Consider the following 487,587-nt stretch of genomic DNA (forward strand, 5'->3'; position numbering starts at 1 on the left):
AACCACCTTTGTTCTCATTGTCCACACACTTAGTTTGGTTGCAGTGGGATTTTCCCCCCCGCGTTAAGACTTGAAGGAATGCCCCTCCACTCTTCAACCTGATCCACCCCGTTGCATTGCGTGCATGATCTAGGGCCTTTCTTATAACTTCCTCTGGATCTAGCCTTACGGTCTTGAGGGGAAATACAATCTTATGGTTGGCTCCTCACACTCCTGTGAGGAATTCTCTTCCAGTTGTCACACTCCCTTCCATTCTCCTGTTCACTCCCACAAATGCCCATCCCCACAAAACGATCATGTGCGGCTTCAGAAAAATCATGAAACTTGGGGAAAATGAAGGATTCTCATAAACCTGTGACAAAAGTGTTTCCACTTTGCTGAGAACCACAAAAATCACAACTCTCTTGCTTCCTCAGAAGTAGATCCTGCTGGCAGCTGGCAAGTCAGCCATCCCCACTGGCTTTAAACATCGTCCATATAATTTTGTATTGATACATGTAACCTCTTTGCTTCCCATCCTTATGCCCGTATGTTTAGATGCTAAGGTTTCCTTCAGACTCATTATACAGGCGAACCGTGCATGAGATGAGAGTAACATCTTAATTAGCGGTGTCACTGACACATTTTCTGCAAGAAAACCTTCCACTGAACCATAAATTTCCCATATGCTTCTTTATATTGATTTGCACCTGTTGTCACTTCTGTGCCAACAAAAATACCTGAATGGAGTATGAAGGAAAAATGTCAGGTTTGTGGTGCTACTAGAGCCTTCGGCTGCAGGTCAGAGCGAGTCCCTGCTGCCAACCACCAAGGGACAGGTTTCAACAGCCTCTTGCAAACCCAAGGCAACTTCTTGCAGGATGAAAAGGTGAAGCCTGACCAACACTGTTTCCGCACCAGCGAGCACCCCAAGCGGGAAAACATTAGGCCGCTCAGACAAGCGTCTCCAAAGAGAGCAAGACTATCCGGGCACTGCCATTAACCACAGGATCCTCTAGTCAAATAATGAATTTACCCAAAACCAAAACACCAAAAGCAATGGCCTGAGGGTCAGCAGAATAGCAATTGCTAATGGTGTACCCTCTGTGGAAAGAGCTGTTGGAGAAGGAGACATCAGAACAAGTGGCTGAAAGCCACAAGCTGCAAGAAGGAGCAGCAGGCTGTGCTAGGTTACATGCTAGCTTTCTGTTTTAGCTGCTTTCCCAAAGACATAAACATTGAGCTGTTCAGAAACCGGTGGGAGCCCAGGAGTCAGAGACGTCTTTCCTATCCCATGTCCGAATTCCTGCTATTGAGCACGGGGCAGACACACAGCACACCCAACAAACATATCATACCCCATCTTCCTTGTAAAATGAGCATGCGTTAGCTTGGTCTGGGTCAGGCAGCTTGCCTGCTCAGCTGCCTGATCCTGCTACGCTCAGCCTTGCTTCCCTCCCTCTGGGTGCTGGGAGCAGTGTTTGCCTATTCCCTGCTTCTGGATACACCGACCTAAATCGACACCACTGCTTACTGTCATCATGGAGAATATGAAATATTAGACACAGTGGGTGTTTCTTTTCAACAAAAAGGTGTCGATTCAGGGGTCTCAAATCACAGGTCTTTGTTTCGTCACATTGACTCCCTATATACACTCTGCAAACCTCTGGTGATGCTAGCATTTGCTTCTGATGCTTCATGCAGTCTTATTTTATTTCAGTGGAGACAACCCCAGTGGAGACAACTGGCTCCACTCTGCCCTTCTGCCATGCTAAATATCTACCAGAATCTGACCCTCCAATCCATTTCAGTAGGTGCTTTATTGTTTTGGTACCTACTTGTACCTGCCTGGAGACTGGGTATAATGTGGCGTTGTGGCTGCACATCTCTCTCTACACACACTTAAGTGATGACCAACCCAGGGCTCGGTGTGCAGTCTTCTGCCCAGATGCATCTTCTAGTATGGCCGTCACGCAAAAAGCAGAATTATATTCTAGAATACCTATCTGGCTTCTCTTCGCCAAGGCAAACAAACCCACCTACTGTGCTTCAGGAGCCAGTTTTTCCTATGCCATCAACAGAGGCCACTTCACTTGGTTTATATTTCTGGCACAAGAGACAGGCCTGAACAACTTGCTCAATGTGACTGTTATTTGAGGCCAGTAAAAAGCATTTCTGGCCTTTCTCTGAGGTTTTCCAATCCCTAAATGACCTTCACGTGTTGTTTCCTATACATTTTCCTGTAACGTCTTAGGAATTACAGTCCTCCTGCCTTTAAGCAAAATTCCATCAACAACTAAGATTTTTCCCTTCGGTCCCTAACAGGGTCCAGTATCATGCCATCTGGCCCACAGCCTGCTGAAAAGTTTGATTGCACTGAAAATTTGAAAGTCCCATCTTCTGCGGGTGGAATATCAGTCCTTATTTAATCTGAAGTTGAACAAGAAGTGGCAGATATTTACTTGTATATGTGGGGTGTTTATCTCGCATAAATCTTCCGTAACACCAAAACCCCACGGGTGTGCAAATTATATCCGTGTAGCTGAAAAAAACAACTCCATGAAGGAAAGAGGTGAGAGAAAGTTGCATGAGTAAACATCACCATCTACATGAGCACTCGGATCATAACTTTTTCTAGTGATTCATAAACACCTACACTCCAATTTTAACCCCAATATTTAAAAGGTGCAACCCCCCTGGAGGCATTCACAGCTAATTTAGGTATATGTTTAATACAGATATTTCCCTTCTCTTAAATAAGGTCATAGTATCAGCAGGTAGACCTCAGCGTTCTCTCTTTTATAAAGAAAAGGAAAACTTCATATATCTCAGGTATCTCAGTGCCCAGCACAAGCCAGAGGGTGGGTGAGAAAATCATATTCCCCACCACTGCAGTGACAGCACCTTCTCCATGATAAAAAAAAAGCCTGAACACCGTTACAACAACCAAAATGTTCCCCTGCCTCTCTTTTAATAGATTACAATTTTCCAAGTTGTTATTTACCCCAAGATTTCATTTCCTGAACGAGACTGCCATGCAAAACTAGCTTTCCTCTTAACCAAAAGAACTGGTATTACACAAGTGCGATCTTGACTGATGTACTTTTCTGTATCCAGCAGAAAGTTTAAAATGTTTACTTGCTCTCAGACGAAAGTCCTTTATTGCTGCAATACCCCAGTGAAGAGCTGCTTTTGCATTATAAGCATTTCATCATCAACTACTTGCTGTGCTACACTTATTCTGATATCCATTGGTTTCTGCTGCCTTTGAAACCCATGGGTCTTCATCTCAGGTATCCCTTTATGACCCTCAGATTTTCCATTACTCACGCAGTTATCTTGTGTTTTACCAAGGATACACACTACATCTATGGGAAGAAAATCAGGCATTATGGCTGGATGGACCCCTCATGTGAGAGCATCCATCACTCAGTTTAAATGTAGCCTTAGCTTCCCAAACGTAGCTCTTAACCTTAGATCAGTTACACTGATTTTTCATAATCTCCATTTAAAATACATCATTCACATACTAGGAGGAGGGCTACTGTGGAACACAGTGCTTCCCAAATGTATGTTACACAGAGTAATAGTACACCTTCGCTGCCCAAGTTTAGTTAAACTTATGAAAAAGATGAGAAGGGACATCAGCAATAAGACCATCTTCTAATTGTTTTCCCTTACCAGGGCACCTGCTCCTTAAACTCCAGCAAAGTGCTGTTTAAGCTGCCTTCAGCTATCCTCCACATTTCTGGAGAGTTTCAACTTCTAATGGGTTTTAAAAGCCCCGTGCTTTCACTCAGGTATTTTGTTAGTTTGTTTTACATCTGGAGTGAGCGCGGGCAACCGCACGGCGCCCTGCAGTGCGACGGAACCCTTTGGCCTCCACCTGAGGTCTGACAAATCACCCGTCTGCAGCTTCAGTTCCTGCACAGCATCTTACTGAGCACCTGAAATGGCAGAGCGCATCTTCTTCACCAAATGGGCTTCGGTCTGGCTTCCCCCATCGTCTTCCATGCAAATCAGATGGGGCTAAAAGCGCGGAGCATATCTTTGGTTCCATGGTAACTGGAAGTTGAACTATATAAAGCCTCAGAACTCGGTCAACAAAAAAGAAAACTAGGCCAGAACATTGTAGTTTTAAAAATCCCACCTGAGAAGGTTAACAGTGTGACCTCCCCACCCTGGCCTTGCCATACTGCCTTGCTGACTCTACCCATTCTTAGGGTTAATTTTGTGATCTGGGAGGCCAATGAGATAGCCTTTTCCTTAAAACTTGATTTTATTTTTAAAGGCTTATTTTAAATGCACCTTGTAAATGAATTTTAATTTGACCTCTAATTTGAACTAATGATCAGTACTCGTATTTACTAGTACTATGAACCAGACCCGGGACAGTTCATAAATCTGGGGTCGATTTTTTTTTTTTAATTATTTGCTCACTGGGACATATACATAAACTACAAAACACCATAGACTATTAACTCACATCTTTTTCCCTTATGGCTCCAAAGCCAAAGCGTTCCTCCCTCTCCGATTCGTTTTTTTAATCTTCTCTGAATCCATTCAAACTTTATCCAATAAGTGTCAGTAAGTGATAGTCATATTGAATAAATGCAGAATTAGTAAACCCTCTAATTCCAAAGTGTTTAGCTTTGGAGCGCAAGAAGTTAAACACTTTCTTGCAACACGTTGTAAACATGTCAATGTGTTTAACATTTTAAATGTGTTCTGTTCCCTTGCGCATGTGTTTAGAAAAGAAACAGGTTATGATATTTAACTAGTGAATGGATATATGTGCTCATTCCTACCAACACTTTTTAAACACTTGTGGACGCTTAAAATTATGATGTGTTTAAGATTTGAACACGTTTGCTTTTCTACACTTCTAATCCAATGAATGTTTGATGCATTTATTTAGAACAGCAACTTTTGATCAGGCTAGCAAAGCACACAATTTGTAAATAGCAACGCTTGATCTTTTTCTGACCATTTCTTCATTCTACTCAAAACTAGCATCTAATCAGGTGAGATTTTAACACAGGGTAAAGAAACTTCTCCCAACAGAATGCAACGATTGTGCTAAGCTGAAGCTGATCTCATTTGTGAGGCGCAAAAGTAGCTAGAACGCCTAAAATGCGCTTTCTTTCTCAAAGACAAGACTTTGCACTACATGGGAAACACAGGAAGTTTGCAACTGGAACGAAAAAAAGCCCAAGGAGAACATCTGCAAACATTTTTAAGGAGGGCTTTTTATTACGTGCTCTATAGTTGGATAAAAGCATAAATTATCTGGAAATAAACTGGCTATACTACTCACCTACACGCGTATGGGGTTACTCAGTGAGGAACTGGCAAAGCCCCAAGCATCTTCGACTCCTGCTTTACCTGAGCTCTGCTCACTGGTCTAAGCTGTGCTTGGGCTATTTCTGAACCTCCAAACCACCAAGCAGCTGCTAACAGCTGTCATTTAAAAAAAAACAAATGCCAGCAATAAAATTTTATCTATCATTCCTCCAAATTAGCTTAACCTGAGGCCAAGCACAGGCAATGCTCAGTGCTTACACCCATGACACGCTATTTCAGGACTTGTGAATGATAAAAATGGGTTCTTTTTTAGTGTGATAATTTGAATTTCCCTGTAAAATCCAATTGCAGTGGTTGTCAACCATTTTCATACCGTGATCCTGTTACAACAAAAGAACAGCTTTATGTCCCCACTCTTGCCTGCTCCCCCCATCTTCCACCCTTGAACCTGTCCACAGGAAGAAGGAGGCTACTCGAGATTCCCTGGGATATCTTTACGAGCCAGAAAAACAGCACTTAAAGTCCATCCAGGACAGGGAATAGACACATCCCATTCTATTAAGTGGAAAGAAAAAATTAACTAAGTTCTTAAGGGTATCTAATGTGTCTGCCTTAAATCTTGTTCAAGCACCAATAAAAATGGATAATTCAGAAAGCCGGGGGGTATTTTTAATTTTATTTGAGAGTCAGCCACCCCCAACTTCATTCATAAGTCTTTGTATTCCGGCTGTGCCAGTAAGCTCAGAGACCTCTGTATCTGTGCTGTGTACCGTTGTGCTGGGGGCTGGACTGTTGTGCTGGAAAGAGCTTGCGTCCACCAAGGGGTCAAAGCAGAGACAGAGCACACCAACTCTTCCGGTCCCCACCACAGGCCAGGGGAAGTAGAACTCACCTCCCTCATGACTTTTCCTGGCACGTCACCTCCAGGCTGCAGAAAGGGGACGGTCAGACGACTTACAAATGCAAAAGAAAACAAAGTACTCACTTAGCCCTTGTATCAGCCTGTGAGATGCACGTCCCCACTTCCGAGACATCAGCAGGAGTCTCCCCTGGCCCTTCCCGAGTGACTGCCCAGCCTTGGCAGGGACAGACCTTCTGGAGCTCTTCGGTCCTGGCCTGCAGAGGGGGAAGCATGAACTGCTGCAGGATCTTGCCATTCTCACCCCAGGGCATGACAGCAGCCCAGAGCGTTCGTATTTCTCAGCATCATGAGTTATCTGGAGTGCTTCTCACAATTTGTTTTTAATGACAAGGAAACGAGGGTGATGGGGCTCAGTCACACAGTAGGCACACAAGCTTACTGTGGACCAGTATTCAAAGGTACTTTCTGAAAATTTTCAGCCTTTGCTTGAGTAAGAGCAATGTAAAAGCTCAATGCTGGAGCCATTTAAAGTTTGAATGCCAGCTGCATTTTTATTGGCCGTCTGTGACTTCAAAGGGCTTTTCCTCCGCTAATGCCCAGACAGGTAGGCTGCCCTGAAATCTCTCTGCCATGCTGACTTACGGATTTTGAACTGATTTTATCTGCAGGCTTATGCCTGAAAAATGAACATTAAACATATTGGGGCTGAAATGAATTTCAGCATCTTGCATTCCAGCTACAGTGCTGACACTTAATCAGGCAGGGGACGGTTCATCTGAAAACATATAGTAAAGATGTTCTTTGTAGTCATGTAAACCTTCATCGCTTATACTTTAATCCCAAGACTTTAAGACAAAAACTTCAGAAAAGCAGATACACTGCTGCTGTGCCAAGTTTTTATTTGTAAGAATAGGGAACAATGAGGAAATTCAGTTGGATGCTTAATGTATTTTTCAGTTTCAACAACCTGGTCTTTACTACACCATTTTATAAGAGTATCTAAAGCCCTCATCCCCGATCAGGACCCCATTTGACTAGCTGCTGCTTTCACGTAATAAGGGACAGGCCTTACTACAGAGTGTTTGCAGTCTGAGGGGCAGAATTACACGTCAGTGTAATGTTTCAGGTACCATCTGCCCATATGGGTACATCCACAGTACTCTAAAAAAAAGTTTTGGTGCTAACACCATATAACATCAGTTGCCTGACTGTATGAAAATGGAGGGGTTATTTAATTGAGACACATGGGGCAATTTTCCATCTGGTTCCTGAATGCTGCTGCTTGGGGCATCTCTAAACCCTATTCCACTGCATGGTATGAACAAGATCGAAGGCTCCAAAATGCTGCAGACGCTTAGACATGACTGAATTGACAAAGTCTGATCTTGAGGTACTATTGACCACAAGGAGCTTCACTGAAATTAGTTTTATAATAAAATGTTGGTAGTGCAGGCAAAGACACTCTAAAGACAAAAGTGTCGTGTATTTCTAAACGACAACTTAAAAATGCAGTGAGTTCATCTCATATGGTAATCAACACAGGTTTATTTCACAACTAATACCAGCAGAATATTAGATTTTGATCTTAACTAAAACACTGGAATTCAGCGGAGTTGCTTGAAATAACTGAGTCATTCTACGGAATATCGGGCACCAGCACCACAACAGGGCAAATATAAACATCGTTATGCTTCAGTATCTTTGCTTTTGATATACACAGACAACCCTGAAAATGAATTCTTCAAATGAATTTCAAGACATACCTGCTGTGCTTGACCTTCAGGAGTATAGCAGGTATCTCAGGGATTCCTTCCTCAAATGTTCAAGATGTCAAAGAGTTATACATTCTAGATGACAGCCCAATCTCCTGTCTTCAACAAGACTCTTAAGACCCTAATATTTCTTCCTGACCACACGGAAGCATCTTGCCATGGAACGTCTGTTTAAAAAGAGGGAAGATCAGGATTCCCTGGTCCTGGGCAGGGAGGGATTTTTTTTCAGCAAGGCACGTGCCGAAGTAATAACACTAAAGCTAATTTTCAAGTGGGAGAGGGAAGAGGAAAAGTGGGGCTCTAGCACATTTGGGGCAAATCTCTTTTTACTGTCTGCTTGTCATCACATGAGTTTTATGCTGGAAACAGAAACAAACACCCTGTCAAAATACTTCAGGCATCTGTTACTTAAACAGATCTCCCTGACACGTGAAATAACAGACAGAATCAAAGAAGGGGGAAAACAGCGATGCATATTTATTAACGACATAAAAATTTTAAAAATCTTAAGCAGGCCAATAAGAACCTACTTCCAAGGTAATTTCACGTTGAAAACAAATCCAGCGACTTGTGGGTAAAGCCACGTTGAGAATCAATAAGGCAGCAAAGGCCGGTTTGAGGGCAGCCTACAGTACCTGCCGGGGCTTTAGAGCAGGAAAGGCTTTGAAGTTGCAGACGGCCAATAAAAATGCAGCTGGCATGCAAGGCTTATCCATCTCCACCATAGTTTTTATATTAGTAATGTTTAAGCCAAAGCTGACCAACCTGAGAATATTCAGTTAGCTTTAACACCTATACAATTAGCAATCTGGCTGGAAGCCCCTTCTATACCTACAACCCAGGCAGAATGTTTATCGTGCAACTGATGCTTTCACGGGAAGTGCAACTGGCCATTCCTGCCACCTCCCTGCTTACCAGTGTGTTTCAAACTGTCCATTTTTTTTGTTTTGCGGTGTATACATTTATGAGTCCACTATGATTTGTGTTAAAGTCGCAAAATATACTTTACAGCTCTCCGATTAAAATAACACGGGAAATTTTCTCACTTTTTTATCCTGCTAAAACCACTTTTATATATTTGAAGCATATTTCTATTTTGGATCAGATTTTACCATATAATTTAGCAGGTATACAGTCCTCTAAAAGTGACTAACTACAATCCCTATTTTAATAGATTTCTTCAGACATTTACACTTTGAAAGAAAAGAAAGAGATACTTCTTCAGCATCCCATTGGTAGAGCGGCCTCCCTGTGAAAACGGAACTGGCCCAGTAAAATAACAGCGTCTGCTATTTCGACTTTCATCTTAACATGTACAGATTTCAGGGTTTCCAACTGATCTGACAGAACACTTCCTGTTCAGGAAATAAACGTGTCAAATGATTTCTTGATTTAAAGTGATGGATCACAGTAGCTCTCTGTACTGCAGGGGTGCTATTCTCATAAAACATATGCAACCTTTATTGCTAAAATGAAGGGGAATTACTCCAATATCACTTAGGGCAATTTCCTCAGCAGTCACCACATATCTCCAATGTTACAAATCCCCAAAAGAATAGGAGGAGGGGTGGGAGCTGTAGGTAGCTTGAATCCTCTGCTTATTCTGGTGAAAGGGGGGAAACTATGTCATGTTTGGGGTTTGTGTAGTTTAACGTAAAAGAATTTAGACCCTTTTTGAAAATAAAAGGAGCACACACAAATAGTTAAAGTTCAAGTTCTTTATGAGCCGTGTGACATTTATTTTTAGAATCACTGTGATGCTTAAAAAGTTCAACGCAAAGTTGATGCAGTGCTAAATCAGAGTAGTGATAGAGCAAAATCACATGATTTTTAGTAATATTCATCACAACTATATAACTCGGGATAAAGAACCGGATGTTTTACATATGACCGAGAAAAGGAGGATGGTGAGTTGGAAAAGGTCTAAAAGGTGAACAAAGAGCACTGAGTAACAACGTATGTAACAAAGCAAGGTAATAAGTCTTGGTCTATAGGCAGAAGGACATTCAGTAGCAACAGAGAGGGCTACCTTCCTGTTGTTTATAGCAAAAGCTGTACTGGGATATGCTTACCATTATGATGTTCTCATGACTTAAAAAGATGGCAAAGAATAGGAAATGGCTATGAAAAAAAACCACATTCCAAGAATGTCTTAATAAAAAAAATTTGAAAAGAAGATGAAGATGAGAAATTGCTCAGGAGAGAAGTACTGAGAATGCCACGTGCACCCCAGAATCAAGGCCTGATGGAGCTCTATTGAGCTACCCTCCATGCAGAGGTGAAGAGAAGTCAGTCACAGTCTATAAGTAATTGTAGAGGAGGTAGATCCATCAAAGTAGAGGGCTCTTTAATCCACCAGGCATAGGCATAATAAGATTTCAGGCTTGATATGGGAGTTTAAGTGAAGTTGTATGAAGACCTGTCATACACATTTCTGCAGATCAGGTGGATCACAGTGACTATCTCTTCTCCTATTGCCAGAAAACAGCCTTTTGCAACCTCTCCACAAAAAGAAGGAGCAGCGCTTCTATCAGGAAGAAAATATGACTTAAGGATCATTTCTAAAGTCCTCACAGCAAAACGGCAGAGATGTTCAGGGAAGAGTTACCCCAGGGGTAAAACCGAGTCCAGGCCTCAGGAAGATAAGGTTGTTCTCTTGCAAAAACCTCCGTTTCCCTAAGTAACCAGCTAATTTACAGGTTGAGCTGAAGAGGTCAAAGTATCTCCAACATATATGCTCATCTGCAGTTTACAATTCCTTTCACGTACCCACAAGACACGTAGCAACGAAAAGGGTCTCATTTTATTCTATATCCTTGCAACACCAATACTGAATGGAACCGTTAAAGTCATTTCCCTCCAGGTTCTCCTATAGTCCAGAAGAACTGGGCTGTTCTGTTTGCTCCATGAGAGCTGAAGCCACCCTCTGAGAGCTTGATGGCTACAGCTCACCCACAGCTCTGAAATAAGCCAGAATGTAATTGGTGAATCCTCCTGTCATATGCCTGACGTGAGCATGCACAGACTTACGTGAAGACAACCCAGGCCTCGGTTCATCTTTTTTTCCCAGTATTTACCCAGATATATCATCACAAAACCACAAGTGGAAGTCATGTCTCTTCTAGTTTCTTGTGCAGTGAGCAAAGCCTGCAGCCTACCTGACTGTAACAGAAATGATAAAATGACAGAGTCGCTCCGTACCAGCTATATGGAAAGAGGGAGGTATTTCATTTAGAGGGAAGTTCATTCTTACTGAAGTAAAAACTAGTAACCCCAATGGGAATTTGGTTTGGGACTCCTCCTCCTGTAATTGCATCTTACATTTGCTAAATAGGTCTTTGTTGAAAAGCTGAGCGATCTACCAAAAGAAAAGAAGCAGAGGCAACCCTTGCATCTCCCTTTCTCTTGAACGAGAATGTACAAAATAACCCCCAACAAACTTATAGAAAGCAAGCATGAATTTATTGTAAAATGTCTCTAGTAGACCAGCTTTGAAAGGTATCAATTACATCTGAAAAGGGGAGGGACTTTTTTTATTGATATTTTGCAAGAATATAAATTCTGAAGAAATGGATGGGCATGAGGATATTGCCTTAACACACAGGGCAAGTATAAATGACTGTTCCAAAAATTATTGCTTGGAATTCTACCAGGCTATTAAGTCATCCAGCATTTTATACCATCTAGAAATGTGTTTAGCGAAAGGCAAGATTAGACAAAGGAGACATCAAGTTAATTTTAAAAGAGGAAACATCAAGGAAAATATCGTGTTCTAGAAGCTGGAGCGGGAATGAATTGCATTTTAATTTCCTACTCGTATTACTTCAGCCCTTCAGCCCACTGAAATCAGAGGCCTATGGGACTACACACTGAAAAACACTTCTCCTTCCTGAGGAGCTTCTAATTAAATGCAGGAGGTGGCAGGACACCCAAAGTGATTTGCCCACAGGCCAGTGGCAAAACCAGGTTTAGAAGCCAGTCCATGCCCTGCTTCCAGTTCTCTCTGCTCTGCACCCAGCCACGCTGTCCATGCCAGAAGTAGCTGGCTTTTTAAAAACAGAGTTCATACCAGGGAGAAAGCCGTGAGCAATGCTTTTTTGAGGAAGGCAGGGAAAAAGGGCGCAGTCTGCCAGCAAGTCTGTCTATTTTAGCAAGCAGACACATTACCCTGCTGTGAATAGGAGGCTAATGTACAAATGACAGGACACCTACCAACTGCAGCTCCTCTTTCTATGAAACATGAGACTTCGTTTAATTTCCGCTCTCATAATGAGCATTAAAAGCCTTAAACTTGCATTTGTACCTTGAGCGGAGTTGCACTTTTAATTTTAGCGAATCCAAATGATCCTCTCGTTGATATCCCCAATACCATAAGAGTATGAATTATTGATATTGCTTGACTTTAATATTTTATGCTGCTGTGAAAATGGATAGCAGAGCCAAATCACAGCCCGCAACTAAATTATGAAGGTCATCTAAAAGAACGCCAAGCAACCAAAGTCTGCTTCCCCAGATCAAAAGACGGTCTGCAAATTTTCTGTTGAGTTATACTTTCCTCTATTATTTATTAGTCATACACAGCTGAGCAAGGTTTGAAATAAAATACCGGAATCTGAAATGCATTCCAGGAAAAAGGCTTGCTGTCATCAGCACATGCTATTGGCTACAGCATTTTGTAATGAACTGTAATTTTCTGTGACAAGCATTTACTTATGTCACAGATTTCAAACCAGCTTCTGGCAAAATACACCAAAGTAACCTCCAAGTGGCACTGTTAATTGCAAGCTTACCAGGTAAAAACACAATGCGTAGCTGAAGATGGTGACCAAATGGTCATTAACTGCTGAAATGACTGATTTCTCAGAGATCTTTACAATTAAGGATCATATTCAATAGCTTACAACACCATCTATGATATCCGAGAAAAAATAGCATCTGTAGCACAGCTGGAGCAGCTGTGTTGGAAAATCAATCATTGCCTGGCAACTGAACAACTGATTTTCCATCAATCAGTACACAAGGCATTCTGTTAGGTTTATAAAACACATACATTTGTTGCAGTATCTGCAAATGCAATAAGTGGGTTAGAAATGTAAGAGCAATAGATAAAACACAGGTTTAAAGCAGCTATCAGGCTTAGTATGAAAAGCCTAGTATTTATGCATCTTGTAAATACAATATTATGGTAACGAACAGATGAACTGCTCGGCGTGATTAGCTCTGACAACAGATAGAGCCAAGAGTAATCCAGAAACAAGGACTTTTTCCAGCGTAGCAAACATCTTGTGCTGCACAACTCTCTAATTTTTCTTTTTGATAAAATGGCGATTCATGGAAGCAGTTACTCCCGGTTGTGCCAAGAACTCATAAATCCCTGTAAATTCCTGCAGCTTAGGCTTTTTTTCTAGAATTTTATTGGCCTAACTGAGCCCGTCAGCAATACTGCAAATCTTATCATTCTGTTGAGATTACACCACTCCTATAATAATTTCTCCAAGCTCGTTTTTAAAGGACAATAAAGATTGTAACTGTTCTTCTAACTCCAACATAAAAGAAGCAGCGAGTGTGGGGGAGTTACACTAGAAATTGTACAAGTTAGTACTACAGCTATGATATTTTAATACTCATAAAACATAAGCCTATTGCCTAACATCAAGGCCCAGCAAGGGGCAGAGACGCATTTGCGCGTAAAGTAATAGCCATAACTAGTCACGTAACCCAACAGACCTGTGATAGTCAACAGCCCAAGCTGGCAATCCTTGAGAAGCTGATCTCCTTCCCTTTGGACACTGCTGCCTCTGTTTAGACATGGCCATCTGGACGGCAATAATCTTTCCATACAGCCTTCCCGTATCGGGTCGGGAAGCCCCATCACTCCTGATTCTGTTTTACCCAGGAGCACCTCTTATCACCCCCGGTACCCCCAGCCTTTCCTCTCTGTGCCCTTCAACCATGCCCCGATAGTACAGTGCTGTTCCAGAACCAGGGAATATGGCATGGTCTTATACAAATGCTGCTAACAGGAAGATCCACCCAACACACCTGAAAAATTATATATTGCCTTAAGCATGCCCAATCAAAGAAAAATTACATTGGTTTTAGATAACCATAGGGAGAACAACCAACGCCTAGCATTGCACAAAGAACAAGGCAGTTGGTTACGGATGCAGTCAGGCAATTGCAGCCAAAATGACACGGCAGGTGTCGGAAATTCATTGCAGAGGAAAGTTACCGAATGTAAAACCGTGGCCAATCTTAACTATCATAAATCTGCTCTTACTCAGTTTAATTGATAAAGCCCTTCCCAAAGCGATCTTCCTCCATGTATCTGGGAGATACCCAAGGAATTGCAGAGAGGCGGCGTCCTGTAAAAGTGAGCCATTTTCTAATTTAGGCATTTTAATTTTGATACAGTTATTTCCAATCCTGGTAGGTCTACCGGTCATCATACCCTATAGTGGGTACTAAAACATTTTAAATGCCAGAAACTACAATGATATACCAGAAAAAAAGAAAAAAAAGTAAGGCTGGTAAAAGGCAGCTTAATCTTTATATGATCCCCAGCTGTGAAATCCTACCTCATGGTGCCATCACATACAATCCTATAAAAACACAAAGCCTGAAAGTTTCTGATTTAGCCAGACTGATCCAGGTAGCATGTCAGCAATAAAGAGAAATATTTCTCTAGCTTTTCTTTGACATTCACAGGTGCTGTCTTCTCTAGCTGCGAAAAATATATATAGCACTGAAACCACAGCACTGAATGGCCCTTTGTGGGAATGGTACTTAGAAAAGTATCAGATGCTTGAAACAAAAACAATTCCATTGACTACTAAGAAGTTCAAATAACTTCACATTTCTTTAAGCCTCAATAATATTCTCCCCCCCCCCCCCCCAATATTTTCTACATATTTGGCTTTCCCAAAAGTTTATTACCTTGAAAAATGTGTAAATAGGACTTGGGATCTTTGAAGCTGAGAGCAAATCTTTGTAGGAAAAAAGAAATATTAGGCTTAGAATGCCAAACAGGATTCAAACTTTCCAGTAACTTCCAGTTAGCAGCAGGTTTGCAGCCCAAAAGATAAAATTAAGTTGCAATATATTTGTGAATACTTGTAAACTCTAGAAATCTTTGATATTAGTTCCTACTGTAACAGACAAGAAAATGCAGAGGCACATTTTAATTACCTGTCAGGAACTAAATAAAAGATTTGTTTTATTGAATACTCCCTGTGTGTAATATAACTATGGAAACAAGTCTGAAATCCAATTGACTTTCTATTTACAGGCTCCTAAAGAGCTATTAAAACATAAAAGTGAACTACTTAAAACCTGTTTGAAGTTTTATTCTTCTTTAATGTATTTTTCACCTGTTTGATGATTGTTTATACTTTGTAGCATGATGAACTGTGACATTTTTTGCCATTTCATCATGTTGAAGATTTTGCTATATTTAAGTCAAAACATAACAGTGTTTGCCACAAAAAAAAGCTGTTGTAAGAAACCCGACCATGGCAAAAACACATTTTAAGCCAACAGTGACAAAGCTCTTCACATTCATTTTCAAGCTCTTATTTCAGACGCAGAGAACAGGGCACTTGCTGCACTGAAGAGGTTATCATCTAAACAAAGTAGACTAGAAAAGCAGTAAGAAAGGAACTGCTCTTACTACTGCTGTAGTTAGGGCAAATGGAAGCCCAGGAAGACAAGCGACTTGCATGCTAGTTCTTCAGAAAGCACAGGGCAAAGGTGGGAATGGAAGTGCCTACTGACACCCTACTCAGCAAATAATCAACCATTATTGATCTCCCTATTAGTGAAGTGACATGTACCACGTGATCATCTAAACCGGCGCATTATTCTCCCTGAATAAACATTGTGAAATGCCATGTTGTGATATCTAAGAATTTGGATTGTATCCTTACAGGAGATCAAATGTAAAACATTGGTCTTCATAGAGTAGGTATCTTTGGTCTCACCTTGCGCACACTTCCACATCTATCCACAGCACAGTACTGGTCTACTGAAATAGATGGATGTCTTTGCTCTCTAGAGGATCAGAACATAATTTTTCAATTGTAAAATGCTTCACTAATTCATTTTGACCAATTCTTCCAGTTCCTAAACAGCTGAACTGATAACACAAACTCACATGCCTGTGAGATCAAGATTATCTACAGTGTGGTAGTTATTATTCAACAGTATTACCATTGACAAGTCACAATACCTAGGATAAGCTCATGGGTGAATACCTGGTGGCAGAAGTACAGCTTGGGGGCAGAGGAAATTATTTTTAAGTATTTTATTTTGGTTAGCTCCATGTCTTAGAAATGCTCTGGTGTTTCACATGGATATGAAGCTGAATGTAATAACAAACAAGTAATGCTTCTATCATTACCCTGTTACTCTGTCCTGGCAGATGATAACTCTTACTTACTTACACCATCCTTTCCTTAAGTATGGACTAGAGTCATGAGACATACCTACACAGGAAGTACTCAGACCTTTGGAAACTCCAGCTGATGCCAAGTACTAAAATACATGGCCCTGAACACGTCACTTCTCTGAGCAGGGAGATTGGACTCTGCAATCTCCAGTGGTGCCTTCCGACATCAATGACGCTGTGATAACACCTCCTCATGAACACGAGTTGCCATAAGCATGTCAACCCTGCCCTGTTTCCCTACCCTGGCTTTCCGCAGAACTTCAACTATGTTCAGAATTCCCAGTTCATCTCCTCATACAACAGAGTGAACATTTCCAGTTCACCTCTCATTCAACAGAGCTCTCCATAACACAGGGTTTCCCTCTTCAGGAGATAGAAATCTTCTTACAGATGGGTTAAGCCCATGGAATGAATTCCCATGGGAAGGATAAACCTATTTTCTGAGACTTAGGTCTACCGTCTTCTGGCTTCAAGTGCAAGACATTTCTTTTGCCTAGTTTACTCCAGTAGAAATTAAAAGCAAGATGAACACATGCAAAACCAAATTCAAGCTGACAAATGAATGTACCAAAACATAATATCCTATACACTTTTTATTCCTTCTGACAGAAGATGAATGCAGACACATGATGGGTTTCAGTCATCAGACTGAACAGCTGGAGAACACCCAAACAGCTGAAGTACACCTTTCAGTGCATCAAGGGGTGCACTCTAAGAAACTATGTAGACTAGAACTTGCAACCTGCCTAGCACTTGTGGAAAACCATCAGTAAATAATAACAATGAATGTTTGATCATTGTACAATGTCTTCTCTCTGCTAGCCTAGAGGAGTAGGGAACAATAAAGTTGATTGTACACTGGGTGGTCCTGAGGTTTTCCTTTAGTTACAGTAAATGTATCCAAAATAGAACAACATAAAACACTTTGGTTGGAAAAATCAAACCAGCAAATAATTTTATACGCATTTATCTGCTTGCATGGCTTCACTTCCATTTTTCATTTTTTTCCATGGAGAAGAACAGGCGGGTCAATGACATCTTTCTGACTGTGTAACCATAGCTTTAACACTACTAGCCCCAGGTCTTACAGCCCGGGCTAAGACATGCAGGGACATTACTGTTAATTGTTCCTGTTTCAGTGGACCTCACTCTTTAAGTCCCAAAGCTCTCAATAGCCACATGTTGTTGGAATATCCTTTTCTCTTACTGGTGGAAACTACAGATATCATAACACTGAAGATGTAGAAGACTTTTGCCATTCATGCTCTGCATTCAATTTGTCTTCTGAGCTTTGCCTTGGGTGCTGAGAAAAATGGAGATCTTGGCAGCGGGAGTCACAAGACCTCGTTGGACAGTAGGTGTGGGTTCCCAGCAGCTTTTGATATTTCAACTCATTCCTCCTTTGATGTGCTTTAGCCCAAATAATACAACATTATTCTGAACAAACAACGTGTACCCTGCCCATTTGTGTCCACACCCGAAGGCAGAGGTTGCATTTTCCAGTAAGTAGAGGGAATTTCAATGTTTTCTTGGATGTTCACTCCCTTTAATTGTCTTTCTAAACCGTGTTACGTGCATACAGACCGAGAGGGGTGGTTAGCTGGAAACCATCCACCACAATTTTGGACGCTCTGCATCGGTAGTCTAGAACTATTCAGGATTGTGTATCACATTAACCCCAAGGAAATTACCTTCAGCAATTATCTAATTAGGCAGAGCTTTCTCTCTCTCTTTTTCCACTTATATCCCATCTCTACCACCATCCTAGCTGTCATCTCATTTGTAACAATCACCCAAGAGGCATATACGATGAGAAGTTCTCTGGCCAAGTCTCCCACTGCTTACACACAAATGACAGATTTGAAACACATTACAAAATTCCTTCATTCCTGCATTCCTGAGACAGCCCAAAATACTCAGCCCTATTATGTGAAATCTGCCTTCTGCTCCGAAGATGGGAAAGCCATTCAGCTCACAAAAACTGCTAAACAGATTGTTTGGAAATCTTACATGCATATGCTAATACACTCGCTCTGCTTAGGTGGAGGTGTTCCCTGTAGCATCCCTGATTATCGGATTATCTAGAAGACACCACATTTTTAATTTAGCTCCGTTTTTTATAAGCTGTACTAATAAAATCTGCACCCCACAGAAACCTCCTGCTCATTAGCTATTACCAAGCCTCAGGCAGCACAAGTCTGTTTACATTACAAATAAAAGATAAAATATGCTCATTGCCAGCTTCCCCCTTCCCGAGGGACACTTGTCATGAATCTATCCTGCAGAACTATCTCTTCACTACTCTCCCCTGACTTCCCCTTGCCCCAGGACACTTTGCCTTCATTTATCTCTTTCGGACTTAACAAACCACTACAACTACCTTAGATCAATTTCTCAAATCACAGTTTAATTATTTAGAAGGAAGTGAGCTTTTGCTCTCCATTAAAACAACAATCCCTACCCCCAAGGAACAACATTAAATCATTGTTTAATCCTTATTACTGCCTTAGGCCTCCCTTGGTACTGCAGTGTTGTTGAAACTTCATTTCAATATTTACCACTTAGATCACTTAAGGGCTGTCAGCTTTAATAAAATTTTATCAATTGGATACTTATATTATTCACAGTTTCATAAAAGTAACAGGACCTGCCTTGGTATTTCACTCATATATGGGCTAATTCCTTTGACTGCTAAGGGATTTCATTTTATTAGCATTTATGTATAATGTGAGTGATTTTTTTAAACTGATATATATTGCATGAAGTTAGTAAACAGTATCATACTAAGTTACATGAATTTTAATATATGCATCACTAAGTTTACAACTACAATATGCACAAATAAACCAACAAGGCGGATTTCACTGTGCAGCCTCCTAAAAAGCCTGATCTTTGAAGAGATTTTTCTGTCTCAAACACCCTCCGCAGAGTATAGACTAACGACAGCTCTCTGTGGTAGGTACGCAATAAAGATATCCCAGATTCTTGGTTTGCAGAGGGTTTTGCTGTCAAAGAACACGTTAAGACTTCCCACATTCAATAAAATGGAGCACAATTTGACAGGGAACGTACCAGCTCAATCAATAGGCCATCAGTAACACAGTATTACTTCATGTTGACTCTGAAGATCAGAGGAGTGAACTATCCCAAGCCTGAAAAAAGGAATTTCCAGAGAGTTTCAATATTTAGCTATACTCATTTAAGTAGGAATGGGCAATTCCTACGTACTCCTCCAAGTCCCTCTTGGACAAGAGAGATTCCCGGAATCATCCAGCTACAACTACAGCCCAATCACTTCCTACATTTCTCTGGCAAGTGTGTAGTTTGTGGCTGCATCACTAATGATACCACAACATGTTTAAAGCTAGAAGCTACAGTTAGTGTGGTCCCACCTCTGAAATATGTTCCTCTGAACATGCACAGTGCCGTTAAGACACGACCTCTTTGGACTGGAACTATTGGCAGATTCAGCGCTACACTTTTGAGATGATCAACTTTGCACAGGCTTCTCAGACAACTTCTTTGCCATACGGTAGAACTGTATGCTTTCTGTTAGAAGAACGGACAAGGTTTTCCCAAAGTGAATGTGAATTTACACTTTAGAGGCATGGATGATACTGCACTTTACATTAAGAATAATTTATGCATTGCAAGTCTGAGAAATTCGCACAAAAGGGATAACAAATACATCAACCAGTTCAGTGGAAGAGGAGAAAAATCTATGTACTTCTAAAAAAAGATGAATTTTTTCAAAATAAGGTATTACAGAGCAACTAACATTCCTGAGAGTATTCATGTCTATCCATTCTGCCTTTGCCTGAAAACATCTCCCATTCCACCCCCACGCTTCCTTTTAGACTTGCCACCTCTTATCATCCTTTCCATCATCTTTTTAGCCCTATTTTAAATAGGTTCTATCTCTTCTAGCAGCAGACTTTCTTGTATTTTCCTCTGCTTTTCAATTTTTGACCTTCATCAAATCTCTTCTGAAAATATCAAAGGACTTGCTGTTTCTTGCAGATAATTTTGGCTCTTTCACCAATTTTAAACCTCTCTGACTGCAGAGCCTATGTATTTAAAGAACCTAAGTAAAACTTAGGAAAAAAAAAAAAAGTAGAGGACTTAGAAGATCCTGGTTCATTTTAAATAAGGAATCGTACACTGGGGATGCTGAGTGGGAAAACGTCAATTATTTAGAGGTCTGGATGCTGTTAAGTGACTTTTGGTTGTAGGATTCATGAAAACTTTCCTATACATAGCCAGGAATAACTATGCAGAAATTGCATGAAACCGGACCAGATTGAATAGGAAAAATGTCCTCTTCCTGTAGAATAACAACAGCTACTGCCTTTTAAATTGAGACTTTTCTGCCTTGCTTTAATCCGAATTCACTTTGGAACACAGACTAAGATGCCAAATTCAACTGGCTGCTTGCAAATCCTCTGCTGCTACTTAGCAGCAAGGCTGGATTTTGCATTTAAAAAGCGACGAGAAAAGTCAATCAAAAAAGAAAACACGGAACTACTTGCATTACACTTCTTCAAATTCAGCATCGTTTTCAAAACAAACTTTGCCAATTATAAGCGATCAACTCTTCTACACACATACTCACTACACTCAAGCGTGCAGACTTTCAGCATCTTTCCGAAAACAGTGATTTTGATTTTTACAATGGTAAGGAAACAATGCTTGGAAAACATCACTGGTGTAGCTTTAGACAGTAGTATGAGTTAGCACCCACAGTTATCTACAAAATGAGAGCCACAGCTGCACCCCATCCCTGTTGATGTTGATGGAAATCCTGCCATCAGCTTCAACTGCCCAGGTTGTGTATATGAATTGTTTGAATGTTTACTACCACTTATTTCTACCGCAGCATTAGGAAGAGGTTTGAGTTGCAGACTGGAACCCTCAACACGCTCAAACGGATTCAACAAAAAGTCAAAGAGCTTCCAGTCTACGAATAAGCCATACCAAGGCAACTGAGGGACACCACCAAGAACGGTGTAATATGCAGTGGTCATAGTAACCCAACTGCCTAGGGCTTTATTATAATTAAAAGACACCAAGAAAGGCTTAACTTTAAGTGGAGCCCAATAACTAACATTAAAGTTGAAAGAGTAGTAAAGCAGGGAGCACGACAATTAAACATGCCTGAGAATGTAAATGTATGGATATGAAGTGCAGAGTGAATGTTGCCAATTTTCAAGTCAATTTTCCTAGTGAAAGCGCTAGTGGGGCAGACAAAAAGCAGAGCTTATAAAAGAACCTGGTTGCAACCTTAGCCACAGAGTCTTGACCACAGCTCCATAATAAAATTACTAGTATATTAAGCATGTGAATGTGGGGTGATACAGAAAAGAAGATGGGGGCCCCATGGCTGGCTGGCCAAGCCAACTGTGATTTTAACTAAAAGCAGATGCTTTCCAAGAGAGAATAGGTGCAACTTGCTCTTTTATGCAAGTCACGCTCAATTCACAACCATTTTCTTAGATGTGCACCTTCAGCACAGGAGTTCATGTGGCCTAAATTGAATGTAATAATCCAGATGGGAGTATAGCGATTCTGCATCCTTTCAACTAGAGGGTCATATTACGCAGCTCTCCTATTTAAAAGCATATAAAAACGCGAGCCATTCAGCGTGCAGCTGAGAGTGCAAGAGCTTTAATCTTTACATTATCCATATGAATGCACTTTCTATTTTTGTTTATTGTGCCACACAAACCTAATTGCTGTTGCTTTAGAACCAGCGGCCACTACTAAAGGGCAACAAATAACTTCAGGCTTCGGTAACACCAACTTTTACTTTTTGGTCACCAGCTCTAACTTAACCCAGGTCAACCATAGCCAAAAGCTGTCGCCAGCTGGTGGCATATGTAAAGCCAGTGGTCTGAATCCACCTGCACATATAAAACGAAGACAAAAGAATGCCCAGGAATAGCAGCATGATCAGTTGGCTGAACTGAAGAGTGTGAGCAGGGAAACTGAACTGTAGCCTTGTCTAAGGAGGATTGCTCTAGGCAGATGTGGACTGAAGAGCTGCCCTCATTTACTAAAATATTATTTAGTTATAGGAAAGGAAACCTCGAAGCTCAGTCCTTTGCTAAAGGGCAAAGCTCCACCAACATCACCGAGCTGTGACTTTAATTCATCAAGTACTACTTTCTTAACATGCACTATGATTTTTAAAGCACTTTTAAGTCATTTCATGTGAAAACTGTTTGATGAGTTGATAGATTTTTAGAAGATGTCTTCAGGAGGATGGGCGGAAATCTGGATCACCTTTTTTGTTTGCTAGCCTCCCACTTACCATGCTCTCTCCTCCTGAGCTAGACTGAAATATGCCAAATTGCACGAGCTGTTGCCTTACAGAGCTTCCTACTCATAGAATGCACCTTTTGTTACATAGGTAGGTGTTAATCCCTAGGTAATCAACAGCTTAATTAGTTCATTACAAAGATGAAAGGCTCCCTGGCTTATGCAGTTGCTGATTCTTATAGCTTTTCTTGTTTAATTTTATTCAAAGAACTATGGGCTGTTAACAACTTCTGCAATAAATCAAATAAAAGTAATATAAAACAAGGCCTACCAGTAGCTCCATCCTGGGTTTTGCTTGCACTAGCTTGGCATCGTTGCAGGCACGTTGTTAGACATTGGAGTATAAAGGAAGCAGAGGAACTTTTACCTTTTTGTTCCCTGAGCCTTGTCGTCTTGTGTAAATGTACAAGCGTGCTACCTCGTCTCTTTTCCATGACAAGCGACTGGATAGCTTTTGAAAAAGAGTTAGAGAAATCATTCAAGTAATCAGAAAATAGTTTACTTAGGGCATAACTCTTGCCTCATTCGTCCTCCATGCCTGTGAAGCAATCCCAATTTGTGACTGATTACAAAAGCCCAAAATAGAGACTGTTCATTCAATCTTTTTGTTCAAAGCAGAAGACAAGGTTGTGTGTTTGTAACTACAATTTCATCAGCTCATTTACTAAATATTTGGTAAATGTTACTACGTACATTTACTAAAAAGATCAGAGTTAACCAGCTCTGCTGTCACTTACAGAAATATTTCTCCTTTTTACCAGAAAATTATGACAACTCTATACTTTTAATGAAGACCAATAAAACTTTTGCATCACTTTTTTTTTTTTTCCCCTTATAGCATCCCTTTAAGGTGGTGTACAGATGTAAATCTGAGATACAGAGAAATTGGCTGAACCCACCACAGTTACCTAGGAAGGGTTTGAGCCTAAGCCTCTCCAGTCAAATCTCTGCCCCACACCTGGAAATTTTTCTCAATTTCTCAAAAAAAAAATTTCTCAAAAAAAAATATTTCTCAACTTGGAAATACTTTCTCCACTTTTTACGGATAGCATTGCACCATCTACTCTCCAACCCATGTGCACATTAAGTTTACCCACTGACTTCCAAGTGGATTGGCTCATTACTTTCTCATTCCTCTGTACTTGAAAGCTAACTGACCAGTCGTAAACAAAAAATAATATAGTATGCTTCCTACTGCATGTGGGAAACAGTACAAGCGCACAGTGCTCTTACTATCAAAGCCAATAGCCATCTACAGTGCAAAGATGCATAACAACACCTTTAAAGGGATGTGTCTCTCTTGTTGCCCATTTTTGACAATAAAAAAGGAAAATCTACATTCAGGTTCAGATCTGCAGAACCAACTCTTCAGCCACTGCAGGAACTCAATCCAGAATTCCAAATTTTGCAAGAATGAAACACACTGTACACAACCAAGGACTCTAGGCAGTGACTCATGTTTAAACAGTTACCCCATGAAGTTGGTTCTATATTTCATTTCCATGTGAAAGAAATGTTCTATTTGGATCAGTCTTCATTTACAAGGCAGGGTACAATCAGACGCAATGCAATTTTGTTTTATAAAGTGATCAAAATAAAACAAGGGAAAGATAAATCAAAATGCACAAACCAAAATCTATTTATGTTATTTGGAGACACTGTGGACTTGTCAGTTACTCTAGAAGAATTTTATGAAAATATAATTAAACTCCAAAATCAAATCACTTTTTTCTCTCATTATATATAGGCCTCTCTATAACAAGGCATATTAGGAATACTTGCCTTGCTTGCGTGATGAAAAAAATCCTGTTTACTTTTATTATCAAGCATCATATTAAGAACCCCAGCCTGTAAGTGCCATACCACCTTTTAAAGAAACTAATTGCAAGCCACTTTCAATATTTCTTCTGTTTTTAATTTAATACCCTCAGAGAGACATAATTGGGCTGGAAGGGAGAGTATTCACTGAAGTCATGAATTTGCTGTATAAATACAAACAAGGAGGAAAGCTAATACAGTAAGGGACTGTGGGATTAATTTTGAAATTGTCTGATTAGTGGATTGCTGCCCGTCAATAATTGCCTTAGATTTTCCCAAGGCCCCGTCTTTATTGGAGTCTGGCAAGTGCATCTGCCCACAGATTCCGTCAATCAGGTCTTGCAGCTGGGAGGGTCTTCAGAGGGAGCACAATTGTAAGCCTGCTGGGGCAAGTTGTTAGACAAAGCAATATATACCAGGCATGATGAGCAGTCAATCTCTGTTCCATTGATAACATTTTACTTAGGAAAATTTTCCTATTCCGCTTGGTATTAGTGCCTTCAAGAATTATTTTAGTGAAGTAATGTTTAGCTGAGTTTGAATGCAAAAATAAAAAAGGTGTTTCTGCAGGATACAGTAGGAACGCTGCACGCACCTAAATAATACAGTACGCGTGTGCCTCTTGCCTTCCTGCCCCGTTTTGTATTTTTGCTGGTGAGATGAGCTTTGCACCCTTAGGATGCTATTAGGAGCAGTATGCAACGTCAGAATTTCACAAGTGCTAAAGCCACTGGGAGGATAAAAGAAAAATTTAGAAAAGTCACCCAGAGAGTCTGGACTAGATGTTGCTAAGGTGCATCTTCATTTAATTAACTCTTTAAATAAGTAATTCCTGTAAATAGTTCTAGGAAAATAAAACCCAAAAACTTGTCTCTGTTTTCTGCACCAGCAGAAAACGATGAACCTGCACCCTTGACCAAATGAAATGTGAACAAGCATTACTCGGCATGTTGATCTGCTGATCTGCAGAGTGAAGCTCTGCTGAACAAAACCATCCTATTTTTAAACCCATCAAAATACACTTTTTAAAAACTCTGGATAGTGTGCTTATTGCATGTCCATTCCTAGACATATTTATGTCTATCTTGCCAGCAATTAGCCAGAAATAAACAAAACAGATTTGTCTATGAACACAGTTTACAAACAGAAATGAAGTAAAAGGACAAAGACCTCATACCTATTTATATTTTTGTTCTGCCATAGCTATATTGGATGTTCATTTTTCAGCCACAATTGTACTTTTTTTGATAGTCTTCAAGACACAGAAGAGCTCCTGGAATGCTGTAATTGCTTGCACGCAATGCAAAGTTACACAGTCTGCCTCCAAGGCCAGGGTCCCTCGTTTTATTATGACCAGCAAAACTTCAGTTTGAAATGCTAACAACATTAATGTTGTAATTAACACTACTTTTACAGCCCACATCGTTAGCTTCTGTGGATTTGACAAGGAAGCTGATACTACTGAAACCCAGCTTTGCCTCTACTGAAACACACCACTTTCGTGTATGTCTCACTCGAACAGTCACGCTCTTGTTCGGATACAATTGAAATCCCAGTTCACTGACAGTGGGTCTAAGTTTGGTTGGGATCTCTCCCATTTATTTCTTTTTTATACACAGAATACAATCATTAGCTTCTGTTGGGTAACACTGCCAAACAGGTTTTTAAAAGGGACTAGAGGAGCTTATGAAAGGCATCCTGTGGTGGAACACGACTGAACCCAGTGCAAACCGGACTCAGGACTGATGTCAGTCCTACCTTCTGCTCCTAAGCAGTTTTCAGTCTCTTGTTTAAAGAACAAGCCAGGAAAGGACATTATAACTTCTCCGGAAAAAGACCTTCCTTTAGGCTGCAAAGTCAAGCACTCAGAGGCTAGAAAATACCATTTATAATTATCCTTGGCCTCTCGTAGTTACGCTGTGGACATGCACTACACCATAGCCTTGCCTCAGACCAGGCAATCACCTAACACTTCCCCTGTGGAACCCGTGCTTTGCTTAGTGCAGAGGACTAAGGCACTCCAAAGGACAGCCTTAAACACTTCCCAACTTTCAGGTGCCTGATTTATGAATTTAAGCATCGATCCTTTATTACCTTTTCCCACATTTAAAGATCATACAATATCAAGAAGTTCTCCTTGAATAGAGACAGTCTGTGGAGAGTTACGCCTTCCCCACATGGTTGCGATCTGATAACCACCAAATCAGTTAATACCGTAACTGTCACCCTGATTATAAGGAAAGGGTTCCAGTATTTCTCACAACTCACCCAGATACAAGTTACATTTAAAGGACATACAACACATGCTGAAATAATGAAATTGTAAATTGTATTTACATTTGAAAATAAAGCTCTGCAGTGCTCTGGTTTACTTAGGAGTAAATAACTCCCTGCAGAGCATTAGGGGGAAAAAGAAAAGAACAGAACATTGGTCCCCCAAGAAACACACTGCTGCAACTTGATCCAAGTGAGAAGCTTAATACTCTGAAATGTGGGAAACAGCCTGTGACAGAGACTGTCAAGGATTTCCTACTGCCAGGCAGACTTTTTCCTTTTATGTCATTTTGAATGTTTTTATTCATTTTATAAGTTTTACCATCTGCCCTTTCCTTCCATGAATAGTGCCCATATACTATCACATGCAATAAACTAATAGTCCATAAACTGCAAACATCGGAAGATGTTTATTTCAGCTCTTAGATTATCACGCATTGTGTGTCCCAGAAAACACAAGGCCTCATAAAACACACTGAAGATTAACATACCTGGGTTACTTTGGACCGATTCTAAACTGGACAGTCCGTAAGAGACAACACCCTGAGAACACGCTCAAATTTAAAACTGAATAACTATCTCAGCCATGGAGGACACCAGGAGATGGTCCTTCAGGTAAGCAAAGATTTAATTTCTTTAGAGGCTAGCAAACATGGGCTTACCTAAAAAAGTTAATCACCAGTACAGATCTTGAATCACTGATGCTGTATGCTCATTACAACCAGTATAAAAATAGCTGGATTTTCTGTGATTTTCGGCTTCTGATTGGCTCTGCATCTACCCTGTACACTAAAGACAGCATCTGATGAATTTCAAGGGATCAAAGAAAGCTATGACAAACTCCAGTCTTTCAAGGACTCTTCCCACTAGGTATAAATGAGTAAAAATTCTGGTGGCTGCAACCTCCTGTGGCACTGGAGCTCTCCCACCGCCCGTGTCAATGGACGACACATATGCTACGCAGGACAGCTGCACTCTCAGCCAGAAACGCTGATGAGCAAAGATTGATCCGCTCGTGATAAACTAGTTAGAAACAGCAACACTGGGCAATGAGAAGCAAATCAATTAACAGCACACACCTTATGTTTCTCCCAGTTGAAGCCAAACGGTTCCATGCTACTCTTTAGTAGCAATACACACTGATATGTGATACGCAATTTCCTTTAGCTATGATAAATACCTATATGTACTCTTTTTACCTTCACGTGAGGTACAGGGAGATAACTGGGCTCAGATTCTATTACCGCTACATTACCATTACATTACTACCATTTGCATTTCATCATCTTAACTTCATTCCCATAAGACCATTTACATCTCCAGGATGTTCTTCCCCAAATCCCTCTGTTTCCTTCCATTTCGCCTTTCCTGCCCCTCCCTCCCTCCCTTCATCACACAAAAAAGCAGTCATGGTGCCAATATACATCCTCTGGTATGCAGCAGTTTCTGCTCTCTGCCAAGCTATTCCACACATTAAATTCTGAGGTGAAAATACTTTCCTAAGATTTCACTTCTATTCAGCCTTTGTAAATGACCCTCAAGCATAATAGTTCTTCTCATGACATTATTTCCACATACCTCATCATGAGTCACATGCAAAAAAATTCACTACTTGACCACCAATAAAGGCACAGTCTCTACTAGAAAGATGACAGAGGATGAGATATGAGAGAACACAAAACTCCAGCTTAGCCGATTGCATACTGAAAACATTTTTCACTTAGTAACATACAAGTGTAGTAGGACAAATGGATCTGTAAGATAAGGAGAAAATAACACTTTGATTAACTTTTCTGAGGTGGTGGTCTCTTGATTACTTGAAGACAAAAGTAAAAGCCTGAGCTCAACCAGATTCAATAAAGCTAAAGAAACCAATGTGGCTCCTCAGCTTATTACATGTTCCCTTTGTTGCTCCTTGTGGAGGAGAACAAGAAGGAGAGAAAACAAATAAAAGTTTCTAATAACATTAATTGGACTGCTGTGTTGAACATGCCTTATTCTTCTTCAATTTTAGAAGAAGCTGAATAAGGTAAAATCTCTAACCAGTGAAACAAGGAGTAAGCAGGCCAGTTCAAAGGCTTCTTAGCTCCTAGTCAGGGACAGAGATCAGATGAGATGAGATTTCAGTGTTCTACCCAGAACTTTTGTTTAGATTTAAAATTCTCAATGGGATGAGAGCCATCCCACTCTGTCACGGACACAAGTCCTCTCACACTTCCAAAGAGTGGAGAATCTCTTAAGATTCTTGATGCTGCTAGAACGTGACCAGGGGAGACCCAACAGCTATAGGAACAACATGAAAACCAACAGATTGATTAACAGCAGCAAGTCCCATTGTACAAGCTCACACAAGCAATATTTGAGCACTGGTCCATCCCAGACTGAAGAATTTTGACTGTTGATCTCCAAGTTGCAGAAGATGTAGTAAAGTCTGTGGTGCAATACACAGACTTCTTTCGATTTGCTATTCAACTCTAGCTCTCTAGAAATTGCCATCAGTTGCAGAAAAGCTTTGTGAGAACAGGTTGACCTGTCATGAGTGACTCATTTATGTCCCTCTGGAAAAATACCCAACGAGTCAAAGTGCCAATATAGATTAGATGGAAGCGACTGGTCAGCTCCTAGAGACACCTCTGAATCAGCCGCACTCTTCAACAGCCTCCTGGCAGGAGGTATCTGTAGCCAGCACACAGTTGCAACATCCACTGAAGGGGTTGTTTGGACGCTCAACTGGAAACAGGCAACCAAAGTTCTCTAAAAACTAGTCACTGAGCTTTGCTGTAAGAAACACAGACATATTAGTTACTTCTGAATCTTTATTAAGTCTGAATTCACAAGAATTTCTCAAGACTAAACACTTCTAAACACTTAAAGCTTCTACACGGCTGTGAGGAGGGTGAAGAACAGCTGGGATCAGTAAACCGAGGTGCTCTCAAACCTCTAGAAGGTCCCTAATGGGGAGGAGTGGAATTACTGACTTGCCTAGATTTCACATACACCCAGAGACACCCCAACTCCCTCACAGCTCTTTAGGAAACCTTGAGCAAAAGGGAGTGACAGGGACTGGCATTACCAACGGGTTCCCTCCACTTTCCTACGGGACTAACAATCTTAAAGTTGTATGTCCTTAAGCAAAGCCAAGTAGCTACATAAATTATCCTCAGCAAGCCTAGAAAAGCAAAGGTGCTATTCAGGCTGAACCAAGAACTCAGCACTCACTTCAGAGAGGGTGAGGCTCCTTATAAAAAAAGCTCTGAAATTAGGCAAATATGATTCATGTTTGGCTTGTAGCTTCCAGGCATAGAGTTTCTAAGTGTATTTGTTGTTAAATAAATACAGACACCAAGTTCAAGACGCACTACCACAGAGCTGTTAGATTATTTGTTCTCTTGAATTATGCATTACCTTCGCTCGGTATGCAATTTTTCTAACGCAAGTACCCCACAAAGCCCCAAATTCCAGCATGTCAATATGCCATATGGACAAGCTTCTCCAACTGTCTGCTCCTCATGGAAATTCTATTTGTTTTCCTATTGATTTTATTATGTTTAACAGCGTACTAAATCATTCCTGAGGTTGACAAGTTTCTGGAAAATTGATATATGCTGTCTAAAACTGCCTGAGGCAGGAATAAAACCAAAACAAATGGCTTCTTTTAAACTCTTGATTTGCATTACTACAGCCAGGCATACAAGTGCCATCTTGTTTGGTAGAATTCTTCTCCTTTGTGTAACATCTAAAGCACAGGAAATCTTTAGAAGCTCTTCTTATGGGTCTGCATATTGGGGGAAGGCGATTGCAAAATACCAGACTATTTGAGAGAGCGTGGGACTATAAAAGCAGATTGTCAGCTAAAATCAGTGGGCTGGATTCTCTTGTGGAGGGGTGGAACGTTGAGTAGATGCCTTGGAATCTACAGCTTAAGGCAAAAGTAAAATTTTTAGTGAGACTTTAAGACTCTTATTTAATTCTTCCCCTGAGAAACTGTACTTTGAAGCATTTTAGTAAGATCAGGATGAAGCAGGGTTAGTGGTTTTTTGTTTTGGGTTTGTTTTTCTTTTAAATTTTGGAGGCATCACCATTAAGCACTACAGAATTTGTTCCAAAGATTGGACAGCATCGTGAAGAGCATGTCAAATGGGAAAAAGCACCCAGCCAGTAATTTTTTCTTGTTTCAGAAACTAAAAGGGGAGGTGAATTAGAGAAAATGGTCTTGATGCTTTGATGTCAAAGATCTAAAATTTCAAGAGGAAATCTGATTAAGACGAATGAAGTTTAAAATGTCCAGACAAGGATGTGCAAAAACTCACATGAGCCATACGAACACCTATTCATCCTTGTTAGACTCTCATTAGGCTGTTACAAGATAAAAAAGAACTTGCAAGGAAAAAATATTTTTGTGGGAAGTAGTTAAAACACTGAATTAGCTGACAAATAATGGGATTATGTTTGCAGAGCTGCAGACACTTAAGACATTAGAAGTCGTAAACTTCCCATTTTGGTGTGAGTAAAAAAATCCAGAGATAGAGATGACATTTTCCAGTAGTCCCTGTGATACCATAGAATAAGCTTCTGAGTTCTGCTAAAAGGAGAAACCAAACTAGCTCATGAGTACATCAGCTGATTTGTAGGTCACTCCTCTTGAGTAAGCAAGAAGGCTCCTGTGAATTAACAGTGAGAAAATAAGTCTCAAGGAGATGTCTTTCATTTAGAGAATTCTACGATCATCCAAGAGATACACACAAAAATGCTGAAGATGCTACAGTCCTCATGATATTAAAGATTAAAAAATGAATTTCAGTAACAAATTAAATAGTATAAGAAGAGAAAATACTCAGCCACTGAAATGAGCTTTAGGAGATCAAGTTTATCTCCTCCTTAGAGAAGGCCAAACAAACTCAGTTAATTTGCTAAGTGCGTAGATACTGTAGGTAGCATATATAAAGCTCAGCAGAACTTAGATAATTCTACTGATGGAGATAGCAGAAAATACTGCAGCATTATCAGTGAACGCATCGCTTTCAGAATAAAAAAAAATAATCTCAGCCTGTTTGCTTTGCATCTGTGTTTTCAAAGACATTAACATGGTATCACAGTTTCTAATTTCATACCAACAAAATCTACTTTGCAGAAGTATTACATGAAAATTTCAAAAGGCCCAAGAAACATGATTCTAAGCTGTGCTGACCATCACGTCATAGCGAATGCTATGTTTTTCTTTGGTAGATAAATGCAGTGAAACTATTAAGATCTGTCTCCCTTTTTCCATCTGCTAAATGAATCCATAATCTCCAAAATACACTGTCTACAGCTGGCTGTTAATTTTGAAAATTACAGCACAGAGTTGGGAGATAAAATGATACCAACCTTTTCCTAATTATAGTCTCTGTGCCAAGAGCTATTTGGACATTTGTAGTTACAAATCTTGTCATCAAAGATGTTTGACACTCACTACAGGTGTTGTCTGTGCTCATTGGTTAAAGACAGGAGTTTCTGCTGGTTAAAGACAGGAGGTTCTGCCAATTTACAGTCGAGTTTGATGACTTCAAAGGAATAAAATTCCAACACACCAGAAATTCCCTGGAAAGGCCACATACATCTGCTATTGCTGGAGGCTCTTCTGCCACTATACCATTACCTGCCCTTTGCAAACTTGGCCGAAATGGTAACCCCTTTGAAGCACCACTAAAATAAAAAGTCTCTAGGTGGAAGAAACAAATATCATGTGCTAGGCACTCCTAGGCAGGACACAATGAGCACTCTCATTAAAACAGAAGTCTATCAAAGCTTTGCAAGCATCCAAAACAGCAAAAAGGTTGTTTTTTTTTTTAATGGAGAATCATGCCTTCACGAGAATAGTGTGTGAAGACAAGTGTTGAAAAATTGTTTTCCACTCAAAACAGGCATAAAAAATACATTATATCAAAGATGGAAAAATATTAATGTCAAATTAAAGGAGTCCAAGACAGACTACAACTATTTTATTAAATCAGGAACATCAGGTCATGGGCTGTAGTCCGGTATTAAATAGCTGAGGAAAGTGCATACCGTTCAGAAGGTCAGACAAGTGCATCCTCACAAGCTGTATCCTTAAGTTGATGTGTTACTGATAGAGCACACGTTGGAAAGAAAGAGAACTAGGACTGTTAGATCACTTGTAGAAGCAGTACACTGAGAAAAGATGGCCAGAAATGTTTTTATTTTGCACAAGTATAGAACAACATAAATGTCTTTTGATACCTTTGAGCAAAGTTCCTTAAACCTCAAGGTACATCCTAGCGTGTTAATCAATGATAACTGAACAAGCAATAAGACAGGTAAACAGACCTAATAATGTTGCTCAAATAAATTAAAGCCGAATATTTCTGAACCGTCAATATTATTAGCAGATGCTCTTTTTTCAGTCTACTTTTGAAGCAATGTCATCACCAACTAACTTAAAAAGATCACACTTTTCTACAACTAGGTACCCTCTTTCAGGCTCTCAACTGGAAATCAGGCAAACTTAATGGCTGTTTTTTGAAGGGGAGCAGATGATGTGTCTGCTCGTGCAGTACTGACTAAAGATTGAGACAGCAAATCTTGCACAGACAGAACAGATAAGAGATCTGTCTGACAGTTCACTGGAATTTCATTTGCTCTGCAGACAAAATAACAAGGTTGCTTGGAGGTAATCCAATAAACTGTTCCAACAATTATTAACAGAAAGGATTCAAGAAATGTGGAAAAATTGTTAGATTTAAAAAAAAAAAAAAAAAAAAAAGAAAAAGAAGCAAGGTTGAAGGTTTCAAAATTCGTTCAACACTCTCATTAAATGCCTGAATCTCCAGAACTTTGTTGACATTACTTAACCTTTAAAATGAAGGGTCAATCATAAAAAAACCCCACTCTCATAAAACACGAATAAGGTCCAACGTTATCCTCAATCGAGGAACGTCAACATTCAGCACTTTAACTTCCACTCTTTCTCCAGGACCTAACCCCAGGCTTCTTCTCTTCTTCACTTTAGAAAGTTTTGCTTCTGTTATGTTTCGCACTGGAATCAAACCTGCTTTTCCCACACCAATATCAACAAAAACTCCAAATGGCGTTGCATTTTCAACTTTTCCAGTCAGAACAGCACCAACACTTAAGTCTTCAAAGCAGACGATGCTTCTCTTGAAGTCAGGTTTATCAAAATCTATTATAAGAAACATGAAACAAAAATAAGACACTGGAGAAAATGCTTGCATTATTTTCTAAGGTGTTTTTCCAGATGATTGTTTCTAATTAAGAATTCATCCCAAGGTAGCTCTAAGGTCCCAAAACCGGCTTCATTACATTTTTTAGATAAAGACCTATCTATGATAAACAACTGATTTCTTGTATTTTATGAATCACTTTAAAAGACTGTGATTAATGGAGTAACAAGCGTAGTGAAGTCTCTAGTATGAAACTCTCACAAGGGGATCAGAAGTGTGCAGTATATTAGCCAGCAACTGAAAGACTCTAAATTCTCTTGGAGCTAGGGACAAAAGACTTGAGGTGACTCTTACTTGAGCTACAGAAATTATACATGGAATTCTATTCCTATACAAATTTGTATACAGGAAAGTGAATACTCAGTCTCACCACATACTAAAGAGGAAAGTCAACAATGCACTGTTCTTACGATTGCAGGTCAGCTGCACCATGACATCACACGACCAACTGTTTCCCATGACATCACATGATTATATATAAAGTTCGCATGCTGGACTTAAGGGCACAGACAGATCTTTTAAACTCTCTTGTTACTCGCTTACCACTTCCTGCTCCTGCAGTTGTCATCTCAACAACTTCCCTTTCAAGCTTTTCCTACTGCTGTTTTACCTTTCCCAAGATATAACAGAACTGAGATTTTCCACAGAAACCATCACCAAAACAGGATTGCAACCAGTTTCCTATACTTGCCTTTGAGAAATAAAATACAGCCTGAACAAGTTTATAGCTCAAATGCACTGGAAATCAATCACACTAACTTCACCAGGCTCTGGATCAAACCCAAATCGAGTACACAAGCTGGCAAATGCAGCAATAGGCTTTGAATGACATCAAATTTTCTACTGAAGGAATGTACCTAATTGCTCAAGTCCAAAATGGTTAATCTTTTTGTAATATTATACTATGCAGTATAATGAAAAAAGCAACTAAACAGCCATTCAGGGCAATGAGCATAAGAAAATTCAGAGGAATGATGGTAATCTTTTAACATGTCTGCAAACCTGTTTTTTTTTCTCCCCATCCTGGCAGATTCATTACAGTTACCTGATTACTTGTTCAACTTTAATGTTAAAAAGACCATTTCTTGCCTTGCAAGACCTTGGCTAGAAAAAGATCTTTAAAATCATACGGTTAAAATATTCTATTCTTTCCCTTTCCCCATATAATTCTTTCCATTTTCCTTTGTACTAAAATCATTCAGGAAAAATAAACACCGCAGAATTCCAATACAATTTTAGAGGATACATAGAAAAGCGACTCTTTGTCTGTAATTCCCTAATGCCACATCTCTACTGTTGGGAACAACGGAATTTAATCTTTTGGAATCAAGCTTGAGTAAAAGCCATTCAATCGTCCTGAGCTCTGTTAGATGTGGTACATTTCCTAGTGACTGAGAGTCACTAGCAGGGTTACAAACACAATGAATTACAGATATACAAGGCTACTAGACTGCCTACTCTGGTCACAGTCTGTGTACAGTAATACTGAATGTACTGGATCAGCAGAATATGAGTATTTCCACTGAAGATTCTCTTTTGCTTTTATGTCTTCATATGTTAATAGTCTATCCTACTGTAATTTAGATGCAAGACCACCAGAACAAACGGAGACACAGAAAATACACATTTTCAAGATCACCAGTGGGAAATATTTATAAATCTGCAAGGAAACTACTAATGAACACAAAAAATGGGAACAGAAATGTTTGGGGTTTTTTTTTTAAGTGTAAATTTATTATTTGTTATTACAAGCCTGCATCTTTGCTGCCTACCTTTATCTCTTGCTGTCATAAGAGAATCCAGCTGTAAGTTTCATTAAACAACAGCATCTCCAGATGTTTTACTTCATTGCTTACCACATCTTTCTTCCCCTCCACCTCAAACTCTTCAGCACTACTGCAAAGTTTTAGCCAAGGTAGGTCATGAGCCATGTGCTCCAATTACACTTGTCTCCAGGAACTAGTGCATTAAAGAGCAGAACTACACACTACTACGCTACTGCTCCACAGACCTTTATTACTACTCTTTCAGCTTGGTCTCAGCATTCCCCTCCGCGATGGAGAGCCAACACAGATTTAATCAGTATAGAGTCAACATATTGAAACTATTTCATTTGTTAACAGCCATACAACTCCCCTTCCTACGGCTGAAAATGCCATGATTTAAGACAGGATTCACACTCCTTACCTACTGAGCTGGAAAGAAACATCTGACTATGATATAGCCTTTACCTTGCTTGAGAAAAGAAATAGAGTTACACGTCTATGAAAATCTACTACTGAGTTCAGAAGAAGAAAACATGCCGTTTTAAAACTGGTATGTACAACAATCAAACTGAGATTACAACCTTCAAACAAAGGTTTACCTGTTCGGATGTCAAAGCCTTCAGGCTGAGTCAGACCATCAATGATCAGCTGCAGCGTGTGCACCGTTGTATTTAGCCTCTTGGCTGTGCCTTCCAGTCCTTCCTTTTGAATTACGGCATTTACTTTTTGCTGCATATCTGATTTTCCTATGTCATTTGCGTTTCCTCCAATGAAAGATAAAAACCTGTGAAGTTCAAACAAAGATACAGAGAGAGATTTGTAACATCCTTTAGTGGGAGCTGGACCTTTGCTATATTTACGGGGTTAATTACTTTTGGATTGATGCGTGAACCAAATTTCTGATAAAAAATACGAACAGTAAACAGTTTCGCAAGTGCATAGCCTCTCAACTCATCACTGATCAGACACATATGTGGAAACTTAGAATCTATCTGCATACACGTATCTCCTGAAATGGACTACAAAACTAGAAGGAAAATTTCAAAGTGTAAATCATTTCTCAGACTGATGATTTCACCTCATGCTAAAACGGAATCTGAACTGAAAGATGACTTTTAGCAGGAAACTTCCCTAGAAATAAGTGAGAGTTCTATAATACTGTCATTTTTATTGTCACTCTCATTCAAATTAAAAGGAATGGCAATTTAGTAAAACAACAATGAACATTTACAATATTAAATTAATATGAAGAATCTTTAGCCAAATTTAAGAAAAACTTTACATAAAATACTTCTTAATTACAAAGTTCATGGACAAGAGAACAATTAGTTTTTCAGAAATTAAGAAATTATCAAGTCAAAGTAGTTACACAACACAAACACCCTTTTGCAACACCAATTGCAGATTGAGGCAAATTTGGACTGGCATCTAAAAACGCTGAAAAGAAATACTTTAAAATAAATGTGTCTTGATTTGTGATCTCTTTTTTTTTAAATTAAAAAAAAACCCACAAATCACACTTACTGAGGTTTTTAGTTCAGCAATGTCGGCACATATGCTGAGAATAGATAAGAAAAATTCACAGGCAAACCCTACTCCTTACTATCAGTAGTGATGCCTTAGACAATGTTTATTTATCACTGAATAAATGTCCTTATTTTACTGAAGGACTTAAAAATGCAAAACAAGTCTTTAATGGATATAAACCAATGAAAATGAAGATGCAGCTCATAAAAGCTGAGCCACATTGTACTAAAAGCAATTTGTCCTTTCCTCAGTAGACACTTCAGTTATCTGTGTTGCTGCTGCGCTCTGCATCTCACTGTGAGCAAGCCTCTTCTACCCTGCTTTATCATGTTCCTTATTGCTGGAGTGAGGCACGTGGGGTTTTGCGCCTTCTCTACCGCAGCAGACAGGCCCGTGTCCCCCAGAGTCCGACTGAACTTTCCTTCCAAATTCCTAAGAGAGATCCCTCCTTCCTCTCCTTATCCTACTTCACAACAGCTGTAAAGTACACGCCACAAAAGAAGTGCTGACCAGCAGGTTCATGCCCTGTGCCACCGAGTGGTGGGAGACATTCCAGCTCCGTAAGAGAGCAAAAGCCCCCGCTACTCAACCTTGCTTCTCCCCTCAAAAATACATGCTGTGCTTTTATCAAAAACTGGGGCTAGTATGTCTTTTGGCAGGAGACACAGTGTTTTGTTTGGTTTGGGTTTTTTGTTGGGTTTTTTTGGGGTTTTTGGGGGGTTTTTTTTGGTTTTTTTTTTTTGTTTGTTTGTTTTTTGTTATTTTCCTTTTTGTTTTTTAACCTGAGGAACCCAACTGACATTATTTCAGGTGGTGAGTGATAAAAAGTTATACACGCTGAAATACAAAATTGAATTTCTTTTTGAAAAAATATAAATTGAAGGAACATAATTAAAGTAATACCTAACTTTCAGTAAAGCACAAAATTAATCCTTGAGCACAAAGGCAAATCTTCACTCTAAAATTTCCATGGATTTCACCAAAAGAGGGCATCCATTAAAACTGGCTGTCAAGACTTCTACTTTTTTACTGAATTCAAATGCAAGCATGACAATTTAAGAGTACTGTTAGCTCAAGCACATATATTTGCACTTAATAGTGACAGATATAATTTTCACGTTAATTTTCTTAACGCATACAGATCTTTCATGTGGTAATGTATGAAAAAATTAATAAAGATTCAGCGGATGATACTGTTCTCGGGATTTACTGAATTCTGTTTTGATTGACTGCATTTCAATTTTGACATTACTTTTTAAAGTAGTTTCAGGTGGTTTGGAAACAAAATAAATATCAAAACAGATGTAAATTTTTTTATATTGAATACAAAGTTGTTTTTTTTCCATAAACTAACAACGAAACACTACTACAAGTATTTTGTCTAATAAGAACCTATATACGGAAAATATAAAACCTTCTATGAAACCATCTTCTGTTGGTCTCAAAAGAGCGCTAAAAGTGGTTGCAATGATAATACGGAAAATGCGCGTGGGTCCAGGCGAAGTGTTCTTCACAAAACTCCTGGGGGCTGCTGGCTGCTAGCGCTGATGGATGGACAATGCCCCACCACAGCACTAGTGACAGGCGGCAGCTGCCCTGGCTTTGACTGACGTGCCAGATGTAACACGACAAACCCGACCAGCCTCATGACTCAACCTTCTAAATAATGTATGCTTTACCGCCCGCCCCTATAAACAAGTTTGCTGACATTAATGTGCTTGGCTTTATTTCACTCCAAATGGAAATTCAGCTCGAGCACCTCTCCAAGTAACATTTTTTCTCCATTAGGATTTCGCAGAAGCCTATTCACTTTGTAAATATATAACGGGGCAGGTTTCGCTGCTAATAAGTGCAACCACATGGAACAGCCACCCATGTATTAAAAAAAAAAAAAAAGCCCGTTACACACAAAACTGCCGACCGTGTGGATAATGCAATCAGAATGCCCGGTGCTACGTGCAGGCTGCTGGAAAGAAAACCAGCCCGAAACAGGACACAACCCAGGTGCCTGAGCCCTCACTTACTACTTATGAAAGTTATTTCGCCCCCTTTCCTCTGCCTCCCCCACCCTCCGGAAATACCAGCGAAAGTATTTATCTGATATTAAAAAGGATTCCTCATCTAGACAAGGGTGGTAGGCTTGGGCCCTACCTTATCAATTACAGTAATTTAAATAACTTATTAACATGGTTATTGCTTAGAATAAAATTTTGGCTCCACCTGAAGATGATGCTTAAACACGTGCCCAAGTCTAAGTACATGAGAAGTCCCACCAACCTCAGCAGAATTACTGATGTTCCAAAAATCAGGCATTTGGCTAAGAATATTTCAGAATTACAACATATATTAGAGGCAGAAGAGAGCGCTGTAACAAGGCCCAGCATGCACATACACACAAAAAGTAATCTTGAACAGAAACAATGTGTTTCTATTTTGGAAATTCTCACCTTTTAAGTTAGATTTTGGTAAAAACTTAGCATTAACATATTTCCAAATAAAAGCAATTTCTTAGTGGTTACAGATGTAGTTATAGTCTAGTTACAGATCTAGTTATATATTTAATGTATCTTTTTCACTCAAATGAACACAGCCTGAGGGCACTGAGAATAAAAAAAAAAAATAATCAATATAAAGCACAAATCTCTGACTGAACAGTGGCACATTTTATTGATCATTTCTATTTTTAAATGTCATTGCTAAGAACAAAGATGCATGTTTCCTTATTAAAAAAGCAACCCAACAACTTCCTTCAAGAGTTATTTCAAGGTCAGAAAAAAGGGATATAGTCGGTAAGAAGACTGGGATATGGCTACGGGGGGAGGGGGGGAAGGTTTCCATTAATTTACATATTTTGATCTTCGTAATGGTAAACTACCTCACTACATCTCTAAAATACATCACCCAATTTGTAAATGACAGTTCCAGCTGCACAACGCAGGAACATGAATGATCCGTGCAAAAATGAAAGCCCTTCAAGTATTTTCCTGGCTACATAAGTGAACTAAATAACACGTCACAGTAGTTCAAGTGCTATGTTTATCTATTAGAAAGATAAAACCTAAAAGAAAAGTTAACAGAAATGGAAATGGGAAAGGCGAGATGTTTTTTTGTGAAGTGAGGTCATTCTTCTAAGATACACTATCCTTATTTCCTCAAATGTCGAGTGCCTGAGTGAATGGCGAACTTTCTGTTCAAGGCACATCAACTGAGATAAAAGCTGCCAGAGTCTTAGGAGAGTCTTTCAGCCCGGAGTGAGATTTAGCTGGTTTAGAGACTTTGAATTTTATGATTTTCAGGTTTAGGGGATACTCAGAAACCTCTGCGACCACCTTAGTTTTAAAAGCAATCTTTACAGTCTTACAGGACCTGTAGAGAATGGTCATGGCTAAATCACTGATGTTTTTATTTAATACATAATTTCATCCATCTTACCCAGATAAAGAAAGAAAAGTAGCATAAATGTAACAAATAAGCACATCATGTTCACTTAACATACACATCTGCACAAAATTATAGCACAGCCCTTGCAATGCTTAAAAGATAATGCAAATTTCAGTGGAATGCAAAAAACAGTCAGAGAAGAATAAAAATATTACCAAGGGAAGCCTTCCGTAAATTTTACGAAGTTACTTTAAACCCCCCAAAATGCTTCTTATAACGTGCAGGAGTTCTAAAGCTTTGCAAGGGTTTTAGTCACAGTCATTTCTGTTTTATGTAATCACTTCCAGCAACACGACTTAAGAGCTGGGAGTACTGGATTCATTACATTAAAGCAACATGATACGCCATTACATCTTGTCACAGTGCACACATGAATTAATGGTAATGCAACATAATCACTCTGAAAACAAAACAACTTCGCATTAGCATGTGCTTTGTTAGGTAAAATGTACATTCATGACAGTAGCAAACTTCAATTATGCAGACATTTATTTATGTTTTAGTAACGTATTTGAAATGCAAAAGCATTATTTGTATGCGTATGTATAATGCAGATGTTGACTGTTCCTGTTCTCACTAGTGATACGGATCCTCAATTTTCAACTACTGATGCAGATTACATATCAAACAATATTTGTACATCACTCTCTGTAATTAGTTGCTGGACACAGAAAGTTAACGTTTCAAATATATTTCAAGCTACTTAAGTGGTTTAGCCAGATAAGGATATTTAACCAATAAGTTTTTCCTCAAATGCATAAATTATTAACATCATAGATTATCTGACTGCATGCAGAAGGCCAGAAAGCACTCAGATAGTTTATGACATTTTGAACGCATACATCTAAGAAACAATGAGGTTTTTTTCTAAGAGAGACAAGCAATTCAGATACGGTTACGCTGCAGCACAGCCCCTTCGCTACCATACCGCTAGGCACGCTGTTGTTAGCTGTTTTCATGACTACCGATATATCACACAGCTGAAGCGTAACCTGAGATACAAAATAGTGAAACATGATTAGTTATCCACAAAGAATTAGTACTACGGTTAAAGGAGATCATCACATCAAAAAGTTCATATTTTTTTCCTTCAGATTTTTTTTTTTAAATGCAACCAGTAGGAAGTTATTTAAGTTTCAAAATTTTCAACAAATGAAAAGAAATACTACTTGATTTATGGGTCTAGTATTTATAACTTAACTAGAGGATAATTCTTTGCTATTTCCAAGTTCTTCTAATCATTGTTGCTAACTGCATATTTTACATCACATAAAAGTTTTTAAATGTCTTTACTGGATGGCAATTAGCAGTGAAAGCCTTTTCTGCTCTTCTATTTATTGCCAAGATAACTTTCAAAAATATGTCCTTTAAAAATCCAGCTAATAGTCAGACCTGTGAATGAACTGGCCTTCTAAAGTGATGAATATGAACTATTATTTACTTGGCTTAATGGTGCTAATTCTGCAAGTGTTCTCCGTAATTAGGGTTAGACATTTCCTATTAGAAATAGTCATAAGGATTCATTAATTTACCAAGCTTAACTTTTTTTTTTTAGGCTTTTAAAAAAAGAAACTAAAGACTTTACTAAAAAGCATTATTTTGCACGTTAAACAGCTTGAACATACACACACACACATATGCATGTACACACAAGTACAATCTCACTGAAGTGGACAAAAGACGTTTCTGATCGACTTTGTAGTGAATTTAAGGAAAGGCATCCTACCACAGTAAAAACCCTAATCCTCTGTAAAATATTCTCATGTAAAGTGCATTATTAAATAGAATACACCCTTTTGTTTTCATTGCTCAAACACCATACCAAGTAACTGGTCTATTCTATCTAACTCCCTGATTTCTATTCCCCTTAAGCATTGCCTCAGTTGCTCAGTGACGAGGGGACCAGGACAGATCTAAGCCGGCCCCGCAGAGAACTGGAAATGCGGTCAAAGGACAAGTGGGCAGTTGCATAAAGGGCAGGAGAGGAAGAACCTCTTGCTTTTGGTGGTGTCTCCCTAACCAAGAGTTTTCCTTCTCCATTTTCTTACGTGTCAGTACTTGCCTTTAAAGCTGGCAAGCGCAGCTACTTGTTGCAGCTTTTCGGCAAAGCAACTGAGATACTACTGGTCAGCGGCTACCTCCATCCACCCGTGTAAGAGAGTGGCAGAAACACCAGAAATATTTGAGTGATCAATCCATCCACAATGAAATATAAAGTGTTATCAACATGAAGCTCATTACAGGTAAAGATTTAACTCCAAATGTTTTACTTTGGTGAAGAATAGGCCCATGAACGAGTGCTTTGCTGAATCTTCTGGGGATATCAAGCAGCAGCATCAATACACAGTGAAGAGCAAGACATGAATCTTCACTGCAAGTCACTGCTCACTAGGTCAAAAACTTCTCTTATGGCATCACCAGCCACAATGAGCAGTCCTGTCCTCTACCAGGCAGGTCCCAAACCCAGGGAACATCCCCACCTGCGTTACGCTAAATCATGACTTTATGTCTTTTATAAATATTGGTAAAATATTCCTAAGTCAGACTGAAATACAGCCTGTCTGCCAGATGCTGCAATTTGTGAGAAGCAAATACACATTCTGAGTGCCGACCTTTAGCAAAGAGCATTTTTATGATATTTAAATAAAAATCACTAAATGTTAAGATTCAGTCATACGAAACCAACTGCACCCAACAGACTGATACAACAAAGAAAAAACATTGCGTTTTCTTTCCAGCATTTTGGTTTATAAGCATAACCTGGTTGTAACTTCTTGGGACTTCCTAAACGTTTCCTCGGTTTTCCTAGCAGTTCTTTTACAATATGTACCAAGAAATTGGATATGCTCTACATGTTGTATTAATTGTATGTAGAAGATTCTGCCACTATAAACTGGTTTTCACATATAGGCTCTTTAGAAACTTAAAACATAGCTCTGCTTTGCAGGAAAATACGCTGCCTACAAAGGTTTTTGGGGTTTTTTAACTTTTAGGAAATTTTGATTCATGATACTTAGAGGTGTTCATAAGCTCGATGGCTGCACGTGACAAAGCTAAGCTTTGACAGTGTGGAAACCATGAACAGAAATGTTTTGGTTATCTGCAGAGCGTGTTAAATCACCAGTAGGATGTTTTCCAATTATTTTACAGAAATTGTACAGATTTTCAGTTAAGATGTTTAAATGCCATAAATCAATCATACCAGCACCATTTGTGCCACTGTAGTAAAGATTACATCAGTGTTTCCATTATAAAAAACGCTGTTTTTCAGGGGTTTCTAATTCAGCCATAAAAAATGGCTCCAGCCTAAAGCTTGGCAACCAAAGTTACCACTTGGGAGCAATTCTTTTAACCATTTTTTTTTTTTTTTTAAATGGATTGGCCTTTCAAGCTACAAAATAGTTCAGAAAAAGAAAATTAGTGGTTTCAAATTTTGGTGAACTTCTATCCCTCAAAAACATTGTTTTAAAAACTGATAATTTTGTATGTCATAAATCTATAATGTGGACTGCTGCTTTGGGGTAATTTGGATGGAAGCAGTGGATAAAAATCACCGGCTTATTTTGTTTAAAAATAAATGTAACTTCCCATGAAAACTTTTAATCTAATGAAATTTTCACAAACTATTTTCTCATGGCAATATGTGGTAGACATTGCATGAGGAAGCTTTACGACTCATTTATGCAGCATCTATTCCATTCATTTTAATTTCTGTGGTAAGAGGTATGTAATACTGTATTTTATAATGTATTTTATGATTATGTATTTTATGCCTTGAATCAAATCTGCCCATCTTCAAGACAACAACTCCTCTTTGTTAGCACAGATCCACCTGTGAGCTTGACACGGTCCCTGACAAAGTTCTGTGCCAGCACAGAAAAAGAAGAAAGAAATCCCTTGAAAGCAGCAAAGAAAGAGGACTCCTTTAAAATGTAAATTGTTTAAAAATATATATGTATTAAATAATGATTCTAATCCACTTCTAACAGTCTCACTTTTTCTTATGCGCATTAACTTAAATTATAAGAATTACCAATTAGGCTTGAAAACTTGTTTAGTTCTAACATATTAAAGAGTCCTTAGGATGTTGGTTGGTTTCAGTAGACACCTCAAATCCACAACATGAACGTGACTTGATCTTCAGGCTCTCAGAAGCTTTCTCATGAACATAGGCTCAGCAAAAAGGAATTAGAAGCCTAGTCCCATCCACTACCTATCAAAGTTAGCAAAACTCATCAAGAGCCCCGATAAGCTTTGGACTGAATCCCCCATGCAGTATGAATTCCTAGCTGGATTTTTTCTTAATTCACATTTAGGCAGCAAATTGGTTTGGAAAGCCATTTCCATAAGTTCTGAGAAGCTTAACAGCTCATACGCTTTTTTTGAAAAGTCATTTTAAGTATATAATCATTGCTAAATTATAGCATTAGTTCCCTGAGGGGAGGACGTCTGGTCTATATTTAGCCCTTATGTCATCTGTGTCAATTTTTAATACTACACTTCTTGGCTTTTGTCAATTTGCTGCAAAGCTGTATTTTTTTTTTTTTTTCAAACAGCTATTTGCAATGAAAAAGCATTAGAGATATTTGCCTCCTTCCCCATCCCATTATGTGATATCAAGTGACTATGTCTTAATACAATATATACCATAAAAGTTCCCACCTTCATATTTAACAAGCTTTCAAAGAAACTATCTTCTGATTGCAAGAAAAATACTGTCGAACAAAGTAGATTCATAGAAAGCACTTTGAGACTTCTTTTTCGCCCCATATCAAACTATGTGTACAGATACTCATAAATGTCAGAAGTAAGGCAATCAAGAAAACGCCCAAAGAAAATAGAAAAGACAGATTTGGTTAGTTACAGAGACAGGTGTTATGCTTAGTAGTTTTGCTGTTCCATTAGCAAATATTGTGATTATGTTTTTATATTTGTTTTGATATAAACTGATATTCTTTTGCATAAAAAACCTGTATGGTACAATACCTCGGATCTAGGTACTTCACATGAAAATTCAATCTGAGAAGGCACAGTGCTTGGCGAGAAACAAAGAACAGACAATAGCACAGCTGGAAACTTACTTTGAAGTAATTACATCAGCCAAAGAGAAATGACATGACAGGTAGCACTGGTCTGTAGCCACATCATACTTCTGCTATGACTTTGCAGCTTTCGGAGACCAATGAGTTTGACCCAAAGCACATTTTAAGAATCTCCAAGGTATATTCTAAACGGTGTTGGCTATGCAATAGGTGGTAGCCTACTCTAGGAATCATGCATAAGCCTGTGACCCAAACTACTATCTTTTGGTTGAGATGTAAAACTTGTGCTCATTAATTTTTTTTTTTATTATTTTTTAAATAGCAATAATCCTGGGTTCCCAGCCAAACTGCAGATCACAATTATACAATTTGTGATACCTGGTAAAATTGTCTCCAAAATTTCAACTGTATGTGAATATCTGAGCTATTATATCTGAGTAATATTATATCTGAGTAATAATCACACTCACCACTTCAGATATAGAAGTAGCCTCTGCTGCTCTGGAAACAAAGTCACAATTCTTTATTTTCTGACCAACCTTTGTAATAGTATTGTATGTAGATAAGTTCCTGGTTCCTGTAGTATTCCATCATTAATCGGCCATATTTCTTTGCTCCCTGAAGCTATCTTTCTACATTAGTCTTTAAGTCAAGCTGGTAACACTGTGAACACTTTTACTGCTTATTTTATTAGTGTACTAGGGCTGGAAAGCTAAACAGACTATTAACCGAATCCTGACTATTTGATATTTAAATGGAATGAAATAATTTATTGAAAGCCAACATTAATTTTGAATAACCAATTTATTTTATTTTTTTTATATATTAACTCATCCTGAACAATGTCCAGTAGAGGTGACCAACCTTCATCCCCCTATCCACCACCTACCAAATGTCAAAAACCAGTAAAATCAGGGCCTTGCCTAATTTTTTTCTACAGCTACACACAGGGCAGAGAACTAGTAACAAATGCTGATGCATAAGAAAAAAGGGAAATGGTTGTGGAAAAGGAGAAACCAAGGTTACCTACACACTGCACAAAGAGCATGGACTCTAGGAGGCAATTGCATGGTGGTCCTAGAATCAGGCACAAAGAAGAACGAACTGTGGCAGGGAGAGGATGGGAACACGGAGCACACTGCATGCCTCGCAGAAGGAAAGCATGCAGACCTATGCATAGGAATTTGTATATGCAATTATCTCCACCGCAGAGAAAACAGAGCACGCACTGTAAGGAAGGTGTCCTAAAAATGCAAGGTCCTGTAAGACTTTTTTTTAGATAAGAAACACAAGCTTCATAAATTCAGAAATTCAGCATACCTCTCTGAAGCTTAAAGAGGGTTTTGTTTATAAAACAGGAAGCACAACTGTTTCTCCAGGAGTAATATTCTCAATAGAGATGACAAGAATCCTAACGCGTGTAGCTACTGCTGAAATTAGCTCCAGCACATTTTAAGAAAAGAACCTGTTCACCACAAAGCACTTAAAAAATAAATACATGCTGGCTTCTCAAGAGGACAAGCAGAGTCCAGTTTCAACCAGGGCTGATGATAGAAAAGATCACATCTTATACCTACCATTTACCAGCGGCAGTATCCCCTAACCAGAAGCACACATGGATTCCTAATTACTTTTTTCTGACCTACACAAAAAACCATTATCTTCTTTTAGCCAAAGGTCACTTAGTACAACCACCATGTGTTTGGGAACTTTATATATACACATCTTCATTAGAACTCGTAGTGTCAGAATTTAATTTTAAAGGCTCATAATAATGACACATACTCATATAAGTGTGTGTACACTCAAACACACAAATAAACAAATTCTGGTGGTCAAAATTCACTAAGCAGAAAGCTTTTTTGGAACACACTGAACATAAGCAACAAGCAACAACGTAAAAGCAGTTCTTAATGATGCAGAGGTATTAAACTACCACTGACTGAAAATTTGCATGCTATTTCGACTAGATTATTTTTAAGACAAATAAAATTATGTTTTAGTTATAGCCTTTTACATGATACATGGAGTCAAGGTAGAAGGAAAAAAAATAATCGGCTTTCAGACATGTCTAGAACAAAGGATTTGTCTTCACACTTTGTGAACTGAAAGTCCAAACTGAAAGTGATGTGCGGCATAAAGAGTTAGCAAAGAGACGGAAATTGAGAAAAGTGGCCTCGATGAGGGGCAAAGTGATGAGATGAAGAAGACAGGGTCATGGGAGGAAAGTCTGGCAAATTTTTGAAAATTCACCGATTTCCTCACTGAAAAACAATGTGAAAACTATAAAAACCAAAGAATTAAACTGAAAACTTGCATGCATATAAGAGGCAAACCACACCAATCGAAACCCTTCCCTTGTAAAGAACTTCAGAAGCACACCTTTTTCTTGAAGAAACAGGAGAAAGCATCAAATTAATATAAGTATTCCTGTCTCAAAAGGCTGATGAGGCTGTCGTCAGAAAAAACAGTACTTTCATTTTAAAAGTTGGTAACATCAGTGGTTCAAAAAGCTTTCCCCCTGCTTACCTCATTGCAATGTTGTAAGACTCTGGATGAATACAGGTTTGGTCCAAAGGATTGGGCTGTTGCAAGGCACATGGTGTTGGTTTGCTCTTCTTTTTACCCTGCGCACCTGCTTTAGTCAAAAGCGCATGACTTCCAAGTTCAGTTTTCTTACTACTGTCAGAAATCAAAAATGGACATGTCATTCTTAATGAACGAGATCTTAGCCCAGTGCCCACACATAAAAAATGCAATCAGACATACATCCTCCAAAAGGTCATTTTGGATGAATCTTAACAATACAATTATAGCAGAAAAATATAACATATCAATGTAGGCATAAATTATTTTAAAATAGAAACAAACATTGAGAAGGGATTCTCTGCTTCATCAAAATTTCTTCATGATGACAAGACTACAAAGAAAACACTACACAATCCATTGTATCATTTGCAATCTGGATAGCATCTTCTGTCTGTAAAATGGGGACAACTGCATTTACCTACTTGATAACAATCTTGTGAAGATACTCTCATACTTAACTATTGGTTAATAGTCTGCTTAATTTTAAATTTGAAAAATTTATAAACAAAATTTCCTATTGATACTATCTTTAAGTAAGCAAATTGCATCTCAAGCATATTACAGAACAAGGAAAGTATGTGAATACTTAAATATCAGAACTCCTTAAACCACATTCATTGACTTCCTATACTTAAATTTCTGAAGAATTCCACTCAACAGTGGGCCAGGTCAAAATATGAAAAATTTCAAATCTAAAGAACTCAGAACAAGATTTGCTTAGAACAGAAAAAAGCTAACGGTCAACCTACCACTATTTCAGAATTTATAAACCATTTTTTCAAAAATATCTTTATACAGCTTTCTTTAAAACTTAGTGAATACATTATTGACTCCTAGTCAGTTAGCGTCAGTTAGCATTTGGATCGAGGTTTTTTTTTTTTTATTTTTAATTGGCTGGACAATGAAAAGACTCCAAAGTCTCAGAGAGATCAGATCCATGGACAGATTTCTACATTGGTAGGAGGCCTTCACAGAAGAGAGGAAAGAAAGAGATCATCTTCTTGTGTGTAGCATATTTACAGCTGGCACACTTCTTCCTTTAAAGTTTCCCTTAAGTAAAATGTTCAGGATTCGGTAAAGGCATTAAATGACTCCTACTTACAAAGGCTCCTTTCTTGCCTCTTTTGTTTCTTTGTTTTTGTTTCCTAAATCACAAGTTGTTCATGCTTCTGAGGACAAAAGAGAACGCACTGAAAGGACCCTGAACTAGCACTCGGACTTTGGTCTCTACCTATGCATGGACTGTTGACAGAAATGCAGACATAACTTTCTGTTTCCATATCGATTTTTTTAAAATAATCAATATTTGTTAACTTCCAAGTACAAAACCTAATTTGCAGAGCACATTATAAGCCATCAACATGATCAGAGAGAACAAAACTGAAACCTTCTCAAAGTCCATTTCAAAAAGGTTTGGTCTTGCCACCTGGGCCCACAAGAAATATTGCGGAGGCAACAGCGTTAGAGCTTTATTTTGGCCTCAAACTCCAAAGTTATAGCAGATTTCTCAGGTTATACAGTGTTCTCAAGTTTTATGGAATCTGACTAACATCAGAAGCATGCTCCAGCAAGGAAAAAAATGAATACAATGTTCTTAAACATTTCACCAGTGAACATTTGTACAAAGACAAAATGGTGTCAGCCTTTTCTTCCTCTGTTGTATTGCAGCTTTCACTAGAACAGATCTGTACAACGTAAGACCTATCAATCATCCACAGCCTTGAAAACAATTTCTTTGGTCTTCTGGTGCTTACAGTGTGCACCATTTGGCCTGCAGCATGTACCTCCCTGCCAGATGGGCAACCAATCTGTATACCTTCCACCCGGGCAGTAAGCCAGTCCTAATGTGCCTACCTCCTGCCTGGAAGTTACGCGTGTGCTGTTTGGCCAGCAGCAACTGGGAATACAGTATTGCTTCTGAGCACTGGGTTGGCTAAAAAATAGCATGCGCTTCCCAGGAAAATATTTTTTGAGAAAGAGTCAGCGGCAAAATGGGGATGGTGCTACCACTGTGCCCTTTCTTAGTTCTTTATGTTGGAAAGAGAAATGGGAAAGACAGGAGAAGAGACTTTGCCCTAGAAAGGGCACTTTCAGTTGTGGAGAGGAAAGATTTCAGGTGAAGAGGAGAAGCAAAATGAATGGCTGCAAGAGGGAAAGGCTGGGTACAGATACAGGGAATGAAATGGCAGGGAAAAGGATGACCTGGTGTTGACAAACTGGAGTTGGAAAAGGGCCTCTTACACATTTGAGATACAAGTCACATCATGCTTGCTAGGCACAGGAGTGTAACACAGACAGAGCTTGGTCCAGGCAGCTTATTCAACTTTCTCTCTCCAGGTATTGGAATTGAAACTCTCCAAAAAAACACTCTAGTTTACTACCATTATGTTCTGCACAATAATCTTTACCATTTTAAAATGAATTTACAAATCTCTAAAGTATGCCTGAAACACAAGACTGTAAGGTTTTAATATCTCAGATCACAATACTGAGGCATGCCAAATTCCTTCTACAGATTCAGTGGCAGAATTTGTAATTAAACTTACATACTTACAGAAATCCTGACTTAGAGTACTAGGCTAATAAACCATGACTATTCAGCAGAAGACCTATGTTCAACTACGGACTTAAAGAAGTTTATTTGTTAAGATAGTGTCTTTCAGAGGGAAAAGGCCTAGGATTCCTCAAATCTCAAGCCTGAATACAAAACAGAAAGGGAAGAAGTCCTCTCGTAATATTTTGGATAACCTAGTCAAGACAGCCAACATCTCTATTACCTGCAGAAGGTCTTTATATATTCTTGATTGAATCTGATGAAGCCAGCACACTGTTGGAAGGATTTGGGACCCAGACCTTTAACTTCCTTGAGCTGTTCTCGGTTTATAAATGGTCCGTTCTTCTCTCGCCATTCAATTATATTTTTAGCCCTGTTAGCATTCAGTCCTGCAATGTGTCTAAGGGAAAAGTTTACAGAATACATTTATTACCATTGAACAGTCATTACAATAAGTCCTATCCATTACCAGGATACACATTACTGTAGAAAAGCTGGTTTACAAAACTCAAAAACGGCTAAGAAATTTGCAAATAGACTCCCAGACCAAAGGCAACTGAAAAAGGATCCCTTCTCTTACTTCTGTGGAAGGAATCCACTCAAGTCAACAAAACTTGGTACAGCAATATGGTTCTGCGCATACCTAACTAGTAAGCCAGGGACGTGTAATTTATGATCTGTTGGCTATTTCTGTAATGCCAACTCAATTTGTCATGTCTTATGGCCTGCCCCCAGCTGCCCTCTTCAGGAAACAACGTGGGAGGAGGGTTCAGGACAGATAAATTGTTCCTGTGAGAACAGCCCCCTCTCAGCTATACTCTTCCAATGGCACCACAACACCTTGCCCCAACATGAAGGGCTGATGTCTGCTGTCCAGAAGGAGAGTGGCTGGGAGCAGCTTGCCTTTCTCACACAGTTTAACAGATCCACACGGCTTGTTCCTTTTCTCTCAGCTGCACTTGAGATAAGAGAGCAGCTGGGAACAGGCTGCACGAGTTGTTCTGAGGGCAGCTCGGCTCTGGCAAAGAACTCACCTGTGAAGCGCAACTGCAGTTAGCCAAGTTCCTTCAGGAAGCAGTGGGTTTGCCGCACATTTTCTGTACGAACATGTGAGTACAACTTTCTGTGTATGGAGTATGTTAATCATAGAAAGAGGGAAAAGAGCTGCAGTGGGCAGTTACTCCTGGCACTGCAGAAGGAAATGTCACCCATCTGGCTCCATATATCAGATGCCATTGCTTTAAGTCAATGGCAGCAGAGACCTGTTTGTGGAATGGCACGGGCTGACTCTAGAAAAACACCACCAGCAAATCTGGCAAGAATAGTAAAAAATCAGGGAAAAAAAAATAATAATAAAAAAAAAATCTTTCCTTTATTCTCATCCTCAAGCAAAAGTTAAAAAAATAATCCAAAGTTGGTGAAACCTCAGAATTAAATTGGAGAGACACACCTTTAACCATAGACAAAATATTAATCATCAGGAATGGAATTTTCTCAAAAAAGTTCTTAGAAACATTATGAAATCCAGCTTATTTACACTGAATACGACACTGAGTTCACAGAATTTTCCACTGATGATCTCAATTCTTTCAAGTGTGATACTCAGCAGTAACGCAAGCAGTACTGTCACCCCTTCCACGCGTAGTGTGCACCAACAAGTGTATTTGATTCATCATTGGGCAGGAACAGAAAGCCCTGCTCACGGTATATTCTAGCTACAGTGAAAATTTCATTTAGACCGCATCTACGCAGAACAGCAGAATTGAACTGCTGAAGTTCTGACAGTGAAAGCTGACAGTGTTCACCCACTGCACTTGCTCGGGTAGGGTTTTATTCATGAATGAAAGCTGGTCAGCCCCATTTACCCATAGGTACTGCTTTCTTTCTTACTAATAGCTGATCTAAGTCTGAAAGAAGGTAAGACAGAAGGTAAATCATGAGTCAGGCTAAGAATTAGATACACACACAGAAAAAGAATATGGAAGACAAAATGGAAAAACAATAAGAATAGAGAGAGAGCCTCTTCAAAGTATCGAAAGACGTTTTCAGGAATGCAAGTAAGGGGTTAAAAAAATTAAGAAGAGCTAGCAAGAATACATTTTTCCTAACTTTGATACCTAATATAATTCTTACTAGCTAGATTACAGGCATTCTTTTTCTTCCCCTCCTACTACAGAGGATGACAGCAACACTTTGCTCTTCTGAGAGGCTGCTCAGCTAAACGATTCTCAATTCTACACACTCAAAAGACAGAATGAGCTTTTAATTTCTAACCAAGAGAAATAAAATCCAGAACATTTTCCAAGTAAATATAGCATAATTACTTTAAAAAAAAAATCAGTAAGAAGGGATAAATTTTTCAGCAGTTTCCCCTTAAATCTTTCCTTTTCTCCTTTCCTCACCCAATTTTACAACCTGTTCCGCTTAGCCGTACCTATAAAAATACTTTCTAAGAGACAGAAAGTACATTTGAAAATCCCTTTCTCCGTGTAAAAACATGAATTAATTATATCACGTTTTTCTAAAATTGCAGTGTTGGTTCAAAATTTTTTAAATATCTGTTTTTCTCCGAAGAATAGTTTTACCCCAGAGAATCACACATACCCTTCAAAACTGACTCTTAATGATCCAGAGAAATACTGTCTTAATGTGTCATTCTCATGTAATTGGAAGTTTAACACAAGAGCCATTTGCTCCAGCTGAGCTTGAGTCAGATGGCAGACTAAACAGAGGCCTCTGTGATCCAGAGCCATGCAATTACTGGAATAGGAAAACGTTTGACTCACCTTAATAGTATTTCTGAGCAGATGTTAATATCAACTCCTACAAAGCTGACACACTCTTCAACCACACTGTCCAGAGTCGCTTTGAGCAAAGTCTGTGATACATCATGCTGAGAAACAAAAATGGAGATATCGGGTTACTGAAATATCGAAGAGTACATAAATAAGAACTGCAAACAATACTAACATTAATGAAATAGTTGCTAGAACTTATCAATATCTCATGTGATGGTACAGGTTAACAACATAAATTATAGAACATATTTTTAAAAGGTCTCCAGTATCTCTTTGCAACATCTTTGTCATGATACAAATCCCTAGAATAAGGCAATCTTCACATTACTGTATTTTTTTTGTTTAATAACTATTTCCCTGCATCATGTAAACCTAAAAATATATTAAACACGTAATGATTACTCAAAAGGAGTAATGCTTCTGTTTATCCAGTGTCTTGTCTTTAATCTGACATTTATTCACATATAATATCAGTTTATTAAAAATAAGACAGTAGTTTAAAAATATGGTATTTAGAGAAAACATTAAAAATTCTGTACTTTTGCACCTGCACACATAAATATTTGCAAAATTGTCCTATTTATGAGCATCACATTACAGTACAGTTATTATTTATTAAAAGAACAAGCCAGGTATTGTGTGAGGATGGGCAATACATAAGGTACATATCAGCCCCGCAGCAACAAAATGTTTCAGATTTTGAACAGATATTTCTGTGAAGATTGGCAGGTCCTTGACCAAAGCACCACTAATGGAAATTCTTCCAGTTTTTCCATTATTGTTCATAGTGTTTCCCCCCTTCCCCCCCCCCAAAAGAAAATCAGTCACACTTGTCAAAGATAAAAGTTCTGAAGCTCTAAGATTTCTTTTCCTCCACAACATAGGCATACTTCAATCTGTAACTGCTGGTTCCCCACACAAGCCCATCAGTGCTTAGAAGTCTGACCTGGAGGGAGAAGCCTCTCTAAATGCAGGAGCTAATTTGATCACTATGTTGGCTTAGCTTCGGGGCTCTCATACGTCACTCATGTAAATCTGGGTTGATCTGTTGTGGTTTCGTGATGCATTCATTTAGGACATCAAGCTGGATCCAAGCCACGGCACCAAACACTTCATCCACTACTTTGTTTTACCTTCTAAGCCATATAGATCTTTTAAAGATTTCACAGTTAAATTTAGCATGCCAACAGCATCAATCCCAATTTACTAATACTGGCAGTTGATCAAGTAGTGGTTAATAACTGAAACAATCGTAAAACTTAAGGCAACGTATTGCATAGCCACCTCATTTCAGGTAATGGTAACGTGATGTATTTTCATGATGCAATACATAATAAAGTTACTTATAAACAGGAAACGTAAATTTTGCCAATACTACTCCTATATAAAATTTGCATGCAAAAAGCCATGTACATGCAGAAGTACTGGCATTTGCACAGTTGTGGCCTCACAACCACAAAGTTTACTTGTACACTTTGGAGATCAAACGTGAGTTTCTACTTACTAATGTGTTGCTACTACAACACAATGGCTTCTTTTCTGAATAAAGAGAGATCTACAAAAACCCACACCCTAAAAAGAAGATTTATGTTTCTATTCTTCTGACTTACTGAAGATGCAGCTTCTCTTTGTGAGGTTATTCTAGATATTCCCTCCTCCTCCTGCCATCAGCTGGGTAACATACTAGAGCTAGACGCTTCAGGCTCACACGCGCGTTCATGCAAGGATGCATTTAGAAAATACAGTACAAGAACCAGAATAAAATTGTTCAGAAACACCACTCACATTTTTCCCTTAATTGCCAAGTACAGCTGCCAAATACTGGGCTAGTTTTTCCATCATGAACCACAAATTAAAAATTTAATAGGATAAAGATACTATTTTAACACTTTTTTCATTATGGTGGAAGAAGACAAAAGGAGAAAAAAACCACACATAATACTCAAAATTTCCTTCTGCTTTTAGGAAAGGCTCCAAGGTACATGGAAGGTGATTATCACATAGTTTCACAAGTTACATTAACAAGTTCCAATAATTGTAGCAGTTCTTGGCCACCTCTAAAAAAGTCTTGATCTAAACAACTACTTGGAATATAAAGTAGACTCTGTGTCAGAGAGTAAGGTAGACTGCTGCTTCCCTAGGTTTCAGTCTCATTCCTTAAGACGATCATCCTTCAGAAGGAATAACATGCAGTTACGTCATTCAAAACTGAGACATTCGTCATTGTCTCCACAATGCCTTATTGCACAGGGTGTAGCAAAGAAGGTAATCCGTGGATCTGGCCTAATCTTTCTAAGCAGTTCATCAGAAAAGACTTGATTCAGCCGAAGCTTTATTTCCACTCTGCTGAAAGTGAACCTAGACAGCAATTCAGCCAACTACACTCCCCGTAAAACAAGGAAAGGATGTATCACAATCAAAAGATTTGGCATCTTTTAGCTTTATTGCTGCTTGACAGTCACCGTTAAAAAAAAAAAAAAAGAAAAAGACATGCACAAGTTGTTCTTCATTACTCCAACACATAACAGGTGTACCACTTGGAACAGACATCACAGCACATATATGAAGGTATGCGTAAAGAAAAAGTGAATAGGTAGATCTGACAGAACAGAATAAGCATAAGACAGCACAGCTAAAATAATCCCTAAGCTACCCATACCTCACAGAAGTAAGATACATTCAAGCTAGTGAATGATGTTAAGTTACAAACATGAGGAAAACTTTCCAGACAAATCTGCCTCCAAGATGTAGCTACTGACCATCACAGTTTCCTTTTGCTATGATGAAGAAATTTCTGCATCCTTCTTGAAATTGATACAAAGCACAGAAGTGTTATGAATTTAGTTTCTAAAAGTAGTAAATTAAAAACATTATTATCCCAATATCATTGTCAAGACTTCGTACTGCCAACAGGTCACACTTCAGAAAGGTTTAAAGTGCAGTGCATTTTCCAGTCTTCCAAAAAATTTCACTCATCTTCTCAAGTATCAGAGGTTAGATGATATTATATCCTTCCATGTACTATTTATATGCACTGGGGTGATATCAGATTATTCAGACACTACTAGAAGCGCACGTATTCCATGCTACTCATTCACTACAACAGATCTGTAAAGACAGGAATCCCTCTCAACTCTCGCAATTAAGCACATCAGAATAAAACCTGCACAAACAAAAGCCCAAGTCCAATATACACGGCTACTTTCAAGATGTGCTTATGCAGTATTTTATGCTGCACGGGCTCCAACAACCCCTCCACCCGCAAATCCTTCTAAATAAAACATTTTCATATTAACACTAACTCTGAATGCACCTCCTATGCATGAGGGTGTCCCTGCTAAAACTGTGAAGTATTGTCTTTTCTTTTAAGCACAATACTCTTATTTATTAACTGTCTTTATCTGTAGAACAAATACCACAACTGCCCCCACAACTCCCCTTACAAAAGAAACCAGCTCCCTCAGCCAGCTGCGCCATTTGTACCAGGAGCTTCCTCAGAGCCGAGCACACAAGATGCCCCAACAGCTACACCTAACAGGTAAGGAACTTGTCCCTTGGAGTGATTTTCAAACATCATTTTGAATTTACCACCCAAATAAATCACTAAGGTTTCATTAAAAGGATACTCAGAAATGATTACCATTAAAATATCCACCGCGGGAACGGTAGATCTGGAGCAGAAGACTTCATTTTGTATGATGATCTCCAAGAAATAAGAAGGATTGATACCCCGAATTTATGGAAACTAAGGCCAGAAGAAATAAGGAACTTACCACAGACTGCAGGATGTCCAGTGCAAATCTGCGAATTTTCATTTATCGTCACTCTCCAGAAAACAAAGCCACCTTGCTTCACAGATAGCACTAAGAAGTACACAGTCTTGTGGGGAAGACTATGGAAATTAATCTGCCCTTAGAAATATCAGGCACTGTAACTGTATTTTACTGTTTGTTTTCTAACGAATTATCAAGTGAGCCAGGGAACAAGACATATAAAATTAAAAGTCCTCGATTAATTGAAACTGCTACAGTAAATAATTGTAGTTGACCAATAAATGAAACTAAAACATTATGTTTTCCTGATATTTTTATAAAGAGTATCCCAAATATCCCAAGTGTAACTTACATTCATGGACCTGGAAGAAAATCAAGGGTTGCTATTTTGATTTCTGGTCATGATTACTGCTCAAATTAGTCTGTGGTAAATTTGTTAAAGTTACCAGAAAATGAATATTATATTGCATATTTTAAAACCACCATTCTGCAAACCCGTGCTAAAAAAAGCAATGTAACTTCATTTCATCCACTTCCTTAAACATAGCACAGAATGTTTAACACTAAAGAATAGCGTTCAAGAACACCTGTCTATTATGCACATAAATTTTGTCCTTTTATTATATCCCCCAATATTTCAGATGTCTTTTCTTTTTGTATGGTATGAAACAGAGAACAAGGATTGTTTTGCTTGGTTTCCAGAGCTACAAACACTCACTCAAAATATTTAACATTAATAAAATCTATCTGTTCCTTGAGAGGGCACTACTAAAACTGCAATTGAAAGTCATTTCCCAGTTTCAAAAACCTGTTGATGTACACAAATGGAAGGCAGTATTTTAAATAGCCTGTCAGCTTAGTTATTTTCTGCAGTACACCCATACAGACACTGTAAAAATACATTTGTCATTAGGATGACAAATATATCAAGTCACGGAACCGCTGTTCACATGAAGCCTGGAGACTGCACTTAGCCTGCATGAGCACAGATGGTGGACAAGCGCACTGACTGACTTTGCCTGACCAAACACACTAAACACTAAATTACTGGTACTAGACTAGAACAAACCCTAACCGGCAGCTTTTACATAGAAGTAAATTACAGCTGTAAGCTCTTTACCTTTGGCAACCTAAAAACCCCCCAGAAATACTAAAACAATATGCATAACTATAATGCATTTGGTAACCTTTTCCTGGTCCCCAATTAAAATTGTAATTTTAGACAACATGGTATGATTGTATGTGTCTCAAAGACAAATTCAAACAGCTTAAATTTCTACACCAACACACAGCAATTATTAAATACTTATTATTTTACAAACATTAGTAGACATCGACAGGACCAGCCCGTGCCGTCGTTATTACTTTACAATGCCCAAGAGCCAAGCAAGGCACCTTAGAACGCAGCAGAACAAGAATTATTCGTACCCTGCAGAGCCTACAAATGTAGTGCAGACATGACCTAATGATGCTGGTCACAAAGCAGTGGGGAGGGGAAGAGTTCTTAAGTCTGGGCAGCAACCTGCAGTTCTTGACCCAGGCTTGGCATTACAGTATATAACAAGATCAACATTCATCCTAAATAAGACCGAGCCGCACGTCAGACAATCTATTTTGGTTTTTGATCAAGTTATACCTCACTCGTCCTTTGAAACCAAAAGTCAACCTTCAATGAAGTAAATGCAATTTAATTTTTTCTTTTTTTAAGTCAGTCCTGAAACACTTCTAACACCTCATAAAACACTATTTTGTTGGTACCTACCATTAACTTCTATATCCATGAATTTTAACATTGGCATGTGAGACTAGCCAATACGCCTCTTGAAAAAATACTTTTTCTTTAAGAAGTGGTATAACTGTGCAGCCCGAATGACATTTAGGAAATGAGGAATTAGGTGGAACAACACATCCTAAGCAAAGTTCAAAACTATATTATTTTGTAGAGATTCAATCCATGAAAACGTGTTTTAAAATTTAAAAAAGGGAAAAACATTCTCTACTAGAGCTGTGGCCTACAAACAACCATTTGCCTGTGAAACCACAAAAGCAAAATGCATTCAGGACAAGCCCTTAAGTACAACAGGACTAATGTAACACAAATAGTCTAACAATAAGTACTTTTTCATGTGCAGAACTAGAAAAAGAAAATTAAAATGCACCTTACATGTCAGGTGGAAACATTGGAAAGTTCAGGCAGGGCCTTTTAATCTCTAGCACCCTCTGGAAAATCCCTTTCAGTTAAATTCTAAGAAAACAAGCTTATCCCTCTGATATTTGATAAAAGGACCTAACTTCAAGAATTTCTTTTGAAGATTGTTTGTGCTTTCTCCAAATGTTATATTGTTATAGGATATATTGTTATCCTATGTTCTTAACTCCGACTCATTTCTTGTTTTCAAAAATCCAAATTCTGTTTATTTTAACAGCATATTACTATTACTGAAATATCCCCAGAGAGAGAAATGGATTTATATTTTCAAAGAAAATGATAAAACAAAAACAAAGTGTGTCAGTTCTGACATTAAAAAAAGAAAACAAAAATGCACACTTGATCATGTAAATGCTTCAAGTTATCTGCAAGTTGCTGGAATTTATCTTATATTTACTTGTGCTTATATCCTAACCAGAAGCAGTGATACTGCTAAGCTTGTTACACAAATTCAGACCCATTGCTAATATGTCCGATTTCTAAAGCTAACTTCTTTGACATGAGCAACAAATCAGCTCATTTGGATACCTATATCCAAAACCCATCTTCCTCTTTCCAGAGCCAGTACACCAGTTTTCTCCAACGCATATTGTTATGTGACTAAGCGGCAGCAATCTGAATTGCAATTATAACCAACCACATAACTCCTGGCGATGTCAGTGGGACATTGTCTCTTTCCAAAAAGTAACAAAGATGATCACCCAAACTGCTAGGTGGGAAGCCTGCATTTCAATTTCAGTCCAAAACCGTATTTTGCAGCCGTTAAAGCTCTACAAATATAGCAGATACCTTGCAATACTACAGAAAGACAAAGCAAGGACCATCAGAAGTGGAGTTTCATATATCTGAAAGGCAACAAATTCAGTTTGGGACTTTCCTGAAAAGTGACAAAGGGTAAGAGGGGGGGGGAAAAAAAAATATTACACTGATAGAGGGAGAAGGAATAGTACATTTCTAGAGGGACAAGACAGAAGTCATAAAGCCCAGGTGAGTCTGGTCATATGTGGGAATTCTGTTTAGTCTGGAGTCAGTGACCATCCATCCTTCTGCAGCAAACAGGTGAGGAACAGCAGATCCTCAGTATAAAGTTCCCACCGGCCTCACTCAGAGCAAAGGGAGCCCCCAGCAGATGCGAGGAGCTTGGTAAAAGCCTGTGAAAATACACACACTTCTTCCAACTCCACTGACGACATGCTGGGTTCCTCTCACTCCTCCCTCATGAGGAATGCGCTACCTGGAATATTTTTTAAAAGCTACCCAAAAAAGTGCAAAATCATTTAAGGGTATTTTCTAGAAAGGAAAGATTTGTACAGTTCATACATATTCTATCATATCCTAGATTTTTAATGTAAATTGTCATGATCACTGGCTTTCTCAAAGTTAGTATACAAACACATTTATAGCAACTGCTACACCAGGTGACTCATATCAGCAATGCAATGAGAATATATTTAATACAATGACATATCCATTCCCTCATTAGAAAAGAATGTATATGCCAAACAGTGACATTCAGCAGTTTTTTAATCCCACACTGACACAATTAGTCATGATACAATTAAGAAAAAAAAAAAATATCATTTAATACAACAACACCTCTTGAAACACTTGCTGGGAAAAGCTTTTAGGTAATTTGACTTTCCTCAAACCCTCTGCTCCCCCTCACTTTTTTTTTTTTTTTTTTTAAAGCAGATCAGTTCAAATTGAATATGCTTAAATAACATTTTCAAATCTTGCTGTTCAGTTCTGTCCCTCTCTTCTATTTGGCTTCTTTGCCTTCATCAGGCACTTCCCTCCTCTGCATGCCCAACCACTTCCACTGCATAGCTAAAGGCAAAAATAAACTCAGAATGAAACAAAATGCAAGAAACTGTCCTGCAGAAAACACAGCCAAACTCAAATAAATCAAGCTTGCTTTCTCTGCTTACTAAAAAGCATGCACTTCATTTTGATTGACACATGGCAGCTCAAAAAAGTCACCCAGGGTAGTGTTTATTGAATGACCCATGGAAGACTGAAAGCTGACAGAAAACCAGGAAACATGTGGGAAAACAGAAGTTTGTTCAGTACCAGCCTTTATGGATTTGACAGGCAGAGTACATAAGCATCTATTGTGTCATTCACATCTCCGATAACTGAAACCAATTTCAGCACTACTCATTACATACAACAGCAAGTTAAATCTAAAGCAAAACCATAAATAATTAATTCATAAAAAGAAAACCTCTGAGGTAGTAAGTTTGTGCCTTTTTAAAAATCTGCTCTACACTAAGCTTAAATAATTTGCATTTAAACATGTACTTCATACTTTTCCTATTTTTTATATATATATATATATATAGCACAAGCAAAATGTTTGCACATTGGAGGTTGAAAAGCTGACAGGGCTGAATAATAAGTTAGCTGCACTAGCTTGTCAGCACTAAAAAATTAAGTTCTCAATGTCAATTCTTACAAGCAAATGAGAACACCAAAATTTCTCTCATTCTCAAAACAAAGCGACATTTCAGAACCACCATCACTATTGACAGTATATGATCATTACTACTAAAGTGATTAGCATTAAAAAGTGAGAAATCAAAATGAACTAGTAGAATGGCATAAACAAGAATAACGCATGTACTACCCTGTACGTGGAAATAGCAATTGAATACTCTTGCAATATACATATTTTTTAAAATAAATATGATCTCAGCAGGTAGGAGGGAAAAGCACAAAATCAAAGAGCACTTATTTTCCCAGTATCCCTGACAGACGCTGTGATTTGTGGCCTCATAACATGACCCTTACTTTTATTCAAGGTCTGGAAATTCCTTCAAAAGGCTTCATTAAAACATTACATAAATATAGTCTTTAAGTTATTTGTAAACATATAAAATAATATAAAATTTTGTAGTGCAACAAATTAATAAAACTTGCTTGGAACAAAGTTTTCTTAGGTATTCTCCAGTGGAAGATTTGTAAATAATCATTGCTTTACTATTACTGACTTACAAAGTTTACAAGTTACTTACAAAGTTAGAGCTTTTAACTGTTGCATATATGAATATATTCATTGCAAATGTGTAATCTGATCACAGATTACAGCATCATTCATTTTATAGACTGACCTCTATTTCCCTTGCAAACTTTTTTTTTTTTTATTTTATAAAGGATCTAAAGCCTAATAAAAACAAGTTTTTGGCAAGCTTAGGAAATCATAAAGAAATAAGAAATAAAGTATTGGAGAATTTAAGATTTAAGTGTTTAGAAACTCCTAAAAACTACCATTTAAAAACCAAATATCTTTATGGATTCTAATTAGAAAAGCATTTAGTCCAAAAAGCAACTGGACCGCTTCAGTTTGGTTTTGCTAAAGTTTGTAAGGTAGAGCGAATAGAATTCTCTATTTGTACGTACATTGACAACTGCAAACTGGTATATCGTCGAGCAAAAAGGGAATTAAGACCACCTCTGATTTTGCAGCACTTACATCTGCCTCCCGCCATTTGCAGGAGTCTACCCTCACTTTACAATGTGAAGAGCAATACAGAATCAAGGCCTGCTCCATTGAAATCACTGGCTGATGTCCCACGCTGTTAATTAAGGATAGAAGTCCAACAGAAGTTTTATCTGTGCTTTGCAGGACTGGAAGTTAAGAGATAAGGTACCAGATGGATCAATCAAATGATTAGCTAGGCTTATTCAATGTGTGTCTGCTTTGGCAAATTATTACTTATACTACCAGAATCCAGAATTTTTAAATATTAAAAAAAAAATCTTTATTATTGGATGTTCCTTTCTGTACGGAATTTGTATTTTAAGAACACCAAAAGACAGCTGTTGTTCTACATAACCTAGATTAAGGCATCGAGCTTTGGACTTTTCCTCACACAAGACAGAAGTTGCTCTGATCAGAAATCAGACAACTGAGACACCTTAGATCAGCCACGGCCAAGCTTCACCTTCTGGAACACAGAAAGCTTGGCAAGAAAGCTCAAGCGCGAGTCTTGTAGTGAGGTCTACAGCACATGGCTGGCTAGCTTGATACAAGGAGCAGAATTAATCCAAATCATGGCAAGATGAGGAAGACAGTTATGCCTGGCAAGTCATCATCACTAACTCTGGCCCAAGCAACTTCTACCCTGTGATGTGAAAGAAGGATACACGGACAGCTAGAGCCACTCCCAAACTGCAAATTCATCTCAGAGTGAGATATAACTGAGGATGCAGGTCTCAGCCACACAAAGATTTGGTGTGTACCAGCTGAGGTTCGAAAGTAATTCTTGCATCCAAAGGCAATCCTGCAAATGCACGCTTCTAAGTTTACTCAATTGGCACAAAGACTTACCAAAGTTTACTGATAAACCACTTCAATATGGCGCATATGCTTAAGTGTTTGCAGGATTCAGTCATCTTAATTAAAAAGAGAATCTGGTAGGAGACTGGAGCGTTTCAGTAACTATGGTAGATAGTTCAGTAGACGTAGAACAATCAAAATAATTAGCTTTTCATGTGATTGTAAAGACTAAGAAAAGTTTGAGGAACTTTTACAAAATATGAAGCTCCATTAGAACATACAAAATATGAAGCTCCATTAGAGGAAAACTTTCAGAAAACCACTCTATTTTTTACCCTTTATAAACACAGACAGTCAAGAATGTGAAGAGGAAAACGCAGCCTAAAAAGTAATAGCATTGGTGATTCTGTGCTGCCTGGAATGCTCTTCTATCACAAAGCCAGAACAATTCCCTCTTAAAATTGTTAACTTAGCTTATTTAAAACAAAAAAGAGAAAACCCTAGTCAGCCCACACCCTAAGAATTCAATTTTATTATTTTTTAAACGTTTGATGTGCAGGTTAAAAAAAAAGTTATACAAGGGTGTTTTACTTGCAATATTCAGACTGCTCTGTCTTCAGGTACATTTCAGTGCCAGGCAGAAGACTCTTGCTTTCTGACTCACACAGCCAAGGATATAATGCTTTCAGCAGATGAGGGCTAGGTGCTGAAAAGGGGTTAGCATCATGTCACAACAGAAAGAGATCAGAGTTCAGAGACGACGTGGAAGCTCATCAAACCTCAGCATGCTAGTTTTCTACCATAGCAAAGCTCCCAAGTTCACATGTCACAGTTGGAACACACACAGTTCTGATACGGGTTTAAAATCTACATTCAACAATATCATGTTCTGTTTTAAAATAGAGGCAAATATTGAGAGGTTTTAGCTGAATCTGGAAATGTAGTGTTTCTATATTCCTTTCTAAACATTTACACCTATGAATAATTCTACAAGTACATAAGGAATTCATCTGAGGTGAGGTGCTCAACAGGCTTCTGTCTTCATTTGAGTTCTATTTTAATTTCTGTTAGCCTTTTGAATACAGAAAGGAGAAATTTCTGAGTGTTTTATAGTATAAATATAATTAGGACTAGACATCATTAGAATATGCTACTAGTCTAAAATAACATGCATATGACTTTGTCCATCATAAAATACACAAGATCCAGTTATACGAAGTGATTTGTGCCTCACTGTCATTAGCAATGAAAAATGCTGAATTGACTATAGTTTCGTCTTCTTTATTAGGACCTGAGATTATTTCAGTCAGGGACTTAGAAACAGGTTTTGAGAATGGAATGTAAAATCCAAAGTCATTCAACTAGTTTGTTTGTTTTTTTTTTTAAAGTTACCCATAATTGAACACAACTTTTTAAACTGGTTTAGATTTGGGTTTTGGGATATTAGGCAACCTGAAAAGACATACCAAATAGCTGTCATATACAAGAATACACATGGTATTTTTCCAGTTACTCATACTGCAGCTAAGAGCAAACCAGTCACTGACCCTCAGTCTCTACCTACTGCTTTTCGATTCCCTAGATCCCGCTCCTAAGAGTCTAGGAAATCCATGTTAGAGTAGTGCATTGTCAAAAACTCTGAAGTCCATTCATAAAACATTAAAAGTACTCTTAACTTCTCCCAAAATTTCAGTGGAAGAAAATACATAGCTGGTTGTACAGAGATATAAAGTGGTGACTTTTGGTTTTGGTGTACTTATTCAGACTACTTTGACCTGTAGGTGACAGAACTTCTGGGAGATATTTTCTTACAGTAACCGTTCTGGTTTTGCTAGGATATTGTGAAATTAGAACAGCAATAACCTCCCCCACCACAGCCACACATGCACAGACATTGCAGAACCTTTAAACTTCACACTACTGAGATATAGGTACCTGAAAACAGTCCCAGTTTTACAGATGACAAATCAAAACCACAAGAATTTCTCTTCACCAAAGTAGTAGCGAAGGGAAAAAGAACGGACTACAATTCTTCATTTCCTGTCTGCAACCCGAGCATCGTTACCCAGAAGCAAACAGCACACATTTTAACTTTCCAATATTTTATTACGTTCATTCACCGATCTCTGTTTGCACAGTCCAGGGTCAGCTTACAAATGTTTTCATATCTTTGTTTTGAGTTTTCCCATGCATCAATGGGAAACAATTAAAACATAGCTTTAAATACCCTTCACTTTAGAAGCTAATAATCACTTCTCATCAAGCAATTGTCTTAGTTATCACAGCTGGATTAAAAAAAAAAAAGCGTTGTAACTGAATCCATTATATCCTGTTCCAAAGGAAGTGCTCATAGGCCCAGTTCAGTGATAAAAATTTAGCTGCCCTCTTTCGTAAGTTATTTTCAGGTAGGAAGCAAGATTTAGATGCAACTAGGCTATCCCCTCAGACTAAGAGATTTAAGGTCTGGATGAGATGTTGGAAAACACCACTATTTAATACCACAGATGTAGGCAAATCCTAGCAGCGGGAAAAAATGTCTCCAAAAGCTGACCCCAAGTTCTGGTGCTGCTACTTAACCGCTAGCAACATCAACTAGACCACCTTACGTGTACAACCAAATAGGATGAACAGGTCGGTCCAAAATTGTTTCAGTTAAGTATATTCCTAAGATACTAACTTTGTAAAACAGCTATGTGGAAAAATTAAAGATGGCCTGTACTTCAGTTTGGTTTTGCTTTGGTTTTGGTTTTTTTTTTTTTTTTTTTTCTTTCAAGCTAGATGGGATTTCTGAGGAGCAAATTTTTATTATTGCATGTATCTTCTAAAAGTGAACTCGAAACCAACATCCAAACGGTTCAAGTTACAAGCATACTCATGACCTCTAGGTATGAGGTATGGATACCTGGTCCAAAGTATACTGAAATACAGATAGTTAAAAAAATGAGAAGAGAGCATTGCACGTAGACTCTACATTATGTCACATCACAAGAAGGAAATAATTAGTTCCTCTTGAAAATGTTCCTCAAAGGAAGACAAAAGGCTACTAGCCACGTCAGCCATTTCGAAATTTATACTTGGAACAACCAAGGAGCTACAACTGATAACGTTCTTCATGATGGCTTATGCTCAGACATCTTCTTCAAGTACTTCCAGTCTACTCCATCATTCAATTCTAATGCCTCAGAAAAGAAATGGATACCTCATGATTCAGATTCTTCAGGAGAGTTTAGTTTCTTCCTGTTTCTCCTCCCATCTGCACACACTGCCCCTCATTGCACTAAAATACGCATTGTCTCAATCTGAAATTTTGTCTGCATGTCTTAGCCACTGAAAGAGTTCTCCTGGAGAGCTGCAGCACTAGAACATTCCCAATAGCTACTAACCCAGAAGAAGCACAAATTCTACAAACAGATTGTTATGCAAAAATTACATTGTTACAAAACAACCTGAAATTTTAGCAACAAAATTCCTTTGTCACATACAAAAGTGTTTTAATAGAGTCCAGTTCCAGCTTGCTGTCTCTTCGGATATGGGGAATGTAAATCCTCACTGGCATTTTCAGAAGACTGTCACACTTGCCCAGAATTCACTCTCATTTCCAACTGATTCAAAGGTTTCATAAAGCATTCATATCTTTAAATCATTTATACATTAATCTATTTTCTATTTTTCTTAATCTATGTACCTCGTGTTTTATAACTGTAAGAAAAAAAGGCAAAAAACCCACCCACAGAAAAAAAAGTCATTCTGAAAGGTATCTCTAAAATTCAGGATGCAGACACTCAAAGGAACAGAAGCCTTAGCACACTTCTTCCCAAAGCCCTGAAAAACTAAACCCCAACCCCACAACACATTAGGATATGCCGTTTACTTGGGAAACTGGCTTTTCAGAAAAGATTATGGCAGGAGCATAGTGGCTTACTAAATAGAGCTGGGAAATTATATGGTACCTACTAATAGCAACGTAGGATCAGATCTCAGGATGTGATAAAACAGAAAGACAGTCTAATGATGTGTACACAGAGGGAAGGAATGCTACAATAATAAAGAGCATGGACATACTATTTTTCACACACTTGAGGCCCAGACCCTTCTTACCCACACTTACAGGCGTTTTCAGCAAAATTCCTGGGTTCTTTAACAGTGCTACTTAAGGTACTTCTAACAATGGCCCTCGGGTAAGTAAGGAAAAGTTATGGCAAAATCAGATTTACCTGAGATATCCCAAACATACTCATTCATCACAAGATACATAACATTCATCAACACGGCTTTAGTACACCACCATAGAGAGAAGCAGTTGCAGAGACAGAAGAGAGCAGGCAACCCTGTCAACTTACGCTTTCTGAGAAGACTGAGAGCACGTTCAGGAATGCTGTTTTAGAACAGCCTTAAGTAAGATTAAAAGTAGTGTTTCACTATAATTTAGGTATAAATGGGACCTGTCACTGATACAAACATCTTCCACTGAAGAGAGAAATTTAGGAGGACATAATGGAAACATTTCCTTAACTCCCCCCTCCAGTTCATTAACATATAGTTACATCCATCGGACAAATTACAATGAAATGAAAGATGACTACAAGGCAGAAATAAAAGGTGGGGGTAAAAAAATACCCAAACAGATGGGAAGGGTTTTAATACTTACAAAGAATGTTCAGATTATCAACCTACCTACTTTGAAGTTTTGTGACGTGCAAATTTATGATAATCTTATGGTAGCAAACAGGCACAAGAATCTTGATTCACAGCACCATTTCTATACAAGTTGAGGAAGCTAAACTGAAATAAAGCATGATAACTGAAAACAGTGAATTAGAGAGATAAAGATGTTATAAGGATGCTTAATTCTTCAGCCCAGATAACTGTGGCAGAAGTCCAAGATCACCAAAGACTTTTCATTCTGCTTTGTAATAATAATGTACAGTACTTACACCATTGCAAATAAGTATTACACTTGAGTTTGCAGACCCCAAATGTATGCTTACCTGGTTGAAATGAATATTTTTCTTTAAAGGTTTATCTTGCAATCCAAGATTTCTGTGACAGCAAGTTATTCTAATGTTTTAGTCCTTAATTTATTGATAAACATTCTGACTTAACAGATCCTTCTTTTAAAAAAAAAAAAAAAAAAAAGGACACCATAGGAAATGACCATACACATTATTGGAAGTTTACCACAGAATGCTAAAGAAGGAATACCAGAAAAAGTTATGATTAAATATGTAATAAAACCTGTTTTACTCTGCATGGGAACAGTGTGAAGCAGCAACACATTGATTAGTCTCTCCTGCTCTCTGTATTTTCCTACCCATGTTTAAACGAAGAATGTTCATTTGCAATCAATAACACACGAAAAGATTGTTTTCCTATGGAAAATGACATGGAAGATGGCATTTCAAAATGGTAACCACCTTCCACTGCATCCAACAGGACAGTAGCCATCTACCTGTACCCCTGGTACTTCCAAGTACAGTTCAAGGTCCCCGTGCTGCCCTCTGCATTTTGCACAGTTTGAGTCAAACTTCACAACAGCTCAACTTTCCTTTGAAACACTGCCATGTTTGGTCTGTTTAAGAATGAAATCTGCTTGCCCTTAGGGCTTGATAGAGTTAAAGGGCAAAATTGTGGCTCCATTTAAAGTCAGTGGGCAGTTTGCCATTTAATTCAATTGGTCTAGTATTTCACAGTGACCTTAAGGGTATACCAAAAAGCTTGTACCCACGTATCCTGTCTTTGCTTGGAGGAATAGCGGTGGCATGTTTCGGTTTGTAGCAGTAACGTCTGGGTGGCAACTAGGACGCTTTCGCTTTTACTTTGAAAGCTCACATGAAGCTCACAAACGTTCATTCAAAATTACAGGACAAAACTGTAAACATCAGTTCATCAACATAAAATTTATCTTCTGGTTTGTACTCAAAAATTTATTTTAAAATTTAGGAAGTTCAGAACAGACATCTGAGAAAACATTCGCTTTCGCCTAGTCCAGATCATTTTAAAGAAAAGGATCAAGCAAATAATATTTTATTTCCCAGCAAAAACACACATGGTTTTTAATATTAACCAAAATGTGACTGTACCAGTGCCGTATCGCAAATGACTTGGGAAACATTTGCAGAGAGAGCAAAAGCAGGACATATTTTATGCTACCATCTCAGCATCCTAAACAAACTGCAGTGGCACAAGGTTGGATATCAATTTGTCTATCACCATGGGTAGATGCGCATCTATAGAGAAGGTTTTGTAACAGTAATTAGCCAGCTAAGATAATAGTTGTTTAGAAAGTCTAAGTACAGAATGCAGAAAATAAGGGTTTTTTTAATCAATCAGCAGCTCAACAATGTACAATCACTTGTAATCAAATGCCACTATTACTTACCTCCTTATAAAACAAGATTCAAATGGTCTCTCACACAAACCATACAAATTTACTCTTACAGGACTGTAGAGTTAACCTGTGCAAAACCCAAAATACTTCCCTTGTTTTACTTCTCACACTTGAGTAAACCAACAGTAAACATCAGCGATGAATACCGGGGTGCTTGGATCTCTACTTTTTTTCCCCGTTCCCTTACGTAAACAGTAATCTGTAGTTAAAAATACTCCTCTTCCTCTCAGCTAATGTATATGGGTACTTTTATATCCTTATTTAGAAGGTTGGCAAGAAAAGCAGAGGGTAACTGATTTTGCATAATGTCTCTCCCACTTTCAACATCCTGGCATGATATTAAAGACCAACTCAGTAAAGATGAGGGCAGAATAATTATGTTATACACTGCTTACTTGTTTTTGACTAGAAATTGAATCAGTAGTCATTGCTCAGATTTTTTAATAACATAAGCTTGTCCTCACACCCAAAACTTCAAAAATAAGCAGTAATAAAGGCTGCAGATAGTAACTGTTATCTTAAGACAGACGCTGTAGTACTTGTACGGTCGTTAAAAAACATTTTCCACTTATTTTCCTCATGTAAAATGAAAATATATTCCATCACTCAAATTACAGAACTGCAACCTAGCAAAACCTGCCAGCCTAGGAGAAGGAGAAAGAAGGAGAATGCCAATTAACCCAATTACAGACAGAAAAGATAGCAGGATGAGTACCTATCAGGTCAGGTTCAAAACCACATCAGAAGCACCAGTGTTAAAAAAAAAAAAAAATGAGAAAAGAAAAAAGAAAAAAGCTTGCGCTCCCTGTGCTGAGTAGCACTATTAAATTCAGATGCAGGGTTGTGTTTAGGTTGGACAGGCCCCAACAGTAGAACAAAGTCAGTCTGTCTTAGTACCATAACCAAATTCTACAAGTTAACAGCTTTTCATGAAAAGCTGCCATTTCAAAATGTCAATCAAACCTGAATATAAGTGGGAACTCCTGCAGAAATAACCAGCTGCAGGTTTGAAAAACATTTTTCACTGAAAGTGGAAACACAAAAGATGTTTGAATGAGATCTCTTTTCATTCCTGTAACAGTAGACGGTCATTTTCACAACATCAAGGACAAAAACACAAGACAAAATTGCAAATAACATCTTGAAAGAACCATTTGCAGGGGTGATGAATGATTCAAGTTACAAATGACAGAATTATTGGCAAATGGAAACTCATTAATATGAAAAAGCTTCTCTTATAAGATTGCAGTTTGTCTCCACTTTTCCTTATTGCATCTGAATGATGAGGTTGTACGTATTAATTTCAACCCATGTTTAATATTCGCTTTCTCACCTTGAGGCAGCAGCTTGCACAAAGATCATCCAACGTACAATAAAAGTAGCGTATCTTTATGGGGGTTTAGGTGTTTATTAAACAAAAGAAACAGTCTCAGTTAATCAAAATGCAGATTCTAACAGAACAAAGTTAAAATTTATAATCTATCCACTGAAAGAACTCAAGTTTTCTAATTCAGTTCTCTACATCCAAATGTAAATCACATTTACTCAATAAACCCAGAGGAAAATATTATTTATACACGTGTACACTATAATGGAAAAGAAGCTTACCAATATCGCTTTGGCCACATTCTCCTTTCTAAAGAATATAGCAGGAACAAAGCTATTTTTTCTGTTCTCTGAAAATGAATTTGCCGTCTGAATACCAGCTTCATCAATTTCTTATTCAACAACCGGACTGATGCAGCAGCGATTTATTTCGTAAATCTCTACATTCAATGCCGTGAGGGAGGCTTACTGAAGAGTTATACCACTTTTTAAAAGATTCATCCCTCCCACCCCCCAAAAGGTAACACCTTGATACTTGAGCATCAACATTCATTAGGCAGTTTTCTTATTATAAACAAGTAATAAGAATATAAAAAGAAAGAATAAACTGCGCAGTAGGCAAACAACCCAGCATGTGTCAAAGTTTAAGAGTATTAACGCAGACGTGCTGCCTTATACGTATTTACCTCCTTCCCAGCGTGACTATCACTGACTACGATCATCACGCGAACAGGATAACATTAACTCTTTTGAGTGACACCACTTTCATAAGTTACACTTTTCAAAGTGAAAACACATTTATGAATTACATAAAATTCAGAAATTAGAATGAGATGAAGCAGCACAGTTATATTGAACATATTTAAGAGTTACAAGTTTGAAGAGTTATCGAAGTTGGAAAATAACAGATATGATTCTTCAGCAGCGTTTGCTGAAAACTAAGATGCTACACCACATAAAACAACTCACTCTTTAGCCTCCCTGTACTGAGATATCAGTTACATCATCGTTTCACACTGTTGCACTGTTTTCTATAGCATACATTAATTTCTGATATCCACAATCTCAGTCTTCATACTATATCAAGCTGCATTTCTCCAGTTACAGGCTGCAGCACTCTAGCAAAGTTACCTGAGATTTTTTTTCCTTACACTCAAGCTTCACTTCAGCAGAATCACAGCAGAAGTTTATCAATAATGTTCCCAATAAGAATACAAAAATATAGTGAGATTTTTCATCACTAGTTCTGGTTCTTATCACTTTGTATCACTGGCATTTGTTTTTAAGTAAACTGGAGTATATACAGTCTACTCTGAGATTTTGGGGATGAATAATAAGCTGTGTGAAGAAATACTTGAAGTAAGATTAAGTTGACCATAAAAATGTTGCTACCAAGCTATTTAAAAACCGAGACAGAAAAAGAAAGTAAAGAAGGAAAGAAACAAACTGTGCCAAACCTAGTGCCTTAGCAAGCAGAGTGTTTTTTTGAACATTCTCAAAAGCATAAGGTTTCCTATTTACTTCAGGAAACAGCTTACAAGTCAAACGTGCTGGAGGTTTTTTCGTTTTGTTTTGTTTCGAGCTGCCAATTGTTAGTCAAGATTACTATTCATTTTACAGGAGTGTTAAGAATGCAAATGGTTAACAGTAGTATAAACTATATACTTGGTTTAAGTTTGAATGTCTAAAACTATTACACACTGCATTCATCTGCATTCCCTGTTTATGGGAATGAAATATGTAGTCATTTGAAGTCCACAATATGTATACTGTGTTTGTAATAACTGCAGATTTTACAAGCACATTATTCTTTCCATTAGGATTAAAACCTCACCGAATAGCAATTTGTGAAAGAATTCTAGCAGGGCCCTGAGCCCAGAACTCTGACCTCTGATGAGATGCTTGGCAGCAACAAACTCTAGGTCTAAGCAAAACATCTGGTTTGAGTTAGACTTCCTGAAAAAATAGCCCCTGTACTGGGGAAACTGGTATTCACTCAGCTTTGTCTATACACTTTGACTGACTTCAACACTGTTGCGGGGGGGGGTCAGGGGGGAGAGGAAAAAAAAAAAAAAAGCTCCTCCAGAATGCACGTCAATCACTGCAGACTTCTTGGTGGCCTCCAAAGAGCCAGGCACTTACATTAGGAGACACTGTACACATTTGTTCATGCTTCTCGGGCTTTTTGCTATTGTACTTCATAGCTCAATGGTTTTTTCAGAATTAGTGCCAACTCTGAATTATCTAATCCAAAACTACAGTCGAGCTCAAAATATAAATTTTGCCCGAAGAAATAGTTTCTGCGGGTTTTTTTTAAACAATAATTATTTTAACTTCATTTTTCTTGCAAATTTAGACAATCACTGTCATCATAAAATGAATGGGAATATTCCCAAAAGAAACACAAACTCCTACTGCCAAGAAATTTGTAAGAACGGCAACAGCTTTTGGTTGGCTCCCAAAATATTTTATACACAATACCATTTTTACATACGTTACATAGACAACAGTACCACAGAAGGGTAACTAACAAGGACGCTGATACACTGGGGCAGAGTATCCCCAGCCTGCTGCTTGTATGCCCAATCAGCACAAGCTCCCACAAAAAAGGATAAGAAAAGGATAGACCCGTTGGCTTCCTTCTCATTTTCCTGAGACAGAAGGTACATCGTATCACAGAGTAGGTGAAAATTAAGAAACGAACAACTTTTGAAAGCTGATAGCCCAGGTAAGAAAGACATGAACAGGCTGGTGCAGTAGGTAGGATGCAGCTTCAGCAACATACGTGACTGTCAATGAGAAGTACGTGGCCCAACTCAGTTCACCAGACTGACATCATCTTTGCAGGAGATTTTGTTTTCTTAAATATCATAGCAAAGCCTTTTGAAAGTAATTAAAGCATAATCATGGAACAACTAGTAATACCAACTGAGACCTGTTACGTTAACAGATACGCACAGTAGCATTAAGTGTCTTACATAGAACCACAAAACTCAAAATAATAGATTTTGAAAGTAACAGATATAGAATTTAATGGAGATCTCTGTCAACACATTCATCGATGTTGCATATACATGAATGTATGTGTAAGAGATGTATGATAATATTTATCTATATGCAATTTTACTATGTACAGATGAATTTACCTTTGCTGGTGCTATTAATAGGACATAATGCTATTAGTAGAATACTTTTATATGCACTCTCTACTTGATAAAATGTGTTGTGGTGAAAAAAGCATCTGAAAATGTATTTTCTTCCATCTACTGTTCTATTTTACCCAAGTCTGCCATACCACTGTATATTGTGAATGTGCTCTTCGTTTATTTTATTCCTGTTATTGCTAATGCAATAATATTTTTATGCCTGATCTAGCAGTAACTTTACACTGGAATTAAATGTCAATTTCTGCTTTCCACCCCCAAAATTCTAAATTAAACGCCACTGATACCGACCCCCTGCATTCAGGCAAAATGCAGCCACCAACCCACAAAGGGACATTTATAAAATAAGCCTCGCCTGTTTGAACTGCAACACTGCCGTCACTGGAGTTTCACCCGGGAGACTTAAATAAATAAAAATAAACCAAAGTAATAAACACCATGTTTTATGGAGCTGCACAGAAAAAAAAAAAAAGAAAAAAAAAGGTCCTCCTGGCAAACTTGAAAGATTAGACTTAAAAGCTGCCTCTCTCATTCCGGAAGCCTTCTGGCCCACACTACTCAATGTCATTTCTGAAGGACTGTCTGCTGTGGGCAGCGGGGTCACCCACATAAGAGTCCGCACTGCCCTTCGGTGCTGCAATGAGCTGCCCTTCTATACACAACAATATAGGAAACAAAACAACCTTCCAAATTAAGTCAACTTAGAAATTTCTGAGCATGTAATGAATCACCTGTTGGGTGTCTCAAGAAACATGAAGCATGTTGAAAAAAATTGCTTCTAGCCCAAGGCTTTGTAATATATAGTTATGTTCTCCGAGGAGCTAAATTTTTCTACTACTGATGGCATTCCAGTGGCCATATTATCCAAATGTCTGATGTGAAACAATTTTTTTTTTTTTTTTTTTTGAAAGAAATAACTCACATCTGTCCATCGACTTTAGGTTTTTGGAAGACTGAATATAATTTTAGAATCATCATCGTCAGCTGGTTGACAGCAATAAAGACAACATTCACTTTAAATAACCCTGAATTATATACAGTTGAGTAAATTTGAATTTGTTTTGCTTTAAGGTCTTCCAAAGTTGAGGCCAACATGCTGAACAAAAATATTAAACTATCTATAACCCTGTGTCAACATATGATGCTACTGGGAATGGTAAGTGAATTAATTTTCCAAGGAAAATTAATTACTTATGACTTACAGTTGTAAAAGCAAACAACGTAACTCTGGATTAGGGCACATTTAATTTCTGTTTGGAGTAGCGATTAAATTAATTTCATATAATTCATGGTATGTAATGGAAAGCAGAACAAAGATGAAATCTTAGACAATGACTGACACAGAAAAAAGTGTATATTTATGTTCCTGATCCAAAAATAAAGGTCACAGATATTAATCACTGTCTAGTGACACATGATTTTAGTTTCTAAAATGATTTTTTCAAAACTGTTTGTTAGAAAAAGTGTTATTAGCAAGATAAAAATCTAAAAAGCAACAAATTACAAAACATCAGAGAAGTCTTACATGTTTTATTGTCTCTTAGTGAAAAGGGACTACAATTTTCAGTGATACCTATTGAATGACATAACTGTCACGGGATTATTATGAGGAACAGCAACACTAATCTAAATTTATCCTACATTAATTTAAGTTCATCTTACTTTAAGGAAGAGAGGAAAAATTTGATCATGGATCCAATATTTAAACAAATATGTACACTAACACCACACTACAACTTAAACGTAAAATGTAGGATTTTTATCAGTTACTTACATTTTATAGTAAACAGCTACTGAGAAAAAGAAATCCATAGCTCAAGTGAACCTATGAAAGAGATCTTGCAGCTTTCCATAATTTTTTATGTGTTCAAACTAAGTAAGAATGATTATTTTTTGTATTTCATAGCAAAAAATATATCATGTTCTTATTTTACATAATATCTACATAACCATACATATTAACAAACCATTTATGGGTTTAAAATATCACCAGAATTTTAATTGCCACTTATGGTCTCCTACTGAAGGTGAATACAAAGTTATTGCTGATTCCAGATTTTTGGATATCAAGTCAACAGCTGCTGTGCTGTGAAGTCACATGGAATCACTCAAAAGTACGATAATATTAGTATTTTTCCTTATGAGTCAAATGAGTATACTGTTAATTCATGAAACCAAAACAACAGATGCAACAGATGACCGCTGCACAGCAAGCAGTGACTATGGAATTCCACTAACAAATAATATTTACATTCATGATGTTTAAATTGACCCCCCACACACATTCAAAGCAAGTGATTCACATCCCCACTGCCGCTTTTACCTGACTTTGGACACTAAAGAGATGCTTTCACTATGGTCATAGTTTAATCAATTTTATCATTATAATATTTACATTAAAATCTGACTAGAATTCATAACATAGTGTCTTAAAGATTAACTTACTTCACATAAAAGATGAATGTTTGAGCCTGAAATGCAAGTTCTATGAACACATATATCACACCATGGATGCAGGTAATGCCAAGAATAATCTGCAGCTCTCCGGCTGGTTTGTTACTGTAGTATTTTTAAGAATGTTTCAAAAATGTAAAGAACTTAGTTATGAAAATTTAAATGAAACCTAGATGAAAGGAGCTCAACAATTTTTCATTGCTAAAATTGTGTATTTTCACTTAACATTACCAAACACTTGAAATGTAAACAGGAAACCCAACAGCATCTCATATGTTTCGGAAGCTGTTCAATCAAAATACTTTTGGAAAGATAGACTTTATCATCCTCTTTTCCGTTTCACCTTTTAGTTAACTGAGTGTCTCCAAGCCGGTGCACAGAGAAGCCCTATCAAGCTGATTTGCGGGATCCCAGCCTCGCAACTCTCATTTTGCTCCTCTTGCCACTTGGCTCCCACATCAGAGCAGTCTCTCAAAAGAGTTTAAATCTGCCTGGCTGGACTGTAACTCAGCTCGCCTGTGTTTGAACTAGCTCTGCCCAAGTACATTTACGGAAAGGCAAAAAAAAAAAAAATCAAATGGATTTATTAAACAGGTTTGCACAGAGGGTACCCTATACCTGGGCAATTCTGCTCAGGAGTTCCTATCTGCCACTTTTGTTGTCTGGAAGTAAACAACCCTTACACCTATTTTAAGTGAACAGTAACATGTAAAATTTTAATCCAATTAGAGCACAAATAATACAAGAGAGTTTGCACCAAGTCTGTTGTCATACGGGAACAAAAAACTTCCTAACAAACTTTCTGCCAAGAGAGCTGGTAATTAAGCAATCAAAAACATACTGACAAGAGAGGGCAAATCTGTCCAGCAGCTGGTTCCTATCGACACCCTTAGAGCATCCCACCTCAACATACCAACATTTCTCATGAAACTTCCCTACTCTTGCTAAAACCTCAGCAGCTCTATAAAACCCCACATATGCAGATACAAACTCCATAATAATCAATAGCAGTGACGCAAGGGTTGGGGGGGGAGATTATTAGCAGTAACATCTAAAATTTACCTGCAGTTCAGGTTGCTTACAAAGGCACTTCTCTGACAAGTGTTCAAATGCTGCCTAGAGTGCATTTTTGGTGACAGCAGCGGAAAGAGGTGCAGTCCATGGGCAGCCTGGTGAGTGACATGTGCAGATGCGGGGATACCCGCTGGGATCTTTGCAAATACACATGCACACATTTTCCCTTCATTTCCTTAAAGGGGCAGCATCACACCTCAGTGAGCTGGCACGTTTTCTTGGAGATGCCAGTAAACACAGGCAGTGTACTAGCTAATATCTATCAAAAATCATTAACAACACAACTGTTATCTCCTTTGTTTCATTATAACCGGCCATAATAGACCACCAAAAGTGTATTTCTCTTTGCTGATGGACAGTTGATTTCTCTTTGCCAGCCAGCGAATAGGTAGACACAACCAGAGAGACGCTGCCAAGTTACAGGATATATAAACCATCCCTCGCAGCCAGCAAAACTGCTGCTGAAGAGTCGATTACACAGACTTGCCAGAGGTGTAACTTATTGGGAAAGGAATCTTTAGTTTTGCACACTTACTTCCCTGGGGTGGGGAAGCACCCAGAAAACATTACGGGGCGATCAGCCCTTCCTGACAAAGCTGGATGTCAGACAGCTTGGTTCACAGAGCTTTACTTTTGAACATGAAAAAGCACATCATTTACCCTAAAAATGGTGTTGGGTAAAAACACATATGATTTTTGCTTGGTTTCCTCACAGAGCTAACGCTTTACCACTACTACATGGTAGTCATGTCATCCTTACATGACAAATAAGGATTCCGTAAATTGCTAGGTGATAGAAATCCTGCAGTAAGCATAAATGTATTCACCAGCCTACCTATCCACTTTCTTTTTTTCAAATACACCTTTCCCCTACTGACAAGACCCTTTTTTTTTTTTTTTGCCTGCCTTTAAAAGTATTTTATAGGTAAAGCCATCACACCCCATCCCTCAAAGTTTTTGTACACCTTAAAACTTTGAGGACTCCTCTTCCTTTTCCACACATTTCAAAGCAAGCAATTCCTTACAATATGCTGCAAAAAAAAAATAATTATGCAACAATAGTCTCTTTGCAGGATCCTATACACTCACAGGAGAGGTTTAAGTTTCCTTTATTGAGGTGCAGAGCTAAGAGCTCTGTAAAATACTATCCCACATGTCCCTGTCTTTCAAGTCCTGGTGAGTTCATTCAGAGACAAATACAAATACAGCCCAGAATTGGTCCTATTACTATCATAATTTTTTTATTATTATTGTTTACAACAGTGGCAGCATATCCTTTAGTCTATGTTGTTTAGGAATTCCTTTAATATCAGAATAGCCAGGTTTCTCTCATGATACCCCACAATTTCAGCCAGACTCCAGTCCACCAGCACATTTCATGTTATATTTTTTTCAACTTAAGTTACACGTGTAATTAAACCACTCTCATATACTGCCAAAAAGGAATGATATACCTTAATTAATAAGTGGTCAGATTACTGTGAGATACACCAACGTGAGCACTGGTATCCTTTGACAGTGTTTAAGCAGAGGTGTTTAACGTAGTGTTTACACAACCATTTCAACTAAAGTACAGAAAACCATAAGCAAGCTCACAAAACTGCAATTATATCATAGGAGATTCATTCTATGCCTGATTGTATGTGTAAATTCAGTGTAGTAATCCAGAAGGAATGCTGCAGCACTTTGTAGATAGGCTGTTCAACTGGGTGTTGAAACCTGCAACCTACAGTTCTGACCAGCAAACAACATTCCTGCTGAACCGAGTTTCCACAGGAGCTACAGGAATCACGCAATATAAAGCACTGCGCACCTAATAAGACATCCCATTTTCTTAATCAGAACAACGTAAGTTGCAAACCCACAGAAGTTTGTTTTAATAAGCTTAATAAAGCAAGCTCAAGTTTGAAGTTGTTCTGACAATTACACCTCAGAGATTTAAATGAGACACTCTTGCACACTGTATGTCATCATATTCTCACATCATACATGAGTGATTCTCCTATGCTATCCAACTAACACACCTAACTACTCATATACCCTATGGGCCAATTAACCAAAAAATAAATCAAGAAGTGAAATACAGTTCTTAAGTACTCGGTGAAAAAAATATAAGTTTCTGACTGAAAAAAATCAGCCAGCTCCAGTACTTTGCTCCATGTTATTAAATAAAAGCATACTACGTGAAGAATATATAACCAAAATCAGATACCACTAAAAACAAAGACAAAGATTTTCCCAAACCACACACTGATTCTTTCCCACGGCCAATGTTCAGGTTATGACAACTCTTCTTTGCAATCACAGCTTTCTTGTTGTCAGCAGCTTCCTATCTAAACACTAATTTTCAAGTTTCCAATGCAACATTTAGTTCACCCAAAATATTGGTTTAGATAGTAAGGAAATACACCTGAAGTTTGCTAAGTCTCAGAATGGCTTACCAAATAAAGCTACCAAGTTATCTTTGCTATGGTTTTGTAAGAACAGACTGACAAACACCTGCAGTGCAAGGGACAAGCCACCCTTCTTGGGGGAAAGACAATAAGCGGAAATAACGCACAGGCTTGTTCAGCCCACAGTTGTACTGGGCTGAGCCAACTGTATCTGATCTTATTCTTGCACTTAGAGATATCCTTGAGGTCCTTTTAATCCCCATTTTTCTAAAATTTTACAATAGTTCACCTCCAAAACATCTCCACAATTAGTAGCTGTTAAGCATTAATACACAGTCGGTTTGCCTCAGGCAAGTAATTTTCATGATGGGGGTGCAGAAAAGTACCAAGATTTGAAATTACACTACTGTCAAAAATTAGGTTAACATCACACTTTCCCACTACCCATCCTGTCACTACAGGCACCTACTGGAGGTCTAGAAAGACATGACAGCGGTGATGCCACGCACATCTTTTGAGGGAGGAAGATTAAAGAATTCAACAAACTAAAAGGGCTACATGCAGTTTCAGCAACGTGCAGGAGAGACCTGTAGCATCCTTCCACCACTGACAAGAGAGAAAAAAAGCCTCCCTCCTTTCCAACAGGAACTGGGATACAACTTCAGTGAGATGTCTTGCTGTTAACTAGCTGGCTGTAGACTGGTTTGTATCCACAATAGCATAATTATGACAGAACCACTCCTATTAAAGAGGAAGCGTATCTGATTAAAAGCGTTCTCTAAAGTTGCATCGTCATTTAATAAAATATACCCATCTTTTGGGGGGAAAAACCCAAGCCCAAAAGGCCTATCAAACTGCAACTGAAATAATAAGATGTCCTACAGGTAATAATCAAATGCAAAAGTGAAAGCACTTCAATAATGAGAGGAGCACAGGGAGGAAAAAGGACAAGAGGGACAGAAAAGGCATTTCCAATTTTAATTATTATTAGGCATTCTGATTAGGCTTTAAGAAACTCTCCTTTGATCAGGACTTTCCAGCATTAAATAGAATATAAACCAATAATTAATCATTTTTCTTCCCTGAAAGAATTGCTACTTACAAGTACTGTTAACTAATTTTATTTATATGACACAAAATGTTCCAGCTACATCTGGAATCAAGTATCCTCCCACTTCAGAGGTTACAGAACTACATATATTACCTCTTACATACTTTTGGGATGTTAATTTTCCAAGTGTGTTAAACAGTGAAGATGTTACCACATACAAAAACGTATCATAAAGATTTTTGCGTTACAAAAATCATAAAGACCAAATAGGATGTTGTTTTTTCAAGATCAGACACGGTGCGCATTTTTTAATATTATACATGACTCGTCAAAAATTCTCATCCTTCAACACACACCACATATTTTGTTCTTAAGCTACAGGTGAGTTTGAGCTCCACCTAGCTCTTTCCCTAGAGGTTAGTATTTTGTTAGCATCCAGGAATTTTGCACATTAAACGAACAGGAAAAGACCAACCAAACTTAACATAGTCCATTCACATTACTTCTCCTTTCTCTGCCTTGTAATAGTGATTCAGGTTTTGACTTTTTAAAAGTCTATTATTAATCTAATTCCCCCTTTACTTGAGGCTATTTGTCTTTGATGGGGACTGGTGGGCAGAAAATTTATGGTAGTGCTGTTTTATTCCCTTATGAAAAGTTTGGTTTCTATTTGAGAGGAAGGAATTTTTTTCTCTTCCTTAGGCATCTCTCTTACTTTTTATTCAGTTTCTTTGTTCTGGAATTCAATTCCCTAACCACAGTCTTTGTGAAGCAACTTTGTTCTCAGCTCTTATCTACATCTTCCAAGATCATTACAACTGTAGTGGTAATTCATCAGCCAGAATTCAGTTTGCAACATAATAAAGTCTTGAGTCGCTAACTGCTTCTTCCCCGATAGGAATTTAGCTTTGAACTGGCATGGGGAGGTGGCAAGGGCAAACATATTCTGTATCAGGCAGAGTCTGGGCATCATCTTCATGTTCAACTACAGAAGAAATCATAGTAATATGGCCTGAAGGTGATAAATTAATTTTGGCTATGTTCCTGTCTGGAAGGAAAGAACAATTTTCCTAATGAGATAAAGATGAAAGACGACAAGGACCTTTAGGCAACTGGAATTTTGGTCTGAGAGAGGCCCTAATAAATCAGGTTGTGCTTCTCTTTGTTTAAGGAAATATCTGTTAGATTTGGGGCCTGATTATTTTTCTCTGACAAACTTGATTTTCTTTGTAGCCCATAAACTCAGAATCATAACTTGAAATGAGAATAAAAACAGGTAGTCAAGTACAAGTTCCAAATTTTTTTGTCATCTAAAATAAGTAAACACACAATCCCAACTGATGGGACTCAACCTCCAGAGATCTGCTACCTGAAAACTTTTAGTTCCATATCCAAAGTATCCATACCCAAATGAGTAGATTTGCGTGGAAAACTTGCACTAGAAAAAAAACAGAAAGCCCCAGTATTCTCATAAACATGCACATGAAGTACCAAACGACCAGGTGGGAGGGATCCAAAATCCCATGGGAGCAGTGACTACAGCAGACCCAGCCCCTTCGCACAATGCTCTTGGAAGGGGGACACACACTCCACTGTCTTTGAGAAAGCTCATATGGCGAGCAGCGGACTTAACAGGCGACCGCCTCACTTTCCTAAAGCAATATTGTCACTGCTGATAGCAACAGCAGCTTCTGCCCAAGGCAGGGGTCACTCAGCTGAACATACAGTGTTCCTGTGCCACAGGACCATTACAAAACCTACAGCCTGCGTCAGGCAGGTTCTGCTTCACCAGTCTCTCACTTCAAACTCTGAGAAAAAACACCCAGAAACGACAGAGAAATTAACGTCTCTGCCATTGCCTTTCAAGTAGAGTAGCTTGGGACCTCTGGCTGTCTTAAACTGATGGAGAGGCCATGTCCCAAGTCGATCAAAATTCAGGTTGCTGTGAAAGCAGTAGCCCCAGCTGGACTCCTTCTCCAAACTATATGCATTGCTGCCCCTCTCTTATGCCAACCCAGGACACCACGCAGCCATTACTAGCACTGAAAAAGGATCGGGGCACTTGGGCAGGAGGAACAGAAGAGGCAGAACCACTCCTTCAGGTACCTTTGATCACTAATACACAGTGAGCGCACAACCATCCCTCAAGAAACCACCACATACCTTGTGCTATACGGCTTCCACAGCCATGGGCAGCAGCACACAGCCTCAGCATGCCTCTGCCTAAGGAGACAGAAGCCAAGCACAGGACTAATCGCTGTCTGTCCTTCAGGATAAGAATGCCATAACCTGGATTTTTCAGATTCCTAAATATCAATTTCAAGGTGTTTAAGAAAGGAGAGGTCATACCTAAATGCTAGGTTTACTGTTACAGTGGGCTAAGAAAGTAGCTTCCTCTGCGAAAAACTTGTTACGTTTTTGATCTCGACTGCATGTTGCATATTTCATCCCAGAAATTAATAAAAAGCTACAGCTAGCAATTAGGTTATAAATTAAAGTATAGCAAAACTTTTCAAATTGACTTGGATAATATAAAATTCTGTACCAGATACATGCTTTTTCTGAGGTATTATATCAGCTATTACTCTGGGATTCCTTGTATGACACACCAGCTTTTCCCGTGCCTGCCCTCTGAGATGCCAGCAAGTGACACCTCTCTCTGAAGGACAAGCACTCATTAGAGCTTAGTTCCTCTCCTCCCTTCCCCTCCCCTGCCACGAGAGAGCTCTCATGCCCAAAGCGTGGCAAAGCTTCTGACTTTGCTTTCAAGAGTGCAAATTTGCTTTCTATACTGTCACGTAAAGCTCTAGTACCTCAGAAATTTCTATATCTTTGAATGCGCACCTTATAGCTTCTGTGGTGATCATTAAGAATTCCGACAGGAGGCCTATCTATCCCAGAGGACTTATCTAAATGATGATGAGACTTAAAAGTGCAGATAGCTGGTAAAGAACAATTTGTGAGGTCTACCTTTACCAGGCTTTTAGGAATTATTTCTCTGAAACTTTTAATCTAACCAGTTTGGACGGGAATAAATAATGCAGTTGGGTGTTTACTTGTAAAAGTGGGTCTAGTGGATCAAGAAGCTTCCCTGAAAGTGCCAAGAACGTGGTACTTGCCCTGCTCTGCTTCAGTGCAAAGTAACTGACACCAGCTTCAGGCACTGAGGCAGTAGTGAACTGCTGCAATATGGTCATTGCAACATTCATTTGATAATATCATGCTCCAGAAACCATACAACCACCACCAACTCCATGCCTTTTTGCTTTAGATGGGTGCTTGTACAATGTGCACATGGGCCACAGCAGATAGTGTGCTTCTAAATGAAAACCTTCTGGCCACCAGCGATGCAAGTTCCAAATGCTTACAGATTCGCAGTATACTTCAAATAGTAAAATATTCCATTTTGGAATTAATTTTTTTAAATTTTGTTTTAAAAAAGCAACCAACTTTTCTTTAAGTGCTGACATAGATTATTTTTTTTTGTTAAATACTTCTTTCCATTATACCAAGGACCAACAAAAATCTGTACCACTTTTCATTATTCTTTTTATTGCTGCTAGTGTTATAAATACAAGCAGTGGGTCTCCATAAGTAAGGAAGCCAAATATGCTTCAGATCGAAGATCCTCTTTTTGTCAGATGACCACCCCCTGATTTATAGCTGTCATCATTAAAGCACATTTTTACTGATATCTGGATATATACATTAAAGAAATGGACAGTATTTCAGCCCTTCAATCTAATTTTCCTCAAAAACTATGATATAGTTCATACTGAAAGATTAATTATAAAAGTTAGTTTTACTGATAAGTTTTGCAGTTAGCAAGCAACACAAGTACATTTTACAGTCTGTGGCAATACAAGTAGGGCTTGCAAAAGCCGTACTGAGACCTTAACCAACCAAAGTGTTGACCCCAGTTCTCTAAAGCAAAACAGGATACACTTCGAAATTTTTCATAGCCTTGTTCTTTGTCACACCACCTTCAGCGGTGGCAGTAAAGGATCATAGACTGCTAATTGCATTCTATCTGTTTAACTCTCATGTGCTAACCTGAAAGCACAGATCCAGACAGTTTTGTGCTTTCTGTTCTGACTTCTGTTCCAGCCTTTCAAAATCGTCTCACATTCTATAGTTTCAAAAAATATAAAGAAAAGCACATGCTGAATTTTCTATTTTTTTATTTTATTTTTTTTTTTTACTTCTCTATTTGGTGGGACTTAAGCACATGCATAAATGCTTTCCTGAATGGATGCCAATATGCTATAAAATGACAATAACTTATGTACCACTTCTCACTACCATTCACTTTGTAAAGACACTTAGAAGGTAAAAGTTACTTCTCAGAAATAACCTACAAAAATGTATAAAAATAAGAATTGTCAAACATTTTCCAATTCAGCTTTAGTAAATGAGAAAACTTTAAAACAAATGCTTTTATTACAAACTTCTAAGAAGGAATGCATGTAATAGTACAAATTAATGGCTTCTAAATGGAGGATCAATATCTCATTGTATTTTACACAAAGAGCTAAAATCCTATTGCTGTAACAATACAAAAGAAGAGAAAGCTTTACAGATCACGTTACCTGATTTTATGTTTTTAATAGACTATAAATGTAGCTACAGCCATTTCAGAGTCTCAATCACAATCGTTAAAAGTAGAGATTAAAAAAAAAAAAAGAGGCAGTCTATGACTTCTAAGTATTTACTACCATTCTATCAACTCGACAAATGTCTTTTAAAGGAGACATAACTAGTTGACAATTATAAAGCAGCATTTTGGTGTTGCTCTATATCATGATAGATTACTTAGATTAAATGATACGTATTATCTTACCTGATACATTCCAACTCCTATGTGTTTGGGCTCTATTTTCACTAGCTCAGCTAATGGGTCTTGGACGCGTCTAGCTATGGAAACTGAAAAATAGAATTAGAGAACAACTGTGGATTTTATCTCAAAATCAGAATCGTGTAATTGTTTTTGCTATTATTTTTTTTAAAATCTTTTACATATTTAATCTCTTTTTTTAAACCTGAAAATAATCAATAATATAGCAGAATCCTTTTTCACTGTTAGACACAGGACACGAAATGTACATTAATCAAACTTTTTAATTGAGTAATTCAAGTAAAGACCTAAGGAGATTTCAAATCATGACATTAAAAAAGCATTTTCAGGCCACAGAGTTAACAAATAGAACTGTGTACACTAGATTTTTCCCCTGTATTCATACTAAAATGCACATGTAACATTTAAAATTGAACTCTGAAATATCCTTTAAGCTTAAATCACAAATATGAAGAAACATATTAACATTTAAAAAAGAATGGTGTAAACTGTTCACAGGCCTATTTATCTAATATAGAGTGTCCTAAGGTATATCTTATATACTTATGTATTATATATTTATATAATTAAACCATAAAATTCAATGTTCACTTTGAAAATGGTTCTTTGACTTTACTAGTCTAAACTGCATACCAAAACACATCCATTTGTGATCTGTCATCGTTATAACCACATTTCAAAAAAAACAAAGCAATTTCCAACATTACTGGTGCTATTAAGAGTACGATGGAAGAACCTTTGATCTTCTAAATCCAGATGTTGAACCAAGATTGCATTTTTGAAGCCTATATTTATTAATAAATCCTTTACTTACTCAAATCTCAGAATGAATACTTATTTGAAAAATGTCGAATTTGTAAATTCTCAAACTTGGTCTAATTGTGCAGACAGTGAGTTTCATTCAGTATTTGCAACTGTGCTCCCTCCCATATACACTGAACTAGAAGAGTTCCACTCTACCAGTATTACATTTATAAACTTTTTTTCTCCTGAGTAAAGGAAGGACAGGCTGGCTAGTTTAGCAGCTCTTAGAACATGCATTCTACGTAGTGAATTAAACACTGCTGAAGAACAGGAGTATTTGGGAAGTACTGCAAAGGTCTTTCTAGAAAAGCATCAAAGGTCTTTCCAAAAAAAAAAACAAAACCCAAAACAACAAAAAAACCCCAAAGCAACCAAAAAAACCCCCAAAATCACCAAAACAAACGTCAAAGCAACAAAAACCCAAGGTCAAACCTTGTTGCTAAGGCTGCTTTTCCTACCACGTGCATTTGTGCAAGAATGAGAGAAATGGGGTGGGACAAGAAAGAAGTGATCTTTTATAACCTATCTCTAGAAGCACCCCCACAGCCAGCATTAGTCATTCCAAGATACACTTCCTAAAATTTAATTTAAATTTAAATTAATTTTTAAGAAAAACAAGAGAGGGTCAGAGGAGGAATAGACAAGAGTCAGGAGTAAACGTGTATATGCATGGTGGTTTGCTCAACAATACATACGTACATGATGTTTAAATAGGAAAACTGGAACTATCTACAATGGGCAACAGCTGATTTTATACACACACCCATGAATAAAATCAAGAGCATTATTATTATCATCATATACATATGATACATATATATATAAAAATATATATATATATAAAAATAAAATATAAACACCTTTACAGAATCACAGAATTGTTTAGGCTGGACAGACCATTTGAGGACAGACATCATCTTGTCCAACTCTCCTGCTGAAGCTGGGTGAGCTACAGCAGGTTGCCCAGGATCACATCCGGTTGGGTTTTGAATATGCCCATGGATGGAGACTCCACAACCTGTCTGGGCAATCCACTCCAGAGTTTGACCACCCTGACTGTAATTAAGTGTTTTCCTGTGTTCAGATGGAGCTTCTGGGGTTTCAATATGTGCCTATTTCCTCTTATCCTGATAGTAGGCACTATTGAGAAGAGTCTGGTGCTCTCTTCTTCATTCCCTCTCATCAGGCATTTATACACATCCATAAGACCCCTCCCAAGCCTCCTCTTCTCCGCACTGAACAGTCCCAGTTCTCTTGGTTTCTCCATGTATGAAAGGTGCTCCAGTCCATTAATCATCTTTGCAGCCCCAATTTAAACAACAACCACTACTGCAGGGCATTAAAGACTTCATACCATTACAGAAAAGGACTTGACTGAACATTGATACTTGAAGCCAAACCAATACATAGAGATAACATTTATTAACAACGCAGGCTTCTCAAACCACACATGCGAAGTTTATCGATTAAATACAGCATTAGAGATTTCACTTTTGAAGTTCTGCACTGCTAAATGCACAGTTAACGTGAAGTTCACTGCTCGGTCATGCAAGACTTTTCATATCCTTTATTACCCATTTTAACACACGCTGACAATGGCAGTTTGCTAGCTAGACTCAGACAGCACTGTGCTGCTGACACCTGATATGCCTGCCTCTCTGATTGAGAAATTCTGAATTCAAAGGCCATCACATACACCTCCTTATCAAAACAAAAAAAAAAAAAAAGAAAAAAGAAAAAAAAAGAAGGTTAAGCAGTGTAAGTACACCGGTTATTGCTTACACAATATACACAAGTATAGCTTACTACAGAAATGCTTGCGTATAACAATCATTCATATTAATTACTTTGAAGCACTCGTGGTATGTATCACCAGTCACCTAACAAAAGTGGAAGAAAACACCAATGAAAGTATTGATCCAAACAAGGAAACATTTCAAACTATATGCATTCTTCTGAATGCGTTTATGTCTTTTATGTCTATGTATAGGTATTATACTTGTCTTTCAGCAAGCTTTCTTAAACTCAATTTGTTTAATAGCTGTACAATGTTTTAGAGAATTTTCTTTTAGTTCCACCTAATTGCAAAACACATGTTTTGTCAAATGTTTCAAGTTACATTTTAGATAAGCTGAGAGCAAATATCTCTCACTGTCCACATCTCCTTTCATTACATCTTTTAAAAATAGACAACTACATGGATAGGTTGATGCAGGAATTTTCCAAGCATAACCTTCTCACGGGATCCTCCAATTAAGTAAAATTTAGACTCTTCTGGTCATAATAGGTAGGTTGACAATGCTGTCATATCCCCAGGAGGCTTCCAGCAGAGGCGCAGGACCTGATCCAGCAAAGCACTTCAGCACAGATGCATGTCAGTATTCCCACCAGAACCAGCAAAATTATTCACGTGCATAAAGTTACATAGACATTTAAGTGCTTTCCTGGATCAGGCCTAATAGTTACAATATTGAAGTGCAAAGATGAAATAACAGTTATACGACTTAAGGGATGCAGCTCCTATGGCCAATACCAGCAGGACAGCTGACCTGCAGAATTCCACTAAAGCCACAGTTTTACTCCAGAACTTTTCAAATTCAAAATAAAAGAGAACACAATAGGGAAAAGGTAAGAGTTGCCCACATTCTCTCTAGGCACAAATTCAGTCAAGATGAGCACCTACTGTCTCTTGTACAGGCAAAACCACTTTTTCTTTGTTACAGTACTAGCATGCTGCAATAGATAGACCTTTTCAGGGGGCAATGAGGCTTCGCTCTGGTGATTTGATCCATGTGGCTGGACTCCTACGATAAAGCAGAATCTTACTGAAATCACGAGGGCTCTGCAGAAGTGTAAGGTCTGCTATCATGGACCAGACAGAAACAGTAAAACCCGATGGTCTTACATTTGCCCCTTAAAAATTAGATCAATACATTTCAAAAGTTGCTTTTTTATATTAAACTATTTTACACTAGTACAGGTATTGCCTAAAACTATTCATTTATATGCTTGAAGTACATTTCAGGAATGGCTAAGAAACCATGCCTTTTTAGAAGGCTGACAATGAAACGGATACTGCAGTCTCACTTCTACAGTTATTAAGGTATGCTTCACTTCTACTTAAGCAAATACAAAAGAAATTATATGATGGCATGCAGGGCAAAAACAGAAAATCAGATTTCGCAAAAGTAATCAGCAGGGCCAAACATGAAATGTTTGAGGTGTAATTCTTAAAATATGCTAGTCTAAGTAAAATGTGAAAACCAACCTATTTAATATTAATCAGAGTATTAAGATCAGGATGGCATGGCCCTCTATTAGAAAAATCACCACAAGAATTGCACACCCAATAGATGCAAAACTTCAAGATGTCAATTAAGAAGAAAACATTAATGCAATACTTGGAATGACAGTAACATATTGTGCTGCCATGCAGTAAATCCACGTAAAATTTTAAAGCCTGGGGGGAGAGGATGGCCTAGGTGGTCCTCTGACTTTAGTGTAGACGAACTTCACCTCCAAATGCAATGAGAAATAAACATGGTTACAGAAAGCGTATTTACTGAAACCCTGTCTTGTCATTAGGACGTGCTCTGCCATGTTGTAAGAAAGGTAATTTAACTGTTTGGTGGTTTCGATTCACTCCATACTTTGGTTGTTTGACATGACAAAGCCACCAGATAGTTAAGTATTTTTGCCTGTCAGCAATGAAGTGCAATGACAGAGCGGTGAGCGAAAAGCCTCCGCAAGAGCTGCTCGCACGACTCCTGTCGGCCTCAGTCTCTGATCGTCACAGAAAATAAGGAATGATATTAAAATGTTTTGTTTCCTAATGGCTAATGAGGAGATGTGCCCTCATGAACTGTCAAACATAATCATCTGGCTACTCCTGTCTTAAAAAGATCAAATCTCTCTTAATTCCAAACTGACAAAATTAAGACTATTTTCCTCACACATACACGTCATGTAACTTTGTTTTTACTAGTACTGACTACAGCAAGTGATATAATTTTTCACTGGAATTAAAAAGAAGAGAGTTTCCACTCTGGAATTCTGATAATAATTTTCAGGCTAAATCTTTTAAGACTAAAGATGGAAAAAAGTACCCACTCTCAACAATGAGGGGCAAAAACAATATAGCAAGCTTCCAACTATTTATCTAGATGGTATCTATACAGGGACTATGTCAACCGCCAGCCCGAAAAAACCCCAGAATTAGTGCAAACTTCTTAATTGGGCTACCTGCCTCCCTTCAGTAATGGAATAGATCTAAAGCAGTCATTATGGCCCAAATCAGATGTGCACAGTATTTAGGGTGTAAAAGCAGCTAGAAATCTTGTCAACTACATAACAGAATTTATTATAAATAGTTTCAAGTATTGTGTCTGCTTTGAGGCCAGCTTACATGTTCAGACAACTGAATATTAAAATGCTCTCTTTTTGCATTGCTCTACATAAGAGCCACACCAGAAAGCAAAAGCGTAATGGCTGTAGGTAGGGGAAGAGTGAAAATGCACACACAAAGTTCTGCTAAATGCAGTGAGAGTGCCAGGCATGATTATGGGTGGAAGAAGAAAATAAATAAAAACAAAAATCAGTTTCTTTCGGTTACAGTGGCATTCAAACATTGCTTGCCACTCCAAGTAGAAAAACATTTTTGGCCCAGAGTCCAAGATTCCCAATTCCTTCCTTTAAACACATGGGTCTTTATATAAAGTTAGAAACACATCCCAGTCAATAACTGTGACAGTTTAGCTACCTCATATGAGTGGGAGCATTTGTTTTTGTTTTGAAACAATGTGAAGCTTCCAGATGTGAAGGCAGTGGGTAGTTTTACAAGTGTTTTGCAAATAAATATATGGCAACCACAAGCCATTAGGCTATGACTAGTTCAACCTCAATTTTGTCATAAATGAGAACATTCTGTATTTTTATTACAAAACCTCAGTGTTTTGTTCTTGCTGAGACATGCTACTATAACATCCAAGTAAGTCATCCCCCCTCCCATTTTAAACTAACCTTTACACCTTAAAAGTCCGGGTTGAAACTTCAATGTCGATGAAATAAAAAAATAATATATTAAGGTAATCAGAGACAAATTCAAAAATGCATATGTAATTGCTGTCAATATATCATACCAGGATAGATATGGAAACATTACGACTTATTTAAATCCTTTTATAAAGCCTATTATTGTGTTCAAGACCAATTACTCTCCATAAGTACCTGCAATAATGTTTACTCAGTGATCGATTGTTCAGGTTTCCTGAGTCCTGGAAGCTTTCTATCCTGTTGACCTGAATTTCACCCTCCTTGCAAAGGATACAGTGAAACGTACAGTAGTCTTTTCATTAAGCATTCTTTCTCAGTAGGTCAGGATTTGTGACACAGTTTTGAATCCTCATATATCTTCTTGGTGGGTTTAAAGTATGCAATTTATTTTAAGCAACTGCTCAACAGCTGCATTTCATCCAAAATTCTTCTGTGGCAAGTGAGCAGGTTTTTGTTTTAAAAAGGTTACATTTTAGTTTACTTTTAACTCCATAAAACTGATAATCTGTTATTTGCCTAAGATTAATGAAATAATGAATGACAATGTTCTATTTACTTACTACAAAAATCTTTAAAAGAGATGGCTTGAATACAAAAGGGAATTAGGAAATACATATAAAGAGAAAACCTCAACAAGTGAATATTACGATGTCGCTTTTAAAGTCAATAGTTCTTCTTAGAAACACACTCTCAAAAACACTTTTCTCGGGTATTAGTTATTTCTGTATCACAGATAATAGCCCTTTTTTATTCAAGGTGAGATGGGACGCATATAATCATTTAATTGAAGCCCCATGTGACTTTTCTGCCACAGAAATGAGTCCTACAGGATGTCACAAATTCAGAGAAATCTCACCCCATCTGCTCAGTACACTTTTCAAATTCAGACCACTGATACTAATTTGAACAGCATCACCCTGGCATTGATTACTGTTACTAGTAAAAGTAAAAAAAAAGTTACTTGAAGTGCTGTACTTAAAAGAGTTACTCATTTATATCAACAACAAAAATTAACCTTTCGTAAGTGACCAGAATGTCCCTTCCTACGCCTACAATAAGAAAAGCAGCTTTGGTGAGTATACTGCTATGTTAAAAGCAACCCAAAACTCCTCAGACTGAAGAGCATCCCTGTGCTCGTTGTTGCTGTCTCCACATTTCAAAGCAGTAACAAAGCCTTCTAAGGAAAACACACAGGCGCACGCATGCACGGAGTTGCATCCAGAGGGAGGGAAATAATTTTTCTAACTCTTTTATGCTAAGGGAAATGGGCTTATTTTAGTCCAAATTTAGTCCAAAGCCTGGACTAATATTTTGCTTCTGGCGATTGCTTTTAGACAGAACTGGTGGGGTGTTTTCAGTTTGTTCAGAAGGCAGCAAGTGACGCTCTGTACATAAAAGGCCAAGTCCACCTGCTGTACTCACACCTGTCTGGGACATGCAAATAGGTAAATGAGAGGAAGGCAAGGCGAACACCACATCTTTCCACAAAGTACGCAAAGATGACACATCAGTTGCAAGCATTCAACACGTGCACAGAGAATGATGCTGAGTTAAAAGCTACAGACATATACAAATCTCTTAAAGTGGAAACACTGATGCAAAAACATACAGAAAAGTTTTCACCTAGCTCAAAAGAATCTGTTTTAATTTTGTAACAAGGCAGAAGCCCAGGGCAATCTAAGTGGGTCCTGATCTTGCAGATTATAGGTCAAACTCCTCTACTCTAGCCTACTGATAGGCTCTACAGCTGCATAGGAAATACAGTCCTGATGAGCAAGATGTTTATGATTATATACCATCTCCCACACATGCCATGAAGCTTGCACAGATTGGAAATCATCAGATTCTTGTCTAGAACAATAAGTAAAGAAAAGACTACAAGCACCTCCAACACCTGTGTAACAACCCTTTCAGCATTATGCCACTAGTTTTGGGCAATTCAAGCCCATTTTTCTCTCTCTCAATCCTATGCATGCACATATGGTTACGCACAACTGTAGGAGGCCAAATCATTTCCACACTACCTGCAATTATAGACTCTTTTTTAAGATTTTCCGCAGATTTGCTACAACTTCCATTCAAGCTGTAAACCTCGGTCTACACCTTCAGATGAGCTTCTGCTCATTGGTGAGAACCGAGTCCTATGGGGAAAGAAGGAACAAGTCATCTTTACCTCTTACTGCTGGTCACCACCCATTTTGTTTCTAACCACCTCATCTTTTCCCTTCCAACAACATAATTAAACTCATTCTTAAATCCTATAGAATACATCAGCTGAAGGACAGAATGCCATTTCATTTTGTATTGCTGTAATTGCACACAATCCAACTAAATGGGTAAGATTTTGTAGCCAAGGGAAAACATTTTACTGTATAAGAATTCGGTGCTTACTTTCCTTTCTTCTAACTCCTTCTGAAAACTTGTGGAACTTGCACCAATCCTTTACGATTAGCCGTAGAACGAAGCTTCCACTTAGAAAGCAGTGCGAACGGTTTAACCGCAAGACTTCTGTCCAATAAAGTTCTTGAAAAATGACCTTCTCTCCTGAGTAGCCAAGGGGGAGTAGTGCTCTTTTAAGAAGATAAAGAAATTAGCTCAAGTAGACATCAAGGCACTATGTCCCACACATCTAATCATCAAATTGTTTTACTTTCCTTAAGATAAAGTCAAAAGAAATTACGTTTTTTCCAATCTCTACCATCTACTGGCTGGCCAGTATGACAGCTCTGAACTGTATGTCTCTATCTTTAACAGCACCCCAGGGAATAAAACCCTGCAGAATGACAGTCTCAAAGTCCTAACAAGCCCCCAAAGCCTATAAGCCTTTCTTTTGCAAGGAAAAGTGCAAGTGGTGTGCTGAACTTTGAGTGTACAATAATCCAATGTATTCTGCCCTGTGGAGAGGAGACAAGCAGATGGGATTTGACAATGCTAAGGCAAGCTGTGCTGGGTGACCTTTTGCTCTCTCAGATTCTTCTTTATCCTCAGAAATCATCCTTTAAAAGCAGCAGTTTCTATACTGGATCTTACCTGTGCATGCAGCGTGCCACACATGCTGGCCCTGTTAGTATTCCAAATCTTTGCAAAAAAAGTAACTTTAGGGAATATTTTATCTACTTTTATTACTTTCCTAATTTGGTGACACAACTATGTGGTCTTGACAGAGGACCCCAGGCCCTTCATGTCTGAGAGAAAAATGAGTATTTCTTGGATTTACCGCATTAGACAAGCCCAAGTATGTTGTCCTTGTTTCGGCATCTGATCACAGAATAGCAAATTAAAAACCAAATGCATATGATTGCATTAAGGTATGGAAATAAATCAGAGAGGCTTAGTGTGAGATCTCCTCTAACAAGTGTTTACACAAACGTCATGTCTGAAAAGACGTAACCCCCTTTCCCACCTCACCCTGTCTTTAGAGAATTCTACGTATTCAGGTTTGTCTGCATTTTTATAATTCAATGCAATGAAGTACATTAGGTTTTTATTTGCTTTTTAAATAGTGAAATAAAGAAGAGATTGCTTATTTTTTAGAGCAGTCATCTCAAAATGAAAGGTAATTTCTCAATTTAATGAAACGAAGGCATTTCTTACTTAATATAACTGAGCGTATATTGAAACCAGGGTAAAATCCCAGCATGATTACTGCCTCACAACGATTCTCTGCTATCGGGACACCATTTCACCAGAATTCAGCAGTTTCCTCTGGTTCTTAGAGTTATGAAGCAGCATTCATTTCATCACGGCATCCACTTCAAGAAGGGGAGAGGCAGCAGAAGAAAAAAAATTCTGATGTGAGCACATGCAAAATGATTGGTGCATCCTTTATCCTCCTTGTATTAAGGACAACAACAAAATCACCACTAGCTGACCACACCCTAAAAAGTTTCCAGGTATCCAGGAAGTACACAAATTCCATATTTCTATGTGTCACTCCTTCAACACGAGTCATACATGCTTACACTTTCTACATACTTCACACGTCGCTCCACAGTCTTCCCCTTTTGAACAGCCAAGCTTGTTCAAGCCAACAAGCATTTGCAACAACAGGGAACTGTAGAAGTGGAGAAGCGCTAGCTGAGAGAAAAAACAGAAAGCGTGGCAGTGTCTACGCACTGACACCTACACAGACTCATTTTATATCTCATCCCAGAAACCTCATTTTCATTAGGAATACAGATTCTGCACAACAAAATAAAACCATCCTATATAGGACAGGATGGAGGTAAAACAAAGAAGATACCAGCTTTTGGAAAACCATTTAAATCCAGAGTTCACAGGCCCAGTGACAGCAACCAAAAGCAGGTGGACATTGATTGTCACAGAGTCCATCCTTTTGAGGGAGGAACGCTTGTCACCACTGAGTTTAGCTTTTTTTTTTTTTTAACTTATGCAAATAATACCACATCAAGACAGTCTTCTCAACTGCTCTGATAATGAAAGACAACTAATGGCAAGGAGAATTACTGGTAAACTTGCAAGGCAAAATAACTGTTCACTGAGCACAGTACTTACAACTGCTTCAAAGGGAAACTTGCAATCAGGCCTTCCATTTAAAAAAGGCACAAGCAAATCTCAGCCAGAGAGACCTAGAGCAATCCAGAAGGTCTTACGGACAAGTTACAGTGAAAAAAATCCTACTTGCACTTGCCATGAATAAAAGCTAACCAAAGGTTAAATATGAAGTTTTACACTGATGGTATCTCAGGAAAAAAAAAAAAAATACCAAAAAAATACAAAAGGACAGTCAAGTAAATGTGAATTTGACAGCTTTATGAAACCTCTACCAAATTAAACATTTGATTCCTCTAACAGGGTGGCCAGGTGGCGCATGCTGGGGCAGAAACAGAATTACAGTCACTCACCCAGCCTCGCAGATCCCTCATTGCCATTCCACTAACCCTAGAGCAGGCAGTCACAACGCCTCGAGAGGGCACGTATTAATAAACTTCACAAAGATGATCAACATTGACAGCTTGCTAAGCACCCTTTTTACAGTGCCCATTCTCCCCTACAACAATTCCCACCATGAATCTTCAGCCTGTTCTTAGGCACAGCTTTTGGGAAGGAGAATTCAAGGAAGCCTTGCGTTCCCTTCTCTGTCGGGCTACAACCCTACTGCAAGTTCATCCAAACACCCCTGTTACTGAACTCCAGTGGCTTGTTCTCTAGGCAGAACCATCCTTATCTGCTGCAGCTGAACTTCCTCAGCCTATCAAGTAGGAAATCCTTTTATTGCTCTGGCCTATAAGCCTCTTATCTCCTAATTCTGTGAGGCTGAGAAATAGCTGTTCTGCTCATTAATCCTACAATGACTGTCAGCAGGGGATGTATACCTTCTCACTCCACTCAAACACAAGTAACTAGGTTTCATCAAGTTCTTTACTATCTACTTAGTTGAGTCCCACTCCACAAGATTTTATAGGAATAGGAGTAGCAGTAAAGAAGCTTCTGTACTTCTGTGAAATATTCATATTTGGTGCTATAAAAGGTTTCGATAACCTAGTTCAATGTAAAAAAATTGATATTAGGAGCTGATATTGCCTAAGGCCAGAAGAGAAGGCACCCAGCTCTGGAGGACAATTCTAAAATTAGACAAACCCTATTCCATTCTCTGCACTGTAGATACCAGCAAATTGTTTAAAAAACTATCATTTATTGTTCAAGCAAGTGCAATATTGGGTAAAGTGCTGTACGGATGACTATGAAGACTTTCCGCTATAATTTACGCATACACAATTAGTTTATAATGAGACTTTTCTCAATTATTTATTACAAATCCATGTCATCCATGACCTTCTAAGATAGCTCAAAGGCTAAAAAAAAAAAAAAAAATAACCATTTGAGTTCTTGGCTTAACTAATATATTTAATCAGCACCCCCAAGAAATGCTAAAGGTTGCCATTTTTCTACCTATATACAACACTTAGCCCAGGGGAAATTAATAAGTTAACATTTTTATCAGGATTGATGTCTTCTGTTTATTTATATGAAGTGAAAACTTATTATAAACAATTGCCAAACAGCACTGCAAATATGAAAGAGATATCACAAGCTCTCATATAAAATGCATTATTTAATATTTTACATTTAGGTACCTGATGGACAGAGGCCTACCTGTGTAACTCAAAAAAACCCGCAAACCCCTCTATAAAGTTTGTGTTGAGAAAAATGTTAAAGTGGCAAACTGCGTTAAGATCACAGATATCTCATGTCAGTTGTACCTTTTATTTTAACTATAAATGTCACACTTCATCATGCATCTGTCAGGTTCTTTTAATGTACTAAATGCTATCATGTAAGCACAGAACCTGACAAGATGTAACACAACAATTAAAATAAAAAGCAAGTCAGCTTTGACACCATGTCACTTCTCTGTTTGCTGCAAATTAAAGGAAAATCAAAAGCACAAAAGCAAAAGCTAGTCAAGAAAAAAGTTTGCAAAAAATCCCAAACATCGGTTAATATTTCCCTCTAATGTTATGTCAGATTTTTATGTTCAGCATTAAAAAAAATGTCCACAGCTTTGGCGCAGCTAATTACAAATTGACACCGAGAGACATCAAGAAGAAAGTCTAAAAACTTTTAGAAAAATTTTGTTGTAATAAGTATACTTCTAGTTGTCAGTTCCATAACAGCTGACATCCATGGAACTAAGCAATTATTTTTTCACTTTCTAGCCTACCCCTTTTTCGGTTTCTATCCACTCTGCGGTGCTGCTGCGGCACGTTAAAATTGCCGATGCTTTTCAAACCAAATGCAGCAACGCTTAAGTTATGCCTGAAGCCACTCCTAGTAATAATGGAGAAATAGGAACTCTAGATAATTAATACTGATATTGGTCATATATCACAAGTTTGATTTTCATTTACTGTATTTGATGCACAACATTAAATAGAAGTGTCCGAAATTTTCAAAAATTAACTTCTGAAAAAAGGAAAGTCATGTACATCTGGAAAAGCATATTGTTAATAATTAGATTTCCTCCTCTTCAGTGTTTTTCTGTTCATTTACATCAACTCTAACTCTAAACCCACATTTAATATATCAGCAACATAAGAAAAAAAAAAAAACTTTGTCCCAAGGGAAAGTTAGTGGCATCTGTCACAAATACAGAAAGGTCACAAGCCTAATATTTGCTCTGGCCATACCGTGACACGTTCAAAACCCGTGGCCCAGGGAAGAAATAATCACAATGGAGTCCGTTTGCAGGCAGAGAGAAAAAGAGTAAAACAAAAAGAAGCTAGTGGTCTGTCCTGCGAAGGGAAGGGCCGATACAGACATTTAAGGAATATTCCTGTAAAATGATTCACTTGGAACATCGAGTTAACACAAATCCTTTTTTCCCTTTGTGGAAATCAGAGGAAAGGGGAACGTGGGGAATCCTAGAAAGTTTTACCCCCCCAAATACCCTGTAGCTTCAGAACTGTTTTCTGCTGACCTACTTCTACACCTTCCTCAGGATTTCCAAGCCAGTAACCTGCTAAACTAACAATCAAATTAAGAATAGTATCATTTTGACTGGAAAAGATTTCTATATGAGAATGTTACTGCATTTTCAAATGTGTTTTATTTGATTGACTACGACAGTAAATTACAGGTAAACCAAGAAAATAAAAACCAGGTTAATTAAAACAAACACAAAAAGACACCCAATTAAATAAACACTAATGAAGTAATCCAAAATAACCCCAGGCCCGCCCTTACAGCTGTCTTCCAATAAACCAAATCCATGAATAGAATTTGGACACCAACGAAGCTGCTAGGAATTTGATCTTTAAAGACTACTCTTTAACCAAACACTGAAATTATAACAGTGGCAACCCTTGCACATTTCTAAGAACTTAGGCTGTATTATACCTCAGTGACGTTTATGCTGAAGTAGGTAGGTTTTAAAAAACTAAAACTAAATAGTATTTCTTGAGGACTGTATTCAGCTACATGAAGACTTCAAACTGATCTCAATGAATGCATACCTTTAAACTGCCTGTTCTATTCTTACATTTTTTTCTACCACTTGAAACGTTTAATTATTGTTAGAGACATTTGTGTACATACAAAGAACAAGAGAAGAGAGGGAAGGTCTGGCTCTTGTGGGCATGGACACATTCAAACGTGAAAGTTTATGCAATTCATTGGTTATATTAATGTCCATAAGTTCTCCTGTACCATCCTATTGAAGGAATATATCCACAAGGACCTTTACATTACAGGCCTTAGTAAAAGATGATGTCATTGATTTGCATACCTAGCATTTCAAATGTGAAATGATAGAAGAATTAAAGTTTAGAAACAAAACATCCAAAAACCTTCACTTTTTATACTTTTAACTATTATTATACTGAATATTATAAACAGTACAGTCTGAGAACTGACACTTAAGCTCCATGTTGAAATGGTGACAAAACGGAATACTTTTCATACCTGCGCTTCTCAGGTTAGGGTCCAAGTCTGGCATTTCCTTGGATGCTTCTGGACTGACGCTGTAGATAGATGCTCCTGCTTCACTGACAATGCTGAAAAATAAAATGGCAAGCAATCAAAAGACCACACAACTGAAAAACTCAGCAAGTGACTTAATTGAATATTTGGATTTTTTTTTAAAGCCTCATGTTTTAAAGATGTTTTGAGTCAACTGAATACTTACAAAAGTAAGACAGTACAGACAAAGCAAAAGATCTCCATGTAAGCCAAAACAGCCCTCCCTGACCTGCAACATCCATTCTTTTTCAGTTCTGGCCCTATTATAAATATGCACTGTATATCAGCCCTTGCAGTAATCTTACAACACAGAAAATGAACACGAGAAATAAGTGTTACCAGAAGTAACACTTTGTTTCCATAAACAAAACAAAAACCTACCAGACAGTTTCATTAAAAACACCTAGATTCTGAAGTTTAGCATCAACTAAACTATTACATGAACCCAAGTCATGACTGTGCACGCACGTTGTCTAAAGCTAGCTGCCTAAAAGACTCAGAAAAAACCCAACTTGACACAGACTGAGCCACAGAGCAGCAGCTCGCTTCTCAGCGGCATTTAATACCGTCTTCTCCCCGCTCTCACTGCCATCCCCAAAGAATAACACAGACTGCATGTCTTCAGTAACTTAAACTACAGTTCATGTATCTACCACACACCTCAAACTCATTCAGTAATGATGATAAACTCACCAATTCAAATCACAACACGTAATTGAAAAACCCTCGAGTGCTCTAGTTCTACTCAAGAGAAAACAGCAATCAACTATTCACAGTGTAAGTTTATTTTCAGCTGTGAAATTTTGACACCACTGAATCAACAAACAGTATATTTCTTCAAATAACTTCAACAGAACTTGAATTTCAGACTGATAATTAAGGCACCATACAGCTACTGCACTGGAGAGGAATACTATCCGTTTCAGAACTATTTTTACTTTTACTATTCTGCTCTTAGAATAACCTTATCTTCACCGTAAGGACAGAAACCACAGTCCAGACCTTTCAATAAAAATCATAACTTTGCTTTCTACTGTTTTAAAATTAGACTATAAATTTTCCTCTTAAGACTATTTAGTAGGTCACACTTTTAAATAAAGAAACTGATAACTAGAAGCCCCTCCCTTCAGAAAAAGCTGGAGAATAGCTCAGTGATAAAACACATTCCCGTTCGGTGTTCCAAGCATGTTAACAGTAAATAGAGTAAAATGCAGATATAAAAGATATGTTTTTCTTACTGTTGTTTTTACACGTTTGTTTTTTTTTTAATATATAAATTACCATAATCTATTCAATCAAAATGGAATTTGGTGAGCGCTGTACATACAAATCAGATGTTATAGTTACTAGAAACTCAAAAGAACATTTCAATATTACAGACAAATTGGATCTTTTAATAAATACAGAGGATAAAATCCAGTCCTCTTCTGTATAGCATAACTCCAGCCCTATTCAAACAATCAGTTTACACAAGAGAAAAATTGCTCAGACCAGTTGGTCAACAGCCTGAACAAGGCAAATGAAAATGAAACTATTTACATGATCTTTTTATAAAAAAAAAAAAAAGTCATTATTATGGGCATTCCTTCACTCTAAATGGCATTCAGAAAACAGTCCCATGACAGTTAATAACTGAGGGTCACCAGCAAAACAAGTTTGGAAATATGACCATATCACAAAAACCTAACTGCTGAAAAATACAGATGTTGACAGAAGCCTCCTCAAACTGATTTTTCTGACAAAAGGGTAGTTTAAAGAACAATGCAGCAGAATGTATTTCTTAACCTGTTCACACCCTATAAAGGCAGAATCTGGCAAGCGCACCCTTTTTGGAAATTGCTTCCAAAAAACCACACACGTTAGCACATACTTCTAACAGCTTTTAACTAATTGCTCTTCAATCGTTTTGTATTCAAATGGATCCAAAAGTTAACCTCTCATGCAATTTCTAAATTCAATACATTGATGTTACAGCGTGATAAAAAAATGTTTTGTGTGCATTTTTACAGTGCTGAACTATATAAACTGTGTTACTGGACGCAGCTTATTGCTCGATCCCTCCCAGTATTTTGTGCAGTGAAAAAATAAAGTGGCACGGATGGGAATTTTAACATTTAACACTTAACCTAATGATTCTCATTAATGCTACCCTGACAGTTTTGAGATGCGAGAAGAATGCAGTAATACTATCATTCTATGGTAGTGACTTGTGCCAAATTTTAAGGTAGGTAGCACAAAAACTCCTTGCTAAAATGAGTAAATAAAATTAAACTCAGGATGGAAGGAAGAAACATTTGAAAAGAGCACATTTCCTTTCCTCAAGTACACGAACATTTATACACCGGGTGGAGAAAGAGGGGGAGAGAAGTCAAGTAAAAAATTTTTTCAAGCAGGAAAACAAGATATAAAAAGCACTTTCAGAAGCAGCATACACTGGATATTTGACATCCATTCTAAGATGGTTTTGTATACACATGCAGTTATTCTGTGAAGTATTTAGTGTAGCAGACTTGGAAAAGGAGGGGAAGAATTTCCGCTCACGCAGAACCCCATACCATTGCACCTAAAACAGTAAAACCCAGACGGTAAATAAATTTGTTACCCAGAGTAAATGCACAGGGCCACAAACTCCAAAGGAAACCATCCTCTGGTTCGTTCAACCATAGTCAACCCAACTTTTACAGACCTATTAGTGGCTGTCATGTGGTTTTATTTAGTTTGTTTTTAGCTACAGTGAGGTGGTTACTAATGTGACACTGGCACATATGATATAAAACACTTAGCTTGGTCACAACAAGATTACAAGCAGAATAGGTTTGGAGATTTTTGTTTGCAGTTGTTCTGGATTTTGCTTTTTGACTAGATAGGAGATAGTCACTTTGGTTTAGAGACACTAGAAGTTTTTCTGGCATGTTTTTTTTTTTTTCTTCATTCTAATACTCCTCTTTAAAAAGGACTTATCCTATATAGGATAATTTATGCTAATTTAATACTGTAAAATGCTCTGCATCATGCTTTCAAAGAGTGTACGTATTTTATGTCAGGGCACATGAAGACAAAACCAAATCTGCTCAAATCAGCAGGCGATAGAAATTTACTCCAAACTACTGCAGTCCAACCTCCTCCCTCCCCCTTTTTTTAAAGGATACAAATTTCAAGAGTCAAAAGAAAGCCCTCATAAGTGTTGGTAAAACCTGTATCTAAAAATCTGTATACATTCAGAACTAGAATTTGTTTCTACTTTGACTTAAGCCACGTAATGCATTAAAACAGGAAACTAGACTCCCCTAACCCTCATAAAATGAGATCCTTATTTCTGTGCATTTCTTAAGAGGAAAGATTCTTGCACTGACCACAATCTTACCAGTTAAAACAACATTATTAAAAATTTACTTTGCCATTTAAAATCATATGTACTAGGTAAATAAGCAAGTGGTCATGATATGATATGCTTATCATACACGAATGGACAAGTTTCATAAACTGCCCTCTGAATTAACAAAAAAGCAGGTAAAGAATCTGGGAACATGCCCCCATATTTCCTGCTTGCCACATCAACCATCTTACAGATAAGTATTTTTCCTCAGCGTCTATATTCAACTTTTTAAAATTAAAAGCGCCCAAACCACAAAGCCTCTACATAATATTTCAATTTACTCTTTTTAATTGTACAAACAGGGTTGTTGCATAGAAAGTAAGTTTTCGTATAGTGCACCGGCCTCAACCACATTTGTCAAGACACATTTTAAGTACTCTTAAACCAACATTAAATATATTCCACTAGCACCACCTGGTGGGCCCTTAGCTTTATGCTAGAGACCACATCGGCTGTATTCTAAATGCTTTAAGGAGCCTTTCAACATTTACTAGAACAAGTTATTTTCTTATTCAACTTAGATAACCATCATATATTCAGTATGAAAAGGTAAGTTGAAGACCTGTTCAAAACATTCAGATTTTCAGTCTCTTAATTTTTACACAAAAAAAGCCTTAAGCCTTTCTTGTAAGAGGTTAAAAAATAATCTCAGAATACTTTTTTTTTTTAATTTAAAGCTATTGCATACCTACAAAAATGCATAATACTTAAGATTATATTTAACAAGCTAGAGTTATCAACAGTTGTTTGAATATGTTACTACTTCATGTACGTGCATATAATGGCACATTTTTTAAAACTTACAAGGTTCTTCCATATTAAGTTTTCACTGAAAACCTTTTCAAAACTATTTGTAAAAGCCTAATGTACGTATAATGAAAAAGATATATCAGGCTGGAGGCTTCTAGGGTTAAAGATAGATGCAGCTTCCTGACATTTTCACGAACCTTACCAACATTTCAGACTATTTTATTACATTTAAGTCATTTCCCCACAATCAAATGCAACACTGGATTAATAACCTACAGAGAGAGAAAAAGTAACTTTATCCAACTTTACATAACTCACTGTTCCTACAATCTCCAAACCCCTGATTTATAACTTGAAGCCTTTAAAATAACATTTTAAGAAACAATACAAGCACAAAGAAGAGAACAGTGTTAATACTTGGATGAAAATTGCGGTCATTCTAAAAGCAAAGGGTATGTCAACCTCAAAGTGGGCCCAGATTTTCGTATTTGTTCATAAAATTATGATCTGCCAAAGTATAACTCCCTTCCCAATCAAAATTTAGTAATTGTGGTGAACTCCTCTAACCCAACTTTTTACATATTAACTGATAAATATATTCTTCATAAGCTTGTGGAAAAAAAAGCTAGAGACACCCACAAAGGGTAGAAGTACAGAAGGGTCAGAGGATTATTCAGTGTTACTTAATAAAATAAGTGGCTTAAGAATTACCCAGGACAGAAAAATAAAATGAAATTAAATGACAAAAATATTTGCTAGAAAAGAATGTTACATTTAGAAGCTCTATTGGAATGCTATAAGCTTTAATTATGTTGATAGATTTAGTGATTAAAAACAAATTGAGGAGGGACCAGGGAGACTTAATTAAGTACAGGCTCAAAAGAAGACTGGGCTATTCCACGAAAGAGAAATCCATACTGAAAACACAGGAGTCCCAACTAGCTCCAGAAGAGCCTAAAACCAAAAGTGGTTGAGAGCTATGCAAGTACTAGAGAAATAGTATGTCTGCATCTGGTCTTATACATCTCCCTACATACCCATTTTTGGTGACTAATGTAAACTACCTAAGGGAGGTTGAAAGCTGTTTCATATGAAACAGCAATAATCCCTTTATTGCATTTTGACTTGTGTCTCATTCTTTCCTTTCCTGTCAAGCAGGACACCGCCCATGGCAGAAGCAACTTTGACGGCCACTCCAACTCCCCATCATTACCAACAGCAAGCTGCAGGTTTCTTGCTGTCACGGGCAAGTTACCTGCCATTCCCAGGGTCTCACATTCGTCTATGTGAGCGCTCCAGTCCTTATACACAGCACAGCTCCTTCTGCTGGGGAGGAGACCGCAGGCCAGCGCAGGCTGAGCGAGACGCTGTGATTTATTCAGCCACACGCGCTTCGCCACAGGAACAATAGGATACCAGCCTTGACAGACCCTGGCTCTGACACAGCTAAGCCATTACTTTTTTTTTTTTTCCTCCTCCTTATGGGGAACATATGTCATGGAAGTGCAAGATAAAAAGGTTCTGGTATATACTCAATAATGTATTCAAAGAATAAAAAGCTTGAGAAGATTTTTAAGAGCCTGTTCATTCTGACAGATGAGCTCAAATTCAAAATCTGCTCTTTCCCCCAGCTCCCGTGAGCTAGTAGTACGGCAAACGAAGATGTTAGGATCACGAAAAATATAATACTAGAAAGCAATCATAATTCAACAGAATCAAGCCAAAAACCATACAACTCATCTGTGCTTTTAAATAATCTAAGGATTTAGCTTTAAATTTTAACAACATATAGAACTCGGGAGATATATTTTACAATGACAAAATACACTGTTAGATAGGAATGGAATTTTCATCGAATTTCCATTTCTTCATTCAAAACTTTTAGTCGCTACATACCACACAAGTTTTGCTTATATGGAAATCCACCTTTCAAAACCAGTCACATTAGACAAGAGGTATTACAGTCGCCTTTTGCAAAAATACTACAGAAAAGCTCACAGAGATGTCATTCAATTAGATGGGGGGGAGAGAACAAGTTTAAAGAACAGTTCCTCCTGCTCAGAAGGTCCCAAGCATGCGAGAAGTTAAGACCACAAAGTGTCTTCAGACACCCACATCAAGCGATAAGCACCAATATAGACCCTATATTGTTGCTCAGCCACACTCTGTAAGTTTCCATAGAAAATGTTAAGTGAAATTCTGCTTACAATATGCAAAAGAAAAATGTAATGGTTTGAAATACCAAATAATAGCCTTTTAACATCCAACAAAATACAAGAACTCTCCAATGTCTGTTTTATAAGAAATTAAAAGGAATACAAGAAATCAAAGGCAGTTTAACTAAAAAGACCTGCATCCAAATCTCAGAAGAAATGTATGACAAAGACCAAAAAATTAGTAAGTATATTAAAAAATGCAATTATTGAAATAGTTACCTTCAAGTATTACCCACTTCCCTGCAAGCTGGGAAATATTAGGGCTAACAAAGCACAACATTTTTGACTTTCACTGCTTTGGATTATAAAAGAGGGCTGCATATTCATTTTACATTCTAAGAGTATTTTGCCTGTAATCTAACATATTAAGAAGATATTTCAAACATAAGGACAATTATGTTCTGAGCCACGAAACCTGATTGCCTATTTGTTAGCACAAAATGGGTTTCAAGTATACAGGGGAAGCAATTGTGGCATAGGATTTAAAAGCTTATCATTTAAAAAAAAAGTTACTACTTTGGAAAATGCAGCTCACTTCTACTAACTTCCAGATTTGGATGAATGCAGAAAACATATCCCACATAAAACATTTCACTGATTACAGAATCAGAAGAGTTCAAAATTTTCTGGTTTCAATTCCTCAACTACCATCATTCCCCTCACCAAGGAAAAGTGGTGTGAAATTTTCTGCCATTAAAACAGTAAGAGAATTGCTACTTGCAGCAGAATGAAATAGGTTTGTGAGTTATTGCAAGATATAACGATGAGTTACCATGCTTTAATTTCTTCTGCCTTAGATATAACTCTATGAATCCCTAAATCCAAAACTACTTACTATACTAAACTAATAAAACTAACTGTATAGCTACAGCCCGGAATCCTTTATTCATCTGCGTATGAACCATGCCCTCAGCACATCCCTGCAAAGGGAAGAATGATCAGATATCTGTCTTCATCTTGTCTGAAAACGATGACATTTTTCAGTAAGAAAAGGGTCCAAATGGCAGGTGTCAAAGAGCCTTAGCTTCACACGTGGTGCTAGGAGGCAGAAAAAACAACAGTAGCGTGTGGCCATGTCAGAGCTGCACAGAAGCTGCCGTACAAGTGCATATGTGAAAAGAGCAAACCTCATAGCCTGTTAAATCAATCTAGTGCCAGATGCTGTTATCAGAACAAAACTGGTGCCGCAGATTCATCCCCAGAAGAAATACATGTCCCCATTCAGTGAAAAGTGAAAGACCTAGGGTGGCATGTCTCAAGACTGAAGGTGACAGTCACCTGTGATTGCCCCCACCGCTTTCATTGACAGTTTTGGAAAACAGGTCCTGTCATTGCTCATAAAGCAGCTAGAGCTGAAGCTCCTTTCTGCTCATGCAGAGAGCTTTAAAATATGAACTCCGGGTCCAAAATCTACTTGCAAGTTAACCATCCAACTAAAAAGCAGTTAAGTCGTTTATTTTTACTTTAAACACTGTAGTACAGTAGGAACCTAAGAGAGAGAATCCAGCTACCGCTCTTCTCCCTGTTGCAGCACTGCCATGAAGAGAAATCGCAGCAATATGGATAGCGTTATAGAATACAATATTACCTTAATGTAAGAGGACAAGTTTAAAAAGAAAAAATCCTACATTTTATGTGATTACAGTAAAGCATGAAATAGCATTAAAGTAATTCTAAGCAGAATTAGTGATAATTAAATATATTCAAATACATTTAAAAGTTACTTATGTGTAGCCAATTCACATTAGAAGAAAGGAAAGACAGTAAAGAAGGCTTCAGGATTAACATAGGAAATGAAAACCATGGAGTCCACTTCTAAAAATATAATAGGCAAGAAAACAGGTATGCGCCTTAGGAATACACTCTATAATTTCAAGACCAATCCTGCCAGTACTCGCTCAGTTTTATACAACTAAATTATCCCAGTGATCTCAGAGGAACAAACTGTATATACAACACTAAAAAAAATATAGCCAAACACTGACAAGATTTTACCTAACCTCCATTCACCCACAGGGAGGGGGGCACAGGGAGACAAACACAACCAACGTTGACAGTCATGCTTCAAAAAGGAGAGAAACAATAGGTGATGTTAAACACTCACTTTCATATATTTATAGAGACTCTTGAAATGAAATTGCCTAGATGCATACATTAAAAACATGACACAGTCCAAAAAGATGCTACTGCTCCCCCAAAAGCCTAGCAAAACCATTCCACACCACAGAGCTCAATGCGCAGCCTTATTTAGCCCCTACCCCTCCCAGTTCTCCAGAGCTTGCTGAAGCCAACAAGCCCGACCCAACACCATGAAACACAGCTGACCAAAGGAAGCTGTAAGTTCCAGAGCAGGAGGCTGTCACCAACCCTGTCCTGCCGCAGCTCCTTCTCAGCTCAGCCAAGCGGAAACCCCTGCAGCGGTAGCACATGGGGAAAGCTGGTGTTTCAACCAGCCCATCTCCAGCCACTCAGGATCTTGCAAGAGGTAAGACCCATCCCAGCTGCTTTTAGAAACAGCAGAGGCAAAGGGTAAAAGCCTGGAACTCAGCAGTTCATGTTCGTGCATAGTTATTCAAGTTGCAGCATTATAAAGTACCAAGAACTAAGGGAACCAATAAAGACTTTTTTAAAAAAAGATTCCTGCCTATAAAGCAATACCTAGACCTTGCTAATACCATCTATATTTGGTGTTATCACCAACAGTTTATAACTAGGGAAACTGATGTCTGCCTAAAGTCTGTCTAATTTTCAAGCTAAAACATTTCGCTGTTGCACGCACTGTCCTACCCACACCACCCTTCTCCTGTAGGACGCAGGACATTTAAGACACAGATGATCCATTAAGGAGAGACCATCAGGTTCTCCAGTGAATACAGACCCCTCAACCAGTTTACTTGTCAGTGAACTTCATAGAGCATGCAGATTTAGTAAAATAAAAATTGTATCAAGAAGTCTCACATGCAAACCGTCAGTTTGAAATTATCTAGAAAGGCAACAAGAACATGCTATTCCGTTGCTGTAATTGCTCTCAGGAATCATTCTTATCTGGTAGAATAGGCAACACAGATGCAGCAACTGCTGTGGCTAAAACACTGTTAATTAAGCCATACCAATGGCTGGAGCTTTGAGTCATGTTAACTCTCATGGAGACTTTGTCCCCAGAGTGGAGCATAACCGGACAAGACCACAACATATGGAGCAAAATGCCTCTTGGAGAATGGCACCTCCAGCAACTGTCATTTTCTTTAATGCTCACTCTGGGCAGTTGGGAGGCAGCCCGGCCAGGGCTGCCATGCAGCCTCCACAGCCCTGATCCATGCGAAATTCTGACCTGTAGCTTTGGCTTGACTCAGGCTTTATTCTGTTTCTCCCCCGTCCTGCAATATCACTGATCTTAGTAGTCAGTCTCCTTCGCAAGCTACCCTCTCCTCAGCACAGATCCATAAGCAAAGGCTTCTCTTAGGGCTGAGCAAGGCGATAGAGACAGACTCACTATGTGCTGTGAAGGAATCCCAGATCCCCCGCTGCTGCACCTCTCTGTTCGTTCCCTCCCCATCCCTCTTCACATCTAGGCTGTATCTGAAGACATCATATTTAATATTTTTAACCTACAGACACTTCTTGGCACAGCTTACTGAACTCTGAAGTACCCAGGTTTTCCACATAGAGAAACTCAAAATAAATTAAGAATTCTGGAATCAGAATGAATGCTGGCAGGAAAACTTCTTTAAAGGTACTAAATAGTAAGGAAAAGTGTGACCGCATCTTGCTATCCGTGTTGTTTCTTCTTACTTTACTTTGATTTGAAATTCACCTAAAAAAAAAAAAAGCTGTCTGCTTCAGTTCACAGAAGATACATTCGCCTCCTGTGTTTATTCTCCAGTTTAACAGAGATTTGAGATGCAGTTTACTCGCGACAGATGTTACATTAAGTAAACGGTGCTTCATGCAGACCTGATCAAAATTATATGCTGCTGTCACTCAAAAATAATTTCTGCAAACTTAATCATGACAGTGCTCTTAAAATTTCTAAAGTCCTCATTTGTTTTGTTTTTTTTTCTTTCATTTTATTAACACAGGGAAAAAAACAGTTTGCTTTGACATTTTCCTATACTCTAGTTTATGACTATTCAAAGCTGACGCTGATCAAGAAGTGTTCCATTCCGTCCATCAAGGAAAGTTTTTCTTCACTGGAAAAAAGGCTGTAAAACTGAGGTACTAGTTTAGTGCTTCCAGAAAATTCTATTAATCCCTTGTGAAGGAACTGTAACGTTACAATATAAAAAGGATTATAGAGACAGACCAGAAAAAAAACCCAAGGAAGTTAAGAAAAAGAGTAGGTTACTCATTCTTCAGAAAAAGGTAACGTTTTTCATGCAAAACTAAAAAATAAATAAATAACTAAAATACAATCAAGTGAAGCTTGCTTTACCTTAACAAGCAGTTACCTTTACATCTGCGTCTAACAAAAGTAAGAAGATGTACTCAAGTGTCTGTAGAGAAACATAAGTAGATTGAGTGCTTTGTTATTAAATTATTCACTGTTCTCTTCTTAGGCCTCTGGGGTTCTTTCATGTCTTCTCTGGTGCTCCTCATTGTCATAGTTTTAAATATTATTATTTTACTGATATGATAGGCAACCGTTGGGCATCTACAGTAAGAAATGCTAATCTGCATCAAATACGTCTCCAAATGAAAGTGAGCTAATCATTCTTGTTTATCCTTTAACCATTTAAAATAGTGGATACCATCTTATTTTATATTACAAAGAGAAGCATGTATCAACCTCATGTAAAAACAAAAAACACCACCAAATCCTCACAATTAATGTGGCGATTAATGAATTGCACGTTTTTGCAGAAAACAAATTCCTTTAGTAAGACTGTAACCAAAAGGGGGATAAAACTGACAAAAATAATTATCTAGAATTAGTGAAATAAAAGTTGGGTTAGGTAGTGCTATATTTGTTTTCCCTCTTCTCTTAAAAGGGAATAATTTGTTCCCTCAGGTTGTGACAGATCCACACTGGAGACTTTCCATGAGTAACATCACTAGAACTGGCATAAACATATGCTGAAAGACCACTTCATTTAAAACATGTTTTTCATCCAGTTACAAACACTTTAAAGAAAAAATTTCTTCTGGACTGAAACTTCTTATGCTTCATTTCTAACCAACCACTTTTATACTCAAAAAACCTGTCAACTAAAAAAATAAGTTTTGTTTTTTTTAAGTTATCCAAATACTAAAGCCTAGGATAAGACGTCCTTCTAGTTTTTGAAGAGTTATCCTTCCATCTAAGTCATCAAAATGCAGCTACATTTTTTTATGTCCTACTTTTTACACCACAATTTTCAAAGTGATTCTCCAGTTATAGGTATGTTACACAGTACTTAGATACTTAATCACCTGCAATTCTAGCAATAAAATATCTTAAAACAGTGTAAAGGTTCATTAACACATTTATACATGTAATTACTCATGAGTCCAATGACAAATATTTTGCAGGAAAAAAAATCTTGGAACATGCATCTTTTTAACCACATTAACCCTCTTTTTGACACCACATTTTATAATGGAAAAGTCTCTTAAAAACATTTGAGGAGTTGTGGGTCACAGTTACACGATTTTAAACAAAGCCACTAACGAAAGTAAAATGGTTGACTCGCCCTTTTCAAATACAACTACGTTGTTTTCTCTAATAGGTGATAAAGTTTGCACCAGGAAGTTCATATGCATTTTTTCTTGGAAGGCAAAAAAAAAAAAAATAAAAAAAAATCCATCAACAGTCCAACTTCCACCCAAACCCAAAGTTTCTAGAATAAACTACTGTACTGATATCCTCCTTCCTCCATTCAAAACTCTGTTTTCTCTCCTCATCACACGTTACTTCAAAATGAGAGCAAGTTATTCAAAGCTTTCCTGCCAATTCATATCTGGGCAGCAAGAAAGAAACATATGCTGGAACTCAATTGAAGAATCTTCTGGGGAGCATTACAGAGAAAGCACAGATGATTAGAACCTACACCTGCGAACGCCGGCAGAGTCTACAGTTACCCTATCATGTGGGCAATGGGCATCTACTCCACACCTACTTTTCTGGATCAGTCATTAGATTCTTATGTCTGGATCTCGCAAGACAAGCCAGCAATGAAGAACGCGGGTCTTGGAATGATTTTTTCAGCTTTTGGAAACTGCTGAATGCTGCCAGGGAATCACGATGGTTAAAAGGCATCTGTGGAGATCGGCTGGTCTAACACCCTCGCTTAAAACAGGGTCAACCAAAGCAGGTTGCTCAGGGCTATGTCCAGTCAGGTTTCAAATATTTCCATGAATGGAGACTCCAAAACCTAATATATATTAACAGGAACACTTGGATCCTCTGTGGCTGAGAACAGAGGTTTTGATAAAATTAAACTGAGGTTCAGAATTTTTTAATAGCAGTTTAAAAATTTAGCACCACGTATACATTTCAGAAAAGCATCTATCTACCCCGGAACAGCGAGAAACAAACGGAGATTTAAGAAGTCAACACTGTTTTCAAACAGTGCAGCACTGAAAACTCACTCAACAATCCTAGCTTCCTCAAATGCTATATACGAAAAGAAAACTGAAGTCGTTCAGGAATGAAATGAATGGAAATGTGTGCCCTGCTGATTCCTCAGTAACAGAGTAGGCCCACTTAATTTCAAGTGTCTGATGTTAAACTGTTAAGACTATTCTTGTAGTTGACAACTAACAGCTGTTACTTAGAAAAAATCCCCAAAACCCAACAATTTGGAGATCAGGGCTATAGAAGAGGAGGCAACACACAATATTAAAACAATAATTGTCCAGATGAGAACAAGAGTTTATCTGACTCCACGGCAGCGCAGCAGCTAAGAGCCCGGGGGCACTCTGGCTGATGCAGACGACTCCTACAGGGTGTTATGGAGAACATATGCCAGGGTGGGATATGCAGCACCCTTTAATACGGCAGAGCATTTCCTGCCCTCGGGCGCCTGCTCAGCTCTGCTGGCTAGTGCAGAAGGTGGCAGAGCCAAGCCTTGTCCCCAGCCTGCCCCTGGTAGACAGGCCAGTACTATCACTGCCCTCAGCCGTGGCCCCGAGCCAGCACGAAGCTCACATTCACACACTCACATCGTCACCGTCACAGGCAACAACATGACCGAGATCTGCAGTGGACCATTCTAGGGCTTTTACTGGTCAGGCTGTTACGAGGCTGAGAGTATCTCTTACATGCACTGCAGAGATGGGGTTACAAGCTCCTCTTCCACCAAAAGAAGGCAGGACAAACATTAAATATTTCCCGCCAAAGAAAGGATAGCCTTCCAAGTCTAAGCATTAATAAAAGTTCAGCTAATTCAGACTCAAATTATGTTAGGAAGTATGAATGTAGAGTTTAATATTAAGGGTCTAATTGCCACTTAGCCCCCTCCCCCCCCGGCACCTTTTCTAAAATTGCATGAAGGAGAATCTAATCCTAAAAAGCCATGTAAATACTTCTAAACTACATATATGAAAACTGTTTTCTAAAGTTAAGACAGGTATGTCCAGAATTCAATTCAAGAAGTTGAAACATTTTCTTCAAAATATAAGTTTAAAATTACTAATACCAAACTGGCACGTCCAGGATTTGGTTTAATCAAATCCCGAGAACCAGAACAAACACATCTCACAAGCTCTAAATCTGAACTTCCTCTGAAATTCATAAAGGCTCACATCACCACTATCATCACAAGCACCATGTGATTTATGCAATTTAATTATATCAACTGTGGCACAATAAAGAAGAAATCCCAAACTTATATGTTGTCATTAAATCCAATGGAAACTAATGTACAAATGCTTTATAAATAAGGAGTAGACATGAACTTAAACCATACCTACATATTACATTAAAATTTTACATGAGACCTGTTTTAATCATTAAAAGCTTCAGCTTGTATTGAGTGCGAAAACTGGTATTTCAGATGACCAAAAGACAGCATCTCCCCCAAAGTTCAGTGGACTAATTACAAATTTTAGTTTATCACAACCTAACATTAAACACAAATTAGCTTGGCTTCATAATGCTAGTATTTATGGTTGACCAAAAAATAATCAACTCTGCACTTTCTGCATTGCATATTAATTAAAATATATATACAAAACCCATTATAATCAACATTTAATCTGTATCTTCACTTTATAAAAAGCTGGAAGAAATTCCCGACAGACCATAAAACAGAAGAGAATCTGCTCTGAATTAGATGCCACCCAGTTTTTTTTTCTCACTTAGCACCAGAACAACCCCTTTATTCAAAATCCCGTCTCAACAAGAAAACATTACTCCAGCTCATGTCAGAAGTCCAGTAACCTGCAACCTACTCTAACCACTTTATCAAAAACGAGCCAGTGAAAACTTGATCCACTAACAACGATCAGCAGCATGGCCTTTCCAGTGAGTGGTCTTCTCCAGAAATGCCAAGAGGTCATTAGGCAGTTTCCCTAAGGAGAAAGCTATGACCAAGGAGGCACCAAGCGGCTGTGGACCTGCAGGTAAGAGACAGCAGGGTGCCAGCAGAGCCAGCCAGGACCGACAGGAGCATGGGGAAAACAAGAAGAACAGAGAAGAGGACAGCCTTAAGCATCTCTTTAAAAGGAATTAAGCATCCCTTTAAAAGTCTTTTTGTTGTTAGCTAAAGAAATGGGATATATTAAAAGGATACTATATCATGATTTCAAAATTATTTCCTTCTAAAACATTCAAATTGACAATGTCTCTTCCTATTTACTCTTATAGCAGAAGATTAGATTTAACGTTTCCTTCAGCAGAGAGATAATCACTGAGAAGTAATACAGGAAAATCCAGTTTGATTTACTTAAAAATGACAAACTAACTTCTAGAAAATAACTTTAACCAAAAAAAAAAAAAGACAAAGTAACTTTGAGCGGTGATTTTACAGTAGGAGGGAAAAATAGACCAGGAACAAGTAATAAATGCATCACTGATTTTACTGAAAGCCCACTTCCAAAGTATATTTACAGTACAACGTCATAAGGCTGACAAGAGAATCACCCATGGAAGATGCATGTCTAAACTGTTTCCCTGAAACATTTAAGCCAAATTCAAATGTCAAAATATATTTTATCCAAATGTTAGGTCTAGTTCAACCCAATAAAAGAACTGAACAGGCAGTAGGCATGTTGCCTTGGCTGCCAAAGATGTTTAACAAAATATAAAAATTAATTAGGTTTGAGAGAAGAGTTTTATGTGAAAAGCGAATTTAATATTAGCAATAGCTCTAACTGCATATAGATGGACATCTTCCCCCCACCTCCAGGTTTTTTATTTAGAAAGCTCCACAGACAACCGAGATGTTTGAATAGTACTTGCTGTTACATAAAATAATCTGATACAATTAGAAACTGTGATATTGCTTGCAGTTGCAAACAGGATTAAAGTGAAAATGTTATTTCTATGTCAGCAACAAATTTGCTTGCAGGAGCACTGGGTGTTTAAAGGAAAGGAAAATAACTAACATGCAGAACTGCTAGATGGACGTCATTCCATTTACAACCGTACGTAAAGCCACCAAAGCAACACAAGTCTCCCAAAATTGAAAAGGAACAGGAAAACCAGCACCAATCTCTCCTCTCTGTCCTCTCCCCCTCTGCTTGCCCGTTGTTCCCAGCTGTTGCTGCTAGAAGAGCCTGAAGAAGGTGCTTCATGTAGCTTGTGCTTTTTTTAATGTCTCCTTTCATACATATTCTTTCTCGCCTCTGTATCACCTACCACAACAAATGGATCATTTCTCCTTCCTTCCACTTACTCATCATTGACAAAACTGCTGGGATCCAGCTATAGAAAGGAATTACCCTCAATAGGCACCTTCAGTCACAACCGTTTGACACTGCAGCCATCTAAATCTAATCCCTTTTCAAGCTGAAATAACCTACTCAAAGGCCCTTTGAGACACACAGCACGTCTATATTCTCTGCCTCTCATGCCCTGAAAACATCAGAAGTATGCTGAAGCATCTCCTGTTGCTGTGGCTTCTTTCAATGGCATTCACGAAGGTTTTAAGACTGCCATACACTTTTGTGATAAGAAAAATTAAATGAGTCGAGGCAAGCATAGCCCCTAGTTTCAAAATCACACAAAATAACTCCAGTGGAAGGTGGAACATGGGTAGCACTCACTCCTACACTGCCAACAGCCTCTCAGAGCCGATAGCCTGAGAATCCTCTAGGACTGAAAAGCAAATACATCGTATCTGTCAGTAAAGCAAGGGCTCTTTCCCTCTGCGCTTACACAATATTGTCATTTCTATTCCTCACTTCAGGCTATCAGACACCTAGAAGTCATTAACATTTAATTTTCAAATCTCCCTAAAATCCAAGCCAATTTGTCTTTTAAAAAAAAAAAAAAAAAATCAAGGTTCATAATAGTTGCTGTCCTGGTACCGGGGGAATTTGTTAGCAGCTGTACAAGAGGCAATTTCCTGAGGCTTACTACTCAAAACAAACCTGAACGTATTTTCAGAGGGAGACTTCTATCCAAACTTTTGTATCTGCCCACAAACTTGCCTTTTCACCAGATCTCAACAGTATTGATACTTCAAAGAATAAAGAAACTTTTCGCCCACTAATGACAGCATTTGTGCATATGCTCAGTCCTTTATTTTCTTAAACATTTCTAATTATCATTTAGAAATACATGCAAGCCACACATGTATACTCTCTAATAGAGATCGATCTAGGATGAAGAATCTCATCTCAAAGGTAACTCCCTGACAGTTAAAAGCCAGTGAAATTAAGGTATCTAGTGTAGAGTGTTAGACAGTCTAATGTAATCTAACCACTATTGATGCTATCGGCATCAATGATAATCATAGAATCTTCATGGTTGGAAAGGACCTTTGAGGTCGAGTCCAACCAAACAACCTACAATCTCTGCCACTAGAGCATGCCCTGAAGTGCCACATCTAGACGTTTCTTAAACACCTCTAGGGATGGTGACTCAACCACCTCCCTGGGCAGGCTATTCCAGTGCCTGACCACACTTTCAGTAAAGTAATTCTTCCTAATATCTAACCTAAACCTCCCCTGCTGCAACTTCAGACCATTTCCTCTGGTCCTGTCATTATTCACTTGGGAGAAGAGGCCAACACCCACCTCTCTCCAACCTCCTTTCAGGTAGTTGTAGAGGGCAATGAGGTCCCCCCTCAGCCTCCTCTTCTCCAAACTAAACATGTCCAGTTCCCTCAGCCTCTCCTCATATGACCTGGTCTCCAGACCCCTCACCAGCCTGGTAGCTCTCCTCTGGACACACTCCAGCACTTCAATGTGCCTCTTGTACAGAGGGGCCCAGAACTGAACACAGCACTCGAGGTGAGGCCTCACCAGTGCCGAGTACAGAGGCACGATCACTTCCCTACTCCTGCTGGCCACACTATTCCTGATACAAGCCACAATGCACAGTCAAGTTCAAATAAATAAATAAATAAATCTGTATATTACATCTCACAACAATAAAGGAAGCCTAGTAAGAGCTGAAATGCAGAACACCAAATGTGGTTTCACAAATGAATAGGTATGAAGTTTGGCAGAATCTCAACGTAAGTAAAAACATATTACTGGCAATCTCATACAAATGGAAAAATGCTTACTACTCCATTAGGTTCCTAGAGAATGCCTACTTGAAGACAAAACACTATTCAAATACACAACCAGGTCAGACTGTGCAATAACACTCAGTACCTCACAAATCAGAGGATACATCTTGTATTTATATAATTTCAATCTGGATGCTCTCAGTATTAATCACACTCTATATTTGGATGCTTCCACTTAAATTAACTCCTGACAGGATTCCACAAGTAATTCCTTTTTTACGTAGTGAGGAACCTAAACGAATTTTCCCAATCTTTACTAGTGAAAATGTACCCATTGCCACAGCTATTCCATGACAAAGTCACTTAAAAGACACAAACATATGTTTCTGGTATCTCTTACGTATTAAGAGAATAATACAGTAATATCCCAAATACCACAAGCATCACTTACTTTAGAAAGGCATTAATGACACAAATCAGAAATTAATGTTTTAATGGTTTAAGTTTACATTCACTTCACAGGATCAAAGATTTTGTTAGTGTGGCGATACCATACTAGCGTGGAGCCATGCTATTTTATCTCAAGCAATGGATAAAGGCTACCAGTGTAAAATGCACAGACATGGGTAACAAAAAGCTCACTGCCAGTTTCCTTAATCAACGTTCTGCAAATACAAATGAGAGGGAGGATTTCCTATGTGCAATTTCACCCTTTTTAAAAACGAAATTTCTGTGTCTTTCTAGTGTTTATTATTTTCAGGTCCAAACCCAGTGGTCTTCAACCTGTGGTTCACAAGCTTCTTCCAAGGGGTTCACAGAGGACACCGAAGAAACCATCCCACTGTCAGTAGGGATTATGGTCTCTGGAGTGAGTTCTACACTGCCACCAGTGAATTTTCAGTGGTCCGCAGATAAAAAAATACTTTCAAAATCCACCATCATTCAGTTTAGTCATTATCTAACCTCTCTCAGGTTCTGTTTGAACAGGTTACATCCAAATCTGATTATGTTCCGTTTCCAATACAAGAGAAATGGAGGTGATTGCACATGTCATTGATTTAAAGAAAAAAAAAAGCCAACTGAAACTACAGAGACACTGAGCCATACATTTTAATTTTGAAAGCTCTTAAAACAGTGCTACAGCAGCTTACGTAAAAGCCTAAGCTTTCCTGGTTTGTTTGAGAGCACTATCAATATCAAATTTGGAACATTTAAGGCTCACATCATTAAATCTTCACAATCCTAGCTGTATAAGGAGCATGACTCCTTTTCCTCATGTGGTGTCTCATAGTAACTGACCAAAACCTAACCTTCTAAGCCTTACGTTGAATAGACAGCACTTTAAAACATACTCTGGAGTTACATGGAACAAGTGTACTTCAGCTCACTTCATCTAAAAAAAAATAAAAAAAAATAAATGTAGTATTGGGAAAAGACTCATAGATGCAGTTGTTGAGAGTCTGTCTCCAATGCTCGCTGTGAGAAGCAATAATATGTCATTAGGTCACATTTTTTAGCTGAAGTCCAAACCTCAGTTTTAAGCTTGGACTGCACACCAACCATGCACACTCACAGACGACTAGGGGAGGGAACAGAAGAGGAAAGGGAACTGTTCTCTTGACATAACTTGCTGCATTGAAAAGGCAAGGAACACACAGCTCAAATGAGCTTAAAGCTGTACAAAATTCCTGTAGACTTTATGTACCTCAGTGCCTCTGTCTAGAGGAAAGTACCTTCAAAGTGCCCTGCCCCTTATTTCCAGGCTATATACCCTTGTTCTTTATGCACCACTTCGTCAACCAGCTACCCAGCTCCTCATGCTTCTGCCATTCCTTGAGCCATCCCTAGACCTTGGCCACCACTCAGACACCTCCTCCCTTTCTCCTGCCAAGAAGTACAAGATGGCACAAACAGCACAGAGACCTGCACGCAACCTCTTAGACATAGACAACGACTTGAAAATTTCATCCTTCAATATCTCTACTGATACTCCAAACATCACGCAAGTAACCCAACAGCCATCACAAGGAAGGATGCTTTGGTGATCCTTCAGAGAAAGGAGGATGTCAGACCAAATAAGAATGCTCATTCTGGGAGAAGTGGGCATGTTATAATATTGCCTTATGTTATGTTCATTCTGATAAATAAGATCTTCCTGGAAATCTTTCTTTGAAATTAATCTTTCTTTGAAATTAAACCAATAAGAACCGTATAGTGTTGATGAAATGGCACAGAAAAACTTCAAAAGTTGTAACTACATTAAACAATAACCTCAATAATTTCAGTCTGAAATAAAAAGCTTATTTCTAGCCTGTTAGGTACCCCACTCCCTCACAAATATCAGACACTCAAATGAACTAGTTTTGTTTCATTGTAGCAATGTAGTAAATTGAAGACCTAGTCATCCATTTTTCTTTAAATCTATTAAACCCTTCTTCGTATCTGAGCTCAAGAAGTAGCCTTGAACAAGAGACTTTAGGCCAGAGTGATTTTCACTGCCATCATAGAAAGTCTTAAGGAAGGAGACTGTATCGGAAACACTGACCAGCACACAATGTTAAATGATGAAAATAGTGTTTTAGAGACTTCTACTACTGAGTCAAACACACCCCAAAAATAAAATCCTCTGCTCACAGGCTAGTTTTAGTAGCTCTATGCTGAACATTAAAATCATTGCTACACGTATTTGGTAAAAATGGGATTTTGTTTTAAGTGACCTTTAGGAATGGAACACCCAGTCTTGGTCTATGAATGTACCTCATGCAATATATACATTCCAAAACTGCTCCCAGGGGACCTGATGGGCACACTCTGTGCAGAAACGGTAGCACTTGTTCATTGCATATCCTGCGTCTGGCATCTCTCAATAACCTTTTACCTTTCCAACTTGTTCGTTTTGTGTTCGTAAATGTTTTTGGATGCTTCTCCCTCTTCACCTGACTTCTGTTGTACAACACCAGATGTCTTCTAGCTGATTATCTTAAAAAGATGTGTTTTATTTACCTGAAAATAACAAATATCTACAAGGAAACAGTCTGTGTACAAATTACTGCTCACTGGGGAACAAAATAAAATTGAAAATAGAGAAGTCATTTTGCAATCCTAAATATAACAAATTACTTCTCTGTTAAAAAACTAAGGGGGCGGAATTATTGTGATAAATGTCTCATATTTATTATCTGATTTGCAAGAGTGTATCTGAGATCAGTACATTTCTAGTTGAAGAGTATGCAAAGGTGCCCTTAAACACATTGTCATGTGCTTAATAGCTTTTCATCCTAAAATCTTGCCTAATATTACAGAAGTTGTTTTGTTTGTTTGTTTAGTATCCTTTAAAGGTCTAAAGAGATTTACACATTGAGAATACATAACTTCTAAAATCACTACTCCATATTACTGTTATTATGATTTTCTCTTTGAAAGAAAAGATGTGAATAACCTTCCTCTCTCCCACAAGACTGTTTTCCCATAGATTGCCCTGGAACCAAGTCAAATGACATGTCCTAGTGTTCTGGAAAAATGGAGTTTTTCCTCAAGTTTTAGATTTCTTTCACTAGTTACATTTACTTCCTGACTCCCTTCCTTCACGTTGCTAAAGTCTAGACTCCACATATATCTTACTCTTTTTTTTTTTTTTTTTTTTAATTTAAAGGAATTCATAGTCTCTTTAACTACATTGACATACTCCAATTAGTCCTTGTTCTTGTCTTAAGAACTGTGAATTTATTTCTCTGAAACAGAATTCAAAGACGGTATTCCATAATTATATGAAGTGTATCGCTTATAAAGTTTGTTTTAAAAACTTTCAAATTCATGCTACACAAGCCAGAAATTATCATCTCCTATTTCACCTGTCCCACTGCATCTTCACTGCTTACCCATTCCTTTTTCTCCCCTCAGAAAAACATGGCTAGAGATGGTACTGCTGTCTACAGTAAACTTTAAAAATAAACAACAGAGCTGAGGCAGAGGGGAATCTTCTGGAACTGCTTCAAAATCTAAGATGACATCTGAATTTCCCTTTTGAATACAGTATGGGTTCAGCTCAACATAGATACCAGTCTGTGGATGCACCAGGAACAAACATCAAATGCTATTTTAAACATGGACACTTACTACAGTCCATGTTGTGCCGAACAACGGACTAATTGTTATGTAAAGTTACGAATAGTCAAGACTAGCAGTAGGAAGAAGCCTCTATGCAGAGTGAGGTTCCAATTTACAGAACTGTCTCCTGTAAATATAAATATACACAAAATTATTTTTCATATGAAGTACTCATGATCGTGATGAGTTCTTACTCAGGTGTAATAAATAATCACAACAGAAGGTGACTTTTAAGTAAGGGACAGAAGACAGTTTAGCTGGAAATTACTACATAATGTAAAATGTTTTCATTGACTGTGTCCTCTTCAGACACATTTTAAACCTGTTTGTTCCTCAAATTTTATCTTCATTGTTTAGGACTTCTCATGACTCCACTAGAGCTTGAAAAAGATGAAAGCAGAACAAAGGTTCTTCAGTGCATATTTCAGATGCGTGCATTGTTTCCGCTGAATATGTATTCCTTTTGCCAAAACTTTCCAAATTACTTTCTACCTTCTGTATCAGACATCTAATTACCTAAGGTGTGTAGGTGCGCGTACATAAATGTGTCATCAATAGAGTTATATAGCTTAACAGACAAAAATAACAGCTTAAAGAAAATATAATCAAAAAGAAATAGGAATAAAGTTTCCCATATCCCTACCTCCCTTTGTACTCTCAACAGACTTGAAACAACTGCATTAATGCAGCAAGCAATAGCTTGTAAAAGGATGCAAACCAGCTGAAACATTTGACAGACAGTGTTAAATACCAGAGGATTCATATCAACCACTTTATTTGAAAAGGTGCTTTGATGTTGGCTATCTTTCATGTACCTCTTTCATGGCACATTAATAAGGAAAACTGAGATGGGGTAAATTAAGTCCCAAGGTCATATCTAGAGTTACAGCACTGTGGGTACCTGATGAAATACGGATTAATGCTGCATGAGCACTGAATAAATAAAACCACTTCTGTTAACCACTCAAACAAGTTTTACAAGTAGTTCTGAACTTTATTCGGCAACTAGACTTCAGACATCTTAATCCCCCCACACTGCTTTGAAACCTAATTATCATAATGTGAACCCGAATGTTAGGTCCCTTTCAAACTGCGAGTGCTATGAAGCAGAAAAGTAATGGGAATTAAGCTAGTGTAACATTAGAAATGTAGAGGCATGGAACTTGAAAGTGGCATTTGTTAAAGCTGAGAGAGTATAATGTAGATATTCAACAACATGAAACACACATTTAAATTGAAAAGGATATTTAAAGCATGTGCAGACACCTATAAAATACAAGCGGACCTAAAATCCTGTAGAACAAACATTTCCAAATCAGTTTCTTGCCACCAAGGTCCAACTTCAAAAGGTATTAAACAGTCCTATTCTACCTTAGCAGAACATTTCTGAGTATTCTAAAGCAGACAATTTAAACATTAAAGAAAACCCAATGAGAACTTTACAAGACATTACAGACTTTCCCCTATTTGTTGCAGTACCGAAGTGTTTGAACTTAAACAGCAGTAAATTATTAATTACATTGCTTATAAAGCCTCAAGAGCAAGAAAAGATTTTGCTGAAAGCGGCAGAAAAGGATTTTGTATCAAGTTTAAAACCAAGTATAACATAAATTAAACACCAAGCCACCTAAAAAACAATAACAACAAAAAAATACACTTGACTGGCTGCATTCTTTACTGCTTAATGAAAACAAGTAACAGTTCATGACACCTATCAAACTTTCCTTTAAATATGAGCTGAAATACTTTATTCTGAGCACGCATTAATGTAAGAAGCACATAAGAGAAGTCAGACTGGTACGAATGTTTGTATTGTGACAATGAAACTACTGAGGCTGAAAGAAAAAATGTGATTTTATTTCTCCAGATATGATAATGGAGCTGTTTCTGTTGTCCTGCTCTAGCAGAGCTCACCTGCTATTCAGATAGCTTTCATTTCCAAGATGCCTACAACCGACAGCAATCAAAGAAAAACAGTTGCAGTGATTGATATATGGAATGAGATTCCTGAAATATTTTTTCAAGATTTTCATTTAATCCAAAAAGGCCAATGAAATCCTAAAAGTTCATCATCTGCCATGTTAATGCTGAACACACTGTTGTTTAATTTACATTTCTGGTCCTGTTAAAACAAATACACTTGTCTAAAACAGAACATCTGTTTTGGTTATAATACAATGTATCTTTGGCAAGAACTCACAATAGAACTAACATAAATAATCAAGAATATTTATTGAACCTTGTAACAAAAACTGATTTGTAACAAAAAACCTGAAGACTAGATATGACTGTCTCTGGGCTCTAGTCCAGTCCTAATCTAAGTCAATAAACATAGCTCTAAAAGGGAAACTACAGTAAAAAAAAAAAAAAGTCAGTCAGTCCTGCAGTTATTTAGGTTGGATGTAGGTATCTGAAAGCATGTTGGATACAAAAATAGTGAAAAATATTTGCTTTAAATCAAAAACTGACAAACTGAGTCCAGACAGGTTTTAAAGCCACACAAAAAAAATCATGCCATATGCCTCATTTCCTACTACTGTGTTCGCTGATTTCTCTTCTCTTTGGAAATCTTCAGTAAAACTATACAAAGTTTGTACTTGCCATTGCTGAGGATTTTTTATTTTAATTGCTTCTTTTTCATGTATTCATTAGCACTAAGAAAAACAAAAGAGTCATCAAAAAAATATTGTAATGTTTTTGAGAGAAACTGAAATAAAGAAACTGAAACGAAGAAAGTTATTTTGGAATACTCTGATCTGATACCAGTACAGCTTAAATACTTTAAAGTGAGATTCAGTTAATTTGATTCTTGCTACACAACTTTAAAAAAAAGTGAAACAGCATTCTCATTTAAGTCTATAGTTAAGTGCTCGCTAGAGGCAGATCATGAAGCCAAAAAATAACTTCATGCACCATTCTGAAATTATCGTACAGGACTTTAGTCATAGAGAGACTATTTCAGCATGTACTGCACATACGTGCAATCAATTAAGGGTTCAGCTGGTTATTACCTTAAACCCTCATTAGAGTGCATACCTGTCCAGATTATTTGTGCATGCATCAACTGCACACACCTTTCTTTCTAAAATTACAGACTCTATTATTATCTCATTTCCCTGGAAATGCATGATCCAAGTTCCATATGATGAGCTGGACATAAAAGTATGAACAGGTTTGGGTTTTTTTTTTTAATAATCATTTCTGACCCTATTCTCCACTTCTAAAAAAAAAAAAAAAACTTAAATAGTATCACATTACAAGTTTTATTTGCCAAGGAAGATGAAGTCTGTAGTTCCTCTCTATCAGCCACCTTTCTGAATGACAGCTTTAGAAGTTGATTGGGATTTTGGTTTTAAAGCACTATAAAACAATCCAGCCTCATCTGCCAAGCCACTTTACATTTGGACTCCTTTAAGGAAAAAGACTGTAAACGCAAATACAATTGGCAATTCTCTGAAACTTGCACACAGCAATGAACTGAGTTTTGTTTTGCTGGGCAAGGATTTCCACCGCCGTGCAGCTCAGCGTACCATTGCGAGAAGCTGAATGCTTGGGAAATGGTATCGTGTTAGATGCAACTGCCTCATTCTGTTACAGTTTAGCTACTGGAGGGGTGTTGTTTTGTTCTGGTTTTTTTTGTTTGTTTTGTTTTTTACAGTTCAAACAAATTTATTTGTAAAGCCATTTTTTGGGTACAACTGCAACCTGCTGAAGCAGATCCTTAAAAATTAATTGTTCCAAAATTACTTAAATCGTTTCTTATGAGATTTTAATTGAAAAACAATTTATAAAGATCACTCAATCCAAAAGCATACCATGGATTTCCACAGAACTGCTTAGAGATCTGTATTCAGCCTACGTATAAACAAAGCCCTCATTTTCCCCTATCATGAGAAAACAACATAATCAAGGGAAGACTTTGTACATGGAAACAGAAAAGGTTTTTTGTGATTTGAGAGCGCCTGTTCTGCAGGACTTTTTCTATTTAAAAAAAAAAGAAAAAAAAAAAGAGAATAAGCAGAGTGCATTCTTCCAAGTCATCTTCCATAGTTCCCCTCAAGAGATGCTGCAGTTCTCACAATGTATGTCTACTGTCCCCTATTGCTCAAATGATAATTCTGTACTAATTGCTCCTCATTTAGCAAGTACCACATATGTACCTCAGACTGATATAAATTCCAGGCATTTCACATTATCAGAAGCGGGGGAGTGGACGTCTGGACTCATCATTCCCTTCTGTTACTAAGAAGTACCAAGGAGATTAAGGAAAAGGTTTTCTGGAGCTCGAAAGCAAAGACAGTAGCTATCTTGCAGGATTCAGTGGCATGGCTGGGAAACCCCAGCACTGGATAATGCAATGAGAAGCACATAAAACTAGTTTGGTTCAGCAGAACAGGCAACACGGGAACCCTGATCTTCAACAAAGAAACTCAGCCAAGGCTGTCAAAATGTGAAGAGAGACACAAGGACTGCAAGTCCAGCTTATTTGTAAACCCATGTATACAAATGCATGCACAAACAGCAGTCTACAAATGTCGACAGCATCAAATATGTCACCTATAGCATGCAGGACAAAAAAATTTACACTCTTCCGATTTTTATTTTAATATGCAGCAACTCGGTGTTCTGCATACGAATTCTGAAGTAGGGACTAGCTCTTCACCATGCGTGAACACAGCACAAAAATCCATTAACAATATAAATATACACTGAAAGCAAAAATGGTTTTGATTATGCTAATTTTCACTTACAGGAAATAATCCTGCGTGTTAAAAAACTGCATTTATATATTTTTCCTATAAATATCACAAGTTTCAGAAAAAGTGAAAGGTTATAAGATTATCTGTCACTAGAAAAAGCAACCAACTTGATAACCTTACTTCTGCCTTAGAGCATTTATACTAATTCATACTTCACAAGACCTTCATCAGTTCCAAGAAAAAAAAAATATAAAATCAATACTCATAATTATTTTGCAAATTCTGTAATCTTCAACTATAAACAGGGAAAAAATATTAAAGCAAAAGAGGAAAACACAGTGAGAAAATCATCTGCCACAGTATTATATAAATACATTTTTCTGCGTAAACTAAATAGTTATTTATATTTTGTAGCATATGATTAATCAATAAATAAATCATTATTACCCTTTCAGAAAAAGTGCTTATGTAATGGATTTTTAAACTATACGAAGTGAACAACAGTGAAATTAAACATTTGCCAAAAAACACACAGTATGAAGTGTTTTCCACTCTTTACAGTTATTAAAAATCCACTGTTTTCGAGGTGGATCAGGAAAGGGGATGTCTAATTTTCCAGAAGCTTCAACAGCCTCCTTCCTTTGAAACAATTATTAAAAAAATAAATAAAATAAAATCAGAAAAGCCCGACTATGCCTCCTGAAATAAAAACGAGATTTAAGTATCAGATCTTGCTGCAAATTTACTTTGGAATCTTAGGAACAGAGAACAAGTACAATTAAATGACAGCATAAATTAGTAGGAATAACACATTTGTTGAACATTTCTGTAGGATGACTTCCTAATTTATGGAGAAAAGGCTCCACTAAAAGCGTACAGTAGTTTGAATAGAGAAAGGTCATAGCTCTTCCAAAAATGTAGGTAACTTAGTTCAATATGTTAAGACAGTGAAAAGTAAATATTGCTGTTAAACTTCAGCACAAAAGATAATCCAAGGTAAATCACCAAAAATGTTTTAAAAAATAATGGTGTGAATTAAAAAAAACCAGAACAGCTCTACAGGGGAGAAAAGAAAGCAATATAGTATGATTTCCATCCAAATCGACAGCAGAATACTTTAGTTTGAATTCAACACACTAATGGATAAAATTTGAAGTTTAAAGAGGATAAATACCTTCACTACTTTCTGCTAGGTATTAACGAAGTATTTATTTCCAGATCATTTAATACTCATAGGATTAGCAAGCATTCCACGACGTAGTCCAAAAACACAAGCTTTACCATTTGCATTTAAACCTCATTTATCAAGAAATAGACACACAATGCCAAACACGGGTCCTCGGCTGCTTGAGCTGCTATTCTCGCATACTTTGTTACAATGATAATAGCAACAGAGTGAGCCTCAGGAAGAGAAAATAAAATGCTTCAGTTGAGTCTGTCTTACTGACTCGGGAAAACTACTTTCATGCTCCGAAGAGCTACAGCTAAATGGATGGGTCAAGCTTGACTCAAAAGAAGACAGACAAGACAATAAAAAGAAACACTTCAAAAAAATTATATTTAAAACTACCTGGTAAGTTAAAATGCGCTGAACAGATAAGCACCACAGCAAGCAAAGCAATCTTACCAATAAACAACATCCAGTGGTGCAAAATATTTCTTCATAATTAAGTCAGCAAAGTAAGCTTCTGTTTCTCTGCAGGCCGTGCCATTGCCAATCACGACAGTGCTACAGCTTTGCAAGGGGTAAAAAGATGAACAATTACTCTTAATTATTCTTTTAGACTTTTTCATACATAGCATTCAATACACGACAATGACCAATACATCTTATTTTATATAACACAAGGCCCAGATTTAATGAGAACTTATTCCTAGTGATATCCCGTAGTGTTTAATAGATTTTCCATGTGACAGTTCAAGAGAGGAGGCAAAATTTTCACTCATTTGTAATGGAATTGAACAGTAGTAATATCTGCAGAAAAACCAAAAAATGATGCTTCATATTCATAAGAAAAATGTAATGTTACTTACAGTCCTCAAACGCTTTCATCTCATACTTCCCTCATCTGTTATATGTCATTAAAAAGGACAGAAGCCCAAGCAATCAGAACCTTAATTCCTTAATGGGAACATCATCGTCTGCGACAGCTTGGAAGGTCGTTGCCTCTGACTGCCCCAACCATAGCCATCAAATCACCTTGTTTAAAGCCAATCGAACACTTAAAGAAAAACTGGACTGTACGCTGTGGCAGTTCAGCAGCTGACTCAGTGGACCAGATGCCTGCCCACGGGGCATCCCAAAACAGTTGGGTACATGAACCTTTCAGTCATTCTGCCCCTATTTGCAAGTCCAGCTGTATATCTGAGCAGGATTTCCTTTACTTAATAAAACTCTTCCAAAATCTAAATGTGTCTTTTGCAACAGCGAAAGATCGATGACTGATATGGGGGCGGGGGGGGGGGGGGGGGGGTGGGAGGGGCAGGAAGAGTGAGGCTAAACTTATTCCTTAGCTGAATGTTAATTTCTATTCCTAAAAATAAATGGATTGACAGAGCTTTATGGAGATACATTCGTAACATGCAGCCTTAGTCACAGCCACGGCTTGATTTCACATGCTTCTAACATATACACAGTGTAAAAGCATGAACATAGACCAAAAGAAAAATAAGCTCTGAACTACATAAAAAAGAATAATTTCAAGTTAAATTACTAGAGTTATTATTCCACCCAAAAGCAAGTATTTATATAGTGAAGATTTTCATTATGTTAGGTAAGAAAGAATAATAATGGAAGTTTCTTTATCATACTTGTACTGTAGCAGAAGCCTCTTTATCTTCTCAGCTTCACGAAATCCTTGACCAGAATGCAAGTAAACAACATCAGTATGCAGTATCTGACCTAGAATTATGAAAAGCAAAGCCATTTGATAAAAAACACAAAGATCCAAAAGCTATATCCTGCAGAACTACTGAAGTTAATTTGATGATTCACCAGGAAAGCTTCTTAATAAGCCATCTTTCCCTTTTATTTTTGTATCCAATTAGAAGAAATGTATGGTGGGCAGAAGACAAAAATGCTTTGGCTGCCAAAGCAAAACGAGTTGATACATTTTCTAGTTCCCTGGGGACATATACATGTAACAAATAATAAACATCTAGTCATATTAGGCAAATAAAGTGTATTATATTATCAAAGAGAAAAACAGCAATTCACTGCAAAAAATTTATTGCTCTAGTCTAGTAGATTTTACAGATCCAGTAGATGCAAGAGAATTAGGAATGCAGTCTCAGGACTTACAGTCCAGGAGCTCTAGAACTCCAACGCCAGCTCTTGCCATCATCCTATCTATCACATTTGGAAATAATTGTATTAACTGGCAGTAATAGCTTATGATGCAGTGCACGCTAACAACTTTTATTGCCATTTTAACACGTGTCAATAACACGTCTTTCCTTATACCCACCCTGGGTAGATGTATTCTCAGGCAAAAAGTAGCAATGAAATAAAAGGAAAACAAGCCATTTTCACATGGGCCTAAGGAGGTACATACCCCCAGATCATAGTAGGATGAAATGAAATGGAAAGGCTCTGTTCTATATCTGTCTAAAAACTGACCTAAGAAGTTCTGCAAAAACAACGTTTCTGACTTCTCACATTAACACACATACTACTAAACAAAAAGGCTGATAAAGTGTCCAGATGTCCAAGATATTACCCATGAAAGAAGCAAAGTTATAGAAAGTATTTAAATTCAAATTCTTTGTTAAACAATAAAAATGCCAGGTGTTCTCTCCTTGCTGACTACTGAGAGGCACAATTATTTGAACCTGTATTCAAGAAGGCAGAGGGGATTTTAAATTCTATTTTAGAGAGGAGTAATAACACCAAAGGAGACACTGGAATCCAGATGCCAGAAAATTAACCTTAAGCCTGAACAAAGGAATTCGCATGACAGGGTGCAGGGAAAACACTAAAAGCTTTAAAAAAAAAAAATAAATCAATTTGATAAAAAAGTAGGATTTGAACCTATCCTTTCCTCTAAATGAATATATTTTTTATCAGTCCTTTCAAAAATATTTGGAATTGAAACTTACTGGTTGGTGAAATAATTGCCAACTTGCAGCCATGTTTGTAGCCAGGATCTACTCCCATCAATGTACGGCCCCTCACGGGGCTGGTCAGAAGCAACTGCCGGAGGTTTCTCCCAAACATCATGACAGATTCTTTCTCTGCATCAGATGTCAACTTTGATCTTAGAAGGATGAAAGCAAAAAATATTCTCCCCTCAATTAGCTTTCAAGTGCACGTTTCAATTGTTCCAAAGTTGTAAGGCTTTTTCCAATCATGTTTTCATTATCTTTAACTAAATATTACACTTACAATCAAGTTTTTGACACTTTTAAAAAAAATTAACAGCTATATGTTCATCTCATTATGGTTCTAAGAAGGTAAATCAACATGAGAGTATAACAGAAACACCTATAGTACTGTACGCACACTAACTAACATTCAAAGATCAACTTATAATTTTGAGCAAAGAACAGCTTCCCATCAAAGCTGATACCTAATTGCAAAGAAAAGTGGATTTGAAGAAGGCACAGATTGAATTCATCATAACTTCCCAGTTCTGGAGAAAAATCACTACCCAGCAAAAAAAGGATGACCATTCAAGCTGAGAGGTACTGGAGAGAAACTGGAAGAGCCTATCCAATTAATTGCCAACACACCGTGACTCATGAGGCATTTAATTTCATCTTCTAATTACGCTATTTAAGAGTCATCACAGAAGTGTGTAGACTTGAGGTCTTTCTAGGAGGGTATTCTGCTTCCTCAGAATGAAACTAGAAAGCTGATGGGGTCATGATGTTCCCTACCTTTCTTTTCCATATTCTCCAACAGAAAGAAGTGAGTTAGTACAGCAAGGATTGACTCTGATGACTTTAAGGAAGAACACTTACTGCAGAGTGTTATGAGAAATATATCAGTCTTGTTGAGTGAAAGTGTACAAGATGCATGATGTCTCATTTGTCAGATGTGGCCAGTAACACAATGACTGATAAGGACAAGTACTTTTGTCATCGTATGGCATCTTATATAAAAAAAAGCAAAAAGGAAAAAGTAATGGGGACACAAATATTCATCACCTAGCTGATTTTTTCTTTTTTTCTTTTGCAAGTATTCATTGCCATTTTCAGCTGCATTACATTGTCAATAACTATAACAATTACGCAAGCAAAAGCAATGCAGTAACGCCTTCATATAACTTAAAGGGTAACTAGTGCCCTAATTCTCCTTTTCCTTTTACCCATCACTGAAAAAAGTTGTATCTGGGTTTATTTTTTACGGAAGAAAAAAACCTGCATTCCATTTAACCAACCCTGTAAGAATAGGGCAGGGGAAATTACTCAAGTTGTTTAGGTCAATCAATGCATGACAAGCAGGCTATAAACAGTTCAAAGACAACCCTCAGAAGGGCTATTTGACATGATGGGATATGAAGCTGTTCTGAGTCATTTTCAGATGTGGAAGAACTTAGGAGTCTGACTTGAATTTGGAAGGATCCAACCAAACAACCAGCTCAGCCCTGTCTCATCCCACAGTGGTACAGAAAGAGCTGGTAAGTCCTTACCATCTCTCATTTTTAAAATGGACTAGAGTTAGGTCTAGATTCTCTTTCACACATTATTGATTGAACATTTTCTAAGGAAGCGTGCAACAGCAAAAGTCTCCCTTATATCCCCGTGGTTTTTGGTTCTGTATCAAGTATACCAAATTAACACAGGCATGATTTAAAGCGAGATGGCGGAGGGTATATATGCATTCCAAGACTCCTTAGCAATTCAAACATGCCCTCAGCACCAAAGAGCAGACACTCTGTATATTGCCACCACTGAACACAAGAATATGGGAATAGCTGCAGTATTTCAGGTTAGTGGTCCCCCCTATCTCCAAACGTGGCTATAAGCAGCTGCCTAGGGAGCTGATACAGCACCACTAGTATACCTGACCTGTCCCATGATTTTATCCTAGCCTCCAACTATTTCCAGCTCATAGTATTCCTGAACTTGACATGATTTGTCTCTTTAGTAGCCCATAACAGATCTCTTGTCCAACTATCCAGTTTCCTACTGAACCCATGCACATTTCTTGCATCTACATAGTCCGTTGGCAGCGAGTTCTGCACATCCATCACAAACTCTGCAAATAGCTGCAACCTTTTCATTGGAAGTCGATTCTTTTTAATTTTTATGGCTGCCTAGGTCTTATACTGGAAGAGAGTAAAAATTTATCCCTAGAAACCCTGTGCCACTCTTTACATGCGATTTGTCTTTAAGTCCTCTCTTTTCCAAGCTGAGGAGTCTTAGCCTAGTCAATCCTCCTTCACATAGAAATTATTTTATACCACATTCCCCTTCACTGGGCCTTTTCCAGTTCTAATGAATCTTCCAATTACTACTTTTTCCCCAAGGTGAAGAGATCAAAATGGCCAATAACCATCTAAATATGGGCCAGCTATACCAATAGTTCTCTGTTTTGGCTTTATTCCTTAACTAAATAATCTTACCTTCTGAGCACTTAACATTTATGTGGAACTACCTTCCACTGTGCCAAAGTATCTTTCCTGAGTATCAGGGTAGCTCAGAGTTTATAATTTCCTTACAAAGAAAGAATTACTTCCCCTTGCAAGCATCATTTTACTCTCATCTCCATTGAATTTCAGTTGCCATTTCACTGGTCATTTAGTCTTGCAATACTTTCTCCCATTCTTAAAAAATTCAACAAAAATAACCCAAACCACAGAACAAGCTTCTTCCAGGGAGAGTCCAGGGGCATGGGCTGGAGGTGTTGGTTAAATTCTAGCCATTGCAATCACCAGAACAATTTGATGCCACTTGTGAGAGACCAGAGACAACAAAGCAAGTAGCTATGCCTCACAACCACATGGATCTTCTACATACACGCACAACAGAGATTCAACCAGCCACGCGTGCATAGAAATGAAGTTTAAAAGTGGTTTGTAAACAAGGAAAGGTTGAATGCTCTTGGACTGAAGGCTTTGTACAGAGACAAGTCAAGTTCCAGCTTTCCATCTATCCCAGAGATACAGGGTTCCTATTGCCCACAAGGCCAAATCCTCCCACACTGCAAATTCACATCAGTCCACCTGTGAGGGGAGACTTGCGCAGGAATTAAAATTGTGCCTAAACACATGCTATTAGTTATGTGCACCTTATGGAAATCATGCTTAAAATTGGCATGGATATGCAGAAACTTTTATAGTAACAGGAAATGTTACTGAAAGTGCCAGGTGCGTAGGGGGAGCATAACGTATGTCCTTTCTATTACATAATATCCTGTATTTTTTAATTTCAAATATAGACCTCTCTTTTCTCTCTAACCGTCTCTCACTCAACACTTGTATCAATGGCATGATCTACTGTCCCAAGTACCGGCCCTTAATTTCAAGTTTGGGGTAGTCATTTGATCCTTTAACAAATATCAGGCTACCTCAAACAATCTAATATTTTTCTCTTTTTCAGTGCACTACTGCCTCCATCCAAATGGCAAGATGCCCAGCTCCATGTTTTTCCAATTTGTGACAATTCTCATTAATATGGCAGAGATATAAGGCAGAGGCGGATAGCAGTCCTCCTCTCTAAATACAGGACGAATGGTTATTTTGTAAAAAACAAAACAAAACCCTTCTGTTGCTACTTTATGAAAAAGTATCGACCAAGTCAGAATTTCAAGCCCCTCCCTTGAACACTACGAAGCACTCAGACTGTATATCACCAACAGGTACATTGTAATAAAAGCAAATAACCTAATCATGACCTACTAGGCTTCTACATTCAATGTTATAAGAGTCAGTTTTTAAATTGAGATTTAAAACTCCCCACTTCCATATACAGTCTGAGAGGCAATCCTTTCCCTGGAAAAATATCTGCAAACTAGCTTCAGGTGCGAAACAAGATATACAGAGAAATGTTTGCGTCCCTAAAGACACAGGAGAGAAAGCACTCACTTCGAGAAAGTATGGAAAATTAGGAAAGGATTATCCATTAAAAAAAAAATATGTCTGTGCCACATCACTTGCATCAAATCCTGATGGAGTCATTCCATGCAGTACTGCAACAAAATAAAGTGTATTTCAAAGAGCCAAAAGCAACACTGGACATTATTATACCAGATACAAGAAATGATGGTATCTGACAGAGTGGAAGAAAGGAAATTAAACAATAAATAAGGTAACTGTCTTGCTGGCAAGTTTCTTTCTTCTGATCACTAGAAGCACCAGAAATTTCAATACATTCTTGGAAACTTTCTGTTCCAACATTTAATGATAATAAAAAGGAAAGAAAAAAAGAACAGTGGGGGGTGAGTTGGAAATATTAAGGCTAAAAGGAGGTATTGAATACTTTAGCAGCCCTTTGCAACAATCCTAAAAATCAGCTTCTGGTGTGGGCGGAAAGAGAAAAAAAGAAGGATAAGGGTTAAGTGGTTATGGACCAGGAGTACTACTGGCAGGTGCTTTGCATTCCTCTCTACAGGAGATGTTTCACCTTTTCCTAACCAGACACCACCAATCATGCAAAATTATCACAAAGAATAAAACAAAAGCAGACATCCACTCAGGAACAGGCAGCAAGCTTTGTACTCTTTGCATTTATGACTTGTGGGCTACATCTAGGAAGTAGTAGGGAAGGAAGCTTTTTTTGTTTGTTTGTTTTTGGGGTTGTTTGGGGTTTTTTTTGTGGGTTGTTGTTTTTTTTTTTTTTTTTTTTTTTCAATTAAGAGAACAGAAAACCTCCAGCAACCTACTGCTGCAGCAGCTCTTATAGTGTTATACACAACACACAGGGCACAACAGTCCTGTTGTAAGAAACACAATGCAAAAATGTAATAAAAGGACCTTAAATAAACAAACTGACAGAAGGGTTCTTAATGATAGAACCAAGCCCCACTAAGAAATAAGTCTTTTTTCTTTATTTTGAAATAGTTTGATTGTAGAGAAGGCTAGGAATGACAACTGCTTTCACACTCATGTGACAGAAGCCAAGAGTTGGACTCAGCATCATGAGGTGTTCATCATTTTGGCCAAACAGACACAGTGCCTCCCCTAAAGTAGCTACATGTACTGTGGTCACAATAAAAGAAAAGTGAACTCAGCACTTTCAAAAAAAAAAAAAAAAAAAATCTGTGAAATTCACAGTAGCAAAAAAAAAAAAAAAATCCAAACAAAACCAAACAGGCTCACTCATCAGAAGAGGTGAAACAATCTTGCTTGCAAACTAACGAGCAAACACAACACACTGTAGTGAAGAAACCCAAAAGCCATTAGAAACATCTGCTGCTCAAAACTTGAGCTTACAGTTCTTTTCAGGGGCGAAGAACATAGAACATCCAGCCAATAATGCTCATGAAAAGAAGCGTCAGGAAAACAAGTCCAGTTTGCACAGAAACATAACAGCACATCCTGGCAGGTACAGAAGAACTACATTTCAGAATGTAATTGCTGATTTTAGGTACTGAATAACCAACACGTGTCATTTTGATACAAGCTATTTCAACATTTCTAGTCCAAGAAACAGGGTCTCTTTGATAAGCTCTATTTGAACTACTCTGAAACAGCTATTAAAATTTAGGTCACATATCAGAAAGCCTTTCCAGAATCAAATATGTTATGCTTTGGGGAGCTTCTCTTGTATTCAAAAGAAAAATCACACCATCAGTACTGTTAGCCATTAGAAGATAATGCTTTTAGAATGTAGAATTTTTGACATATTAAATAATTTCAATTATGTGGTAAACTCCTATACTGCATCATGAAAATACCCTAATTAATGTTACTTTGATACTAAGTTTTAAATTTAGAACAATACTACAGATCTTACAAGTGACACTTTATCTGATGACATCATTACTACAGTATCACCAGAAATAAGTTTACTGACTTCTCTAGAGCCGTCACAATACCCATAAAATGGTATCAAGACTAACACCACGACTAATTCATTCGTCACAAAGCGCAGATGACAAACATGAGGGACACTTCCAACCACAACAATTAACTTTGATGGTTTCTTTCAGACAGGTAAAAGAGAAGGAGGAAGAACAATGTCACTGACAGTACTATTGCTGTGACATGAAGAGATGCTGGGAAAATTCAGTGACATAATGGTTTATGCTAATACAAGGATAAAGATTCAACTATTATGGTAATGTAGATCTAAACTGTACTTTATTAGATAAACGTACAGGCAACCAATACGTAAACATGTAAAATGTCTTCACAGAAAGATCATTTCTCTACTGTAGCCTAAGCTGGACAGGGTCACAAATTAAACCTACAGAACCAAGACTACATAGTTCATTTCTTTGGTAAGCACAGAGGATTGAAAACATACCGATATTTTCAAATGGATAAAATATATTCTAGTAAAAAGTTGGGGAGGGAATTTTTAAGAAATTGGTAGTATGAAAATACACATTCATTCCGGGCTTACCTGAATTCTCTACAGAGGAGAGGATATATGAGGCGTTTATATGCATCCTCTACTGAATTCCGCAGTATCCTCATTAATTCTGGTTTTAAGAATTGTTTTGGTCTCCATCTGCAAAAGAACAGAAAAAGAAAAATCAAAAAATATTTTAAGAACATATGCAAATACTCAGATAAAAAGGGAATTTTCAAAAAAAGACTTATACATTGAGTGTAATGTCCTATAAAATGCATAATTACTACAATAATTAGGCAATGAAATTATAGCTTCAGATGTAAATGGAATGAAAAATGTGCTCATGGTTCTGCTATCAAACATGGGACAAGGTTTATCTTTTTTTTTGTTAGGTATTAGAATGCAGTCATATTTTATCTTTTAAATAAAATATTTTAAAAATGTTACTCTTCACTTTCAGAAGTCAAAGCTACCACATCTGAATGAAGAAATTGGTTCCATATTACCATTAATGTTGCATTATTTGCTATTCCTTTATACATAAAAAAGTGACTAAATATCCTCTGTGTCACTGCAGAGCTATTGATGTAAGGAAACAGCTTCCAGACAAAAATTCAAGAGCTAAACTGATGCCAACTAATGAAACCCAATTCAAATGTCATTTGGAATGGTTTGAGTATCTCTATTAAAACTCAAAATGAAATCTATCAATTTCGCAGTAGTCCTTAAGCTACAAATAACAATCAATTTGGAAAAGATTTTTTTCTCTTTTACTTGTTGCTGATATATTTAAAGTGTAAATGATATTTTAGAAAAAGGGAAAAAAAAACAACCAACAATACCAAACAAAGACAAGACTATTTACCAACTTTTTCTAAGCCAAAATCTTTGGAGCATTCCCTTTCCTAAGGAGACTATGCACAGTGGTCACAGCTGTAATGACGATTACTTCAAATTTTGTCTTAAAATACATCTCAGTTTCCGAGATGTATTTTAGAGAATCCCCCCAGAACAGAGATCCCAGACACTTATTCCATTGATTTTTTCGGGGAGGGGGCAATGTTACTGGTAGGGAAGGGAGGGAAGTCCTTGAACAAGAAGAACTGACTCACTGAGATTGTCCACCCAGTGAGAAGGGAGAAAGATTGAGGAGATGCAGCCAGATGTTATACTCAAACAGAAGTAAAGACTATGAACATTTTCTATTACAGTCCACCTGTTTTATATTTCTTTTTAAAATACTGGTAGCATTCAGAGTTTTCTTCATTTTGTGTATCTTTTTTTACATGCTTGGGTCCCTAACTGCAAAGTGAGATACGTATATGTCTGGGTAAGTTTTGTAAGTTTTTTTTACTTGTTTGGTTGGGTTTTTTAAAATGCAACATCATAGAAGTATGGCCATTTGATCATGTGTCCAGGTGCAGGCCAAGGCAAATACAGGACTGAATTTTACTTTTGACTTCATTTACTTGCACTCACTCAGAAAATACTGAGAATCTTAAATTGCTCCTACCCAGACAGCTTTTCAGTTGTTTAATGGGATCTACAATTTCCTGAAACAGCTTTTCCAAGTGTCTGTGCATATAAGAGTTGAAAAATGTGTGATCGAGTCAACACTGCATTAACACAGACAGACACGGGAGCGGAATTGAGCTTACCATTTAGTTTTACAACATCCAGAGTTGTGAGTGCTTAGCCACATGACCTCATCACTTTGCTAACAGTTTTTGCAAATAGTTCTATTATACTTATTTGTAACTAGAGACTCTTTTCCATACCTATATAAAACTAGCAAAAGCTTTAAACCCTCTTATTGCCATCCAATTCTATAAACATGAAGTTTTTACAGGTGGCAAGTATGATTGCACTCCCCCAGAAAGTATCCTCAGCACAAATAAGAATGAATTTGGAAACCTGGCAGCCGTTTCCCCCTCTCCTCCATCCATTAAAACTAGTTAGTAAACCTTTCCTCTGTAAATACGTTATCACAGCAGATATTTTTATTACCTGCCTATATAAATAAACATTATTTAGGCAGCATTCTATTAGAAATTGCTACAAATGCAAAAATGTCTAAACAGTAAGTTCAATCAAATACAACTACTGCATTTTAATCATTCCAATACTTCATGAGAAAAGTGAAAAATCCACTTTGCTGCAAAAACCAAAGCAAAAGCATGTGTGTATATTTTTAAAGATCATCGCAGCCTAGTTAAGCTTCCCTCCAAGAACAGATTTTTCTTGATTATTTAATCAAGAGCTGACTTTCGAAGCCCTTTAAATGAAGCCGTATTTAGAAAAAACTCCATATAAATAATATCATCTTACTCTGCTCATCAGCTCTCCACGTGCATGTGCTCACAACAGGGACCACCATAAGCATGGCTTAGACTACTGATACACGTCAGATGGTGAAACCATACATCAACAGAGTTAACATAGAACCACTAGTATTAATTTACAACTGTTCCAGGAAGAGCACAGCTAGGCTTTTAGACCTGACGCACAAAAAACAGAGCTTTGTTTTCCTCCAAGACGTTATATGAAACTTCTACCAAGCTGGTAACCACAGACAGAGCATACCTTTAAGGCCTGTACTATGGACTTTACATAGGATTTGAGAATTTTGTCTGGAAACTGAAAAAAGATTATCATACATGGAACTTCATTTTCAAGGCTGCAATCCCACTTCAGAACAACAGCTCGCCCTCTCCCCAAGAACAACTCCTGCTGTCTTTACACTCAAAGCCAGCTAAGCAGCTCCTCGCTGCTGTTTTGCATTGATCCTTTTTCTGTCTCCCACTTCCCAACTAAGTCTCTGGGACCACTTCAGTTCTAGCGTTAATGGATCCAGGTTCACTGTCAAACCAGAGATGCCATCTTCTAGGGAAAAGTACAGTCCATAGGGCCAGGCATAAGGATATTCCTGAGTTTTCAGCACAAAACTGAATTTCAAGGAAATGTGGATGCTTCTACAGGCTAATAAGTATTCTTGCCTTGCAAAGAAAATACAGTCATCTTAGAGAGCATCTACATAGAGCTCAATGCAATAATGAAGAACTCTAGTCTCCCAAACCCCCCTTCTATTGCAGGGGCCTTTAATGATAAAAAATTTGCCTCAGAAGAACAGATAAAGGTCAGCATATTTGTTGCTAATTCGATAGGCAGCAGGTGATACTATTTTGTGGCTAGAATACTGGCCAAACTGTGTAACAACATGTCATTTCTAGTTCTGCAACTGATTTTGTGTGTGACCTTCAGTAAATTAGTTAATACCTTTGCAAAGTTGTGAATCCTTGCCTCAAACAAAAGTTCTTAACCTTCTGCTCTCCCCTGTAAATCGATGCAATGAAAATACTGCAACGCCCACCCTTGGACAATCATTTCCAAGCTTGCAGGGCGGAATACACATTTACTATTTGTCAATTCGATAATACAGTTGTCAGTCTAATGAGGAAGATCAGAATCTGTCCTAGATGTTAATGCACCAAGATCTACTAAAATCATTCCTTCTGAAGTTTTCTGATGGTGGAGGAGTTGTCCTTAAATAGTAAAGAGCCATAAGCATATACAGCCTCATGAATGCTAAGTATTAATAAGTAGTTCCGTTTCCAAGGTCAATATTCTTTTTATCTCAGGATGATTCACAAAAGTGTAATCAACCAAAAATATCTCCATTTACATCCCACTTTTATTTGTGTAGCAGTGACAAGCTGTTCCATTATCCGTGGCTAACAGTGCTTCCAAATTCTGTCATAGACGCAGTAAAAGCAAGACTGACAGATCAGTTCTGCCTACAGAATATACATCTTGGGGGGAGGACAGAAATTCCATTACAGGTATTAAAACTAGAATGAAACTTAGGAGCGTTTATTAGTCCTGATACTTTCCTGAAAAAAAAAAAGTTTCTTACTATTAGTGCTAGATCATATTATGTTATCTGGCCAAACAATGTTTTGACTCTTTCAGAGGCTTCAGTGTTGGAAGCGGAACTATTAAATTTCTACAGTGAAAAGGAACATTTTTACCGCATCCATTTCTTAGACTTGGTGTGGAAGAAAAATACATACTAAAGCAGTATCACAGTATAAAATTTTTTTGGTTAATCAAGTTTAGGATGCAAAGGTAGGAGCTTCTAAGACATCCACAGAACAATGACAAATACCTCAAATGATCGAGAAAGAGAAATTTGTCTTTCATACATGCAAGGAAGATGCACAGTTTGAATCACAACATTCTTCAACAGAGGACATCAAAGTGCAGTTTCCAAGAAAAAGACTGACAGAGATATTGCACAAAGTGACATATATTTAACATAAACTTTTGCAAAAACCCCTCAAAATTATGCAACACTAAACATCTCACTACACGCTTAAAAGAAGCTACTTGTAAGAGCAAATCAGTAAGAAATAAAAGAACCACTCAAAATTTTCAAAAATTCAATTGCTTAAAGAATGGTGCTACAACTCCCTGAATACAGCCAAAGGCACGATCTTTTCAGCATAATGCTACAGTAGTTGGAAATACAGAATAAGAATTCCACTTGCTAATTTCATCTAATCTAATAATTATTCGTTTAAATTGTTCTCTTAATGTAACGAGACACATGAGGTACTTTCCAGTATGCAGCTGTCTATAGAAAAAAAAAAAAAAAGATTTCTGTAAGAATATGTATCCATGCAGACCTTTCATTGACACACCACCAACAGAATTCATTCTTCACCCCGTCAGGAATGTTGACCTTCACTGTCAGGATCTTCAGATTTTCCCCTCGGTTAATGGCCAGAATCTGAGTGCAAACATAAATGGCAGAGACAGATGACACACAAAATATCCAAAAGATAAACTTATCAACATTTGTGTACGCGCTTGCTTGACATTCTGTAGCAAATCATGACGGTGGTATAGTAAATCAGTTCACAAAGTACTAGCATGTACAGATAATACCCACAATTTAAACACAGATTAAATCGTGCCATGGCATAACAAATCATACATTTTCCCTGTAGTCTGCAATCTCAAGATCCAGTTTATCTTAAACACACTTATAATACAAGTCAGCATGAATTTAGTTGGTGGAACAATCTTGTTTAATAACCCAAATTAAAACTCAAGAAATGAACTGAAAAGCAACTGTAATCAGAAATACAGATCAAAAAAGGAAAAAAGTTACTCCTAAGCTTCAGGCTTTATTCTGCTTCCCAAGATCAATCCAAATTTAAAATTAATTGTAAATCAGCATGTGTGACACAAAGGAAATCAGCCTAATTTAAAAGAGGATTGATTTTTAAGTTATTCACACCTAGTTCATAAATAGCTGAAAATATTGTAGATACACTCTTTACATTAATACTCATGCTCCAGCCTTAAAACGTATGCGCATTTTTCTGGCGGGGTCTGGCGTACACAACTGCATATTCATGATCTAAAGCTAAAACTGTTTGCACATGTGCTAACTGCACACAGAGTTCTATTTTAAATGGAAGTTTGTGGCTCTGCATTTAAATCCAGGATCAGAATACGAGTGCTGGATCCTGGAGGATGCTGGTGGGTATCTACTAGCCTAACCTCTCTATGAAGATGATGAGTGTTCACCTGAAGTAATCCTTAAAGCATTTATTAAGAAAACTCACTGGTCAAGGGATTTTAGAAACAGCTAGAAGCAGCTACAAATAAAAACCACATGTTTTTAGATTTCATTTTCCCTTCCAAAATACTTTAAAGTGCAAAAATAAAAAAACCTGCTAGAAGTTGACATTCCTGTATGACTACACATGTTGCTGTATGTAGCAGGCCCTGAGCACTGTCACAACAGAGCATTCTGTGTCAATCATGAACTTTAATTCAATCACTAGTTAACTCAGACATGTCACATATGTTAAATACAATGGTTTAAAATGACTCCAGGACATAGTACCAATTTATATTCCTCAGCCTTACTGCTCCTGTGACATACCAGGCCTGACATATCATTGAACAACAAAGCTAATAATAAAGATTGCATGTGAAATATTATAGCATCTGGTACCTTGACTGCCAAAGCAAATGTTTTCATGTAGAGATTAGAAAGACACATTTTAACAAATTGAATGCTTTCATGTTTATTCTGATTTTATTTTTTTAAAAAAAGAGAGAAAGTTAAATGTCAAGCTAAAATGAAATCAAAATGATGCTCACGACAGAGAATGTACCTGATAGAATTATAACGTCATCATTCAGCACGCTGTTAGAGGGGTCAATATTTGCATCACATTTTGTTTCCTGGCACTCCGTCTGCAGAATGTGTCAGTCACCTGAATTTTGCAGTCACTAATATTTTTTTTACATTTTTGTTCTTAAACAATCTGCCTATTCTGTTCTGTGACATGCGTTCAGAGAAGAACCATCATACAAGAAATGTTCAATTAAGAAAGTAATTACTGAATTTCTCCCCCTAAGCTAATAAATGTGGGGAGTTTGGGGGCTTTTTTGGGTTTGTTTATTGTTTGGGGGGCTTTTTTGGTTGTTTTTTTAAGTAACAGGTTCAAATACAGCTATTCTAGAAACAAAGTAAGCTTTTAGTTCTGGAGAAAGATTGTTTTCATGCAAGGCTGGAACAGATCCAGGGGAAGGGTTAATAAAAACAACATACATTCTTAAGAGAAAGCAGGAACCATAATTGGATCGAGACACAAGACCTATCAAACCTTATTCTGTTTATCAGAGAAATACAACATCGTTCATTTTGCACAGCTCTCCTCCATTTTCCAGATTTACTTAAACTCACTGAATAAGTTTTGTATATTTTGCCAAGGACTTTAATTTCCAATTCCTTTTTAAGTATGAGATTGAAAATAGAGCACTTGCCTCAAACATTACACTTTATTCATGAATTCTTTTCCTCCCACCAATTCAGTCATCTCCAAATACAGAAAAGCAACCCCTAGGCATACACAAGCACTGAACTGTTTACAATTGGTCAAAAAAAAAAAAAATTCTTGAAAGACTTCTTTTCCTTAGTTATTACAGTGTTGGTATAGCTACCCAACTACATCCTAAGAGTCCAGTCAGGTTCTCCTTGCTGCCAAAGGAAAGAACTGTGGCTGAACCTCCCAACAGCAAAATGCTCCAGCTGTAAACACACACAGGTATCCCACCATGTCAAAATCTGGAGTCAGGCTTTTTAAACAAGTGGGTTTTTTTCCTCATTTCAGGTTCAGTATTTTAACTTTTACAGTCAAACAACCCGACTCCATGCCAGTCCTGATTATTTCATGGCACGTCTCAACACACAAAATGACAATGGCACAGAAAGGAACCCAGAACTACAGCGTGTGCAATGGCAGCTGCAGAACCACACTGCAGCTTTCTGCGCACCGGTTTACCTTGCAGCAATACATGCTGCAAGGCACGCTCATGGCTACAAATGCTTTGGTCATAAAGGCACAGCTTATTCTCTTATAGATAACATGCTAGTTTACTGCCCATCGCCTTTACTTACATGTAAGCTGGAGCAGAGTTGGGTTAGAGCAGCTACACAGACCTTTAAGATTACTAACACTTCCATACTCTAGCGATGACCAGTTTCAGTGTAGTATTTTATGGAATCCTTTATTTGCAACTCTGCAAAGAGGTGATTTAAAGCTGACTTCTACTTTTGCCTCCAGGTAAATGCATTGAGAACACTTGCCTGTGCATGGTCACCAAAGCAGTAACTTCAAAAAAGTGAATTTTGCAAATGTTCTTCAAACTCAGCAATTTAACCTGCAGTCCTGGGGGATCAGTAAATTTTATAAATCCCTCTGAGTTTCAGGCTTCCCTATATCTTTTTTAGGTATAAGTTTCTTTTAAAAATGCTGAACCAAACCAGAGAATTTCTTCACTTTAAGAATCTACACCTCTCCCAAAGCACATTCAAGAACACCTTTTTAACCAGCTTTTTGAATACATAACAGTAGTATTTCTTCAAGCCTTAAATGAAGGAGAAACTAAGGACTTTTAGGTATTAAAAGGGATGGTTATAACCCAAGAAAATAAAAGAGGAAAAAAAATGGTCATTTGCATCAGCAGGGCAGTTAGGTCAAGTAATAAAGAAATTGAAAGTTATAAGAATACTTTTGAAAGTCCAATACCAGAGTTTACCTTAAGGAAGCACTGGCAGATAGAAGCAATGGCAGATAAAGAAAACACCTTTTCTTTCCTTATTTCATCACCAAAACACAAAAGGGAGACAAAGAAAGGAACTGGAAAATTAACAAAGAACCCAAAATCAACAGAAATGAGAAGTTACAGTATTTTTACAAAGCAGGGAATTCTGCAATCCGCACATGTCAGACGTGATCATAAAATACATTTTTTTCCTTGACTAGTACAAAAGAGCCCGACATATCTTGGGCCCTGAAATCTCAGTTGAAGCACAAACAACTCCGATTTTTTTAGATTCGTAATAGAGAAATATTCAATGTGTTAGAATAGGGAATAGCAGTAACATACAGACGCAAGACAACACATAAGAGTGCAAAAACATCCCCTAATTACAGGACTACCAGCTGCAAGAACAGTGGTTTTTACTTCACTGCAGAGCCAGAATGCAAAAAGAAAGAGGCATTAAGGTTAGCAACAGACACAAGGAGCAATAAACCAAACCAGATCGAGTTAATCTTAATGTCAAATGGACAAACTAAGGACACATCCTAGATCAGAAACAGTTCAGCCACATGGTCAGAGTGCTGACCAGGTTTGAGAAGTCTGTTTTCTTGCCCTGGCTCTATCTGAGTAACAGTTTTCCTCATGTAAAACAGAAAAGAAAAGAAAAGGATGCCTTGAACAAGTAGTAAATCATAGCATCATCCCAGAAAACACCTGTACACCCAATACTCAGTATATCTCAGTATTCACCAACCTCAGTGCAGGAAAAACTATACAGTGTTTGACAGCCAAAGTATTCATTCAACAGTAAAGCACACAAACAAAAAATCCATACAGCAAAACAATCTTCAGATGAATCTACAAATCTTTGTGATATGTCACCACAGTAGTCTCAGATTGCTCTATTGACTTTTCCAGACTCTCTAGAAGCAAGATTTCACCAAATAATTGCTGATAAAAATACAGTAAATGTTCGTATCAAGTACAAAGAGAACAATTACAGGTACCTTTTCAAACACCTACAGAAGGCCTGTCTATTAAAATCATCTGTAGTAATTTAGTCTTTCACCTAACACCATCCATATAGGGAGTTGGAGGCGAGAGTTTAAAATTAGCCCATAGATGTTGTGAAATATTTTTTGTAATAAATTCATTTCAACACATGCAACAAAAACCTTTATTAATTCAAAACATCACGACATCACGTTGTTTTAAAATAGGGAGCAGAGAGAAAATGAGAGCATATCACAGATATAAAAGGAAAAGCATTCTGCTGTAAAATAAGGCAGCTTTCTAAAAGAAAAGGACATTTCTGGTTTGAGGTAGCAAGGAGGGTCTTTTTTGTGTGTTATTTTGTTCTGGTTTGGGGGGTTTTTTGGTTTTTTTTTTTTGTTTTTTTTTTTTTTAAAGGTAGGTAATTGTGATCAAAATAAGAGACAATTCACTTGGTGATTAATAATGAAACAGGACAAAGGTCTTGACAGTTGCATTGAGTGCATCATATTTCAACCTTTGAAATTCAATAACAGGGCAGCCTAGCTATCAAGTCATCAGCTAGTAAGTTTGCTTTGGCCCTCATTTCTTTTTCTAGTCATATAGGTCTAAGCCTGGGGCTTTGGGAAACCAAAGATGCTTCACAGAAGGGAATACTGAGGACTTGCAAAACAAACCCATTTTTGGGGTAATGCGTGGGATGTTCTCCTGAGCCTTTCTATTTTGATTGTTCATCTTTTACATGAAGTTGCTGCTGACAAGAGCTGCTCTTGTAGGACACCTTTGATTTCAATTTTCTGAATCCTTCCTTGATACTTCTCACCAGTTTCACCTCACAGATTTAGTGTCAAATGGCTCAGAGCACTGACTCAGGTCTGCAGCAAACATACAAAGGAAACAAAGTTTATCCAAGTTTGTTTCAAATACTTACATTCCAACCAAGCAGCTGCCATTACTACACCACCACTACCCCAGTCTCACCCCTGCAGACAATAAATTATCGTTTAGCCTTAATCTCACTCCTGATAACACTTGCAATGCACTTGTCACTGGGGGAAGGGAGGGAGGGTGTGACATATACTGAAAATAAATCACACCAGTATTGAAATCTCCAATACATAAATCATTATAAATATCTGTTTAGTAAGAATTGATTAGACAGACACACTTAATAAGCAGTCCTCTGCTCAATTCCTTAAAACAGAGATTAACAGCTTAGTCCTGCATTTCAAGAAGTTGAAAGTCTCTTTTCCCTTTGATAACTGAAAAGCAAAGTCAAGTATCTTTAGAAACAGTTTTAAGCAACAAAATCAAAAGCAAACCATCTTTGCTGTAGTTAAAATTCTAAGAAAAAAATACAAATTTGTAGGTATACCTGATGATGTTGAATGTTCTTTATATTACAAGAAAACTCATGGTACAGTTGGAATTTATCAATATCTTTTTCATTTCCACTTTTGGACGACACTTTTGCCAAGGTTGACTGGATACAAACGTACCTTTGCTGACATCTGAATAAAATAAACAAATCAATAAGGTATTTTAGCATGAAACTTGTAACAAGTCGTTAGTGTCTGTATTAAATAAAAATGAAATTTGCAGTCTGCCCACTTACAAGTTATGTTAACTCTAGTTACCTGCAAAACTGTATTACACATCTCAATGCTGAGACTGACATAATATATACTGACTGGAACATACCAAGAGAAGACATTCAAGCAGACCTCAGGAAAAGCTGAACACAGTCCTTCTCCCGAAGGGAATGGATATTCAAAAGGCACCATCTGCACTTCAGTTTGGTCAGTTATTGGTTCAACATCACACAACAGATTTTGGGAAGTTGCAAAAAAATTATAGTAGTTATCTATTTTATACAAATGCAACATCTCTTTTGAATCTAGCCAGCCTCAGAACTGATTTCTTGCTTTGAGTACTTAACACCCATAAAAGTTTTCATTAGTTTTAGGAGTAACAGGGATCCCAAGTAGACAGCTTCCTGAATGCTCCTCATGATTATTATACATACTACACAGCTGAGGATAAACAGGATACATCTGTAGAGCACTACACATCCAATTAAGGAGCTTCTAGTGGTCAAAAGAATTAAAGTGATAGTCTGGTAGTAACAGCACATCCTTTACAAAACAACCCTTTCATCGAAATGATCACATTGCTGTGCTCTTGATGAAATTGGCCGTTACAATAAATGGCAAACAGGGGTCAACTAAAGAGAACTGAGCCAATTCAAACCAACACTACATGCTCCTAGGCAGCTCCTGTTCTTTGCTAACCCTGTTCTCTGTCCCAGATGGTACACATGGTGGCGGGGGGGGGACCAACAACAAACAAGCAACTATTACTCTGCCACACCGACCACCCAGACATGACAACCTTGAAGTCATCATGTAATGTAAGAAAACTTAGATTCAGCTAACACAATCAAAGGATCAATAGCTCCTCCTTTACGAACAGTCATATTAGTTTGCCTTATTCACTACCAATGCCAAAATCAACCATCACTGCACACTAATTACACTGACTGGTGTCAAGCAGTAAATATTGGAGCAATAGCTTAAGCAGATGAACCTCTGAAAAGTTTTAGCTGGAAGGAAGTGCAAGGAGAGAAAGCTTTCCCTTATAGACCACTTACTGCAAGGGAGGTCGGCTCTATATGGAACAGAGCCACAGAGAATTTTTCTGTCTTTGGGAGTCACAGTATCCTGCCATGCTCACAGCAGATCTCTCTTCCACTGATAGCCAGACAGGCAGAAAGGCTAAATAATGTACCTCCAGCACAATTGAAAGAATGAACCTAAGTCAATCTCACAGTAACACTGTTTTCACATCGTTAAAAAAAAGTTAGTTATCTATCTGCACACTAGGAGACTGAATCTTACTGTGTAATCAGGAAAGTTTAGAAAGTAAAAGTCAAACTTACAATTTCCTGATAAAATCCAGTGTATCTTTATCTTTAGCAAAGATGTCAGCTAAAATATGCTGTACTCCAGCCTCTACTTCCTGGATAGTTGAAAGTCCTTAGAAGAAAAAACAACAATTATAGAAAAAACTAATATGAAAAATTACTTTACACAATTGCACAAGCACTAAGAAAAGATATACAAGCTGAAAGAAAATTGATGCCAGATATAAGACCAATTTGCAGAGGTTTCAATGAAGAATCCTAATTCATTAGATTATTTTTTTATTAACTAAGCCTCCTTTCCAAAATATTTGAAACCATGGTATTTTTTCTGAGCCTGAAGTGACCAATACAGTATCATAAATCAAAATGTCATTAAAATGAGAGAAAAATAATTTTTTTTTTTTACTTTGGTGCTAACTGATCTTGACATTTATGATGCAAATTAATTATTTACAATAGTAAAATTGGATATTTAACTATAATTTTTGGGACTATAATAAAATAAGCAATTGCAGCAAAAGTCTACACATTTTGCTACTGATGTGGAAACTGCCTAAAATCTCTGCAGGCAACCCTGTCTTTTCTCTGTGTAATAGTTTTATATTTCCACTGGTTTGTAGCAGGAGTTTGCACAGTGACACTTCTGAGGTCAAGGTACCCTCATCCTCTCCCATGAAACACTGTTCGAACAGTTAAGTTATAAAATGTCTCCATATGCAAAGTATTCTAGAGAGCTGATAACAGGATCATTCAGGTTTCCAGCGTGCAGAACCATCCCTCACTTCAAAAGACCAGAAGAGGTGGCACAGTATTCTCCTTAGCACAGCAGTTGAATTGGACCAGAACCAGAAGGTAATGAAATGAAACTGACATCTTGTATTTTAAATCAAAATATCTAACCCTGTTTCTAGCAACAGTCAGTAACAAATGCTTCAGAGCAAAAAGCAAGAATTCCAGAGTTGGCAGATGCAGCATTAACTGTCTCCTTTAATACACATTATTTATCACTCTTCTGTCTGATGGGCTAGCAATATCTTGAAAGAGCTTTAACAACACCATTTTTTTAAAACTGCATAGCCGTAATAACTAATATTTGTATTGAATCCAGAATCCTGCTTCTGATTGGGCTATAGAGTTACACACTATGAAAAATTAATCTTGCTGCTTTTTTTAAGAAGGAGAAGCTAAACTTACCTGCAAGACAGAAAAATTAAAAAAACTAAGAATAAGGATCTGTTATTAAATGCCTGAACTGATCAGAAGTTGTGGAATTTGGATCCTTACATCTATGAGTTGTGTTTCTTATGGCAATAGTAAATGCCATGTCAGAATACAAAGCTAAAAGAATTAAGACATGCATTACATTGAAGTGACACTCAAGTCCCAGAAGTGTACGTGGCAACATTATTTTAATTCTAGCAGAGAATTTGAATGAGATAAAATATGAAAAAACTGTTGAGGATTAAAGAAATAATCAAAACATTCCCATTAAACAAGCACTGCTCACATGGGTATTTTACTCTGTCAATTGCAAAAAGAGCACATATTTGTGTAATTAGAGAAATATTTGACCATGCATACAACTAAAAGGAAGAGCAAAGTTTTCTGGTGAGCCTGCTTCCTTAACTTTCCAATATCTGGCTTTGAAACACGAACTGCTGTTTGTATTTCAGTTTATTTTTAGTGCAGGTTTAAAAACACCAAGAATTTAAAAGAACTGAATATTAAGATTTGCTGAAAAACTTCTCTGTATGGCAAATGGCTCACCCCTTTAAAAAAATTTACTCTGATCTCAAGCTGTATATAGGTTGTCAAACTGGCTCCCAAGTTAATAGAAGTAACCCAGTTCATAGATTTATGTAATTTCTGATGTGCCTTTCAAATGAAAACCGTTATATAAACATAAGCAACATTATTTTTAGCACAAAATTGAAAATAGGTGTACTGATTTTCAAAAACTGAAGTGTTTACGCTGCAACAAACAGCGCTTCCTTCTGAATGCACCCTAAATAATTTATTTGAACTTTCACCATGAAGATTTTCTTTTGGCTCTTTAGACTCTGCCAGAATAGTCAGATATGTGGTTGCAATATACTGCTGTATGAAGTATGCTAAAATGCAGTAATTAAACAATCAGAATATTTGGTAACTGATTTTCAGTGCAAAGTTAAGATCATTTTATGAACACTATTTAAATAAAGTAAAAGAACAACTGAAGTGGGAAGAGTAAGGGTCAGCCTCACTAAGGAGGTTCAGTACCTTTATGTTAAAATTCAAAATGTAAGTGTTGGGGCAGGGAAGAATAAAAGCATGTCTCTATTTTAACACCATAGAGCAGGTTGCAGCAATCTTTGTATTTTATTGTCAGAGATTGCCCCCTACAGATTCAGCCATAACTGCATTCACAAACACACAGAATTTTGCAGTCTATATGTGACAATCATATCATCAAAGATCGTGCTCAAATTTCAGAAATTACATCTTCTCCAACCCCTGCTGTCATTCAATAACAAAAATTCTCCCTCTCACTCCCAATCACCAAGGCCAGTTTATATTAAGCTATGCTTTGATGGGTGACAATAAAGAATATAAGCATAAGCCCCCTTGTACAATCAGCGTTGAATCTTCAGTAAATAATTTGAATAGAACCATGGCAAGGTCTCAGGCGTGCAGCACAGTTCCCTCTCTCTTACCAGTAAATCAGACGTCAACTATAATGTCTCCAGACTTCTCTCTCCTATACCAGAATTATTACTATTTACAATACAAAAAGACAAGAAAGTTTGGAAAGCCACTGCATTAAATGTAAACTCTTACCACACTTTGCTAAAAGAACTGTTCAATTCACAATAATTGTGTAACTTCCAGCAACGTCAGAACAACTAAAGTGATTACCCTTTTAAAACATTTTCAGACATTTAAGGCATTACTGCTCATAGAAGCAGAGCACTTACCTTTGGTATTGGGTCTAATGTAAGAAAAGAGATTGAGTTCCATAGGACTCTGCAGGAGGGAGAGAGCAGCAGATTCTAATCCCAGCTGCTTCGCCCTCTGGGCTTTGGTGCCTTTACTCCCAGTTTTATAAGGTGCAGACTTAAAACAAACAAACAAAACCCACAGTTATTAAAAGGCAAGGAAATACTTCTGTCATGCTATGAACTTTGCATTATGCACTATTTAGTTACAACAAGACAACATTTAAACTAAAGATGATCTGAAAGACAAGTGTACTGACCACATGGTCTAATTCTTCCAAAGTTCTGCAATTTAATAATGCTGTTAAAAGACATCCAGATAATTTCCCTTCTTTCTTCAACTTCTGTATCATTGTATGAGTCTTCTTTGCAACAGTACTAAAAAGCAAGAGATTGATATTAACAGTCACATTTCACAGTGGATTAAAAAGGCTATCGATTGTGACCTTGTTTATTACAATACTGAAGCTCTTTGAAACCCCTGAAGACTATATCTCATGCTAATCCAGAAACAAAGTCTGATAATCCAAAAGAGTTTCTATTACTCTCTTTCTCCAATTAGTTCAAAACTGTACCAAAATATCTTGTGGTAGCTTTAAGAAATAACAATACTGATACTAATTACCGCTATATACATTTTTACAAGATTACTGGCCTGGAAGCCAAATAAAAAGGCTTTAAATTAAATCCATGTTGATAAGCACTTACAGCTGTAATTTGTATCAAGATAGGTCTGCAGCATCAAGTACAGGGTACCAGATTTTAAACTCTTAGATCTTCAATAAGATACCAGTGAGCAACTGCAAGCAGCAAGGGTACTTTGTTATGATTTAAATTATTTGTTCAGACAAGAAGTCTCCCAGACCACCTTCCCTCTTTGGAAAGAATCTCTTGCTAGGGGATAGCGGGGAGTACAAGGAGGAAGACACCATGTTGACTCAACAGCTGTCAAGTCTCCTCCCTTGCCATCTCAAGAACACATAGCCACCCAAAAGCAAGAAGGAATGAGAACAGGCTTATCCACTGCTGCAGCAGACTTTGCTGATCATGTATTTGTTGCAATGGTCTGGGATAGTATAGCCTGCCCTCCTGGTACACTACAACCTCAAGCACTGCTCTTCACTAGAAGCTTTTCTGCTCCAAGCAGGAAGCCAAGGGATTCTTAGTGATTCTTTTTCTAAGGGTGCAGCTTACACCTAACAGGCTACGTATCTCCAGAACCTCTAAACTACTCTTTTAGTAAGAGTTTTTTTTCTCTGCAGTTTTAAAAATTAAGATCCTAATTTTTCTTTGGCAATTAAGAATGCTAGATTTCTTGTTACTTACAGTAAAAAAAAAAAAAAAAAAAAAAAGAGAGAAAGACAGGTATCAAGCATAATGACCTCAGTTTTAAACTTTCTTCTTTCCTTTATAATTGTAGCTTGTACAAAGTACCAAAGCAAGGGAGACAGAAGCAGCAGCCGGCTGTTACTTACCTCCCTCCCAGATACCTCCCCTGCATTAATTTACTTACCGTAGCTCTTCCAATGTTTGCTGTACTTCTCGCAAGGCATCCGCCTCCAGATTATTGATGAGCTCTTTTCGATACCGAGCAATAAAAGGAATTGTATTTTCTTCTTGAAAGAGGCGAATTAAGTTTGCACATACCCATGGTTCAACATTTGTTATTTCTGATAATGCCTGTCATAAGAAAAAAAAAAAAAACCACAACCACAAAAAAAAAAAACAAAAAACAGTTTTAAGGTGATAGATTGCTTTAAACAGCCTCTCGCTCAAAGTTCAAAACCATCCGCAGAATATTATGCCGGCCAGCAGGGACTACCATCTTCCCTAAGACAGGATGCCAGCCTTCCCATGCATCCAGCCACCACTCTCACTACTTCAGAAAGACAGGCAGCAACCCACGTTTCCAGAAACTTGTAACTACAGAAAAAAAATGCAGGAGGAGTGTCTCTTGAGAAGAGTTAAAAAAACCAATCATCTAAAAAAGTAAAATCAGAAAGACAACAAAATGCAGATGGCAACTCAGAACTTTTTTTTTTTTTTTTTTTTTTTAAAAACCAACACTGACATACCTCATGGTTAAACAAAACAAACCCAGACCTGATCCAAATCCCACTCCACAATAATTGGAAACTATCATCATACTACAAAAGGTTTCAAGATGAGCCAAGCCTCACAAAGTTAAAACATGATTTTGTACAAATTGGGCTTTCTAAAGATATAGCGTATCCATATGGAATGGAGGACAAACTGTAAGTACCTTAGCTTAGTAACATTTTAACTAATGCAATTTGTTTGTACTTTGATACAGTTATTCCCACAGAGAGGATGTAAAAGCCTTTCAAATGTTTTATTCTGAAGCCTAAAAACACAACTCCTGCACAATCATATTCACTGCTTTTAGAGCAATACTTAAAGATCAAGTTCTCCACCTGCATTTCCAGGAATATTTTGGAAGACTCAAGAACAAAATTTTACACTTTTCTTAAGAAGGCAGTACTAAGGATGATGAAAAGGATGTATGCAATCTATTCCCATTCTGTTCGTATTAAAATTTTCCATAACCATCACAGCCTCCCCAAACAGGAACTATCCTAAAACTCTCTTGATCTAAACAGCTTCAAAGTTAACATCCTACAAAAACAAAAATGATATCTCCCTTGATGTCACTGTTGTTCCAAGAATGCAATCTTCTACTTGATGGTGCTGTAAATTGGTGTCAAATGAGTCTCTACAACAAAACAATCCACACTAACTATAATCTTAAATTCCAAAACTGTGCACACAGATATCTCAAATCTTTCAGTACCCCTTCCTGCAAGAGTTTCAGCTGCCTATATGCACAAAAAAAAGCCCACGTGCCGATAGAGAGGAAATGTGCAAACTGCTCCAGGCAAGATTTGTACTAAGGGCTGCCTAAGTCACAGATATCAGAGTAATGTTAAAGTTTTAAGTTTTAACAGTTACCAAAGAACATTTACTTTTATACATGTCTTATGACAATTTAACCTGAGTTTAAATGACTACTTAACAGCACAATGACTCTCTGACACTCCAATTGATGCCAAGAGGACTGAAATTGTATGGTAAAGTGCTAAGTGCTAATAATTAGCTAATTATGTAGGAAATGGTTTCATTGATATCTCAGAAAAGGAGATCTCATACCTGTACAATATCCCAGTTCATTTCAAATTCTTCTTTTACTTTGTTGCCTCCTAGGTTTTTAACTGGCTTTCCTTCAGGACATGTAGTCGACTTAATCTTTTTGAAAGGTGGTTCATCAGATGCAAAATCCTCCTCAGATTTCTCATGTTTCACTTGATTTCCTACTACAGGAATGCTTGTTGAGGGTTCTTCATCGCTCTCTAAACTCTTTGCATTCTTCCCGTGGAATGAATTTATTTCCATTTTTTTAGGCACTTCTAGCTTCTGATTTAAAGTTTTTGGTTTAGTGCCCACATCATCTTCCTTAGGTTTTAGAAGTTGCATTCTATTATCTTCAATAGGCAAGGATACATCCTGACAAAAAGGCATTGAAACCATATTAAGCATTGACTGTTACAAACTGATTCAACATTTCAATTAAAACCTAGGAAGACCTGATACCAGACATCATTTTCCCCAAGCGGCGTGTCTGCAAGGGAAATCCCAACCCAGAAATCAAATAACCTGAAATATATCTTGCATGGAGGAAAAGATACAAACAAACCCCAGCGGATATGTGATTTAAAAGATCAAATAAAATCATCCTGGAAAGATTTTAATTGGGCTCTTCTTCAGAAGACACCGACCTACAGCCCTTGCCTCCACTCATCTCAACAAAACAGGGAACTGTCAGGCAGGTAAGCGCTCTTCTATTGAGGTGTTAGGTGCAGCACGGGAACTGGAACTGAGATTTGATATTGTTTAACCTTGGACAAGCAACACCTTTCCTGAATTTCCCCAGAGATATTCTTCAGAGTCCAAGAATGTATTTCTCAATATGCCACGTATGTCAAAACATTCAGAAACATTAGTGTAAACCACAAGGACCGGCTTCTGTCATGACCTCACCTCTGATGTTAATCTTTGACAGAAGTAAGTAACTTCTCATAGAAATGCATCTTATATCCATCATAATAAAAGTGCAATCCTTACTGGGTTGAACAGCCGTGCAAGCAAACATAAGTACAGGCCTTCTTTTTGTTGTTGTACCCAGCTGGTGAAAAGGTGGAAGACACCAAAGGTGCAACACAGAAACCAGAGACAGTAGCGTTTAGTTTTCATTACAGAAAGAACCGAGGTATTTATTTGTTTTTGTTGTTGGAATAGATCTCCAGGAATGTTCCATTATCATTGGACAAAATTTTAAAGGAGGGCCCTTAGATCTGGGGCACTTATATACATAAGACACATTTATCAAACATACCGAATATTCACAGTAACAGTGGCATCAGATGAGCTGATCAAACTCAGGCAACAAAGCAAACTATAACTGGAAAAATTCTGCCCATGTTACTTGCCAACCACAGTAACTAAACGCCTCTTGCTTACAGATACTCACCATTTCCTCTTTTATTGCCACCTTCTTGACCTTTTTCCTGGCCACAGCTGACCGTGCAGCAGTAACCTTTTTAGTTTTTGCCTCATTTTTCTTTGGCAACTGACGTCTCTTGGCGATTTTGCCTTTTGGCTCCCACTCCTCCTCTTCCTCCTCTGATTCAGAGCTCCTGAAAAACAAGTGAATGAACAGTATTGCTTGTGAGAAGAATAAAAAAAAAATAAATACACAAGCAAGCCAGTCTGAGCGTTTTCTGACATGAAGCGACAGGAAAAATGAACAGAAAGATAGGCAAGCTCAACAAATACAGGCCTTTCATGCAGTTGCACAGCTAATGGCTGTAATAATTTACCAAGCTTTCATAAAGCTGGTCACTGGGATGTGTACACATCTGATTCTGTGTGGACAACTGGCAATTCAGTTTCACGCTATCTTCGCTGTGAGCATGAAACAGCATAGGTAATTTGTGTTTTATAATTCAAGCTTTGTGCATTAAAACTTTTTAATCAGCCTCTCAGAAACTGAGTGTTGCTCTTACGCAATTGCTCGTGCTTAGCATAAACCTTTAAAAAAAAAAATCTTGAGGAAAAAAGTAATCTTACGAATTTAGAAATGAAGGTAGTTCATCATCTTCTGATGTATGGGCTTTGGCTTCAGATTTCACCCTCCTTGGTAGAGATGACATCTGAAACAGGCGAGAAGAGAGAAACAGAACATTTAGTTGAAGTTATATTCTGTTATTAATCCACTTAACTCACTGCCAAGTGTGCCCTCATAATGTCTTCAACAATCACAAAAGCTTCCTCTAGAGCGAGTTTGGATTTCTTAGTATCCAAGAATTTAGGCCACAGCAGTACACATTCAACAGTCTTTTCAACTGAGCAAACAGAAAAACCAGCACTATAGCCTCTCAAGTTATTTTTCTCTCCAAATGGAGGTAACTGTTTGGCTTGCATATAATGCTATCCTAGCAAAAAGCATCCCGGTTCTCAGACATATTATTGGGTGTCACTTATATAGTGTCTAAGAAGCACAGAAAATAAAATTAAGATCTAGTAAAGTGAGCATGTGGTTTTGATGTGAACAGGACTAGAAGAAGATCGTCCATTTTGATCTAGAATTTCACCTTCAAAAACTGTTGCTTGCACGCATACTATAAACAATGATTTTGAAAGAGCTATTCCTTAGTATATAGAAAGTGCATAAAACAATTACCAAAGGTAAAAAGGAAAGGCACACTTTCTCCTGAGCCTGGTACAATTTCATCGTTCTTCACGTTCTGTTCTCCAATGTTTTGCACCTTGACCTCTCATCCAGCCTTACCACTGTGATGCGAGCCTTAAGGTCCCACGTTTGCACAGACACATAAGTATTTCGCAAAGTGCCATTTAACTCAAGGGCAAAACACCCTTTAATCCCACTTCATTCTGGCCTCTGTTCAAGCACTGGAAGCATAACTATTGTTATAAATAGCTTCCAGCAAGTTTTCCTTGTAAAGCAGTACCAGAATTTAAGTGACAATCTTCAGCACTGCAGCAGAAGGAGGACAATCGAGGCCTACATCAAACAGCACTAGCTATTAGCTTGCTTGCAAAACACCTTCTTGTAGCAATCATCATGGTCAGTAACAGTTCAGCATTTTTGTGCTGTTCCACTGACTGAAATCCCGTTATGGTTAGAATATGTCTGCCACAGGAAAACAGAAATCAACACAGAATGTGAAAAGTATTACTCACCTTAGTAGCTTCCCAGGTGACTTTCCACTGTCAGTTCTGAGACACCTGCAACTTCACCCAGCCACTCTGCTTCTCTGTTTTCCTTTGCTCTTTATAGCTGAACAGTCAATATCATAATCCTGAATTAATTGTATATTTATTCGCATTACCTCAGATGCATCAAAATATTTCCATTTTATATTGTACTTTAATCTGTGAATGGGAAAAACAAAAAACATTATTGATGTTTGCAACACCAGGATTTACAGAATTAGGTATCTCTGATCGATTTTTTTTGCAGGCACTGGGATACTTTTCACATGTTTCAGTCTCACTGCTCTCTCTGTTCTCAAACTAGGTATTTAGCTTACAATATCATTATCAGCCATCCTTCTTCAGCTAATCCAACTAGGTGGGGTCTTTTTAGTATTCCAGTCAATCTCAGAAGCGAGTGATCAGGTTTTAAACACTCCAACCATTCTTCTTCATACTTACCCACTGAACCATACATAGCAAGGAAGAAGGAAAAAGCCAACAGGCACGTTCTCTCACTTGAGGTCAGCCTTCCCCCTATGTAACACCACTCTCTAAACTTCCGTGCCAGTTTTGGACACCCAGCACATCACCATGATAGTTTTCAGGCTTACCCAAAAGACCAAGGAAAGCTTCATCTGGAAGGTCTTTTTTCTGCTAATATTTCACCTCAAGTGGCCAAGAGCAGGGTCTCAAAAGATCCCAACATTTGTATTAAGTAAGATTACAGCAGAAATTAAGCTTAATCTATAAAGTTAATTGTACTTCCTGACATGCAACACTGGTGACTGATTTAACTCTTCGTATCAGCATAAGAATAGGAGACAAGCTTCTTGGTTTGTGGAACCAGGCATTTTCCACATTCTTCATGAACAGATTCATATTTGCTCCTACATCCTTCACTCTGATTCTACTTGTCTTCATACAATGCACTGAATGAAGTAGAATTACCATACAGCAAATATAAAAATGGCATAGGAAAGCATGAAACAGAACAGAAAGTGATATGTAAGAAGGCTAAGTCTTTACGGGACACTTCAATGTTTGGGTTTTTTTTTTTTCTTTTGATTTCTTGGATTTTCACTTTAAAAAATAATTAGATCATCTTTTAAGTGTTTGTTGCATTTCTTCAGAAAGCGTGAGAAGTATCAAAAATGTTTGATCCAGAAGATCAAAGAAGATAAGACCAGCACAGACTCTGTCCTCTGTCCCACTCATCAATACTGTGTCAGTTCTTACAAGCACGTAATGAGTTGGGACTGGCCTCAGACACATAAACTCCAACTTTAATTACATTATTAATCTACTAAATATTCTTGGGAAGAGTGGCAACTTTGTTCCTAAAGGCTTTTGTACCTGCACTTAAATTTGAACTAAGGTAAGCTGTGAATTTAAAGCACAAAACTTATTTCAGAGTAACTCTCCATGAACAGACAAGCCATGGTCAGAAGCCAAAATGGAGTTCTACAGCTCAAAATAAAAGCCCAATACCAAAAGAGCATCTGTGAGATGAATATCAAACACGAGATATCACAAACGAAAAAAGTGTCCCAGTATTTCACTGTGAGGTGGGGCCAAGTCATAACCACCTCCCCTTCTAATAATGTACACACCAAGCTATCTATACTTCATAGTTGTAGAAAAAGAATTTTGCAGTTGCTACATATATTCTTTTTGTTTACAAAGAATCATGTTTTTGTTCGAATCCACAAAAGTACTTCTGATTTGATTCCAAATTGCCAGACAGCTGTCTGCTAAATTTTCCTCCTGAGCTGCCTGCGCTAGGGTGTGCTAACACCTACAGTTAATGACTAAGAAAACCAGTCCTTCTGTGATTCACTGCGGAGGGGGAGGCAGGGAAGAGGACGAAAAAGCAACAAGTCTAAATGCCACTGATGATGTTGAATAACTATTACAGATTTTTTTTTTTTTTAAAAAAAGGCTTAGAGACAGTCCCTGAAGTGAAGCTGGAAGACTCAGTAAACAGGCAAACACAGTTACACTCCACATGAGGCACCTACGATGCTGACTGCACTTGTCTACATGACAAGACAAACCAACACACTATCACCTGCTCCATGCTCTGCTTCTACAAGGATATAGTCCCCCCTGTCTCCTGCCTCAAGTGTTGAGGGAGCTTGGAAGAACTTTATTTACACACATCCACAGCATGCTGGTGTCAAGGCAGTCTGAAGCTGGCCACTTAACTCCTATTATATTTCCCAGATAGATTGGCATCGGTGGGAAAAATGCATTTATCTCTTCCTTCTCTGTCACCTCCAGGTAACCATACTCAAAGTAGAGGGTTGGTTTCTGTCCTGAGGAAAGCAACTGTAGCTTGCATAGACCTGTGTCCCCTTCCCAAATCCAGAAAAGCCCCATAGCTGTAGAAGAGCCAGCTACAAAGCTGATAATTTAACCAATTTATACCAGAGTCAGGTCAGAGCAAACTCTTTTCCCTTCCTGTGTCTGCATTCAGTATTGCTGTACCTTATCACAGGTGTTCACAGTGCTTGGCATCTGCTGTACTTATCACATGAAGGAAGTAAACACGCAGTATCCAGTGACACGCACAGCCACCCTGTGCAGGATTTCACTGGCTTGCCAATTGGCATATTGAACTCCTATAAACTCTGTTCTAACAGCCCTCCTCACATCTGAGGCCAACAAACTTTTTCCAAGTAACATTTGCTAACTCATTTTTTATTATTTTATGTACATTGTCAGAAACTTTGCCATAATTAAAAAAACAAAAAAGGTATCTTTTTCTTTGAGAAAAAGAGTTCTTAACGACCATCTCACCAACAGTATCTTACTTCCATGTCAGGCAACACAAGCTAGGCCCCAGAAGCTTTGGCCTTGCCCGCATACTTAAGGTCCCAACTCCTGTTTCATTTCAGATCCGTCTGCGTATGATCTTCCGTTTCTGTGCGATAGGCTGAAACCTTCACACTAGACCCTAGATCCCCTATTCAAGGGAATTAAAACTCTTCTGCTTGTCCATCTCCCAAATGACAGCATGCAGCATGAAACATCGTTGCTTGAAATACCTGAATCCTCTTGACTTCACATTCTCAGTAATCACTAAAGCCTTGCTTTACCACAAACCCCAAACCAGTTACAGCACGTTCTTCAAAAGTACTTCCGCTTAAAAAAGAAAGAGGACTTTGTAAAGCCAGCTCTACACGCTGGCCAGTGTAGAACAGTTGAAGCTATTTAACTCATTGGTATTGTAGATAAATATGTCTCCCGGGTCTACTCTTCAAATAGTCTGGCATCAGTTTTGTTGCCAGTTCTTTTGCTCTCACCATTTCTATTCTCTGCATCCAATGCAGAGCTCCACAATGCACTCAAGCTATCCTGATGGGTGTGAATAGCACACCTCTCCTTCCCTGTCAGCTACTCATTAAAATAAGGCTAGTGTAGCTCAGTGTTGGGCCGCACCAGGAATAAAGAAGAGTGGTAGGGTAGCTCTTAGCATATACTTCACAGAAGTATATGCTTCACAGAATCTTAATATGGGTACACACAAAACATACAGCAAGGAGGTAATCATTCCTCTGGTCTCTCTCTCAAAATAAGAGTTCTAGGTGGCATGTAGAATATAAGTAGACAGAGGCTTTAAAGGCCTTATGTTAATAAAGCAATCCAAATCTCATTTACAGACTGATACTCTCTTCAACCTCTGTATTCATGCAAAGATACAACCCATTAAATGTAAATTTCATCATGTGTGAATCCAGGCAGCATAAGTAAATACTTACAGGAAGAAAAGTTTCATAATAGTTTTAAAGTAATGAGACCGAAAAACCCTCCCTGCTCCCCACCATACCCCCCAAACCCTCAAAAAATCCCACTAGCACAAGGCTATGTTTTGTAGCTCCACCAGTAGAGTGACAAATTTCAGGGTCAGAAATTGCTCCAGTAATCCTAATAGACTATCACATGTTCTACAGGGCGCTTTAGGAAAAAAAAAATTGTATTTAACAGTTGAAACTTATAGAAAAGGTTATACTTCCACAGTATGTTCAAATTAATGCCCTTATGGCAAATTTAAATTTTACCTTACTACATAAAGTCACATAAATCCCTCATAACTAGAGAAATACACATCTGAATATCAACAAAGTCTACTGCACCTTACAACTCAATCGAATAAATTCTTCTACCTGAAAGTGCAGGATTTAAAAAAAAAAAAACAAACAACACAGAACCAAACAACCACACTACCACACATTTACTTGGAAATTAACTTAATTTCAGTAACTGCAAAACCAACCCTGTCCAGCAGGAAACAACACAGAAACTTCTAAAGCCCTTTTCCAGTTAATCTAAAGCACGGTGTTCCTTCCAGAAGGAACTCTGTCCATGCAGGAAACTCCTCAAACTTTGCTTTTCAGCTTCTGCTTCTCTAGCATGAAAAAAAACAGCAAGTACAATAGAATTTTGCATTTTAGCACACAGTACTAGCCAAATGACAGTTTATTATAACACCAAGCATGTGGGGCAGGACACAAAAAGCACTACAAATCCCACAAGTGAATTTCAGACCATTATTAGTAGCAGCAGAACGGCCCACTTCAATAATTATATGATTTTGCTTGTCATTTTAAGACACCTCCATTGCATACTACAATAACGTCCTAAAAAGAAATCAAAGTGTGAGCATACTGTCAGCAGCAAAGAGGAAAAAAATGCTACACGGACTGATGGTAGGGACTTGCATGGAAATTGTTCTATCACTCCAGAAGGTTTTTATCACCTGTAACAACTAAGTTTTACTTCAAAATATAAATCCAACTTACTCTAATCCTCTTGAGGTTAAAACCTTGAAGAACTCCCAGACACTTTTGCTCAGAGAAGCTGGTGCAGTAGATTTCCAAGGACTTTTCCTGCACAAAGGCCGTCAGGACTGCCTGAGAAAGGAGTCAGACACAGATCAGGAGACTCCAGTACCAACTGGAAAATTACAGACAGAAAGAAGAGGGAGAGACGTATTGGGTATGCACACATAGCAAAACAGTTCCCAGTACTAATCAGAAAGGAAAAGGTATCAGACTAGTAGGAGTACCAGCAAAAAGGCAAACCACCCTTAGAAAGCACGCTCTCCTCCAAGCCTCTTCCTCTAACTAGTGGTCCCACTGAGGAAAAGGAACAACCCGCGATATGCAGCAGCTTCCCAATGAATCAGAAGAGGGGTGCACAAGAAGGCAGGGGAACAAACACTTTCCATGCGATTTTTTTAAACCACTCAAACCACCTATGAAAACAGACATTATTATCCGAAACCAGGAGGCTACAGCTTCTGATTCAGTAACAGACTACTACATCATGTGCAGTGATGCTTTTCCTCCAACCCAGAAAACTAGCTATAAGGTAACTCTCCCATCCAGCTTAATTTAGTGGGATGCTTTCGCTCCTGAAGGATACAGAAGATGTGCATGTTCTGCATGGCGACAGCCACAGCAGAGTTTATCACACCAAAAACAGTCATTTCAGAGTCTTGCAGGCACAAGGGGAGTTGACAGCAAAGCACTGTTTATTGCTTGGTGACTCGCTACCATCCAAATCACTGCTTTTCAGCCCGGAAATGCAACTGACCTTAGAATATACTTCAAAGCCCTATCCTTCCCCAGACAACACCCCGCTATCCTCAGGTGTGTTGACAGCATTCGAGAGGAAGGGCTAATTGAGCTAAATTGAGCTAAATTTCACCCCCCTCTCCTGGGAAAGGCATCAATTCCCATGGGAACAAGTCCCCCCACAAGCCCCTTCCTGCCCTCTAGGGAAGCAGGGACACGGGACACGTCCCAGTGGAGCCCGGGCGCCCCACACGCGCCCCCCCAGGGCGCTGCCGCCCGCACCACCGGTCCCGCTCGCCCGCCCCCACCCCCCCTGCGGCTCCCGCACAGCGGGACCCGGGCACCGCTTCAGGGCGAGGGGAGCCTTGAGCAGCCCTTTTTCCCCCGCGCCGGGGGAGAGGCAGGGAGCAGTAACGGAGGCCCAGGAAGAAAACGGCTCGCTTCCACCTCAACAACCGAGACAACAGGAAACTCCCCGCTCGCCGGCGCGGAGGCCGCCGGGGCCAGCGCGGCCCCGCAGGCCGCTGCCCGCCGCGCCTCACCCGCGCCCTCGGCCCGGGCCCGGCGAGGGGCGGGAGGCTTCCCCCGATGTTACCCTCTGCCGCCGGCTGCCGCGTTTGAAAGGGCCGCCAGGGCGGCCATGGCGGAGCCGCCCGCCCGACACGCCGCGGGGAGGAGCAGGAAGCGGCCGCCGCGCCGCGCCGCAGGAAGCGGGCACCGGAGGGGAGGGAGGGAGGGGGCGGCGGGATCCGTGGTGGCACCGCCCACTCCCCCGCCGGACCGCGGCGATGGGGCTCCCGGGAGGGGCCGGGCAGCCCCCGGGGCGGCGGGGCCGACGCTGCCTCCGCCAGGTGGCGCTGGGCGCCGGGGAGGCCGTGGCGCGGGCCCGGGCCCGGGCCCGGGCCCGGGCCTGGGCCCTGAGGGGAAGGGAGCGGCCCGGCCCGGCCCGGCGGCGGGAAGCCGGTGGTTGTGCGCGCGGGGCCGGGGCTTGTGCTGCTGTAGAAACCTGTGCGGGTGTCTCTCCCCGCGCCTCGGCGGACCTGGGCAAGGGGTCTGGTCGAGCCAGTTCTCCCCGTTGTCCCGCCTCTTCGAGCGGGGGTCGGGTGCCGGCTGCCCCGGGGAGGGCCGTAGGCCGCGGCACCGCACGCCAGCGCCCAGCGTGGCCTGGAGGTGCCTCAGGTGCAACACAATGGCGGTGTTTGGTGGTGGTGATCAGCTGTCCCTTTCCCCCTGAGTCGGTGGTTCTTGGATGTCCCACTCGTACTAGTGGTTTTCAAGGCTGTCCCCTTCCCCTCGTGTTGGAGGATCTTGGCTTTCCTCTTCCCCTTGTGTTAGCGGTTCTCAAGGTTGTCCCCTTCTCCTCATGTTGGAGGTTCTCAAGGTTGTCCCCTTCCCCTTCCGTCAGTGGTTCTCGGATGTTCTGCTCATGTTTGTGGTTCTCAAGGCTCTCCCTTTCCCCTCGCGTTAGTGGTTCTCAAGGCTCCCCCCTTCCCCTTGTGTTGGTGGTTCTCAAGGCTGTCCTTCCCCTTGTGTTGGTGGTTCTCAAGGCTGTCCTCTTCCTCTCATGTTGGTGGTTCCCATCTGTCCCCCTTGTATTGGAGGTTCTTGGCTCCCCCCTTCCTCTCGTGTTGGTGGTTCTCAGCTGTCCTACTCATGTTGCATGGGGTGAGAGCTTTGGGCCAGTGTCCCTGCATCTGCTGCAGTGCAGAAGGATCAGCCGCCTTTTGCTGAAGCTAAGGACCAAGAGCAGAGATGCAAAATGTCTAGGTTCAGTTCTTGTCTGACAGAGGTTTGAAAGGTGTTTCTGCTAGCCAAAAAAAAAATCCACTGTAAATTGGGGTTAGTTATTTTTCACAGGGGTGCTGGGAAGCAGCAGTCACCATTGTGTGAAGCTGAGGTACTGTATCAAAGGCAGAAGACACAAATAAATACATGCCTTTTCTCTCAGCCCACTGAGTAGATAAGAGCATATAGATCCAAATAGACATAGGGTGTTTGTGTTCCTTTACTTACCTTTACTTGCATTATTTTTCCTTACAACTATAAACATTTGCACTCTAGTGCTGGAAAAAAGTGTCCAAGTGTCAGTTGCCAAGTTTCATATAAAGTTATGCTTTGCTGCAATCTTTGCAACTATTCCTTTTTCATCTACATCTCCTAAAGTAACTTTCAGCAAGGATCCTGTGAAGTCCATCTCATATGTAAAGTTTAATGGGTGCTGGTTTCTGGAGCTGTCACTAGAAGAGTGGAGCAAGTAGGCTCTTACATTAAAGCCGCCTTTCGAGCTTCCATTACCCTAAAAGGTCTTCTGCTTTGTATCATAAATATTTGTAACTTGTGGTCATAACTACCAGCCAGCTGTCCTCCAGCCTTGGAACGGCAACATCTTAAATGTAACTAAGGTGTAATAAACTTAAATAATTCATAATTTTTCATCTTGACTTTATAATAAATGTGTGTTTAACGGTCTGGAATGACTTTAAACACAATAATGTTCAATGCAGTCTCCCTTTCTGTGAAGTTTACCTGACCTCTATAGCTTTCAGGGGCCCAGAGAGAGACTTATGGACATACTTGTCTTTATGCATGGGGTTGTATCTCTGGTGCCAGATCTTCAGCTGATATAAACTGTCACAGCTCTGTTGATTTAAGTAGGGCCAGCGATTTACACAAGTTGAGGATCTGACTCACAGACCTCAATAGGACTGTTCACATATTTAAAGGTAATCAAGTGTGTAAGTGTTTGCAGGCTTGGAGATGATTCACTTGGAATTTTGTCCTAGTAAGAGCTGAGCAAAGGGTAGTTTAGTTTAATACTGGGGAAATATCCATTGCGAAGATGGAGCTGTTGTAATTTAACCAGCTAATGTAATACATATGAAATCATGTTAGAACCTCAGACAGTTTTTCAACTGAAACATCATCATTTGTAATAGGTAAGGTTCTGATTTTTTATGTTTGAGATTAGATGCTGCTCTTATGCCAATGTGAAAACAACCTTTAAATATAGGACCTCGGTGCACTGTATAACTAAGGACAAAAGATTGTGACTATAAATAGCTTTAAAATAAAAATTTAAATACTTGGTCTGATTATATTTTGTAATACTTCCAGTGAAACTTTGTGCAGAATATAAAAATACTGCCTGTGTCATCTGACTCCTTTGATGCACTGCATTATAATTCCTATGTCTAAGTACATATCATGGAGTCAACTTTATTTCTCTTCTATTAATAGTTTGAAATTAGGTCAGTGTTCTTGTAAGGATGGGCTAAGCCTGTACAACTGATTTTAAAGAAATTACCTATATACAAATTTTTGGATTTTTTTTCTCATGCTTACCTGCAGTGACACCGTTTCTTATCTGTAATCAGTAATTTTACTGTCCTAGCATATGTATTCTATGCTGGCAGACTTTTTTAGATTTGTTTATAGTGACCCCTGCTGCAAAAGATTAAGACTGACGTTTCTCTAAACCTTTAAAAAGGCATTTACGCAATTATTCGGAGTTCAGTTCAAAAGAACCAACCAATTGTAAATTCAAGTTAAATATGTAAAATTTGAAACTCCCTAATTTATATAAATTTCAATAAAATTAGTCTAATCATATGAGGCTTTTTTTCCTCTCTTACATATGTAGGATTTACTTTCTAATGTAGTTACAAAATGAAATAGCTTTTCATGCCCCACATGGAATGCTTGTTCTTTGTGTTACTGTTCTTTGATAAGGGCTAGACTTGACAGTGATAAATCATTGTCTGAACTGCTGCATGTTAATGTTTTCCAAGCTCTACTCAGGAAAGCACATGCTTACGTTTATCTCTATTCAGCACAGCAAAATAGTAAAAAAGCAGATTAAAGCATAGGACTAAGTTTAAATACAGATTACCACCCTGGTTTCAGAAGGACTTAAGTGTCAGTCTATTCCAGTATTGCGCTGAATAGAATGCTTTCTCAAGCTCGGGCTTAAAAATTCTGCAGCGCAAGGTATGGGTATGTGCTATTTTGCAAGCAAAAGATCCACCTATGCTCTGTGCTGGCCCAAGGCTGCATAGCCACAGCTAGTGCAGCACTTAGCCTGAACTAAAGGGCCCGGCTAATGGAGGGTGCTTTCTGCTCTTACAGCTTCCTAGCAGTCTCCAGGCTGGACAAAACAGGCGTATACTTACTTGCAAAAGACACTCCAGGTATACCTACAGTAAAATCTCTCATCTATGTATTAGTATAAAGGTTGTCATATAAATATGTATGCCTGATATGTTTTTTTAAAAGCTGTTCTTAAAGAGGCTGCAAAGCCAAGCGAAAAGCCATGCTTTTTTTCTGTAATCTTTATACTGCCCTTTGTGTAAATACTTACTGATGAAAGGAGGCATCCCACAGAAAATTGTGGGATGATCATAGTGAAATAACCACAAGGAGGCAGAATTAAAATCCGAATCGTCCCTTTCCCCCCCCAGAGTCCTTCATGTTGCATTCTCGGTAGCATTCTCATATGGCTGAGTGCAATTTCCTAAATCTGATAGAAAGGTAAAAGCTAAATTGAGTGCACTTGTCCAATATCCTATATTACCAGTGGAGATTGAATCCTGTATCTTTTCCACAGTAGCCATAGTTTGATATAAAACCAGTGAATTTGGTTGTTTTAGTGTAGGGTGATGGATTATGGGACATAACAGTGGTCAGTGGGAAGAAAGTCAGCATAACTGCATTTCTTGCTGTTTTTCTGGGAGCTGGAAAATTGATGTGACCTGAAGGGTCAGCGGGGCAATATGCTGGGTCTTCCTCTGTCCTCCTTGAGAACTGGAGGAAATCCAGTCCTTTGCAGTGTTCCCGAAAATTTGCCGTTGGGGGTGGATGCTGGATTATTTATGGTATGAGAGTGCAACCTGGTTCTTGGCCACGTTGCAGGGACATGCTGAAGGTCATATTGGTCTGTACTCAGGCATCATAACTCCTGTTTCCTACTTCAGCGCTTTGGCAGCTCATGAGTTAGCTTCTTCTGCAGCCATTACTGCTGCTTTGGTGATGGTGTGAGCTGAACCATGAGATGTTCATGTGTTTTCTTATCATCTTGGCAGACTGACTAAAATTTCCTTAGGAGTGCAACAGGGAGAAGAGAATTGGTGATTTTTAACAGTCCGTTTCTCAACAAAAGGTGATAACATGTAATGACATAAAGGTATGTGTACGTAGAGGAGGCCAGAAAGACAGGAGAACTCTGCCAGTGCCCTTAGCTTGTCAGACACCAGAAGTAAGATAACTGCATGAACCTCAGCTAATGAGCACTGCTGAGAGGCAGGGTATGTTAGTTTGGGCATGGTGCCACATTAACATGACTCTACATCTTCCAGACGGAAGCTAGCTTATGTCTGGGCAGCTCAGAGCATGAGCAGAGCTTGCTTGTATCTGTCTGCACCTGTCTGCATGGCCTTGCAGATGAAAAAAAGCAGTAATTTCCCAATTAATTAGCAAAGGCCTTTTGCAAAGAATGCAGGCATAAGAGCATCTGCCAAAAAAAAAAAAAAGGCATTGCTTCAAAACCTCCTAAATTTCTCTTTGTCTACAAGGCCTAGAAGAACATGGCCACTGTTGAGTCTACTCCCCATCTTACCAATATACTCTCAAAGAGCTTTTCTGATCCCCCTCTGTTTTCCTTTTCTTCTGTTTCTTCCTGCCTTATGTTTATATTGAAAGGTCTCTGAGAGAGAGACTGACCATCTCACCGCCTGCGTTTGTACAAAAATACAGTGTGATGGCATCCTCATCTGTCCCTCTGACTCCTAAACACTGTTGTGTGCCCAGCAGTGATATGGCTGATCTGTATTAAGTAACCATTTGATTTGGGACTGATAGAAATGTCAATCACAAAAAGCAGAGATCTGTCAGGAAATAGTTTGCACTGCATTCAGGTATTCTACTTGCAAACTGGACAAAGCACCGATATTTTTATTTTGTGTGGTAGTGAGCACTTATAAATGGAAGCTCCATGTCACAGTTACTTTCACCACTACTGCAAGCTTGTTGCTTTGGTCAGAAAGTTAGACCCTACCTTTAGCCTATGCCCTGCCTAGCCAGAATGCTAATGTGTCCTGCACCGTTGCAGGCTTTGACTGCCCCACAGTCTTTAAAGTATTTATCATGATGTCTTCTCAAATGGGGGTCCTCTACGCTCAGATCCTAAGTTCCACTTTGAAGAAGACACTGCAACCAACTTTCTTAGTCCAACACCTACTGAATCTATGGGCCATTGCTGTGTAACTTCTCTGTACATGTTTACAGCAGCTCTTCATTGTGTGTGGATGATGCAGGTTGCATGGTCCATGTGATGTAGAATCCCTATGCACTTAATAGGCAGAAAGGCCTATTGCCAGCGTGTGTTTGAAGAGCTTCTGAATTGCTCCAGACAGCACTGGTATTTATCCTCACAGCCTTGTTGTTTTCCTGTTGTGAGGGACGAAAGCACAGACAAATTATGTGCCTTGTGCAAAGGTAGAGAACCGTGTCCTGCACCTTCAAAATGCATTGGTATTCCATACATGACCTGTCAACTCTACAGCTGCAGAGGGGATGATAGTGTGGCTCTTCTCCCCATTGATCCAGCAACTATTTTGCAGAATTACTCCTGAAGCTCCGTTATGTGCTAATATGTCCAGGCTACATACATAATGGAATGGGAAAAGGGCTAAGTCTTGGAAAGAAGGTAATGGATAACGAAAGATGTTTAGACTGAAGTGTAGACTGTTGCTCCTGGGTTACTGCGTGCATCTCTTTCAAAAGAGAAGTTCTCTTCAGAATCAGAATCAAACAGTGGCTTAGGGATTGCTAGAGGGCAATTCTACTTCTGTAGAGGTCAGTTATGATTTCTATAAATAAGCATGCTCAAGATTATAATAAACTTTTTTCTAGGCTGCAACAGTTTTTTAGGAAAAGGCATGTTTGGATGAATCAGAACTAAAGTACTTCACTGAAAATTTGTCCATTGAACTAGCAAAACCCATTATTCCTGTACTGTTATCCATATATAAGTGTTTATCCTCTTTATTTTACCCCATATATATATGTGTGTGTGTGTATATATATTTGCTTATCTGTTCTCTGCATGTGCCACTAGGACGCTTCAGAGGCAAATCAGAGTCTCCAGTTTTCTCTGCTGACTTTGCAGAAGCACGCAGGTCAGGACCTTCAACAGCCACAGGGCCGCGTGTCTTGTTACAGAGGCTCCAAATCCATCACTTCTGAAAACAGGAGACGATGTTGCCAAGTGGTGGGGGGACTAAAGATGTGTCCATTATTCCCATCTGTTCGAATAGCAGCTTAAGTGCTTACAAATTGATCAGATGCTTTCAGCAAGCTATGAAAAGGGCTTCAGTCTAGGGAGCATTAATCTGAATCTCAATTTCCTCCTCAGCTACAGATGTCCTGTGTCACCTTCGATGAGTGACTCTTTCAGTGCCTCAGTTCCTCATTGGTAAAATGGGCTACTAATAACATTTCCTAAAACGGTGTGTGAGGATAAATAATGACTATGATACACTTGGGTATTAGCACATAAAGGGGCTGCATAAGAATCTTAGGTTTTAGTAACTGGAGATTTTACAGGAAAATTCCTGCCAGAAAAATTTTGCCCAGTCCCAGTCAGTGCACGGACAGTAGCAGTACCTGATGTTTGCGATGTTCCCTACTTGTCTGTTACTTACTGACACAACAGTTTATGCAAGCATAGTTAAACAGTTCTAACCAAGCAATCTGTGGATAATTTTAAGAAAAGAAAGTTTGCGTGTAGTCAAAATGTAGTCATAGTACTAGATTTCATGATACAAATCATGATTTAGAGAACTTCTTTATTTCTTGGTCATCGCTTCCTCTCTTTTCCCATCTTCGAAAGCAAGCTGGTGCTTTAAAATTCACAAGACTTTAAGTGGGTTTCTAAGCACGTGGCAAGTCCACACAACTGCAGCGATGAAAATAAGAGTCACGTAAGGCCTTTATCACCTGCCTGAAATTCCACTGTCTTCAGCAGAGCTGCGGCTGGAGGTGGATTAGCCTGATCCCAGGTGAGGGCTGAGAAAGATGCAGCTCTTGGCTGCAGGCAGAGGTGTGTCTTCCCTTGAGATCCAGCCCTTCTGGAACTGATGGCTGCCGTCAACAGGTAGACCATGGTGTGGTTTTCCCTGAGTGAAGTTGGAGCTTGCTTTCTGGTTGTGGTTGTAAACTGTGACAGCATTTTTACTAGCATGGCAGCCTGCAGTTTTGTTAAAAATACTTTGACAATGGCTCTTTTAGTAGTCCTAGTGACCGTTCTTTTAAATAATTACAGTCAGTCTTGCGGACTTGGTCGCAATGTCTGTTCAGTTGGAAGCGTGCACAGTATTTTGTAACCAGGCCAACACTTTGGAAGGAACATAAATATACGTAATGCTTCATCTTTCCTAGATTTAAAGCAATGCCATTAGGTCCAAGAAACGGTGATCCAGCAGCCTCGGCTTTAATAGTACTAGCAGGCCTAGAAAATGGCCAGTTCGGTTGCTTGTATCTGTCCCTCCTGTCCTGCAGCATCGCAGGTCATTCATTCTCTGACAAGAAGTTCCAAAAATTCCAGTGAATGGAGAATGTCGACACATAAATCTTGGTTGCTATTTCTGTAAAATAACTATTACAGTAACTAACTATATATAGCCAGAAGTAATTGCTTCTGTAAATAAAATACCAGTGAACACATTACAAGATTAAAGAGAAACTTTGAGCTTCCATCACAGCTATTTGCCGACTCCCACCCATATACACATGATGACTTTACAGTCATAGCTCTGCAATGCCACGAGATTTAATTTAGGATATGCGTGGCGTATTACACTTCCTCACATTCCTAAATGAAGTGTTCTTCCATTAGCTGCTTAGTTCTCATTTTAGCTGGCCACTTCACCTTTTCACTGGTGAAGAAAAGTACAGTCGTTTAACCTAAATATAGGTTAACCTAAATATACTGCAATGCAATTATTTGTTATTCTTACTTTATAGTTAGGATTTAAAATGCATAATAAAAGGTTTAGGTGACCATAGGGCTTTGGATGTATTATTTAGAAATATTATTTTGAAACTCCCGCTCTTTAAAAAAAGTCCCTTTAAGATGGCAGTTGTTATAGGTAGTAAAAGTGAGATAAATTGCTAGAAGATCAGAAGTGGTGCATCTTAATAAATGTGTGATCAATCTTTGAGAGGGAAGGTGATATTAAATAGTTTGAATACCATGCTGCTATAGGAAGAGACACCGGTTAAATAGCTTTGAAGGTAAATTTATAGTGCTCTCTACCATTCAGTGAAGGAGAAGAGTTATTGCCCGTAAACTGTGGGGTTTTTGCTTACTACTGAAGGTAAAACTGGAAAGCCTGCTCATCCTTTATACCTTTTATTGGTAGGGGTTTTAACAAGTTCACATGTGAGAAGTATAGAGGGCACCTACATAAGGGTTTGAAAGTATCTGATTTTTCCTTCTCTATTTTGTCATCGTTTAGATAAAGCTGGTTTTGCATGTAGACCTTTTGGAAAGAATACAAGTCTATTCCTATGAAATACCTTTTGCTGATTTGGTCTTTATTGTTGTTTCCGTTAATATTATCATGAGATCTGGGAGCTGCAGTGATTGAGCAGGATGCTACCAAGCTGTAGGTAGAAGAAAAGCAAGCCGGTGTTATGCGCATTTGTAGGTGTCACAGTGAAGGAGAGTTTTGGGTCTGAAGCCCAATGGGCAGATGGGCACAGGTCTCCAGGGAACTCCTAGGCATCAGGGCAGCATAGAAGAAAAAAAAAAAACCTCTGTGCTTGAATTAAAATGTAAGAAATGAGTCTGGCCTGCTTCTAAGAGTCAGTGATCAGAGATGGGTGTTGACATCTTGTTAGAAAGGAGCTATTGTAGGCAGGGTGGGGATGGGCTGCATAGGAACCTGAAAGTGAAAATCAACAGAATGAGTTCACGCGAACAGAAGTAAATGCGAGCAACCAGTATGTTGTTTTAGGCAAAAACCTACACAAATCCTTACAACATTCTGAATGAACAGGAGTGGTGCAGGAATACAGCTGTCATAACCAGAAAAGCAGGCTGATGCTTCATTGTGTCTTGGACAGGCTGTGATTGAAGATTTCATTGCTGAAAAAATCAGCAAGACAAACTCTGAAGATAGCTCAGAGTAGAAGATGACGCCTATGTTATTAGACCTGACAGTACTGTGACAAGAAAGCAGATAACAAGAAAGATTCACTATGGGAAACAATATCATATAAATTTGTTTGTTTTGTCTCTTTGTATTTGAATACGTTTGCAGCAATTCAACATCTGCTCCCCAAAATCGCAGGCATTTGTGTTCTCAACTTGTTGTCAAACAAAATGACATCAGGTAACAACCTGTACTTCGGCAGTGCTGCTTCAGTAACAACAGTAATAAATGCTGTTGATGGTCAATAACTCAGTGTCACAACTGTATCCCAGCCGCAAATACACACGATACCAAAGAGTACCCCCTTTACTCCCCTTTGCCTCTTCCCTGTGTCCCAGCTCCACTGCTCTATAGCTTTCCTTTCTTCCACTCTTTCCTTTCTTCCCATCTCCCAGAGGCACAGTGAGATAACACACGTCGTCTCCAGTGGAGAACAGAGAAAAATTGGTATATGAGGTGCCCAAGTTTCCTGCCCCTATAGCTCTGGAGATCTGGAAGACAAGCTGTTATAGTTTGAGAAATCTGCAACAATTTAATGTTGTTTAGACAATTCTCACACCTGATGACCCCTCCCCACCTGGGAAGGGGAATCAGGGAAAAACAAGGAAACACGAGGGTTGAAATGTAAATCGTTTTAATAGGATAAGACTAAATAATTAACATTGATAATGCTAAAGAACCAGTATTGATCCTGATACCAATATAAAATATACAAGGATTATGGTCAGCCAATTCTATCAGTGGGAAGCTGTGCGCTCCCAGCAGTGGACAGCAAGTGTGGGACACTGCAAGTGCTATGGCTTCAGGAGGAAGGGAAGGGCTCAGGGGTCCAGCACCGGGGCAAGAAGTTCTCTGGACCACTGTTGTCAAGGGACAGAGAGAGCGAGCACTACACAGCAAACTGTCTAATTTGTATTGAATGTGACGTTCATGGTATGAAATAATCCTGTTGGCCAGCTTGGGTCAAGTGCCCAGGTCTTGCTCTTCCTCGTCCCTGCCCCTGGCTAGCTTGGAAACACCGAGACCTTGAATCCCACATACCCTAGCTGGCTACAAAGTAAATATTTTCATGAACTCAGACACTAGAGTCTTCTAAAAGCGCAGTGTTCCCAAGCACTACGAGAGAAATTAGTCCCGCGTCGCTCAAACCAGGGCACAAGCGTGTCCCTGTATCGGGCTGGGCTGCAGGCCCATGCCCCAGCCTGGACTGCAGGCAGGCTTTGTCTAACAAGCCCATCAGATGGGCTCGGGTTAATAGTCGGAGAGAAAGAGCCCGAGGGCCCTAAAACTTCATAGCCTGTGTCCTGGAGATTTTGTAGCGTCCAGATATTTGGTAGCTTCGTGATATATTTTTGCATTAGTACAATAAATATCCAAATGTTCTCATCCACTGTGAGTAACGGTAGTAAATATAGACTGGGCTCTGCCTCTCATCCTTTCTATGCAGAACCATTATTTTAGCACCACTTTTCACCCGTCCAAGGAAAGTTGTAGGGTCAAGCTACTAGTTTACTACAAACTGCTTAAATTGATGCTTACTAGAGGGTAGGCTATTATCAGAAAGAGCTGTGTCAGGGAAATTGTATCTCGCAAAAATTGGTTTCATATGTATGATCACCAGGTTCACATAGAAAGGCTAGCACAGGGATGTGAGGTACTAATCTAAGTATATGTAATCTTTCACTTTTTGATCAGCCACAAACTCTTCTGAGCTTGTTGTATTCCCTGTTTGTGTGATGGGAGTGCTGTGTGCAGATTTTGTCATTTGTGGTGAAGATTTGCCATAAATGACCAGTATGATCAATCTCCTGTGTGTACCAGACAGCTCTCTTCTGCCCAGATCGAGAAACGCTTCTCTAGAAAGTGCCTCTGTGAAAAAAGTTGACTGGAAGATCTCAACCTTCTCTCAAGAGAAACACAGAGATTGAAGTCCCAGTGCTTGGCCCATTAAAGAAGGTACTGAGAGAGTTTCCTGTAGAGTTTGGAAAGGCCCTCCATAGAATTAAATCAATTTTAAGTTGCCTTCCTAAGAGAGCTTTTGGAAGCTGTATTATAAAGCAGAAGGATATAGGCAGGTATGTTGACCAGGTTGTTTGAAGGACAAATCTAGAAAACATTCCTATCCAGGACAGTTCCTAGGAACATGTTTAACTTTAACCATGCAGTGTACATCGATCCTGCATTTCCCATCTGGTGAGGATGGAGCATTTGTGCCTTTCCATTGCAGTAACTGCACCCTTCCAGTGCAGTAACTTGCTGCTGCTTCGTCTCCCCTAACTTCAGCTGAAGCTCCCTGAACTCACTTGTGTCAAATGGAGAACCAGTTCAGAAAACTGTCTTTTTTCATTCCGAAGCACTTTGCTGAAGTTACAGAGGTCTTTTTAACCTGAACATATGCTTCAGTACATAGCTCCATGGCTTCAGAACAGCTGTGGTACGACTACAGGTTGTCTCCTGAGGTAAATAAGCACTCACCTGCTAAACTAGAAAAAAAAAATCCCTATTAAGTGTTTTTCAGACAGCTTACAATAAATAGATTATCCTCCACTTCATGCAATCCACTAATAGTCAAGAAAGAGAAGGAAAGTGTCCACATTTTCTATTCCACATGGTGATGCACTGTCCTTATGGAAAAAGGTGAGTAGCAACATGTTACAGCTTGTCATCATCAAATACCTTTCTGAACCTGTCTCTCATCAGTAGACTTGTATTCCCCAAGTAAGGAGTATTAAGTTTCAGTGAAAGACTTGAATTGTTCCATTAATGACCTACTGGATGAAGTAGGATTCAGTGTTTTTTACTTCAACAATCCCAGACTTGAAATATTTGAACTCCCTGTCACTTCAGCTTGTCTGTTTTCCTGATCAATATTCCCAGAGATCCAATCGTTGGATAAATTTCTGAATCAGCAGGAGACATCTGAATTTTTTCCGAAATTACAAAATAGAGGTTGTTAAAATTAGGTATTCGCAGCCATTATATCTCAGTACAGCGCCATAACTTTAAAAGGTGCTAAGTACAATGGGAGCTTTGCCTCATGGTCTTGTCAATGGCCCTGGAGACCAGAACTTCAAAATGTAAATATCCCAGGGCATTTGAAATTGTTGGTTTCTGTCCTTTCAGAGTGAGAAGAAAAAGAAACTTAGACAAAGTCTTCTTAAGGAAAATGTCTCATTTAAGACTCATAACTTTGAAACAATTATACTCATTTTTCCAGGCTTGGCATTTCTTAGGTCACAACAAAATTAAAAAAAAACACCCCAAAACAAACTAGGTGTGATGTTACTGTCTTCTGCCATTATTGAAATATTCAGGCATAAAATATGCTACTGAAACATCTGAAAAAGGTTATGTTATTAATCCACACATAACTTAGAAATGTTTGGAATGATATTACTCAAACTTTTATACAAAAAAAAGATCAAGCAAAACCAGAACAGTTTCAGTCCAAAAGAAGTATTTGGTAAAGTTACGAATACATCAGCACCGACTTGGAAAAATGTGTTAGAATTATAGATTAAATTCGACTTTGATTATACCGGATAATAGCTGTTTCTCTGAAACTAAATAGTTACTAATTATAAAACCATATTACAGTTTTTAACCTGATTGCTATCCCCCCTTTCCTTCCTCTCTCCCTTATGACTCCTTCGTGCAGATCACAGCTTTCTGCATTTTGGAGCAAGTGTCAGCTCCCTTCACATGTTGGAGGAAGAGGTACATAAAGGAGCAGTGCTCCTATAATTTATAAATATGCGTTTATCCCAATAAATAAAGTGCCAACATTTCTCCCCGGGCTAAATGCAGTGTAAAAAAATCAATTACAAACTGGAGCAGAAGAGCACAGAACAGAAATCTCATTACTTTGAAAGGGATACAAAGATATGTTAATGTCAGTATAAACAAATAGATTAAAACAAACAAATGGGGGAAAACAAAAGCGAGGCAAAGATGTACTACATGATCTAAATGAATATATACATTTAATTATTATTTTATTAAGAATGATGTTGTGTAGGGACTGTGGTACCTACAAGAATAGTAGAGTAACTCAAAAGCAGAAACGTTAGCGTTTTCTCTAGGCTACTTTTTAAAGCGTCACATCTAGACCTCTAGATGAAGTGAATTTCTTCCGCTTCCAGTAAGGATGGGTGAAGGACACTAGATTCCACAGACTCGGACAGAATGTTGAAACCTTGGATATTGAGGATCTTCCAAGGGACTCCTTTAGTTATATTAATATTAGAGATGGGAAATATTTTTCATGAATAGCACGTCAGAAAAATGCCATGCCCTTATGATTATGCCATACATTTTCATCAAATTATTTTGACAGTTAAGGACAGAGCAAAAAATAAATGCACAATGGTTTTATTAATATTTAATATTTTTTTTCAAAGAAACACTGTAACTAATCTAATTTAAACATTTTAATTAACATTCAGGCCACCTGGAAAAAACCACTCATTTAACTTGTCCTATTTTGGATTTGCTAGGAGTTGGCAGCCCTACATTTGATTCCTTTGGATCAGTTACGTATTTGACTTTCGAAGAGCAGCATTAGGGCAAGTATCCCCCTATTAGTTTGTTTAAATTCAGATAACAAGTGACATAATTGTATGAGATTTGGATGAAGGCACTCAGCTCTCTCACATATATTTTGGAGTGTCTGATTTCCCTAAAAAAAAACCAAACCAAACCCCCATTTTCATAGGAAGACTTTAAATTCCATGATGGATTATTTTCATTCGAGAGCTAGATTGGTTTCAGATACTGAACATTTGTAGTCTATGGTATTGCTTTTTTCTTTTTGCCCCCAAATGTTTGATAAGTCCAAAAGCAGAAATATTTACGGTAGAGAGAGAGCAAAAAGATGTCTCTTAGAAGTTATCTGGTAAACATAAATGAATTTAGACTTATTTTTGAATGTATTTAGACAAAATAAAAACCAAAACTGTTGTTTTCTTTGATTCTCATAAGGAAGAAAACATGTTTTTATAATTAGATCAAATACAAATTTTCTTTGCCTTTATAGAATAGCTACCAAATCCTAAAATGAAAGTATGAAAGTCAAGAGGGTGCTTTGAGGATAGACGTGTGAAAGTTTTGTAGAAGGGTATGAGGTTACAGAGGTATAATTACTAATTCATTAGTACTAACTCAGACCTGTAGCGCTCAGCTCAGGCTCAGAAGTTGCCTATACCTGTATGTAATGGGAGCAGACCATGCCCTGTCTTGCCGCAAGTGTTCTGCTTTGCAGAATTACATCCTTTGCTTTCTGCCCCTCTCGTGCTGTGTTAGAAGAAACTGGGATTGCAATGAAGGAAGAAATTCTTTGCATTATTGAGTTACTGCTTCTACAATCCAGTATAGAAAAGACTAAGAAAAAGAGATTAAGCTTTTGGCTGGACAGATAGTGAGGTGGGTATGTTTCAGGCATGAAATGCAGAAGAAAAATGGAGTATTACAAACTTACAACCACATCCACAAACATAAAAAGGAGAAAGAAAAGTAAAATAAAACGTGGAGGAGTAATTGCGACCTGCTAATCCTTTCTGTCTTTATTCCATTTGTGAATTCTGAAGTCATGAGTCATGTTAGTCTGGTGGTCAACTGTTTTCTACTCTGTGTTTGCCAGTCAAGGCCCGTTAGGCATCACCACGTGGGAAAAGATGTGTCTGTCAGTCCACACCTCAAAGTTTTCTCCCAGCATTGACTCCCTTCCTTCCCTTATGAGAAGTATGTTAGAGCAAAAACCGTTGCTGGTCTGCTCACATCTTACAAGAGTTGAAACTGCCAACTATACTAGGAAATGAAGCTTGGCTTTAGCTACTTAAAAGACATAAATATTATGTACTTGTGTAGCTAGGTGCTACGTTCCAGTTCTCCAAAGACATGTGCAGGAATAAGTCTACTGAAGAGCCATGAATCCTGACGTTTCAGATTGTATGGTGTTATGCACATACCTCAAGGCCTTTTTAGGCTTTGGCCATCATTGTAACTGGTTAATGAAGCCAGGTAGAAAACATAACTCAGCATGCCCTACATGTCTTGAGTGGCAATACTGCAAATACTGTAAATCATTACATCACTTCTTTATTCTGCCTTAGTTTCTCTATTTTAGAAAGATCTTGACTACAACAGTGGCAAAAGGCTGGAGGAGGGCTGTGGAAATAATGAGATACAAGTTTTATTAATGACTGTTAATGACTTTATCTGTGATTTTAAGCAGGTGATTAGGACTAAATTCTCAAAACTGCCCACTTAACTTGAGATACCTAAAATCTCTCCAGTCAGATAATTTACAATTAAAGCACTCAAAATTCAGAGACACTTCTGAAATGTAGCCCTTTAATCATTCTCTTTCTCAGCCCCCCTCTCTGTAAAGTGGAGATAATACCTACTTTGGAAAAGCATGTTCTGTTTATATTTAATTGATACCACTGAACTGATGCATAATTTAAAATCATGACAAAAATTAGCAGAAGCTGGTAATGATAGTTACACCTTGGGTACACTTATTACTCCACTGCAGCTTGTCGGCTGTGAAATGAGTTTACCTTCGCGTGTCCCATGTAACAGTGACAGATGCTTCAAACACTCTACAGGGTTCTGGGTAAGGCAGTAAGATGAATCTTCAGCTAAGTGCATACACCCTGCCACTACTCTCAGGAGCCTTTCTACATACAGTGATAACTAGGCACACAAATATCAAGTTGCCCTGACTCAGAGCTTCCCTTATTTTTTAAATTTCTTCAGGTTTAACCACACTAAATAGTTCAGCAGAACGGTAGGCCTTTCTAGCCTGTTCTTGTGGTTTGCTGTATCCTGCCATACAGCGTATGGCTTGCACTCCTGTAGGGCGCTTCTGGTACTTCTGTAGGATACTGTGGGGTACACTTCTTCCAAGAGTCATTCCATGCACGTGAAGAGGCTGATCTAAGCCAGGGGGCTCTTTCTTGCATCCTGATCCATTCCAGAATTCTCTCCTTGTCACTCTGTCCCAAAATTACTCCCAGCAAGGGCAATCTGATCATTGAGTCTGAATTATCAACAGAGTCCTATTATAGTCCTGAGCAACACCAGTAAACTGGAAGTTTCCCTGCCCAAGAAACCTGTTATAAATTCTCTAGATGAGGGCTGATAAACCAAGAATGGATCGGATCTGTCTTTTACCCTCCACGAGTTTCTTCAGCAACTCCATGTCTAGAATAGCAACAATCCTGCAAATGGCAAACCCACAATGAATGCTGCCAGCAAAGAAAGCTACATATGTGAAGGCTGAGAAGATACATGTATTAGACCAAGGGGATACCTATTTATATATTTGGAATACATTTCCAGTATAGAAATACCACTGCATTTTTCCAGAGAGATGTACAGTGCTAAAGCTTTTTATATCAGTATAATAAAATCACCATCCACAAGCAAGGAAATAATAATAAAAAAACCCTACAATGATGAGACTCCCTGGCACAGCCGTGTTTGTCTGGGATCATTCTGCTCTACGGCCCTGTCCAACTGAGCCAGAAGGCTCTAGCCTAGATGTGACCTAAGCGTATGTCCTGCAACTGGTGGTATGTTTTTGTAGCACATGCAGATATGCTTGAACTGGCTCTAATCTATCTAGCTCAGATAAGAATTGCTAGGAAGGTATGATATCATGGGTTTCGGTCTTGGCTAGCAAACCAGGTGCATACCTGAAACCAGGCTGGCTGGTAGACGGGGCACTGAAGTCACCATGTCACTCTCTCTGCCAGAACCACGTACCATAGAGCTGCAAATCCCATAGTCCCACATCAATTGCAATGCAGATGTATTCTGAGAGATTTATTCCCAATGAAAGCTAAGAAATTGAGGTAGAGTTTAGTATATTCTTTTAAAAGAGGCTGGAAAGAGTACCGAAAGTGTAATTAAACTAGAGAGAGTTGGAGAGCTAATTAATCACACATTGACAAGATCTCTTTTGCTGAAACATTTCACAGAAAACATTAGGAGTGCCTTAAGTAACTTCCTCAGGTACATGCTTTGCGAGTGAAGAATAAATTAGTAGAAAATTGGCTGGACACAAGGGAAACCTTGGAATGGAGTTGGAGGTTGGATCAAGCTCAGCAAGCTGGCCTTTTTCTTTAGAAAAGATGAATTAGCTATCGGTATACCCTAAAGATCATCTGCAGCATGACAGGAGTGAAAATGCTCTCGATGATGCTTTTTTCATAACCATGTGTCCAAAATTAGATATCTAAATAATAATTTGACTTTCAAAGATAGTCAGCATTCACCAGAAATCTTTGATTTCTTGCCAGGGGACTGATCTCACTAACACTCGACTATTGCACTTGTATAAGCATATTCATTAAGTTCAAAGGAACTCAGTGGATGTACTCATGCTAGTGAACATCTTCACATACACGATGCTTGGAATATGTTCATGTCCAGTGTGGATTCAGAGCCAAAGTTCCTCAAATTTCACAAGGTTTATAACTTGGGTTCTGGCTTTTATTTCATTTTTGACGTAAAGACATTTCTGAAAATCTCTCCTTGCATGCAAGCCTGATTTTATTCCTTGGGCATCTGTTTAGTATAACTTCAAGAAATGACACTCCTTTTAAAAATAAAAAAAAAAACCCACAAAATCTCCTCTCGTTCTTTCATGTTGCTGTACTTGGAAAAGCCTGAAAATATGCTGACAGTTCTGAAAGCAATTCTTCAGGAAAGCGCTAGAAACTGATATAAGCGTTCGTTTTGTAAAGACTGAGCCAGATAGATTCCCCTGCCAGTTGGACTGTAAAAAAAAAAAAAAAAATCTTCTCGAAAATCCAGTCAAACTATCTATCATCCTTGGGCAAGCACACCTCTGAAGCAGTTGCAGTTGTGTCTCTGATAATGGCATAAAGCCCGTTGCGAGCCCTGGAAAGACTTTACACGCTCCCTCCACCAGATAGTGCTGTTTCTCCACAGAGCTATTGAGGACTCACAGGCCAGGGAAAGGTCAGGGGCTGACTCAAGGTAACAGACCGCCTGCAGCTTGCTCGTCCCTCCCTGCCACTGCCACTGCCACTGCCACTGCCACTCTGCGTGGAACAGGGGAGGCGCGGCCTGAGAGGGGTTTGCGGGAGTAAAACCGCGTGGTGGAAGGCTGCTGTCTGCAGACGGCTGCGTGCGGATGTTGCCGTCACTGCTACCCACGACCAGTTTGATGTGGTCCCTTTCCTAAAGTAAGAATGCAAATAGATGCTGATGGAAATAGGCCACGCTTTTATGGTCTCGCGGGGGTCTTTTTGTTACAGCTTTACAGGACACCCTAACCATGCAGTGGTCTGTCAAGTAATCAATCAGTCGGACAACACCGATTGCAATTGTTGAGAGGCAACACTGGTGAAAAATCAAAACACCAACGTGCAGACGCTCCCGCAGGTGAGCAGCGTACACCGGGAGCAACCCTGACACAAGCTACCTGCAGTTTGGTCTCAGAGGGCTGAGCAGAGGGACTTCTCCCAGAAAAAGTTACTTCTGCGGAGTAGATGGGTCTCCTTAACCAGTCCTGAGTCTGCCTGCCCTGTAGACCTTCAGTATCCTCCTAAAAAAAATAATACCTAAAGCATAATAGCTACAGGGCATGGTTTAGTTTACTACTCTGATGTAGCCTTTGTAACAGAGTACAGAAATGCACCCAGAGTGCTTCTCACTGCCTTGCGGCAGGAGAAATATTGCATGTGCAGTACCTTCCTCTCCTAACCCTCCCCTGAGAAATAGAAGGAATAGCATTTGCTCTTCAACGCTTACAGAACCAAATCCTTCCCAACCCACAGCAAGAGAACAGAAAAAAAAATAAATCAAGCAAACAAATATTTTAAAACCTTTCAGGTGGAAAATGGTACTTAAAGTTGGAATGTTCCTTGCTGTCCGTTACTTAGAATTTTTGAGACCACTGAGCCATTTCTCGGATGAATTTTGCAGGAAGCATTGTAATGTCGCTCAATGTACCTGAGTTACTGGATTTTAAGAATATTGTTCTGGGGTCTTTTGGTAAGTTAATAACTGCTTAGTGTTAGAAGTTCAGTCTTGACATAAACATGCTTTCCCAAAGTATAAGAAAAAAAAATAAAAATGAAAACAGTGCAAGCTATGGGTGTTTTCCTAAGCCGTGTAAGGCCTGAGCTGTCTGATCCTAAGTGAGCTTGTAAATGCAGGCAGTCTCCTTAGGAAAAATTATTTGTGAGACCCAACCTCAGCTTGTTTCAGCGCATGGAAAAGTGCAGATGGCTCAAATTAGATATCAGAGCCTAGCTATGCAGGCAGTAGATTGTATATGTGATTAGCCAAATATAAGGTTTATTTATATTATATTGTATGCTGCATTAATACTGTCTGTATTTATTCAGACTTTTGTAATACGCGTGTGTGATCTCACAGAGATGCTAGGTCATTAAACTCCCCATGGAGACTGTGTTTACTTAAATCTTACCTTGGGCATTTGGAATACATGCAGTTGCAGGCCTCTTAAAAATAAACAGAAAAAATTAAACAATGTATCAGTTTGGCTTGTATGTTTTCCAATATCTAAGAAAATTGCGCATATTGTTTACATTACTGTTATCCAGAAACAGCACAAACACATCCAGAAGAAAGGTTTGATTATTGAGTTCCTTCTGACACACCAATGTAAGACCATATAGCTTAATATATAGTACTGTAAGTGCTAGGCTGTGAATGGGGGTGGGAGGAAAAGAGTAGGTGATTCTCGTATTTCTAGCGGGGCCTGCAAGTACAGTCCTTTACAGAAATAACGCGATAGATGTATCACGGCTGCCGTGAGCCCAGAAAAGGCTGAATTGCAAAGGAAGACATTTCCTGTAATTGGCTCCATATCACAGCTTTGTATCAAAGGATTCTGCTTGGGGACTATCAAGATGATAATGAACATGGAGATTTTACTATACTTCTACTTTGACTAGTAGATTGAGTGGCAAGAGGCAGCAAAAAGTCTTTCTTCCATTGACGCGAATGCTCTCTTGACCCTTAGGCTTCATTAGCTTCAGTATCTTCTATCTGGAAACTACTCTGGAAGCACAGACTGGAGCTATTTCATCAGCTCCAAATATAACACCTGCCTCCTGCGCCATTACCCGTAGAAATCCATAATCACCTGTTCTTTGCTCTCCAGTCAGGAAAATCAGGTCCAGATCAAGGACTGGGTGCTCATCTTTTATATCCTTACTCAACTGGATCCATGCAATTGAGTTTCTCTTTTTTTTACATGGCCTGAGCCTTCGAAGAACCGCGGCCGCCCTCCTGGGTGCCACAGCTGGCCCTCCGTTCCTCCTGTGGAGTTACAGTGAATTCAAATCCCATCGAAGGGCAAAGTCCAGCCCTTTTCCAGTGACTTTCTCACAAAAGACTGGCAAAATCAGTAACTAAAAATAAATAAGGCAGTAGTGGTTTTCACCAAAGGAAACCATCTAGATCCTGAGTATGTTTGCTCCGAGGAGGAGGAAAGCCAGGCTACGCAGTTTCCCAGTTATTTAATACAGTATTGTGGTACCACGGTCATGAAAATGACTGAAATCTGACATGACATGTAGATAACGTTCAGTCACATAGTGAGAACACCCTTTTGCCCTTTCGGAAGAAGTTTTTTTCCCCCATTTCAGTACCTTTGTCGGGCAGTGGCGGCCGGCGCCCCGCGGTGCCCTCCCTCAGCCGGGGCCAGCGGGGAGGCGCTGGGCAACGAGGGGCTGAGGTGGGGCGAGCTCTGACCGGCTCCTCCGGGCCAGGTGACCCGCAACAGACAAAGGGGCTGGCGGCCACCCACCGCCACGGGGTGACAGCCGTTCCAGAGGCGCTTTCTGCCACCCCCCTTCCCCGGGCCGGGCCAAGCCAGGCCGCCTCTCCCGGCCGGGGGAAGGGCGGCCGCGGGCCGGTCGGGGCGGGCCCGGCGAGGCCGCTTCCCCTGGCGGCGGACGGCACTTCCCGGCGCTCGCACACCGCGGGGAAACTCTTCCTCCGGTCCGGCCCGGCCCGGCCCCCGCTGACGTAGCGGTGTCTCTGCCGCCGCGGCGGCGGGCGGGCAGGCGGGGGCCGCGGGGCCGGGGGGGGTGGCGGTTGGCGGCGCGGGCCGGGGCTCGGCTCTGTCAGGCGGCGGGGCCGGCGCTCGGCGGGCTGGTTCCCCGTCGGGCTCAGCGGAGGGGTCCCGGGGGCGGCGCTGTCAGGCAGAGGAGAGCGGGAAGGGCCCTGTGGGAAGGGGCCTTCCCACCCCCCACCTTCTGTCGCCGCCGCCGCCGCCAGGCGCGCTGGAAGCGGCCGTGGCGGTTAACGGCAGCGCCGCGCGGCGGCCGGGGGCAGGACCTCGGTGATCGCGCACGTTAACACGGGGCGGGAGGGGGGGGGTTTCCACGCTCGGTTCAACACTTTATCCTGCGAAGAAGAGGAGGAGGAGGAAGGGGAGGGAGGAGGAAGGCAGGCAGGCAGGCAGAGGCCCCCCGCGGAGGAGCGGCGGCCCGCGGGAGCAGCGGCCCCGGCGGTTTCCCAGCCGGTGGCGGCGGCCGCGTTGCTCCCCCGAGAGGCAAAACTTTCTACACGCACTCTCACACACACACACTCACACCCCCGCAGGGCCGGGGCTGCCTCCGCACACTCGCACCACACACACACACTGACGTCTTTTGCGCATTTCCTGCGCTGGAGCGAGCGGCGGAGCGGCACCGGCAGGCGGGCTGGGGCTGCGGGGCGCGGCGGCGGCGCGGAGAGGAGAGGAGCGGAGGGAGGGAGGGAGGCGGCCGGCGAGCGGGAGGGAGGGAGGGAGGCGGGCGGGGGGCGGCCGGCGGGAGGAGGAGGAGGCGGCGGCGGCGGCGGCTCTGCCCATCGCCAGGGCGGCGGCCGCCCAAGCCGGAGCCCGCCGAGACCCGCGGGGCCCTGCTCCGCTGCCGTCGCTCCCCCTCCCAGTCCCCCCTCCGACACCCCATGCGCGGGGGTCGCTCCGCTGGGTCTTCGGCCTTGGCGGCGGTGGAGGGGGAGGAGGAGGCGGCGCAGGACGGGCGGCTTCGGGCTCCGTCGCGGATGGAAGGTCCCCGGGTGGATGTTTGCTGAGCGGAGGCTGTGCAGTAGGCAGGGCTGGTGGGTCGGCCGGTGTTTCTGATTTGCGTGTGTGTGTGTGTGTGTGTGAGTGAGTGAGTGTGCGTGTGTGTGTATTGTTGTGCGGCGGCACGGGCAGGACTGGCGTGTGCGGGAGCCTGGGATCGCGGCTCTGCCTCCTCTTGCAAAGCCTGATCCAGGATTATGGTCTAGGTGAAGGGAGAAGGCTCTTGCTCGCCCCAGGGGTTGATTATGCTCGGGTTTTGATTGCATTCGGGGGTTTCTGCAGCCGCGGACGCCTCCCCTTCCCCGGCGGCCCCCCTCCCTTGTTTTCCGTTAGAAACACGGGCAAGAAAATAAATGTATTCACTGGGTGTCGCAAGAGCAAAGGCTAAATAATCAAAGGTAACAGCGGCAGCAGCAGCAAGGCGAAGAGACCCGCACTGTATCCTGCTCCCCCGCTCCCAGACCTGCCCTCCTATTTATTGGCGAGACCTTCCTCCCTCCCTCCCGGTGCGAGTGCGTTGTGCGAGTGTTTAATCCCGGGAAAAGTGCAGCCATCCAGCCATGGTGGTTTTTAATGGCTTGCTGAAAATCAAGATCTGCGAGGCGGTGAATCTGAAACCTACGGCGTGGTCTCTGAGGCATGCGGTGGGTCCCAGGCCACAGACCTTTTTGCTGGACCCGTACATAGCCCTCAATGTGGACGACTCCAGGATCGGGCAGACCTCAACCAAGCAAAAGACCAACAGTCCTGCTTGGAACGATGAATTTGTCACCGACGTTTGTAATGGCAGGAAGATAGAGATGGCTGTTTTCCATGATGCCCCCATCGGGTATGACGATTTTGTAGCTAACTGCACTATACAGTTTGAGGACTTGCTGCAGAACGGGAGCCGCCACTTCGAGGACTGGGTAAGTGTTCGCGCTGTAGATACATACATGTACATATGATTTTCAGTGGCATGGCTCTGGATGCAACATCTGTCTTGCAGAGCTAGGTTGCCAAGGGCATGTAATGGCTCTGGAGGCTTTTCATTATTTCCACGCTTTGTTATACTGAGATAGTCATGGTTACTGTATATCTAATGCATGTGGTCTACAGGCACGGGAGGAAAGAAAAATATGCTGAATCTAAGTAAGAGATGCATAATTACCATGTCAGTTTCTGAAATTACGTTACATAAATACAAGTCTGCTTATCTTATTGTGTTTGAAAAACCCTAACCAAATGCATCCAAACAGAACAGTACCGCAAAACCCAGATCCAGCATTTAGACCGAGTTCATAATTTCAGTGTGAACGCTGTTGGTCAGCCTGGCAATGACAAGCCTTAAAAATGCAGACCTGACCTCTGATACGAGCCACTTCAGGGTCTTCGTATCACTTGAAAGCTCACTGCATCAACACTGATGCTCCTCCTTCCTTCCCCCAGATGATCTACACCTTTATGCATAGAGCTAATACAATTCTTCTTGAATACCTGAAACTGATAAAAGGGTCCTGGGATTTTGGCCCCAACTCTACAAATTCTATTGCCTATATGAACAATGTATCTAACAGCTACAACATCTTAAAAGACCCAGAGGCTAACATGCCTCAGTGGGAGTACAAAAAAAGCTGGAAAATCCTTGATCTGACATCCTCAGGTACTGTGATTTAACACGGAAATATCAAACAAACAAACAAGAAAAAAAACCCCACAGGAAACATGAATGTGCACATTTCACATTTCTGCAGGTAAACAGTTAAAAGTTATATATTTTAAATACGATATATAATAAAACAAAAGTAGCTGTCTTCTCATTTTAAATGTGCCCTGCTTGACCAGCCATCTGAAATGTGTATGCTCATATTTTTATGTATTTATTTGTTATGGTCAAGGATAGTAGTCAGGGCAGTATTTCTTTGGCAAAGAGACAAAGAACCCAGGACCAAAGTAAAAATAGCGAGAGTTAATAGCTCTGAGTTTCATGTATTCTTTGGGTCTTCTTTACTTAATGCAGTGGTATAAAGAGATGTCAGAATGATGGAAAGGCGTGAAAGAATTAGGCTGTATTTATGCTGAATAACTTTACTGTTAAACTTTTATGTTTACAACTTTAAAATATTTTTTACCTCTGATACATATGTTACATTGTGATAATTAGGATCTAGATTATTCTGATGCTCTAAAAAGCTACACATTAGTAAGCTCAGATGGTAAAACTGGGTGATAGGGAGAGGAAAAATAGCCAACTCATGAAAAGACAAATGCAGCACTATTGCAGATGTCTTTTACCTGGATTGAATGATAATCCAGTTGTGGTTCTCCTGAAATCAAGGGGGGTTTCATTTTTGAGACCAGTGGGATGAGAACGTCATCACAGGTTTTTAGTGAGAGAATAATAATTTCATATGTTCTTTTTGTGTATGGTACACGTTGTGAGTTTGTCGCCAAATCTGGAAGGACCTTGCAAGTTGCAGATGCCAAGTTTGAATTTTGGTGGGGCTGGTGTGCTGGGGTATGTCCTGGCTCTGATTTTTTAAGGTGAAGTCCAACATGCAAACACGTTCCCTAGATAAATAGTGGAATTTAACAGATTGAGGCCCATTGTAAGCACGATCTGGGAGGAACTACATAGCTGAATCAGATAAATGCTGTGTTTTATTGCACCAGGATTCATTGCTGTCCAGCGTTCACTGGGTGGGAGGAGACGGGGGAGTGACTATGCTTGTTGTCTGTTGATGTGACAGGATTGAGGACATGGCAGTGGATCATAACTGGTCAGCTCAATATAATGCAGCTTCTGAAGCATCACTTACCTCGGTTTTGTGCAGTAAATCCTCACAGTGTGGATTGTGTTTGTGTGGTACATATAATACACAGCGTACACCACCCTCCCTGTATCAGAGTTAGAATTGGTGAGGAGGCAAGTGTTTACAGGATTGTGCTTTACCCTTTCCAAAATTTTCCCATTTACTGAATGTGTCACTATAATTGTGATGTGTTTATTGGATTGTTAATAGATAGGGACCTTCAGAGAACAAGCTCTTACAAAGTCACGCTGGTTTTTTGTCTGATTTCACTGAGTTAAAATAAGGCCTGTGGCCATGACATCTCTATAGAGTCCATAGTGAAGTAAATAGATTTATTGGTATCTTAATCAGTGTCTGGAGTCTATATTAAAATCTGAAAAAGAGAAGTTGCCTATGAAATGAATGGGTTTCACAGTACACAGAAGGTGCACGTGGCCTAAACCAACATTAGGCTAAGATCTGCTGGTATGATACAGTCAATTTCTTCTGTTTAATGAGAGGACTAATTCCTTCAATTCACTCTTGGCATTAAAGACAGATACTTTTGTAGCGCTCTTTCCCAACTTAAAATAAGCAAATGAAAAGCAGCAGTCACAGGAACCCATTCCTCCTTACTGCCTGCAATATCAAATAAATGCAACCTAAGAAACACTCTTGGAGACCATAAATCTTCTTATGCCATTCTGAGGGTTTCCCTTTAAGCAATCCTGAAAGTGTGAACTGGGTACCACACAGTTGTTCAGTGTGTTTGGTGTAATTGCACTGCTGCCCCTCTCTACCTTCAGAATGATGCAACAGTTCTTGCAGGACTGGACTGTCACTATTTAAATAGGTTTGAGAAAATGCTCGTGTGCTGAGAACAGCTCTTGTCAATATATTAATAGCTTTAATGCTTTCCATCTCATATAATACAGTATGTATTTTTGTAAGGAAATTTCAATATTTGTTTTATAATATCTGCACTAGGGTCAAGGTTATGTTACTTATCCTGTAATATATTTCTAGGTTCTTGTCAGAAGTCCAAAATGCAAAAAAGACTTGCAAAGAAATAATGGTTTGTTTCTTTTCCCCAAAAAAGAAACTGTTTCTCTTTTTAGCCAGCTCACCTACTTTGATTGGGTTTTGCCATTGTGCAAATCCTTGTATTTTTTCTAAGAGATGAGTTTTTTAGGAAAATACTGGGTATTTTTCTCACTGTTAAGCCTGTGCTATATACTGATGCCATGGTTACAGTGGAAACACTAATGATAAACAAGTACAAAGCTCGAAATCATGATAGCGTCTATTGTATTAGGACAAGTCAGATAAATATGCAAAATCCTGGTTCCTTTTATCTACAGAGTATCCAGCAGTTGCAAAAATTATTTTTAAGCTTATTATATGGATTGTCCCTGAATATATATATTTAAAAAAAAAAAAATCAAAGTTGTGGCCTAAAATAGTGGTTCAGATTTTATTGTATGGAAGCCGTTAACAAAATAGATACTTTTTTTTTTTTGTTTTAAAGATCAACATTAAAGTATTTGTTTGGGTTTCTAAAAAAGGTATAGTGACAATTTAAAAGATGGCTGCTTTTCCAGTGGTGCATCAATACTGACGTAGCACTGTAAAAGTGTCAGTTTTGCAGATTCTTTTAGTCGTGGCTACACTGCAGTTTTAAAGAGAGCTTTGGATTTATGACATTACAGGCTTTTCTCTAAGCACATAAAATGTTATACAGAATGGCACGGAGTATTCAAGAGGATGTTGGTGAACTTACACTTTGAAAAATACGAAATACAGAACAATAAACAACCTGCAAGTTCTGACTGAAAAACAAACTATTAACATGAAAGCCGTGGTTATATTTTTTTGAGTTAGATAATTCAGGTAATAATGAAGTATGTTGTTAGCTTTCTTACATGTGGCACATGTAAACGTTGCGCTTCAGTTGGTAATGGGGCTACGTTTTAATCAGTAGAATTGAGATTGGGAAGGAAAATTCTGTTGATATTTAGCCTTGTGGTAACACTCCTGTGAATTAGCAGGATCAATGTTTGTGTGTTTGGATGATTGGTAGTATGGGTTCTGAGTTCAAGTCCACTTTCCAGAGTTGATGATAGATGAAATCAGTGTGATTGGACCTGTGCCAAAGACTCCATCTGAGGGTCTTAGTCATTAGCCCGGCTCTACATGAGAAAACTTACTGAGTCGTCCTAAGAAATCCTTTTGTGGGCTAAGTAGCAGAACTCACTAAATCAGTCAGGACATCACAACGTTTAGCAAGAAAAGCCTGTACTTCCACTGAAAATATTTTACAGCTATATTTAGGTTAATGAAACAAGTTTAATATTCTGCTGTCTTAAAAAAATCCCTGACACTGTCAGGAAAAAAACCTCATGGATTTAAGTGAGCTTTTCTTTGCTAGTCCTAAATATCTTTCATATCTATTTTTTTTTCTCTTCAGTGTTGCTTCTTAAGATCTAAATTTAAAACATCATACTTTTTTTAAAAGCATCCTTTCATATTTCTATTTTATCTATGTGAAGTTAGTCATGCAACTGGGCCACCATTGCATAAAGCAAGTTTGTTATGGATGAGTATAATATCTCAATAACAAGTTGATGATGAGTTACGGGAAATGGCGTGGAGAAGAGGTACACTGTTTTACATATTTGTTGAACTGTTGGTTTATGTATTTTTACATCATGCTTACAGTGTACTATTGAAGATGTTTTCCTATTGGAAAGGCTAGGTCTTTTAAGTTGCAGCTCATAAAGTTAGACACCTAGGTTAATGGCACTGTGAAAGTCATGATGCCCACCTCTCATAAGAGAAATAACAGTAACAAGTATGTCATATGTTAGAAAATCAGAAAGCACTTTAGAGAAAGGTCGATATTCCTTCTTCTCTTTGAGGAATTGAGAAGTAGGTGCCTACGTTCACCCAGGAAGGCAATAGCAGGGGAGGGATTAAAAGTCTTCCGAGTCCTTGGACCAGTGAACTGTCCATGGATGTGAGAAGTAGAACTGTCTCCTTCCCATGCCTGTGATCGGAATTAACTGGAAAGACTGCATAGGAGCTTGTCAGAGTTTTTCTGTTTGTTTGGGTTTTGTTTTTTTTTTTTTTTTTTAAATGCCATTTCTGTTGCTGAAGTGGGAACTCCTTTCAGTCAGCAGGTGAACTGTTGTAGCTGGCAGTCAGAGTGGAACTGTGGTCATTTTAGTGCAGGTCACCCTGCAGGTTAACCTCTGCTTGTGCCATATGCTGCTGAAGAGTGGCATTGGGCTAGCAGAGTGTGGTTGTAGCATGTTTTCATTTTTATTTTCATCTACTGGCTAAACTTAGATATCTGTGCTGATGGTGTTGAAAGGCCTAGGATTTTGCTTGTAAAAGCTTTACATCTCATCTAAACTGTGGTTCATGGGCTGCTGAAAACCATTGTTGTCAGAAGAGTATTTGTTGAAATAAAAGGGAAATTGCTGTCCTGTTTGATAGGCTTTTGCACGACAAGGCTGTCATTGAGCAAGGTCTGTCAGATTTGGGGGGCGAAGGTGAGTGAGCTGCAGGGGATCAGCAGAGTTTCACAGGGACTGGGCGTAATCGTGAGGGTAGGTACTTGTCAGGAGGAGATGGAAGATTTTGGAGAGCACTTTGTACAGGTAGGGGTCTTCCTTGCCTTCTCCCCCAGCCTGTCTCCATCCTGTGCCTCCTCTTTTCCCTCTCTGCTGGGGATGTGGTACAGTCACCACGCAGCTCACCCACTATCTCAGTATCAATCCCTTTCTACAGCTGCATAAATCTACTCCTACTCCCTGCTAGAAATGTTCTCTCCTAACAGCTCCTGCTTACCTGAAGTGCTTCCCAGCCTGCTGAGAAGCCACAGAGGGGGAAAAAGCTGCCTCTGCGGTTGCTACTGCAGGGAGAGGGAAAGGGCAAAGTGGGGAAAGAAGAGATGAGGCATGGAGAGAAACCTGGAGGAGGGTAATGAATAGTTGCTGCTGCCCCACATACTCCAGCTGCCTTTTTGGCAACAGCAGAAAGCTGCCCATGTAGGAGACAGGGATGATCTGGCATAGGCAAATTGACTAGCTGAAGGCCGTATGTTGCTCACTGACCTGATTTTTTGAGGGTTTTTTGGCCTGCTTTGCTCATTGTATAGCTTTTGAAGTCTCACTTCAGATGTGAAAAAATTGCTCAGGGCATGAAAAGTGTGTAGTAAAGCATGCATTTCACTTAGCACTGAATTATGATACATGTAGGTCAGGAGTTGATCCCACGACTGATCAGAATCTCATCCTACTGTTGCTAATACCAATACCTATACTGCTATGAAGTTCCAAGTAGTGAAATCAATTCTACTGAACTCTGCAGAAAGGATTTTTTATAACAAAGTTACCGGTAACAGAGTCCAGTTCATAGTTACTAGTTCAAACCTGGAGTTAAGAAACATCCAAGTGGGGTGAAAAGGATTCCTACATGTCCTTCTTGCGTCAGTTTTTAGGCAGTGAGTATCATTATTCCAGCTCAGGCAGTTCCATAGACACTGTGCAGAACTTCATGGTTGTGAGTAAACCACTGATCTCACTGGGTTCGCTGGGTTCACTGCATTTCATGCAGGCATGTGTTTAAATTCTTTCCTCAACTGGGGCCTGTGTTCCAAATGAAAACTGAGAATAAATAACATTTAACAACATCCTTTACTTTCATTTTATTCTTACTGATTTATTATTCTTCTCCAAATCTTGCACATGGAAGCCTGGTTTCTGCTTTCCTCGGACATCAAAACTAAATCTCTGCCCTCCCTATCCAGAATTCTTTAAATACTGCCGAAATGAGGATTTGATTTAAGTTGTAATTGTAGGACTTGGCATCTAAGTGCGATTAGTTTCCACTCCCTAACTAAACTTCCCTTAAAATGAACTTTTGAGGCATTTTCAGATTTTGAAGGGAGGCTGTGAATACAATTTATAAAAAAAAAAATTAGAGGTGAGAGTCTTTCTGCCTGTAATTGGCTGGTTGGATTCAGTTTTGCTTTACCCAGTACGGGCTTAAGCCCCTTTCCCTCACCACAGTTATTAGACTATAAGAGGAAGACATCTACAGTTCATGGTAAGAGAGATTTTGGAAACGATGGGTTATGCAAGTAATGGGAAATCTGTGGTCAGAGAGGACTGAGAAGAGACTTTCCCTCCATCCATGTGGAAAGGTAGGGCTGGGACTATCTGGATGTGGAATAAAATCAGAAGTCCAAAGACAGCTTGGAAAGCTGCCAGTTGGGGGGGGACACACACTAAACAAACCCTTTTGTCTCTCGCAGAAGCTAGACAGAGCAAGATGTGAAGAATGGGGATATTTTGCATGCCCTTGTGAGTCATGCAAATTGTGGCAGTTACAGGAGTTTCTACCATTTGTGAGTAAAGCGGTCATTGCTGAAGGCTGACAAGAAGTTTTAACCTTGCATCTGTAAGCGACTGCTTTCCTATTTGGCAGGCAGTCACTAGAAGATTTGAAACATATATTCGGCAATATTAATATGAAACTTCAACTGTAAAGCTAATAAATAATTCTGGAGATTGGGTAACTTTAAGGGCAGTTATGTACTTTGCACTATATTTTAGTAAAGCAAAATGCAAATTAATATGATGTAAGAACATCTGCAGAATTATTATCTACTCTGATCATTATTCATAGTCAGTAGCTTGAATTGCTAGTAAAGTTGATTTCTGAGTGTCCTCTAACTTACATTGCTCTAAGAGTGAAAAAATCTTAAATTATCATTTCTGTGATTTAACAGAAGTTACAGAAGCCAAGATTTCTCATATTTCTGAATATCACAGCTAAAAAACCTAGTGATATTGGCACATTCCCATTAAATCTAATAGTAATTTTAACGTTTATTTTATTGGAAGCAGTGTTAGAGAAATGCTACACAGTTCTAAGAGTTTTTCCACTACTGAACTCTGTAGCGCTTGAATTGTTGAAGAACAGAAGTGAAGAAAGACCATTGCTTTTAGAATTAAAAAAGGCAAAGCTTGATTCCATCGGAGGCTTGCAGGCAGCCATTTCTGCCTTATATTGGCTAACTTGAGCTGATTTAATTGTTCTAGACAATAGAATCATTTTGGTTGTTTCTGGTGTCCTGCTGGGCAATTTCATCACAGGCCGGAACAAAAAAGTGTGAATAATGGCTAGATGTTACCAAATAAATTTCACGTCTGCATTGTTTGAACAGTTAGCCCCCATTTTATATCTGTATCTAAAATGAAGAGTAGGCAAACTCAGTGTTTCCAACTTACTATCTTTCAGTACTTTACCATATAAATACATATCAAGCCTCTTAGCATGGGGGACCAGGGTTTCTTAGGCATTTTAGAGCTCTTAATTCTTTGGTACCTTGGCCTTTTTTAATGTCATTAAAAAATATGTGGCTTTGTCAATGTTAATATTTGTAAGTATCTTTAGATAGTGACATGGTAGCCATGAAGCAGATGTAATGGTGATGAACACATGAAGGGAAGAGTGATACATAGTCTGCATAGGTGTTGAGGAAATGGTTGCAATTTGCTTTGTTTAACAGATTAGAAGTCAGCAAAATGGTAGTGTTTTCTCCTTCTTTGTTTTCTTTCAGTTTCCTCTTCATCATCTGTTCTGTCTTCATGCTGCCAATTCTCCATCTTTCTTTATCTGTTCTGGCTTCGAGATGGTCAAGGAATGATAGGGTGACCTTTACAGGATTACATAAGATTTCGATGTTGGCAATGCTGTCAGGCTACATGAATGAAATGTCCTGCTATAGATCTCTACAGAGGCCTATTGCAAGTACAGTTTTCTTGCTGGGACCATATCTACTCATTGCGTAAGTCTTTGCAGCATCTGTCAACTTCCCTTTATTTCAAGGTGAGATTGATCCACGGTCTTTGAAAACAAAGTCTAAGAATGTGTTGGAAAAGGAAAGGCTAAAGGTCACTCATGCTATGTCCACTTTGTTCTTATTCTTACATGGCTCTAGTTGGATTTGTTGAGGAATATTTTTTTTTTTCTTTCCCTCTGAGTTTCCTTGCCTTTTCCTTCCTTATAACCGGATAGTGCCTTGACACCTCTTGAACATTTGACCTCGTGGCCCACTTCTTTTCTTCTTAATCCACTACTGTCACCTTGTCCTCAAGTCCTGGCTGTCTGTTTTAAGTTTTTGTTCATTTTTCTTGTTATTACTTCCCACGTATCCATATTGCTGTTATTCCCACCACTCCATCTCCTTCCCTCTTTTTGTTACTATTACTCTGGTGGACCAGTGAGCTGCTCATGTCAATAGGACTCAGAAGCATCTTCAGTACATGATGCTCTATGGGGTTTGCCCAGCTGCTCTCATCCAGAGCATGTCACTACTGTGCTTCTCAGCAAGCAGCAGGGAACTAAGTGATCAGACTAGTGGCCATCGGAGCAGTTATCGTTGATCAGAAGTGAAGCACTGAGTTTCCAGTTAGGTATACTACAGAAGGGTTGACGGAGGAAGCGTAATATGGTAGCTTTGAACTTCAAGCAAAATTGTCTGATTTTAACAGAGTCAGTGGGGTGTTGAAGGAACATGATCTGTCCCTGAAAACTAGATTCTTCCAAGCAATGGAAACACTGTTGTAAAATTTTACGTGGTGCTGACTGTTGGGATTTTCAGGGACTCCTAATCACAGAAAATACCTAGTATTGTTTGGGGAGGGGTGTGTGTGTCTGTGGTTTGTTTGGTTGGTTTTTTTTAATATAAAGCAAAATTATGGTTTCTGTCTTCAAAAAATTACAGTTCAAGCACAAGTCAAAACAGGCAGATTGGGGAAGCCAAAAGAAATAATAGGAAAATGCTCACCAGTGTGAAAGGCTCTAGCAGTGGCTTAGTAGCTGCCTATCAGTTCAGCTTTGCTTGGTGTCTCTGACTCAAATCTCAAGGGGAGAGGCAACAGTGCAAATTTTGCTGGAGATATTTGGTGATCCTGATACTTTGCATGATGTGGTGTTTCTCCTCAAGGAGTTGACAGGTTTAGAGGTACAGCCCTTATCTAGTCCATGGTTATTTCTAAGTATCCCATATAGCTTTAAGAATATCTGAGATCCCCCAGTTTTAGGGAACTATAGGATTTTTCTGTGTAATTCCATGAAAGCTGGTATTAACTATATTATTACATTTGAGCTTTTTTCTTTATCAATAGCTGTGTTAGAGCACTACCAGTGCAATAATCAAATACAGACATGATATATAGGGTTAATCTTATCTACTAATGTCACTGTGCTGAGATAAGCTTTGTTAAGTTTTATTCCACACCTTTACTCTTTGTGCCAGCAAGTTCTCAGATCAGTGTCAAGGTTCTGAGAGGGGGAAAGAGGAAAGAAGAGTTTTATTAACCTCTCGCAATGATTTTGCAGAAACGTAAGCCATTGATTGCATCAGAAGCAAGTGACAGTACTTTTCACCTAAAGAGCAAAACCTTGTAGCTCTTTCTGGTGACCTTTGTGCAACACTTTATTTATTTATATATATACACACATATAGTAAAGCCCATTACTTGAAAAAGAATATTGGTTTAGTGGTCATATTTAGCAGGTAGATTTGCATGTGCATTTTTTATAAGGCCATGTAAAAGGTTTTAAAATACAAATTCAGCTAAACTGATTTCTAACAATTCCATGGTGCATTAGCAGCCCAGACACCATGACGTTAGACAAGTTCCTATGATCTCTTTAGGTGCTCCATTCTTGCCAGTTCATGCTCATTTTTGGTGTTTGCTTTGCTGTTTGTTGCAGGATGCCTTGGGCAGGGGATATCATATTACCTTCTTGTATATATCATCTAGTATGGCTGTGGGGTCCTGTCCTGGTTTCAGCTGGGGTAGTTCACTTTCTTCCTATTAGCTGCTGTGTTTTGGATTTAGTGTGAGAATAACGTTGATAATACATACTGTTTTAGTTGTCGCTAGGTAATGCTTATATTAGGTCAAGGACTTCTTCAGCTTCCCATAGAAGCTGGGAGGGAGCATAGACAGGACAAGATGGCCAAAGGAATATTCCATACCATGGACGTCATGCTCAGTATATAAAGGGGGGTTGGTCGGGGGGCAGGAATCCACGATCGCTGCTCAGGATGGGCTGGGCAGTCCATCATTGTGTGGTGAGAGCAATTGTATTGCATCACTCATTTTGTGTATTCTTTTACCATTTTTCCCCTTCTGTTACAGTTCTATTAAACTGTCTTTATCTCAACACACAAGGCTTTTTTTTCCTCCTTTTTCTCCCTCTTCTCCCTACCGTACTCGGGGGGAGAGTGAGTGAACGGCTGTGTGGTCCTAGTTACTGTCCGGGGTTAAACCACAACAGGTCCTGATCCCTTTTTGAAAGGTGTTCACTGTACAGCAGTAGTATGATATAGAAAAATAGATCGGGTATGGTTGACCTCCATATGTCATAGCCCAGTGCAGTGCAAAAAGCAAAAAATTTTCTGTGTTGGTTTTGTTGATAAGTAAGTGTGTGAGTAAGCAAAACCCAATATTCCTTAAAGAAACACAAAAGAAGTTTAAGCCTGTAGCATTTGCCATACACTAATGACGGAGGGCATAAGTTGTCTTGCACACCTACTCAAAGCTGATGTTCCTATATTGATTTTAATGGGAATTTCTTTGAGGGGTTGAAACTGTTGCTGAAACTGTTGATAGTACATGTATCAGTTAGTTGCATACATAGTGATTCCTCTGTGCTACTGGCTGAGTTAGGGAGGCAGGTAGTTACATACCATCAATTGAATTCCTTCTGTGTTTAATATTGCGCTTCATGTATTTTTCAGAATATGTGGAAGTCACATGAAAAATTTAGGCTCCTGATTCAGCAGTCTTTTGAAAGTGTTACCCAGCTGCCTTTTCATCAGTGGTTATTTCAGTGTCTTATCTGTTTCTGAATGAGTTTGTGAATGCATTGTGAACTGCTTGTAAATGCGTTGGTCAGAACGGTTAGTTCTGACTACTGAGCCTTCTTTTTGGTTTGTTACATACGTGCTTTCTTACAAGTGGAATTGTTCAGAGCATTTTTAAAGTAAAAAAAAAAAAAAACCACAAACCCAAAACCTTAACTTTTTTTTTTTTCTGACTGATACTTCATTAATAAACCAACAGTAAATCATTGGATATTTGAACAAATAAAATGCAACTGATCTTTAGCCTTGTTTGAATGTACTCTGGACATCAAACTGACAGCCTCTAACATGTTCCAACTGTTCTATTTTGTTTAAAATGTGTGTTCTCTCCAGCCAAGCGCTGTTTTGCTATATCAGTGTTATTAATACCATACAGCTTTCAAAATCCTTAGCGTAATCCAAAGTTTACAGTTTTTTTTAAATCAGATTTAAAATCAGATGTGAAGTGTGAGAATGTCATTTTGTCTTTTTTGCTGTTTCTGGAAGATCGAGGTCAAAATAACATCCGACTGAAATGCAAGGAAGGCAGAGTGAGAAATGGGGGCAGGTCTGGTGAAGCGTCTTCTCCTAAAGCAGTCTCCCACTGGACTGTGTGGGCTTCTTCAGTTTGGGACCTGGGCGTAATTGTGGCAGTGATCAGTAAGACAAATTACAGGCTGAATGTTTTGCAGAGCAGCCAAAAAGTTTGCAGCTCCTCCAGCAGCTGTGAATCAGCCCTGCACCCTGTTTGCAGGCTAGCAAGTGAAAGCTGCTTCCCAGCAGCCATGTGCCGGTCTACAGAACCCCTGTATATAAGCTTTATGCACCGTTAATCAACTTTACAATGCAAATAATGTGAAGTCTTGGAGACGTTTTATGCACCTATGAAAATGTACTTGATGCTAGTGATATCCTCAGTAAGACAGGAGTGAAGTGCTGAAACCTTCTCAGAACGTGGATGCATACATTCTGGCAGGGTGACAGTTTTGACTGTAGGAATTATTACTTTCTCTTTGACAATGCTCACTATGTGTTAGGTAGTGCAGAAAAAAAAATTCATAGTTTCTTCCTGGAGGAGCTTGTGCTGTAAAATTGTAAAACTTATTGCCTCAGTTTTGGATAATAAGGTCATAAACTGCACCATAAGATCTATGAATGTTTTGTACCTGTGTATCAAGATAGAATTGATATGCAAAAGCCATAGAACATGCATAACAGTATACAAATCTATACTTTTCAGAACAGAATTATGCAAAAGCAATAAATGTTGTGTTACTGCAAATTTAAAAAATGTAGTTAGTGGCCCTTGGGGAAGCAGTGGTTGTCTAACTGAGTAGTTAAGGGAGAGTGTTTTTATTCACATGAGTAAGCAGAGACAGAGGCTGAAGCTTAGGTTGTGTGCCAAACCAAGAAACATGTAATAAGATGAATGGTCAACAAAGTGAAGCCACTTTGTCATAGACCAGATTATACAAATAAGGAAGATCATATTTGCAGCAGGCTTTATTTAAATAAAAGTTTCAAAATGTCATAACAGGTCACAACATAAAAATGGCTGTCATCAGTATTGCTTGGTTTTCCTTAGTGTTTGTGGTAACAGGTGAAGTTGGTGAATTAATTTTCACAGTGCACAAAGTGTTCCTGATTCTGATTGCTTTATGGTCTGAAGTTTTCATGAGCCATGAGATAATGTGTAATAACTTCATCATAATCTTGCATGCTGTGAACTGGTCAGACAAGTTTTTACATACTTAGTTGTCCTGCATCTACTTGTGATATAACACGTTATCTCCTCTTTCCTCTGTAATTTTTGCCTTTATTTCCATTCACATAATTCCCTCAAACAAATGAGGATGGCAGTAATGGGAAATGAGGGGGTTGGCATTCACTCATAATTCAGGTGTAAAGTCTTCTCATAAATGAATAACCCAGCTTTTTATATCAGTGGTTCCAGAAGAGGCCTTTGTCTGCTTTAGACTTACATGTAGTGATACATAGATCTTATCTGTCTCGGGTAGTAATGAAATTCATTAGCAAAATATCTGAGTCTGGAGAATCTTGAGCATAGTCATGGTCGCAACATTCCTAAAAGGAAGTGTCATGGATGGAGAAACTGTATCCCTCCATGTCACCCAGAAGTATGTCAGAAACATTACGGTTTTAATCTCAAAATTTTGCAACGGGGGTATCGGTATCCTCATATTTATAGAGGGGAGACTGGGGCTGAGACCTAGGCTTTGTTTCTGTCTTGCGGCTTCTTCCTCATCTGTCAATCACTCTTTTTACTCTCCTTTTCTAAAATAAGGATTCTGACGATAACCATTTCTATTTCCTTCTTGTAGCATAGCTTTTGCAGGCTATTGGATTTATGTTTGGGTTTTTTTTTAATTTATTTATTTATGCTGTTTTAATTCTGCAACATCTTTATTGTGGGGATGCAGCAAACAAACAGAAGTGCAGGGCCTCTGTCTTGCTGTGCTCTTGACATCGGAGCTTTCTCTGTAGAGCTATGGATCTATAAAACCAGGCTTCCAAACTGTCAAAGCAGAGTCAGGAGCGTGAAGGTGGGCTGCCTCTGTGGATGAGTAGTTGGGGGCAGCACTAGCTTTACTGTTACAGTGAAAAAGGTACCATCTAGAGGCATGTTGCATGCATGTACTTGGAGCGCCTCTGGTATTTAGCCTACCTGTATATGGATATACATAGGCTGTCAAAGGAGCCGAAGAGTTGGATGTGCAGATCCCTTTGAAATGTAGAACGATTAGTTTTGAGCACTTTTGAAAGCTGTCATCCTAACTCATAATTCTGTATATCATTTATAATCCCATACCTGTAGTTAATATGGTAGCAGGCGAGAGCAGGCAAAGTGTAAAAGTTGAAGTATTTGTTGTTAGATTGTTTATGCACTAAATTGAGAGGAAAGGGAACTTGTGTGATCATGTGGTGATGATTTGGATCACTCATTTGAAGAAACAGAATGTTTGATTTTCCATTTTTAGGGCCCTGTCTTTATTACCAGCAGTAGATGGGATAGTTTTTTATAGAAAGGCTTAAGATCCTACAGCTGGAGTTGTGTGAAGAGGGAGTAGTGCAGCTGGTGTGTGCTGTGGAACAGCTGTGCAGTGCAGCAGAGCCTGATAGTCCAACACCTGAGCATGTTTATAAAACAGATACAGTGAGATTATATTGGTGTTGGCTGCTTGGCAAACTACTAGCCTGTGTTTTACACAAGGCTGTCCCTGGTTTTGCAAAAGCCACAGAATCACTATACCGGATACGCTAACATGGCTTGGGGTTAACATGTTATGCTTCAGGATTGATCCTGGGTGGGATAAATTTGGTGCAGGCAAACAGCAGCAACTGAGGCTTTATGAATTTGGGGAAGAGAGGTTCTGGAGAAACTAAAAGGAGGTGTCAGTTTAGCTACTCAGAGTTGCTTTGCCGAAATTATTCATTATTTATTGTATTTGGAGCTCAAATGAAGTGGAGGAAGGACACAACGTACCCGCTGCCGTCCGTTCACAGTGAAGAAGCTGCGTTCTGTTGGGTCTTTTGATATTATTTACATTTTTGAGCTTCCTGATGAGTGTAAATTTAACAGCTGGACTTGTAAGTGTAGTAAAGCTGTTCACTTACAGTTCTTTCATCCAAAAGGTATTGTGCAGACATGACAGGAAAAATGTCAAAATGTGGATTGTTAAGGTCCGTCATACTAAAAGTAGTCAGTGACGGGAATATCAGTTTCATGATATTATGCCAAGCTGAAGGCATTGGAGTGGAAAAGTGATGAACTTACGGCTTCAGTTACTTCGAGTTTTCATCTGTTCATGAGAATTGACTTTAAACTCACAACTTACATATTTCTGTATGGCCATCCAAAATTTGATACTGACTTCGCAATACACTGATCAGTGATCTACAGCAAGTAACCAGCACCCTTAGAATATGGTCTTACGAATTTGCTTGATTTCAAATGCATGTGGCTCGTGAAATTCAATTAGAATAGCAGCTTAAGGGAGTATGTTAACAGCTTGATTTCTTACTGTAGGCTTATAATAGTGTGACAGTGACACCTTTGACTGCAGAGAAGCTAAAATTTTTTTTGCATTAGGCAAGTATCAGAAGACATGGTGCCCAGATGTCACCAATTCTCCTCTAATTCTCCTGGTGTCACAGGTTTACTTTCCTGGAAGAGTAACACTGAGTAAGGATGAGCTTTGTTAAGACAGAATGCTTTGAATGTATACTAGAATTGAATGAATACTAGATGAATACAGATTTGCTTATTAATATTGTTGGCAGGTCCACTGTACTGTACAATGTGAGACCATATCAGTCATCATCACTTCAGCGTGAAGTTAACATTTATGTCCTCACTTCTTAAAATATGAATGTAGTATGTTAGATGTTCATCTCAAGGCTGACATATTTCAACAGCAAAAAAGAGAGTGTTTGGGAGGGGTACCCAGCAGTCCTGAAAGTATGTCTGCTCACAAACCAGGTTCCTGGTAAAGAGCCATAACCAAAGATGTTGGGTAGGTAACTCCGTTGTGCCTCAAAATGCCATCTGCCTCGAAGCTCAGATCCCACTTTCCAGGACTTAACGTCTTCAAACCCATGGGCTCAATGCTACTTTCCTTCAACCCTGCTATCCTAAGGGATACAGCTTTTCCAGTACGATTTCCCTCTTGTACTTCACTCTCCCAGTGATACTTGTAATCAGTGTTTTATTGGTTGCTGTTTGCATATGAGGATTTGAGAAGTACCTTTCTTCTGCTCATGGCAGAATTTAAAAATCGTGGTGACAGGCTTTATTTATCAAAACTCTTGTGAGGGATCCGGGTTCAGAAACAGAGTATATAGCCACAGAAGACCCATGCATGTGCTAGCCTGCTTTTAAAAAACAAAAAATTGGTTTTGGCTCAGAATAACTGGCATATTTGAGGGTGAGAAGGGTTGAAATAATTTATCTTTATTTATTTGAGTATGTATGTCCAACTCAGTCCCTATTTTCTTTCCTGTTAGGAATCTAGGAAAGGAGATGCCATTCTCCACCACCTCCGTGTTCTTTTCTTCCCTGGAGAAAGAGAGACTGGTAGCAGCTTTAGTTACAGTTAACATATTTAATCACTAGAAAGCTTAATTTGAAGACCTACTTTGTTATGTTTCCCAGTGTCTCCATCCAAATGTGAGATAGGTAGAATGGATAAAACACATTAAGGTTGTGAATATGTATCAAAGGAAGAAGTTATGTTGACTGGAAGGGGCGATGTAGGGCAGCCTCCCTTTTAGGGCTGTCTGAATGATAACTGCGTGAAAGCAGATACAGAAGGAAAATGTGTTACTGAGAGAGAACAAAAGCAAGTTCAGTCAGGTATTTCAAGGCCAAGGCGACTCAGTTGAGTTATTACTGGCTCTTATTAGCATGCCTGAAAAACGTAATGTTCTTTGCTTCAGCTGGGTGGCCCTCAGAAAGGGGAGAGATTCTTTCCTGCCTTTTGACATCATCAAAGAATATGAGAGTAATCATTTCCAAAGTTATCTCTATGTCGGAAAGCCTTGCTGTTCAGGATAAGCCAGGGTAAACAAAGGACAAATAGGAAGTGACTTTTAAAAAGTATGGATTTGAACCTGCGAGGTGCTGAGTGTCTCCAGTGAAATGCTGAGCTTACTTGATTTCCAGTAAGTTTATGGCTCTTGGTTCCTGACAGGACCAGGTCCTAATATCAGACCTGCTCTCTGAAGTAAAATCAGGTTACAGCTGTCAGCTTTTTTAACTGCCAGTATTACTTGCAGTGCACATCGTCAGTGCTCTGTATGTACGCAGACATGTACAGCACTTGAGTAAAGATAGAAGCTGATCTACAGGGACTGTATGACTTTCACATTTTCATTGTTTGTCTGTTGTACTGTTAAGAACTCTGATATGAAAATGAGACATCAAGCAAAAGGACTAGCTAAAGGAAAAATCCTTCTTTAGTTTTGCTCTCATGTTTAGGAGCATTTGTACGTGGTTTTCGCTTATCTAGAGTAAAATAATGCCAAATTTGTGTAGTACTTTTCATCATTAGATTGCTAAGCGGCTATCACTGTGATGAACGTACTGAATATGCAATCAAGGCCTTTGGGTAGAGGAGCATGTAGTGGTGGTGTGTTTCACTTTCAGATGAATTGCAAAGCGCTTCACACTTAGCTTTGTTGACTTCAGTGGAGCCATTCATGGTATATGGGTATCTCAACTGGCCCGTACTGAGATTCAGAGCTTGCAAAGGATGTTTGAATTAGATTCCTCCTCTTCCACTAATATATACTTTACTGTTCTTGTGAGGTTAATTTGATTAATCTGAATGCAGTCATTATTGGTGTTATTGGAACTAAGGGTGGGTATAATGAGAGTTCACTGTTATGCTGAAGGGGAAAACTACCTGTTTCTTCACAGTAGTTTTTAGAAGTTACACAAGGAAATCTAGCGGCTCTAGGCGTGAACTGAAAAATGTACATACAATAGTCCGGCTGATTCAGTTCTCATAATTTATTGCTGTTATGATGAGCAAGTGGTTAAACTTTTTGTACCTGGTTATTGCAGCATGTTGAAATAAAAGTATCTGAAACGGTACTGAAGTTCTTAGTGACATGACAGAAATGAAGCATGGTTCCTTTTTTTTTTTTTGGCTGAAATATTATATCTATGCTAATGTTATATAGAAGGCTTAGACTATCTTGAGTCAAAGGGATTTTGATTATATTATACCTTTCCCAGGGTTTGTGTGTTGCTCTGTTCTCCGTGGCTTGTGCATTCATTGACCCTTCTAATATATGGATTGTAAACAAATTGGAGGCAAAGGGGAGGAAGAATTAGACAGACCTTGAAAAGAAACAGTGCTTAATTCTACCAAAGCTGCTGCCTCGGGCTTCAGTGCTCAGCATTTCATCAAACAGGTTCTTCTACCTCTGTTTCCTCATTCCTCCTGAGGAGAGTCAAGCTGACCATGCTCAATTAATTATGAGGCTTCAGAGCCTTCCTTGTGCTCCAGAGAAGGAGACGTGTGCCTCCATGCCCATGGACCAGCAGCACCCAGGAAATATCTAAAGTACAGATCCTGAGCTATAATAATTTGGAGCGAACGATTGCTTTCAAGGGCAGCTTTTTTTCCACTAGGTGCATGGTGGCACCTTCTGGGAGGCCACAGGGAGACTAAACCAAATTTAGCAAGGAAGAGAGGAAGTTGCTCCTTTGGGGGTGGGGGGGAGGCAGTCTCCTGTCAAACCTGAGGAACCTTGTTTCCCATCACACAATGATGCAAATCACTGAGAAAATAATGCAAAAGACAAGCCTGGGAAATATGGCATATTCCTTATTATACAGGAATCTTGAGCAGACAATATTGCATAATCATATGACATCATTGTGTGGGAGAAGTCAGTATTTCAAAGTCAATGTTTCTCACCTTACCTAAAGGATGATCTTAATAGTGAAAAGCATGATAGTAGAAAGGGAAGCTGTTCTGGTAGTTGCATTTCTAACCTCCTTTAGGGTACAGACTTCCCATTACACCTTCTTGATACAAGTGTTTGGTACAGGACTTCCCTGAAAAATACAGGTAAGGATAACTTCCTCAGAAGCTTTTGCAGACCATTCTTTGAATCTCTGTGTTCTCAGTGTGACAATGTATGGGCTTCAGACACTGCCTACTCTGAGAAAGGAACGAGGCAAAACCCTACTTTTCACTGTACCAACAGGGTCAAAATTAGTTGAATATTAGTGATTAGTTTTGAAATGGAAGGTATGACTACCTCTCGTTGCAGCCAAGCCTGCAGTGATCAAGAGTTGGGAAAGAACTGTTCCCCGTTTGTTTACCAATACAACGAATAAGTAACTGTGTGATATTTTTGGCTTGCAGACTGTTGGCTTCAAAAAGGGGGTCCAGAAAGCTACAGAGCTTTATAAATACCTTGTGCTGGTTTTGAACGTTAGGGCTAAACATTCCTGTTGTTTCCCTGAGTGTCAGGGAACTAAAAGAGCCACATTTGTACACTCCTTTTCCATAATATCTTGGGAATAAAGGATGGATGAAGAGGTACGCTCCCTGCAACTCTTACTTCTCTTTTGTGCCCATGAAGATGATCAGTAAATAGTGACACCTCAGTTTGGATTGGGTCACTCTATGGGCTATGGAGCCCCTCTCTTTGAGACAGGGCGGTTGGGAGCCTTGAGGAAGTTCTCACATGGAACGGAATCTCCTACAAGGTAACATGGAGCACAGGGCTTAGCATGAATGAACTGTTGTTTAGAGAGTTTTTGAAATCGATGTGCTCATCCAGAGATCTGACTGGGAACTGAGTGCTTGCCCTTTTAAATGAAAAGGGTAAAGCTTGGTCCTCCCTCTTCCCTTATGCACTTGTTTTCTACTGGAGAGCATGAATCAAAGCTGGCAGGGTTGTCAGTCCCGCTAGGTAGCATTGCCTGAGTGGGGAGAAGAGGGAAGAAGAAAACTGGGATCGTAATCACAACTTTAAAAAAAAAAAATAACGCCTCAAGTACTTTAGCTTTATCCCAGAGAAATGCATGTCCCTGGTAAGTGAGCCTTGATATTGTTTTTAAAGTGCTTATGAGAAGCTTAGCATCACAGGCCATATACAGCCCTCTGTTGTCGTAAGACATCCATCTGTACAGAGTGTGATCCTGTAACGTGGCTAAAACAATAGCCAAATGGTTATTGGATTGTACCTGAATTATTCCATACTGGATGATTTATACAACTTGTTTATATATGCGGAACTCTTTGCTCCTGTATATCTTTAACACCAATGCCTTAGTACGTTAACTACAAAATTGTGTGCGCTCTTCTGATAGCTACAGTCCCAATCAGTACCTCGTCCTCAGGTGATCATGTGTCCGAATATGGGCCGAACAGAGACTGAGGGGGATTAGGCCACTGTCCTTGCTGATCTGGTTATTCAGTAATCGCCCACTAGGAGGTTTCTTGCACCTTTGCTAAGTGTGTTTTGTGGGGGTTACTGAAAGATTTCTTCATTCTGCAGACCTCTGACAAAAGCCTAGTGGTTCCTGTTTTCCATCTGAGGCTGCCAGAGATAGCAGTTATAAGTACAGTATCAATAGAAGACTATTTTTTTCGTAGCTGGTGTGTTTGATCTTCGACTGCTTTGATTAACCAGTTCTGGAGCTTAAAGCGAGAGATTGTTTTTTCCATTCTTTGTCGTGTTTTTGGCAAGGGGTGGAGAAAATATAGTCATTGCTCCCTTTTCTCTCTGAGTTCATTTTGTTTTCTGCTCTTTGTGCTCAAGCACAAAATGAAATGGTTTGCAAATAAACTAAATATTAAAACTAAAAAGTACTTTATATTCCCTTCTCACAGAGCTTGCGTGAAGATAAATAGGAACAGATCACGTTGGGCAAGTATTTCTTTCCCCCCACTCCTGAAAATAAAGCAATCCCTCAGTTATTGAAATTTTCTGCAAGTAAACCACAAGCAGGCAGGCTGAGTGCAGCCAGCTACAGGATGATAGCCTTGTTTTTGTTGATGTTGGGCTTTGGGGGTTTTTAACTGCAGATTTAGCCATTACAAATGGAACCGCTAAAAACACATCAGTGTTATTTTGAAAATTCAGAGCAGATTCAGCTCAGACCAGGAAGTGAGGTGTTGTCCTTTTAAAGCCTGATATACAGAAAAGGGTATTTCTGACGCATGACCTTCAGTGAACAGGAATTCCTCTACTCAAAATCTCATCCTTACCGTGAACTTCACTGCCGCAATTCATCCTCTCACAGCTGTGTGAAAAGTGACATGTTGTGGAAGGAAAAAAAACAAATCACCAACTCTGAGAGATTTTGATTATATTTTCTTAAATAACAAGGGCTCACAAACTATAGCGCGTGAGTTTTTGCTGAAATATTTTGTGTGTAAATAAATGCAATTTTAAGTTACAAGAGAGGTTTTTTTTTAGTGGAGTTCATTAGCTGTTAAGTAAATAATTTATCAGATTGTTAAAATCTGTTTGACTATCTAATTGTAAGTATCACAATAGAAACTGCTGGGGCTTAGGGTTTTTGAAAATCTGGTTTGAATTTTGAGTGGCGAGTATTTGAAACTCCACGCTGAAAAAATCTGGCTCTGCATGCGATTTTTCTGTATATGTTTGCTTTAACTTTTTTTTTTTATTTCTTTTGCTCTGTTTCTCTCTCTCTGCCTTCGGTTTGAAGGCAGTGAAAGAACACCTAATAACTGGCAGGTTTGAGAACTACGCAAAAACGTTTTTGTGACCATAGCAGGTAACATGCCGTGCTTAGTCTGTGGTGGAGTGAATTAGCAGTAATAATTTTGTGCAGATACTGAGTATGACTGCTGTTAAATGCATGCAAAAATACAGCCTTTTTGCCAGAGATAGAGACTCTGGAAGGCATTGAATTGAAGCCTCTTTGGAGTGGGAGAGGGAAATATCTGGCAGGCGTCTTTTTTAGGACTCTGCACTTCTAGAATGTGCCAGTTCCTGCTGTTTAACAGCCCAGATTTGCTAACCTCCGGGACTTACGGCAAGGCCTACTTTTTTTCTTCTGGTTCTGTGTGGAAATGGGTGTTGGCTAGAGCTAGATAACGATGAAGAGGGGATATGTTGCTGAGATTGCTCCGGTTTTGCTTTTGCTTTTGTTTTGTTTGCGGCATTATTTTATTTAACCTGGGGCAATTTATTGCTAGTGTTTAATTTTAAAAGCTTGCCAGTGACAGAGAGATCACTGAGCGGCATTCCATTGTTTGAGGAAGAAAATGAATAAATAATAGTTTTGTAATTCAAATTCCCATAAAAGTAGTGCAGCTGCTAATTATGTAGAGCCCGTATTGTTTTTATCTATGGGATGTGGTAAACATATAAGAATTTTTTCCTGGAATTCTCAAAACACAAGTGAATGCAGTGGATCCAAATAAATGTAAGAGAGAAGCCCTAATGAAGTGAAACTAAAGCTCCTGTAGGACTTCCAGGTGCATTAGGAGAAAGCAGTATGGCATATGCCCCATAGTAGATGCTGACACTTCCACGCAGTAGCAGTGCAGAGTGCAGATCAATCAATAGAAATCTTTGATCATAGGCCAGTTTTTACATGAATTCATAGACTGGGGATGAAGGAGAAATCAAAGGGCTTGTACGATCATATGCCTGGAGAGACAGTACTATGCCCTGTGTGAAAGAGATGTAAGCATAGTGTCAGATAGTACTCACTTTTAGATGCTCAAAGAAGTTGCTCATATTTAAGTTCAATGTTATGTCATTGTATTTAATGAACTTCTGACAGCTAGTTTTGTCAAAACTGTTTTTAAAAGGAATTAAAAATTAATTAGTCTTGTTAAGGAACAGGGCTGAATCATATTTTAAAATGTTGGAAAATAAAGTTTATGATGTCTCAAGACCAAAATTTATGAACAGATATAAGCCCCACTTTAAAAAGTCTACATAATATGACTTTGCAGAAAATGTTCTAGCTTAATTATAGTAATGTGCCTCGAATTTTCCAGTGGGGTCATTTATTTTGAGTATATGTCTCGTCTCTTATTACTGTAACTACGAATAAGCCTGTTGTTGGGTATGTGTTGTCTAAACGTTGCGCGTAACTTTCCTGGAATTTGTAAAGCTATTCTGTTTGACATTAGTTGGCATACCTTGTTTGCAACCCTTGTAATCCAAAAATAAAATATTTATGTGTCTCTAGTAGCAAAGTACAAAGTACCATATTAAGAACAACCATATACGGGCCTAGCTCTGCAAGATGCTGACTGTTGTCGATTCCCCCTAGCTCAGCAATTGGTTTCACATCGCTCTCTTAAAACCTGCTGGAACTACTTGGAAGTTACAACTTTGAAACCAGAATCATCATCTGGTTTAGCTGTATGAGGCAGACTAAACTCTCTCAGTTTAGGGTGCCATCCCAGTTGAGGCGCTGCTGTGGGAAGCGGACGTGGACAGGGATGTTGGCTGGTGTGGTTTGGCTACTGGGAAGGGTAGCTGTCCTTTATCTCCACTCCGCACACCACAAAGTAGCTCGCTTTATCACCAAAATAAGTGAAGCTATTGGAAGGAAGCAGAAGCTTTTAGAGAAATGTACACAAGGGAAAAGTGTTCCTTTTCTCAGAAGGGGGACTGCCTCCTGGCCATCCGCCGGGGCTCGGAGGAATTGCCTGGCAGGCTGGAGGAGGAGGCACTCACTGGTCTGGCACCCAGAGATTTACTCACAGCAGGAACTGTGTGATCCTCCAGGTTTTTGCCAGTGGGAGAGCTGTGTTGATTGATAGGCACCGATCTACAAATAGTGCACTTTTTCTGTGTTTTATTTGCTTTATTTGGATGTCCAATTAAATATTTGTTTTGTTTTTATCCCTGGCTGAGGATATTTTTCCTATGTGCTTTTTTTGTGTGAGAAGGAAGGGAAGGAGGCATAAGGAAGGCTGGGTTGGCTTTCAGCCTATCTAAGGCTTTAGAGGTATGCTGAGGATTTTCTTCAAGAATAATACTGTGCCAGTCATATGGCCTGCTAAATAGTATTTTACTCTTTACTGCAGTGAGATGTGTTTACATGTATCTTTCCCCATCCTGTCTCCTTCCTCTAAATAATTTCATTGTGGGGTAACAGTAATAACAAATTCTCTAAAAATTATGCCAATTTCATGCCTCAGGGTTAGAAAATCAGGTGTACAGAGGTAGCAGGGGAATCTAAAACACCTCTCAGTGTTGCTTATCCATAGCCAGAGGTTTAGGAAGAATAAAGCATAGCTGGATTTGAGTTACAAGTTACGCCCTTTGACTTTCATCTTGCATTATAATTTTAGCATGGAAAGGCTGAATGTAGATGCAAAAGGACTAAAATGCACGCTGCTTGTATTGTTTATGTGTCATGTTGAATTCACCACCTGATATTCTATCACAGCATAAAATATGTAAATTTCTTACTGAACATCGAGCTATACTGTGACGTGCTACTTTGCTTACAGACAGGGAACCATTTATCTTATGGGTTGTTTTTAGTATCTTTACATGGGAGTTAGTTGCCGGTTGGTGGAAAATAAGGAATCATATTAACCCTATATGAAAATGGGGTTAATAGTTACAGTAACTGAAAACAAAGTTTGTTTAGGCTGGGAAGGTGCAACCACAATGCTGCCAAACAGACTCTTCCTCTGACTGGACCAGGATTTCTGCCTTTATAAGGGTTTGCAGGAACTCCAAGTGGAAGTCTTGCTGTGGTAGGGGCTGCTGAGTCCGTCCCATAGGAAACCAGTGAGAGGAAGCACAGGGGTGGCTGCAGTCAGGAGTACGCTTGCTGCAAATCATAAGTGGGAACAAATGCAGTAGGGAAGCGGCCGGCATCTTTCATGGTCACTGGGAAGACATAATGAAATTTTCCGACACTGGGGCATGATAGTGAACCTGAATCATGAAAAGCCTTGATTCCTTTGTGATTGTGGGGAACAAAGCAGTGAGGGGCGATAGGAAAGGGGAGAGGCCATTTCAGAACATACAGCCTGCAGAATTGCCTGAACTTTTTATGGTAACGAACATTCTAGTATTACACTCCAACTCATTGCTAGTTGTTGAATAAGGCCTATACAGCCTCCCCTCCCTCCTTCTTGAATGATTGTCCCTATGAGAGCATCTATTTGTGGGGTTGTGTGATTTTTTTAAAGATTAACCTTTTCCCATTTAGCTTTCTGAATTTGCTTTTGGTGAAGACGTATGAGTTTTAAATATCATTTGCACTTTTGTTCAAAGCACTCCTGGAACAACTCTTTGCAGTGGCCACTTGGATTATTTTATACCTTGTGAAGACATTTGAAAACTAAGCATTATAAAATTGTATCCATTGGTTCTTTGGCAAATAAGAGCATGTTTTTCATGTAAAACTACAGATAGAATTTGAGCAGCATATTAGCAAATATGCTTATTTATATTTTTCATTATAAAAATTACTTCGTCAGTGTTAACCAGACTTTCAAAAAGTCTTAGGCACCTAGGAGAAGAGTACTGAACAGTATACTGACTTTCTAAAAATTAAATGTTTAATCTGTAAATGAGCAAAAATATGTATCTTCTGTATAGCAAATTTCAAAGCCAAATAGCACACTGTATAGAATTTTATGTATTTGGTGGCTTTGACTGATTCATATGAATACTGATGCTCTGCTTCTTTCCACTGTTTCATTTCTGCCAAGAACTGTTTTAGCATTTCAAACCTTCCAGCAGTATAAAACTGGAAGGAGATTCTTTGTTTTGCAAGGCCGAAATAGCAGAGTACTGATGTATTTTATGCTTTTCTTAAAACATGTATGCATATATTATTAATACAGGTTTGTTTGTGCTGAGAAATATTAGTAGTGTAGCATTAATACTGTCTGGAAGGGTAACAATTTTAGTTCATTCCTGTCTTTCTTCCTTTTAATGCAGCCATTCTGAAATTGTGCCTAGAAAACCTTATGCCACATTGCAGCATAGTATTATCAATGTAGCCACTGTCTGGTGAACCTGACCAATGTGATGTAGGGGTGTTTCAAGCTACATGATGAAACTATATGGGTCCAGTTGTCTCGAAAATATGAAATTATGTAGAGTGTTTGTTATTTTAATTAAAATATATAGGTGGTATCTAACCAAATTGAGTATTTCTTTGTGCGATTCTATACTTCTCTTACACTTTTTCTTTAGCTTAGAGAGTAGGTAGACACAAAGCTTTTCCGGGTTAGGTGCTTCAGCGGCTGTGGTTAGACACTAGTGTGTAGAAGACCTCTGTTGTCAGTAGCCTAGAGAGACACAGGAATCCTTGTCAGTTGTTACTGACACACTTTGAGTCACGTATAAAATGCCATACACGTCTCATCGTGTATAGCTGGTCAAACACTTGTGGGTGTTGGTGCGCGTGCCAAAGATGAATTTTGCCTGGATGATAGCTTGATAAATCATTAGTGTAGTTTCCATTGTCCATGGAACGAAGCTATAAATTCCTTGGCAGTCAGGGTTACCTGGAGACTAATATAAAGGTTGCTAGTATAAAGGTAGCTTGCTTTGTTATTTCAGATGCACGAGCGTGCCAAAAAGCAAGGCTAATGGTCTGCATTCCCAAGTTCAGGAGAAAGCCAGATCAGCAAACTGGAGACCTCTAGCCTATCCTATTTGTTCCAGCTGGTCAGGGCTCTCTTGTTAATCCAATCCTTATTTTGGAAATACTGATCTGTTGCAGTTTTTTCAGTAGAGCATAGCTGTTTTCACATTAATTTACACAGGAGAAATATTTATGAGGTCCTGGGTGGATTTACCACTCCCAGCCAGCAGCTCGTGATGGGAGCGGTTTGATGGCATGCAGGAGAGCGCTTTCAAGGCCATGCTGCTTTGTCGACCATGGGTTTCTGTGTCACGTCTGAGCAGCCTAACCATGTTACTGTTCGGGAGTAAATCTCTCTTCCTCTCCCCTCATTTCACATCAGGGCCTCCAAAGATAATTGGCTTCATTTTAATACACTGTAGAATAAGTTTGAAATTTTAATGGGATGGGGGAGGGAAGCCATTTTCTGACCAGCTCTGTGCAGTAGTTAGTACCCTGCGTATGCCCTAATGCTGCGTGCAAATACTTTGCCTGTCTTTAAATCTCACCAATAGTGATCTTTACACTAGGTAGGTGTGAGAATTAGAAATTCCCTGATGTGGGTTGTCCTTGACAACTTTTTCTTTATCTAAGCAGAAAAGAAATCCTGTGCTGCAGCATATCGTCAGCCAGCGTTCGTTCACTGCTGGCTTTCTTTACATTGTGAATCTTGTTGTTAGCTAATTTAAACCTCTCCGAAACTGAGGGTGCAACCAGTCCCTTTATTTGTGATGGTAGTAAGGATTATGCTTCTTTATTCAACCAGGAAGCTAAAACAATAGCAGCCTCCACCCTGCTATGGATTCTGGGGATTGCCGAGTAGCTGGTTGAAAAGGTAATCTAAACTGGTAGGAAGCAGCCAGGTTGATTTCCAGCAGTAATGGGATTCATCAGGGCTAGTTCTCAGATGCTTGGGAAAATCTGTGTTAGCTCAATAACTGCTTAGTTTATAACACAAAGTTTGGTGGCAAATTCAAAAAAAATGCAAGACCAGTTGGCTATGTAAATTTCTAAAGGGAGGCTGGATTACTTTCATTTATTTATGGGTAACAATAAGATGTTTTCTGAATAAAAATAAGCAAACAAATGACAGTACAACCTTCAGTGTGACAGAAGCTGAGTCTCCCTTCGCCTTTGCAGCCTGCTGCCTAATATATTTTTTTTTGTTAAATTTTATTGGTAATACTAGCATTCTTAATAAATAAGAAATTATATACCTGATTTGATACACTTTTTCCCAGCAGCCTTTGGTTCACAAATCACATTTCAGCATACTAATTAAATGGGGAAGTTAGGAAGTTGTTGCTAGTTAGTATAGTTAGCATTAGTCACACAGCTCCACAAGAGCTTTTTGAGAGGGTATTGTTCTAAATAGAGATGTGAATCGCATATTATTTTTATTTTTAATTGTAGTTCCTGAGGCTCTAATTTTGGTTAGGCTGTAAGCAAAAACATAACTCTTGTTTTAATAGGCATTTCACAAAAAGAAAGTTGTTGCCTCAGAGTGAATGACGTGTTGCCTGTTTTTTTCTGGTAGGTGATTTAACTTGAAAGGGAGTAGAGAGAGGGATTAATTTATAATACTTGAGTAGTACCCAGATCTTGCATGTGCTTGATCACTCTTATCTGTTCCAAGCATATATTAGCAAAGAAAAAGATCTATTGCATCACATCAGATGATGTTCGTGCATTCTTGGTTTTCTCTATGATATAAGTTCAGCTTCTCTGGGGTATGCAGAAGACAAGAGGTGGAGAATGAAACCATGGAGGGAGATGGAGTGACTATAAAGAAGAGGGAAGATGGGTTGTTTCCCTTCAGAACAAAGTCTCATCAAAGTATCAAAAATTCTCTTCAGGTTGTGGAAATCATTGATGTGGTGCTTTTGGCCATATGAACTGGAACGTCTAGTTGGCTCCTATCTGCAGTTTACTTATCCCTAGAGATTTAAGGAAGGGAGACACTACTTGCATTTCAAGATGTCTAGTATTGCAATTTTTACTGTTATTTGTATGTGTTATGTTACTATCTGGGGGCCAAAGATCTATTATCTTAGTGTTATACAAACTAACAAATTATGATTCTTGTCTAAATGATTCCGCTGTCTGTCATAGACACAGCAGATGTCTAGGACAGCAGGTTCAGTTGAGTTTTGAGATGGTTTTAGGTTTTTGCACAGAAGTCAGATGTCTACATAACCTCCTTTCCCAGCCAGAGGTTAGCCATACAGCAGACATCCAAATATTACTGTCATTGGCAAGTTTCTCACCGGATGCTGGAGGCAAACCTGTGTTCTCCTGGAGTTTGTATTGATACAGGCATTTGTACTATTTGGTACTGCCTGTTCTTTACGGTAGCCAATAAGATGATAGAAAGAACACTGATAATGTTCTGTGGCTGGTGAGTCTTCAGGCCCTACGTACACCCATACAATGCAAGTTTCGATTAATGTTTACACAGTTCCTTTAATTTGGTGTATTTAAATTTAACCATTGCAAGTGTGTGGCCATGATGACTGAGCATAATCTTACACAGTATAACATATGTAGTCTTTGATTTTAAGCACTTGAGACTCTGGGTGTGCTCTTGGAAGGACTCATTTCCAAGTCCTGCACAGCTTTTACGGATTGATTGTAAAATATGCATGGGAGAGGGAAGAGGATTCACTTCTTGGATGCATATAGCTGGAGCTGGGTTTCTTGTGCAGCAGTTCAGTGCTTCCTTGGGTAGATAGACTAAAACCAAACTGGGGAGACTCTTAAGAAATTTCCAAGAGCACAGTCAGATACTAAGAGAACCTTTCTTTTTCTTATGAATATCATAACATTACATTTGTAACCTAATAAGGGCAGTTTCTTAGAGGTTCTAGTTGAGGCTTTGGCTTTTGGATATTCTTAAAATAAAAGAAGTTTCTATAGAAAAATAACAGTGGTCGTAGGCGTAATGCCTGCAGAAAAGGGATGCCTTATAAATAATCCTTTGTGTTTATGTTCCAGTAATCTAATCAAATCTTCCTTTAAAATAGTACAGACAGCAGAGATGAGTCCCTATAAAGAAATGCAGGAAAAAGCTATTTGTTCTCTGATTTAATCTTCTATATGTAACTCTTTACCTAATCTTGAATTTAACCTAAAAGTAATTATTTTTACATTACAGGGTCTTTTAATTTTGATGGAGTCCTCTACTTGTATGTTAAAAGTAGATACTTTTAAAAAATAGTGACCTCTTTAGTAGTTCATTGAATGCTTAAATTATTTTAAGTTCTGGATAATTTTGAGGCTGCCAGTGTAGTACCCTTTATAATACTGACTCAACTTTTTGTTTCTCTTTTGGAAGTCAATTAGCGTCTTCTAAGATAGTGATGCTCATACTAGACCTTGGGTTAATTTCTTCTTCAATTTGCATCTTTTCGCAATTAAGGGAATCTCCTACACTGTCTCTGACACGTGAAAGGATAACACCATCTCTTGACCTTGAGAACCTGAATTGTATTTCCTGATGTCCAGCCTGTGATTGTGACTTTTTTCCTAGTTTCTTGTAAAATCCTAGGTGATGACTCTGATGTCCATGTGTAGTATGGATTTTGTTATTGAGCAGCAGTGCGTAATGATAATAACAAGCATAAATGCAGGATAATAACTTTCAGAAGGTATACTGATTCAATAAATTTTATTGATATTAATGAGTAATATGCCTAAGCTTCCTTGCGGTACGTGTATAGGAGATTATGAGCTCAATTGAATCTCATAATCTTGTCCATGGAAGTCAGCTGCTAAGAACACAGCAACCAGATACCATAGTATTCCTTTAAAGGGTATTTATTTATTTGTTAGGAACACTGCGTAAATCATGTGTTATTTCATGTGCTTCTTGTCCAGTGTTCATGTTTGTCTCCTGTCTTGCTCCCTTCTATGCTCAGGTCAAGAGTGCTGCTTGTAAGCTGTTTCTGTTTCCTTTGGTTTCTATTCACCTCTTCATCCCTGTTTCACCATGTTCCAGCAAAACCTCTATCACTGTGTTCACAAACCATCCCAAAATATTTTTTCTCTCTTCAAGGTCTTTTGTGAAGTTAGCCTGTGAGAAACAGAGCTTATGAAAATGTGTATGCTGCAAGAGATAGTCCATGGAACATGTGATATGGGATGCATGCCTACAGAATTACGTTAAATCTTTAGGATGATAAAACCGTAACTGCAAGTCCTAAATTCCTGGTGAGGTAGGAATTGAAAAATGCTATTGTCATGTCCTAAACTATTTTGCTAGAAGCTTCCTATAAAAACACAGCTTCACAGACACCCCATTAATTTGAATTTTACTTTTCAAAAAGAACATTATTGAGTGAAATTCTCTTTTCAATGAAGTGAGTGACAAAGTTTCAAGAGGTTCTTTTGATTAGTGGGAGCTTTGCCTGAACTCCAGTGGAACAAGAATTTCACTCTTGATTTTTACCACTTTTCATATTGAAGGATTCCACAATGATTTGTTGTTACTAGGTATGCTGAGATATTGGTGAGATACATTTTTATTTTTTGTGCTAGAAGGTAAAAGCTAGTAGCTTGTATAAATATATGGAATAATTTTTAAAATACTCTTCATTTCCTGTCTTGAAACTTATGTGAGATTCTTTAAGCGGAGTTCTTCAGCTGTTTGCCCTTTATATCAAAGAACAGCATCCAAGTCCTGCCAACACAAACAAATGAGAACTTTAATTATGGTGAATATCAGACTTTTTATTCTTCTGAAGAGTAACATCTGCAGTAGCAGAGTACTCAATGCATTTGGTGTGTAATTTCCAAGGACTTGTTAGGAATTGCAGGTTTTCATAGAAGAAGGTACAAGAGGTATAAACATGAAATAATGGATCCTGAAGCTGGAAACAAAAATGCTCTTACTCTTGTTACAAGTTGCTTCAGCTGTCTGCATGCTTTTACTGTGCAGAACAGAAACAAAAAGATTTTGGGGGTTGTGCTTCTGTTGAGGTGTTCCCTGAGTTCCTATTACCAGTCTGAACTAGTGGTTCTTTGGGAAGCGAACACAGCAGCCGAAAGCTGCTATTACAGCAGTCCTTTGGGTTGCTCCTTCAGGGATGGTTCTGTTGACTTTTTCTACTCTATGCCCAAGTTCAGGTTTGGCTGGGGTGGCTTAGCACTCTCACTGTCATTTCACATACCAGTTTTTCTTATTAAAAATGTAGCCGTGTCTAGATGCTCTTGATTTAGTGTTAGGAAAGCTTCACAGCTGCGGTGTTGGTGTGCACATCTATGGCTGAAAATGGTCTAATTTGCAGAAATTGGTGGTGGTGGGAACTGCGCACTCAGCATCACTGAGCTAATAAATCAGATTCATAGGTTCTTTCTTTTGAGCAGATAGCTTGTTGTTTCCATCCCAGATCTCCTTCTCAAAGCAGAAGGGCCATGTCAATAACTCATTAAATAAATCCTTGTGAATAAGTTCAATTGATGTAATATTTTCCATGGTGAATTACATTGAGTGGCAATATTCCTACTGGCTTCAGTGGAGATACAGGACACACACTTCAAGAAAGTAAGCATGACAGTTAAAATTAATAATGAGGTTTGCTTAATTTCACTTATATGAAAAAAAAAAAACCAAAGCTGTACTGCATGTCTTAAGAGAAGGGTGTCAACTGTAGCGAGGAGGAATCAGAGTAGGAGTGCACAGCTCACTGCCAAAGCATAGCAGAGTGTTTACACTGACTTGCTTGCAGTGGAGACCTTGGGTTTGTACCAACACAGCAGATTACAATCAGTTCCAGTTGTAACCTCACTAAAATAGTCCTCTAAATTGAAAGTTTTAATGAATTTGTTTCCCTGACATATTTTCTGCACGTACAGCCTTGCCTTTACTAACTGTGGGAGGTTAAAACCGCCAACTGTCTCATGGCGTGGTAAGAACAACGTGAGACCGAAGGTGTTCGGTTTTCTGCTGACAGTGAAAAGAGAGCAAGGCAACTACAGTTTGTTCACTTGTAATCCTGTAGCAACTGCAGAGTCGTTTCAGAAGGTACGCAATTTGCACCTCCTTTACTATTACAAGTTTGAGTATTGCAGCTCCCTTGTCTAAAATTATGCTTACCCCAATAGCAACTGCACGTTTTTTGAACTGTTTTAAACAAGTATATCAAGCAAGGTAACGTGTATGAATTCCTTTTTGAATCTGCGAGATAGGTAGGTAGCAAATGAAGTATCTCAGTGTAATAATTTTTACATCTGTTTTCTGGCACTTTGGGGCACTTTTGGTGTTCTGTGGGAAACTTTAAGTAGATAAGAAAATAGATTCATAGAATGAAAAGTGTTAACATTTCTTTTGTTTCTTCTTTTTAATGCCTTTTTAGAATAAAATGATGCAAAACCCAGGGATTTGCATAAACAAAAATGTTAATAAATATTGGTTAGCTGTATAGAATTGCTGGATTCTTTTGGAGTCCAGATATGTAGTTCATGTAATTTGGCTTAATAAATTCTAACAGTTACGTAACAGTCACTCTCCAAAAAGAAACTCTAGTGTGGAATTTACAATACGGTTCCTGGAAACAGGAAACTCTTTTCTGGGTTAATCTCAGTGTAATAGATACAGTCTTTAACTTGATTAAATTATTCATAATCTTTGAAAATTTTCAAGCCCTTCTATCCAAAGTATATACATGCAGCATGGTATGTCAAACACGCATTTGTTACCACTGGCTTGTAGTTTAAGAGAAAATATTGGTTGATATCTTTATTTTCTGAGGAATGCTTATATATAGCTTATAATACCGGTTCATTTGGAGCCTGTCTGTTTTTGCGTTGCTTGCTGACTTACGATGACTTGTTGAATTAAGGTATGAGAATAATATATGTAATACAGTGCAAATGTGTGGGATTCAATTGCTGTCCTATTGCAATAGCATCTAACTGTAATAGTACATTAACACAATGGGGGAGACGTACTTAGAGTAGAAATTACATGTTTGTTGGTGTGTTATATTGTCACATTTGTACCTTATTATGCAATTATTATATTGTACATGTTTGTGTGCAAAATCAAATGTTACTAAATCCAGTAACAAAATTCTCTTTGGCTTCGGTGGTACAGGTTCAGTGCAGTGGTGCAGAATTCAAAAGCTAATATGGACTAGAATGAAAGAAGAGGTAATATTATGCGAGTAGTGGTAATACAGTAACTCTCTCATGGCAAATTTTGCTAATGTGAAATTATTTCACTAGAAGGTTAGGTTTTAATAGAAGACTCATAAAAATAAGTGGGTTTGGAAGGTTTTACAACAATATGTAGGATGCTTTGCCATATAAAAGTAGTTAGTTGCAGCTTATGACATTCTCAATAACAGCTCAATGAATACTGTACATGCCATCTTTTAAAGAGTTTTTCATAATGACAGTGTCTCTCATAATGACAATTACGAGACAACTGTACTACTCAAAAAGAATGTTTCTGAGAGATCTTCAGTATGGGAAGCCAAGCTGAATATTATATTTTAAACAAATTGATGATGCCCACCTCCTTCTAGGAGGGCGACTCTGCACGCTTTAAAGAATTTGAGGTGGGCACAACATATCTTAACACATTAAAGAAAGGGCTTTCAACCTCTTGTCACATTTGGTACCAATTAGCTAGACAATGAGCTGTTTTTTGGATATTTTCCATCTCACACACATCTGTGTGCATGAAACTCCAAACCGTGTCTTCTAGCTGGAAGGAAAATATTCAAGCCTCTTGGTCTGAGCAGCAGAAGTGATTTATTGATTAAAGAGAGCATGGAGTAAAGACAATTTGAAGCTAGAATAATTATTATTCTGTCTTGATCAGAACATAAGACCCAAACCTTTTTGTATATTTATGTATTTTAATATACATAACCTTGAAAATTAAAAAAAAGTATTTTTTTCTTGAAATAAAAATTCAGCTTTTAATTTTAGATCAGAGCATTATTTTAACACAAGCTATTTAAATTCTTAATGGAGAAAACTTTCATAAATGATTTTACACTTTGGAAAATAAAGCTTCAACCAAAACAATATGAATATGATCCATGTTCATAAATAGAGTCTGATACTATGAGTCTGTACGTTTGATGATTAAACTGCCTGTTTGAAACTTTTTATAGGATTCTTCTATTGAAAAACTTAACAGTCCTGAAGGAGTTGCCTTTGGCTTCCACTTCGTAAGACATTTGCTAATCAAGTTTCTTCAAATGAAGAAAACTAAATGACTCTCTTGAACTGTAGTTTTTGAATGTCAGGCATCTGTCAAATGAAATTCTTCCTCAAGTCTTGATGAATAGAGTACTTAACTAGCTGAAATTACTGTAAGCATTAAAATAGAAGTTCTTTATCTATAACTAATCATATAAGATGGTATTAAACTTCATTGGAAGAAATTCAAGGCCTTGAATAGAACTTCATCTCAAGTTATGCTGGAACAAACATAGAAATGTTTGCAAATTTTAGATCCTCGTCATTGTCATCTGAAGGGTTTCAGGGGAGAGGCAAAATTATATCACTTGAATAAATATGGGATTTTGAATACACAAGAAGTAGTTAAGTGGCAAATTCACAAGTAAAACCCTGGCCGAAGTTGGAAGTTTTCTGCAGTAAAAAGAGCAGAACTTCAGCCTTATCTGTCTTTATGGTTCCAAAAAGTATATTCTTGCAAATTCAGAGTAATGATTTCAAGCTCTTCATGAATCTGCACCAAAGCCCACTGCCAGTCAAACCAGTTCTGTACTGGCTGCTGGAAACTAAAAGTGGTGCTGACATGGGGTTAATACAACACTGTCTTGGATTACTGTGTTCACAATGTATTAAATAATGCTAGTCCTTAAGCCACCTTGCTTATCAAGGAAAAAGTATAATGTTAGCACATGCAAGTTTTATAGTAGTTTTATAGTAGTCATGTGTAAAATTAATACTGGAAGTTAAAAGCTTCCAGCCACTTAAGAAGTTCAAGACATGATAGTGGTGGTAGGATAGAAAGGTTGTTTTGGGGATGGAGCATGACAATTTTGTCCATTATTATAAGATAGGAACATTCCTGGCGATTGAAAAGTGAATTTATGATAGAAATTCATATTAGAATTAATATGAATAGAATATAGAAAGAAAATATGGTAGAAATATAGGATGTGTTGGTATCTATCAGTGGAATCAAAAGAGTGTATGCTGCTGTTTGCTTCTGCCTTGCCTAATTACGTGAATCTCAAATTATCGGGCTTCTGGTGGTCACCTCTGAAAGCTGGAAAAAAATCTTTTATCTTTGAAACGTATTTTTGCTTCTGATTTCTTTTTTCTTTTTCTCCTAAGATTTGACAAATGCCACAGTTGGAAACACAGTGTACCCAGACTGTGGTCGCACTGTTTAAGTCATTCATACCATTTAGGTGTACCATATGTGTATGCTAGCTGTTAAACTGATTGATGTTTCTGGGCTTGGGGAGTGGTTTTAGCCCTGATTGTACTGGCACGAATATGATCTGGGACAGGACCATCCAGGATGGAAGAGGTTGGGTTTTTTTAAAGCTGTCTAGCCTGTCACAGATGCTTAGGCCCCTCCATCTCTCTGATATCTGTCTTTGGTACTTTAGAGGTGTTGGTTTTACAAAATTTCAGTCTCTCTTTTTCTTTTTTTATCACCTTTCTGAAAATACTTCATCCTAGAAATTTCTAATAAATGAAAGAGTGGTTGTTCAAACACGTAGGCAAAGGAGTACCATGTGTTTTATCTGAAGAAGATCAGAGTGATCCCAATTTGAGGTGTACTGTCTCATCTCTGCTGTTACCCAGGTGTCAGTACGTCTCTGCTTAGTTCTTGAATTCAGCTGGACTAGACTGGAGAGGGAACTGTGGCGATCATGCCCTTCACTGGAAGGCACTCCAAAGTCCTTTCTTTTGCATTTTCATCTAATTTTGGGAGAATTGTGACATGGTTTTCAAATTTGCTCCACGTGTGCAACTCTCATGGATGGGCATTAGTTTAAGTTATGCATATTGTGGTGTAGCCTGTTAGCAGAAGGACCCACTCCTTCTCCCAGACATGATTAACCAGCCAGCCAGCAACCCGTGCTGTGAGATGATGGTCCCAGAGGTGGTGGGTATGGAAGGGCTCCTCTTGAGAGGAGGCTTCAGTAGGCGGTGCTGAAGTGAGGGATGCAGCTGTAAGATATGGTAGTGGGGAGATAATGGTGAGGTACAGCCTGGTCTAGTAGGAAGGTGGTATGCAGTAGGAAAAAAATTGTTGTCTGCTTACCAGGATGTCTCTAGACCAAGACCCCGGAGGGCACGGACTGTGGAGAGGGAGAACCAGACGTGCACTGGTGGGCAGAATGGCTTTTCTGCCAGACTTGGCTGTGGTGGGTGACGAAGTATTTCCCTTTGACACATGAAAATGTATGATTATACAAACCTGATGGAAATAGAGTATATAATTTGTGTTAACGGTAACTTAAATGTTAAGTGCTCAAAGCATTAGTTGATGGAATAGCTGTTGATAAGTGGATTTTGAATTATGGATGCATAGATACAAAACAGAAGTTCTGTTGTAAAAGTAAGTAAAAAAATGAAAAATGTCTTTATATTGTTATGAACATTTAGTTACAGGTGGATTTTTCTGGTTTTTGTTTTTAATCTGAGGCACATATTGCATGAAATTCAGTTGGTGCTTTAGTCAGTCTTTTGTGTGTGTGGAGATATGAGTGGGTATGAAGTTTGGTTCAAAACTGCCTGAGACTGTAGCCAAAAAATTGTGTTTCATCCGCAGAATGCCATTTAAAAGGAGTGATTTCAGAGGATGCCACACAGATGCTGTTGTTGCGTGTATCTGACAAGACCTATGAATTTCATGCAAGAGACATGTTTTTCTTCTGTTCACTGTTAAAGTTCCTACATGAAGCAAGTCCTTAATATTTAACAGATTTTACTACTTTTTTTTTTTTTTCAGTGTGCTACAGAATTCAGACATTGCTGTGCCATGATCCTTGTTTCCGATCAGAACTTCCCTTAGCTTCCTCAGCCAGGCTGTACTGTGAACCACCATGTGCATTTGCATTTAGTATGCCTCACCTCTGGAATTTCAGATTGCTGCTGCCTCTAGCTTGGATTGGTTAACATAATGCAGAGGCCATGGTCGTCTTTGCATTTTACTTTGCTAAGAATTTCCCATATTCCTAAGTTGAAAATTTGTCTTGAAAAGCAGTCCCTCGTAAGTGTGTGTGCTTTTTCCACGTACCGTGTTTGTTAACAGATTACAAGAAGCAACGCCAGATGTCAAAGGTCTTATAAAATGCACTTTTGAATTTCTTGGAGCTAGGCTTTGGTGTACATTCAGAGCTCTGTCAGCTATCTTTTCCTGTAATAGCTAGTGAGCTCTTTATCTCTGTCTTTACATCTTGTCTCTCCTTTATGCCCGCTTGCAGACCGAAAGGGACAGAGACTGGTCTTTTGTATTTTATAATCTTTTCATTATAGCTGCAGCAACACAGTCTAATTGGCAGCCAGGGACCCCACAAAGTTAGTCTGTTTGGCACCTTTCACTCATTTTTGAAAATTTTTCTCTCTTTTTAAAGAAGTGCAGTTGAGCTTCTCTAACAACAGTGCTTCCACGTAAATGAGAAGGAGAGAGGGCCTTTGTGCAATATGTATGGTCTCCACAGCGTTGTCATGTATAACTTCTTGGCATCAGTGTCCTGGAGACCAGATTCAGCTGACTTCAAAGTAGGCACCACGCCATCTGAACATGCCAGATGGGCGTTAATGTAAGCATTGGATATAGATGTTACAGACATGATTCCCAGACCCAAACGTTACAAAATGTTGTCTGTCCTGAACTTCTACCTCTGGGTGTAAAGGATTTGTTGTAAATCCAACTCAGTGAAGAGTTGCTTTACAATATTAGAAATTTAAATCTTGGATCAACTGTGTCATTTGCAATAAGGGTGCATTGGGTAAGGGTGTGAAGTTGCTCAGAGGAACTTGCTTGTATTTTTGGAGGAGTTCCCATGAGCAACAGATGAAAAAAGCATCTGTGGTGTTTACCATTTTCATATGAATAAGTTATATTGTGAAGCCACTGTGAAGCCAATGTGGAAGAAAAGAATGAGTTTATTTTTTTCTGCACCCGCAAGTAGGGATGGCAATTCATTGTGAATCTGATGAACTTCGTTCAGCTCGCCAGACTTGTCTGTTCCCTTGTGTAAAGTGATGGTTATTTAGGGTGAAAGGTTCTTTTCTCTGCTTGCCCTTTTTGTCCTGTATTTTTCTTGTATGCCTGTATGGTAGAGATGATAGATGCTTTCCTAGTCCTTGCTGACAACAAGGTGGGTTTTCCTTTTCGTGGTCTAAGCAGTTTCTTGATTCCTCCAAGGCTGCTTCTATGTCCCACCAAACTGAATTTCATCTCTCCTGCCAGAGTTTTTATAAGCCCTACTGTGTTCTGAAAGGTTTTTCAGGAGCTACCTGCTTCTTCCACTCTGCATCCTAACTTGGGGTGTAACAAGATGTATCACTGAACGATTAGTTGCCCAGTGGTTAGCGTTGATCTGAATTCTGAAATGAAAAAGCATCTGTGGGAGAACAAATGTTGGCATCACCAGTCTTACACTGACTCAGGGAAAAGTGTGGAGGGGTGAGGTTTCTGTGGACCCATTTACAGTCGTGGGGAGAGAGGCCGTGTTGGAAGTCAGGTGCGGGGCCTATCTCTCGGTGTTCTCTGCAGTGTGGAGGAAATGACCTAAATCCTCTTCGTTTTCTCTTTTTATAACACAAAGAGATTAGAATATGTATTTATACTGGAAGTCAGCTCCTTTTCCACATGATCAGATTATTTATCTTTTACATCCTGCCAAAAGTGAACAGAATGCCATTTGTTTGTTTATTTGGCATTTCTAAACTATCTTTTAAAATAATTTCTTTGGGGAAGAAACATCCCCCAAATTGTTAGTTTTCTTACAGCATGTCTAGTCCAGATAATTTCAACAAAAAGTTGATGTTAGCGGGATCATCCACTGAGGTCTTGGCTCTCATTCAGTCTGTACAGATGTTCTTTTAGACTCTTATCCTGTCTAGATATAATAGGAAGCATGCCTAGTAAGCAACTGTGGAGCATGTTAGCATAATTCACGTAATTCACAGTGCCTCAGCATTCAGCCTGGGGCTGTGGACTCTAAAAATAGAACAACAGATTCTGCACAGCTTAATCCTACCTGCTTGTTAGTCATTATCTTCTTAATAAGCAACTAGCAGCTACCTTTTGTTTGTAGAGAATCTTTCATTCAAATGGTTTTACTTTTCATTTGGGAGCGAGACTGGGGCTTTGTCCATCTTCTTTAGTAAAGTGTTGTCGATGTGTTAGCTGATACTAAAAAAACATAGTTAGATGCAGTTTTTAGTATTTCTTTTTTAGTTTATGTAAACTCAGAACAAAGAGGAACAGATGTTGCTTAGTAAGAGAGGAATAAATTAAGTAGGTGTGATGCTGTGATTTATTTTTTTTTTTTTTAATTTTCAATTCAGTTTTTCCTTGGGCAAGTATATTCAATAAGTGTGGGATTATCTTCTCTCTTTAAGGATATGTGGGTTGTAGGGGAAGATGCTGAGTTTGCCCTCCTGGCAGACATCCTTTCACCCATACTGTGGCTCTTTGGAGGCAGTATACCATGTCATTATTATGCTGCAGGCTTTTGCCAAGACAAAAGAGATTTACGCCTGTTAAAGTGAAAATAGTACATGAGAAAGGCAATCAAAAATATTTATGGTGATAGGCTGGGAAACCAGCAACTCGAGTTTAATTTCTGAGACTTCCAGAGATAACGTTTATAATTCTGGCGAGTAGCTTAAGCCCATATTCTCAAATGCACCTTGCCTGTTTAATTTTATAATTTTTTGGTCCTAGTTTCTTTGTGTCTCAGTGTTTAACACAGAGAGGATATGGCTTCCTTTGTCTCTAAGCTCTGTACAAACATATAAATGGCCTAATAAAGCTGTCAAGCTTGGTTTGAGCCTCTAGGTTAAGCAGTAATACAAATAGCCCACTAATGAAAAAATAAGAAATGGGGGGGCGGTGGAATTACTTAGCGTTTATGGAAACAGCAACAAGGCTGAGAGGACAACAAAAACTTTTTGGAATAATTGTGGGTAAGATCTGCAAGAGCAGCTGATCATCTAGGGATGCATATGTCCTGTTCGCTCCAGTTGTTTCTTTTTGAAAATAGGATTTAGACATCTAAATCACTTAAACATTAAGTTTAGGGGGTTTCTGAAGTTTATGTGACTTAAATTCTAGATTTGGGAAATTTTGTGGCTCAATCTGAGAGATAAACAAAAACTGCACTGAAAAGTATCAGTTGTTGGTGTTGTTTCCAGACTGTGATTCCCAGTGTGGCTGTCGTTAGTTCATTTGCTTTTAAAAATTCACACAGAAATCTTGCTAGGGACTTTTGAGCCCTCTGAAACCACCGAGGGGGTAAAAAAAGGAAAATATGTTGTCTCAAGTTGAACACTCTTCTGGATATGCATATGTAAAACACGTGATTTAAAAGGCTGAGATTACCTAACCACTCTGTTGCTGAGCTGCAGCAGTTTGTGACTGGAAGACCGAATTTTGACTGGAAAATTGGGACATCTTTCAGCACATCGTAAGTATTCGTATTCTGAAAATCAAGCCCATTCCAGTTCTTCCTGTAGGCTCCCAATATATGAGCCATCCAAAACCATTAGTTGCTTTCGAAAAGCCTTCCCTACTTGCCGGAGGATAATTTGGTTTTAAATGGCACATAAAGCTCCGGACTTGCTGTTACTTGCTTCTAATACACTGAGTTACAAGTTAGAATTTGACCATTAGGTCCTTGTTCTGTTTTTCTCAGTTGGTACATACTGCTCTCCGTGCCAGAGCAGCATAGCTTTGACCTACCTCCAGTTGAAGGTTAGGAAATATCTGGTTATTTATAACCAGCAAGCACAAATCTTGTCTTTTCATGTAGCAGTAGCTACACGCAAACATACTTTGATGTAATTTTGTTGGTTTTGAATGTAGCTATCTGGTCGTCGCATCAGTCAGCAAAATTGGAGATGACACGTCTAGTCTTAAGCAGTTCATCATCAAAGACTTGATATTTTAAGGCAAAACTTCTGTGAGATTGATGGATTGCGTTTACTTTCATAGAACTATTACATATAAGTGAAGTTGGGTTAAAATTTGTACAAGGACGTATGGTTCAATGATAACCACTCAAATGTCAAAAGGATTTAATGCACAGACAAGTTATATTTAATACATATTTTATGATGCATTTAGTTCCTAAATATGTGAAAATGATCACCTGATAAACTTTATACACTGGCGTCTTCTTGTACTTGGCACATTTTTGTCTTGAAGCCTGGCTCACGTTCCCATGAAAATTGGAGTTTCTTTTATTCCACTGTTTTGCTTCATGGGAGGTCACCAGCTCCTGGAATCCTTTATTCCTTAAAGTTCTTACTCAAATTATGTTCTAAAGCTTCTAAATCTTGAGCATACCCAAAGTTCCTAATGAGATATCCTGATGAGATTTCCTAATGAGAAAGTATTGCTGCCGCTATTCAAAGTTGGGAAAAGAATAACACCCTTGGAAGGTTGGTTTTTAGTATTGCACTGTTTTTTGTTGTCTGGATGCATGTGGTTCAAACTGTTTATAAATGAGAAGTTGTCACCGAGCAGCACAAGTCAAGAGAACTGCATTCTCCTACGTATTTGTTGAGTCCCCAGGTGAAAAAACCAAATAATTAAGTATCCAAATTGTACAGTATCAATGGCGCACAGACCAGCGTGGAAAAGCAGCCTCTGGAGCTGAGGCTGCCTCCGCTGCAGGTACTCACCAGGCACAGTGGAGCTTCTTGGCTGCCCTGAAGAACGCGAGCCTGATGACAGGCAGCAGGATGTTTCTGTCAGAAACAGCAGAGCATGTGGGAAAAGAGCTGTGAGAGTTCTGGATTCTGGGACATTTAAGGCTTATCTTCTTGTGGATTTGTCTCAAGGGGTGTCTGCCCTGCGCTAGCGAGCAGCGTGGCGAAACTGCATCTGAACGAGGTCCACTGCCGTCTCTGCACTGCTCCTCAGTGGCTTTAATGCCATGGGTGAAGTTACTGAAAAGGTAGTAGGCTATTTTAGTTTGACGGTCATTTTGCTCCCTTCTTGGCTGTGATGGGGTTGTTGGCTGGTCCGTGGGACTGTGCCTTGGAGCAGCCAGTTTCTGTGCTTCATTGAGGGAACTCGGGACTTGGCAGGCATGGACATGCTGTGCTATGCAAAATACAGCATTTGTGTTTTCTGGATGCTCTGAATGGTTTGAATACCTGAAGCTATAGCATTAATAACAATTACGAAGTAACCTGAAGGGTAAATTTTTTTTCTTTGGAAAGCTTATCATAGCACAGTTGTCTTGTAAATGCATTAACTTGGGCTCTGTGAAAATGTGGCAGGATCAGTTTTGCTATGCTCTGCTGGAAGGCAAGGGTTACAGCAGAGCAGGTAGAGGATAAGGCAGGCGGTCGCCTTGTTCAAGGGCTGCAGAAGGCCTATTTCTGTATTGGTAGAAGGGGACATCTTGGAAGTGCTCTGACCTTTGAGAACCTTCAAAAATCAGGTTGTGAATACCAGTTAGCAGTGTGCTCCAGGAAATGAAAACTATTTAAGGAATTCCGTTGTCTTCACTCAACCTGCATTCCCAGTAGAGTCATTAGTGAGTCTGAGCTGAAGAAAATCCTCTGGGATTTGATCCATCAAATACTTAGTCATTGTAGTGTTTTTAAAGTATTTATCATGCCACATACTAATTTGAAAGAATCCAAAAAGTTAAGTGATCCTGGAACAAAAACTTCTTTGTCCGCCTTTCTGGAATAATCTACTCCTTCATAAAAGTAGTGGTATTGTTATTACAGGGGACTGTGCTTTTTGGTTCTGTTGTCCAACACTGGAGCCTGGAACAGTCACCTCCACTCAATAACAGATTTCCCAAGAGATGGTGGGCAGCCGGGGCCAATCGGTAGTAACAGGACTCCAGTGACATGATAGTTCTCAAATCCTGATCTAGACTGTAGTGAGTGGTTCTGCCTGATGGCTGTCTCGTCTTAGGCATGAATTGAGCAAGTGGTCTGGTGTCAAAAAGAGAAAATTTCTTGCAATGGGTTATAACTGGTAATCTTTTAATTTTCTTGACAGCAAGCGGTTGAATTGTGCTGAGAGCGACAGCACGCTGTGACTGTATAAACTACAGGTTCTGTAGAAGTAGTGAAACTGGAGTTTTGAACTACTTTTCTTTGCCTGTAAGGGAACCTGGTTGGCCAGAGCGGAGGCGTATTGGTGAAGGAACACACACATCTCAGCTGTCCTTTGTGCGAGTTGAAAACATGAGCCTACTTTGCACGAGCACAAAACTCACATCGGTAGCGTTTTAAAGCAGCAACTGCAGTGGAGCTGCCGTGTCTGACTGGCAGCCCAGCCCTGCGCCCTGTTCTAACTGGATGCACAAATTCTAGTACTCGGCTCCTCTTTTATCCGCTTGCAACAAAATCTTTGTTGCTACTTGAGCTTTTCTCTCTGTGCTAATATTTTTGGTGCGTCTTCAGTCCTATAATTGTTCCGCTAAGAAAGTTGACATATAGGTCATTAAGTGAATTTATTTAGTTTTTTTACATATCTGTAAGTTCTGCTGCCAAAAGCCAGCGAATCCCTTTTTTTATCTTAGTACGCAAATTGTTTCTAATATGCAACACATTTTAATTTAGCCCTCGCATCCGCATTATTACTATTTAAATGCCATAGCATATCTGTGGCACCATTTGATGTATCCTGGATAGGGAGGGAGTTCTGCTCGAGCAGTATCAGATGTAACTCCATATGGCATTGTTGTGTGAGGCTAAGATGCTTGCCAGTTCCAATTTGGAACATGACATTCAATGCAAATATATCATGATACAACTGCAATGCAAGGATTTGAGCTGATTGCTGTGCTCTGCTGGTTATACGCATCTATGGTTACAGTGTTGTGGTTATGGAGTATTCAATGCTTAATGAGATAAAGGTGTTCTATATACTCAACTGTAACTTTTTTATTTCTCTGTTTCATGAGTGTGCAATGCACCAACCGTTGTATGAGTAGGCGAAGGGGGGTTTTGTTTGCAGGGTACAATCAAAAGAGAACATTTTGGTATGTGCTCTAATGACATGATGTTGTACATACCTCCTCTGGGGCAAAGAAAAAGAAAAAATATGTATTGTTTCTGACTTACCTGAGTCCCCGCTACCAGAGTTAGGTCCTAAAGATCCAAACAAAGACAGAGGTAGTTCTGAAAGGGTGGGTGAGAGTAAGGGGACAATCTGTCTGTATGTTTAAGGGTTTGAAATTAAGGCTCTCTTACAAATATTGGCACCAGATGCTTCAGAGGGGACAGGTGGTTGGTGGGTTGTTGTCTTCCTCTTCCTCCCCTTCGATACTAGCTAGTGGGCCACAGTGACGCAGGGGAGATCATGCTGTACTTTTAAAAGGCTAGCCATGCCTATGGTGATGTGCAGTGCAGTACCTTTTCCTGCCCCTTCCATGATGCAGGCTCCGGTCTGCTGTCGTCTTCTGTACATTTGCAGTGATAGTTGCTTCCAGCGGACCCTTGTAAATACTGTGTAAGATTTGCCTTTTGTGCATCTGTTGGCATACCATCATCTATGTTCTCTCATAGTGTTTTTCTGAGTTTGTTCCTCCTACATCTCGCATGTCGGCAACTTCATGGCTTCTTGGAAACATTGTCTGTCTTTTGCTTTCTAGCTTCAGCTTGTGCAGTTCATCCCGGAAATAAAATCCATATCAAAGATTATCTTAAGCTTTATGGAAAGAAAAATAAATCCCACAAATTTCAAGTAATGTGCCGTTAATTTTGACCCAGTATACAGCTGAGATAGAGATGTGAATATGTCCATAATTGCTTGTAACAGGATGGGAAAACCACATTTAGTGGTATACAGCAGCACCTCTCCTAAAACTGAATGGGTGAAAATAAAGTCTCGGAAGTAAAACAAGCGCGTTGTTGTTTGTAGTGGTAAGTGAAGTGTATCACTAATTTAGAAGTCACTGAAGCAATTTTAGAATATCGTTTCTGAAAAAATGTTATATTTTTGCCTGTTACATTATAACTTCTTAACATTATTTTACATGTGAAAAAAAAATCACGGTAAAAAGAAATAAATGTCATGGCAGCACATGGGCATAGCAAGAACAGATGCTGATTAGGTCATCTTGTTAGTGACTTAAAAACGTCACTGCAGATGGGTACAGAACTGACAGCCTATGCTGCGGAATGTATCACTGGTAAGTTACGCAAGCTGCTAGGGAACAAGAAGTGTGGAGATTGAGAGATAAATCTGGGATCCTGGAAACCCTTATAGCAGGCTGAAAACCTGTTCTGTTGTCAATAACAGTCCAGAATGCCTGAAATAAAATCCATTTTTCATAGCTTGTTGGCAAGAGATTTTGAAAGAAATGTCTGACGTGTTTTCAAGCTGCGTGCAAATCAAAAGGACTATTACTCTGAAATCCACATGATAAAATGTTCAATTTATGTGATAGAATATTTTAAATCCTTCTTAAGGGGACTAAACTTGTTAGCAGATGCTGCCTGACACAGTTACGATTGCAGAAACAGAGGTACAAACTTAGTGGTTTGTGTGCTGACAGCTGCATAGCTAAGTTGGGAGTAAACCAATATTGGACATGGCTTGCAATATATTTAAGTTCCTAATCATTTGCCACCTACAGGCTATGAGATGGCTCGGTTCTTTTGTGTGTGGTGCTATTTACAGAGATCCTGAGCTGGTATGCAAAACATCGTGTGAGAGACGTTTTGTTAGAGGGTAGCAATGACGCTGGATCTGAATGATTCAAAAAAGTTTTCCATACAAAGGAGGGTAGAGGTACCAGAGGTTCATGCAGCTCGGAGCTTTCAGTAATTTGCAGTGACTATTCTTTTCCCTCATGGCTTCTTTGGCTAATTTTATTTACTCCAGCCGCCCATTTGCTCAGGTGATATGTAAAGAATGAGGTTTGGGTTTGTATCTGTTGAAGGCCGTGTGTATGCTTGCTGGTTGAATGACACTCAATTTTGCTTGCGCTGTTTTGCATTGTGCTAATTACTGCTAATATTACTACTAGCGTTAATGTTATTTCTAGTCCCTGCTCTCAAATTTTAAGTCAAGACCTCAAAGAACATGCGATGAGCCTTGAAGGTTGTGTTTTAAATAATTGTGAGGGTTTTTATCTGTCTTCTAGTTTTTAAGACTTCTGGTTTTTGTATTTTCAAGCTTTGGTCTTCCTGGCAGGGGCTTGAAGGGTAGAAACTTAAAAAAAGAATATACAAGCTGAAATTTCCATGTAACTGTCTAGAGCCCAAGCATTTTAAAAATCCCACAAATGATGCAATGCTGAATTGATCTTCAAACTTTCTCCTGAGTAACTACGTTTGATTTGTCTGTATGGTGCTTTTTGTGCTTGCGTTATAGCTGTGTCACTTAAAAGGCAGCTGTTTGAGGAACTGCGTGGTGCTTGCTTTGTGAGTCCTATAACATGCGCGTGAAAGTTACCAGTAGGACTGACCTCCAACAGTTCTGGAGAAAGAAATGATTCATTGAATACAATCCATGATGGTTCTGCAACCATAATTTTCTGAACACTTTGTATTCGTTTGTGTAGATGAATACGACTTGATCCCAGTTTATTTTATTTACATAGAGTTCCCTTTTTTTCTACTGCCTCTTTCTTTCTTTGTTTCAACTTCACGTGTGTGTGGACAAAGCTCTGCTTCACATTCCATTAACTGCTCATTCACAAAACTCACCTTTGGGAAGATTTGCGTCTAGCAGTCATTCTGACTAAAATTTCCTGTGCGAAACAAGGAATTTGCATTTCAGTTAAAGAGAACAGAATCTGTCTGTTTCGGTGTTTTCTGTTTTTCCCATCACCATGGTATCTTAGCACTTGGTAATTTTGCAGGCTGAAAAACAGCAAGCCGGGTTTATTAAAGAAATAGAGACAGATCAAGCATTTATTTGATGATACAGTACAGTTTAAGAATCCCCACATGGTAGACCTCTTGGTAAAATGTGTGTAAATGGATTAACTCTGAGCATGGAGCTAATGTAGGTGTAAGAGAGACTCACCTACAACATTCTTCTCCGAATGATGTTTTCCTGGCAGAGGTGGTGTATGGCATCCTGAACACCCAGTGAGCAGTGGGAAATCAGTGTCGCTTGGAGTTGTGCTGTTACACGATATCATCTTGAAAATAACTACATGTATAAGCCACGTGCAGGTATTCCCTTTTGAAACTCTCCTACGTTTTCATCAAAGAGCAGCCCTGGGTTTGGCAAGAAGTAGGTATGCCATTGAAGTTGCCGTTGTATGAGCTGAACCACTTGCATCAGGGTATCCTGACACCGGTACCCATCTCTCCCATCCCCATCTTTCCAGAAAGAGACAGTGGCTATGAAGAGCGGGTATTACCAAAAGATGACAAATGCTTTCTGATCTGTCAAGAGTATTTTGAGAATTATGCATGCTGAATGCAAGGGACAAGGAGTTGAGTTTCTTGGTTAAAAAGAAAATTGGCAGGTTGGAAAGGACATCCCTTAAACCCAAACCTCTGCATGACTGTTGGTCCACTCTTTTGCTCTTTTCTAAATAGGTGCAATTAGTCCTCTTATTGCACTGCCTCCATGGGTCATTCATAGAGACTTTTAGTATTTTTAAGTGTTACTTAGAAATAAAATCATGTAAGCAGCAAAATGCACAAAACTTAACAAAAATTTTCTGCTCTCAATTTGTCTGTGACTAATTTTCTTCTTCCATTGCTTCCATTTCTTTTTTCCATCTTGCTTTGAATTGGGAAAGTCGTAGCATTGTGACAAGCAGATTAGCCAGTTGTATAACTTTACTGTAATGGTTTATGAAAAAGTGAGACAGGGTAGGAATGATAGAAAAGAAAAAAAAGAGATTGAAGAAGATGGATTGAAAAAGATGCATTTCTAGCAGTTAGTCTGATTTTTAAAGAATCAGGGAGGGGGAACAGGAATGAGTGATCATAAAATGAGGAAAAGTATCAGCTAACTTAAAGAGTTAAAGTTACATTAAACTTTTAGCATCTAGATAAATTATTTGATGCAATGCTTGGAAACATACAGAAGTACAGATACATTGAATGGAAAAACCAAATCCTCATTGCTGCATTCACTAGCGGATCAATTTTGGGGCTTGTTGGCAGACTGCTTTCGTTAATTTATGCCTTTGTATTTCGGACTGATGAAAATCCTTGCTTCAGGACTTTCTGCAGTATTTGTAACCATCATCCTTCCACAGATTCCCAAATCTTTTAAGTAATGCAGATTGTTATGTAAACAGGGACTGTCTTTGGAGGTGACTGTTTGATCTATTTTAGTGCTGATATGCTAGGACTATAGAAAATGTGTAGTTTTGACTGCCTTCATTATGGTAGGTAAATTTAGATGACACTCTGAAGAGTTCAGATGGAAAAAAAATCTTTAAAACAAATTCTGGAAAGTGGGTCTTAGTTTCGTCTGGGGACATTTGCAAATTTGTGTGACATCTGTAATACTGTTTATGCAAGTTTCATCCCTAGAGCAAAGAGGATTTGTGTTGTAGTTATGACTTGTTACAAGATTTGTAATATCAACAGTCTCAGTGAAACTGGATCAGATTGGATGGCTTACAGAGGACGCTCACTTTCTGCATGATGATTTCCTTCTGTGGTGAGTCTTTGACTGTTCTGAGAAAAACTGGCGTTGGCAAGTGGAAAAATGGTGACTTTTCCTTCGGTATTATGTAGGCTTTGGCACTGCACTAGAAGGCAGAAGGGAAGGGAAGTTGGGACGCTGACGCTCTGTAGAGGGTGAAAGTAGAGAGGTAGGTGTGATCGCCCATCTAGCATGTACAGTGCTCCTAATGCCGGTCTTGTGCAGGAGTCCCACTTGATGAGAGATACCCAGACTGGCATGTGGGATGTCTGTAGCATCCTGCTACAAACTTCAGCATGAAAATGAGAACTTCATGAAGTGAGGTGAAACCTAAAAGTTGAGATGCAATGTGAGGTTGTATGACACTAAGCAAGTCTGCTTAGGGATTGCCGTAATACAGGTAGTAAAATAATTAACGTAGCTGAGCAAAATAGCTCATAGAAATAATCAGAATATGGCTTTAATTCAATGGCTTTCCTCGCTAACTCAAGCACGGGTTAGCTACGCCACAGGAAGCTGCACTATTTATATCTCTGATTTAATACAATGTTCAGGTACCATGATGGTGAACACACATAAAATCATACGTAGATTAACAAGGGACATTAAACTTCGTGAGAGGGAAACAGAAGAGGATTGTCTAAGCATTGAGCATTCTTTTAAAAATGTACAAGTTTTGTTCTGCATGACCTTTTTTTATTGCTAGCCTCAAATAAAAGAATGGAGCTTATACTTTATGCTTTGGGCTGATGGAGCTGAAGTGCAGATAACCAGAAAATATTCTATTATCCTATCAAAGGAACTTGGGCCTTGACTAAATGAAAAGATAAGGCCTCTCATGTGAGCCTTATCTGTAGATTCCTGTATCTTCTTCATCAGTTGCAATAGCTTTTGAATAAGATGAATGGAAAACATCTTTACTGACACTAGGCAAGTAATGCATCTCTTGGGTCTTACAGAAGTGGCAATATACTAGTTAAATGTGAATGACGAAAGGGGTTTTGTCAAGGGTGTTCACCATCTTCAGCCCAAGTCTCTCTTTGCTGCCAAGGAGAAAGATTTAAACTAAAATTTTAGGACTGCAGGAGGAGTTCTGTTCAGCAAGGTACTGTAATTCTAAGTATTATTTTCTTCCAGTTTCAGTTGTTAAAAAAAGGTTCAGTCCCTTATAAACTGCTCTGACTTCAAGAGGACCAGCTTCAGCATAAGAGGTGGGAATGCAGGTATTCCCTGGCCTTGTTAAGCTGCTGACTGAAGGGGATGGCAGCGGTAATTGGGATGAAGAAGCTTCTTTCTTGGTAACGGCTGCTCTCTGCTTCTCTTTGTCTTCATGGTGGCTGAAGGCAAGCTGGGGAAAGGTGTGAGAAGGGGCATCACCTGCACGCCAGGGGCACTTCTGTAATGCTAGACGTCAGAGCGTGCTGGGGATTGGTGATGGATGGAGGTGTTCCAAATCTCAGAAAAATTACTATAGTGACCCTATTCCTTCTTAAAAGTCAGCTCGTAGTTATGCATTTGAGGCTTTTTGCACTAGGCTTCTGACAAAGAAGTTAGTCAAATAAAACAGAGTTACTAGCAAAGAGAAAAGGGGTAACCACAATTAGCAGTCTCTGCAGCAGCGGCGTGTCTACAGCACTTCTGCTTGCCACAGAACTGATTTCAGTGGGTGATTGGGGCACTCAACATGTTGGCTGGGCTGTTAAAGTGAGGAGAAATGAACTGATGTGCACAGTATCGTTAATTTAGATAAAAATGTTGAAATTACCAGAGTGGATCTTCCTAAAACTTGAAAGGCTTGTGTTTCTGCTATGTATGTCTCGATAGTCAATTACTGGCTGTAAAGTAAATACAGCAGTTCTTTTAAACTGGAATGCCAGGCAAAAATCAATGCAAGGCAAAAATCAGCCAGGAAGGAGTGTTCAGACTTTCTTCATTATGGAGCTGAATTTAGGAGCTAAACTGGGAGAATAAGTTCCTGTGGAGCCAGTAAGTTAAAGGGTGCTTTTGCAGAACTCAGAACAGAGGTCTGTTATCTCTAAATTAGTTTCATAGAGAAAGTATGTGCAGAACATAGGCACCCAAATTTAGATGCTTAAAGACTGTGTGAATACTATCCTAGAGCGTATGTTGCCATAGTCACAAGAAAGACAGTCTACATACCGTGAAGTATTTCTGCCTCATAATGATTTCAATGAATAACTCTCGTGGTGTTTGGTGGTCTGTAAAAGCCAGATTATCAGTCCAGTCGGGGCATTATTTTTATACTTAAGAATATGGTTGGATTTTTCTGTAACAGAGCCAATGAGCCAATATACGTACTAAAACCTCTCTGTGCTTCCAGTGAACTGCTGTCTAATTTTATCCACCTTGATACTCAAAACTGGGATTCAAAGAGTACCAAAAAGAACACGTGCGCTTCTACTGTGCCTTTCTCATGAAATGTCTTTTACCCTGCCTTTGTTTTTACTGCAGTCAGGTTGCATTTCTTTTCCTGCACTGTGCCAGATGTTTGATGTTCGGCCTCTCTCTGCATATTTTTTCTTTAATGGGAAAGGGAAAACTTCCCTCTACGCCATTCCTCTGTACAGAACAAATGTGAAATAGGAATGCTAATTGATATAAATTCATTGCAAAGAGCCTAGCGTTAAGAGAAAATTAGCTCTCTTCCAGTAAGGTTATATTGTGGTTGCTCCTTACAAAGATGTCTTCTTTAGAAAAGCAGTTGTTACTAGCAACAGCTTGGGTACATTACGAAATAGACCACCGGTCTGCTTAATGTACGATGGTAAGTAACCGCTATGTGAATTTTACAGCCACATCTCTTGTATTACACTGAAGCAGTTTTTTATTGGAAATTTTGGGGCCGGTTCTTTATCAATACCTCTGTGTTGACTTCAATAGAATTAACTTTGGCACCTGGTTCACCCAGGGAGAGGCCAGTGTATCTTTGAACCTGCTGTCTGGTCAGGTGGGGGTCACACCCCTTCTTTCAGAGCTCAGCATCGCTGCAGCCCTCGGCGTTTCCTGAACGCAGAGCACCCTTCCTAACGACTTCTTCAAGGCTGTAAATCTTTCTGTGTAAAACTATTGCAAGTGGTGTTTGGAGAATTAAATCAATGTAAAGTTCAGCTGGTGCTTAGCGAGGTCACTGACCAACCAGCTTGCAGTCTGTGATTACGTGGTACTTTCTAAAGGCTCATTAAAAGATGCGGTTTGTATTTCGTCTTCATTAAATGATTTTGAAACTCAGAATTAAAGCCAAGCTGGGAGGTCTCATCACAGCTCTATATATTGCATAACTCTCTAGAGTACAGGCTCCAGAGTTTATGCAGAAATCCTTGGGAAATAGGACGTAAACGTCACTGACTGACAGTTGTGTTACAGTAACAATGCAACATAGCAGATCTGGCTAAATTCCTTGTCAGCAGGTTTTTTAGTTTCCAGTTAAGTCAATTACCAGTAAGATGGTTTAGACAGAGATGATACTAAAGTTTTTTTATAATGTACTGAGTGGTCCCTTGTGGCCCTGTTCAAATATGCATTGTGCTTGCTTGTGGCTAGATAACAGCTTTCACTCTCCAGAAAGGCTGCATACTTTGGTTTTCACAGTGTACAAATAGTGAGCAGGTGTGGGAGAAGAGGTGGCAGAGAAGCAGGTAACTGAGGATGCAGGTACAATTTATCTGTCCGACTTTTCTGAATTAGGGATTAGAAGAAGACTTATTAAATTCTTTCTCTGGTCCTGCTCCGTACTGCCGAGTATGGGAAGAAAACTTGGTATGAGCCTTTTTCCTCATACCTCAGGCCAAGGGTACATTACAGCTGGGCTTGCTGGAGGCAGAATGCACAACACTCTGCTTTTGTAATTTAATTTTGTACGAACCTCACAGTATCAGCATTGTGTATAGAGCAGCCAGTTGCACAAGATAAATAAAGAAATGTTGCATTTTTGAAGTTTCACAAGCTTTAGAAGAAGATAATTTTAAAAATACAAGTAAGATGCAAGTCTTATAGCTTGACTGTTATTTCAGTTTAATGGCAGATTTTTTTAAAGAACCTAAACTGTCATGTGGCTGCTACCAAGCATCCATAATTTCATGCACAGCCCCCATGTGAAAACTCTTGTCGTTGGTTGTATTTTGCTTTTGACCACTAGAAACCTCAGCCACTGTTGTGTTTGCTGTGGCTACACGTGCAGTAACCACAGAAAGTTGTTTCAAACCACTGATCAAAGTTCTGTCTCTGCTGGTCATAGCTTTAACGTTATTTTTGTTTGTTCTCTCATGTTCGCTTTGGCTTTCAGAATACAACAGGATAAAAGTTAAGTTATATTTTTAAGGAAAGATTTTTTTTTCATTTTCAAACATTAATAAGAATGGCTTAGTGACTGTCTCCTTAGCTCTGAGTTTGGACATTGGGGCTAGAGCAACAGGTATTGTTAATAATTGTAGTGTTTGATATTCTGTACGACTCCAGTTACTGCAGTAGCCTGAAAATGTGAATAATTTGGCTCGTAGTTCATAGTGAAAACTGGGAAAGCCTCCAAACTGAAATTTGCAATGGAAGATATTAACACAATAAAAGTGACTAAAGAAAATTTCATTTGAAGGCCAAGGATTACCCTCTGTTAAGCCAGATACGTCTCAGCCTGTCTGTATGTACCTGGAAATCTTGCTTTGCTTTAACAGTAGGACTTTCTGTTGTACTAATGTTGGGAAGCGGCAGGGGTTTACCTAACGTGTGTCTTCTCTGCTACCATCTTGAGTCTTTCTCCTTTTCCCCTATCAAATTTTTAAAGAACCTGTCAGATAATGAATTCTCTTGAAAACCAACTATTACCAAATAAAAGATTATACTGCAAGGTGGAGCAGACCAATAAACATGAAGGCGCTTCATAATGATCTCTCTCGTTATGTTACGAGGCTGAGACTTGTGTCTCGCTCAGCATAATGAACAAACACCCTTGCAGCCTGAGTCATGACTACGGTAGTCTCTGCCTGTTTTTGCCTGAACCATGACTACCCTGAGAGGCTGGACTCGTAAATCTGCCCTCTCTCAAAAACGCTTCCTTGTGTACGGGTCTTCTTCATGGGGGATGTGAATCAGCACTGGAAAAGGTGGCATCCACTGCTGAGAGATAATGCAGAATTGGACTTCAGCAATTTTGGGGGCATTTTCCTAACCTTTTGGGGTCCAGAGGAAATATCTCTTAAATTACTGTGGTCTTCTCTTCACTGTATTTTTGCTTTCTTAACCTTGAACTGTTTTATAGTCTCTCTGATGGGAAACATGCAGGGTTTATGCCATAGCAGGAATCCCAGGCCAGAAACTTCAAGTATAATCTCCCTAGGTTTAAAAAGAGGTTTTTTGTTCACTGTTAGAAGATGATAACGGTAAAAAAATCACCGCTGTTTTTTAATACCCGTGAGCTCTGGTTGTCTGAATCCTGAATATAAAGTTACCTGTCTTCAGTGACTAAATATTTGGTAGCTGTTAACACCTGCCAGCTAACGAGGTGGTTAATACTGTATTGTGTCAGACTGGCATTATACCCTGACTCCATACAATGGGAAGCTTGCTCCTCATCCACTCCAGGGACAGCCCTGCCAGGCCACTGACAGCTTCTTCTGGGATCTCTCAACCATGCTCGCTGTGCCTCACCCATGGAGCAGGTGCAAAGCAGTCACCTGTGGGTGTGGGATATTCCTGAAGCAAATCCTTGATTCGCCTTGGTCCCAGAGCATGGGCACAGTCCATCCCGGCTCTGGGACCAAGTTGAATCAAGCAACAAGCTTGGCCAAAAAGTCTGAGCAACATAGGTGCAATTTGACCACTGGATGGCAAGTTTAGGACATATCCTCATAAAGTTCTTAGGATTTTGAGAATATGGTGGGCCTCCAAGTCGGAAGAGGGCTGGGGAATTCGCAGGGAGGTTTTTTTTTTTCTTACGAGTGGGCACTTGGTTTGGAAACGAAAATGCTTGACTGTGGAGTTGTTTGGCAGGGGGAGCGGCAGAAACAAGGGCTCCTTTTTGCTTTAAGAGGAGGCGTGCAAGATGGAGGTGTTGACAGAGACATGCACTCTTAGTTTATTTATTATTAAATGGACACAATCCTTCTCCTTTCCTTCTTTGTTTGTAGTAGAGAAGCAGTGAGCCAATGGGGACTGTTTCACATAGACCCAAAATGAGGCAAACTAGGCCCAAATGCTGGGCCAGCAAGCGAGGACAGCTGATAGCCACAATCCCATTTTCCTCCACAACTGAACGGCAGATGCCTTGGCCCCTTCTCTCCTAAAGGTGCTTTCTGATTTTTTTTCCTGTTTCTCACTTCTGTGTACTTTCCTTTCCTTCCTAACTCCTTCTCCAGAGTAAAGAAAAATAGCCTCCATTTATTTTAATGGTCCATATTTCTGTCTGTGAACGTTACATCTGTTTTTGTACAAACTGTTCCAGTTCAAAGGGGAACAGTTCTGAAAGTGGTTGGTCTCCCCTTCTGGATGCTCGTGTTTTGTCTGCTGAAAAATTGACTTTTCTGGTCACTGGTAAAATGCATTTGGAAAGATACGGAGCATCTGTTCATAACTTGTCAAACAGATGGAGCCAACTAAGTGAAAAAGCGTTTTTGTGCCTGTAGCCCCTTTAAAGCATTGCCTTCCAGCTGCTCCTTTCTTTAAGAAGGGTATCTTGCAGAAGACATACTGTGTATCCGGAGTTTTTAACGGTAAGTCCAAATGCCTGCACTCAGATGCTGAATTAATTACAATACTAAGTCAGTCTTGATGGAGTCATCTGAATAATTTTCTATAATGCCTAAGCAGACATAACTATAAGCCAAATCACAGTGTTTCATGCAGAGGAAAACTGAACTCTCCAGTTTAATGAAATTCTTTGGATATGCCCCTAAAATAGTGAGTGAATAGGATGATACAGTTTAGACATTTAGAAAATTTTTGTCAGTTCCTCACAAAAAGCTTTCAAGTTGTAGCATGAGTACTTACAGGGCAAAAGGCAGTGTTGCATCATTATTCGGAAATTGGCCGAAAGATGCAAGTAGGAATTTCTGTAGTAAATTTTCATAATAGTTCAAGTGTTGCAGCATATCTGTCCCTGAAGATTTGTTTGAACTCTTTGCCTGTGTTGCTGAAATGAAGGTTAACTCTAACCATAAAGGTAAAAGCCATGGATGTTATTGTCAGTGAATATGATTGTTTATGTAGAGGAGTGCTAAATTAGTTACTTAGAATATAGAAATATTTCTTCTGCTGAAGTCGGAGATAGCCAGCTAGACTGAACGGCAATACATTTTGAACAATAAATAACAAATAGCCCTCTACGTAAAATTTAACTACCTGCAATTAGCAGAGCCCATAAAAGAAGACGAAGTTTCAGTATAAAGGCACACTCGCCTTTACTTACTTTGGTAAAGGGGCTCCTTTAAGTCTGTTAAGCTGTTGCCAGTGGTGATGCTGCAGCCTTCAGAGCAGACCTGCCAGCTGGCTCTGTGAGTGCCCTGCAAGGGATGGAGTGGAAGCTGATGTGGTCTGACAGCTACTCTACCTTCAGTGACAGGTTCTCCTCTCTGCAGATATCTTCCCCGGTGTTCCTCTTCTGCAGCTGGGCAGCGTATCTTACAGCACTGCTAGCCTGGAGGAGGATCAAAGATAAAGAGTTTTAAATGGAAGATTTGATAAAGATTTTTGTGGCTGGATCAATTCTATGTTAATACTCACTTGCCTGGTTTGGGGAGAGAATACACCCAAGTGCAGTCTGTTTAAAAGCAGAGGTGCTGCCCAAACGAAGCTGGGAGAAACATTTTTGTCATTTCATATTCTTGTAATAAACTGAACTTGTGTACTCTCCTTTTCTTTCTTATTTTTTCTACTACTGCTGCATACAGCAAACACTCTTTCAGCCTTGCTAAATTTGTGGTTGCACACTTCCTCCCTCTGCCCCCCCACCCCCCACCAGCAACCTCAGCCTTACACCCAGTCTCCAGAGTCTGCATGTATGAAGGAGAATTTTGGTTTTCATCCTGTAAAGACCTAACTCTCTTCTCTATTTACCTACCTTTGAAAATAAAAGTAATGTATATAAAATGATTGTGGATGGGCAGCCAGCTAGTCTTCTGAACCAGGAAAACAAGGGAATTGAAAGCCTCTTATGTACGATTTGGGCTATGTCTCAAAAATTTCTTCCTCTACTGTTCTTCTTTTTCTTCCGAAGTTCTCAGCTTTGCCATCTGTACTCTCACTAGGGGCTGGGATTTGGCTATGTGTGAAGTAGGGTAAGACGGATGAAAAATTATTCGAGGAAAAATTGCGGCTAAAGGTGTTCTGCATTCGATTGGTAAATGCTGAAAAGGAAGCACTTCCCTGCTTCCATTAGTGACTTTATCATGGTTGCTGCTGCTATTTCCCTGTGCTTTAAGTTTACTTTCACATAGATTCTGTTAGTATTAGAGAAATATTTCCACTTCTGAGATTTACATTTATAAATCAAACATCTTTCCTTTTCACAAGTTCAGAAACTCCTTAATAAACACTGCTGAGTAAACTGGTTTCGTTTTAAACATTCTCTGTCCTGCCTTTTTAGCCTGGGTTTGAAGAACTTTTTCTTCCCCATGAGGACCGTGTGAGCCAAACCATTCTATAGCCCAATTCCTCTCTCTCTCCCTTTTGGCAACTGCACAGAATGGCTTACGGTATGTGGAGTTTGGTGCGATTCCATTGGAGTTCGCTGGAGTTGCACTGATTTATACCTGGTGTGAATCTCTTCTTTCCAAACTGTTATTTATGCAACAGAAATGTGGAGCTGAAAAGTCTTATCTAAGAAGCAATAGTGGTCTTTCTTTTGTTTTGCAGTAAGTTAATGGCTCATTGTTATCACTGAATCATTGTTATCACTAACTTCAGTATTGTTTATCAGCTGGAAAAAACTGAATGCTTTCAAGAGTATCAAAATAAAAACACCAATTAAAAAATGCCTTATTCGGTAGTTTCTGGTAGAGTGGTATCCCTGAAACCTTGCTATGACTACTTCAGAAGCCGCCAGAGCAGCTATCTCAAATTGATAGGCTGCAAACGTAAACTTTCCTGTTGTTGAAACAGATGTTAGTGTTCCTGGGGGCAGCACTTCCCTGTGTCACTTTTAAGTGGCAGTTTCTCAGCAGTGGCTTAGGAGGGATAGTAGCTGCAAAAACTCTCTTGTGATTGGAACATAAATGGGAAGGGCTTCAGTTATAATAGTGACACCTGTGTCTTTTTTGTAGGCATGGCATCCAGGCCTTGTTTTATGTGAGAGAAACATAAATTTTATGTTGTTTTTAGAGTATGAATCTCCCCATTTTGAGATGGTGCATCTCTTTTTTCGTGCAAACATCTAGGCAGTCCATAACGTTGAACTCGAAGGACGGTCGTGCCGAAGAAGGAAGTTGGTCACCGAGTAACAAACTTTTCATTTCAGTTGTATGTGATGTGATTCACTTCCTGCTTCAAACCTTAGTTCTGTGTTCTTAGGCAGCTGAAGTTTCACGCCCAAAGTCTGTTTTTCTACAGCAGTTGAACTGGTTCCTCTACGTGTAAAGCCCTGCAGTCAAAGGACTGCAACAGAGAATGCACCGTGTGTGGGTAGGTAACGTTTGCAATTGCCTACAGAGTGAACGTCACGACATCATTATAAGGGTGCTGTTTGCCTTTACGAGTCCCCCTGCCTCATAAGCAGCCTGTATTTTTTCCCATGTGATGGGGAGAGGAAGCAAAGTGAGGGACTCTGAAGGTAGTGGGGGAATCTGTTAGAGAGAGACATCTGTAAAAGAGCAAATACCCTCTGTGGTTACATCTTCAGGTCCTGAAGGCTAATGGAATACCTTCCTTGGAGTTTTACAACTAGTCTATGTGCTAGGTAGTTTGCAAAGCAAGGATCTGCTTTAATACCATACGACTCTTTTATTATCAGCAGCTAAATAAATTAGATCTAACTGTGTGGCTTCTAGGATTCTGTGTGTTGTGAGTTAAATTTGTTGCTCCAGCCAGTGTAGTTCATTGTAAGTTCAATATGTTACTGAATATTTATGAATGAATATTTTTTGCGTTTTACAATGACATTTAGCAATACTTTACAACTAGAGCCAAATAAAATAAAACCTTCTTACAGAAAGAGCAGACTTGGGGGAAAATATCTCATCAGATTCTTGCTTTTCCTTGACAGATAGTTTGGGGACCTGTTCTGGAATTTTATAAATGACTTGTTTGTGAATCTGGCAGAAAACCCTGGCCTTGCTGAAGTTAATGAGCGTTTCACCGCTGAGTCCTGCAGCGGTAACACCGGAGTTCTTACTTCTAACCTTCTGTCCACTTCTCCATTCCTGAAGTGTGGTGAGGTGCATGGATGCAGACAGGTCTTCTCCTTTGAGCTCAAGAAGTGACTGCATGGAAGGATCTTTGGAGCTGGGCTGTCTGTAGAGAATAAACGTACTTCCCTACCCTCTGCTCTCCCCCCTGCTTCCCTAACTCTTCCTCCCACACACTCTGTCTCTCTGTCTCTGGGATTTTCTGTAGAGAGCAAGGAAGGAAAAACTTGGAGGAAAGATTGCTGGCTATTAGCTGAAGCAAGTTCTGCCTTAAATGTTTACTTTTGCTGAAGGAAGGAAGGAAGACTGTTTGGATTTGCCTGATCTTTTAAGGGTCTGGACAATATTTGCATTTACTTTTCTGTATCAATACAATAAAGCCCAGCACAGAGGTGTTTTAAACCTGACCCTCATGTGCAGCGTTCCATCCCAGCGCTGGCCGATCTGTCTTAGCTCTGTATGATAAGATTGTTTTCTTTTCAACCAAGTTGATCCAAGTGACTTACTCACCTACATTCCTTCTGATGTGCTTGGAAGCTCTTTTCTTGTTTTGGGCCTGAAATACTTTTGATAATTTTTTTTCTGATGAATTCTCTGAAGTGAAGCTTACTGACTATCTTTGACCTCACAGGTTCTGTTCTGCCCCTCTCTGTTGGTGCAATAAATTGTTTTAATTTGCTGCAAAATGTTTTTACTGAGATTTTGATATTTATAATGGCTGTTTCCAGGCTAAGGTACAAATGAATAGCATATGGCTATTGTGAGAATAAAATATTAATTTTGGCAAATTCAGTCAATTCACAGTGGGTGTTCTTAGCCTTTAAAACAAAATTATCACATATTTGGCACAACTGTCAAGTGCCTGGGTTTTGACTCCAAGCCTTAATCACCAAACGAAGAGAGCAATGTATTATTAACATATTACGAAGACACAGTAGCTATGACTGTGTGAGCTGAGGGTGGGTGTTCTACATGGCTGCCACACGGTAGGAAAGAGGACAGGTTGCAAAGCTAGGCCAGTATGCAATAATTAATATACTCGAACTGGAGTGGTCTGAGTGATGTGTTTGGATCAGGCATGTCAGAACAATGAGTTTGGATTCAAAACCTAAAAATTCTGCAAGCGTCTGGCTGTGTCTGGTGTTCGATATCATCTAGAATATTCAAGCATGTCTTGCTTTGTTGTTACCATCAAGTCTCAAGGAAGAAGAGAATAGATTTATGTATTTAAAAGCAGCAGAAGAGTATCGATTGGTTAATTGGAGATCCCCTGTTTATAACTACCTGCATAGCGCAGCATCTGATGGGCAATGCTGTGTGACAGCAGCATAAGCAGTATCACTTACGACTTCATTATACAGTGCTGACAGCTCCTGCAGAATCCTCTCCTTGGGAAATGAGGGAAGTCAGTATTACATGGGAGGGTATTAGAGCTTTTTTTATCCGCGTGGATACATTTAAGTCACCTTCATTCATTTCTGAATACCTCACCCCTTGTCCGACTGCAGCCCAGAATGACATTCACATTTCAGATTACATATTGTGGCCCAGTGGTGTTATTGATGATGATTCTCATTTTCACGAGCATTAAAAAAGCATGGTTTCATAAAGTATGTCATTGCTTTTGTGCTTCACTGGAGCATGCTCTTGTGTACCACCACCAGCTGATGGAAAATACAGGGCTGGGCACAAGGCCATTTTCCTATTGTTGTTGCCTATAATATAGTCTTTAAGTGATGTCTGTTGCAGGATACTACACGTCCTTATAAAAGGACTGATGTTTCTATTGCAGGAGATCCCAAAACTGGGACAGATCTGTATGACTCTGGCACTGTTAGGGAGCTGGCTGGTGCTGTCAGTTATGGATTCATGAACTGTCTTTGGCATTAGTATTTAAAAAACTGTGGAGCCAACCTTGTAGGATTTGGGGATCTTTTGAGGACAAGAGGGAATTTGGGAGGGAGCAGTAAATGAAGGCTTCCGAAGATACGAACATCTTTCATTCACGTAAAACCTAGTTTCAAGGAAAATTTTAATACTTTCTAAGAATACTTGGGAATATGCTGACAGACGGATAATATTCTTAAATTTTATTTTAAACGCAGTAAAATACAGGTGTGTCTGTGCATCTAAGTTTGTGTGGACAGACATAGGATCGGAGGCAGATTGCCCAAAGGGAGAGTAAGTTTCAGTTACCCTTCATGTAATTTCTGCTCCCTGTCTGGATCGCTGCTTGGAAGTAATGTGACAGTATTACTGGCTCCTAGAGGAGAACATTTTTTCTGTGTATCTCATATGCCACGCAAATATAAACCAGAGGAGAGAAGAGGAGAGGAAAAAGGATAGGAAGGCAAGGGGAGAAGTCAACTTATTAAACAAGATTTTGATGATAGATTGCTTTTTCTGGAAGCCAGCTTACCACCACCACAACATATGTTAAGCTGTAACTCGAAGATATTTTGACAATATGCAAAATGCCTTCCAAAACCTTTAAGGAAGCAGTTATGAGATCGAACCAGTTAACCGCTACTAAACATCTCACATTGTTTTCCAGCATTGTTTAAAGGATCCATGAGGTTTTCACTTTTTTCAAGGCCTTGTTCAAGACTGGAAATACCGGGAAGTAGCTGGGAAGCACATGTATAATATTTGATATTGGAGGAATGGTTTTGTATTGTGCTTCATTCAATTGTGTCAGAGTTGTTTAATGAGATTACTAGCAAAGCAGAATAATAAATTGTAAACACAATTTAAAAGACTGTCTGTCTCGTGTTCTAAAATAGCTTGAGTTCAGGAGTCAGGACTGATCTGAGATTGCAAGCTGGTGTTTTTATTTGTAACAAGAGTGTAAGCTTTCTGCAAGTGATTAAACTGTATAGTGTGCCAGCATCAGAGCATACCAGAAATGAGTCTCTTGACCAAAATGCTGTATAACTGGGATTTCGGTATGTCCCCTGTTGTAGTGTCTGATCACCTTGCAGTGCATTTATCTTCCAAACTTAGTCCCCATTCTTCCTTGGCTTCCAGTTTTTAAGTAAGGGCCATTGATCAGTGCAGGAATTCACGTCAATGTAACCTTGAACTTGATTCTTCCAAGTCCTGAGTTCGTAATCCCTGGACGTCATCCTTCATCCGGTGGGCTGTGTGTGTCTGGATCACTGGGCCTGTCTGTCATCCTTTGCACACTTCTGTCTTGCTCTGGACGTGTCTATACCCTGATCCTTCAGTGAATTTTAGAGGACAAAGTTAAACATAGGAATCAATACAATGACTGGCATCTGGCTATTTCTTTTTAACTATTCACGGGGGAAAATTAATTTTCTTTTTTAAGCTGTAAGATTTTTTGAATGAACTTGGGTGGTTTTTTTTGTTTGAGTGATGATTTCAATGGGTTTCTATGTTAACTCTATTCTTACTTGAATATTTTTAAGGCTACCATAAAAACTTGCTAAAATGTTGTTTGTAGAATGACGTGAAGAATTTAGAAACGTGTGTTAATGCATTTTGTTTCATATGTATGCATACAGATGTTTGGTTTCTGAAAAAATGGAAGGATTTACTTTTTTCTTTTTTTTTCTTTTTTTTTTTTTTTTTTTAAGTAATCAGGATACTCTTTCTAGGCCTACTGTCATAGTGACCCTTCCTCTGGCCATGAGAGGTAGAATTGGAGCCCTCTTTAATTTGGAGCTTCTTTAATACTGCTCTAAGCTCCTGCTTAATGTCACAGGAGGTTGGTTGAGAGTAAATTGAGATGTTCTCTCCCACAGGATTTAAATGTGCCATTTCCATTGCCACATCCTGCTGATACAGTGGTAAAGGATTAAGTTGAAGATCTAATTTGATGTCAGCCTAATTATAAGCCTAGCAGCCTTAGAAGCGTATGTTGCATTTATTATTCATTTAGTGTATTTTTGAAGTACTCTAGTCTCTATTTATGGTTTAATGCCTGTGTTGGCTAACTTATATGTATTATACGCTCTTTTTTCCCCCGCTCCCGTGATCAGTAAAGCCTGGCTTGGATTTATATTTTTTTTAAACACAAAATGCAACTTTTGGAAAACATGAAAAATACTGCAGTTTCCATTCGATGACAGCATATTCTGCACTTGCAAAAAAACCAATATTGCCATCTAGTGGGAGTGAAGATTTTGACCTGTCATGCTCCTCCCTCTAGATTATTGTTATCTAGCTGTTCTCTTGGAGTCTAACATATGTTTCTGTTGAATGTACAGTTCTTCACTTTCCCAAACTATGGGGAAAATCTCACCATTTCAATGCTTAAGTTATTCATGCATGCATTGCTGGATAATCAGAAATATTTTGCAGGTGTAGAGAGCTCAGTGTGGCTCTTTACAAGCCGCTTTCTGAAGTACACTGTCAAAGGACAGGGTAATGTTTCTGTGCTACAGTCTGTTTGGGTAATGTTAACTGTGTCGGTGCTTCTGCAATGTGCGGCCAAATTGAAAAAGCTTTTGAACATGCTGATTTCCGGATGCCTGCAAAGAATATTAGAAAAATAAATCTTCTTCAAGCCTTTGTGCAAAAATATATTGAAAGTGTTCTAGGATATATGTGCAAAAATATATTGAACATGTTTAATGAAACAGAGCAGGAGGTAGGATTTGGCTGAAGCTTTGGATTAAAGTGATTTCCAGAACATTTTCCCTGACATTTTTTCCCCTCTTTGTTTCAGATCAGGGTCCACTTGGGGGTTCATAGAAATGGAGACAGGATGACAACTGATTAAATGAAATTTTTTGTGGCCGCGTAACACTTTATTCAACTTTTGTTGCCTTGTTACACTTTTTACTTCTGAAAATGCAGCTGGCTAGAATCAGCTCAGTAGCAATTTTTTTCTTGGATTTAATCATAGCATTTAATTAATCTCCCCGCTTTAGTCATCAGTCTGCAGATTAGCAATGCAAGGTCCTAAGAACCTAAGCATTACTTCTAAATACATTAGTAATGGTTCTAGTTAATTCTCATGCCCAGTCATTGCGGTTTTGAATCAAAGTGCTAAAAGAGACATCGCTAACGCACGGTCTACCTCACTCTGCTTTTAAAGCACAGAAGAACAGCAGAGTGATATTTATGACAGTGTTGCTATTATCGCTCTTCCTTCTCTTTCCTTTTTTACCCAATCCTCCAGCAAGGAACTGAATTCGGTCTAGAGTGCTTTACATATCTCTTGGCGAACAAATTGCTACCTGTCTTTCTGAAAACCTAGATGATCCATAAAAGAGACAAATCTATGTGTTTTCATCATATTCAATACTCCGTTGACCCTTAATCATCTCTCTTTGCTTAAGGTTGTTTATCTGTTTTTCCTCAATTGCAATTGGTACTGCTAAGCTTTTTTTTTTTGCACTCATTGCTGCATCTCTGCTGATGTCTTGTCTTACTGTTCGTATTCGGGTGAGGTACGTACGGCGTATTTTGGGAGGGTCAGGGTTGTGGCTGGAGAAAGTTTTTAAGTTCAAAATAATGAGTTGGCTTGGGATGAATATTTGGGATCTGACGTCCTCATGAGAAGCACTGCGTGATGTTTGCTTCCTTTATTTGGAACATGACTTCAAAGCAATCAGAAGATATTTATTATAGGTCTATATTTGTTGTGGTGGTACTGCTCCCATTTAAGTTGTAGCAAGCAAAAGATAAAGGTAAGAGAAAAATTTGGACTAGGACCTGGTACCCATAATAGCTGCAAGAGAGGCAGAATAAGGGGAAGGCTGGCATACAAGTGCTGAAGCTGAAGCATACAGAGGATGTAAATGACTGTGTCAGTATTGGATACTGGTGGAGACTAACTGTGTACTTACCACCTTCAGCCTAATCTGTTTAGGTGGCATTCAGGGTTCAGGTGTCTGCCATTTTCCGTTTGTTTTCCTAGCCCCGCAGAATCAAAATTTAAATTTGCTGTCCTCTAGTTGGGAATGAAACTCCTGGTTCATCCAGACTCTCCCATACTCCACATAAAATCACTCTTGCACCTTCAAAATCTCTGGTGAAACTCTAACCTCAAGCCTTCTCATAGGCTGTGTGTCCCTTTTCATAATAAGCCTAGAACCTTCACATTATTTCTTTAGGGAACTTTCCCAGTGTTTCCTGTCATTTTATTTATTGCAGACAGTAACTTCTGCTGGACAAAAAGTGCTGTATCTTGTTTACAAGATTAGCAATCAGTTGTCGTCCCGGCTTGATTGATGAGGAAGTGCTCTAGTTTGGGTGCTCACAGCAGTTTATATTTCAGAAGTAATACCACTGCTCCTGTTTTAACTAATCAGGACTTTTGAAGGCGGTTATACAGCATGTTCAGTACTTCTCGATGGTATTTATCATTACCTTCTTGAGTTTCAGTTGCCAGGGGGTATTTTAGTTTTTTGAGAGACAAGTATATCCCCTCTGTGGCCAAGCAGCGTTTGAAAAAAGATAACAATACACCTGTAAATGTGATGGATCAAAACTGCACTGAAGCACTAGAGCTTGTGTTGTTTGTCAAGTTAGAAAATATGTTTATGCATCTGGTCCATATTTGATCTGGTTTTTGTGGGTCTTCAGGTATTAGTCATTCAGATGTGACAAGGAGTTTTCTAAGCAAAAATTGACATTAAAATTCCTACTCTAGAAAGATTTGTCAAAATGGATTTTTCTTCTCAGAACAATATTTCGGAAATACCATCATGGATTATAACCCATCTTCACTTCATCTTTCTGTGTCTCTCCTTGTACATATTTTTTGCATGCTAAAATAGTGTATTTAATAGTAATTTGCTGCCAGTATATGCAACCAAGACAAAAAGGACAAAGCTGATAAGGAGTGTGAAAATAAATTCGCCAGCAGCTGATGTTCTTTGTTAAAATAAATAATTTTTTTAAGGAGATAAAAGGTAATTAGAATTAATCAGCAAGTGCTGTTACATTATTATGATGGAGAACTGACAGAAATACTTGCAGTTTTCAAATTTTACATAATTTGGAAAAAAAGAAAGTGTTTTGAATTTTTCAAAGTTTCTTTTATTAATATTATCTGATTTGTCTCTGCTATTATATGTGAAAAATATTTTGTGTGAAGAATAATATATGATTGCATTTCCCTAAGTGTTTTTATTTGCTTTGCCATATTTTTCTTTGTTAGCATCTTTTTAAAATTAAAATCTTCTTTAATATTAGAACCGTATGAAAGAGAAGAACTGGCTTGATAAAAAGAGGAGTGGTTCTTCAGTACCTATTTCAAATCCCTCCGGATTTCTAAGGAGTAATTCCCCAAAAACGTGGCAAACATTTATATATATGTTGCAGCAAGAACAATTTCTATCTGCTTTCTTTGCTCTTCTTTCTCAAAGAGGACATGAGTATCCTGAAGTTACTGCCTTGCTTATTCTGTAGCCTGGAAAAAGCATTATTTAGAGAGAACAATGTTTAGCTGAGGCCAGCTGCCCAACTTTTCCTTCTAATTTTCCTGCAGGTTTTCCAGTCCATCCTACACCCTGTGCTTTTGGAGCGACATTGCCAACCTTACTTGAGCTTTATTTTTTTAGAGAGAGTTTGCGTATGCAAAGAAATATGGTTGAAGTTATTCTGAGGGATATATAATATCTCTTATTATTACTATTCTTAATAAGCCTGAGAATAGCAGGTAGCAGTGTAGCAGGGTACTTTTCCTATTCATATGAGATGCCTGTTGTGTCATCAAGAATGTGCTAACATCTACAACTCAAAGAGCTCTTTTCCTCTTATCTGCTACTAAAGGAGGGACGTTTTTTTCTGTTTGTTAAGTTGTACCCCAAAGTACCGTTTTTTGATTCTGGGGGGAAATATGATTGTGTATGTAATCTTAATTACCTTATCTTATGGCCTGAGAAAACAAGACCTTGATTTCTTGAGCATGTATGTTCCAGGTGTACTAGCTATTCAAAGACTTTCCCTTTGTCCTTCTTTCTTTTTGAAATTTGCCTTCCCTATTCATTGCTCCATAGCTCATTACTATTCATACAGAGTTATTCTCTTGCTGCTTGTTGTATGTCTGCAAGGACACACATTAGGTAGTTAAGACAGCAACTGAATGATCTGAATAATAATGTGTAATACAAGATCTAGAAATAAACCATATAAACAGGAAAAACTACCGCAGCTTTGGAATGGCTAATTATGTTGTACTTCATGTATTTTATCATACATCCTATTTGATATCTAATTATCAGTACATTTCCTATGCAATCTTTTTAATTTCTCAAGACCTTATTCTGTCACCCGTACTCTCACTCAGCAGTTCCTTTAAATTTCACCTATACACCATTGTCTGGTGCAGAAGACAGCACTAATCAATTGTGCTGGAGATTATCAACTATCTTAGATAATTTGGCCTTGATGATATGCACAGCCTTTAAAAAAATCTATGACCTTTCTTGATTTTGTGTACTAATGCTGGTACGTTCAATTTCAGAAGGAAATACAGAAAGCCCTGAATTAATTTTCACTGAACTCCTCTGGCTTTCACTGTAGCATCTATACAAGTTCAGTAAGACATTGGTACTCCTATTTCTGCATGTGTTACATTGACCATGTATTTTCTTTTTACAAGGTCCATCTTCAATGGTTAAAGCTATCACTGGGGCAGCCTTCCACTTGTCATGTAAGTGGATTTTCACTGATAGACCTGAAAATGAGAGATAAAAATCTAAATTAAAACATGTCCTGGTCTGTTGTGATCACCTCTGTAATGGAGCTAGCGAGAGCTACAACAGAGAACGTTTCTCTTTGACTCCAGAAGAGGAACTTTTCAGCAGGGCTGAATTTTATGCCTTGGAGATAATTAGACAACCACAGAGGAGGCTGTTCTTAGATTCCTGCCTGGAGATGCAGTTGCAATATGGCTACGAAGAAAATCTGCAATATTGGATTTTGATCCAGCCAGTTTTGTAGGCTGGAGGTTTGGTGTTGATACGGGGAGGCCAGAATGAAAAATTATCTCAGGTCAATGCTGAGTTGATTTGAAAAAACCAGGAAGCGCATTACTTGTTTTTATATCTGTTACCTTATTTACTGTGCATTTGTGGATTTCCATTTTTGTGCTGTTTAGTAGAATATGATGTATTTGAAGCTTTATCCATATTTCTTCAAATGTATATTGCCAAGTTAGCCCACTGTCTACAAAATTTTTGTTCCACTGAAATACAGTGAACAGAAATTGGCTAACCAGAAACATTCGGTATATTAAGGGTTTTGCTGTGAGCAGATTCCACTATGACATTAAATTCTGCAAATACACAGATCTGTATGCTATAGCTAAGCATACTATATATAAATACACTACTAAGAATTATTTTCAGACCGGATATATTTTATGTATCTTTTGTACATCATTGTCCTATGAAATAATAGTGGTAATCCCTTTCCTCTTCCATTTCCTTTTCGTGAAAATTCACAAGCTCCCACTCCTCTTTCATTTGCGAGCTGTACCAAGAGGCAAAAGGGCCTCTTTGCTCCCCCCCCGCCCCCCCAGTTTTCTCTGTTAAGCACGGTTCACTTTTACTTTGTAATTTCCAGAAACTTTCAGTCTTTGTCTTGTTGCTTAAATTTAATTCACTCCGAGCAAAAAACTGTCTCCCTCACTTCATATGTGTTCCGTAATCAGTTAAAATTTCTACTCCAGTCGCAGCAGGTTCCCTCTGTGGGAAGTCAGGGAATGTATTTTCTAAGATATGAGAATAACAATTACCGAGATACGCTAATTGAAGAAAGGGTGCGTGTCCATCAGAGGAGAGAACTTCCAAAAGCCAGAGCTAACAGGAACCTCAAGACCGAAGTGCTGGGATCAGGGGAGTTTGGGGAGAGTTGGCCTGAAGCTTTTCTCACTTCTGTTAAGTCTGAAGTCTCTGCCGATCCCAGGGTCTTAAGGAGTACGTGTCGTTCACGATATGTGGTATTGTGAATGGCATTCATTTTCATAGGTGCTTTGAAGTGTTGTTTGCGAGCCAGGACTATCTTTCTTAATATTGTTTGTGTGTGTGTGTTTATTGGCTTCCTTGTTATTTTGGACCAGGCTGCAGAAGTTTGTTGTATCGCCACATCTGTCAGTAAGTATTCTGAAACAATCTGCCTTTAGGTAGTTAAATTGAATTAATTTTAATTCAGCTGCAAAAAAAGGAGAGCGGTGGTCTTTTTCCCCCTTGTTCTGGGTTTTATGTTGTGTTTTGAAAGTTACAAAGTTTTTCTAGAGCTTCAGAGGTGGTCCTGAAGTATAACAGCATCATCAAAGCCAACTTAAGTTTATCCATTTTCAAGGTTTCATGCTAGGTGAGTTAACAGGCTGTCCTTTTCATCTTGATCTCTTCTGTTATTTGCAGTTGAATTAAGACACTTGAACTACAATACTAGTGGTAAACAACATTTTCTAAAATTTGCTGATTTTGTATTTTGGAGGTGGAATTTAAGTCTTGCTTATGAATGTTTGATAAAAAGGACCAAAACTCCTGAAATGTGTTTGGTTGCTATTTCTCACCGTGTGGAATTGCTGTCAATATAAAGCTAAAAAATGAAAATTAGTAAAACTTTATTTTTAAAAAAATTATTTTCCAAGTACTTTCAAGATTACTTTCAAGTTCACACAATAATTCTGCATCGATAATTACGTGCAGGTTTTAATGAAGCTTGTTCTTATTCTTGTGCTGAAAGTGCCGGTTGATAGAATGCTGCGTACTGGGGCATTTCGTCTCAGATGGGATGCGGTTCAGGATCAGACCCACAGAATCCCCACATATCCCCACCAGGCTTTATATAGCGCTGCCTATGGTTGTTTTGGATAAAATCCTCCAAATGCTCCCTATCTGAGTTGGTTCTTCTCTTCCTCATTGAAAAAGCTGAAAATGCCTGCCAGCTGTTTTCCACCCACTCTGACACATTGTGAAGGTTGTTTTTGCAACTATTTCAGGGATTTTGTACACATGACTTTCTATTAGATGGGATCAATAATTCCTACAGCAATAGCTGAATCCTTTTACCATCTCAGATGATTCTGGGAAATAGTTACATTATCAAAAAGTCTGATACTGCAGAATTTGCAAATGTAATTTTCCTTGGGATTATTGGTATGTTTATCATGGTGTCATGTATATAGCACATCCACAGAGTCTTACTGACAGAAAACATTTATAATGTTTTTGGTTGCAGGGAGCATAATATAGTTTGTAAATGTATCTAGATAAAATGAAAAATAGGTAGAAACTCAGGGAAGTCTCAACCCCGGTGAATTACTCATTTCGGTGATGTTTTCAAATATTCCAAATTTAGAGCGAGACCTGAATTTAACAAAAAGAAAGTGTTAGGATCCCATAGGTTATAAGCTTGCAAACTGCCTTTTCAAGAGTTTTTGCCGGGAAACTTCAGATGCGCGGTACAGGTAGACTGTGGCCACTGAGTGGACAAAATTGAGCCATCAGCTGTGTATTGTCTTCTCTGCTGCTGCCCCCCCCCACTCACCGCCCCCCACGTCCCACCGCTGCCTTCTCTGCGTGTGGTGCCAACCTGCTCTAGCACCCGTCTGCAAACCCACCCGGACGGTGCAGCTCCTGCGGCTCCGCTGCGGCAAATGTGATTATCTTGGTGTAGAACGCCTTTCAGGGAGCGGTGTTATTGATTTCGGAATAATGGCCCTTTTATCTTTCACTTATTTTTTCAGCTTTCAGCGATTGGCTTTTTCTTATTATGGCTCCCATGGACCTATTTCAAAACCAGCACAATATTTGTAGTTCAGCAGAAATAAATGGCAAGCAGCGTCCTCTGTCTCTTCTATGAATAATGAAGCAGCAAGGGAAGGATTTGGTCTTTAAAATCAGTAAATGTATTGATGGGAGAGACAGGAAGGCATTAAACACTTGTAACTCTATGTAAGCCATCTTAATTCTAGCAAAGAAACAGTTAGATTTTTAAAAATATTTGAAGGCAGATTTTTGAGTACCCATTGGAAAAAAAGTGTTGAGATTGTAAATTAAGCATTGCTTCACTTTTCGGGAATTAACTTAAAGAAAACTTACATACATCTACTTGTCTTTTCATGGCTTTCCTACACCTCCCAGAACTACTTTGGTAGAGCTGTCCCTGCTACTGGCCCCAGGAGTTCTTGTGGCCAGAAGCTCTGAGCACAACCCCAGAAGCTCTGTACTTTCGGGTGTATGGTCCCCTCCCACTGTGGACTAACTTAGGTACTTTGCCCTAACTAGATCACAGAATCACAGAATGGTTCAGGTTGGAAGGGACCTTAAAGATGACCTAGTTCCAACCCCCCTGCCCTGGGCAGGGACACCTCCCACTAGATGAACTTGCTCCCTTCCCACAAGGAAGCAGCTTTATTCCTCATCTCACCAGCCCTAATTTGTATCCTTCCTCAACTGGTTGTAGACTGAATGTCCTTGAACTTTTCTATCACAAAACAACCTTCTGACCTGAAGACCTTCTACTCTCTTCTTATTCTCGGTAGTCTGCCTTTCACTGGTATTGTTTAGAATAGTGCTGTTAGGTTTAGTGAAGCTACGCTGTACGGACCCAAATAACCTTAAAGCTTATCTTCACAATCCGTATTACCTTATCCTTTCTGTGAGATTTCCAGTAGGAGTGACAGGTAGTCTGTTGTAAGGATGACTTATGTGATACGGGCTTTTTCTGAGTAGGATCTGAACTAGGACTGCCAGTATTCCCCATGGGTACTCACCACCAGGGTAGTGAGAACCATGTTTTCTTAACAGTGGATATGTTTGATGGTTTTGAGTGGAATTCTGTCCCCCCTGCCAAACATCTGTCAGCTGTAAACTTGAGTTGGGCATACTGTGAAAGAAACCTAGCAGAGTAAGGAACATAATGTAAGGTGCCACTCTTCTCTATAAAAGTACTAGTCTGAATAGTTTTTCCCTTCCAGCGACAGAAGAGCACAGCACTGGCAATTAGAGGGACAGTGCTGGGGGTGGCGGATGGAAGAGGAATATCTGTTCTATGCTAGTGCTAAAAGTAGAGATAAGAACCTCGTGAAAGCTGGTTATTAAGGTGGAGTTAACCCTGCCTGATAGCCCGCCTGGTGGTTTGCGAAATTCACATTCTGTTTCTGATAGACCTGGAGAACAGTCTGTGAACCACATTGGGGTAGGTGCTGCTGCAAAACTTCTCGTGAGCTTTTGTTTATATTCAACAGCAGCTGAAATCACATGGATATCACTGACATTTTGTGGGGTTAAAGTTAGGTCAGAATTTAACCTCATAAACTAAATACTATTAGTGCTTTCTCCACATTAGATCATTAATACATATGTATTTAATGGAGATACGAGATGGACTTGAACGGGGTGGATGGGATTAGGAATGATTTCTCTTCTGATCCCATTAAGCAGTCCTGTCACCCTGGGGCTGCCCAACCGGGACATATTTTCCTTTTGGTGAACTGCAAGAAATGGTGTCTCATCGTGTGATTTCTAGGAATGGCAATTATTGCTTGGGAAAGGTAATACGTTGGATTTGTTTTAATTTGGCCTTCCTGTGCTGTGTGGCTGGATCACGGTGGAGTGCTGCAGCTCTGGAGATGGTAAGGACGTGTGGCAAGAATCTTCTGTTAAAGACTTAGGGGTGCTTACAGCACAAAAGTAGGAAGTATTCAGGGGTTTTATTATCACAGGATACTTCGATCATTTTTATAACAATTGTCCAAAGAATAACATACTTCTATGGAATTCTGTGTGTCATAGCAATCCATCCTGGTTTTAAATAATGTAAATTTCATTAAATAATGTAATTTTCATGTCCTCGAAGAAGTATTTATTGACATGAACTAGAAAAGCTTTCTAAACTTGGAGGTTTAAAGTTCTTCTGCAGAGTCAAAATTCTTAAGAAACTTCTATCTGATTCTTATATAATGGGAGCAGCAGTTTAAAAACGGCAGTAAAGATTTTTTTTTTTATCAAAAATGAAATGACTGCAATTTCAAGTCCTGAACAAAATGCAAAGCAGTTGAAAAGCGCGTGATAATTCTGAGGCGGCTACTTCCCACTGCAGCAGGTTTTATTTATATTTTCGTATTGGTATTTCTGTGTTTTTTATTAAATTTAATTCAGCTAATCTGAGAGTTTTGCATTTAGTCTTAGTCCAATACTGAAAATTCAGTTTGGTATCACAAGCACAAAAGCATCCTGTCTTCTTTCCTGTCCTTTGGGAAGTTCCCTGAGCGAGTCAGTTATTCATATAAAAATAAAAGTGCATAGTAAAGAAGGGACTGAAGAATAACTTGGTTCCATGGGTAAAAAAACCCCAGGGTATCTTCATTCCTGAGCTGAATTAGCACTACAGTAAATAAAGGTGAGATAACTCACTGATGCACACGCTGCTGTTAACAGACACATGGGTATGATGTCCGCATCTTCTGTACTTTGGATTGGGTTCAGTGATACATTTTGAGGGGTTTAGGTGAACTCAGACGAGTTTTAGCGGAGTAGGAATCAGTGGGCATTGTTGAAATAGCCAGGCTTGTAGGAGTTAAGATGCAGTTTTAAGAGCTGTTTGTCCTTCTCGAGGCAGATCTTCAGTGAAATGAAAATCGGCTTGAAAAATGTTACTGCTACATAATAAGCCAGAGAATGTTTTATTGGAACAGCAAAACTTAGAAATATTGCAGTGGCTGTAAAGCATCAAATATATAGAAATACGTCAGTCGCTGCGGATAAAAGAAAGTACAGATATTTGTGTTTCTCATGATTGATTTACCTCATGAAATTTTGAGATAATGCAGAAAAGAGTACAGAGCATCAGATAATATTATACAAGTGTTAGCCAGTTTTAATTAGGAAGCATTCTTTATCTGTTCCAGCCCTGCTTGTGTGGCTGCTCAGGCTTTCAAGAACATTTTCCAGGCTTTTTTATGGGGATTCTAATTTTGGGAGTTTTGTTCAAGTTTCCTGCGTTACCATTTGTTACTGGTGGTAGAGTGGGCTGGCCCCATAGAGTGCCTAGGAGGCGAGGAGTTAAGTCCCATCCCCAACTGCCAGACACCCCACAGCTGCTGCCAGCCATCCAACAATAGGCCTTAATAGAGCAGCGGGAGCTTCTTGGAGGGGTGGGGGGGTGTTAACAAGGCTAATTGGCAACATGCACTTCATTCCCCGTGGCTGGAGGTCGTAAACCGTGAGCAGGCAGAGGCTTGGTGTGGAGCATAGGCAGAGAGGGTTACACAAACTACGTTGAAGTAGAGTCCAGTTTGCGGCGCTATCTCTATGCAGTGCGGCAATGATTTTTGTCGGCCAAAGAAAAATTTTTGAAGGAAGAAGCATTAACTGTGCAGTGCAGGTCCCTGCCTGCCAGCTGCCTCACCTGCCTGAAGGGTAGGCTGTCCCAAAATGAATGCTTGTGGGAGCTGACATGGGCTCCTGGGCACTTGATGGGATCCATCAGTGAAATACCGTGCTTTGGTCCTTCATGGTGTAAGAGCAGCTCCTTGGTTTCCCATGTAGCCATTGACCTAGCTCCTTGTAGCAGTCTTAGTTAGGACATGCAATGCTGCATTTGCCCCATGTAGCCACAGTTCCCTGGACAGCAGTGGGCTTCCAGCCTCACACGAAGCACCAGCCGTGGTTGCACTGAGTTGCTGCCGGGACTACTGCTTGGTAGGTGAATGGATGGGATGATGGTTTTGGTGGTGGGGAAGGAGATGTGCCTGTGTTTCCCACTACCACATGGGGCTCACACCTCAATGGCAAGTGCTGAATGTCACAGCGCTCCCACGCCTTGGCTGGGTTTCTGTGGTAAGGCAGTGCAGCTACCCAAAGCCACCCACTGCCGCTGCTGCAAAAGCTGGAGGCCGTTACCATCAGCGCTTGCCTTGCAAAACTGCAAAGTAGCCCCCGCAGATGCTGTGGGAAGTCAAAGCCTCAAGACCCGGGGCACAACATGAGTCCCAAAGAGCTTCCTCTCCTGAGGCAGAAGGTGAGAAAGCAAAGCTGTTGGGCAACATAATGCAGAGGAAAAGTGTTCACAGATGACTTCAACAACTTCTCCTGTGCCTTCTGTGTCTGAAGTTTTCTGTCCTTCATCAGCCTACTAAAACCCACAGCACTGTGCATCATTTAGGTATGCTGGGCATTTCAAGGTCTAATTCGCTAGGATAAGAATAAATTGTTTGTTGTTTTTCCAGTGGCATGTGAAAGTAGTTGTGTGTTCAGACCAGTAGTTTTATAGCTTTCTATTCTGTGCATTTTGTTCTTAAATCTGATTTCTGCTGTACATGTTCGTAATGGGAAGAATTAAACAAAATAATGGAAGAAAATTAAGGATTTTAAGATAAAACTCACTTTATTAAAGAATTTAAGCAGTCAGTAATCCATTTATAAATTGTATACTATTTTCTGCATGTAGAGTTGTTCATATAAGCCTGTAATTTTTGTTGTCATTTTTCTATTTGCTTTGTGCGGGACAAAGTGCATGACACTAAAACTAAGGCTCCTTTCAGTGGGTATTTTGTTTCTGAGAAGGGTAGGTCGTCTTGGACCTGTTAGTCTCATGTTCACCTTTGACAGGGCCAACGGATTTTTGGATGGGAGATGTAGCTGAAAGTTGTTCTGTTTAGGCTAATAGCACGAACGTTTAATGAATTGTTTCCAAGCTGCTGTGGTAGCATACTTGAATTTCTTTTCAAACATACATCTACTGTAAATTCCGACTTTTAAATCAGATATTGAGTCATGTTGAGTTATTGAAAAGTTATCACTTTATAAGCTTTTAGAAAACAACAGGCATGCAACTATAAACTTGACCAGAAGTGTAGTAAATAATTAATTTTCATAGCGAGTGTCAGTAGATAGAAATTTGAACTCTCATACTTACCAAGGTGATTTAGGAGAACAAGTTACTGGTGTTCAGGTCCCAATGAGCTGCTTACATTTTTTAGAACTATCTGCTGATTTGTGTTCCATTTTGTCTTTCTGTAACTTTGCTTGTTTGTCAGGGAAGAAAGGAAATTAAATTGTAACTCTTTTACGTTGAAAACAAACAGCTGCAAAAAAATATGACTTCTGCTTGGAGAAAACAACCCTGTGTGTATAGAGGGACTATTCATTACAAATGAGATAATTTTTGACAACAAAATTACAAATATTCTTTAAAGTGGCTAAACTGCCTTCTTTTCCCTTAGCGTCGTTTGTATTTATTTATTGAAAATTTGGGGAGAGAATTTTCTTCTTAATCCTTAGAACTGGTTTGTTAAGGATATTTAAGGAAACAAGATACATACAGACATGTAAATCATAAAGAGTTTTCCTTCTCTTTCAAGAGTACTGGTGTTAATGGAATAGCAAGTGCTTGCATGAAAGGCAAGATAATTATCAGTGGCCATCAATAACCCTCCCAGAAAATGCACTACCCTAGAAAGAGGGCAGTTAGACTAGAGGTAACGCTCATGGCACCCGTCCAAAGAGCTATGGTTTTTGTTTCATGCTTGTACTCCTTTATCCAAAGAAATCATATTGTATTAATGACTGCTTTTTTACTGCCAGGGTGTTTTGGTAGGTTTTTGGTGGTTATTTTCTTTGGTTTTAGATCTTGTGTGATTTTGAAAACTAACTAAGTGATTGCAAGTCTGTCTGTATTCCTGACGTTAACAATGCAGAAAGCCTTCCCACTAAGTTTAACGGCAGGGAAGGTCCACGCCTTTCCACCTTGGACCTGAAAATCCTTTCCTTCTCTCTTAATTGCCTTACAAAATGGCCTACTCCTGCTAAACCGCTTGCTCGCTGCGTAGGATGAATGGCCATACAAATTCTGCCCAGAAGAGAAGTACAGACAGTCGTGTTTGGAAAAAACTTTGGATGGAAGCTTCAGAAACACCAAGTTGACTTAAAAACGTATGTTTCTCTGAGTAGCGCGAGGATGTGAGTGCCCATGCGGCTTTGGGAGGGTGTTGGAGAGCACCAGCCTTCCAGATTGTGCTTGCTTTTGGAGGGGGTCGCGCTTCCAGATCCACTGGGTGTTTCTGAATGTCTCATTGTATAAATTAAGAAAATAGATGGGGAAAGCAGGTGGAAATCTCTCTGGGGGATTTTGTTTTTAACTTGCTATAATGGTTTAATAGTTAGCAGTTAGAGCTAAGCAGGTGTTTTAAGAGCTCTTATTTAACAATTATCACTCATTTCCGGGCTTCCTGTTTGTTCAGACTGCTGGAGAACATCATGAAATCAGCCAACTGCTCTCAAAACCTCTTTTAACCCTTTTCATCCAGAGAAGCAGGGAAAACCCTCCATCAGAGATCCATGTGTCTGAAAGGATGAAGGACACAGTGCAAAGACGTTGTGCTGCGAAGATTGGCAAATGAAAACAAGGCTCTTGAAAATCACATTGGGCATAGGAGCATCGCATCATTGGGAAAAGATTGTATCATCGTTTCATCTCTTTGATTAGTATTTTGGATCAACTATAGGGAGGGAACTTAGGGCAGCTTATGGGGCTCGTACAAGTTGGAGGTGTTTTGTTTTGTTTTTCTCCTCCCTTAGTACTTTCTATTAATTATTGGCCTGGGATGTGACAGACACATGAGAATATATAATCATGATGAAGTTCTAATTCAATGTAATTTAACCATCCTTCAAAAGCTAATATATGCTCCAAATATTCTTTGTCTTAAATCATCATGATAGATGAGGATTTATATATTAGAGAACCGGGAAAGATTTCCTTTTGTCTTTAGAAATGACTGTCCTGTTGATAATATGCAAATGAGGTTTTGATCTACTCATAACTGTTGTTCCATAGATTAGTACTAAACTATAGTGAGAGTGTAATTTTAATCAAGTATTTAAAATTAAACAGGCGACAGTGCTCTGGAGTTTGATATTTGGACAGAGCAGACTGCAAGACCGTGAGGCTTTTTTTGATTAGTAGGCTTATTGTCAAGTGGCTCACGTTAATGTTTAATCATAAAATTAAATAAATGTAGTCAGTTATTTTGTGGGGCGCATGTATAGAGTGTGTGTGTGTCTGTTTTTTCAAGCAGGGAGTCTTTAAGAAGCTGTCTTGGTAGGTTCAGAAATACTCCTGTACTTACTTGAGAGATAAAAATGGAAAAAAATGCATTCTATTTCTGCTACAAGTTGGAGTGTCTCTGGAGGTTGTAGAGATGGATAAGAAAGGACAGCCTGCTTACTAGTAATGGGCCTTGAGCGATGGTCCTGGTGAGAGTAAGAGACCTGGGATATATGGTTGTTCCTACATTCGCGTGCTGTTAAGTGTATTCATGCCAACTTCAGCTCCGTTCATACTGGTTTAAATGCGTACTTTTTCTAGTTTGCCTGAAATTGCAGCTCTGTCTTCCCAGTGTAACAGAGAGGCCAGATGTAGCTCTGCTCTTGGTGAAGAAACTGTTCCTGCCATCAGAAAAGCAATTGTTCTGAATGGGAGAGCGGTGGGGAGAGACCCTCGGCGTGCTGTGTGTGTGTGCACATGTGTGTACGTGCGTGCACACGCGCAGCACAGATGGTATGCAGGGCCTGTGAAGTTACAGGGAAATGCTTTCTGTACGTACTCTCTCATGCGCGTATGTCTATTCGCAGTGTTTCTGCTGTCGTCTGCAGGTATTGGGTATCATTCCGTTCAGGAACTTCTGATAGCGAGTTTAAAAGTGTTACTGAATATATAACACTATGAGCTTTCTTCAACTGAAATGACAGAGCATTTTAGTTTTACAGTTTTAACAGGCTTGGGCTAGTCTGCATGATGATGAAGCAGTACCAATGGATAAAACCAATTTACATTGAGCATGTAAGTAGTAAAATCGATTTGCAGTTTAATATGCTACAAATTTGGTTTTCAAAAGAGAACAGGGGAAAAAAACCCTGTATTTTGTACGCTGGTTCAGGTACCTTTCAGTTTCCTGGTTAACAGTGTATCATAATTTCTCCTGTTTCCTTTTAAGATAAAGTACATATTCTACAGATTTTTTTCTCCCTCACAGATTTCCTGTTTGTTTTCTCATACTGTGTCTAAAATCAAATTCCACTAATCCATTAGTGAGAATTAATAAATCCTTATGCTGAAAACCTAAGGAGACAAAGAAACAGAAACCTGTGAATGGTGTCCAAGGAAAGGAACAAAAGTGTTTACTTGAAATGCCAAACTGGATTGTTATTCCTTGAAGTTCCCCAGAATAGGAGGTGGGTGTTTTATCCTGGAGCTGCTACACGAGCTAAAAGTTCTCACAGGCACCCTTCAACATTACCGCTGCAGAAATAATAATTCATTAGTCTTGTTGGGAGCCTACATTGTCTTGTAATGTTTTGCCAAAGCCATTCTGCTGAGCTGCAGTTACTGTTGGCAGAAGAGTTGGACTTGATACCGCAAGAATCTGATTCAGTTTAGGACGAGGTCAATATTCCTGGCCTCAGTGCTATTTTGGGTTGACTTTTTTTTTTTTAAGGTGTGTTGAGGATTTGGAGGCACAATGCAGGAGATTTTGAGCACCTGAATCCTCAAGGTACGTTTTGAAAACCTAGCCTCAGTTAATTTCAAGTGGAAGTTGTTCAAATGTAGATAAATCAGCTGGCAGGTAGATGCTTATGAACGACAACATTTTTATTTTTCTTTGTCCAAGCATGCTAGTAGTTGAAGGGTTGCATGAGTAGCGTGTAAGATGTCTTCTGGTATTGTGGTCTTAGGTGAATTTTGGGTCTTTTCTGGTGGGTGACAGATCATGTGTGTCTTGCAGCTTTTGGCACTTGGAACAATCTTCCTCAAATTTTCTACCTCACTGACTCTTTGGCTAGTGTCAAATCTCACATGAGGATCTGTGTTTTAGGGGGAGAGGTGGTAGGAGGAGAGAGGTTTTTGTTCCTTACTTGAATTGTGTAACGTATGGGGTTTTTTTGTCCTACTTTGCTTTTGTTTTTACTGTAAACAACATAAATTTCTTTGAAGAATTTGAGATTTTTTAGGATGACTATATTGTATAGGTAGTAAAGACACATAATTTACTATTGAGTACTCTGGGCAAAAAATCACGCTTCACTCGCATGTTTACTTTTTCAATAACATTGAGAGGGGTTAGTGAGTGAGTCTGTGATAAAGGAGCATGTCAAATGTTTAATTGCCTAGATAACTCAAGTTGATTTCTTTATAAAGAAATATTTTCTTTATAAAGTCTACCTCTTGTGCGTTCTGTTTTTTTCCTTTTTTAAATTATTGCTCAACCTCGGACCGTAACGCTGAAACACGGAATTAGTCTGTTGGTGTGGAAACAGCAGGAACTACATCAGCAATTGAATTTGCACTCAAGTTCAGATTAATTAATATGTGATGTAAGACCATATGAGATCACTGTATTCCCAAATTAGCGTTTTTTCTTTCGTATGTATCACTTTCCGATTATTTTTATTCCCCATGATAGTTTCAGAAGTAATTTTGTTCTTTCTTTCTGTAGACAGCTTATAACAATATCAAAGACAAAGCATGATTATAAAATTTGGGAGATTTCCTTTTCTTTTTTCTTCTGAACACATGCTCTGAGCAGAGAAGAAGTTTCAAAACTTTTCATGTACATGGCAACTAGAAATAGATATGTGTGTGATTCTGAGAGATGGAACAATAACAGATGTTCTCCAAAGCAACAGGTAATTCCTTCGCAATTCATCAAGAAAGAACATGCAACCTAGGGGAAACCAGGCTTCTTGTAAAGGGAGCATTCTCAACTCCAGGTGTGTAAATCAAAGACTTCGTGTATACCAGGCTCTATTTTGGTGGGCCAGGAAATGTAACCGGTTTTGTCTAGAAAGGATCAAATCATGTAATTCCTATAAAAGTCTGCAGAGTGTTCTTTTCATGTAATAGGAGACTCCTCGACAGCCTTCTCCTGAGGGAAGGCAGGCGTTTCTTCCTATTATTTATTTCAGTTCTTTTTCAGGTTCCTTATTCTTATGTCTCTTCAATAATAATGTCAAAAAAAATCTTGAAATCTTCCTTGTATCTTCTGGCTTGTAAAGGAGCACTGCAAAATTCTTCACCTATCTGAACCTCGAGAAACAAAGGAATGCAGTAGGCACAAAGGCTGCAGTGCCAACTTATTAGTACAACTTCTGCCAAATGAGGATCAAGCAGATTTGCATCTTAATTCTTTTCTAATATATTTTTAGTAACTACATAAAGACTGAACTCTTTTAAGAGAGGCTTAATGGATGTAATGTTTGCACTTGCTTGGAGTCCAAAATTTAGAATGACTTTTACAATGGTACTTAGAGATTGCAACAGCTTGTAAATATCGGGTAGATTGCATAGAAATTATGTGACTGCAAAACAGCAAAAATGTGGCACAGCTGAAGTTGCAATGAAGAAAATAAGAAAATCTTCATAGGCCTCTCAGATTCAGCAATTTTGAGTGTTAGGAATGGGAACTTGGCTTGTGCATGGTGTTCCATATTCCTCTGTCCTTTGAACGTGTAGGGATTTGTATTGTTTTCCGTCTGTGTTACTTATTTTCATTTGCTCATCCTTCGTCCTGCATGAATTTGCACTTGTGTTACGAGAATAATACAACTTCATGAGAAGTCCTTTCTGTCCTGCATGTAGGCTGCAAAGACATCAGATAACAACACCGAATGCCCGTTTATTCAGCGGGAGCGGCAGCACTGGATGCTTCCAGAGGTCTCTGAATGTCTTGGGGCACGCTCAGGGTCCAATACTGATTTAGTAACACTCTGCTACGGTTCACGTGATTCAGCGTGCAAAGCTGTTTCTTGTGCATATAAAAGTTAAGGATTAATTTTTTTTGCCCTGTGCACAAGCATTCCCAAGAAGAATGAAGGGAGCAAACCTGAAAATAACAGGGAAGGGGATTAATACTGCTCCCATTCTTTTGAATGGTTGCTTTCTCCTTTTTCAGTCCTTGGACTCCCGTAGAGTAGTAGTGTTTTCCACAGTGGATGTGATTTCTGAAGATTATTCCATGTGGGAGTTTTATTTATATTTGTCTAACTCCTCAGAGTTAAGGGGAAAAAAAAAAAAGATGTTTGTGTACACTGTTTTTAAAGTATGAAATATAAGCTAAATCTGGATTAATCTCCATAAGATAAAAATGGATTAATTTTTCACATAGAGATTTGTGGACCAGAGGAGTTTTGTTATACAGTTCGTTGAAACCACAGCTTATATCTCTGCTCAGTCTCTTGCTTTCTTTGAGTAGCAAGTATGAATCCCCACTTTTAGTCTGGTCTATAAAATTTGTCTTAGTATGTAATTTCTTTTTTAGTTTCAAGGTTATTGTTAGCATTTGTATGATGCATACAGCTATAGAATGAGTAAGAGAATTAATTAAACCTTAGGTTTGGAATGCTAAGCTCAAATACAGGTCCGCTGAGACCTTCCTTTTTTGAGTTTGATAAAATCAATGAAATTTAAAAGGAAAAGGCTCCCCCCCCCCCCCCCCGACAGCTCTGAGCCTAGCAGCATTGGGATGGTATTAAAGATTCTGTGGTAGGGCTTAAAATAGGACTTCATTCAGCATTCTTGTTGAAGTTCACCTCTTTTGAAACCTACTCTGTGTTCTTCTGGCGCTGCTTTACAGAGATGGCTACATGTGGTTTGTAACACACTTGAGGGATAAAAGTATCTCTGACTATCATTGCATGGGTATTTTTTATTTTTGTGTCATCCATTTAGTGATATGTAGTAAAATCAATGCGCCACAAATAATGTAGTAAGACAGAATAAAAGCGTGGACACACTCATAACCATTACTGCAGTACCAGATATTTTCAAGGAGAGTAACTTTGAGATGGATAACTAAATGGTTTTGCTGTTATGTGTGTCTGATTTCTCGGATGCCAAATGTCCTTCTCTGGAGTAGGTCGGTCCCTTATTCTGTTTTCACTGGCTGCATCTGTTTTTGTGAAGCTGTTCTCTAGGAGTAGAGGTGGTCAGGAGAAGGAGGTGATTTAGGGGAGAGAAACAAAATATTGTGCCAGTAACTTCTTTCTGTCTCTCCCCAAATATGTTTCCAGTAAGCATGGAGCCTTGAGGTCTGGCGGTTTGGGTTTTGTTTTTTTCTTGTTTAAAACCTTTGGATGACCAAGCCCAAACACTGTTGGGATGCCCTTTGAACATTGGTTTGCTAGAGCCATCTGTGCAAAAGACCCAGAGTCACTAACACCAGTGTAATACAAAGGACAGTCAGTAGGAGATTTGGCAGTTAGGTAGGTTTGGGGCAGCTCGTTATCTTTGGGATATCTTTGGAGTTCAGCCGTTTTTATTTCTAAAGATTGGTTCAGTCTTCAGTTCCAGGCTGCAGCCAACTAAGCCCACTGCTGATGCCACGTTCTCCAAAAGCTTCTTACGGTTCTGCCCTCAAATAGTGTCTCAAAGCTCTTGGAAGGACCTGCTGCCTGCAGAGGGAATGTTTCAGTAGCTTTCAGTTTGTCTTCATTGATGGTGGTTCACAGCCTTCTAAATTTGGTGTGGAGGGCAAAGCTGCCGCAAGTTAGCAGTGTTTCAATGCATGTTCCTTCACTACAGCTCTTCCGCTGCCATTAAACTCGATTCTTTGTAGAAATTTTTGCAGTGTGAACTCAGTAATTATCCTGATTTATGTACGGAGTAAGGGGAGGTAAAAGGAAGATAAGTAGTTGAGAGTAAAACTTACAGTTTGCTTTGATGTGTGCTCTGCTTGCTTAGCCATATGAGAAGGAAGCCATTTTTTAATATACACTGTATTACCATTTTTAATGACTTTATAAACAAAATACTACTAAATATTGACATGGCGCAGAAATAACAGTTATTTACAGCCCTCAGACAGCTTGATATTCAGTAATTTTACAGAAAATGACAAATGCGTAATAATAATTAAATGCAAGTAATATATTTTATCCTTTAGCTACTGAAATCTATTAATGTAAAAATGCCTTTTCAAAATACCACTTAAATTCATAGAAAAAATACAATAAAATAGGAATTCGAGGTATTTGAAGTAGTTGTTGCTCTAATATGCTAATTGGACTGTGGCTCCCCAAATGAGCTGCTGTTTCTTGAACACTCAGAATTAACTACAATTTCCAGCACGTAACAGATATCTCTTTATGTTTTAAAAATGTGCCTTTGTGGTTATAAATGGTTCGTGGTTATAAAATCAAAGCCATGTGTTACGAAAATAATTCTGAATGAAATACTGATTCATCAATTGTTAGTTAATTTTGTACCTGAAAAAAGTCCTTGAGAAGCATTGGTTGTGCAGATAAAATGTCGGGTCTCAAAATGATGCGAACGTGGCTTTTGTGTGTGTGGTCTTTTATTCCAGTACTGCTTTCTCGTGCCAAAATGTCTGTTAGAGCTTGTGAGATCTGTGCAACGGGCCTATGCAGTAGGAGAGCTAATATCTCGCCATTGTTTTTAATGTTAGTGTGTGTTTGCTGCTGCTTGTATTTCTCACGTGTATTTTTTATAACTGAAGTTGAAGGGAGGGTGGAAACCTCATCTCATTTAAATGATAATAAAATAAATTCAAGTAAACTAGTCAGGTCTTAAGCTCGTACTTTGCTGAGTCAGAGAGATCCAGTTCCTTCCTTTGATATTGTTCAAGGGCTGAGAGCAGAGAAGTAAAAAGTCCCCTTACCTGGTGGTAAATCTATGGTAGCAATCAGAAAAGCTGTCATTATCTGCATTAAATAAAAGGCTTCAATTTGTAGAGGAGTGAAGGGTGCAGGGGGTGAGGAGGTTCAGGAGAGCCCAGTGTGGCTGCCAGGTTGTACCTTCTATTCGTCAGGGTGTACCTATTTTATAGATGTTACTTGGATGCCTGTAAGACCCCGTCTGTCCCGGGGTAACAGCCTTCCTCATTGCTGTATTATGTGGAGAGTGTTCAGCTTTGTCATGAAGTGGACAAAACTTACAGAATCACAGAATGGTTTGGGTTGGAAGGGACCTTAAAGATCACCTAGTTCCAACCCCCCTGCCCTGGGCAGGGACACCTCCCACTAGACCAGGCTGCTCAAAGCCCCATCCAGCCTGGCCTTGGACACTGAGAGATGAACTTCATTAAAGTACTTCTAAAATAATTGGTAATGTTTCAGTTTAATGGTGTTAAAACCAGTTGTTTTTCTTTTAAAATGATCCAAGATGAAAACAGAACATATTGCAGGCCAGTGTTCAGACTTTATTAGGTTGGGGGGTAGAGGGTAGGTTAACCAATGATATTAAAGAAATTTTAACAGTAAAACAGCAATTACATGCTTTTTTCAGCATTTCCTCGGGTATATGGAAGATGCTGATAAATTTCATTACTTCAGTTCTGAACACACAATTCCAAAGTTGCATGATATCTTTTTTTTTTTTTTTTGAGGACAATATAAGAAAAATGACTAAATTACCCAGAATTAGTCACATCTCCGTGGCTTCATACAACTACTATTTGAGACAGGTCCCGAGAATGCTAATGTTTTTATCCTTTTACCTTTACTGGATCTCACTGCATCTTTATCTTCAATAGTTAGCAACTTTAGTAGCATGCACACATGTATGTATATATGTTGAATTTTTAGAGCGGGAACCTTTTTCCTTGATGGGGGGTGTGTGTGTGTAGAGATTTTGTAATGGGATAAATTGAAAGCGCTTTTTAAAGGCAGCTGCTTTGTGGAGGATGAAATGTCAAACAATCCAAAAGAGAAACTGTGTAGACTCCTGGGAAAAGCTAAAAAGCAACATATTTGAGTGAGCCACAAGCAGCAGATTGGATACGGTCAGAGAATCAGAAATGGAAACAGTCCAAAACTCTCACTCTGCAATATTACACAGGCATCATGGAGATCTATAGGATTCCCCAGAGAGTCTTACTTAAAGGGGGGTTGCCTGGATGGTTAACAAGGTCATTCTTGTGCATGAATCATTTTCTTCTTTATTACTAATAAGGAAAAAACACTGCGTTTACCAAAAAAAAAAAAAAAAATCACAAACAAACAAAACCACCCCAAACCCACACGCTCAAAAACTTTCTTCCCCAATACAAAGGTAACTCTCCTTCCACTTCTGTCCTTGAAGCCTCTGGAGTAAAGGGGCTATTGCTGTTCCTCTGGTAAGGCACACCATTGGGAACTGTTTCTACAATTCTAGTGAAAAATTTAAATATATAGTTCCCATTTCAGATCACCTTTTAAGATAAGTTTTTTTCATGTAAGACTGGAGAGAGAGTTTTAAAACAAACTTTGATAGGACGAAGTTTTGATTATAGAGCTGTCTCCAAGTCAGAGATTTCTGCAAGCCGTGTGGGATAGCGCTTGTGGAAATTGTAGGCCAACCAGAGATGGAGGAATGAGGAAGAAGGGAAGAAGGGTATCCAAAACTTAGATCTAGCTATCCCGCCTGCCTCCACGCTCCTTACAGATGGCAGATTTTTCATGACACTTCCCCCAGGTGTGAAATTATTCCTCCTTCTTCCGTAGGCTGCACATGGGAGGATTATGGCTGGTCAGCATTTTAAAAACTGTCGGAAATTGAGACAAAAAGTTTACTGAAGGCCAGACAGACTTGCTGCAAGACACATCTCTGCCTTCTCTGGGTGGAATTAGAATCACAAGGGCTCATGCTGTAAATCCCAAATGGAGATTTTTTTTTCTGTAAATCAAGTGGTGATGTTCCTTGCTTTTGGGAAGTGATAGGTGTACCAGAGCAGAAGTATGTGCAGGTTTATCAATAGGCTACCATAATGACTGACTACTAGTCAATTTAGTAGTTCAAATAAAACTATTAATGGAGCAGCATGCCTCGAACTCACAAACTCCAATGTAAATAGTGTGAAAGAGATCAAGGTCTAACTGCATGAATGTGTTGCGGAGTGCCTGAACTCTTTAGAATTTGAACTCTAAACTAGACTAGTTATAGGAGGTGAAATAAGCACATGGAGGGTGAATTAAGTTTATTGCCCAGGGTAACGCAGCAGGTCAATAGCAGAGCTCACAGTAGGATTTCTGAAAGCATTCAAATTTTGGAGAAAATTCTTTATAGGGAGAAACTCTGAGCTCACTGGTTTGCTTTAAATAAAAGGAACAATGGGAGGTTACTTAATTTGGGTATGTAAAGTACCATTTAAAAAATAGAGTACCATTTAAAATATAAAGGGCTTTTTAATCTGAGAAGGGTAAAACAAGAACTGAGGGCTAGCCAGATAGATTAAAATGAGCAACAAAGCACGTATTTCTTTTCACATTAAAAGCCATGAACTAATGAAACTGGATAGCAAGGAATGTAGCAGATCCTTCATCCCTAGCAGTTTTCAGAAAAGACTGAAAGCATTTTGTGGAAGACAGGCGTTAGCTTTGCTCTACTTACTTGGCTCGATAGAAGAGTAAGTAGGCAGCATGCTGTGCCCTCCATTACCAGAACTGGATGGTTCTTATACGTTCAGAACTGAATTTTAAGATCTAAATGAACAAAAACTCTTCATTTATCCTGAGTCCAATTCCAGGAGCCCTGACTATCTGGCTGTATAAAATCTAACCTAAGCTCTTACAAAGAAATTACCTAAACCTGAATACTCTTGTATTAAAAAAAAATTAAAAAAATAAATTTTCAATTATCATCAGGTTTTTCAAAGAACAAAATCCGAATGCACTTGTAAATGACTCTGCACTTTCTGTTTCATCGTGGGTAAAAGAGGACCAATCAAGTCACTACAATACAAGGCAGGCTAAGTGCCGGGGGGAATTTTTGTTGAATTTTCTTTTTTTCCCCTTAAATCCAGGAAATACCGGAAAGCTTGCATGGATGTCTAAAAGAATAAGGTTTTAAAAAGGTTTACCTAACATCTTTCATGTCAAACTCATATCTAACGTGAGAACTCCACAGGGGATTCTGTTTAAAACACTGCAGTAAATGAAAATAAATGCGAAAGAAATATGTCAGTCAGTGCAGCGTGCACTAGAATGTGTTTGTTTGTAGGGAGTTTTGAGGATGTATCTATTCCTGGTGTGCCACTTCGGGCTGGTGGACTCTGCCGTCTAACTTTTCAGGAACAATAGTAATAATAGTGGCTATTTTTGCCATTTCCTTTTCTGTAATTGCTGTATTCAAGATGTTATGTTCTGGTCTATCCGTTTCATGGACTATAGGTTGCCTGGCAGCATGTGTCAAGCTACTAAATTTTATTTTGCTTGGTTTTCCTTTTCGCATTTAAACATGCATAGCGTGGACTAAGCAGTTTTCTGTTTTGTTTTCCTTTTAGCAAAGTCTTTTGTAGGAGTCTTGGAGTTGCTCTGGGTTTGTTATGGCTAAAGCTGCAGAGGAAGTCCAAGTGAATCACAGATAATTGTAGTCCTCAGGATAGCCATTTTGTTAAAAGAATTAGCTTCATTAATCTTTCTAATCTGATAATTAAACAGAGGATAAAACATCATCAGAGCAAGACAAAAACTATGTTTAAAAAAAACCCTACGCTATTAAATGGTATCTAAAGATCTTATTGTAGTACTTTCTAAGGGAAAAAAAATAGAACCAAAGAGAGACTGTTCCAATGATGTTTTCTTCTGGAAATAAAAATGTTGGTTTCTCTGGCAATTTTTTAGAAAGGCACATAAGATGACATTGGGGGCTACATTTCCTGTCAAATTTTTGAGGTATTTTTTGCCAATTCTGGATATTTGTTCAAGAAACTAAGAAAAAAAAGTTAAATGTTTTGGTGCTATTTTTAAATTAATGTTTTTCAGGGATTGAACAATTGAACATATCTAATATGAATAATTTTATGTGATTGAAACTGCCACATTTAGTGGCAAAATGATTACCTAATATAAGAATTCCAAAATGACCTTTTTCCTTTAGGAGACAATGACGATATTGCTATTTAGATATCGGACCTGAGGCTTGGAAGGTGCTTCCAGTTCCCAGTCTGTTACAGACATCCTTACTTAAAACCCCAGTGTGGAAAGGGGGATGGACAGGGAAGTCAAGGGGCTCAGATGCGGATGCGGCATCGTTCTGCGTGTGTGCTCAGTATGGAAAAGGACTAACGTTTACGCATGGCAATTACTTTCTGCAAATACTGCTTGCAGTTGTGGGTGTCACATAGTGTGAAGGCAGAATGAAGCCTTTCATTCTTAAATAAACAAATGTTTAAAAAGATTTTTTTTTTTAAAAAAAGAGCAAAGACACTGTTGCAAGTAACTTGTATTTTATTTTCTTGATTCTGTTTTCTTCTTTCTTCCTTCAAATTTCTTTAAAACTTAACTTTTAGTATAACTTGAACAAAGTCGCTGAACTGATGCGATTCTTGGCAGGCTGCAAGTAGGAGTGCTATTTCCAGGAAGGATACTTTTGTTTAAATACTTGATGCCAATTCTGTTTTACAATACGAATGTGTGATTTGTATATCATGCAATGCTTGTTTATTGTAATGTCAGTGTTTTTTGTAAAGCAGCTCAGGTTACAGATATATATGTGAAAGGACATAGACAATATTTGTGTAGAACATATTTTTCCTTCCATCTTCATAACCCAGGAGAATGTTTATTTGTAATTCTTGAAGCTTGTGTATTCATGCTTTCATCTTGGAGCTTGCTGAAGATTTATTTGTTCATTTGAACTAGGAAATAAAGATTTTTGTCTTATTTTTGCAATCTCCTCCCCTTTCTATAACCAACTTTAGATACTTCTATAAGGTGACTATTCCTTTTTTGCTTGTATTTCCAGTTTCTTTCCTCAAAAATGGAGGAGTATCTGTGGTGAACCTGAACAGAAAAGAAGGAGGCACATTTTTAAAAACGGGATTAAAGTTATTAAAAGTGATCAATTACAAGGATATTTCAGCAGAGACATCTTATTTAAAAAAATTACAAGCTTGCAATTTCTGGCAATAATCAAGCCTCTTAAATTATCATGGTTTTGGCATCTTGATTTAAAAACTGCTTTGAACTCCATTACTTTTAAAAAGCTTAGCCCTTATGTTAGGGAAAGAAACCCCCTGTCTTTTGACATAGCAGGACAGCTGGAATAGTAATGAGAAGCATTCTAAGATTTAAGAATGAGGTTAAAAGAAGTAGAGTATGGCTCTGTTTCCAAAATAAAATCTAGCATTTTTAGAGTAATTTTAGCATAGCTTTGTTCTTGAAATATTATTTTACTTCCTTTTGTTTCCTTGTGACAACTTCATGCCGCTTCTGAGCTGTATATGTAATTTTTGTCTCTGTATGTTTCCATGATTGTCTTTCTTCCCTAGGTCCTTTTGTTCTTCTCATTCACTTGTGGTTTTTAGTTGAAGGTATTTCTGTCCCTGTGTTATATTATTTAATCAGCTTTCTTAAGTTCTGGCTACCTGCAGTAGTGTTGTTTCTTGCCTGCTGGTAGTCCATAGAGCTTTTTCTCTTTGGCACTGCCTCAGAGCAGCTTGGCATCTGGGTAGTTCGAGTTCAGCCCTGGGATGTTCTTCTGTGGCCTTGGGTGCCAAGGTGAGACTTGAAACAAAAACTCAAGTCAGTCACTGTAGATGGTGACTTGGTGTTCAGCAGTGCTAGCAGGTTGATTATTAGCCAAAATTTCACAAAGGGTACCCTAAGGTAAACTGCCAAGTGAAACAGGGATTTTGCCATGTTAGAGGACCAGTTTTGCACAGAAAGAGGACCAACTTGGATGCTGAAGAATTTTCAGGTATGTCTCGATAGCTTCTAGACATGTCTCCTAAGATATTGTTCCTTTTCTAGAAATGTGGGAAAAAGAGGTTAGTAATTCATAGCCAGTTGCTTAGATCAAAGACACTTATTAGGCACACCTCCAGGGCTATCTTAATTCCGTATTCTGTAGTTTCAGCCACTTTAGTTGGGGGGTGCAGGAGGAGGGAATCTCTAAATCAAATTGGCAAAATAGAAGAGTAAGAATTTACCAACTGGAGTTTTTCTTCCCTCTGCTGATGAGCTCTGGCTTGCAGCTGATGTTGGTGTCAAACATCAACAAACTACTTATAAGTTCCAGCAAGTGTCATCGAAGTACAGTTTGTCCATTTGCAGCATATTGAACCAAGCTGTTTCCCTCCTAATGGAGGATTAATTTATATCATGGATACAAATGGAGAAAACATTTAATGTGGCTGCCTTTCAGATAAGAAAAGCCTTTCGCCTTTCTTCCCAGGGAGCTGAACTGAACTCAAGCTCATAAACGGTAGTTGTTGTTTTAATTTTTTTTTTTAATTGGAACAAAACCTAGGCTAGATTAGAGTTTTGTTGGTAACTGGAACAAAGCCAGCACAGCTTTACTTACAACTGAACCAAAGTGGATTCTGTTCCCTGCTGCTTTCTTCTAAGTGGCTTATTGATGATTGTAGTAGGCCCTCTTTTGAAAGATACTGAAAGGTGTTGCACAGTAGTGTTTGAAAGACTGAAAATGTGAACCTCTTGCAGGAGGGGCCTGAGGTCAATGCTGAAGTCTCTGCCCGTTCTGCGTGAGGTGTATTTATTTTCTAATAGTTGCTCTGGGAAGATCTTCCCTCTGAGGAAGTTGAGAGCTTTACTCAAACGAGGGTGTCATCGATGTTTCTAACTTTTGTTTTAAAATACAGCTCATTAATAGACAAGTTCCAGAATCTTTCTTTTTTACAGAGGACTAGAATAGGATTAACAGATGAGAAACTGAAGGGCAACTTCACATCATCTAAATATCACCATTTGCTAGCACTTATTTACATCCTGCCTTTGGAGATTATTTTACCTCATTTAGGAAGGATTTGACTTTATGCCGCCTCAGTCTTAGATCTTCCAGCTGTTAATCTCCCTGATTTTTGAGGTCTAAAAATCAGCACAGCTATTTCCATTATTCTTGGTACGGTGATGCTGTGTGGGTATTTCCTACTGTACGCTGTCTTGAGTTTCCCAGAGTATACCTGGCAGGAGAAGAATGCAAGAAAGGAGCATTTTGACCATAAAGAGAAGAAAAATACCATATGCTTTACAGAAAACAGTGTTGCTTTGATATCTTAATCTGTAAGACTTCACACAGTAAATCTTACTTAAGGGAAACAAGGAAATATGGAAATTATTTAAGGAAATAAGGAAAAATGTATGCAGAGCACCAAGACTCTTGTATATGGCCAGGAAAAGTACCAGTCAATGCTAAGGTCCTCTACTTATCCATGTACTTACTTTTATGCAGATACCTATTTCATGATGATTGTCCAAAGTGTTGCAAAGGTGTCTGCTCAGGAAATATTATTGCAATTTAGGAGAGACTCCAAACATCTCTGTGGTTAAATTGTAACATTTGGATGATTTCTGAGACTGAACAAACATGCCAACTATGAGTTTGGCTTATGCGTATCAGCAAGTGGTCATCTGAAATTGTACTGCAGTAAAATAATTTTACAGCATTGATCAGTTTTTAACACGTATGAACTGGCTGACCCTGATGTAGTTGCAGTCCTGATTCTCTGTTCAAGGTGTAGGTGTGTAGGTAACCCCCTCCCTTCTGGCTGCAGTTCTGTAGCACGACATCAAAAAACGTCCATAAGCCAAGACACTAAATGTGTTTTAAATATTTTGTTGCAGCTAATTTTTTCCCTATGGTTTGGAGAGTGCCACTGGTCTAGTGCATTAAAGAATAGATTTTGAAAAGCTTTGCGATGAAATTACAGGTCCAATCTTACCACATGATGCAATTCCTTTATTCTTAAATCAAATAACCATCTGCTTGGGAAAGTGATTGTGCTCTGAAGAGTTTCTTTTCTTTCTTGAAATACATTTAGCAGATGTTTCAAGTGAATAGCCTTATGCAGACTTCTGTTTTGTAGGTGGTTTTACTGTCCTTTCACTCAAAAAGTCATTGAGTGTTGTGCAGCCAAACCCAGCTCTTATGCATTGTACTTCATGTTATCTCTGGGCTTGTATAGGTTCTTTGTACTTTATCTTCATTACTATTACTAAAATAATGCAACCTCCATTTCTAGTGTGGGTATACTTATAGTACAGTGAAAATGTACTGTGTAACTTTGGCTTTTTCCCCTGCCTTCAGAAGATTTAGTAGTAGAAGACATCTACGTCATCAGAATAATAGTACTGGGTTAAATAAATCAACAAAACAGCGCAAATACATGTCTGAGACACTCATAGTGATACAAGTCTCCGTTGACCTGCTCAAGTGCAGAATGCCCTGACTGGTTAGTCCAGGCAGCCTTCTCTCAAGGTTATTGATTTCTTTTTCCGCTAATGAAGAAATTTCCCTCTCACAGATTTATTTCCCTCTCTCATGAATTCTGATTGTAGGTATTTAGAAACCATAACCAGTTTGGGCATATAACTGTTAAACATCTTAGTGATAGTTAATACCATACATACTCTCACCACCTGAAGCTTTCAAGAAAGTGAAGATAATCTCTTCTTGCCTTCAGATCAGGGAGTCAGAAGCTCGGTTTCATGCTCTGACCCTTCTGTGGTCATGCTGCTTGATGCCTTGGCAGCCATTTGTACTGCTCTGCATGTAAATATAGCCATCTGTCCAAGTTCACATTTTGGACTCTACCAGAAAATGAACCATGAACACCCGAGTCCCAGTACAGTGGTCCATAAAAATGATTCTTCCTTGTAAAGCACAAAACGAGTGCGTGACTTCTGAGTGTGCAGATGTGCATGCTTGTGCACAAACACACGTGCATTTGTGTGTCACCATGCATTCAAAAATGTTCCTCCATTGGTGCCTGGGATGCCTTAGCTACACCAGAGATCGTGGACTATCAAAGTCGTATCATGTGTCATTCAGGACACTGCAGTTGAATATCGGTATATACTGTATTAAGTAATGGAAGGATTCTTGTTTTAGAATTGACTTCTGAATACTGTGGTTAGTTCAGCTGAACCTTGTTTTTCCCTGCTGCTTCTGTTCTGTATTATGTCTGTGCATGTGTCTGGCACTGGAAAGTGTTTGATCTTTTCTGTAGGTCATGCAAGATGTTTGATGTCTTTTTGTTGACTTTTGAGTATGAGTAAATAAATGATAGAATCCCCCGTGGCCAAAATTTCTTAACTTTTATGTATATCATTGTGGTCAATTACAATGCGGCAAGCTGTGTTACGTTTCCCTGTAATTATAGTAATCAAATATGTAACATTCATAATGAAAGGCAGATTTGTGAACTTTGTGGCAGTGCACTGGCTCTGAAAGGGACCTGCCTTCTTTGGCCAGAAGAGCAAGAGGCTGGGGAGGAATCATGGAGGCAAACAGATTCTAGGGAAGTTTTCTCAACATGTTTTCTGGGTAATTTCTTTAAAAGTCAAGTTTACCTTCTGTAATTAACGGTGTGACACGTGAAATCTGTTAATTTTCAGATAATGTTGTTAAATAAAACTTTCTCAGCTATTTTGCTGACTGTGTGGAGCCAATTGGAAAGTTATCCATTTTAGGTGAGCTTGCTACTTGCCTAGGGATTCAGGTGTAAATGCTGGGGGAAGTTTGCAAATTTAATCTTACCTCTAGTTTTTGTTTTGGTCAAGTGTTTGCTTCTATTCCAATAATGATGGTGGTTTTGAAAGTTTTTAAAATACTTGGGCTGCAGTCAATTTGACTATATTGAAAAGTGTCACTATTAATGTTTTATTTTCTATTTAATAAGTTAAAATGAGTACTCTATTAGCTATTTGAATTGAAGCAGAAAAATCTTTTGGTTAAAGAACAAAAGACCAGCACAGACTCTGTCTCCAGTCATTCTCTATTAGATTACAAGTGTTCTGATTTTCTTATGCATTTTCATGGAAATAATATTTTATCAAAATTGGAGAAGTAAATGCCACTCAAAACAGCAGACGTAACTTTGCAGGTATCAGTTCTTCAAACACAAAATCCCTTCCCTCCTCCTCTCAGAAAGGTTGTGTGTTCAGAGAAACTCTGTTATGCTGTGCTCCATAAGGGTTAACACATACTGACTTCTGAAGTCCTACATGACTCAAATAACCATCTGCAGTGACAGATCATGTGCTTGGAGGTTTATGCTTTAAGCTATCCAAATATCAGATAATCCTAGAACATCACAACAAGAGGTGCAAAGCAGGTTTTATGTTTTATTTCTTTCTGTTTCTGCTGCTTATACAGCCCGTTTAGGTTTATACCGTTGCCAAAATCCTAAACAGCTTCGTGGTCGAAGGGGTTTTGCTGTATTTCACATACTGTCTCGCTAAGGAATATCAGAGTAAAACTTATTCAACCTTTTTGTGGTTAGGAAGTTCAGTTATGGAAAATGCATTTGTCTAGTCATTGCTTATTTCAAATCTGAGATTTATGTCAATGACTATCCTTAAATTTCTCTCAAGAGGCAAGCTGGCATTTAAATGAGTACGGTGCGCCTAATCTTAGGTGACATTCTTGTGTTGCAACAGAGGTGGCTGATGGACTCTGCTATCATCAAATGAAAACCTATGGTAATGGGGCACTGAGCCACTGAAGATAGTGGTTTATCACTTGCTTACAACAGATCTCAGTTTGCTCTGTAGGGCATGCAAAATCTCTGTGCTGGTGCTATCAGCTAGAATGAAAAAAGCACCCCCAAATGTTGATGGAGTGATTCAGGCTGTACAGTGGTCAACAATGTAAAATCTTCATATTCAAATATGAACCATCAATGCAACCCAAATAATTGCACGGCATATTCTAATCTTCCTCTATAAGATTAGACAGAGTGTGTAGTTTCCTTAGTTTCGCAGTCCAAGAGAATTCTGTCCACGTTTTATATTTTTGAGGTTGGGAATTACGTCTTGCACCTGAGAGGAAGAAAATGGTGAGCTTCTAGATAAGTTTAGGGCTCAGTATTTCAGAAGAACGCTTAGGAGTTAAAAGCTTGCAGAAAGCAAACCTTGAGGAAAAGCTGAGCTATTTTCACAGTCTTCTGCATAGTTTGATTAAATTTTGCATTACCCCAGAATTGCCGAAGAATTGTCATGCTTTGGAAATGCTGCAGAGAAATATTTAAGGAATTTTTTGTTTTATATTGTTTTTACTGACGACTCTTAACTGAATGGAAAGGAAAGGAAATTGCCTCCTAGATACGTACCCATTAAAGTTGTTTTTTGTTTTTTTGTTTTTTTTTTTTAAAAACAAAGTACTTGTATGTCTCTGATATTGCAGGAAGACAGGATGTGTATAGCTTGACAAAGTGAAGCTTAACTGAGGAACAGGAGAAATGGTCCAGTGGGCAGCCTGGGCCTCCAGAGACCAGAGTTCAGTTCTTGTTTAACCGTGCTTCTTATATGACTTTCTGGCAAGTCATTTAGTCTAGCTTGGGCCTTTGGGAGTATCTCATTTTACAGGTGGGGAACTGTCTCAGAAGGGCGTTGAAAATAAAATCCATTAATGACTGTGAAACTATATAAATGCCTTCAATATGCTGAAACTTGGCCATGGTTTTAACACGGGGTTTTTTCCTCTGAAAGTATGTCTGGTTATATGGATGGTTGCCTTTTGTTCCCTGAAACGGGCGACTAATATGCCTTATTCATGCCTGGAGTTTTTCAAGATCTGTGCTGCTTTCCAGCAATCATCGTACTTGTCTCAATATGCTGCCACATAAGGATTATTTTAGCAATATAGAAGTTGTTTAAGGTGCCTTTACAATTAGTCTTACTTGCACCTACTAAAACTCTGTATTTTAACAAAAGTCACAGCAATAGCATGTGCCAGTAACAGGATAAAATGCATTTTGCTGAATGATCAGTGTTACATCTCTTGCTGCATGTGAAGAATGTGGCATGTATGTGTGCGAGGCATATATTTTGCAATGTGTCTTGCTTACAGCAAAGCTGCTCTTCTCTCAGCTCTTCTGCACCATCCCTGGTTTGCATCTTGCCTTGTTCCTTGTTGCCCTTTTGAACAGTCGTGTCTTTTTAGATATCTTCTCATAGTGTCTTTCTGCATGTATAAATGCTTGGCTGCATTCGGAGAGAAGTATTTTTAGTCAAAGAGGAGGGTCAGAATCGGAACTGCTGTGATCAGACTATTTCCGTTGTATTCAAGGATGTCTGTTATATTCAGCAGAATTTGGCCAGTCATTCTGTTTCTGGTAACACATGTCTGAGGGCATTTCACATGTGATAACTTCCAGGGCATTTGGTGAAAAATTCATGGAAACTTTAGGTTGTGCTGTATGCTTCTTTTGTTGCTTATTTATAAAATGACATTGCCTAGTTTCCACCTTCTTCTAGGTGTAGTTTAATGTGCAGATTGAAAGAAAAGGCATGTAGTTTACATTCTATAATCTGACTGTTTTGGGGGTATTTATACCATTATATTTCTAGGCATTAAATTAGAAATGTCTTATGCAAAATTAGAATTGAGTCAGTCCTTTTTGTTCCATACTTGCTTTGATACATGGAAGACCTGAGATCAAAAGAGGGATTCCTATCAGTTTAGGGGATTCTGCTTTTTGGGGGGGTGTTCTTTTTATATGTAAGGTCAGCTGAGGCAGCTGACCTGCCGCCTTCTGGCAAAAATACTCATTCATGTCACTGATGGGACTGTCAGCGTAGTACTTGCTGAAATGAAATGTGGGTATTCTATAAATCTAAAAATAAGACTATGTCCATTTCATTCTCATTGGTATTAGAACATTCTATGACTGAAACATACTTTCTTTGTAAAAGAGACTCCCTTTTATAAATACTTCATTCTGCTTAGAGCATCAGCAAATATTCTGAATCAAAATCAGTGAGCGTCATTTCTAATAAATTGTATTTGAAAACAGCCCACTTGATGGGTAATGGAAACTTAGGTTGAGTGCTCCAGTCTTTTTCCTGAGTTGCTTCCAATACTGTTTGTACTTAAATGGACAGAACAGAGATTTTGTGACAGTGGTTGGTGACCACCGGATGCCTGACTCTTCTGCAGGGATGGTGTTGGGGTTTTGTATCTCTGTGTCCACGGTGGGATTTGAACTGCATAAAGTATTTTACTGAAAGTTTAACCAAATGGAATATGGTGCTGATACAAGCAGAGCATTAGACATGCCTGTCTTCAGCACTCAACAGATGGCTGTATTATAGCAGTTTTTCAAAAGCCTCCCTCAGCATAGACATCAAAGTCTATTCATGCACCTGTGCCTCTGATCTTCTAATATTTTTTTAATTTAAAAACTGCAAAGGGAGAGGAGCAATATTTCAAGACCGGTATCTTTATTTAAAAACAAAACAAAACAAAAAAAAAACCAAACCAAAAAAAAACCCCAAAAAATCCCCCACAAAACTCATGCTGCCAGTTCAGAAATTGTTGAAAATGTCTTTACTTAATATTCAACACTTTATTTATGGAAAAACACTCAACCACGCTTTCATTTTCCTCTCCTCTGAGTAACCCCTGGCCTTGCTAACACCTATTTCCTGCCTCGTCTATTTACAATACAGCTGCTGAGATCATTTTCTTGATCTGTTGCTCCGATGACATCAGCTGGACCTGTGAACTCGTCTACTGGCTTGCTCTTGAATGGCACAGAAGCGTTTTTGTGAGAAGCCGGTTCGTGGGGGGAGGAGCTTGTGTCACCCTGATGCATTCAGCAGCTGTGGCCCAAAAGAGGGAAACAGCAGAGGTGCCCCTCTTGTAAAGGTCCTCTCAGGTGATGAGAGAAGCCTGGAGACAGAAGAGGTGGCCCCATGGAGCTGTCCGCTGAATGCAGACAGGCAAAGCCTGGCATAGCCCAGACCTTTTGGTGTCTCCTTCCTTTCCTCAATTAGTTGCTAATTTGCAAAGACCAACAGATTGGTCTCCCAAGTTATTAGTGTGAAATGGTGATCTCCTGATTTTCATCTTCATGGCCTAGTAACATCCCCTGTTTGCTGACAACGGCGAAGCAAGGTCCACCTTCCCGTGTTGGGGCAGAGCAGCCTGGCACGGAGGAGGGCCATGGTGGGGTGGGAGGGGAGGTGGCCTGTTTCCGGCCACAAGCCCCGTGTGTGGTTGCCTCAGCTTAGCAGAGGTGTCGGGAAAGTTCTGGGGTTGCTGCCCTTGGAGAGCTGGGCTTGGCTGGACTCTGGGGATGAGGCAGGCTCCCTTCTCACCCCGTGTCTGGTCAGTCTGGCACCAGGAAGGGCCCATAGTCCTGCTGCTTTTTGGGGCACATCTCCTTTTTTCCATTTTCTCGCCTGCCCCCATGTAGCCTCGTTTGGTACACAGTAGGCCTGATTGCATAAGTCCTCTGTGGGTGTCATGGCCCAGGGGGCACCAACAGGCCCCACTGTCCCTGACTGGCCCCCGGAGCTCCCTGACCTTGCCCACAGCCCAGGACCCCATGTCAGCCCCTGAGGCTGTCAGACCCTGCCCCACCAAGGTCGCAGCAGGGACAGTCTCCAGCTCCCCATGTCCCTGCCTGCTGAGCCAGGCCCACACGCAGGCCCACAGCCTGGCCCTGGCCTGCCCCCATCCCCAGGGAGGTGCCCAAGGCTGTGGCTGCCCCGGTGCCTCCCCGGCTGCCCGCTCCTGGCTGGGGTGGTGGGACACAGGACAGGCCTCGGCAGACAAGGCCGCTTGAGGCACCCTGGCAATGGGCATGCAATTTTATCTGTGTGCTTTATGTACTAAAATAGAATGAAGATATAGTATTAATGTACACCACATCATTCAGTCTCTGAAATGGTGTGACAAGTAAGAGCTATTGATTACATAGTGTTCTAGTTACAGTTTGATTTTTGAGAGCTATGTGGCTGCAAAAATTGTCTGTAATGTGTGGGGCGCCATTAAGATACTCAAATTCAGTAGTATTTACAGTTACTGATTAAATGTGTGGTAAAATACAGGATGATTTGTTCATTGCAGTGCCTAAACATACAGGAGCTTGATACTGAGCACCTGTATTTTATGCTGAGTAAATGTGATCTCCACAAGAGTAAAGACTCCTTAAAATCTACCAGAATGGTGCAGAAATAAACAAATTCTGTATTTCAGAAAAAGAGGATAAAGCATGTATTTCTTTCTCCCAGTGGGGATACAAAGGGCATATTATAAACACGTGTTAACCGTCCGTACAAGCTGTGTGTGTTCATTTCCCCCATTCTGTGACCAGAGCTGATCTGTCTCACTGGGATCTCAATAGGTCATAGTGTTGTTTTTCACATTTGCATAGCTGGACTCAGTATAAATTAAAGAAAGTTACTCGATACTACCACTTTTTAACTTTCTTTCTGGTCTCCTTGGAAATAGCGCTACAAATGTATGGCAAAACAGTGCTTTAAGTATTTGGTTTGTAAAATTCACTGGGTTCAAGCTTTCCAAGTGCTTAGGGCACATGGATCTTTTTTACTTCAGTGAAGGTGCAAGGTCCTCAACATCTCTTTGCAAAAGGAGGCTCGGTTGGTAGTGAACTGTAGACCTGCTAATGTGTCCTGCCTACACTTTGGCTTCATAAGTTTTGGAAACTTTTTGTTTCCTGTATGTGCAGTTGCTTGCTTTGGGAGCCATTTTAAGTTTTCTTCTAATTCTCTTCTTGGTTGCAGATTGACTTGGAGCCAGAAGGCAGAGTGTATGTCATCATAGACCTTTCAGGATCGTCAGGTGAAGGTAGGGACTTTCAATATTTTATCTTATTCTTTCATTAATGGAATCTTCCAAGGGCCTCTGGAATGGACATGTTAGAGGAGGTGCTGTACCAATATCCTCTTAAATATGTACGAGCTCAAGTTAAACTGAACACATTTTGATGTATTTGCCTGTGAGTCAATGAGCAGTTGCAGTTCATCTTACCCTGTTAATCACTGATAGTAAAAATATCGGCTAAAAGGAGAGCAATGAAATTAGAATAGTTTAGTAGTATTCATTTCCAGAAGAAACTTCCAAATTCTTATTTTTGGAAGAAGGCGAATTATTAGGTAGAAATCATAATATGTCAAAGGTAGGGGGGGAAAGTTTATTTTCTTTTTAAATTATTCTAATATTAGGTATATTTTCCACTAAATGTTTTATTTTTCAAGTAAAGTAATGACCAAAATATTATAATGGTAAGAGGTGTTTTCATTTTTATGACACAGCAGTTACATCTTGGGGGGGAAAAAAAAAACAAAGACAGAAGAGAAATATTTATTCAATTCTGAAGATATTTTTCTGCTATTAAGTGGGAACAGGATCAGGTGGTATATGGCAGGAATAAGAGAATTTATGAAGAAGCAAAGGCATGTAACTTAGTCATGCTGTCGATGACAGCCTTACCTGCTGAAATGGCCTAGATGGCTGGTTCGGGTTTGATTATTTTAAATGATGTACACTGATCCGCTTTCCCCAGTAGTTCATAGAGCTCAGCTAAACGAGGTTATCTTTGGTTCACAGTACATAAAAAAGATTCACATAAACCCTGACAAGAGCTGAAACAGAAAATGCTATGAAATGAAATTATTTTTCCTGGCACAGTTGAGAAACAGCAGAAGAATATGTTTATATTTCTGTTCCTCATAATGAATTGCTGTGCTCTGACCAATTACTAACAGTAACTTGCAAAAACACATATTGCTCTAAATCCTGAATTTTAAAAACAAAGCAAACTATTATTTAAACTTCATCTTATAGCCACATTTTGTACCCATGAAAGATATGCTCTGCCTTTTTTTTTTTTCTGCCTGCCTATTGAAGAAAATATCAGTTTAGTAGTAGTTTCCATATATCTGGCTAATTGGCATGCTAATGATGGAGGCATTAAAGGCATTGGTGTCATTCTGTCATAGGGCAGGTAGATGTTCTTCCAACCTTTCACTGTTAGTTAATTGATACCCAGATGAGCGTAGTGTTTTTGTTCCATCACAAGATGCATTCAGGTGTGTTGGACTGACAAAGAGCAGGAAGAATGGTGTTAGGTGGTTCTTCAAAAGTTCTTTAAAACCCTATAGCCTTTTATACAGGAAAAGAAAAAAAGGCTATGGTAATGTCTCATATATAAAATGGTGCATTACCCTGTGACACTTGAAAGGTGCTTGGGAAGAAATTTGCAGAGCTAGAATCTGTGTCACTACCTTAGCATTGAAGGGGAGCTCTCAAACGGAAACAGGCCACTGAGGGAAAACACTTTATGAAATACTGTCTTATGGGAAGCCCTTGGGAAGACCAAGAGGCTTTAGTTAGGGTGAATTTGGTAGAACCCTGGAGAAGCTGGTGTGCTTACAAAATGCAATTCAACTTGTATAGTTTTAGAGCTTTCCCATACAATTAAATAACTGTGGAAAAGTGCTGTGTAGAAGTATTCCAAAATTCTCTAGGAAAGTTACGGTTTTCCTCACAAGGGAGATTGGACCAGGTTTGTACAACAGTTCATAAACAGTTTTTGTAGTGTTTTGTTAGTGATGTTATGAAATCTTATTTTTAGATGGCTGTATTAGGGCTGAGGCCTAGCTAATTTTGGGTGAGTCTCCTCTCACTTCAGCTATCTTAAGTGAAGCCCCTAGTTTAACCTAACAACGGTATGTATCCTTCTGTAGTGAACAAACGCTTAACCCACATGGAAACTAACTTAGGCATTTTTGAAACATGTAGACTATTTCATTTGATCTATGTGTATATAAACATATATAAATATGTATGTAAATACAATACATCTGATTTGTATTTTATGCATTTCAGTGGGGCAGTTCACTGTAGCTGATCTGTATTCGTTGACTATGAGAGGAACATATAAGGTTAGACTAAATGCATGGATTTTGAGTGGCTAGGGTTGGTTGAGGCGATTGCTACTCCTGACCTAATTTGTTAACGATGATCTTGTTTTTGAGCTCCAGTCTTTGTTGTGAATAGCAAGAGACTACATAGCATCCTTCTCATGCTGCACAAATGGGTATCAGTATTTCAGCTAGGGTTCTGGAGGGGAAAATATTGGCAATTTATGAAAATAAAAATAACAGGAGCAACAATTTTGAGTGGAGGAAGTATTCATGTTACATGTTTCTCTGTTAGCAGTATTTAAAAAAAGATGGGCAATAAAAAATTTTTCAGCTATTGAGGTGTAGTATTGTCTGACAAGCAGTATTGTCTTATAATTCTGTGTACTGAAAATTGGTCTTGTTTATTCTATGTATTATATGCAGGTTTCTAATTATCAGCAATTATTTGGCACTTCTGAAAGATATGGTTGTTTTAAGATGGATATCCAAATTTTATTTTGGTATAATTGACCTAAGATTAGTTGAATTAATTAATATGGGCAGAGAGCTTTGTCCTCCATTAAACTACCTCTAAGATGCAAAAGTCTAAACTTGCAAATGAGCCCTTATGTGAATAAATTGCTCTATAAATTGAAAGTTTACATATAAAACCCTAAACGGTGGATAAAGAAGAAACATTCTCATTAGTAGTACATTCTCAATGCTTTTAGTAAGCTTTTATGTAATATTGACTTAAGATGTTGTTACCATATACGTCTTAAAATTCAATTGTCCCTTAGTCCCTGCTGTCAGATTGCTTATCCCTCTGCACTGTTTGCACTTGCATGGCAAAACAATGAAAACAGTTCTTTGTTATAAGCTGACTTCCTCAACAAAAGTACACAATTTCTCTTCCTCCTTCCCCCTACTCTAAACTGAATCATTCAGGGACTTTCATCGCTTGTGTGGCTTTGGTGTATAGAACAGATGGGGATATGGCAGATTACAAAGGGAGGTAAAGAGTACTTCAGCCTCTCCCTGTCCCATTGAGACAGACTTGTTGAGAGCCACCCTTAGATATCAATATCAGCATCTGGCATGCATTTTTATGTGGAACTGTAGAAAGAAGGTCTGAGTTGCTGGCTTTGCTATTTGCAATTTTTTTCCCATTCTAAAGACAAGCTACAAATCCACAGGAGGTTACACAGCTGTGCCAGCTTCTCTGCCACTTCCTATATTGTGAAATTTCCTTCAGAAGCTGCCTGAAGGAGAAGCTCTACTTCTCCAGCAGAAACAGTGCACTTGTGAGGGGCCAGCCTGGAAAGCCCAAGACTTTTGACTGCTGTCCATTGGCTGTCTTCTGGCACTGCCAGCACTAACCTTGAGATTTGTACAATCCACTGTATTTGGATTTGTTTTGAAAACGTCATTTTCTGGAATTTGCTCCTATTCAATTCTAGTCTTTGAAACAGAAAAAGGTTGCAAAACACAAATGCTGAAGTCTGAGAAGTGGGAAGCAAACTACATAAAAAGCCCTTACAAGTACAACAAACCTAACAGGAACGTTTTTATCATCACCTTTTTTACACTAATCCTGTTTTGGAGCCTGCTTATAGCTTCTGAATGTTTATTCTGCACTGAGAGGGAGGGTGAGTAACTATTTATTTTAGCAATCTTTTGTAAATTCTGTAGTAGGAACTGTCTGGCCCACATACTGAAAAGAAAACGTTAAATGAAGTGTTTATCACGCAGAAGGCAATGTCCTCAAAAGTTAGGATTTAAATTTTTTTCTGCTAAAATTTGAACATTCCCATATTGTGCTTTCAAAACCCGTTCTGGAAGATACTTTAGCATGCATAGCTGATGTGGACAAAGAAGAGGGAGAGAAAATACATTTTTAAAATTCTCCATTTTAAACTATGTAACCAGTATTTCCGTAACACCTGTGATTCAGGTCTTTATGCTGAAATTGATCTGCAGGGTTATTTACTTTCTGGAGATTTACTTTATTTAAAATGGGCCTGTGTGTTCAGTGTAAATATGTATTTGTGTTTCCCATGAATGGAAACAGCTGTGTCAGTGGAAAATTCCCAAATATAGATACACACTAAGGTATCCATTCATGGGTAAAATAACTGCAACAGTTAATCATAAAGTTCGATTTGTAAAAATATTTATAATGTTAATACTTTTATTGGATTTTTTTAAGGTTGACAAATAATAATTGCTCATTGAGAACTCTAAGGGATATTTTAAAAACAAATCCCTTTGGTCAAACAAACAAAGGGAGCTTCTGTGGACCTGACAGAGAATCCAGTAGTACTAGTTGGAATTTTTTTGCTTAACTTCATTGAGCCATGTACTGTGCCATATGTAAGCACATAGGATCTTTACGAATAAGCATTTCTGATAACTTGCTTTTGGGAGACCAGATCAAAATATGTGTGGTTGTTGTTGTTGTTACTCTGCCAGAATACTTTTGTCAGACTTGCAAAGCATGTAATCAGTCAATTCTGCTGTTAACCAAACATCTGGCGACTCCACTTTATATATGCAGATATAAGAAAAACAAAGTTGATAGCAGACCAGTGTTTGTAAGAAGTAATTAGCTAGGGAAAGATCTATCATATTTATTCTCTGTTACTTTGCAAACTGGATCTAATGATTGCACAGGATTTTAGTATTCAACTTCTGCCAGGGCTATGGAGAAGGATCTGTCTGTTTATCAGTCTTTCAATGAACAGGGGACTTGATAAGACGTGCTGTCTTATTCATTTCTTCAGTGCTGCTTGTTGTCTGAGGTCATATTGATTTTCTACATTAATTCAGTGTTGCTGTAGCATATGCATTATTTCTAGGCTGAAGTGCACTCATTGACTGCTTTATTGACATGCTTTGGCAGTGTTTTTTCATCTATTTTAGTGCTTATAGTTTTGTGCATGAAGTTTTTCGAATTATTTCACAAACACTTAAGAGCTCTGGTGTAGCTGATCAAGATCCAAATGCAGGTGGAAAGTTTAAAACATAACTAATATGATGACACAGTGATTCAATTTATAAACTGGAATAACAGATGGCCATCAAGTGGGTAAGAGGTAAATTGCCTGAGGAATGATTAAAAACATTTTCAACAAAGTCAGTTTTATATAGACTGAAAGACAGATGCTGCTGTATTTAAAAGCTTGTGACCTCCCTACTGTATTTGTCATTGTAGATTTCTTCTTTCTATGGAATTATTGGTTTATGTGTGACACAAATGTATACAGTTACTTATGGTAGCCTTCTACCAATTTAGAAATTCAGTTACAATTTGCAATATGTCATTATTGAATCAACTCTAGAATGACTTCAGAAATGACCTTGACACATTAGGTTTTTTCCTTAACTGTATTTATTATAGGTAGCATGTAATAAAAATTTAAGAACTACTGAAAACTCTTTTTCTATGTACTATGTCTAATCAATTGTAATGATTATTTTTCATTGTTAGATGTCCCACTTTGCGTTATGCAATTTCCTTTCTTTACAATTACAGATTCCTCCTTCTAGAGCAGGCATTTGAATTGCAGTAAAACACCACAGCTCATGCTGCAGAAAACAGCCTGTTGGAAGTTCTTGATTATGTCTATAAGTTATATAATTACAAAAGATTACATCTTCTAATACAGTCATCTGCAGATTCATCTACTCATAAGATACTTAAGTTCTCCCAGGATGAAGAACTAAGGTGATATTTAACAATAGAGCCTGTCAGCTGAAGTCATGGCAGTATTTTGGGAATGTAAACCATTTTGTTTAGGTTGATTATCTGACCTTTTGCACTGAAATATCCAACAAAGAAGTCCTTAGACTTCTGACTACATCAGGTTTTGTACTTAACGTTTAAGTCAAAATATATGAGTTTAGAAGAGATTTCCCAGTTCTTCCTAGGTCATTTACTTGAAAGCTCTCAGTTTTGCAAATACCATTATTGCCGATTGGCATGTGTTATGGTAGAAGTTCTGCAGAAAAAAGTAAAACAGTATCAGTAGAAGCAGAGTATGCTTCTTAATGCCATTTTTGTGTCTCATACTTGATAAATCTATAACATAGATACAGTTTGTTATTCAGAATATCCACAGGATTTTTTCTAGGCATCCAACTTTGGTAGAATCAATACAGGAAGAAAAACTGTATTTCTGTTCCATGTTGCAGCATCCTTTTGTAAATATCTGTTAGTAGAAAATTCCCCATGGGTTGAAAACTGTCTCTATAATTCCTAATATATCCATTTGTCAGAGCTTTTGTTCCTTAGTCCATTTTGTAGTTGTCGTTGCCATCATCATCATTAATTATACTTCTTATGCTGTAAGGGATCAGAAAATGAGATCTGGCTGTGCTAGGCACTGTCTGAACAGCAAACAGCAGAAGATACTTACCCAGAAATCTCAAAGTCTAAAGGATGTGCATCCGGAAGCTAGTCTTCTTGCTTGGTTGTTTCAGGAATTTGTGTTAGTGAAGAGTGATGTTTTCTTTCACTGATGTCTTCTGTTGCAAATACAACTTTTAATAGGTTTGGGAGGGATGGCAGGAGGTTATCTCTTGATTGTTCCCATTTTGGGACATTCGTGGTGCTGTTGAAAGATTCATGAGGCAGGCCATGAAATAGTTTCTGGTAGCCATCAGCTGCTAATCTCGGGGTGTTGAACAGGCTGTGAGAGAATGCTTGTATTTGTTCAGGATTTCTAGTATAGGACTAGTTAGGTAAACCTCAGCTGCATATTCTTCCAGTAGGTGGAGAGCAGCTCACCTCTTCCTAGAAACATTTCTCAGTTTTTTAGAAGGTAGAAATTGTTCTCTATTCCCACTGATACATTTCTTCCATCAGGATGTGTCTCCAGTCCACCTTATGCTACGGCCAGGAGGAATAGCACTCTCTCTAAAAGAAAGTTTCAAGTTGATCACCAATTTTTCATTGTGAATAACTGCATTTTAAGATTTTAACACAGAAATCAACCTTCTTTATTGCATTAATTTTGTCTGTGCTGGTTTAACCACTTGTTTACAAAGGTTACCTCTTTTCTAGTATGTTTTGGTTTTTTTCTTTTTTTTAAATGAAGATGGAGAACCTATTGCATGATAACCCATGTGCTTATGGTAAACGCATGGAAAAGAAGAATCACACAGTCCCTTAACAGCTTTACTGCAGAGACCTTCTCTTCTCTTATTTTGCAACCCAAAATTTGATTGATTTGATTCAACACGCATGCATCCTTACCTTCCTCTGTATTTTAATGTATGAAAGGAAGCTGATATTTTGGAAATGGCTCTAGGAAGAGCTGTATATTGTCTGGGCAGAGGCAAAGCTGTTTACCAAGACTCAGCAAGCCACATGAACATTATCTTTTTAGACTCAAGGCTGGGGCTTTTTCTGAGAATTAAAATAATCTGAAACTACCTGAACAGGTCAGTGCTAACTGGATGATTTCTGTCTTCAGTCACTTGGCTCAGGTAGGTTTATGAGTTAGAGCTCTTTCACAAATGCAGCTCCCCCTGAAAGTTTCTCAAGAATATTGTGTGCTCAGGCAGACGGGGTTTGATGTGTCAGTATTGTGTAGCTCTTCTCCCTTCCCAGTGTAAAGCAAAATACCCAGTCAGAGAAACCAGGCACACATTTGTTGCTTTGCTCTGTTCACTCTCAGTAGGGAGGTCTCTGCTGCTTCTAAAGGCCTGTTCTCACCTTTTTGTTCAGAGCTTGGGTAAAGGTAGGATACTATGCTAGCTTTTCAGTTTTCCTTCTGTAGGTTTCCTTGCTTTAACAAACAACAGCAATCAGTAGTGTGTGAGACAACTTCAAATTTAAGCAGAATCTTTGTTTTCAAAACTCATCATGCAGGGTATCAACTGAAAACCTATTTCCTTTGAGGCTTCGGTTTTATGTAGGTAGGGTTTGGGGGATTATTTTTTCCCCATTCAGCTTTTCACTTCTTCAGTACCAAAAGATCAGCAGTCATTCAAACCACAAGTGAGGAAAAAGGGTAAAATCAAAGAAATAAAAGAAGCTTAAACTGATTTGCAAAGTTTTCTCCTTCTGCTATGCCTTCATTTTCTCGTCTTAGGAGGGATAATTCAAAACTATTACTAATATGGCTTTTCTCTTGGGTCTTATTTCATTTACTCTTAAAATATCTCTGTGCTGAAGTGTGGATGCTTATTACAAAAATGAAAATTTTTTTTCTAGTTTTCTTTCTTTCTTTCTCTTCTTGGAACTACTTATTTATTTTTTGACTGTGTTTATAACTGGAAGAAATCTTTGCTCATCCAGATCTTGAGTTTCTAGTTTGTTTATTTAAAAAAAAACAAAAAAAACCAAACACCCCCTCCCCCCCCAAAAAAAAACAAAAAAAAAAACCCAAAAAAACCAACAAGCATTGCATTTATACTAATATGGAAACTTGAAGGTTATGATGCTCAGCCAGACAACTTTAATCTCTCAAATGAACAACTTCAAATAAATCACTTGTTTTCCAAGATCTGTTAGAATAAGTTAACATCAGTAGATATCTGTAATTCAGCTGACTCTGGTGCGTATTTACTTGTTGGTGTGGTAGGTGACGTGTTTCTCCTGAGACAAAATTTCACCTGTTGGTAGCATGGCATCTGAAAACAGATTTGTGTGTTGTTACCTGAATGATAATAAGTGGAAAGCCTAAAAGGAGGAGTGTGAAATAATAGTGTGGCAGTCCACATTAAGTTCTTTGCTCCTGCAAGTAAATACTTGCTTCAGCAATGGCACATGCCTTTGGTTGGGAAAATGAACCTTGCAGGCTAACTGTTCAAACCCCAAATTCTTTTTAAAGTTGTCAGGGCGAATGCAAATCAGCACTTGGTGACAATTCTGTCTGTCGGTGCGTGATCCTTTTAAACTGCACTGCTCAGTGAAGAGGTTCTCCAAAGGGTGCTTATGTAATTTTGACTTTGTGTGGTAAATGCCTTCGTAACGAACATCTCTGTGTGGATTTATAGCCATCCCTTGGACTGTAGCCAGTAAGCTGATGGAACATCTGGTAAGCATTGTGTGTTTGTAATAAGCTCTTACTGTATAAAGCTGGCTCAAGCTTTTCAGACAAAGATCGATGACCTTTTCTTGGCAGTCTTCTAGCTGTTTGCCAAAACAAGTGCTTCGCAGGGAGCAAGACGCTGGTAGAAGATTTGGTTTAAAGGCGCCTTTGTATTGTACTGTAAGAGTTTGTACTTGTCTAAAGAAAATTGCATTAGTCTGAAATAGAAAAGTAATGAAACTCATATACATACTATGTTCCAAACTGCTGTCCCTCTCTTCTCCATTTATGTAGTAAAGGCTCTGATTTCCATATGTTGGGGTTTTTTTCATAACAAAATTGTGCAAGGCCTTTGGAATAGGCATTTTTAATTTTACCATTGCGTATGCCTAGTTTGTTTTTTGAAGAAAACTGGAGAAAAATATCAAATTAAGAGCCGTAGTGGTGTTTTCATACACAAGTGAAACTAGTAATAAGATTTGAAATAGACATGCATTTTTGGAATTCTGTGTATGGCTAGCTATTCCATAATACAAGACACAACATAGATTAATCCAGTGCTCATCATATAGCATGATATGATGTGAAAAATACACCTTATTGTTTATATATATTTGTTGTGTTGTGCTTCATAAAATACATAACCTATACTCTGTTATGATTTGTTAGTGTTTTGCTCTACGCTTTTGTTGTTGCAGTAGTGTCCTCTGACTTGATCTGTTCACTTTTCACCCTCATGCTCCCCAACAACAGTAAAGTCTGTTTGTTAGTATCACTGAGGAAGAAAGTCTTGGTATAGTCTATTTTAATTCATTGATTAGGGGATGAATAGATGAGGTAATACATACGTTAAAGACAGGTCTAGCCATGTTCTTGGCCATTCAATGTATCGGTGCGGTTGTGAAAACGTTGGAAGCATTAATGTCTTTTCTAAACATCATTAACCAAATGTTTTCTGCCTTCAACGTGGCCTAAAAATCTACTTCTGTTTTTAAAATATAAGTTCTACATTAGTGTCAACACCTGGAGTCTCAAAAACTATATATTTTTTGAGTATAATCTTGAAAGGTTAAAATAAATATTTGAGAACAGCTGGAAACAGAAGTCAATTTAACAAAGTTCGTTCTTAGTAGAGGCTCAAAATCTGCATACAGGTGCATATTTATTCCATGAATCCATTGAAAATAAGCATAAAAGTGTTGTAATACATTAAGTTAGAGGTAAATATTTTTTCATGTTTTAAAAGCTATTTTAAAAAAATCAATTATTTAACTGAAAAATACCATTGTTATTTCTTAGGTAAAAGCCTGAATTTCAAACTCTTAGACTTTTTAAAAATAATAAGCAGACATTCTGCTTATTATTTCAGTCCCATTACCTGTGCTCATTTGCCTCAGGATCTTAAATCATTTCAGTGTTTTGCACTTCCCATTTAGGAAGAGTGAACAATATTAAAAACCTGTGGTGCATAATATGGAGTTTCAGTAAAGATAAAACAAAGCATTTGAGAAGAGTTAATAGATTATATGTTCTGTAAATCAGCAAAATTTATACTTGCTGTTACTTTCATTTTGAGGTAATGCTTATGCAGTACAGTGAGTATCCTAAAAAGTAGAGTAATAAAGAACACTACTCATGGGAAGCCCTTGTCTGTAGTGAACGTGACCATCATTAAAAGGGACTCTTGAACTCTTTTACTATTGGACATTTGTTACTATTAAATACGTGTGTTTCTTTATGCCTCTCAGTAATAAGCCATTCTTTATACTGTTGGAGAATAAAGCAAGCTATAATCTGAGTATTTCATAAGTGAGTATTATTAGCTGAAGTAAATACATAGGTAAAAATATTTTACCACAGAAGTATGTTAAAAGAGCTGCATACAAAAGGGCAGTAGTTCTGTCGGTCAGAAGCTTTGTTGGCAGGTTTTACAGGTTACACTTGCATAGTCATAAACTTTTTTCTTATTTTTATAACAGCAGCTGCTGTGCTTATAATTTGGTAGACCTTCGGTCTGTGATAGATCTTTAAGGCATATTGTTCACTAAATCTGTGGATTTTGCAAAGTAGAATGAATGCATTGGAACATCATTTTCCCAGACTATGATAACGCGGGTTTGTGTTGTTTTGGCTTTTTTCTTTAAAGATTTTGCTAGTCATAACATGTTCTTGGAAATACCTCTGCGAAGTCATCCGCAGTGTCAATACTGTGTTAATTCTTGTGGTACTCTCAGAATGCAGTATGGTTTGTGAGAACGCTAACATTGCTTCTCCTTCCACCAGCCCTCTCACCCCTGCCTCACCTTCACGTGGGTACAATTTGGCTGAAAGAAAAGAAGTATTCTGGTAAACTGTTGTTGTGTGTAGTAGGAGTTATCTCTAAAATAATGAGGTAGAGCAGTTCATTTTCCATAGGTACCTTTACCTGTTGTTCAGAATTTACTCTTTCCTTTTCTCTGCTAGAGCCTTTTTCATGGACTCTTTGTACCTGTGGCAGGGGGGAAATTGTTTTGCCACTGAAAAGGCAGTCTATGGACATAAAAATGACTGAGAAGAGCATGTGTGTATTACTTGCATGTTAGAGTTTTTAAAAGAAAACTTCAAAGAAAGGAAGATGCAAGTCCTAAAATGAAGATCAAGCCCTTTCATCATTTCTCTGGATTTTCAGAAGGTCTGTACTAAGGAAAGTATCACAAACTGAGATAGATACTCTGATTTAAACACTGCCTAGTCCTTTGTCTTTTTTTTTTCGTGCTATGACTTTTAGTTTGCTTACGTTATTTTTGCCGTATTTCTTTAATGTATTCTTCAAAAAAAGTGAATTATATGTGACATCAGGAATAATGTAAACTATAGTTTTTAATCTGCACTAGCAGCTTTAACAAACAAACTGCCTGATATGTTGGACTTTTCAGCTGTTGCACACGGCATAGATCCTTAATTTCTCTTACACTAAGGCTGGGGTATATTGCTCAGGAATTATATTTCTGTAACACACATTAAATTAGCCATTAAATAGTGAACCAATATCAGAATCTAGGGCAAAATACTCGCCCTGAATAAATCTGATAAGTTTTAATAACTCCAGTTTGCACCAGTGGGGCTCCTTCCTCCAAGACAGAACAGATAGAAAATCTTTTATATTACAGTATTGTAAAGTAACACTGAGAAATACGCCCTTTCTACTTACTTCTCTGTTTATAATTCCCAGATCAGTATCAGGAAACTGGATCTTTCCAGTTAATTCCTAAGCATGTGCTTTTCTTCTTTATTAGACTCTGCTTTCAAAAAATCTTTAATACAGCATTTTTTAACTTCATCCCATCGTCTTGGAAGTCTGCTCTGCTGTGAATGGTGCTATTTAAAGTAAATATCTTCCATTGCAATTCATGAATTTTCCATAGTAGATAAAAGTGACCCAGGGTATCAGTTCACCTCAGTCTAAAATACTGGAAGCAGCTGTACTTCTTTCTTTTCAGAGCAATGTAATTGTTTACATTTGCACAGCAATATCATAAGGCAAGAAGGAACTAGAAAGGAAGAAAGAACTTTTCACATTTAGACTTCAGAAAATTGAAACTGTATGAATATATAATCGCTTTCATACTTTGGTCAGGGTGCTTGAAAATCTAGTCCGACCTTTACTGAAAGTACGATGCAGTATTTAACTATTGTACAACAAAGAGCCGAAGCCATCCTGTTTTCTTTTTTTAAAGAGTGCCCATTTAACAGTACAGTTCTCCCAGTAATCCTGTGCAAGGACTTTATTTGGGGCTTGGTAAAAGTTGGACAACTACTGTAGGATTGTCTTTGCATCTGAAGAAAGTTTCAGATGCAGAGGTCAGAATATTAAGATCTGGTTTGAGGCTTTTCCTCAGTGGACGAGTTCTTAGTTTTACAAAACAGTCCTGTGCATTTCAGTTGATTAAGTAAACAAGCAACGCACCCCCATGTATTCAAATAACGTTATATTTAATATTATGTTCAGAAGCAGAGTTCACAAATATTTCAGTGTTTTGTAAATGACAGTATGAGAATCACGTACAATACATACAGAACAGAGGAAAAAAGGAAGAAAAAGGTCTCATTAGGTGCAAACACAGTAAGTAAAATCTAAATAGCAGGGGGGTTGTGTCATTTTTTAAACTACAGCATTTGAGTTTCAGTGTCTGATTTCCTTTGGTCCTAGAACAGCTTTAGACTAAATAAGTTTTTATTTACTTTCAAATGCTTTAAAGTGTTTCTGAAGAAAAATAGAGTCAAAATTTATAAAGAATTTGAAGGTTTTTTTTATAATTCATTTGTATGCATTCCATAAGTTCAGCAGATTTTGCTAATATCCGTGATGGCAGATGTTTGTTTTAGAGCACAGTGTTTTCATGTGTTTGGAGTTAATAGAAATATATAGTTCTTATACTGAATACACGTCAAGACTGGTGCAAATTTAGTACTTCAGGGAATATAACATATAGCTCTCGATGTGTGCAATGGAAACACTGATGAACCCATTTTATAATAATATTTTCGAGTATAAGATTTTCTGGTTAAACTCCATATCTGGAGCATCTGCCATCTTGACTCTGAGCAAGATTCTTCTGTGTGTCAACAGACTTCTCTGGAAAAAAAGGAGTATGTCTGCCTATTGTGCTGCAAAACTAATATTAAAAAGTGGAAGTTTTCCTAGAGAGAAAGAACCTGATAAAGACTGGAAAAGGACTTGAGATTTAGATTTATATCTTGTTTTCAGTTAACTATGTACTCTTCATTGAAAGAGTAGGAAATACCCTCAGTGTGATATAAGGAACTTGCAGTTATTAAAATACAATTTATCCCTGTTTAAGAATCTTAAATGAACTTTTAGTTTGGGGATTTTTTTGCTGTTTTTTTAAGGATTCATTATTATTGAACTATTTTAGCTGGCTACAGTTACTAAATTGTAGTCAGGGGTCCCTTTTCAAAATCCTTTCTCGGGACATTTTACTGAATATGGTACTTTTGTGTACAAATGCAGGAGTTACGAGTTCTTAGTTACACTTTTAAATTGGAGAGTGGCATATTGACCATAATTAATAGATTTTTCTCACAATGTGTGGTGATGTAGTGGATTTCAGAATTGCTCTTAAACCAGCAAAACCAAACCAAAAGCTGAAGACTCTACTAATTTAAGGATTTGAAAATTAAACGTGTTTAATTATAGTTTTGGTGGTTTGAGGTTTTTTTGGTTTTTTTTTAGTTTTGGTGGTTTTTTTTTTTAAAAAGAAGGCTGTCAACCCTGATCTTTATTATTAGAGAGCATAAATTATGCGTGCTCAGGGAAGGTCAGACATCTAACATGTATAGGATATATTTTACTTCTTCATTCAGTCTTTGTGGGATATAATCAGTATCAAAAATGACATTTCTTGTTTCATTAAGATACTGCTTTGGAGGGTTTGATTTCAGAAGAATGTACACATTGCTAAAAGTTATTTAACTTCTCTTAGGTAGATTAAGCATTTCTGTTATCTGTGCTTGAGTGTTTGATGGAGTTATGTAAGGAAATCATATCTTGTTTGTCAAGTATTTTTCCTAATTTTTTGAGTACAAGAAAGCGCGGGAGACTTCACATACTCAGTAGTATCTTGTTTGATGTCTTCTCTGAAGGACTGTGTGCTCACAGACTTTCCACCTAAGATGGCCAAGTCATTTGGCATATCAGGATTTGATCCAGCTTTTCATCTGTCTGTTTCTTTGCAACACTACAGTCCTCATTATTTACAGATTTCTAACTTTATATTGCTCCAGAAAAGCTGACTTGGGATCTGAGCTATCAAATAGCATGGGCTCGTGTTTCTGTATTCTTTTCAGGCTTATCACCCATTTCTTGGGCCTCAGCAGGAATCAGTGGAACTCTTGCCACCAACTGGATGAATTGTTTGGGTTGTTGGGCACGCTATTTCCATACAAACTCAGAATGGCGACTCAGTAAAAGATCTGGAGTAGGAAATACAAACATCTTCCTTCTATGCCAGCTTAGCTACACATAACAAACTATGGAAAGTATTGGAAAGTATTTAATTTCATTGCTGCTGCCTTTGGAGAAGAAAGCCTTTAAGAATCCTGAAGTCATTTGCAAATAAACTTGTGAAAAGCTGATGCAACTAATGCTGTCCAATACATTCTACATTGGTTTCTCTGCCACGTTAATACGTTTTTCTAGGGAACAAGACTCCCAATTCCTAATTTGATAGATAGTAAGAATAGTGGAAGCAGTTTCCCTTTACTGTGTGTATGGCAGACTTGCAGGGCATAAAAAGTTGTATTTGAGAACTTGCATCTTTTTCATTTCTTTGCCCAAACTCTTAACCGTATAAAATATCGAAATGGAATTATTTTGTTACCAGATTCTTTTTTTCAGTTACAAATACCACATGCTGCTGAAGTTACAGCTATCATCTCTCTGACTTGTACTCACATAATAGTTTAAGAGTGATTCCTTCTAGCAATACTGCTCACATTACCAGCATTGAAGGACTGCATAAAGGACTTTAAAAGTGGATTGGATTTGCGATAGCACAGGTGAAACTGAAACTGTTCTAGCATTTCTGGTCTGAGAAACTTCGGATAACATGAGGCATGCAATATTTCTTCTGTGATTGTAATGAGGCCAACCCAGTTCCACTGGAACAATTTTACATCAATAAGAGATTTGGAAGACAACATGGAAAGAATCCAACCTTCCAGTTTCATACCTACACTAGAAAGACTAAGAAAAGAATCAGTCTTTAAGCATCTGGAATCTATTTCTTCAGTTTGCTGGTATTGATCTTGAGTTTTCTTTTTATTCATTCTTTTCCTCTCTGTTCCTGGGAGACATATGGTTGGGGTTTTCAATTAGTTAGAAAATGGGAGTTTCTGTTAAGGATTACTCAGAACAAAGTTAAATACTGGCGTTGTTAAATTCAGTAGGATCTAAATTCTATTACTAGTTTCCTATTTTTATAGCACCCAATTAAATCTCTTCCCTTTGCCTTCTAGTCCTTCTTTCTCAAATAACAGTTGAGGATTGACTTTGGCATTAATCACAGATGAGCTGAACGTGAAGTGTGCTATTAAAGATTAGGTAATTCCAGTTTGCAATGATTCTCTTAGTGTTCTTAATATTGATATCCTTTTTGGAAATTTACTGCTACTTTTGTGTAGCTATGTAATCAATAGCATTTCAGAAGGTTGTTTTCTAAGAAACAGGCACAAAAACTCAGTATCTTTGAAAAAAGATATTTTTAATTTATTTTTTTTTTTAAAGACATCATCTTTCTTTTTTCACTTGGTTAGTGCCTATTCTTGGTGGCTCCTTCTAGAGACCCTGATGGAAAAGTTGCAGTAATTAGGCAAACAGTCTCTTGAGGCAAATATGTCTCCAGAGGAGGCAATGTGGAACCAAGGCTTTTTCTCCTTTTGTTCCCTGATTTCCCTGGGATCTAGCCACCTATCCCATTTAGGTTCTTGTGAAAATTCCACTTGATGTCTGTCTCTATAGGCGCTAAAGCCTCAGTCTGTCCTGTGGTTCTTTGTATGGGGTTTGATTATATGCACAGCTCTCGGCACCAGTGCATGCGAGTAGTGTCGTCTTTTGCTCTGAATGCTAAACCAAACAAAGCTTGTTTTATGCCTTGTTACAATGGGAGGAAGAGAGCAGACGACCATTAATGGCATTGTTTGAATTTGGAGCTAAAAATCAAAGTCAAACTTCTTTTTCTCCTCATTACTGTGAGCTTGGATAGAATTCATTATCTTGCTGACTGGCCTGGAACTGCCTTCCCTCGCTTCCTGCTGAGCTGCTTATCCCGGCCTGGAGCATGTTGCTTCCCCTTCCACTTCCTGCCAGCTTCATCTCCAGAAGCACAGGCAGGCCAAAGTCTGAAGTCCCTGCCCCGGCAAAACTGATTCTTACTTGGATATCTGTATTTGGAGCTGTAATTTCCTGTAAATCCTTCCTTGCCGAGAACTTTAAAGCTTGCTATAGTTAGGGTAAGTAAAAGCAGTCACAGAGATGACAGAATCAGCTGAACAGCAGAGTGGATTTTCCTCTTTGATTTGTCTTGGAAAGGCTACTGACATATGTAATTGCTGTGGGGAAAGTCGCTCTTTTGGTGTGGCAGAGAAACTGTGTCTGTCGTTTATTTAGAGTTCATTCTTAGGAAAAAACCATTGCAAATTGTAGTATTTGTATTTTATTAAAAGTTTTAGGGATAAATTAGCCTGTCTTTATATGGCAATAATGAGGCATGGAGCTGCCAATCCAAAGCACCACTTCTTGTACATTTTGCATTTGAGAAGGTAAACAGAATCCTTAGGAAAAACAGAATAAATAGGAGATACTCTCCTGTTGTTAAAAGACCATTCAGATTACCAAAACAAAATTAATTTTACCATAAAAAGATAGAAAAAAATGAAAAAAACTTAGACTAAACTGGTTTCATCAGTCAAAACCACACATATATTTGTGTATGTATATACATAAATACATATATATATGTAGTTTAGAGAAATAATTTATAACTGAAAAACATTTTGTGAGTGCCTGTAAAATGTTACCATGTTTGGTATCAGAAAAACAGAAAGTTTTTCTTCATGAGAAAAACAAGTAGTTCTGTCATGGTTTTATCAAATACATTAATAATCAATAATGGTTGTAATAGTTTTGGTATATTTATTTATATTGATTTAGCATATATTCTTTTTATATTCAAAAGACCAAGTTACTTAGTTTTAATTCTAGATTATCAGTGTGGCTGTCTGGAGTCTTCCTAGGGACAGTAAATTGTGTCACATAACCGGAAGATGCTAGAGTACACAAAATGGCCTTTTGCTTATTTGATTGACTTTAAGTTGTCTTGTCTCATCCGTGCTACCTGTTCCTGTCACACTCTGTTGTGGTCTCATATAAATAGCACTACCCATCTCATTCATTTTGCATCTAGTTGCCCCCACCACATTCATATTCAATTAAATGAAGAAAATGTAAACAACTTATGTCTGTCATGTGTTTCCATCACAGTTGGTGACAAACCTCCAAAATGAGCGCTTCCTTTATCTGATATTGTTAAGTTTGAGGCTGCTACATCCCAATATTTAAATCCCTTGCCGAAGATAAGCACTGTTTTGTAAGACTGGGTTATTTGCTTTTACTTCCTGTTTCTGCTTTTTATATTGCTTGTGGTAAAAGCACAGAAATAGCTATTTGAAAACTAAATAAAAAGCCAAAAAGGGAAACCAGAATCTGGCTAAGAGTTTCTGCAAGTGAGGAGTATGAAAAGCTTGCTAAAACTTAAGCAGCAACTGACTATGCAGCAGAACGTAATGTAAGGCATTTTCAGTGTTTTATCAACAACTGTTATCCGAAGTTGCAGGACATTAGGTAATGTAGTTTAGAATTAAAATATTTTATAAACCATAATCTTGACACCCTAGTCTTACTCCTTCAGCTGGTATCGTTGATATCCATTATATGGAAAACAGCTGAGATTTCCTGTGCATGGTAATAATTGCATTTATATGGTATTTCTTATCATCATGAAAGACTTCACATGTTATGTAAGCTTTATAACATCTTTAGATGTGTTTTTATGTGGAGAAACTGAGGCAGAGATGCTGCCATTCCTCCATACTGGGAGGATTATGGGCTAGTGAGTTGGTCAGTGAATACAGGATTCAGGAAGCTGCCTCAGCAAAAAGGTATTCGTGACTTTGGACAAGTCGTCAATTTACCCCACAGCTCAATTCTCTTTGTGTGTGAACATTGTTTTTAAATAGGACTGCCCAGGATAAAATACACTGAAATTTGAATCAAGCAGATAGGGCTCCAAAGAGACCGGAGCATGTTGGAGCTGAGATCAGTTCTCATGATGCCTGTGCTACCTGAACTCAGACAGTCAGGCATTGTGAAGAAAAAGGCTATATAAAACTAATGGATACTTCTGTGTTGGATGCAATGTGGTGGCAGCCTTTTAAATCCTTTCTGTTATCAAGAAAGTGCTTTTCTGATTCTGCAGGAAAATATCATTAGAAATGTTGAGCTTTCTGTTTTTCTTTCTTTTTTCAATGCAGTACTATAGAGCCCTCCAGCTAGTAGCAAGTGCTGTATTTTTTTGCCTTAGGCCGTCTAACTGTGACAGATTTATGGGGCAGAGTTGCTTTCTGGGAGCTGTGCGCTGGAGTTTGGGTTCAGCTCTCTAAAGGAGGGCTATCAGCTATGTGCTCCCTGTTACATTCTCCAAGCAAAACTTCTCCATAATCTGTAACTAAAGTGCAATACCTTTTAAATATGAATTTCTGAATGCATACATAGATGAAGTAAATACATCAAATTGTTCTGTCAGTTTAGAGGAAAAGCAATTGGTGCAGCTTCTGGTTTGTTCTACTTCCTTTTCCTGTCAGCTGCTGACGAAGGCTGAGACAAAGATCTGGCACGCAGGTTTTTTCCCATAGGATCAGCGCTAGTCAGGCTTTTCGGTATTTGCATTAACACTTTGTCACTTCAGAGATGCATTAGAACCCACAGTATGCTTCACCTGTGACCTTCTTGAGAAGAAAATCAAGTTTGGGATATAAAGTCATGCAATAATATTACATGAAAGTAATTCATTTTCAAGCTATTGAATTATGACTGAATCTCTTTTCAGGATCCAGCACTGTGATCCTTATTCACGCAGGGCAGTAGGGATTGCAGATTTACAGGTTGCAAATCAGGTCCTTTATCCCATGTCTCACCTGTGTGAAACAAATAGGGGAAAAGCAGCAGCTTAGTTAAAGGGTGCTAATTAGTTATTTTTAATAAAACGTTCCACAGTACAGATTTCATGTAGAGTATCAAACCAGCTCGCTCTTGCCGAGTCTTTTATCCTTATGCTAGTCACTGTAATGTAAGATATGGACAGTGCAATTTCCACACTGTGTTACTTAAAAACTCTTGGAAGAAGAGAGCAGTTGATTATGAAAACAGCTGAAAACATCCTTTCAAGCTGCAGAAGGTCAAGTTTGAAATAGGCAGCATGGATGCTTTTAAGGAGGCAGAAGGGTGATTCTGCAGGTCCTTACTTTACTACTGCTTAGCTCCTTTTGTGAGAGATCTTCAAATGATTAGGATTCATCCATGACGCTTTATTAGAATATGTTTATGAAAGAAAACAACAAGTTGCTTTAGATGGTGGAAGAATTACTTTTAGAAGGGAAAAACCCTTGGAGGAGTTTGTTTTGCTCTTGTTATTCAGAATTCATACACCACTAATGTTTAGTTCAAAGTATTTCAACACAATGCTTTTACCTAAACAAAGTTGCATTCATTAATAGTACAGAGAATGGATTTTGATTTGTAATTGATTAACTGTCTTAATGTGTTTGCATCAATTGAAAAATGCACTAGCACAAGCAAAAGTGCAATATCGCTCCAAGTAATTTTCCAGCCCTCTGTGTTTCAGTGGCTGGATGGCATTTAAGGTAACTATGCAATGTAATGGATGCTGGTTTCATCCTATATTGCTGTCATGATAATGACTAATAGTGCTGATAAAAGGCAGTTGAGTGTTTGCCTAGGGCATGGAAAACTGACTCTCCAGGGTGAACTGTACCATGATGTCAACGTTGTTTGCAGTGCATGGATTCCATCATGGCTCTGCCTTTGTCCCGTCTTTAAATAGTCCTTGCTTTTATGCAGAACTCCTCTGGTCTGATTTACAGTAAAACTCTTGTATCTGTGGTGGTGTTTTGCTGTGCTAAATTATAATCAGTGTTATAGAAAAAAGCAAAATCTTAAAATTTTGAAAAGGAACCTCTTTCTGCTTTTGATATTGAGGGAATACTTGGGTGGCCAATGTGGAATCAGTTGGTGGTCTAGCTCGTGGATACATCAAAAACAAACAAACAAAAAACCCCCTTCCTTATAAACAGCACCCTTGCTGATACATTCAGCATGGAACAAGAACTGAGCTGTGGAGGAGTGGAATCTTCTGTGACCTTTATATACAACTTCTCCTGGAACACTGTATTTGTAGAGAAAATTGCATACTGCTCACTGCATTATTTTGTTACTGGATTGCAGTTTCCTTAAATCAGCCTGCAGATATAGTTTAAGAAGGGAGCTCCATCCACTGTTTGCTCATTTCTGAGCAAGTAGAGGAAGTTAGCTATAGAAAGTTGTATTTGGATACTTACTAATTAAGCTAACAATTGGTAAATCTTATAGGACTTGTGATTCTGAGCATGAGCTTGTATTTTTGCAGTTCAGAGTGCTCTTCACTGTCAGTCAAAAGAAGAAAAAGGAGCGAGTTTCGCACTGAACTCCGCTCAGTAACACTCTCCTGTTGAGTGCAGCTGAGGAAATCCACATACTGGTTGATGGGAGCCAAATAAATAAAGTAGCTTCTTGGTGAGATACTTGAAAAACTCTCATACACAGCACCATTAGATTTTAGCCAGCTACATATAAATGTAAATGGAGAAGGTATATTACTTGTGGTTGTTTATTACTGATATCTGGAGTGACTGGCCTGTCACTTCCTTCCAGTATGAAACATGGTCTTTAAGGAAAAATGACAATGTCATACGCGACTGTGATCACTTTTATTTTGCTTATATTTGTCTATAATGATTTTTTAATAAATTATGTAAGAAAAGTACATACTATATTTGCTTAAATTAACTTGGATGTGAATAAGAATAGGACAGCATAGGATTTATAAACCTTGAGCCCCTAGATGCTATATGAAAGTTATTAATTCGCAAAGTACTCAGAAGGGATGTGTTAGATTTGCATCAATGTTGTTATAGCGGGTTATTTCATGATTTGTTAAATAAATTTAATTTCCATAGGAAGGTGTTAATAAAGTCTACAAATGGCTCTCTTACAACAGTGTTTCTTAGAAGGATTCCTGGGGGATGAGGGTCCTTAGAAGTTATAACTCATTTTTCTAATTCCAAATGGTAATATTAATAATTTTAATAGCCTGTGGAATTTTAAAGTAGTTTCTGTTATTTGGCTTACATGTGAATCTCTGTCTAGGTAAGTTTATATTGAGCTTTTTTCAGTATGATCCTGTTTGTTGGGAAATGGTATCGCATAAGTAAACACTATACTGAATAGTCTTGGTATGCTTTTCCAGAAAAAGCAGAAATGGTAGATAGTAGAATTGCTAGATTATATAAAATAGACTGAAGACAGAAAGGTAACAAAGTAAGTATGACTTTTGTGATATGAAATAGGCTGGTTCTTGTATGCATGAAGTTTCAGAAACGGCAGAATAACGCTAGTATTGTTTTGCACCTACATCCAGAGGCTCCGTTTATCTGTGGTCCCTATCTAAACCTGCTGTGGTGCCTAGGAATGCAGCAGATGATCTGATTTCAGTGTGTACAACATTTCACATTACTGGTGTTGCTGCTTTCAGAGGCTTTAGAGCCTCTCTGGACAACTGTACACAAACACCTGTGCAGCGTTAGAGGAGAACAGAAAGTATTCACCCAAACCTTTGTATCGGTCATCATTATAAGAATGTTTCACAGTTCGTGTTTGTGGAAGATGAGCGTTCTCTGGACCGCAATACCCTCCCGGTGCTGTATGCCCCTCTCATTTGACTGAGCCTTTCTGTCTCATCCTTTCCTGTGCAATAGCACTGTAGTGCTCAGCTACTCGCTGAGCCTAATAACCCAATGGAGTTTCTTGTTGGAGGATGTTTTACTTTAAACAAACCATTCATGTTTCTGCTTCTGTTGTTTCCCAGTATTCTGCAAACCAGGAATCAGGAACGGGAGGTGCCCTAGCCGAGCAGTCATGCAGCCGAAAGGCTGCACGCTTCCTCTTCGCGCTCTCCAGCACCACTTTTATAAGCCCAGTGTGACAAGTTCTAATGTAGTTTGACTGACACCTTCCCCCATCCATCTTCAGCAAGGATCACTGAGGTGAAACTTAATAAAATTAATTATCAGCATGTTGCAGTGTTTCGTGTGTTAGCCAAAGACATTCTTGGTGTTGGCTGAAGAAATTCTCAATGATAGTGAAATTTAACCCTGTTATGTTTCCACTTTTATCACTGTATTTCTATTGCATGCTTAACAGCAAATGCAGATCCTTTAAATGTTTATTCTAAGATGGCTTTCTCATTTGTATCCCTGTTGTCATTTCAGTTTCAGAAATGTGTAATTTTGTTAGTCTTACCTTAGATTTCATACACAAGTTGTGGATAAAACAACAGTTTGTTGTCTTCAGTTATTTCCATGCAGAACATTATTCCTTGTGGAATATAGAATCTATAGCCTATAGAAAGGAATAGAAATGCTGAGAAAATTGGATCCAGTTGATGGAGTTCCTTCAAAGACAAGATTCAGGAGAGTCAGTGCTCTTTCTTATACGAGGCAAAGGCATATCTGCAGGTGCATCTAGAGGAAACACTTGGATCCTGTGTATTGGGCTCTGTTTTTACTGGGCTATTATTATTTGTCACTGAAAGGCAAGATGCCAGACCTAGACAGGAAATATTATTTTTTTCCTTTTCTGAGAGTTTTTTGACAAGACTGTATCTTGCATAGAAGCTTCTGAAAATAATGCAGTTTTGTCAAAAATCGTATTTCCCATCCTCTCCCAGCTATTTTTCAAAAAGGGTTTCTGTGGATCAAAATAAAATAAATCAAAATAAAATAAATAAATTAATCTGTGATCTTAACTAAACCTCCTTAAGAAGTGTGGGGCTTTTTAAACTTAATTTCTTGTAAATTTCTTGTAAATTCCACTCAGCTTTGCATTTTGAAAAAATAACTTTAGGGCAGAAACTTCTTGATTTTGTTTTAGGAGGTGCTGTTCTACATATAGGAACTCATAAAGGAGATCTGAAACACTCTATGCTCAGGTGCACGCTGTTCAAAAACACTATGGTGACAATTTGTTACAACTGGAAGGATGGATTGAAAAATAAATATTGTATGGAAAGTCCATGTTGTTCAGGCCTGTTGCCTGTCGTGATTTTTAGCGTATTTTTCCTCCATGCCCCAGCATACACTCCACCTGGAAAGAGCTTCAAAGCTATTCCATCTTTCTGTGTTTGCATCCCATCCTTCCTAATGACGAAGATACTGTTCTTTCTGTGAACCTGTTGGCTTATTTCAAATGTGATAGAGCAGGAGAAGTGTCAAAGATAATTATGCTCCTACAAGCTTAGTGAAAAATAAATGGCATTGTGGAGAAGGGAGGACCTTCGTGAAGGGCTCAGAAGTGCTTAGAGAGACTTCATCTCAAACTAGTAGGAAAGTGGACTTTGGTAAATCCTGGGTTTATGGAAGCACTTTTCTCTGTCATGAGCATCTCCATTTATTTCACCTGTTGTTGTTCTAGCTTTTCTTTTTTTTCCTCTCTTTTTCTTTCAAGAGCGGTTCGAAAAATGCTCAGTTTGTCAAAGTTTGTCAAAACAAATGTAATTTAAATGCACGGGCTATTCATAACAGTCCCCTTCTGTGCACCGGGTAGCTGTCGATTCATCACTTTGCTGTCGGAGGTGGATCTGGTGGTTAGACACTTTGCCCTCTTGTCTGTGGCCTGAAGCTAAGCTTGTGCCCCTGTTGAGCACTATTGTGATGTGAGGGGCTTAATAGTCTGAGAGTTTGCCATGCTTCACTGAACTGAGAACACATATTTCAGTGTAATAGTCCAGTCTTTGACACTGAATGATGCACCACCTCCATCTTGAAGACCTCACATAAACTCTGTAATTTATCCTATCTCATAAGATACAAATATCTGATCTGGGCTTGTGATTCCTAGCAGGTGATGATTGAAAGCTTTAGGAAGCAGGTCTGTTGCTAGGGCCTTGGCCTAGCAATGTCTCATGTAAAAAAGTATCTGCAAGGAACAAAACCAATCTGTTCTTCTGTATTCTTCTATGCAGCCATCCAGCAAGACCACCAAATCAGTTCTTTAAACCTTCAGCCTAGAGGGGTTTTTGGATTGTTCCCTACTGAAGTTTAGCTGATTTCTGATTCTTTTTTTGTAACAGTATTTGTGACTTTGGTACATGCGTATTGTGATAACAAGAAAAGTAATCTTTGAAATAGGATGATGTTTCTATGGTACCCTTACAGATTAGGATTAATACGATTATCACAATATAAATTTAATCAATTGGTCGAATGTCTAGTGAAAAGCATCCATGCAAAATTTATTTCTTCCGATCAGAATCATTCTGACGTTGTCACAGTTTTGCTGATTGCACAATCCAACTTCATCTGAATTTACGTGACTCATATTAATATATTTTGATTAGATTTTACTTCTTCTTATGAACAACTTCTTTATTGAAAGAACCAAATGATCCCAATATCTAGAAGCTGTTGTACTGAAGGTAGCAGGATAAATTTATATTATGTCACACAGATATAAGTTCTATTTTTTTACTGTTATATTCAGACTGTAGATGGTACTTTGCAATAACAGTATCTGGTTTTAGCTGGATAAAACATCTTGGACGTGTAGGTAACTTCTCAAAGTCCATTGTTGCTATTGGAAAACTTTCCTTAGATCGTGTTTGGTTTTACGCTGACTCTCGGAGCTTGGTTTTGACCTTGGTTGCTCATTGCTCTGGTGCGTTTGTAGGCAGAGTTTTAGAACTGAACTTGTGTAACTTGATCTTACAGGTGCTCTACAAGGGACTAAATGCAGAACTAATGTTGCAGGCTGTTCAGGTTTTGTGAAACAGGGCTTCAATTTGTCATCGGTTGCCTTTGTTACTTACCTCTGACAAATGGCTTCCCAGAGGGTGGGGAAAAAATAAGAGTTACAGGTTAATCAGTGATTGCCTACTTGCTAAACAGAACTACCACAACAGCGGTCGTCATAGATAGGAGCAAACTGAAGTAACAGTTTTGACTCTAACTTGAAGTGTACTGTAATTTCTCTTGATTCCTGTTAGTGCTATTCATTGGGTGCATATATGTCTTGGTTTTATTCTTCTGGTATTCATGGAGCACCTGAAAGAAGTGTGAGAGAGGCTGATAGCCTTCTATCAGGTGCAAAATCAAGTCAGGCAACTTCATTTGTATCGGTACCGTTTTTTGTAGCATGTAACATTGCAGCTTCCTAAACATTTGGAGCCTTTCTGCCCAAGGGTATGGTAGCGTCAGAAGCGGACACGCAGGGTAGGTTTATATTTAGAATTAAACATGGCAGCTATTTAGATTTTTAGCACACATTTATGACGTAAATCAAGTGCCTTGAATTCAAGTGTTAGAAATTATTGGTAGGAAGGATAATCAATAAATAGGCCTGCCTAACTACTCGGGGTGGGGGGGGGGGAATGACTAATAATTAGGACTTAGAAAAAATAATGTAAGGAAATTTATTTTAAATAAATGAATAAACTGTACTTGCCTGTTAGTGTGTAGTGAAGTTTAATTTTTGAGGGTAAGGTAAGGTCTGAGTCCTTTAAGAGTGAGTAGCACCTTACTCTCGGCTGAGCACAGCCTTCCAAGGCTGCCCTATTTAGGAGGCAGCACATAGCTATGCTAAGTAGTCATGGTCTGCTGTTTCCTCCCTTGGACTGGCTTCAAGACCAAGGTCCCACCCTCTCCCTGTCCATAGCTGCTAATTTGTTCAGTCCCCTGTGATCCCTGCTCCAGCACGTGCTGAAGACTTACCTACAAACCCACCACCTACTCTCAGCAGATTCTTTATAACTGTTTGTGATATCAGGGACTAAGCTGTGATAAGCCTATTGGAATTCAATCATTTATATACATGAGTGTTCTTGTATGTAAGTATGAATGGTGACTATAATGTGATAAATAGCAGACACATTATTAGTTACATTTGGGAAATGAATTTCTGCTGTTCTGTAAATCAAAGTTGCCGGTTCATACACGTAAATGCTCTCACTTTAAACATGCATCTAAATACTAAATGAAGGCTTAGAGTTTTGAATTGATATCATTTGGGTTCATTAGGCTTGCTTCCTAATTAGTTCTACCTTTGAAATTTTTGCAATGTTAATTTTTTGCTGACAGAGTTGCTAATTGGCAGATATTGAATTTTTAATTTTCGTTCCCTGTCTGGAGAAAAACGCTGTCCTTTTAGATCATATTGCTCCAAAAATAGAAATTTCTGAATGAAGACAAAATTTGGGCTTTTACACCATGCCCAAATGTGAATAGCTTACCTATTAACTACTCTGATGAGGCAATCACTTTTTTGGAGCCATGTTTTAAGGTTATCCTGCAGCATAATGTAGATTTTCTTTTGATGTGAGGAATGAAAATAATACTGACTTTTATGGCAAACTATACTTTGGTTTATATCATTTTGAGGTGCATTTCAGATAATTCATAGGCAACTAGGTGTAGTGCTACATAAAATAGGCCAGGTATAGCTCTAATGCTCCATCTTTCCTTGGGAAGTCTCAGACGTAGTAAAAGTCAAGCCTGAATAAGAGATGTCTACTGTATTTTCTGCTGTATTTTCCATGTAAAGATGAGAATGCTACACGAGTCATGTTTTAAAGCAAGGAGATTTAGGTGTACTGTAGATGTACTTGCTAAGTGTGCTCAGGTAGAATAACCTGTTGCTTCTACTTTCTGACTATGGCTTACAATTTTTTTTCAGTCTTACCATTTGAATTGATTTCAGATTGATAAAAATGTTTCACCTTTTCAGGATACTTAAATTTTCACTTACACATGTGTGTAGGGGAAATGGATCTCTAAATTATTTGAAATACATGAAGCTTATATTTGGGTTAGATTAATTTTCAGTAAAGAAGATTAAAGCAATATAATCAAAATCTGTTCTGCTTTAACACGCTTGTAGTGGACAAGTCCAAAACCAGTATGCACTTATTTTCTAAAAGTCTTTAACCATATGTTCACATTAAAGAACAGAATAATGTGCTAATCTTCTGTGTAAGTATATATGTATGTATGTAAAATTCATAATATATTTATTTTGTGAGCCTTCAAATTATATTTCAACATCCAAATTTGAATGAAAACTTTACTTTTTGACAGAGAAACATTATTCCAGAGTGCAGAAGTGAACCAGCCTGACAATCATTGTAACTTTGACACATATAGTAACTGATACACAAAAAATTATTTGTGGGTGGGGGGTGAGTGGAGAGGGTGGACATGACCCTGAAAAAATATGTGTACTAATTTTTTTTCATGTTGACTTAATCAGATGTAGTCATCAGAAAACATCCCAATAATAATTTTGTAGTTAACTACAATGGAACAACTGCAGTTGTACCAATAATATTTTACTAAATTATTCTTGAATCCAGATGGTAGGTTTTGAGTTAGAGATTTTTTTGTTTAAGAATCCGAGTGATGATATACTCACCTTCCTTCCAGGTCATTCATTCTTGTGCATTATTTCTTTAGTTTAACACTAATTTCTACTGTGGAATTTGTTGAACTTTTTGTTTTCACTCTTGCTATTTCTTAACGTGTGAAAAATAGAGAGATTTTTTGTTTTGTGTTGTGTTTGTTTTTAAAGTGAGTTCTTACTGAATATCATTCTTTCAGGAAAAAGTCAGATTTTGAGAACAGAAGATGAATTCACACTGTAGTTGTACTGCTTTGTTCTTATCTTTCCAAGCAAGAATGCTTGTCACTAGTAGTGTTGGACATACGAAGCAGTAAAAGATTTGCCATTAGAAATAGTTTGCAATATGTGTTTATTTTCTACCTTGGTGCTGATAAATGAAATAGATTTTGTTTGCAGAATCACCATGACATTGAAAGATGTTATATAACTGCCATAATTTTGGTTAGCAGGAACTCAATATTATGTAAATATCAGAATAACCTATCTGGCTGCAGCGGGAGGTTATAGCGCAATCAGATTGATTTTCCGTAATGAATGTTAATAATGATCAGTTAATATTAACTACCTCTTTCTGCTGTGTGATAACAAGGGCTCCTGTTAAGTTGGGGGTAATGTGATAGAGCTTTTAGCGTTGCATGACATCTCATACAGGCGTGGAAAAAGTCCATCTTGTCAGAGTATCGTCAGTTGAAGACGCCGTGATGGGTTTTGTTCTGCTCTGCTTGCTCCTGCGTCGGTACGAATGTCTCAAAACATTTTGAGCAGGCATCTAGATAAGTCACAAAAGTACAATTGCTTCAGAGGTCACGATGACTTTGCATAATGAGTCCATTAGATGTGGTAATCAATATCAAGCTCTTGGATCTTATGAATATTGATGAAGCAATTGTAGCAGGGAGGTAGATGGGGAATTGAGATGCATTTTGATATAATCAGAGAAACAGTTAATGGCCTAGGTAGAATATGGGTCCAGTAACCACCCTACAACACTTTGGAACATCGTAATTTATCATTAATAATGGAAAAGACATTATGGCATTTGCAGGGGAAAAAAAATTGTACAAAGCTTGGGTTGCATTCTGCCCACATAAAGACACTGGTGTCACTGCATTGTTTGAAATACTGTAAAATCAGTGGATCACAAGGTGAGGAATTATGTCACCTTTTCAATAGAAAGTAATATCAAATGTTGAACAAGAAAATGAGAACGTAGGTAAAAGGTCACTTCTCACCTACTGCAGCATCACTCCGGACATGAGTGGGATAGCTGGGGTAGCTGTCTGGCATCTTGCATACTCGGTGATTTTAACTGCTGAGCTCTGAATTGTTTTTCTGGTTTTGGTTTTTTTTTTTGTCCTTACAATTCCCTCTCCTCTGTAGATGAAAAAGAGTTGGGAAGGTTTTGTGAGGAGTGCTGAGCTGATTTCGTGCTTGTGCCCATAGTTGCGTGCCTCTTCAGGCCTGTGTTCAGTGCCATGGCTGCGTCCCTCTGAGCTCTGTAAGCAGCATAGAAACTTCTGAATATCTCTGCTGAGAGCTGAAATGTTAAGAGCTGGCCGAAATACTGGTATTTCACTGGTACATACACTGGTATTAGGGAGTTTACAAGCACAAGCGCTTGTAGTCGTATTATATAATCATCTAATCTCCGGCTCAGTTATCAGTCTGCAGAATGGGGTAAACAAAAATTTCATACCTTGCAGAGGTTGATCTGAACATATGTAAATAAATAACTGGCAAACATATGGAGACTGAGGTCAGTTCAGGCCTTGTCCTGAGCATGGGTCGAATCAGCCAGACAAACGGAGGGCAAGGGGAAAGGTGCAGAAAATGTGAAGAGAAAAAGTTGCTGCGTTATAAAGTAAGAGAAAGAATCCCTGACAGAAGCATGAAATTTTAAGTGTGAATTCAATAGAAAAGCTCTAGCCTGTGAAAAGAGAGTGCACAATTTTAATTTCATACTGTTTTGCCTGTGTAAGCAACAAACATGGTATTGAAGCCACAGCCTTTCTCATTCGGCAGTGGCAATGGAATGGATCTGAATTGAAAGTCTAGGTCAAGGTTACTGTGCAGAGGGTTTGTAAGAAACTTAGTTCTACTTCAACAACCAGCTCATTCAAGTGATAGTCCAAAATCCCGAGGCTCGGTTCTTATTCCGGCATTTACTTAAGAAACCCAGTATGCAGAGCAATTATGTTTTCTTACATAAAACCTGAGGAAGGACGCCAGGATTGTATCTTTTACTTAGGAAAGTCTCACACAGCTTCCAGATGCAGAGGAGATGTATGTGATTAATACATACAGCGTGTGTACAAAGGGCAAAATACGGTTAGACAGAGTGACAGAAAATGTACATTGACAGAGGATATTTCAAAAAATAGATTTCCAGATAGTAATATGTACATTTAGCTGCAATTGTTCTCTAGTGACTAAAATAAATACCTAAAAATAATTGTTGCCTATAAATAAGTATTTGGCTTAGTGCCAAATTTCTCTGCTGTTTATGGAAAAGCAGAGGAAAAAAAAAAGCAGTAGTTGTGACTAGTTTTCCAGTATATGACCTATTGTGACCCTTACTCTGGCACTGCTGAAATAAGACCAGTGTGGCTGAAAATTGTTGTCTGCAAGTCCCATACCAGCAGAGAACTGCGCTAGGGACATTCAGAGGAAATCAGGCATATCAGTTTTGAGATACAAGTTTGAAATTACAAAGGAATAATGTTATGTAACTGTTTCTTGTTAAATATCAGAAGGTGTGACCTTGACTAGATTTGGTCAAGTCTTTAGTAAATACCTTTTTGTTCTGTGTTTATTTTAGAGATATTAGACGTTCTTCTACTTGTTATTATGGCCCTTTTCTATTCTGGAAGAATTTTGGAGGGCCCTTCTGCTTCTTCCAAATAGTGCTGAGATGCTACAGTTGTCACCAAATATGCAAGCTTACAGCACTGATAACTTTCTCCATCTTGTAGTGTGTTCCGACTGAAGTTGGTGTCTGGCTGGACACTGACAGTGTCTCACACTTGGCATGGGGTTATGGTCTGATAGTGGTCCAGCATTATTACTCACTGTTTCACTACCTGACTTCCTTGGAATTTTTTTTGCTTCTGCTTCGTATCAAACAGAAATCCCAATACTAAGTTTCAATATCACTTATGACGGTTTTATTAATGATGCCAAAATTTGAAGACATGGGACATTTGCCATTGTATTTAATTTTAAGGAATAATATACAGCTTTTTCTGTCTGGAATTACTCTGCTTCTCTGTAACACCATTGGGATATTTTGCTGTCTGGCATTGCCTTTATAATTTTGATTTATAAACATATTTGTATAGTTCAAGGCTAGACTTTGTAAGTTCACTCATGACTCGAATTTTCCTGTTTTGATTGCCAGGATTATGAGGATATAAAAATACAGACACTGGAATATTTTTTCACCCCTTTTTGCACAGTGGATGGACTACTAAATTGAGATCACTGCACTGTCACACGTAGTATCCCTGAGTTCTTACACGGATGTATATTTTTCAGCTTCTGCTTAATAATCAGGTAGAAATAGCTTTTATAGCTCGCATGTATGTATTTTATTTTGCTATGAATTTTTTTATGAATTCCTGCAACTAAATTTTAGAAAATCACTTCTCCGTCTTACAAACTGCTTCCATTCTGCCTTTGTTTTCATAAAGTATTTTTTCACACAAAGCCGGGAATGCAAACTGAGTTAAAAATGCCTTTATGAGCAAGTCGTCATGCCTTCTCACAATCTTACTATGGTTTTATTAAAAATTGTTTTAAATTGTACAGGATCTATTTTAATGTTGAATTACAACCTTCGTTAGTCCCAAATGGTGAACCATCAACCTATGGCTCTAAAGATATTAATTCCGCAGCTATTTTTTTCTGCTATTAGCACTAACTTGCTCCAGAGCATTACACTTTTCTCTGTTCTCCGACAAGCTGTGTAGTCACTGTCGGGCAAATAATTTCCATGCTGCATCTCTGATGGCTGTGCCTACATGTTAAATAGAAGTGAGAGACAGGAAAGTACTAAATTTGCTACTGTAGGCTCAACCCTCTTGATCTCAGGTGTGATTTGAATTGTTTCAGCTGAAAGCACTCCAGAGATTCTCTACCACTCCTCCCACAGCACCCTGCCTGGAGTTCAAGGAGTGCAACTTTGTCACGCAAAGTCTTTGAAATATGCCATCTTTCCTATATCGTGTCATCTTTCCTATAACGTGTTGTCAACGGATTGCTTTATCTCAGTTTATGACATTTAGACCTTTCATGTGGATTTCCAGCTTTACAGTCACCAAACCAGCTCTCTTCAGTTCATAGACTGGAATACAATTAATTGTATCCACTTGAATGCCATTTCTGAGTGTGCATGTGTGATTTCACTGCTTTGCTCTGACTTGTACTGGTTTTGGCTTTTACTATTATTTTTTTTTTTTACCTTCTTCCATGGAAAGGCAGGGTTCCTTCTGCAGATGGGGGTCTGGGTTCTCAGAAGATAAATTCTAGACCCTTGTTAGGTCTAAAAAACAGCTATGAAGTTTTCCTTTGCACTGCTGGGGTGTCTTGGTTGTGTTGTGGTGGGTTTTTGTTGTTTGGGTTTTTTCCAGACTCATTTTAAAAATAATTTTTAGGCATTCCCTAGGGAGACAGTGTGCCAGGTGACACAGTCAGTAATTAGGCTTTTCATTTCACTGAAATGCCTACGGGTTGTGCACACTTAGCCTCTGACCTCTTTTGTTTAGCACCACGTGTATGGACACAGGTATTAAAAGCAGCCTTCAAAATCTGGGGAATTTTTATCTTTTCTCAAATAATCTTTGCAGCTACCAACGATCTTGTTAAGATCACTGTAATGGTCTGTTATTGTCCATCTTTCAATTTTGCTTTTTAAAACTTTTCATGCAAAATTTATAATCTTACTTTTTTGTTAATCTCAACGTGGTTTTTTTAACCTGAATGGAAAAAATATGGGAGCCCTCTGGTGGCTGCTAAAACGTCTGTAGCACCCTGTAAATAACAGCATAAAAGATGAAGTTGGTTACCAATCTGCTGCCAAAGTGACAAAACCCTCAAATGCGTGCTTATTCTCGCATGCAGTCGGTTTAAATGCTGTTAGTTGCACTTCTGGTAATAATTTCCATTACTTCTAGAATTAGTACCAGTTTTCTAAAATAAATGCAATTTAAATAAAAATTCTGAAACCCTTCCACCCGTATGCGTCACTTGTTAGCAACGTTATTTGCATGAATCACTGGTTTGTATGTGCATATGGCAAGGTTTTGGGGAAGAGGTACCCACTTGTGTGGGTTATGAACCCCTTCCACCTGAGGTCATTCCAGTGTATTAGGGGGAACGTAACCACAGCCCAAGCCCTGGCCTTTGCTGGCAGAGAGCAGTACATAATACAGCCCTCTGTAGTTTCATTTATTGTTTTGCTTTCCTATAAGGCCCCAGCCCATGCTCTGAGGGCTCTTCTGTTTGAGGATTTCAGACAAATCAAGGCAAGGAAAGAACACTTATATGTAACACAAAAATAAAGGGATTCAGCTTGATTTTTGTTTCAGATGCTTGGAAAGGCTAACAGTTTTGAGAAATTAGAAAATTATTTAAGATATAGACAGAAATATTATGCTCTCTTTCTCCCTTGGGTACTCTTGGACTCAAAATATACATACATGGTTTCACTAGCTGGAGAAAAAGAAATCAAATGCCTCTGGAACTGATTATGTAAAAGCAAAAGAGCCCTTCCCATCTTTAAATGTAAGGGGTGGGTTTGGAGAAAAAAATGAGCTTAATTTTTTTTACAAAGGTTTAAAAGAAATTAAATTCTTTCCTCTTTATACTCTTTTATTCTGTCTACTTCAGTGGTAAATAGAGGCGGAGAAAAGGAAAGAGATAAAATGGCCATATAATCATTTAACAAAATAAACTGAAGTGTCAGTGTGCTTTTTAGATTGCAGAACAAAAATCAATCTACTTTTATACCATTTTTGAAAAAAGCTATCTTTATTTTTTACCTATTTTGGCCTTGTTTAGTATGAGCACTTAAATTCTTTTTCAACAGAGTTTCTTTTTTATTGTCTTCAAAAAAATAAAATTTTGGTCATGTTTAAAATAGAAATCTTTTTGGCCTTCCTATGCAGTACCTTAAAACCTCATGATTTCCCGTCGTTAGATAGATTCCCTGTATAGATGGTGAACTACGTCACTACAGCCATGTTGTACGGCCTGTCTGAAATCAATGCTGGAAAAGTCTCCTGGATCAGAAGGCTGAATCCTCTTCTGGGCAAGTCCTGGTGCCCTCTCTTATCTACAACATTGTTCAACCTGATCAAATCCTGTAAATCGCTTAGGAGTTGTCTACTGTATGAAAGGAAGGGGAGCAGAGATTGAAACCCTATGAAATACTCTAGTGTACATATTGAAAAACAGTAACTCTTTCACATTGACTCTTTATGAGGGTTGTATTACTCCACACAGCCGAAGCCTCAGGGTGCCTTGGCTTCTACTCTTTTTTAATGTGTAAAAAAAGTACTTTTTCTGAAATAAGAGCATCTGCTGTGGGAGCTGCTGTGGAACAGCCGTTCCAGCTTGCTTCTCCATGTAGACAAGCACTTACATTGTACTTGCCATCCTTTTTGGACCACTACAAAGCTCTCTTTCTTACAAACTTGGCAACTAAACATTTGGAAAAATTTAGACTAATTTTGCCAAGTCAAAATATTTCTGATGACTGTGCTATTCATAAAGTAAAGGGATGAGACTTTTTTTTTAGTGCTGTAGTAAGGTAGAGTGCCTCACAAAATATAGGAATTTGATTGTATACCAATACAATAGAAATAGCCTTTCCGTTCCTTCTTAGTGTTGTCCCAGCTCCGACTAAATATAACAATAGAGTATTTCGACAAAAAAGATATTTGCAGTTGAATAATATGACTGTTATTCAAATTGCAAATGCAATGAGCAGACAAATCCAATCATACTGCTTATGACTTATGCATGGTGGCTGGCGTGTTATTACATTAGTCTAATAGAGCTGACTGCTGAAAAATGTCATGAATTTCTGGGAATGTAAAATGTGGACTTCCTATGCATGATCTAAATTGGCATCGTAACGATATATGCTTCCATGCAAAAAATCTCAAATGATTCTTCAGATCATTTAAATGATATTTGATTGTACTGTGGTGGCGAATGATGTGTTAGGAAGGACCAAGAAGTGAGGAGCACAGGTCATAAGATGACTAGAAAGCCTCAGGGTAAAACTAGAAACATGAAGTGAAATTCAGTTCTGTGGTTAGCAATAATAGAAGTTAGAGCAAAATTCCAGAAACTGAAGGGGCGGGGGGGGGAAGTAGGTGAAGGAAAATTATTGTAGTTGGAGTTGGTTTTTTTTTTTTGTCTTTTGATTTATACAGAGGAAACGTAGAAGACACTTTTCTTTAGAATGGCCAGGAATTTGAGGTTCTTGAGTGAAAAAGAGCATTATGCAAGAATTTTGCAGAAATATAGTCTTTATTTGCATAATAATTAAGTTTTCAGAAGTCAAATGTGCAGAATACCTGAATGAGTAGATAGAGCACAATTCATGTTGACATTTGTTGCATAGGTTTTTGAGGCCTTTCAAATAGTTGCAAAGAAAACATTCCAAACATGAAAAGAGCTTCAGAAGTGTTGAAATTATTTCCTGAGTTTACAAGAGAGCCTGAAACAATAGCTATGAGGTGTGAATTGCTTCCTTCATTTCAGTTAAATGTAATTTGAATTAACTTGCTTGTATGTGCCTACTTTACTAAATCATAGTTCGGGTCACTAGGATTTAGGAAAGATGAGTTAGGGACCGTATCAGCTTAGTCATGCTTACAAATCCACAGGACTTTCATTTCCACCTTTAAAGTTCTATCTGACCTTCAGTTACTAAAACTTCATCATCCAATTTACTGGTAAGTGAAAGTTTTTTCATGGGGGGTACGTGTGAGGTTTGGATTTTCTCTCATTTTAGGAAGACTTTACATATTTTAAGCAAGATTAATGTTTTTACTAATCTTTCTACAGGAGATTAAGTGATTGGGGAAAGATCTTTCCCCACTTTTTCCTTAGTCATCTGCCATGTATCTGGGTGGGGAAAGTAGCAAAACAGTCTGCTGGTACTTGATAGCCAGAGTGGGGCTGTTGGTGTGGATTAGCACACCAGGCTTTCACCCACGCAAGGTGGTTATCTGGTACTCCAAGACCATCTCCATTGCAGCACGTAATGAGTGCATACAAAGTGATAGTAAGAAAGGATGGAGCAACAATGCTAGAATTATTAAAAATACTCTTAAACAAGTAAGTTCATAGTATGTTTTCTTTCTGCTGATATTTTTATTACTCTACCTGGCTGTTGCACATGCAGAATAGTCCTGAAAAATGATACCAAAGTCTTTGATGGACTTCTATACATTAGGAGATTATTGTTAGTTATCATAGTAAAATAATGATTGAAGAACATAGCAAGGGCATATGTAAAGACAGTTAGGAGGGAACATACTTCTGTAAACATTTCCTGAGAAAAGTTTGAGAGTGCTCCAGTGAAACCAAAGCAACTGCCTTTAAAACTGGTCACAGGAAATCATACCCAACATGGCTGATACTTAGCAGAATATTTGGTCACAGGGAAAATGTTGTCACGTTCATAAATTGCATACAAATCTGCAGATTTTAATGTATAAAACGCATTGGAAGTTACTTCCAAGTTAATTGTACTGTGTCCATAACCAGACAGTAGTTTTTGCCTGGACTGCTTTGCAGACTGGATGAGCATGTCTGTTACAGGAGCAGGTGCGCCTGCAATTCCTTGTGTTTCCTGTAAAACATTATCCAAAGACAAATGAAAAAGTAAGACGGCTCGCATTGCTTCCAAAAGGCATCAGATTAGACTCTTGACATACAGTTTGGTTTTTCAAAAGATCATTTTCAGATGTGCTGACATGCCAAGTGCTCTGGCTTTCAGGAGCACTTAATGACCTCAACCATTTTGAAAGTCCAAGCCTGAGGGCTTGGAGGAGTAATATAAAATGCATATGGGGCTCACCCTTAATGTGTTTGCTAGTACTTAATGCACCAGGAAAACACAAAGTAGATGCAAAAAGGATCAGGATCTTCTTCCATGCCTGTAGGAATTATTGTGTTCCTGCTGATTAGAATCCTCTAGGCACTGGATTTCCTCTCTTCAAAGTATCATTAAAGCTGTGATGGCTCTGAAGAGCTGGTAATTTCTGTTCAGTGGCAAATACATTTTGAGGAGACAGTCTAGGAAAGAGTGAATTACTTGTCTTAGTTAACAATACTACTTGTATTAAATTACATATTCAGCATTTATATTCACAGCTAATAGATCTTTTCAAATCTGTTTTACTACAGGCAAATTTTGGAGAAAATTTCTTCCATGCCCCGTTATTTGATTATTTATAATTTTTAAATGAGTACTGGGAGGAATGAGAATTGATTTGAGCTTCACTTGAACCCGTGATCAAAATTTTTATTGAAGATGAATGAAGTTCTTTTTATGTTTGTTACCGTTCTCAAAATCAGTCTGTTTTTTTTTAAATGGTTGCTCTGGAGCAAAAATTAAAAAGGTCTAATTTTTAACTTTGTGGGGTTTTAGTTCCAGATTCGTTAAAATTATAGGAAACTGTATCTATGCGTACCAACTTGCACACGTATATTTTAGGTTAAATTCTCCAAAAGCATACTTTTTGCTTTTGTTGTAACCTCACCAAACCAGCATCAATTTGTGCACTGCTGTTAAGGAACACATAAGGGAGCAGGCTTGGCTTCAGAATCATCGAAGGGTATGATTTTATTTTTTTCTGCTCTCTCAGATATAGAGTCATAAATCTCTTCTGAGAATCAAACAACTCTGTGCTGGACAGAAAATCTGTTTGTTTAAACAAAGGTCTTATACTCTTTAAACTGGAGAAAACAGGTTAAAAAAAGTATATTAAAATTAAACAGTGCTTTTCAGACAGTGAGGTAGAGATATCCTTATTCTTGCGCTTCCTGCTGGTGAAATTTATGGAGTTGCAACTTACTTCATCAACATTCTCACTGGATTTGAATTAATTTTAACTATTGATATTTGGATTGCTGTTAAAAGTCTTATAAGTAATTCATTGCCTCTTAATGCTCTTCTGCATAGAGCTTTAATTTCATGCCATAAAATTTATTATCTAGCAGTACCTTTTCTATTGGCATTTAATATTTTCTAGCTTGCTGATGTGTAACTTTCAAGATGAATGCAGTATTAATATTACGTTTTCTACAGCTTCCTTGGTAGACTTAATCATCTTTAGTGTAGCAGCACAGGAAACTACTAGAAAGATGATTCTTAGCAAATGACATTAATATTGATGGCATATAATTAAGTCCAAAAATTGTGGAAAGGCAGTAGAAGCACTGAGTGTCTTTACTGCACTTATGAAAAGGCAGGTTAAGTTTAAGTATTAATACTTTCTATATTCAATAAAACTTTAAAATAGAACATCTGTCTTTCCCATCAGCAATTTCTGGGTCTTACCAAAGAAGAGAGGTAGAGAAAGTCAGTGCCACTCACAGTAAAACAGTTTATAAATAGTTAAAAGTAGTTTATTAATAAAGTTTATTTCTCTTTTCAGTGTTAATCATGGATGCTTCAGGCAAGTGGAAATTGTGGAATCTTCTGAGATGAAAGTTATTAGGAACAGAAAGTCAGGATATTAATCTCTAGAGATTTGGTTTTAGTTGCACAGTATGAGAGCACCAATGGTAATTTTATATGGAGAGAAAAAAAAAAAGAAAAAACAAAACCTTAAAAACTTCATGTGCTTTGGCCTTTTTATCCTTTTATTTTTATTTTGTGGTGTGTTTTTTTTTAATTAGTTTAGGTACTGCTTTTTCTGAAAGGTTCCAAAGAGCTAAAGTGACCTCAATTGAGTAGTGACACTGTTTCTTCTTATATTTGAAAACTCCATACAAAAATCAAAACTTCATCTTAATTATCTGTAATTATTTTAAGATCTTGAAAATTTATCAAGCTATTTGTAACTTTTTTTTCAATAAGGAAGCTATCTATTTTTTGAAATTCTGCAGGGGGAATGGTTAACAGTGCTGATATGTAAAGATTTTGGCTTTACTCAAGTTGCCAGCATTTTATCCAAGAATATGCGTGCTGATTCTATCTGTTACAGTGATCTGTAGATTAGAAGGTACTTGAAATCATTATAAAGTTGTCACTACTGGCCTTGAAACTTAAAGCAGTAAGAGAAAAGGAGGGGGGAATATGGTGGGGGTTTTTGTTGGTTGGTTTTTTTTGTTTTTTTTTTTTTTTACACAGAGAGACATGTTTTCTTTCTGTCTGAAGAGAGATGTGGGCCTCATCTAATCAACTGGAGGGTGTTATCTGTTTTACAAGGAGTAAAAGCTGGTTTTTTTGCGGTGGAAGTTTATGTTATTGAAGAATCAGTGAAGCCATCACATGCATATATGGTTCTCTACTGAGTAACAGCTACTCTTTCTCCTGTCTTCACTAGACTGAAGGAATAATTTGTTGTAAAATTAATAAGATGATATCAAAAGTAGTATGATTTTACTTCATAGCAATTTGTTTGTGTCTACATCCTCTTAGTTGACTCTAATGAAACCATGCTGACCTGGCCTTGTCAATGGGATAGGAGTTCTCTGCCTCACTCCTGTCTTACCCAGCTTGACTGGTCCAAGTAGCAATGACCTGCTCTGTTCTTATGCAGAAAGCTGTTATGACCACAGGCCACTCTTAGTTTTCTGATGTCTTGCTGATTAATATTTCTCCTTCTTATGTCTGTTGTCAGCCAGAGGATACCTTACTGTGTTTTCAGAAGGCTGAAATCTGCATTTGTGTTATTGACGTTAGTAGCTAACCCTGCTCAGTATTTAGTACTTAAATGAAAGATTCATTTTTTGGAAAGTGCTCATAATCCACACTCACGTGATATGGGTGACTGGCAATATTTCCTAATAATATCAAATGTGATTTGAATTCAAGCGCAGGAAATCCACTGTCCTTCACGTGCTCTGACTAGGTGTCCTGGCCTCATCATGAAGTGAGTTATCCCCGAGGGATGGCTTTCAGTCTAAAAGAAAACCGCTTTTGTTACGCTCTGTACCTACATGTAAGCTGTTCCACTGATACCTTTTTGGTATGGGTAAACTGGTAAAAGGCATTTTAGTGTGAATGTGTACTATATACTTCTACTTTATATTGTGATTGCCTTTGTGGTCATCACAACAGGCTCAGAGCGGGGATTGTTTCTACATATTGTCTCTTGCAAATTATCAGGCCTTCACTGAAGGAACTGTATTTCAATTTATATGCCTACAAGTATGTTTTGTAGACCAGGCCTCCATTTTTATGAATGTTACTAGGGCAGTAGGATTATTTTGAATTAGCGTAAATATTTGATTAATGAGTCCTTTTGAAGTACAGGAGCAACACACAATAAGATGATGGAAACTTTACAGTGGAATTTAGTTCCTGCAAGAAAACCGTAACATAGCAGATTTTTAAGAAGTAAAGTACATATTTGAAATCTAGCCTATGTTCCTAAACTGATGGATCACAATGCTTTGAAGAACCATTTTTCAGCACAGTGTAGATGAAGCCTTTATTGCTACGACAATTCAATCTCCCACAAAGAAAGATGTCTGGCATATGTTGCAATACATTTGTGCAGCACTACATCATCTGGTTTGAAGTGGGAATAACGTGGCAGAAGCATGAATAGTCTGCCCTTTTTGCCTTCTTGTTCATTCAAATCAGAGAAGAAAGCAGGTGCTGAAATTGGTTTGTCTCTGTATAGTAATGAGGAGGATTAATCTGCTTTGATATGTAACCTGGCCAGCAGAAGAGACTCTGCCTGGCACAGAAAAAGACTTGCATAATACAAACCAAAACATGGCTACTGCAGATAATTTTAGCCTTTTTGGCCTCGACAATGTCCTTTATTTCAGTTATTTTTATTTATATATTTATTTATTTATGCTTTTGTTAGGTCCTCAGGCCATGTGAGTTATGGCAGAATGCCTGGATTTCGGTCCTTGAATTTGGCTGGTTATGTGTCCCCTGCAGACAAATATTCTGAGTCCTGGTCTTTCCCCAGGATATCCATTTACTCCTCTACTGCATTCTGACTATTTATTATGGCTGCATAAAAAAGCATTATGAATGACAGATAAAAATCTTTTGGAAAGAGTTTGCCCACAAAAGATCTTACTATCTAGCTTAAGCTTCGGAGAGTTTTTTGTCTAGGTAACCAGCTTACATCCTTCAGATGTTGACATTTTGGTGTCTAGGCATCTGAAATAAGCAGTCCATTGGCCTAAGACAGAGTCAAGTTTTGAATTTTTCCTTTTTTTGCCATCCTCATGTACTAGTGGCCTGTAGATAGGTACGTAATGCAGGATGTTGCTTGCTCTATGAAAAGTTACACATTATATGTACCAGAAACAAGTCAGTGGTTCTAAAGAATGGTGCTTTTTATTGAGATTTAGGCACTTCCATCATTCTTTCTCCATTCTTCTGAGTCAAAGGAATGCTGTACAGCTGCTTGCCATTGGAAGTTGAAGGATGGGGGAGAAGAGGGAGAGAAAGAAGTAGCATGATTTAGGGTCATTACTGTCTTAAGAATTTGTAGCAATATTATATTAAATTCCATTAAAATGGTTAGATGTGCTTTTGTCTGTCACCATTGAACAGATACAAAAACAGGCTCTAATGCAGAAAGAAAGCTCTTTCCCTAACTTCTGGTTTGGAACAGACTTTACACCTGGCTGTATTGTGTGTGTGTCACAGGTCACTGCAAGGTTAAAATTATTTGAATTGGAGCAGCAGCAGAGCTTAGCACTGGAGTTCAGTAGGTGCTGTGCTAAGACCAAGTTCCTTTGAGAGGAAGTCAGTTGTGGGCTCATTTCACTTCTTTTGTTTTACAAAATCAAATTGTCCAAAAGAAATTAATTATATATATTCTTCAGTTATAGACAATTGTAAGAGTTTAAAGACTTCAATTGTGTGTATTATCTGGAACAGAAAGGGAGGACTGCAGGAGTCCTTAAGAGTTGTCCAACTGACAAGCTATTGTATGACAGTCTACCCCATGGAGCGGTTACTCTTTTTTTTCTGAAGCGTCTGCTATTTGAGCAACTCTCAGATAAAATGTTGAGTTAAATTTGTCCATTCCTGTAGCAGTCCCTGTGCCTCTGTGTCAAACAGCGATTTTTCTAGTGGGTATAGGCTAAAGCAATTTTTCCTAGATTCCCTTCATGAGATATTAACCTCTTGTACCAACATTATTAGGTACCCACATTGCCAGCTTTGCAGATTTCGTTTCTCATTCACTGTATGAGTCTCTAAGAGACACATTAGCAGGCTGTAACTTAATTTTCTCAGAATCTTATTGGGATCTAATTTCATGTACTGCTATTTGTTGTTATGGAAACAGTATAATGAGTTCAGTTGTATAAGGGTGGAAATATCACATACAGTTTCTGTTCAGGGTAAAAATGACAAAATGGCATTTCTATAAATGGTGTTCCAGAATAAACTGCTTCAGTGGGACTCATGAAGTTTTCCTTCCAGCTAATTCTTCATCGTTCTACAGTTTTTAAAGTAAGTGGCAGAAGAAGCATTTTAAAAATAAAAATCATAGAAGACTTTTTATAAAAATAGCAAGAACCTTACTCTTCTCATTTAAAGTGTAAGAAATAATCATAAAAGTCAAGATATTGTGGCAAAAAGTGTCCTCTAGAGTACCTTTATTATATCAAAGAGTCTAATGTATCTTTAACTGCCAATTATTTTAACTAAACACTGTTTAGTATTGAGAGAGATTAGCATTTCGCATACAGAACAATGCTTTTACAGTGTCATATAATTATTGGTCTCATAAAAATAAAATTATATCCCAGTAAATTTGATATAATGGACACTGTCATGCTTGATGTCTCAGTTGCATTTTGGGAGTCTATATAGAAATTTGGCAAACATGTCATAGGTGTCATTTATGTGGGTAAGAGCTCTATCTGTGTGGATAAGATAGATGCAGTACTTGCATTATTGATTATTTTATTATAATATCTAAAATATAGAATAAGTCTTATTTATTTCTTTCTGGAAAGTTGACAGATAAACTCACTGGAAGTCCTATGTCCATGTGATCAAGGAGATTTCCCATCTACTTTTACTGCTCTGTTGGTATAGAGATGGAGAAATTTTTGAATGTTTTGAGATGACGTCACACTTGGTGTAGCACTAAATTTACACCAGTTGTTACTCTGGCTTATTCCATAAATTGGGGAGCATTTCTAAGAAGCATGGACTTCATTGCATCAGAGCAATGAAAAGAGAAAACCAGAAAGCCAAAAAGATAATATTTGCACTAAAGAGGTCATAAAACAGAGAAATACTATCACTTCTTGAGCAGGAAAAATTTAATTTCAGCATTAACATCCTTAAATAACACTTATTAAGGTGTTAGATCAGAGAATTGCTTAGCTGCTTACTTAAGAGAAGCGAGATGCAGAACCGAACTTTACGTCCCTAGGCTTGGGGTTAAACAGTAGGTCTGCAGCTGTGGTTGGAGCTTAACTTTTGTAGAAGAGCTGGTAAAGTTGTTCTGTATTCCTCAGGTTATTTGCTTTGTCATCATCTACCATTTCCAATCTGTCCACATGGCAAAGCTCCCTATCTTTTCACTCATCTGAAACATTCAATGTTTTACTAACATCAGTTTAAAAATCAAGTGAAATATTTCCAGCCATAATATTAGTTAAAACAAGGCAAAACTATTTCTCTTCGTAGTTGTCTATCAACTTTTACTTAAAGCTTGCTTTTCAAGAGAGACATTAGTAAGTGTGCCAAAATACAAAATAAACTGAAACACCTGCTTAGTAAGAAGATGACACACTGCATCCACTGTGTCATCTCAGTGTGTTCTGGACAACAACGTTTGCAGGTGGTTTTGTCTGTATATCATCAAGGAGCACACAGGGAGCTGTGGTGGGGCCGTTACTGCTAGTAAGGTTCGTATGAAGCTAGGGTGATGATTACACTGCTGCGTGTGCTCAGTGGTTGGTTTCTTGTAGTTTGGATGATAGTCTGTGCAGGTTTTAAGATTTGCAATGCAATAAGTAAAAATACCAGGTTAAAATATCTTCAGCCACTGAAAGAAACATTTGGAATTATGTATTCTTTCTAGGAGTATTCTAGAAACTTAAATGTGGGTTTATGACAAATTAAAGTATGCTAGGTAAGTTGTTTTGGGGGAAAAAGGGGAAAAAAAGCTTTGTCCAGCTTTTTTTTCCTCACGTCAATAAAAGCTCTTTTCTCCACATTGCTGTCTTTAACCTTCTCTAGCTCTAATCTGCTTATTAATATACAAATAGAGAAAGCAATTTATCACATAGTCATAAACTAGGTTTTGCAAAAGACTGTTCAAGCTTAATGAAATCAGACCCTGGCAGTCTGGCCAAATCCCAGAGTCCAAGGCAAAAATACCATGATGGAAAAAAGCTGCAAGTTTGGCTCCGTTTCCGCGCCTACCTGAAAATGTTAAAAGAATACCATCATGCATTATAAAATACTTTTTTGTAGCATCTGAGGTTCTGGTGCTGATAAAAAGCTGAACGTTGTCCCAGAGGAGGTAGAGATAGCTGAAGGCTGGATGGACTAAGTTAATGACTTAGCAAAGGGACAGGATCACTTTCTGTATGATTCTGGATGGAATGGAGAGAAGGATAAAATTTACCTAGTATGGGAAAACCCCAGGCGGATAGTTCTTTTTATTTGCTACTGCTGCTAGTAGTAAAACTTCCCTATCTGTAACTTGCAAAAGTGAGAAATACAGTTTACCTGTTTTAATTATGCATCTTTTCTCAGGGAGTGATCTTAAGCTGTTTTTTCCTTGATTTGGTCGTATAGACCAGATGGTCAGAGTACAAATAACTAGAATTAAGCCCAGATATACCTCGAGATACCCATCTCCAAAAGTCGCCTGCTCTTTTTGGGGGGGGAGGGGAGGAAGGGGGGGGGGACTGTGTGTGAGAAATAAAGTTTTAAACTTGTAATACTGTTAACTTTGGCTTGTTTGTTTAATTTGCCTCCCCTCTTTCTCTCTCGAGAGATGTATTTAGTTGCACCAAGAACTGGTTGGGATTGTTCAACTGTTCAGGCCACAATTGTATCAATACGTTCGTTTAAAATTACTCTTAGGCACTGTTTGGAACATACTAACTGCCGAACCCTTCCAGATTATCTAGAGCTACCCATATCCAATCCAGTCTGCATTTCAAATTCTTCTCATACTTGTACAAACAATAGTCTGATTCTTTCTTTTTATTAATATGAACTATTACTTGCTAACCTTCTGCTGAAAAACAAGAAAAGGGTAGAATTAAAAATCTGTCAAATAGTATAACTGTTTCTCTGTGGGTGATCTTATTTTGTCTATTTTTCTTATGTTCTTGGCTCTTTAAATGGCATTAATTGGCAGCATAATTATGAAATAGAGAGGAATTAACGTGCTACGTGTGTGATCCTTATAGACAGTGGAGAACTGGTGTTCTACCCTGAAAAACAATCAGTATCAGGAATATCTTGTTATTTTGTGAGCATCTTGATGGTCATTACGTGAGGTAATTTTTGCATTGCATATGCTAAATATAATCATTATGCAATGAGTATGCAGTTACTGGTTTAGGCTTATGTAGTTTTGTTTGGTTTTTTGCATTGGCAGATTGTTCTAGCAGACTTGGAGTGGGGGAGGAAAGACAAAGATAGAGTAAAAAAGTAAGATGCATTTCTGGCCTGCTGGTGCTATGCATGTGAGCGCATATATATATATATAGATAGATAGATAGATACACACACACACACCCCACCACCCTTACTGCCGATAATGCATCCAAATGTTAACCCTAGATCTATATCCAATTTTATCGCGTTTGTGCATTGAATAGATAGCTTGAGTAAATATTTAACCTTGAAAATTCTCTTACATTTTTCTCCTGGAAGAGGCAAAACTTTTTGTTTTCCAGAAGGACTGAGTACTTTACCAGAGCTCATTGTTTAATATAATGGCAAAATTTTAATTTTTCTGGTTTTGCTAAAAGTGGTGTCTCCTGTTTTGTTTTATGAAAGGTATTTTGTTATACCTTTTGTAATACCTTCAGAGTAACTTTTTAAATACCTTTAAAATCTGTTGAAAATAAAGTTACTATTTATGTCAAATTGAGTGTCCAAGAGAATAGTTAACTAAAGGTTTTTTAATAAAGTACTGACGTGTATTTTTCACATAGAGGAAGCAACGTCTCTTTTGCTTCACTATGGTCCCAAAAGTGCAACATCTGGAGGCTCATAGTAGAGATTGTGGTACATGGTAATGTATAAACGTACCAGTCTTGTTGGTAATAATAACTAATCTCACATCATCTTTAACCAAAATGTAGGTATTGCTGATATTCTCAAATGACAGAGTTGTCTGGTCCTCTGAGTTTGAAAGAAGGGGAAGGAACGGATGGATACCCGTGCTGTACAGGACAACCCAGGGCAGCGCAGAGCGCTGGCTTGCCTGGACCTTGCCTGGCTGTTCCCTGCAGGCACCACGCTTTTTTGAGGGGATGTTGGGAGAAGCAGCCTCAGCAGCTCACCCCACTAGCATCCTTTGATGTGGGGCACTGCAGGCAGGGGGGAAGAGAAGCCAGGTTTTTCAGTTTCCTGTCTCTGCTGGCTCCTATCTGCCAGAGAAATCACAAGCAAAGGACTTGGCAATTTCCTTTCCCACCCAAGGAAGCGGGAGAGAGCGGAGTATCTCCCCCCGCCCCTCCTCTGCGTTTGTAGTGAACTGTGGATCCATCTCCCTTTTCTCACTGACAAGGTTGTGTACCACTGAGTGGTAAGAAAAAGCCGAGTGTCATCTGTTACGGGGATGAGTTGTTGGAGAGTGGGATGTGGGGAAATCTTAAAAAGGTGGCTCCCAAGGGGAAGTTCCCATTACGTTTTTGTGTTGGTACCTCATATTGTGTTTAAAAAACAGCCCTCCATGAAAGATTACAGCTGAGTGAGCAGTTAGTTACAAATTAATAACGAAAGCTAGACTGAGGATGGTTTGACGGTATTTTAAAATTAATGGCCTGCCATAGAGCATTTCACTTCTCTCTCTCTTTTTTCTTTTTTTTTTTCCTGGCAGCCTTGACAATATAAATGAGTTTAGTAAATCAAGTTTATGTGAACTAGTTTTTGGTGCTTTTAGTAGAACTGTTAATGACACTATAATGCTGTAGATGCTACTGATTAAACCCAAGATATTGGTAAACTATGAATTGGCAACCTTGAAAGTGGTATGTTGAATGACTGTCATAACAAAAAATACACTTTTGGCAGTTAAGCAAATAATACTTTTTTTTTTTTAAATGGTTTTGCTTGCAGTCATACAAACCAATTTTGTAAAAGAAATGCACATCTATTTTTCTTGAGATAAGTGTCTGGTTTTAGGAGAAATGTGCAGTGGTTTATGTGGGAGGCTGTTCAGAGAGAGCAGCCCACACACGAAGAACTTGTCTCTTTGTACGCATAATACAATTTTAGGGATTTTTTTTTTTTTTTAAGGAAAGGCTTAATTTCTGTACAAAACTCCAAACTGGTAGAAGCACCACATAAACGTGTGCCTCAGTGCAGACATTTTCACAGCTACGTTCTTTAGAAGCATTTGTCGAAAGCTGTGGTGATTGTGTCTCCAGCAACAAGGATTTGCTTGGTAGTATAATTACATGAGGGATCTGGCAAGAGATCTGATGGATAATTAAAACTTTTACATTAACTTGTTTTAAAGTGATCTTGCTTCCTTCTCATAGATCCTCTCTGACTTTGGATTTTAAGGAGAAAATAAACGCAAAGAGTTTTTATTCCAGTATTGGCTTAATCTGTGGCCATTGTGCTTGCTATTGAGAGTAGCAAATTAAATAGCCAGGGACAGCACAGCTTTAAAATAGATAAGCAGCAGTCATTTTAGGCAAGCTTAATAAGTATATGTTTATATAAGATCCTGAAGGCTAGCAAATATTCTTCTTTATGGAAAATCAAGAACAAAAAAACTAGATACCACTTAGTGGCAAGCCCTTTTGCCTGTTAGTAGTCTGAAGTCTACTTTAAAGACTAGTACCTGAGAATCTGATTCTCTTACTGTCTGGCCATGTTTCCAGCTGAGGTTAGCCTTAGATTATCCACTAGCAAAAAGCGCCCAATACTTCCAGCTTTCATAGAGTGTAAATGCTACACAAGTGCAAATTATTATTACCAGTAATTTAATTGGAAGATAGTGATAGTGGTAAGTATAGGTACTTACACATTGTTAAGAAAAATCTGTGTTTCTACTATGTCCTCCTTTTCCAGTTAGGTTGGTAACCATTGAGCCATCCTTGCTTTTTATTTTTCTTCTTTAATTCTGTCCCTGCACTGTAGAAACAATCTCAATACAATTCCTTTCATACCTAAAGGAATCACGGAATCACGGAATCTTCAGAGTTGGAAGGGACCTCTAGAGATCATCTAGTCCAACTCCCCTGCTAGAGCAGGGTTGCCTAAAGCACATCCCTCAGGGCTGCATCCAGGCGGGTCTTGAAAATCTCCAGAGAAGGGGACTCCACAACCTCCCTGGGCAGCCTGTTCCAGTGCTCTGTCACCCTCACTGTAAAGAAGTTTTTCCGTGTATTTGAACGGAACTTCCTATGTTCTAGCTTGTGCCCATTGCCCCTTGTCCTGTCGCTGGGAACCATTGAAAAGAGCCTGGCTCCGTCCTCCTTAAACCCACCCTTTAGGTACTTGTAAACATTAATCAGGTCCCCCCTCAACCTTCTCTTCTCCAGGCTAAAGAGTCCCAGCTCTTTCAGCCTTTCCTCATAAGGGAGGTGCTCCAGTCCCACAATCATCTTGGTTGCCCTACGCTGGACTCGCTCCAGTAGTTCCCTGTCCCTCTTGAACTGGGGAGCCCAGAACTGGACACAGTACTCCAGTTGTGGCCTCACCAGTGCAGAGTAGAGGGGGAGAATGACCTCCCTCGACCTACTGGCCACAGTCTTCCCTATGCAGCCCAGGATGCCATTGGCCTTCTTGGCGACAAGGGCACACTGCTGGCTCATGGATAATTTGCTGTCTACCGGGACCCCCAGGTCCTTCTCCTCAGAGCTGCTTCCCAGCATGTCCGCCCCTAACCTATACTGGTGTTTGGCATTCTTCCTTCCCAGGTGCAGGACCCTACACTTGCTTTTGTTGAACCTCATTAGGTTCTTCTCTGCCCAGCTCTCCAGCCTGTCCAGGTCACGCTGGATGGCAGCACGGCCCTCTGGAGTGTCGGCCACCCCTCCCAGCTTGGTATCATCAGCAAACTTGCTGAGGATACACTCTGTCCCCTCATCTAGGTCATTAATGAATATATTGAACAAAATTGGTCCAAGTATTGACCCCTGAGGGACACCACTCGTTACAGGCCTCCAACTGGACTCTGTGCCACTGATCACAACCCTCTGGGTTCTGTCACTCAGCCAGCTCTCGATCCACCTCACTGTCACCTCGTCTAGCCCATACTTCCTCAGCTTCCTAATGAGGATGTTATGGGAGACAGTGTCAAAAGCCTTGCTAAGGTCAAGGTAGATGTGGACTTTGTTTTATTTCAATAGAAGATACTAGTTTGCCCATCTGCTTTTGTGATACTGTTGCGGGAGGGCTGGGTGGCAGCAGTAGGTTGTGCGTGTCACCGTGGGACCACTTTGGTTTGTGGTGACTCTCTGGCACAAGCAGCGTGGCACAGCCCCTGCGATTGCCTGCAGTCACACACAGAGCAGCTGCTCACCTGAACCACTTTGATTTAGGCTTGGAGGGCATCCTGGAACCCAAAGACCATTGAAAACAGAAGAATTTAAGCATGTAAAAGCCTTGGTGGATCTTGGGTCATCTTCAAATTGTGCGTCTGGTACATGGGTGTGCCAGGAGGTCCTCCTGGAGGTCTCACACCTGCATCTGAATCTGCCTGAAGTGAGCACAGTTTTCTTGCCAGGTGGGAGCAGGGGAAGTTGGTTTGGTAGCCCTTCTGGGAGTCCTCATGAAACCTAATCCACTAAGGTCTCTTAAAATAAAATACAGGTAAGTGAGGAATACTAATAGTGATTATAAAGAGTTTTTGACAGCAATACCTTTGTGCGTGAGCATAATGTGTCTCTTAACTGTAGGGCATAGAACAGACTGAGAAATACTGGAAGAGGAGGTTGGGCCTCTGTGGGTGCAAGCTATGGGAAAAGGAGGAGGAGCAGTACTTGTAAAGGATATTTGCTTCTTGGAATAGATAATTCATCTCACCATAATAGTCCCAACCCTCCTCATATCTCTGAAAGATTTCTGAATGAGCTTTCGATGAACTCTTAAGAACCAAGATGGTCTAGTTATGGTAGTGCAAAGCTCTGTGCATGTTAATCAGTCTCTCAGAGACGGAAGACATAAAAGATCCAGTAATACCTCACAAAGTCAATACATCTTTTTTGAAATGAATTTCAATTCCTGTCTCTTACTGGTAAAAATAAAAGGGAGCATGTGTGCAGACCTGCAGCATGTTTAGCCTGTGTGTTGCTTTGTACAACTATTCCATTAGATCATCAGGCTCTGGGTGAGTAATTAAAATTTATAATGTAGGCTGTTCTGTATGTGCATTTGTTGAATGGGGTTCACCTCTATCCATTGTCATGATACAAAGCGAGTTCATAAACTGTATTTAGTGTATTGATAGTGGTTTGAAAGCTATTTCAAGGTATTATATGAGCATTTATAAACAACAGAGTGCCTCATCCAACTCATAGACAAGACAAGGAGTAGCTGCAATTGCTGCAACTGCTGCGGGAACCTAGGCAAATTCATTTTGGAAAAACTGTGTATTTTCCAGTATCTCTGTTCTTGGTTAGTCTGGACATAAACGAACAAAACATCCCTGGCAGAGCACTCAGGCACGAGAAGATTTGGGGCCACCCATTTTGGTTAGTCTTTCTGTGCTTTTGTCACGTTTTGTCCATTACAGGCTTCCTTGGGCCAAAGAGACAGGTGTCATAGTGCACAACTGGTTAGCATTTTGATTATTCAGGAGATGCCCTCACCCCTCACAAAGTACCTGCAAAACCAATAGTCACTTCCTTAAAATAGATGAGAGGAAAAAAAAAAAAAGTATATTTCTGTTGAAGGCCCTGAGGCACTATTTTCACTAATCTTAACCTATTCTGAGAACTTTGCTCTTGTTAGCAGTAATTCTGATACAAGGAGAGATGCTTTCGCGTCATCAGGGTGATTTAAATTGAAGCTGTGTTAGAACAGTCATAAACTTCAGTTTAACTGCAATCACCAAAATATCAAGCAGAAAAGGACAATCTGAGATGAAGAGTGGGAGTGGAACTCCCAATTTCAAACAGGTGAACATAGACCAAGGAAAGGGAAAATGCTGAGAAATTTGGATAGTGCTTCTTTAAGGATTTAATTCAGAAATTAATGTATTCCTTTTGCTAAGTGTGTGATTTTTATTTTTTTTTCTCCTTACTGCATAGCCAGCAATTTATCGTCATCTTGCTACTTGGTTTCAAAAGGATTTTCTTACAGCACCTCTCCTGTCTGCTTTGATCCAAACCCTGAATTTGGGAACGTTGAGAAAGGAGAGGCACAATTCCTGCTCTGACAGTTCAGTGGGCTTTAGATTCTCCATGAACTATTCAAATATAGAATATCAAAAATATAAGGTAACCATTTGCGACAGAGTGACAGTGTTCACAGCTTACTCTTCCTGTCTAGGTGATCCGTTGTATTCAGAAAGAAAGCTGTAAAGAATCATCAGAATGTGTTACTGGGTGGGGGAGGAGGGTTGAAAAGGCAACTATACTGTCAAGGTGATAATTTTTGGTTCCTGATAACTCTGCCCCTGTGCTTGTGAGCAGGGGAGGTGGAATAACCTGGTTCTAGCCATGCTGCTCCCTCTGGAGTCTCCTGTCCTACTTAGTATTTATGCCTTGGCATAAGGTATGTCATATGGCAGAAAGGGTGGAAATTGCTAAATGAAATGTCTCTTTGTTTTAAAACAAAGAAAATTACTGTCCTTCAGTAGCAGTCTGCAACAGCAAATGTGGCAAGTAAACAATGATAATGTTAGCTGAGATGTTCTGTGAGATGTCTGCGGGATATTGTAATAAACGTTTCCATTATTGGTTTCCCCAAACAATTTGCAGTCTAACAGCACTAGGGGAGTGCAGTAAACAGAGGAGTTCAGTTCTGCATTGTAAAAGTTTCCTGGAATAAATAGGAAATACAACATTTTTGGAACAAGAGAATGGGAGAATGTTCAAGTCAAGCAGCCTCATTTCATCCACATCCCTTTGCCTAGTGTTTCCCATCATCTGGCTTTCTATCTTCAGAGGTACCCCGTCTCTAGGAACCAAGTAGCCTAGGGATTTAAATAGCATTTAGGTCCTCAGAGTTTGAGTCATGTTTGGGATGCTGTTCTGTGCTCCAGAAGCGATGGGGGAAAAAACAATATGAAGTTGGGAGTGAACGAAGGAAAAAAAAAAAGAGCCGGGACTGCTCAGCGTATCAAAAGGGGAGGAATCCAGGCGCGAACGTATGGAGAAACAGAAGCCCCATTTGTAGAAGAAGCTAGTGGAGCGCAGCAGTTTTATCTAGGCTTTCAGAGTGTTGGCACTCCCTCCTCTGTTTTTGGCTGGTGTCTTGGGATAGACGTGTGGAATGTGATGCAGCAGGGGGGTGGGAACTTAAAAAGGGGATGGAAGATGGAAAACAGAAGGAGCTGGCCCAAACGAACAAGCTGTGCTAGTTCCCTAGTACAGGATGCAGAAGTTGTTTCTAACACTTGGATAGCGAGGCTTAGGCTGCTGAATAGCAATTACCAGTGCAGTCTATAGGTAGAAATCATTCTTCAGATGTAGAATTTTTCCTCTCTCTGTCCCTTTAAGCAAGCATTGACTGTTTATAATGCATAACAAATCCAGCTTTCCTTTTATCTGGAGTTGTTTGAATCCACTGAAGTAATAAAGGATTTCTGGGAACTGCTGCTTTGCATCATTTTTTTTCCAAATTGGTGCCAAGATTTGGATCTATTCCTAAGAGTCAGAATGCCATAAGGAAATAAATTAGAGCAAAATTTTTTCTGTGACTGTTATTTCTTTGTCTGTTAAAATTAATTGATTATAAGTTTACAGGATAAATTGTCTCTTAATTTCATCAATGAGTTTCAGAAATTACCTGCTGCGGGAAGGCTACAGTTGCAGCTTTCAGGACTGCTGAAATAACACTTTTAGAAGCATCGTCAAAAGCAGATCGAAGCAGTTCTCCCATACTGCTATTAAACAGCAGTTTAACAGCCTGGGCACTGGTGCCAGGAAAGGGTTGTTTCATAAGGCTGGCTATTATGTGAAGTTTCTAGTTTGAGACTGCTTTCCTTTTATTTGTATAAGTAAATTTAAAATGTGTACTCTGATACTAGTCCAAGCAGATCTCACCAGATATAAATAATGTGGTCCTGTGTAGCAATGGTCCTGGTTTTGTTTAGGATTTAGGTTGCAGTATTTCAGCTGTCACTGGATGCCTCGAGGGCAACATCAGGTTTCCTTGGCTTCAGAGCCGAGTGCTGGCAGGTAGGGCTTCATGAGATCTAGCTCTGACTTTTAGCTCGAATCTTCTCAGAAGCATGGGTGGAAAATACATTTTGCCATCCTGTGGGTGGCAAGCCAAGGGTTTTCCTGCTTTAGGAAGGGTGAATGAAAGCAAAAATACATGGAGCTGATCTGAAGAAGCAGCATTCTTGCTCTCTCTGCAGGGTAGGAAAAGCAAAGCTGGGAACTGCTGCTTTTTAGCAAGGGCCACCCCAACCATTAGCTCAAACATCACAACCTTTTAGTCTTCAATAGGAATCTTGCTTTTGCAGGGCTCTGTTGGAGGAAAAGGGAACAGTGGGGCATCAGAGTTACAGATGTTAAATCAGCTGGTGGTAGTCCAATATGAAAGAAGCTATGCAAATGTAAAAGCATTTCGTTGTGTAAAACTGATGTACCTGTAATTGCGTCTCTAATTAATAGACAGCTATTACCATCCTTGATGTTAGGCCTAGTAGGCCCAACGTCAGTATGCCTTTTTGTAAGGGCATATTTATTGGCAGTGTCTTTTGGAGAGTCTTGAGAATGTACAGCCTTATGCTTCCTGTTTGAAGGCATAAATTTAACAAAATAGCATGCAGTCTACTGTTGAATTGTTCTGGGAAATTAAAATGAGGCTGTGTTTAAACATGCACTCTAATCTGGCATAAGTTTGTGCTCTCTTTTGACATTCTTGTGCTGATTTTCAGCATGTCGGTACCCTGACCGAACCTGTCATACAGCAGCACGAGAGCTAGAGGTGACACTCTAGGAGAGTTGACGAGAGAGAGGATCACTTCTTCCACTGGCAGTATGGATTTATGACAGTCTAAAATGACTTTGTAACAAGAACCTCAGTGATTTATTTTTTTTCCCCTAATAATTTGAATAGGAAATAGCTCTCTGTGACCAGTATTAGCGTTGCTTGGATCACTGCTGTTCAGCAGCCAGCTTCCTAGCCATGTGATTTCATGGAATTTAGATCTAAGATAACTATTCTTTCTCCCTAACTTTTTCAGTTAGAGAATACACCTGAATATCTAAACGCTTCTTCAAGTGCCTTTTTCAAATTAAAGTTGTTTTTTTTCCTCTGTTCATATGCTTTATGTTTTTATATTAGTTTCGTGGTTTCAAAGGGATGTATCAGCGTTAGTAAAATATTTCACAAGTTAAAAATGATGTACGATTGTTATTCTAGTACTGTGGCTAGAGAAATCTGAGACCTTGTGAATTATTCAAATATATGTCATAAGGCTGCAAGCAAGAAAGAGAGAGTCTATGTAGATGAGTGCTATCAGCTCTGACGGACTTTGAGGTTACTCCTGCTTTGAATGGGCTCCCAGCCAGATGACCTTGTAAGGTCTTTTCCAGGCTAAATTATGAATGGACATGCATGGTCCTGGATGCAATATTAGATGGATAAGCAAATAGCAATGTGAGAGTTAATAAAGCTAAAGAGCAACTGAAGTGTTGCGTTTCTTTGTATAATCTACTATGGGAAGAAATTTTCCATAAGGGTAATTCAAACTTCTGTTGCAAATGCAAAAAAAAAATCAATTTTAAAAAAATAAACTTCTGTACATTCAAACTTTTGTCCTTCTTATAAATGACACCAATCAAACAGAAATTAATCATGTACAGTGGGAAGTTGGTGATGAATACATTCTACTATGGCTATGTCTGCTGAGCAGAGCTGAAAAGCTAAATGTAAATGTTTTCCTTTTATGTTATTTTAGTAATGTTTCATTTATGGTTTAGATGTTGCATATTTCTTTTTTCAATTTTTATTTCTCTTGAAAGAAAATAACAAGAAGAAAAACACTAACATTCTGTTTAACAGCATGTCTCAGAACCTAGCTTAAGTGCCATTTGCCAATATGAACATTTTGTCACTCAGACACTGATGGTGCAGATATCCTCTCCAAAAGTATTTATTACAGATTCCCATTGTAGTTTCTTGGTCCCTGAGTATTGTGTAGTAGTTGTGATTTGGGGAATAAAGGAAAATTATCTTGCCCAAATTATTTCCAGTGATTTTTCCTGTGGTTTTATGCTTACGTTTTCATTAATCTTGCTGAAATCAGCAAGGTGGTATGGATATTCCAATAACTAAATCTGGTATTATTTTTAAAAGCATTTAGTAGTATTTTGCACAAGTTTTTTCTGTTTTAATACACTTGTACTTTAATGTACTACAAATAATGAGATGTACCATGATAGGCACATCGAAATATACAGAGGTGAGAAGGCCTTAAAATAATTTTAGATAGAAACAATGCGGTTTGTATTTCAGATTCCTGAAAGGTGTTCCAAAACCTACTGTGTGTGCATTAGCACACTCTCCAGTGCCGTGGGGTTGGACTTGTAAGGTGAAGCATCAGTACTGAGAATCCAGTGTCCACACTATGGACACTATGTTTTGAAGGTTTTACTTTGGGCAAGCTCTTGTCTGGCTTAGTTTTACCGAAAAAGAGTCCAGATTGTGCTGTCTGAGAGCATTCAGTGATGTGAAGCAAAGCATGGTAGATAGGGATGATCATGAGACTTGCTTCAGAAAGGCACATTTAATCTGGGATAAAATGCCATTTTAAATACACTTTTCATTCACTGAAAGAGGGGAGCCTCTTGCTGTCTTTTTCTCCTCTAGACATAAACACTAAAGCAAAATGAAAAACCTTTCAGTGATTATCATCTTGCTACAGACTTCACTAATATCTATGAATATGACAAGAAATCATCAGCGTCATTCATTGTGGGATCTACATCTGTCGTCATACATCCTTACGTTTTGCTGCAGTCTAGCTAAGGGCATTTTCAGTTTTGTCAGTAAACACTGAGGAGGAGAAAAGAGAAATCGCAGTTGAGGTAAAAGCGTTATATGTAATTATTTGAAGTTATAAATAGTAGCAGCTACATTTAGTGAGCTGTATAAAAAGGTTGCAAGATCCCTCTTGTTGGCTCCTTGGTTTTGGTTGCAAAACAGAATAATTTGTTTCAATTCATGAAAAATACATATTTTAGAAATTTTGTAGTAGGTATTCTCTGGAATTTTGTGTCAGTACATTTTCTGCCTGGTTTCACTTGAGCTCGGTGAGCTGCTAAAGCTTTCCGACTCATTCAGGAATCATCCTTTTGAGTTAGCAGGTTAATTGTTTTTCAGCTTTTGTGTCAGGATTGTGGACGAGTCGAGGAGAGGGAACAATTTCTTGGTCTGTTGCAGGTGCGAGTGTGGGTTAGCTGGTGTGATGCTGACCTCGGCTTGAGCTGCTCTGCAGGGACCGCTCCTGCAGGCTGGGGCTCGGCAGAGGCTGGCCATGGATCGCTTGGCCCCTGCTCGGCTCCGGCTGGTGACTGTGAGGAGCCCTAGCTCTTCCAGGCTTGTACACAGCCAGACACATTCAGTTGTGGGAGAGTCTTGCTTTGGTATGAAATAGAGGAGAGAAAAGTAAAGTAGACTGGTAGTAGGAGCCCCGTTTATTAATCTAACCTTAGAAATTATGGATGGGTATATAAAATTTTCAGTAAAGGCTGTTACTTGTGCTGTGTTTTAAAATGGAAGTTCTTCCAAATTTTTAAGCTGAATGTGGCATTACAATGGTAGTTTTGTTTTTTTTTTTCCCCTGAAACTTTATTAACAGTTAGATATAAAATAAACTGATCTTATTTTAAATTGAAGTTTCCAATTGTACAAACTTCCAATCTATAAAGTAACGATTCAATTTGCAGTAGCTAGAATGCTCTGGGAAAATATGTACCCTTATCATCCCTGAGGGTTGAGTTACACTGAAGCAACGCTTTTTTTCATCATAGTTATTAGCGGCAAATCATTTACTGTGCAGTACAAACCCATCAGGTTGCATGTTTTCCTGAGAGCAATACAGCTTCTGAACAAGACATTGATTCTTCCGCCACCATGTGGTTATCTTGTTTAGAATCAACGACCATTTTAAGCAAGATGCACTACTGTGGTTTATATAAAAATTGGCTATAAACTATCACAGTTGTTTTATTTCTGATGGTCAGACTTCGTTAACTTACGTTGTGCTGTTTGTAAAGATTAAACTTCAAAATAGGTATTTGGAAGAGAACGTTTTGTTGAGTAAAATTCTGTCTTCTCATCTGCTGGGTTTACTGTAAATTATATATTTTTGCTTTAGCTTTTTTTTTCTGTTGAAAAAAAAGTAATAAAACTCTCGCTTTGCTATTTTAGAACGGGATTGCTCCCTACATTTTGAAATCAAAAGTGAGATTATAGTTTCCAACACCACAGTTGAACTGTACTGATTAAACCTTTTTTTCCCTCATGTCCTCATTCGCTACAACATATTCAAAAATAAAGGTTTTGTTTAAAAAATCAGAAAATGCTCTCTCCCTATTTAACAATTTCTATTTCAGTGGGAGGGGGACTTCTAGAAACATGTTTGCAGATGGATTCCTTCAGACTTTTTGCTGCAAATTCCTTTTTTCTTATCTATTCATGGGATTCAAAATTGGAGCTTCGATATGAAAACCTAGAACAGTAACAAAGCACAGATTTGGCGTGCTTTGTAAAAGGGTATCTGACATGTCAGACCTATTGCTTTTCTTCCCTTCTTTCCGTGCTATTTTCATAGAGCTCCTTCAGATTTCTTGTCAAAATAACCAGCTGCCATAAACCCCATGATTATTACGTAAGCCGTGCTGCTACTGAAATACTCATTAACATGGGAAGGTACATGTCATTTCACACCATGCATTGTCTGAAATTATAATTTTTGCTCTGAATAAGCTTTTTGCTTTTACTCCTCTGTAATAAAAGATATTTTTAGTAGAAGGGATGAAGCTAAGTTTGAATGTTGAAGTATGGGGTATATGTGTGCAGGCAGATTTGAAAGGTGTAATTAAATCGCTTAGCTCTTTTTTATTAACTCTACTGAGCATTAACTCTGAGGCTCAGTCATCTGCCTTATACTGTTAATGTAGTTACAATATGTTCAATAATAAAACTTGATTCTTTTAATTGATTTTGCAGATTTTGAAACCTTCAGTAAGTCAACCTCTCTAGACAAACAGCCTTAGCAGTTGGTTCTTGGTGTTCATTCCTTTGTGCTTGAAGCATTAGGTCTTATATTCATGTATTAATCAACAGAGCTCTGCTGTGTGGTGTTTTCTAGGTCATGTTTTGGTAGACCCATGCACCTCTCTGGAGGTTTTCTCGGATACATTTGAGTACATTTCTACTGTGCTGATGGACATTGTGTGGATGTAGTGAAAAGGCTTCAAAATTGTTTTGTAAAATACAATGAAAGATGTTTCTCTAAGGAAATAATGGTTTTTGCAAAGTGCTAGCACTTTCAGTGTGCACTAGAAGCAAATTCCATACTGCTGAGTATTGCTTGGGCAGATAAGGAAAGGCACCACAGCCAAAACGATTCAGCAAAGTTTGTAAATGCCAAAAAAACCTTGATTTAAGGAGCCAAAAATATAATCTTTATACATTTTCTTTAAACTAGGTCATAGAGCTGTTTAGGAGCAAGGCTTTAGAGAATCTTTAAGTGAGTTCTGCTAAAAAAAAAGGTAGTGCAGTCACCTGAAACGAATAATATGCTCATTAATGCTTTGTGGGTGTGAGCTTTTTCAGCAGGGTAATGTAATTTTTCATTCTGGAGTTCCTATTTGAGAAGAAAACTCCACATTCAATTCACTCTGCAAAGGAAACCCATTAAAGCAAGTGACAGCACAACACTGCAACTAATAACAGCTTATATTGTCATGTGTCTATGTCACAGTATCTTAAATATAAACTAAGCTGCTTCTATTAATTTTAAATTTATTTAATATATTTACATATAATTGTTCTCTGTTTAATTTTTGTCACATGATCTCTCCATATAAATTATAGCATTCTTTGAAGGCAGTTTGGCAACTTCTTTATGACTAGGTGAAAAAAGCAAGAATTGAAATCTCATTGTTGTGTTTATTAAATAATTAAGAAAAAACTGTGGTAATTGACACTTAGGTAATTGAAAGTTAGCTTGAATGTGGTTCTGGCAAAACATTCGTTAGCTTTCCAAGCCAAGCATGGCTGATTTTACGTGAGTTTCTGAGGGTAAAATTTTTGAGGTACTTAAAACAAGTGGCATGAGTCAAAAAATAACACATTGTGCAACTTAAAGGGTACGATAAAATAAGTCATGGTGGCTGCTTACTGTTATAAGGCAAAGTTAGGTCCTGAAGCTTCTAATTTTATGTTGGATCATAGCTTAAAGCCTTCAGGGATCTTCTGTAATTTATGGGGTATATATGGGGTTTGCACTTATAAATGAAAGGTTTGTTCAGCGTGGAGCCTGGAAGGGGTGTTTGAACTGCCATGTTCAAAGGTTTGTTTGCCTTAATTATGAATCCTCTTATTTTCAAATGCCCGGAATTTCATAGCTCCCCTAGTCTTCCTACTTTAATAATTGACTTGTTTCTTTATGTTTTATGATTTTAAATATTAACATATTGTTTTAGTTTTTAGAGAGGCTAAGTTTCCTAGGAACTCCCCTTTCTCAGCAGTTCCTTACTTAAAATTTCTAAATGTTACTTCGAATTCTTAGTAATTCAGCAACAGTTGGAAGCAGAGTTCTATTTTGTGGACCATCACTAAGCTGAAGTAGTCTTGAAAAACTTCAAGCATGAAGAGGAATAGGTTTTCCGCAGCAGGGAAAACAAAATGCTTCTACTTGTTGCGAACTCTTAAGATATTTAGTTGTGGTATTGTACAAGAGGCCTGAAAGTTATGCCTGTGTTTATTAAAATAGGTAAAACATGGTAATGAAAGGGATATTGCATTTGCGGAATAGAATTTACATTAGTAAAGTTTATGAGAGAGAGCCTCTCTGCTGGTAAATTTGTTCACTTCTGCAATCCTCCATATTCCACAAATCAGATGTGACTATAAATTTCACAGGGAGAGGAGCGCACAGCAGAACTGTCTGTGCCTCTTCTGACATCAAATTTGACTGCGTGCATACCTATATGGAATCATAGAACGGTTTGGGTTGGAAGGGACCTTAAAGACCATCTAGTTCCAACCCCCTGCCATGGGCAGGGACACCTCCCACTAGACCAGGCTGCTCAAAGCCCCATCCAGCCTGGCCTTGAACACTTCCAGGGGTGGGGCATAAAAACATGCTACATGATATGTATGTTAAATAAAAATATTTAGCCTGTCTTTCTAAAATTTTACTTCATGAAACACCCACATCCTGTGCTGAAGACTCCATTTAAGAGCATAAATTCAGTCCAGTCTGGATAGGTCCCCATACTGTGTACTGCCTGCAACTTGGTTTCTGCAGAACTTGAGTCCAGTTTGAGCTGTAGGGCTCTCCACAGCTCCTTGTACATATTACGTAGGCAGGAATGCTGAGACTTTATATTAGAGATCTATCTAATCTTACTGCAGCAAATGAGTGTTAAACTGTGCAGGCACTGTGCTTAAAAATATTCATGTGCACTGATCTTTCTTGAAGACTAATGAATGAATCATGATCTGTTAGAAAGCTGTGACAACCAAAAATAAACCAGAAAATCCCGAACTCCTGTCTCTCATGAAAAATACCCCTTTCACAGTAAACCATACACACTAAATTTAAAAAGTTGATTGATCTATCTATCTGCCTGCCTGCCTACCTACTACATTGTAAATTACATATAAAAATCTTGCCAGCTTTTGTATACGCTATTTTCTTAGCCCTCGATAAGAAAAAAAAAAAAAAGGGGGGGGGGGGGGGAGGGGGCAGTCATGGCCAAGTCAGTGTTATTGAAATCATAGTTTTTATAAATAGGTTTTATAAATAGGTTTCTACTTTTGATTTAGTCTCCATAGTAATGTACTCCTTAAAAGACATTGTATAGTAGCTTAATTTTTTGGATGTTGCCGTGATAGGAAAACAAGTATTTAGAAGATCGTAGTGGTCATCCTACAGTTAAGTGATAACAGAAGATTTTAGTTATCAGTCCTAGCTTTAAGCAGTAGTACGTTTTTTTCTGTTTCCTGTATTAACTCATTTTCTGTGTTAAGCACTTTAATTATTACGTAATATCCCCTGCTTCTTTTACTGATCTTGCTCTAGCTTCTGCTTTTTTATTTTTATTTTTCTAAACGACCTTTCCATGGTACAAAAAGAAGATACTACTTAAGAAACTTCCATCTTGTGACCAGCAGAAGTATGGAGGTGATTGTCCCCCTGTACTCAGCACTGGTGAGGCCACACCTTGAGTGTTGTGTCCAGTTCTGGGCACCTCAATAGAAGAGAGATATCGAGGTGCTGGAGCGAGTGCAGAGGAGGGCAACGAAGCTGGTGAAGGGCCTGGAGAATAAATCTTATGAGGAGCGATTGAAGGAGCTGGGACTGTTTAGTTTGAGGAAGAGGAGGCTGAGGGGAGACCTCATCACTCTCTACAACTACTTGAAAGGACACTGTAGAGAGGTCGGTGCTGGTCTCTTCTCACAGGTAATTAGTGATAGAACAGGAGGGCATGGCTTCAAGCTGCAACGAGGTAGGTTTAGACTGGACATTAGGAAAAAATTCTTCACAGAACGAGTGGTCAGACACTGGAATAGGCTGCCCAGGGAGGTGGTGGAGTCACCATCCCTGAATGTGTTTGACTCATTTAGATGTGGCGTTAGGGCATATGGTGTAAGGGAGAACTTTGTAGAGTGGCGTTGATGGTTGGACTCGATGATCCCAAGGGTCTTTTCCAACCTAAATGATTCTATGATTCTATGATCTTGGACATAGACATTTGTACTACAGATTACATGACGGTGAATGAATTCCTATAGTTTAAACTGGGGAGGAAACGTTGTAGTCTGATCATTGAATCGAGTGCTCTAAACTCAAATTTTTGGGGGTATAGTCCTGACTTTGTCATTGGTAGCCTGTGCAGCTAAAATTAAGTAAGTCAACAGAGGCTACTTGGAGGATAATTGTTGGAGAATGGATGTGAACCTTGGATATACTTGGATTTTGACTGGACAAGGCAAAGAGGATACAGGATAGGTAACCAGAGAGAGAGATGGTGATTACAAACTTGTTAAAATGCTTAATTTTATAGTATTTCTACTACAATTTTCGTACAAACAAAGCAGTGACATATGTGGATCCCATTGTCTTTTTATTTAGCTGAACACATCGTGATACTAGTTTCCCTTGGAAAAATACAGCTATGCTGTATGTATAGTATAGCTAAAAGCACTTGGTAGGTATTGTTAGCTCTGTTTTAGGTGTGTCAGATGTTTCTAAGATTTCCATTGGCTTTTATCTGCAGGTGATTTTTGATTACCAGTTTCTGCCCAACTGGGAGATGGTTGAAACTGTAAAAATAGTTGTAACATTGTACAGAGTTAAAATATAGTTCAGAAACAGAGATACAAACTTAAAGCTTCTGAGCATGGGATAACGCCCTTTGTATTTTTCATGCTATGGGGAAAAAAATCACGGGGAAACAAAATGTCCTTATTTAGTGATCAAGCAGGAGGATTCAAGGAAGCAATTATTTGATATTAGTTGTAAGCACTGTATCAGTCTCTAAGTACTTAGAAATGATGGGAAGAAAATCCTGGATGAAGACTCTGAAGGCACTGTGCACAGGTCATCTGCCACAGGTTTTCTGGGTGGCCTTGAGCCTGTCATTCAATGTCTCAGTGCCTCTTGGGTGAAGCCCTTTGAAATGGAGCGGTAAAAAAAGGGGAAATGTCATTCTTCAGGAGTTAGAGTTAAATGAAAGAAATAACCCTATTGCATGTAAATAAATAGATAAATAAATTTTTAAAATTAACAAGTGAGTAGCTATTAACCTAGTCCAATATAACCAATTTTACATAGGAGGAAAGTTTCTATTTTAATCTCTTAAAGAAGTTCTCACCCTTGCTGAGAGATTTTTGCTTTAATTTTGTTACGAGTAATCTATAAAGCACCTTAAAAACCTGTTCCAAAGAACTGTTATTCTGAGAATCATTATTTTGTATGTGCAGAGACAGATTATTTTGGTGTGCGTTTACAGCAATATAATTCAGAACTCCTGGCAGTTTGTCAGAATTGGTCCTGGATAAAGACCATTATATTTTAGCATATACTCACTTTCTGTCTGAGGGGGGAACAGTTGTTTTGGAGGTAGCATTCCTTGAAGACATGTATGGTAGGCTGAAATAGTTCCTCTCTTGGGACCAGTGGTGTAACACCATGTTAAAAAGGATAACTTGCTAGTAGTATTTCAGCATCTATTAGTAGGAATTCACCCTCATGTTCTGAAATGTCAGCATGAAGTTAGACGCTGTGGCAATGAAAGGAAGGAAAAAATGTGATATAAATAAAACTAGAGATTTTCACTGGGCTGAAGCCACGTGCTTCTTGCATCTCATGATTGCCCCATTAGTTTAAAAATTTGCAGGTGTCTGGGTCAGTTTATTTTGATGGTTCTGTGGTCTGGAAAGCGTGATCCAAAAAGTGCTTCTGGTGCAGTGGTAGAGCTGCACACCTCTTTCCCTGCTGATGGCAGGCAGCAATGATTTGCTGATCTCTGTGTATTTAACGGGACAAACGTCAAGCTGAGTGAGGTCATACTACTTTTAATTTGCGGTGCGGCTTTCTACATCTTTCTAAATCCCCTACAATCCATTTTCATCAAACCGACACCTCTGGCATCATAATCATGATGTTTAAAATGGCCTCTCTTAAACTAAGATTTATTTTTGCCTTAGTTTCCATGAATGCTTTCTATCCTGTTTTCCTTGCTTCTGGTAAAGATAAATGCAATGCAGAGGGAGAATCATTCATGATTTTGTGTCTGTCTTTCTATCTAAGGGACAAGTGTAATTTGTATTGCTTGCTGGAATAGATACTGGAATAATTATTTTAAATAAGTTTAGGTGCTGCTAATAACAGTGCTAATGCTTGCTCAGAGGAGTGCTTTCTTACCCCTAATGTTCTGTGTGGTCTGACTGAAAATTGCTTAGCTACATCTCATTTTCTTGGCTCATTTCTGTGACTTTTTTCCCATTGTGAAACGAGGACATGGTGGTCCATTATTCTGAATACCTCTGCTTTTGGATATTGGATTTAAAACGTATTTAATGTAGCCAAGTTCAGACAGTTTCATTGTATCTTACAAAATCTGTACTTTCTAACTTAAGTTTATTATGGTGGTCTCAAAAACAGAGGATCACAAAATCGCCACTCACAATTGACTGGTTTGGATTCACTGTATCCTATTAGATTTTCAAATTCAATGATTTTTCCAAGTACACCAAAAAGAGAGGTTTGGTTTCGTGTATAGGATGGGGTGCTACTGGGGGCTTTGTAACAACTCCAGGACAAGTAGTGAAGAGTCACTATTACTTTAAGAGATTTTTGGAGTACTTAAATCTTGAAATGCTGTGTTTCTGTTTCCTTGCCTTTCTTTCATACTTGTTAAAAACAATCTTCAATCTTTAAATGTTCTTTTTTTCCTTTGTTATTAAAATCTTTTGATTACTCTTTTTTGGTTGTGAAATGAAGAAAAAGGTAGACTATAAACATGGCTTTATTTAGTCTAAATTACCTTAAAAAAATGGTATTTTTTTTCCCATCTTTATTTTTGTTTTTCAAAATGCATTACATATTTTTATTTAGCTACTGCTGTGCTGCTGGGAAAGGCAATGTTTTATTAAAGAAAAGTTCAGAGAAATCTTTTCAACATGTAAGAATGTATTTGATTTTTGATAGATATTTACTGAAGGAAGAAGGAGACGTTAGCTCTTACCTATGCAATTTCTGGTGGTAAAATTTCTTCCTCAGCTGGGGCATGATCTCCTTCTTAGGGCGTTTTTTGTCTCCTTATTAATGAGGAAGCTTCATTTTTTTCCTGAATTGAAACGATTGTAAAAAACTTAATTCATGAGTGCTGTGATGTGTCATATGGGTAGTCAAGTCAGAGGTTCCAGCTATAGAGTTGTCAAAATCGTGGGGTTTTTTTTAAATAAAAAAACCCACAAATGAGTGGGAGCTTTTCTCTAGAAGTCCTTTTTCGAAAGACAACCAGTGTTAAAAGGATTTTTTTGAGGAACTTCTGACACCTTCTTAGGTAATTCACACTTAGAGAAAGTAAGTGGGAAATCAAAATCTCTTTGAGACCAACTTGGAAACGCTGCCATATGTCTTAGCTTTCTTGAAATTATACAAGTTGTTTTTTTTTTTTTAAAAAAAAAAGGAGGGGGGGGGGGGGGAAGAAATCCAGCCTCCAGCTTTCAACTGCCACATCCTTCAACCAGACAGTTCTGGGATCTGTTAAATCAAATCTCCATACACCACACTTCCCAACTTGTGAATTGATAGGTGATACAGTTTCCTGTGGTGGTATTTAAGTTTACCATGGGAACAGCTAAATCAGTGACAGCAGCAATAAGGAGGCACTGAATATATTATTTTTTTTAACTTACAGCCAGCTGACTTTCACATCCTTATTCAGCAACCTGATAAGGCTAAGTTAAAATAAATTAGGTACTGTTTGAATATGAGCAGAGGTGCTTGGGAAACCAGAGAGGACAGAAAGGGTTTGAGATCATGAGCTGTGACTTGAATTTTTTAAGGGAAGCTTTTTTAAAGTGTCTGCTATCTCTTGACGTGTTAAAAAACAAAGCAATAAATGGAATGAAATTTCAGAGGTTAGTAATTTACAATTGCTAGAACGTTCTGTATCCTTACAGTTTGGACATAGGCAATCAAGGTTTTCTTTTGTATCTCTGCCGTAAATAAACTGAGCCAAATTCTGCTTGATTTTATATATGTGTCTCTGTTCTCTGCTGTAACTGTAGGGCTGTAACTAACGATAGATCTTATCCTCATGTTCCTATGTATATAGAGCATTAAAATGTACGAATAATCATCCTTTGTGCTGCAGGCAGTCGCCATGTCATTCCCTTGGCTCTCCACAGATTTTGCTTGAATCCCATCCTCCTTGCGCTGTGTACAGGTTTCCAGATGAGTTTTGTGCTGTCAGTGGCAGGAGAACTTACCTGACACCTTAGAATATCCAAAGGTAGTACCGCTGGTGTGAAAGCAGAGTCAGTGCTGAATAGAGAACAGTTAGAGCACTGGAATAATAAGAGAAAAATTAAATCAGCAATCATTCAAATAATTGTTTTGTCTCTGTTTTCGTGGTCTGATTTGGTTTCTGGACTAAATAGGAAGAAAGTTATTTGGACCTTGAAGTAACGTTTGATTTGATCCTTGTGCTGAAGAAGAGAAGAAAAAAATTTAGTATTTTTTTCTGAAGTCCATTTTTCTCTTTCAGCTATAGTATACAGGTGCATAGCCCAGAGTTCAACAAATATTTTTCTTGGAAGACTTACAGTTTTAAGAAACGTTAGAAGCAGGTTTTCTTCAACACACATTGATTAATTCTTCTACAGAGTCTTCATGTATATTTTGAAAGTCAACCTTCAGTGAGTGTGGGGAGTTTTTAGTACTGAACTGCTTTTAGTCTTAGAAAGTAACAAAAGGTGATTTGCTTGAGGAGAAAAAAAAATCAGTTAGTTGAGAGTAATGTAAGAGAATACGATATGTAACTGTCTTAACTTGCTCAGTTGGCATTTTGCACCTGTTCTGCATAAACATAGCTTGAATTAGCTTTAACTATCACATACCTGAAGAAAACAATAGCATGTCTAAAGCAGCCTCAGTTGGCTGTTTCAGTGAACTTCCTTGGCTCAGTACCTTTGGGAAAACCTTAGTAAGTCTAACATGTTTTCTTTAGCATCAGAATATCAAGTCTATTGGAGCAGTGCAAGACGGGTATCTAAATCCATGTGGAAAAAATACAGATCTTGAGTGCTTTTCTGTAGCTAAATATTTGTACATATGTAGCTGCTAGTTCTTATGTATGAGTTTTCCGTAACAGGTAGTTAACTTTTCTTTACAGCAAATGGGTAGAAAGGAAATTAATTTACTGATTGACAATAATCCTAAACTCAGATTGGCCTTGGAATTTGGGCCATTGATTGATGTGAGCCATGTTGTTCACAGGAGTGTTTCTCTGATGTGTTCTCTTTCATCAGCCCTAGCTTCACTTTTATTCCTCCCTTTTCTTTCACATCCTATTTTTCTCTGAGTTTCTTTCTCCAAAGTGAGAGGATTAAACCCTGTCTGATTCCATTTTGGTCTTTTTTCTTTTTTCTCCCCTCAATTCCCACAGTAAGGCACCTCATCATACAGCATCCCACCCTTCCCACTTGCCAGCTGCTTCCATCAGTAAGTTCTTAAGCATTCTTGAATATTACATCAATTTTAGAGAACTATGAGAAACAAAATACATCTCGATCATCACATCTGTTGCCTCTTCAAAGGCTGTTTGCCAATTCGTTTCCTCTGTGAGTGTACTTTTTATTAGAGACTTAATCTGCCATAGGTCAGGAAAAATTGCTCAGATCCCATTAGATGACTTCAAGCAGTTGATGCTTAAAAACTTTCCTGAAATTCTGACTCAGTTGGAAATCAGGTGTCCAGTTAAGCATCTTTTCATAAGCCAGAAGCACTTTTCATTTTATGTGAAAGCTCAAGCCATACGCTCACCAAATCACTGAAAATATGACAGACACTGATACGCCTGTCTTACCGAAGGTTGGAGAATTGGGACTAACTAAATACGTGAACACTGGAGGTAGGAAGTTTGGAATATTAAGAAGGTAGCAAAAACTGAGAACAGGTTAAGTTTTTGTAACTAGTTTCAAACACAGTGTCTTGTCTTCTACTCGTGTGTGTGTCTTATACAGCAAGACACAAAGTTTGACCAACTGTGGTGGGTTGACCCTGTCTGAGTGCCAGGTGCCCCCCAAGCTATTCTGTCACTCCCCCTCCTCAGCTGGACAGGGGGAGAAAAATGAGAGAAAAGCCTTATGGGTCTAGATAAGGACAGGGAGATCACTCAGCAATTACTGTCACGTGCAAAACAGACTTGATTTGGAGAAATTAATTTATTGCCAATCAAATCAGAGTAAGGAGGGGGAATGGGGATTGCGGTCAGTTCATCACACGTTTCTGCTGCTCCTTCCTCCTCAGGGACAGGACTCCTCACACTCTTCCCCTGCTTCAAAGTAGGGTTCCTCCCACGGGACACATTTCTCCACAAACTTGTCCAACATGAGTCCTTCCCATGGGCTGCAGTTTTTCACAAACTGCTCCAGCGTAGGTCCCTTCCACCGGGTGCAGTCCTTCAGGAACAGACTGTTCCGCTGTGGGTCCCACAATGGGGTCACAAGTCCTGCCAGCAAACCTGCTCCAGCATGGGCTTCTCTCTCCATGGGTCCACAGGTCCTGCCAGTAGCCTGCTCCAGCGTGGGCTTCCCATGGGGTCACAGCCTCCTTCAGGCATCTACCTGCTCCAGCATGAGGTCCTCCATGGGTTGCAGGTGGATATCTGCTCCACTGTTAACCTCCATGGGCTGCAGGGGGACAGCCTGCAGAAATTGGAGCCCATGATGGAGCTGGTAGCAAATTCCCAAATTCCTTTTACAAAAGTAGGATAAGTTAAAACTGTGGTCTCACCTTATTACTCAGGGTTTTTTGTTGTTATGTAGCGTTTGGACAGTAAAATAACCTCTATATTGAAATCCAAAAGCAAATAATAAGCGTTAAAACTTCTCTTATTTAATCTCCTCCCTGAGAAATACTTTTTCTGCCACTGACAGGTCATGAGGGTGGTCATCCCCCCATCCCTGTCATGTCCCAGTCCCCCCCCAGTATAAACCTATATAACACATCCAGGCTCTACTGACAATATGCAGACTCACCATTTGCAATTACCTCATGATGCTGTGCCAATAATCCTGGCAGGGAGAAAGAACATACTGTTTAGCACATATTTCCATTTTTACTGTGCAATAGATGCGTAGAATTAACATCTAGCAGGGCAGGTAAGTAGTGCTTTAAATATTGGAAGATTTCCATTGAAATCCATGGCTTTCATATAGCCATATCCAGAAATGCTTTGCTAAATTGGGGTTTTAAAGTAGTATTCTGATAATAAATCATACAAGTACTTCAGGATTTACATAATATAATCTATTACTGTTCTCTGAATGGAAATTAGTAATAATATATTTAATGTTGAAAGACATAGATGAGAGAGTTTCTTTAACAGCGCTGCTTGTGAGTCAGAGACGTTCTTAATTAAGCTTTTGTTGAGTGTGTGTGGGGGGAGGTATCAGAATAAGAAAAATTCCTCCCACATTTGCAAGAAAGACAATGGAAAGAGGGAATGAGTTCTTTTGCTGCTGATTTTTGTCTCTTACAAATGATTGCAAGAATTGCCCACTTAGGAAATGGGCAAGATGGGGATGTTAGTAGAAGGTGACAGGATTGTCATAATATGGCCCTTAGTAAAAGATGCAAATCAGAAGGAGCAGTGACATGTTGGAACACTGGTTGAAGTGTGTTGTGGGTTACATATTGGGCTAAAAAGGGAAAAGTAGTGGCAGATGTTATTTATCAGTGGCAGCTGCCTTGGAGAACAGTCCCTTCTAAGGTGATGTAGTAACACTGTCTTTCACTTATTTGGTTCAGCAGTAGAGCTGTGAGAAACGAAAAGTTCAAAGGTTGATTACCTGTAGACTCCTACACCCTCCATCCAAGAAAGGAAAAAGTTATCTGTGCACTTCAAATGAGGACAAATGAGGATTCACTGTTTAACCTGTTGGGTGCCCTGCAGGCTCTGCTGCAGAGCAGAAGCGTATCATGTGGTTTTAGTGTGCGGAACCGATTTATAAAAGATACAAGTGGTGAAACAAATGGAGAAACGTGATTTAAAGTGCTTGCTATTATATTAGAAAGCTTCATCTTTCTGTCAGGCTTCCTGGATGCCATCCATGGGGTGGCACTCAGGGTTGCCTTGATGCGGACGCCGTGCCTCAGGTTGCTGTGGTGGGGCTGTCTCGGAGCACGTTTCAGGGACATCCCTATCCCCAGCCATTCCTGCAGACTGGTCCAAAGTTTTACCAGACCTGGCTTCCTTGGTAGATGAAGAGCTGGCATACAGGAGTTCAGATACTGGTGGCAACCAACTACTTGATTCTAACATGTATCGAGACACTGGGAAGCACTCTGAAACCCCAGTATGTGTAACGTATATCACAGACTTGAGCTTCAGAGGGGGTATAACCATTATAAAACTTCGTTTTGAAAGCCATCCTCTCTGACCTGTGTAGGTTATACACCATAGATCCTTAATGTGGGTACATGGAATTATAAGATTTAATATGGAGATTTAGCGTAAGTGAGCTTCTTTGCATGCATTTCTAAGCTTGGATGGAAACAAGTTGTTGCTATCAGGAGGGGGCTCTGGAAATGGAATCAACAAGATGACGGTGAGATTTAGTAGCTTAAAGGCAGGAAGTAGTTTTCATTCCCCTTTTTACCTTCATATCACAGCTTTTCTGCGGCTAGCATGTGACTGGGGTATCCATGGGGACCTGTTTAGTTCAAAGCAGCTTCTGTCTTGCTGTGGCCTGAGAAATATGCAAAATTTCTACAGTTGTCTTTTCTGTGACATCTTGCTGTGTCTCTGGCCATCCCCAGCCTCTGGTCTTTTGCATGGTGTACAACGGGATAATGGTTACCTCGCTACAGATACTTCAGTAGTTTCTGTTCTGGCAAAAACTTCTTTTTTAGGCTGCCATTCGCTCATCCAGCATAATTTACTGCAAAGGGATTTAGGTTGCCTATTAGCAAGAGAGCCTGCCTGCCAGAGTAGTGAAACAAGATACATGAGTGTTGTGAAATTTTCCTGCTGGAAATTTTCAAGAACCATCAGAAAAATGGAAGCTGAGGATGCCTGATGTACAGGAGACCCTTCCCCACTGCAGGAGGCTGGGCTCAGAAATCTCCTAGGTCCCTGGCACTTGTGCTTCTGTTATTCTATGGCAAAGGAACAAAGCTGGGGTTGAAAAAACATTTAAGAAACAACTCTTTTCTGAAAGACCGGAGAGCCCAGTCATACAAGGTTCTGTTTCATCACACTCTATGCAGCTTTTGCAACTATTTGAAAAAGACTGATGAACTTCTCTGATCTATCACAAACACATGCTTAAAATACTGTCATTCGGGATCTGTCTGGTTTAGTAGTTACCTCTGGGAAAAGGGCTTTGTCCTGAAATTTTCACAATGCTGTTTTCCTTCTTAGCATCACAACACCGTTTCCTTTCCAGGAACTGACAAAAGCCAGCAGCTCAGGTGTTGACCCTGGAGAAAGTTCAGTTGACCTCGCAGTTACTTCCATAGCCTGGAGCTCTGTTAAAATGAACAATGTGTGTGTACACCCCTTTGAAAGTTTGTCTTCCACAGCAGCCTTGACCGTGATGTTTTGTCACATTTTCCTTCTTTTCTTGAAGACAGCCAAAGGGCAGCATGTGTCACCAGACTATCAACCACCACCACAAGTGGCTAGGCATCCTCTGAGGAGCACGCTGCAATCACATCGCAGGACATGTCTGCAGACTTGCAGCAATAAGACTAGGGAACTCTAGCCCCAAGGCTAGTTTTTGGTCTGATCGTGGTTATAATAATCTTATAGAATCATTTTGGTTGGAAGAGACCTTTTAAGTCCAACTGTTAACCCTAACACTGACACGTTACCACTAAACTATGTCCCTAAGCACCACATCTACCTGTCTTTTAAGTATCTCCATGGATGGCGACTCAACCACTTCCCTGGGCAGCCTGTTCCAATGCTTGACAGCCCTTTCAGTGCAGAAATTTTTCCTGATATCCAATTCAAACCTCGCTTGGCACAACTTGAGGCCGTTTCCTCTTGTCCTATCACCTGTTACTGGGGAGAAGAGACCGACCCCCACCTCTCTACAACCCCCTTCCAGGTAGTTGTAGAGAGTGATAAGATCTCTCCTCAGCCTCCTTTTGTCCAGGCTGAACAACGCCAGCTCCCTCAGCTGCTCCTCATAAGGCTTGTTCTCCAGACCCCTCACCAGCTTCCTTGCCCTTCTCTGGACATGCTCCAGCACCTCAGTGTCTTTCTTATGGTGAGGGGCCCAAAACTGAACACAGTACTCGAGGTGGGGCCTCACCAGTGCTGAGTACGAGTATCTTACAATAATAATATAAAACCACAACAGTATTGTATTATATTATATGTGTAGTTTCTTCATTCAAAAGATCATGTATTTTTTTTAGCCTTAGTAAGTAGTTAATTTAATAAGAGATATTGCACCTCGTTAGCCTGTCAGGACTTAACGCTATCAATACTAACACCAGGCTACTAATACTACTTATTACTAACACTGTATCAACATGAACTGAATGTCACCACCATAAACTAAATTTGTTTTCTTCCTGTAGGTTTATCATGTGAAGTTACGGCACAAAAACTCTTCTACATTTTACAAATTATTATTTTACATTGCTAGTTATTGCATGAGTAGACCCATTACATTCTGTGGAGTAAGATTTTTCTCCTGAATAATAGCTTCAGTATTTACCATATGTAGAATGCATTTCCATCCTCTGATTTCAATTGCAGATTTATTGACATAAGGGCATTGTATTTAGAGTGAGGCTGTTTGTTCCTCTTGAAAGATAACACTGGAAGACTGAAATAACCTTAGTTAGCATTGATTATTTTTTTTTTGTCCTGTTGTCTCCTTTCCAACCAAAAAAGCCCTAAATTCTGTCTTGTGGGAAAAAAAGTCTTGGAAGTTGAAATTTTTTTTTAAAAACGTTGAGATGTGAAATTGACTTTTCAGAAAACCTGTCATATAGCAATAACTTCCCTGTGGTGTTTCTAGCAATATAACTTCTTTTGCCAAATAAAATGTAATGTGAAAATTGTAGTTACAAGTTCTTTATTTCAGGAATACTATATTTCTTAAAATCATTAATGTTAAATACCACCAGTGAAGAAATTGAGAGGAAGTAGGAGGAATCTGTCTCTGATTTGCTTACTTAGTGCATCTGACAGATGTTTAACTATAGGAATTGCTACATTCACCCTCCAAGATGAGGTCAGTACCCCTCTTGTGTGTGAGCCCCCAGGGGTCTATAAAATGGACGTAGCACCCTATGTTTATATCCATCCCTGACCAGTTGTCCAGTAAGCATTTCTATAAAACAGAAATCTGTTCATTAGATTTATTAAAACATGCTGCATGATCGCCTGCAGATAAGCATGTGTAATTCCATGTTGTTAATACCTGAAGTTTGTGTAGGTTCTCACTAATTCTGTGGGCACTGTGCAGGTGGAGAGCAGAAATATGTGAGGGCTCATCTTGAAAGCTTTCTTAAGAAAAGTCTCAAAGTCATTTGAAGGAGAATTTTCTGTGCGCGCGTAAGAGAACAAATCCTCCCTTACCCCCAGCCTCTGCTGCAGCAGAGTGGATCGGCTGCAGCTGGGGCAGCAGTGTCCCTTCAGGGACCAGGAGTACTTTGTGCTTCTGGTTTTTGAACACTTGGTCCAAATAGTTGCCAGCCAGCAAGGGTGGGACGTTCCTGAAGAGTAAATCGGACTTGTCCATGTGCTGAAATTGCAGTCAGACCTTCAGTATCTATGAGATCTATAGTACTTCTGGACTTTATGTTCTCCTTTATTAAGTGAATTGAATGTGAAAGTATTTCCATTTGAAAGGACATGGGGAATTACTGTTGTCCCTTCAGCTTTGAGTGAACTAGTGAATGTGTTCATGATAATAAATAAGTATGTAGAGGTGGCTTGAACCATGTGTAAATAATCATTTGGATAGCTTTATAGCTTTGGTGTTTTTTTTTTTAAATAATAAGAAAAGGCAAGTGCCTGTTGCAAGCCAAATCACTTTTATCTGTTTGCATGTCAAGGGAAGTCTGTGAATACATACAGGCAGAATCTCTCTTTTAGAAAGGAATTTAAGCATTTAAAGATACGCATGTTTTTGAAGGCAAATAAATTTGAGCCTGAGCCCATGCTACAAAGCCACCCACCATATTTGGGCTTGATATACTTTAAAATGCAATTTATTCTTCAGTGCATTCAGTAAATAGCTCATGTTAACAGGCATTACTTGTCAAGACACCTATCTCTTCTAAAACTAACCCATTCTATGAGCATTTTTTCATTTATTTAGTAACACTATCATCTTTGTTTTCTTTAACAATATAGCATTATCTAAGGATCTCATTCTTCTCCTATAAAACAAGAAATTTCCTGTCAGCTTTCCTAAAGAAAGCGGATTCCGGATATAGTAAGCAAAACCTGTGTGTTTATTCCTTGTTAAACAAATGAAATGAACTGGAAATATTATTCTTTTAGAAAAAAAAACTTAGAATAATTTCATGTTCTTTCTATGACTGTGGTGAACTATCCAGCTAATTTCTGTATTCATCAGTAACAACTTTATGAAATTAAAATTTAGCATTTACCTTGCTATTTTTTATCTCCAAGTTTTAAAATTAGTTTGTTGCATGGCTTTTTAAAGCAAGGCTTTTGAAGGCAAAGAAAAATAGAAATGTAAGCATATGGGGATTTTTGTAGCTTTTTTTTTTTTTTTCTTTAAAAAAGACTAAAGCCTTAAGGCAAAATCCTTTAACAGTTTCTGCCTGGAGAAATGTTGATGACAGTATGTATGCTTCTACTGTAGAGGCCCAAAATAGAGCTTGAAAATAATCCATTGAGACCTAATTTTGATGCATAATGATCTGGTTACACTCCATCCTGAAACCTGAGGACATTGTTCCTACCCCTTCTCACATTCTGACATAACTTTAGGCAAATTACCTCTCCTGCCTCAATATCCTTCCTTTGTTTAGATGTTACATAGTGCTAAAACAAAAGCTCTATTTCAGTGTGTACATACTGGTTAAAGTGTTCAGGCTTAAATATTGTACAAAAGCTCTTAAAATTAATCTTCGGCACTCAGTATGATCATTGTTCCTTTGTATTCATTGTTCGGTTAGGCCCTGTTGTAATTACTAAGGATGATGTTAAACCAGCTTTTTTTTTCTGGAAGCTGGTTGTAGTTACGGATGACAGCAATGTGAAGGGATCCAAAAGGTGCCCAGCGTGAAAATCACTTTGTGCCAGAAGCGCTGTGGAGGTGTCAGTGTTCCGTTGCATGGTGGTTACCTGGCAGCTACACCCGTTCCTGCGAGTGCCCTACAGTTTGGCTTTGATGGGGCAGTAGCCATTTAATTAAAACATCTGATTTTAATATTTTTTTTTCTTCTCCAAACACTGTCTCTGTCCAGATGCCCAGGACATTCCCTCTTAGACGTCAGCATTCTGAGCAGTAGCAAATGCTGAAAGACCTCTCTGTGCATGTAATCTCGCTCCCTCTTTTTCTGCAATATTTTTTCGTTTTTTGTATTGTCAGAATTCTGTAAGTACTCACAACATGGAGGATTAGGAATGGAAATAGCACATTGTGCTGTGCAGGATAATTCTGTCTGTTGTGGTTGGTGCTCCGCACTGAACCCTTCTCATTTATGCTGAAACCATTTTAGTACAAAATGAGACCTAGCACGTTCCAGCCTTTGTTATTTGTTGTGCAGGGTCTTTTTCTTCCAATCTTGCCCCCTTTGAGGGTTAGGGAGTATTCTGTATTATTTTTTTGTCTTTTAAGTTATGACTTATATACTGAACAGATACTACAGAATTAACAGTGTTAAATGGGATTCTAGACGCTTCATTTAAACATTCTTTTTGTGTAAGTATTTATGAATTTTGTGCAATTTTGTATTCCAGATATTTCTGACTTTTATAACACTTCGCTAAGAGCTTGGAATTAAGCCTGTAAGTCTTTTCAGTCTCTGAAATTGTAGGCAATAAGTTTGCCTGTATGTGTGAGTTTATAAAAGCAATTATATCCTATTGTTTTCCAAATAACTCAGAGTTACTCTTGGCTGCAATGAAAAGAAGTAGTGGCATTACTGGGTATAGTTTTGAGATGAAATTAGCTCTAAATTTGCCAGATCTCAAGTACCATCATATAAAGCTTAAACTTAGTGTGTGCTGCATTGACAGTATTCTCCACGAACATTTGGAAATTATCATGAGCCTTTTCTACTCCTTCTTTTGAAAATGAAAGTTAAATAAATGCATTAAAAAAAGATAAACTGAATAATATAAAGGGCTGAAGGACTCAAAATCAAACAGGGAACAGAATGTACTTTACATAAAGAAACAGCTTTTACTGAGGAAATGATAACCCTCTGTGACTATTTAGTAGAAATACTATGAGAAGAAATTGTTTATATTGGAACTTGCTTATAGACTGACTACAGCAAATTCATTTAATTTTAATTTTAACTCCTCTACTAAGAATAGAAATAGCACGATTGAGCGGTATCCTAATGATACTTTCTAGAATCTGTCATAAACCACTGTAAGACTTTTTCTTTTTAAAATATATTTAAAGGCCAGTTTTGTTTGGGATGCTAATATTCTCTTAAAGTATGTCTTGAAAACACTAGTCAGCTGTATTACACAAATGTTGGAGGGTTTCCCAAGTATTCCCTGTTTTCTGGTAGCATTTAGTGATCCCTGCTTTCCTGCTTGTGAATGAGAGAGGTTTGAAGAAAGCAACGTAGCTCCCTTTCTAAGGAGATGTCTTCAGACTGTTAAATATATGTCTCTAGTGTGGCTGTTCAGTATGAGATAGATGGATTTGAATTTAAACTTAAGACTATCATTAGGGCAACTAGAAATAAGTGGTTCACAACCCTGGGTATGAGCCAGCACCGATGTGATCATCCAGTTCTGAGGCACCTGGGAAAGTTACTGCCTGGTTTGGTGCCTGTGGTCCACAACAGCCGTGTGCATCAGGCAAGACGTGGCAGTGACTTGCCTGAGGACTGTGGAAAAGCATTGCTTACGTGTTTGTGTTGGGTAATGGTGAACAAGCTGGCTGGACTTAATGTGAACTGAGTGTAAAGCTCTTGTGACTTGGTCTGCTTTGGTGAAGGCCTGATGTCCAGTCATCCAGTCTCCAGTCATGCACTGCTAATGCCAGATGCTACTCCAACGCCCCCAAATAAGTACTGCTGCCGACTGACAAGGGGGGACTCTACGCGAGCTGTAATGAGAGGTGAGGTGGAGGCAGAGTCACTGCTGGGGAGTCACTGCTCTTGAACATGCAGTTCATCTGTGCATAAAGCAGGAGGTGGTACAGGAGTTTGGCCAAGTGCTCGTCTTTGGTATTCCCCTGAGCTGTTTGAGCATCCTTCTCACACACAGAGGTGCTGTTTGTGTGGAAATTATATCAATAATTAAGACCTGCCGTTGAATCTGATAATTTCAGGATTGGTGTATTGCTTGTATCTGTTTTCAAGTCAGTGAATTTCTGAAAAAGGACACTGTTTTATTGTGTAACTGTAAGTATTCAAAACCTGCCTGGATACTTTCCTCTTTAACCTGCTCTAGGTGAATCTGCTTTGGTAGGGGGGTTGGACTAGATGATCTCTGAAGGTCCTTTCCAACCCCTACCATTCTGTGATTGTAAGTGAAAAATGGAATTTCATAAAAGTATTAAAAATAGAACTGTAAGTAATACAGTGTCATTAGTTTTAAGACTTCCTTGGTTAAAAAGAAAAAAAAAAGTAATACTAATGTGTTTATCTAGCCAAAACAAGAAGAGGATTTTCATCTGCTCTGTAAAATTATAGGTGCTTTATCTGTGAGGAATGATACTTAAGATGAAAAAAGGAGAAAAGTGGTATTGTAGACTGATTATCATATCAAGTGTGAACTGTTCACTGTCAGAACATCTTGTTCATTTCATATAGGCAGATAACTTTTTGGGAATCCTTTCCAGGAGAGTTTAACTTTCTCACATCCAGACTGCATACTTCAGCAAATTCTACAATCTGGATAACCAAAAGAACAGTTCTGTGTTAATATAGAATTATTTCCTATAGTAGTAACTTTTAAAAGATTTCCTGCAGCTTTGTAAAGTCAATAAATCATTCAGAAGCTGGAAGCAGGAGTCTTTGGTAGGATTTCCAACTACTTGTTATGTATTCTCTGTGGAAGACAGCCTTTCTCTTGAGGGGCTATGGTATTTATTAGACATTGGAATTTTGCTTAATGCATAAAAATAAACATAATTCATAACACAAAAATAAACATAATTACTAACTATTTGGTGGTACTTATCTCTTTCTTGAAGGGGGAGCTAGCGTCATTGCTTTTTGATTGATCTTGGGCATAAATAAAAGGAGTAGCTTTGCATATAAGTCAACGTTTATTTACTGAGAGCTCACTTAGAATAGAAAAGCAAAGCCATTCTGGCCATTCTACAAATGTTTCTTAGGGTGAAAGCCCACTCTGAATAGGAAGTTTTTGTCACATATTAATGTGTAAGGAGCTCAGGCCTTTTGGTACATAAATGAATTTTCTAGTTTCATGGGGTTTAGCCCTTGCTGTGCACTGAAAGAAATTGATCTCAATTCATGGGTTTGTGCTCTGTATTTTCCCAGGATATCCATCTATTGACTTAGTTTAAGACGATTTTCTAAGAATTCCGAAGTCAATACCTTTTAATTTTACAACCCTCAAAAATCATGTTTCTTTCAGTGCTTGTAGAAGAATTTCAGACTATTATAGAGTTGAGTTGTTCTTGGACTTGTAATTTTCTTTGTGTTATTGTTAAATACTGTACTGTTGCTTGGAGAACTCATTTGTGTACAGAAAAGCTTGCAACAGACCAAAGTTGGCATCTTTAGGCCGTCGTAGTGATTCAGCGTAGCTGAAATTCAGAGAATGACAAGTGCTAAATACATTTCAAAGCGTTATGTGCAGTGAAGTAGTGAGTGCATAGATTCAGTTGGCAATGGATGACTGAATGCGGACCCCTCCAAAGCTGATATTCCATTTTGTGGAGACATGAGTGGCTCGAGGAATGCTTGTAAAATCTGTCTTTCATTACCAACTGTGTACTATTCTTCATTGCTAATTCATCCTCAGCTTTTGCCTAATGCATACAGAATACTATGGAGGTGTTAGTGATGCTTTTCAAATTAAAGCCTTGGGAAAAAATGCACTCTGGAGGATTTTTCCCAAAAGTTTTCATTCTGAGATATATCAGCTTCATTTTTTTACTTCCTTTACCATTAAATCTCATATGCAGTTGAACAGGAATTGCTTAAAAGGAACAACTTCCTTCCCTTGAACATTTTGCTGAAAATGTATTAGTACCAAAGTGAATTATTAGAGCCAGAAACTCAGATCTTAATCAGGAATTCTACATAGTAATCAGTTCTGGATGGAATTTTTGTTCAGCTTGATAATATGTATTTGTGCTCAGCTTTCTTGCACTTGTGTCGGCACTTTCAGAGTGTACGGGGACCAGGGGATGTTGGGATTTTTTGGTTGATTTTTTTCCCCCCTGAAGATCAAATGAGATGAGAGTCTGAGCTGTTCGGAGAATCTAACTGTGTTAATTACTGTTAAAGAGATTGTCAGTGGGCTTGATAGTGATCAAGCACAGAAGACTTATTCCCAGCTTAGCGTGAATTTACAGATAAAGGTTTAGAACAAATAGAAGATCCTGTACTAGGCAATGAAAAACCTTGCCCTTCAGTAATTGATGCTAAAAAAGAAAAAAATTACCCACAACTTAGGGAAGTTATCTTGCACTGCTATCTAGAGAGGATTATTTTTTGAGAATAGCTGCTTCTGTATTGCATTTGAGTTTTCCCATATTTGTGTCTGATACAGGCAGTGCTTACTGGTTTTTTCCTCTGTTTCAGCACCCAAAGACAATGAAGAACGTGTGTTCCGGGAACGTATGCGCCCCAGAAAGCGGCAGGGTGCTGTGCGACGCAGAGTACATCAGGTTAATGGGCACAAGTTTATGGCCACCTATCTTAGACAACCAACATACTGTTCGCACTGCAGAGATTTTATATGGTGAGACTTTGCTTTCTTTGCAACTTTGAATTAAAGAGTTACCATACCCTCCTGTTTTGCTGAAGTATAAATGGCGTAGAGTAGTAGTCCTTTTCCTCTTCATTTTAGTATTACACCGTCATCAGTTTTGCAATCATAGAAAACTGTAAAACTTCCATCACAAATGTTAGAATTTGTTGTACTTGCATTTTCTGTTGTCTGAGCCACAAAGTTCGATCTTTTCCTGTCTGGTACACACTATAAATTCTAGGTAGACAGCCAGTCTCGTGTTCTGTAGGTGCCTAAGTATAGATTTAGACCTAATATTAGACTTTTATGTTTTGCCAAGGTAACTGAATCCTTCTTTAGGTGCTTAAGTATCACCATCTTCCTCCTAGGAAATGCCAAGCTCCTATAGATCCTACTGAAGTTAAAGAAATATGGGAATATTAGCCTTCTGAGATCCAGGGGTTTGGGTACTCAGTGTACAGAGTCTTTCTTATTACAGTGTATGTCAAGTACTCCCTTTTAGAAATTATTTACGTTAGTTTTAAGTACTCGAAATTTTCAGATAGTGAAAAGTGGTGGAGACATTCAGCTTTCAGTTATTTTTCAGCTACTCCATTGATGTTTTCCAAAGTTAATTAGAGATACTGATTTGCACCTTTATACACATAAGATCTGATGTAATCCATAATTAATATTTCTTAAGAGTGTGTACAGAATCAGTCTTTCTTAATGTGAAACGATGTGAATTGTTCATGAATTCAACTGCATTCTTCTAAGAAATGTCTGCAGGTTAGACTTTAGGTTGGCTAAGTTGATTTCAAGCAACGATGTTGGCAAATGCAATCTTCTGTCTATTTAGAGGCCTGCCTGATGACTATTTTGCCAGCTTGTGGCTTCCCTCTCTATGTACCTTTTGGCTTTGCCTATTTTATTATAGTAAATGTGTCTTTAATAGTAAATGTCATATATTAAATGTGTTTTTCATTTAAAAAAATATATTCTTCATTTTCTAAAACACTGTTTTATTTTCAGGGGTGTAATAGGAAAACAGGGATACCAATGTCAAGGTAAGAGAAAAATCTACAGGGGGACAGTTTGAATATATGTAGTATGTTACATAAATAACAAGATACTTTTATCAAGCATTGTATACATACAGTGTTAAGAATTTAGCACAAATTGAATAAGTTTGTCTCAGTGAAGATATGATCTTTACAGTAAGTCCCAGTAAAATTTTTCAAAACTGTTGGTCTTAGGCAGCATATATGGAGTGGGGGCACAGTTAACATCTCCGAACAGCAGATCCTCGGTGTCTCTTGATGCACACCCAACTAAGGGGGCATATCTGCAGTTGTTGGCTTCTTCATTTTTCACTTCTTGCATTTTAAAATTGTGAATTCTTTATTCTGCTTAAGATTCTTTGTTTAAAAATGCCAGGTAATTGCAAAGACTATAATTAAATAGATGAGATAATTATAGAGGTCATCATTAGAGAAAGTTATAGCAAAGACTGCAGAAGTGCTTCATTTTCAACTCCCGTTTTTCAACTCAGTTTCTTGTGCTCTTAATTTTTTATGCAGTCACCTCTTGGGATGATGTTTTTCTACTCAGTTCTCATGTGACAAGTAGAAATAATCAAGTTAGTAATGATTTTTCAGTTACAAAAGACTTAATGAAATCTCATTGTAAATAAATAAATGCAAATAATGGTTTTACAAGCTATAATAAGAATTACTGTATTAACATACAGCAGAGGTTCCTTGAGTTCTGTGTTGGTTTTTTTTCTTACAACAATGACCAAAGCTAGAAGAAAATTAAATTCATTATTTCACTCTGAAGGTTTCTTTCTTCACTTAATGACCTTGAATCCCACAGTAGGATAGACCTTGCAATTTTTAATCATAATGGTCATATCTACAAATGTTATTCATTGATTAAGTAATCAGTATGAATATTGACAAAGCATTTTTGCCTCCTGAAACCTTTTACTGTTATCAGCTTAGGATAATGTGTTACAGAAAGAATGTTCGACTTTGTTTTTTCTGTTCTTTGACTTTTATAATGAGTTATCTTTATGTCTCTTTTTCTCTGGAAGCTTTTCAGACAGGAATTGTTTTTGCCGTTGTGTCTTATATAATGTGGAGATCATGGACTTTATCAGATAAAGAAATCAAATATGTAAAAATTGAGAAGAATTGCCATTAATATTTTAGACGGCAATTTGTGGTATTACGTGCTGAGATTTTGGCAGATAAGCTTTAGTTCTCTTAAAATTCATTGGCCTCTTGAAGTCCATTATCTTCTGCCTTTGTAAGCCAGACTTACTATGAAGGACTCACTAAGTTACCAGTCACTTGCAGCCTTTCAACTTGCAGCATTTCTAGTCTTACAAGATCAGTCTTTTGCTTTGAAATCAATCTTAATGAAAACTCATTCTTTTATCTGCTTTTTGTTTATAGTTTGCACTTGTGTAGTCCACAAGAGATGCCATGAACTTATAATAACGAAGTGTGCTGGCTTAAAAAAACAGGAAACTCACGATGAGGTAAATGTTTATAAAATACATTTTCTAGATAAAACTCTGTCTTTCATCTCTTCAAAGAAGTGTCATCTGCTGTGTTTAATCAATATATGTTATAGACTTTTTTGTGCCCTTCTGGTTGTCTTGTGATGTAGCACATACTTTGGAATGACAGATTACCATAACCAGTTCATTTACGTGGGAATTATTATACTGCAATTTATTTCTAATTAGTAAGCCGAATGCTTTAAGTCTCAGTGAGTTTCTTCCACTCCTTTTCATTTTTAATATTTGCCATTTCTGAGTTAATACGAGTTTTGTCATTTTAATTCAAAAGAAGCAGGCTGGGACCCTTTATCCCTTAACTGCGTTTTGTGTGGCTGAGTCGTTAGCAGCTGATAGGTTAGGCAATGTGCTTGAGTGTCTTGCATAGACGTAAGAGACTGCCCAGAGTTTGCTTGCAAAGTCTCACCTCAACGAAGACTGCATCCGAACTGTCAAAATGTACAAAAAGCCATCCTTGTGTTGAAGAAGGCCCATGCATGGTATATAAGATGGGAGTGATAATTCAAGGTATTGCGCAGCTAACAGGTTTTCCAACATAATTACTCCCTGCCTCTAACAAGCTTTTGTATATTAATGGAATTAACACAATACGTGCTTTAAGTTGTCATGCATTTAAATAAATGAAGATATCACCTGAAAAAGAAATTAGCTGCCTTCAGAACCGTAGGTCAGGGAGGTAAATATATCTGCCAATGGTACATTCAGCTCTAGATCAGAAGAGAAAACAAAGCAATCCTTTCACTTGGGTTAAAGCTCTCTCTCAGCTAAAATGGCCTTTTAGACTTGCTTGGGAGATTAATGTTAATCCCTCTGGACTGTCATACACCAGGGAGCAATGTGACTGCTGTTGTGTTCAGCTCCCTTAGAATCCTCAGCTTTGGGGTTTGCCTTTATGGCTGGGTTCATCGGGGATAGTTGCGGAAGGGGGCAGGTTTTATGGGTTTTTTAAACAGTTGTAGCCCTCAGCTGTAACCAGTGAATGCTTTATCTTATACCGAATTTTTTTGTTTGCTTGTTTTTAACAGAAAAGCTAATGAATGCTCGCTGTCCTTTTCTGTTTTGTGCAACAGCAAGGGCCTACTATCTTTCACCACAGGAGTAGATGAGGTAGTCTGTGGGTGATCCCAATTTCTTGGCTGTGCAGAAAAAGTACATTTCTTAGTTTTATTGGTTAAAAACGTACATTTGTATGCTTGAAAACACCTAGTTTTAAATTACAAATCAGAGTTGTGTGTAACAATGGATTTAAACCACTCTTTCAACTTTGATGTATAATTTGACTGAGACACTAACTGATCTCATTCTTCCTGTGCAATTCTCTACCATTTTTCATACTGGAAGCATTCTTTAATATCTGGTTCACAACCAGTGTTTTACATCCGAAACTTGATCGCTTGCATAGGATTGTGATAAAGGACTGTGTTTGGCTAGTGCTGTTTTCACATAGAGTACCCACAGGAAGATACAAAATCTTGCGTAGATTTATGTTCACAGGCTCCAGACTGGTGGAGACTTGTATGCTTTGCTGATATAATGCTCTCATTGTTTAGAAGGGGTACTAGATCACTGGAGAGAAGCCAGTGGTAATAGGAAAAGAAAGGAAAAACATCAAAATAAATCTCCTGCTATGCAGTGGCCACTATAAAAACTTATCAATGACATCCTTTAATTAGTAAGTTATCGTACCTTGGAATCCCTGAACACAACAAATTATCATTGTCATTTCCATAATCTAAAGAAGAGTGGGATATAAAAAGGTAAAGGGGTTGTGATATATCTTAGTCCTGGATTAGTTAGGCCTCCTGCTCCTAAAACAATTGGGAGTGACTTCCTTGCCTTCCACATTAAGAGATCTTTCCTGATAGCTATGTATTTGTTGTTCCCAGAAGTACTAGGAAGTAGACTTTAGTCTTTATCTCTTGGACAACAGCAGCCCTTCCCCCTCTTTTCCCCAAATAAAGTAGTGAGAACTCTGGAGCTGAAGTATATCTAATGCAAAGATCATCATCTTAACACAGGCCTAGTTCATCTTGTTTGAATTCTGTATGGTTTTAAAACATAGCAGGGACTCAGCATACGCTGATTATAAAGAAACTAATTAGAATGAAATATGCTGTGCTCTCCTTTTTCAGCAAGTGGGATCCCAGCGTTTCAGTGTCAACATGCCTCACAAGTTCAGCATTCACAATTACAAAGTGCCCACCTTCTGTGACCACTGTGGTTCATTGCTCTGGGGTCTTTTGAGACAAGGTTTACAATGCAAAGGTAAGGATTACCGCTTCAGAGCTTTTCTTTGTGAGTGCGGTAGACTTGGAAAGACTGGAAGTTATTCTGTCTTTTCCAGCATGTACAAAAATGCATAGCAAGTAAATAGCGGACTGCAGAAGGGATTGCCATCATGGTTAGAAAATGGTCCTTTACCCTGCCTGCCACATCAGTCAGTAACAGATGCAGAGAAGAGAGGTGCAGAAGCACATTTTGCACTTGGCTGATGTGTAGGTTTATTGCTACATAGGAAATTAGAAGTTGACAGAAAATTAGGAGGATGAGAATTTACATCCCTTCAGCTTATATGCCTTTTGTGTTTCAGGTTTGTGGTGATGGTTGTTAACCTTTTTAAACATCATTATTCCAGCTGCTTTTCCCTTTAATACCATCTTCAAAAATTACTATTATGTATTGCCTAGGCTAGGCAGAACCAGTCCTGTGCGCCCATATCCAGAATAATAAGTATTCTGATACCTAACTAAATCATCCTTTGTGATGGTCTGTCTAGCCCCTCTATTCCAGAAAGTAAAGGATTCATTATGTTCTGCAGCTCAAGGTCTGCGTACTCTGTACAGTAACTGCATATGAAGTTACTGCTGGAAGGTATGTTCATGTCATTTTAGCTGACTAACAGAAATGGTTGGTTCATATCCCCTTGTTTGAAGCAGATCTATATATTCTAAAAGGGGGAGAAAACAGTACAAACACTTGCAAAGGAAAGTAATATTTTAGAAATAGTGAATAAAATACTTAAATTAGTGGATTAAGGGGAATGATGTCTGAAGATTGTTAGATTCTTAGAAAGTAGTACCTAATGGAATTATAAGCATTTTCATTTTGTTACACGTTTACAACTGGATAGGTCCATCTTCATAAATAAAAAATCATGTTATGTACACTTCATGTATATATTTGTAAATGTGTAATCTATTAAATATATCCTTTGCAGTATTTAAGATGAGACATAACTATAGTGAAGGTCAGACCTAACGTTTGCTGAGCAGCAAGAGAAAGAAGGAATTTCTTTCGTGGTAAAGTGATAAACAGTGAGAGCATTCTGAAATTCAAGCCTTCCCTTGTGATTCCTAGCTAGTGAGAGCTGATAACATGTTAGACTCTAAATACTGTTATTTTACTACTATTAAAAAGATTTTGTTCAAATGTTATCTTAATTATGGTGAAGATACATTCAAAGAAGATTTTTCAATTCAACCTGCTTTTTTCTTTGATTGTTAGTCAGGGCTGTAGTATCTCTCCACTTAATCTATAAGTATATGAATTCACTTTCATATTCTCTCTCGAGTACTGCAGTGGTTCATTTCCTCTTAACTGTAGAAAATAATGTTATTTCTCATATGTATGCACTTACTGTGTAGCAGATGCATAGAAACATTAGTTCAGAGCACCTGTGTTGCTTTCTCTGTGTTCCTAAAATGAGTGCCTATAAAAATGCAGTATTGTCTGCATGAAATCTACAGCTCACCTGAGCTGGAAATGTCATTTTCTCTGGGCTTTGTTTTCTCTCTTAACAAGTGCCAAGCAATGGTCCCTTCTTCAGTGATGTACTTGCTTGCCCCGCATGGTTATTGACACCATGAAAAGTGTATTCCAAAGGTTTATTTTTCTGGGTTTTCACTGCTTATTCCTGACCTTCTCTTTACAAAATATGTTCATGAAGTCAGACTCTACAAAATTGTCCTGTTTGCTTTATTTCAAGCAGTTCAGTTCCTCAGTGTCCACAGTTACAGTCAAACATGTTACTTGCCACTGAGCTTTTGTCACTGGATATACGTGCACTGAAAGTACCATGTATAGCAATTTCTTTTTGCTCTTCTCGTGAGCTAAAACATACTTGAAAAGGAAAGGAACCCGCTTTCTGAAGCGCGTGGTTACTGCTGTAGTTACAGTGCCTCTGTATAGTCTCAGAGGCGAATGTGACTTGTTTCTTTAGGGCTTATACGGAGAAAGCACTGATGAAGAACAATATAATGAAACGCGGCTTTATAAATACATACTTTTTTGATTTTTTTTCTCTAAAAAGTAATGAAGTGAGGAATTTGAGCAATTGAATGTTAATCTAGTATTTTAATTATACTTGCGATTTTGCTTTCTTTATGCCTTTCTCCACAAGAGGGCAGCGAAGTCTAAGATAAAACATGTCATCTGTTCCTAACAAATCCACGCTATGCTATTTTTAATGGGGCTGTGTTCTCCCCCCTAACCCATAACCTGGAAGCCACGTAAGGGTTTTTTTCTCTTACTAGTTTGCCAAATTCAGGCGATGGTATTTAAGAGAAAGAGCTTGGTAAAAGGATTGCCATGTAAAGAAAGAGTGTCTAATAGTGCCAAAGGCTTTTATTAAAACTTAAAACACTCTTGGTTTCATGCCTGCCTACATTAGGAGTTAATCTACCCAAGTAAAATAGAGTAAGAAGCAATAATACACAAGGAGCTAATGTTGTGCTCTCAGAGCAGAAGTGGACGGCTAAAACCCAAGCTCTGAAGGACTTTTCTTCTAATTAAAGTTCTGTTTAAGATTTACAGGACCATTAGATATTTTTGTTTGTTCCTGCGTCTGTTCGGGGTACTTTGTGAAAACGCTGTTCTGCATTAGCATAGCAGAAAAATGATAACCAGGTTAATAATTTTATATTAGCATTGAAGTGTCACTGCATATCCAACTAAGTATTTTTCTACTGAAATTATATTTATTTGAAAAAATCATTGGTAGGTCCAATAAGGTCTGATATAAGACAAATGCATGCCAAGGCAGCATTTAATTTACAATATTACTTTACATTTCACTGCAGTTTGCAAGATGAATGTACATCGACGCTGTGAAACAAATGTGGCACCAAACTGTGGAGTGGATGCTAGAGGCATAGCTAAAGTTCTTGCAGATCTTGGAGTCACTCCAGATAAGATCACTAATAGTGGGCAGAGGAGGAAAAAGGTAATATTACTATTTAGCGTCACATAAAAAATGAGATAAGTATGGATGTATTGTAACTTTACTAGTTGGGGTTCAATCCTGTTTACTTGACTTGCACAAGAATTTATTTTAAGTCAGTACAGAACTAAGACTTTGGCTTTGGATTTATAAGTGAAAATTACCTATTCTGAATTTTTATATGAAATTTATTTTGACCTGCTATAATTTTGCGAACTTAAAGTCTGTATAGAATCTGGAAGGATCTCCCCTTTTTACTTTTGAGGAAAGAGATTTGACAGAGAGAGAGTGTCTGACACAACTGTTCATAAAAAACTTAAGTGTCTCTGGCTCAGAATTGAGCTCTGTAATGTTGTAAATGTTGTAAATTTACAACTCCGTAATGTTGTAAATGCTCATAAATGAGCAATATGGTGATTCTCATGAAAAGGAGCTGTTTGCTGGATGACAGTTCTGGAGTTGTTATCACTATTATAGGAAGAACTAGGCTGTTCTAGAAATAGAACGCATAGGTCACCCCAAGTACGCCCAAACCTGATAGACTTATTCTGGATTGATGATATGTAGCCTGGATCAGAATTCGGCCTCGTTTTCTATCCCTATTTGCATGATTGTGACAGCAGACCCATTGCTCTCACTTACAGAAATACGCAATTTTTACCATAATTTCTTAAAACATTGACATTTGGTTCTGTTCATTTTCCTGATTTTTGCACACTTGGATCCCAGGTACACTGTTTTAAAATTTTACAGAAACACAGAACAGTCAGGAATAAATTAATTGATCTGTGACTCCTGGGAAAAGATGTTGTCATGTTGTTACCGCATGAATTAGTTTACAATGCTTGCTGGTACTTGTTGTAGTTAAATATATTTACTGGATAGATTTCTACACAGGCATATGGTGACTATACAAAACTTTCCCACTGACTGGGTGTACTTATTACTTTTAGTTCATCTTGAGAACCTATTTTTCTTTAAATGGATGGGTCTTTCTCTGTTTATATTATGGTTTCCATTTGATGTGATGCCATCTACTGTATGCTTCAGGTCCTGACAGTGAGAATCTATAGGGGTGGAACATCTTGACTTTTTTTCATACTTCTACTTCTGAATTAATGTTGTTAAACTAAATTTCCTCTTGGCATGGGAGAATCTCATAGCTGAGTACCCCTTTGGGAATTGTTCTTAGCTAATTGCAGGTGCAGAGACTCAACAACCAGTTCCTGGAAGCGCATCATCAGAAGAAGATAGGTCAAAGTCAGCACCCACTTCTCCATGTGATCAAGGTCGAACATCTCTCTTTTTCCTAACGTATATTGTTACATATTTTCCTTCTTTATGAGGAGTAAAAAAAGCTATCAGCCCCACCCTCTGTAGCAAAAAATCAATGAAGTAGTTACCACCGGAAAATAAAGAACTTGAATTTATGAACTGCAAAAACATTTTTAAAAGACCTGCTTCTCATGTTATTTAAATCTTGAAAATAAATGGCTTTTAAAGGGAAAATTATTAAACAGTCATCTTAAAATATTGTTGTTTACTAGATGAGTCCATGCCTAGCCCAATTTCTTTATCTAAGGAGGTTATATATTTTGTTCTGAGAGTGAGAACATTTTAAATAGTGCCACAGAACTTGAGAGCCTTTATCTATCTGAAAAGCCTCTATCTGTTAATACGCTTCTGAGATTAAATTGCCTCCTTTCAATTCTACACTGAACATTTGATAATAAAAACTTACAGACAGTTAGGCTATGCTAGCATGTCTGTGTGGTCTCTAGAGCCTTTGTAAAACCATGTTTCCTTTCAGTGATTTTTTGCATGCTTAGATTTGGAGACAAATATTTTAGTCTTGACTGATATGACCTGATTTCATTAAGCTGAACAGCGTGAAGGACAGAAGCTGTATGTCAGCAGCACTTTTTGAATCTGATCTGATTGTTGTTTTTAAAAATCAGAAGGCTGACAGATATCTTATGTACCATCATGTGTGTAAACTGGTGAATGAAAAATCTTTACACCAAGGCATGGGAAGATAGGTATTTTTATGTCAAATTCTTTAAAACTTATTTACAGTTGAGAAGTTTCTCACCCTTATTTTTAGGGAAGAGACTTTCAAAACTCCATGATAATAAGTACTGTAAGACCCCAAGTACAGAACTGATTTAAATTTGTCAACTTTTTGGTTTCACAGACAGCATGTTGGTTAAATAATATTTTTTAAATATCTGATGTTTTGCTTAAAATAAGAACAAAGAATTTGCTGAAACTCTTGCTTAAATTTCGCTTTTGTAGCTGTCCAGTAAAGTTGTTGCTTCCAAGGCCTTCAAGCAGAAGTGCTACGCAAGAGGTTGAGGCAGACCCTGAGGTCCATTAGTCACCAGGACTCGCTGTGTTTAGCATTGAGAACCCTTCAGAACCATTTAGCAGATCTACACAATTGCTGGTTAAAGTGGCATTAGGAAGTGGTCAAATACTTTATTGGCAGGTGTCTGATAAATGCTGGAGCTGAGTAAGACGCTCCATTCATGTTGACTTCAAGGACTGGGACGCCCAACTATCCTTTGAACTTTGGAAGATACAACTCTAAAATACTTAAGCAGGAAGATGAGTAAGTGCTGCAGGAAGATAGGGATATTCAAAACAAAGTACTTCTCTGTGGTACAGGAACACCCAAAATCACTAAAACAACTATTTGGCCACTATTCTGACTTATCTGTCAAGTTTTGGGTATGTCATTCTCTAAGGTTCATTTTAAAAGGCCACCCTTCCTGTTAGAGCAGGATTTTGGCAGATTACTGTAAGGTGGAGAAGCAGTTTGCTAAATATGTATTCTTAACCACAGAATGCCCTACGCAGCATTCGGGAATGATGAATGGCCCTTCTCAAAACCGATACAGACTAACACGGGCTGTTTTTCTGGTGATTGGTTAAAACAAACACTTTTTCTCACATTTCCCCAGAAATCAAAGAGCTGGAAAACAACATTAGGAAAGCGTTATCATTTGACAATCGGGGAGAGGAACACAGAGCAACACCTACAACGTCAACAGACAACCAGCTGAACAAACCTGGGGAGAACGGTGAAAATGGGGAGGTCAAACAGGCCCAGAACAAGCGAATAGGCCTTGAAGAGTTCAACTTCATCAAAGTATTAGGGAAAGGCAGCTTTGGCAAGGTGGGTAGCTTGTTTTTAACTGGTGTGCTGGCTTTTTTTGACTGTACTTCTTTGAAAGTATTCATAGTGACATTCAGAAAGTGCTTCCATGCCAGGGCTTTCCTCCCATTCTTTACCCATTGGGTAAAAGCAGCTGTTACCCCCACATATCAGGAATATCAGCCTCCTGATCAGCTGGTATTTTCTGTGCTTTAGCTAACTTTGTTAACTAGGGTCAAGCCTTTTGAAACAAAATGTCAATGTTTCTCTATTTCAGGATATTGATAATGAAGACATACATACAGTTACATACATACTGTTCAACAAGATAATCAGTTGTGGTCAAGCAGGAAAAACAGCCCAGGAATAATGCTGTGGAGTTCCGAGTTCATTCCCTTTCTAGATAATACCCAGTTCAAGTTTACTTATTTCACAGAACAGTTTGTGTGCTTGTTTTTCCTTAGTGGGTGTGTTCAGTGCTGGAGGAAGCAGACCTTAAGCATTTCCACTCAGATACGACAAGTGCAAGAGACTTAGACAGCTGCCCAAAAATACCACGTATGCGGCAAAGATGTAACTTGCCAGATTCCTTCCCACAGTAGGGAATTGATGAGGATGGAAGGGTGTCGTGGTTTAACTCCAGCTGGCATCCAGAACCACGCAGCCACTTGCTCACCACCCCCACCCTGAGTTGCAATGGAGGAGAGAATCACAAGAGCAAAAGTGAGGGATAACTCATGGGCTGAGACAACGACAGAGCAAACTGCCTATTGGAAGCCACGCATGCGAGCAGAGCAAAACAAGAAACCTGTCCACTCAGCCATCCCCAGGAAAGCAGGGCTCCGTTTGTGTAATGGTCACCTGGGAAGACAAATGCCATAGTTCTGAACATCCCCCCTTTTCTCCTTCTTCCCGCAGCTTTATATATATTACTGAGCATGATGCCACACAGTGTGGAATAGCCTTTTGGTCAGTTGGGGTCAGCTGTCCTGGCTGTGTCCCCTTCCAACTTTTTGTGCACTCCCAGTCTATTCACTCGCAGGGTGGTGTGAGGAGCAAAAAAGGCCTTGAGTGCTTAGCAACAAGTGAAAACATTAGTTGCACTATCAACAGTGTTTCTCATCACAAATCCAAAACATAGTGCTACACTAGCTGCTCCATCCTAGCTGAACCCATGGCAAAAGGGCATTGCTGTGTTTACAGGGCTCATGGATTTTCTTTTCACAGTGCTGTGCACCATGGAATCAAAGAGGAGGACTGAAGTATGAATCTGTTTCACAAGTACAATCATCCTTCCTTCGTATACGGAAACTGCAGATGCAGAGGGGCAGGGCTGAAGCATTTCTTTTGTCTCCCTGTTTACTAATCCTTTCTCTGAAGATTACCCTGGCTCCAAGCCAGAACTGACCTTAAACAGAGTATAGGACTTGAACTTTAAACAATAGTAGTAGTTAAAATCAACAACTTTAAAGTGCCCAGAGTGGTATGTGGGATTGTATATTAAGTTCATTACACACAAATCTCACTACCAAAAGTGGGAGATAAAAGTGGGAAATAAATTTCTGTTTTATATCAACTTCCTTCTGTTTTTAGTTTTTGAGAGCTCATAATAGGAGCTCATTAAGATATTTGAATGAGGGGATAAAAATTTTTTATATTCTGCATTCTTTACTAACAAACAAAATAGATATCATCTGTTTCACATTTAAAGAATACCAGAGATGTCTTTTTCTAAAATTACATTACTTTGCTTTTAATTTTATAAACATACAACTTAATTCAGGCAGGTATGTAACTGTCTTTGTATTTCCAGTGCGGTCAAGCTCATATGCAACCCTGCATTTATGGTATCTGTCGTGCGTATGTAAACAGAATTTCTGTTTGGTTTAGGTAATGTTAGCTGAGCTAAAGGGAAAAGATGAAGTATATGCAGTGAAGGTCTTGAAGAAAGATGTCATACTTCAAGATGATGATGTAGACTGTACAATGACGGAAAAGAGAATTCTGGCATTAGCACGGAAACACCCATACCTAACACAACTGTACTGCTGCTTCCAGACAAAGGTAAGCTACATGAATCTTATACTGGTTTGTGCCCAAGGAACAGTATTCATTATTTCCAGAATAAGAGACAGCAACATAAAAAATACGGCAATATTTCGAAAATATCTCTGGGAAGTTTTTGGCATTTCAGCAGTATTGAGCAGGAGTACTGGCTGCTGTTAAATAGCATAAATACTGTTACCTTGTAAGTACCAGGAGATGGCAGTAAATGAGTTAAAAAATTAAAAACCACAACACATGCATAAGCCACAAAAAAACTACTGAGGTGCCATTTTCTGGATTTCTCCTGTACATTAATATGGTGTATCGTTTGTTGAATTAACTACAAACATTTTTAACATCTAGTATTCAGAGTGAAAATTATAAAATGATTTGTCAGAAATGAGATTATGGCAGAACACTCATCTTCTCAATTTTCTTGTGCTGGGTAGTATACATGTTCAAAAAGAAAGGAAAAAGATATACTGCTGATCAGATAAGTTCCTATAGTGCTAATGTCTCCCATGTGCTTGAGGAGCAGGGAGAAGGAAAGGCAGAGAGAGCCGATATCAAGAGCCTGTTCCCATGGCATGTTCCTTTTTGGTAATTTTTCATACAGAATTCCTCTTCATAGCACATGTTTTGGATATACTGCTTAAAAGTTTGGATGTTTTAGCCTACTCTAGGATTTCTGAATCCAGTCAGTCAAAGTGCTTGAAACCAGTTGTGTTCACAGAGTATTTCTGTTTTTCATGTTTTAGTCCCTTATTTCACTCTTGTCATTCAGATGAGCTGACATTTTTTTACCTGTTTATCCAGAAACCTTTATGGACAAAAAAAAACCCCACAAGGTGAATCTGTATTGGAGATAGAATGCCAATCATATATAATTGAATTTACAGAAGCATCCATTATTTGTGAAATGCCTGATAAAATGTTTACTATTTCAAAGCACTAAGGTTTGAACTTTTGCCTGTTGAACTAAATACTGTTGAACTAAATACAACTTTTGCCTGTTGAACTCATTTCAACAGGATGAGTTTTTGACCTGTAGGGAATAAGTTTAAACGTTAGTATATATGTAGACATTAGTTTATATGTGTGTTTTAAATAAAACACTTGAAAATCAGTCGGCTTCCTTCAAACTTCTGGGTTGTTTTTTTTTTTTCTTTCAGTAAAACACTAGATTGGAGTGTCTGAGTCAATTTAATGGATAAGTTTTGCAGATTAAATGAATAATTAAATTAGCATATTGAGCGAAATTCAGAGTTGCTAATGGTGTGTATGAGTATATGGGTGTGCATGTATAAATACATACATATTTACGTATTGTAACAAAAACTATGTATGGCACAAATGAGCAATTGCAATAATTGTATGTGTAGAATAACAGAAAAGCTGTGACTAAAAGATCTTCCAGCAAAGTTGTCAGGAAAGATAAATATGGCAGTGGGAAAGCCATAGGAAAACGGCTAGTAGGATCAAGATTGTAGTGTATTCAAATACTCAAATAGCAAATCTGTAGTATGTTTATACAGTTCTTAAAATAGCGAAAATGCATTAGCATTTTATACGCTTTGAAGCTGACATAAAAAAAAGCCCAGGAAGGTGTGTATACAATTTATGTCTACAGAGGATGTTTCATGTGCTCAGACTTTCATTTCATTTGAATATATGTGTGAACATACACTTTAAATGTTTTAACATATTGTTTTAAAATCTATAACTAGAATTGAGCATATTGTTTCAGATGAAGAAAGTGATAAAAAGATTGTACTGGGGTGAGGAATAAACTCTGAACAGAGAGGCACCTTCAGGTCTAAGGCAGACCGTACTTGCTGAAGTGTAAATTACAGTATCACCAGCCTTATGTGAGTCATGTGGCAGAGCATTGGTAAAGATCAGTTTTACATTAAGTGAATTATGGGAGAAGATTCTCCTGCCGCTTCACTGGTTTTCTGGACATTTCTTTCATTTTTTTATTTCTCATCTGTTCTCCGCTCTTTTGTATCATGCTTTCTGCCTTCCTCCTGGCTCTTCAAAGCCTGTCATCAAAGTAAGATATTCAGAAGAGAATCTATAGTTTGTGGCTTTGATTGAACTCAGAGGAACTGGTAATTATGTGATTTATAGTTACAAGTCATAGGCTAGTGACTCTTATCAGACAACCAAAACTATACGTAGTGATACCCAATCAAATTAAAAGTCCACAGTTGAAAAATTGGAGGATTTTTTTGAGCATAGCAGATGAACAATTTGCAAAGAACTCTCAATAAAGAAACCAAAAAAACATAACACATGTAAAAGCAATACATCTGCTAAAGCTATAAATTATTTATGAATGACAACAAATGAAAATGTACCAAGTAAATTAGTCACTGAATGATTTGCTCAGGTTCAGTGGAAAAACAGGTAGAAAAACTTGCTTGAACAAACATGGTCTGTGGTTAAAATAGCTTTACTGAGACAAAGGCTATTGTACAATAGAGTTTAAAATGTGTTTAACAGTAGTGTCTAGTTACTTACGCTGCAATTGTATGCCGTGCCACGACTGCTGTACTTTGCAGAACTGGTCCTGGAATTAAATTTTACATTTCAAGTAGCCCATATTTGTCGTATACACCCTGACTCAATGGCAAGATTGACTCAGTATTCATTGTCAAAGCACTTAGAGGTTGACTTTTGTAATGAGATTACTTGCTTTGTTCCTCTTCCACAAAAATGTGAATGTATGAGCTCTGCTTTATATATTGCAATGTTTTCCTTCAGTAATAAGGTGAAGACACTGCATAAAAGTTGCCTAATACGCTTTTTACAGTAAATATGCTTCGTTATTATTTGTTTTTTACATGGAACAGACTTTTCATTAGTATCATTTACTAAATTATAGTATTATTATCACAACAAGTAGGGGGTCATATTTAAAATTATCTTGGAATTCAGAAATCATGCCAAATACTGGCATACCTTATGCACTAATGTGTTTTTAGCCCTACATATGTGAATTTACTTACAGCAGTCCTATCTAGCTTCCATATTTTAAAGGAATATTCTTGGGACTGGTACTTCTCATGTTCCTTCTTAATCCAAAAGCTAACTTTGATCAAACCAGTTTGCTTTAAGCTCATCAAAAACTGAGGCCCCAAAAACCTCAACATTCTGTTGAGTTATGTATATATTCGAATATTGCACGTCAGGGATTGTCTTGCAGTCTTCTGCAGTGATCTGGAAGTCGAGAGCTGGGTTCTGCTCCAGAGCTTGGGATAAAGTATGTGGAGCTGGTGTATGATGTTTTGTTTGCAATAGTTTGAGGTATGAACTCAGGAACCCAGTCCTACACGTTACAAAGAATGTAAAATCTACTGGCAGGACTTTAGCTGATGCATGTTTTTACGTGAAAGGAGCTCACGAGTTTTTAGTGTAGCATATCTTATAAAACTATGTCACAGTTAGACAGTATTTTTCAACACTCCTATACTCTGGCAGCGTTTCCCTTCTTGTTCTGCCAGAATACGGTCAATACATCTATCGTATTCAGAAGTTTGAGTTCTGTTTTGCTTGTGATCTGTCATCTGGGATATAAATGAAGAATACTGGATTCTGTGTTCGGCACTCCCATAGTGAAACTTGCCCAAGGCCTAGCATACAGCGTACAGCGTTTTTGTAATAACTGACCTTTGCTTATCATCATCTTGGATTTATTCGGGGCTTCATTGTGTCCTTTATTGAGAAAATGTAGGGCTTTTTCAGGACTAGTACTGTTTACATTCTTTTTTCAGTCTTCCTCCTATCTTCTCTTACTCTTCTTCTATGTGCTAGTTCCTTGTGTTTCCAGTAGGGATTATCGTACCTGACAATAATGGTGATGCTGCCCAATTCCCCACTCCAGTGTGCTTTTCACTCCAACCTCATACCATGCTTCAGTGATCAACTATGGAACAGTATCAACATCAGGTTTTATTGATAATGCTTCAGGCAAGTGACTGACAAAGTGGGGTTAAGTATTTCTAGAGCTATTTTCACTGAAGAAATTCTTGTATTTGTGGTACTTAATTCACAGTTGGAAGTTTCAGAACTGTGAAAATTAAAGTCTTTTAATGGAAAGTTGAGATTCTACCAAATAAAGGTATAACTAGCTTTGCTTTATTCCTCCTACGCCCTTGTCAACCTTCTTCATAGTACATAAAATTTTCTAGACCTTTACCCTGTGAGATACAACACATATATGTGCAGATCCTGTAATTTATAATGAATTATCCTAATAAATACTTTAGAAATAAAATGTTTTTAAAATTAAGGCAGTGAAAGCCTTATGCAATAATTACTTATAAATTTAGAAGAGTAGAGAGCTACTGATTTAACGTCTACCATTTGCTTTTTTTATCCAACTTCATGAAATTAGATAAATTGGGAACTAGTGCTCTCTTGCTCTTTTCAGAGTACTATCTTCAACAAATTGCTTTGTACACAGACATAGTAGAGACTACTATTAGCACGGAGCAATGTTCCTGTTGATTGATAGTATTGCATAACTTGTAGAGGACCCTTAGTCAGCATTATAGCTATTTCTATTAGAGAAAACAAGTAATTAAATAAAGGATAGAGAGAGTCAGAAAGTCAGTTACTACAGGTAAATAGTTAGACTTATCATAGAATCTTCATGATTGGAATATCCCACCCATAATTTTTTTTTTTCCCTTACAATTGTCTGCGTGTCAATGCAGCATACCTATTCATAGCATAGCTCCTGAGCTGACATTCAAGGCCATTCACTTTTCCTGTGTTCTGGTGTTGTAAGGTAGAGATTAGCCACACTGCGGTGGCAGAACTGAAGGACATCTAGGAACAAGCTGTAGTGACCCTATGATGCTGATCCCTTAACTGTTACGTTCTATGTAGTGGCTTACGACTGGTTTATCCTAGATTGTGAGTACTGTGCTTCAGGTACTATTAATTTCTGCAGATCTGCATGGTATCTAGCACGCTCTGGGTAATCCTAGAAGGCTGGTGTTTATAAAGCTAAGACGTTGGAGATTTTGTTTCCGTTTCAGCTGTCACGTCACGATGTTCCTTAGTGATTTTTGGCAAATCTCTGAACCTGCTTCTGCATCAGACCCCTCTGTGAACACCAAGAGTAATCAGTCCTTCTCCTACTCTAGGCTTGCATTTAAATGTTTCCAAGGAGGTTTTGGAAGTCCAGTGGTACAGTATTATTACAATGTACGAAGATCGGCAGGGGAAAGTGCAACATTGCAAAAGGTGTAAAATGGAGTTCCATTTTTAAAGTGGCTTGTTTTATTTCTGTAATAAAATGTAAAACATCAAAAAGGGAAGAGAATCATATGCTTATGATGTCACAAGTCATGCTTTCTAAGTTAACTTAAGAAGAATCACTGTAGTATGTGAGCGAAACTGTATTTGGTAATGTAAAAGCGAGTCTTATTTTTCTTACGTGTATTTGTACAAAAAAGTAAATGTCTTCTGTAATAATAGCTCAGAGGAGTGTCATTTATGATATACAGTGCAAATTAACCTAACTGAATGGCCACTGTTGCATTCATCTGGGACTAATCAAAGGTTATAATCCATTTTATCTGGTATTCTTCTACTTTCGTTGCTAAGCAGCTAAAGCCATTATGCAGATATTGCTATATGGGTGTAATCTGTTTAGCACAAGTTTGCATTGCCTTTTATTACTGATTAGTGTCAAATTAGAACTTTTTAGGGCCCGATTCTGTTCATTATTATTCTTGCTTCAGTGGATTTGTACATGTGTGGGACAAAAGACTGAATTAGCCCCTGTATTTTTAGCAACTTCAGTGCTAAAATATTTTAATAAAAATTTAAATATAAAATTATTGACAAAGATTTCTTAATAATAAGTGTTAACTGGTAAAAAGGTAGAATAAAATGGTAGGTAAGTATGGAACAATGTTATTTATACTGTTTATATTGTGGTATCTTTTTATATACATTTATGCATATTTATATTCAAACTCAATTTTAATATTTTATTTACCTATATTATTATATATGCATACACACAGAATATGTGCAATAATAGCTGTTTTTTAATTCCTAGCTGGTTTCTACAGGCAGTTCATATCATAAGAAATGAAAATGAACTGATATCGACCCATTCTTCAGAATATTTCCTGAAGCACTACAAATGAGAGTGGTATCTGGTGATGCTTTATATATCATACAGTCAAGAAGTCACGTAGATACGTGAAATTTTGGTAGAATAAGGTTTTTCACAGATCTGGGTGCTGTATGTGTTGAATTTAGATTTCCTGTTGACTGCTACACAGTATTAAATACATTGACCATGATCATTGTATTGTCTAAAAGTAGGCACTGTGGTCAAGAATAGTTGGAACGGTGAAGCTGATGATTAAATACTGTAATCATTGTCTCTCACACACACAAGCCCCTGTTTCCAGCATGATGACCCGGTTTTGGGAAACTTGCTATTATGCTGCTCAGTTATTGCTAGCTGCTCTTAAGGATTATTAAAGCCTGGTTAGCTCACTGAAGATTCATTGTTCACATTAGTCCTTTTAGTGTTAAACTTCAAGTCAGGCTATCAGTGCAGCCAGGCTCATCAAGGGCCCGTAGGAGAAATTACTCCTCCAGCATCAATCAGAAGAGTCTAAATGCTTTTCTTTCAGACAGGAAAGACTTATTTTGTGATGTAGCACCCAAACTGAAGAGGACCCTTTCAGACCCTCTCAAAGCTCGGGCTTGTTTCTAGTTTGCATGTATAAAAGTGAGTGCTGCAGCTGCAGCTCCATGGATTGCTTTGCTGTAACCAACTGAGGCCTTGACAACCCCGGGAATAGTCCCCGAGTCCGCATCTGTGACCAGAATTCACTGCAACTGCTGTCATGAAATAGGTGAGGGCAAGCTGGAGTTTGTACTGATTTCATTTGCCTTGGTCCTCATGCCTGCATGTTAGGGTTTTAAAGTTAACTATGCCAGTAGTTCACTGTGTTAGAAACATTTTTGTAGCCAAGCGTAGAATTCAACTTCAGGATTTTAATCCTGATATGATCATGTGCAGCCAGGAGGTTTCTGGGATAACAGGTGGAGCTAAGGGCCTTTTAGGTACTGGTTTCATATCTCTTGAACAGAGTAGCTGGAACTACATATTGCACACTTTTTCTCTTGAGAAAATGCATTTCTACAGTTGAGGCACGTTTGAGGGGGGGAATTTTCAGAATATCTACCAGATGCTTTGCCAGTAACTTTCCTGGCAAGTCTGTCTGTCTTGCACATCATGCTTTAGCAGAGATCAAGGAGACAAGAGTATTGTCATCCAAACAGGGCGAAGAGGGTAGCAGACTTTGAACAGAACTGGAGTAGACCCAACATTTACTGGGTCCACAAAATCTCTGTATGAGCTTGCACTGTGGCTGGGTTAAGATCATGTTGGTTGGTTCCTCATCTGGCATTCTTAATCTTACGCCATTTGTGGGAATGGAGTACTGTTCCTCAGCCAGCAGGATAACTGAACAATGCTGCTTTAAATGAAACCCTGCAGGTCAAGGCTGGATTGTGTCTTTTAGTTTAGTTTCATCTTGGGAAAGAGGAGTGGGAAGGATATAGGTAAATCTGCCCTGTGGCAGCAGACTTTGAGAGAAATGTGCTGGATTGGTTTGTAGCAGGATCTGTCACGCTGCAGCCGTGTGCTGTGGCCCTCCTTTCTGTCCTTCCTCTGCACCTCGAGACCATCCTCACACTTGGTGTGGGATCCTCCTTTTGGACAGAAGAGACCTGAGTACATGACCTACATGAACCCGCTGATCCTTTGTCCTAGCACCCTTCGTGCTTTTACTTTTATTTCATAGTTGTAAAGCACTATTCACAATTTGCCTCTAATGGTTTCATTATAAAAATGAATTTTTAAAATAAAACCTATCTCTAAAATAAGTGGAAATGTAATGCTCACATGGGTAGCTATCAGGATGCCTTGTTTGTGCTAGTTAACTGTTTTAAATGCTATTTAAAGAAAGCCTGTTTTACCCAAATGGTTGTGGGAAAACATTTAATACTGTGTTTGTTAGGTGTTGCTCTTACAAGTAAACAACTAATGCACCCCAAAGGAAGAGTCAGGAAAACGGAAACTGCATATAAAATTTGATTCTTCTGCTGCTTCTTTTCTAAATGCAGGAAATGATTCTCTTTGGAATTCATTTGGGCACTTTAATACAACCTTTTTTTTTTTTTTGTAACAACAGTAAGCTTAGTAAATGATAATTGTACACGAGAGAATTTCACCATGGGAAAGAAGTGGAATTTACAAAACATTTGGGTTTTCGTCTTTACTAAAGTTTTCATTGCTTTTTTTGGCATGTACACATGGTAATTTTAGTTTTGGCATATCACGTCTTCTGCACCATGCACCATGTGTGAGGTGGGACAAACCTGACTAGGGTATAACTGAAATTACACTTTATCTCTCCTTCTCAAAACCACACCATCAGATTATTTTTACACTGTTAATGGGTGTTTGAGAAGATTTAAGGGAATCCAGTTTATGCCATTTTCTCTCACTTGTGGGTGAGTACTTTTAGCAGAAACACACACAGCTTTTTGATGGCAGCAGGGTTTACTCTTGCCTAATTACTGCAGACTGAGTAGTGATGCCCAGCCTGTAGTCTCATGCTTGTGTGTGGGGAAGTGTGTGGAGACCTTCTTTGTGTTCCCATGTAAGGTGAGCCCAAGGCCATTATGTAAGCTGAGAAGTATTCAATGCATTGTTTTATCTCCTTAAAAAAAGAAGAAAAAGAGAGTGATGTGTAGTGTAAACTTAGCGGTTAAGAGAAGTGACTCTCTGGAGGAGAGCGAGTGGTGTGTCACTTGTGGGCCTGTGAGTCCACAGTGTCTCTCTGCGCCAGGGCTGAAAAGCTGTATGAAAAGTATATACAACATCCATTAATAGTAAGAAACAGTAAATGTAGATCTATGAAACATGTACAGGTAAATTGTATCTCATCATTAATGCTTTCTGTTCTTTTCTAGTTAACTGATCGGTCATTAAAAAGTAATTGTTCAGAACCAAGGAAACATGAATAATAAAGACTCCATCCAAGTCCTGGCTGTGTTTATTGATATAGTAGTTCATAAGAATGTAAAAAGTGTTGTTTAGCAATTGGGAGATCAGGACAGTGAACGTTAGGTTTTGGACTCTGCTATTTCATCTTACAGCCAATGGCTGTGAACTACTGTGAAACGCTTTCTTTTTCCGTTCTCCACTTTCCATGTCTAAAAATGTGCATAGTCACCCTTAAATGAGACTGAAAAGAGGGAAAGGGCTGGGAGTTTTAGCTAATGTTCCTTTTCATTGTAAGTAGAATCTGATGATTACTGAAGCATGAATTATTTATATTGTCATCTCAGAATTTATGCCACTAGCATGTCTGTTTTATCATAAAACTAGTATAAAACAGTGTTTTAAATTATTTGCCAAAGGGAGATCCCATGCTTAATTTGCTCACAGTCTTTCTCCTCCTACACAGTGTAGCATAAATATTTCGCTTTTCCCACATTGGGTGTACTAATGCATCTTTTCCTGCATCACACAGTGTATTTAATAACTGTAAGTCTCTTTCCCCGTGCATAGCGACTCTCTGTGTGTACGGTTAGCTTTGTTGTGATCAGACCACTATGTCCTCTAAGGACTAATGAGGTTTTGTTGGAATGGTATGACTCTCAAAAATAATTATCACCCAATGACACTACTTTAAAGAATTTAAATAATAGCAGTAACTATGCTAGAAAAAATCTTTCTTCTTTTAAAGGCAGTATGTTATAAGGGAACTGAATGTTTACGGAAAGCACTCTGAAGGTTAACTTACAAACTCAACTACTTTAATTGTGTATGGAATAATACCAGCTAGTAGTAAGTCTACGTATTTCCATAGACTAATTTTTAAGTTGTGACCTAGAGAGGCCACCCCATTTTATCCTTAATACATCCAAGAAAGACCCAGTTATAATTCTTCCTTTCAGAGTATGTATACCTTGCCAAGTATCCAAGAAGGAAAATTGTCCTTTTATGTACTTAACTTTCTATTCAGCCGATAGAGGGATAAAAGGGATTGATTTCATAAGCTTCTATAAATATGTTTTTCCAAAAATCTTCACAGAATCACACAGGATAAATAAATTCAAATACTCTAACTGATAAGTGATTTCTTGAAAAGTCTGTGGTGGTACTTATTTTCTCTTTTCTGTCTTTAGAAACCCAATATTAAAATAATCACACAAAATTCTGACACTTAAAAATGCTTCCTGATTTGTACAAAAAACTACACCCTGAAGATAAGACGCACTGTTTTCTTCTGTGCTGCTTTACTCATTTTAGAGGGTTTGGATGGCTTAGATAATGGCAGAATTTTGGATAGTGTTTCCTGTTGTCTGACTAATTTATACTTGTGAATTGCCAGGGTTTTCATGCTTTACATACGCTTTGCCAAAAATTAATCATGTTCTGGAAACAGGAAAGTACGGAAAATAAAGTAGATACAATTAATGCTTTTAAAGGTCACTGTTGCATTTATAGAACTACAGAAATCCAGACAGTGAAGAGAGGTGTATGAATAATGACTTTCAATAGGTATTGAAAAAGCCTGGCTCAGGTAACTCATGTTTATAATATAGAACAAAAAAATCAGTGTGTGGTGCATACACAGATTAATGGAGATTTTTATAAAGGAAGGGTTATGAAAACATGTTGAACAGAGAATGTTATTTATAGACTAAGGATTTTGCATATATTTATCAGTTTTCATTAATTCTCTGTGGTCATGTAATGTTTCTCTTGAAACGTGAATTTTAACCTCTTGCTAGATTCCTTTCATCCTCTTTCAGAAAGTTAATTTGTACAAAGGGCCAAAGAAAAGGCAATACCAGGCTCTGATCTCATGATGGACTGCATAAGACATACTAACGTAAAAACAGCCAACGGCTTCTTTGGCCCAGTATCCTGTCTCCAGCAGTGCCAAAGCAAATGCCCCGGAAGAACGTAGGTACAGGGTAAAGCGTATCATGATATTTTTCCAGAATGCTATCCCAATATCCGGAGATCAATGACTTGGACATTTCCTGAGCCAAAGATGGTGGTTTTGCATGTAATGAGGTGGCACCTTTGCACATCTTTGTGGGAAGCATTAAAAGTGAGAAACTATTTAGGAATGTAAATGTTGGAGAGCATTGTGTTTTGCTCTCCGCCCTGGAGTGGAGAAATCCTTTTAATACCACATCCGCAAACGGACAACCCTGTAGTGCGCCATAAATATTTATACCGTTTCTATTTAACAATATTTCTGAAAGTAGTGCCTATGCCACTAAAAATCTCCAAACTGATGTAGCTGCACTGTGTTTCTCCATCATCTTCTACAGTAGTGAAATAATGTATCTGATCACCTGGAAATAGCAACTAAATATACTGAGGTTTTTCAGATAGAAAAAATCAGGATTCCCTACAGGTGTTTTGATATGTGTTTCCATAATTATTATGCATACACTAGATAAAAAAAAAATATTACATGCTGTAATACAGGTAAATACCATGTAATAAATTAGATAGAACAGTTCTCAAATTACATTTTCCATCACTGAGAGCTAAGGTACTGAAAGAAAGAGGTACGTGTTACGGGATCTTGTGCTTTCCCATCAGGAACATAAGCATTGAACCACAGCTGGCAATGTTATGCCAGAGCCAAAAGGGCATCATGCATAATGCATTAGATTTAATTAAGAAGCATGCCAAAGAGTGATGCCATCCTCTTTCAGATTTTCGGTCTGCAGTGTTCCTTTGTTGAATTTCTGAAGTAGGATTGAAATAAAGGTTATTTTAAACTTATTTCAACCACTTTTTAACACGTTCATCTGAGCATTTCTTAAAGAAAAGACAGGGTATAGAAAACTCTTCCATAAATGAGGATAGCTGTGTTGGATATATTGATGAGCGTAACCCATGGATTCATTTATGGACCCATACAGTAGGAGAACAAGTTCTAAAAGAGAAGTTAATTAGCTTCTTTGGACATCACTTCTTGTATTTTTAGACAATCAAAGAGTAAAAATAAAATAAGGCTCGGGCAGGAAAAGGGGCTGTCGTTAGGGGCTTAAAATTCAGTCTAGCCCTGTCATGTATTTAACTCCTGGAAAGTCCTCTTTGGTTGCATTCAGATGTGAAAACCTTGGTGGTCATGTTGCCGAGGTCTCATTCACACAGGCCTGTGCCACATGTTCACTTTGTGCATTGCATATATAAACATCCCCTTCATGCTTGCCCTATTCAAGAGCAAGTCCTTTAATGGCAACTTCTCTATTGCAGCAGTGTCAGAAAGGAAGCTTGGAGAGCTTTTCTAGTATAACGAGAAACGGGAAGATCGTATCTAATGAGATTTCTGGATCAGAAATGAGGGAGTTTTAGATAGCAATCTGAATTTAAAGAGGCTTAAGCTCACCAAACCTCTGAACTTTGGGAAATTTGCCATGAATCTGTGGGAAAAGTTAGGAAAGAGTTGTTGCTGGGTGATATGCCCGAGGAGATTAACTGCTTTCCACAGTGCAGTTTAATGTGGTATTATTATATAAAACACTCGAAGTGGTTCAAATATCCCTTGGGCTAACATGTAATCTCAGCCACATGTGTAACCCAATATCTTGAGTATTGCTTCACTCTGCTTTTTAACTGGATTTAGACTGATGATTTGGGTCTAGGAAGCCACAGGCAGCTCCCTAGAACCTAAAATATCACCAAGTTCAGGATTTGATACACAATGCAGACTTCATTAAAATTCGTTAACCATTATCTGATTGCACAGTGAATATCATTCAGTAAATAGCATTGGCAGAAAGGAGGTTTATTTACTGGCCTCGTCCAGGGAAAAGTAATGTTTTATCCATTAGTAGTATGTTGGTTTTAAAATTGTTTACATTCTTTGAGGAAATGTGGAAGCTACTGCTTGAAGAGGTTAGAGGACATATAAGTGTATGGGTCCTTTTTGAAAATATTCTTGAAGCAAATGCTAAATTACATTATCTTAAGTAACAGACAGCAGAGAGAACATTGTGTCTTGGCAAACTGAATTTACTGTGTTATATTTGAATAAAGAAATCTAAACTATGAAAAAAGTTCCGAGATCTTATCATGATACAGTGAAGAATTATACCTTTTTTTTTTTTTTTTTTGGTCCTACCCACAAGTTTTGCTTGCAAGTTACAGCCTTTGTCAAATTACTGATGGTCTCAGAAAGATAAACAGACGACAAATAAAATTATTCGAGGGTTTAGGTAGAATGCTTAGAAGGTTAAAAACACGATAATCTGTTAATGAAAAATTCTGAGGTTTTTAATTATTTTTCCTTTTCCTTCTTTTTCCCTGTAAGGGTAGATGTCTGTTAATTTAACAAGCTTTCCTTAAAGCTCTCCTTTGAATTATGTAAATTGTTGTCCCATAGAAACCTTACGTTATAAACTTCAAAGGAGTCTCATGAAGCCTCGAGGTGAAAGTAGGGGAAAATTTCAAAAAGACCTTCTCTCCTATGGAACTAAAGACATGGGAAATTGTGTCAGTACAGCTGAAGTTTACTTTGAAATGCTGGGTTAGCACGACCACAAAGTACCAAATGGGAAGCTTCAAATCACTGCTGGTGTACTTACTGAATCACAAAGGCTAGGTTCGTGCAAATTGTTACCGCTGCTCTTTTGTTCCTAATTCCAGACAACATTTTTTAATGATTCATATACTTTTTCTTCAAATGAAATATTGCACTGGGCCAAGGTTATAGCATGTTATATTCTCTGAACATGTTTTAGTCCAGTTGTAGAAATGCAATGCGAAACCACTGGGGCAAATATAAACTACAAGTTCAACGTTTTGTAATCTTACAAAGATAGAATCTACTTACAAAGAATATCCCATTGGTATTCTTTCTCCTAAAATATGATCTTTCTTTCTAATTCTTGTTAGTTATCAGACACCGATTGCGTCGTTCTGCTTTACCAGCTCGCTGTGTTGGTCTGCCCATTCAGTTCTTGTGGCCTGAGCGTACTTTTTGATCCTGAACTAACTTTGCCCCCTCCTTGCCTTTTTTCACATAACACAATTGCTATAAAGGAAAAGTAAAACAAATACATTGGAAGCTACTGCATTGTTTTTTAATTCATTTTGAAAATAATTGTGTGAACCTTTGACATCAGTTTTGAAATATACAATTCACCAGTTGTTGTTTTCAAGATACTGATGACTATCAAGAAGTTGTTCATATATTATATTCTTCAATATGCTGAAAAGCTTTGCAGCTTCAGGGACAGAACGCTCCGCAGCTTGAAGTTTAAAGCCTAAAATAATTGAAATTAGAAAAATAAATACAGTCATGCTTCTCTTTGATATACAGAGTGAAATCAGTTTATTTATAATGAAAGCTAGCACCTTTTGTTTGCGTTATTTTTTTAATGAGAGCTCAAACTTAAGGAGAGTGAGATAATATGTGTCTGCAATCACAGATACAACTACTCGTTTTTTAGAAATTCAGCAAATATCTATTATGGGTGGTCTTTTAAAATTTTTAGTTGCAATCCTGTTTGCATTATCCAAAGACAATGCATTATTCATGCATTATTTAAGGAAAGGCATTTTCCCTTAACTTTGCATATGTAGTGAAAAAAAAATTCCTGAAATGAATTTTCCGTATCTTCTCAAGCTATTATGAAGTTCCCATCACTCCACTGTTCATAAATACCCTTGACATTTTCCTAGCTGATGCTCGTAATCTTACCAAGCCACTGGCTCTTTCTGCTTATTTTCTTTATATAAAAAGCTGTTGAGCCTACTTTAAAACTTGCCGGTATTATACACATGGGATGGCATTTCTGACAGATAAGCAACACAACTGAGTCTATAGACGTTCTTCATTTTTACTTACTGCTTATCAAAACCTTTATTTATTTTTGCATGTTTTTAATCTTTATATATTCTTTGTAGTCAGCCTTGATACTGAAAAAAGGGTACTGAAAGCTCTGTCTTGAAAGCCATGTCTTTAAAAATAAAGTTTGTGTTCCTACATTATCACTGTTTGCATGGAACAATTAAGTGAAGCTACAAAAGTTGTAACTGGAATTGTGATTTGATCCAGAAGTCATAAAAGTTATTGTGCTTTTGATCAGGCTCATAATGATGAAAGCAAGATACTCTGTGATGGCACTGTGTAGATTTTAGGGATGTTTTATAACATTTTACTGCTGCAGTCTGTCATCTCATGAAAATGTTTATGGAAAGAATACAGAAAATCTACTCAGTCTGTATCTGGCAGCCAGGTATAAGTCATTGAAGACTTTTTTCAGGATATTGCCCAATTTGTGTGGGGAGGGGGGATTGAGGTTGGTTGATCTGTTTGAATAGTGACTACATTTAATTCAATGAAGCTGAAAAAGTGAAATTAACTATTCAGGGGTGAAAAATGGAAAGTAAACAGTTTGGGTCTGTTTGTACAAAACAAAAAAAAACCCGATGTTTTATTCCAGGCCATTTAAACATTGACCAGTTAATAGTGTGGTTTCATGATATGTGCACGCTGATCTGAGACCATGTTGCTGGTGGATGAGGGCATCTTCCCCTTTGCTCTGTCTTGCTGGGCGTACCCAGTCTTTCCATTGCATCTGTTCCAGCGAGGCCTTGTGTGGATGAGTTGGATCAGTTTGCTGGTAAAGCTGAAAACTGAAGTTACAAAAAATAACGTGTGTGTCAATGAGCAGCTCTAACCTGCCTGACACACCCTGGTGCCTAAGAGGCAGCAAGCGGGAAGGACGATATTGCTGTCCGCAGTAGCAGTGCACTGCTGAGCCAGTGAGCCAGCTGTGAAATTCCATGTAGCTTTTGCCTATCCAGACAGCAATGGATTTTCTTCTTAAAAGAGTAATAAGAAAATTTGAACTGCAGTTTTTTTCACATTGGTGTTTTGGGGCTGTAATCACCTTAGATCCTAAACTGGGATCCTGAACTCTTCATTCACATGATTGCTATTAAGTTGCTGATGAGAATGGAAAACAAGATTTGTGGGTCAGTTTTGATCCTTTCGAAGATAATGGTTATATTCCCACTGACTTCAGAAGGGTCAGAAACATTAGCCTTCCTTTTTTTTTTTTGCCATGACCAGAAGTACGTAGCACAGATGAGATGTGTCATTTTGTCATCTGTTACAAATTCAGCTTTTGTCACTGCAAATATGTGAGCAGCATGTGCGGTTGCTATTTTGTTTCTGGGTTTGGGATTTTTTTAATAATTTTTTTTAGTTTTATTTGTTGTTAATTCTAGTGTTTATAGTCAATGAAGCCTCACTAGCAGTTGTTATACATAAATTAATTACACTTTTAAGAGGACATGCTATAATTTTCCATGTCCATCTTTGGAAGTAATTATTTCATGGTATGTTACCTATGCAGTAGAGGACTTATAATGGTTGATCCCAAGTGGAATGTAAAATATCTGAATGTGGATTTTTAAAGGACAGGGAAAAAAATTGGCTGGTAGGTTCTGTATATCAAATGCAGCATTTAATTTGGAAACCAGCTAGAGATTGCAGAGCATTTGTATTATAATGTACAGTGGTGTTGGCACTCTCCAGACACGTTGATCTTTCAGGAACTTGCACGTCCTTTTGTATTCCCCTTTCTTCAGGCAACTTTGAACTTTCTCAAATACCCCTGTGACTGCCTGTCACTATCTTCTCACAGGGCTGCAAGCTCTCTAGGCAGGATCAGCCCCGCTCCCTGACCGCTGCTCTGCTTAGCATCACTGCCAAGCACATGGCTGCTGGTTTGAAGTCTGCAATCTTGACATACTGTGTTTCAACAAGGCCTGACTCAGATAGATACAAGTCTTAACCTGCTGGCTGCATTTACTTTGTGCCTTACCCACTGTCACGGGAGTTCTTGGGATGAAACAGATAAAATAGGAATGCCAAATAGACGAAATAACGTGAAACGCATGCACAAGTGAGTTTGCCATTGCTGTTTTGATTGTGTACATCACATTGCTGTTTTGATTGTGTACATCACATTTCTGTATGACTCGATACTAGATAAACAGTTCAAATACCATATACATTAGACTGAAAAAAAATACATTGAAACTCACTGGGAAGAAAAACGCTCGGTGTTGAAGGCTTATGACTGATGATGCGTGGAAATGATACCTGCTGGTCATCATCTAGCAAAAAGAGGGTCACAACAGATGTCCATGTGGTTACTTTTCTGTGTTACAACACAGTCACATTTTTAATGCAGAAAGAAATTATTTGTGTGAAGAGAAATACGGGGGAGTATATTATACTGGTAAGCTGTTGATATCTGTCTTTCAACAGAAAGGCTCTTTTTGCTGTAAACCAACACTATGCATGCTGGAGGCTAGGAGACTTTTTTTCCTGTTGATTTTTCTTCCAGTTTTCTAACCACAAAGTCGTTTAGCTTTCTGTTTCCCACAGTTCAATATGCTGAAGTCTGTCTTCAGATAACTTTCAAGATGTGTGAAACTTGATTTACCTGGATTCAGAGATGGATTAGGTCTTGTGTACATCCAGGTTATCTCTGTCAGGAGTTCTTAAAAAGTTTTTTCCTTAAGATTTCCTGTAAATTTCTTTCATCTACAATGAGGAATGTCCTATCATGTATTTGCTTTCACTCTAGATACAGCATAGACGTTTCGAGTCAGGCTTGCTACTAGCCATTTTTTGTGTTGGGTTTTTCTGGGGGTTGGTTTGGGTTTTTTTAACATATGCACTGGTACTGTTGCTGACCTCCGTTAAAGGTGTTTGCTAAGTGCAAAATTTTAAGTCCTAGATGTTGAACTGTGTGGGGTTTAAAGAAAAAAAAAATCTAGGTTTGCACTTTTACTGACCCAAACTTTCATTCATCATAGAATTCTGTGCTTAATCTGTTCTAGGATCTCTGCCATAATCTTATCGCTTTAATTATAGTCCCCAAAAATGCAAAAAATGTTATATAACTCTTTCTGAACTTGTTTGGGCTTCTTATAGACATGCTTATGTGGCAGGAAAAACATTATGCAGTCCAACAGTGGCACAGGGGAAAAGTCATGCAAGCAGCAATTAGGTTCTGATTTTCTGAAAAGAAACTTCTATAGTGTTGGCAAGAAATAAATTTTGAAACATTAAATATTACATCCCAAAGAATAGTTTCATTCCAGTTCTCTGAAAAATGTAGACTTCATGATCCGAAGACTGCAGTTGAGTAAATTTTAATTTTTTAAATTGTAATTATTGCAAACTTTCCGGTTTTCCTTATGAAGTCAGGTTCTAACAGATTTTATGTGTGTGTCATAAAATTACTTGCATCATCTTCTGTCTGTAATTTTGAAAACTATAATTTCATTGTTTTCACATAGAGTTAAAAACCATTTGGGATTTATGCATATTGTAAAAATCTATGTCTGTAGAGGTTACCCAGCTAGAATCAGAGTGACTTTCTGCCTTTTCACATCATGAAGGCTGCCTGCATTTCCTTTCATGGGGTCCCTGAAAAGAAGAACTTTTAAAACGGTGGAAAAATTAAGTTGTTCCTACATATTGTTGCCTGTGCTGAGGAAACCAGTTACAAGTTTGTCATTAATGTTGTCATAATTATAATACTAAAGGAAGCAAAAAGGAGGAACTGGATTTTATTTTCAGTTAACAAATCCTGTTTGTGTGTGTGTGTAAATTAAAGGTTTTTAAGGACATTTTTTTAAAGAGCTACTGACGTTCTGAATTGTTTGTTAACTCTATTTCTAAGTTATCTTCTTTATTTGTGCATGCTTTTTTTGGTGTCTTCAGACTCAATTTTGTTTTAAATCTGTCATATTTTAGTACTTCTTTTTTTTTAATGTCAAATAACAGGACATAAAATCATAGTAAAATTTAGGCTTAGAAAGCAGAGTCAGCTTGATCAATCTGCCCAGAGCCAGAAGGTCTCTCATTTAGATATTGCAAGCGAATCTTAATGTGACAGTAGGTCAGAGCATTTGCAGAGAACTCAAACTCATTTGGTGGGAGCATAACAAAAGCAGTTTCTGCAGGATTAGCTTTCTGAATACTCTACTGCGTGTTAAAAGTGCTATGAGAAATTCCATCATGTATAAGAAACACGTTGGCTGTTGAATAATTTCATGGAAATGGTATGTAGTTGTACATATTTGTGGATACAGACAAGATAGCGGCAAAAGCGTTTTTACTAGTGTTCAGGCCATCAGAATTATTGGAAAATATGGCATATTGTTGGACCAGAACGATCATTCTTGGTGAATAACACATATGTTTTACAACCCAACAAATTGTCTGGACTCAAAGAATCTGAATGTCGAAGCTGCCATTAAGCTGCCACCATTATCTCACTATGTCATGTTAATTCATAACTCTTGTAAAATCTATTATATGAACTCCAAATATATAATGCACAGGGCACAAAAGTTGTTGATATTTAGGAACAGCCTGCTTGAACGGCTATATTGTTTTTTTTAGTAGATATCCAGACTTCCAGTTCTTGTGTGCTTTGTCTTTGAAGTTTCTGGATTACAGTCAAGAATAATCTGGGCATTTTGAGGGGTACGTCACATTTTCATTTTGATAATGGGGAATTGCTTGTGTAACTTCTTGGCTTTGGTGGTTGCCACGTGAGAGTTCTACTTGAAGATCACAGTAACACAGAAAGTCATTGTTTCATTTCCCCTTTGTTAGAGCTTTAAAAGTCACCCACATGTAATTGGTGACAGCGAACGTCTGTAGTACCAGTCACATCCCTGTATCACTAACAGAGTCTGCCAGAGGAGCCCGGGGGCTTCCACAGTTTCTCCCTGGAGCAGGGGACTTTTCTGGCCAGAAGTTCTTCAACTGGACTTCGGTTTGTAATGCTTTTTCCATTAGTGGTGGTTGTCTGTCCTAGAAGAGGCTTCATTCAAAATGTAAAACTCTGTGTGTATAGTTGGCAGTCTCCTTTAAAATGGATTTTTAAGAACTTTGCTTGGACAAGGACTGTCAGGAGTTTGGCTGCTGCTTTCAGACCGCAAAGATCATCTTCATTTATTTTTAGAATGTATGTACACTTTATCTTCTTATATCAGGAGTATTTCTTACCAGGCAATCTCTCAATTAGTATTTTTAATTTGGTTTTGCTTGGAATATGTAAGAGTAACGTGTAGTAGCAGTATTTGTGGAGATCACTCAGGACTTTGAATTTCTAGCCAACACACGCATCTGAATTACTGCCTCTGAATGGAGAGTGACTTCCGAGCCCTCCAAAGCTGCCAGAGCATTCATTTTGGTCCCTTCCACCCCTGCTTTTTTTTCCTTCTATTTTTGATAGGCCTAAAATAAATATTGCTGAGGTATCCAAGAATCCTGGGGGGCAGGGTGTGTGTGCACACGCAGTTTTCTCTGAGTGTATCTCCTTACATGGCACTTATCACAATAGTGCTTGTGCTAAACATTCCTCTTCTATGAGGCAGTGCAATGATATTTAGTTGCTTTTTTATTTCTTTGAAACAATTTTTACAACACTTTGAAATTGCTCAAACCCTCAGTTTTTCTGCAGCAACAAGTTTAGAAGAGAAGAGAGGATTCCAGCAATGAATAGCACCAAGAAAGTATGCTGGCATACAAAGAATCTTATATAAGAAATCGGATTTTTTTTTTTCTTCCTCCCTTTTCTGCCCAACCCCTTTTCTGTGCTAGTCAAGGCCTTTGTTATAGCAATAGCCCAGCTGGGTGCTACTTCCTCTGCTTAAGTGAAGTTCAAGAAACCAGCTGCTGCTTAAAAGAAAACTGCTTATTGTTAAGTTCCCCTTCTTCCCCCTGCCAAGGTTAAACATGTCCCTTCTCCGTCAGCACCTCCAATGTAATGTGTCCCTAGATATTGTGGGGCACGCCTTCAAGGATATAAAGCTAGTATTTACCACATTACCTGCTGACGAGACAAAAAGATAGACAACAGTTTCTAAAGTTGACTTAATGTTAGCCAGCCACACCAAGATTGATTTCCCTTCCTTTAGAGGATTTTTCCTATCCACAAACGTAGTGCAAGGTGAAATTCTGGTTCTGTGGAAGTCATTGAGGACTTCTAGGAAGATGTTTCTATTAGTTTTCTTACTCTTGCTTTACTCTCTTAACCGCTTTTATAAGAAGAGGTATTTTTTTCCCCCCATCCTTATAAATCTCTGAAGGTGCTATATAAAATCTTGTACTTTGGAATTTTTAATACAAGAATTCTTACGATACTCCCCAAAACTTCTTAGTCCAGTGATTTACCCACTCTTACATCCAGTAGGAAGTGATTGGCAAACAATCTTAATCTGCCTCCTATATGCCTAAAAAAGCTTTCTAAAGAAATTTAGAAAAAATCACTGCTGTACTGAGATTTCCTGTGTAATTCAGCCTTCTGAGTATTCAGTATGATGCAGTGATTAATTCCATGATTGTGTACATTTTCATCTCAGACCATTGCTGTAGTAAAAGAGTAAGTGTCTTTTTCTGTATCTGTGATAATCAGTGCGATGCCTTGTTTAGGTACCGGTTGTAAACCTTATGCCAGTTTCCTTCCCAGGCTGTGTATTTATAGTTCTTTTACCAGTCTGCCTGAATGCTTCACAAAACGATAAACAGGGTACCCCATGGGAGCCACTGAAACTGCTATGGCCATTTTACAACTGGAGACCTTGGGTGCAGAGGGATCGCAGCCATAATCTTCAACAGTTTTGTTTTTGTAAAACATCACCTGTGCATAGATTCATTCTGCCTAATTGTAGCACCAAAATTGAAGATAAACTCTGTCTTCGTGTAGGGAGCTGAGGCTGACAAAACTAGGCATCTTTTTTAGCTATCTTAAAGTTGGATGGAATAAAATTGTGCCCAGAGCATATTAGTATCTTTTCAGTGTTAGTGTTTTATACTCTATGAACAACACTTTTTCTTTTAGTTCAGATACCACTGTTAATGTCCTAACCTCTGCAGAGAAAGTGCAGAAGAGAAATAGGTAGCAACCAACACTTTTAAGAGGCCTGACCAGTAGGGTTGATAATGTAACCAAGGCAAGGACAGACTCCCTCTGTTTAGAGTGACAATTAATTCTGAAACCATCCTTTCTGTAAAAATTAGCTTCATTTACATTTCTTTAAGCTTTCCTGTGGTAATAAAATGGGGTTTCAAAAGAAAACACAGTCATTCCTTAAGTAAACAACATCAAACTGCAGGCTAAAGAGGCAAAGGGGTAATAGGTGAGGGTATACACGCGTTCTTAATTCTGGCATTTCTGGGGTTTTGAGTCTTTGACTGCTTCTGTAATGCTCTTTGACATATTCTTGTGTGTGGTTTTTAATGTTTATTTACAAAACACATACACATTTTTGTATGCATACATATATTTACAGTGATGGGAAATCAAGCTTAGCCCCAAATCCAGCTTTTATTGCTATGAGCAATTTCACTTCCTTCAGGAGTGTACATAATTTGGCCCTAGTTTTAGATGCTTCTTGAGAGTTTTTAAGTAGTTTCAGATATTGTTTATTTTCTACCAGGAGATCTATTCTTTGGTTTACCTTGACTGCATTTACTAAATTTGTTACAAGTCTCCAGGAAAGTGAAGTCTACAGCAATGTCTGAAGCCTATCATAAATTCCTTTATCAGGGTGATTTCAGTAAAACCACACCACTGTTGTGTGGTTAATGGAAAGTCTACTCTTTGATGACAGAAGAGTTTAAGTGTTATTGTCACCTCCTAGTTTGTACATCATCACATCTATTCAGATTCAAGGGAACTGAAAGGTAAAATTAACGGCTTTTCCTAGATCTTTCAGTAGGTCATTTCCTATATAGGAATGGATATGTCAGATGTGGTGTTTCACTATATCCACCATTCTGTGTGTTTTCCAGAGTGCATAATTAATGGAATGTAACATGGGAAGCTTGTGTTGAGCAGGGATTGCTGTAATCTGTAGCACACGTCTTTCACAGTATTATTTGCAGCCCTGGCATCTATCTTGGCTTTGTATCTTCTCCTGAGGACATTGTTTCTGAATTCACATCTCTCCTAGAGAACCACAACAAGAGCTCTTTTGTCTCTCCAGTGGAATCCTGAGAATGCTATCTGAAGTGTTAGTGTAAGTTTATCTGTAGCAAACAAAAAAAAAATACTTACTGGCTTGTTCTAAATTTCTGTCTGGTCTTTCTACCTGGCTAGTGGGAGATAGTGTGCTGGGCTACCGTTTAATATGCATCTGTGTTGCGCACAGGGAACTTATCATGTACTTTCATTGGAGTGGGAGGGGATCGAAGCTATGTTTGTTGAGTCTTTGTGATAGTCTCAAAGACTAAAGAAAGGCCCTGTCCAACAAGAACTTAATTTTGACAGCACTGTGTTTGATTGTGGCTGCTCTGTTTTTCTTAAAGCATTTCTGGAACCACGTGTGAACTGCGGTTGAAGATTTTTAAAACTTGGTTACCTAAAGCCAAGTTCCTAAAAGATAGATAAACAAATGGGAAAGTTGTTGAAAAGTTGTTTATGAAAATTCCAGTGTCTGAATCCAGTGTGAGACAGAAATTTATGTATTATTTTAAAATAACTGACAGTCATTTTCTACAGAAGGTTTCAACAGATTAATATTGCATCATAACATTATTTCAAGTCAGTTGTCCAAACAAAGCAATGCTAGGTGTTGCAAAACCATCAATACTTAACACCTTCCTGCTGTGCTCAGTGATGAAATATATGGATGGTAAAAGAGTTGATGTTATTTTTTAGCCATTCCCCAGAACAGAATCATAGAATAGTTATGGTTGGAAAAGACCTTTAAGATAGTTGAGTCCAACCGTTAACCTAGCACTGCCAAGTCCACCACTAAACTATGTCCCTAAGTGCCACATCTATGGTCTTTAAATACCTCCAGGGAGGTATTTAAAACTGTCGACTCAACCACTTCCCTGGGCAGCCTGTTCCAATATTTGATAACCCTTTCAGTGAAGAAATTTTTCCTAATAACAATCCAAACCCACCCTGGCACAATTTGAGGCCATTTCCTAGGCTAGTATCACCTATTGCTTGGGAAAAGACACCAACCCCCACCTCACTGGAGCCTCCTTTCAGGTCGCTGTAGAGAGCAATAAGGTCTCAGCCTCCCTTTCTCCAGGCTAAACAGTCCCAGTTCCTTCAACTTCTCCTCATAACTCTTGTGCTCTGGACCCCTCACCAGCTTCCTTGCCCTTCTCTGGACACACTCCAGCACCTCAATATCTGTCTTGTAGTGAGGGGCCCAAAACTGAATACAGTACTTCAGGTGGGGCCTCACCAGTGCCGAGTACAGGGAGACAGTCACTTTCCTAGTCCTGCTGGCTACGCTATTTCTGATACAGGCCAGGATGCTATGGGACTTCTTGGCCACCTGGGCACACTGTTGGCTCATATTCAGGTGGCTGTTGACCAACAACCCCAGGTCCTTTTCGGCCAGGCAGCTCTCCAGCCACTCTTCCCCCGGCCTATAGCACTGCATGGGGTTGTTGTGACCCCGAGTGCAGGACCCGTCAATCAATCTGTCCCATCCAGATCCCTCTGTAGAGCCTTCCTACCCTCAAACAGATCAACACTCTCACCCAACTTGGTGCTGTCTACAAACTTACTGAGAGTGCACTTGTCCAGGTCATTAATAAGGATTTTAAACAGAACTGGCCCCAATACTGGGCGCTGGGGAACACGGTTTGTGACTGGCCAGTAGCTGGATTTAACTCCATTCACCACCACTCTTTGGGCCAAGCCATCCAGCCAGTTTTTTACCCAGCGAAGCATATGCGTGTCCAAGCCCTGAGCAGCCAGTTTCTCCAGGAGAATGCTGTGTTACTAAAGTCTAGGTAGACAATATCCACAACCTTTCCCTCATCCACTAATATTCCATGAATGGGAAAAGAGGAATAAATCTAGGAAGACCAGAACTTTGAAACTCAGTAATAAAGGAATAGTTTAAAAAAAAAAGTTTGCTGTGATATATTATCTCAGAAATAAATAGTTCACAAAAATTATCTAAACTCTCCAGAAGAGAGCCAGCACAGCAAGTGATATAGTCCCGCAAAGAGTGTGTAATGAACACCTTCCAGGAATAGAAGAGGATGGCTTCACAAGCAAAATTTAAAGAAAAATACATCTCTGTTCTCCATTTTACGCCCAAAATCACACTTGATTTATAGTCAGTTCAGTTAAGCGATGGATGCCTGTTCATAAATAGAAGCTACTAATTTAATAGTTTCCAATTGCCAGAATGCTGTGTGTAGCATGAGCTAGAAATATTGAAATGTAGTCCAAAATATTTCTTATTCATGTGCTGACTGCAGGAGAACTAATCCCAGTGGAAATCAAATAGTAAGATCCTCTGTCTCTCATCTGTGAGATCATCTGCAGTAGGAATGAATGACATAATTTGTTAAGAAAACAACTTCCCTGATTTTCCTTATGGAAGAAATGTTGATCCACCTCACCAGAATGGTGCAGGGCAGCTGATGCCTTAATGAGAACTGCTCAGGAGTGTGTGTCACTTAGGGCTTGGATATGTGATTCATGGATCTTACTGAAAAAAGAAGAAACAAGCAGGATAACACTACACTTAGATTTATGTGCATTTCTTATTTCTGGGATTTAAGCCGTTGGTAATGGGACTCGTAGTCTTGTCAAATATCCATAGTATCTGTTTAACCTTATATATTAGTTTTCCCCTGCTACACAGAAGCAAGTTGCTTTCTGTTTACAGAGAAATCAATAGTGCAGAGTCTGACTGTATAATTAGTGAAATTTTTTGGGTTTGGAAAATATTTTTCAGTAAATTTATTCCTTGGCTATTTCTCCATCCCTTCTTCCTCATTCCAGGGGATTCCAGGGGGTCTGCCTCAAAACATAACTCTGCTTAGAGAGTAAACTCTTTACTGTCTGCAACTCCCCCCAGATAAATAACATCACAAAGCTAGCAGTACTTTTATCATTCCTTCAGCGACTGAACTCTACTTTTATACCAGGGAAAAGAATTAGTACAACTATGAGTAAAACAATCATATAGCATTCTGCTAGCTAAGCAAATATTTATTCAGTATATAGAAAAAGAAAAAAAAGAGCAACCACTTTATAAATGAACATATAAATCACAATAAAGTGTCATAACATTAGATGAAATTGAATGATGTGCTACCAGGAAAAATTGCTGTGCTGACTGCAGGAGTTGTGTTGCCAGAATGCTTATTTCCGTGTTGTTGTTTATGATCTTACTAGGTTTTACATAATTCACTTTGTGTGATTTTATTTAATGTGTTTTGAGCAAAGGTTTTCTTTCTCTTTTGGATTCAGTGAGAGTGAAAGACTTTTAGAGCTTTGTAAAGTTTTAAACAGGTTACAAACCAGGAGTGACTGATTTAGTATAGACTAGAAATTTTCTTCTTCTGCATCCCAAATAGGAATCATGTCAGAGTATTTCCGCTATGTAGTTGGGGTAGAAAAAGTGATTTTTATCCTGTCTAACAGTTTTGCGTCCAGTTCTCATCAGGCTAATAAGATTGCAACCAGTAGTCAAAACAGAAAAAAAAAATGTCTTTAACTTCAAAAGAAGTTTCAATTTGGGTATTGTATAAAGTCTTGAGTCAGTATTTTGTCCTACTGAACTTAATGTTTGTACATAGACAATAGTATCTAGTACCAGTACTATAGCAGTTTACTTGGTTAGTGTCCAGTACTGTAAAACACAGTACATCAGCTTCATGGCTGGTCTAAGTAACCACAGATCCATCGATTCAAGTGAGTTTTGACTTGCATGTACCAGTGAATAGGTTATTTTTTTTCTACAAGATCATATTACCAAAAGCTTGCCAAGAACTTAATACCATGCTGGAGTTAGATTTGTAGAAGCTTACTACATCTTGTGACCTCAGTTTACTTAAACTTACATGTTTTCTACTCTGGTAAGACATAAATAAACCAGCACTGGAACACTACACAAGCTGCAGAGAGCACAGTGCAACTCAGGACACTCCCATGGCCACCCCTTTCTGAAGGATAAATGCCTTGTCTCTCCATAAGCCAAGATCGCTTTGGCAAAGGTCCAGCAACTTGTGTTGTGATGGAAAAAAACACTTGGAAGCAACCAGTTCAACTCTCCAGGATGTTACGTATTTTTTCAATAGAGCAACACTGTATTTAGGTAAGGTGAAAGCGCTAACTTTTAAGCCTCACCAGGGAAAAATGTGGTAAGGCTTGCTGTGCAGGCTAACACAGAATTTAGTGAATATGAAGGGCAGAATACTTAAACCAGGTCCAACCCGTCTCACTGTATTTTATCCATCATATTGTCTAGTTTCTGTATAATTAAAATTAAGGGAATTTTTTTTTCATCATTTAATAACAGTAAGCCTGAATGGCATCTTCCTGGGTTTGGTTTTATTTCCATGATACAGTAAAATCTCATGTAACAGACCCAAGGAGGTCTGAGATCCCTGTTTTGCTCACTGTGAAGGGGCTGACTTGAGACCTTAGCAGGAGCAGGATGAAGTATAACACGCTCCTGCAATCAACAGGTGGTGAATGGACCCTTACTGATTGTTGCCAGACTGCCTTTAGGGCTCATGAGGAAACCTTTGATATTACACTGAGACTCTTTTTCTGGCGGCATGGATTTAACTAAAGTTTGGTGGCTGGAGGAGAAGGGCATCTGCTTTCAGTCGGCTGTGGAGCATTATATTGTTGACTTTGGGTCAAAATAAATTACTTTGCATTTTTCCTGGTTTATTGATGTGTAGTTTGCAGAATTTAAAATTTAAAATGTTTAGTAAAAGCAATTGTTTTGTCACTACTGTCTTGGTAGGAGTAAGACTGGAGTAAGGAGTAAGGTAGGAGTAAGTCTTATAAGTAAGGATAATATAAGAAGTGCAAAAGAAGCTGATTATTATGCTGGCTCTGATGCCTCAGTAACTTGCGCTAAAGTGGAAATTAACCCCAGTGCTGCACTGATTTCAAAAACAAAAAGGACTTGTAAGGTGAAAAGACTAAAAAGGTTCCATAGTAGTGCTAAATTGCTCGTGGTGTTAAAATGCTAGCTAGGCAATACATAAAAACGGTGCTGTAAATGATACTCAAGTAAAGGAATTGTTTCTTGCCTTGGGCAGAGGGACCTTCCTCATTCTTATGGCAGTTTTGCTTCAAAAGATGTCTTAAGATTGAACTTGCCAGACTGAAGATCTTCGCTTCTGCTGTGCTGTTGAAGTACTTTTAAAATCTCTTCATGTTCTGTAGAATTTCAACACTAGTGCAACATGTAAAGCACTCCACATGCATACCTTCTGAAAATGCACATCACTAAGTGCTTCACGCTTATAAGAACTTGATCTGAATGATACGACCAGAAAGCACTTTGAAGCTGGCAAAGCAATATCATCCTAAAAAATAATCTGTTAAATACTGATGAAGGCCTGTTTCTAGCAACGTAATTACTTTAGCAGCAGGATAAGAAATATAGAAAGAGAAAAAGAAGACAGAAAGCTAGGAGTTTTCTTTCTTGCTCTGGCATCGCATTTTTTGTTTTACTTCCTGAACTACAGCAGCTGAAATAATTTTATTGTTTCATTCCTGCTCACTGCAGACATTGAAGCCAAACAAAACATGTTTCTAGGTTAAAATGGAAAAAAAGCCCACCTAATGGGGGAATGGAAACATTTTTTTTCTAAGAGGCAGTTGAAGCTCTGTGAGTCAGTGTCAAGTTTATATTTTTTCCAATGTGCAATAATTGAAACTAAAAGTGATCCCATGTCACAAAAGCAAAATGCATATATTTTGAAAAATATTTCAAAAACAAAGGTGATTATGCTTTGTTGTGAAATTACTTTATAATATTATTATTTTCAGTTTCAAGTATTCTCTTAGGAGGATAATCTCGTATAACCATAACGTTCCAATATATCGTAGGAATCTATGTAAAAATCCTATTGGCATAAATACCTGTACTTTGAAAGACTTAAGGGGTTTTTTGGGGGTTTTCTTTTGTGGAGTTGTTGGGGTTTTCTTAATCTGCAGCTTGAAAACAATCTATTTGATGTAGGTGATGTAGGTGGCTTTGTTTGTAGTATTTCAGCGTATCAGAACGTATATACAGGTAAAAGACAAAGTAAAAAAAATTAGGTCTCATTTGTCAGTCAAATCTTCAAATTGTCCTTTCAGTTGCTGCAGAGTCTTTAGACCTATGTGACTGGAGGCTTGGAACCATAATGAGCTTTATTCAGAACATGATATTCTAAAGGAGATTGTTATTATTTTTTTTAATACCCTACATTCTTGAAAGTACAGGCTTCTAATGAAAGCTTGTGATTTATCAATGGAATTTTTTGACTATGTTTTTACATTTGATCTGCATTGTTGCGCATTAGCAGATGTCATAATTCATTGATAGATGTAGAGGAAAAGGCTTTGAAATTCTTTTCCAGAGTAGAAAGACTTGGTATACAAGAGTTATGTGACCCCTGTTCATTCTGGGTTTTTTACAAACATTTTTGTTTAAATATTTTTTCATACCTTGTTAGTTCATAAATTAAAAATTTTTAGAGCCAGTTATCAACTGGAAGCCTGAAACAAGATAATCTGAAGTCTCTTTTCCAAAATAAAGTGAAAACTAAACATGACCTTTATATTTTATGCTATCATTCTTCTCTCAAGCTGCTGCAATAATTTCAGTCTCTGTCCTGATGATGCCTATATCACCTCCTTCATTGTTCTTTTAAAATCATTGCTATAATAATGCAGTTATTCTTCAGATAAATTGCCACCTTCACTAGGATAATGATCATTAAAAAAAGTTCCATTTTGTGTATGTGTCTATATATGTATAGATATTTTGTAAGTTTTTTTGTAACCTACGAAAACAAGAACTGTCCTACCAGGTAAGATCAGTGGTCTGTATAATCCATTTTGTTGCTACTGACACCGTGCAATAAAGAGGCTATTTAGAGAGGGCATGTAGGCCTATTCCCTTCATACTTCACCAGCATCCAGAGTTACAGATGGATGTTAAAAGGGACGCTTCTGCCTTATTCCTTTTACTATCTGCTTATGAACCTATTGTCCATGAATGTTTCTAATCCCTATTTGAAGTAGCTGATACAGTCTGCCTCCACAGCTATAGCACTGAATTCCTGAAGTTCACTAATCACTGTGTGACGAAACACGGGTGTTTTTACCCATTTTACTACCTTCACCAATGTCCCAGTTCTAGTATTGCAGGATTGGGTGTACAGCAGTTCCACATTAGAATCATAGAATGGTTCGGGTTGGAAGGGACCTTAAAGATCATCTAGTTCCAAGCCCCCTGCCATGGGCAGGGACACCTCCCACTAGACCAGGCTGCTCAAAGCCCCATCCAGCCTGGTCTTGGACACTTCCAGGGATGGGGCATCCACAACCTGTTCCAGTGCCTCACCACCCTCACAGTAAAGAATTGCTTCCTAATGTCCAATATAAATCTCCCCTTTTTCAGTTTGAAACTGTTGCCCCTTGTCCTGTCATTACACTCCCTGATAAAGGGTTCTTCCCCATCTTTCCTGTAGGCCCCCTTTAGGTACCGGAAGGCTGCTATAAGGTCTCCTCGGAGCGTTCTCTTCTCCAGGTTGAACAACCCCAACTCTCTCAGCCTGTCCTCATAGCATAGGTGCTCCAGCCCTCTGATCTTCTTTGTGGCCCTCTGCTGGACCTGTTCCAACAGGTCCATGTCCTTTCAGCTTATCCACCATCTTCATGATGATGTTAATCTCACTTGTGTTCTTCCTCAGCCCCCAGATTGTAGTTAGTTCTTGTGAGAGCCTTTTCATCCCTGTCATCATTTCAGTTTCCCTGTCTGTACTCTCTTTGCCTCCACTGCATCCTTCTCAAGTTGCGTAGGCCAGAACTGCACATGATATTCAAGATATGGGAACACAAAGATTTTATGTAGCAGCAGAGTAGTACCCTCAATTTACCCTCAAGTAGTACCCTCAAGTGACCTTCCTGATGTTACCCAACACTTTGTTGGCTTTTTTGAGTGCTTGCTGCACCTTGAGCCAACAATTCAGAGAAATGTCAACAAAAGCACCAAGATGTTTCTCCAAAGTTTTTACTCTGTTCCAAGTTCAGCATCATGTAGATGTGGTTTCAGATATTTTTCCCCTAGAAAGAAAGTATTTTCACTTTGTAGTTATCTATGAAGCTTGTCACCACCTTTTTGCCCTCCCAGTTTGAGTGATTCTTTTTGGAGTTCTTTAATCATTAGCACAGCATGTGACTATTTGAAAGAGCTTAGTATCATCTGCTGATTTGCACATTTCACTGTTCACTCCCTTCTTCAAGCCATTGATAAAGGTGTTGAATAAAACTGAGCTCAGAAGTGATCCTTGGTGGGACTCCACCTATAAAGTGACATTTTTCTGCCAGTAGTAAAACGCTGATTTGTTAAGGATCTGTCAGATGAAATAGCTGTACTCCTGTATAAAGTTTTTCTTACACCAATTCCTCTAATCCTAAAGAAGTTCCCTCAAGGAAAATCCTCACCTCTCCATGTGTTATTCTTGTTTTATTTTCTCTAGATGTGATACCACACTGACTTGTGCACTCTTCTCTCTTCACCTGCATTTTCTCAGCTACTTCTTGCAGATATTAATAATATTTCTTTTGCTACCCATAGTCACCTTGTTCAAATAAAAAATGCCACATGAGGCATATTCTTAAAAATAGTCTTTTCTCCAATAGACTTTACTACCCTGTTGTTGTGCTTGTCAGTGTATGTTGGACTACCTCACAAGCGTTCCTGAATTTTCGTTTGGACGAGGAATGATGCTATCACTATTATTTTACAGATGTACAAATGGAGCATAAAGAAGTCAAAAAGTCATTTAAGTTATTTTTTCTGTTTCCACCGTGGGATCACACGCATATACTCACTTATTCTGGGAGTCAGGGGATAGTTGTCCTTGCAGGTGGTCTGAGTGAGGTATATCTTTACATTGGTGTTGGCAAATGGCGCAGCATAATGGGTAGTGGCAGTACAGGATTTAGGCTGAGCCATTTACACTGTGCCACTGTCTGGATGGTAATGCCCCATTTTGTATCGTTTGTCTTGAGGCCCTTATTCTGGATAAGAGAGAAGTTGCAGTCCTTTGTGCAGTGGACTTTCCACTCTAGGAGTCCTGCACACATGTTCTTGCAAGTGGGAGTTGGTGTGAACTTGAGTTTACAGTAGCCCTTCATTTCTTTAAGATGAATAAATAAAAAGTGGTTTTGAGGGGATTTCAATTCAAAGATTTATTGACATTTTTGAGCAAGGTATGTTTGTATACTTCACAAACCATGGGCCAGGTCTTTGTTTCTGAGGTTAATTCATATCTTTTTGTTAGCATTATCTGCTTATAATAGCAACAGATGGCTGAAAATTTTGTGGCAGTAAAAATACCAAGAATCTAGTGTAAATTGAATGTTTCCACCTTGTAACATCACTCTCTTGTTCTTTGAAGTGTGTTACTTTTTCTATTTAACCTGGAATTAAACTTTCCCAACCTGGATCCATTCTCTCATATCTTTAAGTATTTTTCAGAAACATCTTTCCTTCTAGATTTACAAAAAAGTGGTACCACTTAAGCTATTTCAGTAACTGTCAAAGTAGGAACTTTACTATATTCATGTACATTTGCATTCCTTTTTCAGTTTATCTTACAGTGTGCAACACATTCTGCAGATTCCTGATACACACATCTTTCTTTTTTATGGGCATTCTGCAGAGAAGTAAACTGCCAGGCTATTCTGTAATCATCTTTGATGTTGCAATAAATGCTGTTTTCTTTAAAGTTTTTTAACCTTTAGCCAGCTAAAGAACAAATCAAAGAAGCAGATTTCTAGATAATTTAAAAAGACTATAGACACAGTAGATAAGTTGAAGTCTGTGTTTGCTGTGTATGAAAGCACTTTGCCTCCATGGGAAGATAGACATTCATTGAGCAGCTAGCAGATAAACTTAATTTAGAGACCTCATCAAAGAAATAAATGTATATTCAAAACGTGCAATTATTTGCACATACAAGCATGTGTTTACAGGACTAGTGTTTTAAATTAGCCATGCTTCAGTATGTGCTGAAGATGCCCAGTGAATATATACAACCTGAAGCCTCCATACGTATGCTTCTCCAAGCAGCAGGTGCAAATCTGATCCTACAAAAGCTTCGCCCGAGTCAGAGGTCAGTGACTGTTGGTAATGTCCTTGTGGCATCACTTGATGTGTGTGTCCCTGCTTGTTGCTTCAGGGGAAACTTGCTGATCCAGTTTTAAAACCTGCTGACATTTTACTGGGTCTTAGAGTGAGTTCAGCCTTACTCAATCCAGGGTAAAGTCTTAATCGGTAACCTGTAAGGGCCCTTGCCATCTCCATAATAAGCCAAGGCAACTCTCCCTCCACTTTCATTCCCCTAAGCAGCTTGGCTGGTGATTAAGTCATGCAGGGGACAACCTGTGCTTCAAACAGGAAATCCTCCTGTACCTGAAATTCCAGGGGATCACATTGGAGCAAATATTAATTGCCTTTCTTTGGGGATATAAATGTAATCACCATTTGTTCAAATTTGCTCATACCATTGGAAGTAGATATACACTGTCTCGTCAGTGAGAATAAGGGCCAGCCTGAGCATCAGGCACTGAGTCACCCACCGCAGGCCACCCTCAAGATCGGCACAGACCCGTGGGATCTGAATGCAGTGAGCAGAGCTGGGTGCTGGTAAGGGCGTCCATCAACAGCCCCCAGTATGGTGAGGGGATGAACCAGGGCCAGAGGAGCACACCTACAGCCCTGGGTTGGACTGAAATGGGACTCCCACGGGTTGTCCCTCCCCATGGCAGGCTGAGCAGGGACATTGGGGCCTGTAGGCGCCCTCAGGGCCCCGACTTTCTCTAGCAATTTTGTACGTGCAAAGAGGGTAATTTGCTAAATTTGAGGCTACAGAGAGGGACAGTGATCAGCTCAGCAGAAAGTCCTTTAGTGAGATAGTCCGTCACGGTCCTCATTTCCCTGTATCAGTTCATGTGGTAGCCTTTTATATATGCTTACCTCTTACCATTTGCTGAATAGGAGAATGCGTGCATACATTGGTTTATTTTGAAGTCGACATATTTATTTGAATTTCTATTAATCATATTAAATGTTAACTTTTTTGGTCTTTATTTATAGTTATAATTCCATTCTCCCTTCTTGGTGTGGGTTTGTTGTGGTTTTTTTTCTGCATGAGAGCAAATTAAAGCACGAAGCACTGAGTTTGTGGGTAGAATAGCGGTGTGTACAAGAGACACAAGAGAGAGCATATGAAGGTTAAGTTTCTCTCTGGCAGCTGCTCTCTAGCAGAGCAAGTTATCTGGTTTCTCCTTAGCAACAGAGGCTGCCCAGGGATTTGCTCAGGACATTTACTCAGGGTGGAAGCTCTGCCCGTGAGCTGCTCTTCATACTGACCTCCATCTCCCCATGACAAGGGAATTTTGATGTTATGTTTCCAGAGAGAGATTTCAGGAAAAGCACTGACAGTTTTGAGAAACTTACATATTATCGCTATCTAATGAAACCGTTATATTAACTGTTTACCTAGGGCAGCCTAGGAGTAAGAAAGGTAGTGTAAGAGGAGTTGAAGAGAGGACACAATTTTGTGTTTGGCCTTGCACCAGACACAAAGTTAGCAGCAGATCTTTTAGTCTCTCTCTTCCCAAATAGCCTGCTTCACTGATAATTCTGTGTTGTCCTCTCTGAACGAAGGATACACTTCCCAATGCATAGATGAGCATCTTCTTTCGTTGCTGCAGTCAGTGTGATGAAGTTTGCTCAAAGGGAAATAGGCTGGGCACCTTTAAAAAGTGTGGCATAATGTGTAATCCCTGAAGTTTAGCGAAGTGAGGTGATTCCTGAGGCTCTGGCAGCAGCTCCAGCACTCAGCAAAGGCCGCAACTCGCTCGGGTTACGCAGCAGATGCCCTCCAAGCACTTTTCCTGATGTGGCTTTGAGTAGTTGGCCCACTGTTTCTCCCTGTATATCCTAACTCTACTCCTTCCTGGCAGGTCCCAGTGCAGAGGAGCTGTCAGTCTCTATTACTAAGCACAGTATCAGTGGCAAGTTGGTCTGTCATTGTCTCTCGTAATGGTATTTTATTACAACTAATAATAGTATACGTTTGAGCTCAACATATTTGTTGAGTTCCCCCCCATACTGAGGGACTGAGCTTAAATTTGAGGAAATGAGCATGTTAATGTGCCTGTCACTCTTAGACTACTATGAATTCATACCTGTAAGAGAAGAGGGGTCTTGAAGAAAAAGCTGGAATTAGGTATTTCTGAAGGGAAACATTTCATAACTTACTTTAGAGCAACAACACATCTATTTTGTGCTGTCATAACTATTTTGTTCTGGCTCAGCCAAGTTCCCAAAAAGAAAGTCTCTTTGGTAAAGACTGCAGAATAATACTATGCTGTTTTTCTTTCATGTGAGTGGAGACACAGTTACTCAAGCTAATATCTCAGTTTAAGGAACTTGAAATCCTCGGCAAGGTTTTGTTAGTACAAATGCAACTATTTTTTACTATTCAGAACATCATGTTCAAGTAAACCGTAGACTTTAAGTTATTTCTGGCATCCAGGGCATAGTTTGTGAACTGATATGACAGTATCTCATATAAATTTTCCATCTGGATGGTCACAGTGCAGTAGAAGTTTCTTGCTGTGTTGTCAAGCTAGAACCAACTGTTGTCACTGGCTGACCTTTGTTTTTAAGTACGTGGGAACATTACTGAAACGCTTCACATAATAGAGAAGAGCTGTTTTTCTCTGGTAGTGAATATCTTTATGTTGCCAAAGACTTCATTCATCTCCTTCTTTTGAATGGAGCACAGGATTCCCTGTCCTCCCCCACCGCAAACTTTCTAAAAGTATAAATGAGCCAATTCCTTACCACTTAATCTCACGAAATGTCCTGTAGGAGTCAGTGGCCTGGTCTAATGAACAAAAGTTAGAAAATCAAGTCCTAAAACGAGGCCAGAGACTGTTTTATTGTGCACTGACTTGTGTCAGATTGCTGAATACAAAATACTGTGTGTCAGTGAATAATCTTACACTTTTTTTTTCCTTAGTGCAAAATGATTGAGTCGGTTATAAGAGTGAGGAAGTATTAACACATGCAAAGGAGTGCTCTGATGGGAACGTAATTGTGAATGACTTATTGATGAATGTAAGGGAGATGACAGCCAGCTAGAGACTGGAAAATTATCAGCTTCAAAGAATAAGAATTTTGTCCTGAGGAATTGGTAAAAGCCTAATATTTAATGCTCATACTGCTCCTGAGTTTCATTTGGTGATTCCTCTTCAGAAAAAAAAATTAGCTGCGAGGAAAGTACTAGTCTTTTCACCCACCCTCCTTTTTTGCTTATGGAAAAATAACAATTTAAAAGCAGTAAAGAATACCTGGTAGCAAATGTTTCTGTAACACATAGAGCATCATAAATGGAATATCTAGACAGTACGTATAGAAGCTGGCCCTACTGCAGAGCAGTTTTCCAGAGTTCATTCCCATACTACAGGGAAAAAGGTTTGAAAACTTTTGGAGAATTCTGGTTTACTTCTTTCTTAATAAGTGCACTAATGTTCATGTCAAGCTGCTATTAGCCAATTTAACTTACAATACAACCTATCAAATGACTTTTTGTACCCTTCTGCATTGCCTTCTTTCCTTCTTCAGTGTGTACTACTCTGTTCATGGGCAAGTACAATTTTGAGCTGGAAGAAGGGGCAGGTTTTTCCAGTGCCAAATTCTGTAATGCAGGACAACTCTCCTTTCACAGGCTGGTGCAATGGCAAAAATTTGTTGTTGCGTGGGGAGAGAGGAAAGCTCTATACATCCGTGCTTTCTTTTCTTACAAAGATGTTAGCATTTTGGTGTTTTTTCTAAGTGAAATTCTAATTATGAAAATGTAATCAGTGAAATTTAAATATAAAATATGCTTATGTATTCCTGCTGTAGTGTCCATTTTGATTCAGTATGCCTCGTCCTGATATATGTGACTGGAAATCGTATCTCAACAGACTTCTTTGTCTGGGTAGATTTCATAGAAGTAACCCATTGGTAAAGACGTTGTAGTTTCCTCCTGGATCATGACTGATGGTTTGATAGATCTGAGAAGACAACTTCTGCCTTTTGGTCAGTTGTTTATACCCATAGAAACAAAAAGCACTGTTGCCGTATGTCATGACTGTGATATAAAGACTTGCCGACTCAGCTAATTACTCCTAGTTGTTTTTTTCAGCAATAATAGATAATTTCTCAGAAAATGGTTGCCGGATGAGTATTTTGTCCCATCATTTTTGTTATCTTCTTTAACTGGGTTCCTTTTCCTTCTGATACAACTGCTGCTGGGCCAATTGGCTGCATTCCTCAGAGTGTTCTCTATTAGTTGCGTAGCATCTGATGCATTTCCTTGTGTGCTCAAAGACGTAAACTAGATGCCCAGACAGCATAATAGAACAGGAATTACAAAGACAAGAAAGGTTCCGGAATCAGCCTAGGGGCTGAGGAGACTCCTAGGACGTGTGCCATCTCTGTCTAAGCCCCTTGGTAGAGTATAAACAGGTTAAAAGTCGTTTTTAGAAGTTCTGAAGTGCCTTCAAAAACTATATAGTTAGTTCTAATTGGAAGACAGTGTTTATATTTTTCCTATAAGAACAAAGGAATATTAATAGCTGCCTGCACATTGTAACATTTTCTGGATAATGACATTTTGCAGGCTTGATATAATTTTCTGCCATGTGCATCAGGCCATTAAATGAGAGGTCTTTAAAATTATCTCACCAGAACAGTTCTTTTTTCCAAACACCACCGAAAGAAGATGAGATCAAAGAATTTCATAAAAGGCGCTTTTCACAGCTTATCTGTCATCAAATGAAGGTATTAGGGAAATGGCCTGAGAAGCTTTTCCTACTTGATACCCCTTTTGAAGTGACTAGAACTACAAAACACGCCATTTCTGCAGAGGATTCCAGTTGTGTTTCTCCCTTGTATAAGAGGAAGGGCACAAAGAGCGTATTACAGCAGTTGGCACATTTCTGGAGTCCTTGCTCTCGGGGCTTGCTTGGGCTTTCAGGGAGCAGGCAGGGATCAGGGTTCCTTCTCCCGGGGAAAGGCAGTCCTTCCGGAGACCACTGTGGAGCTCGTGGCTACCAACACTGTAGCTTGGGGAAGACTGAAAGATTTGCATCAACTCCCAGAAAAATCCCATGACAACAGAACACATATCTCTCCAGGATAATTTGGGGTTAAAGATTTTCCCAGAGTTAGAAGTCTTTTTGTTTCAGTTTATTTCTAAGGTTAGATGGTAGGGGATCGAACTGGTGAAATGGCAATGCATATAATTAGTTCTGCATCTTCATTGCATGCCTTTGGCTAGCAAATTCCACATGTTACAGCATTAAAAAATTAATCCTGATCTAAACCCCATCTGAGCTAAAGAGTCTCACCGCTAAGCCCTGTAGATGCTGTGTCAGAACATCAGATGCTATATTACGGGTGTCACAGAAAACATTCACTTAGGCAGAAGGCATAATTCCCATTAGCGACTGACAAGAACAAAAAATGAAAGTGTAATTATTTTTTAAAGTGGGAATGAACTAAAAAAAAAAATGAAAATGTTAGCACTCACATGATAATATTTTAGGATCTTAATATGAAATGTTTGCCCATTCAAGAAACTCAAGTAAAGCTGGAATCAACGCTATGGAGAGCAGGCCGACAACTCTCCGCCTGCTGTTTCTGTGCTACATTGAATTAGTCTAAATTTTATCTTTTTTTTAAAAACAGGATTAATGACATTTTGAACAGGATTAATGACATTTCCAGGAGGAAACTACAACGTCTTTACCAATGGGTTACTTCTATGAAATCTACCCAGACAAAGAAGTCTGTTTCTTTTTACTTGCCCTAGCGTGAGCCTGATACACCAACTAATCCAATGCATAGTTAATTTGGTCCAGATAGTAATCTGATAGAATTCATTATCTGAAAAAACAGTAGGAAGATTGTATTCAAACATCAGATATTCATAAATTACACAGGAAAAAGCTTTGTGTATGGGACGTAACCTTCATGTGTTATTCTGATGAGATATGACTCTTAGTTTCAGATTCTAGGGTATAGATTTTATTCATAGACATACTTCATCATGTTCCAAAATTTATGGTATAGATGAAGACTTGTACATTTTAAAAGTGATGTTAAAGTCAGTGGATTTTGCTGGCCACAGTAATGTGAAATTAGATTCTTTGAATAATCGAAACAATCAATTAAACTTTTCTAAAAGTATTAGCATTAAAGGGATAACCAAATGGCACATCTTTTTACTCTCTACGAATTTGGGACAGGCTGGTTTCTCTTCATTTTGGACAGCTTTAGAGCATTATTGAACCTTTCTTTGGAAAAATCATAAAACGAAACTTCCTTCTTGAATGCCAGTCTAGGTAAAAGCTAATCATCCCTTGACATTTTTTGAAACGAACAGGTGATGTCCACAAGGTCCTGGATAATGTTTCCTGCTTTGAATCCTAAGTTGTAATTTCCATAGTTTTGTGACCTACTGCTGGCACATAGTAAGTCCCCCACCCCCAGCCAGCCAGTTTATCTCAGTGTACATACAGTGGCTGTATTTTCCTCGTTGAACAATACTATGGGATGCGTTAGGGGCATGAAAAACATGTTAAAACCCCCATTCTGTTACAGTATCAATTGATACTCCACAGGGAGGCCACATAAATCTCGCATGACAAAAGCGACATACCAGGTCTGCTTTATGAAGATTAGAGATCTCAGGCAAACATCTTGCTTAAAAACCCTTTTCCAGCGCCTCACATTAGGGATGAGTAAATGCTACAATGCAAGTCTTTACAGTAATACAGTGTAAAGGTTTTGAGGACCTCTGTACTGATTCTGAAAGCAGTGTTTGGAAACTAATTGTGTTTGACTTCTGGCTTTTTTCTGGCCCTTCACATGATATGGTATGATAGGGCAGAGAGGGTGTCTTCAGAATTATTCCAGAGTCTCAAGGAGGGCCAGCTATTCTTGAAACCCTTTTCAAGACTTTAAAGGTGGTTTTTATGCCACAGGCTCTCAATTGACATAATGTCTGGAGTCTCTACATATAGAATAGAAATATTTAGTGGTCGGTTTCGTAAAACCAAGAAAAATCAATAATCAGTTCTTTGTGTGAGAAACAAAGGTGGAAAGCACTGAAGTGTTTCTCTGAGGGTGGTATATAACTTCCAGCACAGCTAGGAATTGATAATTTGAGTAAGTTAAGCACAAGAAAGAATGCAAATTATTTGCAGCAGTGAAAAGAGTTTCCAGTGGTATTTTCTATAGGTACTGAAATAGACTGCCGGTGGAGGTCAAGGAATGCTTATCAGTAGTGATTTTTAAGAGCTGATTGGATTAATTTCAGGAACCAATGCAATCTTCTGGCCTGCGAGGCAGAATATGCTCAAGGAATACTATTCACTACTGACTTTTGCTGCTGATGAGTCGACTGAGAAGGGACCGGAGCGTTTCTGGCACATTTCTGCAGCTGGAGACCCCCCTGCAGTGGAGTGCAGACCAACTCACTTGCCCTCCAGCAGACCGCAGTAGCAAAGACTTCTGCTTCCTAGGTCTTTGTGGGCCGAATGGAGTCCACTCAGCAGGACTGTTCAGGTTCGCAGTTAGATCGCTGGCTCACAGTGCCAGGAGACTGTCGTGCAGCATTGAAAAGGTTAGTTCCCCTTGGCTTAGGTACAGCTGATCCTGCCTGTCAGCTGTGGGATAAGCTAGATGACCTTGCAAGACTTCTTTATCCAATTTTGTGTGGTTCTCTGACTCTCTCCGGTCTGTGTTTTAACTTTGAGGTCATTCTTTCCTTCAAGGGCAAAAAAATTGTTTCAAAATGGAATACCAGGCAAAGCTGAGTAAAACTGAGCAGTAAATCCCTAACCTATAATAGTACTCACCAGCTTGAGAGAAATTTGAAGTGTCTGGTTGATAAAAAAATCTTTTAATACAAAATCTGAATGTGTGCATTTTTTGTTAAGTGGAAGATGCAAATAACCTGTGTGAAATTTAAGATAGCAGTTCCTATGTACAGGGCATTTATTCCAAGAGATATGGGATTCATAGAAATTGTTCCCTTCTTACTTGGAACTCCATTAAAGCATCGGTACAAAACAGGAAAAAAACCCCACAATTAACCCTGAATATAAACACTGAAATCAGAGACAGATAACATGTCATGGTGTCCTGTTGAAGATTGCTACTGTAAACTTCAAAAAGGAATCAAATGAGCAAGAGGGAGCTTTTTGTTGTTTCTTTAGTGTTGTACCTGATTTTTCTCTTGTTTTTCAAATTTGTCCCTCCTAATGCTGGGATTGTGGAAGATGAATCTGCCACCCTGCTTAATCTTCTGCTCAGGGTTTTGAAGGTTTGCGTATAGTTTTGTGTACAGTGTGCCTGCGCATTTTCCATCAGAAGCAGGAAATGTTTATTCAAGTTCTGAGGGGTGGGACAGTTGCTGTAGTTTTAGGTAATTTTAAACAAACTGTTTGAGCATCCTGTTTAAATAGAGTTAAGTAATCACAGTTTTGTACAAGTTGGAAAAGAATTCCATACATGCGTGATATGAATAAAATATCGTCTTACAGAGCATACCAATGTTGTGATATGCCTGACTTCTTGTGCAGTAAAAGATGTATCTTTGACTTCTGTTTTGCACTGAGTTTGGTGGCTAAACATATTCCATGATGTAGTAGTATTCTAGTAGAATGCAAATTCTTTTGTATTTAAATTTACCCGTATTTAATAAACATTAGTTTCCTTGATATTTTCAGTAACCTCTGGCGATCTAATTCAAATATGACTATCTGAAATTGGGAGGAAAAAAGTATATTCACAGGGAAAAAAGTATATCCACATATAGTTTAGGGAACTAGTGAGAATCGGGAAGCATTTGATTTATTCACAGCCAATTGTGTGAAAACATAAATGAAGGAAAAAAAGGTAGTTGGAGTAGGCTGGTATGATTTATCAGTTGTGAATTTTACTTGAGGAGTCCATGTTGATGCCTTTCCTGACTTCTCTGGTGTTAAGTGTTGTAAGAGTTGAAATGGGAGACAAAAAAACAGTAGTGAAAAGATTTGTTCTCAGGCTTGTAGCATGGATGCACATCTCAGATTTGAAAGTGGGAGACAGATTGCATGATTTATTTTTGTTTTGTAATATTTCAGTAATGAGGCTGTGCTGAACTGTATATTGGGTCCCCCAGCTGCTCGGACTCGACTGAAAGAAAAATAAGACGTTTGTACTCTTCAGATTGCAGTGATAATTGTACTTGGCCTTATGTCTATCAATGGATTGTCTTTAAGCTGCAATCTAATGTTAATGAGATTTTAATTGGAAAACAAACAAAGGACAGGCAGGTTAATGACTGATAACGATTTAAAAAAAAAAATCTTTTAAGGGCTACACAATAATTAATGTAAACAATACATCAAAGTCTTTCCATACAGCTTTCATACAGGGTTTACGTAGAAGCTTGTTCCTCAACAATGGTATTATTCCACATCTAAACAACTAGTAGGCTGTGTAGTGTCATCTGTTAAATCAAAACTGATTGGCAAGATTATCTGGTCTTACTAGCAGGAAGGTCTTGGTCATTAATCACACCTCCACAAAAAGGAGCTGGATTGAGTCTGTTATGTCCTGAGACTTTATTACTATTGATATTTCTGGATATCACCCCCCTTTTCCCAATTAAAAACATACAATTATTCCAAAAGACACAACAAGTAGAAACTCTATCCAGTGGGACTCATAACATTTAAAAACAAGCAAATATAAACTGGTAGGGAGTGCACATCATATATAGGCTGATGTTAGCAAAACATATGTAAATAAAACTAGAAATCAGAGAATGGTTTTGCAGAGGGAAGGTTATGGTAATAATCAGAATAGTGAGTAAAGGATTAGTTAGAAGGATTTACCGTAGAGCTAAAGGGTGACTATTTTGGATGTCAAGGAGGATGAAAATGAAATGAGGGCACAATTAAAGGAGTGGAATGAGAGAAAAGAAGAAACAAGATTTCTAGTTGGAGTGGCAAGTGTACTTCTACAGATAGCGATAGGGACAGAGACTAGAAAAGAAGTTGCCTTTAGAGTCCAGTTTTGAAAACATAAAGCACGGAGGAGAGTATCTCAATTAAGAAAATCAAGAAATGAGACTGGATAATAGAGATGTTAAGACAGGCAGTTACACATTCCAGTATAGTAGTTAAAGCCATCGTCAGAAAATACTATGGAAATACAGAGTGAAGTTGAACTTTTTTTGTTCTGACTTCTAGCCTGTTTCACGTCCACTTTGCTTTTAAAATCTCTTACCCAAGCTCTCTGCTCTGTTTTTCTTTCCATTTATTCTCGTTCAACCATACCTTTTGAGTAATTCAAGGAAAAGCAGGTATGATTAAGGGCTAAAATAAATCCTGTAAAAGAATCTAATTACTTCAGAAAACATATTAGCTTACTTTGCAGTACTTTTTTTGCTTTATAGATGCCAAGAGAGGATTAATCTATAATGCCTTTGTTTGTGATTTTACCTTTTTTTTTTTTTTAGTTTATATAAAGAGTTCCCAGGACTGCTTTACATTTATGTTGTTCATCAAAACGTACTTCTCAAATGTTATGAAAATGGAGTCCAAAAATAATGCAGTCCAAACCAAACCCATTCAGCTTTCTCTTGGAACACAATCAATGATAAAAGTCATACCTTATATCTCATTTTTAACTGAGTAAACACTGTGTTGTCCCTTAATGCATAATTCTTTAGGGCGTTCACTATATTCTCTCACTTCAATATTTGAATATATCCTGGTGATACATGTAGTGAGATGTATATAATCAGGTATAATGCAGTTATTTCACAATTACTGTTTGAGGATTAACTCCTCTCTGCATTGAAGTCACAGAGGGTCACTCTGCCTGTGTGCTTACATTATGATAGAAAGGAAATCGTCAGAGTGTTAGGAACCTATATTTTGATCATTAAGTTTTGATGAAAGGTAGGGAAAAAACTTTAAGTAGCAAAAATTAAAATAGTCTCTGTTGTTGTTGAGGTTATGAGAATCAGGAGAAAAATAGACTTATCACACTCAGCTCATATTCATAAAATAGTCTCTTGTCTCTTGCATCCTCTTTTCATGTAAATTTGAGTCCCAGCTGATCATGTCATTGTCCTGACCAAACAAAGACCAGAGAGTGGTTTTAAGAAAGTAGTTTTCATAGGGACTGAGTATATTTCATCAAAAAAGACGGTACCTTCTTATACTGGAACTCTGTCTTGCTGCGCATGTGCATGTTCTGCATCCTATTGTTTTATCCCACCCACTCATGTGAGTGGGTGAGAATTAGTATTTTTCTTCTCTCAAAATCGAGCCCTTTCCCAGACTCACTGTAAACAGAGAACAAAACTTTCAAACTAATTTTTTTTCTGTGAATTCTCAGTAGGAAGCTGAAATGTGCACCCAGGAAAACTGGAAAAGTAACTTGAAATATCAGTGTACAGCAGAAAAATGCAACAGCAGAGCAATTTTGATTACTGAGCTGTTAATTCTGGTTTTAGTAGGTACACTTTTGAAGAGGTGGTCAACTAAGCTGCAGAATCTGCCAGAAATACCCCTTCGCATTGAGAATGGGATGTGCGTAAGGAGGAAGGTATGAAAGAGGATGGGAGAGTTATCACTCTTCAGCTCTGTGAATCGAGCTGCTGCTAAAGCTTTTGTTCAGGCTGTCTAATGACAAGATATTCTGCTAAACAATCCAGGTTAAATTTTTGGTTGGCTAAACTGGAAATGCCCTACAGAGGACTGAACCAAAATAAAAGAACTTGAAGTTTGAACTGAACACCATTTCTGATATTTAGAATGGGCCATTAGGCATTTGGTGAATGTCGCAAAAAACATGGATTCTGTTTGGATCAAATAAAGAGTATTTATTATAAAAAAGATACAATGTATATCATGATAAGTTAGGAAGCGGCCATGATCTAAACAGTTGTGTATGCCAGTCTTTTTTGTGTGTGTGTTTACAGTCACTCTCAGCTGGAAGAGTGGTGGTGTCCACTGTTGGGAGCAGCAGTCCCCAGCTTAGTGGCAAGTTGAGGATCACCATTTGGGAGTCGCAGTTGTAAGACACAGAGCAATCAGTTTGCATCAGCGTCATTTTATACTTGTCATACGGGTGCAGAAAAAAAGGTAGCATTGTTGAGAATGAGTGTGGCTGCTCAGGGGAACGTGAATTGCAGCTTCCTTTTCCTGATTGTGCCCACTCACGTCCAGACTGTTGACTTTGGAAAGGTTAAAATAGCACTGTAAGAAGTTTCAACTTAAGCAAGCATTAGAAGTTACTTTAGCTAAATGTTAGAGACATGCTCCCCAGCCAGCAGTCCAAATGGGTTTTGTGCTTGAAACACTGAACTATATCCACGTGAGATAATCTAAGGCAACGTGTTGCAAAGGGACACTCATACCTAAACTGCTCTTCAGAGGTACTCTGTCTCTAGTGCAGTGATGAGGAGCCTAATGAAGGACAACGCCTGCATCATCTTCTTAGGGATGTTGTATCCTCTGATGTTACATTACAGTGCCAGTATAGCTATGCTTTTGACTGACTTTATCACAAAGCTGACTGCATTTGGTGTTATCCTTAAGCTCTAGCTTCTGAAATCATAAGACCATCTGAGAGCTATCAGATTTTCTTTTAAAAGGAAGGCTGTAATTCTCATCGGTTCCAGAGAGAAATCAGAGAGACAGCACAAGGACCCATATTTTTGCTTAAAACAAGCAAAGGAGGTGATATTTAAAGCCTACACTAATGTCAAGAGATCTGCACTATGATTTTGAATGCTTCTTATCAGCAGTACTGAGCATTGCAAAAAGAACAAAGGCATGGCTCTAAAGCTGTGCTCTTTTGAGTGTATGATACAGCTAGAAGCTTTGATGCTATTCTTTAGTAGGTTTTCCTTACTAGGGAATGGTAAGAAAAATGTTGGAAAATGTACCAAAGTTGTTAGCAGTGTTTCACCAAGAATGCCAGTCTACCTGGATCCTGAATTTGATCCAGTCTAGCAGTTTCTGTGTTCCCAAGATATGGGAGGAAAGGCGCAAGGTTTTTTTCTGCATCCTCTTTCTGTAATCAGCAAAAAGTCAGCCAAACATTTCTAGTCTCCTCCAGGAAACATCCCTGATAAGTATAACATTTAGGCACTTAATGAGAAGGATTAATGCAGACACTTAATTTTAAGGATATTTTTAAGTGCTATGCATTGAATCTGAGCCGCAGAGTAGATGATTAAAGGCAAACAGTAAACATTAATTTCTGGACTCATATATATAAACTATGTAATCTGCAGGCTTGGATTCACTTGTGGGAGGTTAATTAACTTCCATCTTCTGTTGGATTTGTTCATCCAAAGCAATGCTGTATCTTGTCTCCTTTTCTTCAGCCCAGCACACCAGACGCCATGAGCTACAGCCAAACTGCAGTGTGACCAGAAAGTTGGAGAGGGGCTCTCTTTGGTGAAGTCCCACACTTACACACCTGTGTACTGTGGGTCCAGACAAGGACGCATATTTATGTCACTTGAGCTAATGCAGAGCGAGGAGTATGTGCTCAGATCCGTTCTCCGTGTCGCATGAGAATTACCTCCACCTCTGCCTAAACTCTTGTGCATAGATATTTTACAGTAAGAAAATTAAGAATGTGGAAGTCGGCTTACAAACCAAGGGTGAATGGGCAAAGAGTTGATGATTTAGGGCTGTTAATACTGATTAGGGGAAATTATGAAAATTTATAAGAATCATTAACAAAAAATAGGATCTAAGTTATATCAAGTGGATGTGTGTCATTTCTTTGCTTATGCCTTCATTTGCATTGTCAGTTTAGATCATAAATGTTTCAAGATGCTAAGCACACATGTAGTTTACTGGTGTTCTCAGTTATGACTGCTTCACTGAGCACTTAACTTTTGGATTATTTTTTTTTTAAATATGCCAAAATGGGGTGATTGCCTGAGAATCTCAGTTGCTGTTCTCAAGTAAAGTTCATTTCTAGTTCTTCATTGTGAAATAAGGCTTGAAAACTTGAACTTTGAAGTGATAAGCATCATAAGAAAATAAAAGAAACTTGATATGTATTTTAATAATGTAATTATATTTCATTGTCTTACGAGAGTCACATGTAAGTGTTTGAGATTGTCAGCACTGGTTTCTATTATTTAACAATCCTAATTCGTTTTCACATAATTTGGGAAAGATACTTTGCAGACAAAGTAGCTGGTAAGAGATAAGAGAAGAATTAAGGAGCCTGAAATTTGCCCAGCAGCTCTTCAGTAGTTGACAAAATTGGCTTTATCTCTTCGTTGTTATGGCTAAATTTTAAAAGAAATGGCATCGTTTAAGTATGTCCGTTGTTTTTATAAAATTGGTCATAATTCCATATGTATTTGATGTGTGGAGATTTGTGTGTGTGTTGCTTATTACTACATTTTGATTCTATTCCCTTTTTCTCATTTCTCACTTTGAGACTCATGTCTTGTTTTCTTTAGGTTTGGGGGATTTTGGTTGTCAGCTTTTCCTTTTTCGGAATTGTAACGTTTGTTTCTTTCATTCCTTGACGCAAATGCTGCAGTTGCCTAAAGTGTAGCTTCAAGCAGTCCTTTGTGTGAGTAAAAGAAATTAGCTAAATAGCACTGTTTAATTAATTTCAGGACCGCCTCTTTTTCGTCATGGAATATGTAAATGGAGGAGACCTAATGTTTCAAATCCAGCGTTCGCGCAAATTTGACGAACCTCGATCCCGCTTTTATGCAGCAGAGGTCACATCAGCACTCATGTTTCTTCACCAACATGGCGTCATCTACAGGTACTTTTTTTTGATCAAAAATAAAGTATTCTTGAGGCTTGGGACTGGTTTTGGCTGAAATCCTCTGTCTCTTAGCAACCAGATTTAGATTAGTCGTTTGTTCCAATTTGCTTACATAGAACTTTTTTTGGCTGTTTATTATTGAGAATGTTAACATTTGAATAGCCTCTGCAGCAGTCGCCAGCTGTGTGTGCCAGTTTTGTATTATAGTCCAAATAAAGCCGTTTTGAAAAAGCTTGGCACAGTGCGACCCAGAGGTGACCTTTCCGCAGATCGGCGCAATCTCTTCACTTTCCTCTCTGTGCCATAGATTTCCTCTCGGTTTCTAACTCCCTGCCACTTCCTGAGTTTGTTTGTCCTAGTTGTCTCCACTCTGATACAATCGGGATGGTCGTTTGCAATGCTTTACTTATGCCCCTTCCTCTTCACTGTTTGGGTGAAGGCTTAGTCACCAGCAGGAAGTGGCTCTTTGCAGACAATTCTCATTTGCTTGCAAGTGCCCCGCACCTATTTGAACTTCTGCCCTGCTGCTCCCAAATCTCTAATCTTCAGCACCCATCCAGAAAAAAGTGCATATTGTTGCACTGTAGTGAAGAATGTGTTTAGGGATAGGCTTTTATTATCAAAAGTAAAGAATCACTTTGAAAATTTTCACCCTGATGTCCATGTGTTGATTTGTTTTCAGCAGCCTGTCATTGCTTGCAATAAATTTGGGCTTTCACAAGCAGAGGACTTTATAGGTTTGTGATACAGGTCTGTCCTGTCTACTAGAAATTCTGAGTTCTGTGGATCTAACTGAGTTTTGATATTCTTTTGATATTCTCACCCTCTTTCAGGTTATCAGTTTTGATTCAGGATAGTCATCTCAGGGAGAGGCAGCCTCAGATTTCTAGAGCAGAAACAACAAGATGAGGATGTGGAACTTGTCACATCCCTGCATTCGTATTAAGGCTGCTTTCAAGAGTACTAGAAATTGAAAGAAGTGAATTTTAAATGTTTAGTAACCAGAACTGAATGGTAACTTCCATCAGAGGCCATTGGCTTTCCCACCAACTGGGATTCAAAGGGAAACTTCTCAGAGAAGTAGTCTCCTTTCCAGAGACATCACAAACAGCAGGACATTGCATCTTCTGTGGAAAATAAATCTCTGTGAAAGGGGTCTTTCAGACAAAAATCCAGTTGCCTTTAGAAAACTTTTTTGCTAGCTGCAGCTCTTAATCTCCACCTTGTATTAACACTGGTATGATGTTTGCATACTGGGTTGGACTTTCGGCCGTACCACCTTGTGTAGGTTTGTTTTCAAGTGCTGAAGATCCAACACATTTCTTACCTTTGCTGCCTGTATCACGTTTCCTACTCGTTGCATTTATTTCCAAAGCTATGTATTTGTACGTTTAGATAGTAGAACGTGACAACTTCAGAATTTATAAGTATCTATCATAAAGGAAACAGACAAGATTGGTACTTTAAAAAGTAGAAGGATTTTGAGGATTTGTTTCCATAAAAAGACTTGAGCTAATTTCCTCTTCCTGAAAACTGGAGTTTAGACACTTCGTAGTTAGCAGTCAGTTTAGTGATTTCTGTGAACCAGCAAGAAAGAATTGGTAAAGTTACCTTCCCTCTTCTTTATGAGTGTGCATTCATTCTCCCTTTTCTCTCTCTGCTACCATCCTTCGTCTCACATCCTCTTCTCTCTCCTCTCTTTCTCTTTTCTCCCTTTTTTCCCTTGTCTTATGTGTAGCTTCTGATGTGTGTTGGCTCCTAGCTGCATTGAATAGCTGCGTGTGCCTGCATTCTTTCTATGACTTTTTATCATCAAAATGCTTCAATCCAAGGAAAATGTCATTCTGATGAGACAATTCTTTGTTATTTAAACTTTGCAAGCTACTCTGAATTTCTGATTCAGAAACTATGCTGACATGTCTTTGGCATGCTATAGTAAAACGCTAAAATTGTAAACGGTGTGTTATATTGGGTGTATTATCAGAAAAGGCAAAAGAAGAGAAATAACATGAGCTGTAGGATGAAAGCATAAACTAAAAAAAGCAACAGGAAGAACATTAGGAACAGATTTAGATGTATTCTGCTTTGACACAGGCTTTTGGATCCGGGCATAGTTATGTCCGTAAGAATAACTCATTTTCCCAACCGGGGGATACTAGGAGCTTTAACAATTTGTAAAATGTGTATCCCAGTTACTCTATAAAATACAATTAGAATGAAGAAGTTAGAGATTATCTTCGAAGAATTAATCATAAGAAAATGTCACCATTCATTCATAGTGTGCCAGGCCCTGGCAGAATGCATGTGTTGATATCAAGCATATGTTAGAATAGGTGTCCTGCACAGGACAGTTTCAGCCCGATTGTTCTGTACCTCACTGCAGCATTTATTACAATGTTAAAAATGCATTGGGGTCAAGTTACTCCTTTACATCTCCTAAGCTCTTATTAGCTGGCAAACAAGGAAAGGAAAGGGGGGGAAGAAAAGAAAAAAACCCTATGCTCCTGAATAACTACCAGTCATAACTACCTAACATGCCTTCAGATATTTTAATAAAGAATACTTGTCTTCTGTGTAATTATATCTCTAGAAAAAACATTGCGGTGTGAAATTAATGGTTATTCACCAAAGTGGGAAATGCTGCTTGTGTGGGCAATACTTCAAGGAAAATGGGGAATATATAAATAAACCAAGATGTTTGATGGAAATGCAGGTTTCAAAATAGCTGCTATACCTTCTGATCTTTTTTCAGCCATGTATGTGGAAGTATTTGTTTGCAGCTAAACATAGTTATATTTTTGGAAGTAAATAACTAGCTTTAGCTCATGCTTTGGCTTGTTGGTTAGATTTTTAGAAAGTGCTATGATGATACTAAATGATCATCTTTTATAATAACTAGTTTATCCTCATTTCCCCTGAAGTTCAAAGAGAAAGCTGGCTCCCTGTTTGGCAGTAGAAATTATTCTGTCAGTTCACGTCTTTGCAACTGGCCCAACTGTTGTTCCCAGACTCGTCCAATTATCTGTTTGCTTACTGGAATTACGTACCTCCCTTTTGTTTATTGATCACATGCTGTAAATAAAGATGAGCCTCGCAATTTTTATATATAAAAATGCTGCTGTTACTAAATGTATCTTGTATGGTAGATACACTTTAGGATAATTTTTGGTGTGGCATTTGTAAAGGTATAATGTTACTGTTGTTGTGTCAAAAACACTTCAGCAACTTAATAAAAATATTTGCATTATCCCTGCCACCTTCCCTCTCATCTGGCATGCAGCTATTCGGGCATATGTCAAGCTGGGGCCTGATAATACAAGTAGAGTCAATCAGACACTAGAGACGTTTCAATCGCGGCTTCTGGCAGTCGATGTTGTTTGTGTTGTGCAATTGCACCACTTTGAAAAAATGTGTCTAAGCTCCAGGTATTAAGGGCTAGACTATGAATCTCATTTTGCTTGTGAGCTGAACTGGACTTTGAACTCGGTGATGAAAGCTTGTGGACTATGTTCACTGTCACCTGTCCCTGGAGTCTGGTATATTCAAAGTCAAGTCATTGTCAGCTTAATATATATTCTCATATAGGGAAGATGCAACAAACTGGGTGTTGAGAAACTGCCAGTTCCCTGCTCCCCTCTGGTACTGACTTTCAACATTCCTGTGCACTTTCCGCAGTTATATGTAAATGTTAGATCTTATTGTTTCACCTGCAGCTGTTGGGCTGAGGACAGGAGTACCTGGGTGGGTGTCTCTGGCTCTCATTGTAGGAGTTCAAGTGAGGTGACACAAGTGGCCCACTCTGACCTGAAATACATACAAAGAACGGTTGTCTCCCCGGGCAGGGACATCAGCACTAGAATGGGGTACCACTTCATTAACATAAATGCCAGTGCCCCCAGTTCGTATTTGATTTAGGAAATAACTGTGTGAACTACAAACCTTGTTTCAGGGAAGTCCTGACGGGCCAATAGTTGCATGATCTCTGGCGTGCTCCAAGACCATTCAAGTGATTAAATGGGGTGCTCCCTCTGAAATGTAAAAGAAGGAAACTGAACATACACAATTTCAGTTCACCTGAGAGGATGAACAGTATCTTAACTGGGAAATTAGTGTCACCTGCTTTGGGTTAACTCATTCTTTTGTTTTCGAATGTAAGGTCTGTGAGATGTTGCCTTCAAATCATACAGCACCTGGTCATGGGGGAGTCCTCCTTCATAACTATGGGTGATCACGTTCCTCAGCAATATGAAGTAATAATCCAGCCTGTAACTTGCTGCAGCTTTCTGAGGCTCTGTGCACTCTGTAATTAGTGTGTTGGTTGTGATGAAGGATATATTAACACTGAATTGATGAGAATGTGAATATAAATATGCTGATGCCAATCCTTGAATACCTCCGGGCTTTTTCCGTACACAAGTACCCCCAAGAACTTGTTTGAACACTAACTGAATTTTTCTTTGGGTGATCAGTTTTCCTGGCATTCCTGTTTATCAGGGTAACACACACCAGTGTTTCAGAAAGAAGAGCTACCTAAAATTAAAAGCACTTTCATTAGTGTGTTTTTATGTGAAATAAGAATATTTAGAAAGTCTGACTTCACTGGTGGTTGTATGATTCAGTGCAACCTTGGCAGAGTAACGAGGAGTTATATTTACACCCATGAAAATGTTGCATGGTCAGTGGTTAACATGTTAAAAGTCATCATTCTCCCAAGTTACCTTACTGTGTTATTTCTGCATGGCAGCAGCCAAATAAAATTCCCCTCCTCCCTTTTTTGGGGGGCTTTTTAAACTACAAAACTAGACATGGAGCATTTTGGTTTAAGTTTCTTTTTAAGTATGTAAAGATCATATTATTGCAACTCTAAACAGTTAAAGGTTAAATTGCTGCTTGAGCTATGGTCCGTGAAGGAGGGCAAGAAAGACCTTGTACCCTCGGGTAGCATATTCAGACCTAAGCACAGCAATATCCGGAACTCAAGCCCTTCCCCACATAAACTGCCTGTTGCTGGTGTCTGCTACAGAGAAGTGACAGTTTGCTTTTGGCACAAATGGGCAACAAACTATTTCCATCACCTTCAGTAAAAGCAGGAAGCAAGGAGTGAGCTGTGCTGCTGCGTGTCTGAGTCCCAGTGTGCCCAAGGACTGCTGCCCAAGCCGTGCCACATGACCAGTGCTCCTGCCTGGGTTTGCACCCCAGGCTTACATCCGTGCTCTGCTCTGCCTGGTCTAGTTTCCGAAACTGAGAGTGAGCTCTGACGGGATTTTAGTCGGTGGCCTTCTGCCCTCTTTGCACTTTTTCTTGCTGGATCCAGGCAGGCTAGCAGTTATGAAACGCGTAAATAAGCAGGATATCTTCTCCGCAGGAAAAGGCAGTGGGCTGGGGTGGAGAGGCGCGGGGCTGAGGGAGATGAGAAGCAGGAAGAAGGGTTGGTTCCCAGGCTTCTGGCATTCGGACCGAGGGAGTCCACCCTGCCATCTGCCCAGCTTATGTATTGTGCTAAAGGCTGCTGTCGTATAGGAGAGCCTTTGACAAGGTTTCCAGCTGTGGAAGGATGAGTAAAGGCTGTGGGAATAGGATATGAACCACGCGGTCTTGCCAACAGTAGAATGCTTTCTAAATTTCTCCTGGGTTTGGAACATAAGAAAGTCCTCGGTTGGCTCTTGCGTGGGAGTTGGGTATGTGGAGGAGCAGTGCCGGGCAGTTAATATTTAGAAGGATAGAGCTGCACCATTGACCTCATTTGGGGAATGACAAGGTGCTTCCAGGGGGAGTTCCCGGTAGCGAGGTCAGCATTGTTTTTTTGCTTCATGTTTATTTGGTGCAAGATTTTCTTGTTTAATGACCGTTTGTATAGTGCTGTATTATGTAAATAAAGCTATGACCTTTACCTTCTGATAACAGTATAGGAGTGAGTTAATGTTAAATGGGAGAGGGCAGGGAGTGGGAATCTGCCAGGGTTAATGCCAAGTTTACATTCCTGTGAGGGCAGCCATGTTCCGGTGCACTCAGTAGAAAGGGCGACAGTGCTTCTCAACAGATAATAGCACCGAAATCTTACTGAGCTTATTTGTATTTATTTCTGGGTGAATGTCAGTGATTTTAGATGACTGATGTTTGTGCTTTCTATTTTATAACAGGAAGAAATGTGTGTTATCTTTCTGCATTTGATAAGATTTTAACTGACAGAAACATACACAAAATACAAATCCACCAGAGCTGCAGCACGTGTAAAACTGAAATGTACTGACACAAGACAATCCCTGTAGTTTTCCTAAAACGCTGAGGCACAGCTTTGTTTCTAAAGAAACATGTACACCAGTTCCAAACAAAATCATATTCTTCAAACAATTTTCTAACAGAAGAAAGAGAATGCTTTTTGTTTCACAGTGCATTAAAACTTTGACGGTGCTTCCTAACTGTAATTCTGCTACTAACAGGCAAAAGTTAGGGCTGAATTTTGCTGTGCCCTTCAGTCGTGTTTGTCTTCAAACAATGGAAAATATTTCTATAACCCAGTTGCAGTGGTGTTGAAACTATGTCACGTTAAGGGTGAGGCTTTGCCTTTTTGCATGCTATTGAATGCATCTGCCAAAGTTTCATAGTAATACAGAGAAGTGCACAACAAACATGGCTCTGAGGCAAAAGGCGTTTCACAAAGATTTTCTTGTGCTCTTGAGATGCAGCAGAGAAGTTGGAGAGTACTGCAAAACATTAGGTGAAAACATGTAAGGAACTCTAGTGTTTTTTAAATAATTATGTTAAAAATACTAAACAACCTTAAAATGAAATTGGGATGATATGCTTTGGTAAAGACATTTGCATACAACTTTTTCCATCTTTTGGTCGGAACCTTGCTACTTTTGGCTCAAGTTTTGCATTTATTTTCTTTTCCCACTCCTCCCCCCCCCAGATTTTATCCACCTCCTTGTTATAGAAGAACTTATCACTTAGACACTGCTCCAGCAAACATTTCTGCATGCAGATCACTGTACTCATAGGCTGATTTTGATTCAGTGAGACAATTCACATGCATGAAATGTGCAGCTTCCTGGATGATTTGGGACTTTGGTTTGACTTTTCAGATTGAAAATGTGATTATTTTAAAATAGAAATCCTCACATTTGAGAATTCCCTGATATTAAAAGCTATGTGTTATTTTGCTTAGCATTGCAAAAGGCTGTGGAAAAATAATTCAGCCAATCTGAAAGCTAACATAACTGAGTTATCACTGAAACTTTTGAAAACTTTAAAAATATCTGTTTAGCTGACAACTTGTACTGAAATGTAAGAAAACAGAAATAATACTGTTCACTGGGAAGTTAACTAAAATGGCCTAATGAACTAAAACGGAGAAAATACAGCCAGTAAGAACCCCAGCATTTTGGGGAGTGCATCTAAGTCTCTACTGCTACCAGAATAAACAATGGTAGGATTACATCAGAAGGACCTTGGACAGACTAGGTGCAGTCTAGCTGGGGGAATCAGAAAGTGGAACAAAATGGACCAGCACATGCCTGTGCTGAAAATGAGCGGAAAGGTGAGGGGTAACAAGGCCAGAGCGGTAAAAAGTGGCTTACCTTCTTGTGTCAGAAGTAATATCTGCTCCTCTTCACCTGCCCATGTTTCACAGGGTCCAAACAAGCAGCTTCCCAGAGCAGCAGACAGTGGCAGAAATACAATGTCTTCATCATCTCAGCAGCATTGGGCACGTGTGGAGGCAGCAGATGTGGAGCAGGGCTAAGCTGGAATGGCAGTGAAGCCAAGGCCAGATTTTACTGAGATGGGAGTTTGTGTGGTTCTGCACTGTGATACACCCAGGGATGGATGCCACCAGGAACAGACACTCTCCTCCCACCACCACATTGAATTTTGACCCCCCAAGATTATGTTGGGGGTATAATGTCTTGGATTAAGAAAAATTCCTTTGGTAACATCCAGCTTATGAGGAGAAGCCCAAGTGGCACTTCTCACAAAGTACACATCAGATGGGTCTTCACTTCTTGCCACCTGCTTCTCGAATTTGTTTCCAGTAGTCAGTCTTGTGAAACAGCAGAGAGAGAGAAAAAAATAAAGGGGAGAGGCCAAAAATAATGCCAATATTTACATAGGTGTACCTTTTCCTCCAGACTTTAATTTCCTTCTGCTGATGTATAGAAGGCACCGAAAATAGTGTTCTCCAAAGCATGTCAAATGCAAATAGTACATGCCGTTTTGTACATTTTTTAACGTAGATTTGACAGTGGCAGTTGTAAAAGTATTCTTCACAAGGTATTGCAGTCTTAGGGCATGTGATTGCCCCTTGAAGGGGAAGGAAGGATGGTGTGGCTTCAACAGTAGACAGCCAAGATGGCAGCTGGTATGGGTACACCTTGGTATGAAACTGAATAATACAGAAGCACTGCCCTAAAAAAACCAACCAAAGAAAGCTTGGTCATGAATAACCTGAAGTGAGGAACTTCATGTATTCAAAATGTGGAATATTAAGGATAAAATTAAGTAATAACAAATAAACATTATAGCACTTCACCAGGTATTTACTTACTTTATTATAGGGTTTCCAAGGGAGATCCTGTGGTCTATTAACACTCATTTAAAAAAAATGCCTAAATATATTCTAACAAACACAAATAATGAGTCAGATGGAATTGCTATGGTCAATTAAGCGGGTAATGGATATTTAAAAGCTTCCAAACATCAATAAATCTGAAGCAGCTCTAAAGGAGTACTTGTAGAACAAAAATAATATGCACTTAAGAAACTGCCTGAGTACATATTTGCCTAAACTTAACCACCAATGAGAGGACAGCAAGCGTTTATGGTACTGTATACTGAGGGCATAAAAAGGCATACCTAATGTGTGCCAGTTCATCTGGTGATAATCTGTAATAGGTCCAAAGGGGCCATAACAATTATAAAGAGCCCCTGATTCTCATTTATACGGAAGTCTTTAAATACCTGATAGCATAAAAGGATCCTCAGATTATGAACGGGGGAAGTAGACGGCAGCTCAGCAGCGTACCCCTTGGGACGAGGCTGAAGGCAGTCCTTTGCAAGCTGGTTGAAGCTGCCTCTGCCAAAACTCTCTGAGCTGGTTTTCACAGACACTGAGGGAGAAATGCCCAGGGTGGACATGAGAGAAACCCTTTGGACAACACTGGGGTTTGTGCAGGTTCTCTTTTCACCTTTTGAAAAATCACAAAAGGGAAGTGAGGGGATCTTGTGTCAGCCTCCACGAGATTGTAGTGAGTGGTACACTTGCACACACAGTAGGACAAACGTTCTGTTTTTCTGTGGATGACTCAAGAGGAAGAGGACTTGGCTACGATTTTTAAACATCTGCAAATTATGTAGAAGTTGTTCTGTCCATGAGCAGAAGAGTCAGAAGACATTTTGAAACAGCATCCTGGAAATTCTCTGTGTAGTAATAACAACAAAACATTAGCTGATGTTAGTGAGCTATAGTTTATAAAGCCAGAGATGACAAAATCTGATATAATCAGTGACAAATCTGATATAAAACATTATCTTTACAGCCTCTTCTACCCTGGCTCAGCTATGGGTGCTCTTAGTTAGGCCACGATAATTGTCTGTATAAACCCAATCCAGAAGATGTATGCTAAAATCCCCAAATCCTGCCGTAGAAAATGGGGTTTATTTTTTACACACCTTATTTAATAGAATACACTTTAAAAGCAATCAAACACAGTTATGTTTGCCTAATTACAGCGATGGTAGCATGGGGGTATGAAAGAAAGTGGAAGGGATGATGCCTGGGGCAGAGCGGGCAGTAAAGGGTTGAACTGTGTCATTGGTAATGGAGTACTTCATGTCATCATTTGAAGTCTGAGTCTGGGTTGAGGATCGTACTATAGTGACCCTTAATATTTAATTTGCTATACTATCAAGTCTTAATGCAATGCTGCAAATTGGCTACAGAGACTTTAAACTAACACCCGCATTTGTTTCAGGGTTGGGCAACATTGAGTTTATTACATCGTAGGCATGTCTTTGGGATATAGCACAACTTCTGCAACTTCTATCCCATTTTGTTTTAAAAGTGCTTTGATAATCTTTCTCAGATTCGTTCTTTCATGCATTTTTATTTGGAATTCAGAACGAGATAATACTTAATAAAAATATGTTGTAAATGTGATTATCGCATGACATGAGTGTATAGAGGCTGCTACCTGGTGTGTAAGAGACTGGTTCTTTAAAAACCATGATTCTCATTTACAGTAAAAGCTCTTTCTGACACCAGAGGAGCAAAGCAATTTTACAATGGAATTAAATTGTACTCAGTGTGCTCAGTGTAAGGCTGTCAGAAGGATGCAAAGAGACTTTATTGAACATTATAATTTACTGAAACTTTATGTAAAATAGTTCTTCTGTAAACTGTATAATTATATTTCTTGATAGTCTTTGCCCACGTAACTATCTGGGAGTTTTATAGGATAATTTCTGATCTTGTCAGACCATAGAGTCTGGTTAGCAGGTCTCTGAAAAGAGCCCTAATGGCTGGACGCATAGAAATTACAAAAATAATTCCTCAGGCTCAAAATAGATTTATTTTTTTATGTTGACAAAATTGTTCAAGAACAGCCCGCTTTGGTCAATAGTTTACATTATAATCCTACTAAAGTCAGTATTTACGTGCAATGACTACCCAGTAAAAGTACCAAATGTTAGAGATTAAAATCACGTTTTAGTCTCGCAGATCTTGTATTCAGAATTGCCTCTCTTTTTTTTTCATTTGGGCTGGACTATTAAACTCTTCTCTGTAGCCTCTCTGTCTTTACAGCTGAAGGTAAATTGGTATAGCACTTTTTGCCAACCTTGATGCTGGCACTGTAACTTTCCTAAGTCATGCCATGCTTTATTTCATGTGAGTAACCCATGAGTCATCTTTCCGTATTAATTAAAAATAGTGGGGTGCTTTGTATAAGTAGATTTTAAGTGATGATATTACACGTTGGCACTACAGTCGAGCATGGCACAGCATTCTCGAGCATGTGTTTTCTGGAGGAGATGAGGGAAGGCTGCAGGAGCTACATTAAAACAGCGCTGGAGCCGAACTTCCTGGACAAGAAAAGTTTCTCTAGGAATATTTGTGCAGCTTTCTGGCTGAGGTTGCGGGTGAAAGTAGTTTAATTTTGCTACACAAATGTGATTTTAAAAGAGTATCTTGTAAAATATAGCTCTCTATTAACATACATAACCCTTTTTAATTATGTATCAAAGCAAGGTTTGGAGTTGGAACCATCAGTTTGAAGCACAAGCTTCTGTGACCTCTGATTGGAAGCAGCATTAGGAGTTTATTTTGTGTATAGATCAACATAGAAGAGCAAGCAACTCCCATTTTTTCAGGCATCTTCTTCATACTTTACAAACAAATAATAAAGAGTCTTTTTAATTTTGCCAGAATCCCTCCAGTGCAGTAATCTTCCATCAAACATAATAGAAAGTTGTTAACTCTACAGAATTTTGAAGCAGACAAATCTATATGTATAACAGAATGCTTTTAGAAGGTTAAAAAACAAAAATAGATTTAACTCACTGTTTTTACAAGAATTTCTGCAGAAATCTGTTAAACTGCTGTTGACTGCTGCTGTTTTGATCCATGATAAATACAGCAGGGTTAGAAAAGGTTTTTAATTAAGAGCCTACATGCCCTTCCCAAGTTCAGACCATGTGATTGTGTAAAAAGATGTTTGGGCATGTGAACTATGCTACTGAAATCAGAATAGAAGAAGAAATTATTACAATCTTTCTTCTAGTGATTCCATATAAGTAAACATTTTGTTGGAAGCAACATTCTTGCTGAGTTACGTCATTTCATTCATGCTATATAATTTATTTAGTCCATTCTGCGTAATATTACACATAACACTCTGTGGAAAAGCTTTCCATAAAAAGACCCAAGAGGTTGAACTGAGACTAAAGTGAGGTTGGAAAAAATCAGTGTCTGTACAAAAGTTCACTGTAGAGGGTTTTTTTCTGGCTAAGAAAGCATTTTTCTCCATGGAAACATGATACGGAGCTTTACCAGGAGTCTGCTTACTGCTAGGAGCTGTGTTTGTTCCCTGCTAAGGACACCCTTGGGAGCATAAGGAAGAGAATTCTGATAAATTTGTTTCTTTCATAAAAAGAAATAGTGAATGTAGAAACCTTCAGCAACCCTTCTCCTTTACACTTTCTGGGTATCATAAAGCTGCAGAGTACAGAAAAGGCACTGGAATGTCGGCTCATGCTGGCACATTAATGGCTTGCTCAGGATATGCTCCCAATCAGCTGGGTTTGGCCATTTTATTGTATGCCCCATGTTGTGGTTGCCAGACTAAGCTATTGGGTTTTTTAAGCATCTTCTTTAGAGGTCTACAGATTGTATAGAGTTTACTCAAAGAAATGAAAGAAAAAGATGACCGAGTTATAAAGTAGGTTCCCAGCATTGCCACATTTTCATTTTTTGCCCTGAATCTAATGGTGGTTCTGCCTGTTCCCGATAGAAGCACAAAATCAGCATTATTGAGGATATAAAAATGTGCTGCCCTTTACAAACAGATTGTAATATTTTAAGAGCTCTTCATCTTCACTGTGTGTTTTCATCTTTGAGTATGTTGAGCTCAAAAAAGGGTGGGGGGCAAGGGAGAACAGGACTTAAGGTGAGCTTTGGAGGCCACCTGCTAGCACTCAATAGCCTCTACTTTGTGCATCTGTGTTCAGTAAGTAGGTAACAAAGTTGCGTGACGAGTCGGCTTTCAGTCTTATTGCAGTGCCTTCTCCTTTATGAACCAGAAGTGGACCAAAGCACAGGGTTTTCTTAGTAGCTGCTGGGAAAACATGCCATGCTTTTCCCTTCTTTGCCCAGTCAACAATATGCTTGGAACTGGTCATTTCCAAAGGAGGTGTTGACATTTCTGTTACAAGTTAAAAAATTGTCATTTGGCATTCATGAAAGAAAAAAAGACTTTTTCTCTAGAAAAAGAATAGGGTCAGAGCACAGGATAGGAATGCTATATACCTTAAATGAGTCTGTATTTAATGTGACAGCAGGATGACAATGGACAGAATTGGATCAAATTAACCTACGCTATTGTAGCTTTGACTTTTGTGTAATAGTCATTTCAAAACTTACACTCGATCTTAATAGGCAGCATGATGGAAACGATAGGCTTCCAACTGAGGGAAGTTTTTGGCCCAGTATTGTAATTGTGAATGAAAACCCATCTCCCCTGTTGGGTTTATATCGTACTAAAATCATACTGGTATTGTTACGCAGCATGAGGTTGATTGACCTTTAGGCTAGGGGAAGTGTAAGGCTAACAAGTTAAATGCCATTGAAAACAACTATCTAAATCATAAATTCAAAATGACCTGGTTTATGCATCTAAGATTTAAGGAAGAAAATGGGAGAAGTGGGATGAGATCCAGAACTAAACATCTGAAAGAGAGAGACTGAAGTAGTCAACTTCAGTTGATTAAACGTATTCTGATCCTGTTTTTCTCTGGTGTCTTGACCTTACTAAAGTTCACTTAGTATGTAATGGAAAAAACAACTGGTTTGATAGCAAAATACAGGAAATGCCTTCAATCATGGCTGATTACAGTAGCAGCTTTTCTTCTGTTGTTTTCATTTTTTTAGAACGCTCTTTCTATATGCCTGAAACAATGTAGAATAATAATGCTTTGGAGCCCTTTATTTGCTGTGTCCAAGTAGAGCAATTAATTGTCTGGCTTTTTGATGGATATGCATGTTGGGAGTTTTTGCAGTCAGGAGAGTGCCCTATGACATAAGTGAGAAAAATTAAGAGTTATTACAGGGCATAACTTCAAAGCCTAGCAAATTGGAGGTGTGTGTGTGGCAATTCCACCATGAGTAACAAGATGAATGCAGGTCTTTTTTTAAAATCTGCCTTTGTTTGGCTTTCTCCTACAAAAATGGAAGGTTTACAACTAATTTGAATGAAATCTCTATCTGGAAGCCAGGAAGCAGCTTATACTGACTATACACAAAGGATCAGATTCATCTCACCTAGCTTTAGGAATGCAACTGAAGCTTCCAAGTCAGGATCCTGCTTGTCCTGGAGTGCATTTACAGTCAGTGGAGAAGGGTAGACTTCTTTAGGGACATGTTGAGCCCACATGTTCTGTGAACCATCCGCTCAGAGATATCTGTGGACATTGGCCATGGAGGGAGCCTGGGGCAAACCGTGGTACCTCAATTACACCATAATGTCTGGTGCGATAGATCTGGGTCAGGATCCTGGGAAACACAGGAAAGAAAATTACCATAAAACAGGAGCAAAATGTTTCATAGCTCTACTGACTTTCATATTTAAGGTAAATTTTAAAAAGGATGGAGTTGCGGTTGATTACATTATATCCTTTTATTCTGTCTTTCCTATTATCTGTATAAGGCAGTAATATATCCTTGTTGTGGGTTATTAAGAGTTACAAGGCTTCATCGCTGGAATAGCTGAATGAGAACTGCTACAGAAATGCAAGATGCTACCTGGATAGACATGCATTTGTTGGCTGTATGTTTTTCTGTTCTGTGTAAGAAAGGTTCACTCAAAAATAGTGAAGAAAGAATTTCAGTCTTTTCAGTTTGCCACAGAAACTGTATGCCTGAAACCCAAGTACTCTTTTCTTTGTGTTTGCATAATTAGTGTTCCATTGTTGCTCAAATGATAGTAACTTTGTCATCCTACCTACTAAGGTCACTGAGAAAAAAAAAACATTGCTTTTGGTTTCCAAAAATCCCTTTTGAACAGATACAAACTTAATTAGTGTGACTGCCAATAAGTTTGCTTTCTAAGGTTCTGGTAACATTTTTTTGGAATTGAGTTTTTGAAACTTGATCTGACAAGCTTTTCTAGCTTCACGCCATCCTTTCACTGTCTTTCATCGAGTGGTTTTATGAAATAACTATTCAGTATTGTTTTGTTTAAAAGGATTATAGACATACATAGTAGGCACTTTTAGTTTGCGCTCCACCTAACCTATTGTTATAATATGCAATCTTGGTTTTATGTTATTTGAGATATAAAAATAAGAGCACAAAGCCTTGAACCTCACAGAGTAGAATACCGCAGCTTGAGTCAGTCCTTGGCTAAGCCTGCAGACCTCTATTGTCTTAGTGGGATCACCGAGGTGTCAGTGAGGGACGGGGTTTATCACATTACATATTTAGCAATGACTTAACTCATGGGCTTTGTGGCAGAGGCTGAAACAGTAAATATCATTGGTGGTAGTACAGATTTCCCCCTGTCATTCCCAGCCTGAACGCATGGAGGCAGTTAGGAATTTTTCATCTAAAATCTTCAAGAAAAAAAGTTAGAAAGTGGTGGTTTTAACCAAAGTGAGAAAGAAATTAAAAAAAAAATCCCTGAGGGAACTGCTAGTAGCCTTAGTGTCGGGGCTGTCTCGGGGGCGGGGGGGGACCAGGCCGCGCAGGCAGCTCTGCCTCAGTTGGGAGCCAGGCGCTGTCCTGAGCATCAGGCCGTCGGCTCGTCACACGCCACTCTCACAAAAAGCTTTCAACAGTCTGTGTTTTCACTCAGCGTGAAGTACAAATGGTTTGTAAAACCTCAAGAAGCCTTACAAAATGAGACAATCGTTTGCTGTCTAGTTTAGCTGCCGTTTGCTGAGGCGGATTGTTTGTCCTGTACAATAGGCCTAACATGAAGCCAGCTCCATTCATGACAGTTCTTACTTCATATAAAAATTGCAGGCCTGTGGGCCATGAGAAGGCAGAGTTGCTACTGGGATCCAACACAAAACCTGTCCAAATCAGGGCTTTGGCGGTAGGCTAAGTCAAGAGGAACAGTTGTACTGCTACATCCCATTCCTGCCTCGCGCTCATGAAAAAACTGTTGCATTCCCAGGTAGGGGTCATGGAAGGATGAGGTTTATAAAGCACTGTGATGTGAATGTAAAAGGCAACCCTCTCTTGGAAAGAAGTAGAGACCACTCCCTTCTGTGCTCAGCCAATTTTTGATAATGTTTTACATAATACATTTAAACTTGTACAAATTTCACTTACATTCACAAATAAAAATGTGGAAATAATAAGAAAGGAAAAACCACACAAAGGAAAGCTGTTAAGTACCATATATTTATTTGTCTGCACATTATTTTAAGGAAACTCAGCATAATAAGATAAGCAGATCAGGCACTGTAATGTCCTAGGCTGCTACCGACAATTGTAAGAAAGTTATGGTCAAAGCCATTAAAAAGCCATATATAGAAATTATTTTATAGAAAATGTTTTTATGCTACCAGAAAAAGTCATTGGTTTCCTTAAGCTCCTGGAAATTAATATTAAACCTTTGTTCAATACGTCATTAAGACATCAGTAAATAGTTAGGGCCACATGATGAACACACGGCCTTCTTTGCCATTTCAGGACCTTGCTGACCTGCAAGTTTTCTCAATGGTAATGTTGCTGGAGGAAGTGATGTTATACATCGTGCAAGCCAAACTTTTGCCTTGTAACGACTAGGGTTTACAGAGCCGCAGATAGCAATTGTGTATTTGCCTCCCTCTGATGTCCTTGGTGGGTAGACAGCCAACTGCCTTTTGCTACATCCCTCCTCTTGTCACTGCCATCCCCTTAGTCCACAAGATACTTGTGCAAGTGGCAGGGTGATGGACATTGTGTTATATAAGGAAAGTAAACGTGTGTGTTTTTAAAAGCAAACGTGCCTGACAGAGAGTGTCATTATGGTCACATTAAAAGTTGGCATTTCCCATTAATGTTTACCCTGCTGGCTGAACTATCGCTGTTTTCTTCAATGAAAAGGAGCTATAATACCTGGAATCCAACTCTGGATTCCATTTACTGGAAAGCAAGTCTGTGCTCTTCATTCATCTGCCGCTAGCCATTATACATACTGATTCACATCAGTATAAGGTGGATTCACTTTATTCCAAACTTGGCAGTGCTGAATAGGAGCAGTTTTCAAATCTGCACAGCAGGTTTTTCTGTATATTGCTGAGTACGGCTCAGCTATAGTTTTATAGGGAGGTGACTCTGACCCTCTGCTCCGCTCTGGTGAGACCCCACCTGGAGTTCTACGTCCAGCTCTGGAGCCCTCAGTGCAGGAAAGACATGGATCTGTTGGAGCAGGTCCAAAGGAGGGCCACAAAAATGGTCAGAGGGCTGGAGCACCTATGCTATGAGGACAGGCTGAGAGAGTTGGGGTTGTTCAGCCTGGAGAAGAGAAGACTTCGGGGAGACCTTATTGTGGCCTTCCAATACTTAAAGGGGGCTTATAAGACAGATGGAGACAAACTTTTAGCAGGGCCTGTTGCAATAGGACAAGGGGTAATTGTTTTAAACTATAAGACAGTGAATTTAGACTAGCTATAAGGAAGGAATCTTTTACAGTGAGTGTGGTGAAAAACCGGCACAGGTTGCCCAGAGAGGTGGTAGATGCCCCATCCCTGGAAACATTCAAGGCCAGGCTGGATGGGGCTCTGAGCAACCTGATCTAGTTGAAGATGTCTCTGCTCTTTGCAGAGGGGTTGGACTAGATGACCTTTAATGGTCCCGTCCAACCCTAACTATTCTGTGATTCTAAGCTGACATCCAATGATGCTGCTATTATTGCATGTTTATGCTCACTAACATCAGGAACTACAGGCTCCTTCTTTCCCATGCAGTTTTTCAAATGGGAAAAATTATGTTATTAGTTTGCTTTTTCTTAGAAGTTGCAGTTTGGATTTTCCTATTTATCTCTGATCTGTTGGGGGGGTTTGGGGGCGAAGCCATGCTGATGTGTTGTGACTGAAATACTTAAAGCAATAGAAGAATCCACTAGTAAAGTACAGTCCTGAATATATCTGTCCCATAGTTTATGTATGGAAACTGAGATTAAGTTGGTGAGAGCTAATCACTAAAGAAGCTAACATCAAAACATTAAAATTTTTGACATTGTTTTTGTTGTCTGACCAGTTCCATATATAACTCCATCTTGCTTAGATTATAACTGAGTACATTAATTATCAATATTTTGAGGACACCAATGTGTTTGAAGAACTGAGACAAAGATTTTGGTGAATTTATCAGTCTTCCAGAAAATACCATTTCAGATGGTATGGTAAAAATGATCCAAGTTTTGTGATATTTACTGCTTGTGATCGAAATTTATTTTGAAAATGCAACATTAACCAAAATTATAGCAAAGAGCAAAGAGTACTGGGTGCAGGACAGACCTGTTGTTGCAGGTGAGCATCTTTGTCTCAAAAGCAATTTGGATACCACTGAGTAAGTTAAAAAGTAATTCTAGGAATGTAAAAGTCTTACCGTAATTAAATAGAAAAAAAAAAATTCATCTTACTTGTTGAAATTGCTAATTGATATAATGAGCATGTTGCCTTCAGTTATGAATTTCAATAACTGTAGTAACTAGAGAATGGTTCCGATGGTTTTCCATGTTGTTGGGGGAAGTTTCCCTTTTACCTTCTGTGGTTTCTTTTGTGAACGGCTTCGCTTGTCTGTTTAAAGCCTGCAGAGAGGATGTGATTTCCCTCCGTAGGGGAACAGTGGCAATGGTAATGATTTCAAATACGCTATTGAAAGAGTTTATTGCCGTTGAAAACCACCAAAAAAAAATGGTTGTTCAGTAGCTACCTATTTTAGACTTGTGTTGCTTTCAGATCTTTCATGTTTGATGTTCTAAGGATGTTTAGTAAGGTACAGTCCTTCACTGACCTTTCACCCTATAAAGAAATATTCTTGCTCCCAGTGTCATTATTTGTAGGTAATAATTATTATGCTTCATTCGGACCTATGCTTTGAAATGTATACACTTTCTAGTTGTGTTGCTCATTCAACAGTTAGAGTAGAAGCAGATGCTGCGGAGATATTTAATTGTAAAGTGATTGCTCAAGCCAGCTTGTGATCATGTTTCTCAGCTACTTCATCTTGTATCTTCAGATATGGATTTATTTAGTCACTAATGTTTACCGTGTTCAAAGACTACTGTTAGTAATGTTTGGCAGGCTTTCCGATTTTGCTGGCAAAACCAATCTTGACTGTTTAATTGCCTTACTTTCAACAGGAAAATTATCTGTTATCTAAATGACACATGTGACATAGGGCCACGCACACAAGGCAGTTCTCTCGCTGGCTACTGCTGAGAGTCAGACTTTAAGAACCCAGTCCTACGAAGTCCTCGTCCACGGAGCGTTTGTGGGAAGCCAGGGCACTCAGTGTCTCACGGCACTGGCGTGCAGAGGAAGGAATGAGCGTTATGGAAGTTTTCTCGCAGGTTACCTGCAGTCAGCCCACTATTCTGTTCCGACTTGTACTAACCTCACTGTTATAATCCTGATTCTTTCTTGAGATCCTGCCAATCATTCCAGCTTCTGAGGTGATTGTGATGCTGGACGGTATCCAGAAATAGAAACCGAGGCTTAAATTTCTGTTTAATGCTTTCTGAGAAAAAAAAATATTTAAAAAAAAACCAAAAACAAAAAACAAAAACCGTTTATGCAATTGACTGCTCAAGTCAGCTGAACTTACTGTACAAAGTATCTTGGCAAACAGACAAAGGAGAGAAATAGCTTAATGTAGCACTACCGCATTCAAGCAATCTGGGCATTTTCCTGGCTTAACTGGTATAGGTTGTTTGCAGTTGCATGTAATTACTCAGGTTGTAGGAACTCATTTTGTCAGACACAGATGACTTTCTTAGTTCCTACAGAGAGAATGCAAAATGAGAAAAAGAAGAATTTAATAGACTTTTGTCATTGAGCTATCTGACACTGTATTATTTGGTATGCTCTGGTTTAGAGGTAGACAACTGGCGCTAATACCAGGAACCAACTAAAAGACAGAATGGATCGGGATGGATCGTTCTGTACAGACAATTAATTTACATTCCAGAGCTTGATAGCTGTTTACTTTACTTTTTGAGATGTAGGAGAGCTGGCTGTTTCTTAGAAGAGTTCTGTGGAGATATAAATCTTAAACTAAAACTTAAGGGTTTTTTTCAATGACACTGCTGCTATGGAAAGGGAAAGACAAGCTTCCTTGGCAGCTCTTTTTATATTTTTTTTTCATTTGTTTCCTCATCTCTGTCTGTTTTGTCTTAGTTTTTTTCCTGTGAGGTGTTAAATACCACATTACCTATTCTCTTACATTTATTTAGTTAACTAAGATTTCTTTTTCCAAAGTTGCATAATTAGGGGGTTTTGATGGGGTTTTTTGTTTGGGGTTTTTTATTTTATTTTTTTTAATCTGGAAACTGTAAATTGACAGAATGGTTTTAAATGGTTTTCAGTGCAAGCACTTAAATGGACTATGATAATCTTGTGGGCTAGCTATGAATTTGGCACTTTGGCAGACTCCCAGCTTACCTTTTAACCTCCCATCTGTACTTTAACAGGAGTCGTGCTGCTGTTGTTTTAGCCTCTTCCAAAATTATTTTGAAACTGTGGTTCCTTTGTATTTGTGATAATAAAAATCTACTAGTATTAAATGACATTATTGCACGAGTAATTAAGCTGATGTCCTCAGTGCCTCCAGTAGGGTTTTGAAGAGGCTTATGGGCTTCACTCCTTTGTTTTTGCTTGATGAAGGGGTCCCAGATGTTTTTATTCTGTCAAGTAGGATTATAGTTTTAGTAAATGGTAAGAAAGTATTGATTTGTGCTTTAACAGGTAGGCTTAAAATTTCACTGTCAGTCTTTACAGTTAGTCAGAATTTAGTATTTATACTCTTCGTGTTTCTCTTTTTGCTCAGTTTGTTCATTCTTTTTCCACTGTCAAGTTAATTTTTTATTGCTAATTTCTGTGTCTTATACAAATCTTCAAGGTAATAAAGACAATGGTGAGTATCCTGTCCTTCTCCATTATTTGGTGGCTTGCTCTTAGTGCTTTATTACTGTTGAGGTTTCTTTTAGCTTAGGAGTTTCTTGGGTTACTGACTGTATCTCCATTAATTCCATGGCTAGCATATGTGTGGCATTAAATGAACCTTAAACAATTTTAGGTCTTAACGGCTCCAGTGTGTCACCTGCCTGCACTGGGAAGTCCTGCCTCTGGGATCAGTGATAAGATAGCATATAAGAGTCTTCTGATGATCACTTACCACTCCAAATTAAGATGGATCCAGTTTTCTTAGCAGCCTCTTGAATTTCATCAGTTCCTATCATAACTATTTGTATTATGACCTTCTTCCTAACAGTCTGTTGTGATGGTGGCTGGAAGTGGTTCCCAGATTACATCAAATATATTCATACTTTGATTTCTTTATCTGAACATCTTGACTTTTTGAAATACGGCTTTCATTCTTACTTAGATGAGGAACATCCAAGATAACACTGCAGTTGGAGGGTTAAAACCTACAGCTACAAGCTTATTTCCTTCTCCCATCAGCGAGAGCTTTATCCTATTCTTGATCACATTCTACTTGATGACGTTACAGTTTTGTCTTAATGCAGGTCTTTTGATTGTAACACTTGTAATTCACTGAAAGAGCAGTTTTGGGAAGGTACATGATTTTTGGAGTGGGGAACTTTATTTTGTTTATTTGACTTCTTTGAGGGGCACAGAGATATCTATCTGCTCTTGCATGATGTTGGACAATTCTTGCAAATCACTTCCCAGGGATAGGAAGAGGTAGTTATTTGAGGGGTTAAATGGTTGGATGTAGGGGGTTATGTTGTAGCCAGCTGGATCTCAGGTTTTTTAGGAACTCATAAAAAGGATGACCTTAAGGAATGATAACATTTGTCATGTGCTCCAAGGGGCCTTATGTGGGTGACCAGCTGAGGATCTACAAAAGCAACATAACTGATCTGGAGATAGCAAAGTCTGGTGTAGGGCGTATCGGTTGCAATGAACATTTCTACAGCCAGTTTATACTTCAGCAACTTAAACCATAGCTGATAAAGCTAATTTGTGTGGGAGACAGTGGATTTACGGTTAGTGAGGTAAATCTGACTCTGTTTTGCATATATGCCATGTCAGACTTCTTGTACGTGCACAAACCGTTTTATAACATGTACACAGCACAACTGATCTCTGCATGCACAGTACGTCATCCAGTGCTTCCAAGAAGTGTCTGATTTACTGTACAGATGTACAATGATTATGCAGATCTTGACTAGAAAGTCCACTGTGTCCCAGAAATATCTGATTTTTATGCTGTCCTGTGTACATGCTTGAGAAATGTATGTTAGATACAGGTGGGCCAACACATTTGAAAATTTTGAACAAGTGTCAAAAGAAAGGGGAAAAAAAAAAAGAATAAAATCTACATACTGAAATTGGGGTGATAGGGAGAAGAGAACATTTCTGGGGAAATCCCAGCATGCTGTAGCCTCGGACATGTCCGTACAAACTCTTAACATAACGCAGCCTCGGAAGGGTTGTTTAATCATTTAGTGTGTGTGTGAATGCTTCCACCATGTTACGGTGCCTGGTGTTCTAAGGTCTGTGGGCTGATAGGGAGACGTTTCTCTGAAAAAAATCCTCAGGATAAGGTCAAGGCTTTTCATCCCTCACTCAGGTGGAATTTGTTGGCATAAAGGATTTTTGCAACAAAACCTGTATATTTTCATAGGTTTTTAAGGTGAAATTTGTTTACAGAGGCTGGCATGTGATTTTATTCCTCTATCCAAAATTAGAACTTGCCTACGCACACTTTTTTTCCTTATGAATTCCACCTCTGGAAATTTTCTCTAATTCTTCTAGGAAAAAAGTGCTGATCAGAAAGTGTCCACACAGAGTCACCTAAGGACACGTGTTCTGCTTTTGTTTCTCATCTCTGTATGCATTCCTACATAAAATGCCTTCATTTATTGCTGTGTATTTTTAATACACAGCAGAGGTACCTAGAACCTAGACAGAAGTATACAAATAAAATGGTCCATGCAACGTAATTGGGTTTTTTGCCTATATTTTATGTTTGGTTTATTATTTATACATGATAAAATGTTTTTAATTGTGAGGCTTTATTCATGCAAGTGAGGGTTCTTTTATGCATTGACTTTCCAGATCCTTTTATGGTTTAGTCTAAGGCAAGCAGCAGGTAAGTTAAATGGTACCTAGAATCCATTGTGTTGGAACATGCGATAACCATCAGTGGTATATTTAGAAAATGTGCAGAGGGCAAGACAGGAAAGGTGGATATCCCTTTCTCAACCTGTTTTTGACCTCACCCAATTTAATAACCAAAGGATTGTGTAGTTTTGACACAAAGACATTTGTACAACAAGGGATCAGAGACAGCTGCTGAGATGCGTTTTTTAACAAAGAATGCAAAATATCCCTGTGAGATTATTTTTGAGCAGGTTTGAAACGCAGAAAATAATGCTCCCAAAGATGAGAGCATTGTTTTTTATCCCTCTCATTGCGATTTTGAATTGCTAATATACATTAAGAATCCAATTCAAATAATCCAAGTTTGAAAGTACCTATTAATTCAAGCCATATGATAGAGTATGGGTAAATTGGTACTCCTTACTTTGTGCTAATGCAAAAATGGGGAGCGGTTTCATTAGTCATTGTTGGCCTATATTTCACATAAATAGAATGTTATATTTGTAGCAAACAAGACTGAGATCTTTTCCAAACATTTCTGATTCTGTCTTGAATACAGCTGCGCTTTCATGCAGCTAAAGAGAGAGTAAAGGCCTGGTCTTGGAAAATGCTTGGCGTTGCCTGCTTCCTTATTGCCTTTAACCAGGTTTATTTAGTGACTGCTACCAGCTCTTCAGGTATACGTGTGAAGGACAGTTCCTCAGTGGTGTTTGTGAAACCATCTGTTTACCATATTCTGTAGTTTATGACGAAATTCCAGAGCATATGATCAAAAATTGAGAGCTGATTTGATTTTGGGCCTTTTTGTTTCAGGGACCTGAAACTGGACAATATTCTTCTGGATGCAGAAGGCCACTGTAAACTGGCTGACTTTGGCATGTGCAAAGAAGGGATTCTGAATGGAGTGACCACCACAACCTTTTGTGGCACACCTGACTATATAGCTCCGGAGGTATTTTTTTGAACTGCACTAAGAATACAGATACTTATCATTTATCAAACTGTTACATGTGTAGTTTTAGACACTTTCTACACGTAGATGAAAAAAATAGCAGATGCAGACTAGACTGTGACTCGGTTTTTCCTGGGTAATCTTGCAGAAGTTGCTTACTCTGCTGCTCACAAGCAGTATTTCATGTTGATAGCAGTGGCAAAGCATGGGTTTGTTCTCTGAACTCAACCTTATTTTTCTCCATATGCTCATTTCTGACTCAGCATCATTGTGAAGGTGCTTTCTAGCCTTTAAGGTGCTAGATGCAACTAAGTACTGCCAGCACTGGTTTTTAGTACTTATAAAAACTTGCTTAATTTTTCATGAGACTTAGAAGGGGATGTTCATACGGAAGAGACCATACGTTTGGTGTCATTTTGCCTATGGTATTTGTGGGAATATAATTTTTTTCCTTTCTTTAAAGTATCTGTGAGTGAAAGATACTATGTTTGTGTACTTTTCATCATATGGATGAACAGAAAGTATAGACTTGAACAGAAAAGTAGGAACTTTTCCCATGGATGTTGCATATCAGTTGGCAACATCCAAAGTCATTTCAAGGCATTCATTGGATAAAAGAAATGACTGAGAATCCTAAATTTTAATATCCTGAGATGCATTTCCAAGTGCCTAAAATGAACCAATATTGTACAGTTAATCTGCTAGGCAGACTTTGTCTGCTCTATTTAGTTAGTAGCCTGTGCATCTTTCTGCTGAAGTTTCAGTGTGCTCATTTAAGGTATTCTTTTCTGATTCGGTATACTAATTGACTCCTTTGGAAAATTCTTTGAGAATTAATACTGAAAACAAAGCAATAATAAAATCCCAGGAACTTATACATGAAATCTTGATCTCACTGAAGTCAGTAACTCAGGCTTCCGTTTTGTCATCGTAATTGCACAAGTTTATCTCCTGCTTCTATTTCTCTTGCATCATGGTGGTATGTTTCAATTTCCTTTTTTTTAGTAATATGTGAGTTCCAAAGAGTGCCCAGAACACTTGAAAAGTACACTTTTGAAGAGTATCATTTTCTGTAATTAATGGCTATAAAATGTAATATCCATTCAGCTAAGAATCCAGTTGGGATCCAGACCTCTGTATTCAAATGTTAAACTAATTTCTGGTTTTGCGTTAAGACTGAATTTGGTTTTATATTGGCTGTGATTCCCAAATACAGCACTAAGTTCACCTGGTTCACCACAAGGCTTCTGACTGTAACAGTGGTGGTGTTTAAGGAGGTGGTGGAGTTGTTGCCGTTCCAACTCATTTTAGGGCAGTCAGCTTCACCTTAATCAGTCATCCACTTTATTTTCCCCAGTTCCTTGTCATGCTGAAACATTGCAGCCAAACTACAAGCTTCAGTGGAGAGGAGCCAAGAATTAAACTTGTTCTCTGTATAGCACTAGTTCTGTAACACCCAGTACAATACAATAAAACTCCATCATGCTAACCTACTACTCACCACTAAAGGTATTTGCTACAAGGTTGAACTTTTGCCACCTGAAAAGTTGTAGCCAGTTTTCCTGAAAGCAGAGGCGATTAAAGCGAGTCCTACAGCCACGTATTGTACAGTGTTTTAATGCTGTAAAGAGAACTTGAACAAAAATGCTTTTGGCTTCCTTCAGTCCTACCTAAAGGACGAGAATAAATCTCTCAGATGACTGCAGCATTACAGGCTGGTTCAGTTTGTTTTGTTCAAGATAGAGGCAAGGAAATGTTTCACATTTTCCACCAATCTGTTTTGTATATGTGATCTTTTTTCCCCTATAGCGTGACCTGCTTTAAACAGTTTGGAAGGATATACAGCTCTCTTGCTTACAAGCATACTCTTTTACTCAGGGGACTGATAAACTCAGCCAGTACTTGTGAGAATAACTACGCATTGACACTTAGCTGTGTTTAGCTGTGTTAGTGCAAATTGCATGGGTAAGAAACCAAACCATGACTGCTGTTACCGAAATCAGTGTGGGATTTAGTCCTGCTCAGGCACTGGGGGAAAGAAGGGGTGTATCATGTTGAAACAACAAATGTGCAGCCGAGAGTCTGGTCTAACTTGTCTATTCAATCCAATCTCTTTTTCTATACTAGATCCTCCAGGAGTTAGAATACGGCCCATCAGTAGACTGGTGGGCTCTGGGTGTTCTCATGTACGAAATGATGGCTGGGCAACCCCCTTTTGAAGCTGACAATGAAGATGATCTTTTTGAATCCATTCTTCACGATGATGTCTTGTATCCAGTCTGGCTCAGTAAAGAAGCTGTCAGCATTTTAAAAGCAGTGAGTTTTCCATTACTTGCTTTCCTTCTCCTCTTCGTGTTTTTTTGGGCCATTGGTTTGGGTTTGTTTTTTTCCTTGATTAAAATTGAATTTGCTGAAAGTTGTTGAGAGCAGTCACCGCTGGGAGTTCAAGCACAGTTCACAGTGCCACTGTTAGGATAATGGGGCCTGGGATAAATTACACTGCTTGTGGGAAAGGAACAGAATGTTTGTATTCCACGCAGTTGTACACTGTATAAATCTGTGTACTGCAGATTCATGTTTCAGGGAAAACCCAACCAACTAGAACTGCGCTATCACTTTGACACTTTATATGCTGCATGTTCACTGGAGTGGGGGAAGCACTACATAGTTAAAGGAACACTGTTTTTATTTAATGCACTTACAAAATTTCCTGTCCCTCTGCATTTCTTCTCCTATCGTCAAGATGGGTTAAAAGCCGCTTATTTACATGCTCTATGTTATAATTCACATAACACTTTGATAAGCAGCCTTGCTCTAATGTAATTGTTTCTGCCCTGGTGGGTGTGTTTCAATACGAGTAATGACTTGACAGAAATGTGTGTCACCAAATGCCACAAATTTTTTAATCGGTCAAAATGTGCCACTGAGCAACTTCAGTTTTTAGATTACCTTTCTAAAGTCAGGTTTACTTCATTAACCTGACATTGACATAAATTCTTTCTTCTGTACTAGTACCATCCTGAAATAAAAAGCAAAACAAAACAGAAGCTGTATGCCAACCCACACATTTTGAAAACCTGAGGAGGATTTCTGGCTTAAAAAAAAAAAACTTGTTTTTTATTCCAGTTTTCCACCTTTGAAAGTGGAAAATTTCTACTTTTCCACTTCTGTTTTTCTTTCAGCATCTGGAATAAGGGAGACTTTCAATTAAGAGGGCAGTGGGTAGTGTAAGGTCCTGCAGACATCTTCATACCCAGTTACATTCTGAAATTATACGTAAAACTTGAACAAATTCTGATTTTAACACCAGTGGACAGGTAACACATTCTGCAGAAATGCTCATCTTGATCTTTTAACAAAAATACCTTCAGGCTCATTCTAGCTGAGTGAGAGAGATGCTCTAGCAGATGATTCAAAGCAGAAGTCGAAGTTAACCTCTCTCAATTGTTTGCTGAAGTCTCTTTTGCTCCATTCACTGCAGTGAGAACATGGAGGGTTTATTAAAGCTGACTTTTATACATATGCTCCATTCTCCCTCTAGGTAGCTCTCTGACGACTTTTTATTAGCTGACATGATACTTTCACGCATCCATTTTTGTTTCCAAACCCTTCAGTTATTTTCATTTCAGCAGTTAAAACATATGGACTTGAGCTGCAGAATTCAAGCTGATATCCAGGCATCAGGGGTTATTTTGGCGTGTTGTAGAGAAAGGGTTGTTGTCAATGTTCATATCTGCATCTGAATTTCACTAAAGTCCAGGAGATTTTCTGTAGTGTTTTGGTTTCACAGTCTGTAAGATCTGTTCCTTTGCCATGCACAGGGTCCTTCTGTGAATCTATATTAACTGACCTTTCTGTTACTCTGAATCATGGAAACATTTGTTGGAGGGGAAAAGTTAACTGATAACCCTTGGTGAAGTGTGTAGCACGAGAGCCGTTGTAACTATTAGGAGAAGGTGTTTGTTTTACAGAGGAAAGGGAGAAACAGATTTGACAGTCAGAGCCTTACGGTGTTATCTCATTGGTCATGCAAGTAGTGAGATATCTCTTAATGTTATACATGTCATTCATTAACTACACACAAATGCAGACACAGAATTAGGCTGCAGTTGTAAGCTATGTATTTTGGGGAATATAAGTGCAAGGGTGTTAAACCCTCTAACTTCTTTTAAAGCTGGTTTTGTGATAAATTTTCATGAGGCTGTTTTCCTGGATCTGCATTTTGATAGTAGGCATGGTGGTTTGTATTTTGCTGTAGTTGTAGCTTTTTTTTTTTTTACATCGTTCTGTCTTTCTGTCTAAACTTAATCCTTAATGTCATTATAGACCTTAAAAAGAGAGTTGCATCCATTAAATAGATTGCATTATAATAATAGGTTATTCCTCATTGGGCAAGATGTCTTCATTGGCATAAATTGATATAATTTAATAGAGCTGTACCAGTTTACACTGTAAAAAGAAAACATTTGCTTACATTTAGCAACCTGCTGCCTGTGCAGCTATGGTGTGAAACATGTTTGAATCTTGTTCATATTCTGTTAAATGAAGAACAGGAAAAACAGAGGAAAGAAAGAGGCGTCTATGTATTTTACTGCTGAATGGTAGCAAGGGATTAACTTTGGAACACTTTGTTTCCTCACATTGTGCTTTGAGACATGGGTTTTATTCTTTAGAAACTGTATTTTTACACTCCTCCAAACACCATGTAAGGAAAGTTTAATAAGGAGACGTTCTCTTGTGTTAACTAACAAAGTTTTCTTATTTTCTGAAGAAACAGTTTTTCCTGTTATTTCCAACAAAACACTAAGGAGGATAATTTTACAGCTCAGTATGACAAGGTAGCTTGTTGCTTATCCCATGCTTATTAGTTCTGTTTCTATGAATTGACAGGAATTGCTATTTAAAATTCTTTCCTGTCTGGTAAGGAAAACAATTCTTCATTGAAATTAGCTCTGTGCTTCTTTGCAAGCAATGGAGAGGGGTTGTGTCTACAATGTGTGTTCCCTGTGTACCCAGATGACAGAAATCTCTGGGTACAGAAGAAGAACTGTTTTTAAGCTGTGCCATTTTTCTGAAGAAGCAAAATTTTGGGAGCCTGATGATCCTTGATTTGGACCCCAAGTTGCATGGCTATCTCAGAAACCTTTTGCCCTGTTGTCATTTAAGTCAGTAGGAACTCTGATCTTAAAAGCCTTCTGTTTTCATAAAAGGAGGCTCCTGCCTTAATATGGGAAAATAAAAAGGCAACACTTAACGGCTGTGGCTGTCAGCTCCGTTGGCGACCATCTCATCAACGCAGTACAGTTAACAGCTGTCTCTGCCCTGACAGTTGTATCATTGTTGATGATGTTGATAAACAGGGAATAAATGTCAGCTTGTGCTTCAGAAATAGAAGGCGAAAAAATCAATATTTATTGCAGGGGATGAAATTTATAGAATTAAATGTCCACTTCAGAATTTTGAGATTATTTCATCATCTTTGTATATGATATTTTTCTTTGTTTAAGTATTCTTTCTTAAAATTTGTTCTCTCTCATCATCCATTTCCAAGTTTCCTGAAGTTTGTGAAGTACAGTACTAAACTACTATCTAGGCATATTTTCATGTTCTGAGCTTCTTAAAAATGACATGTTCTGATGTTTTCCCTGCCTCTGGCTTAAAACAAAGATAGAGCATGGCAGATACTAGGATCAGATTTTACTTCTTTGATACCTGGATTATACAGTACAAAAAGCATATCCTGTAGTTGCCATATTCTGTTTCTGCAAAATGTGTGGCTGCTGGTTCCTGGCCTGTTCGCTCCAGTCCTGGAGGTGAAATAAAGCAGAGGGATGCAGGAATGCGTTTTGTGGTTTTCCAAGAGACCTCACCAAAGCACAGTAATCCTTTGAAAACCTTTGTTTCTCCTGCCCATAGGAAATATGGCCTGTAGTTTAGATATGACTTGTCCACTTGCAAAAGAACTTGAGGAACAGTTGAACACAAGACCAAAGAGAGGGATCGTCTTTGGAGCGGCGCATATATGTCAGAAACCACAGAGAGAATTGCCTCACTGATCTATGTTAAATCTTTAAAATGATAGCAATGGTATTCTCCTGTGGATGGTTAGTCTAGCTATCTAAAACTATCTTAAGGGCTTCAGTAGTTACTTATCTAATAACTGGAGTCCTAAAGCAAGGGTATGCATTATAGTGATTTATTTTTTGTAAGGTTTTTTTCTCTGCAGATGTATAGTATAATGTGGTACCTAGGTTAAAAAGGCACTGAACAATTACCGCATTTTGTTTCATTTGTACACTTCTTTTTAAATATAAAAAATGTTATAATAATGGCTGAATATGAACTTACAGCAATGCTTGGGATAATTCTATAATATGAATGTGTGTGTGTATAAGAACAACACTCGTTGCTACTTGAATTGCAAGGATTTGGTGTCCACATGCATTAGGAAATAAGTAGAGCAATTGCTAATAAAAGAAGGAAGAAATAACAGAGCAAAGTCAGGAAAAATATTATCAGCTGCCATCATTTGATATCATTGTCTTACACCAATTCTACAGCTTTTTGCTGAAAGGAATAGTAAGAGTTTAAAAGTGAGAACTTTAGAAATTACCACACCAGAGGAGACCAGTTAGTTCCAGTTGCTGCCACTAAGGGTGTACTAAAAATGAAAGGGAAGGTGCAAGTTATGTCATGGAGTTTCTCAAGGGAAGCTTTTTTGATGGTACTGATCACTCCATATATTTCCTGAAACATACGGACAGAACATTTATAATTCACACAGCTGCAAGTGCTGTTCTTACTTGTATTAGAATAAAATCCTAGAAATGAGTAAGGGCTTTTCCTCTGTCTGTTTGAATGGAGTGTATGATTATGCAACCTTTGTACCTAAAGAAAATAAACAACATTAAGCATAATATGTAGCCCCTATCCCACAAATTAATAAGATAAATAAGAGCTATAAGATAAAATAAGAGCTATCCTGACCATCTATTTGGAAGTGTCTCTGGAGGGTTTAATATTTTCTTTCTTTCTTTTAGTATTTTTGTCCAAAGCAGGAACTAGAAATGCTGGAAGAGAATCTGTACCTGTAGCACTCCCAGCCCAATGAAATTAGGATGTCTCAGCAATCAGTTGAAAGAGCTTCCTGCAGGAAAACTTGTACTTCAAAGTCTGAATCTTCTAGTTTGGCTGGAACCTCTGAAAATTGGAAGGGCATCCTTGTTGCTCTTCAGAAAAACTAACCTTCTGAAAGGGGATTGTCTCTAAAAATTCAGCATTAGGAATTAGAATGTGTAATTGAACTGCAAATGATTTCCAGCCATTGCCATTCATGTTTTAACTTTTTCCTTCTCTTCCTCCCCCACCCTGTAGTTCATGACAAAAAACCCAAATAAGCGACTTGGCTGTGTGGCGTCACAAAACGGGGAGGACGCAATTAAGCAGCATCCGTTTTTCAAGGAAATTGACTGGGTTCTTCTAGAACAAAGGAAAATCAAGCCACCCTTCAAACCCCGGATTGTAAGTAGCAATTTGCGTAACATTCAGAGGAAACTTCGTTTGACAATTCTAGTTGTTGGCTTTTCTAAGACATGAGATTACTTGATGCAACATTTGAGGGTTGAAATAGTAACATAAAAACCACGTTGAGAAGACAGCGTTGTCATTGTTTCTGTGAAGGTAAGTGTCAGGAATAGATTTAATGCACAAGAAGACATTCATGTTCAGTCACATAAACCATGAGAAGGTTCAAGGCCCTGTTTTAATTATTTTCCTGTGTTCCTAAAGATACCTTGATCAGAAGAGATTATTTCAGTTGGTTATATACTGTCTGTACTTTCTGTGTGAACTCTGCTACAGTCCTGCATTGCTGATGGCCACTGGATTTTGTAGTGAAAGACAGAGGAAAAGATTTCTGATTAATAATATTTTAACTGAAGTTACTTGAAAAAACAGCTTCCTGGGGGGAAGAAATATTAAACTGATGTACTTACATTTTCCTAGGTAATAGTGTTCTATTTTGAAGTAACAAAAACATGTAGCTGCCCCACATGCAAAAACTACAAAAGCCAAGCAAAAATACTTTACTTATTCTTGTCTTCCTCTGGATGAAAATATTTACAGTTCACCAAATGTCAGCTTTTCAGCTGAGAATGTGTGCAGTAAATTTTGTACTTGAGCAGTACAAGAGAAGTGATAAGTCCTTTGAGATTGTTTTGCATCTTTTGACTTAGCACATTCCTAATTGAAATGTTTTGATTTGCCTGTAAATATGATCAAGGTACTTGTCTGTTTCTTTCTTCAGGTAGTTTACAAAGGTATTTTTAAAATAAACAAAGAAAACGACCCCTAACTTTGGGCTCAACACTGAATCTAACTTAAATTTAGAGGTTAAAAAGTCCCCTCTGACATTGCAGAATTGCTGTCATTCACATTTAATGCATTTATTTTTAGTCCAGTGAGATGCATTTCCCCAAGTTCCTTGTGTAGGTGGTGAAAGTGGGGCTGCCTGTCCAGAACAGGAGCCTGAGAGGTAGCTCCTCTGACTCCACGCTTGGAGAAGTCTCTCTCTCTCTCTCTCTCTCTCTCTCTGTAGCTATGCAGAAAGAGCCTAAAGGGACTGAGAACTGTAAGTGGAAGTTAGTCCTTGTGAATGTCTTTCTGGAGTAATAGTAAGATATAGCGTTATCACATGGGGAAGTTTTTCTTAAGGTATTTCTACAGGCAGAGGGATGCCTGAGCCAGCCCCTCTCCTGCAAAGGGTCCAGCCAGCTGGGCATGCCGGCTCCCTTCCCCTGCTGCCCAGCTCTGCTCCGGGGGTGTGGCCAGGTTGCACCTAGTGCCTGAGCTGCCTTACAAATCTCTGCACTGATGTAGGAAGTGTAAACACAAATTTACCCTATTAGTATCTATCTGAAGCCTATTTAATACTGTAACTAGCAGCTTTCCAGTCAGGTTCCACAGCCCTCAGATAGTTGCAGACAGCCTTAGTTGGTGTTTTGCTGAGTTGCGTGCATGTAGTTCTTTTCCTGTTTTAACTGGACTTTGGCCTTTCATCTCACAGTAATTTTTGTTGCTTTGCTCCAGTATTCATCAATGTTTTGGTAATACAGTTATCAAATCAGGATGCGCGATTCCAAAATAATTTTCACTTCATGCCTGCATCTAGTAAGTCCCAGATTCCTAACATCTAGTCTGTTTGTTGGCAGTTTTCCTTTCATGATCAAGATGCGCAATCCCTTTGACAATAGGTATTTTTACAAGGCCTTTATTATTTTTGTAAGTAGTCCTGTTTTGGCGGTTCTTCTTAAAAGTCAGGAGAGATTTAGTATGTCAGACATTTTTATTCATTGCTGATATAAATATCTTCTACCTTCTCAGTGCAGCTTCTTTCTCTTCCTGGTAATTATTTCACTGTTGTTATATTGTAAAGCCATTCCTATTTTATTCATTCCTGTTGTTTTGTTCCTTTTCTCCTTTTCAGCTTCCTTTAATGGTATTTTAGTTGGGTATTTCAGTTTTAGTAGTGATTTCAGATTATGTCAGAGTAGTTCTTTGTATAATTTTCAAGACAGCTGCTTGCTCTTTAATAATTGTTAGGGTGATTTTATACATCTTTATTTATACTTTTTCTCATTTTTCTTCAGGCTGCCTCTATAATGTTGGATTTTCATACTACTTCTTTCCATATAGTATATGCCAACTTTATTCTCCCAAATTTGATTCCTGCTGTCTAGTAGTTCTGTATGCTTGGTTTTTTCTGAACTCTTTTTTTTTTTTTTATGGTGGTGAATTCAGGTAATATGTAGTCTTTGTTACAGGCATCCCTATTATTTTCATGTTTTCAGTCTGCTCTTTCCAAGATATCTTCCCCAGTGACCTGGTCCTTTCAACTTTTACTGATAACTTTTCTACATTTAGAAAGTGTATGCCTTACATATTGTCGTGGTTTGGGCTGGACCGGCCACTTAATGAATGACAGATGCTCTCTTTAACCTCTTTCCCCTTCAGACCAGGACATATATTTGCACTATGTTTATGATCCATCAGCTGTTTTGTACTAGCTGTATAAATTTTGCGATTGTTTGGGTTTTGTTGTTGTGTAGAAATTTTTGAGCAAGATCATACTGAAATTTTTACTTGTCCTCTTAAAATTGAACACTTTATTAGTTGGAAAGTAAAGTGTGAGATGTATCTAGGCTGCAGAGAAAGATCACACAAATAAAATATAATTATTAGTTATGCAATTTCAGAAAAGGCAGTAGATTTTAAATGCTGAAAAGGTGATTTTTGATACTTGCCAAGCTAGGAGAGATTTCGCTCACTTTGAAAAATACATGAGAGAGGGAACACTAATGAAATTAATTCTACTTTAAAATCTAGATAGAGAGTTCCTCTCTAAATTCAGTTGTGGGTGTAGCACTGAGATTCATTGATGCAGATTAACAGGTGTAACTGTTCCATAGCTATGGAATAACTATGGAAAAAACATAATTAATGTCTGTGTTTGGAATGTCTTCTGGTTTTTAACATCTCTCAGTATCGATAAAGGGTTGTTGATTATTTAAAAGTGACTTGTAATGTTGAAAAGGGATTAAAGAAATATATTTTTAATCTTATGTTCAGGAGAGCCTAGATCTGTGAAAATAGCTTTGAAAAGAGAGGCCAGATTAGTAGTCAGAAAATAGACATTCTTGCATGTGATATGTGAGTGTACATATGTATAGGGAAAGAAGCTTACAATGCATATATATAGTCATTTGTGTGCATTCAAATTGAGTTTTGCATGCACATACAAAATTTGGCTCATGCAAGAATGCATATATTTACACAGGTATTCATCTATTTTCTGACCAACCGTTAAGATGACTAAGGGGGGAAATTTTATAATTACTATATCATACATACTTTCAAAAAAACCCAAAACACAGGGTCTATTCGAGTGAGCTCTGGGCAATATGACATTAAACAAGTAACGTCATTAGGGAAAATGGTGAAACACTGAGGTCCCATCAGACATTGGAATAATCTGCCAAGGGAGGTCACGGAGGTGCTAGCATGGAAACAAACCTTGTTTCAGTTCTGCCTCACTACTCCGCTGATCCCAAATCCATGAGTGCCTTGACTAGCACAGCTGTCTTACTTTTATGTTACCTTTTATCCTTTCTCTGCCATAATAGATTTTTCTGAGGAGCTTATTATATGGTACTGTAAGGCCTGTGCTTCTCCATAGTTCAGGTATGTCTCTTCAGCTCTGCCAGCCTTAAGTCTGAATTTTTCAACTGGACTTGGAAGAAATACTGCATGGTTATTTATTAGCCAGAAGTTGGGGTTTTTTTTAGATCTCATTCATGCTGTGAATGTCTGCAAACATATTCCTTATTATACCAGAAATATGCCATTAATATCTTTATCATTTGTACATGATTTGATTATTCCAATGATGTTTTGGAAGCTGAAATTTCTTTCCTAACTGTTTTCAACCTTGGAACGAAAATTACCAAAGTCCAAAAGGTCCTTGAAAAACTGGCTATGTTTTCTGAAAGCTTGCAAGAGCGCCCTGGGCAGAGCACTCCTACAAATGGCAGAGGTTTAGATTGCTAAGCAGTGACAGGAGTGCCACACCACGTTGTGCTAGGTAGAGACAATGGAAGCAGATCTGGTGGCCCTGAAACCTGTTGTGAAGGATTTTTGTCTGCTCCTCCAGCTTAATGTCTTGGAAGAGAGAATGCAAAGGGGTGAAAATGCCCAGTCCTATGGGGCCCAGTCCTATGATGCATACTGTCTGCCAGCCCTTCCTTTCATAAATCCAGAATTATGAGGCTTTTCAGTGGCAAAATTAGTTTTTTATCTATATACTGTGGTTTACTATAAGGAGGGTTCTCCAATGTAGAGCTATTATAAATCTTAAGCTACTATAGAAAAAGTAATAGCTCTGGGGCATGTACATTAGAAATCAAGCAAACCTTTGAACTGCTATGAAGACGATATTTGTTACGTGTAAGCTCCAGTGACCTTGACAGCGTCTCTTGAAGATCATTTCCTCTATTCTTAAAACCTAATTCTTACAGTTTCAGAGACTCTCTTGAAATTTTCTGAATAATATTATTCTTCCCTGCTGCTTTTAATGCAGACATGAGTATGTAATTGCATATGTGAGAAATAAGTATAGTTTTAGTGCAGACAGATATCTTTTTTCCAGAGCAACTGTTGTGAGACAGAAATCCCTTTAAGGCACTTTATTCCCATGTTGAGATATTTTTTCTCATGTATTCTTCCTGGAATTTTATTCCATTTGGAGATTGAAATTTCCCTAATCTGTAGCCATAACACCACACTATGGTTTGCAATATAATTAATGCCCAAGAACCACAAAGGCCTTGATACAGTATTCAGCGATTCTCTACTCTCTATTTTTCCTTGTTTCTGTGGTTATGCTCCTGGCTTGGTTAAATTGGTTATTTTCGTTTTCAAAGTGTATTTGCCATAATACAAATGAAAACCAGGGTGCAGTTCGTTAATTTCTTACCAAAGTCATTGACAGGGTGGTAAGTGTGGTAGATCAGTGACATGATGGGATGATTCTATCTATCCCATAATAAGATACGCATTAAAAAGAGTGATTGAAACAGATTGCTGCTTCACCTTGAATGTGTGTGATGAACTTCATATTGTCCAAACTTGTTATTTACTGCCAAAGCTTATATTTGAAACTGTGAAGCAAAGGTATATTTTGTGGAAATTTGATTTTTCCTCAATCTTCTCCATATCTTAGATTCCCGGCAAGAAATTCTTTGTGTCATTTCTAAGAGTACAGCTGGCCAGCTGCAGGCTTTCCAAACTGAACTCGTGGCCTGCTGACGTGCTACTAGCATCAGCCAGTGAAGCTCAGAGAGGTGTCCACAAGTGGCATAAAGATACACGATATCCCAGTCCCACTTGCCAGGGATGGAGAAACATCACTGCCCAGAATTTCTTGCCTCATGTGGCTGAAGTCAGTAGTAGCTTCATATGAGCATCGATTTCATAGAATCATAGAATAGTTTGGGTTGGAAGGGACCATTAAAGGTCATCTAGTTCAACCCCTTGCAATGAGTGGGGACATCTTCAACTAGATCAGGTTGCTCAGAGCCCCATCCAGCCTGGCCTTTAATGTTTCCAGGGATGGGGCATCTACCACCTCTCTGAAACACTCCAGTGTTTCACCACCTGCATCGTAAAAAATTCCTTCCTTGTATCTAGTCTAAATCTTCCCTCTTTTAGTTTAAAGCCATTACCCCTTGTCCTATAGCAACTGCTAAAAAGTTTGTCTCCATCTTTCTTATAAGCCCCCGTTAAGTATTGAAAGGCCACAGTAAGGTCTCCCAGCAGCCTTCTCTTACTCCAGGCTGAAAAACTCAGCAGAGGTGCTCCAGCACTCTGAGGGATTTCTTCTTGTTTTTGTAGAATTAGACCAGCACAATGACAGTGGCTCGGTGTACTGCAAGGATCTGTGAGACCAGAGGAAGCTGTTAGGCACTTTGCAGCAAGGATGGTCTCACCACAGGCACACTCCTGTCCTTTCAGGCTGAGTTGAGTTTTCATTGTCAACCCTTGAAACATGTGCATGCAAACAAGCAGACTTGTTTTCATCCACCCTGTTGTAAATGTCAGGGTTGGGAAAATTTGAGACTTTGACTAAGATGTCTTCAACATGAAAAAGCTGAGGAACTCTGAGCCAGAGGGTAATATAAAGCCTGGTAAAACAGATGTTTGCCATATGTATTTCTTTTTAGCAATTAAGCCAAAGTTTCGTTGCTAATGGCTTTATCAGTGCCTGTGGCAATCCATTCATAGTGTGGCTTTATGGAGATGAAGTTGACAAAATAATCGCATTATGATGATTTACTATGAATGTGCAGCTTTCACAGAACAATACATTGTTTTAATTTTCTCTATGCATTCATAATTTCTTGCTTTTCCCTTTTAAAAGCTCACTTTCTTCAAGACCATTAGAAGCAAAATGAACAAGGTAGTTAATATTGCAGAATTGTATCTTGCAGTATGGAGCAACAGCAGCTGCCACCAGCACATTTAGTTCATCTAATGTGACTCCTTTCATTTTGCAGCCTCTTCCGTTCCTACTGTTATATCACTGAGAATGTTTTCTGAATATTTATATGTTCCTTCTTCAGTTCTGACTTCTCAGGAGTAGAGAGCTGGTCTAGCGGCTAAAACTAGAGACCTGAGAATTGCAAGATACATAAGTTCTTCTACCAAATTTTCTAGAAACTCATGGTGTGGTCCAGGGTTCATCACCTAACCTTTCCATGCCTCAGTTTCCACTCTGTGGTAATCTCAGGATGCTTAATGCAAAGTTCTGTGACAGTGAAGAAATATGACTGAGAACTGATAAAAAAACAATGCTTAAGATCAGCCTAACTTTTAAATTGACTGAACACATAGCACTTCCCTTGGAAGAGTGTTCTGTGCTATACCAGACCTCAGTGTTAGCAGATTTCATCTTGATCATCAGTCTCAAACCTCCTACAGTAATTTGCACCTCTCAGCTCTGGTAACTCTTAAGATAATCATAAACCGTTATCAAAGTCCCTCCCCCCTTAGTTATCACTATCTGAGCCACATTGTCTGTATGAAGTTTCCTTGTGAACCTAAACTCCCTTGTTAAGTCTTGACTTAAGGATGCCAGCAATGTGTCCCCTTCCAGTTTTGCGCTGCAGCAAAGGTTTGAAATAAAATCATTCCCAAATATGAAATTCTAGTTCTAGACAATGATTGTTGGATACAACTGGAGTCAGTGAGCACTGGGAATTTTCCCCCTCCCCTAAATGAGTGAAAAACTGGCAAAATTTTGGCAGCCCTTTGTCGATGACTTATGACAAGCCGGATGCCCGCAGTGTTTGGAAACTGGGTAATAAATAGCAAGTACAAATCAGCACCTACGGAGCGTGCAGCTGGCCTGTTTGCACAGGCAAACAGGCAGAGGCCACACCTGCCTCATGGGTAGGTGCCTCACTGAACGGCTCCCGAAAAATGTGTTCAATTAGAGAGGTGTGTGTTTAAATTGCTGCAGCAACCATCTGCTTACTGTGAAATATGGCTGGAATCCTTAAAGAGGGACCGCGTTTCTGGAGAAAACTTTCAAATATATTAGCCAGAAACATAAGTTTTATAATCTCAGATTTGTGTTCATAGATGACGATAACAGGCAAAGATTTTTTTTACTTTCTAATGAGGGATTTCTAACCTTGTGTTGGGAAGTCATGATGCTGTTTTAGTGGGGGTTTTTTGGCACGCCTCTGTTTTTTTGTGACAGTGAATTGTAGCATCATACATGCGGAATTATGACTTTGCCTTTACACTGTGGGGAAGAAGCCCCGTAAAATGCAGTATCATTCAGTAACACCAAAAAGAACTTAGGAATTACAGGCCAAGTAAATTTCTTTTTGTATAAATGTTCTCTCTTTTCAAGTTTGCTTCAGTGTGAATGTCCCTCTTTAAGGTAAGGCCTTCAATATGGGGAAAATGTCAAGGTAGGTCCATTTTTAGGCCTAATAACCTTGAGGTGTCCCTTCAGTTTCATAATATATTTCCATTAAGTCATCAGTGCATGGCAATGAGCATTTAGCAGATGGGCACGCAAGGGGCTATACTGCATGCTTTTGCATGAAGTGTTACCGCTTAGATGAAACACTGGGGAGTGATTTTGAGACCTCAGACCCTCATGTACCATCGTTAAACATTGCACATTATGTATTCCCCACTTGCTGCAAGCATTTCAGGCATAGGAAGACAGTGGGCTTTCTTCTGAGAGTGATGCCATGGTGATTAATACTGGTGAAAAAAAAAAATATTTAGAAACAGGGAAGAATCCATATTTGTCAGAACCCTTAACATATATGCTTTAGAAAAACTAAGGAAAAATGGATGTGAAGTTTTGGGACAGCCTTTTTATTACAAACAGCCATAACAGTTGAAGTCCAACACAATTTTTTTGCACATGGCCCCTGCCACAGGATATCACAAATTAGAATATTTAATGTCAGCTGGTTCCTAAAAGTTAAACTTTTCTGCTACTGGTTCAAGTGTTAGCCAGGTCGCTGCTGATTGAAAAATATTGACTATTGTCAGGCGATGAAGTTTGAGATCTGAGTTTAGCTTGCAGTAGACAGTTGTGAACAACAGTGCCATAACTGCCTGCAACATAGCTGATACCAATTGGTCTAGCATGTGGCTGGGCACCCCAGAGAAGTCTGTAACGTTTCTGCCTCTTCCCTCAACAAAGTGAAGGACCTTGGTTTCTAAAGCTTCAACTAGCGTGGCACTTTATACAAGCACTAAATTTGCTCAGAGAGTAAGTATATAGCTTTCCAGGAGCTTCTGTTCAGCTTGTATCACAACTTAGAGAAGTCAAGAGTAAGCGAACTGGTATTTTAAAGGATTTCAATGTTGTTTGTTTCAATGAAGAAGGTTCTGTTTTCCCAGAATTTGCTCATTCGGTTAGTCTTATTTTTTGCTTTTTATTCTCTTCAGCGTCAGTGCCTGCAGCAGCTGTTTTTAGCTGTGATTACTACAACACTAGAATTACAGAAGTTTGAAAGCTACTTCCCAGTACTGCAGGTTCCCAAATATTTACAAGTTAAACAACTCTTATTATGCTTCTTTTGATTCTGTACTGGGGATTCAGCAGTATTTGTTTGGTTTTGTTGAGTCCTGGTCTTATAGTACTAAAATCTTTTCATACTGAATAATTAGGTTCATTTAACCATCTGTTAAATGTACATGGTTAAGTGGTGCCCATTGAGATGGAGTGATAAGCAGCCTGAGTATTCCTGCTTTCCTTTTGGGCTTCCTCAGAATAAGACAAATTCTGTTTCACTTTCTGGCTGCTTTAATCTCCAGTGCTATTTTCAGAAAGTAATCTAAACCATTTAGTGAAATCGTCTTATCACGGTTACTTACAGTACATTCTTAAGTGTTCAAACAGAAATATTTTATTTTTGTATTAATGTAGCTAACAAATAGTATTCCTAGGTTGGGCCTGTTTGTGATGTTATTAAAAGCCAGTGGCAAAACACCGGGTAATTGAAGCAGCAGTAGCATCTGGCTCTTTATCAGGCAACGGAGAAGAATTTATCAGAAAAAAAGCAAAGACTTGTTGAACACTGGCAGTCCCTGACTAGTCCCATTCACAGCTGGAGTCCGATGAACACAGAGTATAAGAAGAGCCTTGGCTTTGGGTTTATTTTTCATGCAGAACCTTTTGTATTCGCAGTATACCATGCTAATGCTTGCATAAAGTTAACAACGTCTTACTAGGATGTTCGTCCAAAATAAGCAGCAAAAATTTGTCGCTGTATGTGTTCACCGCTCAGCATACTAGTGCAAAACTTAATTTTTTAGACATATGCACAAATATGCAGATGGTGGACTGAAGCAGCTGAGGTGTAGGCACTTACCTTCAGTAGCGGGACAGGGAAGGCGTTTTTAAATGGTAAGGAATCCTAGCACTTCATTAACTGCTGCTTTCTTGTTGTTATGCTGCTGTGCTGTTACAATGGCTTTTGTTACTCTGGAGGCACAGACCTTGTACTTGTCCTCTCAACAGCATGCTCCAGGACTCATATGCTTAAATTATGCAGGATGACAGGAACACTTAGTCTAAATATTTATGAAAAACCTTAAGCACAGATCTTCCTTGATTTGCATGCAATAATCATGTTTGCAGAGGACCTACAGAAGAAACATTCCCTTTGCTTAATTAGGGAGCATGGAAAAGAAGAAGTTGAAGATTGTAACTGCCCATGACTCCCTGAAGAATTCTGTTTATATTTGACAAAAACAAGAAGAAAGAGAAATTGAATTTGTGCCCTCAGGTCTGCACTAACAGCTCGAGTTCCCAGCAAGATCAGGTTCCTGCTGTGCAAAAAGCCATATAAGTGAGAGACAATCAACAGATCATAGATAATGGTAGACAGAGAGATCACAAGCCATGTATAGGAGAACAAAAATAGGAAGAAAATTAGATGCACAGGGAGGAGAAAATTACTCAAGCTCAAAGCAGATCAGTAGCAGAACCAGGAATGAAACCTGTGTCACTACAAACTCTCCTATGTCTTACTGTGCTCTTTCAGTAAAACCGTGTTCCAAAAAAGCAGTTCCATTGTCTGGAGGAAAGGTGGAAAGGAGATATATTGAGATGCAGAAGTAGTAGGCATGCATGCGTGGTTGTGCAATGCCTTTTTTTTTAGTCTACAATTAGTATAAGTATGTGTATTAGTTTAAAAAAAAAAGCATCTTCAGCTGCTTTCTAAAAAGCTACATGTATCTTTATTCTTAACTGTCTTTGCAAAGGCTTAAAAATAATCATTAGACTTCAAAATATGATCTCTTACCAATCAGTCGTCTTACAATTAAACCATCACTGTGTAACTTTCTCCGTTTGTATAAGGTGAGAACTGCTATACCATTTCTTTGTATGAAAGCCTGTCATATGCATCATCCATGTCACACTAAAAGCTTTATTCTTAATAAGCTAGAGATCATCATCAAAGACCATGAGTTTCCCCGAAATGTTTTGAAGAAGGCAGTTTTGCCAAAAACTCTGTAGCATTCCTGCTTTACAGCCTATAATGCAAGCCATTCTAGCATATAGCCGAGTCTTGCAATGATGCTCCCACTGTACGTGCTTGCCATTACCTTTCATGCTGTGGTGTTTCTTCGCATCCAGTGTCACAATGCACATGCCCATGCCTCCTTGACAGAGGAGGGGCTCAGAATCACAAGATATTGCTATATGTTTACAATTTCATAACATTCTCGGGAAGGTTTCCATAATGTGTTACTTTTCTGTAATTAAGTTGGGTAGGTGACTGTAGGCAGAATAAAACGATGGAAGGTCAGTCAGTCAGTATTTATTCAGGATACGTGGCAGAGATGTGAGTCTTGAAATATTTAATTATATGATTCACCTACTCACTCGCATCAGGGTCTCCTTTTATTCCTTGTCTTTGTGATTACTTCAAGAATGTAAGGCAAAGTAAATCTGTTGATCTTTTACAGAATAAATCTGGTCAAATATCTGTGCACTGCTAGACTGTCTGTATTTGGGTAGTTTTTCAGTGATTTATGGGTGTCTTCTGGAAGCCACTGGAATTCTAGGGACACGTGCCCTAGACTTACCAACTCTCCTGCATCACTTTTTTCTCTTCTTTGCAAGTCAGATCCATTTTCTGGGTATAGCCCGTCCTTTGTGCTAAAGTGCTAGTGATCAGGAAGACAAAGAAGGCTTCTACGCATGTATTTGAGGACTCACCAGCAGGTGGTTTAGCGTGTCACAGATGCACCAGCCCTGACTGCTGCAACTCTGCTGTAACAACAACAGTTAATATGCAATTTCAGGAGAACACAACCGAAAATGGACTAATTTTGGATGTGTGCCAGGATGTAAGAGCAGAGGTGACACTGGTCATCATGGCCTTAGAGCAGTTGAGAATATCAATGGAGGCTTGCCAATAAAATGTGAATTAGAGAGGTACGCATAAAATCTGCACTGCAGAGTGGATCATAAAATTTGCAGTGGGAATAGCATTGTGCAGGTGAAGGGTATTTTCATGTGATTATTCCATTGCTTCCTCTTCCCGTATTTCCTCCCCACCTCAAGAAGAAATATAAAATAGTTTGCAATGTAGTTAAACCCTCAAAGAAACCTACCATAAGGGGAAAATATAGTGTAGAAATTCAGAAGTTGGCACTCTTCCCCTCTGTCATGGTATAACCCCAAGCGACAATCAGAACCACACAGCCGTTCGCTCACTCCCTGTACCCCAGTGGGGTAGGGGAGAAGAATCGGAAAAAAGGAAACTTCAAATGTTGAAATTAAGACAGTTTAATAGAACAATAATGGAAGAGAAGATGATAATAATAACAGCAATGATAAAAGGATATACAAAGACGATTGGTTGCCCAGCCTGTCCCAAGCACTGATCATGGATTCCTGACACCCAGCCAACCTCCTTTATATACTGAGCATGACACCTATGGTATGGAATATTCTTTTGGCCAGCTTGTCCTCTTTATGCTCTCAGCTCTGTGGGAAGCTGAAAAAGTCCTTGACTTGATATAAGCATTACCTAGCAACAACTAAATTAATGTGTTATTATTCTCATACTAAATCCAAAACACAGCAGCTACTAGGAAAATTAACTCTATCCCAGCTGAAACCAGACACCCTGGAATTTTTTTCATTCTAAAAAATGCATGTATTCTACCATAGTATACCTTATGTGCGGTGGTTATGTCATGATTAAGTCCTAATGGAAGCAAGCCCCAATAAGGTGGACACGATGGATTTTGAGGGTAAAGGACTAACCTCAGGTGGGAAGCTGTAGTGCTGACCTCCCCTGCAGCTCATGTGAAATCTATCGCCATCGATGTTTTACACGGAGATAACTCTCGTGCTTTAGCAATCAGGCTATGAACTAAGCAGGTTTGGTGTATATTTAGCTTTAGTACTGTGTACTCATTCATGCTAAAACCATACCCAAGTATGGCCATAGGGGACAACTTCTTCTGGTGAGGTTCGTTGCCCAGACTGCGAACACGAGGTGATTGTCAGTAAGCCTGCAGAGCTTTGGTATTGTTTGCCTTGCTGTTTGTTTTGTTGTGGTGGTTTTGGGGTGTAGGATGGGAGAAAGGCTGCACAAAAGTGAAATACTAAGGCTGGCATCCTGGCCATGTAGTCATTATGTGTTTGTATCCCCTAATTGTTTAGGTTGTTCCTCCTTCCTACCTGACCCATTTCACATTCCTAGTAAAGATACATACTATTTCAGTATAAAAGTGGTTTCACTTTACTGGATCACAAATGATCCCTTTTAAAATTCATAGTTCTGTAAATTACCTTGGTGTTTACTAAATGACTGTGTTCTTCCATAACAGATTAAATTGTGGACTGCATAGGTTGGCATGCTTTCCAAATACTGTTTCACAATCTGTTATCATCTTCATTGAGTGGAGTTTTTTTCCACTGCTTTCTCTTAATCTGGTGTTCTTTACATCTAATGAAAGCATAATGTAGGAGCACAAAATCTCACCCCCTGCTTGGAAGTAATGAATATTGGTATACTTGTAAAAACTACTTGGATTCAAAACACTTTTTATCATCATAACCTCAGTTGAATATACTGCAGCTCATCGCTGATCTGTTGTAACCCTTCCATGTGTGAATAGAGCAATAAACATGCTGAAAAAATTAAATAACTTATATAAAGTTATTCTGATACCATATATTTCATATATATTTCATATATTTCATTCTAGGACATACTTCTAATACTGATACACATTCTCAGGGCATGCAAATACTGTGAAGAGGCATCACCAGGATAAATGGAAAGACAGGCCTGAAGTGTTCTGCTTCTCAGACTGTTTCTTTCACAGTATTCATGCTGAATTTCTGTGTATATAGAATGAGTTATATGCGAAAGTGAGTGCTTGTTACAGTTGGTCTCAACTTTTTAGAAACTACTATACCTATGTGAAAAGAGATCTAATCATTGGTGCAAAGTGATCTCTGCCTATACTGCGTTTTTTGTTATCATAATAAAGAGAGGTGACTGAGAGGACAGTGATACATGAGGTTAGCCACATGACCTTGTGCTTCAAACCATTGTATGATGTCTTGAGTTTTCAAATTTCTTGAACAAAATAATCTGAAGATCTTACCAGTGATGAGGTAAATACAAGATATTTGAACTCTGCTCATCCTGATCTAAGAATTTCTGCTTGATGAAGAAATGCGGGAATCATTTATTTCTTAGTGAAGCAAAATTTTGGATAAAATTAAATGATACCGTGTAATACGTATGAGAAGGTGCAACTCTTACGGAGCGTCCTGTTCCAGCTGCACTGCTGTTCTGTGCCCCTGTAGCTGCACACCAAAAGCTGCAGCAGCTTCCTGCCCAGATTTCAGGTTACTGTCATGTGTTTGATGTGCTGCTGATACAGCCCAGCGCTGCACTGGAAGGGTTCTCTGGTGAAGCTCCTCAAACAAATTACAAACTCCAGGATTTCAGTGTGGGCTTGAAAATATATCAAGAGGCATCATTGACGGAAAATTGCAGTAAAGTTAAAGATGTTTCATTCAGTGATATAGAAATATAGAATAGAAATATATATATAGATATATATAATATAGATATAGAAATATAGAAAGACCAATCTGCATCTGCTTTTCTGTGGTGACAGTATCTCGGACTGTGAAAATCATGGGTGAGCTTTGTATATATTTTGTGTCAAAAGGTCCACTTACTGAAAACTATCATAGCATGATCTTTTTTTCTTCCAACATGTTGGTTCATTGTTATAATAATCATTTCTGGCCTCACTTACTTGTATTGGCTGTCTGTTGTGGGTTAGCTCCTCATTCTGTTAAACTAACAAATCTGTTAATTGATTTAAAGAGGATTCCTATAGTTACATCTAAACAGTATATTGTGAAATTGTAGGAAAATCAAACTAAAATACAAAACCTAGGCTTTTGTGACATTGCTGTTTTCTAGCCGCCACCTCCCATCTTTCTTTCACCTCCTCTGAGTAGGTTTTGAACCCACTGGACAATTCCAGCCCAATTTAGTGGAGCTATTGAGTTTGCAAAGGACTTGAAAGTGTTTCAGCTATTTTCTGCAAATTAAATGAAAACAAATAACGGAGTAGAGAGATATAAGCCTTAGTGTCTCCAAACTGGAGAATTAATTTAATCCTTATTAGGCCGAAGAGACTGCACCAAGCCTCTTGGCCTCATGACACAGCTGATGAGGTGCCCAAGCTTTGCTGAGTTCCCTGATTTGGAGCACCCTCTATCAGGTGCCTTCTTGCAAGGATTTGTGTGACTTTTCAATACCGAAGGTTCCTGTCATTCACGTTTGGTTTGTGTGATTAATGTAAGGAATGGCAAGTTCTAACTTTCTTAATGTATTTTCAGTAAGAAGAACATGAACTTAGATTTCTTTTTTCATTGTTGCAATTCATATAGCGTCATTTAGTAATCATTAACAGACAAGGTTGGTGATCCTTAACACTGGAAAGCTTATTAAAAGCACGTTTTGGAGGGTTTTTTTAAGCTCTAGTCTGTGACTGCAGGTAGAAAATTAATTTTTTATTGAATGGTAGTGAAAGTAAAACCAGTTCAGAAAAACACTGTTTAATGTGTGCTTATTAATAGCACATGAAGTTCATTTTGATCTTTTAGAAATTATGTGAAGATATTTAAGAAAAAAAAGCATTTTAACTCATAAAACAAAATCTCTTCGTCCAGAGTTGCACAGGCCAACTAAGAAAGCTGTTTAAATGGTGTTTTATGAAGCGATAGTCTTCTAGAAATTTCCAGTGTCTTTAGCTTTTCAAACAGAAGCAGTAATCTTTGAATAAAATAAAACATGACTTTGACTTAAAAACTTTAATCCTTGATGGGTAGTAGGTCATGTTAATATTTATTAATTCAAGGGGTTCTATTTCTGTAGCATTAAGTGGTACATCTAATCAGATCGTATCGCCCACATGAAGCAAGCCCACCATGTCTCCAGGATAAGCAGGTTACACTATGTCAAGACGCTCAGACGAGAGACCTATGAAGCATTCACACTGCTAGAAAAAATAAAAGATCAACTAGCCAGCACATTTCCTGCACAAGATGTTGTGAGTCACTGTGCCTTCTCACTACCAGAGATAGCGTGCTGGTGGAGAAGCCATCTTTCAGATGTTATTTAGAATTGGAGTCACGTCGGTTTTAGTCATTAGAAGTGCCGTGGCAGTGCTGCTGCTCTTTGTCAGATGGAGTCGGGCTGCCCACATGCTGCCTGCAGTAGAGCAGTTTCAGTGCAGTGTGGAATTTGGCACCTATTGTTGGCAGCTCTTGGGTAGCTGCTGTGCCCCTGCTCTCATGTAGCATTGACGCGTGCTGAACACAAGGTGTCTGAGCAGTCTAGAGAGAGAAAAAGTAGCATCTGAAACCTAATGAAATTTGTGTGTTTGGGTGGACAGCTGTGGTTTTGGGGGTTCTTTTTTTCCTAACAATCCTCGTTTCTTCAGTCATCTGAAATTGAAAACTCTTACCTGGAAAAAAGTTTGAAAAGTTAAAAATAATATGTCCCAAAGTCTCAGGAACTTCAGGCTAAATAAACACAATCATACCCATTTAATTACTGCATTTTTAATGATGCATTTGCCAGCCAATCTAAGTATTTTTCCTTTTTTCATCATGATTTTTTTAATGTTCAGAGCTGGATAATAGTTGCACTCTGTTTCCTTTATATACTCTCCTTACCTTGTTAATCTTCTTGCTTTTCTCAGCTTCTCTGCTAGGAGACAGCCACAACCCTTCATACTTTCATCCTGAGCCCTCATGATGCAACTATATATTGGTTCATGCTGTTGGCCTATAGAGTATTCACAGTGGAATTACATTAAAATAGCAATAGTAGCAGAAATGTGGCCAGACCTGTTTCATCTTAGCAGATAGGCCTTGCAAAATAGTCATTGCTTCAGGAAGAAAGTGCCTAAGTTGCTAAGGAGGGTTTCTCAAATAAATCTTTCTGTTGAAAAGAAGCACTTGTTATGAAGTCTACCTTTTGTCTTGTATGGCTTAATCCACTCACTTTTGTTCCCTGTGATTTATTTAATCTCCATTCGTCAGTTGGTTAGTTAGAGACTTGCTTAGCATACCCTTGCAATCTTAGATTGCTCCATACTTGTCCTGTTAATAAATTGGGTGATTTACATCTATACTGCCAAAAAGACATGGAATTGTTTATAAATCTGAGAAAGTAAAAACTTGTATTTCCTTCTTTGGTCTTGCTAGGCTTTTAAATCTAAGCAAAAACCCTTGTGTGTTGTTTCAGAATGTTTGGGATTCGAAGTTCTACTGGAAGTACAGTTAGTTTTTATCAATACAATTTAGGTACAGCGGTGTTGGGACAGTTTTTCAGATGTACTCATCTGCACTCTTTTTCACCTAAAACTTTCACAAATCTTTGTGATGGTTCTCTGGAAAAAGTAGCTATTGGGAATTAATTGCGCCTGATAGGATTTGAGGAATTTATCATCTTATTCTTATGCTGAAACTAATTTCAGCAAGGAAATAACACTTTTCACAAATACGTTCAGTATGAAAACCTGAAAATAATATATATTGTATTTGTTCTTAGCTAGTCCAGAGCTTATTTGCCCTGGAGAGCTAGTAGTGAAAGTGTGAGTGTAATCACATTTCTCTTGCAGAGTTCTGAATTTGAATTTTACTTTCTATAGGTATTCACTTACTTCTACTTTAGTGACTATTCTTCTAGCAAATTCATTGTGTGAGTGTATAAAAATACTACAGTAGGACATGGGGAACAAGAATAATGTAGATGTAATTGCAATGTAATGCATTTAAAAATACATATGGAATTTCATTCTTATTTTGCAGTATTTGCCCAGATGACTGGGAAAAAACGTAAAGCCCAAAGCCATGTCCCTCACACTTTAAGGAGTTCGGAGTATATGGGTCACATGCACTTTATGTCCAGTCTTTATGTACAAAGTAAATACTACAAATGTAAACATGTTTGTTAAGTCCATATTCCTTTCCTTTTAATGGAATTTTGTAGATAGAGGATGTGGATTTTTTGTTGCCTGTACTTAGAAAGGAGTTGGTTTACAAGTGACAGTCTCTTGCATTTATATAGACCTTTTTTTCCCTATATCTGTAAAGTTCTTACAAACAATGTAGGTGAAGGTTGCTCTGACCATTTTTCAGTTGTGAGAAAGAAATTTGTTTTAGTGCCTCAGTAGAGCTCATGAAGGAAATACACTTATGTATATATTTTATTGGAGAATCTACCTACATTGACTGGAAGGCATATATCCCATTTGCAATACATTACTGTACTTTATGATGTGTCACTTTATGATTTTATCATTTTATTTTGCAAGTCAAATAGCTAGTCTATATTTCTGGTATCATCTTAATTTCAGACATGCAGGATGGACACGAAGCTAGTTTTTAATGTGTCAGTGTTCTTCTGTTAAGTATCACTCAGGTAACTATTAGATTTCATGAAACAAAGAAAAAAGAGACAATGTAAAGGAAAATATTTTTTCCACTTCCCTGAACCTGTACATGCTTGAAATACACTGCTAACATGGAAAACATGAACAGTGCAGGTCTCAAGGGAATGACCATGGGGAATGTTTTCCCCTGTAGCCTTAAGGTTTTTTACATGTAAGTGGTCACAGATAGTCACTGGTATGAGTGCCCTGAGGACAATGAGTCGGCCTCCCCAAGGCTGTCTCTAGTTAATATATCTTATCCCACCACAATGTGTACAGTTGCACTTTGTTGGCCCAACTTCGCTGAAAGAGCAAGGTGCTTTAGACTTCCATGGGAAAATCCTGATGCCGTTGAAATAAAGAAGAGTTCCGAGGTGGATTTCTTTGGAGACAGAATTTCACTTTGCCGTGGTGCTTTGAATGACATTCGGCTGCATTAGGAAATCTGAGTTGCCAATGTGGAGCTCAAGGATTTTGGACTGAGAGGTGTTGTGAGGTCTACCTCTGATTTTAAAGCTGAGTGTAGCCAGATATAAAAAAACAGTTAACTTAGAGTTGAAACAGTAGGCTATATTGTGGGGAAATCAGTTCACTCTGTGCCTCTGAAATGAGATATCATTATGTTCAAATCTAAGAGGAAAGAGCCGTACCACCTACTATGCCAAAGCCTTTTCTAAACTAGTTGTAATCTCAGCTTCCTGCTTTATCATCATACTGCTATTCCTTCGCCTGTCAGAGACCAGTGAGTCTTTGGGAATTCATTTATAGTGCTGCTTCTGTGGCCTCTCCTGAACTCATTTATAGTACTTGCTCCTGTAGCTTCTCTCATACGTCTGTTATTCTTTGTGTGAAGTAGCTCCTCTTTTATTTCAATCATTCCAGAAAATTCAGCCTTTCGGGGGGATGGAGAGGAGGGAGAGCACCTTTTATTTTACTGTGCTGTTTCACCATTCACCTTATTTGTATTTTTCTTCTCAGAAAACCAAAAGGGATGTAAATAACTTTGATCAAGACTTTACACGAGAAGAACCAGTATTAACGCTAGTGGATGAGACAATTATAAAACAAATCAATCAAGAAGAATTTAAAGGGTTCTCTTATTTTGGAGAAGAGCTACTGCCATAGACAACGTTAGGCTGACAGATGAACGATGCTGCAAGAAGTGATTCTGAAGAGATCGTCAAATTCCTGAGACTCAGTAGATCAAAAACTGCTTCTCTTACCCTGAGCCCATATCCCCAGTTAAAGTATATATTTATTGTTGGTTTTTTTCTTTAATCTTCTGACCTGAAAGCACTCTTAATTTCTGTCTCACAAAGCAATGCAAAATAATTTTGTATCAGAAATTGTAGATGTAACACACTGCCGTATATTTGCAACTTTTCTTTTATTCCTAAGATCTCCCCAGAGGACAAAATTACATCTTCTCCATGGAAAATGAAGCCATGCTATTAAAAGCAATTTAGCAGATTACGTTCCGTAATTGTCGTATGTATTTAAGCTAAGGACGTGAGAACTGTTTCTTCTGCGCTGTTGGTTAAGGTGAGATCTGTATTTAGGTATGGAACAAATAAGTAATACATTGCCCTTTGGTAAGCAAAGAAGTCTACCTTCATGGATGTGTAATGAATTACAAATTTATTGTGGTGAGGTACAAACTTAAAATAAAGCTGTCCAGAAAAAGAAGCACATCAATTACAACTTTTGATGAAGTTCCTCATGCAATTTACAAAAAACTCTTAGGAATAAGAAGAGTCACAAAGATAACTGAAATTTTATTTAAAGCAAGAAATAGATACTATATGGATAGTTATTAAAGGGCTAAAGAATAAAAAGCCTATAGTACTTTAGCATAGCTATACATAGGCATTTTACAGTTTTTCAGGCAATTGGGTGTACTATCCATGTTACCAAATTTAGTATCCATTTAAATGAACCATTAATGTGATGGCAAGCTTGCAAATGTTTACAGTTAATTTTATGTTAAAAATTAATTATAAACATTATCAATTTGCCTTTTCCATTGTAGCTAAGTTGATAAATAATTTCTTATTTATATTTATTTTCTCAGCAGTGTGTTACTTTTGCACACTTTTACAAAACCATAATACTACTGTGTTTGTTGTTTTTTATGTTTAAAATCTAAAGAGAAATCTGCTTTTAGAAGACACAAAATAAGGCTACACATGCATTATGTGGAAGTGTGTTAAAAAACTGAAGATCAAACATTCACAAACTGACATTATTGAAAGCTGTAAATTGAATTTTTTTGTGTATGAATTGAAATGGTAACTCATGTGGACAATATTACTAATGTGAAGTTACCTCCTGTAGATACGCTAACAGTGTTATGTACTTATATTTCCAGGAGTACCCTGTGGTTTGGGTTTTGTTTTTTTTTTTTGTGTACATGTATCGCTGAGGTCATTTTATTATATATTTTACTGGACTGAGTGAGCGGTCATTGGAATCCATTTTAATTGTTGCACATGGATTTCCAGCTGCACAAAAATATATATACTTGTGATTGGCAAAGTGGCACTAAAGAAGCTTTTTTGCCTTTTGTACAGGTGAGATTTTGTATATAGTGTTTGCTGCAAGGCCTGTGGAATTCATTGAATATAGAGGTATCAACTGCTGCATGTTCAGGCATACTATTAAAATGTTAGTCTATGAAAGAATAATTATAATAATGTCCATGTGCAATACTCTTGTATGTGTATTGGTTCAAGTTACTGTCAGAGAGATGAGGTTTTTGTTATAAAAGATGTAGACATATATTAAGCTATACTAAATCTCTTGTATAGTTCTCTTCAACTCTATTATGACATGATAGAGCTCAGAAAGAGAAAGGAATGTTACAAATCATGGTGGACAAAGTGTGAATCATTGGCTTTAAGAGATAATCTCGGTCTCAAGCAGATGAGTTAGTTTGTGTCAGTTTTGCGTCTGGCTGCTCATAGCCTGTTACTGATGACAACATTCAGTTCCATTTTGTTTTGTTTTTAAAACTCAGGTGTAATTATTATATATATTCTTATGATGATTTCAAAATATTAAATATTATGATATATCAATTAATGTGTTGTCTGGCCTACAGGTGTAATAATGGATCAAGCCTTTAGTTTAATTTAATTTATCTTCAGTAATCTTTTGTACTGGGAAAAGACTAGCTTCTGGAGCTGAGTACCAGCACAGAAACATCTTAATGATTGCATCATCTCAATGTTTAAATTTCTTTCTCTTTTAGAAATATATTGTAGAACTGCCCATCAATTTGTGTCTCGCCACTGGCTCTGTTTATTTCTCATCACAGTTAGCTTTTGACATCCAGGCAAGAACTGATCACAATGCTAAAGCGTTCTTTTCCATAGGTGAGTAGACTGGCTAGGAAGACAAGTTATCAGGTAGTGCACTACTGTTTGTACAACAAGAGGCCTTTACAGAAAACTCTGAGCATTTATTTTGAAGGAATAAAAGCCTCCCATAAAGCTTTTGTAAGCAAGCTGTGTAGTCTGCATTCCCGTTTCTAACGTGAAGATAATTAGCAAATGTTTATATTTCAGGCCTCAGCACCTGCAGTGTTTGCTAGGATGCTAAGAGAAAAGTGAAGGAGATAAAAACTTTTGCATGGGCAGATATTTCTTCAATATAAACAGTTAGATCCTCTGCATTGGGTTTACATCAGAAGGTTTGTCTGTTACCTTGAACATTTTTTAAAGATAATTCTTAAAAATGGACATTCTGTTACATTTCTGCCTGTCCTGTAAAATCTTTCTTGTTCCTTCTTTGTAAAATGAGTGCAAAATGCCAAAAAGATTATTAATAATAACAATAATGATAAAGAATCAATTGTTTCTTGTTTTTCCTCCCAAATAGACTTTATTAAGAAATGGAAACACGTTTTTCTCCATAGGGTGAAAAATAATTCTCTCCAAAAAAGGCTTACAAATTACCTCTTTTTAAATTATGTGCAGAATAGTTCTGGCTAAATATAAAATGTATTCAGTTGGGGGGGTAGTTTTTTTTTATTGTGAGGATTTATTTGTACAGAATTTTTTTCTTATGGATGTAATTTGAATCTCTTGCCATTCATTAGTGTTATTTCATCGTAAACATTATTACTGTGCCAAATGTACTGTATTCAAAAGGATGTGAATGTGTATTGTTTCGGAACCTAATAAATACAATGATGTTAAATCTTATTTTTTTCCCCAAAGTTTTCCTGTGTATTTCCTAATGAGGAAGAAAGAAAGATGAAGGATGAATATTTTTCCTGTTACATGCTGTACGAAATATCATGAGCTTACCTTTTAGGAGTGGATATTTTTCAAAGGAAGGATTTGCTAACAAGAGCCTCATCTGTGAAACGTTAAATACTCCAAGAGAAACACAGGTAAACAGTGTGTGAACGCAATTTATCTTGGGCAATGTAACATTTACCTCGAAAACACCAAGCAAGTGAGTTTACAGACTTTTTCTGCTTATGAACTAACTAATGGTCACTAAGTCCTGACTGATCCCAGCGTTC

General features: G+C 38.6%; 2 protein-coding genes across 7 annotated transcripts; one reads left to right on the forward strand and one right to left on the reverse strand.

The window, feature by feature from the left end:
* Positions 1-32,953: 32,953 nt before the first annotated feature.
* Positions 32,954-165,871, reverse strand: SRBD1 (S1 RNA binding domain 1). Of its 5 annotated transcripts, none has more exons than XM_054195658.1 (23): positions 165,734-165,871; positions 164,362-164,472; positions 159,545-159,736; positions 158,411-158,493; positions 157,812-157,977; positions 156,434-156,787; positions 154,779-154,945; positions 153,526-153,643; positions 153,245-153,383; positions 150,306-150,402; positions 148,743-148,878; positions 142,933-143,036; positions 138,296-138,403; positions 131,882-132,039; positions 130,595-130,685; positions 129,411-129,518; positions 100,978-101,069; positions 86,683-86,765; positions 53,720-53,826; positions 51,157-51,333; positions 48,320-48,472; positions 36,380-36,564; positions 32,954-33,953 (listed from the first exon to the last, which is right to left on the reverse strand). In XM_054195658.1, the coding sequence occupies exons 4-23, from the start codon at positions 158,491-158,493 to the stop codon at positions 33,664-33,666; spliced, it is 2,916 nt and encodes a 971-aa protein (XP_054051633.1). In that variant the 5' UTR covers positions 159,545-159,736; positions 164,362-164,472; positions 165,734-165,871; the 3' UTR covers positions 32,954-33,663. The 5 variants fall into 5 exon arrangements, with proteins under 5 accessions (XP_054051633.1, XP_054051631.1, XP_054051634.1 ...); XM_054195656.1 differs by having other exon boundaries at positions 164,362-164,515; positions 165,734-165,859; XM_054195659.1 differs by having other exon boundaries at positions 48,320-48,469; positions 164,362-164,515; positions 165,681-165,849.
* A 22,303-nt stretch (positions 165,872-188,174) lies between these two features.
* PRKCE (protein kinase C epsilon) lies at positions 188,175-487,261 on the forward strand. 2 transcript variants are annotated; one of them, XR_008465766.1, is made up of 16 exons: positions 188,175-189,338; positions 290,821-290,884; positions 371,778-371,937; positions 372,958-372,992; positions 374,385-374,470; positions 376,645-376,777; positions 379,591-379,733; positions 380,923-381,019; positions 382,694-382,908; positions 384,778-384,951; positions 432,804-432,958; positions 456,830-456,968; positions 459,096-459,284; positions 464,343-464,489; positions 484,035-484,598; positions 486,307-487,261. XR_008465766.1 is itself a non-coding variant. In XM_054197203.1 (15 exons), exons 1-15 carry the CDS (start codon positions 188,991-188,993, stop codon positions 484,179-484,181), a joined length of 2,232 nt encoding a protein of 743 aa, XP_054053178.1. In that variant the 5' UTR covers positions 188,175-188,990; the 3' UTR covers positions 484,182-487,261. The 2 variants fall into 2 exon arrangements, 1 of the variants encoding a protein (XP_054053178.1); XM_054197203.1 differs by having other exon boundaries at positions 484,035-487,261.
* Positions 487,262-487,587: the final 326 nt, after the last annotated feature.

The sequence above is a fragment of the Rissa tridactyla genome, chromosome 3 (assembly GCF_028500815.1).
Source record: "Rissa tridactyla isolate bRisTri1 chromosome 3, bRisTri1.patW.cur.20221130, whole genome shotgun sequence".
Taxonomy (NCBI): domain Eukaryota; kingdom Metazoa; phylum Chordata; class Aves; order Charadriiformes; family Laridae; genus Rissa; species Rissa tridactyla.

Bases quoted from the DNA above. Each gene is read 5' to 3' on its own strand.
- SRBD1 (XM_054195658.1), bottom strand. From the start codon at position 158,493: ATGTCATCTCTACCAAGGAGGGTGAAATCTGAAGCCAAAGCCCATACA. The intron at 48,473-51,156 runs GTAATAGAGATG...GATTTCTGACAG, and splicing joins TATATAAAGACCTTCTGCAG to TAGTAAGAAAACTGAACTTG. The intron at 33,954-36,379 runs GTAAACCTTTGT...TTCTTATAATAG, and splicing joins AGGCTTTGACATCCGAACAG to ATTTTGATAAACCTGACTTC.
- PRKCE (XM_054197203.1), top strand. From the start codon at position 188,991: ATGGTGGTTTTTAATGGCTTGCTGAAAATCAAGATCTGCGAGGCGGTG. The intron at 381,020-382,693 runs GTCGAACATCTC...ACATTTCCCCAG, and splicing joins CACTTCTCCATGTGATCAAG to AAATCAAAGAGCTGGAAAAC. The intron at 456,969-459,095 runs GTATTTTTTTGA...TTTCTATACTAG, and splicing joins CTGACTATATAGCTCCGGAG to ATCCTCCAGGAGTTAGAATA.